Source organism: Mus caroli, unplaced genomic scaffold (genome assembly GCF_978045245.1).
Source record: "Mus caroli unplaced genomic scaffold, Mus_caroli_1 scaffold_19, whole genome shotgun sequence".
In the NCBI taxonomy this organism is placed as follows: Eukaryota; Metazoa; Chordata; class Mammalia; order Rodentia; family Muridae; genus Mus; species Mus caroli.
This window is the reverse complement of record NW_028227274.1, coordinates 19,831,871-20,405,000: the sequence shown is the minus strand read 5'-3', so window position 1 is coordinate 20,405,000 and position 573,130 is coordinate 19,831,871. Positions and strand designations below refer to the sequence as shown.

General features: G+C 38.6%; 1 protein-coding gene and 1 long non-coding RNA gene across 12 annotated transcripts; both read left to right on the top strand.

Moving 5' to 3' along the window:
* Positions 1-85,902: 85,902 nt before the first annotated feature.
* Nol4 (nucleolar protein 4) lies at positions 85,903-436,049 on the top strand. Of its 10 annotated transcripts, none has more exons than XM_085833392.1 (11): positions 85,903-87,783; positions 164,368-164,517; positions 165,497-165,559; positions 195,515-195,626; positions 196,527-196,639; positions 204,534-204,666; positions 301,949-302,232; positions 358,040-358,219; positions 377,397-377,510; positions 409,960-410,137; positions 433,979-436,047. In XM_085833392.1, the coding sequence occupies exons 1-11, from the start codon at positions 87,520-87,522 to the stop codon at positions 434,170-434,172; spliced, it is 1,785 nt and encodes a 594-aa protein (XP_085689518.1). In that variant the 5' UTR covers positions 85,903-87,519; the 3' UTR covers positions 434,173-436,047. The 10 variants fall into 10 exon arrangements, with proteins under 10 accessions (XP_085689518.1, XP_085689514.1, XP_085689510.1 ...); XM_085833388.1 differs by lacking the exon at positions 165,497-165,559 and adding an exon at positions 358,974-359,165 and having other exon boundaries at positions 85,903-86,870; positions 433,979-436,046; XM_085833384.1 differs by lacking the exon at positions 165,497-165,559 and adding an exon at positions 358,974-359,165 and having other exon boundaries at positions 433,979-436,046.
* A 46,610-nt stretch (positions 436,050-482,659) lies between these two features.
* LOC147000230 (uncharacterized) lies at positions 482,660-489,405 on the top strand. 2 transcript variants are annotated; one of them, XR_015046046.1, is made up of 3 exons: positions 482,660-482,904; positions 485,139-485,270; positions 486,226-489,405. It is a non-coding gene; the product is annotated as an uncharacterized LOC147000230 (long non-coding RNA). The 2 variants fall into 2 exon arrangements; XR_015046045.1 differs by having other exon boundaries at positions 485,139-489,405.
* The last annotated feature ends 83,725 nt before the right edge of the window (positions 489,406-573,130 follow it).

The window sequence follows — 573,130 nt, the reverse complement described above, 5'->3', positions numbered from 1 at the left end:
CGTGCAAATAAATTCAAGCTTTCGTCTTCAGAATTAAAGCCTACAGCAGAGCAATGCAAGGGCATAAGATCATTAGAAATTATTATGATAACTGAATGGAATGACAAACAAACAAACAAACAAACAAACAAAACCAGCTACAGCTACAATCGAACCAGTCTGGTTCCACCATACCACTGTGGACAATGCTTACAGATTAGCAGATGTCAGGAGGGGTTTGAATAAATGGGACTTTTCATAAACCAGACAGAATACTTCTCTGAATACCGAGGCTGTTTCTAGCTATGTGGTTGTAGGTTAGAAAATGACAAAGGCTATTAAATACAATAACTCTGCTTTAAACATGAATATATGTATTTGCAATATATATTTGATATATATACATATATATATATATATATACATACATACATACACACACACACATACAGGCACACATAATATACACATGCACACACACATAATATACATATTATATATATATATACATAATGTATACATGATTATATAAATATATGTGTGTGTGTATGTGTGTGTGTATATATATATATATATATATATATATATATATACACACACACATACACACACACATAAATTTATATTTGCAGTGTAAAACCTGGAACTAAATAATTGTCGCACCTTGTATAAATATATTGATGTTAAATGACATAATGCATATGCTTTTGAAGGCACGTGTATTTATTTATTTGCCCCTTTTCACCATTAGAGACTTTCTTGAGGTGCTACCAGACCTTAGTGTCCAAACCTCTTGAGCATCTGTGAATCCAAAACGGCTCCTCCACATGGTGGCGCTCTGGTCGTGTCTTTTGTGAAACTGCTTGCTTTTTTTTTTTTTTCTTCCTTATTTATTTTATTTTTTACAAAAATGGTTGGACAAGCTATGTGGATAATAATTAATAATAATAACAATAATAGATCCACTCCTCAGGTGACTCTGATCCTAGAGAAAATAATGTTCCCTCTATCTTCTCCAATGTCATTTGCCTCCTGCTTTAGAAGACTGTGAAGGATCTTTATTTCATTTTTTTGTTGTTTGTTTGTTTGTTTGTTTGTTTGTTTGTTTGTTTGATGTATTTGCAGCCACGAGGATGCAAAAGTGAAGGGCTGGCAAAGCTTGCCTCGTTCCGAACAGTAGGAAGCTGGTTTTATGACATTCCTGATGCCTTCTTGCCACCGCTCCTCTTGCACATTCAGGAAGCTTACCCAGGGGATCCTTAGCCATACTTTCTCCCTGCTTTCCTCCAAGGTAAAATAAGACTGTGAATGTCACATGAGGGAAAATGGATGGACTCATGAGATGAGGGTGTTTAAACTTCAAATCTCACAAAGCAAATTGTCCTAGAAAGAAGAACGATCTAGATTCTTTTTTTGGTCTGAGAGAATTATCTAATAGTGGAGGAAGGGTCTGACTATGGACACATGGGAACAGTGTTGGCTATTTCTAACAGTGTGTGCCTGTCAGCGGCCACCAGGATGCTGCGTACTGTGAAGAGGATTAATATATCAGCTGGCTCGTGTAAAGCAGAGCATTCACCTAAGTTATTCACAGTGCATTTTTTAAGTAAAACATAAGCCTATTAATTTCTCTGTGGCTTTCTCTAATTGAAGTATTTCAGATTCCCACTGTGGTATAGCAGGATTTGTGAATTTCATGACTTAGCAATTACTCCTGTAACAGTCCATAGACCAGAGCTGTAATAAATCAGAAAGGTAAGCATGGTAGACTCAGAAGGCTGCACATGGTACTGAAGATTCAGTGCTGAATATGCCAACACTGAAGTCAGCATGCTTCCCGACTCACTGGCTATTGGGAAGATTCCTTCCTTGGAGGTCACAAGACTGAGCTCCACATGTTTTTGTTAGCTATCAGTCTGAGCTCAGTCTGTCCCTTATTGGCCACACCCACCCCCTTACTGTGTGGCACCCAAGAGGTCATCCACTGAATAGTTCTGCATCTCTCAGGCCCAGCCTAAGGAATTTGTGTGACTTCTGTGATTAGCCTGAGTAAAGACCTGCCTCTTAAATGGCTCCTATAGTTGATTGTCTCAGACACACCTGATAATGTTTCTTAAAATCAGCTGATGAGAGTCCTTAACCATATCTACAGAAACCCTTCCCCACAAAAACCCAAGTTAGCATTCATTCTAATGACTAACGAGGGAGAAAGTGTGCGGCTACTGGAAACAAACATGCCAGCTCAAAATAGCCTCTTTCTCACAACTTCAGCCCTTCACTGCTGTTTTGATACCAGTGCAGAATAAAGCTGCGAAGACTGTTTTCTTTGTGTGTGGGGGGGGATAAATATCAATCAGCTGTCTATCTATCTATCTATCTATCTATCTATCTATCTATCTATCTATCTATCCATCCATCCATCCATCCATCCATCCATCCATCCATCCATCCATCTATCTATCTATCTATCTATCTATCTATCTATCTATCTATCTATCTATCCATCCATCCATCCATCCATCCATCCATCCATCCATCTATCCATCCATCCATCCATCCATCCATCCATCCATCCATCCATCTATTCATCCATCCATCCATCCATCCATCCATCTATCTATCCTATCTATCTATCTATCTATCTATCTATCTATCTATCTATCTATCTATGCATACATGCATACATGCATTTATTTGTATGCTATGGCACAAGTGTGAGTGTCAGAATGGATAACTTTTTCCATCATGAGAGTCCCAGGGGTTGAACTCCAGTCATCAGGCTTGGCAGCATGTGCTGTTAACTACTAAGATATTTAATTTGCCTAGTTTTGTTAATTTCAAACAAGGACATTCTTATGTGGATCTGACTAACTTTATCAAACTCCTTACATATCCCTGGCTACTTTTAAACTTGTAATCCTCCTGACTCTGTATTCTCTGTGTTGGGATCATAAGAATATGTCACATATGTTACAACACTTGGTAGACTATAGTTTTCCATTGCAGGTGCCTTGGTTGCATGAGTTGGTCTAGCTGGAGGAGAAGACATAATTAAAGTGCTGAAGTTCTGAAGAGGGCAGAGGAGATTCAGAAGCAGCACGGGTTCCCCAAGGGAAGGCTTCCAGTCTCTACGACTCCTGATTTCTAGACAGAGTTCACTGATCCAAGCCCTCAGCATTCACCAGGATAAAGTGAAATGAGGAAAATAAGAATAGGAATTAATTAGTAACTTGGAAATAGCATTACTTTTTATATAAATAACTGCCTTTAGTTAATAAGATTTTAATGCCCACCCCTACCCATTAAACACCAGTGAGTGCTGGACTACCAGCTTAGGGAGAAAATTTGTATGTTTATGCACAACTCATCTTAAAAAAATATTTTCCTATTTTATGTGCTTCCCAGCTTTGTCTACATGAATGCCTGTGTACTACATGTATATGGTACTTATAGAGGCCAGAAAAGGGCACCACATGCACTAGAACTTGAGTTGTAGGCTGTCATGTTGTACTGGAAACTGAATGCAGGTTCTCTCTAAGGGCAGCAAGTATTCTTTACCACTGAGCAGTCTCTCCATTCCCATAATTCACATTGTAAGACAGACTGTAATAATATAGGCCTTTTTGATATCCAGGTCAGGACTTGGCTAATTAATATGACATCATCACCCTCTGGTTCTAGAAGGAAGACACTCCTAGAAGAGAAAAAAGAAGCCCCCACATGAGAACATCAGACTCCATGTTCTTCAAACATTTACTCTACTCCCTAGTTACTTTGCTTTTATTATCAATAACATGCCCTGTGTTTTAAACTTTCCAGTTAGTTTACACCCTTCATATCCCGGCTTCCAGGAGTTGTGGGATTGACTGCTTAGAAAAGTTAGGTGTTACCCTGATGCTGTGGTGGCAGTCAGAGGGAGGCAGTAGGCAGTGACCCTCCTAATCTAGTCTCTCATCTTCAGTTCTGATGTGTGGAGAATGCATTATGACAGGATAATTATTCCCTTAGTGGATTAGAATCTGTATCTGAAAGGATTATTAAGAACCAGCTATTGAATTAAAAATGGGTAAATATATAAAAGAGTATCATTCAGTCATTGCTTCTATGCACCAGAAGACCATTTTGATATATTCTCTAATTAATTTGTCAGCTGCAAGTTACATATTATCTTCTTGGCTTCACATGTGGGCAATTTTCAGAGATGAAATGACATGGCCAATCTGAACTGAATAGGTGTAATTCAATACCAGAATCCTATAGTTTGGGTTTATTTTGTTAAACATAAATTGTCATAGACCACTGAGATCTTTTTAGCATGAATCATTATTATATGCTGGGACTGCCAAGATGGCTCTGTGAGTAAAAGTGGATAACATGAGTATGATTACTTGAGTTTTATTCCTGGTACCCATAGTAGGAAGAGAAATTGTTTTTCCACCAAGTTACTGTTTGACTGCCAAGAAGACACTATGTCTTGCTGAAACACACGTGCACATGCACGCGCACACTCACACACACACACACCACCTCATAGAAATAAGTAAATATATGATACATAGATATAAATGATAGATGATATAAAGATAGATAGGTAGATAGATAGACAGACAGACAGACAGACAGACAGACAGACAGACAGATAGATAGATAATCCTATTCTGAACTAGTTGCTTTTTTGCAGTGAGCAAAATACCCAAGAGAATAAGTTAAAAGAGAAACATTCGTTTGGTAGCTATGTGACCTTTCCTGTGAACACCCCAGATATGACATTGACAAAAGAACAGAGAAAGGATTCCATTAACCTCTAGATTAGTGACCTAATGAGAGCGTTGGACTTGTTCACAGAGCCTACATGACTCATGCACTGCAGTGCTGATTGGTCCACTCCAGCATTGGCAATGACTCCCAAGACCTGCATCCCTGGGTTCTCTGCACAACTCACTGTCAGCTTAGAGGACCAGAGTCTCATCCCCAAAAGCTGTTACTGTTTATAACACCTGGGGAGCAGTCTTGTAAGTCCTGGGAGTTTTCTGTGACTTGTGACTTTAGTTTCTGAGACTTGTGACTGCCTCTTCTCTCTTCAGTAGGAAATGTTTCAACTGAGCAGAAATGGCCATACAATATTAGCTTATGATACATGAGGTTTCATACTGTTGAGGGAAGAAGATGTTGGTGCTGAGCTATTCCATTCCTGGAAGCCAGAAGGAAAGCAAAGGGAGAACTAAGAACCACATGTGACCTCTACCTACGCTTCCTCTGGAACCTCCATCCTCTTGCTGCTGCAACCTATAATTTTTAGAATCTTCCAAAATAATACTGCAGATGAGGCCGGGTCTTTAGTATATGAGCTTGTGGGAATACTTTCTGCAAATCATGGCAGGTTCTGAGATGAAGCCTGTACTGTGCTAGAAACCCTAGACCTGGAATTGACGGTGGTGATCCTCACTTGATACATTCAGTCATATGCGTGGATCTGAGCGCCATTTGTTAAGTTTTCTAAGCCTTGGTCTCCTGGCTCGTAAGATAGAATGTAGTGATTCTCACTGGTGGCACACAGGCTGGGAGCTGGCTTCCCTACATCCTATTTAACTTGTCTACATTTGCTCTCTCACTCCATTTGCTCTTCATTCTGTGAGTCTGACAACAGTCATGGATGACACCCAGCATGACCAGGAACTACTGTCCAGCATTACTACACATCTTCAGTCATCCTGCTGTGTTGCTAAGGCTTCCAGCATCACCATTAGCAATAACTGTACAGTTTATTACCTGAATTCCAAAGCCTTCTGTCATAGTTATTATCTCCATTTACTCCCGGGAACAAAAACGCCTAGATAAAGATGTAGGAACCTAACTACAGCAAACCAAGAGATAGCTCAGCAGTAAGAGGTCAAGACTATGCTGACACATGAACTGAGAGAAGTTCCTAACACTCAAATCATCTTACTCATAATTATCTATAACTCCAACTACAGGGTGATCAGAAATCTCTGCCCTCCATGGGCACCTACACTCACATCCACATAACCCCACCCTCCCACACACTCCTACACATAATTAAATACAAAACAAATCTTAAAGAAAAAAAAAAACGTACTAGAAATCTAGTCCCTACCTAGTGGTAGGCAAGAAATTTAAACCATCTTCAAAATCTGGGCACTTTACCTGACACTCCTTAGGTCTTTATACATAGTGTTTTCTGTGTATAAAGTAATACACATTGAAAGTCACCTTTTTGAAACATAAAAGAACTTAAAGCCGGGCTTGGTGGTGCACGTCTTTAATCCCAGCACTCAAGAGGCAGAGGCAGGTGGATTTCTGAGTTTGAAGGCAGCCTGGTCTACAAAGTGAGTTCCAGGACAGCCAGGGCTACACAGAGAAACCCTGTCTCACCCCCCTCCCTCCAAAAAAAAAAAAAAAAGAGAACTTAAATGAAACTTTTTTCCAAGAAGATAGGGTGATACCATGTTACATGACTGTTCGTGCTCTCTGCTGCTCAAGCATGTGCTCCTGTGTGGAAATGCGCAAACCTTTGGATACTCAGCCAAAGGAGCAGATGCTGGGCTCTCAGGAACGATCAACCTTGCTGCGTTCTGTTACATGGTGAGCGCTTTGGTAGGCACTGTGGATACAAAGATAGATCACACACAATTCATGTCCTGGGCCAGGGAGGAAATAGACTTAACTTTCCAGCATCTGTCTCATTTGCTTTCCTAAGTGAGAGAAGGAAATTAGAAGGTTAGCATGCCCTGTGTATCTGGGGATGATGTGAAAATCAAGGGTTCCAGGTCAGGAAAATCTCACTGCTACCCTGTTCATGATCAGAGATTTGTTTCTTTTTATTTGAATTGGAGAGATTTGGCTTTGGGAACTGAGGTGGGGAAAAGCAGAGGAGGAAGCCATGAGCTTTCCCCAAGGCACTGAAGAAGGAACAGAGGAGGACTGAGCTTTCCCAGAGGCACTGAGGAGAGGCAGGCGGAACATGATTATTTTCATTAGTGAAAATGAGCCTGAGCTCAGAAACCTAGTGACCTGAAACAACTACTGGAAATCAGACAGCTCTTCTCAATGTACATGTGCACATACGTGAGTGTGAAGGATGCACACGACTGAGTCTCTATAGGCATGTGTGTGTGTGTAAGAAGGATACAAGTGCTCGTGTGTGCACAAACATGTCACTGTGTCCTGTAAGTTCATGTTGGCCAACTTATAAAGTTAGTGATTTTAGCGCCAGGGCCACACTGTGTGTACAGGGCGGTGTGGGAGTGGATAGGGTCCCTTCTCTGCTGAGAGGATGGTTTCTGTAAGCTGTCCTCACCATCTCCTCAGCCCCCTACTTTCCAGAGGAAGGGCTTCCTTTGTCTGCAGTTGTTTCCAACAGATGCCTTATTACGGCTTCAGTTTTAATTGTCCTTATGAACACTGCAAACAAAACAAAAGGAGGGAAACACAGTAACACACAGCACTTATCCTCAGCTTCAAACAGAGCTGATGAAATGATAAATATATTTTACAGTCCTTTCGTTTTGATAAGGAACCTGGAAACCTGACTCTTCCCAGGGGGTTCAGTCTCTGGAGCAGGGATAATTAAGTATTTGTGTTCATTATACACACAGAGCTGAAGGGCTCTGCTGCTTGTCTCTCTAGTATTTCTATGCAACTGGGCTTTTGCTCAAGCACAGATTTTATGGGGAGCTGTGGATATGAGGTGTTTGTCATAGAAGTGATGATGACAATGATGATGATGATGATGATGTGTGTGTATGTGTATGTTATAATGTGTGCATTGTATGTGTGTTTATGTGTGCCTGTGTATATGTGTGTGCTGTATATTTGTGTCTGTGTGTCTATGCATGTGTCTGTCTGTGTATGTGTGTGTCTATGTGTATCTGTGTGTTTGTGTATGTGTGTGTGTGTGTGTTGATGTTGTGTCTATGTATCTGTTTCTGTGTGTGTGTCTGTATATGTGTGTTGTATGAACCTGTGTGTGGTTGTACATGCTCATATGTCTGTATATGAGTGGAGTTAGCCTAAAGTCAACACTGGGTATCAACTTTTGACTCCTTTTTTACCTCCATGTTTTGAGACTTTCTTTTAGAGAACTTGTGGTTGATCAGTTTGGCTAGACTGGCTGACTGGTCCACCTGTCTCCAGCCCGGGCAATGCTGGAGTTACAGGCGTGCTCCACTGTGCCTGGCTTTTGTGTGAATTCCAATGATCTGAACTCAGGTCTTCATGTTCATGGTAGGCACGTGACTGAATGAGCTGTCTCTCAGGCCTCAGGCACAGCTTCGAAACTTAGTTTTCAAGCTAGAGTTAGTAATTTTTATCTAAAGCAAAGCACTGATTTCACAGGTGTTCATGGAACAACAATGAAATTCCAGGCCTAAATTATAAGACTTTTTGAATGGGGTTTATTTTCATCTGTTCATTTGAGTATATCTTAAATAGAGAATAGAATCTTTAATATTTCATTAACAGCTGACTACAAAAGCAAAAAACACTAAATGTAAATCTAAAGTCAAATATTACCAAGCTTTGAATGACTGGTTTTTTATATCACCTCTGAAGCTTAGAAGGCTGTCTTTGTACACAGCTTTGACAGGCCTTAGAAAAGATCCCAAATAATTGTATGATAGACCCAGGCTATGGAGTCCACTCCAGTGGCATGACCCAGCCTTTCTGCAACAGAAATGCCTCTTTTGTCACTTAATGAGGAACTCTGAGAACTTAGTAGGAATACCTCCCACACCGACTTCACCTTTGTAACAAGGAGCCACAGCAATGTAAGTCACATCTGTCACAAGACTGTGATTGAAGTCAATAGACTGGGAAGAGTGAGCAATGGTTAAAAAAAAAAAGTCTTGGTACTTAAGAGTGCTAAGCTTGCATTGTGTCCCTTGTAAAGTCTAGGATACATTAGTAGTAACTAATTGTGCAGCAGGGGAAATATCCTGGCCTATTGGAACAGAACTTGTGAGTGACAGTAGGTGCCTGAGAACTGGCTGAATGACAGCATAGAAGTATACATAGCAAGGTGGCATAGGAAGTATACATAGGGGCCAGAGGACTCTTTTTGCATAAGAAATGGTGAAGAGCAAATTAAAACTTCAGAGAATGTTTTTTGCTTTTCTATTATTTTTTATTTTATTTTTATTAATTATTTTATTTATTTACCCATATACCCACTCCAGCCTCACCTCTCTAGCATCCTCCTACACTCGGCATCGAGCCATTACAGGACCAAGGGCCTCCCTCCCACTGATAACAGATGAGGCAGTCCTCTGCTACATATGCAGTAGGAGCCATGGACCAGCCCATGCATACTCTTTGGCTGGTGGTTTAGTCCCTGAGAGTTCTGAGGGGTATGGTTAGTTGATATTGTTCTTCCTATGGGGATTGTCTTCCCTTCTGCCTGGGTGTATTATTCTTTTTTGTCCCTACATTTCCTTTAGACAGGAAAAGTTCGGGTTTAAAAATGTTAAGATGGTTGAGTGCCCTGATCCCTCAGTTAGGGGCCATGCCTATCTACTGGAAGTGGTCTCTTCAGGTTCTATCTCTCCACTTTTCTTTATTTTGTCTAGTGTCATCCCCACTGGGTCCTGGAAGCCTCTTCCATCCCTGGGAATTTCTAGTGCACCCATGTTCCCCACCCTCCCACTGCTACGTATTTTTTTTTCTATTCATTCTCCTTACCTTCTGGACTTCTCTCCTGTCTTTTCCTATACCTCCCTCCTCTCTTCCACCCAGGTCACTAATTCTGCTCAGAAATAACACTGTCACAAAAGCAAGGGCAGAGAGAGTAATTTAAATCTACTATCAGCAGAATTGGAAACTATTCTTCTACCTGGGTGTATTATTCTTTATCAGGATTCTGATTTATGACCACGGGTTACTTAGATGGGAAGAGATATGATATTCAGAGGAAATGGCTGTAAGAGCTCAGAATAGTCTAGGAGCAAGAAGAGTCCAGTGGGACAGTAACTCATTCTTTACTGCTGAGAATCCATCAAAGGTAACTGTTGCCTTCCCACTGTGGAGACACGGTGGGAGTCTGTGACACATGGGCCAAGCTTAGAAGTCATCCCTTTCAGCAAAATCTTGCTAGTGTGTGCAATGGTGTCAGCATTTGGAGGCTGATTATGGGATGGATCCCCAGGTATGGCAGTCTCTAGATGGTCCATCCTTTTGTCTCAGCTCCAATCTTTGTCTCTGGAACTACTTCCATGGGGGTTTTGTTCCCAATTCTAAGAAGGAGCAAAGTGTCCACACTTTGGTCTTCGTTCATATTGAGTTTCATGTCCGGGGCCTAGCAAACACAGAAATGGATGCTCAGAGTCAGCTATTGGATGGATCACAGGGCCCCCAATGGAGGAGCTAGAGAAAGTACCCAAGGAGCTAAAGGGTTCTGCAACCCTATAGGTGGAACAACAACATGAACTCACCAGTACCCCCCGGAGCTCGTGTCTCTAGCTGCATATGTATCAGAAGATGACCTAGTCGACCATCAGTGGAAAGAGAGGCCCCTTGGTCTTGCAAACTTTATATGCCTCAGTAGAGGGGAATGCCAGGGTCAAGAAGTGGGAGTGGGGGGAAGAAGAGAGGGGGCAGGGAGGATTTGGAGAACTTTTGGGGTAGCATTGGAAATGTAAATGAAGAAAATACCTAATTAAAAAAAAAGAAAAAGAAGTGATCCCTTCTGAGTTGTGCAACATGAACTCTTGGCTATAGAATGGTGGTATTCCCGAATGTTAGAGTTCCAAGAAGCTTTATGTGTTTACGAACACATTCCACATTTTAGGCATTCCTTAAATTTCTGATGTGGAGACAGACATAACAAATGTTAGCTAACACTCACTCTCCTGAGCAGTGGCTGAGCTGTGTGAAAAGGGGTCTCTGAGAAGTTGATTAGTTCTCTTAAATTAATCAACAAATCCAATTCTGTGTTTTTAAAGGAGTAATACACTATGCAAGTTCCAAACATGAACAGAAAGTACTCATATCTTCTGAGCCGATTTCTCCACAACCAACAAATTTCATGCATTCCCACCGTCCAATATTGGGAGGCAGTCCAGTTATTCTGAGGTGGAATCAATCACACTTTGTTTTTTGTTTATTTGTTTTGTTTTTTAAAAGAAAAACATACCAAGAAATGGTGGTCAAGTTGAAGAAAACCCAATATAAGATGTGGTTGTAAAAAAACATATCTAATTTCTTTGATTAACTCTTATTCTGAGACATTCAACTGTGAATTTTCACAAGGTAGCCCCATTTTTCTTTTATCCATGTGACATACTGCCAAATAATATGCTTAAGTTAAATTCCAAGGTGCAGTTCTAACCTCTCCCATGACACCCCCAGTATGCAGACCAGGGATAACAGTGATTGTTCTATAGCAACCCATACAGATAGGTGCCACATGGTGATACATGCTATGGAAACAGGTAAATTATATCTGAGATTATATTTTTATTTATGCAGTTTAAATAAGTTAACACATCATGGGCTACCTTAGCGTCACCTAGAAGGCTTAGGTTTAAATAAACAACCTTGCCCTAGTGTCAAAAACTGTCATTCGTCCCTTTCATGTGTCTTTCTTTGTTTAGTTTTTTTAACCTAAGTTTTTGTTTCCTGTTTTCAAAACCTCTAAAAGCACTTATATAAGCCAGGCAGATCCATAGTCCTGTGAGTCACACTGTCCTTGTGCTGTGAAGTGCCTCTGTTGTAACAAAAGCCACAGCTTCACCTTCCCTTGCACTCAGCCCAAGCCATCAACCCTGAGAGTCTTGGTAACTAATGCTGCTTCAAGTCAGAGTTCAGCACAGAACACCACTGTCCTACAGGCCTTTTGCTCGGGTCTAAGAAGGGTCCCCTTAAGGAAGAACTTAGCTGCACTATTGAAAAATAATACAAGAATGATTTTCCTCGCTTTTCGCCAAAAGTACTATCAGCCTAGAAGAGAAAACTCTCAATATTTTGAGTACTATTAGATGCTACTTCAGACTTGTCATTCATAAGTCAGAGGGTTGAAACAACTTGATGGTTCAAGTACAAAAGATCAATGGATATACAAGGACCTGGCCCAGATATCTCTGATAATGGGTTCATTGAATCATGGGTGTGCTCTCTGGTCACACATTTTCTAAATGTATAATTAATATGTCCATGCGCGGCATTGCCAGGAGACCATGATAACATGTCTCAGATCATTTGACTCCCAGCTCTTTGTTGATATAACATGCTCCTGCATCTCCATCAGGAAAATTGTCTACTTTCTGATCTGTTCTCACTGAGTAGATATTACACAACACTTTATGTTTCTTGAATTAAGATATTGTCCTCAATATCTTAAAATAATGTGATATGCTCTAGAATATCAAATTGATGAAGAGTTGGGAAAATTATAACATGACAAAGAATAAAAGACTTCCCTGACTTGGGAAGCGACAATCATTGTTATGTTGTTGGACTTCCTGTAATTGACTTATTACTATCCAAATTCCCAGCCCCACCAAAATGAAAATGATAATACAGGAGGAACTGTGGAGTGTAAGCCTGTCTTGTTCTACTCATGCTGCTATAAGTAGTGATTTGAATGATAATGCTCCCCCATCCCATAGGCTCATGACTTTATACACTTGGTTTCCAGATGTTGACCCTGTTTGTGGAGGTTTAGGAGGTATGGCTCACTAAAGTATGTCACTTGTGGGGAGACTTTGTGAGCCTAAGGTATATACCTTACTCCCAGTTCACTCTCTTTGCTTTCTTGTTATAGTTCAAGATGTAATCTAAAAGTTTGCTGCTCCAACTACTATGATCCCTACTGTGCCTGCCTCTTCCTGTGACAGTGATGGACACTATTCCTCCAGAAACATAAGCTCAAATAAACCATCCCTTCTATAAGTTGTCTTGATCATGGTGTTTTATACAGAAATGAAAAAATAACTAATATACCATAAATACCATAAACTATGAACATTCATTTCTCTAGTTCTGGGGATTGGGAATTCCAACACCAAGGTGAGACAGCAAATCCTATTTCTTACTAGACCTGGTTTTTCACTGAGTGCCTGACTCCTACCTCTGTTCAAGGTGAGCTGCCTATGCCCTGGCCTACTTGCTTCCTGACCCTACCTGCCTTTGGGGGTTGGAGGTGAAATGGTACAGAATCCATAACACAGACTCTGTGAGCAGGTGAGAAGTGTGGCAGCAAGCTCATCTAAATGCAGTGGCAAGCTCCTTCAATACCCTCCACCCATTGGTCCCAAGAAAGCATCTCTTCTAAACAGCAGCTCCCAATTAGCTGGCATTGTCTGTGCCAGCAATTCTTGGTCTGTCAGGCAGTCAGTCCTCAATTAGGTCCTCCTGCAGAGGATGCCTTGGCAGCTGTACCCTTCTCCCTCTCCTCCAGTGTTTACATAGAGGTGGCTCCTACCATTTCTCCTACAAAGGTGGATGGGGCAAAGGTTATCTAAGTACTCAGGAGGCTGAAGCAGGACGACTAAGTTTGAGGCCAGCTGGGAAGGCAGAGAAACATGAACAAATGATATAGAACAAATGTTGCTAGAATGCTCCCTGCTCCTAGTAGGGGTGCTTGATCCTGGGATCTCAAGTTACTATGTACAAAATGCATCCTATAAAAAAACAGGGTTTTGTCATAACAACCAAGTAAGAAAGATGATCAGGAGCAATAGCAACTTGTCACTGTGGTGGAAATAGCAAACTTGAGATTGGATTTAGTAGGCTCAAAGGACATCATTGAGTGTCATGAAGGTGTGGTTTAGATCTCCACACTGGTCACTTCTTTTTCATTCCCCTTTCCCCGGTTTGCAACTCACAGTATGACCTCATATGGGGGGAGGTATATCCTCTGTCACATAATGAAATAAAATGCCCACAAGTGGTATAGAAATGCATTGGCTATACATATTGATGGAGGTGACAAGAGAATGTCACCATGCCATCACCCTTTATGGATGATTAATATAGGTAGAATCAAAGCATAAAAGTCAAAACAGGAAATACCATATTGGGTGGAGTAATTGAGTCTGATTACTACTGAGAGCTGGTACTGCTACCAGACATTTGCTACTGGGTCCCCCTAGACCGCAGAATATGTCTTCCTGCAGCAACTCATGGTGATAAAAGCAAACAAGCGTTGTTAACAACTGTGACCCCCAGAGGACTAAAGCAACTAAAGTTTTCTCATATTAAACAAGCAATCCAAACTCAAAGAACATTCTAAATAGGAGCTGGAGTAGGAAGATAAACTATGGATGTATGTTAAGTCTTGCAGGAGCTGAGACTAGTATTATGTTATAAGTCAGTTGTACACACTGCAGACAACCACCATTGTGAAGGGCCTTTGGTAGGTCCAACATGAGAAGCTGGTAGGTCTCTACAGTAGAAGGGCCATGCCATTCTAGACTCTCACCTGCTCTGATTCAGCTCCTTCTGCCCATATTTTAATCCCAGCTACCCTGGTGATACGTGCATGTTAAATTGTACGCACTGAATATCCCTCATCTTCTGCTGAGAAGTTTTACAATTATTTGTGTGTTAACCAAACCCACTCAGGGCTCACATGCTTGGGGAAGCCTGCAATCACAGTAGGCACTCTTGAATCAGAGTTCAGGAGCTAATGGATCAACAATTCTCTTTCTACTGAAGCAGAGAGAATTTTAAGGCCCAGTGTTCAGCACCTGAACAGATCCTAACTCGGGAAACTCCCATAGGAATAAGTTTGATGCAACCCACTCCCAAATTGGCTTTTGTTCCTTCCCTTTTCACTTGTGCCCCTGTTTCTTGGACTCCATTTCCAAAATATCTCAAATCAAAGTTTTGCTTTAATCTCATCACTATGGATTGACTGTGGTAATAGATGCTGTCTGATATAATTTCTCTGTGTGTGTTATATCCTTGACATGGTGGATACTCAGGCATTTCATACTCATATATTCTTGTCATTACTATGCTCAGACTCTCTAGCATTAGATGTGCATTGTACTCTGTACATCTGAGTTTATTTCAATATGAGTGCAGTCATTTTCTCTACCTTTCAGACACATGTCTATTATTCACCCAAATGCTGGGTCTGGATAGCAATGTAAATTATAGAGTCATTTTTGAAGGGAAAATAAATGATATTAGCATACTTTCCCTTCATTATCCATTCCCAGATGTCAACAGAAAATGCACAGCCATTTAAAAGGAAAAGCTGTATATGCAAATATACACCTAAATATTTTATAATTTAATGTAGGATATTCTTGATAAACATATATATAATGTGAGACTCTTAATAATTACTAATTTGAATAATCAGCTTAACCTTGCTTCCAGTTTGATCACTAGAGTTTCAAAGAAAGAGCCAACTCTCCATAAATAATTGTGCTGAATTGATTGTTCAGGAAGATTTCATTTTATTCTAGACAAATTTGCATTCATTCTAAATCAGTGACTAGCAATATAAAAGAGCTACTACTTGATTTTCAGTTTCAATTAGAATTCAGAGAAATCAAAGCACTAAGTTCCATGTCATTTTTGGTACTGATTAATAGGGTAATAATATTACTTAAATGGTATGCCAAAGAAAGAAAAGCCTATTCTCCCATTCCTTCTTGAGCTGTACACACATTTCTATAGCATGTGTAATGGTGTGTATGGGGAAATCAAACCCATGCTATTGAGGCCCCTTCACTAGTGATGAATACCAGACTGTGTTGCAAATAGCTAGTAAAATTAATGCTGAAAAATTTTTACAAGAGTGTAAGTCAATTGGAGTGACACAAGTTCAGATTTTAAGTATAAAATTGAAGAAGATAAACATCACAAAATGAGCCTCAAAGAGATATTTCAGGAGGATGTTTTAGGGCAATATAGGCACAGCTATGTTCATTACCATTGGGATTGAAGGCACACCATGCTATATTTTACCATTTGGACTGTCCATGGTAAAGAAAACGTGGTTATGTGTTCAAAAGATTTAAACTCCAAAACATTTACAGCATCAAGAAAAGAGTTCCTAAGACTGGGGGTTCTCATTCTGTGGGTTGTGACCCTTTTGGAGAGTTGAACAACACTTTCACAGGGGTCCCTTGAGATCATTAGAAAACACATATTTACATTACAATTCATAACGGTAGCAAAATTACAGTCATGAAGTAACAGTAGAAATAATTGTATTGTTTGGAGTCATCACACCATGAAGAACTATATGTTATTAAAGGTTCATAACATATAGAAGACTGAGAATCCCTGCCACAGACATACATTAAAGATAAATCTGTTTCACAAAGAAAATAATTATTCAACTGAGTACAAAGATTTATCATACTCCATATTTTTTCTGTTAGATTTGTTTTAAGTCAGAGACTTGAAATCTGATTTGTCTTATCTCTATTATAAACACTTCCCATGTACACATACACACACATCATATTTTATGGGTATCAATTACAGTATTATATTGCTCATTTATTAAATTACTGCATGCCTAGTCTTACATCTAAAACCACAGTCAGACATTGCTCATAAAAAATATCAGCTAAAATAAATTAAACATTTACAGTTAAAGGTAACATTTCTTACCTCTCATTGATACTGTAAAATGATTTAATGTTCTCAGTGTTGTGAAATATCTTTGTTCTTTATTTTTTCAAATATTAACGCCCTATATTATTTAAATGCCAAAAGCCCTTAATAGATATGTATGTAATGCCCATATATGAAATCAATGTTCTTTTGGTAGAACTTTTTGCATTTCTAATTCTTGAAATATCTTTAAAAGCTTTCTAAAGCATATTAAAACAAAAATTGCTTCAGTTATGTTCTTATAGTTGGATAAATAGAATCTTTAATTAAAAATAAAGCAAAATATTAGTTATTTGCATGTTTATTTCCAGTTGAGCCTGAAGTTATGGAGCACTGCAAGACAACTTGCCAGTTTCCCAATGCTCAGCCCAGGCCTGGTAGAGAGGAGAATGTAATGAATGCAGCTGGAATAAAGGGAATGGCATCTTCACATAATGTAAACAGATTTTCCAATATTCACCATATTTTTACTTAAAGGAAATTACCCCTTCAAATATGGAATTTCCCCTCTAGCTTCTGTGGGCACTTCATTGACTAAAGAAACAATTCCATGTTGCCCATATACACATATGTATCAAGGATTTAGAAACCAGTCTCAATTTGAGGATATATGGAAACTACAGATAAGAAAATTGGTACAGTCAGGAAGTGCTCCCTGGAAAGATAGTGTCTAGGCAGCTCTGCATTTCTGAAATAGTATTGGAAGAGAGAGAGAGAGAAGAAGAAGGAGGAGGAGGAGGAGGAGAAGAAAGAAAGAAAGAAAGAAAGAAAGAAAGAAAGAAAGAAAGAAAGAAAGAAAGAAAGAAAGAAAAGAAGAAGAAGAAGAATGACCCGTCCAGCAGGTCCAGTTATTCGAGGGTCTCGAGGGAACCTCCTCCTAAGAACCAAATGGGGGGTAGAGAGGGACGAGGGCCTTGTGCGAATAAGGACACGGAAACCGTTCTGGAATGCATCAAAGCCCCAAATGTATTGAGAAAGGCCCAAAGCTTAAATGCACAAGCAAAAGGGGAAGTACAGATACTTATCAGTGGGAGAGGTAGGGCAATACAAGCAAAAGGAGAAGTACTTATGGGGGGGGGCAATAGAAATTCTTTCTTTTGGCAGCTACATGGGGAAGCAGGTGGTATCAGGGTGTGGTCAGGACATTGGTGATGACTTAGAGCTGGAAGATCCCGTAGTTGTTCTCGGAATCCATGTGTCGGTGGCCCGCTTTTGACCCCTTTTTCTTCTCGGGGGGGAGAGGCCCAATTTAGCGATCAAGAGTTGTCTTAATAGCTCCCAACAGAAGAAGAAGAAGAAGAAGAAGAAGAAGAAGAAGAAGAAGAAGAAGAAGAAGAAGAAGAAGAAGAAGAAGAAGAAGAAGAAGAAGAAGAAGACAGACCTGGATGTTTTGGTAGAGCCAGATATGGTGAGAATGGGAGGAGTGCCTCAGTGGGCCCATGGTGAGGCTAGAGTTTATTATTTAGGGTATGGGAAATGGAGTTGGGAAGGGAGGAGATAGAGAGGGGGAAGGGGAGGAGAGGAAAGGGGAGGAGAGGAGAGGAGAGGAGAGGAGAGGAGAGGAGAGGAGAGGAGAGGAGAGGAGAGGAGAGGAGAGGAGAGGAGAGGAGAGGAGAGGAGAGGAGAGGAGAGGAGAGGAGAGGAGAGGAGAGGAGAGGAGAGGCCAGTCAGGAGCAGTGGAGACAAAAGGAGAGGGGGAAGGGGGAGAAAGGAGTTAGGGAGAGAAGGGCAGAAAGTAAGAGAATAAGAAAGAGAGGAGGAACAAAAAGCCCCTTTTATAGTAAACAGCCCCTTTCAGGCATACCTGGTTCTTGCCAGGTAACTGTGGAGCAAAGCCTAGAAAGTATGCTACCAGTTAGATTCTCAGTAGCAAACAAAATGAGTCTAGTGGCACTTGCCTGTAGTCCCAGCACTTGGGAGGTAAAGGTGGAGGATTCAAGTCATCTCCTTGGCTACATAGGAAGTTGGAGGCTAGCCTGGTTATATGAAATCCTGTCACAGAGGGAAAAAAACATCATCTGAAAGAGGGTAATTTACTCCAAAGTTTCTGTGTTGGTTCAGTCCTCCACCAACAGAAGGAATGAGTTCAATTCTAAAACCAATTGTTGATGTTCAAGTTAAGACTTAAACGGGGGGGGGGGGGGGGGGCTGGAGAGATGGCTCAGTGGTTAAAAACACTGACTGTTCTTCTGAAGGTCCTGAGTTTAAATCCCAGAAACCACATGGTGGCTCACAACCATCCTTAATGAGATCTGACCCCCTCTTCTGGTGTGTCTGAAGACAGCTACAGTGTACTTAGATTTAATAATGAATAAATCTTTAGGCCAAAGTGAGTGGGACCGACCGGAGTGGGCAACCTTTGTTCCCAGCAACCACATTAAGGCTCACAACCATCAGTACAGCTACAGTGTACTCATATACATAAAATAAATAAATCTTAAAAAAAAAAGACTTAAACAGGATAAAGAGGAAAACCACATCAACAGAAGAGACAATAATCAGGACTGAATGGAGGAAATACCACCCTGAAGAAGTGAAAGTGAAGAGTTAGTAGCTGCAGGGCATTGTGACCCCCAGTGAAGCAGTCTAGCAGCTGCAGTGCAGCAGTGGCAGTGTGCACATGGCTTCCTTTCCACCACTGGCAAGCATTTAGAGAGTAGGGAGCTCAACGCCATTCATTACACTTGCTTCTAGTGCATCAATATGCAAATAGTGCCACCCTTAAGGCTACTCAGCAGCCGTCTGGAGTCTGCTCACAATTGTTCAGTGGAAACTTGCCCGTAGTGGGGTAGAAGACTGATGCGGGACTGCAGTGGACTGCAATCAGATGATGTATAGACCCACCCCATCCTGTAAGTCAATACTTAGACAGCTGCCAGCAAACACCTCATATTTAACAGCATCAGAATGAATGACAGCAAAGGGTTTGATATGCAAATATGAGGTACTTTAGTTAAATAGGTGTAACTGTTTAAAAGGGATAGCAAAAACAAAATAAACCAAAACTAGAAATCCACAATCTTCCAGCTTTTTTTCCTTCTGAAAATAAATTCTTGTCTGTTTGTCATTCAAAAAAAAACTGAATTAAATTGCCCTATTTTGGCAAAGTTTGCTAAATCCTAACCTAGCAGGGGCCAGTAGACCAAATGCCTGAGGGGAATAAGAAGATTAAGGAAACCTTGACTGCTACTGAATGTGCAAATATTTTAGGTTTCAAAAAAAAAATACTGATGATGGAAAATTCCATTGTCTAGAGACTCCCTGAGTCACCATTTCTAAACTGCTCACCAATGGTAAATTCTTTCTCAGAGGCACATAGGATTTTGTTAACTCCCTTCACCTGAGACTATATTCTGCAGGTTTATGTTTGGAATGCAGGGTAAACTGTCAAAATTCTAAGTACACCCTGTGCTCTGGTTAGTGTGTCTTACTGCCTGGCTTTCTTTAACCTGTCCCTCTCTGAAGAAGCTCAGGACTGCCAGAGTATATTTTGATCCAACAATTAAAAGGTTAGTTTTGTTCAGTTAATTTTTCTGAGAGGCCTTTTGACAATTGGATGTACAATGTGCCTTGGTAATTATCAATTATTATGAATCCCAGACGACTCTGTAATTCTCTTTGTTCCATTTATTAATGGGATAAGTAGAAACTACAAGTTATTATAAGATGAGAACTTTCAGCCCACGAGCAGTTCCCTTACCACCCACCATCAGGCCCTTACTCACAATCCTAATAGGCTTTTTGTTAAGCCAGGATTCCACTGTTGTGTACTGACTTTAGTAACTTACTACAGCATCACCAATGCTGTATAAAGCAGTAGCTGGTACCTGGAAGTGAGATCCAGCCATAATAAAAGCCAAAACATCAACTCATTATGCAAAGGAAATTCGTTCCACTGGCTTACTTCAAAGGAGGCAGCATGCAGGAAGAGCTGAGAGCTTCAGCAATGGTGAGGGGAAGGATAATGCACGCACACACGCACACGTACCTCCCTTGTTTTCCAGACGCCAGGAAATTGATGGATTGGATATGGGAACAAAAGGGAACATGAGCAAGCCAGAGATCTCAGGATGTTTTAATGTTGGAAGATTTGAATTGGTACTTGGGGGATGATAAGGTCATCATCGGCTGCCTATGTGACAACCTGAGGTCTATCTCCAATGATCCTCATAGAAGGAGAGCACCTACTCCAGCCTGCAAGTTGTCCTGTTACATCTGTTTGTCATGGTTCGTGTGTACATGCACACACATACACACACACACACAAATGCACACATACATACACACACATTCACATACTCACACATGTCCACACACACTCCTATGAACACATACACAATAAATAAATAAAAACTTAATTTTAAAGACTCATATTGGCCGGGGGGTGGTGGTGCATGCCTTTAATCCCAGCACTCAGGAGGCAGAGGCAGGCAGATTTCTGAGTTCAAGGCCAGCCTGGTCCACAAAGTGAGTTCCAGGACAGCCAGGGCTATACAGAGAAACCCTGTCTTGAAAAAACTAAACAAAACAAAACAAAACAAAACAAAAAAGGCTCATATCAGTTTCAAAAAACTTAAAATTAACTTTAATAACAACCAGTTAATCTTTTTAGTAGAATCATGCGTTCAGGTCAAAGTAGCTAGAGTTGGCTGTCCCATAGACCTATAATATCTAGAGAAAGATTCATCTTGAAAAGCTACATCATTGTTATAATTGCTGTCCAATGGAAGGAAATTGGACTAGTAAAAAAGTTTTGCATTGGAACCAGTAAGTAAAGTTTTGCTTTGGGTCTGTGAGTAAAAAAAGCATTTGCTGTCCAAGCCTGGTGCCCAGAGTGTAACCCCAGAACCCATTCAAAGGTGTATGGAGAGAACCAACACCCCAAAGGAGCCTTCTGGTATCCACATGCACACTAGGGCCACACACACACACACACACACACACACACACACAATCTCATGGAGACATGGCTCATCAGTTAAGAGTATTTTCTGCTCTTGCAGAGGACCTGCACCTTTGCCAAGTCCAATCACACACTTGGTGACTCACAGTCTTTTGTACCTTCATTTCTTTCAGTAAGACTCCTTCTTCTGGCTTCCTCAGGCACCAGCTACTTGATGTAGTGCATATATACATACATATACACATACATACATACGTACATGCATGCATGCATACATAGGTAAGCATTTATACACATAAAATAAAAATAGTTTTGAATTTGAGCTGGGGAGCTATATTTCAGAGCCAAAAGCACACCAAGAAGAAGACCTAGATAACAGAAAGCATTTGTAACACTTGCATTGCAAGATTTCAGAATTACTCTGAATCACAGATTGCTATGCATCTCCTATTTCCCTTTTTTTCATATGTGAGTATCACTTGTGATGATGCTGCCCGGTAGGCATGGTGACAGGGAAAGAGAAAGAACATAGGGCAAACGACTTATCTTCTTGCTAGTAGTTCTTCAGCTCAAGTGTCATGGGTGAGTAAGTTTCGATATGTTCACAGAGGATACTTCACAATGGAGAATAAAAGTGGCTGAACCAAGTAGGGTAACTTAGTTACCAGGTCTGATAAATCCCCTAGCATACATGCTAGATTTTAATGCACCTGAAACTTCAAAACTTAGGCAGAACTATTGATTAATAAAACTAGAAGCATTTTCCTTGGGGATATGATGACGGTGGTGAAAGAAACAAGAGTGTGTGGATGTTAGATCACGTCTAGATTTGTGTGATACCTGTAGCTACACGCATGTACAATTCAGTATGCTATATGCTCAACATGTATGCACTTACCCGCGAGTGCTAAATTTCTGTTTTGTTGTTGGTATTGTTCACATTAGTTCTTCTGACATACAAAGTGATGCTCCATGGCCTTTAAGTTGTGTCTCACAAGTGACTAGCGCAAAAGAACTTCTCCTGTGCTTAATGTCCACCACATTATTTGAATTAAATATCTCTTCACAACCCTTCACCTACATCTTAACAGGAATGTTTGATTGCTGAGGGTTTCCCTCCATTTTTATTGTTTGAGAATTTCATACATACCTTCCTGCCTTGGCTAAAGTTTCCTCATTCCTCCCCTCTAACTCCCCCACTGTTCTCCTTTCTCTCTCAACTCCCCCACTGTTCTCCTTCCTCTTTCATCTCCCCCACTGTTCTCCTTCCTCTCCCAACTCTCCCACTGTTCTCCTTCCTCTCTCTCAACTCCCCCACTGTTCTCCTTTCTCCCTTCAAAGTCCCCCACAGTTCCCCTTCCTCCCCCCAACTCCTCTACTATTCTCCTGGTTCCTCCCCTCTAATCCCTCCACTGTTCCCCTTTCTCACCCCCCTCCAGCTCCCTTAATGTTCTCCTGGTTCCTCCCCTCTAACTCCTCCCCTGTTCTCCCCTTCCTCCCCCAACTCCCACATTGTTCTCCCCTTCCTTCCTCCAACTCCTCCACAGATCTCCTAGTTCCTCCTCTCTAATTCCCCCACTGTTCTCTCCAAAGTGTTTTCTTTTTTTTTTTTTTTTTTTTTTTGGTTTTTTTCGAGACAGGGTTTCTCTGTATAGCTCTGGCTGTCCTGGAACTCACTTTGTAGACCAGGCTGGCCTCGAACTCAGAAATCCACCTGCCTCTGCCTCCCAAGTGCTGGGATTAAAGGCGTGCGCCACCACGCCCGGCTCCAAAGTGTTTTCATGTGACTTGTTTTCTTTTTAAAATTCACTGAGTTGACTTAGCTCTTTCTTTATGTTAATAGCATTATGTGACCAGCTACCAGGGCATGGGTCTTTAATGGCATAAAGATTCTCCTTTTCTTCCTGTCCTTTTTAGCCTTAGAATTTCTGAAAACATCTCAAGACGTTTTAGGTTCTCAAGGTTTTTAAAAATGATTTATGCCGGGCAGTGGTGGCACACGTCTTTAATCCCAGAATTTGGGAGGCAGAGACAGGCGGATTTCGAGGCCAGCCTGGTCTACAGAGTGAGTTCCAGGACAGCTGGAGTTATACAGAGAAACCCTGTCTCGAAAAACAAAAAAAAAAAAATAAAATAAAATATAAAAAGATTTACTGTAGCATAGTTGTAGTCCTTACCATCTTATATTGTTGTCTATTTGATAAAAGAGTTAGTCTTAATGCTTCTGCTGTGGTCTCTGGCTCTTGCAGAAGAACTGGGTTTGATTCTAAGCACCCACATGGTGGCACACAACCTTCAGTCACTCCAGTTCCAGGAGATCAGTTGCCCTCTTCTGTCCTCCTCAGGCATAGGGTACATACTCTTCATACATACACATAGGTAAACGTTCATACATATAAAATAAAAATAAAAAAATTAGCCAGGAACAACAATATGAACTAACCAGTAGCCCCAGAACTCGTGTCTCTAGCTGCATATGTAGCAGAAGATGGCCTCGTTGGCCATCATTGGGAAGAGAGGCCCCTTGGTCTTGCAAACTTTATATGCCCCAGTACAGGGGAATGCCAGGGCCAAGAAATAGGGGTGGGTGGGTAGGGGAGCAGGGTGGGGGGGAGGGTATAGGGGACTTTCGGGACAGCATTTGAAATGTAAATGAAGAAAATATCTAATAAAAAATTGAAAAAAATTCATAACTGAAAAAAAAATTAGATGGGCATGGTGGCACATGCCTTTAATCCCAGCCCTTGAAAAACAGAGGCAGGCAGATTTTTGAGTTTGATGTCAGCCTGGTCTACAGAGTGAGTTCCAGGACAGCCAGGGCTATACAGAGAAACCCTGTCTCGAAAAACCAAACAGTAAAATAAAATAAAAATAAATAAATAAATGGTGGACTAGGGACTAGTCCATGCCAGTATCTCATTGTAGTGATTGTTATTCCTCTTTGAATTTAAATATCTTCTCTTTGCCCATTATACCTTCATGAGTTTAAACTCTGATTTCCTCTCGGCAGTATTTTTTTTTTTCTATATCATCATGAACTTCAATGTGTTGTTTAGTGACTTTGCCAAGAATTTACTCATTTTTCCAGTTGCCACCAATTTACTCTCATTAGCTTTCATTTGATGACTACTCAGCATGAGTTCAAAGCTGTGACCTGGGAACTACTCTAAAGGATTTCCTTACAGTGTGGCAGGCTCATGCCCTAGGCAAGATCAATAGGAGACCTCAGAATCAGTACCACGGTCCCACTGTCCACCGCATGCTTGAGTGAGTGTGATATGGAAATGGAAACCATCTGCAGTACCATTAAAGACAAAATCTGGGACTGCAGATAGACCTTAGTGGTAGAGGACTTGCTTAGAATGTGCATAATTCTGCATTTAATTTTCAGCCCAGGAAAACAAAAGAAACAATAGCCACAGGACTGAGTTGCAGTTCCATGAGGGAGTACTTGCCAATCCTGTGTAAGACCCTGTGTTTAGTCCCTAACTAAAACCCAAATAGAGCACTCTACATATGATGGATTGGACAAAAATGGTGTTCACAGGAGCTCCATCAGAGCTTCAGCGCTCATGTGGAAATGGAAGCCTGCTATTTAGCAGGACAGCAGCATGGAATTCTGTCCTCTGTGCCTGGTCCTTCTTTCAGCTACAACACCCATATTTCTTACTTGGTAAAGATGGAAGAGAATTGGTAGGGATACATTCTGGAATAGCCACATCTTCTCAGTGGCTGGGGAACCTCACAGGCTGTATTTTATTCCTCTTCTTGTGCAGATAAAAGTTGTGATGGTGATTTAGATGTATTTGGGATCGTTTCTCGGCCTTTTGGCTAAGATCAAGTGTAGATGAATTTGGAAATTTTGGGCACAAGCCATATGGAGTAATTGCATATTTTTCTTTGAAATAACTGTGTAATTTAACAAGTAAGTTCACTGATAAGTGCATATTAGCCCAGAAACTTAGAATACCCAAGATACAATTTGCAAAACACAAGAAAATCAAGAAGAAGGAAGACCAACTTGTGGATACTTCATTCCTCCTTAGAATAGGGAACAAAATACTTATGGAAGGAGTTACAGAGACAAAGTTTGGAGCTAAGATGAAAGAAAGGATGGATCATCCAGAGACAACTCCACCCAGGAATCCATTCCATAATCAGCCACCAAACCCAGACACTATTGCATATACCAGCAAGATTTCGCTGAAAGGACCCTGATATAGCTGTCTCCTGTGAGGCTATGCCAGTGCCTGGCAAATACAGAAGTGGATGCTCACAGTCATCTATTGGATGGAAAACAGGTCCCCCAATGGAGGAGCTAGAGAAAGTACCTAAGGAGTAAGGAGTTGAAGGGGTCTGCAATCCTATAGGTGGAACAACAATATGAACTAATCAGTAGCCCCCAGAGCTCGTGTCTCTGGCTGCATATGTAGCAGAAGATGGCTTAGTCGGCCATCATTGGGAAGAGAGGCCCCTTGGTCTTGCAAACTTTATATGCCCCAGTACAGGGGAATGCCAGGGCCAAGAAGTGGAAGTGGGTGGGTAGGGGAGCAGGGCGGAGGGAGGGTATAGGGGACTTTTGGGATAGCATTTGAAATGTAAATAAAGAAAATATCTAATAAAAAAATACCAAGTAAGTTGGGATATACAAACCACATTGCAGTCTCTATCATGTTATTTCTTCATACCATTATGGGTGACACTCTTAATAGCCCAAGCATTGTAATAAGATGTTCATAGAATCAACCTTGACTTTTAAACATTATAAATAGATAACCAAAATTTTATTTGTTTTTAGTTTCTTATTTTTATTTGTATTAATTTTAATTAAATGCATGTGTGCAGCCTACATGGGATTTGTACATTTGAGAATGCAGGTACCCACAGACTATAGAAGAAGATGTCAGATTCTTAGAGCTGGAGTTATGAATGGTTTTTTGCATCCTGAAATGGATGTTGGTGTGAGACCCCGACTTAAAGCGTTTCTCCCTGAAAGGTAAAGCCCCTAAACGTTCCCCCAAGCTTGTTTTTCCTGATCTCTAAAAATACAGCCAGAAAGAAGCTCTTTGTTCTCTATAGTCAGCAAAAAGTCTTTTTGTTTCTATACTGTACAACCAGAGATGTGATAATTGTAAAAAGACCTAGCCAGGTGCTTGCCTGGCTCCCTGTGCCAGGACACAGAGATAAACTCCACAAAGAAGAGCTACAACTCACTACCCACTCCTCATGCCTTGTTTTTTGTTTTTTTGTTTTTTTTTTTGGTTTTTTTTTTTTTTTTTTTTTTTGGTTTTTCCAGACAGGGTTTCTCTGTATAGCCCTGACTGTCCTGGAACTCACTTCGTAGACCAGGCTGGCCTCCAACTCAGAAATCTGCCTGCCTCTACCTCCCTAGTGCTGGGATTAAAGGCGTGCACCACCATTCCTGGCTCCTCATGCCTTGTAATTTTACCAAGGACACCCTCCAGAGAAGAGCTGTACCCAAACTCCTCCCAACTCCTCCCAACTCCTCCCAACTCTCCTCCCAACTCCTCCCAATTCCTCACTTTTTCATTTAAAAGCCCCCTACTGTTACTGCTCAAGGATGAACTCCCCACCCTGCTAACAATAAAGCCTCTTGCGGTTATACATTGGGTGTGATTTTCTCTCAAGTTATTGGGGTGCCAGCCAGCTCATCCCGGGAGTTGAGCAGAAGTCTCCCCAGTTTCGGGTGTCTTACATTGGGAATCATGGTGAAAAGTAGTATATGACCTTAACTGCTGAACCAGGTTTAGCCAAAGCTGGATGGTCTTAAAGTATTTAATGCCTGAGCCATTCAGTCCTGGAACTCACTCTGTTGACCAGGCTGGCCTTGAACTCAGAAATCTGCCTGCCTCTGCCTCCGGAGTGCTGGGATTAAAGGCGTGCATCACCATGCCTGGCACATTTTTCAGCTTCTTTAGTTATAAAATAATACATAGATATTAAAAGAAATAATTTCCATGTTGTGGTTCACATAATGTGTGGAACATGTTATGGTCCAGTAAATAATGGTTATCACTCAATACTTTTTCATGAAATATCAATTTTCTTCCTTTTCTTCTTTTACTTTCCCATGCCCACTTTTTCATCTTTATCTCAAATTTTACCTTATATATGTATTTGAATAATATTGGCTAACCTATTTGCCAGGTTTGGCATGGCTTTGGTAGGGATGGATTGACATGGATCTGACCCCTAGGACAGGGCCAGCAGGCATGCGCCTTTGTGAGTATCGATGGCTGCTGTGGATGTAAGGCTTGTTTATATAATAATGTGAATATTCTTACATTCCTCCTTCAATGGATGTCCTTCCAGTTAATGTTTTTGTTTTGTTTTGTTTTGTTTTTTGAGACGGGTTTCTCTGTGTAGCCCTGGCTGTCCTGGAACTCACTCTGTAGACCAGGCTGGCCTCAAACTCAGAGATCTGCCTGCTTCTGCCCCCCAAATGCTAAGATTAAAGGCAGGCAGCACCACTGCCAGGCCTCCCTTCAAATGTTAATGACTCCACGATAATCAAGGATAGCACAAGTCTGGTAGTTTGGGTTGTGGCTAATGTCTCAGCAAAACGGTAAAATGGGACTTTCAGCATAGCCCTTAAGGCTGTGGGGGAAAAAAACGTGAGTGCAAAAATTTATAATTTCTCAACTATGCAAAATATAAGGACGCAAAATGAATTATATGAGAGGCTTCATGAATCTAAAAGAACAAAATCAGCACTGCTGTGAGTCACCTTGTCAGAAAGATACTAAGGAAGGAGACAAAGAGATTTAGAGAGATAAATGAAGTAGATTCCACCCAGCTAAGACTTTTGTTTATACTTCAAAGGCAGGCATCCTGAGTTCAGGATTGTCCTGAGACAGAGCAAGATTAGATCCAGGTGTGGTAGAAATGGTAATTTCAAGGTGGGGTCCTACTCAGTTAGTTTATCCTCTGTACTTAATAGAGGCAGGCAGATCTCTGAAAAATGTGCTTGTTGTCTACTAAATACTAAGGTGCTGGGATCACAGGATGCTAATTCATAGGATAATCAAAACAGACCCTAGAGTAAATGACTGAATTGATATGAAGGAAAAAAAAAAAAAAAGACTGGTCTTTTGATCTGCAGGAGATGAGTTATCCAGAGGGGTTTTTGTTTTTGTTTTTGTTTTTTGTTTTTTGTTTTTTGTTTTTTTAGAATAGCAAGAAAGAACTATTTCAAGAGAAAGCTGTCTGAAGATCTCAGAACACAGGCCACCAGTTTGGACCCACAATTTGACTTCTAGTCATTTGGGGGTCTTGTTTTGTTTTGTTTTGTTTGTTTGTTATTGTTTGTTTTTTGTTTGTTTGTTTTGTTTTTTGCTGTTTCCAGACACCCCTTTTCTCAGAACCCCACTCTAAGCAGAGGCTGCTCCTTGGCACCTCTTTGCCATTTTCAAGTAATACACATTGGCTCTTGACTTTCAATTTTCTTGGTACTTCACACATGTTATTTATGTTCATGTTCATGTGCAGGTATGTGTGCACGGGTGTATGTATGTGGGTGAAGTTGTGTCTTCATTGCTGTCATCTTGTTGATTAACTGACCTGGTATTGTATACAGATTTCCTGTGGCCTCTTGAGTACTATCTAAAACAATTACTTTCCACTCTCTAGAACTGAGTGCCTGGCTCTGCTTAGCAATTGTTAGAAACAGGATTTCCACTTCTTCCCTCTTCATATGACAGTCTGCCTTCAGAACATTGAACATCACCCAATCCTTGACTTTGCCTGATCTTTAATGTGTCTTCTTGCTAGCAACCAGCCCTGCAGCAGTTTTTCTCTAGGGAGCTACTTTGTCTTAGCTGCCTTATTTAGCACCTTCAACTATACCAACCTCTATGTAATAACTTGCAGATGTCTCTGAATACATCGCTTTAGAAATTCCACCGTTGCCTCAAAGAATAATGCATTAACTAGTTTTCTATACCCTAAAAAAATTCCTTCCCTGAATTTTCTATGACCAGTGGCACCACACTTTGTCAAGGCTGACTGAGATAGGACATAGAGGTGTTGACCTTTCCATATGACCTTCGTATGCATTTGCCCATATACTTTCCGTACATCCTTTTTCCAAATTCATCTTAATATATCTTTTTTCTACCTTAAGTTTGTTCAGTCTTCTTTACCAAGACAATATTATTCATATTTGTATTTTTATCAGAGTTTTGGAGGGAATAACATTTAAAAACAATAATAGGTTTCATATTACAATAAAAATAAACAAAGATAATTAAGATGTCTATAAAAGGTTCACTATACCCTCTCTCCAGAAAACAAACAAACAAACAAACAACCCTTAAACATTTTAATTCAGAGAAAAACACAAAATAAAATTAATTTGACATTCTCTAGGTACCATCTGGTGACTGTTGAATTTAATTAGAGGTGCACATCTAGTTCTTAAAAATCTTGATCCAGTATTATTATAATTTGGGTGAAGAAACCAATAATCAGCATTATTCTTTACTAGGCTAGTTCTCAATAGGTGCATGATAAACTATGGGCCCAGAGGAAATGAGTAAGGGATGGGACTGCTCATGGCTGGTAGCAATATGCAGGGAAATAAGAGTGAAAATAAGTAAAGAAAAACAATTTATTTTGATCATTTTTTAAAAACTGTGTAACATGTGTTCAGCTTTGGTAATACATGGAGCAAAGATGCAATCTTAGTATATACATTTTGTCTTCACAACAAACTCATGACATAACTTTATCATTAGTGTCATCTACATAGTTAATGGTTCAAGCACATCCAGGATAAGCCTCATCTCTGACTCCATTAGCACGCTGCACTCGACTTTCATAACCTCTGTTGCAATGCCCCCTTAACTTTCCTACCTAACTTTTACCTTTCGCAATCTCTCACCCCTGCAGTATCCAGATTGATCTTCAATATATATATATATATATCGGATTACAAGCCCATATCTGGTCTGATATCCATCTTTTTTTTTTTGGCAGTACACTCCTTCGCAAGGTCTCTAGTACATTGGCCAAAGGCTACTTCTTCTGACATCCAGATTCTTCCTCCTCATCTTTCATACAAGTGTTTCCTCAGTTCATTTTTGTCCTGATCTTTCATTTGGCTCATATATACTCATGCCCCATGGTTTAATTTCAATTTCACTTTTCAGAATTCTTTGCTTTATACTTACTCAAAAAAAAAAAAAAAAATGGAGGCAGGGAGTCATGTCTTCTGACCACAGATGCTCTACATAGAGAAAGACCTTGAGTTCCTGATTCTCCTTCCTATGACAGATGTGCCCCAGAGTGGCTGCCATCTTTATTCTTCAAAATGGTTTCTGTTATGTGATTTTAAAAATCCGCTGTATTAGAATCTAGTTTATATAATGAAAATCATTCTTTTTGTGTGTGTGTGTGTGTGTGTGTGTGTGTGTGTTTTTAATGAAAATCATTCTTGATGAAACTTGAAACACATAAATTCACAGGAGCATACAATCATAATACAAAATAGTTTTATTGATTCAGTTGTTCTCAGGGTTGGAAAGATGGCTCAGTGTTTAAGAGTGCATATAGATTCTGCAGAGGAGATCAGCTCCCAGCACATACATACATTGGGTGGCTCATAACTACCAGTGACACCAGTTACAAGAGATCAGATATGTTTGACTTCCACATGCACCTTATACCTGTGCATGAACCCTCACGCACACGCGCGCGCACACACACACACACACACACGTGTATATATACATATACATATATATATGTACATGTATATGTATATGTATATACTTTATCAAACACATGTTTCCAAATATTTCCTCTGAATCTATGATGTGCCTTTTTGTTCTCTTGATGGTATATCTTAAGAGAATACTATTTTAGCTTTGGCATATCCAAGTATATAGCCTTTTATGATTATTTCCATGATTGGTGATTTTTTTTTCTATAGTTTGACATTCTTTCAAGGTCAAAATTTTTCTCTTTGTTATCTTGTAAAACTATAGTCAAAGTTTTATCATTTAAATCAGTTAAATTTTGTATTTTCAGGCATGACTAGAGATTTATTTTTTTTAACACACACAAACATTTGTTTAGGTTCTGGATAAGCCTGCAACATCTAAACATGCTTGTCTTGAAAATTCTTTATTGGCTATGGCAGGCAGATTGCTTTTTCAAAATTAGGAGGGAACGCAAATCTCAGCTGTGCTCTCCAGTTAGTTCTGAATAATTTCTTCATTTTTAAAGCATTTTAAAATTATACACATGTATGTATGTCTGTATATGGGTATGTATGTGTTAGTGCACTGCCTATGAGGGCCAGGAAATAGTGTTGGACTCCTTGGTGCTAGTGTTACAGGTGACTGTGAGATCCCAGATACTAGGGTTGAGAAATGAACTTAAATGCCCTGGAAGAGCAACAAGTACTCTTTTTTTTTTTTTTTTTTTTTTTCAAGACAGGGTTTCTCTGTGTAGCCCTGGCTGTCCTGGAACTCACTCTGTAGACCAGGCTGGCCTCGAACTCAGAAATCCACCTGCGTCTGCCTCCCCAGTGCTGGGATTAAAGGCATGAGTCCCCACTGCCCTGCGCAACAAGTGTTCTTAACCACTGAGCTACCTCTCCAGCGTCCTACCATCCCCACTCTAATAATGTTGCTTTTCCCTTAGGAACACAAATACCTAGCAAAGTGTTATCAGTTTAGCTTGTATGCTTCCCTGTAATCCAGATCTTGCTAAAGTGATCCAATATGTGTGCTATTCTCTCTATCACAGCCCAAGTGATATCTTAGGACAGCTGATTTCTTCCCATCTTCTCTGGTGTGATCAGGATCAGGATTCATGTGAAGTGCAAGGCCACACTATGTTCTTTAGTTAATAAACAATTCCATTCTTTATTTTAGCCTCTAGTCAAATATTTTATGATTTATTATCTACCAGTTCAATTTCAGATCAGGTCATCAAATAAGCTGAGTAGTCCTTTGAAATGTTTTGGCACTTTTTTTTTTTTTTGTCTATAATAGCCATCTTGACTCTTTGCTCTGTATTTTCAGACATTAAAAATATATCCAGCTGTTACTTCTGCAAGATCAAGGCCATTTGATTCATTCAATATGTAAGTAATATAAAGTACCTGTTAAATGTTAAAAAGTCTGCATTGGGATTCAAGGATTGATAAGAAAGTTATATGCTCTGTCTTCAAAGACATCATTTTTCAGAGGAGATAGCTGCTGAATAAGAAATTACAAATGACCTGAGGGAAGTTACAGAGGGGAAGGCAGGAGATTTGAGACATATAATGCCATTGAGAAACCCCATACATTCATGCTTCTTGCATTAGTCACATTGTTTTGTGGTTTCACTGTGTGTGGAACACTTGAATATGTTTTAGAATTCATAGTTAATATGCATACGAATATAAAGTAAAGTAATGATAGATTTAGGATGAACAGATGCCGTAACATGCAGCTATGCAATACAGCAACATTTGAAAGTGCTAGGAAATAGTTTATTCAATTAATGATAGAAATTTTAGATCCTCATTTGATAAGGAAATTAATTCAAATTTCTGCACCTCATTACACACACATGTCCTATTTATGTAGACTTAAAATGCATCTATATAAAAGTACTACAGTATTTTAACATTCTTGAGGTAGAAAATAGTTTCCCTAAACTCAAAAACCATGAAATAAAGAGCTGATGTATTTGACAATATAATATAGAAAGAACTAATCTATTAATGGCATAAAAATTTAAAGAACTATGTCGAGAGGCAATGAATAACTGAGAAAAATAACTTTAACACGTATTACAAAAATAGAGTTAGCATTCTTTTATAGCACCTTATCCATAAGAGAGACACCGATCCTTCAAGAAAGTTGAGTAAACTATGAAGTGAAATTGGCAATAAAATAAAAAGCAAATAAAATTAAGACACAAAATTAGGCCAATTAAAAAATTAATGAAAACAATGAAATATTTTTATTTATTAAGTGAATAAAATTGATTATGCTTTGTAATGTCTGATTGCAGTTCATGCTATAGAGAAGCAGAAATTCTTATACAAAATTGAAATGTCAAAAAATACCTAAAAGCTTTACGCTGCTGGGCATGGTGGCACATGCCTTTAATCCCAGCACTCGGGAGGCAGAGGCAGGTGGATTTCTGAGTTCTAGGCCAGCCTGGTCTACAGAGTGAGTTCCAGGACGGCCAGGGCTACACAGAGAAACCCTGTCTCAAAAAAACAAAAAACAAAAACAAAAAACAAAACACACAAAAAAGCTTTATGCTTAGAATTTTTAAATATCATCTATATTCAGAGGAATATTATCTGAGACTTGACAATTATTAACTGCTAAGTTGATCACAGTCAAAAAATTTAAAATAACCTTATTAATTACCATAAATAGTTTGAATACCTTTGACTGTGTAAATTCAAGAAAGTAATTATTGTCTGATAAAATGGTGAGATAATGGCAAAATACCATCATTAAATGAGGAGACAAGCTACAATACAATATATTAAGTGTCAACTATTTCACATATAAATAAATTGTGTGTGTATGTGTGTGAGATATTAAATATATTTTCCCTAGGGAGAATGATTTGGAAGAAAATCATCAGTTCCATTTAAACAAATTTGATGTTTTTGAATTCCATTTACCATGACTATGGTTGTCTTCATAATAAAAACCTTATTCACATGAATCAGAAATGCAGAAAGAAAACATAAACTCAGAACACGAAGGTAACTACTTCCCGCATTCCATTTTTGGTTTACATATGTGCTTTTTTTTTTTTTTTTTTTTTTTTTTTTTTTTGGTATTTTGAGACAGGGTTTCTCTGTATAGCCCTGGCTGTCATGGAACTCACTTTGTAGACCAGGCTGGCCTACAACCCAGAAATCTGCCTGCCTCTGCCTCCCAAGTGCTGGATTAAAGGCGTGTGCCACCACCACCCAGCTAACAGGCTTGTGTCACAACACACAGGTAAGTGGTGCTACTGAGTCTTTCATTTTCCCATTCATTTACTTGCTGTGTCATCCTCCAGTTCTGAGCTCTGTTCATATGAGTAGGGGGTGGAGCACTGGAGAAGGAAGTGGCACTTAACCCCTTTCTGTTAGCTAGACCTGGTGGTTACAGTGCAGCCCATGGGTAGGAATACTTGGTCCTTTGCTAGTGGTACTATTTTCGGGGGTTATGAAACCATTAAAAGGTGGAGGCTTGCTGGAGGAAGTACCTCACTAGGGGTTGGCTGTGAGGGTTTATAGCCTAATTCTTCTTCTTGCTCTGTCTCTGCTTCCTGTATGTACATGAATATGTGACAAGCCAGTGTCCTGCTCTTGCAGGTACTCCATTTCTTCCCTGCCATCATTGATTCTATCCCTCTGGAATAGTTTATATAAGCTCGTTGTTGCTTTTGGTCCCAGAATTGTATCACAGGAGCAACAAACTAACTAATACGCTAGGTTGTGGATTCAGCAGGTATGTGTCTGGAGCTGCTCAGACATGACAGCTGTGTCTTTTCACGACTGTCTTCTGCTCTTATCGAAATTCATTTTATATACTTTGATTTAGAATAAATAGAGACATGCATGGTCTGCACATGATCTACTTAGCATTTATCTCATTGAATATGCTAAACTCTTTAAATAATGAGGGGTTTTATTCACTCCAATCTGAGGTCACAATCATTTAAATATCTTCCAGTGAACATATGCGTGTAAACCCACAGCAACTGAATTAATGAGAATATAAATGGGTCTGTTGATAGAGAAGGAAAAAGGAGTGGAGGAAAACTATGTGGCATCAGGAAGAGAGTTCATTAGTTCTCTTCCTTACAGGTTCCAAATTGTGGGATGAAGATAAAGACCATGCGGAAGATATCAATGATATCAATAATATTATGATAAGCACAAGCAGATTTCTCCCTGTTTCTTGCTTTAAATTCTCAATTGCTTCTTCTGTGTGTGTGTGTGTGTGTGTGTTAGGGAACTGGCTTCCCTGGTGGCAGATGCTGGTGTTGGCAAGATGGATGTAGCCAAAACATGGTGCCAGGTAGAGGTCCAGAAACAGGCAGGTTCTGACAAGGGAGTAGAGTGAAGAAAAAATACATACCCGGCACTGGTAAGGGAGTGAGTGAGATGTGAATAGTCATAGGGAGTATCCATCAGAGACGTGATGTAATGTGGGGCTACTATGTGTTCAGAATGAAGAACACACTTAGTCTTTAAAGCAAAGTTTGAGGCCAGAGTGCCAAGTCCTCATTGTTAAAAGCTTGGTACCAGCTGGTGGTGCTGTTGGGCTGTTGAAAAGTGGTAGGAATGTTTCCTCCTAGTTAGAGGAGATGTCAGTAGAGATGTGCCTCAGAAAGCTAGGGAGTGCTCTAGTGGTCTCTCCTCCTCTCTCCTCCTCCCTGTCCACCTCTCTTATTCCCTTCCTCACTCCCCCACTGAGGTGAAAGACCCTTGCACCGTCCCTACCATGATGTTCTGGCCAACCACAGGCCCAGAAGCTGTGAAGTCAAATGACTGTGGATAGAATTTAAAAAGCATGAGATGAATAAACCTTGTATCATTTTGGTTGATGTTACTCAGGTATTTTATATGCGCCAGTGACAATCTGGGTACTCTGAGCTCCTGGTCACTTGTATTTAGTCCCTCTTTGCCATCTGGTCTCAGAACCAGAGATGGGGCCTATGTTGCAAGCAGAGCCTCCATCTGGGTTATCTGTAGAAGCCAGCTTAACAGGAAGCTTGTTAATGAAGATGGCCAGAACTCTCCACAGTATAACATCCCCTGCAAGGGGTTAGGGGAACCATGGCTCTTGTGTATAACCACACTTCCCTAGATCCTCCTCCATCTCCATCTGTCATTGTGCTCCTCCAAGTGTGCATTTGCCCCTCTACTTTCCTATCCACTTTTGTTTTAGATTTAAGTGAGAACTACATTAAAATATGGTCATGGTAGAGATCATTCATTTTATCTCAGTATTTATGCCACACAGAAACTGACAGCCCTTTATAAAGAAATTTAGATAATTTTATGTTCCTCTTGTCCGCCTAGGCTTGGTGCTTTAACTAGGTCAATTGGATGAACTAGAAAAGATACTTCACTCTCCACAAACAGTTGAACGCTACCCATTCAATCCTAGAGTCTTCATCCTCAACCAGGTGCGTGTCCTTATAGTCTTTGGATTAACATCGCATGCAACCTATTAACCTGCAAACTGTGTCCTGCAGTTAGCCACTTCTTTTTTTTCTTTACAGCTTTCTAAATCTTTTTGAGTTTTTAAAGACATGTTTTCATCCCACAGGCTAGGTTAGCCTTGAACTCTCAGCAATCTTTCTCCTCCTCAGTCTTGCAAATACAGGAAGCATAGATGTGAGCCTCCAAACCTGAGACAGTTTTCATTTCTTTGGATTTATTTCATGTTTGTACACTTAACCATGAAGAGAAAAGTTGGCAATCAATTCTTTTTTTCTCCATTTACTCAGCGTATCCACTGGAGTGCCTCTGTTAGTGATAAATAACTATATTTGTTACAAATAGGAAAGAGTTTAATTGAAAGTGTTGGTTGCTTTGTATCTGGCCATTTGCAAGTGTGTGGAAGCCAGATGCCATCTGGGAAGTAGAAATCACTTTCCAGTGCAGTATTTTTAATTATGTCTTTTCACCTGAGCTGCAGGGCACATGTTCCATTTTCTCTCTGCTCATTATTAATAGAATCCACTAGCACAGGGCTTTCTAATTTCATATTTTAAAAGTGAATTTAACAGGCAGAGTATTCTGAAATGGCATTAGCAATGTAGCTAAGAAATTCCTCCGTTCTGGAACATCCTCTCTTCCTATGGATCTTTAGATAGGTCTCAGAATGACTCTTTCCCCTCACTTTGGGACGCTTCCCAAGTCTATGTGTTACTGCAAGTATGTTCATTGTGTGAGAATGATTTTATTTACATTTTAGAAACATTTGAAGCTTTTGGAAACTGTGTGTTTGGGTCTGTTGTTTGTGACTTTGTTGTATGGCTTTGTCCACTTCACAGACTTGCAAGCAGCTTAGAATTAATTAACTTTGGCAAAATTGAATTCACTAGCCTACATTCCTCAATATCCTCACTAAGGTGTTAAATAATAAATGAGCCCAATGAGCTCGGGAGAGGAGAGCTTTCACAGAACAGAAGGAAGGACCAGGCCTCCCCAGTTTCTGTCCTCAGTTCTGCTGTTGTCCCCTCTAGTATCTGGAGTCAGATGCTCTCTGCTGCTTTTTTCCTGGCAGCAGAATTTGAGTCGAGGCAAGCCCACACCCGTGACGTGCCGGAGTGAGAAAGAATGAATGCCTAAAATGTGCTTTGAGAGCCTCAAGTAAAATACGCTACGCTTCGTGTGGAAATTATTATTAGTTCATTCTTCATGCACTTTTAGTCCTTGCCCTCTAGGCTCAGACTGCCAGCCAAGGCACCAATTACTGTTGATGGGGCTGTTGGTTCTTAGATGTGAACACCTGTCCTCAAGCAAATGAACTGAGATAATACACACCAATTTACCATGTGTGGATAGACCCTACAAATTGAATCTCCAAAATACAGTCTGCGTTGAATAACAAATGACACTGGGTTTAAATGACAGGAAATAGACCGGATACAATAGCTTGGGCATCTGTGTCTATGCAGGTCTTTGTCCTGTGTCTGGTGTTGTCAAGCCAAGCTAGGCTTCCCTCTGCATTCTAAGGGCTGACTGAGGGGACATTTTTGGCATTCAGTCTTCCTCTCTCCAGCACTACCCAGTGTGGGCTTTCTATTCCTCTTATACTATTGCCAGGACAAAAGAAACAGAGAGCATCTCACTCCAGAAACTAGAGGAGAACAATTGCAAGACAGACTGGAAACAGGGGAGTTTGGTCTTTTCTTCTGTTCCTTGAAAGCCCTCCCCTCCTGTGCTCATGGAGAAAGTCACTGAAGAATTGCTGGCTTTCCTGGAGCAGCCTCATCCTGATTAAGTCAAGGAAGGCAGTTCTTGGCAGACTTGGTCACACACTGCTCATCAGATAAGATGCAGCTGGATATGATTTCATATATAAAGAAACATGCATTATGCAACTGGTCACAATATCCATTTAAACATTATTGTCCTGGAATTTATAAGGGAGAAATTTTTAGAGTGAAAAGGGCAAAGGGGAGGGGTGATGTAGATGGTGAGGGACTAAGTCCAAGGACAGTAGTACATTGGTGTAAATCTTATCTCCGCCTTGACCAGCTGCATGGCTGTTGGAAGATTACACGCCCAAACGTCTGCAGACGCCAGTCTTTTCTTACCAACATTACACAATGACAATATTACGAACAATGATTTTCCTAGTATCTGTTTCACTGGTTGGCGCAATGGTGGGTTTAACTGTCAAGGTGGCAGTGTAGCTCAGTCTGGGGTCTCTGGGGGAAATGTTTTGGGTGAAGGAGAAAAGAGTTTCATTAGAGTGTGGTGCCTCACTGGGAAGTTGAAAATGTATAAGTTTGTCTTGTGTGGTTCAAACCTGTCCTTCTAAGGCATTTACAGTGCATAGTCCAGACTTGATATTCAACACATTTCACTTAATCATACTTGTATATTATTATGCGTATGTAGAATTTTACAGTGTTTCATTGATTTTGTTCATTGGCTAATATGACCTTAAAGTATATAAAGGTATATAGAATACCACCTTTATAGTTGTCTTTATTATATAGACACAGGTAACCATAAACCAAGAAGAACTATGAAATAGTTTTATGAACTACACATCCAATAGAGGGCTAATATTCAAAATATATAGGGTCCAGAAACTAGGCACAAAGATGAACAATAATGAGTGACAGCTCATGCCATTGAGGAGGTAGAGTAAGAGGAGCGTACATTGTTAGAGGGAATGAAAGTTTGTACAGCCACTATGGAAATCAGTGTGGCAGCTCCTCAGGAAGCTGGGAATTGATCTATTTCAAAACCCAGCTACAGCACTCTTAGGTATAATCCAAAGGATGCTTAATTCTACTACAAGGACACTTGGTCAGTCATGTTCATTGCTGCTCTATTCAAAATACTCAGAAATTGCAAACAATATAGATATCTCTTTATAGAAGAATAAATAAAGAAAATGTGGTACATTTACACAATGAGGTATTATTCAGTCATTAAATAATCACATCATGAAATTTGCAGACAAATAGATGGAACTAAAAAATAAATCATCCTGAGTGAGACGTCCAAGCCCCAGAAAGACAAATACATTTTGCATTAACTTATATGTGGATATTAGCATTTAACTCAATATAACCAAGCTACAATCCATAGAGCTACAAAGGATAGGTATAGAGCGAGGGAAGGGAAAAATTTCCTTAGAAAAGGGAAATACAAAATAGAGATAAATAGATGGAAGGGGGGCTTGGAATGGGAGGATCAAGTGCAGAGGAGAAGGAGTTTTGGGAGGGAATACAGGAAGAGACAAAGTTAAGGCACATATTAGGGGTAGTATGGAAACCTAATGCAGTAGAAACTTCCTAAAATCTATACATCTACGAGGGTGATTGAAATGAAATTGCTAAGTGAATAGGGAAAACAGAATCACAACTGGCCATTTCTTGTCACCCAATGAAACTTGTAGGATTTGGATTGGGTTATATCTAATTGAAATGTCAGGCATGGGATTTCCTTGGGCACTCCCAAACAAGCCAGGATGTTTAGATTGCTCTGCAGCAAAGTTCCATTGCTGAAGACAACACCTATATAACATGCTGAACGTGTAGATGTGGAGCTAGTGCCTACATAGAGCCTTTACCCCTATGTTCTAGCATCTGTGGTATAGGAAGGCACTCTGCATTCTCTGAGTAATTCAAACAGCAGGCCAAACCCAAACCCGTTATCTACAATGGCGTCTTGCCTGCAAGAAGGCAATGGTGGCACAAAACTTTAGAAAGTAACCAATCAATAACTGATTTGACTTAAGACTTATGGCTCACTCCATCAGATATAATCTATACTTGACACTGCCTGGTGACCAAGAACATCAGTCTAGATAGCCCAGGGACTTAGAACTTAGCACTTTCTTCTGGTTTAAGCAGTATCTTCCCTCAAAGGATGTGAGCTGTGCAGGGACAAGAACTTCATCTTCCTCTGACTCAAATCTTCTGTACTTTGCCCACTACCTTACAAAGGATGCACACGTAGTGAGTATGCTGGTTAGTTTTATGTCAACTTGGCACAAGCTACATTTATCTGAAAGAAGAAAACCTCAATTGAGAAAAATGCTATATAAGATGCAGTTGTAAAGCATTTTCTTTCTTTCTTTTTTTTAAAGATTTATTTATTTATTTTATGCATATGAGTACAACATTGCTCTCTTCAGACACACCATAAGAGGGTACCAGACCCCTTTACAGGTGGTTGTGAGCCACCATGTGGTTGCTGGGAATTACACTCAGGACCTCTGGAAGAGCAGTTGGTGCTCTTAACCACTGAGCCATCTCTCCAGCCCTGTAAAGCATTTTCTTAATGATTGCCTGGGGAGGGCCCAGGCCATTGCTGTTAGAGTCATCCCGAGTGAGTCAGCTTCAGTTCTACAAGAAAGCAGGCTGAGGAAGCCATGAAGAGCAAGCCAATAAGCAGCACCACTTATGGCCTCTGCATCAGCTCCTGCTTTCAGGCTTCTGTCTTTCTAAGTTCCTGTCCTGGCTTCCTTCAATGTTGAACTACAGTGTGGAAATATAAGCCATAGAAATTCTTTCTTCCCTAACTTGCTCTTCCATCATGTTATTTCATTGTCACAATAGAAACCCCAACCAAGACAGTGGGCAAGCTTTAGCTGGACTTGTTTCTTCTGGTCAGGTATCATTCTTTCCAGTAGCATTTATAGACCTAGCCCTCTAGCTATAGCTGATCCTGATCATGGATGTGGTGGATAATAAAGAAGCTGGGAGAAGTTTAAGTTAAGAATCATTTATAGCTGGGCATAGTGGTGCATGCCTTTAATCCCAGCACTCGGGAGGCAGAGGCAAGCAGATATCTGAGTTCAAGGCCAGCCTGGTCTACAAAGTGAGTTCCAGGACAGCTATGGCTATACAGAGAAACCCTGTCTCGCCCCCCCCCCCAAAAAAAGAGTCATTTATAATTCATCAATAAGTATACATAAATACCACAAATGGAAGTTATTCTGAATGGAAAAAAGAGGAATAAAACATTTGAGAGAAAGAGTTGTTGGTCAGGGGGACAGGGTGTGACAGGGCATTGTCATGGAATTTGAGGAAGACAGACAGCTGCTACATGAGGTCCTGAGATGAGAGAAAGAGAGAACTGTTAGGAAAATGAAGATGTAGGCTGTGAAGAAATGCTAGTTAAAGCAACTACAGAAACAGTTCTCTCTGTTTATTTCATTTCTTCTGCAGCAAAATGCTCTGCCCTGGTGTTTTCGCAGTGCCCACATATTAGTACACATAATGTAAAGGGGAAAACGTTAGAAGCATAGAGCACTGGCTGTCTGTAGGTCTGGGTTACACCTGAAACTGGGCTATAAAAACCATCATTATTTTAGTCTGCTTCTACACCTAAAAGAGTATGATAAACAGTGACTTGGACAGATGTACATGTCTAACAGAAGAAGGTGGAGTGTCATATCAGGTACCCACCAGCTGGTCTTGGGTGAAGGCTCTTTTACTTCACTGCAGATGGCCTGCCTGTCTCTATGTCTTCCCATGGCACCAACTGACAAGGAGCACGTTTACTGGTGCCTTTTCTCAAAGGGGCTTTAATTCTGTCATGACAATCTTATGCACTCAAACACATCTAATTCTAAATACCACACAAAGGATTCATTTCCAAACATCTCTGGACTGGGGATTCATGTGCTAACATATGACCTCTGGGGGACACTGTAGCTATTGATCACTATACAACATTTTCCCTTTATTGTCTGGCAAGCTCTTTAAGGAATCATGGGAAACAGGAGTCACCAGGCTGTGAACCTCCGATTTTCTAGGATGGACAGTTTACTTGGAAAAGGATCACGGAGGAAGGGCAGCATCTTAGTGCTTATGAGTAGTTCCTGATGGCGATGAATAATCATATTACATATCTGCCAACTGCGCAGTCACTGGGTTTTCTACTTTGGCTTGATTGTGTGATCTGCGGTGAACAACAAATGTGTGTAGATGTGATATTTTCCATGTATGATAAAAAAAACAAAAACGTTAAAATGTTTTTAACTGCCTGGCTTGAGATCTGACTGCCTTAACAGAGAGGAAAACAGACCAAAATGTGGAGTATAGAATGAGAAAGCCTTGAAAGTAGAGCCCAGTGGGGAGTGGTGGTTACTTGTTCAAACTGGATTACAGAATGAGAACACTTTGAGAGTCGAGCAGAGTGGATGCTGTTGGAGCTACAACAACTATTCAACCATTAGGTAATTTGTGCATGAAGCAAATGTGGTCCCACTGTAAGCTGATAAAGTATATTCTTATCATGAATGAGAAGAACTTGAAAGTACCCAGAGATACTGTGGCCTTTGGAGTAGAAAGTAGAGGATTGAAGGTGATTATACTTTGCGCATAAATAAATGGAGTTCTCAAAGAATAAAAGATTATAATAGAAATTTTAAAGTGGAAAAGTGTGTCTATATAGATATAGAAGATATGATGTATGATTCAGAGCAATACTTAATATCATGTACATATCATTACAAAAAATATGTAATTATATCAGACTGGAGTCAATGTCATATCCCTAAAAACACTGGTAGACGCGAATCCACACCAGCAGAGTTACTGTTATCGTACTCTATTTTAACATTATTGCAAACAAACACAGATAGCTGCTGATTTCTTTTCATTTTAACAAACGTGTGCGTGTGTGTGTGTGTGTGTGTGTGTCTGTATCTGGGTGTGTGTCTGTGTATGTGTTGTGTGTATGTGTGTCTGTGTATGTTTGCTTATTCTTTGTTTTTTAACATCATGTTGCTTGAGTCTTTGATCATATTACTCAAAATACATGTTCTTTGGGTACAATAATTGTGCTGCACAGTAACAGTCTAGAAGTAATCCTTTATCTCTTAAGAATATGTTAAATCTTTATGTACAGAACAGAGAGAAACTTAGTTCTAATAATCTGGCCTTAACATAGAAAGATTACCCTCAACTACCTAGTTATTCTCCTGACAGTGGTAAAGGTCTTTAAAGGAAGAAAACGAAGGGAAGGTGGGAGAGATTACTCAGGGAGACAGAGCAGAAGTGGTCAGAGAACTGTAATTTCTCTGGCCCAAAAACAATAGGAGAAGTAACATTCCAAGAAGGCAAAGAGTTTCTAACTGCTAGGAAGGACATGGTAGCAGATCCTGGGGTCTCAGCAGGTCCATGGAGACCATGGGCCTGAAGATGCCTTACTGTCAGCAGGAACATGCATCTGATGTAGTCCAACAGACCTGGGTGGTAAATTGTTGTATCATATATACGTATGATCTGGCTGGAATGCAGACATGCCATTAGTACACACCTTTAATCCCTAACAGTGAAGATAAATTAGTTTGTAGAAGGAAGCAGCCATGTTTGAAAGTGATATCAAATTGATCAAAGTGATGAATCAGAGAAAGATGTGACAGAATGGGTTAGAGATGGGATAATATATGATACGTTTCTTAATTCTTTTCCTGTAATGACACATAAATGACATTAACTATTGCCCTGAAAATGTCGCTTTTATTTTCTCAGATGAAGTGATGAGATGAGAGCAGCACCCAAACTGTACAAATCCATGACTCAGGCTAAGCCCAGAGCATTTCCTTGTCTGTTCTAACTAGCCCTAGGCCTAGGCCTGGGTTCTTCAAGCCTCCATACAATCTAATCATCCAAGATGACTAATTCAATCTGGCTTCTCTCCACTTCTGCCTGAATTGCTCTGCCTGGCCTCATACTAACTTTGGCAATATGTTCTACCCTTCTAGCTCCTTCTTAGTCTCTGTCTAGTTCCGTCTTCACCTGTGTCTAGCTTGTCCTTTTTGTAACTTATCTCTGTAGAACTGCCCTCGTAAAACTGACACACACACACACACACACACACACACACACACACACACTCACACACACATCCCCACCAAGCACCACCTTTTTCCCTCTCTCACTGCTCTTAAGTAGCATCTCTTCCTCTGATGTTCTCATGTGAGTTGGACTTATCCATTCTCACTGTTCTGTCACATCTTTCTGTTTCATCACTTTGTCTACCCCTCAATTAGATGTCACTTTCAAACATGGTTGTTTTCTTCTACAAACTAACCTTACCTTCATTGTTAGGGATAAAAAGTGTGTACTAAGTATTCCAGCAAGATCATACTATACTCCAGGGCATTCCATAACTTTGGATATGATTCCTTGCCAGAACAGCAGTGTTGCTGGATTAAAATTCCTCTACAATTGCCATGAATCACTCTAAAATAGATTGTATCTCCTATGATTTATTTTCTATCTTTACATTTTTATAATCCTTAATTCTTTGAGAATTCCATATCTTATGCACAAAGTATGATCATATGTCCTATTTCCCCCTCCAACTACCACAGTATCTCTACCAATAAATTCACATCCTGCTCATTACACTCCCTGCTGTCTTATAACCCAGTAAGCCCCATCCTAACTTGGGAGTTACTGACAATTTATGCTTTCTGGAGGAGGGGGAATAATTCTTCTTTGAGGGTACTGCTATTGGTAGATTCACATGCTCCATGGATGCCCACACCCATACACATATAGGCAATATTGAATTTGCTAATTTTAATCTTATTGCTGAGCTGAGAATATGCATGAGGCTAAGGTATTGATACTGAAAAATCTACCTCCAAAGATATGTACATTTATCATTTTTCTTAATAGTAGCTTCTTCAAAGTTATTTAAAAAATAAGCAAAATTAAAACACCAACTTCTTATTAAGAGTTCTGTATTTGGAAACAATTATGTATGTGCTTAGGAACTTTTACTTTATACTTTGAAATTTTTATATCTCATTACATCATGATTTTCATAATTCCAATTTCATCATGTAGTTTTTAAATAAGAATCTCTGTAAAGGAATAGCCATATAAAATTGCATTTTCGTTTTAAACAAGGTTCTGTTTGAGGTTCTTTGACTAGGCTTTCTCCTAAGACATCCTGGATAAGTAGTCAGCTGTGTCAGTGACAGATGGTAGCTCTTCTTCCTCTCCCTGCATCTGTGGAATGGAATAATTTGCCATCCTACATATGTAGAAATGGTGCTGTTGCGGATACTCAAAGTATTTATGTCTTTCAAATTCTTGTTTGTTTGTTTGTACCAGTTTTTATATTATATATGATGGTCAAGTCCATCTCATTAGGTGACAATATGAGGGTCCACATAAAAACATAGCACTACTTTGGAACAGACTATGGTGGTTGTCCAGTGACACAGCATAGTCTTAATGTTCTTTTTTAGTAGATGAAACATTTGTCCTTTGGAAAGCTATTTTTAAGACAAAGCCATGTAGATAAAATCTTCACTTGAAAAAAATGTGTCTCCATGATTAATAGTTAACAGCTTTTCATGAATTTTGAAATAATTTTGTGCTGTGCTCAATGTAAACACAAGAACTACTCTAAACACAGTGCTAATAAACCAAAAAACATCCAGGGCAACTAAATTAAAGCTTTCCAAAGAAGGATGATAGCTGAATGTGCATTTTGTTTTAGATGCCTTCCAACAGAAGTAAGGTGGAGTGATAGGAGACCAGGTATCTTTAAAAGTTTATGGCTAATAAAATAAGTAATCTCTCTACTCTGATCTGGGTTTATCCTATAAAGCTATATATTTTAAAATTATTTTGAAAGTTCATTGTAGTATTATCACTTTTATAGATGCTCTATGTATTGTTCTAGGTTCTGATTTATTATTTGGTTCAACAGTTGTGTGAAGCTGAAACAGAAGAAAATGTGAGACATGATACCTTCTAAATTGAATTAAGATTATATGCATATATAGTAACTCATTCATGAAAAAATTACTTAAAAATACGATTTATGCTGGGCAGTAGTGGCACATGTCTTTAATCCCAGCACTTGGGAGGCAGAGGCAGGTGGATCTCTGTGAATTGGAGGCCAGCCTGGTCTACAGAGTGAGTTCCAGGACAGCTAGAGCTATACAGAGAAACCCTGTCTTAACCCACCCCCGCCCCGCAAAAAAGAAATACAATTTTTGTATCTCAATAGAGTGATTACTTTAGTAATATAATATTACTTAACAGGAAAAGAGAATAAATAAATAGAGTAATGAGTAAAACAGAGGGTATATTTAATATGTTATGAAGTCAGGAATATGGTTATCTTAAACTTCTATATTAGGATTCAAAATGGATTCAATTGTTTACATCATATGGTCTTTGGGGACAGTAGTTCAATTTCGAAGTGCAAATTATAATGACCTTAGGAGCAGTTATTTAAAAATTGTGTTCATTTGAATCAAATGCTGCTAGAATGTTCTGATTTAATATGACAAAATAGATGTTAGTATCTATATGTCTTATAATTAAACATCACAAAATAAACACATCTATATATCTGCAATTCTTTACAAAACCTGGAACATGACCTGCCCTATTGATGCTCTTTCTCAGTAGAGATCAGTCCTTGTAAAAGCTGCCGATGATGTCTTATTATTTCTTTTTAATAATACATTTGTAAAAAAATTTGTACTAAATAAGTGATGTATTTATTTGTTATTTTTTACTAGTTATTTATGAATAATTTATTAAATTTTAATTAAGTTTTTATTAAGTTTTAATTAAGGTCTATCCCATCTATGCTCTCTATGAGCCCCTATTGGCCCAGTTTAGTTGATTCAGTAGGCTTTCCTGTGATGTCCTTAGCCCCTCTAGCTTCTTCGAACCTCCTTTTCCCCCTTCCACAGGATTCCAAGCTCCACTTAATTTGTAGCTGTGGGTCTCTGCAGCAGTTTCCATCAGTTGCTGGATGAAGCCTCTCTATGATAGTTATGCTAGTCTGCAAGTACAGCAGAGTATCATTAGTAATATAAGGGGTAGGCTCCCTCTCAAGGCATGGGTCTCAAGCTGGTCTAGTCACGGATTGACCCTTCCCTCAAATTCTGCTCCATCTTTACCTTTGCATATATTGTAGGCAGTACAAATTGTGGGTCTAAAATTTTGTGACTTTATTTGTGTCTCAATCCTTTTATTTTAAGTCTTAGCTGGTTACAGGAGATGCCAGTTCAGGCTTCATATTCTCCATTGCTGAGAGTCTTGGCTGGAATCGCCCTCATAGATTTCTAGGTGATTTCATTGTCTTGGTTTCTTGCATGTCTCAGATATGACCTTCTTCCACCTATAGTTCGTATATTGAGGAACAACACTTTATAACCAGGGTGATTTTTTGTAATTCTTTCATTTACATTGCATATTTCTTGATTTTATATTTATATTTCATAGTGAATAATAAGCTTTGCAGATCTTGTCTGGTTTTGTTAAAAATGTAATTATTCTTGGATGTTTTGATAGACAGATTAACTATATGCAAAATTTTATTTAAAATAACTTTCCATTCAAATATGAAAATGTTGCCTGTTACCCTTGAACATATACTTTTTCTATTTAGTTAGATTTATTGTGTATATCCTTTTATTATCTTTTATCTAAAGTATTTCTTGATCTTCTCATTGTCTCTGAAGCCTTGAAATTTCCCTGAAATTATCTGTATGTGGATTTATGGCATATAACATTGTATTTAATATGGCTTTAAGCCTATTATGCTTTTTACATTAATACCCTAATATAGTTGAATTGATCTTCCAAAGTAAAAATGTACATTGCAAATGTGCATATGCCATGTACAAATAACTTCTTTAAATATACAAACCAGGCATTGTAACAAACTTCTTTAGTCTTTTTAATATTAAACTTGGTCTTGCTTGAATATTTTTTAAGTATATTGACTGATTTCTTTTGTAACTATAATTAAATTTTTGGATTCCACCATCCATTATTCTCTGGTGGCTTCTGTCCTTGTTTTATGGGTGCAATATCTTCTTACACTTCTCAAGGGGTTAGTTGAATTATTTTTAACTTCCATTTGGGTTCTTAAGTCATTTCTCTTTCCTATGAGATTAATTTTTGCTTTATTCATTCTGATTCTGTTCAGAGCTGCTATTGGTTTCCTTCCAGCATGTATTGATCCTCAGATACTGTTTTGGATACTTTAAATGAAAGATTATAGTCATTAATAGAGATGGGTTTGTTATGTTATGATATGCTTGCTATTATGAGAGGTGTGAGTTACTTGTTTTAATCGGTGTGTACTTTTAGGTATAACTTCTGTCTTGTTATGTAGGTTACTGAGGGCAAAAGAATCATGTGGCGGACTTGTATATTAGTCAGGACACACACACACACGATTTGCTAGAGTGGCTTACAGGCTGTGATCTACATAGTCCAACAATGGCTACCTCCTAATGGAAAGCTCAACTATACAGTAGTTGTTCAGCCCACAAGGCTGGATGTCTCAATCAATTTGTCTTCAGTGTTCATTGGAATTCCAAAGAAGTAGGCTCTAATACTGTCTCAGTAGCGGGATATATGGATTTGACAAGATGAAGGCAAACAGGAAAATAGTTTTAAAAAATTGCCTTCCTCCATATCTTTTTTTTTTTTTTTTTTTTTAGTGGTGGTACAGGCCTTTAATCCCAGCACTTGAGAGGCAGAGACAGGTGATCTCTATAAATTCGAGGTCAGAGTGGTTTACAAAGTGAGTTCCAGGACAGCCAGGACTACAGAGAGGAACAGGAACAAACCAAACCAGTATCTTCTTTGGAAAGATACAATGAGGATTAAGAGCCTGTTCCCTTGACAGTTACAATGGCTGTCATTTCTGCAGCACCGCTTTCCCACCAGGCACTATCACTTCTGCAAATGCTTGGGCTTGGTGGAATTTAGAATAATGCTTGTTTTACCAATGTTGGAAAGAGGCACGGGGAATATCTACTCAGGCGATCCTGGGCAGTTGCAGGTTCCTGGTGAAAGTTGTTCCTGGAGGGCTGTGAGGTCATCTAAATGAGACTCACCTTGTCTTCCATGCCCCTGTCCTCAGGAAACTGGACACCTTCATCTATGCTGCATCAGTGCTCAACTACATGGCCTGCAAGCTGGTTACCATCGGCTCCGGCAAGGTCTTCGCCACCACTGGTTATGTCATCGCCCTACACAAGGGCTCCCGCTGGAAGATGCCCGTTGTTCTGGCGCTGCTGCAGTTTCTGGGGGACGGTGTGGCTATGTTTGGCATGAAGTCCTACTCTGGTGAGGGGAGGGCTGGCCCTCGGTCCTGTGGAGGAGGGTCTTCAAGATTGGAAGGGTCTGGGGCCTGGATTCTGTATCAGAGGAGAGTGTGCTCCTAATAAGTGACTCTGACCTCATCCTCAGATGAGATTGAGATGTTGGAGCGGCTGTGGCTTTCAGGGATCTGCCACAATGACAAAATCAAGGTGATGAGCACCAAGCTGGATATTGACAACATGGCAGGTGTCTTCTACATGCTCCTCGTGACCATGGGCCTCTCCTTGTTGGTCTTATCCTGGGAACACCTTGTGTACTGGCACCTGGGGCACACTCACCTCATGGATTTCCTACTGGCCTTCTCCAGGATAGGAAAGGGAGCAAGGAGGCAAAGGGAGGCTCCTGGCCCTCCCTCCATGCGCGCCGCTACCCGCAAGCTGCACACTGGGGGCCGCCTCCATATCCTTTATATACATTTCCAGGGGAAGGTGTGGCCAAGATTTAGGTTAGGTTATCCTACTGCAAATAATCTGAATTAAAGGAGTGTCTTCCTACGTCAAATGATTCAATTAACCAAAAATTCTTCACAATGTGCCCAGATGTTTGCGTGTTTAGTTAATTCCAGATATAGTTAAGTTGACAACCAAGAATAGCCATTCCAATCCAACTTCTAGGCAACTGGACACAACATCATATATTCTTAGATCTTGCTTAATTTCCAAATGAAAAAATAACCAGAAAATAACTAACACCCACCATGTTGTTAATAGCCTATGTATAGCCACAAATACATTATATATTTTGGAATAGGTGGCAATGTCTCTTGAGGGACATTCTTTTAGTATCTCACAATTTAAATATGATAGCCATTGATATTCCCTTAATTGGTCCAACATTACAAGAGAACTTGAAGAAAAAATACATGAATAGTTGCACAAGCATTCTTAAAAAAATGACAGAAATATTCATGTCAATTATGATTCTCATTTCTGCAACTAGTCACATGGCCTAATCAAGTGTTTAAAAGACTCTTGATAACAGGAAACAAAAATTAAGAGTCTATAGTTAACAAGAAACTAGCTTCACTGAAGTGAGCCTTTGCTTTACTTTGAAAATTGATACTGGTCAACTGATTAATAAGAGGCCATCATCACTGAGGTAAACTTTCCTATCAAGTAATTTCTGGATTAATACCCAAGCCTACTGGACAAACTGTGTCATGAGTGACATAAGTGTCTAAGACCTTCGGAGCTCAGAAGATCATTATTGAGTCCCAGGTGTTAGGCACCAAGCTATTTATGCTGTTGGATTTGGGTTTGTTTTTTTTTTTTTTTTTTTTTTTTTTATCTGACTGTAACTATTTCCTGGTTCTTCTTTTTTTTTTTTTTTTTTTTCCGAGACAGGGTTTCTCTGTATAGTCCTGGCTGCCCTTGAATTCAAATTGTAGACCAGGCTGACCTTGAACTCAGAAATCAGCCTGCCTCTGCCTCCCAAGTGCTGGGATTAAAGGCGTGTGCCACCACTGCCCAGCTTCCTGGTTCTTCTCTTTTTGAATAAGAAAGTATGCAATTTGCTTTGGGTTTTATAGGAATCAACAGTTAAGAGAATTTTATAATTTTTAGGAGTAACTGAACTATACTATCCATTGAGATAATTATATGAGATCTTAGAGACAAGAAATGCAAAGTGTATAGTTTAAGGGACTTATGTTTGTGTTGACAAGGGGAATGTAATAGTTAGTTTTTGTCAACTTAACTAGTTCCTGTCCAATAATTCTGAAACAATAAAAATCATGCATTTGTTAGTATCCCAGGTAAGGGAAGAAATGATAATATATTAAGTATAACATTTTAGTTAGAAGAGTTATTTGTAACTTTTTCACCATTGATCTCTTCATTAAAATGGAAACTTTAAAAATCAAAACATAGGCTGGCAAGATGGCTCAGCAGGTCAGAGGGCAGACTACTCTTCCAAAGGTCCTGAGTTCAAATCCCAGAAACCACATGGTGTCTCATAACCACCCATAAAGAGATCTTACTCTATCTTCTGGTGCATCTGAAATCAGCTACAGTGTACTTATGTATAATAATAAATAAATCTTTGAAAATAAATAAATAAAAATCAAACATAAGTGGTTGCATTTGGAACCAAAACAGTTGAAATGTATGTGCTATGATAAAAAGTCAATTATGTCTATGCATGTATATATGTATATGTACATATATGTGTGTGTGTGTTACATATAATTAAGCATACACACAGGAACAAATATAAGGAAAACTGTACTACTGGTATTTTCTAAATATGACCAGAAATTTATAGATATTTTTATTTTTCATTAATCTTAGAATTATCTTACATCATTTTTTCCTTAAATTTTTAATTTTAATCTAAAATTGTTCTGTTATTCTTTTTATAGCCTCTTAATTAAGACATTAAAGTATAAGAATATTAAATCCATTAGTAATGCTTTTATAGCATCTCATACATTTTAGTGTATTGTAGTTTTATTATCACCGTTTCGCTGTATTTTCTAATTCATAGGATTTTCTCAATGATCTGAATTATTTAATAGCATATTTTTAGACATCAAAATATGAAAGAGGTGAGAATTCATTCTCTAAACCTATTTTCAATTTAAACATAGTCAATAAAAGATAGTTATGTCAGGATATTTTGAAATTTAGAGATACTAACTTTATACTGCATTAAGTGACTAGTATTTTACAAATACTCCATATTTTTGTAAGAACTTAATTCTGCATTTTAGAGTGTATCTGTTCCATAGAGCATATTTATTAATAGACATATTTGCATCTTATATTTCTTGGCCTGAGGAATATAACTCAGTGGTACAATGCTTGCTTGCATAGCATGAATAGGATTCAGATTAATTCCTAGCATCAGAAAACAAAAGTATAAATCTTACATATCTTCATTAGTTTGCCCTTTTTGTCAACTTGGTCTATAAATAGCCAAGAAAGCAACAGTAAATATCTTGCTATGATGGGAGAGGTATCAACTTCACTATGAAGTTTTATAATCTTTATATGTTACAGAGAAGATGCATTACTCTGTATGGGATAGAATTTTACACATTAGTGGAATATAGCAATTCATATTATATTATTCAAAGTCTTTCTGATGCTCTAATTCAAATCACGTACCCTGTGTTTCCATCTTGGGGCCGTTGTGCCTGCACTGCAGCTTTAGAGGATGTTGATTCTGACTAGCATGCATTTTCTCTTCTTTACTGAGACCCATATTCAACTATCTTTGGGGGATGTTTGTTTTTCTTCGTTTATAAGTTGTTTGGGGTGGTTATAAGACTCAGTGGGTCAAAGTTTTTTCTTTTCACTTTCAACTACCTGAATTCAGTCCCAGATTGCACACAGAGGAGAAAAATAACTGTCACAGCTGCCCTCTGCATACATAGCACAATAAGCATGCAAAGAAACACACAGATGCACAGACACACAGACACAACTCATACAGTCACCCACACACACATATGCTCACTCATTCACTCACTCACTCACTCACTCACTCACTCACTCACTCACTCACTCACTCACTCACTCACTCACTCATGTACTCACACATAGACACTTACACACAATAATTTTTTTAGTGTGCCATTTCTCTCAGACTGCATTTTGCCTTCTCTTAATCCCTCATTCTTCTGTCATGCCTATGTTCTCTGTGAGGGTGTATTTCCTTTTTGTGAATTTATCAGGCTTTTAAAATCTCAGAATTGATGGCTTGTTCAGTCCTAGCAAATTCTTGGTTCTTTTCAGTTTGAAAGTGCCTTCATCCTTTCTTCCTGTCCCTCTCTCAGGAACTCTAAATAGACGAGTGCTCTAACTCCTTCCTCAGTATTTCTTAAGCTCCTCTTTCCACTTCATTTCTTTGTAATTACTGTTACATTTAGCTGATTTTTAAACTCAATACTCCCCTTCATGAATTCTCCTTTCAGTTGGTGCACAATAATTTATGTTCGGTCATTTTAAAAAAAAAATCTCATTCCTGTGACTATATCTTTCATTTCTAAAAGTTTTATTTAGAAGTTTTGAACATCTTTCCTCATGAGTATTTTTAAACAATCTTTTATGCAATATCACATTTGCCTGTTTTCCTGCTATCTTCTTTGTTTTGTATACTTAGCCTTATGATACCACTATTTGCTGTTTGGGGGATACTATTTTGTTAAATTGTAACTTGCTCTCCTATTGCTGGTGGTATAGCTCATTGGTTGAGTGCTTGCCTCCCATAAGAGAGGTCCTGTATTGAGAGCAAGCTTAGAGAGAGAGAGAGAGAGAGAGAGAGAGAGAGAGAGAGAGAGAGAGAAGCAAGCAAGCAGAAGAGGCTTCTTTCTCTTTCTCCCTCTCTCCGCTCTCGCGTTTCTGTGATAATCTTGTGAGATTAATGTAAAGGTCATTATTTCAGATACCTTTTCTCTTTCTCTAGGTAAATATGGAGTAGGATCACTTAACGTTTGACTTTTGGAATTTTGGACTAAGTAGGTTGTGTTAGTTAAATTCATTCCCAGCCACGAGTGATGAATCATGCACCCTTGGGAATTTACCAAAAGGAAACTTCCTTGTCGTTGCAGAAGTCAGGTCCTGACTGAGTAAACATTCTCTCTATGTTTACTGTGTTCCTTCATTTCTGCTTTCTAATTCAAAAACAGATAATTCATTGCCTGTCAGAATCCTAGGGTTTGTGGGGTCATTTCTGCTCCCACAGGCCCTTTATGAGGGCTCCTGAAATGGTAATTTTGATGTTCTCATGCTTGTGGTTTATTAAAGCCTGAGCTGCGGCCAGGTGTGGTGGTGCAGGCCTTTAATCCCAGCACTCGGGAGGCAGAGGCAGGCGGATTTCTGAGTTTGAGGCCAGCCTGGTCTTCAAAGTGAGTTCCAGGACAGCCAGGGCTATACAGAGAAACCCTGTCTTGAAAAACCAAAAAAAAAAAAAAAAAAAAAAAAAATCCTGAGTCGCATGTCACCATAGTTGCCCTGTTATGTTTCTAGAAGCCTCTGGAAGCTCCTAATTCTCTCAGGACTCAACCATGCACTTAAAGGTTATTGTGAAAAATCCATCCAGTGGGTGTATTTAGTGATTAGAATGTGGTTTCTAAATAGCATTTTTGAAATGTGGCTAACACAGTAATGGCTCAAAGAAAATATACAATGAGCCACATGCATCAGAATCAAATAAGCTCTGAAAGAACAAGATATGTTGCAGAGAACCAGGAACCAGTTGTGCACAACTCGAACATAAAAAAAATGATACCATCAGAGTGAGTTCCAGGACAGCCAGGGCTACACAGAGAAACCCTGTCTCGAAAAACAAAACAAAAAAAAAGATACCAGAAATAGTTGATCTTGACCACTTAATATGTAAGATTCTACTACAGTTTCAGATCATACACATACACACAGACACACACCACATGTATGTATGTATATCTATATATCTGTGCCTGTATCTTTATCTATCTATCTATCTATCTATCTATCTATCTATCTATCTATCATCTATCTATCTATCTATCTATCTATCTATCTATCTATCTATCTATTACTAAGGATTGAACTTAGGATCTTATTAATAAATTCAAGACTCCTGCCATGGAGTTACTCTAGTAGTTAGATTTTATATATATGAATATTTATTAATTTTTATAGTAGCTCCTCCTGCTTGGAATTAATAATTCAAGAAAAATCTAACAATTCAGTTCAAACTTTTCCAAAGATGATCATTTCAAGACATGATAATGAAGCCGGGCGTGGTGGCGCACGCCTTTAATCCCAGCACTCGGGAGGCAGAGGCAGGCGGATTTCTGAGTTCGAGGCCAGCCTGGTCTACAAAGTGAGTTCCAGGACAGCCAGGGCTACACAGAGAAACCCTGTCTCGAAAAACCAAAAAAAAAAAAAAAAAAAGACATGATAATGAAATATGCCGCTTAAAAATGAAGCAAACTGCCTGGCGGTGGTAGTGCATGCCTTTAATCCCAGCACTTGGGAGGCAGAGACAGGACAGCCAGGGCTACACAGAGAAACCCTGTCTTGAAAAACAAAACAAAACAAACAAACAAACAAACAAAAAAGCAAACTACACTCTTAGAAGCCCAAAAATACTAGTTATATAAAAAGAGGGAACGAGAATTAGAAAATATCATTTTTAAATCCCACATAAGAAACTTTAGAAAAGAACCAATAGAAGAGGCTAAACATGCTCCTGAGTTCCCAGAGATGATGAAAGTATAATCCTAAAACTCACTTGGCATTTGTAGAAGAGAGAAAATTGTCCTCCTGTAGATAGTCAGGAGTTACCTTCCCATGGCTGGATTAAAAACAGTCTCAAGAATGGCAAAGTGCCCAGGGTTTACAAAGGAAATCATACCCAGCATACTAATCGGAACCACATGAAGCCCAGATATCTAAGTTTTGAGGTGTCAGACATTTCATGTGCTAATAAGTATTTGTAAAATATGAGAGGTCCTGAAGTGGTGGTTCAGCAATTAAGAGCACCTGCTGCTTTTGCAAGGATCCTCATACACACAGACAGCTCACATTGTCTATAATTACTGTTTCAGGAGATCTGACACTTTCTTCTGGCTTCCCCAGGCACCAGCATGTACACATGTATTTAAACTCAAGGCCCACAAACATACATAAAATAATATTTCAAATTATTTTTTTACCTTGGGATTATAATATAATCACATCATTTATTATTTTTCCTTTCTTCCTCTGAACTCTCACACATACCTGTCTGTTCTGTTTCAAACTCATGGTCTTTTTTATTAGTTGTTTATATAGGCAAAAACATCAATGGAATGATTCCTGATGATATTCTGTCATATTCACAGATATATGCCCAGCTGGCTAAATTGCAGTACCAGGCATGGCTTTCCTCTTATTGAGTGGACCTTGAATCCAAAGAGGGAGTTGATGGTTATGTTCTGCTCCATTTTGTATTTTAAAGGACAAAGATGAGAGAAAATAGAAAAATAAATATTAATAATATAAAGAAGTATAATAATACAGTTTTATATACTTGAAACAAATTAGATGCAAAAGTGGAGAATTTTCAGTCCGTAGATGATCACTAGTCTGAAGATCTTTAGCTATGAGTTAAATAGCAGTAATAAATGAGCAATATATATTCTAGAAACATGTAACTGTCTGAATACAAACCAAGGAGGATTCCACAGTAGTTTATTTTTACTATAATTTATTTTTCACAGATGTATATATTAGCAATCTTTGATTTAATTTATGTACAGCTTAGAACCAAAAATAGCAATTATATTGTAAATAATGAGAATGAGAAGTAGTTCCACATAATAAAAAAGAATGAATCATGTGGTAGCTGACTTCACATACTGTAGAGGTATCAATCTTAATCACTATTACAGAAAGATATACAACAGGCAATAGAGGATTGTGACTGAGCTAGGCAGATAAAGATGATGGTAATGATAGGTAAATAGATGGTGATGATGAGTAGATGATATATAATAGAGAATATATTATATATAATGATGATATGTGGATCATGAGACAAATTATAGGGGATAGATGATGATGTTGGATAATAGATGATAGTTGATAGATACACTTATGCTAGATGATAAGTAAATACATAATGATGATAGAGAGGTTGATAAATAGACGGACTAACTTACAGTAATGAAAATAAGACACAGATGCAGTAAGGATGTTTCTTAGTTCTCTCCAGTTAAAGGGTTTCTAGAAGCAAGGGTTATCTGGTAGCAATGTGCACACATAATGCTAAGACCTTGGTCTCTAAACAGCATTCTTTAGTAAAAATGAACCTGTGATTACTTAAGAAATTGGTGATTCCAGCACAGAGGCAGTGAAAATAAAATAAATCTGGAGTATCTTGTGGTGTTAGGTGGTAAATAAATACTCAGAAAATAATTAGTGCACATTACAAAGACTGGAATACCCAGGGGCTACATCTTTTGAAATTAGAGAACTAAGATATCTGATGTCAAACAACTATAACTCACAGAGCAAAATGTTTGTCTTTCTTTCTTTCTTTCTTTCTTTCTTTCTTTCTTTCTTTCTTTCTTTCTTTCTTTCTTTCTTTCTTTCTTTCTTCCTTCCTTCCTTCCTTCCTTCCTTCCTTCCTTCCTTCCTTCCTCCCTTTCCTTCTTTCTTTCTTTTCTTTTCTCTTTTTTTTTTTTTTTTTCAAGACAGGGTTTCTCTGTAGCCCTGGCTGTCCTGGAACTCACTTTGTAGACCAGACTGGCCTCAAACTCAGAAATCCACAAAATGTTTCTTTAAGGTCACTCTAGTATCAATATATAGGTGAATACCAATTCAGATAACAGAGAAAAAAATCTCTTTCTAGTATTGTAATACCAATACAAAATGAACAAGAAAATAAGTATTTTATTGTTATTTCATGGATACTACATCACGAGTCATTAACATAAACAAAAATTAATTGAACAAGGATCCTGGGAAACAAAACACTTCGATAATTTCAAAGTACTTCTCACAGGATAGTTTGCTCATTGTAGGGGAAAGTGAGTGACTGCGGTGGAGAAGTCAAGCATTTTCCCTCTATCCTAGTGACCGATATTACCAGCACTTATAGCAATACTTTGCTGTAACAGGTGACATTTTGATCACAAATCTTCCCTTGCAGGCTCAGATATTGAAATCCAGGTGTTTAGACGAAGATGGCACTGTTGGATAGTAGTGAACTTCTAAGAGGCAGGGCCAAATGAGAGGAAGTAAGATCATTTGAACATGCTCTTGATGAGAATATGGGGACTAAGCCCTTTCCTTCGCTCTGTTTGATTCTTGGCCACCAAGAACCAGGCAGAAACTCCCTGCTATTATACAGCCCTATCATGATGTACTTGCTCATCCTAGGTCCAACGCCAATGAGGCCAAGAGACCACAAATTGTCTGACACTGTAAAGCAAAATAAATATTTCTATTTCATAAATTGATTGTCTGTAGCATTTTACCACAGTGGCAGAAAGGTGGAAAACATACAACAGGAGAATGGCATCATACTCTTTTAAAGGTATTCTTGTTATAGACTAGAGTGGAATAATTGATGAAACAAATATAGGCAGTTAGTTATCAACATTTTTTATTTTTGCATTACCATAACTATAGTTGTATAAATATTAACTTGGAGTGAAACTGAATGGAAACTGTATCAGAATTCTTTGAACTATTTTTGGAAGCACACATTTATTTCAAAAGGAAATGATTAAGCATAGAAATGAAATTTGTGTTTTAATTTTAAACCATTTTATCTCTTGAAAGTTAACTTTCTTTTCCAATCCCTGTAAGACTTAAAATTTGCAAATCTGTCATTCTACTTTCACACATTCAAATTTTTGTAAAATTTTGTAAAAGGAGCTTATTTTGTGAAAGTGTGTGATAATCCCTTGAGTAATAGAATCATTAATAATGACTAATTGAGTAACACATTTTTATAACAGGTACAAAACTAACAGACAGTTTAATTTGCACACTGTAGCAGGAATAGACAAATGCTGTTATACTTTTGTATTTATTAGTAGAGTTCTAGTTTGGGGGAAAGTGATGGTAGGGTTGAACTTGGACTTCCTCAAGTTAAACACATATTCTACCTCAAAGCTACAATGCCAATGTGCTAAAAGTGGCTTTCACACTTGAGGAACTCTCATATGATGGTAGGAAGTTGGGTAATTTGCATATGGATTTAGGTCACTGTGAGTAGGTCTAAGTGGAACCTGACAATGGACATTTCTAGAATTGTGCTAATATTATTGATAGGACCAATCCTGGGATATCACAGTGACAAATATTGATGTCAAAGATGGGTTTGAAATTATAGAGTTATTCTATCATCACTTTAGGCCTTACTTTCTATTCTATAAAATTTAATGCAAAGGTAAAGACATTTATTCTAATGGCATGTTTAAAAACATAGTTTAATTAAAACATAATTGCATCTATCTATCTTGTATCCCTTCTTTTTTTCCCTCTCATGCTCTCCATTGTCTCTATCTCAAAGTAACGACCTATATTATTATTATTATTATTATTATTATTATTATTATTATTATTATTAATATGTACCAAGATAGATAGATAGGTAGATAGATAGATGCACTAATATGTAAATACAAACTACTGAGTTGATTGTTGTTATTTGTGTGTGTGTGTGTGTGTATGTGTGTGCACATGCGCGTAATTTCAGGGCTGACCACTTTGTTTGGATAACCAATTAGGGGCTCATCACTAGGAAAGGCTAATTCTCTCAGTTTCATTAATTGTTTGTAGTTCTTTGTCTAGACGTGGAGTGCTGTGTGGTTTTCCCCTTCCTTGTTAGCATGTTTATTAATTTTATCATTCCCCAGGACATGTTTAGGCAGCCACCCTAGAACTAATCAAGAATAAAAATATTACAAAACAGAAGGCTTAGAAGATGGCTCCACATCTGAGAGTATTTACTCCTCTTGCAGAGGAATTAATTTCAGTTGCCAACACCTATGCTCAGTGGCTTATAACCACCTTAACGCCAACTCTAGGGGATATGATGCCTCTAACTTCTACAGGCACTTAAACACATACACATCTTCTAGTACCATGAAACTGGTCCTCACAGAGAAGCAGTGACATCTTGACCCTGTCTGAAATGCAGACATTGTCAGCAAGAGGTACTTACATTGAACCGTTTGGGGGCAACCAGGGAAAACATCAGTAGTTTGTAGTGATTTAAGATTGTCTTGAACAGTGCTGAGTAACACATATGCCATCCAGTAATGTCCGTTACTGCACTCATAAGGGCTCATCAACATGATTACCTGAACATGAGCTGGACAACGACAACAATAGCAGACATGCCAAAGTAGATGGAAGGAAAACCATGAGGCTGCAAACCTATACAAAGAACTATACAGGCAACTAGGCAAGGATACACATGGAGAAAAACCAAATGGTCAGCCCTGAAAACATACCAGCAGCATACAGCCTGGGAAGGGTATATTTAGGAATATATTATATGTACATACAACATAGTTGCCTTGTAAATACAAAGGCCTGAGTTCAATTTCAAAAACACTCATTGAAGAGCCAGGTGTGGTAGCACATGATAGCAATCCCAGAACTAAGGGGGCGGGGGGGTGGCAGACAAATTCCTGGAGTCCCCCACCAGCCAAGTGAGCCTAGTCTCATTTTTTGTGAGCTCCATTCAATAAAAGATGTATCTTAAAAAACAAAAACAAACAAAAGGGAAGTACACCTTCATCTTAAAACACACACATACACACATAGTCAAAGCTAGATAAAGGGAATGAATGTAGAAAATAAAATTAAAGCCACACCACTGCAAATAACTTGAATGATCACATCCTTAAGATACAAGTTGATAAAAAATAGTAATAGCTAATTTCAAAAATTTAACAAGTCTCTAGTCTCACCTTTCTACCATCCATACAGGAAAGTATAATATCAATGCCTACTGCTGAGATCTATAAACAAATTATCACTGAGCAACAGTACTTAGGGAAAATTAAATTCAAGAAGAGAGACAAAAGAAGTGAGACAAGAAATGAAGCAAGATTATAAAGTGTTTATCTTGTGCAGCTACAGAAAACATTATACATAACCTGACTGCCAACCAAAATACCATATACTAAAGAAATATTTTTCTCTTTCTAATCTTTGTCCTTCTTAGAAACAAAAATGAAAATTGTACTAACAAATGCAATAAAGATTAAATACAAAGGGTCAAAGCCATCATTACAACCAGAGTCAGCTATGACAAATGTCAGAATTATCAATTGCAAAATGTAGTACTATTATGATGATTGTGGCAAGAATAATGATTCAAAACACCAAAAACAAACAAACAGGGAAAGAAGAGATATAAGTACATTGATAAGAATTCTAAGAAAGAAAGAAGCAGAAGGAAATGTTTAATAAAGGGCGACATTTTTGCTAGGCTATCAGTAGCATGAACATGTTCAGGTATGGATCATTGTGCTTTGAGACTGACAATAGAGTCCTCTTCCTCTGAAATTCAAAGAAGGGAAAGAGAGCATCATAGAATGGGGAAAGTGAAGTATGCATGTTACTAAGTACTAGGAGAGAAGAAATAGACAGGACTTCATTCAGAAGAAATGCCTGGCACAGCAGTGACCATGAATTTTCCCAAAGTAGTGAGATACAGATAATCTAGGAAGAAAGAGAGTTTCAAGAAAACACAGAAGTTAAACAAAAATGAACAAAAGGCCAAACAAATGTACATAAAACCAAAATAAAATATAGAGTAAACACAAAACAAAAGGAGGTCACAAAATAAAGATACGTGTTATCTTTACAGGAGAAAAAGGAAATTGTTAAATACTGAAACCAAACCAAACAAACCATAACCTACAAATCAACCAACCAAACAAAAAACCCCCAAACCATCCAACTTAGAATTTCATATACAACAACTCCATGATCAAAAATTTAGAAAAACTTTCCCAAAAAAAGTCTAAAATAGTTCATAGCCAATAGATTTCCCTTAAAAGGAATACAGAATTAGTCTTTTATAATGAAGGGGAATTTAAAAAAATCTGAAACATAGGCATATAGAAAAGAATGGTAAAAGAAGAATTATGATAAAATGATGGGCTTTTCTTATTTAATTATTTTTTTCTGTTTCTTTTTTCCATTTTTTATTATATATTTTCTTCATTTACATTTCAAATGCTATCCTCAAAGTCCCCTATGCCCTCCCCCATCTTGTTTAATTATTAATTGATCATAAAGAAAACTATTATTAAATCAATAGCATGGTATTATTGTACTGTACAGGCATATGCAAAAATAACACCATGCATTCCATACATGTGCTAGGCAAAAATGTATATTACCTTAAAAAGTTTGCATGAAATTTTTAGGCAAATGGATGGAACTAGAAAATATCCTGAGTGAGGTAACCCAATCACAAAAGAAAACACATGGTATGCATTGACTAATAAGTGGATATTAGCCCAAAATCTCAGAATACCCAAGACACAATTCACAGACCACATGAAACTTACAATGAAGGAAGAACAAAGTGTGGATACTTCAGTCCTTTTTGGAAAGAGGAACAAAATACTCACAGAAGGAGACAAAGTGTGGAGTAGAGACTGAAGGAAAGGCCATCCAGAGACTGCCCCACTTGGTGATCCATCCCATAAACAACCACCAAACTCAGACACTATTGGTGATTCCAAGAAGTGCTTGCTGACAAGAGCCTGATATAGCTGTCTCCTGAGAGGCTCTGCCAGAGCCTGACCAATACAGAAGCAGATGCTTGCAGCCAACCATTGGACTGTGCACCGGGTCTTCAGTGGAAGAGTTAAAGAAAGGACTGTAGGAGTTGAAGGGGTTTGCAACCCATTGGAAGAACAATATCAACCAACCAGACCCCCCAGAACTCCCAGGGACTAAACCACCAATTAAAGAGTACACATGAAGGGACCCATGGCTCCAGAAGCCTATGTAGCAGAGGATGGCCTTGTCCTGTGAAGGTTCTATGACTCAGTGTGGATGATTGCCAGGGCAGGAGGTGGGAGTGGGTGGATGGCTGGGGGAACACCCTCATAGAAGCAGGGGGAGGGAGGATGGGATAGGAGGTTGGGGGCAGGGGAACCTGGAAAAAGGATAACATTTGAAATGGAAATAATAAAGTATATATATATACATATATATGTGTGTGTGTGTGTTTGCATGTTTACAGAACAAAAGACCCAACACCGAAGAAGACAGGACAAATATCCCAGGTGACCTAATCTCACCTTAGTTGTCTTACTTGCTGTTTCCTCAAAGTCTGCATCCAGAACAACTTCAACTTCAATATGGCTAGCCAAGATCATTCAGCCTCACAGACTGTTCCAACCAAGACTTCAGTTAAGCCCTGTAGGTTCCCATTTGGGCAACAAATGATACAACTAGGTTTCTTACAACTTGGGCAATATCCAAATTTTCTTAGAGTTCCGAAAAGAGACATCATTCCCAGACAGCAGGAAGCAATTTTAGAAAATGACACCCCAGGACAGGGGTCAGCCTGGCCCAGGAGACTAGGATTTTGACTCAGGATCAGCGGGAGCCACCTTGGTTCCTGGACTCGGCAGAAAGCAGCCTGCACAGGTGAGAATGTGGACTACAGAAGCTAACAGCTTCTAGGACAGGCGAGAGCCACAGAGTTTCTGAGGCAGCACCATTTTCAGGCTCCAGACATCCGGCCACCTCCCAGGCAGAGGACAGGGGTCCGCCCAGCCCGGGAGGTATTTGCCTCAGGATCTGCGGGAGCCATCTTGGCTCTGGGACTCCACAGAAAGTTGTCTGCACAGGCGAGAGTGTGGACCACAGAAGCTAACAGCTTCTGGGACAGGCAAGAGCCACAGAGCTTCTGAGGCAGTGCCACCATTTTCGGGCTCCAGACATCCAGCCACCTTCCCGGCCAGAGCACAGGTGTCCCCCTGGCATGGAGGCTTTTGCCTCAGGATCTGCAGGAACTACCTTGGTTCCCAGACTCCTCAGAAAGTAGCCTGCACAGGTGAGAGTGTGGACTACAGAAGCTAACAGCTTCTGGGACAGGGAGAGCAATAGAGCTTCTGAGGCAGCTCTCTTTTCGGGCTTCAGACATCTGGCCACCTTCCCAGTCAGGGGTCAGGTGTCCGCCCAGCCTGGAAGGCCATAGCCTCAGGATCCACGGAAGCCATTTTGGTTCCGGGACTCCGCAGAAAGTAGTCTGCACAGGTGAGAGTGTGGACTACTGAAATCAACAGCTTATGGGATAGGCCAAAGCAACACAGCTTCTGGGAAAGGTCCTGTTTTGGCCCTTCATCTTCAGCCAGGAGGAGGTCCAAATGCCAGATAACTGTGCACCTTCCCTGTAAGAGGTGAGATTGCCTGCAGAGACTGCTATGACCACTGAAACTCAGAGGAGAGAGCTAGTCTCCCCAGTCTGCTGATAGAGGGTAACAGAATCACCAGAGGAACAATCTCTAAATAGAGACAACTATAACAAATAACTCCAGAGATTACCAGGTGGTGAAAGGTAAACATAAGAATCTTACTAACAGAAAGCAAGACCACTCACCATCATCAGAACCCAGCACTACCACTTCGCCCAGTCCAGGGCACCCCAACACACCCGAAAAGCTAGACCTGGATTTAAAAGCATATCTCATCATGATGGAAGAGGACATCAAGAAGGACTTTAATAACTCACTTAAAGAAATACAGGAGAACACTGCTAAAGAGTTACAAGTCCTTAAAGAAAAACAGGAAAACACAACCAAACAGGTAGAAGTCCTTAAAGACAAACAGGAAAACACATCCAAACAGGTGATGGAAATGAACAAAATCATACTAGACCTAAAAAGGGAAGTAGACACAATAAAGAAAACCCAAAGTGAGACAACACGGGAGATAGAAACCCTAGGAAAGAAATCTGGAACCATAGATACGAGTATCAGCAACAGAATACAAGAGATGGAAGAGAGAATCTCAAGTGCAGAAGATTCCATAGAGAACACCGGCACAACAATCAAAGAAAATGGAAAATGCAAAAAGATCCTAACTCAAAAGATCAAGGAAATCCAGGACACAATGAGAAGACCAAACCTACAGATAATAGGAGTGGATGAGAATGAAGATTTTCAACTCAAAGGACCAGCAAATATCTTCGACAAAATTATAGAAGAAAACTTCCCAAATCTAAAGAAAAAGATGCCCATGAACACACAAGAAGCCTACGGAACTCCAAATAGACTGGACCAGAAAAGAAATTCGTCCTGACACATAATAATCAGAACAACAAATGCACTAAATAAAGATAGGATACTAAAAGCAGTAAGGAAAAAAAGGTCAAGTAACATATAAAGGCAAGCCTATCAGAATTACACCAGATTTTTCACCAGAGACTATGAAAGCCAGAAGAGCCTGGACAGATGTTATACAGACAGTAAGAGAACACAAATTCCAGCCCAGGCTACTATACCCAGCCAAACTCTCAATTACCATAGATGGAGAAACAAAAGTATTCAAGGACAAAACCAAATTCACGCATTATCTTTCCATGAATCCAGCCCTTCAAAGGATAATAACAGAAAAAAAAAAAAAAAAAAAAAAAAACAATACAGGGACAGGAACCACGCCCTAAAAAAAACAAGAAGGTAATCCCTAAACAAACCTAAAAGAAGACAGCCACAAGAACAGAATGCCAACTTTAACAACAAAAATAACAGGAAGCAAGAATTACTTTTCCTTAATATTTCTTAATATCAATGGACTCAACTCCCCATTAAAAGACATAGACTAACTAAATGGCTACACAAACAAGACCCAACATTTTGCTGCTTACAGGAAACTCATCTCAGAGAAAAAGATAGACACTACCTCGGAATTAAAGGCTGGAAAACAGTTTTCCAAGTAAATGGTATGAAGAAACAAGCTGCAGTAGCCATTCTAATATCTAATAAAATTGACTTCCAACCCAAAGTCATCAAAAAAGACAAGGAGGGGCCCTTCATACTCATCAAAGATAAAATCCTCCAAGAGGAACTATCAATTCTGAATATCTATGCTCCAAATACAAGGGCAGCCACATTCATTAAAGAAACTTTAGTAAAGCTCAAAGCACACACACATTGCACCTCACACAATAATAGTGGGAGACTTCAACACACGACTTTCACCAATGGACAGATCATGGAAACAGAAACTAAACAGAGACACAGTGAAACTAACAGAAGTTATGAAACAAATGGATCTGACAGATATCTAAAGAACATTTTATCCTAAAACAAAAGGATATACCTTCTTCTCAGCACCTCATGGTACCTTCTCCAAAACTGACCACATAATTGGTCACAAAACAAGCCTCAACAGATACAAAAATATTGAAATTGTCCCATGCATCCTATCAGATCACCATGGACTAAGGCTGATCTTCAATAACAAAATAAATAATAGAAAGCCAACATTCGCGTGGAAACTGAACAACACTCTTCTCAATGATACCTTGGTCAAGGAAGGAATAAAGAAAGAAATTAAGGACTTTTTAGAGTTCAATGAAAATGAAGCCACAACATACCCAAACTTATGGGACACAATGAAAGCATTTCTAATAGGAAAACCCATAGCTCTGAGTGCCTCCTAAAAGAAACTAGAGAGAGCACACATTAGCAGCTTGACAACACACCTAAAAGCTCTAGAACAAAAGGAAGCAAATTCACCCAAGAGGAGTAGAGAGCAGGAAATAATCAAACTCATGGGTAAAATCAACCAAGTGTAAACAATAAGAACTATTGAAAGAATCAACCAAACGAGGAGCTGGTTCTTTGAGAAAATCAACAAGATAGACAAACCCTTAGCCAGACTCACTAGAGGGCACAGGGAAAGCATTCTAATTAACAAAATCAGAAATGAAAAGGGAGACATAACAACAGATCCTGAAGAAATCCAAAACACCATCAGATCCTTCTACAAAAGGCCATACTCAACAAAACTGGAGAACCTGGATGAAATGGAGAAGTTTCTAGACAGATACACGGTACCAAAGTTGAATCAAGATCAGGTTAATGATCTAAACAGCCCTATATCCCCCAAATAAATAGAAGCAGTGATTAATAGTCTCCCAACCAAAAAAAGCCCAGGACCAGATAGGTTTAGTGCAGAGTTCTATCAGACGTTCAAAGATGATCTAATCCCAGTTCTTCACAAACAAAATCAAATAACCCCATTAAAAATGGGGCTCAGAACTGAACAAAGAATTCTCACCTGAGGAATACTGAATGGCAGAGAAGCACCTGAAAAAATGCTCAGCATCCTTAATCATCAGAGAAATGCAAATCAAAACAACCCTGAGATTCCACCTCACACCAGTCAGAATGGCTAAGATCAAAAATTCAGGTGACAGCATATGCTGGAGAGGATGTGGAGAAAGAGGAACACTCCTCCATTGTTGGTGGAATTGCAAGCTTGTACAACCACTCTGGAAATCAGTCTGGCGGTTCCTCAGAAAATTGGACATAGTACTACTGGAGAATCCAGGAACACCTCTCCTGGGCATATATCCAGAAGATGTCCCAACCGGTAAGAAGGACACATGCTCCACTATGTTCATAGCAGCCTTATTTATAATAGCCAGAAGCTGGAAAGAACCCAGATGCCCCTCAAAAGAAGAATGGATACAGAAAATGTGGTACATTTACACAATGGAGTACTACTCAGCTATTAAAAAGAATGAATTTATGAAATTCCTAGGCAAATGGATGGACCTGGATGGCATCATCCTGAGTGAGGTAAACCAATCACAAAGGAACTCACACAATATGTACTCACTGATAAGTGGATATTAGCCCAGAAACTTAGGATACCCAAGATATAAGATACAATTTGCTAAACGCATGAAACTCAAGAAAAACGAAGAACAAAGTGTGGACACTTTGCCCCTTCTTAGAAGTGGGAACAAAACACCCATGGAAGGAGTTACAGAGACAAAATTTGTAGCTGTGGCAAAAGAATAGACCATCTAGTGATTGCCATATCCAGGGATCCATCCCATAATCAGCTTCCAAAAGCTGACACCATTGCATACACTAACGAGATTTTGCTGAAAGGACCCAGATATAGCTGTCTCTTGTGAGACAATGCTGGGGCCAGCAAACATAGAAGTGGATGCTCACAGTCAGCTATTGAATGGATCACAGGGCCCCCAATGGAGGAGCTAGAGAAAGCACCCAAGGAACTAAAGGGAACTGCAACCATATAGGTGGAACAACAATATGAACTAACCAGTACCCAGGAGCTGGTCTCTAGCTTCATGTGTATCAAAAGATGGCCTAGTCGGCCATCACTGGAAAGAGAGACCCATTGGACTTGCAAACTTTATATGCCCCAGTACAGGGGAACTCCAGGCCCAAAAAGGTGGAGTTGGTGGGTAGGGGAGTGCGGGGGTGGGTATGGGGGACTTTTGGGATAGCATTGGAAATGAAAATGAGGAAAATACCTAATAAAAAAAAAGAAAACGACACCCCATTTGCAAGAGGTGAAATGGGTGGTTTTCAGTTGTTTGGTGGGAAATGGATGCTTGTTATCATTTAAGGATTTTTCTCACAAGTTGTTAATGGTCAGGAAGGAAACAAAGTGTAAGGGGTTAGATTCTGGGGTTTCTCTTTTGCTTTTCTTTTTGTTATCCTTTTTTCTCTCCTATCTAATGTTATACAGAACGGAGGAGAAGAGATGAAAAGGAAAAGGGTGATATAGGAATGATGGTGTAAAGGGGGAGATTATTCAATCTACTTTTAGACTAAAGCGCATTTACAAGCCAAATACTTTACATTTGGTATATATTTGGTGTATTCTGACAAATTTAAGGTTATACTTTGTTACAACATAGTGTATATATGTTTCAACTCTTGTTTAAGGTATATATATATATATATATATATATATATATATATATATATATATGCAACTCATTCCTTGAAAGCTGCTATTGCAAAGTGTTTAGGATAATTAAGAAATGCGAGTTAGTACTCATTTAATCGTAGTTATGGTCATGTTAGGTACTAGTTTATTTAATTACAGAAATAAGCTCTATTTAGCTTCCTGTAGACGTTTTCAAAGTTACATAGATAGCAAATAGCTAGAAACAAGCAATGCTTGCTTATTCAATCATACTAGAGATAGATAGATGGTCTCTATGAATGACAAAATATGGCACTTAAAGATGTTTTATTAATGTAGTGCTTTTCGTGACAGTGAGACATGATTACTCCTGGCAGTACCCCATTCTACTTCAAAGAAGATGATGGACATCGAAGAACCTCCAATAAGGAGTTTGCTTCAAATATGGCAAGCAGCCACCAGGCCAGACACTGCCTTTGCTTCAATTTCTGACAGTATTCTGTCCAAACTGGTCAAGTAGAACATGGAGGAAGTTAACTGACAAGGCCTTGCAAGGACAAAGTAGGCAAATTCTTAATAATCCCTACTTCACAGAAAAGTCTATTATATACTGGGCTGGAAATCTGAGGATGTGCTCAAAATGATGCAGACTGTTCCGGTAGCCAGCATCTTCTGCCATTTGTATAGTTTTGGAAGCTGCTTGCTGTGCACTTCCTGCACACTCAGGTAATATCTATCCTGCTCAGGTCTCAGATGAGGTTGAATATTAGATAATTATAGTCTCATATAAAATTTATTTAATATATAAGCCTATAATTTAATGCCTCAAAAGATTTTATAGGTCGATAAATTTAAGTTATGATAGAAAGTGATTTATGTACAGAACTTTGAACTCACCAAGATAGGATAGATAGTAGATTAATTTCTCCAAAGTCACCAAATACATATGGACTGGACATTGTAAATATAATTTTACCTAATAGTTTTTATAATTTTTCTTATTATATTTAGTTTACTGGTGTAAGATAAAGAGGTTTTATTTAAATTGTACTGAAAGGGGGAGATGTTGGGCACTATGCAAACCCCTTCAGCTCCTTCAGTCCTTTCTCTAACCCCTCCATTGGGGATCTCATGTTCAGTCCAATGGTTGGCTGTGAGCATCTGCCTCTGTATTTGTCAGGCTCTGACAGAGCCTCTCAGGAGACAGCTATATCATACTCCAGTCAGCAAGCAGTTCCCAGCATCCACAATAGTGTCTGGGTTTGGTGTCTGTATATGGGATGAATCCCCTGGTGGGGGCAATCTCTGGATGACCTTTCCTTCAGTCTCTACTCCACACTTTGTCTCCATATTTCCTCCCTTGAGTATTTTGTTCTCCCTTCTAAGAAGAACTGAATCATCCACATTTTGGTCTTCCTTCTTCTTGTGCTTCATGTGAATTGTATCTTGGGTATTCCGAGCTTTTGGGCTAATATCCACCTATTAGTGAATGAATACCATGTGTGGTTTTTTTGTGACTGGGTTACCTCACTCAGGATGATATTTTCTAGTTCCATCCATTTGTCTAAGAATTTGATGAATTCATTTTTAAAATTCTTTTTAAAAATTCATTGTGTTTTAATAGCTGAGTAGTAAATTCATTGTGTAAATTAACCATATTTTCTGTATCCATTCCTCTGTTGAAGAACATCTGGGTTCTTTCAATATTCTGGCTATTATAAATGAGGCTGCTATGAACAGAATGGAGCATGTGTCCTTATTACATGTTGGAGCATCTTTTGGGTATATGTCCAGAATTGGTATTGCTGGTCCTTAGGTAGTACTATGCCCAATTTTGAACCGCCAGGCTGATTTCCACAGTGCCAAGCACATCCTTTATTTTTTTTTTGGGGGGGGGGAGTTGGTTTCGAGGCAGGGTTTCTGTTTGTAGCCTTGGCTGTCCTGGAACTCACTCTGTAGACCAAGCTGGCCTTGAACTCAGAAATTCGCCTGTCTCTGCCTCCCAAGTGCTGAGATTAAAGGCATATGCCACCATGCCCGGCTCTGCCAAGCACATCCTTAAGCACTTTTGCATAGATACCAAAATGTATAAAGGAATGGCAGAGGATGCCTGAGTGAGTAACCCGGGTGTGTGATTGACATGGAGTTTAAATATAGAGGCTCATGTAAGTTAGCATTAAAAGGTACAAATGGAAACAGCACGTTTACTCTAAGTAAAGGAAAGAAGTATCCACATTAGTTTTAAACAAAGTACATGTGCTAATAAAACTCTCATAGAGGTCATAGGGTCACTCCATAGGAATGCAGGGTCAGTTCACCTAGCAAGTGTAATGAGTCCTAATGTTGGTGTTGCTAACCATACTCTCCCAAAATATAAGGTTAAAGGTGATAGAACTGAAAGAAAAACACACGAACCCCTTCTCACTGCTGCATATTTCAACATCCCTCTACATAAATGACAGAGCTAAGAGAAGTGACCAAGGATGCAGACTCCCTGCAAAGTGCTATCACTCATCTGGATGTAAGTGGCAGTTATAGAACACTCTATGCAACATCAGCAAAACAGATATCCATCTCAAGTTCACATGGATCACTTATCAACACAGATGTCATTCTGCATAAAAATAAAATGTGCTTCACAAATCCAAACATCTAAAAGTGATAAAAAATTATCTTCAGAGGACATAAAATTAAATAGGAACAGAACGAAGCAACACAATTTCACTGATTTTATAAATGAAATTACAAGCAATGCTTGAGTCAAAAGGGTTGACTTAAGCATAAAGTATACCTATAAATGAACATACCTATAAATATAAAATATTTTCAGCTAATTACAAAATTTGTGAGATGTTGCAAAAACAGTGCTTGGGATAATGGTATGGCAGTAAAGGGATACTTTTAAAAGAAGATTTAAAAGCTGTTGATCTTCTTCAGGTGACTTAGAGAGAGAATTAATCCCAAGGTAAGAAGACAGGGCTTACTCCATAAGAAAATACAATAGTTTATTGTATAAGAAGTCTAACTTGGGAAGGTACACAAAGTCAGAAGAAATAAATCTGTCGTCATTCCTAGAGGATATGAATATATACATATATTTTTATTTATTTGATTCACATGTATATGTATATATACACATATATATGAACATATGTATATATGTGTATATATACATATTTCCTACAAACTCAAACTGGAATATAGGTATAGCAATGGAGCAGGATAAATGTAAGACACTAAAGCCTATTGTTTTCCTACATGCTGGCTAGGGTAAGTACACCATGAGAGGAGCATACATTGTAAAGTAGAGAGGTCAAGGGTTCTCCCGTTTGCTAGAAAAAGCAGAATTTAAAATGTAGAAGTACTATTGACAATAGCAACAAACTAAAAATACTTGTGAATATATACACAAATATGTAAAATATATATCTTTACACAGAAAACAAGAATAAAAATAAGAGCACGGTCAAAGAATAGAAACCCATCTTTTAAAGAACAGAACAGAACAGAGAAAGCAGAATTACATTTTTAAAAGCTAAGAGTTTAGGTACCTGGGTAAGCAAACCTTTCTCTGAAAATATGAAATAGAAAATTACAGAGATGATTTGTGGATTTTAAATGGCAAGCTATTCTTGTAGTGTGATTCTCTCAGTGTCCTTTCTTGTGTTTTCTTTTTTAACTATCTCAGGACCTAGGGGAAGTATAAATGCATTTGATATATGAATGCCCATGGTTCTAAGAACATGTATCTTACATAGGTGGTTGGAATAGCACTGTGTTGCATACTCCATTTTTTCTTTACATGTCAGAATGATTCTAGCACTCAGAAATGTTTAGACAAATGAGCTGTTTCTCAAAATGAATGCCTTTGTCATTCTACTTATGTCATAGTAGATAAAGGAAGTTTTGTTTATCTTTTAAGATTTAAGGTTAATGGTCAACTGGACAGAATCTAGAATCACCTAACAAAAGGGTCTCAAGGTCTGTGAATATGATTGTTTTTTCTTATTATATTAAGTGAGGTGAGAGCTGTTGTCCATTGTTGCACCCCAAAACTGCATGGAATAAGGCCTCAAAGCATGATTTACAACTGACTTGTTTACATAATATAAATTAAAATATCACAGTCTTAATCCTAAAAGGAAAGTCTTTATTTTATTTAAATCATGCAGATGAAAGATGCTTTCTTAGTGACTCAGGATCCTGGACCATACATATAAAGTAGAGAAATAAGATAGGCCCAGCATGCAGTCACCTCTGTTTGTGGACTGAGGAATGGATGTGATCAGCTGCTTCAAGATCCAGCTGCCCTGACTTCCCTGCTGCCATGGACTTGAACTAAGCTGAAACAAAGCCTTTCTCAGTGAAGTTGCCTCTGTCACAGTATCTTATCACAGCATCAAAGAAAAGAAACTAAGACAGCATCTTTCATTCATTAACCTATCTTAAATCAAATAAAAACTTTTATTGTAGGATTAAGACTGTGATATTTTGTTTTACAATATGGAAACAAGTTGGTTAAAAAAAAAAAAAACAACGTGTTTTTGAAGCCTTATTCCCTCGCAATTTCTGGATAAGTTTCTGATGATTAGAAACTGTAAAAAAAAATTATCCTTATCTGGAGAATTGAACTTGGGTCTTCTGGAAGAACAGCCAGTGCTTATAACCAGAGAAACATCTGTCTAGCTCCTTCCAAGTCCTTCTTTTTTTTTTTTTTTTCTGTCATTTACTAAAACTGAAACTCAACAACGTGCATTCATGCAGTGATGTTCAGAGCTCTTCCCTTTTCCACCCCTACAAGGCTGAGGTTATGGACATGCACTTCCAGGCTGTCACATGGATTTTGTAGATCTCCATTCAGGTCCAAGTGCAGGCATTTTGCCAACTGGGCCATCTCCAGTTCCTCTGTGACTGATTTATTGCTTAACTTAATATGATTTGCCAATGTATTTTGTCTAACTATTTTTTAACGTTTTGTTCTCAGCTGTAGACTATGGTGTGCCTGGAATAATATTCCAGGTAAAAGTGGAATGCACGTGTGTCTGGCTGTGGTTGGAGCCAGTGCTCTCTATTACTTGGTTTACAATGTTTCTCAGGCCATTTGATTTTGTTTTTTTTTTGTTTTTTTTTTTTTAATTTTGTTTTTGTTTTGTGCTTTATTTTGATTTGATTTGCTTTGCTTTTCGACACAGGATTTCTCTGTGTATCCCTGACTGTCCGGGAACTCACTCTATAGACCAGGATGGCCTTGAACTCAGAAATCCGCCTGCCTCTGCCTCCCAAGTGCTGGGATTAAAGGAGTGCGCCACCACTGCCTGGCTGATTTTGTTGCTGTGTTGTCTCTCAGTAACTGACAGGGATGCTGAAGTTTCCAGTCTCACAATGGCTTAGTTTATCAATCTCTGCATTCTGTTGAGTGTTACTGATAATCTTAATGCTCACTTGTCAGGTACTATAGACAAGGAACATATGCTTGAAGAACCATCCATTCTAGCATTAAGAAAGACCCACAGGAACCCTGATAATACTTTAAAAAACCTATTTGTTAGAAATTAATGTAATTGTCCAATTTTATTCTGGTCCTCAACATAGCCAATGTTTTCTTGACTATTTCTTTTAAACTATGTGAATCCTTATTGTTTTCAATGAGTTTCATGTAGGCTACACAGAATTAGATTTTAATCTTCTCTCTGCTGTGACTGTCTCTGTCTTTGATTCTGTGTATTTAGACAATTCACACTTAAAGAGATTAATCAATACAACTGGTTCAATATTTCCCATATTTGTATTTTTGTACTATTAATATCATTTTTTTGCTGGCTCTTAAGCACTCTCTTCCCTTCCTGTTCTCTGATTCAAATTACTCATTTTCTATGATTCCATTTTTACCTCCTCTGTTAGCACATTATTATACCTTTAAGATTTTGTTAGTAATGACCCTAGACTTTCTTATTCACTTAAAGGAAAGCTTTACATCGAAGGTTGACAGATATGGGGAAAGCATGCTGATAATAATGATAGAGCATAGTGAGCTTTCACAGAGTGAACCACATGTGTCACCTAATGTCACTTAGGAAGCACGGCTTCCCATTAGTCACACAGCAGCAGTGACTATCCTAACTTTACTCCAGTTTTGATACTGAAAAAAAAAAATCCTTACAGCTTAGTCTTGTTACTTGTTCCAGCATACAGAATATGATAGTTGGTTACTTTACTGAGTTTGGACATCTTTGGCGATATGTTTACAGATAGTTGATCCTAATATGACAAAAAAAAATCTAATGACTTAAAATTTGGATGTTTCCTTCTGCACACAATATCAATTCGCTTTAACCAAGAGTTGAATGGTAAGGCCAATTCCATGACTGTTTTAGCTTCAAGGTCTTAGGCCAATACAGAGTTTCAGTCACATCTACAGAACTTTGCTGTTGCTCTAGCCCTGAGTCTACCAACTGTAAAACTGACATTGGGCCATGGATGCATGATACTGTTCCCAGGAAAAATAATTATTCAGTGAAAATCTTAGTACCTAGTGTGGGTTACATGTCTATGAGTTAGTGGTCTGAGAGGCACCAGAGGCACCCGAACTAACACAGATTATTAACATTGCGCTTGGCTGCCTGCTGTAACTAGATGAGAAGATCCTGTTGTGGTGACGTTGGATACAGGACATAAAAACAAACACACAAACCAAGACAAACAAACAAACAACAACAACAACAACCTAGAGCTGCCAGGAAACGTATTCCTTTCTGACTAGCTTACATAGTATCATAAAACTCTAGTAGACTGGTAGGGAAGAAAATACAGCAATAATATTGGATCCTGGGCACTACAAGCCAATCCAGACCTGCCTTGCGCAATGTGCTCACTGGTGCAACATTGGCATGATAATCATAGGGGTAACCTGAAGTAGAAATTTCTGCTGTCTTTAGAGACTCGGTTGGGTCATGTGATGTTTTTCTAGAAACTGTCTTATGAGAGCATGTGTTTGCTGAAGCAGACATGTGGGAGGAGATTTGCTGAGAACAGATATGTGGTATTTTTCTGGCAGCTGCTTGGAAAAAGGGCTTGTGATATTTTTATAGAGTGGATGCTTGAGAGTACATGTGATATTTGGAAAGGTTATAAATATAACTCAACTGACAGTAAACAATGCTGTGTGGCATTGGTTCCCCTTGCCACTCTTTGCTGGTCATGGTTGGGCTTTGCTGATACTAGTCTTTGCTGACATTTTTGTGTCATTAGCTCACCTTGTCTTCTTCATGGATACTTGTTGTGACATCCTATAGAGAAACACACAGAACATCTTCTGGTGATGTTTCAGTGGCTTCTTGTCACTTCTTCAGACTGGGCTGATTGCCATCAGCAGAGCCTCATGGTTTCTTCTGGATCAAATTGCTGTTGCTGATTCATAGATGTTTGTGAGTGGATTGAGCTACCACTGCCAATTTGTGTGAACTGAACTGGTACTATCCTGACAAGGAAGAATGGAATAGCCCCAAAGGACTATTTCTATGCAGGCCCACACCCTCTTTTACCCTGCTAAACTTTTCTTTTTTTCCACTACTTCTAGTGGGTGGTAGGCTAGAAGGGAGGTTAAATTCTTCAAGTACCCTTATTAAACTAGGTTTAGAAAAATATAAGCCTACAGTAACCAAAATCCTTCCTGTTGAATATGAAATCTGATTCATAGGAGTGGTTCATGCCTGGTACTGTGACCCAATCAAAAGTCCATCTCTGGAAATCATAGATCCTAGGTGGAAACCTATTGTTTTTGTTTTACTAAATGGTCATGTAGCCAAAGTGCATTCTAAATATTTAGGTTTAGGACCTATAGATTTTTACTGATCTAATTGTCGGTCAGAGATGCTTTATTTTGAAGTGGGTAGTAGTCAATGCAAAGACTTATGACTGGTCAAGGCAAGTATAAATAATTCTGGGCACTGAGCTGCCCATGGGTCACACATAAATGTTCAGTTATGTCCACCAAGCAAGACTCAGGGAACTTTCAGGAGGAAGGCTCAGAAAAATGTAAAAGTCAGCTGATAGGGAAGAGAGGTATGAAATGTTGATGCTGACCATGAAATAAATGGTTGTTGAATGCTATGTCTCATAGCTGCTATAGTTATTTGCATAAAACTAGCATAAGAACAAGCCAGTCAAAATTCCAGCATGGATCAGTGAAGAGCCCTAAGGTAACACCCCTAAAGGAGGAATGATATTGGCAATTAATTGCTGTGAAGGAAGGAAGTCACTTTAAGAATGTGGTAGTGTGTAAGTTGCTCATGCCTCAGCGAACAGGCACATAACTGTGTACCTATGAGAAGCACTAATTAATCTTGGAGTTATTGACAACAACAACAACAACAAAATAAAGCAAGGACATAAAGCAGGCAGGGAGTTGGATTGGGAGCATTAGAGGATATTAGAGGCAGTATTAGTAGATGGATATGATCAATATGCATTATAAAAATATCTATGAAACTTTCAAAGAATAAAATTTTATTTAAATAGCTGATATTGACACTGCTCGCAGAATCTTTTAGAACTTCTTAGAACAGACTGCTGACTGATTAGTTTTCAGATGACCTCTGTGTGTGTGTGTGTGTGTGTGAGTGTGTGAGTGTGTGTGTGTGTCTGTGTCTGAGAGAGAGAGAGAGAGAGAGAGAGAGAGACAGACAGACAGACAGACAGACAGACAGACAGAGACAGAGAGACAGAGAGAGACAGAGAGACACAGAGAGACACAGAGAGAGACAGAGACAGAGAGACAGAGACAGAGAGACAGAGACATATGTGTATTTCTTGGCCCACATCTTTTGATTCCAGATACACAATTAAAACTACGCACTGAGTAGCCTCAAGTTATTTTCTAGCAGAAAGTCTTCTTATAGTTGTCAGGCAGCCATAGCACTAAAATGAGAGTTCCATATTGATTTTTATTCTTAAAATATATAAATCAATATTATGCCTCTACCTTGACTGGCTTCAGCAAAGAGCATTCACCAACATTACCACTACAGCTTGTTTGTTTTTTTTTAACTAACTGAATGGTATTTAGAAATGATAGTGTTTAATATTTTTTTTATTGTTTGTTTTAGAAAAGGATGGCCACATAAGCATTTCAAAACATTTTAGAAGGATGAGGCATAAATTCATTTCAATTTATTTTAGGGTGAACTCATTAATCGGATGAAATGACATAGTCAGAACTCATATTTTTTAAAAGGTGTATTTATTTTTATTTAATGTGTAAGAGTGTTTACCTGAATATATATATGTGTACTCCATGCTCCCAAACCCCTATCTGTGTGTGTGTTTTCACAGCATCGAAAGTGCATGCATGGGTGCAAGTGCATAGGAGCTGTGAGTCAATTTCCTCTGCAAAAGCTGAAAATGTTCTTAGCTGCTGAGTCATTGCTCAGACATCCTCTCCCCTCCCCAATTCATCAAATTCTTGAGTTTTCAAGGATCATCACCAATATAAAAAATCATGTGTATTTATTCTTCTAAAAGAAGAATTCTCTAAAACAAAGCTTTGGTCATAGCCCATGTTCCACTGCAGTGTGAACAGTCTATTCTATCTTATTCTGTTTGGGAGTTTATATCAATGGCCATACTGAATTAAAATTTATTAATGGAAACTACTTTTACAGTTTGGATTACTTCATAGATTGATTGTTTTGATTGGGCTCCTTATTACATTATTCTTCATGACATGATCTGTATACGCTGATGATCAGTTTAGTTAGATAAGACTAAGGCATTCCTGTGGTAGTTCTCTATCAGGTGAGCAGAATGAGGCAGGGTACAATTTAAACAGAAATGCCTAAGAAATATGTTTTATAGAAGAAATCTATTTATTTTCAATATTAGTCATCATTTTCAAAATTAAACATAAACATAAGACCTTAAAACTTTGGAGTCTACATGTTCCTCTGTTGGCTTTTTGTTTATTTGATTGCTTGTTTTGTTTTTTAAGAAGAAAGTTAATTAAAAGCTTTCTCAAAGACTAAAGGAAGAGAAGTCTCCAGTGCCTGTGCCTGTGCTACCCTGTTCTTCAGCTCACTGACATGATCCCTGGGCATAACAGAGTGATTCCCTTAGTTCATTTTATGCCGGTTAGCTTTGTTGCTGATCTTTTAGAGATTTCAAGTGTCTGATTTCAGATGTCTTCCTTGTAAAAACTATTTCTAGAGTCTATGGTTTTAGCCAAGAAATCTCTGTACCATTCTTGTAATTTTTATTCCACAAGTTTTAGGACAAATGTCCTAAGATGATTAATCATGCATTATAAATAACACATAAGGGCTGGAGGATGGCAGTAAGGAAGGCCATGCTTCATTCAGTGACAATCAGAATGGGAATGGAAAACCCCAACAAATGCAATGGGGGATGAGCAAGACGTATGCTATTCCAAACCCAAAAGAAAAATATTCTTAGGACAATCTAAAAATTATACAATAACACTGTCCGCCGAGTTGAAGATGAGTATGTGGATTAGTATATATATATATATATATATATATATATCATATGGCTAGTGGAAAATAAAGCAATATTTGGGGCAAGGAAAAAATGTAATTTTTTTCCTCTGTTACAGGGACAGGAATGCCAGACTGTTAGCTTTGGGCTTTATCATAGTTAAAGTAGCAAGATGAAATGTCAGGGGGATAAACGCTGTGTGAATCCATATTTGGCTGCAGGGACTGGCTGTACCAGAAATTTGCTCACAGAAATATGTGGAAGGTAGGGATGATAGACAAATCCAGCAGATAATCAAATCTACTTTTTTTTTTTCTAGTTTGTGCACCTAAATAGTCAAATAGGAGTCAAATTCTGACCACTGCATCATAATGAATTACAGTTTCACTAATTATAAGTATCAAAAGCCTGAAGACCAAACAGTAATTTTTTTTCTCTTTTTGATAGGGGATAGAATATAGGCATTGAAAACATGGTATATATATTAGAGCTTAGGGCATGGGAGGGGAGTCAAAAGAGTAGTAGAGGCAGAGAAAGGCAGAGAGAAGGACACAGTAGGGAAGCAGAGGTTGACCATGGCCATGTGGAGAAAGGGAGGAAGGGAATCAATATGACCTATAATTAACAGAATGATTTTGTGAGTTTTATTAATGACAGTCTTCAGTATCAGAATATTACTTGAGACTGAAACACAGGCTAGCTTTAAATCCATGGTAATTCTCCTTTTGGCTAGGATTACAGGTATGAGCCCCAATATATGGCTTAGCATTTTTTTCTCACTTAAGGAGATCTATAGCATATTGAACAAGAGATCTTTTCACAATTTCTTTGAGAGAACAGTCAGCAGAGAAGAAATTAAGTAATGGAACCAGAATCTTACAAATTATCGTATTTTTTTTTTTTGTCAATATGAGAAAGACATTTGTTTTCTGCTTTAATGCGGTTTGACTTTGAAGCTAACAAGGTACATGGTCATCAGCCACCAGGTGAGTTGAAAGGTCTCGCTTTCTGCTGTCCCTTTCTTTGGAAGGATTATTAATAGACTTAAACACTTAAATGGGCAACTATACTCACAACCTCTGTGTTTCAAGGCAATGGATTTATGCACCACAATGCCTAGTCTAGTCTAACAACTCAGATTTTCTTCCCAGCACAGCTCGGCAGTTTCTACCCAGCCCTTCCCATATCAGCTCTGTTCACAGTCTTATCTTTAAGATTCCAGTTTCAGCCTGTCTGCAGGTCCTAATCTTATCTGGGAGAAGCCTAACTCAAAGCTTCTAAATCTTTCCTTTTTATGTTTTAAATAATCTTAAGACCATGTAAATTTTGGAACTCATTAACAGTCTAGATCTAGTGAAAGATCCCTCCAAATTGCCTCACTACTTCTCTTGGGCATTCCTCACTACCAGTGTTCTCCTCTTAGAACCTCTGCTACTCCGTGAATGGCTGTCTATTTCAGTCATGCTTGATTGTTGCACCCCAAATCCATATTGCATGATAGAGGCTTTCCCTTTTGTAAAGAGGATGTGGGTAGAGGTGATGTCATTCATTCCTATGGCTTTAAATTTCCCATATTTATATCTCTCTAGCCCAGACTTTTCACTGTAGTTCAAGCTTCTAAATTCAAATGCCTACATGAAGAACTCTCCTGGTATTTCAAATTTAACTCCTCTGAAATTAAATTCTTTCTTCCTGCCTCTCCACCCAACCTGCTTCTGCTCCTCCTTCAGCCTCCAACTCCCAATCTGTTCCTGCTTCAAACTCCGTTCTGTTAGCCAATGCCTCCATTAGTTCACTACTCAAGACTGGAATCAGACAGCCTTTTACAACTGAAGCCCTTTCTGCGACTGCACAGAAAACCAGCCTGTTAGTTCACCTGCTCTTCTATATCAAAATAGCACGTTAGGGATCTTCTGAACAATAGATTAGTTTCTTATGGCTCTCGGGTTAAGCTGAAGGTCAAGATGCTGGCAGATTTGCTATCTAGCTGTATGTTCAATCTTCACATGAAAGATGCCATAGGACACCAAGTTCCAGCCTCGTGGTTCTTATTTCTGTCAATGTGACACAAACTAGAGTCACTTGTGATAAGAGGTGCTTAACTGGAGAATCCTCTCCATCAGATTGGCCTGTAGAAGATGTTTTGATTAATGATATATATGTGGAAGAGCACAGGTGACTCTGGAATGTGCCTCCCTTGAACCATGGTCCTTGGATGTATGAAGAAAGGAATGTTAGCAAACCAGTAAGCAGGTCTCTTCTTTGAGCTCTTGCCTTGAATTTCTGCCTTCATTTTCTTCAATGATGGGCTGTGACTAGGACACATAAACCTAATAAAACCTTCCTTTTCTAAGTTGCTTTTTGCCGATGTTTTTATGACAACCATGGAAAAGCAAATTAAGAGAGTTCCCATAACTGAATTTTCTCCCAAAGCCAGTATCTTTGAGTATTATCACCTTGAAATAAAATTGATGCAGATGAATTGTAGGGAGGGCATAAACATTCCTTCTACTGTTATTATATGACTTATTCTACATCTAAAATATCACCCGACCCCCAGCAGACAGGGTTTCTCTGTGTAGCCCTGGCTGTCCTGGAACTCACTCTGTAGACCAGGCTGGCCTTAGACTCAGAAATCTGCCTTCCTGTGTCTCCCAAGTGCTGGGTTAAAGGTGCCACCATTGCCCAGCTTAAAATATCTTAACCATCCCTTCCAGTTCCTTCCCTCTACTTTCTGGTTAGCATGTTAATAGGACATTACATTTCATATGAGCAGCTTCATCATCTATAAGCTTCCTCTCTGACCCTCCTGATTTCATTTACATTCCCTTTCAATCACTCCTTCAAGGAGCCAGGGAGACTCACAAAACGCCACATCATGTGACTGTCATGCTTTAGACATCTTTTTGGTTTCCTAGTCATAAAATCCAATTCCCAGGTGTAACAAGCCCTACAAGAACTGGCTGCCAAAGATGACTTCAATGTCACATTCTGCTTCTCTCTTTCCTGATCAATGAATGCCTAAGCTAGGGCCTTCTATACATGTGAACCACTCTTTTATTTTGAGATCTGTGTGCTTTATGATCCCTCTTCCAAGGTTGCTGTGTGTCATCGTCTCTCTCAGTGAGCCGCTACCCACTCAGAAGGTACTCACTACACTTGATAAGTTTGCCTGCCCATCCTTGCTATCTCCTCTCCTGTACCTCCATTGTTTCTCCCCCTTTTGTGAACCTTAAGATCCCATATAGTTTTCCAGTTTCCTATCTGTTTCCTTAGAGGTATTCAAGTTCTGTGAGAGAAAGACCACACATGCATATCCATATTATTTGTTTTAACCCTGAAGCAATTAACCTGGTGCTCATGATTATTTGTTGAATACAAGTCTAACAATGCATTCAATAAGGCTTTATTACTCTTTGAGGTTTGATCCTATATTGTTGTCTTTGCTATAATTTGCTAATGTGTTTCATGAATATTTTTGTTTAATAACTTAAGTGTAAGATTTTCTATGCTATATAAATTGACCCTGGGACTGAAAGAAATTTAAATTCTGTGACAAAAACCATGTTGATTATGGCATGTTATGGCTATAAATTTGGACATTATGAATTAAAATAATATTTTCCATACAACCATTATATTTTTCATTATCTACTTTCCCTCCTCAGCCTACTAGGGCCTAGGTTAGGTGCAGCTTGAGGGTTGGTGTTGCCATATGAATTGTAAAATTACTCTTTTGGTGAGGTAAGGTGTATTAAGGAGCAATTCTGACGGGCATCACTTGTTAAAGTCAAAGCAGCTAGTTCAAATGACTCCTATAGATGAAGAAGAGGCTCGCTATAGTTACAGTTTTCACAGCAGAGCTGAGCAGACCTAGCCCTGAAGAACTTAAAAGAGAAACAGTGAGTCCTGAGTTACTGAGGAAGGTTTAACTATTTTTTGTTGTTGTTGTTGTTGTTGTTTTTAGAGATTTCTCCTGAGGTTTAACATTTCTTTTTAGAGATTTCACCAGAGGTGAGTAAGATTGCCAAAGGTTTTTTTTTTTTTTTTTTTTTTTTGCCCCAATTTCCCAGCTAGTAATATAAACAAATCCACAGCAAGTCACATCCCTGTTTCCATTGCCAACACTAGGACTTGGGCTTTGGAAGATTGGACCTTTTTGAACAGTCTTTCCATAGTTTTTTTTTTTTTCTTTCCCCCAAAGAAGTATAGATTCTCTATAGCCTACTTTAGTACTGAGAGGCCTTTCACTTCTATAGTTAATTTAGTTAATGCAAATGAGGGTTGTTGCCATATTTGTGTACTGTCCAATTATGTTGAGGTGCTCCAATGTCCACACATTAAGGTGTCAGGTATGTTTATAGATACAATGCATATGTATGTGGTAAATCCCTGACATCGACTAAATGAGGTCCAAATTCATCCAAACCACTCAGCAAAAGTCATTAGATTGGGATAGCACATGACTGCTTCTTTCTCCCCCTCTCCCTTCCTCCCTCACTCCCTCTCTCCCTTTCCCTTTTTCCCCTTCTCCTATCCCTTTTCCATCAGGGACCCAGTAGGTAACTCTGACTGTGTGTGGATTACCATACATTCCAGGCTGAACTAATGCTAGCACCAGCATTTGTTCGTTCCCCTGCTTTCTGAGCTCTGGGAACCGGTCTGAGAACTACTTCCAGTACCACTACCCATTTCTTAGGCACTTGTTATTTATCCATCAGGTCAGAGTTATTCAGAAAACAAGAGAATATGACTTTTCAAGGGTCATGCAATAAAAATTCTCCTAGAACACAGAGAACATATTCATGTAAATGTGTAGACACAACACCAGATACAGTGGGATTTTTATGACTCAACAAAATATGTTCAAATTCTAAGTTGCTGTCACCCTCTGCTGGGTCAAAAATACATAAATTGTATTGGTACTATACAAAGTAAAATAATTAAGAAAAGTGGCAAACATCAGGGTACCCTTTGAGTTATATCTTTTATTTATAATTTTTGAAGCAGGAATGTATACATGTACTGTATACAAAAATAAAGTATATATCTTGGTATAGAAGGACTTTAGTGTCATTATTAAGAGAGTTATGGTGAGGAAACAATATTTAAATTTGAAATTCAAGGAAGAGTGCTTTCTGGTCCTAAAGAAGGCTTTCAGAATAAAGATCTATGGAAAAACCATATAATTATGGGCCAACTTATATCCATGACAAAGTCAACTCCATAGAACTAGATTACTCTTGAGTAAATGAGTACTCTAGTATCAAATATCCTTCCAGAAACTTCTAGGAACAAATTAACTATATACAACAAAATCTGCATCTCTCAACTTGGAATCATGCCCTATCTTGGGTACCACAAACAAAAAACTTTCAGAACTGTTCTTGTGAAACACACCACACATAGAAGGCTAACTCAAAATATTCCTCCACTTGTTCATTCTGTATACTGGTGTATTTATGATACTCAACATTTTAAAAGTGTGAAAGATCTAAAGACAAATAGCAGATATCAATAAATTGAAAGCGACATCGTCTCAGAGGTAGTAGATTTATTTGTGACTTCTCTTCGACAGCAGTGTCTCTGAGTTCTACTGAACCCCTGTTTATCAGGGGAAAAATTCAAGCACTCAGGACAACCCTTTGATGCCAAAGGGAGAAATAAAAAAAAAAATAAAAGCAGTAAGGGTGGCCTCAAGAGAAGCAGAGCCCTTGTAGGAATCTTGTAAGTTAATGAGAATTCACCCGGGACTCAAGAGCGATGGAGAGGGAGAGAAAGGAGGAGACAGAGGGGCGGGGGCAAACCTCTTCCTCTGCAGCTGGCCCTGTCCCTCATTTGTTGCTCCAATAAGCAGTAATTAGGTCCTGAGCTAATGGTGTCAGCTGATCTGCTGTTTTTAGGCTAGACCCAGAGGAAATCTCCATGGAAACCCTGCTGGACTCGTCCCCCCACCTGGATGCCTCCAGCTCCTTTCCGCCACCTGGCTGCCGCCCGGCCCGCTGCTACCTCCTCCTGCCTCTAACCTGCAGCCTGCAGCATGCGCACTGCCCCCGGGATCCCTAAATGGGACAATTCTGCCCGTGACGTCAGCGCCCAGCCGTCTCCACAGAAACTTTTGTCCCATTGGCCAATCAGAGAGCTTGGAAGGGGCCTGGGGTGGGGGGGTGGGAGGAGAGGGGAGTGGGAGGGGTGGGGGTGAGGGGAGAGGCGAGAGGTTCAGTGTGTGGAGCTGCTCGCGCAGCGCCCGGGCTGTCAGTCCGGGCTGGGGCCGCCCCAAGACCTTCCAGGAGAAGCGCACCCCCGCGCCCCGCACACCCTCGCTCGACCACACACACGCACAAGCTCAGCCTGGCCGCGCGGGAGCCACTGAGCAGCCAGAGAGCTCCAGGACCGAGCCGCGTTCCCATTGGGGCTTTCGCCGGGGAGACCGCAGCGAGCCTCCCGGGTGGGCTCGGACCCCTCAGGAACGCTGCGAGGGTCCGGCCATCCAGCTGGCTGAGCCGATCCACGGGACCCGCGCTGGCCTCGGCAGGGAGTGCAGTAAAGAGGAGCGGCTGCAGCGAGCAGGACTGGAACTCCCCTGGTTCCAGCGCCGCCGCGACACACGGGTGGAAATCCTAATGGAGGGATCGCTGACTTCCTTTGCTTGGGAAAATCATCAGGAGCAACTCCGATTTGGCTCCTCTGAGCATCGGAGGGGGGTCCATGACGTGGCACGGGGGAAATAGACAACCAAAACCTCCCGTGTGAACTGCAAACTATAACCTAGGGAGGGGGAAGAACTGTTTTCTGCATTTTAATTTCACGCAAAAAGGTTCAAGTGTCTGTGCGGTAAACTTGTTTCCATGTCTTGTACCCACTTCAGCAGAACCCAGAGGGTCCTATCTTGGGGATAGCATCATCCCGAAGAGCCCCAGCCAGAGGCCTGTCTTCCTGTTCCCACATTGCCGGGACTGCATCCCTGTTTGGGGTACTCCATCTATCCTATAGAGCTATGGTCAGGTATCCATGAATACTGGGCGAATTTCTGAAACCCAACTCTTGCAACCTACCTGCGTGGCTGGAATTTAACCTAATACATCTGAAGAAATGGTATTTTGAGTCGTTTTTAGGATGCCTTCTTTAAAATTCATGTAAAACAGGATCTGATAGGCTTATCAACATGACAGGTAAGAACTTTCTGGCTCTCTAGTTCTGTCGCAGAGGAGGCCCAGGTTAAGCAGGAGAGAGAGAGAGAGAGAGATACAGTCCAGGGACCCGTGTGCCCACTGAGGCTCTTCAGCAGAAGGCTGCTTTTGCTAGAGGCGCAGCCCTGGCTCCTGGACCATCCGCTGGGGAAGCTTGTGGGGCGCGAGCCAGGAGACTGCTTTGCGCTCCACCTGCCTTGCCCTGGACACAGCCTTGGGGGCGAGGCATCGAGAGACCACCTCAAATCAATATTGGGATTTTTAATAAACTAAGGAATGGGATTTTAATTATTCAGAAACCCAGCTCCGCTGGGCCAGATGCTGTTGGGATGGTGCTGGTCACACAGTGTTAAAGGGACCGACCGCTAAGAGCACTAGAAAAGCGTCCGAGACATCCTTTGCAATTAGGAACGAGCCAGACTTGGTAGCACGGGGCATTGGTTGCTGGTGCCCATCCGGACCCTCCTCCTCTCTCCCTGATCCTCCCCCCACCCCACCAGAGGCAGACTCCCGCGGCTCCGCCGGGACCTCGCGTCCTTGCATCGTGGTCTGGGCTGCATATTTCATGAGACCAGGGTGAACAGGTGCGAAGTGCGCTGGGAGCATCCGGCCCACGGCAGCGCGAGGAAACATGGAGAGCGAGCGCGACATGTACCGCCAGTTCCAGGACTGGTGCCTTAGGACTTACGGGGACTCAGGCAAGACCAAGACGGTGACCCGTAAGAAATATGAGCGGATTGTTCAGCTTCTCAACGGCTCAGAGTCAAGCTCCACCGACAATGCCAAATTTAAATTCTGGGTCAAATCGAAGGGTTTCCAGCTGGGCCAGCCGGATGAGGTCCGCGGGGGAGGCGGCGGCGCCAAGCAAGTGCTCTTCGTGCGGGTCAAGACCACGGTGAGCCGGTTTCTCTGTTATTATTTGTCTGTTGGAGCAGCCCGGAAGGGAGGGCGGAGAGAGGGGAAGGCAAAGAGATGCTGGAGACAGTTGGCTCCTAGCTCCCCCCCCCCAGCCCTCCTCAACCCCCTCCCCAAGTCCTCCCTAGACGCAGTGGCCGGGCGTGATTTCCCTTCTAGAAAGTCTTTGTGGCTCTTTATTTTAAAGCGATAGCGAACCTGCAGAGCTCGCGGCCCTCCCTGCCTCGGGGCTGCGCTGCGGGACGGTGGCTGGAGCTTGTCTTCACTGCGTCGGGCGGCGCCTGCCTTTCCCCTGGCCAGGCTATTGTCCCATGTCCTTCGCTGGGAGCCTGGCGCGTGCCCTACCTCCACCAGGGCGCATAAAGGCCAGGCTGGAAACCCAGCCACACGCTCTGATAACAGGCGAGGCTGACTGTGTTTCCTCTTTGGCACAAAGCCTAAATGTGGCGGTTGAGGTGGATGCGGGGCTTTCCCCAGGACACTATCAAGTTTTGCTGCGAGAACGCTGGCGGGGAGACACAGGACAAGTCCGCGCGCCTTCCTTGGTCGCCCCCTGAGATCCTAGCCGCGACTGTTTGGTTGGCAGATACTGTCCTGGACATTCCTCATCCCCGCCCCCCTCCCCTTCTTCACTTGTACCACTGAAGCTTCCTCAGCTAGGCGATGCACAACAAAGAGAGACGGTTTGGGGCGCGATCAAATGGTGTATTTGTTCCTCTTTCTGGGTTGGTTCTTGTCTCCTACCCACAAAACTGTAGTGAGAGAGGAACTGGCTGCGAGAGACCGGTATATCCCGTTCTAAAACGCAGATGCCTGTGGGGCTGGGAGGCTGCCGCAGCCTCTGCTTCCTTTGCAAGAAGAAGGGAACAGGGGGATACAAGTAAGCTCTCAGGTCAGATGTATAACTCCTAGCTACCTCATAAGGGGTACTCACCTAGAGTGAGCGGTGTGGAGGAGCTCTCTGGCACCCTTTGTATTTTTGTCTCGCTTTGGGATTCGTTGAGATTTGCTTCTTCCCCCCAATCCCCCCCCCCTTTACTGGCGAGTGTTTCCCAGTGCACAGCCCCCTGAGGATGTTAGAAAGAAGGTTTCTGGAGGAGAAGGCTATGCTCTCTCTAAGGTGCATGATATTGGAGATATATGCATGAAAGGCTCTTCCAAGCACCGTCTGGAGGACTCTCTCAGGTTTGGAAAGCAGCTTTGGGTCTCCCAGGATTAACTGGGAATGGTTGCTAGAAGGATGGAGGGGGGTGGCGATTTATATGGAAAATATGGAAACAAAGGTGAACTGGGAACACAGAAAAGTTTCGTTTCCTTTTTCTTCTTGACGTGCAGTTTTTGAACGGTTTGCAGGAGGTAGATACAAAGGATGCTTTTGCTTTCTCCTGTATCCCAGAACCCTGCTAAAGACAATGGTGAGGTGTTTGCTTGTCTTGCTAGATGAAAGACTAGGCTGGCATCAGTTAGAGTGTGGTTTATTTACATCTGCACAAGCCAGAAGTGTGTTGCAAAAAAGGAATTGCTTTGATTCACTTAAATAGAGTCTAATATCAAGAACTAGACAAGAAAATAATTTTTCGTTAAGCCTAGTGAATTAGAATTCTGAGTAAAATGTTAACCTATTTTAAAGTACTCTTTAGCTATGGTCATATATAATTATTATATATCATTGCTAGCTAGAAAGTTTTTCAGGTTTTTTTGTTCTTTTTGTGTTAAATTTAGATGCTCTGTTTTGGTTCAATAGTTCATGTTTGTATTGATTTGATTACAGCCATTATATGTGTTAGACTGTGTCCCTTTGAAGACTAATTAAAATTACAAATAGCATAAATTCTATAAAGGTTGTAGAGGCATCAAGACAGTCGTGGGTGTGAGTTACTCAAACCAGCATTCACATGCTGTGACACCCATATTTTCATGTCAGAAAAAAAAAAACCCAAAATGTGGGGCTGTTAGAGAATTCCTGCTAAGACTTCTAATAGACCGTGACAGCTGCTGGAGGAATAATCAGGCAGCACGTGCTTCCCTTTTCAGTAAAGATTCCATATACTAATGGGAGACAATGTGATCTGCCAGGTGATATTGTTAAATGATTTCCGTGTAGTATTTAAAGCACTTGGTATTCCATTCAGCCTATTTTGAAATGTTGAATAGGATTTTAATTCATGAGCTCTTCTACTGTTCTTTATGAAAAATTTTCTGTGCTCCTGACACAGAATTCTAGGCTCCACCTTCTCTGAGAGGCAGCCAATCACAGTTCCAACCAGATAAAAATAAATAAAATATCCCTTTTATACTCTTTCCCAATGTCTGAATGCATTCCCTCCTAAAAACCATTTTCGTTTGTCTTCATCATGGCACAAATACAGTCACCAAAAAGACAAAGATTTTTTTTTCTCATTAAAAGCATATATTGCATACATTAGGTGAAATAAGGAACTGCCTTTGAATGATATTTTCAACTAGATGGAGAGTTGTTCTGAGCTCCCTGAGGTCTGAGGGATGCTGGCTGGCTTCTCTGTCAGTGAGATATGCTTTGCTCCTGATGTTGCATCAACCCACTGCTGCTGATAATTAGACATCATTACTACAGCAAAAAAGGAGAGAGAAAGAGGAGAGGACTGGCCTGAGCTAATTAACTACTTTCATTTAATGAAAGAGAGACAGAAAGCAACTGGGAGGGTATACAAGAGCAGAATAGACACACTACATGGACTTAATTGCAGTGAGACTGTCTGCCAATGTCACGGAGGAGCAGGTTCTTTCTGCCTCTTATTTTCTGCAAAGAACAGATGCAGCTTTGCGGACACTCCTGCCCCCGACCCTCAACTTTAAAACTGAGGATGCAAACACTGATTTAAAATAAAAATCGCCAACAACTGGAAGGGATAAATAAGCTCTTTAATATTTGTCCTGGCCAGGTCTGAAGCTGAGGGACTTTCTGTCACTGGTGTTTAGATAACTCAGCAGCCTAAATGACACTATTTGGTCACCAAGCAACACCATCCGGCAACTCAGCCATTTTAGGTCGGGATGGGGCCTGAATGTGTACTTGTAAGCTGTTGGCTTAGAATCCCATCTGTTTATATTTTGTTTGATTCCACATAATTATGCTTAGTACATTGTTTTTATTAAAGGTGTAAGAAATTCTGAAGAATGAAAGAATGGATGGATGCCTTAAAGATCTAAAAAATAAAAAAAGAAAGAAAGAAAAAAAGAAAAGGAAAAAGAAAGCAACAACTCAGCAAATATCTGACAGTGATTGTAACAAACTCAGAGATAATTTCAATAAGTAGGAGTGTGGTTGTTTTCGTTACTGCTTTGATAGTCCCTTAGAAGCTTTTGGTCTTGCATGACATTTTGTTTTCTGACAAGGGTTAACTGAAACATAGTTACAGTCTGAAATAACACAATACATTATACAATACATTATACCACTTGATAGTATGAATGGTAAGTTAAAAACATAATGAGAAAATTTATTCAGTCTTTCTTTTTGCATTGTGACTAATGCATTGACTTATACTTTTGAAAACCTTATTACATTGAAGAGAACATTAATGAGAAATTTGGTAATCTCATGTTAGAAATTCTTTTAGTTTTAAAGTAGTGAATAAGAAATTGAATAACCAAGTCATAGAATATTTTGACCTATATTACAAGGAAGTATAGGTGTAAATTTTGCCTAACTATACATTGTCATCTATATTTACTTTACTGTGGAGCTTAAAATTCATTTTCTTCCTCAAATGGATATGCAGTATCTTTAGTGATATGCTTTTAGAATGATGATTTATTCAGTCCTGCAATCTGTAGCCTCAGAGTTCATATTGTTCTTGCTGTGCATACTACTAACTGATGACTCTAAAGTGATTACAATGAATATTCATGGACAAAATCATAAACAGCATTTTGTTAGTTCTCTGACTATGGTCTGGGTCATAAACCCTTTATTCTAATAAAAATGAGAGAAATGATGACTTATGAGAAATATGCATCCACTTCCTCCTCTTCTAACATCATGCTTTTGGAAACATCTCATATACTAAACCTTGATCTGAAATTTGCAACAGATATCAGAGAGGAGACACTGTGTCCTCAGTACTTTGAGCCTATAAAAGAGGCATAACTCATCATGATGGTCATGTTTTTGCTACTCTATTCTTAGATAGAACAGGTTGTCACTGACAGATAACACATAGCATACAGTGTATATGGCATCTGTTTGGAGGGTTAAATGGGGCTCATAAATAACACTGGCAATGTTGCTTATAGGATGTCCACTAGAAGGTCCTTGTGGCATTGCCATGAGAAACATCTATGGTATGTTTATTGTTCAGTGCCTGTCTAAACTCTTAGAGGCACTGGGAACCTTCAGTGTAGGTCACTTGAATGAAAGGCAACTGGTAGGATACTTAGATATAAACCCATGAATATAAGGACTAGGTGAAGACTATCCCAATCGAGGACCCTGACAAAATAACTCCTGACTTCCATCTGCTCTTCATTATTTTAATAGTAAATACAATGAAAGGGAGGGTGGTCAATTCTCAATGTTTGCCTATTTTCTTCTGTAGACTTCTGTGCTGCCTGAATACATTTCTTTAAGATTTTATTTTGTAGACACTGTACTAAACAGGAAAAGGTGAGGAAGCAGATACTCGGTTATGCAATAAAACTTTCAAGGCCTTCAATACTGTGTCAGGATCGTGTATCTATCTTCCTCACAGCTATTGTATTTTCTAAGACTTCTATTTTTTATTGTCTAAATAAGAAGATTCAAGATGAATCTAGTATGGTTTAGGCTATATCCTTTTTCAAAATCTCTGTATGACAATGTATGAATAATGGAAACAGTGGGCAGGAAGCAGAGCATTGTGGGCAGAATATAAATCTTTGAGCATCATTCGATCTTTTGCTGTGCTATTAGTAAAGCTGGCAGGCAGGTAAAGTCTCCTATTTGTAAAATGTCAGTGATATTAATTGCTTGTTTTTGCATAATAATAACTAATAATATAGAATATATTCTATATAACAAATAGTAATATTGATTATAACTGATATATTGGTCTATGTGTTAGAAGCTTGTGCTTTAAGTAGCATATTCTTGGCACAAAATTATTATAAATATTAACGAAATAAATAACTCCAAGGTATAATTACGAATTAGGCATATGTTATGAATTCAAAACTATATAAAAACATAGAATTTAAATACACAAAGTCTGTGTGTGGGCAACTCTCTCTCTCTCTCTCTCTCTCTGTATGTTAATTGTTCAGATATTTACTATTATCTTTTTTGTAAACAATGATTTCAATTTGTAAATCCTATGCATTCTTATGATTTAAGAAATTTCAGTAAATAGATGGAAGGAAAAGACTTACCAAATGTCTCATCTAGACAACCAACACCATCAACCAATTACTATGTTGTCTTTCAAAGTGCATATAGCCAAGGCAATTTGGATATATTGATTGTTGCATAAGAATAGACAAATAATATCTCAAAATGGCATTGCAATATTATGCTTTTCAAGTAAAAAATATATAATATTACCAAAATGTAACAAATACATGAGATTGAAAGAATTGCTTATAGACAAAAATTAAGAGGAAAAAAATTAAAGAAACTTGAAAATTGAATTCCATTGTTCTTTTAGGTGAAAATTTCAATTGAATATGTTATTATTAACTTTCTCCAATTATGAAGGACCAGCATAATTTTTTCTCTCGTTAGACCTCCTCACCACTTAGCTCCTGGTTTGTATTGCATTTACTAGGTTAGAGTTATTTTTTGTTGCATATAAAATACTATTATATAGTGTATATGTGTTTATGCTGTCAAGGTTTTGGCACATATTTTCCTTTGTTCATGTCGAAAAGTAAATCTCTCTAGGTTTCTTTACCACTAATGTCTCAGGTTTGGCTATCTCTTAAACCTAAGTTCCACTCTTTCCATAAGGAACAGCTTGTGTGACGTGTTCTTCAAGGATTGTGTTCATTGGAGAATCTCTCTCAGCCTCTGCACCTAGATAACAACTTAGTAAGAGATGCTTCCAGGATTCCCCATTAGACCTTTACACATCTCTCTTGCATCTTATTACGAGGAAAGTCTTTTTGCCAGTTTCATAAGTTATATACTTCCTTGTCCTTGGAAAGAGATCAGGTCTCTAAGATTCAGCTGAACTCCATATCTCCCTGTAGATGATCACACTTGGGCATTGTCTGAGTTTTCTTAAAATCTGTCCTTTATCTACTACTGGGTACTTCCACCAAAATATCTCAAAGAATCTTAACTGAAAATACATAAAAATTAAGGTTTTTCTTCCTATCCCACCCCATCCTAGGTTCTATAAACTGGAATTTCTCCTTCAATTGTCATACTTCCTCATTTATGGCAACACAATTCATGTATTCATATAAACCAAAAAGTCTGTGGTGTGGTGGATTCATTTCCTTTCTCCTAAGCTTATTCCTGCAACTGACTTTGAAAGGTTCTCACCAGCTACATATGTACCATATGTATGTTGCTTAGGAATTTGGTCAATTCTCTAAAACCTGCTTGAAAATAGAGATTCTTACCACCTGAAGTAATGTGGGATTTTGTTTGTGTTCATTACAAAACAGTTTCCTAGTCAGTTGTGTGACCAGGCATGCCTTCTTAAATTCATATGAGGGGATTTTTTTTTCATGTCTATACCTATCTTTCTGTCCATGTGCCCTTCCACCCAACTGTGCATATACTAAAATGTATGAAATTTAAAGTCGTAATAATTTAAGCGGTATAGTTAATTACTGTTAGGTATATTAAGATTTGTGTATCAGTTTGAAACATTCCTTTAGAACATTTTATAGAGTCTATACTCTGTTCTTTCATTCCCTGCCCATCCAAGTTCTGGATTTTTTTTGTAACTGACTCATTTGGCTTAACACAATGTTCATCTATGATGAAATATTTAACAGTATTCTTACTTTTGTGTTTGAATAATATTCCATTGAGGATGTACACCAGGTTTTGTTTATGCATTACGCTAATGGCTGTGGAAATTGCTTCCATTTCTTGGCTATTGTTAGTACCACTGCCATAAAATTGGAGTATGCAAATATTAAAGTAACAAATGATTATGACATATATAACATATATCAAGATATGTGACTGTAGGATCATCTGTCAGTTATGTTTTTATTATTATTTTTAGGGGGGGCACAACTATTTTCAATGGCATCTGAGCACTCTTTAAGGCCAAAAAAACCTGGTGATTATTTTTTCCCAAGTGCTCTTCAGTGTTGGGGCTAGAGAGATGGCTCAACATTAGGGATCATGGCCAGGATCCCAAATTTAGTTTCTAGCCTCCCACCATGGGCATCTTAGAAGAATCTCTAACACCAGACCCAGGGATCCAATGCCAGTCTTGCCTGCAGGAGCACTGCGCTTACAGGAATTCTCCAACTTACACATTATTTGCACATAATTAAAAAAAATAATGGCATCCCAAAAACTTTTCATATATCTTGTCCAAGCATATGAAAATATTGAGTGTTAATGTGATTGATAATATATTGATACTCTATGCTTATCAGTTCTTATTTTAGGTAAACATTAAACAAAACATTTGTCACCTTTAACCTTCACAATGATCCTGTGCTGCTGCAACTTCTTATTCTATTCATCTATGAAAATAGGGGTCTGAATTTAGGTGGATTTATCAGAATCATTCAGCTTTAGGAAACAAAATATTTAAGTGGAATCCACAGTCCTTGAATTAAGATATGTTTCTAAATGTTTAAGGCACTCCAATAATAGTTCCCCAACATTAAATTGCAGATTAATGCCTCATACTGATACTTAGCACACTGTAAAATTTGCTAAAAGACAAATATATAGAGATGAGCTTTAAATCTGTCTGTCTGTCTGTCTGTCTGTCTGTCTGTCTGTCTGTCTGTGTGCCTGCCTGTCTGTTTGTCTATCCATCCATCCAAGTTTCAGAATTCTCTTCCTCACATTGATAGCTTACCTTTAAAACTCCCTTGGACACACAAGTGCCTGTTTCTGCATATGCTTGTCTTGCTGATCCTCAGTCCATAATTGCCTCATGTAGAACACTGTGACTCACACTTTACACTTTAACTAACATATTGCCTCCTGATGTGTAAGGGGTGTCTCTGTACTTAAACATGATTGTCACAACATTAATCATAGCCCTGCAGATTCATGGTATACACCAAACAATTGCACACACTTGATGTTTATACCATTGGAGAAATATCTTCAAGGAATTTTTAAGGGATGCTCCATAATCTAAAATAACTAAAATGGAGGATACAATAGAGATGATGTTGAAAAAGTCAGATTATGAGGAGCTTTGAGTGCTAAATTAGTTTAGATTTTATTCTGCAAGAAGTGACAGCTGCCTGAAATGTTATAGCAAGGAAGAAAGGACTTAAGTAGATTTGTGAGCATAAAATGGATATTCTCCATGGTTTACAGATATTGAAAAATATAAATTAAATGAGTAAAACATTAAAGTTACACAGTTCAACATATTGAATAACATTACAGGTAATAAAATCATTATTAGGTTTCAAATCAATACAGTTCACTAGCTTGTTGCTGAATAATTGTGTCAGGCTATATACACATCATATTTTTATTAACTCTAATAAAAAATTTAAGATAGGCCATAGTTTTATTAATTCTAATAAAATATTTAAAATAGTAATCGATTAAACATAGGAAAAACAGATGATGTCAAATCACTTTGTAATAGCACTTTTGATTTGAAATATATTTGTTATAAATATTATTACATACAAAAAGCTTCAGTTTCTCTTACGACACTGAATTTGTATTTTCAGGCAACAATTCAAATATAATTCCAAGACTTTTCTTGCTTATATGTTGATTTTATTCCTATTACTCTATCTGAGCCATGGAAGGTCCTATACTTCTCCAATTTTTGTGAATTGTATCAGGAAAATTTTAAGACAATTCCAAAATACCTTTACTCTTGAGTAATCACATCCATTTGAGTGTGGGTAAGGCAGAATCTACACATGCTCATAGTCAAGGTCAGCTTTAAGACAGGGATGCTTAACTGTAGCTGGCCTAATAATTTCATTCTTTTCATACACAAGACTACTAGTAAAAGTCACAAAAGAATCCTGTGCCTTCTCTTGGTCTCTTTTTCTTCTGTTGCTTTATCTTGTCTAACTTCAGTTTTGTTTTATCTTATATATTATTTTGTTTTTTTGATGAATGAATGAATGGATGGATGGATGAATGAAGAGAGAAATAAATAAATACTTAGCCACTAGGCTAGAAGTTAACAGTTGAATTGTAATCTACATCTGTGTGATGAGGGAAATCAGTTTTCTCTAATGGAGTGACAGTGGGTGTTATCAAATCCTACAGAACTGGCTGCATGTTCACCAGTATTTGATCAACATATACCTGACTCCACAGGTCTTGTGTGTGTGTGTGTGTGTGTGTGTGTGTGTGTGTGTGTGTGTGCGCGCATGCGCATGTGCTTTAATTTGGTTACAGTTTAGTGTTTTGCTTTTTATTTTTCTTTGGAAATTGTTTTATTTTGTTTTCTTGGTTTAGAAGAGATTGTTGTATTGTTTCTTGTTGTTTTTGAGAAAGAACTTAAAGTCGGGTGAGTAATTGGAGGGAGAGGATCTGGAAGGACTTGGGGGACTGGAAGAATATGAGCAAAATATATTTACATTAAAATTATTTAATAAAGTGTATTGAAAATACTAAAAAATTAAACTGGTTAAAACATAAAGGGAAAAACAAGCCTGAAATAAACAAAACAAAACAAAACAAAACAAAACAAAACAAAACAAAACAAAACAAAACAGGGAAACCCTCTTTGCAGAGACAGAGGGGAACCCAGGTTGCTAACTCTTAGGTTGCTTCCATGTCTTGGCCATTATGAATAGTCCTGAAGTAAACATAGTGTGGATGCATCCATTTGACATTCTGACCTCTATATCATTTGTTGTATTGGTAGATCTACATCCTCACCTTCTGTTGGCTACTGGCATGTCTTCCTTTAAGAAATATCTGTCCAGTTATTTGAAAACAAATTTTAATTTGAAATGTTTATTTGTTTTCTATTGAGTTGTTTGGATTCCTTACATATTTTAGATATTAATCTTGTTTCAGATATTTAGTTTTCATTCTCTTATATTCTGTAGTTTGTCTTTGTATAATGTTGTTGCCTTTGTTGTACAAAAGCATTGTAGTTTGATGTAACATTTCAGTGTTCTATATTTGTTCTTATTACTAATGCCTTTGAAGTCATATCTAAAGGTGTTATTGCTTAGACAAATTTCCTGGAGGTACCCTCTGCCACCCCCGCTGCCCCTGCCACCTCTACTACCATCCCCTCACCCCCGCCACCCCTCAACCCCCAACCCACAGAGTTCTTTTAGTACTTTGAAAGTTCTAGATCTCACATTTAAACCTTTAGTTCATTTTGATTCCATTTTTATATGTCAAGGCATCCATTCATAAACACAGTGGAATACTATTTAGTCATGATTAGGCATTTGTGACAAGCCTAAGCTTGGGGGCTGTGACTTTAAGAAAAAGGAAATAGACTAAGGAAGACAAATACTGCATGCTTATACTCATGGATGAGATTGACAAGAAAAACAACCAATCAACCATTCAATCAAACAAACATACAACAATGTTGACTTTATAGAAATAGATAGGAGGATGGTGGTCTAGCACAGGTTTGATTTAATCATGGGTTAGGTAAAAGTGAAAAGATGCTATAGTCGTGGGTAGGTAAAAGTGAGGAGATGCTATTTGGTGATACATAACCACAGATGAATAAGGAGGATGAGTTCGAGATTGATGTAGTCTGGAAGGCTACAATAGTTCTGAAGGCATGATGGATTCTTGAAAAGTTTAAGAGGAATGGATGTTAGTGCTCTTGTTATAACAGGGCAACTGTGGTCCTGTGCACCTGTCAGGTAATTGGATTTAGCCATTCTATAGAGCATAAAGACTTCCTATATTATTCATGTATATTTATGTATCATATCCTATATAGTAAATAGATATATTTTCATCTGACAAGTTGACACAATTGAAAGATATAAAGAGTAGAGGGCACCTTAATATGTTGAGAGCACAGTGGCCAACATCTGACAGAATTCTAGAGACTAAAATTCCACATTTTCAAAGAAATGGACTTTGCTAGCAAGAAAAAGAAGCTTGGATGTGGGTCTTATCCTAGGGGAGCTTTCTACGGAGAGATCAATTAATCATGATAAAACAAGCAAAAAAGTCACTTAAAAGATGCTGGCTTTCTGCCCCACAGGCATTAGGTAATGTATAGGACATTTTGATCCATTGATTGGGTAATAACTTCTTATTCAATAAAAGATAACTAGTACATAAGTTTTCATGTAAAAATTTCCAAGGTATTAGTACAATTAAAACAGGTTAACATAGGCTAGGATTACTTACCTCTGCAGCAACAGATAGGGACAGTTTAAATGCTTCTTTTCTCTACTACTTAAATTGTAACTATTTTGTGGGCTTTGATGATGGTAGTCCATAACAAGATAATTTATAGTAAAACAAGTAGATTAATGCTAATCAATAATATTAGGACATGTATACATATATTTTTACACATACATACACATAGATATGTGAAAGTATATAGTATTCACATATATTTGATATACATATATATATATATAGTATTTATGTATCTATATTTCTATTTCTATTAAAGGTTTTTTTTTTTTTTTTAAGACAGGATTTTTCTGTATAGCCCTGGCTGTCCTGGAGCTCACTTTGTAGACCAGGCTGGCCTCGAACTCAGAAATCTGCCTGCCTCTGTCTCCTGAGTGCTGGGATTAAAGGCATGCGCCACCACGCCCGGCTTTCTATTAAAGTTTTTATTTAAAAGTATTTTTCGGGCTAGAGAGATTGGTCAGTGGTTAAGAGCACTGACTGCTCTTCCAAAGTTCCTGAGTTCAATTCCCAGCAACTACATGGTGGCTCACAACCACCCATAATAAGATCTGACGCCCTCTTCTGGTGCATCTAAAGACAGCTACAGTGAACTTAAATATATTAATAGATAAATCTTTAAAAAATATATGTATCTTTCATATTACTAGACCTGGTCCAATAAAATGGAACATAGCACACTGTTTTCCACAGGAATAGGAAGGCAGAAATTCATGTGTAAAGATAAATTATTATTGACATAATTATAATTTATATCAAAGATTTCTCAAAAAATGTTTCAGAAAAATGTAAACTTTTTTGATTAGAAAGATCTACTTTGTAACTTAATTTATTGTTTTTGTTTTGTTTTGTTTTGTTTTGTTTTGTTTTGTTTTGTTTTTTGAGACAAGGTTTCTCTGTTTAGCCCTGGCTGTCCTGGAACTCACTTTGTAGACCAGGCTGGCCTCGAACTCAGAAATCTGCCTGCCTCTGCCTCCCAAGTGCTGGGATTAAAGGCGTGTGCCACTACCACCTGGTGTAACTTAATTTATAAAACATTGTTTAATATAAAGTAAATGCCTTTTAAAATTTCCTACATGCTTCTTGGGGAATAGAATGTAGAAGATAGCATATATACATATACACATACATATACATGCATTCAATACATACACACATATATACATATATAGATATGCATGTGTATGTAAATATCATATACGCATGATATATCATATATGTAGTTTTAAGCTATTAGAGGGAGATGATAGGTTTCTTCTCACTGTTGAGTTTATTTGATTTTCTCCTATCCTCACTGTCTGCAGTTTGCTCAAGTGTTCCACTCTTCCTAGTTTTAATCAAGTGTTCATTTAATGTCATTATCTCCACGGTTATAGAATTTTCAAGTATCTTGGAACCATTAGAAAAATGGCAGGCATCGAAAGATTCAGAATTAAGTTTAGGAAGACAGAATCTTAACGTGAATAACAGGAAGACTCCTAACTTACAGCCAAAAATCTAATCTTTCTGTTGTTGGCTATTTTTCCTTCATTTAGTTATATTTTCAGCAATAAATGCAGTTCTATTGAATATTAAATCTCTTTGTTGTGTATAAGGCAGCAGTTATGGAAATTATTTGAAGCATTATGTTTTAAGGGTCTTTGATTATTTTTTTTCCCATTTTGCAAGTGGTCAGTGGGAGAATGAGGCTGACCTAAGCTGGGGTGAAAACCTTTCTGTTGGTTTTCACTGCCAGATGGATGAAGGATTTTAAGGGTTTAATCCAGGAACATGGAGCAAAGCTGAATGGCCCACATGGGGATCTAGTGTCTTGCTTGGTCATAACCCTGGCATGCTCTACCCAATTGGCCTAATTAGATGGGATTTTTAAATATACTATCAGAGGTTTGTTTGAATATCAGATATGGGTCACTGTTCTCCTGGGACTCTGTTTATTTGCCTATTGGTGCTTGCTGAGGTCAAGACAGGAGTTTTTGTTATATTTGTTTCAGCTCATTATTTCTTTATAAAAGTTATCTTTATAAAACATGACTTTATTTGTTGGTCTTCTTAATTTGGAATATGTTAATTTATAATTAGCACCAACTTGAACTAGGGTAGGGTAACGTTTAGTTTGAACTACAGATTAAGGAAGTGTTTCTTATTCTTTTTTTTTTTTTTACAAATTTATAATTAAGAGAGCAAAGGAAACATGCGCATAATGATAACAATCTATTTTAAACCATCTTTATCCACAATAAGCGATTGAGATGTGCATTCCATTATAAATCTCTATTTTATAAAGCAGTTAGAAGTAAGTGCCTTTGCTCACATGCATTATTTTTGTTGACAATGCATGATGTATAATGATTAATATGTCCTATGATTTTTAGATAAGGGTAGTAACATCACATTCTAAACTTTAAAATCATTAAACTCAATCAGGAGCAACAGCTAACATCATTTTAAGGTAGGAAAAGGGAAAAAAAAACCCGGCTGTTGCCGACTGAAAATGAGGACAGCATGTTGAACAGAACTTGACTGCCGAGGGAAATTTCTTTGACATCCATGAAAAATATGACTTCTCAGGCTTGGCTAAGCATCCTCAGAAAAAGGGAATAAAGAATACTCGGAAAAGGGAGTGCAGAAAAGAGGAGCAGAAAAAGTGATTACTGGCATTTGGCCAGCCAGAGAAGTATGAATGAAAGGTAAACACTCAATGATAAGAATGGTTACAGGGTGAGAGATCCCCATGATGCCAGGGTGTTATGCTTCCCAGGGCTGATCTCTACTGTGGAGGAAGAAAGCTTCCTACTGATGGGTCTGGTGCTTTCATTCAGGCAGTGCCCATAATCTGATCGCCTCTAAGTCTGTACTTTAAAAGACCATATTACTTTGGTCCCTACTTTATTGTCCAAGGAGAAAGCATGTGCTGGCTGGACTATTGTCAGCCTTGGAAACGACTGCTCTATGTCTCAGTATAATTAAATAATCTTTATTCTAAAGATTTCAATATTTTGTGAGTTTGGGTTGCGTCTGAAACCTGTACATTTGATTAACTTATGTACATCTCCCAAATCCCACTGCAAGGTGGGTAAGAGGGCTAAGAACAATGGCGGTTAGAGAGGGAACCAAATGGAGTCCAATGTACTTGACTTTCTTGGAATTGTGCTATGTCTTGGACAGTTCCTCTTGAATGTCTCTTCCCCTGCTGACAGTCTAATGAATTTTTCTCTAAAGCATTGTACCTAGTCCTTTCTTTTAAGTTGTAATGATGTGATGATTTAATGTAACTTTTGATTCCGCTCTTCTCATTTTAAATTATTATCACTATAACATTTTCAATATGCAAGTACATCATCTCAATAATTATATGGCTCCACAAATAATCAAGTACCTAACACTTTCCCAGTTCCAGGTAATGTGTTATTTTATTCATTTTTCTGTTTGAGGCCTTCCTTCTCACAGAATTATGGTGATTAGTTATTTTAAAGTATATGTGAGTAAGAGCCAAACATTTAACACCAAGGCCTTTGGGAAACACTTGCTTATGGATTAAAAATGAGTTTTGGAATCTGGAAGACTTCTTTTAGCTCAGGATATCTCATTTTTAAGTGCTTATCAGTCAACCATGGATCCTGCTAAATCAAGGGCACCTGAATCTTGGATTGTGTCCAATGACCATGTCATTTCTCTACGGTGGCCAGATAGGTTAAGATCAATCCGATTCCGATGATGACACCAAGACTTCTGAATACTCTATGAAGCTTTGCTTCCTAGTTAGAGTGTGTAGAAATCATTGGCAGCAGGCCTACAGAGGGAAGTCAACTACACATGTGCATAACAACGGTGGCTTCTTTTAAAAAAATGTTTTAATTATTAGTTATTATTGTTAATTATTCTATTTATTTGCATCCCAAATGTTGCTGCCTACTCAAGTGCCCCCTGACAGAGTTCTCCCCTATCCCTCCTTCCCTTCGCCTCTGAGAGGGTGTCCCCCTCCCAGGAATCCTCCCTCCCTGGGGCATCAAGTCTCTACAGGATTAGGCACATCTTTTCCTACTGAGGCCAGACAAGGCAGTCCTCTGCTATATATGTGCCAGGGGCCTCAGACCAGCCCATAATGCTCTTGAGTTAGTTGCTTAGTCTTTGGGAGAGGGCTTTACCAGCAGATGACTGAGACAGATTCAGAAACTTACAGCTAAGCATTGGACTGAGGTCTGGAATCCTATGGAAGAATTAGGAAGGATTAAAGGAGATAAAGGGGATGGCAACTCCATAGGAAAACCAACAGTGTCAACTAACCTGGAGTCCTGGGAGCTCCTGAGGGCTGTTTCTTGCTTTATCATTTCTAAAAGATAAAGGAGAGAGAGAGAAACAGCCCCCCTCTCTGTCTTAGACAACAGGGAAAGGGGACTACTGCTAAGAGGGAAGGGCTGGGAGTCTCCTCCTCTGCCCTGTCCTCCTTCCCTCCTATTGTCTTTCTATTATATCTTCAGTTACAACCTGTCAGGATGGCAAGCACGGGTTCTGGTGGCACCCGACTGCTGTGGTAGTGCCACCACCAACAGGAAGAAGGAAAAGCCAAGTTGAAAAGAAACAGGAGACAAGGACAAAAAGGGCGGATACAAGAGTCTCATTACTGGGCAGGAGAGATAGCTAAGCTGATAAGTACAATTGTTGCAATTGAGACAGTTTTGAGTTCAGATCTTAGCCCCCACATAAAACTGTTTTTGCATTTAAGCTGTACCTGCAGTGGTGTGAGAGACTGTCTCTGGGATTTTTTTTGTCTTCTTGTCTTGCTTCAGATTCAGTGAGAAACCTGGTCTCAAGGGAAAAAGATGACAAGGCACTTTCTGGCCTCTGTTCATGAACTTTTGTGCACATGCATGTGCACAAACATACATACACTACCTATTACAACTTGTTAATTTTTTCCTTTTTAAAAAATCTTTTCTGCTATGCTTTTCTCTCTACTGTGTTTTCCTGACAATAGCTGTAGTGCCTTCTGTTTGTGAAGCATTACAGATTTAAGACTCCAAGTGGAGCCAAGGTTTTCAAGTCAAGGAGTCAGAACTCAGGTGCATGTGCTGGAGAACTGCACAGTGTGAGATAAATCCACAGAGAATACCCCCTAACTGTAGTGTAAATGGAATTGACATACATGTTATGAATCTGCAGAGCATACTCAAAGCAGCAGAGCAAATTCTTTGAAATGATAGAAACCATTGCATACATTCCAGACTATCCCCTCAAACACGCCAACAGAATAGATGCAAGCAAGCTCAGTGGACTGTAAAGGGTGAACTGAAGTTAAAACCACTGTTAAGAAGGCCAGAGTGAGACACTGAAGGGATGCTGTATGTGATATCAAGACATATCACTCAACACTAGGGCAATTATATTAAGACTACAGTCTGACAACCCAGCATTCAAAATGTTTAGAAGATAACCTGAGGTTGTTATCTCATCTGAAAATGATACAAATTTTAAAGTGTAAAATAATTACCCCCTACCAACTCTGAATTGGAGTAGATGTTGGTATTATAAAGGATTTTAAAAGCTGCTATTCTCATATTTTATGTAGGAGATATAAACTTTCCTGTGATGAATGCAAAGATAGATGATCTCAGCAGAGAGAGACAAAGCAGAGTCAAATACAAACACTCAGACTGAGTGAATTCTAAGTGATTAGAGTTCACTGGAGGATTAAATTATGAAATCAAGATGGCAGAAAGCAGCAAAAATTCATGCTGAGAGGCAGGGATATCAGCCAGTTTTTGCATTACTGTGACCACACACTTGGCAGAGCAACTTAATGAATGGAAGTCTTATTACAACTCATGGTTTCTGAGAAAGGTTCTGTCTGTTGTCCTGTGGCTTCTTGCACTTGAACTGAGCATCACGGGAGTGTGAGCATATGGCAGAGGAGAGCTATTCAGCTCACAGCTTACTTACTATAGGTAAAGAGATGATAAAGGACACTGTAATCCCAAATGGATAACCCACCATTATCCAAAGTGATCCATTGCATCCAGTGCAGTCAACTGATAAGGATTCTAGAGCCTCTTAAAGCATTGCATTAGATCCATCCCATAATTAGCCACCAAACCCAGACACTATTGCATATGCCAAAAAGATTTTGCTGAAGGGACCCTGTTATAGCTGTCTCGTATGAGGCTATGCCAGTGCCTGGCAAATACAGAAGTGGATGCTCACAGTCATCTATATGATGGAACACAGGGCCCCCAATGGAGGAGCTAGAGAAAGCACCCAATGAGCTGAAGGGGTCTTCAACCCTATAGGTGGAATAAAAATATGAACTAACCAGTACCTCCCAGAGCTCGTGTCTCTAGCTGCATATGTAGCAGAAGATGGCTTAGTCGGTCATCATTGGGAAGAGAGGGTCCTTGGTATTGCAAACTTTATATGCCCCAGTACAGGGGAATGCCAGGGCTAAGAAGCAGGAGTGGGTGGGTAGGGGAGCAGGGCCAAGGGAGGGTATAAGGAACTTTCAGGATAGCATTTGAAATATATATATATATATATATATATATATATATATATACATATATATATATACACACACATATAAAGCATTTCTACTATCGGAGAACCAAACATCAAAATCCACGAACCTATGGCAAACACATGTATTTAGTTTCAACTTTGAGACAAAACCTTACTACCCAGGCCGGTCACTATGAAGTAGAGGAGGGACTTGAACTGCTGAACCTCCTGCTTCCATTTCCAAAGTGTTGGATTACAGGCAATAGCCATCATGGCGAGGTTATATTTAAAACAGATTGGAGTAGAAAAATTAAATGTATGTGGGTTCAAGAATCTTTTGTATTATTTATGTGGTATTTAGAATCATGGGAAAAAATAATCATTAAGATAAAAGGGAAAACAGTGTTTAGAAGTTTCTCGGATTGGCTAAAACATTTAAGCTGCTAAGTGAACAAGATAAACTCAAGGAAACCTATTCCCAAACACGTCACAGAGAAAGCACTGCAAGAAAACTATCTCAGAAGCTGCCATTGAAAATGACACATTATCAATTGGTAAACAATACTATACATTACTGCAGAACCCACATCAGAGCCATGCAGCCCACAAGACTATGATTGACTTCCTGAAGGACAAAGGAAGAAGAATTACACAGCTGGTGCAAGTTTTAATGCATAGATATTTGTTCATGGACGTAGAGAGTGCAGCTTAGCATCCTACTAGATGGTTTTCCACATTTCTTGTTGTCATATGCCACTATTCAGGCAGAAGATAATATTTAGAAATACTCTTATATGAAGAAAAACAAATTATTAAAAGTAGGGTATAATGAATGCTAAATAATTTTCAAGATGACAGAAACTAATTCCAGGAATGTATTTAGAAGTTCATTATTGTAGCAAGAACAATAATAGATTCTAATCATTTTTCATCCTACAAAGCCTTTCAAATATGCATGATTGCTGAAAAACAAAATTATAGCATTGTGTGCTGAGTTTTTACATATGCATGTACATGTGAGCCTATTCTTTGACCATGAAAAATTTTAACTATAACCCAGCAGAGAAAGAAACCTGGAAATTCTCCAAGTATTAAAATATTGGAAACTATACTTTTAAATAATCCACAGATAAAGGAGATTTAAGGAAAATTTGTTGTAGTAAGTACTAGTTGTACAAAAGAGGAGAAGAGATATCTTAAGTCAATAATCTTAGTGCTTGAAATGGGAGAAAAAGCAAAGCAGACAAACCCCAATAAAATAGTAAAAATAAACCAAAGTTTACTTAATTTTAAGGATTTATTAAAGGGTTAAGGAGAAAGGCAAGGGGGGAGAGTGAGGGAGGGGCGGAGGACAGAGACATAGAAACAGAGATAGACAGAAGAGAGACAACTCATTTGCATACACAGGCCCAAATATTTTTAAGATTTATTATTTTTTGGATGTTCTCTTATTTACATTTGAAATGTTATCCCATTTCCCAGTCCCCCCTCCTGAAATTCCCCTTATCCCATCCCACCTCCCCTGCTTCTATGAGGGTGTTCCTCCACCCACCCACCCACTCCCCCCTCCCCTCCCTCCATTCTCCTACACTGGGGCATCTATTGAGCCTTCATAGGACCAAGGACCTCTCCTCCATCGATGTCTGACAAGGCTGTCCTCTGCTACATATGCAGCTGGAGACATGTGTACTTCTTGGTTGGTGGCTTAGTCCCTGGGAGCTATGATTTTAAAAAAAAAAAGGAATCAATTCTCTCCAACTTGGAGATTGAACTCAGGTAGAAAGTCTTGGCTGCAGGTTCCTCCATCAATTCCAGTTTGTCCTTGATAATTTGAGCTATCCACTTTAAAATATCTGATCCTGGATTCCACAGAAACTGCATGTCTTCACTATCTTTCCATGCTCTGTCCCTACTCTGCAGCTTTCTCTTGTAACTTACCCGGCAAATAAAGGGAAGATGCACATTTAGTGGCCTTCTTAGATGGTTTGGGATCATTTTCATGTCATTAGCTGAACACACACGCATGGGATGCTAGGAGGCTGTCTCATGACAACATTTATCAGCGTTCAGTTATTTTTAAGTCTCATAAGCCATGTTGGGCATAATAAAATAGTTGAAATACATGACATATTCCACTCTATTGGGAATGTTGGGGAGCCATTAAATCCTATGAGTTCACCTTCTAGAATTTTTAGAGTTAGAGGATGGGGAGGTGTGGAGAGAGAATTTCCTCTCAGCAAACAAAAACATATAGTTTCTGTTGCCCTTTTAAAACAAGAATTACTTTAATGATGTGTACCTGTGTGTGTGTAGGGGTAGGTGGGTGATGTGTATGCATGTGCTTTCTTCAGGAGCATGAGGTCTTCTGAAATTGTATAGGAGTTTTTGAGATGCTCAGTACAGGTACTTGGAGCCGAACACAAGTCCCATGTAAAAGTAGTGTGTGTTCTAAACCATAGAACCACCTCTCCAGCCCGCGGTCTTCATGTATGTTTCTGCTCAATCTGAGATCACTACAGTCTCACTAGAAAGGTGGGAACTCTCTATTCTTCATGTGTCATGTAGGCTTGGTGGAAGCTGTATATGATGACGTTTTTAGGCTTTACATTTCTGATGCTCACGCCTTAGACCCATACCATTTACTACAGGTAAGCTTTTGAGGCTTATAGTGAAAGTTTTGAACATCTTTTAAAGGATGTGCCCTATCTCAAACTATAAAAAGGATCAGGGCACACTCTAAAGTGCCAATAAATGCAACTGGTTACCACCACTTCAGTTTCTACAGATCCATGTCAAATAGGAACTATAAACATGTCTGTTTGCTGTGCATGGCCGAGGGGACTAAAATGTCAATGTATGCTATGCACACACCAACCCCCAGTAGTTAAGAGGCTGAGGATTCTTCCTTCATTACTCACCATCACCATTTATGCCTTATGACAACTGGTAAACAAATTCCAAAGTACCTAAAGATCATCTACCTAAAGATGATCAAATAATATTGGAATCTATCCAACCACCTTTAACATGCAAACAATCACCTCTTCAGGCAATATATTTGAGGGGATGGTTAAGCCCAGTATACCAGAGTAGAGCACAAACCACCAAGGACAGGACAATAACATTGTTGTGTGCTATTGATATTGTAACCTTTATAAGGATATCCATTACTTTACTTTCTGGAAACACAGTCTCATGCAACCAAGGATGTCATTGAATTTCTATTCCCCCTGTCTCTACTTTGTCATTACTAGGATTATAAATATGCTCCACTGTGCCTAAAATATTTATTCTTTTTTGTACCTATTGTCAAAGAAGGTCTTGACCAAAATTTATTTTCAGATGCATTTTTATGACAACAGAGTGTTTTGTTACCCTCACTGCGAAATAAAACATACATAGAAGTACAGAGATGTAGGAGCTGCAGGTGGTTGGTGACAGATACTCTTAGGATCTGACTGTGTCAGACAAATAGCCTTGGAGACTGTTGGATAGAGCACAGGAGGCAATACTGAGCTATCACTGTTTGCAGTGTAAGAGCCACAGCTCCTTTTCAGAGTCTCACCTTTACTCTTGTATCTTAGGAAGTCAAAGGTCAAATACGATATTATATCTATCTATAGATGTACACACTTTGTATCTGTTGAAAATTGTTTTGGAGAAAAATGTGAAAGTATCTTCAGGTTATATAGACAGTTCTTATGTGAAACTTAAAGAGATCCTGTGTCATGTAAGTACATATAGTATATTAATTTCAAAATATGATTTAACATTTAAAAGCATTCAATACTAGGGCAAACTTAGGTGTTGTCAGGCTGATGTGGTGGTACCCGGCTGCAGAGGAACCTAGATTCCTATATTTCTGTGTATCGTCTTTAACAAATAGCTTCCATTCTTAATGTTACCTGGTGCTTGAAGCTGCTTTAGTTATGGTAAACACATTGCTCCATTCTGTCTTCTAGAGGTGTGTGTGTGTGTGTAGACTAAATCCTTTTCAATCTCATTCTGAGGGGGTCTCCTATATCTACCACTAATGAGTTCCACTGCCACTAGATCGCCTCAGTTTAGCTTTTTATAGCCATATCTAATTCCCCTTCATTGTCTCCTAGCCCTACCCATAACCCTACAATCCTCTGGGATTGGCACTTTTTTTCTCAGCATAATTCCCTGAAGCCTCATTTAATCTGTTACATATGTATCAATTGCTTCTTTCTTCTTGTTGCTGGTAGAATTCTGGGGTATGGATGAATCATCACTTGTTTTTTTTAACATTTCTTTGTTGAAGGATATCTGTTGTGATTTTGATTTTTGTGTTTTTCCGTGCAAAGCTGCCATAAATACTTGCCATAAATGTTGTTCAGGTTTTGTGTGAACATAAGTTTGCACTTCTCTTGGGTAAATTCCCAAGAGTGGAGTCACCATGTTACAGATGATTGCAAGTTTAGTTTACTCGGTTGCTGAATGATTTCCAGTGTGTGTCTCAGTTTAGTTGACTGCCAGCAATGTATATGATCCTATTTGCCTGTTCTATCTGGTTTACAGTATGATGTTAATATTTTCATCAATGACAGCATAATGAAAGGCATAACTTCTTCTTATGAGTCATTATTTCATCCGTATCTGAGGATAGTTGCCATTGTTCACCTATGCCCTTGTAGGTACCATTTTAACACCTTATCAATTTTTTATTTTGGAGAATTCATGGCTAATTTATCTCATTCAGAATCAATACCTGTTTCCTAATAAGGCTTTGTGCCACTCCTTTGTGTATCCTTTCTGTCTGTTTCAGAAATGTCTGCCAAAAGCCCCTGAGTTAAATGCTTGATTCCTACTCTATGGTAAGATTGGTAGGCATTAGAAATGTTAAGAAATGGGAACCCTGTAAGATTCTTGGGGCATTTGCAGTTCAAAGGGACAGTGGAACCCCAGTCTCTTTCTTTTGTCTCCCATCTTTCCTGGCCATGTGTCTGACATGATACTCTAACATAAGTACAAAGCAACAGTACCAACCCTTCATGGGCTAGAACCTCTAGAGTTCTGAGCCACAATAAGTATCTTCATTTATCTTGAATATTTGTTATAGTGACAAATTACAACCATTTCTCTAATCAAGATTAGAATATTTAATAGGAATACGAATTTAGAAAGGTGGATATATTTATAAAATGGAAGCTGTAAGCACAAATATTTTCAATGCTAATATTATATGAGCAATGAAATATTAGATTTGATCCTTAACTTTGTGAAAAGATGTTAAGGTGACCAAGTAGATTATGGTAAGTTATGTAGACTTGCAATTTATTAGGAAATAATACCATTCTGATGGACTAAACATCTTTGGCTAAAAATCATCTGTCAAAAAACCAAACCCCTCAACAGTAAAACTGACTTTAATCATCTTAGTATACTAGAATCCTGCCTTAGGATCCTCTAGTATACTAGAATCCAACAATCCTTGCTGCTGTGATCACTGTGACGAATCCTGGTCTTGCGGTTTGAGTGTATCGTTTGACCCAGCAGGGGAAGAACAGTGTCAGGAGTACTTTTCTGTTCTGGTACACGAGGAAGATTGTTTACGTCTGGGTAGAACAGGAAAGAAAGGAAGTGTTACAGGATATTTGACCACTCTGTTATTTTTTGGACCCCAAGATTTTATTATTTGCTGAAAAACCTGTTTCTAGTTGTGGTACGGCTCAGCCCTTAGTGTACACCTGTAATCCCCCTGACTGGAATACAGACATGCCCTTAGTATATTTTATTCTCAAACAATGAAGGCAAAGTTAGTTTGTACAAGGAAGTAACCATGTTTGAAAGTGATATTGAATTGAGTGGTAGACAAAGTGATAAATCAGATAAAGATTTGACAGGATATATGCCCATCTCTCAGGAGAAAAGAGGACAGAGAGGCAACATAAGAGGACACAGCAGAGATGGAGAGAGGAAGAGGAGGCAGTGTTAACTGGGAAAGTTTTACAGAGACACAGGTGAAAACAGAACAAACCAGAGAATGAGAAGGTCCCAGAAGATTAGAACATACTGCCAAAGATAATATAAAGTCAAGCAGAGCAATTCAGTCAAAGGTGGAGAAGTCAGATTGAATCAGTCAACTTGGAGAGGAGTGTGAGCCAGAACAGCTGAGTTGAGCCAGTCAGCCAGAGCTCAGTAAGAACAAGAAAGGGTGAGCTTGGTCAGCAGTAAGACTCAGAAGCTGAAGCTGAAAACAATGTAGGCCTAGATTAGAATGTACAGAGTCTAGAAGTATCCAGGACTAGGCCTAGGTTAGCAGGGTGAGGCAGTAAGCCTTGGGAAGACAATAACATCAGGGGAATAACAGTCATTTTCTTTCTTTTCTTTTTTTCTCTTCTCTTCTCTTCTCTTCTCTTCTCTTCTCTTCTCTTCTCTTCTCTTCTCTTCTCTTCTCTTCTCTTCTCTTCTCTTTTCTCTTCTCTTCTCTTTCCTTTTCCTTTTTCTCCCCTTCCCTTCCCTTCCCTTCCCTTCCCTTCCCTTCCCTTCCCTTCCCTTCCCTTCCCTTCCCTTCCCTTCCCTTCCCTTCCCTTCCCTTCCCTTCCCTTCCCTTCCCTTCCCTTCCCTTCCCTTCCCTTCCCTTCCCTTCCCTTCCCTTCCCTTCCCTTCCCTTCCCTTCCCTTCCCTTCCCTTCCCTTCCCTTCCCTTCCCTTCCCTTCCCTTCCCTTCCCTTCCCTTCCCTTCCCTTCCCTTCCCTTCCCTTCCCTTCCCTTCCCTTCCCTTCCCTTCCCTTCCCTTCCCTTCCCTTCCCTTCCCTTCCCTTCCCTTCCCTTCCCTTCCCTTCCCTTCCCTTCCCTTCCCTTCCCTTCCCTTCCCTTCCCTTCCCTTCCCTTCCCTTCCCTTCCCTTTTCCTTTCCTTCCCTTTTCCTTTCCTTCCTTCCTTCCTTCCTTCCTTCCTTCCTTCCTTCCTTCCTTCCTTCCTTCTTTCTTTCTTTCTTTCTTTCTTTCTTTCTTTCTTTCTTTCTTTCTTTCTTTCTTTCTTTCTTTTTTTCGTGACAGGGTTTCTCTGTGTAGCCTGGCTGTCCTGGAACTCATTCTGTAGACCAGGCTGGCCTCGAACTCAGAAATCCTTCTGCCTCTGCCTCCCAAGTGCTGGGATTAAAGGCGTGTGCCACCACTCCCTGGCAAAAGTCACTTTCATAAGGAAGGGCACTACAGTCTGTCTCTTCTCCCTGCTTATTCAATCTGAATCCCTCCCCATCCCCCATGGGATCAATGCCTCTCATTCTCAAGGTTCCCCCTCTTTGCTTAAACCTTCCTGGGGAAATCCTTCTGGTATTCATAAGAACGTGAGTTCTCAGTGATTGTAAATTCAATCAGGCAAAGAAAAATAACCAATACAGGTTCCCAGATTACTTTATGGTTTCTAACTCAGATAAAATGTTTAAAAATATTTAATAAAATCCAGCAAAATTAGATTTCAACTGGTTTTATTTAAGTCAAGACAGGGAAAAATCATCTCTTGTTGCTCTTTAATCTCTAGTTGCTTTCCAGGCTCAGACCATGTACAATCTAGGAGAATTGATTGTTTTAGCTAAAAACTTAATGTTCAGAAAATAGAATAAATAAATTTTTATTTCTTCATATAGCTCTACATAAATATAGATAACACAATTTTTATATGGAACAAGCATAGATTTATATAAAAACAGGTAAGTTATTTACTTGAACGTTATATTAGAATATTGGTTTTCTTGGGACTCTAGCATAATAATTTCATAGTATCACTGGTCTGTTCACAGAAGGAAATGAAAAAAATTCAGGTGTTTAATAATGTAATTCTTACCTAGAGCAAAGTCTGAAAATTCCACGTGCATCTTACATAACTAATAACTACCACGTGAATAACTCTGAAATGTACTGGTTATGGACCAGTGTGGACTTGCCTGGGTAAAAAGAGAGAATTGTGAAATAAATTATTAGAAAAAGGAATGCCATTTTATATGTGCTTGAGAAGGAATGTCAAGGGAGCATATCAAGTTATGAGGATTTATTCAGTATACAGATAACTGGACAGTTATTAGTTGGTATGCTCATGAGAGACCAAAATTCCCTGTCAATACAGGAAAGCTGAAGGGTTCATAGGTCAAAAGCCAAAGATATATTGTTGCTATGAATGATCTCAGGATTCCGATGGTAAAGATATATGCAATCAGAAAAGGAGAATTAAACACCAGACCCAAACATTTTTGAACTTCAATATAAAAACACTATAGTTATATTGTCATCTCTTATATATGCAATCTAGTAAAATAACAACTCTCTCTAAGAAAGACGGAGACAAGGACCAGGAAATACTTGATCCTAGTGTGATAAAACAGCTTCTCGGATGGAGAATTCAGCAAAATGAAGATTTCACATCCCCCGTGCTTATTTTTCCTCAGAGAGTGAGGATTGACAGTCCCTTTCTCTGTGACATAAATCAGCTAGGTTTGTGTCTGAGGAGAATATATTGATTATAGGAGAAAAGCCAACAAAGTGTGGAGGAGGTTATGTGGCTCAGGGTCCAGCTGATGACCATGCAAGTATACAGTGTGACTGACACTGAAGATCCTGTTCTGCTTCCCCGCTGTGGTGACGGTGACACTCTCTGTTCTTGTGAACTCTTGTTCCACTGACTGCTGTGAGAAGGTTGTGAAGAGGGTGTCTGAGAAAATGCTGCTCTTGTTTATATCCGGAGATGTGAACATGCTGGAGAGAGTCATGTGTCGTTGGCAGCAACAATGGGTTTTCCCAGCAAAGTTGTTCTTGCTTCCTCAGTGTATAGTTCTATATCAGTGGGGTCATGGGGATCAAAGGCTGAGATGTTTATTTAAGATATAGAGATTTTTTTAAAAAAAAAGTTGAATATTCCTAAAAATGAAAAATCAAAATCATCAAAGTGCGCTGTCTTCCAAGGTGGCCTCCTTTACAGTGGATGGGAAGCAGAGGGAAGGTATTCTGGAGATAACAAAAAAACATTTCAGTAGATTGCATAACACAGTGTCCAGTACAAGTTTTACAAATACCAATGATCTTTTAGCAAGATGATTCTACAACGCTGGATAATATAATGAATATAAAACAATGTCTTTACCATGTCTATGGTAGTGAATACTAAAGAACTCAAAAGAAGGAATGCAACATTTAAAGTACTTGAAGAAAAAGCACACTAGTTTAGGTCGTGTAAATATGCAGTGACTTACTTTTCAAGAGAAGTAACAGAAAGAACACAACATCAAAGACTTGACAAGAAAATAGAGTGCATAGCGAAGCCTAGGCTATTAATACAGAGTCACCAAAAACTTGTTAGGAATGGATTGTGTACACGGAACCCAGAGAGCTCAGAAGGAACTGTGAGGAGGCCTGAGAAAACGGTGAGTGCAGGAATTAGAAGACCAGGAACAAAGGAAAAGGTAGTGGCCAAGTTTTGGACATAAGTGAACATTTAATTAGATGTTGAATAGATTTTAAACCAGTCAGAGCTATGGTTCATAAAAAGCATGTTGAGCCTTGATTGGATGTGTATTATAAAAGGCAGTCATGGTGCCTCAAGCCTGTAATTCCAGTGATTCAAGAAACTAAGGCAGAACAATCACAAGTTCAAGGCCAGTATAGAAAATGTAATAAAACCCTACCAAAAAAAAAAAAAGTAAAGACAAAGAAAGTAAAAGAAAGAAAAGAACACCCCTTTACAGGGTGGTGATGATGTTTGCTGACTGATGCAATGCCCTGGGTACCGCACACATTTGCAATAAAAGAATAAAAGAACACAAATAGATAAACAGACGTGGAAAGGGAAGATGTGGATTGGAAAATGAGCAGAACTTCTGAGATTTATGAAATAACATTAAAACTTCTTTCATGGTTGAATTAAAAGCCACAGAAAAGATACGCAAACAGAGAAAATACATGCTGGAAAAATGATGATACACTTCAACCTATTCAGTGAAAAAAAATATACATAAGAATGTGCAAGCCCAGAACCTGACCAAAGAAATGAGATTTAAAACAGAGCAGGGCTTACCAACCATAGCAGTGAGCAGCTGCTGAATTCTAAGATTAAACATGAAATCCTGAAGGCATGAGAGGACAAGCTATGTGGTGCATACAGAACACTATACCAGCATAACTGGGGATGTCTTCTCAGAAAAAGGCCAGGATTCAGTGAGAAGAAAAAAGCATGACACCCCAGTGTCCTGCAAATTGTTATTAATTTCTAGTCATTTATTCTCTCTCTCTCTCTCTCTCTCCCTCCCTCCCTCCCTCCCTCCCTCCCTCCCTCCCTCCCTCCCTCCCTCCCTCCCTCCCTCCAGAGCCTCATTATGTAGCTCTAGCTTGCCTCGAACTCACAGAGAGGCTTTACTCTGCCTCTGAAATGCTGGCATTAAAAGTAAGCATCACCGCATCTGCCTGCCTGTCTGTCTGTCTATCTATCTATCTATCTATCTATCTATCTATCTATCTATCTATCTATCTATCTATCTATCTACCTACGTATCTATTTTGCTTTTTAACTCTTAAACTTATTTTTTGTTTACTTCTGAAGTAGTATATCTCACTGATTTCTACTCTTCATTATATTAAAAAGTGTATTTCGAAGGATCAATTTGCCTACATGGCAAAACGTCTATTATGAAATATCTTTGTTATAATTTATTTTTACTTCCCAAAACCTTCAGTTTTATTATTAAATCATTCATTTTTTCTTTTTAGCTTAAACTTAGTAAAATTTTGTCAGCAAGCTATGAATGAGAGTCTTGGAACTTTATTGAACATGTTTTATATTATATAATGTGTAATTTTTGTGAATAGTTCATATGTTTTCAAGAACTATGAAGATATTTTGTGAAATTGAGGCTAAATACATGCTCATTAAATTGCTTTTTTAATGTTAGATTATTGTATTTCTACAGTAAAAGGTAGCAAATTTAGGCAAGACTTCGTTAAGTCAGAGAATTGTATTGATTTCCTGTCACTATGGTATGTATGTCAACTATGCTATGATTCTGTGATAATTTTTATATAAAAATGTCATATTATCAGTGGCATGGATGCTTATAATCATGTCTTATGTTTGTATAACAATTGGTTTTATCCACAATGATGTAATTAGCAATGGACTAATCTATGGAATAACTAGTATACTACTACCTGTTACTGTGTTTTAATTTTAACCTGTGACCTGATAATTTGTAGATCACTCACAACATTCTTAATTAGACTTAAAGTTTTCATAGGTCATCCTATTGTTCAACTCTAGTCTTTATATAAATAAGCACTGTATAGTCACATAGGTGTTGGACATATAAACCCAACCCAGTGTTGTGGAATTTATAGTTATTTAATGATTATTTATAAAGCATTTATGAGATTCATAAATTATATATATTATCATTTGTTCTCTTATACTGCACTGCAATGTACTGTTCTAATCTACATCTGAAGAGTTTAGTTTTATGTGATACCTTACAATTGGCCTTTGTCATCCCTATCAGTAGATAACCACTTAATAAATATGGGGAGTGAGGATTGATCAATCTGTATGACCCTGACTCCCTATGGAAACTTGCTGTTAATACGTCTGAATTCCTCCCAAAACTAATATGTTAAAATGTATTTGGGGACTCTATATAAATTGATCTAATGTACATATAAATACATCCCACTCTACTATTAGAATTGTGATTTAAACAACGATCTTCTAGTATGAAGTATGATGGGAAAGCAATGAGGATCAGCAAGGCAGAAAGTGATACATGGAATGCCCTCAAAACCAAAGTGCCTCCTGTATCACAGTCCTCTTAACTTTTGAAAAGTATGCTTTGGGTGGAGCATGGAAATGTGTTGACCTCAGTTAAAGTACTTTAATATTAGATAATTTTGTATTGATTTATTTCAAAATTCTGGTTCATGATGGCTATTCTTATTTGCCAACATGACTGAATCTAGAGTGAACTTAAACACAAGTGGCTGGGTATACCTGTGAAGAATTTTTGTACTGTGTAATTAGATAATTTGAAGTAGGAAGACTTACATTTAATTCAGATATTTGGAGGTGAGAAGATACATTTTTAATACAGATTTTGAGGTGAGAAGATCCACCTTTAATCTGGGCCACACCTTTTGCTGGAAGCCTATATAAAGGATACAGAAGAAGGTAGCTGGCTCTCTCTTTGCTTGCTTGTTCTTGCTTTTCTTGGTAAGTTCATTCTTTCATGGGCATTGAAGCTCATTTCTACAGGATTCCACCATATACTGAAGACCAACTGAGATATTCAGTTTTGTGGACTGAACAAATACTAGAGTTTTGGACTTTCTGTTGATACACAGCCATTGTTGAACTCTAAACTACAACCTGTAAAACACGCGTGCACATATACACACACACACACACACATGCACACACACACAGTGTATACACATATATGAACATGAATCTTTCTAATATATATGATAGCGTATATATTTAGTAAATCCTCAAATGTATGAAGATATATCACATATGTATATATATATATATGTACATATATGTACACATATATGTATATATATATATAATTTTTTCCAGTTCTGTTCCTCTAGAGATCCCTGACAAATGCAGGGTACATTATTTAAAGATACTGGTTGGTTTCTTGTAGATCTTCAAGAAATTATCTCTTACTTTGTGAAGAATGACAGTGCCATCTTAAAGATCTCATGGATTATGTGGGTCACTCTAGATATTATAGGAAGTTTTAACAGTAGTAATTCTTCCAGTCCATGGCCACGGAGAAGTTTTAATTTGTGTTACCTTGAGTTGCTTTCATTGAACACTAGATATCATTACAGACATGTTTCATCTGGAAGGTTAAATTTGTTTCTGGCATTGTAATTTTGTAGCTGTTGAAAACAGGTTTGTTCCCTTGACTTTCTCAGTTAGGTCACCATCATGCCTTAGAAATGTGTGCAATTGTGTGTCTTCTGTATCATGCAGTATTACTAAGTAGTTTATTAGTTACAAAGGCAATTTGGTAGTGTTTTCTCAGGACAGGAGATCTTATTATTATCAGCAAAGATAGATTCTCTTCCTTCTTCTCAATTTGGATTTGTAAAAAATTATGTATCTTTTAGGTGGCGCATCCTCTCTTGGTAGAATTACCAATAGTAGGATTTAATAAAATGTTGAAAATGGGTGTTATTCTCTTCATTTAGATTTTAGTGTTAACAGATGTTGGTTTCTCCTCTCTCATTGTGTTACTACTGTTCTCATCTGGATGTTACTTGCTGAATTCATGTTCTCCATCAAATTACTAAGAGGGCATATGTTTTCAAATATATCCTTAGACATAAGAAGGAATATTAAATATATAGTCCGGTAAGCATTATTATTTTTTTTACTAGAAACAACTCCAATGTTCTAAAATTGTTCATCTATCTATCTATCTATCTATCTATCTATCTATCTATCTATCTATCTATCAAATGCTTATTGCTTGCTGAACAAGTCCATTTTAAAGCCCAAATGATATTGCTCAAGATTTTGGTACATCCTTCATGTGTATTAATGTATTAGAAATAGGTTTCCCATTTGTTTTTATCCATTTGCTATGCAAACTACAAACTGCACATTACATTAAGGCTATGAATATTGAGTTCATAAATAAAATCTGTTCAGAATACATATTCATTTGCATGAAGCTATTTATATAGTCATAGATTTCCCAATAAATATAAAATGACTACAAATCAGCAAGAGATAAATATGCCACTACAGCTTAAATTTCACGAGGCTGAGTTTTACCTCCTAAGCATCCGAGGTAAGCTTTCTTTCTTTAATTTTTCTTAGTGTTACAGATTTTTTTTAAATGTCTAAGATTCAGTTCCCAGCTCCCAGACGGTGGCTCACAGCTGTCCGTAACTCCATCTCCAGGAAATCTGACACCCTCTTCTGGTCTGGCCTTCATGAGCACCAGCCATGTATGTGGTACAACATGTACATGCAAGTTAAAACACTCATACACCTAAGAGTGAAACATGATTTTAAAAGTCTATAATTGTAAAAGAAATGTACTATGTATGCATAAAGTAGCTAGTAAGCTCACCACTATATGTCATTAAATATAAATAAAAATGTGAATGAAATGCCATTATTAAATAGGAATGCTACCTATCAGAAGGACAGAAATCCAAAGCATCCACTCTAAATGACTGGAGAGTCTGTCAAGCAATAGGAATGCTTATCCGTGCTAGTGGAAATGCAATACAGTACAATCACTGTACCAGAGAGCTTTGCAAAGTATAAAAAGACTAAACATATATGTAACATACCATAATCCTTTTTTCCCTGCTGAAATGTGCTGAAATTTATATCTATACAAAAATTCCTATGGAATGTTTATATGAACTTTATTTTTAAAAATAGCCAAAGTTTATGAGTCACTAAGGCATCCTTTAGCAGGTAAATGGATAAACTAGTACATCCAAAGAAATATTTTTCAGCAATAAAATGAAATGGGTTATTAAGCTGTGAAAAAGCAAAGGCAATCAAAAATATATGCTATTAAGTAGAAGTAATCAAGATGGGAAGGCTATGAACTCTATACTTCCAACTACATAAAGCCCTGTGGAAAAAATTAAAACAGTATTAATTGGGACCAAAGGTTAAAGTTGGAGAACCAAATAGGAAGCCACAAGAACTTTTAGGGTACTGAAACTATTTTGTGTTAAACTGTAACAGTAACTAAAGATAATTACACATTAGTTACACTTTATGATGCCTAAACAGTAGTTTTGGGTTTTTTTTTTTGTTTCTTTGCTTTTGTTTTAAGAACCATAATACCTATGAGAAATGTAAAAGTGATGTCTGGCTAGTATTTTCTTGGAGGGAGAGTCAAAAATATAAAAATATGGACTGCAGAGATGGCAATGGCCAAAGCTTTTGCAGTTGTGCTACTTGCCAGGAGGTTACTTTGGACTAGAAATCAAAGAGTATGTGATACAGCGGCAGTAGTGAAACTTTATGATGGACACCTTAGTGTCACAGCTACCCTGTGGTTTGGGCATCACTCTGCAGACACAGGAGGATGTTTGAAAGTAGACAGTATTGGCTATGAATCTTTGTTCATAATTTCCAGACCTAATACGTTTCTTTTCAATTTTACACCTTAACAAGATCCTCAATAGATAAATTGGAAACATGGATAAAATATGGGGACAGGACCAAGGATGATGGGTGAGTGGTAATAAAGTCACATGATGAAACCTGGGAAATAAGCATCAGGGTGCAGATCTGGGTTTATTGCCCAGCCTATGAGCTTATATACAGTATCTGAGCCAATCCCAAGCCCTTATAGCCTTGGCTAATTGTATCTAGCCATACTGTGAGGACTTCACAGTGTGAAGATGGGGGAAGCACCCATGGTCCTGGCCTCAGTTCCTTTTTGTTGTCTCAGGAATGTGAATGACAGCCATCTTAGATCTAATGCAGTACACATCAGATCAGGACTCCCCAAGCAGGAACCTGGGGCACTTCCCTCTCTATTCCTTGTTTATCCTTCACAAGATTGACTTCCACATCCCCAGAGAGGTTAGACTTTGTGTTACTGAAAATAAATGTGCACACGCACAAGTGCTCACAAGTGTGTGTGTGTGTGTGTGTGTGTGTGTGTGTGTGTATGCACGCTTACACGTGTGTGCAAACTTGCCAATGTGCATACACTGAGGCCAGACAAGGATGTCTTCTGTCTTCTATAATGTTCTACCTAATTCAAGTGTGATAGGGTCTCTCACTGAACCTGAACTGAGAGCCAGCAAACCTTCTTGATCTTCCTCTCTCTGTCTCCCCACACGCTCACAGGATTGGTTTATAGGCATTTGTGCATCTGTGCTGGTCATTTGGTATGTGTGCTGGAGATTTGAAGTCACATTCTCAAGCATGTGCAGCAGGTGTTTTTATCCACGGAACCATCTCCACATCTTTTGTTTGGTTCTATGTTGGAGAATGAATAAGTATACTATGCTCTTTAGGTTGGCTTGGTGGCAGTTAGTAGAATGGATTATGGATAAATGGGGATAGTTATCCCTGTAGAACCCTAATTTGGAAATGGAAACTTCAGGTAGTACTGCACTGGAGATGAAAAGTAAATTAAGAGGAAGTGTGCTTGAAGAGACAATCTGGTGTCATAGTGTCATAGTGGTCTTAAAGACTATGTGCCAAAGTATAAGGAGTCAAGTTTGGCGTCACTATTTTAATAATTTTACTAAGCAGCTTTGGATAATGTTAGATCTTAAATTAAGCCCATGGTACATTTGTAAATAAACAATACTTTAAATATCACAAGTGTGATTTTGAGAATGATAGAGCTTTGCTCTCAACTATGACATAAGAGAAATGAAGACAAAGATACTAAGGTTGGGCCTGCTGTTAGTATGATAATGGCAGAAGTTCGGCAACAGGAAGTGTGGGGCCTTGGTCCATGAGAGGAAGCCTGATATGGTAGAGCTAACGGCTTGAAGCCTTAGAGACCCTGAAGGGATGGTAGGAGCTTCACCTGCACCTGGCTTCAGGCCCCTAGCCGTAGTCCCCCGCAGATCTGTGGCCATCAATTAAATAAGGGCAAACCCCAAGCCCTGCTACTTGTAGAGGCATGCCTACTATCTCAGACCAAGACAATAGGAAAAGAGAAGTGGCCACATTCAAGTATGCTCAAAACAGAGATCTTCATGCTAATGAGGCCTGAAGGCATTGCCAAAACTCCCCTTCCCAGACCTTCCTCCTTGCAGAAGAAGGTATTTAATCTCAGGCTCACCCTGAGAAGCGGGGTATGGTTTTACACATCCATTTTCCACCATGACAATAATAAACTATTTGGAACCATGGACTGCCTCTTTTCATCTAGATCTGCTTGTGGGGAGCCATGGAGAAGGCCTTTGCCTACAGAGCCTCGGTCTAATTTCACTTAGAAGACCTCTCTGCGCTCCCAGCCACCACAGCCCACCAAGCTTGCTGCAGTCAAGCTAAGGATTTTCACCTTGGTACAAGCCACAGTCCCCCTTCCCCTGGCCCCAGGCTAGACACAGCAGCCAACCCAGTTCTCTGCTCTTCTGTGACTCCCAGCAGTGCCTAGATGTCCACAAGCCTAAGAACCCCACATAGCAGGCCTGGGGACCCTTGAACCAGATCCAGCTTTCCCAAGCCTCAGACTGCACTTTCCCACCCAGGAGCCCAGCACCCACCCTAAGTGGCTTGGGATAAATGCAGTCAAACTCACTGGGTGGCTGTGGTGGAGTGTACTAGGGCCAACACTACCCTTCAAAGAAATTCTAGTGGTACACACCTGAAATCCAGGACTTTAGATGTGAAGGTGGAGTGAGAATTAGGAATTCAAGGCCAGGCTGAGATACCAATAGTGTGTCTATGTTCAGACTATGCTCTGTGAGATCCTGTCTCAGAAACAAATAGACACCATATAATCAAATGTCAGGAGAAATTTAATCCAGTGTATAGCAATAAATTTGTCTTTTAATTATTGACAATTGTTTTGTCACATTCATTGAAAAAAATTCAACAGGGCAGCCTCAGTAAATGGTTAGAAATTTAGACCACCTGAAGTGGACTAGCAATGAATACGTCACAAAGTTACCTTCTTGGTGGGGTAATGAGACGGATGAAGAGGAATATTTTTAATTTTTAAAAATTTTATTGCCGGGCGTGGTGGCTCACACCTTTAATCCCAGCACTTAGAAAGTAGAGGCAGGCAGATTTCTGATTTCGAGGCCAGCCTGGTCTGCAAAGTGAGTTCCAGGATAGCTAGGACTATACAGAGAAACCCTGTCTTGAAAAACAAAACCAAAAATAAATAAATAAATAAATATACTTTTAGCATAATTTCCCTCCTCCAATTTCTTCCAGATTCTCTGTACTTCCGTCCCTGTACACATTTATGTTTTGAGTTTTGTATCTTTAAACCAAATGAAAACCAAAGAAAAGAAATGAACTAAGAATCACACACATACATACATACACTGACAAAAACACAAAAATGGAAATGAATAAACAAAAGAAATATGACAATAAATGCTCAAACACAGCAAATAAATAAAAGTCTACACAAATACTAGTGAGTTTGTTTTGTGTTGGCCAACTACCACTGGCCTTGGGGGCCTGCCCTTAATTGTTGTTTGGTATATGTGCTGCCAAAGCTAGCACGGCTATTGTTAATATACTTAATAAGACTCCACTGGAGAAAACTGATTTTTTTCCTTTGCCAGCAAGAGAGTATTGGTACACTCTTGCTCAGACAGGAAGATCCCCTGTCGGTTCTGTAACATTATCTGGCTTAAACCTGCACTAGTCATGCTACCATGGTCTGAGTTCATACGTGCATGAGTTTTGTGTCTGGAAGACACTGTTTTTCAGATTTATCCTTCACCTCTGGCTTTTAGAATGTTTTTAACTCCTCTTCATCATAGCCTCCTGAGCCCTGAAGTGAGGGAATTGATGAAGGCATTCCATTCAGGACTGAGTGCTCCAAAGTTTCTCACCCTATGCATATTTTCCAGCTACAGGTCTTTGTGTTAGTTCCCATCTACTGCAAGAAGCTGCTTCTCTGGTAATGGCTGAGCAAGTCACTGATCTATGGGTATAGCAGAGTGTCATTAAGAGTCACTTTTACTTAGCAGAATAATACAATTGATTACTCCTGGCCTATCTAGCTTCTGGTGCTTGGTCTTGTTAGCATTTCTGATATGGGTTCAATCTCATTGAGTGAGCCTTAAATCCAATAAAAACAGTCATTTACTTGCTTCCATAACATTTGTGCCACTATTACATCAGTATATTTTGTGGATAGGTCACTGCTGTATTGTCAGGAGAACTGTAGCCGGGGGTTATTATTATACAGGAGTTACCTTTACCAGTCAGTAGCAGTCTGTGATGTTTCTAGTTAGGTACCCAGTGGCTTGTGTGTTGTATTCAGCAATACGGCCTTAGCATTAGATTGTAGAGAGAACTAATGAATGGCCTTGACAATAGCCTCTGATTTGGGGATTTTTCATTAGGACTGTTTAGGCAACTACTCAACAAAATATAATGCATTCCTGGCACTGAAGGTTATAAAATGCTAGTTGAGGCACTGTTTTTGCTTTTAGTCTTTGCTATAACTTTAGCTCAATTTAGATTCATGTCATATATGTATATATTTTCGAAAGCTACAGTAGTAGGTTTCCAGTGATTTTTCAAAAGACCTTTGGTGTTAGCAGTCCTCCATCTTTCTTCCTTTGCACACCCCCCCCCATTTAATTCTCCCAAGGAAAAGGAATCTTAAAACATTATATTTAGGGACCAAGTTCTTTTATTACTTATGTTAAATTGCAGCAAGGCTAGCTGCCTAATAGCCAAAGGAATGGCTGAAAATCTGCCTGTCATTGCTTAACAGCTTTTGAGTGTTGCTCAAAGCCTCTTTGACCTACTTTATAACTTAGCCAGATAGCAAATGATCCACAGGCATTTTAGCTGTTCTAGAGGAATAAATGAAATATTAGTTTGTATACATTTGGTAGATAAGATATAAAAAATTGAGTACAATGTCTACAAAGATATCACTGCCTTTTAAATATTTAAAAATATTGTATTATTTTCTCTGTGTATGAACATTTTGCCTGTACATATGTATGTGTACCACGTCCACACCTGGCGCTCTCAGATGTCAGGAGCAGGTGTCAGTCTGCACTTGGAGTTACACATGGCTGTGGGTTGCCATTGGGGTGCTGGGAATCATGCCAGGTTCTTTGCACTGAGGCCAGGATTCAGCAAAGTTCTTTGCAGGAACAAGTACTCATAATCCCTGAGCCATCTCTCCACCTCCATCAGCACTTTCTTAACAATGGCCTGTCACTATTATGACCCTAGTTTCTTAAGAATAGTGATCAATGTATTGATCATTTTGTCTTGGCAGCTGTAGTAATTAATCCTTTGTTAACTTGACTGAATTTGTTATTACCATGTAAATGTACCTCAGGATTTATTTGAAGGTGTTTCCTGAAAATATTTTTTCCTTCCTTCCTTCCTTCCTTCCTTCCTTCCTTCCTTCCTTCCTTCCTTCCTTCCTTCCTTCCTTCCTTCCTTCCTTCTTCCCTTCCTTCCTTCCTTCCTTCCTTCCTTCCTTCCTTCCTTCCTTCCTTCCTTCCTTCTTTCTTTCCTTTCTTCCTTCCTTCCTTCTTCCCTTCCTTCCTTCCTTCCTTCCTTCCTTCCTTCCTTCCTTCCTTCCTTCCTTCCTTTCTTTCTCTTCACTTTACAACCCAATATCTGTTCCACTCTCTATCCACTACTTCCCTCCTATAGCTTCTCCTCACATCTTCCCTTCCCTTCTCCTCTGAGAGGGTAGAAGCCCTCCCTAGGTATCAATCCATCCTGGCACATCAAGTCTTTCCTGAACTAGGCACATCCTTTCCCACTGAGACCAAACAAAGCAGCCCTGTTAGGGGAGAGGATCTACAGACAAGTGTCAGATTCAGGGACAGTCCCCACTCCAGTTTTTAGCAGACCCATATGAAGACCAAGTTGCACATCTGCTACATATATGCAGGGGAGGGGGTTCTAGGTCCATCCTATGCTATCTCTTTGGTTGGTGGTTCTGTTTCTGGGAACCCCCAAGGGTTCAGGTTAATTGACTCTGTTGGACTTACTGTGGAGTCTCTATCCTATTCTGGTTCCTCAATCATTTCCATAAGGCTTCCACAAGACTCCCCAAGCTCCATCTAATGTTTGGCTGTGGATGTCTTTGTTTCTTGAAAGTTTAACTGAGGATGGTATGCTCAACTTGTATGTAGTTGACACTATACCATGAACTAGGTCTGGAGCTGAAATGAATAAGAAAAGGGAAGCTGAGCCCTAGCATCCACTTTTTTGATTCCTGATTGTGATTGTGCAGTGTGAACAGCCATGATCTGCTCCTGCTGCCAGGGCTTCCTCTCTACAATGTGGCCTCCAGCCAGAAGAAGGCTTTCCCTCCTCCCTTACATTGCTTCTGTCAGGTGTTTGGTCACAACTGTGAGAAAAGTAATGCTATTTGCATTCAGTAGGCAGGGAGCAGGGAAGGATAGATGCATGTGCTCCTGATTGCACTTGTCTGTGAAAATCATATATAAGGTTTGCTACTTCTGTGTTGCTTTATCATATACTGAATTTACAGAAGTAAGCAAGGGAAACAAAATGATTGGTTGAAGTATAAACATAATGCAGATTACAAGAAAGAGTGACAGGGTAGAGGGTGAAATGATACATTTTAACAACTATTAGATTTACAATGTTACCAATGTAACATTCTTCCAAGCGTCCTTCCTCACTGTTGGGTTAAACATGAAATATTATTTCAAATAACTAGAAAAAAACATTTTATTTGCCTGAGTAGCTACTAAATTTTTCTTGTATGTTAGCAATCATGAAACTATCTTATAGTGTTGTAGGATTACTTAAACATGTTGCAAAACTGAAAGTAGAGCCATGTCTTGGCAAAGCAATCAGAGCTGTATTTCAGAGCAAGAGTAAAATAACACTTCCTGTGGAAAAAAACCCAGATAATCTTGCATCAAAGGCCTGGAAGATTTCAAAACAAAGTGACATTTTTTTCAGCAATGGATATATCATTTTTCAAGTATGTATGATTATTTCTCATAAAATTATAAAGCCTGGTTTTAAGCTTAAAGTAAAGAAAAACGTTTTCTTCAACAATAGAGCTGTTGACTGTCATGCATTAGATACACGGGGTAAAAATGATCGTATCGACTCTCTGACTAGAAAGAGGGCATTGAGATCTTCTGGAGCAGAGTGAGAGTGCCTCTCTGCCCTGGACTTCTCAGTGAAGTGGCAGCTAGGGCATGGCTGGAGCTCTGTAGTCATGTTAGGAAGGTGACTACAGTCTAAGCAAAGAGGACAAATTTAACATGTCAAGGAAAGTGTGAACTTACTTGAAGCTACCTGGAAGAAAACTTTGTACAAAATGAATTTTCATTGAACCCATGGGAAATGGAAGAGTTGGGGTCTGGGAAGAGTGAATTTTCTCCTCATTGTAGGATTCTGTAGGACGCTTGGAATGCTTCCTTCTGAAAGAAGTCTATTCCTTCTCTGAAAATCACATTTCTAAAATTCAAGAAAATTTGCCAATTATCTACAGTGTCCTTGCTTACACAAAGTACCTTTCTGTGTTGCTTCTCCTCTCTAAATTCATAAAGAGGAACTTTACCCTGATTCATTTTAGTTATGGGGTACCTATTATATTGAAGACACTCAGTGAAGATTTTTGGTGGAGACGATTCTCTGTGAATCAGATCTGAGCAGTCTGACATCTCTACTGTAGCCAAAAGATGAAAACAATAGCGATAATTATCTGTGAAAGCCATATGAAACTCTCTGGCATGAAGTCCCAAGTGTGATTTAATAACTTCCTTTATTTGGCTCAAAACCAGGAGGAAATTTGCAGAGGATTCTTAGAAGGCAATTCCTGTGCTTCTTCATCATGTCTTCACATCTTGTGAGCAAAGGTGCTGACAGACTTTGGTCTTGTCTTTTCAAGGACAGTGGTAGGGCTGTCCACCATGGCTCTGTCAGGACAAAGCTAGTTTCTGACTTTAGAGCAAAAGTCTCATTTTTTTGGCTGCTCAACTTTACAAAAGTTAACGCCAAGTAAAAGTTTTGAAGTTTTGTGCTGCCACACATTTCAGTCCATGCCAGATGTCACTGGGCTCTCCTCTTGCTAACCATGCTGCACTCTGCACTGAGCCACTGATAAGGATGCTTATATCTGAAAGACACTAATTCTGTTTCTCCAAGTATTCAATAATCACCTATAGGTCTTTGTCTATGGTGAGATCCTATGAATACTTTTCCTTTGACATTAACATGCCTGTTGATATTGTCATTGTTCCTATCTTGTTTATCAGCCACTGTTAGGAGAGACTGTTTCACAGCCAACTTCCTAACGTTTAGGTTTTTACAATCTTCCCTTCCCCTTCTTCCCTTATGTTGCTTGAGCCGTAGCTGCAGATGCTGTGATATAGATGTGTTCACTGGGGCTCAGCTCTCCACACGTCACTGATATCTGCATTGTGTCCAGTTCTGGTGTTCTGTGATGGTCTCCATTTGCTGTGAGGTCAGCCTTATTGACACTTCTCTGTGGGAAGGAGGATAAGGTTTAGAATGCAGTAAGAATTACCCTGGTCTAGCAGGCAGAGAAGGAGAAACAAGTAACACCAAAGTTGCTTGATTCAGCCTCAAGGAATCAACTTATATTTATCTAAATTTATATAAATATATTGACTTTATGATATAGATGTATATGTTTCTCTCTATAGACAGATGTATTTAGCAACATAATATATAATGTGTAATATATAATATGTAGAAGATATTATATGTAGTCTATATAAATATATATTAGGAATATAATAATGTAATTAGGAACTTAAAGCACATGGGCTAACACGAGAACCACAGACTAACAACAACCCCAGTAGAAGACATGAGGAACTCCTTTTAGGATAGTCCAAATGATTTCCAAAACAATATGAAGTATTGTTGATTTAACTTGCCTTGGTTCCTATTGGAGATGAGGGTATTTAGGACACATGACTCAGATGATGTAAGCTGAGTTAGATGCAAGCTCCTGCCCATCTTTCATGGTTCTGGAAAATACTGTTAAGTCCCAATGGAGAGAAGCAATTTAACAGTCCTGCCCAGCTACAACACCTATGAACCATGATAGTGGCTAGTGTGGCAAGATATGCATAATCATATCAGTGATAGCCAACAACTGTCTAATTGGACTTAAGTCCCACTGAAGAGGGGGAAAATCATGCCTGGTGTATGAGCTCTAGCTAGCTTCCTGGGGTAAGTGACGTCCTGGGACCTTAGAAAAGAATCTACTAGTGCCACATTGTCAGCACAGTCACACCAGTCACACATTGTTAGCACCAGCACAGTCTCTTTCTTTTTGAAGACAACTCTCACTGTAAAGTCAGGTAAACTTCAGACCCAGATCAGTCTCAAACGGGATGCTCCTACCTCAGACTACCCAGTGCTGAGACTGCAGGTAGGCACCACCATGCCCTTCTCTGGGAAGAATTTCCTACTTTAGAACATTTATTGTGGCTTATAGACTAGGCTGGCCTCCTCCTGGCTGAAGCCTCCTGGGTGTTGGGATCACAGGTGCACATCTTGAAACCCAACTCACTTTAGGATTTTAATGACAAAACTAATTACTTTGAATGCCTGAAACCAGTGAATCTCCTTCGCTCTGTCAAAGGACTGATGGTGTCCATCATTACAATCATTTTATGATCAATCTGGGGGTTAATAGTCTCCCCTAACCTCACTGCTTGTACAGGGCCTTAAGGTCAGTTAGAAATGGGGACCTTGGTCCTTTAGTTATTAGCTGAGCACACACATCTCTGTGCCTACTGCCTCCTACATTCATTAAAACACACACGTGCTGGGAAACAATAGACAGCCTGTTAAGTGTGTCTTCCAGGGGACCAGCAGGTTGGTCAAACAGCAAGACAGAACCTTAAGCCTGAGGCTTCATAAACTTCCAGCTTCTTTCTCTTTTATAGAACTGCAAAGAAACACAGCTGCTCATTTTTCAAGAATATTGTAGAGTTACAAAATAGCAGTTGGAACCAAGGCAAGTTAAACCAACAATCCCCCTCTTCTTATCAAGACTCAGCTGTTTTCTTGACCTGATGCTTAAGTCCTGTGGATTCTGAGACTGAGATTCAGGTCTTCAAGCTTAGTGGCATGTATCTTCATCTACTGATCTATCCTTTTGGCCCTGAACTTCATCTGTTATAGTCAGCAAGATCTGTTCACATTTTTCATTGTCAAGTTCACTCCCACTGGAGGGGCCAGCAACATGGCAGAACAATGCTAAGTGAATGATATGAGAGAATTTGCCAGCTGGTATCTACTCTCCCAGATCTTGGATGCTGTTGTATTCTTAGACTTGGTTCTCAGAATGTAATAAAAAAAATCGACATTGAAAGAATGATAACAAACTAGTAGTGATCAATTATAATTAAAGCTGAAGTGGATGTTACCATTCACACTGAAAAAAGATGAACATACTATTTACTGAAAGGATGCTTCATAAAAATGGCAACCTTATATAACACAAGTTTGATATTCACACATCTTCACACTGAGTGTGGCACAGATTTGCTCTCTGGGAATTCATGCAACATGAACATGGGCTGGAACACACCATGCTGCGAGTCACTGTATTCTTTAGATATTCTTTCAACATTTATTTGGTGTAAACAGGGAGGAACCAATTTCTTTTTAACAAAATATGTCTTTGTATTCATAACAAGTAATTAAGGTATGCTATTTTATTTATCCAAAATAACAAATGAAAAATAAGTTTGCAACATTATCTGCTATATATTAGCCCTGTACAATGGTTGTATACATATGCAATAAAATTCACATCCATATGGAGACGATTGTGGGGACTCGTGAGACAACTAGAAAGACAAATATACCTTAAGAATCCCACATCTCTATATGTGCAAGGGAATGGAAGCTAGCATTGCTAGGAGAGACACATGCAACCCAGTGTTCCATGCAGCACCATTCATCAAGGTATGAAAGAAGAGATTGAGTGGGTGAGGAAAGGGAGGCATGCTTGCATGATGAAACAAAAGCATGTGTAATAGAGTAGGAATGCAAGTCACTTTCATCTTTCATATTCGTCAGGAGGATAATGCTAACAGTGAGACCACTACCTAATAAAAACGTTCACTTTTTATTAGGAGCTGCGTGGCAACACAGATAAGTACAAATACAGATTAACTACTGCTTCCAAAGCTTGTGTGTTTACTCTTGGCATCAGGGTGTACTACTGGGCTTTTCCATTCAATGGCTTAATGTTTGGAAATATTTAGGTACTCTCTTGCTATATAGGGATGGAAAGAATAGCTGATTAAGACAAGCCTTGATTCAGGAAGGGGTGATTAAAGTAGAATTTTCATTGGTGACTCACACCTAATGTTTCTGACTTTTGTTAAGTGACTATATTCAAACATCTGTCAACTTGCATGCCCTTACTTCAAGGAGGAGATGGATGTACATTTATTTTTACCCCAATGCTAGCATCTCCTTCATTCTCCATCCAACCTTCATCTGTTCTAGTTTCTCTGTTCACAGCCCAGACTATGGTCAGCCAGGGATTTGTCTATCAATGCTTGAGGAGAACACAGAGAGAATAATCTAGAAACTCTGCTGTTTTGTCTTTTATATGAAAATTTTTGGTAACAGTAGAGATTGGTGGTATATTTATTCACTCAGGATCATACCTGGTCCATGTCAGTGAATTAAATGCAAATGGGTTCTCTATTTCAGGATGAAGCCTTATCAGTTGTATTATTTCTTCACCAAATAAGTCTAATGGTTCTATAGAGGAAACTTTTTTCTTAAAAATACCCATTGTGGTAAAAATAAATACAGCACATGTAAGCTTACATAAATGTAAGCCTTTACAAGGAAAATTTTTGGACATTAAATTAAACTTACTGTCTCAGAAATCATCTGATGAAGACTGAGAGAATGAATATATATATATATACATATATATATATATATCAAAATGGGAAACACACCAATATATTAACCAAAGAATGATAAGCAAAATTAAGATAATATATTTTTGCATTCATTGAAAATCCTTTTCTGGAAGAAATTTTAGGATATAAAGAACTACAATAAAACGAAGATTAGATCATTAACTTTCTACCAGAAAGCTTTATTTCTGTGCACGTTTGGTCTATGTATGCTCCTTTGTATTAATATACATGGAGGTCAGATATCAACACAGGTGTATTCGTCAATTTTTCTCCACTTTATGCTTTTGAGATAGGATTGGATTGCTGCAGCTGCTGAGGAGGGGCTGACTGGGTAGTAGAACCCCAGATCCTCTGGTCTCTGCTCCCCAGGCCTGCATCCCAGGTCTACTCCATCGTGTCTGGCGTTTTCCACAAACAATGGGATCCAAACTGAGGTCATCATGTTTAAGCACTTGATCTACCGATCCAGTCCTCATACGCTTGTAATTTCAACTTTACTGCTATTGACTGTACAGTGTCTGACAGAGAAAACATATGTGACTTTGATGTATGTTCACGATACTTAACTCTCCACCTGTCTTGACATTTCTTTATTATTATTATTATTATTATTATTATTATTATTATTATTATTGGATTGCTTATTTACATTTCAAATGTTATCCCCTTTCTAGGTCTCCACCCCAGCCCCCAAAACCTCTAACCCCTCCCCTCCCCCCTGCTTCTATGAAAGTGCTCCCCCACCAACCCATCCACATATTCCTGCCTTCCTGCCCTCACATTTCCCTACACTGGGGCTTAGAGCCTTCACAGGACCAAGGGCCTCTCCTCCCATTGATGCCAGATAAGGCCACCCTCTGCTACATATGCAGTTTGAGCCATGGGTTCCTCCATGTGTACTCTTTGGTTGGTGGTTTAGCCCCTGGGAGCTCTGGTGGGTGCAGGGTCTGGTTCGTTAATATTGTTCTTCCTATGTGGTTGCAAACCCCTTCAGCACCTTCAGTCCTTTATCTAACTCCTCCATTGGGGTTTCCATGCTCAGTCCAATGGTTGGCTGCAAGCAAACACATCTGTATTTGTCAGGCTCTGGCAGAGCCTCTCAGGGGACAGCTATATCAGGCTCCTGTCAACAAGTACATGCTGGCATCAGCAATAGTGTCTGAGTTTGGTGTCTGTATATGGGATGGATTCCCAGGTGGGGCAGTCTTTGGATGGCTTTTACTTCAGTATCCTCTCCACACTTTGTCCCCATGTTTTCTTTAGACAGGAGCAATTCTGCGTTAAAAAATTTTGGAGATTAGTGGGTAACCCTATTTTTCAACTGGGGGCCTTGCCTAACCTCTGGATATGGTCTCTACAGGCTCTCCCTTCCCTCTGTTGGGCATTTCAGCTAATCTCATCCTCATTAGGTCCTGGGAGCCTCTTGCTTTCCTAGCATCTGGGACTTTCTGATGACTACTCCCAGTTCTCCATCCCTCATTGCTGCACACCTTTGTTCAATTTCCTGACCCTTTGTATGTCATCCCGGGTCTCCTCCAATACCTGATCCTGACCCTCTTTCTCACCTTTCTTCTCTCTTCCTCCCTGTCTGTTCTAAAGTCCTGAACAAATGAAATACTCTAAGAGCAGAATGCTCAGCAAAATTTCAGATGTCACAAGAAACCCGCCACAAAGCCGAGGCCTTTCCATTTACCTTGCTGTTCTGTGAAACTTCTATATACTTGAACGGAGGCCTCTGTTTGCAATTCTCCATGAGACCCTGAGGACATAAGATGAAGCTTTTGATGTCAATAGACACACATAGTCTGTAGCTTAAACACAAAATAATCTCTCAGGAGAAATGACAACACACATTTTCCCAGTATGGCCAAACCATCAAATTTGGCAACTGAGAGAGAGAGACAGACAGAGAGAGGAGAGAAGGGAAAGAGGAGAGAGAGAGAGAGAGAGAGAGAGAGAGAGAGAGAGAGAGAGAGAGAGAGAGAGAGAGAGAGAGAGAGAGAGAGAGAGTTTTATTGGTATCCACTGTCTTTGATAAACTATAGTGTGATTATGTGGAAATAGGCAGTTTGGAAAAAATGATTTGTTAATGTCTAAAATAAACTTAGAACCTAGAAATAGATCTCTTTGTAAAACTGGATATTACAGAACAAATACAGCAAGAAATATTTATGTTAACAATCTGTTTGCATTTTAGGGAATATATTTAATTTAAAAATCTACTTCAAAGATACTTTATGTTTAGTGTCCAAATAAGTGCCCCTCCTTTCTGTGTGTAACCACTTACAGGTCTTAAACAAACTATTATATTTTAAATTAAACATAACAAATACCTTTATTTCTCTATGTTTTTTCTCCAGTTAATGGTTAAGTTAGTTCAAGGTACTAAGAAAGAAGCAATCATTTAAAACGACATTGATTCATCAAGCATTTTCCTAAATATTTACAAAACATCCACAGATGATTTTCTCTTACAAATTCATTAATTTCGAATTTTTGAATGTTGTACTAAAATTTGCGGAAGCTTTTTTATTATGAAGAGTCCTGGTTATAACAATAAATGTCTGTTGCCATAGAAGAGGGTAGCTCTGGATTATCCATTATAGAAAAACGTCTCAAATTTCAAGTAGAAAATTTTAAGTACTTATTTGAGGTGTGTGTGTGTGTGTGTGTGTGTGTGTGTGTGTATTTTCTTCCAAATCCAGCAAATTGGGGAAGTTGGATTAGAGATAGAAGGCTAGCATGGAACTCAACATGTAATCTCAAATTCTTAGCATTTCTCCTTGGCTCGGCCTCTCAAATACTAGAGTTATGGATTTTCCTCCTGACCCCTGGTATCATCTAATGTCTTGAAAGCAAGGGTGTGTTTCTTTATGGACTTAGTTACCTGAACAGTCTGCAATAAGGCATTTAAACCTTTGAGGCCCTGAGCAACATTAATTTCGTAAGTGTGATGCACTCAATCCCTGAGCCAGCTCCCTCTGTACAAAAATTTAAATTGTCCTTTAGTGGTCCTTATACTAAGCACTTGATTTACCAGGCCAGGAACGGTATGGAAGGGCCTGCTAAAAGAGCAGGATTAACAGAGCTGCAGACTTGAGGGAGGGATGCGGTGACAGCAGACAGTGGCCACCAACAAAATCTGCCGTGTCCAGGATGTACAAATTGCCCAGATTACAGGGAAAGGGGAGATCTTAGGGTAGCTTGGGGTTAATAAACCCCTGGAGAGAGTGAAGGGAGTTGGACTCAGCTGCTTCTGGCCCAGGAGGCTTCAGAGGAAGAGAGACCCCAACCATTGTATGCTATCCCACGGTGACCTTGACCTTCTTGAACTAGGGCCAGCTGGGGTGGAGCACATTTCTGTAGCTACAGGGGCTGGTGGTGTGTGCTTATGACACACTAAAATCCTGCCTGGCAGGCTCTGAAGGGAAGGGTAAGGTTACAGAGAGAGACCTGATGAGGTGCTAGGGCCAGCAGCAGCAGCCTGTAGCATCCCTTGAGACTCCGAGAGCCCCAAGGACCCAGAGGCGCTTAAAGGAGTCTCGGATCTCATCCATGTCTGGGCACCCAGGACACTGTGTGCTAAGAACCTGTAGGAAGAGTCTAGGCGCACCCCCTCCCCCGCCCCCATCCCCCGCTCCAGCTGTTTCTATGGCAACCTCTCTGTTTGAGGCTGCAGGTCCCCAGGCTGCAACACAGCTCCCCCTGGCGTAATGCCGAGTACCAAGCACGCCCTGGAGGCCCACGGAAGCTAGGCCCGGCCTATTGGTGCAGGCTTTGGTCCTCCCCGCCCCCTCCACTGTTGCCATGGAGACCGCCGGGGCAACCTCACCAGTACCGGCTGCAGCAGCCACAGTCGCTCAAGAAGAAACAACCTGAGCCCTCCTTCGCCCCAGCGCCTCTTCCAGGAACTTAAAGCCAGCAGCTGCCACAGCTAGCCTCCCACAGGCAGGAAGTGAGAGGGCAGAAGTCCAGAGTGGGCCAGTTCCTCCTCCACACCTTTCTTTATTCGGCTTTCCATTCTGAATTGTATACCTTGGCATATTTTATGATATAAAGAGTTTAGAGGGAAAAAATAAGATGATTCCCTTTATTCTGCTATTCTTTCTTGCAGCTTTCAATTCCACAACACAATGGACCATGCTTAATCCTTAAGATATTTTAACAGGGCTCCTTCCCTGCTTCTCACCCACCTTCCCTCCCTTCCTCTATCCCTTCCTTCCTTCTTTCCGTGCACATTTCCTCTCCCCACTTCCTGTCTCCATTACATCAAATGCATGAAGTCCCCGGCTTTATTAATCAAAATGGATTATACTTATAAGATGGTCTTCTTGTCGTTAGGTACCAGTCAAAAAAAGGTTTGTTTGTTCTTGACAAATACGTGATAATGTTTTGTGCTGGAATATTTGGGGTTCCTGGAAGAAAAAGAGTGAGCTTTTTGGACGCTCCTTTTCCGTATTACTTCCAATTCCACATTCAATATAGTGCCATAATCTCACTTTTCTGGGCTCTATTACTTCTCTGTTTGGTATTGCTCTCGACATATGCAAATGGTGGGGGTAGATGAAAGGGTCCAAGGACTCTGCCTTTGGATTAAACACTCCAGACCAATCACAGTCAGCTCAAGTGCAAACTCTAGCGCATGGATGCATCTCTGCTGATTTTGAGTGTGAACACACAGCTAAAGCAGACTGAACAAGTGGAGCCATCTGTGATCTTCAGTTGCCAGCCTTGGCCTGGCAGGCTATGAACTGCCTTTGGTCAGAACCCTGAGCTTATTGGATTACTTTCCTATGTCACGAATCTGCCTGCAGTTTTCATTTTGTGAGAGTCCCCTGGTAGCTTTAAGTTCTGATAATCACATGTTTCTTGCATAACTCTGTAACGTTGAGTAGACCAGCCTTTCAATTTGGCTTTCAAAGCACACTTTTGTAGAATCCTAGCAATGGAGGATGGCTTTTCTTTCTCAAAGCTAGTAATTGGAACAATTTATTTGGCCACAAGTTCTGTCATGAGGGCCTTACAACCACTGAAAGATTCTGATACATTCCAAACCCCAGATAAAACTATGAGTTGATTTACTTGAAGTGTCTGGACCTTCTTCTTTCAAGTTGTCTCCAGGGTTTCTTGAAGAAAAGCAAAGAAAATTTTCTCTTTAGTATCCCTCTTAATCCTAGGGATTAATATGTGTTTTTTGAAACAACCTTTTGTTTTCTTTGGAAACCCCTCACACTTTCGGGGACCCATTTAACTGAGACACTACCCTTTCCTTCCTTCCTTCTTTCCTTCATAATAGTTTTCCTTGTTGGCTTTAAAGTAAGATGTGATTTGTAGCACCTCAAAAACATGAAGAAAAAGGGGAGGCTCAAGTGATTTGTGGAAAAGCCAATACATAGGCTTATCTTTGTGATTGAGATGCCTCCTTCTTTCCTCTTCTACATATTTTATTAGCACAAGTCAATTGTACAGAATAATGGGTTTCATCACATCACTTTTATAATATATGCTAAACTTCTATCACATTTATTCCATTATCATCTCTTTCCTTCTCCCTCTCTAAATTATTCATTCTTAGAGTGTGGCTTCTAAGTTAATCCCACTTATTTTTTCTTCCTATTTTTTTTCTGGATTCCACTTATGCAAGAAAACATGCAATGCTAGTCTAACTATGGCTTATATTACTTAACATGTAGGCATATTCATTTTTCAGCATATGACAAAGTTTCACTGTTATTTATGGTGGGGCAATATTTCATGTAACTATATAACACAATTTATATACTCAGCCTCCCATTGATCCAGACTTATCTCATGACCTGGCTGTTGTGAATGGTGATACCATATGCATGGCTATCTGGGTATCTCTACTAAATGATGTCTTTCATTTCCTTAGATATATACTCCATTCATTTCTTTCTCAGTGAAGTCATTATTTTTATTATTAAGAAAGAAATTTCTGACTTTCATATATTAATTTTTGGATTATGATAATTTGAATTTAGTAGATTTGGGTAGAATTTTTATCTTTTTTCTTTTTTTAGTTGCTTGGAACCATCTGGAAACATTAACTTCAATACTCAGTTGTGTCCCTTTTACTTATTTTTCTTGCCTTATCTCATTGGCTATAATTTCAAGTTCTGGGACTAGAGAGATAGCTCAGTAAATAAAAGCATACTGAGTTTGGTTCCCAGCATCCATAGTGGACAGCTCACAACTGTCAGTGACTCCAGCTCCAGGGGATCTAACACCCTCTTTTTATTGCCTTGAACACCTGCACTCATGTGCACATACCTTTCCCATCCTGTATGTACACATAATTTAAAAAATATATATTTTATTGAATGTATTTTATTGAATAAGACCTGGGAAAGTGGGCATCCTTGACACAGAGAATGAGCTTATCTGTTCCCTTCATTATGGTGTCAGCTAAGAGACCATCACAGATAGTTTTCATATGCTGAGGTATTCTCCTTCTATACCCAGTTTCAGAGATGTTTGATTAGGAAGTGATTGAATTCTGTTACATGTATCTTCTGCTTCTGTTGAGATTCAGAAGTGTCATCCCATCCCATGCATAGTTTCTCTGACTCTTCTTGCTGTTGATTGCTAGCTTTATTCCACTGTGTTTTAATAAGTTACAAAATGATTTACTTAAAAAAATTCAAGATGATGTTTGTGCCCATAACATTCATTTTGGAGAATAAAGACCAGTTCTCAAATCCTGATACCTCTCCCATTTCACAGAGCTTCCATAGCAGCAAAGTTAGCACCTGTTCCTGTGCCAGGTTTTAGTAATTATGTCTCTCTGTTTTCACCCTTCTGTAAGTCTTTCTGATCTGTCATCTTCTCTGCACTCTTCTCTCTCCTGAGACTGCATCTTTACTTTCTCCTGGTTTTATTTTTTTTTTTTACAAATATTTTTCTGGATTTTGTCCATCAGCCATCTTGTTTATTTCCCTATGAAATCCATGCTGTCTTTTGAAGACTTTTCTGATCTTTAGACTTTCTGCTTGAAAAATACTTTACCTATCTAACTCTTGTGTACACAGCTCAAGATCAACCTGCCCATCACTGAGCTGTGTCTACAGAGAAAGTGGACGTTTCCACTTTGTTTTGTATCTCGCTTAAGAATCTCAGGAAGGTCTAATTAACTAAGATCAGCTACATGAGAATACTTATTGATTCATTTGACCATCCCAGATTTTCCTATTAATACTTTGTGTGCAACAGAAACATAGTATCTTAAAAACTCACACTAGCCACCGAGAAAGTGATATGTTTATAGCTATGTACTTAAATTACAGATTTTCTGAAGTCTAATGTAGACATGATTTGGATAGCACTGTCAAAGAACAAAATGGGCAGAGCTTTAGACACAATAACAAATTTATGTATTGAGACAATGAGAAAAATTCAAACATGTAAGTTTCTGAAAAAAGAATCATCAACTAGAGGGAACAGTTCGAATAAAGATCTTATGGAGGGATCTTAGTTCACTCATGCTGCTATGACAGAATTCCAAAGGCTGGGTGATTTTTAAAGAGAATAAAAAGTTTCTCACTTTTTGTAAGTTGAAAGTCCAAGATCACTGCACTCTTCTTTTATGTCTGTTAAGCCTTATATATCTTCTAGAGGAAGAGGACACTGAGTTATCACATGGTAAAAGACAGAAGGGAAAACAGAGAGGGACCTTTGTCCTCTGAAAAATCTCACAAGAAGAACATCTAATTCTATTTAAGGCAGATGGGCCCCACTAGCTTCATACTTTTTCAATATCCATTGCTAAACCTTTGAAGAGATTCTATCGAACCATTATATAGAGCGAAAGGTTGGCTTGTTTTAAAGGATTGACCTAAAGTAGTAAAAAAGACGTGAGCTGAGGTAGGAGGGGAAATGAGAAGGGAAGGCTTTTTGTGGGACTCAACAATTTTGAATTTCTTCCTATGTACGATGGGACGGCAGAGGGTGGCAGGAATTGGTCCAGTATTTTCAAAGATCATCTGGCTTTAGGGTGGAGATTGAATAAGAAAGGTGAGAATTTGGACATGGGGAAGAGAAGCATGATGGTGCTTTCCCACAGATGTCAGAGAGAGGGACATGGGGGGCGGTGAGGGAACAGACAGGTGGTATTTTTAGTGATCTTCCTTCCTTATCACCCACTAGTGTGTCTTTCATCTCGTCTCTGTCCTTAGAGGACTCCATGCCATCTGGGGCTTTCCACATCCCAGATTCCTACCACAGAACTCCGTGGCTTTGATTCTGAATCACCCAGGCCTCTTCTCAGTATGTGCCACAAAGAAGCTACAAGGCAATAATGAAGGAAGTGGGCTCCAGAATTAAGCACCTCAGACTCATATTCTTGAGGGGTGTCAGTATATGTTAGAAGATGCGCTTGATGCTGTAAGAAGGACAGAGTACTCCGAATCACACTGCAGCAAACATCTCAGTAAACCACATGGGAGAGGCTCCATTCTCTGTGTCAAACTTAGAACCAAGATGCAGCATCTAAGTAGGGTGAGAGCCATGGCTAGAGACGAGGGGGAGGGGGTAGTTTTTAGTGGGTAGGTACATCTTCAAACTTCCCTTCTTGGGTAAATATTTGTCTAAGGAAACATTTTCTGTTGCTTATTGATTTTTTTAATTTGGTTTCCTTGAGACTACTTTATTTCCTTGGTAGTTAAAGAAAAGAAAGTGGCGAAGCATTTTTCAATCATGAAGAAGAGATTAAAACACCAAATATTACTAATAAAACAAGGACATCCAGGCCATAGTACTTGTGGTGCTCTTCTTGATTGGTTGATTTCACAGTAAGCCTGCAGTTTCCATCTTGATATCTGTCTAATCAAATGATCTTTCATCATTTTGCATTCAATTACAAAGGCTTCTTTGTATTGACTGAATAAATCAATTAATCCTCAATAAAGTATCTCAAATTTTTCTTTTAAAATGATTATTACTTTGTATCTAAATAGTCTCTCATTGATTTCCCCACCCAAGGAATATCTATAAATTGATGCTGATATATGTTATATATACTTAAATTGATAATATGTATAATATATATCTTCATTAAGATGTATACTTCTATTCAGATTTCATATATTTTTAATTCTCCCTGACTTTCCCAGGCTGGCTTTATTCATAAAGTTAAAAGCTGGCACGGAATTAATATAAAGCTTATTTAAAGAATTCATGTAAATCAGGAAAAGACAAGTTAAAAACTGAGCAGCTGACGAGAAATTCGGGAAGCCAGGTCTATGCCAATGATAAATACAGATAGTTATTAATCTGCACCTCAGCCTCAAGTCAGCAAAAACAAGCAAGTTAAAGTCAGCACTACCCATGAGAGAAAGGCAGAGTGACTGAATGACGTCATCACTCCCATCAGAGAATGACAGGATGATTGACACCCCAGGTGTTGGTGGGAATGTTGAACAAGGAGGATGTACACTTACTGCTACAGGGACTGTGAACTGATATGGCCTCTTGAATGCCCTCTTTAGCATTATCTAGAAAAGTTAAATACAGGCTGGAGAGATGGCAGAGAAGATAATGTACTTGCTGTTCTTATAAAGGACTTGGGTCCAGTTCCTAGGACCTACATTATACCATATAACTGTCCACAACTCAAATTCCAGGGAAGCTAACAATCTCTTCAGGCCTCTACAGGCTTCTGCATGTATGAGTATGCATAAATTCACAGAAGCACATACACATTAAAATAGTAAGAGCCAGAGGAGATGTAGGACAACCAAGGAAACAAGATCCTCTATGTTAACATGATTAAAGATCATCAAAGCTTACAGAGACTGAAGCAGTATCCCCAGGGTCTTCACAGGTCTGCACCAGGTCCTCTGCATAGGTATTATGGCTCTCACTTTAGTGTTTTTTATGGAACTCCTGAGTATATGAATGAGTGGGTCTCTGTGGTTTCCCGATTCACACCCTATTGGGGTGTGGAGTGCCACCTGGGCAGGTGAAATTCAGATGCTAGATGCATTTACCCTATGCCCACCTGCCATTAGTTCTGGGCTCAAGGGAAGAGCTGATACAATGTTCAGTGGGGTGTGAGAATGCAGCCTAAGATGTGGGAGTCCTAAGATGGGGTTCCCTGACTCCCAGTAGAGGAGTTGGGAACTGAGGGTCAAGGGTACCTGGCTCGAAAAACCAAAAAAAAAAAAAAAAGAGTACCGCGGCATGCAAAGAGAAGCCCGAGGGGGTGGGTGGGGGAGGGGTGTCTCAGACTCCTGAACATCCAGCCGCTGCTGGAAGTCACAGAGAAGCAGAGAACAGAGAAGGTCAGCAGGCTGAGGACCGTGACCCTCTGTTCCTGACTCCTCTGCATGGTTTCCAGTGATAACTGTATACCTGGGAGTGAGGGAGCCCCAGCTTTGGCCTCTCACATCTTAGGCTGCATTTTCCCACCCCATGAACCCTGTATCAGTGGTGCTTCCCTCCAGCCTAACACCGGACAGCAGGGGGGGTGGGGGCTATGACAAATGCATTCTAGCTTCTCTTCCTGCTCAAGTACCATTCCACACCCCAGCAGCAGGGTAAACTGCAATATCACAGGTCTCTGAGTCTTGTGCCTTCTCTTGGGCTCTTTTCCTTCTGTTTGTCCTGTCCGACTCTGATGTCATTGTTTTATCTTGTCATACTACGTTATATTTTATCATGATCCCTTAGAATCCTGTTTGCTTTGTAATGAGGGTCAGAAAGGGCGGGGATCTGGATGGGGGTGGGTAGTGAGGAGAAGCAGAGGATTAGAGGAAGGGAAACCATAATAAGATATATTAATGTGAGGGGAAAAAAGCTTATTTTCAATTAAGGGGAAAAAAAGAAAAAAAAACTTACAGAGAAGCTAAATATGTATACATACATTTTGAAGAAATCCGACTGCTTGACTGGGTATTTGCACTGGCTAGTTTTGTTGCAACTTTACTCAAGCTACTGTTATACTTGAGAGGAAAGAATCTCAAACGGGAAAATGCCTCCAGACATCTGGCTGTAAGCAGACACTCCTATAGGGCATTTTCATAATTAGTGAACAATGGGGGAGAGCTCAGCCCATTGTGGGCTGATGATCCTGAGTTCTTTATGCAAGAAGGCAGGTCTCACAAGCCATGGTGAGGAAGGAGCAAGCCAGTAAGCAGCACCTGTCCACAGCCTGTCCGTTAGCCTACACCTCCTAGGCTTCCACTGCAACTTCCTTGGGTGGTGTATAGATGATAGATATAAGCCAACAAACCCTTTCCTCCCCCAACTTGCTTGGTGTTTCATTATAGCAGCAGACCAAAGTGTGGACACTTTGCCCCTTCTTAGAATTGGGAACAATCACCCATGGAAGGAATTACAGAGACAAAATTTGGAGCTGAGACAAAAGGATGGACCATCTAGAGACTGCCATATCCAGGGATCCATCCCATAATCAGCCTCCAAACGATGACACCATTGCATACACTAGCAAGAGTTCACTGAGAGGACCCTGGTATAGCTGTCTCTTGTGAGACTATGCCGGGGCCTAGCAAACACAGAAGTGGATGCTCACAGTCAGCTATTGGATGGATCACAGGACCCCCAATGGAGGAGCTAGAGAAAGTATCCAAGGAGCTAAAGGGATCTGCAACCCTGTAGGTGCAACAACATTATGAACTAACCACTACCCCGGAGCTCTTGACTCTAGCTGCATATGTATCAAAAGATGGCCTAGTCGGCCATCTTTTGGACATGTAAACTTCATATGCCCCAGTACAGGGGAACGCCAGGGCCAAAAAGTGGGAATGGGTGGGTAGGGGAGTGGGGAGGAGGGTATGGGGGACTTTTGGGATAGCATTGGAAATGTAATTGAGGAAAATACGTAATAAAAAATATTAAAAAAAAGAATTCAAAAGCAAAGAATAAAAGGCAGAAAAAACTTTTGCAATTGTTTCTAACAGCAGACAGTAGGAGGACTTTTTAAACTTAACTTGAAAACAAAGATTAAATTACCACAGATAATCTAATAAAACTGGTACATGCTGCAATACATGATATACAGTTGGAAAGATTCTCTATTGAGCAGTGAGATACTTCTTGTCTTTGGGTAGGCAAGCATGAGTTATGACCAATCATAGCCATAAGGAAGCTTTTGGAGACTACTATTCTGTTCTCTGCACTGAGGGCATCTTATACGTGTGCTTACTTGGCAGAACTGATATCACACTGTACATTTATACGTTTTGCATTTTTCTCTGCATCTTATTTCACATATTTTATTAAGGGGATTTCCCACTATTTTATTAGACTGTTTTCTTTAGCTAGGAATTTGATCCCCCGTACTGGATTTTTTTTTCTATTAACACACCATTATATCTTTGTGAGTGTCCAGTGTTTCTAACAGATTTTGATAGTAAATATGCAGAGACCTCTAAATTGTCATTTATTGTTGTTGTTTTGGTCATTTTGAGTAAGAGTACATGATGGATTTCAGCAGGGCACATGGTTGCCTGTGGCCCATATTCTCTGTGTGTTCATGCATTCAGACATACATTCGGAGTTTTTAAGTTGACCTTGGATATAGTTCTTTGAGAGTACTGGAATTTGGCATGTAGTCAGGACTCCACCTGCCTCCATGTTCCGAGTACTCAGAGTGGCCTGTGCCACCATGCCCAGTTTTTAAAACAGATTCTGGGACTCAAACTTAGGTCTGTACTTGCAAAGTCAACATTGAACTGGCTGAGCTGTGACCCAGCCCTGTGGAAGACCTGACTGCAGTTTCCAGCATTGGTTCTGTCCATAACTGTGAGATGACATTCAGGCCTCCGGGAGCAGTAGCAGTGGTGTGAACTGCTCATTCCTTTAGCTTCTCTTGGTGTTTCCTCCAGACTGGGAGAGAGTGGTGTCTTGGAAAAGCCTGGAAAATACGTGTTCCAAGTGCCAGAGATGCTACACTGCAAAGAAATTCAAATTCCACTTTAATTAAGATAGGATATTTTGAGTTTTCTTAATTACAATATACCTGTGTCTTAACATACTAAAGTCTTCCTAAACACCATGATTCCTGCCTATCTTTGGGTACTTGTTAGGCTCATGTCTCCTTCTGAGTTGTCCTACTTTACTGATTTGATCCAGGCTATGCTGCATTTGTTAGTCTACCTATTGTTATTTTGTAGATGTGGCATCCACACAACATATCTATTTTTCTGAGCTTTAGCATTCCTAACATAAATTGGAAATACACCGTTATGAAGTTAGCATAGTCAGCAAGCTAAAAGTTTTAATAATCACTGATGACATAAAACTGAGGAGCAAACCTTGGGGCTGGAGAGGTGGTCAGAGACCTGCTGCCCTTCCAGGGGACCCTGCTTTGATCCTCAATACCCATGTCAGATGGTTCACAGGGACATGTAAATCCTACTGCATGAGATCTAACACTCTCCCCAAGCCTACATGCACACTGTTCCCATGTGCAAAAACACACAAACACAGGCACTTACACAGATAATTAAAAAAATATATTTTCTAAAAAAAGAATTACGTATCTTGCTATGTAACTCCTAGCCTTCAATAAACTTATTTCATAGCATTTAAAGTGGTGTGTGAACATCACCAAAATTTGGAACCGTTATTCCATTTCTGTGTTTGTAATCATCCTGGGCACACACCAACAACATGAAGCGTAAAGTAGCACAATGGTACCAATAAAGACAGATGGAAATGACTGAATGATTTCCTAGATGAAGGGACAAAACTAGTTGTTAATTGTAGCCACTTTCTCTCCACTGTATAATTTAATTTTCTGTAAAACGCTGGCAAAATTAATCTCTGCTGGCCAAGTGCATAGGGATAGAACTTACCTATTAAAGTGTGGGAGGAGCACCTCAAGATCTCTAAGATATTACAAATAAATCACTTAGAATTTTAGTATTATTCGTCAGAATCTTCTAGCGATTCTCAACCTCCAGAACTTCCCTGAAGTTCTATAATAAGGTGATAAGTGTTTTTGAAATTTGTTTGCCTGGGAATACATAAGCATCCATCCATATAAGTTCACTCTCAGAGTTGCAGAGTTATCGGATCAAGGTGGCTGCTGACAACCTGTTAGTCTGTGAAGCCAATCTGCCATCTCTTTCGAGCTGCTTTTAAATCTGGTTGTTCTGTGGGTATATGCCATTTTCCTGCTGCTTATTCATGGGTAAGATTCTTAAAACGATATTTTCCTGTTTAAAGATTTATTGTGTTTATTAACTCTGAGATCCAAATCTCTCAAATTTTCCTTCTTTTTTAGTTTATTTTTTTCAAAACCAGAAACTTAGCCAAAAGCAAAGCAAAAAAAGCAAAGTGTATCACCTCACCCTGCTTCTTTGCAGGAAGGTAGACGTGATTTTCCTCTAGTCCTCTGTGTTCAGGAAGACCCCAGCCTGTGAGTGCAGTGGTTTAATGTGCAGGTTCTTTTCATGTTTAGTGCCACATTATTCACAGAACCCTGAGCCCTGCCCGACTTCCAGAGCTTAGCAACTAAACACTCTCAATGCCCAACTTTTCAGTTATTTCTTGGTGGAAATTTTCTTTGTTAAAAGAATATTTTAAAAGGTAAATGTCTTTATCCCTGGAAAACTTTGTTTTTAGTGTATTTTCATTATTGTTTTTGAGGTGCAGTGTTACCATAGTTCTGAGGTTGGCCTCAACCTCAGCTTATATGCTTCTATTCTCTACGTTCTAGGATAACAGGCACATGTTCACACACACACACACACGCACACGCACACACACACACACACACACACACACACAGAGAGAGAGAGAGAGAGAGAGAGAGAGAGAGAGAGAGAGAGAGAGAGAGAGAGAGAGAGAGAGAGAGAGAGGACATAAATATGTTGCTGATATGTCTTAGTTTTCTATAAATTTTCAGTACTGTTGAACCACCTGCACAGGCTTTTCTCACTGCCACTCAGGACAGGGCTGGTTTTCCTCTCCATGGATCTCTGCCCCCTATTTTCCACCTCACTCCTGCTAAAGATAGTTTACATAGCGACATTAAGTAAACTGAGGCATTCTAAACATGTTCCATCCCAACATACTCATCCAGGCCAACATGGTTAAGTTTCCTAATGACCAGCAAGTCATTGATAAACCATTATCACCAAAGGGTCATAATTTACCCCACTCTATTTTGTCACAAGTGTAGAATGGCATGTATCTGTCATTATATTAGCATCTGGTGCAATCTGACTGTTCTAAAGACCTCTTCTACTTATCCATTCCTCTTTCCACAAGCCCAGCCCATACAAGTTCTTACTAACTATATAGTTATGAATTTTCCATGGGTAAATAAATCCTTTGTAGAATCATGCCCTTCATTTAGACACATATGCTTTACACCTCTTTGTGTCTTTTCTTGGGTGGATGGCTCACTTTCATTTTGTAGTAGATAATATTCTATTCCCTGGATGTGATATAGTCACATCTCTGTCTGTGTCAAAGTGCTGATAATTGTGAATAAAGCTGATGTCAAGTATCCATGTGCAGGTTTTATTTATTTATTTATTTATTTATTTATTAAATGTGGATGTAAAATTTTAATTCCTTGGTACAAATGTCAAATAGTATGAATGCTGAATTATATCTTAAGAGTGTGTTTGTTATTCTTAAAAGAAACTGTTAATTTGTCTTCTAAGCCTGATCTATGTTTTTCATTCTCATGAGCAATGATTGACAGTTAAGTTATTCTGCCTTTGGGTAGCTTTGGGTGGATTTTCAGACCTTTCAATAGGCAGGTAGTGGAGTGCCGGTTAGTCTGCTCGTCCCAAGTCATATATGATGTAGAAATCCCCTTTAGACACTTAATTGCCTACTTAATCTTAATCAGTAAAGATGCTGACTTTCTTCTTGTTGGGGTTCATGGTGTCTTTATATATTGTGAATAACAGCCTTTTACCATATTATTGCTCATTCACCCCCTACACACATACATATAACAGTTTATGCTTCATTTTCTTAAAAATGATTTTTATTTGGTTTTGGAGTACCTTTATAACATTTCGCTTGTCTACTTTTTGAGGTTATAAATTCATTATACCATTTCAACCTTCTCTTTCTTCTTTCCACACATTCCCATGTACCCATCTCCACTCTCCATCAAATGTATGGCTTTTAATTTCTCTCATTGCTATTTATATTGCATGCATATATAAATAATCATATTTATAGCCGGACAGCTAATTAGTGTGCCCTGCCTGGGATGTGCCCTGCCTGGGGTAAGCCCTGCTTGGGATATGACACTTCTTTCACTACCAGCTTGCCTCAGTTCCTCACCCTCTGTTTAGGTTGAGGCCTCATGGGCTTTTCTCCATCTAGTTTGGAATGTTCTTTTGCAGTTCACATTTGGGCAGCTGTGTTGTGGAGAGATGACGAGTGTGACTTCTGATATTACCAGGTGACACAGTCTCACAACAAATTCCCCGATCTTCTGGCTCTTATAATCTTTCTACGACATCTTCTGAAATAATCCCTGGACCTTAGTTGCAGGAGTGTATTGTATATTAATCCATCGGGACTGAGATCCACAACTCTTTGACTAGCTGTGGTTTTCTGTAATGGTCTCCATCTGTTAAAAAGAGAAGTTTCCTTGATGATGGGTGTCGACTATACATATCTTTCAGAATAAGGACAAATGTGTAAATACGTTGTTCTTAGGGATAATATTGGTTGTGTAAATTAATGGTTGTAGATTCTCTTTCAATAATTATGATTTCACTATCAATGAGTGTCAAGCATGGTCTTCCTCTTGTTGAGCAAGTCTTAAGTCCAATAAGGAGCTGTTGGCTATGTCAAGGTAAGCACACCACTTTTGTACCCTTGGAGCTATCATGCCATGTTGGTCATCAATGTGGTTCCAAGGACTCAGCTGTATAGGACTGTTATTTGACTGCCTTCTATGGAAGCTTGCATAATGACTTCTGGTACTGTGAAAGTCCCCAGCGAGGTATAATTCTTGTCAATTCTAGCTCGGGGGCCTCTGTTTTTGAAGCACATGATAGCTTCAGCATTAGGGACTTACCTTCCACCTATGGGGGTTAACAAAGGGCAGCATCCGTACTATGCATGTTTTGGGTGTCTTTTGGACATTCCTGATCAATAGCATTTCTCAGGTCTCATATATGGGTTGTTGTTGTTGTTTTTTTTTTTTTTTAACATGGCAAATATCAGTATTGTTCTATGTGGCTTTTTTCAGATGTCTTTGTATCCTACCTACATTCCTCTGTTTGTGTTTGCTTCCCTCTCCTTTCACTAAAGAGCACCCTCTCATATTCTCTATTTCCCCTATCAGATCTCCTGTGTCTTACTATTCCTTTGACACTCCACCCACTCCTGTGTTTACCTCATCCCCATGCTCTAAAAATCTTCCCTTCTTCCATTTTCCTGAGCAGATGACTTGTACCCTGCTATTCCCCTCTCTAATTCTCCCTAACCTCCTACTCTGTAAACTGTCCCACTTCCCTTTCCTGGTTTCTTTAATTATGGCACATTATGTGTTAACATCTGAAAAGTTGGAGCTATGAGCCCTCCATGATATAGAACAAGCAACATTTGACTTCATAGGTCTGCATTATCTCACTGAATCTGATCATTTCTAGTTCTACCCACTTACAAAATTCATGATTTCATTTTTATTTACAGTTGAATATTATTTCATAATTTATATGGAATATGGTTGTAGATTATTTAGGTTGTTTTTATTGTTTTGGCTGTTGTGCATAGAGCAGCAATGAACATGGCTGAGTTAGTATTTGTGGAATTAGATGAGGAGACCTTTGGGCATATGCCAAAGAGTGTGGTATACCTGGATCTTAGGGTATATTAATTCTTAGCTTTTTGGGAGTTCTTCACACTAATTTCCATACTAGCTACACCTGATTGAAAAACCACCAATAATGAACGAGGGTTCCCTTTTCCAAAAATTCCCTTGTCTCTGAACTCCCTCCAGCATTTGTTATTGGTTGTTGTTACTCTTTGCCATTTGACAAGGGTAAGATAATTCTCAAAGCTATTTTGATTTCCAGTGCCTTAATTTCTAGGGAAATCAAACATGTAAAAATGTTTTTTTTCAAGGATTCTGCCTTTGGTGCTGTATTCAAAATGCCCACAATCATCTGTGGTTTCTCATTTGATGTCTTACTTTTATCTATGATGCATTTTCAGTTAGTTTTTGGAGAGTGCATATGTACACACATTAATCATCTGTATACTCCATACTATTAATCTTTTAGCTCTATTTATTTTTCTAAAGTCAGACTGTCTTGATAGCAATATAGTGAGTTTTAAAGTCAGCTAGTACAAGAATTCTAGATGTATTCTCCTTCTTTTGTATTATATTGGCTATTTTTGGTACCCCTGTCTGCTTCCTTCATTGTATCTTCAACATTCTGTCTTTTTATAACAACCCCTGGTATTTTAAGAAGTCATATTATCTACAGTAATGTAAGAGTTAACATTTGTTGAGTACTTCTTAAATTCTAGGCAAAATGCAATTAATATTCAAGTAAAATCCACTGTATAATCGCTATAATTATTTTTGTATGGAGGTATGCTTCAGAGAACTATAATGATGTCTTGTTACCCACAGACAAACCAACTTCTGATAATGAAGTTACACAACTTAAGAAAAAGAATATAAGTCAATTGGACCTTTACCAAGCATGCCATACATACCTAAGACCATCCCTAAGTATTAAATTTCCTTTTATTACTTTTAAAATTATTCATTCTTTCAAAGATCTCATACATGTATACAATGTATCGCCATCTGACTGAGTCCAAATAGTGGTTACCATATTCACAATGGTGTGGGGTTAGGGCAATTTACTACTGGCTTTATTACAAAGAAAAATGACTCTTGGTCAGCACCTATCAACTGACAAAATCACAGATAATAGTGAGGTCTGGGATCCCCAGGCATAAATCTTGCTTGCCTTTATCTTGTACAAGTTTTTCATGGGCAGCTGTAGAGGTTGTGAATTCTTGTTATGTCCAGAAGACAGAATTTTACAGCTTTTCTTCCCATCTTCCAGCTCTTAAACTCTTCCTACACATTCTTTCATGATGATACATGAGACCTGGATGTGGTCAGGTTGATATAGATGATTTATCTGTGTTTGAGTACTCACAAATACACATTGACTGGTGATGAGTCTTGTCGGCTTAAAGGCCCTATTGTTGAAGGACACAAAAAAGAGATCAATGTCAAATTGATCAGGAAATCCCTTTCTGGCTAGCTACACTTTCAGTACTAGAAAGTGTAATCTCTTGGCAGAAGGTCTCAATGGCATTACCTAGTGCTAGACCCTGAATATTATAATACTAACCTGCCAGGCAAGTTGTGCTCCCTGCTGTGTAGTTGCATGAAGGTTAGACTGGTAACCAATTGGATTCTATTTAGATTTGAGAATTTCTCCATAGGAGGTACATCATGTCTGATACTCAAGGCATCAAAAGGACTAAGTCCATAGGCTCTAGCATGGAACTTACTATGTTATTTTCAAGTGTAATGATCATGTCAAATTATCTCCTTCATATTTATGTTTATACTCATGTATTTGTGGTGTTCTAGGAATTAAATTTGTAAAACAGTTGTTACCAAGTATTTTCTTTTAATGAGCCTATTGTGCGGAGAGACTTATAATAAAGGGATAAGTTGAAATACAATAGGATCTATTTAAAAACATATATGTGTATAAGTGTTTTGGCTGCATGCATGTCTCTATATCATGCATGTGCCTGCTAACTATGGAGCTCAGAAGAGTGCAGCAGACCCCTTGGAACTGAAATTACTCATGTTTATGAAGCAACATGTGGTGCTGGGAATCCAATCCCAGTCCTCTGAAAGAACAGTAGATATCCTTAACCCCTGAGTAAGCTCTCTAGTCCCATAGAATAAGACCTTTAAAGGACTGGAATCTATATCATCTGTAAAATGAGCACATTGTGAGGAAATCATGCTGTAAAACATTATTCAGCAACAAAGTAAGGGAGGAATGGTTTAGACACAAATCCAGATGTTTATACAGCTTACAGGCTAAAAACCTTCAGCGATACTCTGTTAATAATTATCATTAATTTAGCAAAACAAAATCTTTGTCTTGCACTTAGGTTTAAAACAAGAATTCTTAGTATAAAGCCACTAAATTACGCTAAGTTACTACCAGAAATTGTCTAAAGCAAAAATTCTTTTTATTCAGGGTTATGACTCATGAGACTGACTTCTTGTCTCTCAAGATTTAAAAGATATTTTTTTATTATTATTTTTCAAGTATTTTCATAATGATACATTTTTGGCTATGGGACCACATAGCTTTTATCTTATCTTTGAATCATTAATGTTTCTGTGAATATTGAGCAACGATATTTTGTCTTCCCTGGTTCTTGGCTTCAAAGACATGAAAAGTAACTTTTTACACTTTCACCCCTTAGCCATGTAAAACATAAATACAGGACAGGGCCCTTATACTATTCAACCACAGCTGCTGAAGTATCTTGAGTGATGAAAAGACAGTTTGAATGATTATGTAAAGTGGGGGTAGAAAAATGGCTTGGTGGGTAGAGGCACTTTGCTGCCAAATCTGATGACTTGAATTCCATCTTTGGATCCCACATGGTAAGAGGAAAGAACCAACTTCTAAAAGCTGTCCTCTGCCCTCCAGTGGTTTGTGTGTAACCATTTTACAACCTCTCCAAATCATTATGTTTAAAAACATCTTCAAGGAGCACTAAATTTACATTAAATTGTAGGAAATTTTGGTCTTTGCTCCCTTGACAATTATATAAGCTGCTTTTAAGTCTGTAACATGGGGAAAGGCACAGAAACATGCTATCTTGGAAAAAATCTATGTAATGTCCAAGATGCAAGTCACTTATGCTTGAAGGAAGGGCAACAGTGTGCATCAGAGATTGTTGACAATGCCTTGCAAGACTGTCTGGGGAGCAGAGCTCATGGTGAAGCTGTTTTCCAATGTTCTCTGTGCTGGCAAGCCTGGACATCCTGGTAGCACAGTCTTTTGTTTGTGCTGAAAGGATGATGAATACTCCGTGTAAATAATTGTAATTATCTTCTCATTGAAGAAACATAAACTTGGAATGCAGCACTATTTTCAGGGGTAAATTGTCAATTTTGGAATGAATAGGAATTTTTTATGTATTTCAAATGAATAGCTGATGAAAAGTTAATAAATTTCGTATAGAGTCACGCCTTTTTTGTATAGCCTTTTTTTCCCTTGTAGATTCAAAACCTTCATTTCTCGTTATGTGGCTTTTATTTTTGCCTGTCTTTCTTTCCCTGAAATACCATCCAGTTAAAATTCTGCCTACTCTGTTTTCTCTATTCCCAGTAGCTTAAACTCATGAAACGAGCTAAGAAAAAATGTACTGCATATTCAAAATTATAGTTTGATTTATAAGTGTATGGTTTCACACAAAGTTAGTGAATATCTGTAGTGATCAATACATAAAAGTCAAATGTTGAACCTTGAAACTTTATAATAAATCACTTAGCTAGATGCTATATTGTTTGTTTTGCAGTTATTCTATGAACTGAAACCATGCATGTCTAATGGAGATATTTATGGGGAAAAGTGGCAATGTATGGTTTTTTGATGTTCACTTTAAAACTGACTTTAAAATTAACTCTACTTGAATAAATAGAGTCTGTATAAATAGAGTCTCAGGTGGCTGAGAAAATTAGCTATTTGCTGGAGGCCTTATGAGTTACTGGGTTTGAAATTCTTGAAAGGTGAGTGCTGACATATTTATGTCTTTAAATATGTCATTCACTCATCTTAATTGATATAATATATTGGTATTATGAGTTAGCTTTTGATAAATCTTTCTCTCATTATATAGTCAATATAGTTGTTTCTAAGTTGGCAAATTCCCTCTGCTTTTGGATGTAATATTTCACTATAATTTCTGCAAATAACCATAGTTTCTTTATGATTATACTGATTTGTTTGCCAGTTCCAACATTCGTCTGATAACAACTCAGCCGAGGAAGGGGGTGCGGTAACTATTTTAACCAACTGACTTCTCCACAGTCAATTCAATTGTATACTGGCCGTAGTTAACCATACTCAGGGAATCAATTATATGTGAAAACCCAGGGTGGAATTGACCAGAGACTTATGTCATAGATGCCACTGCCGTGCTTACTCAACTTTTTCATAGTTGCTTAGAGACCAATTGTTCCCAGGGACATCAAAGATATTTCATCAGACCTTAAAGTGTCATGTTAGATGAATTACTTCCTTAAATTATTTTTCTCTTACCATGCCTGTATTTTAAAACCTTTCCATAAAATATTCAATGAATATGCCATTCATACATCTTAATTGATATAATATATTGGCACTATGAGTTAGCTTTTGATAACTCTAGAGTTAATGGTTAGTATTTTTTCTTATAAGTCAATAGTTTTAGAAGTCTGAACATTACCAAAAATTAAATTAACTGAACTATTAAGTAATTTATTAGAATAAAAGAGTCAAAACTTGCCAACGGTGTCTCTTTTAGTGTTGTTATTTCTATGGCCTTGAAGGGCTTATTCTGGTATGTAATGTCAAGCTGGAAATACCAGATAAGACTGCATGTCTGTTCATTTCCTCACATTCTACATTCAGTGATTACATAGCAATAGCTTGGAACAACTATAGTGAACATGTTTGACACAGAAACCAGAAAATATCATGATCAGGGCTTAGTTTATTCTTATATCCATTTGTATAACATGGAACTTGAATTCTCATTTTAATGATCAAAATTTGTTCATAATTTGTTTAACATGCAGTATCAAACACCACAATGATACACACAAGTATTGAGAAAATAGTGGGTGAATGAGATGAAATTTTACATGTCATCTCATACACCAATCAAAGCCATAGGCCATCTAAGTATAGATGTCTATGAAAACATCCTATGACAATTAGACTCCTACATGGAATTTATCGTGAAAATATATGTAATAATTATTTTTATATAAAGTGATAAGCCATACATTTTATGTGAATAAAGTTTATAACCTTATGTAATTGTGTACCTATTATATCAGATATTTGCCTAATGTTTACTACCCCATACTATATCTGCTTCTATTATTTTATACTTTGAGCCACTTAGCAACACTACTCAATATTAATTAATGTTTATGTGGATTGGTTGAATATAAACTATTTATGTTATCCCCTTCCATAATGCAGGGGCTCAAACATATGGCCTCATGTGTGCAAGGCAAGTTCTTTGCCTCAGATCTACCTAATGTCTCCTCCCATTCTCTTACTTTCTTCATATACATCCTTGTAGCCCAAATCCCAAATTATTAGATACTACGTTTTAACAGTGTTATTGAAGAATAGTTCAGCCAGGTGTGGTGGCGCACACCTTTAATCCCAGCACTCGGGAGGCAGAGGCAGGCAGATTTCTGAGTTCGAGGCCAGCCTGGTCTACAAAGTGAGTTCCAGGACAGTCAGGGCTATACAGAGAAACCTTCTCTTGAAAAAAAAAAAAAAACAAACAAACAAAAAAGAAAAATAGTTCAGATGCCATATCATTCACTATTTTAAGTGTAAAATTTGATGTTTTCAGTAAGTTCAGAGTTGTCCAACAAGTTCAGGTTGTACATTATTCTCTGTCACCTAAATTTAGAATAACTTTATTCTACCTAAAATACCTTAACCATTATTAGTAGTACATCTTTAGTCTCCCTTTTATAGGCTAGAATTGGTCAAATTTATGTTTGCAATAATTTCTATATGTCAGTTCCTTCACATGAATTGAACTATACAATGCATGTTGTTTTGTATTTAGTTTCTCCAACTCAGTGTCTTATATTCATTAATGGCTTATTATATCCAAAACTTCATCCTTTCTGTGTCAGAACAATGGTCACTTGTATAGTTATGCCATATTCATGCATTCCTCACTCCAGAGAAATTTAGGTTTATATATTTGGATACTAAAGTGTTCTACTATTATGAGACAACTCTGCCTTTGAGTTCATTTTCTGTTGGCCATTTGATATCGGGCATGCGGATCATCCATAAGATTTTTCCCCAGTGAGACTCCCTAGGAGAAAGCTCAATTTTAATTTGCAAGTTGTTATCAATTAGAGATAGCTTTGAGTTAGGGATTGGGGCATATATCCAGTTTTTCTTTCAGTTTTAGGACCCCACATAGGCTCTGTACGTGCTGCTACAGTCTCGGTGAGTTCATATGTCTGTGTGATGTTGTACTTAGAAAGTCTTGTTTCCTCGGTGCCCTCCATCCTCTCTGGCCCTTTCACTCCTCCTGCTTCTTCTTCCTCGGGGTTTCCTGAGCCCCACATAAAGAGAGTGAATGGAGACATTCCCTTTAGGGTGGTTCTAGAGTCTCTCACTCTCTGAATATTGTTTGACTGAGGGTCTTAGTATTCTTTCCATCTGCTGCAGGAGAAAGCTTCTCTACTTATGGCTGAGCAAGGCATTGATTTTTAAGTATAGCAGAATATCACTAGGAGTCATTTTATTGCTAAGTTCTTCTAGTAGAACAGTAATATTTGGTTTTACCCTAGGCTCATGGATATCTACTTTCATGTTCTTGATTACCCAGCAACATTGAGTATGGGTTCATGGAGTGGGCCTTAAGTCAACTCAAATATTGAAAGGTTATTCCCACAAGCTTTGTGCCACTATCGCCTTAGCATATCCTGCAGGCAGGAGCACACCACTGTAGACTGAAAGGGTTGTATTTAGGTTTTTAATTTTGTAGGATACAGAGTATCTTCAGGTACTAAGAACACTAGCCCATAGTGGTGAAAGCTCTACTAGGCACCAATTTGACTTTTTTATGTTCAGTGAGTTGTGTAGATGTTTTCTTAGCAATAGAGCCTTGCTGTCAGTTTGTAAAGTGCAACCTATGACTTTGATGACAGCCTAGTTATTGGGGGATTCCCACTGAACCTCTTTGCCCAGCTACTCAATTATATATAACCAATTTTGATATTAGAAGATTAATTTGGTGATAGCACAATGACATGTGAGGACTTGTTTTTATCTTTAATCTTTTTTTAAAAAAATAGTCCAGCCCGTATCCCTCTTCCATTCTGCCTTCTGACAGTTCCTCATCCCATTCCTCCCCCTACCCCCTGCTTCCAAGAAGATGTTCCTCACCACCTCACCAGGTCTCCACATTCCTTGGGGCCTCAAGTCTCTCAAGGGTTAGGTGCTTCTTCTTTCACTGAGGGCAGACCAGGCAGTCCTACTGTGTATGTGTTGGCCTCACATCAGCTGGTGTATGCTGCCTGGTTGGTGGCTCAGTGTCTGAGAGATCTTGGGGGGGTCCAGGTTAGTTGAAACTGTTAGTTTTCCTATGGGGTCACCCTTCTCCTCCTCAACTTCTTCCACCCATTCCCTAATTCAACCACAGGGTTCCCTGATTTCAGTCCAAGGACTGGGTGTAAGTATGTGCTTCTGTAAGCTGATTGTTGGGCCTCATGAAGGGTAGCCATGCTAGGCTCCTGTCTGTAAGTACATCATAGCATCAGTAATAGTGTCAGGCCTTGGAGCCTCCCCTTGAGCTGAATCCCAATTTGGGTTAGTAACTGGAGCTCCTTTCCCTCAGGCTCTTCTCCATTTTTGTTCCTGCAGTTCTTTCAGAGAGGAACAATTCTGCTTCAGAGTTTTTGACTGTGGGAAGCCAACCCCATCCCTCCACTTGATGCTCTGTCTTTCTACTGGAGGTGGATTCTACAAGTTCCCTATCCCCACTGTTGGGAATTTTATCTAAGCTCCCTCCTTTTGAGTCTTGAGATTCTCTCACCTCCCAGGTCTCTGGTACATTCTAGAGGGTCCCCCCACTTCCCACCTCCAGAGGTTGTGTATTTCCATTCATTCTGCTGGCGCTTGGGGCTTCACTCCTGGTCGCCCCACCCCAATACCTGATCATGTTCCCTTTCTTCCTGCCCCTCCCATCCCTTTTCCCATCCAGTTCCCTCTTATTTCTTAATTTTTTAATTTTTCTATTTGTCTCTTTGTCTCTCTCTTTCCTTCCCTCCCTCCCTCCCTTTCTCCCTTCCTCCCTCCCTCCCTTCCCCTCTGTCTGCTTCTCTCTCTCTCTTAATTCTAGAGGCCATTTGTGTATGTATTATGGCTTCAAATTTTGTGTTAATGGAATTCCTGAGTATGAAAATAAGTGACTTATTACATCTGTACCTTGTTTCTTATGCCTTTTGAGGACTTTTACTTCTGCTGTGTTTGTTGTTGTATTTCAAAGTGCTTAATTTTGTCTTTTTGTTGTATATATTACATTATTATATTATATCACACACATTATTATTCTTTAGAAGCCTGTTTGTTTTTTAAGGACAGACAAAAAGGAGTAGATACAAATGGGCAGAGAGGTAAGGAAGAACTGAGATGGCTAGAGAAACAAACTGAGGTCATGATATATTGTATTGAAAGCAATCCATTTGGAATAAATGAAAAACAAAACAAAATCCTTGGTGATTAACAAAGAATTGTAGAGGAGAATAAGATGGTCAAAGAGGAGAAATGCACAATCTAAGTATGTAAATGTGGAAAGAGATTTCTATACTAAAAACACTTAGTAATGGGTATGTATGCAGAAGAAGAAAGTGCACATAACTAAGCTGAAAAACTTGAGATTCAAATGTTCAAAACCTTAGATTATTTAGGGAGTGCAGCTGTTCATCAATTATTGGTTGGGTATAACTATCCCTTCACACATTGAAAGCAAATGTAAGATATTAGTATTCTCTATAATACTTTGACTCAGCATCATTTTTGGACTACATTTATAATACAGTGATGTACTAATTATTTTATGTTGCTGTAATAAAATAGCCTCAAAAGAACACAAGAAGAAAGAAAGAAAGGAAGAAAGGAAGAAAGGCAGAAAGAAAGGAAAGAAAGAAAGAAAGAAAGAAAGAAAGAAAGAAAGAAAGAAAGAAAGAAGGAGGGAAGGAAGGAGGAGGAAGGAAGGAAGGAAGGAAGGAAGGAAGGAAGGAAGGAAGGAAGGAAGGAAGGAAGGAAGGAAGGAAGGAAGGAAAAGAGAGAAAGAAAGCAAAGACACAGGGATAGATGCTGCCTTTGATATTTGTGCAAATATTGTGTATTCCTGGTTCATCATCGCCTTTGAATATATCTGTGTCAACAAGCTAATAATCTGGCAAAGTCTGTTTAATAAATGTCGAGTTCCTGCTGAATTATCGGCAGAGTCCCTGTGTAATTTGGCATTTCAGGCAGCATGCATAAGGACTCTAATGCCTCTAAATTCTTATTACAGATTTGCATTCTGGCAATACCAGTGCACGGAAGTGTTGACTCAGGGTTCTTTCGATGTGCACTTTCCCATCTCTAACACTGACCACTTATATTTATTTGGTATTTAATCAGCATTTTAAGAACTATTCTTGCCATAGTCATTTCAGCTTTGATTTTTTTATTAATTACTTGAAGTTTTTATGCCATATATTTAAATCATATTCACTCACCCACACGTACTCTCAGAAACATACTCTCATTCTTCCCCACATGCTTTTGCTCTCATGTTTGTTACTGTTGTCGTAAAGCCCATCTTGCTGTTCATGTACTCCTCAGTGCATCCACTGTAACAAGGTCAACCTACCAGGGAACTGTATCCTTAAAGAAAACTTATGTCACCTCTTACAACAGCTCTCAGTTGTCAATAACTCCTTGGCTAGGGGTAAGACCTGATGCCTGACTCCCCTCTCCATGATGGGACTTCCCCTGTCTCTGCCTCCCATCTCACCATGGGAGCACTAACATATAGAAGTATACCACTATGCCTGGCTTTACTTGGTCTGGGGATTAAAATTCAGGTCCTCAAATTTGTATATCTAGGACTTTACTCCATGAGCGATCTTCTCAGTCCTTATTGAATAGAGTTTAATGTCATCATAGAGATCCTTACAAAGAGAGACAGGCAAGAGAAAGCATACAGAAGATAGAGTGTTCTGAATGCACCAAGCATGGAATGTTGGCAGCCAATCAGAAGCAGCGGCTTGTTCACCATTAGAGATTCCAGATGAAATGCAGCTTTGTTGACACCATGATTTTAAACTTCTGTCCTCCAAGACTATGAAAGAATAAACTTCTGGTTTGTTAAACAAATGGCTATGGAGAGTAAAGGAAATTTCTGTCCCAGTAATCACTCAATAGTTTCTTTAATATCCATTTCCTGTACTAGACAGTGAATATCAGCAAATCCTCAATTATCTGTCTGTTTCTCTATCTATCTATCTATCTATCTATCTATCTATCTATCTATCTATCTATCTATCTATCTATCTATCATCTATCTATCTATCTATCTATCTATCTATCTATCTATCTACCTATCTTTCTTGATTATTCTGATAACTAATATAGTGCTTGTCAATATTTAGCCTTTTCAGATACTTGATAAAATGGATATTTCAAAATTTTAGGGTTAGCCAGGTAACTGGGTAAGAGTTAAATAAATCTGAGAAAGAAATTACATTACCTGCATTTTTAATGATTATGTAAAGTATACATTTGGTTGTTCAGGAAAGAGGAGTAGACTCTGAGCAAATTTTATGATGTGTAGAAAAGCAGATAAAGTTTCATAGATGATTTTACTAGTGGACTGCATCAAAGTAGGAAAATGGATATTTTCTGAGGATGGGGAGTACAGGCTAGTATATTTACTAGATAACAGGTCTGTGATCAGAGCTATGTGTTATGAGGCAGATCACTGTTGAGTTTCATGTAGCCCTTGTTTTACATTGGTCTTCTGACACGTGGCAGAGTGGTATTATTCTTAGAAGCCCATTATATAAGGGGTGCCCCAAGATTTTGTAGAAGGGTACAATATATGAGAAAAATATTAAAAGAGAGAAAAATAAAGAATATGAATTTGGGTGGTTAGGGAAAATGGAGAATCTGGGGGATGTTCAGGGAGGGGAAAGAATATTATTAACATATATCATAAAAATTAGAAAAGAAACATGAGAAAGGTCTGAAGCCAAATAAAACTGTCTGTCAGCATCACAGGAAATATGTGAGGATGTGCTTTGAGCTGAGCAGTGGTGAGAGACCAGACAACTGATCCTACTGTGCAGTCTCATATATGAAGCGCTTTGTGCATGCTGCTCCAGACTCTGCTACATACAAAGACTATATGCAAGTAAATGCTAAAAAAAAAAAAAAAAAAAAAAAAAAAAGTTGTTGACTTCCTATTTTCATTTTTTAGTAGCTTAGTCTCTTAGGGTTGCCATTGGAGACTCATGGACACTTAGAACTTTGACTTGGAGTCTTGGAGTAATCACCTTCTTATGGTATTATTTATAATCTTTAAAACTTTTCTGATATTAAAATTTCATAATTCCTCCTTCCCTAGCCTTACCCCAAACCCTCCCATTTGTGGTCTTTGTTTTCATTATTTCTATCTCTAATCTATATTTATATAATTTTAGTGTGTGTGTGTGTGTGTGTGTGTGTGTATGTGTGTGTGTGCATCTCCCCTCTAGACTATATTATTTTACTTGATTTTTTTTCCAGAAATTACCATTGGTTATTGGATAATCAAGTGGTGTGATTTGCCTGGGGGAAACTATTTTATGTTGTTTTCAAGCAACAATGGCAAGGACATATTACACCATATTAAAAATTTTCAGGGTCCACTAAGAGCACTATGTGCATGTGTTCATGCATATATTTTTGTGTGTAAGTGCATGTGTGCATGTGAATGTGGGTGTGGATGAGCCATCACATATGATTAACTTTTTTGTGGAATATTAATTTTTTTAGTATCTCAAGTCTACCACTTAATATGACTTAGCACCCATTTAAACTCTTTACTTTTGGCTGGATTTCCCTCTGCCAAGACTTAAAAACCTCACTATATGTCAAGTTAGATTTCTTCAAAGAAGCTACCTGAAGAGGAGATAACATGGTGATCGTTTGTGCTCCCATAGGACCTTCATTATATTGTAATGTGATCATTAAGATCAAAACAACCCTGAGATTCCACCTCACACCAGTCAGAATGGCTAAGATCAAAAATTCAGGTGACAGCAGATGCTGGCGAGGATGTGGAGAAAGAGGAACACTCCTCCATTGTTGGTGGGATTGCAAGCTGGTACAACCACTCTGGAAATCAGTCTGGCGGTTCCTCAGAAAATTGGACATAGTACTACCGGAGGATCCAGCAATACCTCTCCTGGGCATATATCCAGAAGATGTCCCAACCGGTAAGAAGGACACATGCTCCACTATGTTCATAGCAGCCCTATTTATAATAGCCAGAAGCTGGAAAGAACCCAGATGTCCCTCAACAGAGGAATGGATACAGAAATTATGGTACATTTACACAATGGAGTACTACTCAGCTATGAAAAAGAATGGATTTATGAAATTCCTAGCCAAATGGATGGACCTGGAGGGCATCATCTTGAGTGAGGTAACACAATCACAAAGGAACTCACACAATATGTATTCACTGATAAGTGGATATTAGCCCAAAACTTAGGATACCCAAGATATAAGATACAATTTGCTAAACGCATGAAACTCAAGAAGAATGAAGACCAAAATGTGGACACTGTGCCCTTCTTAGAATTGGGAACAAAACACCCATGGAAGGAGTTACAGAGACAAAGTTTGGAGCTGTGATGAAAGGATGGACCATCTAGAGACTGCCGTATCCAGGGATCCATTCCATAATCAGCCTCTAAACGCGGACACCATTGCATACACTAGCAAGATTTTGCTGAAAGGACCCAAAGATAGCTGTCTCTTGTGAGACTATGCAGGGGCCTAGCAAACACAGGAGTGGATGCTCACAGTCAGCTATTGGATGTATCACAGGGCTCCCAATGGAGAAGCTAGAGAAAGTACCCAAGGAGCTAAAGGGATCTGCAACCCTATAGTTGGAACAACATGCTGAACTAACCAGTACCCCGGAGCTCTTGTCTCTAGCTGCATATGTATCGAAAGATGGCCTAGTCGGCCATCACTGGAAAGAGAGGCCCATTGGACTTGCAAACTTTATATGCCCCAATATAGGGGAATGCCAGGGCCAAAAGAATGGGAATGGGTGGGTAGGGAAGTGGGGGGCGGTATGGGGGACTTTTGGGATAGCATTGGAAATGTAATTGAGGAAAATATGTAATAAAAATATTAAAAATTAAAAAAAAAAAGATGACCCCTTCTGCCAGCATTCATTGAGCGTTTACAACTGGACAGAGACTGGGGCATGTGCTTACATACCTGATTTCCCTTAGTGCTCACAGTATTCCTGTGAAACAGCTTCTATTGTCTCCCATTTGCAGCTGTGAAAACTTGAACTTAGAGATGAAGAAGTAATTTGCTCAAAAAATAATGCAGTTTTAAGTTGGGAGATCCACTGTTCCCGGCAGGTATTTTTAGAGCAGTGGCTCTCATCCTTCCTAACTCTGTGACCCTTTAAGACACTTCCTCGTGGTGTCATAATCCCCAACAAACTGAGCAGGATCTAGAATGAAATAACTGTAGGAAAACTTACCATGTGCTAACATGTAATTTATAATTTAAAAGTTATGCTGGTGGCTAGGAATCATTATAAGAACCCCCCAAAATGGAACTAATGAACAAATGATTTACTTAATATTAACTGTGTTTTTACTAGCATTTTATAATTCAGTATTTGTAATACAGAGTTATGCGATTGCTAGGTATGGTGGTTTCTGCAATGGGCATGAGAGATAGAGGCCAACCTGGGCTATATAGAAAATATTGTTTACAAAGAAGGAAAAAGCATGAACTTCATTCAAGCACTTTAAATGTTTTTCTTGAAGCTGTTTTAGTTCATTTTGTTAAAATATTTTGGTTAACTTCATCTGTTAAGTGAAAATAATTTCATTAATGTCATGTGTTTCTGTTTGTTTCTTTTGTTCTTTTCTTTGTTGTGGATGTATTGTTTCATCTCCAGGATGGCGTAGGAGTTGATGAGAAGCTGTCTTTACGGCGAGTGGCTGTGGTTGAAGATTTCTTTGACATCATCTATTCCATGCATGTGGAGACAGGGCCGAATGGAGAGCAAATCCGGAAACATGCTGGGCAGAAGAGAACTTATAAAGCAGTAAGTGAGAGAGAGAGAGAGAGAGAGAGAGAGAGAGAGAGAGAGAGAGAGAGAGAGAGAGAGAGAGAGAGAGAGAATGCATTCTGAGTCCTGTTACTATGTTTGCATGTTAACATGAGTGCAGAGTTAGTAGTACCTTACAATCAGTACAGCCTTGATCACATCAGGGCAGAGAAAGTACTTATGCCATAATTTATTATTGGCTGTTTTAGCCGTAGGCTTATTTAGTCATAGGCTCTATTGCATTAAGTTTAAACAATTTAAACCAGATTGTAAAATTCTTACATTATTTCTTTAAATATATATATGTATGTATATATATGAAACATAATATTCCCAGTTAGATACCTATAAAGAGCAAGGCATATTTGAAATGTTCAATGTGTCATAATATATTAATTTTGTACTGGGAGATAAGAACATTTTTAAAATCATTCAAATTTCTTCCATCTCAAGTCATACTAATGGATTTATATATTTTCTATTCCATCTTATAGCAACATTGATAAGAAAAAAAGACATTATTTTATGTTATTTTATGTCTTAATTTTCATGAACAGAATATTAAAATATGTTATTTTCATAGTACCATTCCCTTGAACATTTAAAAATTGAAGTATATGACTTTTTATAAATTATGTGGAAAGTATATTTAATTAACTATTTGAGAGTGGGATATAGATTGTCAAAATTGAGTTATATTTTAGTTTTGAAGTTATTAATTAAGCCTACATTTTGATATATACAATTTAATCTACATTTTATTTAATTGAAACTTTATAAAACCATATTACTATAGATATTTTACCCGTTCTAGCAAAATTGATGAGTAATTACCTTTTGCCAATACAAGCAAAGTGTACATTGTAAGAGCTGTCTCAGCAGTGGGGATAATGTTCTTTTTATGAATTCTTATTGAACTTCGCTTTTGGCTACCGTTATATGAACTGTTTTCAGCTATCTTGATATACAATATCAGTCTGGATCCATTTTTTTTTCAGATACAGAAAAATGTGTGAAATGCTCAAAGTTTCAAATACAGGTACATATGTTTGAAAATTAGCTCTGAGCATAAGAAATAGCTTCTTTTCATAACTATTTTTTGCTCTATTGCCAGGGTCATATTAAGTCTTTGTAGTTGCATAATAACCCTTAATACAATGTTATTTATCCCTCTTTCTATGCGGTTTTGTTTCTTGGCTGTTTCTAAATTGCATGGTTTGTGGGCAGGTCCCAGTGTAAGTTTCCTTACATAATTCTGCCACAAAAACTTCCTTTTGACCTATGCCCCCCAGGAGACATTCTTACCATGACTAACGAAAGTGACCAAGTGTCTTGAGAGATTTTATGTAGACTAATATCACTGAACATACTTATTCCTCTGTCTGCTAAACCAGGATTGTTCCTCTGGATAGTAATACAAAAATTATATATTGATCTACTAATATCACTAACTATGTACTCTTGGGCATAATGCATTTTCATGAACTACCTTTGTGAACTTGATAGGATTTTATGTAGCAGGAATATACAAATGCAATTGTATTAAATGAAACTAATAACTCAAAATAAAATAAAAAATGAGGGTAAAGTCCCTTCATTGTTGGTAGTCACAGCCATTCACCTTAGGTACCAAAAGCAATTTGAAATAACTTAGCTTTTAAAATGAATTTATCAAGTGACCTCAAATTCAAGTGGAAGCATGATCCAAGCTTTTGCCTCATGTTAAGTGACTGGGAATAATCTAATTTATGGCTATTACTCATACTAAACATTTACAGTGGGTTGGTAACTGTGTTTCTAACAAGCACAATTTAGTATCAATATTTCATGAAACATTTTCTGCATTGTGGGGTTGGGGAAAAAGTCTTGAAACCCCAGACAGCATTGAGATACCTGATTCCTCTCAAGAATGCCTCATTAGATGATCCTCTGATTCTTCAGGTTTAATTTTTATTTCCATATAAAAGCTTTATTTTCATGTCCTAACATCAGGAAAGTTCTTAACTTAAGCTCTTCCTAGTGATCCCTCTCAAATGAATTTTAATTAGGAAAATTTCCATTTTCTGTAGCTGTAATTCAATAAAGGAAAAAAAAATTCTACAGAGCCAGTGAAACTGTGCAAATGACTATACAATGAGTGGACTGTAATGATAAAATTAATATAAATGTGAAATTAGTGGAGCATAAAGCTGAAGTGCAATTGGACCAGAATGACAGTTTTGGGAGAGTCAGAGGCTGCTGGGCCAGAACTTTGTGCTCAGCAGATCCACTGGCTGCATGAGCTTGAAATCTGTTGCAATGATAAGGAATCCAAGCAGGCTTCAGCCTTTTCTTACTTCTAACATATTAGTGCATAGAGCATGCATAGTTATGCTTATTGACTCTTTTCTCCCCTTTCTACATGGCCAAGAAACCATCCTTGTACAACTAATCATAAAAGCATACCATGTTTTAACAATATTATCAATAGGTTTAGTGGTCATTTTATATACTTTGCCTTTTGCAAATATTCCTTCTATGTTTCAACTCTGTAGGAGATGGTGGTCTTTTAATATTGAATTAACTGTTGAATGCTATTTGGTTTTTTATCTGCAGTAAATCATTCCTTGAAATATCTAGGCACTATACCAATTGCAGTTTATTTCAATCTAATTTGGCTAAAGAAAATTTGGAAGGCATATAGTGTAACTCACGAGTTCTGAAAATCCACAAAAATGACACATTTTTGGAATATCTAAGGTCTTCATAATTATTTAAGCAGTTATTCATTGTTTTATAGGATGTTGTTATACTTAAATAAGCTTATATATTAATAATTACTATGGCATTTGATGTGTATCCTGTAACACATTTGACTATAGTCAACTTATAATTATCTACATTAACATAATGGACCATTTAAGTAGCATTTATGCTTGAGCTTAAAACACAAGTTTGTATGAATTTTTGAATGCAGGAATACCTTTTAGTCATATGGAATGAATAGTCATTCAAAATTAATGATACAGTAAGAGTTTACATATATAACTTAGAATACTCTCCTGCTGTCCAGTCCTTAATTGTATTTATCTTTGACCTAGATGATTCCACAGTGACACATCACTGTCCCCAGGTACTTTGTGTCACTTCAGCCACTCTCACTTCATCACAAGCTAGCTAATTAGTAGTATGATATATATATATATATATATATATATATATATTTATATATACATATATATATATATACATATACATACATATATATATTCATAAGCACACACACACACACACACACACACACACACCAGTAATGACATTTATTTATGTCATGGTACAGAGATTATGTTACAGTAAAAGAGAAAAGAAAAGCTGGAATCCAGACAGACATAGTTCTAAAACTCAGGGTTAGCATTTATTTGCTATCTGTGTTGCTGTAGGCAATTAATTACATTTTTTCCTGCTTTTGAGAAGAGGTAGTGATGTGTATAGTGTGGTAAAAGAAGCACATGTATAAATAGCTTGACACATGATGACTTTGTTCTGAGTGCTATTCTTTTTCTTCTACCCAATCAGTCCTTGGGATCTGACTCGAAGGGTGTGTCCAAGACAGGTGGTCTTACTCAGCTCTGCAAACACAAGGGGGTTATGGGACTTTCAGTCCCCGATTTGCTGGTTCTGAAGTTTGCCTTAAGATAGCAAATCTTAGTATTTCAAAAATTAGTTTTTGATTATTAATTTTTCCTAGGAACTTAACTTAATCTTCTGAAAAACATTAAAACCGGCCTTTTACTTTTGATATATTTTCTTACTATATCTTAGTTATACCTGATAGTGAAATTCATTATAACATTTTCATGAATTCACATAATATATTTCAATAATATTTTCTCACCCATTATCCTCTCTTGTCTCCTACTTCTTTCCTGTGATTCCCACTTTTACTTTCCTATCCTTTTCTTTGATGACTGAATGAGTTTCATTAGGCTTGTTAATAAGAGCTTGCAAGGGAGTTTGTTCACAGCAGCACATATACCTCAACAGCAGATACACTTCCAGAAAAACAAAGTTTTCCCCTCCATCATCAGTCATAAAACCTGCTCTTTAAAGATTTGCTATCAATGGGAATGGAAGATCTCATTTTAGAGAATCCACCTAGAGGTGCCCCCATAGATTTCCAGGAGCCTCCCTTGTGCCAGGTCTCTCGCTAGTCCCAGAGATGCCTCCACCTTCCCCTCTCCCAGCCCTCTCCTGTCCAGCCTTCCCACTCCTGATTCCCATCCTGGTTCCCCTCCTTACCCCATCACTTACCCAGTTCCCTTTCTCCATCCACCTCTGATATCTATTTTATATCCCCTTTAAGCATCCTCCCTTGGGCTCTTCTTATTTAGCTTCTTTGGGCTTGAGGATTAAAGAAGCCTGATCATCCTGTACTCTTTGGCTAATATCCACTTGTAAGAAAGCACATAATGTGTGTCTGTCTGGGTCCAGGATGGTATATATCACATTTTAAAAAAATCCATTCTTTCCTTGAAGGACATCTCGGACATCTATTTCTAGTTTCTGGGTATTACGAATAAAGCTACTATGAACATAGTTGAGCAAGTGTCCTTGTGGTAGACTGGGGTATCTTTTGGATATATGCCCAGGAGTTGTATAGCTGAGTTTTAGAGTAGAACTATTTCCAAATTGATTTCTAAAGTGGCTAATTAGTTTGCTATGCCATCAGCATTGGAGGAGTGTTCCATGTGTTTCACATCCTCGCCAGCATCTGCTGTCACCTGAGTTTTTGATCTTAGCCATTCTGACTGGTATGAGATGGAATTGCAGAGTCATTTTGATTTGTATTTTCCTGATCACTAAGGAAGCTGAACATTTCTTTAAGTGCTTCTCAGCCATTAAAAATTACTCTGCTGAGAATTCTCTGTTTAGCTCTACCCCAATTTTAATTGGGCTGTTTGGTTTGTTGATGTCTAGTTTCTTGAGTTCTTTATAATCTTTTATTAGTCTTCTGTCAGATGTAGCGTTGGTGAAGATCTTTTCCCATTCTGTAGTTTGACATTTTGTCCTATTGATGGTGTCCTTTGCCTTACAGAAGCTTTTTAGCCCTATTTATCAAGTGTTGATCTTATTGCTTGAGCCATTGGTGTTCTATTCAGGAATTTGTCTCCTGTGCCAATACGTTCAAGACAATACCTCACTTTCTCTTTTATTAGATTTAGTGTGCCCACTATGTTTAGGTCTTTGATTCACTGAGACTTGAGTTTTGTGCATGTTAGTGAGTATGGATAACCCTCTAAAAATAGCATATTCATGTAGGACTTCATTCCTTTCCTGATAACTGGTAGGGGAAACATTTATTGTATAGTGTCCAAAGCACACATCTTTCAAGCTTTTTTTCATATCAGTTTCTTTCCCATTCTTTTGATAAATATTTGTTGATTCTATGGCTCTGCCTTTAAAAAGGATATTTTAACCTGTATTTAATTCTACTAGTTTATTTTTAAAACTCTCAGAGTTCTTGTAAAATCATGATGAATGGCAAGCTTATAGCCTTCTTGGTATGGAAAAGCTAAACTAAGCTAAAACATAATAAGCCCTAATAATGTATTCAAAATCATTTTGGCTTAAGAAGCTGCTGAGTCCTGAGTAAAATAGCAAAGGCTTTATCCCACTTATTATTCAAATGGTTTACAAAATGATAGTAGTATATGAGGTCATTGCAGTCCTTGGGAACAAAAATGGAAATATTCACCAAAGTAAAGCCAGCAGGTGCACACAAGCCACTGCAGAGCACACGGAATGCCCTGGCTTTCATCAAAGCAGATTGACTGGCAAGCATTACTCAGAGGTAGATGAACTTTGCTGTATTGTTATCTAGAGTTCTGTAGGAATGGCGACGGTGATGATGATGGCGATGATGATGATAAAATGGGTATATGGTGTGCTTTCACAGTTGTGTGATTTTTAAATAGTTATCAAAATAAAAAAGACCTAAACATCCCTATGTCCACAAACTCTCCATTTTACCCCACTTTTTTCTAACAGATTTTTTTTGGACTATACTGGATTATGGGTGTGCATATAAGTTTCTTTAGGTTTCAGAGCAACATGTCAGAGCACTTCAGTGGTAGCTTTCTTTGAAGTTAAAATCATGACCACCCTATAGACTCCATTGCTTTTTCATTTATTATTCTTTGCATCTCTGCTGTAAGCATGTAAGATGTGGTGAGTTTAAGTGTTGGACTTTTTCTGTTCCTATATTCTAAAGCACAGTAGAGCAAGGTTATTTCCATATTGCACTGATAAAATAAGACATGATCTATACACTTATGGGATTAGTGCCAGGAAAGTTTTGTTCTTGTATTAGCTTCTTTCCCTGTTGCTCTGATAAGTTTGCAAAAGAACAGCTCAAAGGAGAAAGATTTAATCCAGCATACAGGTCAAGGATAGAGTCCATCTTAGAATGGAACGTAAGGCATGGGGACCTGAAGGAACTGCTCCTATCCCATGCAGTGCAGAAGCTTGTATCTGTCAATGCTGGGCTTAACCCAATTTATCTTTTTTATACAGTCCAGAACCCCAGTCTAGAGAATTGTGCCACCCATAGATGGCAAGTTATTCATTCCCAGAATCCCCTGTCCCAGGAGATTCTAGAAACCCTCAAGTTGTCAACTGAAGTTAACCATTATGCATCCTAAGCACATTTTCCTTTCTTATCACAGCACCCCAAGTTTAGAATTTAGAGCTTAATTTTGAGTCGAAACATTGACCCCCCCCCATGCTTATATAAAAACCTGATGTTCTAGTGAGAGTAAATTAGGCCTCTAGACATGTTTCAGTTAAGAACAGGCTTAGCAAAGGAATATGAGACAAGGCTTGGATGAAGCTGCTGACCACACTGGGAGTGCATGTCCTCTTGAAATTTTGTAAGGTGGCCTTTGATTCATGTGGAGAACTCTATCTCTATGAGAAAATTAGAAAGGCTTGATGTTCTCTTTCAAACATCCCTATTTCCTAAAAACAGAAGAATTTCATTCTTTGAAGAAACCTTTTAAAGGGGCTTGGACACATTGTTTTCAGATAAATCATTAGATTAAAAACAGGGAAAAAAAGCAAGCATCCTTGTGGATGGTGGAGCATCTTTGGGGTATATGCCCAGGAGTAGTATAGCCTGGTTTTGAGTTGAACTATTCCCAATCTTCTGAGAAGCTGCCAATTGATTTCCAGAGTGGCTGTGCAGTTTGCTTTTCCACCAGCAGTGGAGGAGTGTCCCCTTTTTCCACAACCTAGTCAGCATGTACTGTCATTTGTGATTTTGCTCTTAGCCATTCTGATGGGTGTAAGGTGGAATCTCGGAGTTGTTTTGATTTGCAGTTCCCTGATAACTAAGCACATCGAGCCATTTTTAGGGGCTTCTTGGCAATTCGAGATTCCTGTTGAGAATTCTCTGTTTAGCTCTGTACTCCATTTTAAATTGGGTTATTTGGATTGCTGGTATCTAGCTTCTTGAATTCTTTATATATTTTGGATATTAGTCCTCTGTCAGATGTAGGGTTAGTGAAGATCTTTTTGTAATCTGTAGGCTGTAGTTTTGTCCTGTTGAAAGTGTCCTTTGATTTATAGAAGCTTTTCAGTTTCATGAGGTCCCATGTATCAATTCTTGGCCTTATTTGGTTTGTCTTTATGTGTGTTTGGCTTTATGTAGATGTCTTTGATTCATCTGGATTTGAATTTGTTCAGGGTGATAAACCTGAGTTATATATTCATAGCAGCTTCATTTGTAAAGGCTAGAACCTGCAGACAACCTAGATGTCTCTCAACTGAAGAATGGATATGGAAAATATGTATTTAAAAATAGAATACTACTCAACCATTAAAAGCAAGGATATAATGAATTTCACAGGAAAATTGATGGAATTAGAAAACATCATCCTGAGTGAGGTAAACCAGACCCAAAAGACATGCATAGAACCTAGCATAACTGTTGTCTGGGAGGCTCCACCTAGCAGCCAACGGAAAGAGATATGGAGGCTCACACCAAAACATTAGATTGTGCTTGGGAGTCTTATGGAAGAGTTGGGAGAAAGACTGAGAGAACCAAAGTGGACAGGGACTCTATAGGAAGACCAACACAGTCAAGTAACCTGTATTCTTCCAGAGACTGAACCACCAACCAAAGAGCAAGCATGGGATGGACCTAGGTCCCCCTGCAAATATGTAACAGTTGAGCAGCTTGGTCTTCATTGCAGATCCACCAAACAACTGGATCAGGGCTGTCTCTAGGACTGTTGTTGTCTTCCTGCCTGTGGATCCCATTCCCCTAAATGGATAACCTTGTCTCTCTGCAGTGGAAGAGGATGTGCCTAGTCTCACAGTGACTTGATGTGAGGGAGTGTTGACACCCAGAGGGGGTGGTCTTCCTCTTCTGAAAGGAGTAAACACAGCTTAGAAAGAGAGAGAGGGAAGGGGGAACGGAGGGAGGACCTGCTTGAGGGGTTACTGGGAGAAGCAGAAAAGCTATTGGGTTGTAAAGGGGATAAATAATAAATTTAATTAAAAAAATAGAAAAATTAAGTACATTCCTCAGAAAAGCTTCTTTGTAGATGTGACACAATAATAAAATATAATGTGTGTGTGTTTGTGTATTTGTGTGTGTGTGTGTGTGTGTGTGTGTGTGTGAGAGAGAGAGAGAGAGAGAGAGAGAGAGCAAGAGAAAGAGCTCATTTTTCTTGCTATTTTGATTTTTTTCATTTTTGCCATAAATCCACTAGAAGAATAGTTTGCTGCTGAAGTAAAAAGGAACTCAGGAGATGGTCTATGAATATCAACTAAGTTCATATCTGTAGGCCACATACTTTGACTTGTGAAGAGACTCAGCACAAGCTAATGTAACAACCGAATGTCCTGCTTGCTTTATTTATGAAGAGTTCATTTTCATTCCACTCATTATTGGCAATTCCAATACTTAATAAACCACCATTCTTAATATCTGAGGTAGGAAAAAACAATACTATTCCAAATTAACCTACACCATTACATATACAATAAAGCAGTTATATGAAGCATAGATTCATAGTTGCTTGGATAGTTTATAGGTAAATACTGTTTAATTATAGATAGATAACAGGAAATTCTGTGAATCTATTTTGTTTAATTTTATAAGTGACTAAAGTGGAGAACCCATATTTCCCTGATACTTCTGTAAAACATAGCTTAGCAAAGCACCTGACTCATATGGCATGCCTAATAAATGCAGAAAGGAGAAACTATATCTATGGAGATTTTTCTTGTTGATTAAATAATATGAATATTTAGATAAAACAGTAATATTGGGGTAAGACCTGGATACAACCAATTGCTGTGAATATTGGGTGGAATACTATTTTTGGAGTACCATATGAAAACAAATGAACCAAAATTTAATTTATATGGCAGAATTTATTCCCTGTGTGATTCTCAGAAATCTTTCATTCTCCCATTTAACATTGGAGGTGGCATGTGGACATTTGTGACTATCCCTTGAATTGACTGATTTACTTCAGTTTTACACATTAAATAATGGTGCCACTTGTGAGGTAAGTTTAGTCAGCTATGACTTTTGCATGCATTTGTGTATGCATTTAAGCAACCTGCATGCATACAGGCACACACACACACGTATACACATGTACACACACACACACCAATATACACAGGCATGCATTCTACAGTGTTACCCATTTTGTTCTATATATTAGGAAAAACTTAAATTTAAAAGTCACATGCATATAATGTTAGATCCATTTGTTAGGTTAGGAATGTCCGTCTAGTGACAGCTACAATTTACTGAGTCAGCCTAACACAACACGTGTAAAAAAAGACCTAGGGTGTGTGTAAACTAACAAAACAAAATAAAAGAAATAAACAAACAAAAAAGCCACTGACAGAGTCTGCACAGGTGAGAGTGTGGAATACAGAAGCTAACAGCTTCTGGGTCAGGCAGGAGCCACAGAGCTTCTAAGGCAGGCCTCATTTCGGGCTCCAGACATCTGGGCACCTTTCCTGCCAGAGGAGAGGTGTCCACCCAGCCCAGGAGGGTTTTGCCGGAGCATCCGCGGGAGCCATCTTCCTTCCCAGATCCCACTAAGACTAGTCTGCACAAGTGAGAGTGTGGACTACAGAAGCTAACAGCTTCTGGGACAGGCCCTGTTTCAGGCCTTCATCTTCTGCCATGAGGCAAGTCCAATCAACATATATCTGTGCACCTTCTCTGCAAGAGGAATCTTGCCTGCAAAGAATGCTCTAACCACTGAAACTCAGGAGAGAGCTAGTCTCCCAGGTCTGCTGGTAGAGGCTAACAGAATCACAAAAGGAACAAGCTCTAATCAGAGACAACTATAACAACTGACTCCAGAGATTACCAGATGGGAAAAGGCAGACATAAGAATCTTACTAACAGAAACCAAGACCACTCACCATCATAAGAACCCAGCACTCCCACCTCAGCCAGTCCTGGGTACTCCAACACACCGAAAAAGATAGACCCGGATTTAAAGGCATATCTCATGATGATGGTAGAGGACATCAAGAAGGACTTTAATTACTCACTTAAAGAAATACAGGAGAACACTGCTAAAGAGTTACATGTCCTTAAAGGAAAAGAGGAAAACACATCCAAACAGGTGATGGAAATGAACAAAATCATACTAGACCTAAAAAGGGAAGTGGACAGAATAAAGAAAACCCAAACTGAGGCAACACTGGAGATAGAAACCCTAGGAAAGAAATATGGAACCATATTCAGCAACAGAATAAAGAGATGGAAGAGAGAACCTCAGGTGCAGAAGATTCCATAGAGAACATCGGCACAACAATTAAAGACAATGCAAAATGCAAAAAGATCCTAACTCAAAACATCCAGGAAATACAGGACACAATGAGAAGGCCAAACCTATGGAAAATAGAAGTTGATGAGAATGAAGATTTTCAACATAAAGGGCCAGCAAATATCTTCAAAAAATTATAGAAGAAAACTTCCCAAATCTAAAGAAAGAGATGCCCATGAACGTACAAGAAGCCTACAGAACTCCAAATAGATTGGACCAGAAAAGAAATTCCTCCCGACACATAATAATCAGAACAACAAATGCACTAAATAAAGATAGACTATTAAACCAGTAAGGGAAAAAGGTCAAGTGACATTTAAAGGCAGGCCTATCAGAATTACACCAGAGTTTTCACCAGAGACTATGAAAGCCAGAAGATCCTGGACAGATGTTATACAGACACTAAGAGAACACAAATACAAACCCAGGCTACTTTACCCAGCCAAACTTTCAATTACCATAGATGGAGAAACCAAAGTATTGCACGACAAAACCAAATTCACACATTATCTTTCCACGAATCCAGCCCTTCAAAGGATAATAACAGAAAAAAAAATACAAGGACAGAAACCATGTCCTACAAAAAGAAAGAAAGTAATACTTCAACAAACCTAAAAAAAGACAGCCAAAAGAATAGAATGCCAACTTTAACAACAAAAATAACAGGAAGCAACAATTACTTTTCCTTAATATCTCTTAAGAACAACGGACTCAACTCCCCAGTGAAAAGACATAGACTAATAGACTGGCTACCCAAACAGTACCCAACATTCTGCTGCTTACAGGAAACCCATCTCAGGGAAAAAGACAGACACTACCTAAAAATGAAAGGCTGGAAAACAATTTTCCAAGCAAATGGTCTGAAGAAACAAGTTGGAGTAGCCATTCTAATATCTAATAAAATTGACTTCCAACCCAAAGTTATCAAAAAAGAAAAGCAGGGGCACTTCATACTCATCAAAGGTAAAATCTTCCACGAGGAACTCTCAATTCTGAATATCTATGCTGCAAATACAAGGGCAGGGACATTCATTAAAGAAACTTAGTAAAGCTCAAAGCACACATTGCACCTCATACCAAAATAGTGGGGGACTTCAACATGCCACTTTCATCAATGGACAGATCATGGAAACAGAAACTAAACAGGGACATAGTGAAACTAACAGAAGTTATGAAACAAATGGATCTAACAGATATCTACAGAACATTTTATCCTAAAACAAAAGGATATACCTTCTTCTCAGCACATCATGGTAACTTCTCAAAAACTGACCATATAATTGGTCACAAAACAGGCCTCAACAGATACAAAAATATTGAAATTGTCCCGTGCATCCTATCAGATCACCATGAACTAAGGATGGTCTTCAATAACAAAATAAATAATAGAAAGCCAACATTCACGTGGAAACTGAACCACACTCTACTCAATGAGACCTTGGTCAAGGAAGGAATAAAGAAAGAAATTAAGGACTTTTTAGAGTTTAATGAAAATGAAGCTACAACATACCCAAACTTATGGGGCACAATGAAAGCATTTCTAAGAGGGAAACTCATAGCTCTGAGTGCCTCCAAAAATAAACTAGAGAGAGCACACACTAGCAGCTTGACAACACACCTAAAAGCTCTACAAGTAAAGGAAGCAAATTCACCCAAGAGTAGTAGACAGCAGGAAATTCTCAAACTCAGGGGCAAAATCAACCAAGTGGAAACAAGAAGAACTATTCAAAGAATCAACCAATCAAGGAGCTGGTTCTTTGAGAAAATCAACAAGATAGATAAACCCTTAGCCAGACTCACTAAAGGGCACAGGGACAGCATCCTAATTAACAAAATCAAAATGAAAAGGGAGACATAACAACAGATCCTGAAGAAATCCAAAACATCATCAGATCCTTCTACAAAAGGCTATACTCAACAAAACTGGAGAACCTGGATGAAATGGACAAATTTCTAGACAGATAACATATACTAAAGTTAAATCAGGAATATGTTAATGATCATATCAGTCCTATATCCCCTAAAGAAATAGAAGCAATCAGTAATAGTCTCCCAATCAAAAAAAGCCCAGGACCAGATGGGTTTAGTGCAGTGTTTTATCAGACCTTCATAGAAGATCTAATTCTAGTTCTTCACAAACTATTCCACAAAATAGAAACAGAATGTACTCTACCCAACTCATTCTATGAAGCCACAATTACTCTGATACTTAAACCACAGAAAGACCCAACAAAGGGAGAACTTCAGACCAATTTCCCTTATGAATATCGATGCAAAAATATTCAATAAAATTCTCACTAATGGAATCCCAGAACACATCAAAACAATCATCCATCATGACCAAGCAGGTTTCATTTGAGGGATGCAGGGATGTTTTAATATATGAAAATACATCAATGTAATCCATTATATAAACAAACTCAAAGACAAAAACCATATGATCATCTCGTTAGATGAGGAGAAAGCATTTGACAAAATCCAACACCCATTCATGATAAAAGTCTTGGAAAGATCAGGAATTCAAGGCCCATACCTAACCATGATAAAAGCAATCTACAGCAAACCAGTAGCCAACATGATAGTAAATGGTGAGAAGCTGGAAGCAATCCCACTAAAATCAGGGACTAGACAAGGCTGCCCACTTTCTCCCTACCTATTCAACATTGTTCTTGAAGTCCTAGCCAGAGCAATTAGACAACAAAAGGAGATCAAGGTGATACAAATTGGAAAGGAAGAAGTCAAAATATCACTTTTTGCAGATGATATGATAGTATATATAAGTGACCCTAAAAATTCCACCAGAGAACTCCTAATCCTGATAAACACCTTCAATGAAGTAGCTGGATATAAAATTAACTCAAACAAGTCAATGGCCTTTCTGTACACAAAGGATAAACAGGCTGAGAAAGAAATTAGGGAAAAAACACCCTTCTCAATAGTCACAAATAATATAAAATATCTTGGTGTGACTCTAACTAAGGAAGTGAAAGATCTGTATGATAAGAAATTTAAGTTTCTGAAGAAAGAAATTAAAGATCTCAGAAGATGGAAAGATCTCCCATGCTCATAGATTGGCAGGATCAATATAGTAAAAATGGCTATTTTGCCAAAAGCAATCTACAGATTCAATGCAACCCCCATCAAAACTCCAACTCAATTCTTCAACGAATTAGAAAGTGCAATCTGCAAATTCATCTGGAATAACAAAAAACCTAGGATAGCAAAAACTCTTCTCAAGGATAAAAGAACCTCTGGTGGAATCACCATGACGGACCTAAAGCTTTACTACAGAGCAATTGTGATAAAAACTGCATGGTACTGGTATAGTGACAGACAAGTAGACCAATGGAACAGAATTGAAGACCCAGAAATGAACCCACACACCTATGGTCACTTGATCTTTGACAAGGGAGCTAAAACCATCCAGTGGAAGAAAGTCAGCATTTTCAACAAATAGTGCTGCCACAACTGGCAGTTACCATGTAGAAGAATGCGAATTGATCCATTCCTATTTCCTTGGTCTAAGGTCAAGTCTAAGTGGATTAAGGAACTCTAGATAAAATCATAAACACTGAAACTTATAGAGGAGAAAGTGGGGGAAAGCCTCGAAGATATGGGCACAGGGGAAATATTCCTGAATAGAACAACAATGGCTTATGATGTAAGATCGAGAATCGGCCAATGACACCTCATAGAATTACAAAGCTTGTGTAAGGCAAAAAAACATCGTCAATAAGACAAAAAGACCACCAAGAGATTGGGAAAGGATCTTTACCTATCCTAAATCAGATAGGGGACTAATATCCAATATATATAAAGAACTCATGAAGGTAGACTCCAGAAAATCAAATAACCCCATTAAAAAATGGGGCTCAGAGCTAAACAAAGAATTCTCACCTGAGGAATACCAAATGGCTGAGAAGCACCTGAAAAAATGTTCAACATCCTTAATCATCAGGGAAATGCAAATTAAAACAACCCTGAGATTCCACCTCACACCAGTCAGAATGGCTAAGATCAAAAATTCAGGTGACAGCAGATGCTGGCAAGGATGTGGAGAAAGTGAAACACTCCTCCATTGTTGGTGGGATTGCAAGCTTGTACAACCACTCTGGAAATCAGTCTGGCAGTTCCTCAAAAAAATTGGGCATAGTGCTACCATAGGATCCCACAATACCTCTTCTGGGCATATATCCAGAAGATGTTCCAACCCGTAAGAAGGACACATGCTCCACTCTGTTCATTGCAGCCTTATTTATAATAGCCAGACGCTGGAAAGAACCCAGATGCCCCTCAACAGAACAATGGATACCGAAAATGTGGTACATTTACACAATGGAGTACTACTCAGCTATTAAAAAAAATGGATTTATGAAATTCCTAGGCAAATGGATGGACCTGCAGAGCATTTTGTGATTGAGTTACCTGTGAGTGAATTAACTCAATCACAAAAGAACTCACATGATATGTACTCACTGATAAGTGGATATTAGCCCAGAAACTTAGAATATAGAAGATATAAGATAGAATTTGTAAAACACATGAAGCTGAGGAAGACCGAAGACCAAGGTGTGGATACTTTGCCCCTTTTTGGAATTGGGAGCACGGCACCCGTGGAAGGAGCTACAGAGACAGAGTTTGGAGCTGAGACGAAAGGATGGACCATCTAGAGGCTGCCATACCCGGGGATCCATCCCATAATCAGCTTCCAAAGGCTGACACCATTGAATATACTAGCAAGGTTTTGGTGAAAGGACCCAGATATAGCTGTCTCTTGTGAGTCTATGCCAGGGCCTAGCAAACACAGAAGTGGATGCTCACAGTCAGCTATTGGATGTATCACAGGGCCCCCAATGGAGGAGCTGGAGGAAATACCCAGGGAGCTGGGGGGATCCGCAACCCTATAGGTGGATCAACAATATGAACTAACTAGTACACCGCCCCCCCCCCCCCCCCCGAGCTCGTGTCTCTAGCTGCATATTTATCAGAAGATGGCCTGGTCAGCCATCAGTGGAAAAAAGGCTGAGTACAGGGGAATGCCAGGGCCAAGAGGTGGGAGTGGGTGGGTGGGGGAGTGGTTTTGGGAGGGTGTGGGGGACTTTTGGGATAGCATTGGAAATGTAAATGAAATAAATACCCAATAATAAATAAATAAATAAGCCACTGACATAACCATTTAATTTCTCAACTATTCATCGTAAATTAGGAAGTCAGTTTGCTTCACTTATGAAAACTGACTTATTTCTCACCCAGGAATAATGTCACTCCACTGCAGTGGTAGAGTGGAGTCACACTGATCTCGGTATTTTGGAGCTATTTCATTTGCAGTAGACAGTCAAAAGACATGAGAGCTCACAGAAACCGTTTTATCATTGATTAACATCACATTACATGTCATCCATAAATTTCTTATTAAATAATAATGTCCAAATGAACATTACTTGAAGCACATCAAACTGGTGTGAGAATTTCTATTAACTCTTTGTGTCTACGTAGTAAATTGCGACTTTAGTGCACCCTAGTGGTGAAAGAAAGATGCTGCGTCTTTAAGAAGTCCTAGGAGTAATTAATATTTAATAGGAATCTTGCTGAATTTAGAGGTGTGTACATCTATAAACCCTAAAAATAAAGTAAAACAAAAAAAAACCACTAAAAATCCACAAAAAACAAACTTGAATTCCTCACTGAAAATGTGTGCATATGTCTAAATGACTCCCTAGGTTAGATAGTGACTATTCACATGGGATATGGTTGCAGGAAGCAGTGTGATAAAGAGGGATTGAGGAAAGTAATAGAAAGGAAACGTTGCTAGCTATAAGGCCAATCAAGTCCAAGCCTAAAATCTGAGAGCGGTAAATCTATGCTGTGTTCTGTGCTTGTGATTACTTCGAAGTTGCTATTTGGAGGGCCATAAATCATATGTGTAAAGTTTTGGGTTTTTTTTTTTTTTTAACACAGTACTTGCTTTCAAACACTGTAGTCATGATTAAAATGATATAGATTTTTTTCTAAAAAATAAGAATTGTTTATCTCTTAAGAAGTCAGAGAAATAGATGTTTCTATTTAAATATTTGGTGATAATATTTTTCTTCTGGGTCAGCTACACTTCACAGTGACCTATAAACGTCACCTCCCAGACATTTAGTGTATCCTATCTCTGAAAATAAGTTATATTAATTCCATAACAAGTGAAAGCAAATGGGCTTTTACTTTTTTTTCTGTCAGTCTTCCTTGCTCTCTTTCCATCCGCTTAAGGAACATGTCCCCTTAAGGTGACAGGCGCCACAGCTGAATTTGAATATCACATAGTCCGTCGTGATTAGCAAAGAAGTCTTTAATGAAGCTGAGGCAGTGACTTAGATGCTTCTAAGAATTTGGAACTTGTATCACAGTTACTTTTTTTTAATTGAATTTACTTTTTTTCCTAGTTTGGTATGGAACATGTAAGCAAGATAGCTATTGCTAGACAAATCCAATGGACATGTAGTTTCTATTATAGTCCAAAACAATGCCTTCCAAGAAGATGTGATAGAATTTGTGGGAGACAGGTGGCACTTCTGTAAGCACTCCAGGCCTTAAAAGATTCTTCCTCAAGATTATAGTTCATGAACATATCCCCCAGGCATGGCGGTAAGCAAAACATTGCCCTGACCATTGCTTGGAAGACTGCCCAGTGACCATACTGGGCACTTAGATAGGAGATAGCTTCTAAAGGGAGACTGCCCAGTGACCATACTGGGCACCTGAGATAGGAGATAGCTTCTAAAGGGAGACTGCCCAGTGACCATACTGGGCACTTAGATAGGAGATAGCTTCTAAAGGGAGACTGCCCAGTGGCCATACTGGGCCCTGAGATAGGAGATAGCTTCTAAAGGGAGACTGCCCAGTGACCATACTGGGCACCTGAGATAGGAGATAGCTTCTAAAGGGAGACTGCCCAGTGGCCATACTGGGCACCTGAGATAGGAGATAGCTTCTAAAGGGAGACTGCCCAGTGGCCATACTGGGCACTTAGATAGGAGATAGCTTCTAAAGGGAGACTGCCCAGTGGCCATACTGGGCCCTGAGATAGGAGATAGCTTCTAAAGGAACTCTGTACTAAGTTCTTTATGTAATGCCTACCCAAATAGTTTTTCTGATATTCTGACGTTAAAAATTGAAATAACACATTTGTTTCCATGCTACATTATGTTCCTGCTATGCTCTGGACCTTGCCTATAAAAGCAAACTAGAATGACACTAAAGGACCAAACCCATTAGCAGAGTCTCAAAGCCAAAGGTTTATTTGTTTTTACCTCAGGTGCATGAATGTTTTCCCTACAGGTATATAGATGCACCATGTGTGTCTGGTGCCCACAAAGGTCAGATGAGGCCATCAAATCCCATGGAGTTAGAGTTACAGCCTGTGAGCTACCATGTGGATGCTGAAAATCCAACCCAGGGCCTCTGCCAGAGCAGCAAGTGCTCTTAACGGTTGAGCCATATCTCCAGCTCCTAGAGTCTGAAATATAAACTTCATCTTTTTTTTTTTAAAGCTTAAGTTTTGTTTTTCATTGAGCATGGGTTTGTGTCTCTGTGTGTCTCTGTGTCTATGTGTGTGCACATTAGTTCATATGCTAGTGGAGGCCAGAGGTGTCAGATCTTTCTGGGCCTGAAGTTACAGTTGGTTATTAATCACCCTTTGTGGGTACTTGGAACTGAACCCTCATCCTTTGCTAGGGCATGAGGACTCCGAACCACTGAACTCCAGTCCTAAACTCCATCTGTTTCCATCGCAATTTGTTCATTCTGAGTGTCTACAGCAACAGTATACTTGACATGCATGCACCCAGGAAATTTGTGTCTAGGAAAAGCACAGGCTTAGAGGGGAGCTACAACAAACAGGAAGCTTTGAAAACATGGCTGTGACAGTGCTAGACCAGAGAGGAGTCTGTCTGTTATTCTTCCCTAGCTCCAGCAGACACATGACTGCATCATATTCTACACACTCCTCACGGGGAAATAGTATATTTGTATTTTAATGCAGTTCTTCCTGCTGCTGGGAATCCTATAAACACTGGCTTTGCTGCCTCCTATTTTCACTCAATATTTGGGAATTCTTTGATCTTGCTATTAGGAAACATGGATGAACAAAACCTTTTCCGGGTTCCATCTGCTAGTATTTTATTCATCTAGTGTCAGAATTCTTCCAACAATCTGTTCCTAGAAACCCAACCATCTTCAATAAGAATTGACAAAAAATGGTATTCTTCACTTTAGGGACACACCTTTGGCTTATGTTTATTTGAATTACAATATTGTCACACTTGATTAATGCTTGTAAAATAAAGTTCAGTTTTATACGAAAGTAAAAAAGTAAAGCCCGTGGGTCAGTAAGGTGTCTGCAATGTTCACTGCCCTGAAATTGATCCCTAAAACCTTGTAAAAACAAACAAACAAAACCAAAATAACAACAAACACTCAGGCTTGTATTCCCAGACTTGGAAGCAGACACAGATGGTTTCCTAGACTCGCTGGCCAGTCATCTAGGCGACTTGGAGAGTTCAAGGCCAGTGAGGGAGTCTGCCTCTGAAAGAGGTGAATACCACTTAGTGTCCTGTGGCCTTCATACATACTCACATAAATCTGCACACATACACATGGACATATAAACAGAGACCACCCTTTTGTTATGCAGCATTGTGTCTAAACTGGGATGTGCAATTAATAAACCCCCCCAAAGTATTTACCATTTAACCTGAATAACATTTCATTTTTCCTTCTTAGGAGGGTGATGTAGTCCAAGACTTACCTATGATAGCTCTGGGATGTGTTTTTTCTGTGTGTTTTCCTCTGGTAGGCTCTCGAGGGCCCACAATAACCTTCTGAGCTGTCCATGTCTCTTTAGAAAGCAGATTTTCTTTTTACCCCTGTACATTCCATTATTTCTTGCATTTTTATACCACATTTGAAACATTTGCCTCAAATCTTCAAATTGCTTTTAGCTGTCTAAAAAAAAAATGACCCGAACTGTCTAAAAATATTCGTGCTCACTTTAGTCCTCTGTCTGCTTTGCCAATGTTCATTTTAAATCTGGCCACTTATCACTGTCTACTCTCAGCACCACACAAAAAGCCGTTGGCTAGACAGATGCATGCCTTCGCTTTTCAAGGAGTGTTTTCATGTCACATGGCATATCCCATTAGAAATCATCAAGAAAATTTAGTGGGCCGCGACAGTAGATAAAATGCAGACTGGAAACAAATAATATGTCATGAATACATGGTTTTGTCAGTTTATAGTGTGAAATATAAGCTCTAAAGGTGGATGTTCCCATACAACTTCTGCACACCTTGGTGCACACTTCTCTTCTTCTCATATTCCTAGCCCCCCCCTGACCAAATAATTTGTTAGAAACTTGAAGCATCAATCACTTTCAGACCTAAACCCATATTCTCACATATCAAATGAGTTGGATTTCTTATGTTTTGTCTAGCAATCTTATTTTTGTCTAACATTCAAAGTCTGGAGATGCAGGCATCAAGTTTTTGCAGCCTACTTTGATTAAGGGTTCAGAGCCTCTCCTCTAGCCCACCACCCAGCAGAGGGAGTGGAAGAGACAAGTTCTTAGGATGTGGCGAAGTGGATCTGTTCAGCAAGAGTTCTTTGGGGTGAGCTCTATCTTCTTGGGCAGAAGGTAATTCACATAGTAAGCAGCAAATACAGGTCAGCAGCTGCAGTCCAGTCCTTTCTGCAAGCAGACACCAGGCATGAACCATTAGCTGTAGTTCAATCCTGAAGAAACCACCAGGGTCACCAAACAGCCTGAGGCAAGGCTGTGGAAGCAGCAAGCTGGTGCAGGAATCTCAGGCACATTTCTGTCAATGGCAGCATTACCACAAGCTCAACAGGGTTATTGTAAGGTGAATCAATAAATACACGTCATCAACGAAGAATAGTGAGGTGGAGCAAACCAAACCAATGCTCACTGCTCTTCTCCCACTGTCTGTGGGATCATATTTATATTCCTTTGTCACTGGTCCTTTCATGTGTTTGCTATATCAAAACATCCTTTGACCTATGGCTGCTTCAGGAAAACATTTTTTCCACAAGTCTGCTTTAGCAAGACATCCTTTCACCTATGTGCCCAGTAAAACATCATTTGACATACCTAACTTCCCAAAGAACCTAAAGTTTCCATTTCATGCAAAGTTGGCTCAAGGGCTAATCAGTCTTGCTGTTCTTCCAGGCAACCTGATTTTGGTCCCAGAACCCATGTCAGGTGACTCACGGCCATTTGTAACTTCAGCTCCAGGAGACCTAATGCCTTTATTTGTCCTCTGTGGGCACTGGTCCACACATGGCACATATATACGCACAAAGACACAGACACAGACATAGACACACACACACACACACACACACACACACACACAGAGAAATAAAAATTAACTCTAGATATTTCAGGGTGTGTTGAGTCACCCTCTGCCCCCTGCCTCAACTAAGTATAAAAGACCAGAGGAAATGATGGATAAATAAGAAGATTAAATATATAAAGTGATTAAAGAAAGAAAAAATAACATGGTCTAAAAGTAGCAAAATGAAGAAATGTAATAGTGTCAAGCCAGTAGTGCTGTAGGGCTGAGAGCAACAAAACATGATCTTTCCACAGGTCAGCAGCAATGGACTGGGGTTGATAGGGAATGCTACCAGCGCCTTAGTTTTGACATTAGACACATCATAAAGATACAGACAGTCAGCTGGTTATTAGCATAGATTTATGGAACATATAGATACAACATAGTATAGACATTCCAAAAGAAATTTGAAGTTAAATTCAAGGTCCCTCATGATCACGTTCTGATGGGCAGGTTGGCAGGACTGGCTTTTGACTTAACTAACTATGGCTATGTCTGTACTTTTTCCTTAGCAGACCATACATGTTGTGACCTCATCAAAATTAATCAAGTAATTACTAATAGGTGATTCAAATACTTTGACCTACTTAATCATATTAGTTTTGAGAACCTTATCTAGTGGTATTAGCTAATAATTACAGTGGTTATCCATTCAATAGATAGATGTGGAGCAACCACGTCTTACCGAGAAATATCTTTATATTTGCATGTGTAATTCCTTACACATTTTAAAAGATTTCTTCTGTAGTAGCACAATGCTGCACACATCTTCTTTTCATGGCACTTCAGCTTTGTAATAGCTAGAAGTATGTCATATCTGTGGATATATGTCAGTCACCATATAAAATTACACTATGTGTCAAACAGCATTGTAGGTGCTTTTAGTCTTAAGTCCCTTCTATGAAATGTAATACACATGATATGTAAAGTCAAAAGCTGAAGAGAATCTTATTCAGTTAGCAATGCTGCCAGGAGCTGAGGTCTCTCTTATTTAGACAAGACTCTTTCTGAACATCACTGTGTGTGACTTTACAGATAGGAACAAAATTTGGATTTATATATTCCTTTCAATTCTATTTAGCTTCATTTATTTCTTTTTTTTTAGAAAATAGTCTTTTCTTAGCTGCATCATCCCATATACCATATATACACTGCTAGTGGTTTTTTCTCAAAGGTGGAGAAGCGAATTTCACTGGGGGATTATTATATAATCATTATATATATGCTTATATATGTAATTATAATATGTAATTGTATATTAATGATTACATATTTATTTATATTTATTTACCTTTGATGAATAAGATTCTATAGAAGAAATTGACAGAGGTTTGATCTCTAAAGGAAAAGTTTTTCAAGGAAATATTGTATAATATTTGTGAGTAGTTATGACTTTTAAATGTGTTATTAATTGTAAATAAATACATGGGCATTTAAAAAATTATATGAAGGTTTTATTGCTCTATGGCTCAGTTTCTGAAAAGGGCCACCTTCCACCCACAGATCATATTACTGTCTTCATCACTGGTCAGTGGCAGAGTGCTTGCCTACTATACCTGAAGCTCTTGGCTTGCTCATTAGTGCTGCAAAAAAACAAGTGCCATCTTCTTACACATGTGACAGCATGGTTGTTGTTCTGTTTGTTGCTCTATAAAGTGATGGCCCAATGCCCACAATTCACCATGATTTATCTCTATATAAGCTCATGTATTAACTTTACATCTTAGGCTAAAATTGTCATCTAACCAGTAGAAGTCTTAATTTCCTCGTTGTTTTCTTTTAAAATTAATATTATTGTGAGTTGATATACAAGATAGCATGTTTCCTATGGCAGTTTCGTATACATACACATGTACATTTATATATATGTATGTATATGTATGAGCATACACACACACACACACACACACACACACACACACACCATAACTAATGACCTCCTCCCTTTACCTCTCCTCCTTCCTGCTGAACCCTCTCTTGCCCCCAAATAATTCCTTTCCTGCTTCCATGTCTATTCATAAATGATATGGGTTTATCTAAAATTATATAAAAATACATAAAATTAGAGTAAAACATATGTTGGATTTTCTCTCTCTCAGCACATTAGCCTCCCTTCTCCTGTTAAATACATTCCTTTCCCAGACAGTCCCTCTTCTGTTTACATGCCGCATCTATGTACAAATACAAATGGACATATAGTTAGCTCCTCCTCTTCCTCTTCTCTTCCTCCACGGCTTTGTCTATTCAGTGTATTCTCCTTATCCATTCATCTGCTATTGCACCATAGTTTGGTTGCTTATTTTGTCCATATGGAATATTGCTTCAATAAATATGAATGTGCAAGGGTCTCCATGCCATGATGTCTTTAAGCCTTTCAGATATTTACCCAGCAGTGTTGGATCATATAGTAATACTAATGTCTACTTCACTGACGACCTTTCGTACTGATAGTGTTGCTGGTATTAATAGTTTACATTCTGACCAGCTGTGTATACTCGTTCCTTGTGATTTTAATCTTAACAACATTTGCTGTCATGTTTCCTTTCTCTTTCCTCCCTCCCTTTCTCCTTCTCTCTTTCATTTCTCTTTCCCTTTTTGTATTGAAACAAAATTTCACTTTATAACCAGGTTTTCTTCGAATTCATCATCTTTATCCTGAGTGTGGGGATTATAAATGTGGGCCTTCATCTTGAATATTATCTGTTCTGACTAGGATAAAATGGGATTTCAGTGTAGTTTTAATATGTCTGTCCCTGATTAATTAAATAGACCATGTGGAAAGAAGAAATGTAAATTGGCAGTGTGGAGATTGGATCTTGTTCCCTTAGAGAAGAAAGTGACGTCATTCCTCATCCTGTCGCCCAGCTCCTCATTGTATTCATGGTTTCTTTTCTTTGACAAAATTTTTAAATCAGTTGCAATCTCATTTGTCATTGTTTTGATTTTGACTTTGAAATAACACCTAGAAATCCAACACTCATTGCCAAGATATTTACCTCTTTTTCATTTCAGAATTTCAAACATTTCTGGTCATCTGAATCTTCCACTCTTGTTGAGTTGATATTTTAATACAAGAGTGGTCTAATTTTTCTTCTATATTTGTGTATATATTTAGTATTTATTGAAATGATTATGTTTTACTCAAGTGTTTCATGTCTGTTCTTGGGACATTTTTAGAAGACAAATTTATTATAACTCTATGGATCTGTGCTTAGGATATCCTATTCCTTTGATCTATCTGTATATTTGTATCACTATCAGACTGTTTTGATTATTGAAACATTTAAGTATAGATTGAAGCCAAGTAATTTATGCCTTGAGATTCACTTCTTGCTCAACTGCATTGATATTTCAATAATATCTCTGATTCCATACAAATGTATGAGTTTCTTTTTTATGATTTTATGACTACCACTGAGGTTTTATAGGAATTACATTAAAACTATAGATCATTTTGAGTTGTAAGGATGCTTTAACAATATTAATCCTTTCAGTCATGAATATTGGGTAGTTTTCTATTTATTGAAATTTTTAATTTTCTTCATTGGTTGTTATTAAGCTGTATATGATAGCTAATGCTTGTATTTTCCATGTTTGGGAGTCAAAGGCAAGGTTTTCATGAGCTTGATGCAAATCTGGGCTAAATTGTGAGTTCTTGTCAAGCTTGGGCTGTAGAGTAAGAAACTGACTCATAAATTAAAACATAGTTTAGTTTTTAACACATGAAACTTTAAGAACCTGTATTAAGTATATCATTTATTTTATTTTTGACACTATTTAAATTATATTTATAAAATTGAGGATAGTTTATCTATATGTAGAGATGCAACTTTTTTAAAAATTTTAACTCTTATCTTACTGCTTTCCTAAACTTGCTTATTAATTCTGTTTTGTGAACATATAAACATCATATCTTCTGTAAAGTGAGACCATTTTGCTTTCTTAACTTTCATATTGGTAGTTATTTCTGTTGCCTCTTAGGTGGGCTCATTCTTCTCTTCAACCCAAATGGTTGCTTTCAGCATTCTTTTAGTCATGGTCTGGTGGACATGAGTTTATCTAGTGTTTTTATAGCACAAAATCTTTCTTTTCCTTCAACCATAATTGATAGTTTTGAACTCAATTTGTCTCCCCCCCCACCAGATTTGTTTTTGTAGCAGTGAGATTGGACTACATTGCTTTGAATCCTGGCTGATGGTGTGTACCATCCGCTATCTTTGGAGCTATCTTTGGATGCTGGAATGAAAGACACATATAGATTACTTTTTTAAAAATGCCTTAGCTACCACAAAGGCTGAGAACTTCCAAACCCTCCTCTCCTACCCCAGGCCCAACTGGGAAGTGGCCAGTGACCACTTACCTGAATTCATTTTTTTTAATATTTAATTTTTTTTCTTTTAGAGTCCACTTGTTCCCCCCTCCCAGTCCACCCTCTGACAGCTCCTCACCCCACTCCTCCTCTCCTGTCTCCAAGAGGATGTTCCCATCCCTCCATCCCATCTGTCCTCTCCACTTCCTGGGGCCTCAAGTCTCTTGAGGGTTAGGTGCATCTTCTCTCACTGAGGCCAGACCAGGCAGTCCTACTGTGTATGTGTTGGCCTCATATCAGCTGTTCTATGCTGCCTGGTTGGTAGCTCAGTGTCTGAGAGATCTTGGGGTCCAGGTTAGTTGAGACTGCTAGTCTTTTTATGGGGTCACCCTCCTCCTCAGCTTCTTCAAGCCTTTCCCTAATTCAACATCAGGGCTCCTCAGCTCCTGTCCATTGATTAGGTGTAAGTATCTGCATATGTCTCAGTCAGCTGTTTGTTGGACCTCTTGGAGGGCAGCCATGCTAGGCTCCTGTCTGTAAGCATACCATAGCATCAGTAACAGTGTCAGGCCTTGGAGCCTCCCTTTGAGCTGGATCCCAATTTGGACTGGATACTGGACCCCTTTTCCCTCAGTCTCTTCTCCATTTTTGTCCCTGTAGTTCTTTCAGACAGGAACAATACTGGGTCAGAGTTTTTGACTGTAGGATGGCAACACTATCTCTCCACTTGTCTCTCTACTGCAGGTGGACTCTACAAGTTCCCTCTCCCCACCGTTGGTCATTTCATCTATGATTCCTCCCTTTGAGTCCTGAGAGTCTCTCACTTCCCAGGTCAGAAAGAATGGAAACTTACCCAAGTTCTTATGTGATTCATTCTCTCTCTCTCTCTCTCTCTCTCTCTCTCTCTCTCTCTCTCTCTCTCTCTCTCTCTCTCTCTCTCTCTCTCCTAGCTCTCCTCTTCCACCTCCTACTGCATTCTGGTAATCTCCCCATCCTTCTTCCACTGCATCCTAGCCCATGCAACTCTAAGGGTTCCTTCCTATCTCCTGTTGCATATCTTTCCTTTTTCATCATTATGTAGGTGTTTGGCACTAGCACTTCCCCATTAGAGTTGCTTATCTTGCATCCCAACAGTATAATAATTTGTTCTTCCATTTCAGTCATTTCACAGTATTTTCCTTTAAAAAAATTTTTATTAGATATTTTATTTACATTTCAAATGTTATCTCCTGTCCCCTCCTCCTGCTCACTAACCCACCCAGTTCCACTTCCCTGCCCTGGTATTCTCCTTCACTGGGGCATCGAGCCTTCACCGGACCAAGAGCCTCTCTGCTCATTGATGTCCCACAAGGCCATCCTCTGCTACATATGTGGCTGGAGTCATGGGTCCCTCCATGTGTACTCTTTGGTTGGTGGTTTAGAGAAAGGATCCAAGAAGTCGAGTTTACTATGTAGCCCTGACTGACATGGAACAGGCTATGTAGACCAAGCTGGTTTTGAATTCATAGAGATATGCCTTTATCTTCTCCCTTGTTCAGGGATCAAAGACATGCGCCATCCACTCCCAATTTGCATAACATTTAAACTGTAAAAAGCAGTGCAAGTGATTTATAGGTGATTTAAAATGTCTGGGAGGATCTGTGTGTCTAATATATAAATATCATGCCATTTCACATGGGTGACTTGAATTTCTATGGATGGACCCATAGGGGTGCTAGACTCATGCATTAATCAATAAAATGGATGGTTCTATTGCTGTCTGCCATGCTCTTTAGTTATATTAGTACTTGCTTTATGTTTTTAGGTTCTCTGTTGAGTATGCATTCATTTACATTATTGCATTCTTTTGATAATTAGTTCCTTCATAATTTTACATTGATTTTTACTTTTTGTGACAATTCTGATGCACTTACAGCCACCTATCTCTTTTTGCTTGTCAGTTGCATAGTTTTAGACATATTCATTTTCAGTGTATATGCATTTTATATTTAATAGGAATCTCTCATGGGTTGATGATATATATGGATTGTCTTTCGTTGTACCTATTCAGCCCTTTGATTTTTTATTGGAAAATGTAATCTATTTGCATTTAGGATAATTCTTTATGAGTAAAGATTTAATGTGGATTTGTTCATTTCTTTCAGACTTTTATATCTTGCAGAGTATCTTCCTCACAAACCATCTTCATTTATGAGTTGATAATTTTTGTAGTCTGGGGTTGTTTTTGTTTGTTTTGTTTTGTAGCTGCTGTGCATTTTACAAAGAGCATAACACAGTTATACAATGTTAAGCTGATATAGCTCCGTGTTTAGCACATGAACAACATTTTTGCTGGGGTGTGAGGGTAGCACTGCTGGGGTCCAGCTCTTAACTGAGCTTCTGATCCCTTCTCTCCCTCTCTAAGCTTTGCTTCGTGCATCCGAGGAATATTTGTAGCCTGTAATATCAAACTGCCCTTTCTGTTTCTACCTTCCTCTCTGAGTTTTTCTTCCTTCTTTTGTGCCCCCACCCACATGGTAATTTCTTACACTGACATCATAGTTTTTAATGAAGGCTTTTATTTAAATAAATGAATTGTTTCCACTATGAGATGACCATAGGGCACTCTTCTTTCTCTTCCTTGGTGTTCTCACTGTTGATAATCCTGGGAGGCCTAGTTTTGAAGAGATTGGGAACGATAATAATTACAGGTGTTTAAGAAATAAGTAATATATGTGAAAAACCTTCCATGCAGCCTCCCTGTCCTGTGCCTGCAGCTGTTGTGGTCTGTGTGTCCTAGCAAACTAAGAACTACTAGAAAATTCTGTTGAAATCCTGCTGTTTACTCCGGTACTTCCAAAAATATATCAAATGCATCACAAACTGTCAAATAGATTTCAAACTGATTTTTAGATAGCAAGAACTAAATAGTCACAGTAACATACAAACAGCACACGAATCTATTACATTCCTATATAAAATTAAAAAAATAGGAAGCAAATTCTTGATGATTCTGTATGTGTAAATAGAAGTGCATAAAGAAGCTACCAGGGGAATAGAGTGAATGCAAATTTTAATTGTATTTTTTTCTCTACCTGATTTAGGATCAAATCGACCTAGTTCTGTTACAATGCTTTCAAACTGTTCTGCTCATTTCGTAACATACCTGCATTTTGAAGCAGATAGGTTACAATCTATACATCTTAGCTTTTAAATACATTTTGAAAGTTAGGGATTTAGATTCAGTCTTAGTGTTGAATTTTACTTACTTGTATCTGGCTAATCAACAACAGCATTTAACATAAACTTCTTTCTCTTCTTTGGGTTCTTACACATTCTTTTTTATGCGTTTTCTCTTTTATTGCATATATTTTTTATGTCATAATTTTATTACACCTCTCTCCCTTCCCTTTCTTTCATCTAACCACTCTCATCATACCCTCTCCACTCTCTCTCAAATCTCTGTTCACTAATTGTTATTGCATACATGTATATATGCATACACACATATATAATCCTAAATATAACAGGATGTGTTCATATAATGTTACTAGTGTGTATGTAACTGTGTATGTAATAGGGCTGACTATTTTCCACAGAGTAACTAATTGCTTTGTTCTTCCCCTGGGCATAATGACCTCTGTCTGTCTCTGTCTCTGTCTCTGTCTCTGTCTCTGTCTCTGTCTCTGTCTCTGTCTCTGTCTCTTTCTCTCTCTCCCTCTCCTGACTCTCCTTGGTTACCTATGGTTATTTTTATAGGGAGTAGGCCTCTTGGCTTTTGCCCCACTTTGTTTGGCATGTTCATTTGTGTCTTCCTTGTTCATCTCATGTTTGGGCAGCCATGTTGGTAACACTTTATGAGTGTAGCTTCTGATGTTAGTGGGTGATACAATCTCATAGCAACATACCTGATCCTCTGAGTCAGTGGTCACTGAGGAGTATTTCATAGGTATATTTTTGGGACTTGGCTCCAAAACTTCTCAATTTGATTGGTTTGCATTTTTAGATTGGATTCCACATGTTGCAAAGAGAAGTTTTCTTGATAAAAATTAAAGACTACACTTATCTGTTGGTATGAGAAGAAATGTTTAGATTAGTATTAGAAATTATGCTGGCTTAGTAAATTAATGGTTGTAGATTCTCCTCCAACCACGATTTCCCTAACACAGAGTCATTAGGTTTCCAGTACTGGGTATGGTTTTTCGCTTGTTGAGCAGGCCTGAGGTCCCATTAGAGAGTTGTTGCATTTTTTCTTGTAAGAGGTGATGGGCACCCCTAAGTAAGAAAAACTGACAGCAGTGCCAAACTCAGAATCCATTAGCTTTGCAATGTTAGATTTCAGTGTATGTTTCTTCAATTCTGTGTTCCTTCTGTGGCGTGGTATAGCAAAAGAAAGGACCTCCTCATGAGTAATGGAATCAGTACACAGTTTCTCTCAATGATACATCGGCTACTCACTTTGCACTACCTTGAAATACATCACTGTTGTAAGAGCCAAACATACACCTTAGAGATTATCTCACACATTTACATCTAATCTATAACTCAGTTGTTCCTTCTACTTACATCACTGTCTTTCTTGTGTCAGTGGTAGAACATTGGAAGAAATCTAACTGCCTCCATCAGATTTCTTGGTAGCACTGTCTGTGTCACTACTGGCTTTCATAGAACTAGGATTAAAATCCACCCATTTTACATCACAGTGTTATTTTGCTTTAGTGAGGGAAACACTTTTATGGAAAGGTTAATATTAAGCAAATCATCACAACAGGAATATCAGTTGTTACCTTAAATCAAGATCATAGTTCTGAACATAAAGTTTTATATAAGGTTTAGAAAATACTGCTCTGGCAATATGAGCTATTGTAGACATAAATTATTAAAGTTGAATAAAATAAATGATCTAGGTGGCCCCAGCTCATTCCCAAGTGTGTCATTTTTTGTGGAGAGGATAATTGACTGCTACAGTATGTCCATGATTTTAACTTTTATTCTCTTAAAACGTTTTAAAGCAATAACGGAGAGATCATCAGTATGCAGAATCTAAAGCTCATTGCTTCTCCCTGAGTCTAAATTTTAAAATGCAGAGATGAGATGAACCAAAATTTGATTGTGCTATGAGTTAGTGTAAAGAGCAACACTCAGAAATGACGAAAACCCACAAGGTTAGCTACACCGGGTGACTATTTTCCTAAAAGCAATGCAGAAACAAAAAGCAGATGTCTACCCAGATGCAGCCAATGGTCTGTCCATCAAATGGCGTTGTTGGCTGCTGTTAGGAGTCACTTGATCAAGCTGGATAGATATTTCTTGAAATGATGCATGGTTTGCCGTGCATGCCTTCATTGTGCTTCCTGCCATAATGGAATAACGTGTCTTATTGGGAAAGACAGTGATTATTTCTGTGGGATCCTTCTCAGTCAGCTCCTGTAATAACGCTGATCTTTTGTGAATCATTTCAGATTTCAGAGAGCTATGCCTTCCTACCAAGAGAAGCGGTGACACGGTTTCTAATGAGCTGTTCCGAGTGCCAGAAAAGAATGCACTTGAACCCAGATGGAACCGATCACAAAGGTAGCCACAGTGTCCAATAGTGGGGCTTGAAGCAATTTTCCTCCATAATGTTAATTTGTGTCTTAGATTTTATGAAAATGTGGAAGACAAAGCAGTCCCACAAGTCATATCACTTGATTTATTGAAGTAGGAGACAGTGGATTCTGAACACCCACAGACAGATTAATTCAGGATCCACTCATGGAAGGAAGTTTCAAATGTACAAGAATCTTAAAAAAAAATACATGTGTGTGTGTGCGTGTATGTATGTTTATTAATGTTTTAATTTCCAGCATAGTATTATTTCATAATATTTTAGATACACTTAGCAAGAAAGTTCAACACTAAAAATAATCTTTCAAATCTTTACTTCCAAAAATCATAGATTACATGAAATACCTTAAATTAAAATTTTTATAAGCACAATTTGGCTTTACCCTTCATTGAAACCATGCAGATAGTTTTCCTAAGCACTGTTACCTTAGTAATTCGATTTATCTCATAGGCACTTTTAAGATCCTGCAGTGGGTTGGAAGATAAGTAACCTAGATTCTATAAGAAAATGAAAAAGAAAAACCTAATTGTTTTTTACTCCCAGCAATTTATATATAAAATAGCCTTGCTTTGAAATATTTTTAAAGTGCTTAATCATCATATGAGTTTTATTTGTTGTGTTTCAGGATATCTAAAAGTCACTTTATAGTGAGAAATAGTGGATGTTTCCATTCTGTTTAATTGGGCCAATACTGTTCATGGACATTTGCATGATATATTTTATGCAGTTCGTTTATAGAGCTTTCTTGGTTTTCAATCATTAATGTGCTGAAGACTATCCTTTAATTAAACATACTGGCTCACCATGAAAGTGCAGGTGGAACACTGTTGGTGCATTTATCACAGATGTGAAACGTTCTGTTGCAGATAATGGAAAGCCTCCAACACTGGTGACCAGCATGATCGACTACAACATGCCAATCACAATGGCGTACATGAAGCACATGAAACTGCAGCTTCTGAACTCACAGCAAGATGAGGTAAACTGGAAACGTGAATGATTACATCAGCCACAAACAGGAACAAAGCTCCAGACCCATGACTAAGGGGTTAAGTGTGGTGCCACGTGAAAGCTCTAATTTATGTTGTGAGTGAAAAGAAATTTCACCAGGATCTCACTGATTTGGAAAGCAAAGATGCCCACACCCTAGACGCAGAGTCCCTGCTGAATCCATTTTCTTTAGTGCTATGAGAGGAGAACTGTTTTTCCTCACTAAATCGCCACTGAGACAGTCTCAGCAAAGAGCTGGAAAGTCCTGAGCATCCAAGGATAGTGACGCTCTGAAACCATTTTCTCTGAAAAACTGAAAAATCAATTTAAGATGATTTCAAGTACAACTGATTATATCAGTCACGTTTACATCTTTTAAAGTCTTTTTAAAATTTCTGCTTAAATTTGTGTGTGTGTGTGGGGTGAATGTGTGTGAATTTTCATTTGTGTATATTTTTACATTTATGTTTGTGTTTGTATGTGAGTGTGTATATGTTTGTGTGTGTTTCTGTGTTTGTCAGGCTGAATCTGTGTCTGTGTCTGTGTATGTCTATGTATTTGTTTATCTGTGTATAAGTGTGTGTGTGTGTGTGTGCGCACACACGCGTGCATGCTACTTGTATTCTCCATAAAGAAGCAAAGGCAATCAGTGCACTGTGGGAATTAAATAAATGCTCATCAGCTACTCGTCACCACTAATGAGTGGAAACATTCATATTATCTGTGTTGGAAATAGTCCATCCCTGGACTTCCCCTTTAACAGGAAATGTGATTAGATGTTTACTTTTTAAAAACTAGATTGTTTGTAAAACACAATTTAAGCCTATTAAGTCGCTCTTTTGGATACTTTATTCATAAAATTTAATCGTTTTGTTTTCTCTGTACTTGACAAAGTTTTAATCTTGATCAGTAGACGTTATCTGGTGTTCACTCTCTAAGAATATCTATGAAGTAGCCATATTGCATTAGATATTACCAGATAACTAACAACAAATGATTGAATTTAAAATAATAAAGTCACTATATTACAGACCCAAAGCCAGATTTTGAAAATGTGTCTGTTCCAAGAATGAAGTAACTGCCACCACAATTATTGCAAAACTGAAAGAAGTAATAACACCTCAGAGAACCGTTAAAGCCCACAAATTATTTGTAGGAAACTAATTTGGAGGTCAAATACATTTAATTCTATCCCAAAATTGTGATTAGCTTCATGCCAATCATACAGCCCATGTATTAAAAGTCCCTTTGGATCTAAGGCATCACACACATTTTGAACTAAAAAGCATAGCCTTCAATTATTATAATTACGAAAATTATCCTTTTCACAGTTTGAAATTATTAAATTGGATGCATACTGTTAATATATTCAAGAAAACTACTTGTTAGAGTATTTATAAAATTTTAGAAAATGTAACTATTACAGGTTTGGCAAGTTGAATAAGATAAGCATATTGAACTAAAATGATAAGTTAAATCTTGATTATAAGTTGTATTTAAATTTAAATGAGGATTAATCCAATAAATTCACCAATATTTACTGAGTACTTTTCAGGTACTCTTAGCAACAGATTAACCCAAACACTGTATTTTTTGAAGCATGACTTCCAGTGAGGCGTTAAAGACAATAAAGAAAATGAACAGTAAGAGTAGGCAAGTAAAAAGTTGCTAAACTCTAATAAAAGATGTTAACAGGGAATTCATCCAGAATGCAAATCGGTAACACAGAACTCACTTCCAGCATATGAGGTCCTAGATTCAATGACAGTGCCCAGAATGAATAAATGAATGAATGGATAAATGAAGAAATGGATGACATAATTTGAACAACTGAAAGAAATGAAGTGTGTTGCTAGTTACTTTCTATTGCTGTGATAAAACACCATGACCAAGGCAAGTTACTGAATAAAGGTCTTAAAGGTTTATTGAAGAACATTTAGCCTTAAAGTTTCATAGGGTTAGAATCTACTATGGCTGAGGCAGGGAAGGAAGGAGCTCCTGCCTTGAAGTGCAAACACTAAACAGAGAGCACAGTAGGAATGGCATGTGGCTTTGAAAGCTAAAATTTACCCCTGATTATAAACTTCCACCAGCAAGGTCACTCCTCCTAAACCTACCAGAACCATATCATCAAGATGGAACTATGTTTTCAGACAGCTGAGTCTATGGAGGACATTAAGATTCACACTACCCAAGGAATACTGAATGGCTGAGAAGCACCTAAAGAAATGTTCAACATCCTAGTCATCCAGGAAATGGAAATCATAACAACTCTGAGATTCCACCCCACACCAGTTAGAATGGCTCAGATCAAAAACTCAGGTGACAGAAGATGCTGGTGAGGATGTGGACAAAGAGAAACACTCCTCCATTGCTGGGTCGGATTGCAAGCTTGTACAACCACTCTGGAAATCAGTCTGGTGGTTCCTCAGAAAATTGGACATAGTCCTACCTGAGGACCCAGCTATACCACTACTGGGCATATACTCAAAAGATACTCCAACATATAACAAGGGCACATACTCCTCTATGTTCTTAACAGCCTTATTTATAATAGCCAGAAGCTAGAATGAGCACAGATGACCTTCAATAGAGGAATGAATACAGAAAATATGGTTCATTTACACAATGGAATATTCAGCTATTAAAAACAATGACTTCATGAAATTCTCAGGCAAATAGATGGAACTAGAAAATATCATCCTGAGTGAGGTAACCCAGTCACAAATGAACACAAATGGTATGCACTCATTGATAAACAGATATTAGTCCCAAAGCTTGGAATACCCATGATACAATTCACAGACCATATGAAATGTGGATGCTTCAGTCCTTTTTAGAAGGGGGAACAAAATACTCACAGGAGGTAGAGGGTGGGAGGAACTTTGAAGGAAGAGAGGAGGTGGAGGGGGAAAAAGGTTGCAGGACCAGGTATGAGAAGAGACCCAGGAAAATAGGCAGAGGGTCAGGAATTTGAACAGAGGTGTGTAGCAATGAAGGATGGGGAACTGAGGGTAGCCACCAGGAAGTCCCAGATGCCAGGAAAGCAAGAAGCTCCCAGGACCCAACAGGTATGAGATTAGCTGAAATGGCCAATAAAGGGGAAGGAAAACCTGAAGAGACCATATCTAGAGGTTAGGCAAGGACTCCGGTTGGGGGATGGGGCTACCCACTCATCACCAACTTCTTAACCCAGAAGGCCTCCTTGTCTAAAGGAAATAAGTGTGGAACAGAGACTGAAGGCCATCCAGAGACTGCCCCACCTGGGGATCCATCCCATATACAGACACCAAACCCAGGCATTCTTGTGAATGCCAAGAAGTGCTTGCTGACAGGAGTCTGTTATAACTGTCTCCAGAGAAGCTCTGCCAGAGCCTGACAAATACAGAAGTGGATGCTTGCAGCCAACCACTGGACTTAGTATGGTGTCCCCAATGGAAGAGTTAGAGAAAGTACTAAAGGAGCTGAAGGGGTTTGCAACCCCATGGGAAGAAAAACAATATCAAACAACCAGCCTCTTCTCCCCAGCTCCCAGGGACTGAACCACAAACCAAAGAGTATACATGGCTCCAGTTGTATATCTGCATATGGAACTGAGCATGGTATTGTATGGCATAGTAGGAGGAGAGGCTCTTGATCTTGTGAAGACTCAATTCCCCAGTGTAGGGGAATGCCAGGGTGGTGAGGTGGGAGTGGGTGGGTTGGAGGGGGAGCATCCTCATAGAAGCAGGAGGATGTGGGATTGAAAAGGGGGGCTCCAGAGGAGAAGTCAGGAAAGGGGATAACATTTGAAATATAAATACATAAAATATCCAAAAAAATTATATCAAAGGAAAGAGTTCCGAGCTACAGACAGAAGCATAGCTGCCCTGGGTAGAAGGCAGAATTTTTTGCTATAGTGTTGTCAAATATTTTATAAATGAATTCATTTAAAATTAAACTTTGGGTAAGTGATAACAAGGGATCTGTCCTATAGGCTTCCTATGTACCATTTAATTTTAATATTTACAATTGGCTCATATTCCCTTATCATCATGCAGGTGAGAAGCCCAGACTTTCCCCTAACAAACCACATAAGCTGCTTAAACTCAATAGTTATCTAATATTGGAGCTCGATGTCTACTTCATTTATAATACATGCATTTTAATTATTAATATTATTTTAAAAGGTTGATATAAAATATGATCTTGCCTAGAAGGGGAAAGATAGGTAGAGTTCAGGTACTGATTGCTAAATACATTCCTCAAAAGTTAGTGGATTAACACAGCTTATTTCTTATTACTCTGATAAGAAATTCAGAGGGAACTTCTCTGGGAATTCTTTTTATTACCCAGCTACCCTTTCTCAGCAAAGACACTATGCCAGGTGTTATAAAGCATTTATTTAAATATGTAGATCAATAAAAACAAAAAATCATAATTCTTAATACATGAACAAGAAATATATAACTTCATAATGCTCCTTCCTTATAATCTTTTAAAATATACATCTTTTATTTATTAAAAATTCTATACATATATTTTACATTTTGAAAGTGTTCATTCTTTATATCTCACAAATTCCCTTATGCATCCCTTTTTCTCCCTCCCAAACTAGGGCAATAGTTTCATTTAACCAAAAGCATAGAATCATGTCTTTAAACTTGTAAAAAAAGTATGTTGACATAAATTTTATCCAACTATCTGTCTATCTATCTATCTATCTATCTATCTATCTATCTATCTATCTATCTACCTACCTATCTATCAATCTATTGTTTTTGAAACAGAGTTTCTCTGTGTACTTCTGTTTGTCCTGAACTTACTTTGTAGACCTCACAGGGATTCATCTGTCTCTGTCTCCTGAATGCTGGAATTACAGGGGTTCTCCTCCACTCACAGCTGCAAATGTTATTTAATGACAATAAATGTATACTGATTAGCTACAATGTTAAGCCATTTCTATAGTGATTTCACAGAACAAGGAACATGATTGAAACTTTGCATCTAGCTCTTCTTTAAACACGCAAACACATTTTACACATATATGAATTCTATAGAAATAATTTTACTCAGATCTCATCAGCTGTGTTATCTATAATAAATTCTTGGTCTGGCAAGATAGTTAAGTAAGCAAAAGGTGTTCCATGCTAAACTCGAATACCTGAGTTCAGTCCTCAGGATGAAGGCACAGGATGGAAGAAAGCAAGTGACTCATGCAAGCTGTCTTCTGATTAGACAGTAATTCCCCAACAAAAAAATTCACCAATGATAAATAATTATTACAAAAAATTGTAAATTGCAAATATAATTATTGTTATAAATAGATATTTTATATAAGTAATCATAAATAAACTAAGTAAGAAATTAAATAGTCACTTATAAAGACAATTTTTAGGGGTGGAAATGTGTTTCAGTGAATAAGGTACTTGCCCCATGACTGTAAAGTCTGACAAGTATCGTTTCCATCCATACTAACAAAATTCAAGAATAAAACAAAGAGAATCGCCAGGGCAAGATGGCTTACAAGACAGGCCAAATCATATGAAGAAATTGAAGATGGAAGAAATAACTTCTTTGATTAGGAAAAGTTCTTCTTACTTTGTTTAAAAAAGAAACCCACAAACCCAACAGCATGTTTTAATCATCAATGAAGTTTATTTGGATAAGAAGTAAGAGCTTCGAAGTAAATAACAAATTCCTTGTGTCTTAGTCAGAGTTTCTATTCCTGGACAAAACATCAAGACCAAGAAGCAAGTTGGGGAGGAAAGGGTTTATTCAGCTTACATTTCCACATTGCTGTTCATCACTGAAGGAAGTCAGGACTGGAACTCAAGCAGGTCAGGAAGCAGGAGCTGATGCAGAGGCCATGGAGGGATGTTCTTTATTGGCTTGCTTCCCCTGGCTTGCTCAGCCTTCTCTCTTATAGAACCAAGACTACCAGCCCAGAGATGATACCACCCACAAGGGAACCTCCTCCCTTGATCACTAATTGAGAAAATGCCTACAGATGGATCTCCTGGAGACACTTCCCCAACTGAAGCTCCTTTCTCTGTGACAACTCCAGCCTGTGTCAAGTTGACACAGAACTAGCCAGTACACCTTGCTTCAGTAAAATTGTAGCAAAGTATCCTAGTTTCAAAGAGAAGTTTTCTGATCAGGGATAGGGATCACATTTATCTATGGAAAGGTAAATGTTTAGGTTGTTGTTAGGGGGTTTATGCTGGTTTACTACATTAGTGGTTGTAGAGTCTCCTCCAATATGTAAGACTTCATTAGCCCTGAATAGTTAGCAGGTCCCAGTTCCATGCATGTTTCTCTCTTGCCGAGTGGGTCCAAAGTGCAATTAGAGACCTGTTCATTTCCATTGATGTATGCATATTTAATATGCTGGTAGTCGATGTGGTCATAGGTGTCACAGCTAGGTAGGACTGTTGGTTGCCTCCCTCCTTTGGAAGCTTGCAAGGCCTCAAACCTAAACAAAAGCCTACAAGCCACTAAAGAGTGCTGAGAGATAGAGAAATAATCTTCCATAGGGAAGAGCACATCAACTCATAATCCAATGCCAAATGGTTATTCCCTGGAAACACATATACAAATAATATCATATAGACTGAGCACATATAGGTAAGAAAATATATGGGTGTACATATACATAATTGCATTAAAAAAAGCTAATGAAGCCAGGTGGTGGTGGCACACACCTTTAATCCCAGCACTTGGGAGGCAGAGGCAGGAGGATATCTGAGTTTGAGGCCAGCCTGGTCTACAGAGTGAGTTCCAGGACATCCAGGGCTACAGAGAAACCCTGTCTCGAAAAATAAAAATAAAAATAAAAATAAAAATAAAAAGCTAATGAAAAAGGAGGCCAAGAATTTGAAAAGAGCAAGGAGAGGTATATCGGAAAATTTGGATGGAGGAAGGGGAAAGGGGAAATATAGTAATTATTTTATAATCTCAAAAACTTAAAGAAGTGTACCAGTTTCTGTATAAATTGTTCATAATCAATTTTTCTGAATTAATCATTTAGTAGAGATTTTTGTCCCCTGACTTTAAGTGAATAAGTTTTACATAATGTTATATAGAAATCCTTTTATAAATCCAGTGCTCTGCCTATCATATAACACTGTATTATTTATCTGCATATAATCGTCTACCTCTCCTCCATGAACCATCTATCATCCATATGTAATGTCTCTCTTTCTCTCTCTTTCTCTCTCTTTCTCTCTCTCTCTCTCATATTTCTACCTCTCATCTATAAGTCATCTATCATTTATTTATCTAGAACCTGTATAATACATTGCATATCTATAATATACATAGCATCTATTCTCTATAATCTACCTCTATCATCTTTATTTTACAATGTATTAAGAATTCACTGCTCTATATCAAATACAAACATTGAATCTATGCATATATCTTAGTTTATACTTTGAGTCCATCCTGCTTACTGATGAAAACTTCTTACTATGTTATACAATATATGCTTATAAATATGTATATGTGCCTGTAATATTTTACCAAGTCATTTTGTTAATAGTAAAACTTAAAATTTCCTTTCCATCATGTTTTAGGATCACCCTTTAAAGACAAATTTAAGAATTCTTAATATTCATTAATAATAGTTCAATATTTATACTAATTCCCAAACTATTTCCTTTCTAAACACACTGCTCTATCTTTACAATGGGATTCTGCATAATGTTGTTTGATTACCCAAATTTTTAAAATGTTTTGAAGGAAGAGTTTTATGATTTCACACATCTATTACTATGTACCATGTTTTATAGAGGCTGATAACATGAACTGGCTAACCTCTAATTGAGCACATAGGCAGGATAGTTGTCTTCTGCACACAGTTACACTTTACAGTGCCTAATAATGTTTTCAACCCATTTCAGGACGAAAGCTCCATAGAAAGTGACGAATTTGACATGAGTGATTCAACACGAATGTCAGCCGTGAACTCTGACCTTAGCTCCAACCTGGAAGAAAGAATGCAAAGTCCCCAGACTGTCCATGGCCAGCAAGATGGTAAGCCTTTCACACGGAACAAATGAGTAGATAAAGCAGTGAGCCCCAGCAATGAGTAAGAATCTATTAAAATCACAACCACCTCTTCACTCTTGTGTCCATTTTAAAAATTCGTCTCTATGGAGACATTTTCTGGGCATTCAGGTTATGTCATCCACTTTATTATTTTTAGATTTAAGTACTCTTTTCAAAATAAAAGTGTTAGACTGATTTATAAAAAGATGTCAGTTATGAAATCCAGGCTCATCCATGTTTTCCTTTTCAAATATAAAATGTGTTACAGGAGTGCAGTTGAATATCTATGATATTGTTTTCAGGCTTTGGTTTCATATGTCATCAATTATTTTTGAGAAAATGAAGAGTTTAAAGATGATTAAAATTTCTTTGACCTAACAGCTTAGTTCCAAGTATAAAGGACACATTATTAAAGATAATTTTCTCAAAGGGATGCTGTAGGATGAAGGTAATCTGAATTCCTTTTTGGCTCAAACGAAAAGGAGGGTTATACATTCTCAGAAAGATCCCCAAGTCTTCCCTTTGCTGATGCTGGGAATAAAACTGAACATGATAAAGACAGTTGATGGTCCTCACTTAAGGCCTGATATGCTTAAAACCTTTCTGAAGATTTTGTCTTTGTATTAAATTTGTTGCAAATTAATATGATAGCTGGTGTAAAATTAAGTTTTATAAATAGAAACCAAAGAATTCATTCAAAATTGGTTTATGATTTCACTCAGGTATAAGTCTACATGACTCTTCTGATTGGTAGGTTTTTTCACCATATTAGTAGATAGGAAAAAAGGCTTTCCTTGATTTTTTTTTAAAAACTTGTTATTAAAACCTCTTTTTAGAAGTTGCCAGTGTTTCAGACTGGTTTTGCATTCTATTTACACCAGAAAGACCTAAGGCGTCCCTAGTTTTAAATATGAGAATGTCCCTATCATGGGCACTTCTGTTTTCCACATTTTAGGAGAGTCTGAGTGGAGTGCAAGTTACATCATTGTAATTTCTAAGAAAGAGAAGAGAACTTTGAGCGCGACTTCAAGCTTATGTTTGACAACACAGTTTTTGGTAGAAAAAGCTTTCATTTGGGAATACTATGAAGAAATTCTCGTCACTTTATTGTAAAATAGATATTCTTCACAGAATAATGGTGCCAGCATCACAGAATAACTGATACACACACACACACACACACACACACACACACACTAATCTGTTATCTGTTTATATTCTCGTTCTGCTCATATATAATTCTGAAGAACGTGAAGAATGAACATTTCAGGACTGTGTCTCTAATTTTCAAAACTCGTCACTTTCTTCATTGAAATTGCCAGTTGTAGTTCTTTAGCTAGGGTAGAACGCCCATTATAAAATCTATTTTGACTTTTTAAGATGCTTTGGAATAATATGCGAAATACTCCACTGGGTATTGATAGCTGCTGCGCATGAACGTTAGTTAGCTCTTTCTCTGTCTCTTCCTAGCCCTTCTTTGATGCCTGAGGAGTTCTCCCTTACACTGCCCACTGAGTTTTCTTTGGCATTGTCTTTCCTAGTCCACTGAGAGGTTTTCCCCATTTTGGTATATTATTAGCATCATCACCTGAATGCAACAGCAAGCTCTTTGCTTTTCTCTACTTTCTCCTCACAAGTGTTGGCTGTATTCCTTAGCTTTGTCCACATAGTTACCCCGTGAGAGAGAAATCTAATCCTGTCACTTTCCATCCTATCTGCAGGCACATGAACCCCCAGTTTTCTTCTGCAAATCCTCCTATCTTACAAAGAACATCTGCTAATGCCTTACCTCCCTCTATTCAACTCCTATTGTTAACATTTCTTAGAGGACTTATTACCATGTGAAACTATATTATTTTCTCATTCATTACCCTTTCCTCTTCTATACTACACGAATTATTAATTTTAAGTATTCTCCCACTATGAGTTTCCTGTCATATGCTCCATTTCAAATTCTTCTTACATGTCCCATCATTTAAATAATTAAGGTGTAGCTTTCCAATATAATTATGGTTTGTGAAATGAGTTTTATGTATTTTCTTTCCTTTTACCTGATAATGGTATTCTCTAAAGTTATCCAGACTAACACTACATTGTGCAATTCTCTTTACCCCATGAATGCAGCCATGTGCCTGCACACACTCACGTGCACACCTCCATATATACACTTGTACTACTTCATCATACTTGTTTTATAATTATAGTGTGCTATTTATCTTTTGCCATTCATATCTAGTTATTTTATTTTACATGTAAATTATATACATACATGTGTATATGTAAACATTTGGATGTGTTGGTGTTTGTATGTAATGCTGAGCAAATAAATACATAAGACATTTTTACAAGGATAGCCCTAACTCATATAAGATATAATATAAAGAAAGTGATCTATCTAACATCTATGTGAAACTATTTTGCTTTTTAAAAATGAAAGTTTATAATAACAAAAATTTAAATATTTATCTTTTTTAAATACTGGGGTATTTGAAGAACTAAGTCTTAGTTAGCTTGGGATATGTTAGAACCTTGTGGATGGTGTACATTAATCTTTAAAGAGTGTAAGAAGGTAAGGAAATGTGGTATAGCCTATCTAATGTTGGGTGAGCATCCTGATGTGGGCCCAGTATAGAGTTCATGGGGCAGAACTTTCCAGCCTCAACACTGTTGATCCCTGACTTGATTTTGGTAAATATCTAGCAGCTTTTTCTCAATTGTTTACTGCATGGTAGTACATGCTTTCATTTGGAGACACGTGTACCATCTCCAGATAAAACAATGGCGTTCTTGCTTGGTAGGGGGTGCAAATGGCCCAACAGTCAGAAATGACCGACATAGGCAAGGAAGAGGAGTCTGTGCAGAGGATGACTATCAGAGGAGAATCCACAGGGAGATGCTTTAAGGGAAATATAGAGAAAAGAAGAGAGTGAGCTATGGTAGACACACATGAGGATGGGAATGCTTTTTGATTATGCTTTTCCATAGAGTGATCACTGTTCACGCAGTGGGCTTGACATACGGTTGTCGGAATGAGGAGCATTTTCATATTAATAGTATATAATTTAAGGCTAAAGAGCTACATGTGATAGTAAACTGTGCAAGAGTAATATTTTATTGTGACAGAGTGAGTTCCTTTGTCTGTACTCATAAATCAGATGTGCCAAAAGCATTGGGAGAAATGGTGGGTTAAACTCCCATTACAATAATTGGTTAAAACTTCAATTTTACTATGTATAAAATCTTTTATCATCACTGTATGTTTTTGTATGTTATTTTGTTTTGACAAGGTTTCACGCAGCCCAGACTAGCCTCAAATTCCTAGTCCTTGTGTCTCAGCCTCACCTAAATGTTTAGGTTAAAGCCTAAAGTGACATGATTTCTAAAATCTGAATAAACAAATTTTTAAAAGTTAGAGTAAAATGTTCTGTTTTTCTTTAGTATCAAGTTGAAATATTCACCAAAGAGGCTGAAGTAGAAAGTTGTGGCTTTTTGAAATTCCAGAAATTGTAACATAGGCAGGTTTATATAATGTCTCTATTGAGCACCATATGCAATGGAGGATGAAGACTGAAAGCCTTTCTTTTATGTTTCTATTTCAATATGCTTATCACAGATTTAAAATGTAGTCATCAAATTCTGGTGTATTGAAGACAGGGGGGAAAGGAAGGAAAATGTTTTGCCCTGGGTTAGATAATTAAGCAAAGGTCACGAAGACAGAAACAAAATAAGGAATTTATGAGAAGGCCCTTCGAGATCAGCATAGAATAGTAAGTTTCTTTTGCTTATTTAAAGTCCATGTTGCTTCCCTCACTCAGTAAACACATAAAAGATAAGAAACACATAGACCATGTTTAAAAACAAAATCAAAAATACACAAAATACATAAAAGTCAGTCTTTGCCTAGGAAGGATTTTACCCTTGATTTTTATTTAACCAAACCACATTGCAGAATTTGAACAGTTTAATACACTTAAAAGACTATTCTTGGGTTAAATTCACCTAACTGCTCTGCTTACCCTGGGTTTGCTCCTGTAAGCCTGTGGTCTTCAACGCTGCTATGAAGGTTAGGAGCTTGTGAAAACAACTTTGGTACGCAATGGCTGTGGCTTGCAGAGTTCCAGGAGACATGCCTGGACCTAAAAGCCCACAGCCTTGTGGATCCTGACACAGCCTGTTTGTTAAGTTTCATGCTATGGCATCCATTTAAATAGATCCTAGGTAAAAAAAAAAATGCTACCCATTAAGTTCTTCCCTTTAAATCTCGAATTCCACATTTCCTGGTGCAGCTCTAAATAACATCTTCGCCCTTTGCCCTGAGATGCCTGATGCATCTGATCCTTGCTTTCTGAGATTGCCTTTGACAGGGAGCCTCAGCCTTTGGGACAGACCTGAAGCTTCAATTTAAGCAATCATTTGATTCCTTTTGATAGGGTCATTTGTTTTCTACAAAGCAATCTACTTGCTTTTCTAAATTAAATGCTGTATGCAAATCACTTCTGATATCCCTTGCTATCTTCTAAGAAGATCATTGTACCTGGATTAACTGTAAAAGCTGTTATATCACGTTATTTCTCTCTGTTGTAGTCATGGTAAGCTGTTGCTTTAGTTTTCTTTTTGCCTTAAAAAAGATAATAAGGATGCCACAAAAAGCTGAGAAACATCCTTATGATTATTTGCTCTTAATATTCATCAGCTTTAAAACCAAAGATTTACAACAGATATGAATATTTCTATTCTTAACACTTCTGGCATTTCGGTCGTAACATGCATGTAGTGCTCTTGGGTAGCTGTTCCCTGTCTTGTGACTGTGGCATGTCAACTCAGCCAATGCCACAAACTGGAGGCTTTATTTCCAGCAAATATGATTTTGTGTCGTGTTTGTTATAGTCACACAAAGACACATTGTGAGAAATATATCACTAAGTTCTATCATTGTGTAAACATCAGCATGCTTTCATAAATGAAGGCAGCTATGATGTCACTGAAGGTGTGGTGGTGGCCTAAATCTGCAGGAACTCTGGAGGTTGAGAAGGGGACATCTGGAATTTAAGATAAGTCCAGGCTACAGTGTAAAATACTATCCCACTAAAACATCAAATCAATCAATCAATCAATCAATCAATCACTCACTCAATCATCTACATTCCTTATTGAAGTAGTTAGTTTTCTTATTGCAGTAACAATATCACGTGACAAGTAGGCAGTATTGCATTGTCTGTCATGGTTTTAGAGTAGATACAATGTATCCCGGTGGGGTAAGTATGGTGAGAGAAGGCAGCAGGCCAGACAGAGGATTCTGCTGCTCAGCTCTTTCTCCTTTTTGAGTCAGTCGAGGACTCTGGCCTCTGGTCTTGTGCTGCTCTCATTTAGAAAGGTTCTTTCCTCTTAAGTCAATCATGTCTGGAAATGCCCTCAGTGATACACAATGAAGAGTAACCACTATACCTGGATTATTTGTACACGGGTTATTATGTATATGAAACATCTGATTAATATTTGGCATCTTATGTTTCAAATTTCTTTCTTCTGAATAGAAAGCACACTTTTCCAATTAAACTGACTTTCTAGGTAAAAATTTAGAAGACCGTTTCTCAGACATGGATGTCTTATTTGGAATATTCTCTGAACAAATTAATCCTGGGAAAAGTATACGTAGTCCTGTAAGGCCTTGTTAAATGAGAACAAATGGTCTCAACAAGTAACTTTGAGAATCTAGGCTGGGGTTGCTACTTTGAGGCTATTTGGTATTTTATATTGGAAATGTGCTTAAGAGTTGAGCAATCAAAAAAGAAACAATGTATCATTCAGAGGTATAATTCTGAAAAGTAACTGTTGGATCTTAAGTAGAAGATGGACAGCTGGGCGGGTGTGGTGGCACACACCCCTTTAATCCCAGCACTTGGGAGGCAGAGGCAGGTGGATTTCTGAGTTCGAGGCCAGCCTGGTCTACAAAGTGAGTTCCAGGACAGCCAGGGCTATACAGAGAAACCCTGTCTCGAAAGAAAGAAAGAAGATGGACAAGAGTAAGCGGCAGGAAGTGTAATCATCTCCATCTATTCCACATGTGACCAGAATCCTAGCGTTGTCAGATAATGGAATTACAAAAATAAACAAAATGTTAGAACTGTATGAATTGCCTCATTCCATTGGTCCATCCTAAAAAGCTCTAAAATAACCTGAACATTAAGAATAACAAACCACGGGGCCTAGCAAACACAGAAGTGGATGCTCACAGTCAGCTATTGGATGGATCACAGGGCCCCCAATGGAGGAGCTAGAAAAAGTACCCAAGGAGCTAAAGGGAACTGCAACCCCATAGGTGGATCATTATTATGAACTAACCAGTACCCCAGAGCTCTTGACTCTAGCTGCATTTGTATCAAAAGATGGCCTAGTCGGCCATCAGTGGAAAGAGAGGCCCATTGGACTTGCCAACTTTATATGCCCCAATACAGGGGAATGCCAGGGCCAAGGGGTGGGGGTGGGTGGGTGGGGGACTGGGGGGGGAGTGTATTGGGGACTTTTTGGATAGCATTGGAAATGTAATTGAGGAAAATACCTAATAAAAAATATTAACTAAGAAAAAAAAAGAATAACAAACCAAATCATTCTTGAGATTGGATGAATTTCTATTTCAGTTAGCAGGAATTCCTATACAAGTGAAATGACAGTAGCCCTGGGGAGTATGAATGGAGTCGATTAAAAATAGAATGCTCTAGTTATGTGGTAAATAATTAAGTAGAGAGGTGTGGAATACAGTTCCACATTTTCCTCTATCCAAATTTAGATTGTGTGCTGAACTGGCAGAATAATTCTCCTGCACTCCAATTCATGTTAACATACACAGACCTTTAAGAGCTACCTTGTAATGCCCTTCAGATGAATGTTGCAAACCAGTGCTTCCAATGTTACCTCTTCTTCATTCTCCATTTTTGTCCTTCAGTTCCACAGTGGCAGCCTGTCAAGTTGCAAAAGCTCATGCTCAATCCCTGAAATTAGATGTTATCCCGTTCTACCTAGCAGTTTCTAAGTTTCTTTCAGAATGAGAATTGATTTGTGAGGTCATGCAGGGCTCAGCTCTGTCCTTTCTTATGACAGATGCCATGGGTGGCAGTTCTCTTATAGTTTATAAAAATGCATCTCTCATGATCTAAGATGTATAGCTTGTTTGGAATAAGTTGATGAAAATTGTACATACTGGATATAAGCTAAGAACATGCACGTAATGAAATGACATATAACTACTCAGTGTTCACATTCAGTCATTTTTTTTACTGCTCAGTGGATATGTGAGTAACATTTTAGTAAAAATAGGCTCCTGATGAAATTGCATCTATTATGGCTGAACCAATAGTTTCATGCATTATTATTAAGGCATATGAACCAACAATAAAAGCTTCTGCTGCTTCACCGTTTAATTTAGTTGGGAAATCTAATAAAACATATTTTTAATAAGAATGATGTAAAACTATACTTAGTGGGAAATGAAAGTTGGTATTTAATTTTTTATGATCCTGAGTTTTAATTAGAAAACCCACTAACAGTGTTTTTAGTTTGAATTCCAAATTCCCCAGAGATTCCCCTGTCTTATGTTCTAATTATTTTCACTGAACTTTAAAAAAATTTACTTAGCATTTTTTGGAATTATTTTGAAAAAAATTGTGTGGGCTAAAATGCTTTTTTTTTTTTACACACAAATGTAACAATTTTAACTGTAAAAACTAAACCTGCTCAAAAATGTGGATTTGTTCTCTGTGATTAAATCCCAAATATTTCTCGATTGAAGATACATGAACTCCAACAATGCTGCCATTTTATCCTTATCAAGTTTCTTTAATGCCAAATTAAAATGATTTACATGATGAATTTATTTAATTATTATTCTGAGTCTAGGTAGTTAAACTAATGAAGCTTTTAGAATGTGCTTTTAATGGCAATTGCTCTATAAATAATCAGATCATAATTTTCAGAATTATAGACTAACTTTACAAGTAATATAAAAGGAGCAGGCAATTAGAAAGTAATTTACTATGAATTGTAAAGAATTTTGATTCTTAAATCCTTTAGCTATATTTATGTGTGTATACTTGTGTGCACATGTATATTTAATCATTTGAAATTTCTTATAAGTGGTAATTATGTTTCTAAAAGCAGAAAGAAGAAAAATTTGGCTTATATCTAGAGCTAAAGTATTAAACATAATAGCTTAATTTTGCATTTACTTAAAATTCATTTGGAGGATCATTGTGTGCCATTCATGTAGACTTGCATTATTAAAAATATGTTCTACTTTCCCCAGATTAAAACTCTGTGTCTTAGCATCTCTTAACATTATTAAAGTGGTTTTATGTAAATAAGTACCTAAGAGTTATCTTGTACTCCATCAATATCTAGGATCATGTCATTCCCAAAGACCAACTCCTTTTGGCTAGATTCTGCTCTAGCTCAGGTATGAGGCTTAGGGCTGGGCTTGCTATGACACCTACCTGCTCATATCAGCAAAGGATGTCAAAGGACTTGGGAATATTCCTTCTAACTTAGTTATTTTGAGATGTTGTACTTGAGGTTTGTTAGTATTTTCCTGACCACATTTCCTATCCTATGGAAGACTGCATGAATTAGAACCTTGGAAGATGACAGAATCCTGTGAAACAGAGAATCTGATTCAAGACCTTTTCAGTCTGAGCACTAAGTCATATGTGTCTCCCAGTGTTCAGGTGAAGTTGAGTTCACATGATTTGTGTGTGTGTGTGTGTGTGTGTGTGTGTGTGTGTCTGTGTTGAGACACTTTTGCTGTGTCTCATTGACTAGCATGTAACTTGCTAGGTAGCTCAGACCACCCTGAAATTAGATGTTATCCTTTGTCTCAGTATGTCACCTGTGGTTAGTCATGAGCTACCATGCTTAGGTTACTCAAATCCATTTTAAGCCCACCAGTGTAAGTCATTCTTTGAGCCTTAGTGCAGTGTGAGGACTACCTAGATTTCCCTTACACACAATTTTCTTGAGCGAATTTTTCTTTTCTCTAATTCTTATTTTTCTTTTTTGGTATTAATACCACACAAATATATTTTATAAACTTTCAAGAAAGGCAAATCAATGCTATATTTCTTTACAATTTTCCTAAACTTGTTTGAGTCAACTATCAACTATTAAGGAAATAAAAGCAGCCATAGTCTTTATGCAATTCAACAACTCAGTAAGTTTAGTGTTGAGTGGGGCTTTGAAGCTAGAGTTGTTTGACAGTTGGGCAAACAGATAAATCAGCTACAGCTTAGAGATGAATTGACTGTAAAAATATTGACTTACTGGGTTGACAGGAATCGTAGTAAGATTTTTGGATGATAAACAGAAAGGACAGCTGCAGGGTATTGAAGGAAGGGACAGAAAGTGTATTTCATTGTATTCATTACAAACTTGTAGTAAAATTCTCTTATTCTCACATCTCCATTTGACTGGGTGTGTCTTGGGTTCAAGAGAGAATTCTATCTTATTCACCTTTACATACCCTCTTTAAAGTGGGACATCTGGAAAAGTAAACATCACTTTTGAGCTGAAGTTGCCTGTTTATGTAATAAGATAAGTTCAATCCTCCTTAAGTTTCTTTTGCCCAAGTGTTTGGTAATGTATGCTTTCTGGCATTTACCTTCCAGCTCTCCCTCAAAATAGCAAGTCTATAGAGTAGTGTATGAACTTAAATTGAGCTCTTTAAGAAGTCAATGTAAAGACATTGTTCAATTAAATAATCCCTTAATGATAGTTTATAAAATTATTACTTTCTGTAACATGAACTTTTCACATTAATGTTTGCAAACATCATTTACATCCAGCTTAAATTTATAATGAAAATAAATAGTAACTTGTTTTAGAGGAGCTGAACTGAGACAAGGTGGCCTGTGCTCACTCTGCCAGTAACATTTACAATCTGGTATGTTTGAGAATCATTTTTTTCTCTCTGCATTGTGGGTGAGTTAGTGCTCTTTAGACTATGAACATGTATTAAAGGATTATGGGGTGATAGAGGGGTTATCCCCATCCTTCTCCCAACCTGTCATCTCCTCTTAAAAAAGCTGGACTATACACATGAGGAGTGCTTAGAAATCAGGGAGATTGTAGAAGGAACAGACAAAGTCTCTTCCTGCAAAATAATCCTGGACTCCTTGTCTCCTGTTCTTGCCATCCACCCTGACTTGGTGAAAAACTGTAGTCAAACTCTACAGGCAGAACAAAACCTCATAGTTATATCAAGAATGTTATCAAAGGTAAACTTTCTTTCCTCTTTATGAATACACTTATACCTTTGTGTCTTGAATGTAGAAACATGTATCATGTTAGCTTTCCATCTCTGTGACCACACATGTAAGATAAACAACTTAAAGCTGACAAAAAATATTTGTTCTAATATTTCAAAAGAATCAGACCACTTACATTCATTAGTTTTATTGATATTTCAAAAGAATCAGACCACTCGCATTCATTAATTTTATTGATTATAGGCTCCCAGAGAGGCACAATATCAAGTTGGAAGGAGCTGATGGCTGAGGCTACTTATTCCATGGTAGACAGGAGGCAGAGTAAGAAAATACAGGAAAGGCCAAGGCAAGATCCAGTACAAAAGACATGCCATCAAGTGATTCATTCACTAGAACAAAAATATGAGGAGTGGATCACATCTGGAAATGCCCCACATACATGCCCACATAGTGCACATGAACTTCGCGGGAATCATTCATTCCACAACCAGCTCACAGAGTCCCTGTAAAGAATCATGGTATGTGTATATGTATGTGTAGGTTTTTGTGCACATGAGTAATGAGAGAAGAGAGAGCATAGGAAGAGAGAAGGGGGACAGGTAGCAGAAGTAGAAGGGAGAGACAAAAGAAAGGGAGAAGAAAAGGAAGAGAGGGACATGAAGGTGGACTAAAAAAAAAAAAAGAGACAGTTGCAAAAAAGCTATTTCAACACTAATTGCTTCCTTTTTTCTAGTTTCCTATAAGGAAATTTTCTTTCTTCTTCTTCTTCTTTTCTTCTTCTTCTTCTCCTTCTTCTCCTTCTTCTTCTTCTTCTTCTTCTTCTTCTTCTTCTTCTTCTTCTTCTTCTTCTTCTTCTTCTTCTTCTTCTTCTTCTTCTTCTTCTTCTTCTTTCCTTCTCCTTCTCCTTCTCCTTCTCCTTCTCCTTCTCCTTCTCCTTCTCCTTCTCCTTCTCCTTCTCCTTCTCCTTCTCCTTCTCCTTCTCCTTCTCCTTCTCCTTCTCCTTCTCCTTCTCCTTCTCCTTCTCCTTCTCCTTCTCCTTCTCCTTCTCCTTCTCCTTCTCCTTCTCCTTCTTCTTCTTCTTCTTCTTCTTCTTCTTCTTCTTCTTCTTCTTCTTCTTCTTCTTCTTCTTCTTCTTCTTCTTCTTCTTCTTCTCTCTCTCTCCTAATACAATTGCTTCATTATATATTTGGTAACCTGAAATGTCAAGATAACTTCCAGAATTTTGAAGTTTTTAATCCAGTAACTGTAACTAATCTGTGTTTCTGTCCCAGTATGGAGAGTTATTTTAGTAACATATTATTATTTTGATATAATGAAGGCTTGAAGGATAGCACTTAGCATTACTCAGAATAAGCTGCACGACTCATCAAGTCTTATATTTTTCTTTATTCAACTCTATGATAAAAAGCCAAGGAAGTAAGACCAGGAGTTCTTCATACAGTGGAGTTGGTACACTGAATGCTTATCGAAGCATCCTGACATAGTCTGTCAGTGGGCACACATACTCTTGAAATACATGCCAATACTATAAGTAGCTTCTTCATCTAAATTTCCAAGTGCATGAATCTATTAAAACAAAATACAACTAAACTCCAACAGAGCAAGCATAAAATCAAATTATTTTATCATTACTTCTAACAGAAAATGAGCATTGATGGTGATGGCACTAATCTTTCTTAACTGTTTATAAAAATCATATATGGTTTACAGAGTTAACTTTGTAAATTTCTCATAAACCTATAAAGAAACTCTTATTTTCTCAATATAGGTGAGAAAACCCCAGGGTCATTAATTAGCCTCTTATCTCCATAACTCTGCAGTACTAGAGCAATCAGCCCGTAAAGCCTCTGGCATTAGATGTGAGTTTCTAAGCTGCCACACGCTCCTCTGTAACCACTCATCTGACTCTGCAAGCTATGCTTGCTTCTAGGGCTTAGACCATGCAGGTTCAGCCACTGCACCACGCTCTCACAATCTGAACAGAGAATCAATGTTCCAGTCTCTTCATGGAGCTTTTGCTTTTGAATTGACCTGCCTTTGGATGATTTTGCATACCCTCCTACTTCACAGCTGCATTCTTTTGATTTTACACAGTAATATAAGCTATTCAATGTCATCCCTGGGTGTTGAAATCTATTGGTTGTGAGTGGTTTGTATTCCGTTGATTTCAATAAGATCTCTTGACAATAATTACACTGTGTTTAAAATTCCCACTTCTTTTTATCTGTTAAAAATATTATTGACTTCTGATAAGTCTTTCATCCTTCTCTGTTCTTCCCCTGTGTGGGAAGGACAATAAGAAATTGTGACTGGTTTCCTCTTTGGCTTTCATTGTTTTGAATCTTCTGATTCCATTTTACTATGCTTTATTCTAAATAATGAGACCATACTTTGACAGAAGGAAGAATAAAAATTTTCATTCATGACTATTAACTCATGCCAATAATGATTTATATTTTCTCATAAGCCTTTTATTTTATAACATTCCAGTTTTGCCTCACATAAAATAACAAGGAAATATATTTTATGAAGAGTACTATTTTCCTACATTAAGCATCAAAATAAGTTGCTTGAAGTGTTAGCCATGCAAATACTAAACCCTAAAATAAATGACTTCATGTATTTTAGATATAATATACATACATTATTTAGATATAATATACATACATTAAAATTAGATTATCTTGTATGAGAAGTAGAAATTATCAAAAGTATAATTTATCCATCTGAGTAGACATAGATGACAATAGGATTTCTGATCCTAAAGCAAATTTTGAAAATGAGTAAAATGACAAGTTGCAGCAAAAACCTATCAAGGTTAATTGCATCATTGAACAGGAAAAACAACTGTATGGTAAACTTCATTACATGCTTATAAGACACGGTGGCTTTCAGGCATATATTTGATGAATTGAGCAATTATTTATCAATTTTAGTTACTAGTTCTTAGTTTTATTTCTGACAGTTGTAAACAGTGTCTAGTCCTTCCTAACATGGGGTGCCAACTACTAATCTGTAAACAGGGTACTTTCTGCATTTATATCTATGGATAAATGAGCAGTTCCTAACTCTTATAATGGAAAGGTGTTACTCTAGGCAAGAAAAACACTATAAATTAGATATTTTGACCTTTTCTTTGAAAGTCACTTTGACCTATGGAGGTGAGGGTTATCCTAATTACAAGGTAAGAAAATAAAGCAATCCAAATGGTCTTTTTTCAGTTTTCAATTGTTTGTAGCTATCATACAAAAAAATTGGGTTTGGATGCCATTTTCACACATACTCATTGTACTTTGTTTCTATCCACCCATTATCATCCATCAGGACCCTACCCTAGGTCCTCTCCTCTACCAAATATGCTTCTCTATCACATATACATAAATACAAGTGTGTGTGTGTGTGCGCGCGCGCGCGTGTGTGTGTGTGTGTGTGTGTGTGTGTGTGTGTGTGTGTGTGAGTGTGTGCATGTGTGTGTGTGTGCATGTGTGTGTGTGCATGTGTGTGTGTGCACGTGCGTGCGTGTGTATTGAAATCTACCTCTACATGTGAGAGAAAATATGTAATATTTGTCTTTCTGAGTCTGGCTTATTTTGCTCAACATAATGAATTCCATCTATTTCCCTGAGAATAGCATCACTTTTAAAATCTTCTCTGTGTTGTGAGTCCTTCTCATTTTCTAAAATAAGTTGTTTCCTTTTTCTTTCCATTAAACCATGTTGGGATGCTTTGCTGCTAAAATATAATGTCTTATTATATTTATGTAAGTTTCCTAAGATTCTTTGTACAGAAGATCCCAAACTGTTCTCAAAGTAATGATGGACCAGGGTCACAGAATCATGGAAATTGCGCTCAGGTCCCAGTTTTGTGACTTTACGACTGTGCTCTGTGATTACGGTCACAGGGAGACTTCATGTGCGGTTAAGAAGTACATTTCCCACTTCCCTCAGTCACATCACAGAGTCTATGAAACGAGCCACATAGAGTGTATAGCCAGTTAAACACATATATCCACTGTTCCTTATGATCCACGACTTTACAAAGCTGCAAAGCAGAAGGAGTCTTTTAGTACCAATGTTATGGTACAGTAGATTTGGGATACTTTAGGTAACAACAGTAAATGACAGAAAAAAACGGGAGCCACAAATTTTAAGAAAGAGTCTACTGTCTTATGGAAATAAGAGAGGGAAGGATTCCTCTCCAAGGAGGTGGCCAAGCTCTAGAGGACAGATGACAGCTCAACTGTGAGAAGAGGTAAATGACAGAGGGCTCAGAGACTAGCACAGGCAGAAGTTTCTTGTCAACCTCTTGTCCCCAGGAAGCTGATAAGCTATTATAGTTGGTCAGTGTTTTGATGTTAACAACATTGTGTGACTTTTGATTCCTTTTCTCACCAGCGCTTACAAAATTCATACAAAATTTGCTTTTTTTCATATTAACTGCCCTCAGGCTAAGCTTGGTATAGCAAAAAGAATCAATTACTTGGCTTGGAATCTTTTTTTTTTAATTTTTATGTTTTTTTTTACTCCCCATATTTTATTGCCCACCCCCACCCCCATCCACCCTCCAACTGCTCCACATCCCATACATCCTCCGAACCCCCTGACTCCACATGGATGTCCCCATCCCCCACCCTAACTGACCTCAAAAATCCCTGGAGCATCCAATCTCTTGAGGGTTAGGTTCATCATTTCTGAATGAACAAAGACCCGGAAGTCCTCTACTGTATGTGTGTTGGGGGCTCTATATCAACTGGTGTATGCTGCCTGTTTGGTGATCCAGTGTTTGAGAGATCTTGGGGGTCCAGATTAATTGAGACTGTTGGTCCTCCTGCAGGGTCTCCCTCCTCTTCAGCTTCTTTCACCCTTCCTAATTCAACCACAGGGGTCAGCAGCTTCTGTCCATTGGTTGGGTGCAAATATCTTCATCTGACTCTTTCAGCTGCTTGTTGGGTCTTCTGGAGTTGGCTTGAAATTCTTAATTGCTTATTTCTGAGTTAAAACATATATACATGTGCTTTAATTATGAACAACAGTCTAAAGTCTCATAGTACAAATTATAAAAAAGAGAAGTTTGCATAAATTTACAAGAATATGTTCATCTTTAGTGAAAAAAATCAATAAATGAATGACAGCAAAAGAAAGCTGCTTGGAAGCCTTATTTATAATAGCCAGAAGCTGGAAAGAACCCAGATGCCCCTCAACAGAGGAATGAATACAGAAAATGTGGTGCATTTACACAATGGAGTACTACTCAGCTATTAAAGAGAATGAATTTATGAAATTCCTAGGCAAATGGATGGACCTGGAGGGCATCATCCTGAGTGAGGTAACCCAATAACAATGGAACTCACACAATATGTACTCACTGATAAGTGGATATTAGCCCAGAAACTTAGGATACCCAAGATATAAGATACAATTTGCTAAACGCATGAAACTCAAGAAGAACAAAGACCAAAGTGTGGACACTTTGCCCCTTCTTAGAATTGGGAACAAAACGCCCATGGAAGGAGTTACAGAGACAAAGTTTGGAGCTGTGACGAAAGGATGGACCATCTAGAGACTGCCATATCTGGGGATCCATCCCATAATCAGCTTCCAAACGCTGACACCATTGCATACACTAGCAAGATTTTGCTGAAAGGACCCAGATAGAGCTGTCTCTTGTCAGACTATGTCGGGGCCTAGCAAACACAGAAGTGGATGCTCACAGTCAGCTATTGGATGGATCCCAGGGCCCCCAATGGAGGAGCTAGAGAAAGTACCCAAGGAGCTAAAGGGATCTGCAATCCTATAGGTGGAACAACAATATGAACTAACCAGTACCCCCCCCCCCCCCCGGAGCTCATGTCTCTAGTTGCATATGAATCAGAAGATGGCCTAGTCGGCTATCAGTGGAAAGAGGCCCATTGGTCGTGCAAACTTTATATACCTCAGTACAGGGGAACGACAGGGCCAAAAAGTGGGAGTGGGTGGGGGAGCGTGGGGGAGACTTTTGGGATAGCATTGGAAATGTAAATGAAATAAATACCCAATTAAAAAAAAGAAAAAGAGAAACATTAGATTGGGGATATAACTCAGTTGATAGAGTGAAAAAAAGAAAGAAAGAAAGAAAGAAAGAAAGAAAGAAAGAAAGAAAGAAAGAAAGAAAGAAAGAAAGAAAGCAAGCAAGCTGCTTGGAGACAGGTGAAATGCAAAATTCTCTGAGAAGAACCAAGTAGCCATAGCCAGAGGAGGAGGGCAGCTGGAGAAGACAAGGTCTGCTTGTGATAATATCTAGTTAGTGATATCTTAAGTTAATATCTAATTTGGGGGCCAGTGCATGGTCAGGATGACTGGCAACATTTCATGGCTTTTTATTGCCTTGCCCATTCATCATTTCATCCTAAGGAATCAAGCCCAAGAGTGTGAGAATAAGATACTTGGTAATTTATGCTTTATGCTAGAAAGAGTCTTACATATGGACAAGCTAGTGTGAGGCTGTCTAACAGGGACAAGTGGAGAGGTCTCAAAGCTGAAAGATTATTTAATTGGGTTGAGTGCATCTCAGAAACGCGAGGAAGGCCATCACGAGCACTTTTGACAAGGGCAGGCTTCTTATGGGATAGGTCTCATGTAGGAGTAAAAAGAGAATAAGCCGATCCCTTTTAAAGCTGCCTGTCATCTCACATATCTTAGCCATTCACTTCCTATGAAGGAGGCTTAAAGAAAAGATGAACGTTGTTCTAATGCTGATGGAATATGCATTCTGAGCTAGAAATTACTGAGTGACTTTTGTTTAGTAATTTTTTCCAGAAGTATGGATATAAATAAAATTCAATATAAAAGAAAAAATATCCATTTCTGTATGATAGGGAAGCTTTGTGGATATTGTACCCTTTGTACTTTAAATGCAAATGTTAGCAATGGCATCGCTAAGTTGTAGCAGGAGACTGAAATAATCATTACCCAAGTTCCAGAGCTTTTTTTTTTTTTAGATATTATCAGTCATTGTTTTTCCTTTTTTGATACCTTGTAGGCATATGAACATTATTGTACATTTGTGTTCTTTCATAAGTAATTCCTACACATTTCAGAAAGTCTCCTTTAGGCCAGATAGATGCTTCAAACTCTTTTGTCTAATCTTTGTTATCATCTAAGCAATTATTTCATCTTTGCCTTTCACATTGACTTGGCATCCTACAATCATCCATTTCTAAGGAAAAAGATGCTTTTTGAAAAATGCATAATTAACCAATGTTTTCCCTGTGTAAACGTGGTGTAATGCATTGACACAATGAGCTGGCTGGAGTGTTAGTAAGCAGTGCATCTCTCTGAGATGGTGGACATGTCTATTAGTCTATTGCTGAACTAAAAGTTATTCAGAAGCTACGTAATTATACATACATGTTATCTTGGACATGATTTATTAAATATTTAATATTTCATCTTCTTTTATAAATCTGGCTTTAAAAATGTCTCACTGATATGAAACACACTGTGGCTTGTGACAGATAACTGATCTACTGAAGTGAATTCATGAAGTATATTGTTCCACAGACCCATTTTATGTTTTTTGTTTTTGTTTTTGTTTTTTTGGGTTTTTGTTTGTTTGTTTGTTTGTTTTTGAAACAGGGTTTCTTTGTATAGCCCTGGCTGTCCTGGAACTCACTTTGTAGACCAGGCTGGCCTTGAACTCAGAAATCTGCCTGCCTCTGCCTCCGAGTGCTGGGATTAAAGACATGCACCACCACGTCCAGCTCCCATTTTATATTTTAATGTGTGTGTGTGTGTGTGTAGATTGTCTGGGAAAGAGATCATTCATGTGTGTTGATATGGGTACATGGTAGAACAACAGGCATGTGGAGGCCAGAGGGCAACTTCTAGCTTCTGTCCTCACATTTCTACCTTGTTTTAGATAGGGTCCCCTTTCCTATTTCATGAAGCCAACACCAGGCTACTTGGCTCTTGAACTTCTAATTATCCCCTGACTCTGTTTCCCGTCTGGCTGTAGGAGTACTGGGATTATATCCATATATCACCATGGTGGGGCTCAAAGGATCAAACTCAGCTCCTCCAACTTGTAAGTTATTTGTCCACTGATCTATTTGCTCACGCAAAACTCATTTTAATGCCTGCAGTATATACCCTCTATTTAGAAATAAAACTGACTGAAGGTACCCTGTACAAGTGGACAAATGCCTATATTAGCAAGACACAAAAATTTCCTTAATAAGAATAGCCAGTACAGTAAATCTGACTGAGACATTTCTCTTTTAATGATGACCCAGTTTATGTCCATTAATATGAATATCTGTAACTATGTCTATGCTGGTAGGGTTATGATACCCTTCTTCAAAGTCAATTTCTAGATCTTTCTAACTTAAAGATAAATATAAACATTAATCTCATCTACAAAGGAAATCATGACCTTATTGCTTGTGCGTTTAAATGTTGGCTAACATTGTTTTCAGATTAGTAAAACAACAGATTTCAAGTAACTTGAGATGAGAAGAAAGAATAAATGAATATTATTTATGGAAAATTAAAATCTATAGATTTTAAATGTTATTAAGTATAAAATAATATTTTATTTGATGGCTTAGTATCAACTTACTTAGGAATTAGTTTTATTTTTCTTGGCTTCCCAAATATAGAAACAGCTATTCATTAGTACTTGTGTTATCTCTATGGAAAAGAATATCCTGGAATACTTACATATTATATTGAATTAGACAGGACTGGAGGATAGGAAATTTGACAGTTACTCAAATCACCACTAGAGGTCTACAAATAGAATGTTTCTGTAAATAATTTTCCCTTTTACACAGGTTTATATAATAAAGTAGCTCAAATGAATTGATGTAAATTTTCTTCTCTTTCATTTCAATGTCATTTATTTTGTGAACTTTAATCCTACTCATGGATAGGATAGCCCATAATTTATGATTTTTTTTTGTTTCTTTCCTTCATGTGTTTAGATGCTGATTTGTTACTATTGATTTTAAGAAAAAAAATCTATGAGTATAACAGTATATCATTGGAATCATTTTGGTGATGTTATCATCATCATTATTATTATTATTATTATTATTATTATTATTATTATTACTATGCCAGTCATGTTTGGTTCTTACCCTAGGTCTATGGGTTATCCACCATACAATCTACAGTCTCTGGGTTCTGGTCCCACTTATGGCAAGGACCTTAAGTGAAACTAAACATTGGTTAGCTACTTCCACAAGTTCTGCTCCACCAATGCCCCAGCACATCTTGCAGGCAGGACAGATTGTAGGTGAAGGTTTTTGTGGCTGGATTGGTATCCAGATCTCTTTTTCTGAAGAGTACAAAAAAAAAAAGAAAAAGAAAAGAAAAATTAACACTGAATGGTTGGTTGAGTGACCGTTTGGTTTAATTAATATATATATACACATTTATATATTTTTACATATATGCATGTATTTGTATATAAAATTAGGATCTATGTGTGTAAGTATATTCATTAGAGAGAAATAAGTTTGTCTTGATTTTAGTTTCCAGTAGACTATGTGAATTCCATTTGCTCTTAAAGAGTCTACTGTCTACCAACACATTGCATGAAAATTTGTGAATGACCCTCCAGGGACTTCTCAGATGTTCATAGAAATTAAATACAAGTTCAATGTCTAGGAGCCTACGTTATGCTTAAAGATGTGGCTAAAATAAATGCTTTCCATTTGGTTATGTGTAATAAATGCTATCAAAGCCACCCCTTAGAAGAACCCTGAAGATGTTAAATGCCATTTTCCTATATGATACAATTTACCTTTATATTCTTTCATGTAAAAAATTTCTTAGCTCAAATGTTTGAAAAAAAAAAGGAGGATGCTGTCTTTTTTGTTTGTTTGTTTTGGTTTTTTTGAGAATGCTGTCTTTAAACTCTGATGCAGTGAAGGAACTCAGTGCAGGAAGAAGTGAGAGCTTTTGTCTTCCTGCAGTAGGCTCTGGTGACATAAATGCTCTGCAGAGACACTCTACTGTGTCTTCAGTACTTTGAACAGTTGAAACTTACAAAGATTAGCACAGACACTTTTTTATACCCTTTCTTTAACTAAGATAAAACCCAAAGTTGGGTTATAGTATAATTTTGTTGGAAGAATTGAAGGGATATATTTGTTCTCCAACGTTCCAGGAACTCTTAGCCCAAGATAATTATGGATACATGTATAATGAAAAGATGACAATCTGAATGCAAGAAAAAAATCCCATCTTGATTGCTGACTGTTTGATTGTCTTAGAATGTGTGTATTTAGATGACACTGTAATGGTTGTCATCACAAGGATGTCAGTTTAACAAAGGGATGACATTGTTTCATCCAGTAGAGTTAACCATCTTTTGTTCCATGCTCCTGAATAACTGTATTTTACTCTACTAAGGATAGCCTTTTGCAGAACCTACTGCCGAAATGCCAGAAATGACTTCTCTTTGGCTAGTATAAATGATGCCTTGAGTGACAAGATTTATACTGTCTGCTCATTACAGGGTCTACATTCTGCTTTGCCCATTGTACTGGTGGGAAGCTATATCTGCACAAGGAAAGGGCAATGAGGTCTGGAACAGTTAGGAAGAATCCTTTGCAAGTAGCAAGCCTTTCCATAGTCTGTTACAGGCATCCAGTGACTAGGCTATGGTGTGTCTTCCCTAACCCATTTTCTCTGCTGTGCTTTGGTTTAAGTAATTTCCTTTCATATAACTCGAAAACCACTTACTCTCTCTCTAGCAGTGTGCATGCAGGCTTCTTCTAAGGATATTCTGTGAATTTTAATTTTAGACACGTGTTTATCGCCAGCTTTATAATTTCCATTTGGTGATCACTAAGAGATTTTATTTTGTACCAAACCATCTCATCAAGGAATGGAGTTTCTCCATCTCTTACTGTAAATTAGCATATTAATAATGATTAGTTTAAAGCCCAAAGCATGCCAAATTCAGTCTTTGAATAATCAATGAATCATCTTTTATTTATTGTACTTTCCCATTAATACAAGTAATTTTCCTTAATATCTTGCAAGGTCATAATGTATTCTGAGGCTGTCTATAACCGGATGGTGAGTGAGAGTGTTTTATGATTATTGGGCCAGTGTTACACTGCATCCCTGAATGTCTTTAAAAGAAGAAGGTCACCATTTATCATTCCCTTGTGGCTGATTTACCACGACTGCGGTTCCTAGCTCCTACAACTATTTTTTATGGTAAAACTATACTTCAATACAGTTCATGTGTTAAAGCCACATAGTAACCAATGTCTCACTTTTGTTGCACTAATGGACAGTAGAGTTCAGATACAAGTTTGTTTTCTAGTAACAGCCACAAAGGAATAACACATGTTGACATGTTGAGTTATGCAAGCAAATAATGATTCTTGCTGCTTCAGTTTCCAGAAAGCTAAATTAATATATTTACCAAGAAAGAAGAAAAGGAAGGAAGGAAGAAAGAAAGAGAGGGAGGGAGGGAGGGAGGGAAGGAGGAAGGAAGAGAAAAAGAAAAGAAAAGAATAAGGAGAGCTATGACATTCAAATTAGAAAAAAAAAATGAGTTTATATCATTTTCCCTGACAGGTGTGTTTTTCCCTACAATCCATCCTTCGCCCAAATCTATCATACTCCCTTGGTAGCTTTTCTAAATTGTGGGCTGATACCCGCATTCACAGCTCTTTACAGAGAGACATAGCATGTTACAAGACAGAAATCACCCACCGGTTGCCTTTTTCCTTTCTGAATTTGTGCCTCCTCGTATGATGCTATGCAGCACGCAAATTAGACAGGCTCTTGTTGCATTTCTAGGTTCATGTTGTTCAGTTTGATTAAAAGTGAAATGGCATCCCTAATAAAATTACTGAAAAAATCCTCAGAAATAAGCAATATTTTTCTTGAATTATTCATCCTTACTGTTCTATACTAAATTAATATACTAAGTAAAACATTGTCCTTAAACTTGTGTCTCATTTCTGTATTTAAGTGTTTCTGCTAATCCTATAATTTGGTTGATTTTTTTTTTTTATCCCTATGCCATTCTTGCCATAGGAGGCCTATGCAGTACGATCCTCTTTCATGGAGGAAAACGGCTTCTTCTCACTCCTATATCCCTCCCACATCTAACTTTGCTTTCTCACTTTTTGTCTTAGTTCCCCCCTTTTTCTCTTAACTTTTTAGTGATTTATGGATAATTACATATTTTATTTCTTTTTACAGTAACTTTTTTATGAATCATTTAGACTTCCATCAAATGCTATCTATTCAATAGTGAGTTTTATTTTTCTCTAAGACAGACCTCTCTCTTTCAGTCTAGACTTACACATGCAATTGCCCATTTTGTATTTCACGTGGACATAAGATAAAAATATTTATCCACACTAAGCTCACTTTTTCTTTACACAGTGATAGTTAAACCTGCTGTCCTTACAAACTTTTCCACCTCCAGCTCATCTCCATTGTTCTTGTTGTTCATAGCAGTAGTTTTTTTTTTAATTTCTCTCTTTTCTACTATTATTTTGTCTGTGAGAAAATTCCCATCGTTGTTCATCCCACCTTTACAGTCTGCCCAAATTTGAACACACATCTCCACATTTGTACAAACTTTCCTAATACAAACTCAAAACAGAATTTGGCTATTGATTGAAGTCTTCTCCTTTCTTCCTTCCAATTCTAGCTCTGTCCCTACTCAACAATATACACTCAGTCTGTGTGATGCTGTGAAACTGGAAGCAACCTACATAATTCTTTTGTTTAAACCCTCCAGTCGTTGCCATACTTCTCACAATAGTGTGAAGTCAATAAATGTCATAACAAGTATATTTCCTTGCCAATCTTTAAACATGCCAGAAGTCCCACAGTTTCCTTCAGCAGTTTGTTCAAGTGTTGCCTTTTCCCATGATCTAAATGAACATTTTATTTAGATTGCAATGCCTACATGTCTTCCCTGTTCGATTTTTCTGTTACTTTTTAACTTTCTAGTACTAGTTCTTTCAATTTACTTTTTGTATTTAACTTGTTTTCTTTCATATACTGTCAGAATTTAAGTGGATAGGAGTGACTTCAACAATTTTGTTCTTTCTGTATCCTTGCAATGCCACCCACATGCAATGATTTCTAAATATGTTAATTTATTATTCATCTTGTTCTGGAAACAAGCATGGCCAATCCCTCTCTGATGCTCAGGATATACCTTCCTGCATGCATATTCACACAGAAGTGTCCCATGCATGCTGTTCATGCATCCATCCTTCCATGCTCAGGTGACAGGACCTTCCTCCTCCTGTGTCAGAGACCTTGATATTGGTCATACTTTTGTCTCTGTGGCAATCTACTTGCCCTCAGTCCTACTGGCTACATCTAATCTACCTAGGTTCTAACTTTTCTCACCTTCACTAGCACCACAATAACTTTCATTTATAAGCTCTCACTACACACACACACACACACACACACACACACATTGAAATGAACTTTTCATTTCAATGATAACATTTCATATTCATCTTTCTTGCTAAAGTTATGAATGAGGCTCCAAAGAGATTCATTCTATTTATGTTATTGCTATTCAGCTTTCTTTTTTTTAATTTTTAATATTTTTTTATTACGTATTTTCCTCAATTACATTTCCAATGCTATCCCAAAAGACCCTCATACCCCCTCCACTTCCCTACCCACCCATTCCCATTCTTTTAGCCCTGGCATTCCACTGTATTGGGGCATATAAAGTTTGCAAGTCCAATGGGCCTCTCTTTCCAGTGATGGCCGACTAGGCCATCTTTCGATACATATGCAGCTAGAGACAAGAGCTCCGGGGTACTGGTTAGTTCATCATGTAGTTCCCCCTATAGGGTTGCAGATCCCTTTAACTCCTTGGGTACTTTCTCTAGCTTCTCCATTGGGAGCCCTGTGATCCATCCAATAGCTGACTGTGAGCATCCACTTCTGTGTTTGCTAGGCCTCGGCATAGTCTGACAAGAGACAGCTATATCTGGGTCCTTTCAGCAAAATCTTGCTAGTGTATGCAATGGTGTCAGCGTTTGGAAGCTGATTATGGGATGGATCCCTGGATATGGCAGCTTTCTTTTTTACTTATTCACTTAACATCCTGCTCACTGCCCTCTGCAGGTCACCCCTCCCACAATCCTTTCCTCACCCCCCCTTCCTTTCTTCTCTGAGCTTGTGAGCACCCACTGGGTATCCCCATACCCTGGCACTTCAAGTGTCTGCAAAGCTAAGCATGCCTCTTCCACTGAGACCATACAAGGTAGTCCAGCTAGAAGATAATATCCCACATACAGGCACCAACTTTTGGGATAGCCTCTACTGTAGTTGTTTGGGACTCAACTCACATGAAGACCACGCTGCACATCTGTAACATGTGTGCAGGGAGGCCGAGATCCAGCTTGTGCATGTTCTTCGCTTGGTGGTTCAGACTCTCAGAGCCCCAAGTGTCCATGTTTGCTGACTCTGTTGGTCTTCCGGTGGAGTTCCTATTCCCATTGAGGCCTACAATCCTTCCTCCTATTCTTCCATTCTACCATTTGGCTGGCCTCTAGAATTTTATATTACAGTTTTTTGTTATGGTCATAAGGGGGTTATTGAATGCAAAGATACTAGTTTTGAACAAGTGCTAAATGTGATCTTGGAGAAAGTAGCATACATTCATACTATGTCTTTGAAAAATACTTTTAATGATAAAGCACTTTTAATATAGAATGAATTTAAAAATTTGCCTAATGGACAGCATTGGATGGCCTTAGCAATGATTCTATATAGACACTAACCATCAGCAATGATGGGCTGCTTTTAAACATTGAAAATCAGCAATGTAAGAAGAAAACTGAACATGTAAATTAAATGAAAATATGTAAGTAGTTTTTAACCATTACACCCAAGGAACTCAACAATTTTAAAATTTTGCAATCTGAATGATACCTATAATTATAATCAATATTTTAAATTAGCTATAAACTGAAATTTTATAAAGAGGAAAATTAAGACTAACCCCTTAATAATTATGAAGGAAAGAAAAAGAACTTTATATTTTGATGTGGTTAGATACTTAACTCCTTTAGTACTACTTTGAAAATTCTCAGAACTAATGCAACCATATTTAATAATGAATACCATATGACTCCTCATTAATAAATAAAAGGGATATCTCAATTCATATTCTAGGTTGACTTGTTTTTCATCATTATCATACTTTTCCTTTATTAAAAGTAATTTTGTCACGGTTTCTCTTCCTTCTACTTCTAATTTTGTTTCACCTCTGCTCCTATCAGGATCTACTTTGCTGCTTGCTATTATAAAGCAAATAGGCTTCTAAAATATAAAAATAAAATAAAATAAGAATAAACAAAACAAAGAGAAGAAAAAGAGCCCAAGAAAAGGCACAAGAAACAGAGACTCACTTATTCACAAACTCAGGACTACCAGGAAAACACTAAAGTTAAAGTCATAACATAAATGTCCACAAAGGACCTGTGCATCCCCTGTAGGTGGGCATCCATCATGTGAGTTCACAAGTGCTTTGGTCATATTGATTTAGATGCCCTTGCTTACATGGTGCCTTTAATTCCTGTGTCTCTTGCACCTTTTCCTCTTCTTCTTCCATGGGGTTCTCTAAGCCCTGAGGGGGAAAGGTTTCATGCAGACATGGCATTTTTAGGGCTGAGTGTTTTAAGTTTTCGCTCACAGTGTAATGTCTGTATCTGGGCCTCCATGTTTGTTCCATCTGCTTCGGGAAGAAGCTTCTCTTAGGATAGCTGAGCAAAGCACAGATCAATGAGTCTAGAATCCATCAGTAGACATGGATGATACATTGTATCTGTAATATTGTATAGTTAACTTTGTGTATATAATTTACATTGGAAATATGTTTAAACAGTGAAGTGGGGCTCTGTTCATAGAGATCAACTGTGCTTAGATCAAACTCTTAAACAGTGCATTTTAAAACGAACATAGATATTTAAAACTTTTTCCTTTTTATTATTCTCTTTATTTACATTTTAAATGTTATCCCCTTTCCTATTTCCCTCACCGAAAATCCCATATTCCCTCCCTCCTCCCCCTGCTCCCCAACCCACCTACTCCCATTCCTGGTCCTGGCATTCCCCTATACTGAGCATAGAACCTTCACAGGACCTAGGGCCTCTCCTCCCATTGATGACCATCCTCTGCTACATATACAGCTAAAGCCAAAAGTTCCAAGATCTGTTTTCTTTGATTGGTGGTTTAGTTCCAAGGAGCTTGATATTACTGGTTAGTTCATATTGATGTTCCTCCTATGGGGCTTCAAACCCCTGCAACTCCTTGGGTACTTTCTCTAGCTCCTTCATTGGGGAGCTTTTGCTCCATCCAATATATGATTGTGAGCATCCACTTCCATATTTGCCAGGCACTGACAGGGCCTCTCAGGAGACAGCTATATCAGGCTCCTGTCAGAAAGCTCTTGTTGGCATCTGCTATAGTGACTGGGTTTAGTGGTTGTTTATGGGATGGATCCCTAAGTGGGGCAGTCTCTGGATGGTCATTCCTTTAGTCTCTGCTCTGAACTTTGTAACTCCATCCTTGGGTATTTTTCCCCCTTCAAAGAAGGATTCTGAACTTCTGGGCTAATATCCACTTATCAGTGAGTGCATATTATGTGTGTTCTTTTGTTATTGGGTTACGTCACTTGGAATGATATCCTCCAGATCCATCCATTTGTCTAAAAGTTTCATAAATTCATTGTTTTTAATAGCTGTGTAGTACTCCATTGTGAAAATGTACCACATTTTCTGTACCCATTCCTCTGTTGAGGGGCATCTGGGTTCTTTCCAGCTTCTGGCTATTATAAATAAGGCTGCTATGAACATAGTAGAGCATGTGTCCTTATTACATGTTAGCAAATCTTCTGGGTATATGCCCAAGAGAGGTATTGATGGATCTTCTGGTAGAACTATGTCCAATTTTTGAGGAACCACTAAACTAATTAGAGTTTACAACAGAGTGGTTGTACCAGCTTGAGGTACCACCAGTAATGGAGGAGTGTTCCTCTTTCTCCACATCCTCGCCAGCATCTGCTGTCACCTGAATTTTTGATCTTAGCCATTCTGACTGGTGTGAGGTGGAATCTCAGGGTTGTTTTGACTTGCATTTCCCTGATGATTGAGGATGTTGAACATTTTTTAGATGCTTCTCCACCATTTGGTATTCCTTAGTTGCGAATTCTTTGTTTAGCTCTGTACCCCATTTTTTAATAGGGTTGTTTGGTTTTTCTGGAGTCCAACTTCTGGAATACTTTATATATATTGGATATTAAGCCCCATAGTGGGTTTAGGATTGGTAAAGATCTTTCCCCAACCTGTTGGTTGCCTTTTGGTTTTATTGACTGAATCCTTTGCCTTACAGAAGCTTTGCAATTTTATGAGGTCCCATTTGTTGATTCTTGATATTACAGCACAAGCCATTTGTTGTTCTGTTCAGGAATTCTTCCAATGTGCCCATATCTTTGAGGATCTTCCCCACTTTCTCATCTATAAGTTTCAGTATCTTTGGTTTTATGGGGACTTCTTTGATCCACTTAGACTTAAGCATTGTACAAGGAAATAAGAATGGATCGATTCTCATTTTTCTACATGGTAACCACCAGTTGAGTAAGCACAATTTGTTGAAGAATTTGATGGGGATTGATTGAATCTGTAGATTGCTTTCGGCAAGATAACCATTTTGACTATATTAATCCTGCCAATCTATGAGCATGGGAGATCTTTCCATCTTCTGAGATCTTATTAGATTTTGTTCTTCAGAGACTTGGAGTTCTTAAAATACAGATCTTCCTTAGTTAGAGTCATATCAAAGTATTTTATATAATTTGTGACTATTTTGACGGGTGTTGTTTCCCTAATTTCTTTCTCATCCTGTTTATCCTTTTTGTCCAGAAAGGCCACTGATTTGTTTGAGTTAATTTTATTTTATTTTTTTTCTGTTTCTACAATTTATTATTTTTTTTTGATTTTTAATATTTTTATTACATATTTTCCTCAATTACATTTCCAATGCTATCCCAAAAGTCCCCCATAGCGCCCCCCACTTCCCTACCCACCCATTCCCATTCTTTTGGCCCTGGCATTCCCCTATATTGGGGCATATAAAGTTTGCAAGTCCAATGGGCCTCTCTTTCCATTGATGGCCGACTAGGCCATCTTTCGATACATATGCAGCTAGAGACAAGAGCTCCGGGGTTCTGGTTAGAACATCATGTTGTTCCAACAATAGGGTTGCAGATCCCTTTAGCTCCTTGGGTACTTTCTCTAGCTTCTCCATTGGGAGCCCTGTGATACATCCAATAGCTGACTGTGAACATCCACTCCTGTGTTTGCTAGGCCCCGGCATCGTCTCACAAGAGACAGCTATATTTGGGTCCTTTCAGCAAAATCTTGCTAGTGTATGCAATGGTGTCAGCGTTTAGAAGCTGATTATGGGATGGATCCCTGGATACGGCAGTCTCTAAATGGTCCATCCTTTCATCACAGCTACGAACTTTGTCTCTGTAACTCCTTCCCTGGGTGTTTTGTTCCCAATTCTAAGAAGGTGCACAGTGTCCACACTTTGGTCTTCATTCTTCTTGAGTTTCATGCGTTTATCAAATTGTATCTTATATCTTGGGTATCCTAAGTTTTGGGCTAATATCCACTTATTAGTGAATACATATTGTGTGAGTTCTTTTGTGATTGTGTTACTTCACTCCAGATGATGCCCTCCAGGTCCATCCATTTGGCTAGGAATTTCATAAATTCATTCTTTTTAATAGCTGAGTAGTACTCCATTGTGTAAATGTACCATAATTTCTGTATCCATTCCTCTGTTGAGGGACATCTGGGTTCTTTCCAGCTTCTGGCTATTATAAATAGGGCTGCTATGAACATAGTGGAGCATGTGTCCTTTTTACCGGTTGGGACATCTTCTGGATATATGCCCAGGAGAGGTATTGCTGGATCCTCCGGTAGTACTATGTCCAATTTTCTGAGGAACCGCCAGACTGATTTCCAGAGTGGTTGTACAAGCTTGCAATCCCACCAACAATGGAGGAGTGTTCCTCTTTCTCCACATCCTCGCCAGCATCTGCTGTCACCTGAATTTTTGATCTTAGCCATTCTGACTGGTGTGAGGTGGAATCTCAGGGTTGTTTTGATTTGCATTTCCCTGATGATTAAGGATGTTGAACATTTTTTCAGGTGTTTCTCTGCCATTCAGTATTCCTCAGGTGAGAATTCTTTGTTCAGTTCTGAGCCCCATTTTTTAATGGGGTTATTTGACTTTCTGGAGTCCACCTTCTTGAGTTCTTTATATATATTGGATATTAGTCCCTTATCTGATTTAGGATAGGTGAAGATCCTTTCCCAATCTGTTGGTGGTTTTTTTGTCTTATTGATGGTGTCTTTAGCCTTGCAGAAGCTTTGTAGTTTCATGAGGTCCCACTTGTCAATTCTAGATCTTACAGCACAAGCCATTACTGTTCTATTCAGGAATTTTTCCCCTGTGCCCATATCTTCAAGGCTTTTCCCCACTTTCTCCTCTATAAGTTTCAGTGTCTCTGGTTTTATGTGAAGTTCCTTGATCCACTTAGACTTGACCTTAGTACAAGGAGATAGGAATGGATCGATTCGCATTCTTCTACATGTTAACAACCAGTTGTGCCAGCACCATTTGTTGAAAATGCTGTCTTTCTTCCACTGGATGTTTTTAGCTCCCTTGTCGAAGATCAAGTGACCGTAGGAGTGTGGGTTCATTTCTGGGTCTTCAATTCTATTCCATTGGTCTATTTGTCTGTCACTATACCAGTACCATGCAGTTTTTATCACAATTGCTCTGTAGTAGAGCTTTAGGTCCGGCATGGTGATTCCACCAGAGGTTCTTTTATCCTTGAGAAGAGTTTTTGCTATCCTAGGTTTTTTGTTATTCCAGATGAATTTGCAGATTGCACTTTCTAATTCGTTGAAGAATTGATTTGGAATTTTGATGGGGATTGCATTGAATCTGTAGATTGCTTTTGGCAAGATAGCCATTTTTACAATGTTGATCCTGCCAATCCATGAGCATGGGAGATCTTTCCATCTTCTGAGATATTCTAGAATTTCTTTCTTCAGAGATTTGAAGTTTTTATTATACAGATCTTTCACTTCCTTAGTTAGAGTCACGCCAAGATATTTTATATTATTTGTGACTATTGAGAAGGGTGTTGTTTCCCTAATTTCTTTCTCAGCCTGTTTATTCTTTGTGTAGAGAAAGGCCATTGATTTGTTTGAGTTAATTTTATATCCAGCTACTTCACCGAAGCTGTTTATCAGGCTTAGGAGTTCTCTGGTGGAATTTTTAGGGTCACTTATATATACTATCATATCATCTGCAAAGAGTGATATTTTGACTTCATCTTTTCCAATTTGTATTCCTTTGATCTCCTTTTGTTGTCTAATTGCTCTGGCTAGGATTTCAAGTACAATGTTGAATAGGTATGGAGAAAGTGGACAGCCTTGTCTAGTCCCTGATTTTAGAGGGATTGCTTCAAGCTTCTCATCATTTACTTTGATGTTGGCTACTGGTTTGCTGTAGATTGCTTTTATCATGTTTAGGTATGGGCCTTGAATTCCTGATCTTTCCAAGACTTTTATCATGAATGGGTGTTGGATCTTGTCAAATGCTTTTTCCACATCTAACGAGATGACCATGTGGTTTTTGTCTTTGAGTTTGTTTATATACTGGATTACGTTGATGGATTTCCGTATATTGAACCATCCCTGCATCTCTGGGATGAAACCTACTTGGTCAGGATGGATGATTGTTTTGATGTGTTCTTGGATTCGGTTAGCAAGAACTTTATTGAGGATTTTTGCATCAATATTCATAAGGGATATTGGTCTGAAGTTTTCTATCTTTGTTGGGTCTTTTTGTGGTTTAGGTATCAGAGTAATTGTGGCTTCATAGAATGAGTTGGGTAGAGTACCTTCTGTTTCTATTTTGTGGAATAGTTTGTGAAGAACTGGGATTAGATCTTCTTTGAAGGTCTGATAGAACTCTGCACTAAACCAGTCTGGTCCTGGGCTGTTTTTAGTTGGGAGACTATTAATGACTGCTTCTATTTCTTTGGGGGATATAGGGCTGTTTAGATCATTAACCTCATCTTGATTCAACTTTGGTACCTGGTATCTGTCTAGGAACTTCTCCATTTCATCCAGGTTCTCCAGTTTTGTTGAGTATAGCCTTTGGTAGAAGGATCTGATGGTGTTTTGGATGTCTTCAGGATCTGTTGTTATGTCTCCTTTTTCATTTCTGATTTTGTTAATTAGGATGCTTTCCCTGTGCCCTCTAGTGAGTCTGGCTAAGGGTTTATCTATCTTGTTGATTTTCTCAAAGAACCAGCTCCTTGATTGGTTGATTCTTTGAATAGTTTTTCTTGTTTCCACTTGGTTGATTTCACCCCTGAGTTTGATTATTTCCTGCTGTCTACTCCTCTTGGGTGAATTTGCTTCCTTTTGTTCTAGTGCTTTTAGGTGTGTTGTCAAGCTGCTAATGTGTGCTCTCTCTAGTTTCCTTTTGGAGGCACTCAGAGCTATGAGTTTTCCTCTTAGAAATGCTTTCATTGCGTCCCATAAGTTTGGGTATGTTGTGGCTTCATTTTCATTGAACTCTAAAAAGTCCTTAATTTCTTTCTTTATTCCTTCCTTGACCAAGGTATCATTGAGAAGAGTGTTGTTCAGTTTCCACGTGAAGGTTGGCTTTCTATTATTTATTTTGTTATTGAAGATCAGCCTTAGTCCATGGTGATCTGATAGGATGCATGGGACAATTTCAATATTTTTATATCTGTTGAGGCCTGCTTTGTGACCAATTATGTGGTCAATTTTGGAGAAGGTACCATGAGGTGCTGAGAAGAAGGTATATCCTTTTGTTTTAGGATAGAATGTTCTGTAGATATCTGCCAGAACCATTTGGTTCATAATTTCTGTTAGTTTCACTGTGTCCCTGTTTAGTTTCTGTTTCCATGATCTGTCCATTGGTGAAAGTGGTGTGTTGAAGTCTCCCACTATTATTGTATGAGGTGCAATGTGTGCTTTGAGCTTTACTAAAGTTTCTTTAATGAATGTGGCTGCCTTTGTATTTGGAGCATAGATATTCAGGATTGATAGTTCCTCTTGGAGGATTTTACCTTTGATGAGTATGAAGTGTCCCTCCCTGTCTTTTTTAATGACTTTGGGTTGGAAGTCAATCTTATCAGATATTAGAATGGCTACTCCAGCTTGTTTCTTCATGCCATTTGCTTGGAAAATTGTTTTCCAGCCTTTCATTCTGAGGTAGTGTCTATCCTTTTCTCTGAGATGAGTTTCCTGTAAGCAGCAAAATGTTGGGTCTTGTTTGTGTAGCCAGTTTGTTAGTCTATGTCTTTTTATCGGGGAGTTGAGTCCATTGATATTAAGAGATATTAAGGAAAAGTAATTGTTGTTTCCTGTTATTTTTGTTGTTAAAGTTGGCATTCTGTTCTTGTGGCTGTCTTCTTTTAGGTTTGTTGAGGCATTACCTTCTTGTTGTTTCTAGGGCGTGGTTCCTGTCCTTGTATTGGTTTTTTTCTGTTATTATCCTTTGAAGGGCTGGATTCGTGGAGAGATAATGTGTGAATTTGGTTTTGTCGTGGAATACTTTGGTTTCTCCATCTATGTTAATTGAGAGTTTGGCTGGGTATAGTAGCCTGGGCTGGAATTTGTGTTCTTTTAGTGTCTGTATAACATCCGTCCAGGATCTTCTGGCTTTCATAGTCTCTGGTGAAAAATCTGGTGTAATTCTGATAGGCTTGCCTTTATATGTTACTTGGCCTTTTTCTCTTACTGCTTTTAGTATTCTATCTTTGTTTAGAGCATTTGTTGTTATGATTATAATGTGTCGGGAGGTATTTCTTTTCTGGTCCAGTCTATTTGGAGTTCTGTAGGCTTCTTGTATGTTCATGGGCATCTCTTTCTTTAGATTTGGGAAGTTTTCTTCTATAATTTTGTTGAAGATGTTTGTTGGTCCTTTGAGTTGAAAATCTTCATTCTCATCCACTCCTATTATCCGTAGGTTTGGTCTTCTCATTGCATCCTGTATTTCTTGGATGTTTTGAGTTAGGATCTTTTTGCATTTTACATTTTCCTTGATTGTTGTGCCGATGTTCTCTATGGAATCTTCTGCACCTGAGATTCTCTCTTCCATCTCTTGTATTCTGTTGCTGATGCTCGTATCTATGGTTCCAGATTTCTTTCCTAGGGTTTCTATCTCCAGTGTTGTCTCATTTTGGGTTTTCTTTATTGTGTCTACTTCCCTTTTTAGGTCTAGTATGGTTTTGTTCATTTCCATCATCTGTTTGGATGTGTTTTCCTGTTTTTCTGTAAGGACTTCTACCTGTTTGATTATGTTATCCTGTTTTTCTTTAAGGATTTGTAACTCTTTAGCAGTGTTCTCCTGCAATTCTTTAAGGGATTTTTGTGCTTCCTCTTTATTGTCTTCTGCCTGTTTAGCAGTGTTCTCCTGCATTTCTTTAAGTGTGTTATTAAAGTCCTTCTTGAAGTCCTCTATCATCATCAGGAGATATGCTTTTAAATCCGTGTCTAGCTTTTCCGGTGTGTTGGGGTGCCCTGGACTGGGCGAAGTGGGGGTGCTGGGTTCTGATGATGGTGGGTGGTCTTGGTTTCTGTTAGTAAGATTATTACGTTTACCTTTCGCCATCTGGTAATCTCTGGGGTTAGTTGTTATCGTTGTCACTGTTTAAAGATTGGAGCAGAAGCTGTGTTCCACTCACCAGCAGTCCCAAAATCCTGCGGCGGGGGTCGTGGGTAGCTGGCGGGTGTCAGGCAACCCTGCGCTCCTGCTACCCCGGCGCTGATCCGGCCGGATGAGGCCTGTGGCCCTACTCAGGCCGGTTTCTGCTTCCCTAACTAATGCACTCTCAGGCCCGCGCAATTGGATTGGAGCAGAAGCTGTGCTCCACTCACCAGAAGTCTTAAGATCCTGTGTTGGGTGTTGTGGGTAGCTGGCGAGTGTCAGCCGACCCTGCGCCCCAGCTGCCCTGGTGCTTTTCTCTTGAGTTAATTTTATATCCAGCTACTTCACTGAAGCTGTTTATCAGGTTTAGGAGTTCTCTGGTGGAATTTTTGTGGTCACTTATATATATTATTATATCATCTGAAAATAGTGGTATTTTGACTTCTTCCTTTCCAATTTGTATTCCTTTGATCTTCTTTTGTTGCGTAATTGCTCTGACTAGGACTTCAAGTACCATATTGAAAAGGTAGGGAGAGAGGGGGCAGCCTTCTCTAGTCCCTGATTTTAGTGGGATTGCTTCCAGTTTCTCACCATTTAGTTTGATGTTGGCTACTGGTTTGCTGTATATTGCTTTTTATTATGTTTAGGTTGGGGCCTTGAATTACTGATATTTCCAAGATTTTTATCATGAATGGTTGTTGGACTATGTGGAATGATTTCTCAGCATCTAATGAGATGATCATGTGGTTTTTGTCTTTGAGTTTGTTTATATAGTGGATTACATTGATGGGTTTCCATAGATTAAAGCATCCCTGCATCCCTGGGATGAAGCCTAATTGATCATGATGGATGATCGTTTTGATGTGTTCTTGGATTCAGTTTGCGAGAAATTATATTGAGTTTTTTTGCATTGATATTCATAAGGGAAAAATGGTCTGAAGTCCTCTTTCTTCGTTGGGTCTTTGTGTGGTTTAGGTGTCAGAGTAATTGTGGCTTCATAGAACGAACTGGGAAGAGTACCTTCTGTTTCTATTTTGTGTAATAGTTTGAGGAGCATTGGAATTAGGTGTTCTTTGAAGGTCTCATAGAACTCTGCACTAAACCCATCTGGTCCTGGGATTTTTTTGGTTGGGAGACTATTAATGACTCTCTCTATTTCTTTAGGGGATATGGGACTGTTTAGATTGTTAATCTGATCCTGATTTAACTTTGGTCCCTGGTATCTGTGTAGAAAATTGTCCATTTCATCTAGGTTTTCCAGTTCTGTTGTGTATAGGTTTTTGTAGTAGGATCTGATTATTTTTTTGGTTTTCCTCAGATTCTGTTGTTATGTCTCCCTTTTCATTTTTGATTTTGTTAATTAGGATACTGTCCCTGTGCCCTCTAGTTAGTCTGGCTAAGGTTTATCTATCTTGTTGATTTTCTCAAAGAACCAGCTCCTGGTTTGGTTGATTCTTTGTATAGTTCTTTTTGGTTTCCACATGGTTGATTTCAGTCCTGAGTTTGATTATTTCCTTTTGTCTGCTGCTCTTGAGTGGATTTGCTTCTTTTTGTTCTAGAGCTTTTAGGTGTGTTGTCAAGCTTCTAGTGTATGCTCTCTCTAGTTTCTTTTTGCAGGCATTCAGAGCTATGAGTTTTCCTCTTAGGACTACTTTCATTGTGTCCCATAAGTTTGGTTATGTTGTGGCTTCATTTTCATTAAACTCTAAAAAGTCTTTAATTTCTTTATTTCTTCCTTGATCAAGTTATCATTGAGTAGAGTGTTGTTCAGGTTCCATGAGTTTGTGGGCATTCTATTATTTATTTTGTTATTGAAAATCAGCCTAAGTTCTTGGTGATCTGATAGGGTGCTTGGGATAATTTCAATATTTTTGTATATGTTGAGGCCTGTTTTGTGACCAAATATATGGTGAATTTGGTAGAAGTTACCATGAGGTGCTTTAAAGAAGGTATATCCTTTTGTTTTAGGATGAAAAGTTTTATAGATATCTGTTAAATCTATTTGTTTCATAACTTCTGTTAGTTTTACTGTGTCTTTGTTTAGTTTTTGTTTCCAGGATCTGTCCATTGATGAGAGTGGGGTGTTATCATCTCCCACAATTACTGTGTGAGGTGTAATGTGTGCTTTGAGTTTTAGCAAAGTTTCTTTAATGAATGTGGATGCCCTTGCATTCAGAGCATAGAAGTTTAGAATCAAGAGTTAATCTTGGTAAATTTTACCTTTGATGAGTAAGAACCATCCCTCCTTAGCTTTTTTGAGAACTTGAGGTCGAAAGTCGATTTTATTCGATATTAAAATGGCTACTCCAGCTTGTTTCTTGGGACCATTTGCTTGGAAAATTGTTTTCCAGCCTTTTACTAAAAAGTAGTGTCTGTCTTTGTCCCTGAGGTGGGTTTCATGTATGCAGCAAAAAGTTGGGTCCTGTGTACATAACCATTCCGTTAGTCTATGTCTTTTTATTGGGGAATTGAGTCCATTGATATTAAGAGATATTAAGTAAAAGTTGTTGCTGCTTCCTGTTACTTTTGTTGTTAAAGTTGGAATTCTGTTCATGTGGCTATCTTCTTTAGGTTTGTTGGGATATTACTTTCTTGCTATTTCTAGAGCTTAGTTTCCCTCTTTGTGTTGAAGTTTTCCCTTTAATGTCCTTGTGGAAAGAGATTGTGTAAATTTGGTTTTGTCATGGAAGACCTTGGATCCTTCATCTATGGTAACTGAGAGTTTTGCTGGGTGTAGTAGCCTGGGCTGGCATTTTTGTTCTCTTAGGGTCTGTGTGATATCTGCCCAGGTACTTCTAGCTTTCATAGTCACTGGAGAGAAGTCAGGTGTAATTCTGATTGGTCTGCCTTTATATGTTACTTGATCTTTTTTCCCTTACTGATTTTAATATTCTTTCTTTGTTTTGCGTATTTGGTGTTTTGATTATAATGTGACAGGAGGAATTTCTTTTCGGATCCAAACTATTTGGAGTTCTGTAGGCTTCTTGTATGTTCATGGGCATCTCTCTCTCTCTCTCTCTCTCTCTCTCTCTCTCTCTCTCTCTCTCTCTCTCTCTCTTTGGTTGGGGAAGTTTTCTTCTATAATTTTGTTGATGATATTTACTGGACCTTTAAGTTCAAATCTTCCTCCGTGTCTATACCTATTATCCTTAGGTTTGGTCTTGTCATTGTGTCCTGGATTTACTGGAAGTTTTGGGTTAGGATCCTTTTGCATTTTGCATTTTCTTTAATTGTTGTGTCAGTGTTTTCTATGGTATTTTCTGCACCTGAGATTCTCTCTTGTATCTCTTATATTCTGTTGGTTATGATTGCATCAGTGGCTCCTGACTTCTTTCTTAGGTTTTCTTTTCTTTTTTTTTTTCCCATTTTTTTCTTTGATATTTTCTTCATTTACATTTCAAATGCTATCCTGAAAGTCTCCTATGCCTTTCCCCCATCCTGCTCCCCAACCCACTCACTCTGCTTCCTGGCCCTGGCATTCCCCTGTACTGGGGCATATGACCAAGGGCCTCTCCTCCCTTTTATGGCCGACTATTCTATTTCCAGAGTGGTCTCCTTTCGTGATTTCTTTATTGGTTCTACTTTCATTTTTAGATCCTGAATGGTTTTGTTCAATTTTTTCACCTGTTTGGATGTGTTTTCCTATATTTCTTTAAGGGATTTATTTATTTCCTTCTTATAGTCCTCCATAATCATCATGAGAAGTGACTTTTGATCCATATCTTGCTTTTCTGGTGTGATGGCGTATCCTGGACTTGCTATGGTGGGAGAGTTTGGTTCTGATGATGTCAAGAAACCTTGGTTTTGTTGTTTCTGTTCTTAAGCTTCCCTCCTGTCATCTGATTATCTCAAGTGCTTGCTGTCCTCAATATATCTTATTGGACCCTATCCTTCCTATAATTCCGGTTGAGTAAGAACTCCTCAGAGTCCAGCTTTCTATGTGATCCTGTGATTCCAGGATCCTGTGAATCTGAGATTCTAGGTGTGTCAGAGTTCTTGGTAGTCAAGCTTCCTCTGAGACCCCGAGATCCTGGTGTGACCAAGCTCCTGGGATCCTGGGATCCTCGAATCCTAAGATCCTGGGCATGTTAGAGCACCTGAAAGTGGTACCTCCTCTGGAGACTGGGGCTGTCTGCTGTGTTCGAAACCAACTAGACCAGTGCTGACCAGAAGGAACCAGAACCACTGGTCAGGCAGGTTCCTTTGTCCCTGCTCCTGCTAGTATAGGCCCTCATGATTGTTTTGGGACAGATGTTGCGTTCCACGTACCAGTGATCCTAAGATCCTGGACATGCTATCATGCTTGAGGTGTTGATAGTTCTCTGGGGACTATGGGACCATCCACCCAGTTCATGCCCAAGGTGGTCTGGAGCTGTCACAGACCAGAAGGCTAAAACTTTTTCAAGTTTAATAATTGTGTGATACTTCACATCACAAATTCAACAATTTGTCTTTCTTTTTGTAATATATTGTCATTTCTTCTGATATTTCAGCAAACTCCTCAGTTAAAGAACAAATACTCTGAAAAATGCTGGTAACTTGATGATTAATCTCTATCAGATTTAATTATGGGGCTGGAAGAAATGGTTTAATTAGTAAAATACTTTCCTAGCAAAGATGTGGCTCAAGATTTGGCCTGAGCACTCACATACCTATATAGGCTAAGTGTGTTAACAACCTCCTCTAGCCCCAGGGCTGCTGGGGTGGAGGGAGGGGCACAGACAAGTAGATCTGGAGAAAACCACTGGCCTGTCAGCCTACTCAAAAGAATCAGTGAGAGACCATGTCTCACAAACAATGTGGTCTATCAAGGAAGATACCCAAATTCTACCTCTGTCTCACACACCTATGTGTCCCTATAGAATTGAACTTCTGAACACTTCTCTGTACATACTGCTTTTGTTCCTATTGTTCGATTCTAGTTAACAGATTTACTTTTTCAAAAATTGCACAATTATTCTGCTATACAGTAGTGAGCAGATACAAATATGTGTGCATTCTAATCTAAAAAGAAAATAATTCATTACGGCTTCATTGCACGTCATAATCCACAGCAACTCATTGAGGATTTTTGCATAAAACTTATTTGCATGCCAAATCAGTAGTAGTAGTGGTAGCACAAATGATAAAAGCTCCTGAATTTCAACCTAAAAATCTCTCATTCCTTTTGATGAGACTATATTAAGTATTCACTTTTTGAATGCCTAATGTTTTATCGTTTTTACATCTAAAATTTATAATGTACTGTAAAACCATTTGCACTTCAGTGGGCAGGTAAACAAGGTGCATGTAACTAAATAACAACAGACAACAGTTTATTTGTAGGTTAAAAGTTGTAATTCGTTCTTACTTCCCTGATTCACCCCCACATTAATAGATGCATATGGTTACATATTCAGATGGGTTTAGGAGATGGTGGAGGATGTTTGAGAGAATAAATTGCATGTGTTCTCATTTATGATGGTAGTCCTTCCCACACATCCTAAAATCGCATCTGTTCTAAATCTCTGTGCTTGTTTCTGTGAATGATCACATTCTTATTTCTCCTAAAGAGTAAATAACATCCTCATGTGGATATCCTTTTTTAGTTTATTGCCTGGCATTACTGAGTAAATTAGTCAAATTCGGTAACTCTATAAATTGCATTTTATTACTCAATAAATTGTACATATTATGTTTTGAAAATGATATATTACACATAAGAGATATATTACCATGAGAAAATAAAGCTCTTATTTTGCATTGTTTTGTTTTGTTTTTAATTTTATGTGTTAGAGTGATTTTAGTATGTTCTTTGGGTAGAAAAAATGGATTATATTTCAACAATTTATGACAGTTGAAGCAAATTCTTCAATTCTAAGTAATTGTGAGTCCTGCACACAAACCATATATATACTGGTTGGTTTATATTGCTACCATTTTTAAATTTTTTTTAACAATTTGCAGTTCTCATATAAAGTGTGTGGTATACACTGCCTATTATTCATATTGCTGTGCATTTCCTTAGACCATTACAGTTTCAAAGGGTGTTTTCCTGGGCAATGTGGTCTGGGAACATGAGGCAACTATTTGATAACTTGGAAGGCATTGAAATATACTAGGGTGAAATGTATTCTAACATGTTCATGAGAATGTTTTTATTAGGAAAAAGATTCCATTGTGAAGGGTTCTATGCCATATTCTGCTGTTATTACTGACACTTCAAAAGAACTTCTGAAATAATGAGTATAGTGTCAAAGTGTTTATGATGTTATAGTATTTGCAGAAAGGAGTAAAGGCCACACTCCTGGGATATACACAATCCCTCAGAAGAGGTGAGTAATTAGAAAAAAATGTTTGCATAGGGTAATATTGGAAACCTTTTTTTGTAGCTATTATTTTGCTGTATCTCTTGATTTGCTCCTTTATGATTTAACAAATCAGAGAAGTCGGCCAAGACAGACCACAGCTTTACCTTCCTCTGGCTTAACTGGTCCTTCAACAACACTTCACTTGTGCATGGAAAGTAAAAGTGCTGTGCGCTTCATAAGTGACAGGGCTTTGATTTTATTTTTAAGGTATACTGGCTTCTCTATGATTTATGATACTCATATATGTTAATTCTTTTAAAAGTATGAGATATGGCCAGCCATTCAATCACACCAGTCAGTGTATGGTAAGGAAAAAAATATGTCAGCCTTCAACTGAAAAATAAAATGGAACTGTTCTTTATACATTAGTGTCATCTAATAATGACACTTTTATACAAATGCTAAATGTTATTTTTTTAAAAAACACTAACATGAGAGAAAAATCTATAATATGTAGTGATTTACTACTACTACTACTTTGTTAATCATCTCAATATAATAACTGGCAACACCAACTGTCTACAACGAATACTTTTTTGCGATTTTTCATGAGATTGTGGATTATACAAAAAGCAGGTATTTCATTGAAGCTTAAATTCGTTCACGGTGAGGAGGGATTAGATATGCCCAGTTACTAGATATAAAGAGATGGGTTAATAAAACCAACTGCTTCCAGTAACCCAGTTTACTGGAGTAAAGAGTAAACCCACAAACTGCTTCCTTTTTTATAGCACTCTATTCTACAATGCAATTTCTACAGTCAACAAAGGAATGTAAATTTTACCTAGATAATTATTTGCATAGTGCCTTAGACATGTATTTTAAGGATTAAAAATAAAGTATTAACTGGGGGAAATTATTATCACTCATGAGTAAGCTGAGGATATTTAGTGATAACATTGTTGAATAGAATAGAAGTGACACTTGATTAAATTTACAAAAACAAAATATCTGCTTATCACTTTACTCATGTAAGTCTGTTATGCACCTTTCTATTACTATATTGAAATAACTGAATCAATTTATAAGAAAAATGGAATCTTAGTGAGGGTCATTGATGCTGTGATGAAATATCTTAACTAAAACCAACTTGTGGAGGAAAGAGTTTATTTGTCTTTTTTTTTTAATTTTTTTATTACGTTTTTTCCTCAATTACATTTCCAATGCTACCCCCAAAAGTCCCCCATACCCTTCCCCCCACTCCCCTACCCACCCATTTGCACTTTTTGGCCCTGGTGTTCCCCTACACTGGGGCATATAAAGTTTGTGTGTCCAATGGGCCTCTCTTTCCAGTGATGGCCGACTAGGCCATCTTTTGATACATATGCAGCTATAGTCAAGAGCTCTGGGGCACTGGTTAGTTCATAATGTTGTTTGGCTTGTTCTGTAAGATCAAGAATTGACAAATAAAACCTCATGAAACTGCAAAGCTTCTGCAAGATAAAAGACACTGTCAATAAGACAAAAAGAGTTTATTTGTCTTATGCTTCCATAACAATACATCATTGAAGAAAAGTCAGGAGAAGAACTCAAGAAGGGGATGAACCTGGAGGCAGGAACTAATGCAAAGACCATGGAGGGGTGCTGCTTACTGGCTTGCTCTCCATGGCTTGCTCAAGCACCTTTCTTCTATAACCTACGACCACCATTCCAGGGGTGCCCCCACCAGTAGAGGGTCTTCACATGTCAATCACTAATTCAGAAAATTCCCTTAACATGTGTCTATAGCCTGATTTTATAGAAGCAATTTTTTATTTGGAGTTCCTTCCTCTCAGATGATTTCAAATCTTGTCTTAAATTGACATAAAATTAGCCAACAGGAAATGCTTATTAACTTAGCTCATAATCAAGAAGGACAATTATCTTCCTTTATCCTTTATTTCATTTGTGAGGGTTTAGCCACTCACAAGTTTTTGCTTCTGTTTGTTCTTTTTTTTTCTTTTTTTTTAATTAGGTATTTTCCTCAATTACATTTCCAGTGCTATCCAAAAAGTCCCCAATACGCTCACCTCCCCCAGTCCCCCACCCACCCACCCCCACCCCTTGGCCATGCCATTCCCCTGTACTGGGGCATATAAAGTTGGCAAGTCCAATGGGCCTCTCTTTCCAGTGATGGCCTACAAGGCCATCTTTTGATACAAATGCAGCTAGAGTCAAGAGCTCTGGGGTACTGGTTAGTTCATAATAATGATCCACCTATGGGGTTGCAGTTCCCTTTAGCTCCTTGGGTACTTTCTCTAGCTCCTCCATTGGGGGCACTGTGATCCATCCAATAGCTGACTGTGAGCATCCACTTCTGTGTTTGCTAGGCCCCAGCATTGTCTCACAAGAGACAGCTATATCTGGGACCTTTCAGCAAAATCTTGCTAGTGTATGCAATGGTGTCAGCTTTTGGAAGCTGATTATGGGATGGATCCCTGGATGTGGCAGTCTTTAGATGGTCCATCCTTTCTTCACAGCTCCAAACTTTATCTCTGTAACTCTTTCCATGGGTGTTTTGTTCCCAATTCCAAGAAGGGGCACAGTGTCCACACTTTGGTCTTCGTTCTTCTTGAGTTTCATGCGTTTAACAAATTGTATCTTATATCTTGGGTATCCTAAGTTTTTGGGCTAATATCCACTTATCAGTGAGTACATATTGTGTGAGTTCCTTTGTGAATATGTTACCTCACTCAGGATGATGCCCTCCAGATCCATCCATTTGCCTAGGAATTTCATAAATTCATTCCTTTTAATAGCTGAGTAGTACTCCATTGTGTAAATGTACCACATTTTCTGTATCCATTCCTCTGTTGAGGGGCATCTGGGTTCTTTCCAGCTTCTGGCTATTATAAATAAGGCTGCTATGAACATAGTGGAGCATGTATCCTTCTTACCGGTTGGAACATCTTCTGGATATATGCCCAGGAGAGGCACTGCTGGATCCTCTGGTAGTATTATGTCCAATTTTCTGAGGAACCGCCAAACTGATTTCCAGAGTGGTTGTACCAGTTTGCAATTTCACCAACAATGAAGGAGTGTTCCTCTTTCTCCACATCCTTGCCAGCATCTGCTGTCACCTGAATTTTTGATCTTAGCCATTCTGACTGGTGTGAGGTGGAATCTCAGGGTTGTTTTGAGTTGCATTTCCCTGATGATTAAGGATGTTGAACATTTTTTCAGGTGCTTCTCTGCCATTCAGTATTCCTCAGGTGAGAATTCTTTGTTCAGTTCTGAGCCCCATTTTTAACGGGGTTATTTGATTTTCTGGAGTCCACCTTCTTGAGTTCCTTATATATATTGGATATTAGTCCCCTATCTGATTTAGGATAGGTAAAGATCCTTTCCCAATCTGTTGGTGGTCTTTTTGTCTTATTGACGGTATATTTTGCCTTGCAGAAGCTTTGCAACTTTATGAGGTCCCATTTATCGATTCTCGATCTTACAGCACAAGCCTTTGCTGTTCTATTCAGGAATTTTTCCCCTGTCCCCATATCTTCGAGGCTTTCCCCTACTTTCTCCTCTATAAGTTTCAGTGTCTCTGGTTTTATGTGGAGTTCCTTAATCCACTTAGATTTGACCTTGGTACAAGGAGATAGGAATGGATCGATTTGCATTCTTCTACATGATAACTGCCAGTTGTGCCAGCACCATTTGTTGAAAATGCTGTCTTTTTTCCACTGGATGGTTTTTGCTCCCTTGTCAAAGATCAAGTGACCATAGGTATGTTGGTTGATCTCAGGGTCTTCAATTCTGTTCCATTGGTCTACTTGTCTGTTGTTATACCAGTACCATGCAGTTTTTATCACAATTGCTCTGTAGTACAGCTTTAGGTCAGGCATGGTGATTCCACCAGAGGTTCTTTTTATCCTTGAGAAGAGTTTTTGCTATCCTAGGTTTTTTGTTGTTCCAGATGAATTTGCAGATTGCCTTTTCTAATTCGTTGAAGAATTGAGTTGGAATTTTGATGGGGATTGCATTGAATCTGTAGATTGCTTTTGGTAAGATAGCCATTTTTACAATGTTGATCCTGCCAATCCATGAGCATGGGAGGTTTTTCCATCTTCTGAGATCTTCTTTAATTTCTTTCTTCAGGGACTTGAAGTTCTTGTCATACAGATCTTTCACTTCTTTAGTTAGAGTCACGCCAAGGTATTTTATATTATTTGTGACTATTGAGAAGGGTGTTGTTTCCCTAATTTCCTTCTCTGCTTGTTTATCCTTTGTGTACAGAAAGGCCATTGACTTGTTTGAGTTAATTTCATATCCAGCTACTTCACCGAAGCTATTTATCAGGCTTAGGAGTTCTCTGGTGGAATTTTTAGGGTCACTTATGTATACTATCATATCATCTGCAAAAAGCGATATTTTGACTTCTTCTTTTCCGATTTGTATCCCCTTGATCTCCTTTTGTTGTCTAATTGCTCTGGCTAGGACTTCAAGTACAATGTTGAATAGGTAGGGAGAGAGTGGGCAGCCTAGTCTAGTCCCTGATTATAGTGGGATTGCTTCCAGCTTCTCACCATTTACTTTGATGTTGGCTACTGGTGTACTGTATATTGCTTTTATCATGGTTAGGTATGGGCCTTGAATTCCTGATCTTTCCAAGACTTTTATCATGAATGGGTGTTGGATTTTGTCAAATGATTTTTCAGCATCTAACGAGATGATCATGTGGTTTTTGTCTTTGAGTTTGTTTATATAATGGATTACATTGATGGATTTTCATATATTGAACCATCCTTGCATCCCTGGGATGAAACCTACTTGGTCAGGAAGGATGATTGTTTTGATGTGTTCTTGAATTCGGTTAGCGAGAACTTTATTGAGGATTTTTGCATCAATATTCATAAGGGAAATTGGTCTGAAATTCTCTATTTTTGTTGGGTCTTTATGTGGTTTAGGTATCAGAGTAATTGTGGCTTCATAGAATGAGTTGGGTAGAGTATCTTCTGATTCTATTTCGTGGAATAGTTTGTGAAGAACTGGGATTAGTTCTTTAAAGGTTTGATAGAACTCTGCACTAAACCCAACTGGTCCTGGGCTTTTCTTGGTTGGGAGACTATTAATGTCTGCTTCTATTTCTTTAGGGGATATGGGACTGTTTAGATCATTAACCTGATCTTGATTCAACTTTGGTACCTGGTTGGTATCTGTCTAGCAACTTGTCCATTTCTTCCAGGTTCTCCAGTTTTGTTGAGTATAGCCTTTTGTAGAAGGATCTGATAGTGTTTTGGATTTCTTCAGGGTCTGTTGTCATGTCTCCCTTTTCATTTCTGATTTTGTTAATTAGAGTACTTTCCCTATGCCCTCTAGTGAGTCTGGCTAAGGGTTTATCTATCTTGTTGATTTTCTCAAAGAACCAGCTCCTCGATTGGTTGATTCTTTGAATTGTTCTTCTTGTTTCCACTTGGTTGATTTCACCCCTGAGTTTGATTATTTCTTGCCGGTCTACTCCTCTTGGGTGAATTTGCTTCCTTTCCTTCTAGAGCTTTTAGGTGTGTTGTCAAGCTGCTAATGTGTGCTCTCTCTAGTTTCTTTTTGGAGGCACTCAGAGCTATGAGTTTTCCTCTTAGAAATGCTTTCAATGTGTCCCATAGTTTGGGTATGTTGTGGCTTCATTTTCATTAAACTCCAGAAAGTCCTTAATTTCTTTCTTTATTCCTTCCTTGACCAAGGTATCATTGAGAAGAGTGTTGTTTAGTTTCCACGTGTGTGTTGGCTTTCTATTATTTATTCTGTTATTGAAGATCAGTCTTAGTCCATGGTGATCTGATAGGGTGCATGGGACAATTTCAATATTTTTGTATATATTGAGGCTTGTTTTGTGACCCATTATGTGGTCAGTTTTGGAGAAGGTACCATGAGGTGCTGAGAAGAAGGTATATCCTTTCGTTTTAGGATAAAATGTTCTGTAGATATCTGTTAGATCCATTTGTTTCATAACCTCTGTTAGTTTCACTGTGTCCCTGTTTAGTTTGTTTCCATGATCTGTCCATTGGTGAAAGTGGTGTGTTGAAGTCTCCCATTATTATCATGTGAGGTGTAATGTGTTCTTTGAGCTTTACTAAAGTATCTTTAATGAATGAGGCTGCCCTTGTATTTGGAGCATAGATATTCAGAATTTTAGTTCCTCTTGGAGGATTTTACCTTTGATGAGTATGAAGTGCCCTTCCTTGTCTTTTTTGATGACTTTGGGTTGGAAGTCAATCTTATCAGATATTATAATGGCTACTCCAGCTTGTTTCTTCCTACCATTTTCTTGGAAAATTGTTTTCCAGCCTTTCATTCTGAGGTAGTGTCTGTCTTTTTCTCTGAGATGAGTTTCCTGTAAGCAGCAAAATGTTGGGTCTGTTTCTGTAGCCAGCCTGTTAGTCTATGTCTTTTTATTCGGGAGTTGAGTCCATTGATATTAAGAGATATTAGGGAGAAGTAATTGTTGCTTCCTTTTATTTTTGTTGTTAGAGTTGGTGTTCTGTTTTTGTGGCTGTCTTCTTTTAGGTTTGTTGAGGGATTACCTTCTTGCTTTTTCTATGATGTGGTTTCTGTCCTTGTATTGGTTTTTTTCTGTTATTATCCTTTGAAGTGCTGGATTCGTGGAAAGATAATGTGTGAATTTGGTTTTATCGTGGAATACTTTGGATTCTCCATCTATGGTAATTGAGAGTTTGGCTGGGTATAGTAGCCTGGGCTGGAAATTGTGTTCTCTTAGTTTCTGTATAATATCTGTCCAGGCCCTTCTGGCTTTCATAGTCTCTGGTGAAAAATCCGGTGTAATTCTGATAGGCTTGCCTTTATATGTTACTTGACCTTTTTCCCTTACTGCTTTTAGTATTCTATCTTTATTTAGTGCATTTGTTGTTCTGATTATTATGTGTCGGAAGGAATTTCTTTTCTGGTCCAGTCTATTTGGAGTTCTGTAAGCTTCTTGTATGTTCATGGGCATCTCTTTCTTTAGGTTTGGGAAGTTTTCTTCTATAATTTTGTTGAATATATTTGCTGGTCCTTTGAGTTGAAAAATCTTCATTCTCATCTACTCCTATTATCCGTAGGTTTGGTCTTCTCATTTTGTCCTGGAATTCCTGGATATTTTGAGTTAGGATCTTTTTGGATTTTTTATTTTCTTTGATTGTCGTGCTGATATTCTCTATGGAGTCTTCTGCACCTGAGATTCTCTCTTCCATCTCTTGTATTCTGTTGCTGATGCTCGCATCTATGGTTCCAGATTTCTTTCCTAGTGTTTCTATCTCCAGTGTTGCCTCAATTTGGGTTTTCTTCATTGTGTCTATTTCCCTTTTTAGGTCTTGGATGGTTTTATTCAATTCCATCACCTGTTTGGTCTGGTTTTCCTGCAATTCTTTAAGGGATTTTTGTGCTTCCTCTTTAATGTCTTCTACCTGTTTAGCAGTGTTCTCCTGCAATTCTTTAAGGGATTTTTTGTGCTTCCTCTTTAATGTCTTCTACCTGTTTAGCAGTGTTCTCCTGCAATTCTTTAAGGGATTTTTGTGCTTCCTCTTTAATGTCTTCTATCTGTTTACCAGTGTTCTTTTGTATTTCTTTAAGTGTTTTATTAAAGTCCTTCTTGATGTCCTGTACCATCATCATGAGATATGCTTTTAGATCTGGATCTAGCTTTTCCGGTGTGTTGGGGTGCCCTGGACTGGGCGAAGTGGGAGTGCTGGGTTCTGATGATAGTGAGTGGTCTTTGTTTCTGTTAGTAAGATTCTTACGTTTACCTTTCACCATCTGGTAATCTCTGGGGTTAGTTGTTATTGTTGTTACTGTTTAAAGATTGGAGCAGACTCTGTGTTCCACTCACCAGAAGTCTCAAAATCCTGTGGCGGGTGTTGTGGGTAGCTGGCGGGTGTCAGCCAATTTTGTGCTCTAGCTACCCAGGTGCTGTTCAGACCGGAAGAGGCTTGTGGCCCTACCCAGGCCGGATTTCAGCCTCCCCAACCAAAGCAGTCTCAGGTCCCGCGCGATTGGACTGGAGCAGAAGCTGTGTTCCACTCACCAGAAGTCTCAAAATCCTGTGGCGGGTGTCATGGGTAGCTGGCGGGTGTCAGCAGACCCTGTGCTCTAGCTACCCAGGTGCTGGTCAGACCGGAAGAGGCTTGTGGCTCTACTCAGGCCGGTTTTCTGCTTCCCTAAGTAATGCAGTCTCAGGTCCCGCACGCAATTGGATTGGAGCAGAAGCTGTGTTCCACTCACCAGAAGTCTTAAGATCCTGTGGCGGGTGTTGTGGGTAGCTGGTGAGTGTCAGCCGACCCTGCGCCCTAGCTACCCCGGTGCTGGTCTGACCGGAAGAGGCTTGTGGCCCTACTCAGGCCGGTTTTCTGCCTCCCCAACCAAAGTAGTCTCAGGTCCCGCGCGATTGGACTGGAGCAGAAGCTGTGTTCCACTCACCAGAAGTCTCAAAATCCTGTGGCGGGTGTTGTGGGTAGCTGGTGAGTGTCAGCCGACCCTGCGCCCTAGCTACCTCGGTGCTGGTCTGACCGGAAGAGGCTTGTGGCCCTACTCAGGCCGGTTTTCTGCCTCCCCAACCAAAGTAGTCTCAGGTCCTGCGCAATTGGACTGGAGCAGAAGCTGTGTTCCACTCACCAGAAGTCTCAAAATCCTGTGGCGGGTGTCGTGGGTAGCTGGCGGGTGTCAGCAGACCCTGCGCTCTAGCTACCCCAGTGTTGTTCAGATCTGAAGAGGCTTGTGGCCCTATTCCGGCCGGATTTCTGCCTCCCCAACCAAGGCAGTCTCAGGTCCCGCGTGATTGGACTGGAGCAGAAGCTGTGTTCCACTCACCAGAAGTCTCAAAATCCTGTGGCGGGTGTTGTGGGTAGCTGGCGGGTGTCAGCAGTCCTTGTGCTCTAGCTACCCAGGTGCTGGTCAGACCGGAAGAGCGCTTCTGTTTGTTCTTAATGCTGTTTCTGAAATATCTCAGAGAACAGTCTGCATCCTTTGAACAACTTGCACCAGTTAGAACCTACCTTTGAAAACTTCTAGAACTTCCCAAAGTAGTACCCTAAGCTGCAGAAGAACCGTTGTATTCATGGGCATTTTGAGGAGACATTCCGATCCCAAACCATTACACTCATGTAGGATTGTGAGTGGCTAAGAAATAGAGGCAATCCTTTAAAAGACTGTAAGAGGACAGTTATGCGAAGATCCTGTCTGCAACCATTACAAAGCACCATTGATAGTGTCAGTGATTGGCCATGGGATGGATCTCAGATTGAGCCAGTCTTAGGTCGGCTGTTCTCTTAGTCTGCTCTATCTTTGTATCTGTATTTCATGTAGGCAGGACATATTTTGTGACAAAGGTTTTGTGGTGCCCTTGTACCTCTGCTAGAAGTCCTGCCTTGATATAGAAGGTGGCCACTTCAGGATCCATACCAGTGTAACAAGAATCCCACCTAAATTAACCTTACAGACTTCCTGGAGCCTCCCCTCTTCCCGGGTCTCTGATACACCCTAGAGCTGCCCCCCCCCACAACTTTCCTCTGAGAGGCTCCACCTAGCAAATGAGTTTCAGAGACCCACAACCAAATATTAGACAGTGCTCAGGGAGTCCTGTGGAAGAGTTGGTTGAAGAATTGAAGTACCTGGATTGAGGGACCTGGGGTACAAACTTTACAGGAAGACACACAGAATCAACTAACCCGATCCCTTGGGGCCTCCCAGAGACAGAACCACCAATCAATTAGCATGCATGTGTTGGATCTAGCCCCTCTATGTAGCAGAATACAGCTTGGTCTTCATGCAGGTCCCCCAGCAACTAGAGCTGGGGCTATTCCTGACTCTGTTGCTTGTCTCTGGATCCTGTTCCCCTAACTGAGATGCCTTGTCTGGCCTATGTGGGAGATAATGTGTCTAATCCTACAGTGACTCAATGTATGAGAATTGGTTGGTACAAGGGGAGAGGATGCTCAGAAAAGAAGAGGAGGCAGGATGGGGAGAGGGGCTGTGTGAAGGGAGGACTTGGAGGAGGAGTAGCTATGATCAGACTGTAAAGTGAATAAATAAAATAATTGAAGAAAAAAGAAAAAAAAAACCTGTTCAGTGTCAATACAAGGAAGTGATGTCACTTATGAGTCTCATCCATGAAACTAATTGAATGATGAACACTATTTTATGTGCCACACTTATAGTCAGGCCTGTAAATTAATTTTTAGTATAGTATTGATCATTTCTTTAAATATTTAAAACATTTAACTCTAGATACTGTTAATATTTATGTGAATACACATTATCAAAATCCAAGTAAATTAATTCTTTGACAGGTGTAATATTGACATGTTTCCCATCTGCCTACTTTAAACTTTAGTGTATAAAAGTGTGCTCCATATTTGAGTGAAAGTAAACCTGACTTTCTCTTTTTAGAAAATCAGATGATCTCTCTTTTGATATTCAACATACTAATCAGATTAAATCTGTATCTTTGAAATTTTACAAATATCAAACTGGGAATGGGGTAGAAATAGTAGGTGTTACCTCGACTGCATTTTAAACATGTATCAGGAAATGTTCAAACATTTTTGGACTCATTTGTAATGTTATAGTAGATATACTGTGGTAAAATTCTTGAGGGAAGAAAAGTCCGGTCCCCCACCCCACTGTCTTCCTCAGTTGATGGACAGTTTAGATCTGAGGTTCACCATCCAGTGACCAGTTTCTACAGTTCTTAGAAGTATTTCATCTGTTTCGTTGTTTCTCTTCAATCAGACTTCAGTAACCTTTCTCTTCTTCCATCTGAACTGTCTGGTTAATTGTTAATGTCACAGAGTTTGATGTTTACATCTTGATTTGGTTCGTAGCCCCTTCCTTTGGGGTAACCCTTTTATCCTTATTGGATGTTTCCATGTCGCTTCTTTATCTTTTTTTCTTTGTGTGTTGGTAGATTTGATGTTTCTTTGAGAATATACAATTTTAATGACTGCATAATTATATCCCTTGGTAATCAAAGTGGTTTCTAACATATAACATCATTAGAGAAGTTGCAGCAAATACTTTTAAATTTATTTTTGAGACTTTAATTTAATTTATTTTTAGGCTACATCTTTTGTTCTTTCTCCCTCCTCTTTATTGCTCAGAGGGTGCCCCCTGCCCAACTGGGTATCCTGCTACCCTGGTGCATCAAGTCCCTGCGAGATTAGGTATAGCGGCTCCCATTGAGGCCAGACAGGGCAGCCCTCTCTTGCATATGTTCCCAGAGTCACAGACCAGCCTATGTATGCTCCTTGATTGGTGGTTCAGTATCTGGGAGCTTGGAGGGTCTTCCTGTGGGGTTGTCATTGCCTCCAGGGCCTTCAGTCCTTTTTCTAACTCTTCTATAGAGATCACTGAACTCCACCCAATGTTTGACTGTGAGTATCTACATCTCTTAGTCAGCAGCTGGGTAGACCCTCTGAGAGGACAGCCATGGTCTTGTCTGCAAGCACAACATAGCATTACTAATATAGTCAGGAGTTGGTGCCTATCATTGGGATGGGGTCTTACGTTGGACCAGTCACATTCAATGACCATTCCAACTTCAGTCTTTCTCCTTCAGTCTCTGCTCCAGTTTTGTCCCTGCATTTCTTTTAGACAGAATCAATTTTGCGTTGAAAGTTTTGAAGGTGGTTTGGTGTCTCCATTCCTCCACTTGGGGTCCTGTCTGACTACTGTAGGTGGTCTCTTCAGTTTCCATATTCCCACTCTTGGTCATTTCAGCTGTGGTCACCCTCACTGACTTCTGGGAGCCTTCCTCATCGCAGGTCTCTGGGACTTCTTGGAGATTTCCCCCACCTCCCAACCCTGGCAGCTGCATATTTCCATTCATTCTCCTGGGACTCTGGGCCTCTCTCTTGTCTCTTGCCATACCTGATCCTCTCCCCTATTCCCCTCTCCCACTCAGGTCCCTCTTCCCCTCTGCCTCCCATGACTATTTAGTTTCCCCTTCTAAGTGGTATTCAAGCATCCTCACTTGGACATTTATTTTTGTTTAACTTCTTAGGGTCTATGGGGTATATTAGGGGTATTCTTTCTTTTCTTTTCTTTTCTTTTTTTGTGGCTAATATCCACTTATCAGGGAGTACATATCATTCCTGAAATTTTGAGTCTCAGGTACTTCACTCAGAATGAGATTTTCTAGTTGTTTCTATTTGCCTGTGGAATTCATGACATTCTTGTTAGCACATGTCCTTGTGGTATATGGTATGATATGGTGTTATATATCTAGGAGTGGTATAGCTGTGTCTTCAGGTAGTACAATTTCCAATTTTCTGAGAAACTGCCAGGTTGATTTCCAGAGTGCTTGTACAAGTTTGCAATCCCACCAGCAATGGAGGAGTGTTCCCCTTTCTCCATATTCTCACCAGTATGCTTCACTTACTTTTTTGATCTTTGCCAATATAATTGGTGTAAATTGGAATCTTGGGGTCGTTTTGATTTGCATTTTCCTGATAACTGAGGGTGTTGAACAATTCTTTAAGTGCTTCTAAGCCATTCAAAATTCTTTTGTTGAGAATTCTCTGATTAGCTCCATATCCCATTTTTTAAATAGGGTTATTTGGATCTATGAAGTCTAATTTCTTGAGTCATTGATAAATTTCAGGAATTAACCATCTGTCAGATGTAGGGTTGGTGGAGATCTTTTCCCAATCTGAAGGATGCCATTTTGTCCTATTGTCGGTGGTGTCCTTTGCTTCATGATGTTCCATTAGTCGATTGTTGATCTTAAAGTCTAAGCCACTGGTGTTCTATTCAGGGAATTTTCTCCTGTGCCAATGCATTCAAGACTATTTCCCACTTTCTCTAAATTAGATTCAGTATATCTTGTTTTATGTTGAGGTACTTGAATTTTGTGCAGGGTAATGAACATGGATCTATTTGCTTTCTTTTACATCCAGACATCCAGCTAGACCAGCACCATTTGTTGAAGATGCTTTCTTTTTTCCTTTGTATGTATGGGTTTGGCTTTTTTTTTTCAAAAATCGTTTGTCTGTAGGTGTGTTGGTTTATTTCTGTGTCTCCATTCTATTCAATTGATTAACCTGTCTATTTCTGTACCAATACCATGCAGTTTTAATACTGTTGCTCTGTAGTACAGCTTGAGGTCAGGGATGGTGATTACTTCAGAGAATCTTTTATTGTCTAGGATTGTTTTAGCTACCCTGTGTCATTTTTTTTTCTATATGAAGTTGAAAATTTCTCTTTCAAATTCTATAAAAAACGTGTTAGAATTTTTATGGGAATTGCATTGAATCAGTGGATTGTTTTTAGTAAGATGGCAAGTTTTCCACTATGTTAACCCTACCAATCCATGACCATCTTTTCATTTTCTGAGGTGTTCTTCAATTTCCTTCTTCAGGAGCTTAAAGTTCGTGTCAGAAAGGTCTTTCACTTGCTTGGTTAAAGTTATACCAATGAATTTTATATTATTTGTGATTATTGTGAAGGATTTTTCCCCAATTTTTCTATGACTGTTTATCATTTATATAAAGAAGAGCTACTGATTTCTTTCAGATAATTCTAATTTATCCATTCACTTAGTTAAAGTTGTTTATCAGCTGTAGGAGTTCTCTGGTAGAATTTTGGAGGTCATGTATGAACACTACCATATCATATGTGGATAATTATACTTTGACTACTTCTTTTCCATATTTTATCCCTTGGTGTTCTTTAATGGTCGTATTGCTCTGGCTAGAACTTAAATTACTATACTTAATAGAGAGGGGGAGTGTGGGCAGCCTTGTCTCTGATTTTTAGTGGGATTATTTCATGTTTCACTCCATTTAATTTTATATTGCCTATTTGCTTACAGTATATTGCTTTTATTATGTTTTTAGTTATGTGCCTTGAACCCCATAATCTCTTCAGGACTTTTAACATGAGCGTATTGGATTTTGTCAAGAGCTTTTTCTTCATTCACTGAGATTTTCATGTGATTTTTTTTTTTTTACCCTTTGAGTTTGTTTACATAGTGGATTACACTGATGGATTCTTGCATATAACCCTCCCTGCATCCCTGGATGAAGCCTCCTTGATCATGGTGAATAATGGTTTTGATATGCTCTTGGATCAGGCTTGGAAGAATTTTATTGAGTAACTTTGCATCCATGTTCATTTGAAGTTCTCTTTCTTTGTTTGCTGTTTTTGTGGCTTAAGTATCAGAGTAATTGTGGCCTCAAAGAATCAGTTAGGTGTTGCTGTTTCTGTTTCTTTTCCATGGAATAGAATCAGGAATTGCTAGTATGAGATCTCCCCAATTTCTTTATGAAGGCACTCAGAGCTATGAGTTTTCCTCTTAGTAGTGCTTTCATTGTGTCCCATAAGTTTGGGTGTGTTATGTCTCCATTTTCATTGAATTCCAGAAAGTCTACAATTTCTTATTTATTTCTTCCCTGACCAATTGATTATTGAGTAGAGTGTTGTTCAATTTCCATGAGTATGTTGGCTGTCTGTTGTTTCTGTTGTTGTTGAAGTCCAGCCTTAATCCATGGTAATCTGATAAAAATGTAAAGAACTATTTCAGTCGCCTTGTATCTCCTGAGGCTTGTTTTTTACCCCTATTATATGGTCAGTTTTGGAGAAGTTTAGATGAGTTTCTGAGAAGAAGGTATAGTCTTTTATTGTGGGGTAGAAGGTTCTTTAGATATCTCTTGGTTCATAGCATCTGTTAGTTTCACTGTGTCTCTGTTTTTAGTTTCTTTTTCTTTTTCTTTTTTTTTTTGTCCTTTTTTGTTTTTTGTTTTTTGTTTTTTGTTTTTTTAATTGGGTATTTATTTCATTTACATTTCCAATGCTATCCCAAAAATCCTCCACCTGCTCCCCCACCCACTCCCCCACCCATCCACTCCCACTTCTTGTCCCTGTCGTTCCCCTGTACTGAGGCATATAAAGTTTGCATGACCAATGGGCCTCTCTTTCCACTGATAGCCGACTAGGCCATCTTCTAATTCATATGCAGCTAGAGACATGAGCTCCGGGGGGTTACTGGTTAGTTCATATTGTTGTTCCACCTATAGGATTATAGATCCCTTTAGCTCCTTGGGTACTTTCTCTAGCTCCTCCATTGGGGGCCCTGGGATCCATCCAATAGCTGACTGTGAGCATCCACTTCTGTGTTTGCTAGGCCTCGACCTAGTCTCACAAGAGACAGCTATATCAGGGTCCTTTCAGCAAACGCTTGCTAGTGTATGCAATGGTGTCATTATTTGGAAGCTGAGATTATGGGATGGATCCCCAGATATGGCAGTCTCTAGATGGTCCATCCTTTCATTTCAGCTCCAAACTTTGTCTCTGTAACTCCTTCCGTGAGTGTTTTGTTCCCAATTCTAAGAAGGGGCATTCCTTCTTCTTGAGTTTCATGTGTTTAGCAAATTGTATCTTATATCTTGGGTATTCTAAGTTTCTGGGCTAATATCCACTTATCAGTGAGTACATATTGTGTGAGTTCTTTTGTGATTGGGTTACCTCACTCAGGATGATGCCCTCCAGGTCCATCCATTTGCCTAGGAATTTCATAAATTTATTCTTTTTATAACCTGTCCATTGGCAAGAGCTGGGTGTTGAAGATTCCCACTACTGTTGTGAGTTTTGAGTTTTAGTAAAGTTTCTTTTATGAATGTGGGTATACTTGCATTTGGGGCATAGATATTCAGAACTGAGTCTTAGTGTTGGTGGATTTTTTTCCTTTGGTAAGTATAAAGTGTCCTTCACCATCCCTTGATTATTTTCAGATGAAAGTCTATTTTATTAGATATTAGAATGGCTACTCCAGCTTTTTCCTTAGATCTGTTTGGTTACAAAACATTTTTCCAGCCCTTTTCTCTGAAGTGGTATCTATTTTTGTTGGTGAGGTGTGCTTCTTCTATGCAGCAGAATAATTGGTCCTGTCTATGTATCCAGTCTGTTAGCCTGCATCTTTTTATTGGTGAATTGAGTTCATTGATGTTGAAAGATATTAATAATCAATGATTGATAGTTCCTGTTATTTTGTTGTCGGAGGTGATTGTGTGTGTGTGTGTGTGAGATTCTCTCCTTGTGTGTGCGTGCTATGGGATGGTTAATTTCTTGTATTTTCATGGGTATAGTTATCCTCCTTTTGTTGGAGTTTTCCTTATAATATTCTTTATAGAACTGGATTGGTAGAAAGATAATTGTTTAAATTTGGTTTTGTCATGAAACATCTTAGTTTCTCCATGTATGGTAATCCAGAGTTGTGCTGTGTATAGTAGTCTGGGCTGGTGTCTATGGTATCTTAAGGTCTTCAAGACATCTGTTCAGGACTTTCTGACTCTTAGAGTCTCTGTTGAGAAGTCAGGTATAATTCTGATACGTCTACCTTTGGACTTTTTCCTTTGTAGCATTCAATATTCTTTCTTGTTCTGTACATTTAGTGTTTTGATCATTATCTGATGGGAAGTTTTTCTATTTTGGTCCAATCTATTTGGTGTTCTGTAGGCTTCTCATATGCTTATAACCACTATTTCTCTAGGTTAGGGAAGGTTTTCTTCTATGATTTTGCTGGAGATATGGTCTGACCCTTTGAGCTGAGAATCTTCACCTTTTTCTATTCCTAATATTTTTAGATTTGGTCTTTTCATGGTCTCCTACATTTCCTGAATGTTTTGACTTAGGAACTTTTTACATTGACATTTCCTTTGACCAATGTATCAAACTCTCCTATGGTATCTCCTATGCCTGAGATTCTCTCTTCTATGTCTTGTATTCTGTTGTGTCTGTAGTTCCTTTTCTATTTCCTAGGTTTTTCACCCCTAGGGTTGTCTCCATTTGTATTTTCTTTTGCTTCTATTTCCATCTTTTAGGTCTTGGACCATTTTCTTCATTTTCCTCACTTGTTTAACTGTATTTTCTTGTATTTCTTTAAGGGATTTATTTATTTCCTCTTTAAGGGCTTTTTTCCTGTTTGATTGTGTTTTCCTGTATTTCTTTAATAGAATTATTTGTATTCTATGTAAAGCCTCTATCATCTTCAATAAATGTGATTTAAGTTCAGAATCTTGGTCTTCAGGTGTTTTAGGACATACAGGGCTTGCTGTAGTAGAAATTGATTTCTGATGTTGCCTAATTACATTGGCATCTGGTGCTTATGTTCTTACAATTGCCTTTCATCACCTGATTGTCTCCGGTGTTGGGTGTTGTGGATTAGATCATATCTCTTAAGAAACAGGCAGAACTGTAAGGTTGGGAGCTCAATATGCTGATCTGAGTATAGATAGAGGTGCAGACATAGAGGGAGATGGAACTCTGACAAGGCAGAGCAGCACAGTCTACATCTGCTATGCTCTGTGGAGTCCCAGCAGGTGGGGGTATCGTCGTGAGGGTCTCACCTGTGTCCCTGGTTAGAGCAGGCATTCTGGGAGATAGTCAGGCCTGCGGGGGTGGGGATCGTGCAGAGACTTGGGTGCAGACTGGAAAGAGAGATTCTTATTTAATTACAGTTGCTTCTTCCTTTCCTTTTCTTCCTCCAAGGCCTCTCATATCCCCCTCCCTGTACTTCATCAAATTTGTATTCTTTTATTTAATTATAATTGTACACATGTATGTCTTTGTTTATATTCATTTATTCACAAATATTTCCTGCTCAGTCTCTATATTGTCATTTGCATGTATCTTTTCAGCACTGACCATTTGACCATGAACAACCAACTGGTGTGCTCTTCCCTGGCAAGGACTACTTGTCACGTTCCTAGCTTCACTCAGTTGCCTGTTGTTCCTTGTGTAGGGTTGAGGTTTCATGGACTTTCTCTTTGTAGTTTGGTATGTCTATTGGTGTCATCACTGTTCAGCTCTGTGACAATGATCTATAGCCATTTGTCCTCATACCGCAGTTAAGTGTAGAAAGCATTGTAATGCTAATTGTAATGGCTTCTCAGATTTTTCTAAACATTGTTTCAGTTTGTTTTAAAAACAACTACTTTGTATATGATCTCTACATAGATATCTTTATAATAATATTAGTAGAATGTTATTCTAACTCTAAACACAATAAAGATTTCCTATTGTAACAAACAGCCATATTTCATATGTCCATGGCTTTAATGAGTCATTATTTCATGAATGTGAAACTGATGAGAACAAGCTCCCCATCCTTAAGCCAGTTTATAATAAACTCAGTTTCACTCCAGTGTGTTGGCAGTGTGCCTTGAAGGAGAGACCTTTTGGAAGCATATGGCAGAAGTCCCTATCCCCAAAGGAGGTCTTAGACAAATGCCTGTATTTGCAAGGAGCCTGTAAGCTATCTCAGCTTACAGATGCAGCAATGAACATGGGGCTCAGAATGCTCTTCTCTCCCAATATGAGTGGATTTACAGGGCTTGGATGCCAGAATAATTTTCTCGCCTACCATGTGTCTAAGAACACCATTAGAAAAAAATGACCCAATCATTTAGTTGAGCAAACATATTTCAACTTTCTAATACAAACTAAGGAGTAAGCTACTTGTGTATAATTCTTCATTGTGTTCTCTTTGTTTCTTTTTATATCCTTTAACTTTTAAATGAAAATATCAAAATAATATGAATTCTCTGTTTTGTTTAGACCATCCTGTGTCCTTCTCTGAGATACTCTGCTTAGTAAGGACACACCAGCTTCTTTTTTAAAAAATTATTGGTTATTTTATTTATTTACATTTAAAATGTTACCCTTTTCCTGGTTTCCTTTCTGCAAGCCCCCTATCCCATCCTTCCTCTCCCTGCTTCTTTGAGGGTGATCCTTTACTCACCCATCCACTCCCACCTCACTGCACTAGCATTAACATCTGCTGGGGCATTCAGTCTCTGCTCCACTCTTTGTTCCTATATTTCCTTTAGACAGGAAAAGTTCTGGATAAATATTTTTGACATGGGTAGCTGGCCCCTTCCCTAAACCAGGGAGCATGCCTAACCTCTGGATATGGTCTCTACATGTTCTCTCTCCCCTTTGTTGGGTATTTCAGCTAATGCCATCCCCATTGAGTCCTGAGAGCCTCTTGCTTTCCTGGCATCTGGGACTTTCTGGAGACTACCCCCAGCAAAAATGCTTTATTCAATCCTTTACATTTATATGAGGTTACATATTCTGAGGCTTAAAGAAAAAGAAGACTGGATGTCTAAGAAATGTCTTTGTGATTTAGGATGTAGTACAGCAGATAAAGAATGGGTTTTCTGCATATATAAAACCTTTATAATGAGGAGGTCAGGATTTTTCACATTCTGCATCTCATTTCCATCCAGGGCTTTTTTTCGATAGAATTTGCCCCAGACTCTGAGATGCAAATAATCATGTCTATGGTTGTGTAGACACCATCCTTGCTCTCTCTGAATAGTCATTTTCTCTACAGTGTGGTGGTTAGTTACCTTGCTATTGCTTATGTAGAATCTTAGTGACATTTGTACTGTTTATTTGTAGTCCCAGTTACCTTTCTATTGCTGTGACCAAACACCATGGCCAAGGCAATTTATAAAATAATTAGGGGTTCACAATTGCAAAGTGTTAAAGTCCATGAGTACCACTGTGGGAAGCTTGGTGGCAGGGTTGCAGTCATGGTGCTAGAGCAATATTAAGGAGTTCACATCTTTATCCACAATGGAATGCTGGTAGGACTGCAAGCTGGTACAACTACTCTGGAAATCAGTTTGGTGGTTCTTCAAAAAATTGGACATAGCTCAACCAGAAGATCCAGCAATACCACTCCTGGGCATATACCCAGAAGATTCTCCAACATGTAATAAGGATACATGCTCCACTATGTTCATAACAGCCTTATTTTTAATAGCCAGAACCTGGAAAGAACCCAGATGTTCTTCAACAGAGAAAGGGATACAGAAAATGTAGTACATTTACACAATGGAGTACTATGCAGCTATTAAAAACAATGAATTTATGAAATTTTTAGACAAATGGATGAATCTGGAGAATATCATCTTGAGTGAGGTAACCCAATCACGAACACATATGATATGCCCTCACTGATAAGTGGACATTAGCCCAGAAGATCAGAATCCTTTTTAGAAGAGGGAACAAAATACCCATGGAAGGAGTTACAGAGACAAAGTTCGGAGCAGAGAATGAAGGAATGGCCATCCAGAGACTGCTACACTTGGGGATCCATCCCATAAACAACCACCAAACCCAGACACTATGGCAGATGCCAACAAGAGCTTGCTGACAGGACCTGACATAGCTGTTTCCTGAAGGGCTCTGCCAGTGCCTGGCAAATACAGAAGTGGATGCTCACAGTCATCCATTGGACTGAACACAAGGTTCCCAATGAAGGAGCTAGAGAAAGTACCCAGGGAGCTGAAGGGGTCTGAATCCCCACTGGAGGAATATCAATATGAATTTACCAGTACTCCCATAACTCCTTGGAACTATATCACCCATCAAAGAAAACACATGGTGTAACTTGTGGCTCTAGCTGTATATGTAGCAGAGGATGGCCTAGTTGGTCATCAATGGGAGGAGAGGCCCTAGGTCCTGTGAAGGTTCTATGCCCCAGTATAGGGCAATGCCCAGAACAAAGAATGGGAGTGGGTGGGTTGGGGAGCAGGGTTAGAGGAGAGGGGATAGGGGATTTTAGGAGGGTAAACTAGGAAAGGGGATAACATTTGAAATGTAAATAAAGAAAATATTTAATAAAAAATAAATTCAGAAAAATATGTTTAAGTGACTAAGTGGTGACTCAGTGGATAAAGCACTTGCCACAGAAGTGCTGTGACCTGAATTTAGATCTCCCAAATTTCCCAAAGCACTAGGTATGCCTTGTGGCAAGCTACTAATGAAGTCAGCAAACTCTGGGTTGAGACACAAATACTCGCTCCAGTAAATACAATCTAGAGTAGTGGAAAAAGATTCTTGCAATCATGCACTGCCCAAAAGGATTGAGCAGGAATAGACAGGAAAAGAATTGCAGAAGCAGATACCAGGAAGAGAAAGGGAGACTGGGTGGAGATGAGGTGGAAAGGGAGAGGAAGAGAGAAAGTGCACTCATAAGAACCTGTGACACATAGAGCAAGAGAAGCTATTTATGTTCAGAGAACCACTAGTGATTTTAAATATAATGTTATGACTCCTTGGCAAATCCTGAACAGAAATCTCGAAACAAAGAAAGGCAGGGCTTCTAACAAGACACACTTTACAGAGTGAGGACAATATTCAAAGAGATGCCATGATGATTAAGTTACACTGGGTGTCTGGCATGTGTGCCTGCCTGAGTTACATGTATACAGAGGCTGTGTGTGCACCAAGTGTATAGCAGTGTGTATCACTAATATCCTAAGTGGTTGTTAGCACTTATTTTGCCAGTGTTAAAATTTGATATTTAACCTAAAGTAGATGGGAAATCGCTGAAAGATGGATTTGACATTTGATAAAGTCACTCACTTTCAAGCAGAATTGATGGAGAAGGTAGATATTGGAAGAGGAGAATCTATTCCTACACTTTCTAGATTAAAAACAAAAGATATACAGAAAGCAGAGGCTGTGGGATAGAGCTGAGAAAAATGCAGCAATTGACAACTGAGCAAACATCAATTTTATTTTTTAGAACACCAGTTTTCCTTTAGTTTAATGACTTGCTCATTATCAAAGTATGTATGTTTGTAATTTTAGTAATGATAGAAACTGTAGTATACAGCAATTAAATACATTTTCTTTTTTACACTCAGGGTGTTCAGTTTAGTTGTGACATTCTCAACACTGAAGACAATTAACAGGACAAATATATGTAGATATAAGAATATAGGAGTGTAATTTTATACAAATAGAATCACACTCCAGGGTTCCAGTGAAGGTCACCTTATACATGAGAGTATCAGATAATCTTAAAAGGATGAAGGCCTTGTAAGTAGGACAAAGCAGCAAGAACAATGAGAAATGAGGAAAAACAGGGCACTGGGATTGACATAAAAATGTGGAACGTAGATCTCAGGAAGGCACAGTGCCGATGTGGCCAGTGAATGGGATAAACTACAGGGCCAGGGGCAGATTATAATGAAAATTCTTTGTACAATTTTTGTTAGCCAAAATCAGTAGGTACCTTAGCCACTCACAACTCCTGAAATTGTGCTCTGTATTTTTAAAAGTACACACAGAATTTCAGAGAATATTAAATATAAAGGAAAGTAGACAAAGCTATTAATAACTCATGCCGTCGTAATTAATACTGGTTTTTATGAGTGGTATTTTATCTCCACTTGCTATCTCCATGGCAATGTGCAATTAGAATTGAGATGCAGAAGGCATGATTGTTACACCAAAGAAATATTCGAGTAGTTTCCTCTGAGGTATGTTCCATGGACTCCCAATGCACTAGATCTTATAATCAATTCGATCTTTTAAATTGTCTGGAATATAATATAGATAATTTTGTGACTGTTTTTATTACTATTATTAATACATATACTTTACAAATCTTTTAGTATAAGGAAAATTCTATTAATGGACATCTATCCACAGGCATATTCATATTTTAAAAAAAGATCTAGGCTGGGCAGTGGTGGCACACGCCTTTAATCCCAGCACTTGGGAGGCAGAGGCAGGTGGATTTCTGAGTTCGAGGCCAGTCTGGTCTACAAAGTGAGTTCCAGGACAGCCAGGGCTACACAGAGAAACCCTGTTTTGAAAAAAACGAAACAAAACAAAAAACCCAAACAAACAAACAAACAAACAAACAAACAAAAAGATCTATTTGAGAGCTTGGCCAATTAAGCATATTGGCAGCTACAGAAAAAGCAGGACTTTTGGCTTTATTTATAATTAATTTTTGTTTCCCAAATTGGATAGAAATCATGTTGTTGTTTCTAGAAGGGAGATGTTTTATTATTTTTTTTAAATTGAACACAGGATAATGTTTAATTTTTTCAACTTTTGTGAATATACATCTTCACATATGTGTGAATTTTGGCGGAAGAAAGAATGCAAATATCATGTTCACATGAATATAAATTTCACAGGGGTCTTCAGAACTCTCAATTGTGTAAATCCTTTTTATTGGACTACAACAAGGCCAGATTAGCCTTCCAATGATCTGTTTTTTTTTTTTCTTTTAAAATCTCTACAAGTTTTATTTATTTATTTTTATTTTGAGAAGTTTAAATTATGTAGTTGAAGGTGGCCTTGAGTTTTCAATCCGACTGTGCCTGGGGTCTGTTTTTAAACTTCTCAGAAATATGTGTCTGTGTTAATCAGGACTCTAAAACTACCTCAGTGTCTCAAACAGCACCAAGTGTAATTGACACAAAAGGAATATTGCATCATGCCCAGGCCTTTTAAACATCCATTCCCAATATGTAGTTATGAGTGTACAACACTGCAGGCATTTCAGTTACAATGAAGCACATAGACTGACCTTAGAAAGCCATTGATAGAGGATTCCAGGTCCTCATTCTCCCTTGAATGCCTTGAGCCAAGAGCATGGGGATATAATCTGGATTGTAAGCAGAATGGTAGAAAATAGTATAACGCAAATTGGTGAAGGATCATAGGAAAGTCCTAGAAATCTGCATGTATATCTCCCTTCCTAGAAGGAAACTAATTGGATTTACACAGGAGGAATCCTTTCCTATAGGGATTACTCCTTCCTGAAAATAGAAAAAACAAAAACAAAAAGAGAACTGTGATTCATGTGACTGGAATACCTTACAGGTTTCTGATGGGCTGACTAGCATTTAGCCTTATTCAGAGGTGGACTCTATAGCGGTACAGTTGGGAAACCACTGAAAATCAGGGGTTTCCCACTGAAAAGCATGGCTCATTAGAGCAACAGAAATTCTGCAGTTCCACAGGCTGATGCCAGGGCAAATGTCAGCCTCTGAGATCTTGGGAGAAATGAATAATCTGCTTTTATATCTGAGGACATTTGAAAGTGCCTACATAAGATCAAAGAGAACAATCCTACATAAAATATTAGAAAGGTCTGGGATACATTAAAGTATTTGAAAGGTCTAAAACTTTATAGCTGAGATGATTAATAGATGTGGTTTCTTATAAAAATCCAGTTGCCAGAGACTGACACAGATGGATACTTTTTTAAAATCACCAAACAACAACAACAAACCACAATACATACAATAATACAAGGAAATGTTCAGTCAAATAAACAAAAATCTTGCCCCTGAAGTTCCTGACGGAAGGCTTGGAACATTGGTGTAAAAGATGAGTTATGAGCTCAAGGAGACTAAGCAGACAAGCGATGAAAATCCTGAAATCACTATATGGAAAGATTGGAATATTTTTAATTAGATATTCTCTATTAATATTTCAAGTGTTATCCCCTTTCCTAGTTCCCCCACCCCGAAAACCTCCTGTCCTCTCCCCTACCCCTGCTCAACAACCCACCCACTCCCTCTTCCTGGCCCTGGCATTCTCCTATACTGGGGCATAGAACTTTCACAGGACCAAGGGACTCTCCTTCCATTGATGACCCACAAGGCCATCCTCTGCTACCTATGCAGCTAGAGGCAAATGGATGGTTCTGGAGGATATCATCCTGAGTGAGATAACCCAATCACAAAAGAACACACCTGATACGTACTCACTGATAAGTGGATATTAGCCCAGAAGCTCAGAATGCCCAAGATACAATTCACAAAACACATGAAACTCAAGAAGAAGGAAGACCAAAGTGTGGATACTTTGATCCCTCTAAGAAGAGGGAAGAAAATACCCATAGAAAGAGTTACAGAGACAAAGTATGGAGCAGAGACTGTAGCAATGACCATCCAGGACTGCCCCACCTGGGGATCCATCCCATATACAACCACCAAACCCAGACACTATTGTGGATGCCAAGAGCTTGCTGACAGGAACCTGATATAGCTGTCTCTTGAGAGGCTCTGCCAGTGCCTGACAAATACAGAAGTGGATGCTTACAGCCATCCATTGGACAGAGCACAGGGAATGTTTTTAAAACATAGAGATCATGAGAATGGCCAAGATGAAATGCAGCACCCCCAAAATACAATGTCAGTGTCTGATTCAACAAGAAAGAAACACCAGTGAGCATGGAGACAGGTCCTATAATGTCCTGAATTAAAAAGAAGAAGAAGAAAATTAGGACAGACAGTGTAAGGAGCAGACCAGGCATCGTCAAACAGACCAACATGCTGAAGATGGAAATTTAAGAACAATGAGAGAGAAAGTAGGCAGGGAATTTATTTAAAGAAGTAATGGATTCAAATGTCCAGCTCTTAGGTCAACTATAACTAGGATCACTTCAAAGAGACCTTTAGTGAGACCAGTTCCGTCAAGCCACTGAAGGTCAGAGTAGCAGAAGAAGATGAGAAGGAAACTCGTTCTCTCTCTGGGAGCTGCCCTTGTCTGCAGAACTCTTGGGAACCTGTGGCAGCTGAGTGATATATATATAACTTTGAATATATATATATATTCAAAGTATTAGAAGAAACCTGCCCCCAAGGACATTAGGTTCAATAAAGTTTTCCTTCAAAAACAAAGGGCAAATCAAGAATTTTATCAGACAAAGAAAACCGAGTGAGTTTATTTTCCTGTCTGCCTAAAAGAAATGTGAAGGAAGTCCTTCAGATTTCAGTGATAAAATTTAACACTGCAACTGAGCACTATACAAATGGTTCAATAACATTAGGTACATTTACAAAATATAGTAAGCTGTACTATTTTAATTTGGACCACTTTTACCTTTTATGGAATTGAAATGGCAAAATGAAAAATATCTATAAATCAGTATTAATGTGTGTGAAGTATGTAACAGATGTACCATGAGACAATAAACTTGGTGAGGATGCTCATAAGGAACAGAGGCATTGTTCTTAAAGTTAAGCTGTTGCATGATTAGTCTGAAATGTTCTAATTTTAAGGTGTTCCATGAAATGAGGATGTATTACAAAGCAAATGTCAGGACTGTACATGGAAAGAAAAGAGGAAGAAGTCCAAGCATGCCACTGTGAAAAAGTTAGTGAAGCACAAAGAACACAGGCAAGGAGAAGGACAGAAGGACAAAGATTAAGCAACACACAAAAGCTTCCCTATGCTGGTAACTATTGGAAACATAAATGGGTTAAGCTCCTTAGTAAAGATGTCAAGGAGATGTGTCTGAGGCTAAGACCACACAGGGCTCTTGCATAGGACCCAGTTCATTTCCCAGCACCGAAATCAGGCAATTTGCAACTGTTGCTAACTTCAGCTCCATGGGAACCAAGGCCTTCCTGTGGCCTCCATGGGAACTGTACTTGTATGTACATACCCCCACACAGCATATATACATACACACAATCTTTTTTTAAGCTATCATCTTTGAAATCTTCAGCATAAAATGAACTAAAAGACTTAAAAACTAATTAAAATTAAAAAAAAAAACATTGCAACGTAAGAATCCTGATTCTCATGAAATTCATTATTAGACCAAAATGACTACACACTCTGACATTTTCCAGCCTCACACTCCTAAGTGCCGAGATTGTATGAGTACACCACGATGCCTGGCTCACTGTTTTTGGTTTGTTTTTCTCCATTTTGCCAGTCACCTCTTGACTAAATGAGGGACACAGTGATTTGTTTCTCTGAAACAAAACAAAACAAAACAAAAACAAAAACAACAAAGCAGCAGTGGGTATCAGGCAGCACACACACACACACACACACACTCACACACATACACACAAAACAAAAAACCTGTAATGTAAAGATGTATATTATAATGATAAAGTAGCAGAGGCTGGGGTAGTATCAGACAAAACAGGTGCTAAAAGAAACATTTGTATCAGGAATTGAAAAGTTGCTGGTTCCATAAAGAATAGGTTCAATATAGTAAAAATGGCCATTTTGCCGAAAGCAATCTACTGATTCAATGCAATCCCCATCAAAATTCCAACTCAATTCTTCACAGAGTTAGAAAGGGCAATTTGCAAATTCATCTAGAATAACGAAAAACCTAGGATAGCAAAAACTATTCTCAACAATAAAAGAACCTGTGGTAGAATCACCATCCCTGACCTCACGCTGTACTACAAATTGGAATTAAAAAAACAAAACAAAACAAAACAAAACAAAACAAAACTGCATGGTACTGGTACAGTGACAGACAGGTAGATCAATGGAATAGAATTGAAGACACAGCAATGAACCCACCCACCAATGGTCACTTGATCTTTGACAAAGGAGCTAACATCCTGTGGAAAAAAGACAACATTTTCTTTCTTTCTTTTTTATTAGATATTTTCTTTATTTACATTTCAAATGTTATCCCCTTTTCTAGTTTCCCCTCTGAAAAACCTCTATCTCTCCCCCTCCTTCCTGCTAGCCAACCCACCCACTCCTGCTTCCTGACCCTGGCATTCCCCTATACTGGAGCATAGAACCTTCACAGGACCAAGGGCCTCTCCTCCCATTGATGACCTACTAGGCCATCCTCTGCTACATATGCAGTTAGAGCCACAAGTCCCACCATATGTTTTCTTTGGTTGGTGGTTTAGTCCCAGGGAGCTCTGGAGATATTGGTTAGTTCATACTGCTATTCCTCCTATGGGGCTGCAAACCCCTTCAGCTCCTTGGGTACTTTCTCTAGGTCCTTCATTGTGAACCCTGTGTTCCTTCCAATGGATGGCTGTGAACATTCACTTCTGTATTTGTCAGGCACTGGCAGAGCCTCTCAGGAGACAACTATATCAGGCTCCTGTCAGCAAGCTCTTATTGGCATCCACAATAGTGTCTGGTTTTGATGGTTGTCTATGGGATGGATCCCCAGGTCGGACAGAAAAGACAGCATTTTCAATAAAATGGTGCTGGCTCAATTGGCAATTAACATGTAGAAGAATATGAATTGATTCATTCTTATCTCCTTGTACAAAGCTCAAGTCCAAGTGGATCAAGGACCTCCACATAAAACCGGAGACACTGAAACTAAGTGGGGAAGAGCCTCGAACGTATGGGCACAGGGGAAAATTCTTGAACAGTACACCAATTGCTTGTGCTGTAAGATCGAGAACTGACAAATGGGACCTCATAAAACTGCAAAGCAAAGGACACTGTATGTGGCTAAACAATAAATGTCTACAATTTAAAACCTGTCTGGCTTGTACTTCCCCTACCTACCTGTGCTGCTGGTGGATAGATGAGTAATAAATATTTAGATTTGTGAGAATAAATTAATATAGCTAGGAATAAGGCAGTAATCCATTTTACTTTGTTTCCCTCCAGGGATTTCTTTTAATTTCTCATATTTTCTTTAGTATTTTCTATGGGTTCTTAAGAAATTTAAACCTCCTACTCATTTGAAATATGTTTGTTATACAGCTTAAAATATGTTGTAATCATGTTTCTGTAGTTGTTTTTTAATCTTAACAAATAAGATTGTTGGCTTATATAAGGCTGAATGTAATTTCTAGTCACATGTTATTCCTTTTGCAAAAATATTGCTTCTGTTGATATCAGTAGGTTTTAATGTTACAAAAATATAATGATCAGTGATTTTATTTATGTTTATCATCTGGTCTTTTTCTGAAATTTTATTTATCTACTTTGTTTTTTAAGTATTAAAATTAATGGAATATTACTATCTGATATAAAAGTAAAAATGTTTGAATATTTGCTTTTGCATCTCATCGTTAGAAATTGAGCACTTTCTCTATGAAGCCTTCCCAGAGTTCTAAGATACTGGTGATGAACCATACTATTTCATAGCTACAATGATCCTTTACTGTAACTCTTTAGACCCCAGTGATGTAAAGTTATGTATCTTAGTGCCCACCACTGCATCTACAAAAAGGTTTCAAATCAAATTTCTAAGTAATAATTCATAGATGATATTAATATTTTTAAATTGACTTCATTTATCAAAGAGTTATTTATTACAATTATTGACCCATAATTTATGTTTGTTACATAAATAAGTTTGTATTTTCCTGATATGTTTAGAATTCATATCAGAAAAAATACAAACTTATTAATTCATTAACTTATTAATTCATTTTAATAGATATTAAAGCCTTATGGTTGATATGAAATATCCTTCATAATTTATATTACATGCATACCTTGCTGTGGTCATGACATTAGAAAGAGCAGAAACAGCGTGGACTTGGTGGAGCACAACTTTAATCCGAGCATTTAGGAGGCAGAGGCAGGTAGATTTCTGTAAGTTTGAGGTCAGCCTGGACTGCAAAGTGAGCTCTAGAACAGCCAGGGCTACACAGAAAAACCCTGTCTTACCAGAACAGTGTGGGAGGAAGAGCGAGGGAGTGGGGAGGAGGAAGGAGGGAGGAAGGAGGAGGGAAGAATGAGGGACCAGGGATAGGAGAAAGAAGAAACAAAGGAGAATAATATTTAGCTCTTGTATTTATCTTCATATATATATATCTATCAGTTACATATGCCAGACGCCTTGAGAAATGTTTTCATGTACATATAACTTAAATGCTTATAAGAATCTCCTGGTTCTACTATTTCCCCAGCTTTGATTTTTAGGAAACCGAGGCATCTCAGTTTTAGAGATGGTACATCATGCTGGAAGCAGAGGTGGGAACAAAATAGTCACTTTTCCTGACAAAGCATTTAAAGAAGCAGACAGGGGAGCCCTGCAAACCTTTAAAAGGCGCAGTCTGGTTACCTGGGGACTGTACAGAAGGTTCTGTTTCCTAAAGGTCATAGAACCATCTGACCAGGTTCAGAAGCAGATGCATTGAGCCTTGCAACCCCTTTCTGGGTACATGTCAATGACCTAAGGGCAGTGAGGTTCCACCTTTAAAAGCTGCAGATACATCTCAAAATTTCCACTCTGTGGACCAAGACTTTGACCCGTGGGTCTTTGAGAGGAATTTGAAATCCAAACTGTAGTGATCTTTATAACTCATTTTTGATAAATATGCTATTTCCCTTTTCTCTTTGTCTCCATTTCCACTAAGATAAACATGATATTGTAATCTATTTGACACACTGATTACTATGTTGATAGATAGAGGTTTTTATAAATTATACCTGGGAGAAAATGATCAATCGTAAACTTAGCATAAGAATGCCTGTTGCACATGCCCTAATTCAGTTATTACTCATTTTCAAAACTCAAAAGTGAGTTGTGCTGCATTATGACTCACATACAAATTTTATAAATAATATTGTCGTCTTGAGGGGACAGGGAACTCGAAATACTGAATATAATGGTCCTCCAGGTAGTTATTCTTAAAGGAATAGCAGATGGTAAACATTACTATTGGAGCAGGAAATTATTTCAACACATTTTTTTTTAGCTAAGAAATTCTTTTGAAATATATGATTCTGGTTGGCTGGTTTTGAAAGTAAGCCATATGTTGTTTACATGTTTTGGCATTTATCCAGTTTCCCTAAAGATGAGAGAAAAAAAATTAATAAAATCCTTTTACTAATTAGATAATAAAGAACATAATGAAAACAGGTGCTGTTAATGTTTCGAATTGTGAGATTGTCTTCAGACAATCCCTGGAAAAGCATATCCTGGGGTAGCGAGACAATCCCCATAAATCCTAAGGCAGAAGTAGCCTATAGCACACTTCAGACAAATGTGAGTGCTACTGTTTACAGGATAAAACTCAAGAGTACCAATTAAAAAGAACTTTAAAATGCCACACCCGCTTTATGTGAGCTACTAGGTAAAACCGCTTGTCTCAAACCCAATATTGAAATCAAGCTAATATCTAAACCTTTCCAAACCCATCAGGGCGATCAGCCAAGAGCAGTGATCCCCTCCCCCAGGAGATAAATAGGACATAGACAAGCGTGTCTCGGGACCCCTTCACCTGTGGGCGACAGCTGCCTTGCCACCCTGTTCTCCAGCAGCACTGCACAAGAAAATCAAGTGTTGTGGATCCTCAGTTCAGACAAAAAGGAGCCTGATGGGTAGAAGCTGGTGGGGTTAACACTGACGGTCATTCAAAGCAGCTGCCCCTGACATTAAGAATTAAGAAATGGTAAAAAAATGGGAAAGTAACCTGTCACCTGACAGATGGTGGCACTGGGGAGGTGATTCAGTCATGCAGGGACAGGAACCTGAGGTCAGATGTTCTGCTCTCAAGTAAAAGCTGGGCGCAACTTCACTCTTAATACCAATGCTGGAAAGCCAAAAAAGAGGTAGTGTCTGGAACATGCTAGCCAGGTGAGGGACTCTGTTCCCCCCAAAAAAGGAAAAAACAATACAGCAGAGAGCAATTAATAATAAGTGAATGTTGACCTTGACTTTCACATTCATAATCACTAGCATGTATGTAACCCTCTAAGACCACTCAGGAGCGTGTGTGCGCGTGCACACACACACACACACACACACACACACACACACACACACACACGAGGAAAATGTTAGTGTCACTCTGAATATAATCCTATCTGCTGTTGTTGTTATTTCAAGGCAAACCTGTGCTACCAAGAAGGGAGATGTTTTCCCGTGTTTTTCCTTCCAATGAAAGGGATGTCTGTGTGAATGAGTATTCTGACAGAAAGAGTAGAGATTTACTGTCCATACATAGTCAATTATTTACAATCTATAATTGCATGTAGTATTCCAGTGTGAAAATAATGCATAAATTGAGACCGTGTCATGGCCTGGCGTTTGATCTCCACAGCTGTTGTGTAGAGCAACACTGGAATGATTTTTTTCCTAGATGATTGGCGCTTGTTGTGATTGTTCTCTGGCTAATATATGTATGCAAAATGTGGCTGCAGAGATTTGCTTTTGTTTAGCGTCTCTCCTCCCCCACTCTGAAACCTGAAGGCTCTAGACATTGATGCTGGAGAGAGAAAAGGTGTGTGTGTGTGTGTTTGTGTGTGTGTGTGTGTGTGCTGTGTTCACACATGTATATGTGTATCTAACCTTCAAGTTCCTACAGTGGTGATAATAAAACACCAACACAAAAGATGGAGCTTTCCGATACCTCTATTCTTAGTGTATTTTTGTTGTTTTGAGTTAAGAAGAATGTAATAAACTGAAGTAAGGTAATGTTTTAAGAGAGCTTTATGGACCAGTTAAAACTGGAAATTTAACATAGTGGAGCATGACACTTTTATTAAACAACTATGGGATCATCCATCCATGATCTGCACTGATCGCTCCTGTAGCAAAATACATAATCAACATGCCAGGCTCACAGTCAACTTGCTGGGGGGATTAAATCCTAAAGGAAGGAACCCATCGCCCTGGAGGAAAACTGAGTGCATGCTTCTGAGTCTTTGAAGGCTCATCTCAGTAGTCCCACTGCTAGAATGTGCTCTGTTGTCATAGCAACACCATCTCCTGCTTCATACAGGAAAGATTAGCTCTTACTGTGCAGAGGAGAGAATTTAGGGGAAGTCAGAGTAATCCCAGGGTGCACTTCCCGGGAAAGGTTGGACCTCGCCTGAGGGATACTGGATCAGCAATGATAGAACTGGGCTGTCACAGACACTGGTGTTTAAGTTGAAGAGCAGGATTCACCGTAAGTGTGAGCTCCTTCCTAGTAAAATGCTGATAAGTGAGGCTTCTGTAAGCCTCGCTGAAGACTGTCCCATGCAGCAGCAGCAGCAGCAGGATGGCAGTGGGGACCTTGTATGGGAGCATCAGCAGAGCACCTAGTTTAGGGAACCTACTGAGATCACAGGATCAGAAACTTGAGGGACAAAAGGTGGATACTTTGAATCCTAATGTAAATTCTGGGAGCATAGCCAAATTAAATAAGCAAGAAAATGCATTGTCTGCTCATTGGCAGTTCATGCATTATCCCAAGTCTAATGCTTTGAGATTTAAAACTCCAGAGGGAGAGGGAAATTATTTTTTTTTTATTAAAAAGGAAACGCTGGTTGTCTAAGCAAGTTGTGTTTGTTCATCATTAAGTGATGAAATTTGATTTGGCGACTCAGTTTTCTCTTGTCTGTTATGCATCTTTCTAAAAATGCTCTTGGAAACCTACAAGTGGTATAGTTCTTAAGGTAATTACAATATGATGAAAGATAGTCTTTAAGGATGAGTACATTGTTTAGCTATTGTGTTTTCTGCTGCTACTTTCTTCCTCATGCTGGTGTAAAACACACAGTGTGTTCTGCTGCAAATGGATTTTGTTTGGGGGAAGTGTTAAGCCCCCCTTGTTTTATTTTTACAAAATTCTTGTTGTAATAGTTTATCTTTTATGTTATGTTAAAAGATATGAGTTTGCAATATTTAATATCAATGTTCATTGTGGAGATGTTTAATCTTTCAAAAACTTAATCATTTCAAAGGACATTTTAATGTGCACATGCTTTAAAGAATAGATTTTTATTGCCGGTATAAATTCTAATTGTAATTTTTTAGAGTGTCTTAATGCTGTGTGAATATTTATTTCATTTAAAATACTTATGGTGAAATTTAAATCACACTGTATTCATGATGGTTTGCAATTGTTTAGATCATATATATTTGTAACCTGTTCAGAAACTGGGTCTTATTCCCCACGTACACAACACTCGGTTACGAATGTACTACACGCTACAATTCACATGACAGTCTGTGCTAAATATAGTCATTATCATCGAAATTCTTAATTACCATTTGAAGTGTGTGCTGGTTTAATTTCTCAGAATGGAAGAGACTTGAGTGTTGCTTTGAAAACAGACTTCACATCACACACAGGCTTCACTTCTCTGAGACTGATTAATGCTAAGATAAGCCGTAGGACTCTAATCTTAACCAATGTATTAGAGTGTTACATAAAATTATCATTTCCATTTGTTAGGAAACACACAAAGAATGGTGAGAGCTATGTTTCATTGAACAGTGCTCCAGTCATAACTGTGCAGAATCTGGATCTCCTAAGAAAATGGAGACAAAGCAGGGAGTCAGAAACTCCTCTCGAACATTTTTACAGATCATTTCAAAGTCTGTTTGTGATAATAGAGTTGTTTTTAAGAGTTAGAACACTTAAAACCCACAAACTGAAAGAAGAAAATCCATTTTCTTTTGCTAGTCCCACAAAACAAAGTAGAGTAACTTGCTGGTTTCCATAGACAGAGCAAATGTGACAGAAACCAACAACTTTAAAATTATTAAACCTTGGGAGTTACACATGACCAAACAGGACTGAATAAAAGAATACTCAAGAAAGGGGGCACTATTAAATGACAATATACCACATAAATAGATAAATAAATTATACTTTAAATATTTAAGTTGGAGTTAACCCATTCACTACCTGATGCAGAGTTTTATAAGTATTTCCAACAAGTTTAAAAAAAATGTGCTCTGCTTAGATTCTTTTTTTCATCTTCTCCTCTCCAGGCTATGTCTTTTAAATACACAATGCCAACTGTGCTGGAATCCCAGGTAGTTTTCTCTCTCTCCAAGGCAAGTTCCTGCTCCCTGGTAAGGAGTAGCTCCTCATTGGTGCACAGTTATTCTTCAAAGGCTGAGCTGCAGTATGTTCCAGAACATCAACACCCTAATCTTGACCTAGTGTTAAAAGCTTTACTCATTGAGAAAGGCCAACTGTGAGGTTCAACTGATGAGTGAAAACTGTGAGATCAGGGTTTTCCAATACCTCTGAAATCCTTAATGCTCTAGTCAGATTTGGGTGGTGGCTGGTTAATGTACAAACCTGGGCTAACTTGTAAAACTGTTAATTGTAGTTGATAGTTTATGGAATACTGGAGGAGAGAGTACAGTAAGTGTTCCTAGAAGAAAAGGCAGTGCTGAGGTGTGAATACTGTTTACATTTGCTTCTAAAAAGCAAATTATGTTCAGTCTTATGAACAGCATCAGTTGGAAGGCCACTTTAAAAATGTGGTAATAGCAAATATATTTTGTAAGTTTGATTTTGACTTGAGACAAGCATCTTCAATGCAATTTTTGAATTGTCTGTAAGAAACTGTGTGGCAAATAGTGGAAATAATAGCTAGAGAAGTAGCAGCATGTAGATAATACTGTATATACATGTAGATGTGTGTAGATACATGTAGATAATGTGTAATTGTGAATAGAGGCCTGTGAACATCTGTAAATGAATAAGAAAATTAATCTACATCCTGCGAATATTGGGTAGGATGGACCAGTATAGTTGGCAACAGTGATCAGGACTACAAACCTATCTCTGAATAGTCAGGGAGAACAGAAGTGACAAATACGGAAACCATGTGTTTTTTACATTCACTAAAATGTATTCATCTATTTCACCAAGAAATGTGTTTTGGCCACTAGCAAGATACAGGTGATAAGATAGGTAGGAAGAAATGTGAGATATTAATGCTGTTGTTGCTTTCATTGAACACTCGATTTGGAGGTCATATTGAATAGTGAGAAAAATCATAGTGTTCTGTGAGAGGTGACATGAGAATGGAAGACCAGAAGTTAGACTTGACTGTGACTGGTGCATATTAAAAAATAGAACTGTCGTGTCTCAACTGTCCAGGTGCCACTGCCAGACATGAAGAAAGTCAACTTGAAGTGGAGGTAGCAGGACATTGAATTTAAGAGATCATAATTTTGATTAATAAGACAAAATAATAAATACTATATTTTATTGCCATAACTAATTTTCTTCTAGTATAGCTTATTTGAGGTTACATGACTGTGTTAAATTTCAAAACATCTTCAAATTTGTTCAATTGCTATATTTTTGCTGTTTTTTTTTAATATTTGTATATTGTGAAGAAAATAGAGTATGTGAAAACTTGAAAGTTTTTTTTATTTTCTCTGCAATCCTTTGGTATGCTCAAACGATATTTGGCTTTAATTACTAAACTGTAATAGCATGTAAAATGTAATTATTTTAACTAGGAAAGGTTTATACATAGCTTTTGATCTCAAGATTTGACAAAATCTATTCCACACAAAGGAATATATATATACATTCTGTTAAAATATTGGCAAGGATTATAGGTAGCCAGAGGATCAGGAATTTTGTTGTGAGATGGTCTCTTCTAGTAATGTGAGAAGTTACACCCATAAAGTCATAAAGTCTCACCAACAAGACTGCCCAGAAATGAGCTTAACATGGATGAAACCAATGGGCATGCCAAATGCATGGGAAAAATGATTCTCTCTCCTTAAGGGCAGCACCCTATTGTTTGTCCAGTGCCAAATGCTTAGTCCCTAAACAACACATACAAGTAACATTATATGGATTGAGCTTGTTATATTTAGGGATATATATATATATATATATATATATATATATATATATAATATATACACACACACATATATATATGCAAACATGCATGCAATAGTAATTAATGAAAATACAGGTATGAATATGAAAAAATCAAGGATGGGTGTATGGTATGGAAAAGGAAGGGAGACATGTTGTAATTATATTACAACAAAACGTTTTTAAAGTATAAAATTAAAATAAATGGGTGTAAATATATTTGTATAAATTAGTCAATTAGGAACTAAAATTCATGTTGCATTTATTACCATGATAATTGACTTAAGATAATATAATTGAATGTATGTCATAATCTAATAATTATACAGTTATAAAAACTACCTCAAAACTAATGATTATTTGATAAATCATAGTTTTGCTTGTTGGAGAAATTCAACAACTCTGCTAATATAGGAGCCTCTGTACCTATGTTAATTCCGTGGCTACTCTCATAAAATGTCTGAAAACAACTGGTAGGAAACAGGGTCACTTGGATCCCAATTTCAGAGGAACAGTCCACCTTCGAGGGAACAGCAGCAGGAGCAGCTTGTATTTATGAACAAAACTATCTGAGAATCTGGGTTCATCACTGCCAGAGTCAAGCAACAAAACTAAATTAGATGTGGAGCTAACCTGTATGCAATCCGCAACCCATGCTGGGAGTTAGTCTCTACCACCCCAAGCTCCCATAGCCTTAGCAAAGAGTAACGCCAACTGAAGACCAAGGGCTTCCCAACCGAGGTCTGTCAAGGAGATTTCACAGTCACACCATTAGAGGACTTAATGGAAGCAAAGAGGACAATGATTCATTAGAAGGAGCGTGGGGGGGAGATCAGTCTAGACAGAGTTTAACAGGAATGTATGTAGGAGAGCGTGCACTCACCAGTGATTCTCTCTCTCTCTCTCTCTCTCTTATGATAAACTCCTAATATGTTACAGGAAAGTTTCAGATGAGTCCAGTCTTAGATCCATGCATCAGAAGGCTGAGGTCTATACAATGTTGTGTGTGTGTGTGTGTGTGTGTGTGTGTGTGTGTGTGTGTATGCACATAATAGTAACAATTCATGAAAAAAGAGGCCATGAATTTGAAAGATAGCAAGTAGGGGTGTATGGAAGAATTTGGAGGGATGAAAGGGAAGGAATAAATTATGTAATTCTATCTCAAAAATAAATTAAAATGAATAGAGCCATACTTATAAAGATTGGAGTCTGTGTTTTTATGATGACTACCCTGAGAGAGTCTGTGGGAGAGGGACTACTTCCTTTAATTAAGTTTGTCCTTCTACAAAAATTCACCTTGTAATATATATTATGTCACTGAAGGGTTGCCAAACACTTCCTGGCACATGTAATTACATGACGATCTGGTTCTGTGAGGAAACTGGTGGTTAGATGGGTAGGGGGTCTAACTAATAAACATGATTATTCCAGTTCAGTCTGCAACTAACACTTGTAAGTGATGCAGAGGAGTCATCTGAGTGCCCCATGGAGACAGTGATGGAGAAATAATTGTTTTTATTGTTCCTGCCTTGGGTATTCATGAGTCTGTATGTCCTGTGTCATGAAAAAGCAGGGCATTGGCACTTGAAGTATTTCACAGAAAAATATTTTCCTCCTAAAAGAGGAAAACAAAACAAATTTGAGCTTTATTATAATGTGGCCCTTGCATTGTTTCTTCATGCATCTATGAATTGATCGATCCACTCCTTCCATCCATCTAGTGATTCCTTCATCCTCTTGTTATTCATTCAATAAGCATTTACTATATCCACCCCTTGTTCTTGTTTCCAGTTATTCATGAATGGCTTTCTGTTTCCCCAGAGATAGTAACACCCCTTTTTTGATACGGGCAATGCTTAATGCTCACTAAGCATTAAATAATCATAGCAAGCATCCTGATAAGTAAGAATTACAATCACCTCTGTTCTTTGTAATGACTTTAAGACTCAGAGTCATTGTGACCAACCACACAGCTGTGACTGACAAAGCTAGGTCCTGATGCTACGCTTTTCTGAACATCTATCCAGGGATTCTATCTACAACAGTTTCTCGTGTTCTCTAAAGGTGAAACACTGTTCTGAAGGCCAGCATGGCATGAAGTGCTGATAAAAAGCAGAGTGTGGGGCCAGCACCTGAGAATGATTCAACGCATGACTTTTCTGATTCAAAATACACAGACAAGAGCTAGTTGCTTCATGGGTGAGCCCTAGAGATTAAAGGAGGAAATGATGGTATGGAAACTTGCATCACTGTGCATAATGGTTGACAGTAGTCACTAGATCTTCTTTCTTCTCTTACACAGAAAATGCTTTGCATTTCTTTCTCTTATTACTTTTGTGAATAATATTTATTAGTATTGCATCTATGGTTGCACAAGCTATCCTTCCCCCTTACCTAAAAGTTTGATGGGTATAGATCAATAGACAAGTTTCTCCAAATTTGTTCTTCCATACAAATGTCCTTGGATTCCTAGCAACTTAGAAAGGATTAGTGGAGTCTTCTTTCAACTTTAAAAAGCTCCATCATGGTTTCTGGATATTTTGTCTTTGCATGGAGGAAAACACTTATTAGGAGGAATGACTTAAAATTTTTCATTCATGATAGCCCAAGATGCTGTTTTTGAAAAGACAACTTGCTTCAATGTCACTGATAGATTTGAGACATCATGTCTCACAGACCTTGGAGTAGCCATGAAGGCTGTCAAATTCTAGGAATTTGCTTTTGTTGGCTTTCCAGTGCTGGGATTACAATTATGTACCATGGTACTTGGAAAGTTATTTTAGAACTTGGGTTCAGGAAATCAAATTCAGAACCCTGTGCATATAAATTAAGCATTGCACTGAGTGAGGCCATGCCACAGCTCACAATAAATTTCAATCAAATTAAAAATTTCATGCAACAGAAAGCTCTTTAAAGCTCTTTAAACTTTGTCTGTGATAGACTCATTTTGTTTCATTCCTTTGAATAAAAAATAACTATAGTATTAGAAATCCCATAGATAGTATAGATTAAGAACTATGACCCACATTATAATATGACTGTACAATGATCTGTAGAGCAAGCCCAAAGGAGAATAAATTAACTTTACTCAGAACAACCAATAACTCAGAGAAGTATCTAATAATAGTTACTCTAATTAGAAAAAAAATTATTAAGGAAGGGAAAAATAAAACTCACTTATAATGCTTTCAAAGTGCTTCTAAACTACTTAAAAATATTAGTGCATCCCAGAAGGCTTGGCTTTAATTAGGGAATGCGGTGTATGTGAGCCTTCTCTCTAGAAACTGTGTTAAGCATGAGGGAAATTTAAGGGAAACAATTATGCATTTTAACATGAATTTTTGTTTATTTATATACTCTCTTTAACAAGGCATCCAAGCATTCTCTTTTCTCATGAATGACGGGTGTGCCTCTCTGGACACTGGCCACACAGAGGGCATGGGGGCTTGTCCTTCACTTCCTGCCTTTGCTCACTGCTCTTCATATTGTGGATAGAACAGAGAAAGGCCTCAGTATGGGAGCTGGCTCTTTCTTTTTTTCTCTTTTCTCTTACAGAAATTCACAGCATTAGTTCCAAGATCTCTCAAGGTTTCACTTGAGCTTAGAATTTTAACCTCTTATTTCAACCTTGCATTTTCTTGACCACTAACCATGATTATCCTAGTGGCCATTGTTTTTATAACATTGCCTTATATACATTTCTGTGTGTCAGTGTTGGTAATGAAGAGATGGCAGATGGGGAAGATCGTGGAAGGGACAGGAGAAAGGCAAGAAGATAGCAGAGAAAAGGAAGATCTCTTCTTTTAAAAGATTTATGATTTGTTTATGTGTCTCTGTTTACATGCATGTACACATACATACAAGTGCCCAAAGAGGCCAGTAGGGAGTCTGGAGCTAGTGTTACAAGTGGTTAGTTAGGCCCTCTTCCAGCTTGAGTGCTGAACTCAAATTCCGGTCCTCTGAAAGAGCAGCAAGTGTTCCCCAGAATTCAGCATTCTCCCTAGTGCTTGCATATTATTTTTAACATTTGAAGGAAAATGTCAGTGGTGAGGCTAATGAGATACTGCTTGTAACTTTGTTATACTAAACATTTAGATCTGGAATTACTACTAATCTCAACCAAAAGCCATGTCATTTAAATTTTGACAGGAAACTAGATAATGGCAGATAGTTTTATTTTGTGTTTTGTATATTAAAGAGAACTTGTTTAACAGATAAAATATTCTGGGATAATGTTACCAACTCATTATGTTCCCTGGGCCAATTCTAACCTTTCTGAAACTCGATAGTTTCCTCGTGAGAAGAAGATAAAAGTTCAACACTTCATTAAACTAACCTTTCCAAAACTCAATAGTTCTCTTATGATAAAGTTAAAATATAAAATATTTTATATTAGTTAAAATATTAAATACACATAATACAAAAATACAATTTTTGTGAGAACCATTTTTATCATCAGATGGTCTGTGATTTTCAATTATATTACTTATACTAGAACATATCTCGCATGCTTCTACAGTAATCAGCACCTACACTAGAAATACAAGACTCCACCACACTGTACCATAGACCAGTTTTTCATTGTCTGGAGCAAGTGGCAGCTGTATGCAGAAGACTGGCCTTGTGCACACATGTCCATTAGGATGTGTGCCCCCAGTCTCCCCTAATCTTTTGATTCCTATGTCTTGAAGAGCTGTTTGGCTTTCTTTCAAAATTCAACTAGTAAAAATGATAAGGATATTAATGGAATGCAAATTTTAGAACTCACAGTCATGAAAATTCCTCCAAAAGTATAGAGACATGCAAAGATGTGTGTGTGTGTGTGTGTGTGTGTGTGTGTGTGTGTGTGTGTTGTGGATGCCTGCATGCTATGGCACATATAAAGGGAGTTCCACTTTATGGAATTAGTTCTTTTCTTCTCCCTTAAAGTGGATTTTGCATATTGAACTCAGGTTATCAGGTTTGTGTGGCAAGTGCTTAGCCCAGGTTATCATTTCAACCTTTGCCATTGTTTTAATGTGACCTGCCAATTCAAATGACCTTAAATTTTGAAGAGACTAGGATTTACTACTCAGTTGTCTATAGAAATTTTTATTAAACCTGTAGCAATAACTACATTCTACAATTATACAAATGGAAAATAAATATATTTATAATAGTGCGTAACCATAATTAATAATATATTACTACAATAACTATGCTGATGACATAGCTGCATAATAATACAAGTGGCAGTGAACACATATGCAGAATACATAGAAACGGAGGCTCTGCCAAATTAAAAGTCATCCTTAACATATTGCTTGGCAAGTGTTTGCAGAGCTGAAATGTGTAAATTAGAGACTCACAGGAGTCTGCTAGCCAAAAGTGAAAACCAAAGTACCTTTCAGCTTGCTAATTAATGCTGTATGTCCAACGCTACTGCAGAAAATCTGCAGTACAAGCCCACTGGGAAAAGTGGTGGCATGGGTGTTAAGGGAAAGGAGACCCACTCTATTCTGTTCAAATACAATGGGGAAAATATCCAAATATGTAAATCCCCTAAAGCCAGGATGCAATTAAGTCACTGAACTGATGTCTATACTGTTTATATATTGCATACATTTACAGAGTCTTCTAGTTCATGCCATCTAGGAAGCCAGTGGATAGTCCTAGTCTTCAGAGTTAAGATGGATGAGTCCAGATGGATCCAAGTACAGTCCTTGTAACCAAGCATTTAAGTAACGTTGTATTCTAATAATCACTCTGTGCTCTTGGGTTCAGTTCTTTGTAGTTCATGTTTTCAAAAATTGTTTTGGAAAAGTTAGTGGTCTGGAGTATGCTACAGTGTAAATACAGGCCACAAAAGAAACTCTGGAGGTGAGAGTGGAAACTCCTCCATCCCCATGGCTATCTCTACCACCTAAGACTCCATGTCTTTCTCTACTGTCTACATCTCCTTGGCTTCCTTATGCTTTTTGCTTATCTTTCTCCTGCCCATTGAGTGTTTTATTTGTAAGTTATTTTGTGCTTGCTGTAAAGTAAGCATTGAATCTTTTACTCTACTGTAACCCAAGGTTATCTTCCTCAGAAAAAATTCAGTAATGCTAGTGAAGAAAAGCACTAGCCTTGCAAGATTGAAGAGCAGAGTTCAGATCACTGAAACTTGTGTAAATCCATACAGGCCTGGCAGCTGCCTGAAATTCCAGCAGGAGGATGGGATAAACACCCCCACTAACCCTGGCCAAGCTAGACTACTTAAATCAATTCTAGGATCAACTATTTCAAATTGGAGACTTATCAGAGAAGATTCCTCATGTGCAAACTCATATGAACACACATACTCAGAAGCATATGCACACACACACACACACACACACACACACACACACTTGCATGCATGCACACAAACAAGAGAGAGGAGGGAGACAGAGATGGGGGATGGGGAAAGGAGAATTTCAAGCTTACAATTAACTAGGGTCCACTTTTAAGGGTAAAACTGGAGGCAGGCTAGGACTGTATTTAGACCTTTGTTTTGCCTGAGAGATCGCATTCATTATCAAAGCAAAGAAGTGTTAAGGCCTGGAGTCGATTTATAGCACAGTTTGAACTACTGTTATGTAGCAACAGTTGCCCAAATGGATTTTATCTGAAGTAAACTTTGAGACATTTTCTTGGTTTGCTTTATTTTGTTGGCATATTTACTACTGCAAATGGATTAGTGTATGCATTCCGTTGGCTATGTCGGAAACGTATATTGTGGTAGGAAATAACTTAAATAGAATCAAATCTTACAATCCTGGTGAAACATTTTAAAACTCTGTGTAGCTATCATCAATCGTCACCCAGAAAGCATACATATGTGAGGTGTGTGTGCGTATGGGAGAAAATGGGTGAGGGCTGAATGTGCACACAGTACATTTGTGGAAGTCAGAGGATATTGGGTGTCCATGCTCACCTTTCATGTGTTTCAGACAGAACTTCTTTGGTTTCTGTGTATACATGTTAGCTGACCAACAAGCTTCCAGGGATTCTCCTTTATTTAGCACTTATCTTTCTTTGGAGACTCTGGGATTACAGATGCATGCTGTGTGCTGCCTTTGTGGGACTTTAAGGACTTTACATGGTAAACCCTTGTGCCACAGCAAGACCTTCTCCTGTTGAGCATTTTTCAAGCTCCACACTGCCTGTGCGCGAGCATGCCTGTATGCATGCTTGCATGTGGGTGCGTGGTGCGTGGTGCGTGGTGCGTGGTGCGTGGTGCGTGGTGCGTGGTGCGTGGTGCGTGGTGCGTGGTGCGTGGTGCGTGGTGCGTGGTGCGTGGTGCGTGGTGCGTGGTGCGTGGTGCGTGGTGCGTGGTGCGTGGTGCGTGGTGCGTGGTGCGTGGTGCGTGGTGCGTGGTGCGTGGTGCGTGGTGCGTGGTGCGTGGTGCGTGGTGCGTGGTGCGTGGTGCGTGGTGCGTGGTGCGTGGTGCGTGGTGCGTGGTGCGTGGTGCGTGGTGCGTGGTGCGTGGTGCGTGGTGCGTGGTGCGTGGTGCGTGGTGCGTGGTGCGTGGTGCGTGGTGCGTGGTGCGTGGTGCATTCCCTCTTTGTTCTCTCAGCATCTCTGCCCATGTTTTTTATTTTCTGGACTACATTATAAGTCAATAGGAAATGAAGCCTAGAATATGACATTTTTAAAGTATAGAAGAGGAATTGATGTTTTAAACTATAACCAGTAACTAGTATGGAATGAAGGAGAATACACGAGTACTTTCCACAGTACTTGTTTCAGGATTTATTTGATGAAAAAGATCAATAAAGGCCGGTGGCCCAAGCTGCTGAGAACAATGGAGACGAGAACCCCATTTTCTTTAATAAGTAGTCCTGACACAACAGACTTAGAAGAACTTCTCATGCTGGCCTGAAGAGTTTAGGAGAAAGCTATGTACTCTAAACTGTCACCCACTATCTTCTCTAAAAGACTGGTAACTTAATATACACCACGACCCCAGGATATCTTTCTCTCTCTCTCTCTCTCTCTCTCTCTCTCTCTCTCTCTCTCTCTCTCTCTCTCTCTCTCTCTCTCTCTCCACATACACTCTCAAAATACAGCATGTCTTCCACCTGCTTTCTTATGGCAGAAAATGCCAAGGAAAGCACTGGTTTTTTTTTTCAATTAAAGATAAAAGGATTAAATTACACGCACATGATACAAGTAATATTTTTTTTCTGAGGTGGAATTTCAGTTAAAGGATAATCTATTGGTTTACCCATCAATCTATTCTGTGAAATGACTTGCAGAGAGCTGGTGTGCACATAAACAGCTAGAGAATTTGGTGTCAGAAGTCAAAAGGGAACTCTAGAGTCTCAGAAGACATTTTGAAGATTAGATAATTCTAATCATGGTAATATTCCTCTAACCATGTGATCAAAATCACAGGGAACCTGTGACAGTACACAGCTCTGCTTCATCACTGGGGGATGGGCTTACACACTTGACCTTCCCTCTTAGAGTTAAGGATGATGCCTGCACTGATATGATGGACTCTTTCTCTTCTCACATGTACATCACTCTTTTGGAAAAATATCCTTTCGTGTGTCTTTTACAAAATAAGTCTCCTGTGGCTAGATATACTTTTCCTTATTAGTTTTGATAAGTAAAGAGAACAATGGTGTTGGGCCTTTCATCTGTGAAGTCCCTAGACTTAAGTAGATGGGATTAAACTACATTCAGGTTAAGTCAGTCCTATTTAATTCAACTGCTATCCACAACTTGCAATGACAATCCACAATCAACCAATTGTTAAGTACAATTGATATTAACTTGGCATGTTAAGTATAAATGATATTAATTTCTCTCATTTGGCTAATAAACTCTTGCATAAGAAATACTTCTAAGGCTGAAGCATTAGCAAGGTAAGCAACAGGGCTTGTTTGCTATGCAAATATAAGGACACAACTTACAACTTCAAGCAATGCTGTATCAAATAGTCACCTCAGCATTGGGGTCTGAGGACAGGCAGATCCCTGGAACGTACTGGCCACCCAGGCTATCTGAAACAGCCACCCCAATTCAGTGAGTATCAGTCTAAAAAGGTGAAATACAATTTAGGAATAACCCCCCAACACCCTACTCTGGCCTTCATATGTGCTTGTATAGGTAGGTGTACATGTGTGGATGACATGCATATATATTAAATACACAGAGCACACACAAGCACAGACAGGCAATTTTGATCCTATCTGATATAAAATAAATCAAAGACCTGGTATTCTAGTTTTTCTTTGTGGGTTAGAAGTGATTAGTAACTGAATATGTTTTGAACAATTGTCCCCAGAATTTTTTCAAGAACTCAACTTTGAAGGTATTGATACCTGTCTACCCTTTGTCATAGATGAATTTGGCTATTAGTCAACCTAACATAAAATCAAAAATACTTGTAAATGTGTTTATATACTCACCTTAATTCACTGAAAATTCATTGCAGACATGACATCTTGAAGCAATGCCCACATCTTATAGTTCTACTGTTAGTTAAGTCCAGGAGATGGCTAGGCTGCAGTGAGGATGGTTTGGGAAAGAACCCACTACCGAGTTTATCTGACTTATGAGTAGACTTTAGTTTTTCTGAGTATAAGACTGAGGCCCTTATTTCCTTTTTGGCTGTCAGTGGAATGTCTGTCAGTGTCTTAAGTTGCCCTGAAGGTTTTGGATGCAGTCCTCTTTACTCTTCATTGGTGGCCAAAGCATTTATGCTTTAGATGCTTTGCTTCTCTACACTAATCAAAGGAGAGCCCTATGGCAGTGCGTATGGGCTTTGTTCATTTGTTTTATGTTTTAATCCATTGTCTCTTTATGTAGGCTAGACTCATAATCCACTTGATTTATCCTTCTGAGTGCTAGGGTTACAAAGGGAGATACCCTTTCCTCAACTACCTCTCTGAGTCTATGTTCTCACATAATTTATTAATCTGACTCATTTAGATAAACTCCCTATCTAAGATTAGCTGTGCCACGTAACATAGCCTGCTTAAGGGAGTAATGGTTGGTGATATTTGCAGGTTCTGAAAATTAGACAGGAGGACTGTTACAGTGTCTAATTTAATGTATATTGAAAACTAGATTAGAAACATTTGTAAGAATATAGGAAGAGCCTACTGGCAGAGTCATAGTCTAGTTCTCATATGGACGCTAACGGTATGGTATGAGCCCGATAGTCTGTCTATAAATAATTACATATAGCTTCTGGAAAAGTGTTCATGTAAAATCATCTAAATGTTGAGGAACTGTCTCTATCTCGGAAGTTACTCAAGTGTAACTAATGGGAGGAAATCCCTTTCATCTATTTAACCTATTTTGATGGGCACAAGGCAGATATTCAATACATTTTTTAGTCACTTTGTTCATCACGCTAACATAAATCAAGTTAAGACACCCAGAATCAAAGAATGCCATCAAGAAGATGATAGGATGGGATGTGAAATCTCCTCCCCATGTGTCAGTGACTGTAAAAAATAAACATAACATCACTAAAAATCTAGCAATCACTTGAGGATGACCACACAGATAACTCAATCAAAGCCAGTGGGGATATGTAAGAAAACTGAACAGATATACGAAGTAAAAGTTGAAAGGACACAACACTACATAAAGAAATAAATACCTTTTAGCTTTGGTCTTCCATATTTGTTGAAGGTAAAATAAACATATTAAATGCTTCAAATGGGCTACTCAATTATGTCCTACTCCATGCTTTTGGATGTGTTGTGTCATCAGCTATAACTTACCCAAGGGATTAAATGTCACAGTCCATCACTAAGGGAATTCAGAGCAGAAGCTCAAGCAGGAACTGAACCAAAAGACCAGGGAGGAATATTGATCACTGGCTCTTCACTCTCTTGCTTCTACTCCACTAGCTTGCTTATTTAAGCCTTGGACCCCACAGCTTGGGATTACAAAGCCTGGAGAGGACTAGGCCCTCATATATCAATCAGCAATCATAATATATACCACAAGCATGTCCATGGCCAATCTGATCAAGGCAACCTCTCAATTGAGACTTCCTCAGATAACTCTGAGCTGTGTTCATTTGACATCTGAAGCTAACTGAGACATTAGACTTTCTCCAATGCCAAAGAAATATTTCACTCTAGTAAAAATAAATGTTAAAGTTGCTTTTTGAGTGTAGTGGTAATAAAAGGGACAGTTATTTCACCAAGTTAAGCAAAACAAACACAAAAAATGATAAGCTATTGAAAAATCTATTGCAAAGTTTGTACAGAATCCATGAAAAATTGATCACCTACTAACATAGAAAAATGGTGACCAGAAAAACAATGAAAGTTCAGTGGCAACACTTTTTATGCTTTCTCGTGTTAGAAAACACGACGTTCCTATGACACATTTCCTTTGTTCCCTATCTTCATCTCTTCCAAGGTAGAGAGGGGTAATGCCTAAAAAGACCTCCACTTCTCAATTAGGAGGGAAGGACTACTGTACAGCTTCCCCAGTGGTTCATTTAAACACAAACACTTGGCTGTTATCACATGCATCACACCACTACGCACCACTAAACAATCTCTTAGACCCAAAGACATGTGTCTTTATGTCACCTGCATATTCATATTTTTTCCAGATGAAACTAATGGTACATACAACCTATTTACCGCTGTTGTATCCAGTAGTGGTAGAGAATAGACCCATTGTCCTGAAATGGGGTGATTAAATTTTAAGCTCATGAACAGTGGAAATATATAATATATAATTGATGGTTGATTGATATGTTTATTGAGTAATTTATATACACCAGTGAGGTGAAACCTAGGGATAAAAGTGAAACATTTGACAGTAATTGAAGATGTCCAGTAAAGTTTATAACCCAAGATTTTAATCTGGTTCTAAGCCACAAATTGTACTGATCATGAGCAAACATCATTGTATATGCCACAATTTCATTTCTTTTTGCATATGTTAAGCTACTCTGGAACTTGCTGGGTGTCTGTCTTAGAGGGTGGTCTTTTCATTGCTATCAAGAATTTTGTTGATAACATCTTTCTTTCTGCAGAGCAGTACAAGGGATGCTTCAGGTGTCTTCTAAGGACAGACTTCCTTATCTGTTTTGCTGTTTGTTTTCTGTGGGGGGTCACCCAGGTTTCATAAAAATCCCATATTTGATCCAGACAGCCAGGAGACCCTTTTTCTGATTATGCTATTTGTCTACCCTCCCATTATATTACTATGAGATTCTGTGAGGTGCATAGCCATTTCAACAGTGCTCACTTACAAGGGTCAAAGAGAAGCTAGCCAAGATCCTATCCATTTGTTCCATACATAAGCCTATTACAGCTTTGTCTTTTATATATTTTTTAAATTTCTTTTCAGCTCTTGACAATAAAGGACTTCCTGATTTATTATTGACAGTACAAAGTGTATGACATACTCACACTCAAAACCTTCTTAATTTATTGCTGGGTTAACTGCCAATGTAGGGCAACCTCCTTTTGGATCACATTCATTTTAAGCCTCAATTAGAACATATCTTTTCAACACAACTTACTCTAAATCTCTATGTTTGTTTGTGTGACTTAGTTATCAGTTTATAACAGTTAATAATAATGACGAGCCATTTCTCCTCAAAACTATCAAATAATCTGCTAATAGAATGACCCTTTACAACTAATGCATAAAAATGTCTTGTTACTGTTGTACCCCTAGTGTTTTCAGGTACATATCCCTCAGGTGGTTTTCTCTGAAATACATGGATTTCCATATAATGATTGTCTTAGGTTCATTTTAACTTTAACATGAGATTTTGTCATTGTAAATATTGTCTGCAGTGTAATGCTAAACTTTATATAGTCTACAGTATTGTCTTAGTTTTAATTTATGCTAGCAAATAAGTTCATAAGTGCATGAATACCATCCAGACTTGCATAATTGCTTTTTCTTATCTATGATGTTGTTCAATCTATTTATCTAATCTGGTTTTGAGTCCTTATATCTGTGATGTTACTTTTGTGTAAAAAACTAGGCTAGGTTCTTTCAAATATATATGAAAGGACCACAGTCTTCACAAGACCCCTCAAGACCAAGTTCTCAGAACAAAGGAGATTTATCTGCCCCAGAGAGACAAAGGAATGAGGACAGAAGGTAAAAGACAAAGATAGGAGATAGAATACTGGCAACAGGGAAAAGCAACACGAATAGGAGGAAAGGATATTTATCCTGGAGGGACAAAGGACTGCCTCTGGATACAGAGGAGACATATGTGGTCCATAGACAAAACATAGTTTGTAAAAGGAAGAGGGAGATACAAAGCTAGGATGAGTTGGTTTGTTTTCATTGGTCATGTTAATTGTGGTGCACAAAAGGGGGCTTTGATTGCTCGACTTCAATACTTTGATAGCTGGACCATTGGAGTCACCTTTGGGGGAAAGAAATGACCAAGTAAGGGAATAGATCTTGTGGTTAGATTTAGGAATGCAATCTAACAGTTTTTAGTCAAGCAGAGGGAATGGAGAAGCAAGAGCAAGACTTTCCAGAGCCATGTTTGCCATGCTCTGGCCTACTTGAACCCATTTATATAAGATGTCAAATGCCTATGGTCTGTTGAAATGGCTCAGTCCCTAATGTGCTGACTTACGTTGTGCCAAGCAATCACGAGGACCTGAATTCAGATCCTCAGAGTATGAATAAATGCTGGTAAGTCTATAATATTAGCCTCAGTAAGTAGGTACAGGACAAGCCAGACTAGCCATATAGAGGAACACTCAGTTTGACTGAGAAACTTTGCCTCTGTAAATAAGATGGAAGCACAGAAGGCCTGGTTTCCATCATTTCTGGCTATCCAAATGAACCCAGACAAAAACATATGTACACATACATGCTTCAAACATGTAAGCACACACACACATACCTTCACACACAATCATATAAACTCATGCACATGAAAATGGAGAAAATGCTTAGCTTATAGAAATTTAAACTCTAATACACATTTTGAAAGTCATGGCTAGAAAAGCCATGCAGAAAAGGGAAATAAATCCACTCCCACTGATGTGTTGCCAAATCAGTGCTGGGGAAAAGAACTTGGAAACTGGTAATGGTGACGGAGTCGATTATTTCGATACAATAGTACAATTGAATACAAATAAATTAGGTTGCAGATGAACTAATTCAAGAGCACCTGATCTGGAGTGTGTGTGTGTGTGTGTGCAATGTCTTAAAATGACCTAATCAAATCATATTGAAAATATTAAAATAGTATACACATTGTATTCCATCAGATACTTAATTCTGTAATATGCTAAACATGTCAACAGGTAACCATCAAATAGTATTTCAAGGATTAGACAATAAGCCACTGAAATTTATTATAGCAGTGTTCATTTATAAGACTAAATCATCTTAAGATCACTGAGTAGTTTTGCCATGGATCATATGATAGTTGCTTAGTGATTACAGAGATAAGTGGCCTGTCCTAAAACTAGCCTGATGATATCAATGAGTTCTCCAAGTTCCTGGCTTGGGAGACTCATTATCCAGGAAACACGAATACATAACAAAGTATCCACAGTTCTTTGAAGTCCATACTCCCATTGCATTGTGGAGAAACTCCTAGCTCTTTGCTTATTCCTGGAGTTGCTTGTGAGATCTGTAAACTGAATAAATTTCAAATAATAACATTATATATAGCCATGAATCTTTTTGTTTCTTCAAATTCTCCCTCTTGTACCAGGCCTTCCATGGCATCTTCATGCCATTGTCCTAATTCTCCCTGAGTTAAGTAATCACAATCATCACTTACAGGTTATAAAATATGATAAATTAGGAATATTTGTGATTTCCCTTCATCTGAACACTCCTCTATATTAATTTTACTTTATATGAAACTCTCTGGAACTTGATACTGTTTTGCTCCTACCTTGACAGTTTTTTTTTTAGCCTACTATCTGAAAAAATTTAATATGGTTTATATTTGAATTTACCATGCCCAGTGGTATATCCTGTTCACTCTGAGTGTTTAATAGAATTTTTTTTATTTTTAGTATTTATTTTATGTGTATTCCCTATACACACACACTGCATGTACATACACGCACACAGTATGTACATGCAGTGCCCACGGAAGTAACAATACATCATATACTCTTGATTTGCGGAAGTTTTTGAGCTACCATGTGAGTGCTTTAGATCCTCTGAAGGAGCAACAAGTGCTTAAACCCACTGAGCCACTTCTCTGGCCCATGGTAGAACATGTAATACAAAATAAATAATCAAAGTTACCTTTTGTTGATAGATAAAAATTAGCTTTATTAGTTTGTTCATTGTGTTGGATTTTTGTAACATGTCATTCTCCATATTACCTTCTTAAATCTAATTTTAAGAATGAATTAAGGGCTACCAAACAAAGCAAGACAAGCTACCTTCTGCAGTATTAGTTCAGTAAAAAAACTGAAGGCATTATTTCTCACCCTCAGTAAAATTCTGCGATTTAAAAGCCAATGTTTTGTGCTCTTTCTAGTGTTTGTCAAACCTGCTTTTATTAACCACAGTAAATTTGTCCTTGGTGTGAATATTTTGATCTCAAACCTTGGCTTCATTTTCCTGTAAACACTCAAGGTTTTATTTTCAAATAGTATATAATCCAAAGAATGTTGTGCAATGCAAACAAACTGTGTATTTTTAAAACATAATTAATTGATTAATTTGAAAAAAAGGTTTCATTTAATAGCCAGGTACCATTCCATTATCCTCCTGCCTTAGCTTGCCAGAAGCTGGGGCTTTAAAATTTTAAACTATTTTCTCTCCCAAGTGGAACCGAGGCGTCCTCACTTGGGCACTTCAGCTTGTTGAGCTTTTTGAGTTCTGTGGACTGTATCTCGGCTATTCTGTACTTTTAAAAGCTAATATCCACTTATTAGTGAGTACATATCCTGTGTGTCCTTTTGGGTCTGTGTTACCTCACTCAGGATGACATTTTCTAGTTCCATCCATTTGCCTGCAAAACTTAGGATGCCCTCATTCTTAGGAGCTGAGTAGTATTCCACTGTGTAAATGAACCACATTTTCTGTATCTATTCATCTGCAGTGGGACATCTAGGTTGTTTCCAGCTTCTGGCTACCACAAATAAGGCCACTATGAACATAGTGTAACATGTGCCTCTGTGGCATGGTGGGGAATCTTTTGGGTATATTCCCAAGAGTGGTATAGCTGGGTCTTCAGGTAGATCTATTTCCAATTTTCTGAGGAACCTCCAGTGGTTGTATCAGTTTGAAATCCCACCAGTAATGGAGGAGTGTTCCTATTTCTCCACATCCTCTCCAACATGTCTTGTCACCTGACGTTTTGATCATAGCCATTCTGATTGGTGTAAGGTGGAATCTCATGGTCATTTTGATTTAGTTTCTCTGATTGCTAAGGACTTTGAACATTTCTTTAGGTGCTTCTCAGCCATTTAACATTCCTCAGTTGTGAGTGCAGGTTTTCTATTTGTTTTCTCAAAGCAGTGAGCCTAATGAGCATGATAAAGTCACACACACACACACACACACACACACAAGTGAACAATAGAGGGACAGAGAGAGACTGATATGTACAGCATCCACATTCGTATTTGTACTCAAATACACACAGTAACACATATACATTGTACACAATGATGAAGTTTAGTAGGCTTCATAGGAAGAAAGCTACCTCTTATATTTGGTTGCCATTAAAATTACCTCCACACAAATCAGCGATGTGAGTGTTCAAAGTAGTCATAGTTCTCCTAGATCCTTACTAGCTGATGATTGGAATGGGGAATAAACAAGGAGAATGAGGTGGATAGCTTTCCCTTTGGAATTACTACCTTTTCTACAGGACATAGGACAGAGATAACAGGCATGTAAGTCTCCACAACACTAATACCACTCCATCAACCTCGTCGAAGGATACATTAAATCCGAATAGTCTCTGCACTCTCCATGTCTGTGGATTCCACACTATTGTGTCATCACATTCTATACTCTCATCCGTTGCTAGGTATCCTGGGGACCCCTGTTCACACAAGAGTCAAGTACTGTTTTTCCTTCAGACTTAATATAGTGCCTTGGTTCAGATGATGTGGTACCCAAGTTTAATCCTTGAGAGAAGACCCATTAACCTGAAAGCAAGGACCTGAAGCCCCTCCCCTCAACACACACCACAAATAGAAACACTCTTCTCTCAGTGTAGCGTCCTGTTAGCTACATACCTGCAGCCAAGGTTGATGGAGCCAACTGCACTGGGTAAGAAGGCAGATGACTCCTTGAGAACAGTGAATTGATGTGAGTTGATTATGATAAACTGGAGAATATAAATTTGCTAATGTAGTTGAATGAAGCAAAACAATAAAAATTGCTAATTTATCCTCTAAGGTTTAATCAGTGTTCTACATTGATTATTTAAATGGAAATACCTAAAATTTGTTTCAAATTTGATTTTTTTAAAAAACTAGCATGAGATGTTTTGTTAACCATTTGAATTAAAAGCTATGTATATCTAATAAAAATAAATGTAATTTACTGACTTGTTTTATAAGACACATTGATTTACTTAGGAATCAAATATGTAAAGCTATTGAGTTTGGTTACCTTGGTAACATCTGGAGTGAACTACTCCATCTAAAAATATTTCTTACATTGTTTATATTTTACATAAAAATTATGATTAAATGAAATTTTTAAGCGATTCTCCAAATGGTAATTTCCATCCAACCTAATGAATAAATAAGTTTATCTCTTTACTACCTATATATTATGATTTCAGATTAAAGAAAAGCACGATAGGTTTAATTTTTAATTTTAAAAGAAATTGGATTTGCTTTGTGCTGGCAGTTGATTTGATTTAAAATGTAACACAAATTTAGGTTATTTGATCTCTATTAGTAAAGCTTTCTTTAAAAAAAACAAGGTTTAATTTATATTCAGGAAATACTAGTGAACAAATATTAGGGCATGTGTTTATGAGTGAAATCATTATATTTAAACATGTCCATTGTGTTCTTCTTTAGACGCTCCTCAAGTGAAACAACAACAACAAAAAAAAATCCCACTGTGTATTAGCATAAATGCTTCAGTTAGAATATAATAGTACACATATTTTTCCAGATTGACAGATAATTCCATTTAATTCTGCATTTGAAAAATACTACCATTTCATTGTTAAGAAGTTGCTTTTGTTTTCTCAAAGAAATGGCTGTGAAATCATTATATTGTTTGTGAACTGTCTCTCTTGAGCATTCCTGTGTACATGTGCTCTGTGCATAAACTGGCTTTGACCAGAAATATAAAGTGTATATGCAGTATAAGTTGCCATTTGAATATGTTTTAACTTTTTCACAAATCTGTTTTAAATTATTGTTTAAATCTTTTTATTTAAATTTATATGATGTGCCTTTATTTCCCTTCCATCCTGAGATGATCTGGACCCCTGCCTGTCCCATTTCTTCTCTTCTCTTCACTGTTCTGTTCTTCCACTCCCTGTCCATCTTTGCCTCCAGAGATGACAGTTTTGATGGCTTCTAGTTCTGTTAACTGATCTCCTTCAATTTTCATTTTACCCCATTCATTCTCCTGTACTCATAAGAGTCCACATAATATCTTTAAAATGGAATTTTAGAGTCTGGTGTGTGCCTTTAACCTAGCTAAGATAGAAACAGGGTGACAAGTTCGAGGCGAGCCTGAGCTACGTGGAAAGATGCCATCTCATAAAGCTAAACAACTTGAGGAAATATTTTTCCATGCTACCTCTCAAAGCAGTTGTAAAATATTCCTATTTGCTCCAGGTGAATGCCCAACCCTCTGACAGATACATCACTTCCTGTGCTTTTACCCCCTTCCTTCTTTTCCCATTCTCTTTTTGATGCTTACTGTGGTCTGTTCATCATTTTGCTCATGCTGATTGGCCTGCTGGGAAAGGTCCCAGCATCTTCCCTTGGCAGATGCTCCCTATCTTTAGGAGTTCAATCATGCTACCACACTAACAGAAGTTTGGCTTTTGTCGTTGATAGCAACTGTATTTCTCTGTATTATGTTTACTTTTCTATCTCTGATTATTTGTGAACTCAATCAAAGCAGAATGTCTATAGACCAGTATTCATTTGTATATTGGATTCAGGGAAGGCCTAAAAATAATCTAAGTTAAGTAAATAAGTAGATCCATTTTAAAGTTTCAAGGTATATTACTATGAATTAAATCTATTAAAAACACTAACAATTCCATTATACCCCACAAAATAATTCATATTCCATAATATCCAGAAGTGTGTAAAAATCACACTGTATTTTATTTCTCTTAATCATTTGTATTCCTATGGTTACGATTTAGTAATACTCCTTTAGAGAAATAGTTTATGAGATCTATTCTCTATGAACCTTCATGATCCATGGTAAATTTGACATAAGAAAAATATAACATAATTGTTTTATGTAAATTTTGTCTATATATCTTTCCTATATACATGGAAACAAAATCAGCCACTCTAGCCAGGCTTTCCTATTCAATATTTAATGAGCTGCATTTCCCTAAATATTAAAATAAAATTGAGTAACTGTATAAGTAGATAATCTATTACATATATATTATGTTCATCCCAGACATATATATTATACTGATATATTATAATAATATAATTATATAATACTTGTAACTATTTCATTAACTCACTTTCCTATTTTGTAAATCTTTGCTATTTCAGAACTTTTTTTTTTGCTATTCAGATCAACCCTGGTAGAATTGTACTTTTAGCTTCACATAGCTATACACAAAGACTAAAAGATTGAATTGTCTACACCTAAAACTCCCTCAAATCTAATGCTTGGGACAAAGATTATGAGTGGTTTTAGTATACTTTACATAAATACTTAATACTCATCAAGGATGTAGCAATGTACCCACCTGGATAGGAGCTGCTATTTATGAACAAATTGCCCTAAGTCTGAATATTCTTTTTAAAATCATTAATCATTCTATTCATTTACATTTCAAATAATATCCCTCTTCCCAGTTACCCCTCCATGACCCCCCATAACCATCTGCCCTCTCTCCTCTTCCCTTTGCCTCTATGAGGATGCTCCTTTCCCCACTCTCTCCTTACTGCTCTAGCATCTATGCTGGGGCATCAAGCCTCCACAGGACCAAGGGCTTCCCTTACCATTAATGTCAGATAAGGCCATCCTCTGCTACATAAGAATCTGGAGCCATGGATCCCTCCATGTATATAATCTTTGCTTGATGATTTAGTCCCTGTGAACTCTGGGTGATCTAGTTAGTTGATATTGTAGTTCTTCCTATGGGGTTGCAATCCCTTCTTCCACTGGGGTCCCCACACTCCGTCCAATGATTGGCTGATAATATCTGCATGTATATTGGTCAGGCGCTGGTAGAAACCTCTCAGGGAACAGCCATACCAGGCTCCTGTTGATATAGTGTGGGGGTTTGGTATCTGCAGATGGGATGGATCCCTAGGTGAGGTAGTCTCTGGATGGCCTTTCCTTCAGTCTGTTCCATTTTGTGTCCTTGCCTTTCCTTTTGACAGAAACATTTCTGAATATTCTTAATGGAGGAATAATCACATCAATTTGCAAAGTAATTGGTAATTGACTTATTTACTTTGTTAGATTGACTTTTCTTTCAGGTTGCTTTTGATATAAACTATTTTCTTTTCTTATTCATGTTTGTTCTTTAGTGTGTTTACTAGATTCAAAAATAACAATTGCTGCTTCATAACAAGGTTACCACTTAGTTAAATTACATATATGAATAAAACCAGAGACACATTGCTTCCCATCTTTCAGAACTTAGTCAACACTAGTTGTAGATGATCTAGCATATTACTTAAACTATCAATCTTTCTTCTTAACAGATGACTCTGCTGCAGAGAGCTCTAATGGCAATGAGACTCTGGGGCACAGCTCAGTTGCTTCAGGGGGAGCACATGGCAGGGAGCCTGGGGACTCCAGCAGTGATGGCAAAACCGGGCTGGAGCAGGAAGAGCAGCCACTGAACCTGAGTGACAGCCCCAGCTCTGCACAGCTAACTTCAGAATTCAGGATAGATGACCAAGGCAGTGATGGGAAAAACAAGTATAAGAATCTTCTAATCTCTGACCTCAAGATGGAACGAGAAGCGAGAGAAAATGGAAGCAAGGTAAGGCTTCACTACATTGCCGAATGGGCTTTCTGTTGGTCATGAAGATTAAGTTGGTAACACATGAACATTACTAATAAACATATAACCATGCATTATGTATGTTCACAAAATGTTATGTCAGGGTTAATAGAGCCAAGTGAAATGTATCTCAAAGCTGTGGTTATTATTTGATACAGAGAATTGTTTGATTTAATGCATTTCATTTCTATAATCTACTTATGAATCAGTTCCCTGGGAATTTTCCAAGTGCAAATGTGAAAGGTTTGGTCTCAGTTCACAATTTTGAACAATAAAAGCATCACTCTCATTTCTCTAGATTGAATAGGCGAGTGGCCAGTGAAGTTTCAATTAAATTCTCCCATTTGCTTTGGAGAACTGGGGCTTCATCACTAATTGGCTTTAGGGATGCCAGAGAACTGTGAAATACCAAAGTTAGAATTTGTAAATCAAATATACACAGAGAATGGTGAGCTTTCAGTGTCCAAGAAAAAAATTGTCATTTAAATATGTGCAGAAAGACATAATAGAGCAGTAACCTATTTCAGATATATTATCTAGATTGAATAAATTAAACTAAACCATAACCTCTCCATTCTTGGTTGTTCTATTTAAAAAATCTATTTTTTTTTTACCAGTTTGAAAGTGTCCACACTGGAAATTTGCTGTGCTTATTCCAAAGAATTATTTTATTCTCTTGATGATAGTCAACATGTTAGTATCTTAGCCAAGCTCTTCAAACTGTGCTGCTGAAGTCTACCCAGCTGATATGAAAGGATCTCAGAAACTGTCTTTTTTTTTTTTTAAGTACTGCACTTGGACAGATCTGAGAATATTATGGCATTCTCCATTTTAATATCCTTGATTCTTCCAGATCTTTAACATCTAGTTATAGACCTAGCTCTTGACATAGATTCTATAAGCAAAGTGTCTCAGCCTAAATTAATGCTTCTGAAATTGGCTCTGTTTAAATCTTCTCTTTGCCCGAGGGTGTGCTGTTTTATCCCGTTTTTAAGCAATTTACTTGACATTATAGGACACTTAAGCTGATCTGCCTGAGAGAAGGTGCTACCACACTTCCTCTGGTAAATGCACAAATACATTCTTCATTTTTTCAAAGTTAGATCATACCATGTAAGTGATGTTCTACTTGCTTACATGATTAGAAGCATTGCATACATTTTATAGAATAGAACACTTTTTTTTTTTCTTCCTTCATTCCACAATATCTTGCCTTTGAAAAGCCTGGATAACCACAAAGCATACAAATATAAATAAGGCAGCTTACATGACCTTAAAATGGAATTTTGGGGTTCTAGGAATCCATGAGCTTTAGGGATCTCAGGTCCATTATCGGTTTTAGAACTACAACCATCTTCATGAAGTTAACATTTTTCTAATTCAATGTTCTTTAAAAGCATCTTTATTCCTCTGATAAAGATATCACAAGAGGACAATCAGTGGCAGAGGTTTCTCTGCCTATTCCAATAGTCTCTGAAGGTAATTTCTAAATAGTTTTCATATCAGTTATTTGTAGCTCTTGGGGAATGGTTTTTGATCTTCTTTAGGATTGTGGGACTTCCATATTCTAAACATAACAGGACATCCATACCTGACACTTGAAAGAAGCAAACCACAATTGGTAACCTTGACACCATGACCCTCAATCACGGTCTGCCGCATTTTGTTTATAAAATGCCTTCTGTCCTGGGTAAGATCCATGACATAGAAGTGGGGTATGTTTGATATTGAACTATTTTTATTTGATATCATGCTTGTGATTTAGTTGTTTACTAGATTAAAAAAAAACAACTCTTGCTTCAAAACAAGGTTTTAGTTTGAATTTTCTGAATGCAACACTTTTTTTTTAGGTGAGTCAAGCTCAGGGCAAAACAGAACCTGTGTGTCCAGTACTGGTTCTTTGACTCCCCTGTGAATTCTGTTTCTCGGGTATCTCTTACATTGACCATAGCTGGTACATTCACATTTTACCAACATTTCTTGGAAACAACCCTCTTCTTGGCTCCTCTTTTGGTTTCTGATTTAGGCACTTGTTCTTGCCAACTTCCTTTTTTCTATTTAGAGATCTAAAAAAACGGACTGTTTTTATGTGGTGTGTGTTTATTGAATCATATCTAGAATTATCTTTGTTTTAGTCTTATTTTTCCTTCTTAATCATTGTTACATGAGAAATTGTGCTAATTAAAACGTATTTATACTTTTAGATACTGTATTTTTTCTTTTTGGGAAGTAGCAGGTATACTTCATTTCCTCACTCACTTGCTGATCTTACTTAGTTACTCACTCCCTTCAATTCACTGCAGACTGTATGTGGAAACACAGAATGGAGACACATGGCTGAAATCTCTCAGGGAGTGAGGGAGAAGCATCATGAGTCCAGGTTAGTTCAGGCTACAGAGTAAGACCCAGTCTCGAAAGGCCAGAGACTAGATAAATAAACAAAACCAAAAATTATCACATTAGACATCTCAAGTGTATACAATTATAACAATCGGTACATGTTCAGGAGTAGACGATAAAGCAAAATTAACTCGCAGAAGTTCCAGGCTTCATTGAAAGACTCTCTCCCTCCCTCCCTCTCTCTCTCTTTCTCTCTCTCTCTCTCTCTCTCTCTTAAATTGGATATTTTATTTGTTTACATTTCAAATGTTATCCCCTTTCCCGATTTCCCCTCAAGAAAACTCCATCCCACCCCCCTCCTCCTGCTTCTATGAGGGTGTGCCCCCACCTACCCTCCCACCCACTCCCACCTGCCTGCCCTCGAATTCCTCTATACTGGGGCATTGAGCCTTTTCTCCCATGGATGCCTGACAAGGCCATCCTCTGCTATATATATGGCTGGAGCCATGGGTCCCTCCATGTGTACTCCTTGGTTTGTGGTTTTAGACTCTGGAAGCTCTGGTTGGTTGATACTGTTGTTCTTCCTATGGGGTTGCAAACACCTTAAGCACCTTCAGTCCTTTCTCTAACTCCTCCATTGGGGACCCCATGATCAGTTCAGTGGTTGGTTGCGAATATCCGCCTCTGTGTGTGTCAGGCTCTGGCAGAGCCTCTCATGAGTAAGACACTTAATATAAAGATATACAACATGGTAGAGTGGAAATAATTCTTTTTGGTGATTTAATTCTAGATGTATGTGTGAATGCCAGCATGTGTACACATGTACCACATGCATGCAGTGCCCCTGAAAGCCAGAAGAGTGTATTGGATCTCATGGAACTGGAAACACAGATTCTTCTAAGATGTTATACTGGTGCTGGGAACCAAACTAACCCTAACCCTCACCCTCACCCTAAGCCTGATTTCCTCTGCAATGTCAGCAAGGGCTCCTAGCTGCTGAGCCATAACTCAAGCCCCTAAGAGGCTTCCTATTACAAATATAGATAAATCCTATGTTAAAACAGTAAGAGTTCAAGTTAGGAAAAGCTATTGATATTAGAGTAATCTCCAGACTTCCTGCTCAGAAGAAGGAAGGAATTGTAGGAATGTCAATTCTTTTTCAGGAATCTCTTGCTAGGCACTATGAATGGCCTTTAACTCAGACAGAAAAAGACATTGGTCTCAGGAGCACTGTCCGTTATAAACTGGGAATGACTTCAGAACATTTGAAGAAGACCCTGCCATTCCTAGGCAAGATAAATTATGTGCATAGGATTTATTTCCCTGCAGTATTATTATAGAACAAAGAAGGCTGCTTTCAGCTCATGGCCCAGCAGACCCAGAAACTAGTCTGATCCTCAAGTGGTACAATGGGAAAATAAGTCGGACAGAAAGAGATAATGACCAGGGGACAGAGGGGATTCTTTAAAAGCATTCTACAGAGAAGTTGCTTCCAGAGATGAGTATAGAAGGGCAACAAAGACTTCCAATGAGGAGCAGGATGGATAAAACAGAGGATTAAAACTACTTTGAACATATATCCATGAGGGTGATGGCCAGCTTAGAGAGTTTCAGGGAACTGAGAATGGCTAATATCCCTTAATCAATACTTTAAGGCATTCTAAGACTTTGAGTAACATTCACTACAGTTAAGTATGGTAAGGCTGCTATTAACTTGATGGTTTGTGGAGATTATTCTGCCAACATTGTAGTGGATGAGTACTCTGAGAACTAAGTGGAAGGAGGGACGGACAGAAGCTGATTTCCAGGGACATTACCGCAAGTTACAAGAAAACTAATGGGAATCAGAACCAAATAGACAACAATGGAAATAGCAAGCGTAGTTAAAAAAAAAAGCAAATTAATTTCTTTCTGTCTGTAGTGTGGGCTGTGGGTGTATGTGTGTTGTGAGTATTTTCATATGTGCTGTGTTGTCTGTGTGTGTGTGTCTGTGTGTGTGTGTGTTTGTGTCTGGAGTAAATGTATTTTTATATACTTTTCTGCATTCAGAATCCATACATGGCATATTTCTGACTTTGGATCAGCATACCCTAACACTATCAAGAGAATTTTGTTCCAAACTTTGGTCCATCAGCATTACCTCATAGATTATTGTGGAACTTCCTGCCACTTATATAAAACCTTCGGTAATTACACTAGAACTAATTTCTGTTTGTTGAAGAGATCTAAAAGCTTAATAACGTAGAATCTCAGAGAAGGTTAGATTTATGAATTTAACACTGACCTATTTCACAGTCTTATTGAAAATAATACCAAACAAAAATGATTTAAATACATTTAAAGTCTTGGATAGTGGAGAGAAGGCTTGGAAAGCAGAGCTGAATTGGGGGTTACTTTTTCACTGATTGCTGATTATTATGCAAATCTGCTCAATAGACCAGAAAGAAATCACATTAGCTAATCTAAAGACAAGATGTATCGCTCTGAGTGGATTTAGGAGATGTTTGCTCTCTTTGCTCATGGCCACAGTTTAAGGGGCAAGTTAATGACATTAAAATTCAGAACTGAGAAGAAATGACAATGATCTGAGAAAATGAGACCCGTGAGGAAATGGGAGGGAACCGGCTCTACTGAGAAATAAAGGCAATCAATCATAGACCATAGACGTAGGACATGATCTAGTCTAAATGTTATTCATTGTTGGACCTGAAAACAAATCCAGACTTCTAATAGAGAGGAATATAAAACTCTAGGAACGCTGAAGGGTTGGAATTTAATTGTTATTTTTTTAATTTTGCACACTGGTAGCCTAGTCAGATTTTACATAATATGGTAAAATATTGTAATACAATTTCACAAGAAAAATGGTTCAATAATAACTGCTGTTATATGTAATAGCATATTTATATTATACTCATATCAAGCAGAGCTTATGATTACTGTTTCATGCCTAATATGCAATCTTGCTTATAATGTTCAGGCTCAGGTCCCAGGATGCTTCTGTTTTTATTTATTTAATGATATTTTTTTCTCCCACATGCTCCTTGTCATATTTTTTCAATTAATTTTTCATTTACTTTTCACTAAAATGAATGCTACCATTCAAATTAAAGACTAAAATATTAAATATGATTACCATGAAAATTGGTACAGTATGCTTTTTCAACAATGAATAGAAGGAAGACTTCAAGGAATGACCTATTTTAAGATGTAGATGCATGAGATGGTCTTTGAAGTGCTAAGTGCAATGGATTGATGTTAGTAATTAAATTGCCATTGTTGGTGGGTGTTCTAATTTATTATTGTTTAAAATTGATGCTTTTCCAATAGCAGATGTTTTTGACCCTATGTAGCAATGTTGATCCAGATAAGTAATTGTTTAGGATAGAAATAACAGTGTGTATTCATTTTCATGTTATCAAAAACTGCAGCAAATCTACTTGGTACTATCTTCATTGCTAGAAAGATCAAGTTTAGGAATTTTCATTTTGACCAGATGATAGACACATAAGTAATATTTTTCTTTAATGTGGAAAAGAATGTGCAGCTGAGAATGTCACCTGGGCCTACTAGTCATGTCTTGAAAGAATTCTAGGTTTTGGATCTTATTTAATTTGTGTGTAGTGTAAAAGCATGTTAGGACTAGTATATATGGGATGCAGAGACAGAAATCAGGTAGCCAGGCATTGTATATATATATATATATATATATATATATATATATATATATATATGCCTTTGCCCACTTAGTCTTCTTGACAGCCCTTACGTTAATTCTCAATAATTTAATAGGACCTAGATTCTTGGCAACAGAGAGGCAATTACAAAGAAAAAAGCCCAAGATGAGAACAGCACTGGGGAAGGACATTGGTGATTAGGAGCAATGAATGCAAGACAGATACATCAACAGAGAATAGCATGGTGGCTGAAGGAAACTTCCAGATTCTTTGTTAGCTTTAGAAAGTGTACAGCTGTCAGGGTGGGGGGCATTGATGATAGGAAGAGAGCATGGACACCCTGGGCTTTGAGGTAGATTGCTGTGGCATCTCTGACCCAAGGTGACTTTGAGTGATATAAGAAGAAGAGATACTGTATGATATAAGAAGAAGAGATACTGAATGAGAAGTCAATGGAACCCCTATGGGATATGATGAAAAGAGATCCAAGCAAGATTTAGAAAATTGAGTTATATGGGACATGTAGTGTCTAAATTACACTGAGAACCACAGAGAAAAGGGAGTATTGGGTGTGGCACTGCTGTGCTATGTCAGCTGTAATAAGCATGAGCACTTGGACAAGGCTTCAGAATCAAATTTCTGAGCATTGTCACAGGTAGGAATAAAAGGTAGACATTACCAGCTGTGTTTGCAGGAAGGGAAACTAAACTCAGATTGTAACTGATTTGACTTAATTGTTCCTTACCCAGTTAAGAGATCAAGCCCAGTGTTGAAACCAGGTCTTCTGCTTCTGCAAGCACCATGTGGGTGCTGAGCAAATGAACCTGATTCATCTCCACGAGCAGCCAGTGTTCTTAACCACTGATCCATCTCTACAGCACCCAACCCCTTATGGGGTTATCAAGATGGCTCAATGGGAAAGGCATGTGCTGCAAAGCTTGAGAATCTTTGAAAGGAGTGAACTGACTCAAACATTATACCATGCCCCTCACGCCCCACACACACACGTTGAGAGGTTGTCTTTTGCTAACTATTTTAAGGCCAAGTGTGAGCTTGCAAGACCTGGAATCTGCATGTAGCCTCTGTGACCCTGCCCCGAGGTTATTTCTGATTGGTAAATAAAGATGCTAATAGCTGATAGCTGGGCAGAAGAGACCTAGGTGGGGTTTAGGTTTCCCTGTCTTGGGGTCAGAGAGGACTGTGAGGAGAAGAAGGTGTAGGAGAGGAAGGAAGAGAAGCTTCCATGGGTTAGGTGAGTCATAAAAACATGGCTCTGAGGGTTACCCATTTGGAGTTAAGAGCAGCTCAGATGAAATATAGCAAATACTAAGTAATATCTCAGGATTATTGAGAGCAATGTAGACTCTAACAGCAAGGAGGGTAGACAGCTGCACAGCTTTTGTGTTGTTTAAAGCTTATTGTAAATCTGTGACTGTGTATTTCATCCAGGAACATAAATGGCCTAAGGCAGGGATTTTTTTTATTGAATATTTTATTTATTTACATTTCAAATGTTATTCTCTTTCCTGGTTTCTTCTCTAGAAACCCCCTGTCCCACCCCCCATCCCGCTACTTCTATGAGAGTGTTCCCCTACCCACCCACTCCCACCTCCCCACCCTGGCATTCCCCTACAGTGGGGCATCGAGCCTTCACAGGACAAAGGGCCTCTCCCTGCACTGATGCCTAACAAGGCCATCCTCTGCTACATATTTGACTAGAACCATGAGTCACTCCATGTGTACTCTTTGGTTGGTGGTTTAGTCCCTGGGCACTCTGGGGGGCGGCGGCTAGTTGGTTGATATTCTTGTTCTTCCTATAATGCATGAATTTTAAGATAATTACTACAACACATTTACACACACACACACACACACACACACACACCCCTTCACATGGTGGTGATTCCCCAGTATTTTCATGTGATTTTAAGGAGTGCCCCATGTTCATATCCACCAAACTTCTCTTCACATGTTTGTTATCTCAGACTAACAAATGCAGTAGGTCAGAGTCATCTATAATTTATGTCCTGAAAAGTGCGAGGTGAATGGATTTGTAATTCTGCCAGTGAAACAAACTCAGAACTCTGCGTTCCTTTTCAAACATGCAAGAGTTCAGTGGGGTCAATCGAAAACCCCCAGTGACCCCGAACCACCACTGCCTTACATTTATAATTAATGTGGCTGAAGTTTTAAGGTTCATTTTTATCAAATATAGAACTGAACAACCATTAGATTTCTTTTTATTTCATAGTTCAAAACAAATAATCTTATTTTGAATGCTTTTGTGCTTAATGATGCTTAATATTTGTGTGGGATTTTTAATCATGGTTTCTGATATGTGTGTACATTTGAGTGTGTGTGTTTCTTTATGAATTGTGCTCATTCTTAGAAATAAGGTCAAATGGTTTAAAATATCTTTCCATTCTGTAGGTGTCTTGGCAACAGTGACAGAGTTTTAAGATTAATAAAAAAAATCCAGTTTCAACAATCTGAATTGATTTGTACATTTCTCACAAGAACCAATGTGATTAGAACTCATTGGAACAATACTAACCTAAATTTGAGAAAAGAACAAAGGAAGAAAAATGAAAAAACAGACTAATCAACCTAACCATTCCACTTGTTTCAGTATAAAGGTTTATATTCTTATTAATATTAACCATCCAAGAACCAATCTTAAATGAGTACACCTGAAAGCAGATATCTGAATTATTATCATTGTGAATATTTAATTTTTATTATTGATGTGTATGCATGCGAGGTGAGGCAGGAGGGGTTGGCTGTCCTATGTGTGTGTGAAGGTCAGAAGATAACTGTGTAATTTATTCTCTGTTTCCTTTCACATGGTTTCAGGACATGAATTCAGGTCCTCTAGCTTCAGGGGCAAGCACTTTATCAATGGAGATATCGCACAGGGCCCTGTCTTCATTTTTGTTATACTTTTAAGATGGGAATATTGAAATTAGTTATGCCAAGATGATAACTTCACTTCATGGGCTCAAAAACATGAAGTAATTATTTGTCCCAGAGACCAATAAAGTTCCGGGTTCTTATAAATGGATGGGAAACTAAAGAATGATAACATGCCATCTGTCCATTAGAAAGAAACTCATTTTTCCTAGTTTTATATATAGGAAAAACAAAATCTGTAAAATGCCTGTAAATAAAAAATCTCTAACTTAGCTCCCATTTAAACCGCTACAACTACAATGTAAATTAAGATAATCTTGTAGAAGCTGGGTAGGGAGAATGAAAAGGTCCACTGATGGGGGAAGAGCCCCTGAACATGATCTTCACTGTCACTGTAGCACCTGCCCTGGGCCTGGGCATGGCTAAACCTGTCTCTAGCCAGTCACGGGCTGGGGAGGGAGCCAAGGGGGCTCCATCCCTCCCTGCTGATCTACTGGCACCTTAGGGATTCTGGAAGCAGGATGCTCACTACTTTCACTTGTGTACAAAAAGTGAGAAACACTAGCTCCAATGGATAATTCCAAACCTGTAATCATGTTAAAAATCTATGGGAGTGGGGATGACAGATGTGAGAGGAAGTGAAAGAGAGAAAGAGTGGGGCGAGAGTGGGTGAAACACAGATGTGTGTGTGTGTGTGTGTGTGCACGCGCGCATGTGCGCATGTGTGTGTATGTGTGTTTGTGTGAAAAACACAAGTTTGGCCAATTTTAAAAAATCAATCAACAATCATCTTGAGCATAAATAGAAAGCACTTTGACTGATGTCACAACCCCGACTGCTAGAGTGTGGATCATATTTCTTTCCTTGTCAGAAAGACACATCTTTCATATATAGGACTTAGTAGGTCTCTATTTGTTGACTGCAGAGAATAATTTTTAACCTGTAAGCAGGTATATAGTTGAAACAAGACACTTTTTGTAGGCATGACCAATAGTTGTCACAGTGGTTCTTACTGTCACCCACTCTTCCTCTCTCTCTTTCACTTCCTCATTTACATTTCAAATGCTATCCACAAAGTCCCCTATACCTTCCCCACCCCCACACTGCTCCCCAACCCACTCACTCCTGCTTCCTGTCCCTGGCATTCCCCTGTACTGGGGCATATGATCTTAGAAAGACCAAGGGCCTCTCCTCCCATTGATGGCCAACTAGGCCATCCTCTTCTACGTATGCAGCTAGAGACACAGCTCTGGAGGGTACTGGTTAGTTCCTCCTCCATTGGGGGCCCTGTGTTCCATCCAATAGCTGACTGTGAGCCTCCACTTCTATATTTGCAGTCACTGGCATAGCCTCACCAGAGACAGCTATATCAGGATCCTGTCAGCAAAATCTTGCTGGCATATGCAATAGTGTGTGGGTTTGGTGGTTGTGTATGGGATGAATCCCCTGGTGGGGTAGTCCCTGGATGGTCCTTCCTTCTGTCTCAGTTCTGATCTTTGTCTCTGTAACTCCTTCCATTGGTGAAGTATCCACACTTTGGTCTAACTTCTTCTTGAGTTTCATGTGTTTTGCAAATTGTATCTTGAGTATTGTAAGTTTCTGGGCTAAAATCTGCTTATCAGTGAGTGCATATCATGTGTGTTTTTTTGTGACTGGGTTACCTCACTCAGGATGATATCCTCCAGATCCATCCATTTGCCTAAGAATTTCATAAATTCATTGTTTTTAAATTGCTGAGTAGTACTCCATTGTGTAAATGTACCACATTTTCTGTATCCATTCCTCTGTTGAGGGGCATCTGGGTCCTTTCCAGCTTCTGGCTATTATAATAAAGCTGCTATGAACATAGTGGAGCATGTGTCCTTATTACAAGTTGGAACATCTTCTGGGTATATGCCCAGGAGAGGTATTGCTGGATCTTCAGGTATTACTATGTCCAATTTTCTGAGTAACCACCAGACTAATTTCCAGAGTGGTTGTACAAGCTTGCAATCCCACTAGCAATGCAGGAGTGTTCCTCTTTCTCCACATCTTCGCCAGCATCAGCTGTCACCTGAGTTTTTGATCTTAGCCATTCTGACTGGTGTGAGGTGAAATTCTTAAAGGGACTAAATACTGCGTTCTTCTTTCCTTGTCCCCTCATCCTTCCATTTAGTTCCACTTATTTGTTAAAACCTGAAATACATAATTATTTCCAGATTCACCAATCTATTATCTATTTCTATGAATAGGATGCACTTATAAATGCTTTAAAATCTCTGCTTGTTATAATCCACCTCATTCCATTGCAGTCTATCCAATGAAAATGTCAGTTTTCTTGTACCATAAGTCATAATTAATTTAGTCAGAAAAGAGTTTTGTGAACTCATAGATGGAGAGATCTATGTAACCGAGGGAGCGAGTGACAGAGTGGCAGCATTGGCAGTGGCATGTTCACATGCTGAAGCAACCTGTGTGCCTGAGACTGGCTTCCTATCAAATGTTTGTGGAGTAAAAAGTGGTGACCTTGGACTATGGTCTTCATTTGAATTTGGTCTTAATCCCATCTGCTTTTTCATGCCAGCGGCAAGTTCACATTTTCATCTTGCATTGTTAAACTCACCAGTATTTTGCTGTCTTTGGACTTAACCTGCTCGATTCCAGGTAATATGGTACAATTTATCTTTCATGATTCCTCCGTGAATGTTTCCCCATACACTGTGACTTAAATGAGATGGTTTTGCAGCATGAGGATTGAGGAGGGAGGCATCACAGCAAGCTGGAAGTTCTGGGAATCTGTATTGAATATATAAAGTCATGATGTAGTTTTGTCTGTTTTAAACCATGGTGATATAAAGAAAAATAAGCATTTTCAAATGATTCTACCTTGGTGTATATGGAATATTAAAACCGCGATATTCACCTGTGGTGTTTATTTTTATACTTTCATTTAAGTTATTATTCCTGGTACTGTCTTCTGTACAGCTGAAGATTCTTCAGGAAAATAAAACCAATATATAATGTAATATAAATATAATATAATAATACAGATAACTCATTAAACTCATTTAGTTTGTTCCTGTTATGCAAACTAAAGACTGTCGTTTGTGGAAGCCAGTGGAATATCGCTAATACAACTCCACAAACATGAGAATCAGGGGACAAGTGGTATAAATTCTAGTTTAAGTATGAAGGACCAAAACCAAGTGAAAACTGCCAGTGTCTTAGTTAGGACAGGATGATGGTATGATGCCCCAACTCCCGAAGAATATAGATTCACTCTGCCTCTGCTTTCTGCTCAAGTCTTCTGCATATTGGGTAAGAATCTCTAACTCTGATGATGTAATACTCTACAGTCAACTTGCCAATCAAATGCTATTCTTTGAAAGAATAACCTCCTGCCCCATCATGTAGAAAGCAATGCCTTTTCAACTTTCTATTATGTTTCTAGTTAAGTTGGTTTATAAAATCAACCACCAATAGTTGACCCCTTGCCAACACAGTGACCATCTGCATCTACTTTGCTTAAAGCAAAAGTAATGACCATAAACAAGTCATTGTTCACATAATGAAAGTGTTCTAGATGTGACCGTAAGCAGAGTCATTCAAAAAGGAAGTAAAATGACCAAATGATGTCTATTTTGTTATCCAGTAAATTAAATGCGATGATATAAAATCAATAATATCAGATTACTGACAATATATATATATTTTTTTTAAGATTTATTTATTTATTATATGTCAGTACACTGTAGCTGTCTTTAGACACTCCAGAAGAGGGAGTCAGATCTCATTACGGATGGTTGTGAGCCACCATGTGGTTGCTGGGATTTGAACTCTGGATCTTCGGAAGAGCAGTCGGGTGCTCTTACCCACTGAGCCATCTCACCAGCCCCTACTGACAATATATTATGTTACAAAATACAAAATAAAAATCTGAGTAAAGATATTTTAATGCATGACTATGTAGACAAAAGACATTTATAACCAAAGAAAATAAAATACTCGTGACAGTTATAGACCTCATTTCCATAACTGGCCTATAGCCATAACTGGCATTTATAACTTCTACTACTTATTCTTAACCCCACCCTCTGCTTTCATGGTACACCCCTAGTTTGCAAGGTCCTTTGACTTGCATGGTGATCCAAATCTTCATTCTTGCGCGTGCGTGCGTGTGTGTGTGTGTGTGTGTGTGTGTGTGTGTGTGAGAGAGAGAGAGAGAGAGAGAGAGAGAGAGAGAGGGGGGGGGGGAGAGGGAGAGGGAGAGGGAGAGGGAGAGGGAGAGGGAGAGGGAGAGGGAGAGGGAGAGGGAGAGGGAGAGGGAGAGGGGAAGAGGGAGGAGGGAGAGGGAGCGGGGAGAGGGAGGGGGAGAGGGAGGGGGAGAGGGAGGGGGAGAGGAAAGAGTAAGAGAAGGTACACATATATCTTTGTAGTCATGCTGTAAAGCCCAGAGGACAACCTCGGGTGCTTCTCCTGGGATATTATCCATTTTGTGTTTTGCAAAATTACATTTTCTCATTGAAACTGAGAACTACACGATTAGTTCAAGATGCATAGCCTGCAATTCCCAGTGTTTTTGCATGACCACACCTAGCCGTTCAGTGCTTAACATCAGTTCTCAGACTTAGCTTAGGTCCTCATGCTTGCACTACAAGAAGTTGACTGACTGGACTAACTTCCCAGAATTCAAGCTTTTGTTATGGGATTGCAGGGGAACCAAGGAAAGTAGAGATAGAGTAAACATAGTCTATGCCTCAGAGTAATGAAACAACAGGGAATCTATAATGCACTCAGTGTAAGAAAGTGACCCATTTTCAGAAGAGGCTTATGGATGTGAATATCTATAATTGTCAGGAAATATTTTGTTAAAATTTATTATCTTATGTGGGTTTTAAAAAACAATTTTATCTTTTCAAAGATAAAATAAGAAAAGAAAGTTGCTTAGCTTCCTTCAGCTCATTAAGCTGTCACTAAAGTGAGTAAATCTGGTTTTAACTCAAATTGCTCTTAAAATAAGGGGCTAATCTGCATTATTATTTTCACAATATATATTTGTGAAAATCCTTACGTTAAATGCTAGAGATATAGTGAGAGAACTCGAAAAATGGTGTTTAGCATGGATTCAGGAGAAAATTTAAGGGACCACTGTTTGGCTTATAACTCTCAGTAAACAGCACAGCATGCCATGTATAACCTGAGTGAGGGAGAATCGAGGATCTGAAGGTATGAGTTTTGGGAGTTGGTTAATGCTCAGGACCAGAGAAGAAGCTGGATTGAAATAAGTAGAAACCCAGTGAACAGCAGATTCTGCTGTGTGTACAAGGTTTATTCTTTTTCTCAAGGAGAAAAGGAAAGGACTCAAGTACAGGGGAATGCCAGGGCCAGGAAGTGGGAGTGGGTGGGTTGGGGAGCAGGGCGGGGGAGAGGGTACAGGGGGCTTTGGGGATAGCATTTGAAATGTAAATATCCAATAAAAAATGCCTTAATAAAAAAATAGAATCTAGGAAGATCCGGTTTGTACTCATTAGTGAGTGTTCAATATCATCAAAATGCTAAATTTGTGAAAGTGATAAAGAAAATGTTATTTTCCCATTAAAGAAACACTTCTGGAAAATCTAAGTTATTATGGTGTATAATGAGGTTACAGAGATAAAAGCAATACACACACAATTTCTACTTTTGAAGAAAAAAACAAAGAAAGAAAGAAACAAACAAACCCTGATGCGGGTCATTGGGCTACGCACAGACAGGCTGGTCTCCAGTTGAGCTGAGGTCTGAACCCCCGAATAGTGATAATTCACCTACCTGACAAGGTAGGCGTTCCATCATGCTCCTGGAATTCTGGCTCCTGTGGAAGTTACCCCCCACCCCCCCCCGCAGCCCCCACAAGAGAAGCATGGCTGGCTAGTAGTCACATAGTCAATGTATCAAGCTTCTGACCTTCATGCTAAACTCCTCCCCAGTTACCTAGCAACAGAAAAGATAGCAGGTCACTTTAAAAGGGGCTGTTTGGCCCCTCCTTGCTCTCTCACTTCTCTCATTCCTTTGTTCTCTTACCTCTCACTTCTCTCACTCCTCTCTCCTTTCTCTTTGTATTTTCCTCTCCTCTCCTCTTTCCCTCTTACTCTTTCTCCTTGGCCTTCTCTCTCTCTCTCTCTCTCTCTCTCTCTCTCTCTCTCTCTCTCTCTCTCTCTCTCTCTCCTCTCTTCCTCCCTGTCTTTCTATAATAAAGCTCTAAAACCATAAACTGTTCATCAAGGCTTACCATGCTTGGAGGATGGGATAAGCTTTCTCCTAATGAGCCCTTTCTACTCTCCTGATGGAAGGCCTTCTTGTGCTCCAGTCAAGATCTGCTGCGCTCACTCTTGCTGGTGTGGGAACCTCTCTTCCCTCTTTCTTCTCTCCCATAAGCCCAGGGCTACAGGGGTGGCCCAGTGGGTCAGAGGCTTGGATGTTCTCCTGGGGGCTGAGTGGAAAGCATCTGGCAGCCTTCCCCTGTCCTCCTGTCCAGAGCATAGGTGGAAATCTGGGGAAAGGTGGGTCCTTCCTCCCCCTCTTTCCCCAGGGCCCCTTTTTAGTTTCCACACCCTGAGTAACAGATTCAAATGGTAATACAGGGTAACAAAACAATGAAACTGTAAAGATGCCTGTGTCCACTAAGGAGCTCTAAAGCAATGGAAAGCAGCAGAAGATGCAAAGAGTGACCATGTATGTTAGCACTTGTCCTCAGGAAACTCTGAGAAAGGACAGCCTTCAGAACTCAATCATTGAGTAAATACTATAAAAGCAAAACTAACACAAAATTATGTCTCTTCTACCTGAAAACAGAGAATGAGGGCAATGCGTTTCCTGACACACCTCTTCCTGAAGACTGGTGATGTCTGCTCTCATAGCATTTCATTAAGGAATCCCAGTATTAGGGAATTCCAATTTAGGGAATCCCAATATTAGCAAGGTTGAACTTAAAAGTTTTAAACTTTACTAAACGTCATGATTTGTATGTGCATAAATTTTAACATATCATAATGATTTTTGTTTCTAAGTAGGCTAAGAACATCATATTTTGTTGTTGTTTCAAATTTTATTCCAGGTTTCTTCAGCTTAATTAGATGCAAAGAATGAATTGTGTATAAGCAAAATTCAAGAGAGCTACAGTGCCCAAGGGACTTGGTCTTAAAAAGTACTAAAGACCTGGATTTTTTTTTATTAGCTCCAGTAGCATAAAAAGGAAATGTTATAAAAGTTAAAACTGTCAGATCTCTAATAACTTCTTCAAAAGTTGACTCAATCCAGTTTGCTTCCTTTGTAAAAGTCTTATCCAAATTGTCTGCAAGATCTTAAATCCCTCCTCATGGTATTCATTCCTCCTTCTCTTTCCCTCCTCCCCCTCCTTCCTCTCCTCTGTCTCTGGAGCAGCATCTGCTGATCTTCCATCCACAGAGTGTTTGAAGAAAGCTTCAGCCAGTCTCCTTAAACTAGTGAGACTATCTGTGCTGTCCCAGCTTCAGAGGCTGGGAAGCATGTCTGCCTGCTCCTTTGTCTCTGCACGGCCTACTCTGGTTAAAGTGTTCACTGCCAGAGGTGCCTGAACTTCAGGGCTGGTAAAGTGGACCACTGTTCATTGGGTTAGAAATGTGCTCATTTCTCCAATACCAGGGATAGTGTTTTCCCTAGCTTTCTTAAAGAGTACTAGAACTCTCCATCATCGCCTGTGGATGTATTATGAACAATGGTGTTTGTTTGTTTGTTTGTTTTCCAACAGTTGCTTTCCTGTGATACTAGTTTATATGCAGTTTGGCTTATTCTTTCTTATTCACAATACTTTTGTTGATCTTGTCAGGGAAGACATGGGGCTACATGGAGGACTATGGTTAATGATGATGGAGATCTCAGAGTAATAGTGAGATTAGCTTTTACAACTCTCTCATTGTGTCGTGATTTTCATTTTTTAAAAGATTTATTTTATATATGTGAGTACACTGTCACTGTCTTCAGACACACCAGAGAAAGGCATCTGATCTCATTACAGATGGTTTTGAACTACTGTATGGCTGTTGGGAATTGAACTCAGGATCTCTTGAAATCCAGTCAATGCTCTTAATCACTGAGCAATCTCTCCAGCCCATGATTGTTATTTTTGAATAAACAGTAGAGGCGTATGTTTTACAAACACTAGAAATTCTGATTTACCACTTATATAAAAATGTTTCATTTAATAATATATGTATTTATTTATATGTTGTTTTATAGTCTGTTTATCAGTTAACAGATATTTATTGAATCTCGACACAGGAATATCAAAATTCAATAATGAAGAAGACAGACTGTCCTTGTTTTTTGGAGGCATGAAAAGTTTGATTGGGTTGGGTTAGGTTGGGCTATTCCTGGTAGAAGTTATAGGCTGAATGAGAAGGGAACTCCTAGTAGAAACACAATGGCAATGGTTTGGAGAATCAAGACCACCTTTGGGGAAAAAAAGACTAACTATCTCAGCAGGGAACTGGATAATGAGCAGGAGCTGGGTAATGAGCCAGGCTCAAATGGTGAATGACTAATTCTAGGCATAGCCAATATTAGGAAAAAGGCAGGAAAGAAGGCATAGCAGAAGTGACAGTGTGGAGAGATAGTAGCAATGTTGTATCTGTAACAATACAGAGACTACATCTGCCAAGGCCTTTTGTGAACTTGGTCACGAATGTTGAGTTGGAAACTGAATGAGACAAATAGACTAAGATATCATTGAATCTGTTTGAAATAGTATAACTAAGATGCTTAGTCATCTAGTCTTTAGCACTGGGCAACCAAATGGATGGTAGCATAACCCTCTAGAAGCAGGTTCCAGGCAGATGTCACTCCTTGTAGGCTTTCTGACCCCAAGTCTGGCAGTCACTACTTATGCTCTTTGCTTCAACAGCATGCTTTGCTCTCACTCCAGGGAGAAATATTGAACCTTCTCTTTTACTTTCATCAAGATTGTTCTTTGGGGGAGTGGGGGGGGGGGTAATGGGGGACTTTTGGTATAGCATTGGAAATGTAAATGAGCTAAATACCTAATAAAAATGGAAAAAAAAGATTGTTCTTTGTTCATCTAGCCCCAGTATTTATCAGTCCCCTCCACCCCACCCCCCTACATAAACACCTCATTGCCTTGATGTACCTTTATTTATTGTGATTTAACAGGGTCCATGGTGTCATTAAGTCCATTGTATCAGGTTGCTGCGTGGTTAAGGTGATGGCTGGTTTAGTATTAATTTAGAAATATTTGTTTCTACATTTATTTCCGTATTGGTCCAGAGAACACAACTATCAATTTCTGAGAAATTAGTACACAGCATAATTTCTAGGAAGTACTTTTTAAATCATTTAACTATCTGAACAAGATAAAATAAAATTTGCTATCATTAAAAACAAACTACAAGCTTTCCATTCTAATGTTGGTACTAGATAAACTTTCAGCCAAGCTGAAATTAAAGTCAGGACTTTTAGGAGTTAAAGTAAACATTTCACAATGTATTGAGGTGTATCTGACCTGAAATAATGATGCTTTGAAAATTGTGCTTTACAAATAGGGATAAATTTGCAGACACTTTATACTGTGTAGCATTGCAACTTAGAATAAAGTGACAACCAAGTACATTTTAAGGTTGCATTTTTTTCTGCATTTTTTCCTTTAAGATTTTCAGAATCAGTTTTTTAGAGAAGTCCTTGCACCTGAAGGCCTAAGCCCACATGCTTTATCTTAGCTATTTCCTGTATTCACAGTTTAATGATTTCCCTGATCTCCGAAGACACCCAGCTTCTGATCTGCAATTCTCTCAAAGTCTTCTTCAGTTGTGACAACTTCATTATCATTATTTCTGAAGGGTTTTTGACTCTGTGCCACCCTATGTCATTCTTGCCTATAGCAAATTATATACACATTGTTCTTCTCAGAGAGATCACATGTCAAGCTTTCAGACTTGAATTCCCTTGGGACTCTGACTTATTTTGGGATTCACCCACCAGGTCTCCAGAGCATGATGGGACATCAAGATCTTGATCTATTTACAGTACTCAATAGCTCTATGTTTATTTTTCTTATCAAAGGCAGATTTGGGCTAAATTTCCAACAATAATTTTGCCAACTGAAGAGCTGGCTCAGTGGTGAATATGCTTGTTATAGAAGTTCAAAGAACCAAGTTTGAACCCCCAGCACCTAAGTAAAAGCTGAACATTGCAGTGCAAGCTTGTAACTCCAGTTCTGGCTCCTCAGAGACAGGTCAGTCTCTCTGAAACAGCAAGATCTACAGTTACTTTGTCTCACAAACAAAGAAAAGATGTAGTAAGCTATAGAGCATAATAATCAAAGTTAACCCCAAATATCTGAGACAAGTAAATTCACATGGAAATGCATTGCATATACACATATGTGAGCATGCATGCACACACAAGTGATTACACACACACCTGGGCAAACACACACACACATGTGGGGCTGTGGGTGTGGGGGAAAAGGGGGAGAGTGGGAGAGAACCCACATCCCACTAGAGTTCCAGTGCTCTGGGTGGGAGACTCAGGAGGACTATGCATGCTTTTCACGTGCCCCAGGTGGGCATCTGTCTGTGTTAAGCCACCGACCCCACATGGTGGGTGGTAGACAAGGGGCAGCCCCAGGTACCAGGTACCAAATAAGGGTCCTGGGGCAACACTAGGCCCCTGGGATAAAGGGTGGAGAGGACAGGAGTTTAGGGGGTGCTTTATGGTTCCCACACAGGCAAGAGTCCTTGGTCAGGTCCTTGGCTAGAACACACAATGACCTTCTGGCAGGAGGTTAGACGTGGGTTGTTAGGAGAAAGCCCATCTCATCATTCAAGCACAGGGGGCCTTGATGATCAGAGACAGTCTATGGTTTTAGAACTTTATTGTAGAAAGACAGAGAGAAAGAGGGAAGGTAGAAAAAGAGAGACTGGCCATGGCCACGTGGAGAGAGGGGAGAAGGGAGAAAGAGAAGGAGGGCTAGAGATGAGAGTAAGAAAGGTGAGAGATTAAGAGATCGAGGAGGGGCCAAGCAGCCCCTCTTATAGTGGGCTGGGCTATCTTACTGTTGCCAGGTAACTGTGGGGAGGAGCATACCTGGCTATAGTCAGGTAACTGTGGGGGTGGAGTCTAGCCAGAATGCCAGAAGCTTGGGACATTGTGTGACTGAGTCACAGAATTATGGACAGGCACCAGATTCTGGGAATGTGAGTCACCTTTCAGTCCCTTGTAGATTTCTCTATTGGGTCACTGGAACAAGTCCCACTCAACCAAAATAGGCTGCCTATCACTCACAGTCTCACACACACACACACACACACACACACACACACACACACACATCAAGCATATACACTCTTGAGCAAAAAGAAACATATGGTTTTGTTCAATTTTGGTAGAAAATAATGAAATAATTAGGTAAAGAAAATAGCATAATGTATATTTAAATACTAGTGCTTGACAATCCCAATAGTACACATATCTAAAGAGTAAACACAGGAGTTTGTTCACAGTTGGAATCACAATCCTAACCCAGTACAAAGTCTGTGATGAAAAACACACTTTAACAGATTCTGAAATCAGCCTGCTGTAACTGTTACAGACATGCTTAGTTTTCATAGGCTCTTCCTGTTATTTGAGCCTCAGGCCAGCCTCAGGAGAGTTTGATTATAGGGGTCATATTTTCTGAAGTTGTGTTAGTTATGAAACTAGCACAAGTGACAGGTGACAAGACAAGTTTGTTGCTTATATAACTCGTCTGTGTTGTGAGGGGAGTTTTTTGTCAAAATGACAGATAACAAATGCTCTGCTGTGATTGGTGAACATTCTAGCTTTTGCTTTAGTGGCATATACTTGGTGATGGCTTCCCATGGTGTACACGGCAAATTTTGAAAATGAAGCTGTAAAAATTGTGTCATGAGGATAAGGCAAAGGAACTGATTCCTCAGCTCGCCTTGTCCTGACCGAAATGATCGTAACGAGTTCCCCCTTAAGTTTTTAGGTCTGACTTGCACAGGTGCAAGACACTCATGCCTGAAGGGAAAATTGAAAAAAAAAAAGTTTACCTGCCAGTCCATATTAGCTCAGGTCTATATAGATAGTACACCCACCTTCAGAACTGCCTTGATGAGTGTGTTACATTCAAGATACAGCTGTTAAGAGCAGGGGTGGTGGCGCACGCCTTTAATCCCAGCACTCGGGAGGCAGAGGCAGGTTATACAGAGAAACCCTGTCTCTAACCCTTCCCCCCTAAAAGATACAGCTGTTAAAACAAGTCTGACTTATGAGTGTAATAGAGAATGTGTTAGCATTAAAGTTCACTAGACAGTGAGAGAAAGAGCACGTTGTTAAATGCCCTGTATTTGGATGTGATAAAGTAATGGCACTATACCAGGCAGTGTCAACACGAAAGCTCACAACAACCTCTGTGTCAGTTTCTGAAACCATGTTAGCAAAAGACTACTGGGCAGTCTCCATATATGCGCCTTTTACATTGCACTCTGATAAGACATGCAGGGGAGGACTGAGGAGGAATACATGTACTCATCATGAACCAACGCTATCTGCCCCTCAGGAAATTCGAGGAAGCATCCAGCCCTTGCATCCTCTGCCGCCATTTCTCATTCAAGCATTCAGCATATTTGCTAAACGCTTGGCATGTGAAGACACCAAACCCAAATGCATTTTTTATTTGTGCACATGAATAAAACATCATTTTTTAAAAAAAATTTAATGTTTGAAAGTAATGTATAAAATTGCCAGCTCCATCCGTGCCTCTGCTTCTGACACAATGTTGTTTCATGCCAATTCATTCAAGATTTTTTTTTTAATTCAAGACAATCATTTTCTCTGCAGGTTATGTAATAAATGTCATCCACACAAGAAAAGCAGGGGCCTTTCCTTTGCTTGTAGTCTCTGCTGTTTTGTCACTATTTACATCTAACTCCCAGGCACTCCCTAACATTCAGAGGTGCACAACTCCTGGAGCCCACCTGGTGAAAGTCTGCATGCATGTGGGCTGGAATGAGGTTGGCTGATTTTCCCTCATATAGAAAGGAATCCCCTAGCCTGTCCCATAATCTCTCTTCTATAAAATTATTATGATAGAATTCTCATGCTATACAACATATCAAATTAAATTATCTGATTTGATGGTTTTAGTAGATCTGCATTTAATGCAACTGTTACTATGGTTAATTTCAGAATACTTTTATCACTTCAAAAAGCCTCTGTGAGGCTAAGACCAGCCTTGTCTATATAGCAAGTTCTAGGCTAGACAGCTTCATAGTGAGACCTGTTTCAAACAAATAAAAAGAAAGAAAATTCTCTCCCCTTAATTATGAACCCTCTCTTCCTCCTTCCTTGGCTTTAAGCAACCAAGGAGCTACTTCTCTGTTGCTCTCCCCAGATTAGATACTGTGTTGTCTCTATAGAGCAGCTTCCTTTTCTAGCACATTGCCACGGTTTAGCTATTTCCTACTATGAATCAGTACTTGATAACTTCCTATGAGCAAATAGCATTCTGTGGGCTGAATATACAGGATTATATTTTATGTTCCCCTAGTCACAAGAAATATGAAAAAGGTACAATATCATAGTGGAAAATATTGCACTTGAGAGTGCTATAAATGTTTTTGCTATGAACATTTGTGTACAAGATTATGTTGTGATATACATTTCCATATTTCTTGGATGCATATTGGATGTAATCTACTAGTTCACACAGGTACTCTGCCCAACCATTCTAAATAAGGTCAAGGGGTTTCTTCTTGGTGGCATTTAGTGAATGTCAACTCTGGGTTCCTTATATTCTCACAAATGGTTATCACCTTCTTTCTCATTTTATCCTTCTTACTGAGCATAAAGTAAAACCATCCTGTGACTTTCACTGCATTCCTTTGATGATATCAGCTGCCAAGTGCTTTCCTCTTCCCACATTATACAACTTCCTTGCACCATGAGATGTATGTTACATATATGAATCTATTGCTATACCCACAGTCATGGTTGCCATCATGAACTCTTTGGTTTGTATTAAAGGATGCATCCTTTGTTGTTGACAGTCCTTGGAGAAGAACTCTGCTTGTCATGTTGCACGGATGTCTCTCTTGTTGGTCAGTAGATGAGATGATTGCTCCCAGTTCTGCTCCTTTCATCACCTCACACACATGCTGTCTAGTTAACTAGAGCTTTGCTCTCCTCACACAATGCTGTCTAGTTAACCACAGCTTTGCTCTCCTCACATACATACTGTCTAGTTAACTAGAGCTTTGCAGACAGTTTTGAAATCAGGAAGAAAGCATCCTTCTATTTTGTTCTTTAAAATTGGTTTTAGCAATTCTGAGTTGCAATTTCACATAAACATTGCTACCATTTCATTGATTTTTATAAAATCTAAAAGCTAGCTAAGAGTTTCACAAAAATTTAATTAGAGAAATCTTCTGTAAATATTGCCATTTTATCAATACTAAATCTTCCAATCCATTCTTTTTTATTTTCTGGTATGTGTTAAAATTACCTTTGCAGGTTTCGTGAGAATATATTTATGTAGAATATATTCTCAAACTGAATTTTCATTTTTGATTTCCATGTTTCTTAGGCTATTGACTTCTTTTCTTTGTTCATCCATCTCTTCTACATAGTGAATATTTTAATCATCATTTGACTTACTGTTCACATTTAGAATATTTTACCTGTGCTTTCATTGCTTACTACAGGTCCACTACACCAGAATCAGCTTTAGATATAGAGTGACTCAGTTTCAGTAAAAAAAAAAAAAAAAAAAAGTGACATTTTCCAATGTCTCCCTTGTCCCACTTTCCCTTGTACAATGGTGTTAAGGTTTTTTATTTGTATTATATATGTATTATATACTCTTCTATTATTTCTTGTTAAAGCTTTATTAATTTTTGTGAATATGAAAGAAAGAAGCAGAAGCTGGCATCTGTTTATAATATTTCTTATTTAACTCTATTATTTCTAATTCTTGTTCATTCTTCTGAATATACTTTACTATTTTATTTTATTGTTCAGTAAAGCTAAGTTCCCATAAACCTTCTTCTAACTTTTGTTACAAATATAGGGACTTTCTACATTTTGTAGACTTAATTCACATTTTATGGAATTGTTTTTAATCCCTTAAGAGAAGAAATAATATTTTCATGTACACTATCATTTTGACTAATGAATCAGCAGCGATTTATTTTCTGTGTGTGTGAGTATGGATATAGTATGTGAAAATACAACATAATATGTTTCTTTTATAATTTTTATGATGTGGGATCTGTTGATAAAAATACTAATTTGTGTTTGTGCATATCTAAACTGTCACTGGTTCCCTTGCTTTTTTTTGCATTATTTTTATATCTAGTATCTTTATCTTAACACTGAGAACTTCATATAAATACTTCTTCTATATCACTCTTACCCTTCCATGGTATCTCCTTTAATTATTATTGCTATAAATTTATGTGGTCTGTGTGTGTGTGTGTGTGTGTGTACACACATATAACCTCTGAGTTCACTTAGTTTTGCTTACATCTCATGTATCTGCAGCTGTCTAGCAGCCATGGACAAACAGGGTTTACCTGAAATGGGGGCTGGAAATGAAAAAGACACTAGGGGTTGGGCTATGGGGAGGAGAGAAGAATGAAGTCAAGACAAGTTTCTGATCAAGGCTTCAAGTTTAATATTCAGCACTGCATTTATATGGGGAAAGACCACAGACCCATCCCCAGCTGGATTATGTTGCAAAGCCAGGTCAGTGGGCAGTCTATTCTTCTAAGTTTCTGTAGGAACTTGCACATGCAGCCAAGGCAGATGACTCCACATAGGTCATTAAAGTCCATTGTGGCAAGCACTCAAGGTCTGTTCAGCCTGCTCAAGGCTAGAAAAAACCTGCTCAAGGCTGGGAAGGGAACAACCTCCCCTCCCTTTTTAAGATGATCAGTACCAGTAACTGGATAGGAGCACAAGATTTCCTCGTTTTCCTTAATCCCATCTGTGGTAAAGAGTGGCCAGGCAACCATGCATGTCTTAGATCAGTGTCTATATTTCTCCTTCTTAACTGTCATGGAGGACAAATCTAACATTGATGTATGTCTCTGCCTTAGGTTGATAGGAGGTCAAAAACACTCTTACACGTCTCTGACTACAGGCTTTCTATAGCATACTCTTTCCCATTCAGACCAAAGCCACAAATGAGATATGAATATGCACTCAATGCATTTCTTCATAGTAATGGATAACTGACATAGTGAATAGCTGAGCTTGCTGAAAGCATTCCTGAATAAAGGCAACCAATCTGTTTAAGATATAATGTCCAAAAGTTAAACGTAACAAAATGATAATTAATAGTCCAAGCAGTGTAGAAATTAAAATTGTAAGCCATGGAAAAGTACATAACCAGGATTCAAACTACCCCTGATTCTGTTCTTTATCTCTTTTCATTTTTACTAGTCCTTCTCAAACTTTAGCCATAGAATCTTTTACTATTCCTGAATGATCGATGTAAAAGTAACATTTTTCCTGAAGGGCAAAATGATGATCCTCCCTGTTGAAGGAATAAAAGATCAAGTCCTCTCCTGTTTTGAAGGACTACCTCAGACAAGGAGGTTAGAGATTCTTGTAAATGGGAACTAGAGGTCTCTATCCTTTCTACATCTGTATCTATTGCTATTATAAGGAGCTCATAATTTCCCCTTGCAAAACCAGGGCAGAAGTGCTAGTAGCTGCTCCTCCCACACTCAGAGACTTCTTTGGCATCCAAATTTGAAAATTTTAAAATAAAAATATGATTTAAATAATTTTTGGTATACAATGATATAATTCCCCTTTTTTGTTTTTCATGAAGGTATTTTTTTAAAGTTCCCCAGTCCTGTTCCACAATACCTTGTCCTTTAGGATAATAAGAAAATATGGGTAACATCCATTTGCCATAATTGATTAGGTATGAATCCTCGAGGTTTAACACCATTTTGTGGTACATGAAGAAATTGAGGACACTGAAAACAAGTCTTTACAATTTGGCGTGCATATTTTCTAGAAATACCAAATTGTTGTCTCAAACTGTTTCTATTTTGATGATGTAAAGAATGAGATTATTCAGCTAATTGTTCCTGTAAGGCCTATAATCTGCCTGGTATACAAATCTGCTGTGGCGTTGCCCAGGGGTCCAGGCAATCCAATATGAGCTCTTAAATGTCCTATAAAGTAAGGAGCAGTACATGTTTCTTAAACTAAGCTATATTTGTATAAATGACTGTAAAAATTGAGAATTAGAAGTATCTAAAAAAAGAACAATTTCAAGCAATTGTAAACCATGAGTTATATATCAGCTATAAATATACAAATTAAAAGCTTTATTTTTCAACATTTCAGAAACAGTGGCTACAGCATGTAATTCACTTATTTGTGAAACAGGAGGGAAACTCAAAGAGAATGAACATGTAATTCAATCACATATGTTTCTTTCCCATTAGATAAGATGTTTGTAAATACAATAAATGCATTCTTTATCGGCTGCATGCATAAAATTACAGGAAATACAAAAGTATGTCTAGAGGCAAATTTTAATAACTTGTCTTTTGGATAATGATTATCACATTTGCCTAAAATGTTTGCCATGCAATAGCCAAATATCAGTATTCTGCAATAACCAATTTAATTGCTGTTTGAAAAAAGGCATAAATATTTCATCAAGTTCTTTCCCAAAATACTTTTGTGAGAGTATCCTACAATTCTGTATTAACACAGCAACAGCTTCATAATAGGACGTTCAAACTTTAGTTAGTAATGAAGAAAGATGAATTCACATTAATGGTCTCTTATGCCAAAGTTGGCTGTGAAACAGCCAACTATTGATCATAGTCTACATAATGTCATTCAAACAAAGAAACAAAAATAGACATAAATTGACAGACAAGGACAGATTGGTACACCAAGGCAGACAAAAGACGTAGAAAGGACAGAACCTGATGTCCCAAAGGGACCCAGATATCCTACCTAAGAGACCCAGAACCAGAGCTAAGGATATTTTCAGAAGGAGCCAGAAAGGAAGCAGGATGCCTCCTGATTTCCTCCTGTCCCTAGGAGAGCTCTGAAATAGCTTATATCGATCTTCCTTCTCTTTTACTAATGCGTCCTGAATAGGGGACAACTACTGCTTTTCTGAAACCTATTCTCTCTCTCTCTCTCTCTCTCTCTCTCTCTCTCTCTCTCTCTCTCTCTCTCTCTCTCCTCTCCTCTCCTCTCCTCTCCTCTCCTCTCCTCTCCTCTCCTCTCCTCTCCTCTCCTCTCCTCTCCTCTCCTCTCCTCTCCTCTCCTCTCCTCTCCTCTCCTCTCCTCTCCTCTCCTCTCCTCTCCTCTCCTCTCCTCCCCTCCCCTCCCCTCCCCTCCCCTCCCCTCCCCTCCCCTCTCCTCTCCCCTCCCTTCTCCTCTCCCCTCCCTTCTCCTCTCCCCTCCCCTCCCTTCTCCTCCCCTCCCCTCTCCTCTCCCCTCCCTTCTCCTCTCCCCTCCCTTCTCCTCTCCCCTCCCCTCCCTTCTCCTCCCCTCCCTTCTCCTCCCCTCCCTTCTCCTCTCCTCTCCTCTCCTCTCCTCTCCTCTCCTCTCCTCTCCTCTCCTCTCCTCTCCTCTCCTCTCCTCTCCTGTTCTCTCCTCTCCTCTCCTCTCCTCTCCTCTCCTCTCCTCTCCTCTCCTCTCCTCTCCTCTCCTCTCCTCTCCTCTCTCTTCCTCTCTCTTCCTCTCTCTTCCTCTCTCTTCCTCTCTTTCTCTCTCTTTCTCTCTCTCATGTAATTTGTATATTTACCATTCCTACTTTTGGGGACCGTAGACAGCATAAATCTACATGAGCTAAGAATTTTTCTAACATCTGTTTTTTAAAGCCTGGTCCCCTCTCCTGAAGCATCTCTTTGAGGCTGCACTGTTTAGAATACCCATGTCCCATTGAGCTGTCACCCGTAGGTGAAGTCACATTTGGTCAATACCTCTGCAGTCTAGAAAGTGTCCCCTCAAATGCACCTCCTCAACAACAGCTTCCAAAAAACAAAATTTAAGACTAGCGTTAGCATTTACACTGTTCATGGCTTGCTGTGCATGGTGCTGTTACTTTTCTTCTGTCTTCTGTGGAGTGTGATCCAAGACAGCGTTTCTCAGTGTTCCCTGTTTTCAGACTCCTCGTTTGGGCGCCACATGTAGCAGTTCAATGACCATGGACAAACTGGGTTTACCTGAAAGGGGGGCTGGAAATGAAAAAAGACACTGGGGGACAGGGGGAGAGAAGAATGAAGTCAAGACAAGTTTCTGATCAAGGCTTCAAGTTTAATATTCAGCACTGCATTTATATAGGGAGAGACCACAGACCCATCCCCAGCTGGATTATGTTGCAAAGCCAGATCAGTGGGCAGTCTATTCTTCTAAGTTTCTGTGGGAACTTGCACATGCAGCCAAGGCAGAGGACTCCACATAGGTCATTAAAGTCCATTGTGACAAGCACTCAAGGTCTCTTCAGCCTGCTCAAGGCTGGAAAAACCTGCTCAAGGCTGAAAAGGGCACACATGTATCTACAGATGGATACTTAGGATTGACAACCTTTATGGGAGTTTATCCCTGGATAAAACTACATCTCTCAGCATCCAATGACCAGTGATAAGTATCTCTTTATCTACTGGAAGAGCCATGTAGTATTGCCCCATTCACATTAGTATGACAACTGGTATTATCATTATGCCACTCTTGTTTTTGCAACTGTATTTTTAAAATAACTCTTGACATAAGTACATTTTTCCCTGTCATGTCTAGTGAATACTAATAGGTAACTGCGCCTCTGGCTCTTGCAATCCTTCTACCCCTTTTTCACACTGTCCTCTGAGTGTTAGGCAAGTGGTTGTGTTGGGTTGGGGTGGAAACTGAGAAAACTCACTTCAGATATTCAGACTCAAAAATGACAGCTTTATTTTCTGAGGGCTCAGAGAGGTGATTAGCTTGGGATCTGAACCATGTCACTACAGGGAGATTATACATTTCTAGAAGAATGAAGACCAAAGTGTGGACACTTTGCCCCTTCTTAGAAATGGGAACAAAACACCCATGGAAGGAGTTACAGAGACAAAATTTGGAACTGTGACGAAAGGATGGACCATCTAGTGATTGCCATATGCAGGGATCCATCCCATAATCAGCTTCCAAACGCTGACATCATTGCATACACTAGCAAGATTTTGCTGAAAGGACCCAGATATAGCTGTCTCTTGTGAGACTATGCTGGGGCCTAGCAAACACAGAAGTGGATGCTCACAGTCAGCTATTGGATGGATCACACGGCCCCCAATGGAGGAGCTAGAGAAATTACCCAAGGAGCTAAAGGGAACTGCAACCCTATAGGTGGAAAAACAATATGAACTAATCAGTACCCCAGAGCTCTGGTCTCTAGCTGCATATGTATCAAAAGATGGCCTAGTCGGCCATCACTGGAAAGAGAGGCCCATTGGACTTGCAAACTTTATATGCCCCAGTACAGGGGAACCCCAGGGCCAAAAAGGGGGAGTGGATGGGTAGGGGATTGGGAGGGTGGGTATGGGGGACTTTTGGGATAGCATTGAAAATGTAAACGAGGAAAATACCTAATAAAAAATAAATTATAAAAAAAAAAAGAAAGGGAAAATGAAGTGAGGGGGCAACTCCAGTGGTATTTTCAAGGTCCTTAATTCATTGTCTTAGATCTTAGGTTTGGAGTGATAAGGGTTGACAAAGGAGTGGTTTTGCTGCATGCACCATGTTTGACCAGCAAGATAGCAAAGTCCCCAGATCCCCTAGGGCTTGGGACCTTAAATTTGGTTTCTCTGTATGATTCAATTTAGTCTAAAAATAAAACAGTAGTAGTTAGAATAAGTTTCTTTTCCTTATTCGCAACAGTTGCATTTCAGATGTATCAGCTGCACGTTGAAATGCCATTGTCACTTATTCTCTGTATTTGCAACAAGTTATGTATCTATGTAATAGCCTGTGTATGTTGCAAAAAAAGTTTCTTTGATGAGGCCTAAAAGTTGCTGCTATCTGTGGATAAAGATTATAAGTACTTAGAATGCAGTTAGAAATTATATTCATTTAGGAATATCACAGTAGTAGGTTCTTTGCTAAGATCCATGACCTCATTAGACCTGGGTGTTGGTTGGCCAGCTTTACAGTATCAGGCAAGAATTTCCTCCTTTTGAGTAAGTATTAAAGTCTAATTTGACAGCTATTCATTTCCCCTAAGAGGCATTGTACATATTTATGTTTCCTGATTTCTTTTTGCTTTACAGTTTTTAACTATTGTTGAGGTGGAGGGGGGTGTTGGTGGGAATAGATTATTTTTCTTGTTTTTTTTATTTCATATTTTCTTTATTTACATTTCAAATGCTATCCCCTTTCCTTGTTTCCTCCCAAACCTCTCCATCCCCTCCCCTTTCCCCCTGCTCATCAACCCACCCACTCCCACTTCCTGGCCCTGGTATTCCCCTACACTGGGGCATAAAGCCCTCACAGGTCCAAAGGCCTCTCCTCCTATTGATGACCAACTAGGCCATCCTCTGCTACATATGCAACTGGAGCCATGAGTCACACCATGGGTACTCTTTGGTTGGTGGTAGCCCCAGGAAGCTCTAGAGGTACTGATTAGTTCATATTGTTGTTCCTTCTATGGGACTGTAAACCCCTTCAGCTCCTTGGGTCCTTTCTCTAGCTCCTTCGTTGGGGACTCTGCTCAGTCCAATGGATGGCTGTGAACATTCACTTCTGTTATTGTCAGGCACTGGCAGAGCCTCTCAGGAGACAGTTCCTGTCAGCAAGCCTTTGTTGGTATCCACAATAGTGTCTGGGTTTGGTGGTTGTATATGAGATGAATCCCCAGGTGGGGCAGTCTCTGGATGGTCATTTCTTCAGTCTCTGCTCCACACTTTGTCTCTGTAACTCCTCCCTGAGTTATTTTGTTCTCCCTTCTAAAAAGGATTGAAGTATCCACACTTTGGTCTTCCTTCTTCTTGAGTATCATGTGCTTTGTGAATTGTATCTTGGATATTCCGAGATTCTGGGCTAATAACCACTTATCATTGAGTGCATATCATGGATATTCTTTTGTGATTGGGTTATCCCACTCAGGATGATATTCTTCAGATCCATCCATTTGTCTAGGAATTTCATAAATTCATTGTTTTAAATAGCTGAGTAGTATTCCATTGTGCAAATACACCACATTTTTTGTATCCATTCCTCTGTTGAGGGACAACTGGGTTCTTTCCAGCTTCTGGCTATTATAAATAAGGCTGCTATGAACATAGTGGACCATGTGTCCTTATTACAAGTTGGAACATCTTCTGCATATATGCCCAGGAGTGGTATTGCTGAATCTTCCGGCATGACTATATCCAATTTTCTGAGGAGTCACTAAACTAATTTCCAGAGTGGTTGTACCAGCTTGCAATTCCACCAGCAATGGAGGAGTGTTCCTCTTTCTCAACAACCTTGCTATCATCTGTTGTCACCTGAGTTTTTGACCTTAGCCATTCTGACTGGTGTGAGGTAGAATCTCAGGGTTGTTTTGATTTGCATTTTCCTGATGACTAAGGATATTGAACATTTCTTTAGGTGCTTCTCAGCCATTTGGTATTCCTCAGTTGAGAATTCTTTGTTTAGCTCTGTTCTCCATTTTTTAATAGTGTTATATTTCTCTGAAGTCTAACTTCTTGAGTTCTTTGTATATATATCGGATATTAGCTCTCTATCAGGCTGGTAAAGATCTTTCACTGTTCAATACAAACCTGTCCCCAGTGTGGAGGTTTTTAGGTCAGTTCAGCTTGATTCTTCCAAGTCCTCTGTCTGAAATGTATGGTATATACAGCAGTAAGATCTTACCTTCACTCTCAAAGCATTTTATTGTGAAACAGCCACTGCATATACTATTATTAGTGAATAGTTCTCATTTCAAAAATTTAAGTAAAATATAGCTTTGCCCAGGAAATCTTGTTTCTGATGAGATTTCAGATGATAATTCATTGATAAACTTTTTATCCTTATTATTTGAATGTTTTTCCTTCTTTTCCATGTTTCTCTCCTGTTTTCACATTTTCCATTTATTAGCCTACTTATTACCCACAACTCTCTGAGGCTATTGAATTCTCTTCATCTAAATGCTTCTGTCTTTACATCATAAATTTTATCCATCTATCTTCACATTTGAAAATGTTCTCCTTTTCCATGGTCATATTAAAGTGGAGCTTTAGCAGTAAATAGTTCCTTTCAGCGATTTTATTTTGTCCAGAAAGTCTAGATTTTTACAGTTTGTACTTCTATATGATCTTTTTTTTATATGAATGCTTACCATGTTTTCTTTGTCTCTTTTATGCATAATATTCATTTTCAATAATAACTTTTACATGTCTACATATGTGCACATGTGCATGTGTGCATGAGTGTGTGTGTGTGTGTGTTTGCAAAACATCAACTGTCTTCCTCAGCCATGTTCTACCTTATTGAGACAAGGTCTCTTATTTAACCTGGACCAAAAATAAAAATAGATTTGAGGTCCAAATATTTTAAAATTATAGTTTGAAATTTTGTAGACTGTTACTTGAAGTACACAAATATTAAGCACAGATTCAGGGTTAGTAATTGAAAATGTTGAGAAAATAGATTTTATAGTACAGAAATCTCTCTCAGGTTGGTCTCAGCATGCCTGTCATTAACATTCACCATTAACATTTAAAGAAGATTTATGCATATGCTGATGAGGTGTTAACCTCTGAATCAGTAATGTCAAATATTTTCCATAAAAAGCTTACAGATACATGCTTCAAGAACTTGGCTGTTTGCAATTCGAATTTGCTCTACTGATCTTACAAAAATAATTATTTTATTAAATTTTACTTGCAGATGTATCAAAAATGAAAAAGTAGTACTCAATATGTCATATGATGTCTCCATAGAAACCTATGTGTGTGTGTATTGAATTGTATTTATTAAGAGCAATAGTTGTTGTATGTATATATTTATGTATATGACCATAATCATTAAAGAAATTTTGAGGGGATCAAGGGAAAGGAGTGCCAAGGGAGAGGTTGGAAGGAGGAGGAGGGCCATATTATGTAATACTGTAGAAATGTATGAAAGCTTAAAGATAAATTAAAAAATAAAATAGATTAAAATAAAGAATGTCTACAAGTGAAAGATATGTTCAATTTGTCCAGTGCCTCAACCCTTTTCACATGAAGCTATGAGAGTATAGTCAGTGTGAAGCCTTGCATATTAGCATATGCTTAATCTCAGCACTGAGGAAGGAGACACAAGAGGATCAGAAGTCTATTTTCTGTGACACAGACTTTTTGAGGCCAGCTTGGGCTACAAAAGTGATAGTCAGATAAGTATTCCTTTTTTTTTTTTTTTTTTTTGGTTTTTTGAGACAGGGTTTCTCTGTATAGCCCTGGCTGTCCTTGAACTCACTTTGTAGACCAGGCTGGCCTCGAACTCAGAAATCCACCTGCCTCTGCCTCCCAAGTGCTGGGATTAAAGACGTGTGCCACCACTGCCCGGCTAAGTACTCCTTTCAGCTACCCAAAACTTATACTCTGATTGCCAATCTGGACCTTTCACATGTGTGTTTTAAATCGTTCTGTTATGGATTCTGTTTACCAATATCAAGTCGAATCAGTCATTTTCCTCGAGAAAAACTAAGTACATGTGACAATTTAATGTCTAACAAAAACCTGTTACATGACTTTCTGATATTTGTCATTTCTACCATCCTCTTTGGGACCTAAGAGTTACCTTTGAGGCAAATGTGAACTAATTTATAGCGTAAGCTTTGCACAGGCAGAGTTTGCTGACTTCCGCAGGCTGTGTGGCAAGCTTGACATGTGGTAGCATTAGACTGAGGTGTGTGTGTGTGTGTGTGTGTGTGTGTGTGTATTTTCGACTGAACCATATACTAGAGGTTAATGAATAAGTCACGGGAACTTAAGGAAAAGCTGAAGGCTGTGATTCAATTCTTTGCGTTAATGGGAAGGGCTACAGATGTGTGATACTGGGAGAAACTTGAGTCGAAAGACTGGGCCTCATCAAGACAGTAGCAGGTACAGCATGTGTAAGGAAATTTATAAAGGTCATGCGTTGTAGTCATGCAACTGAGAAATGGAGTATACCTATGATCCCAGCATGGAGGACATGGAGGGAGGAAGATCAAGTGTAAGAGAGGGAGCATAATGTGATGAGTATATATTAATAGTAAGATTAGTGAGTGTGTGTGTCTGAGATTGTGTGAAAACAAACTTCATTTGGATTGAACAACACAGGGAATCATGGGGTCAGATAGATAGTGGTTATATCATCTTGAAGCTCATTGAAGTCACTCAGAAGTTGGCATCACTTATAGTGGAAAGGAAGACTCTTGGTCAGGTGATGAATATTTCCTTATATGTTGGGATGTTAGTCAGGAGAAAGATAAACTACACAGGTAGTGCACTGTGGAAGCTTTACTAGAATATAACAGACTTGAAAGTGAGGGTTGTGTTGATACCACAATGTAGAAGTTGCTGCTGAACTGAATGGTGCAGACCTAGGAGTATTAGTTGCAACCTGTTATCTAGGTTTTGGTGACAGATCCTAAGAAAATATGCATACGGGGAAAACAGTTAGGTTCTCAAGCTAAGCAGGGAACCCTCTTTGTTCTGCTGAATGAAGAGAGCAAGATCTGCTTACAGTGTGCTACAGGTTTCAGAAGGCACCTAGGATGAGTTTTCAACTATGTACAGGATGATAGGATATTGAGAGGTATGGATATCTACAGTCTGAATAGTGACTACACTGATTCAAGCGAGGTATGAAAGCAAACCAACTTCACTTTCCAAAAGAGCAACTATTATGTAGTTTAGATTGTAATGAAACTGTGATCTTTAAAATTTCAATATCTTTTATGATATGCTTCTTGATTTCTTTCATGATTCCTATGAAAATCTGGCTAATTCATTGTATTGTTTCCTTAGTGAAGACACTCTTTTCCTAGGACTATAATTTCCCATTTCAGTTTGCAAATTTGTCCCCAGCCCCTACATAGTGCCTGGTACATCATAAGTCCTAAATAAGCATTTAGTGTAACCATAATGACTCACTTAAATTCTGATACAGTAGCTTACCTGAGGGAGCAAAGATGCTCACATGGTGAGACAGCTTCTTAGACATTCTGTATGCATCATATACCCTAACAGAACCCTTTTGGTAGAATATCACTAAAGTTGTAACAACAGTAATTATTCTAGCTTTATTTATCAAACACATATAGTACTTACATGTGGTATTAACTATCCTAGTGATTATATTAATTATTAACAATGAATTATTTTACCTTCTTAGAAATTCCCGAATAAATCTGCGTTGAGTTTCATAGTCAAAGTGTAGTATATGTAACTGCAGAACTTTGTGAAGAAGGTTTATTTCAGAGAAATAGGATTCACTGTAGTTGTGAACTGTCATAGGATTGCAATTATACAAAAAAAGGTTTTCTTTTAAATTTTTCCTACTATAAGACTATCAAATTAGAGAAATTAGATTTTTTCTTCTGCTGAAAGATAATGATTTTATTTAAATATTTAACTAGTAAATATTTTTATTTAAATAAATCTTGCGCGCGTCCGACTTGACCAGCAAGAACTATGCTGCAACAGGATCCTTCTGCACACGTTTATTGGGAGAGCTTGATTGTAGAAGCGAATAGACCCTGAGCCCAGCACTGGTGCTGCTTTATATAGGCCTAGGAAGGAGAGGCGTGTCTCACACCCGGATTGGTTGTGCTTGGTTGATGCTTACCACCTCATTTGCATGCCTACATCTGATTGGTTAATTTCTCTCTCACCTGATTGGTTAACTTCTCTCTCTTCTGATTGGTTAACTTCTCTCTCATCTGATTGGTCAACTTCTCTCTCATCTGATTGGTCAACTTCTCTCTCATCTGATTGGTTAATTTTGGTTAATTCTCAAAACCTCATCTTGGCAAAAAATCTTTACTGCCTATGTATGCGTGGTGGCCAGCAGAAGCCAGCGCCACACTGCAACGGCACATGTGGCTTCCCACAAATAAATTTAAACTTTTAAAAATAATAGTGTTTGATTACAAGCTTAGTTATTTAGTAAATGCTGTTTGTAAGTCCTGATTCATGTGCCTTTTAATTGTGCATGAACTATTAAAAGTTACTTTTACTTAAAAGTAAAACAATGCTATTGGACTTTTCCCCATAATATTAAATACTTTAAACCAATATGTTAGATAGCTATAGTTCATTTTAGTTCAATACATTAAATATTAAAGAAAATAATATCATTATACAAATTAGAGAGAAAATTTTTATCTCAGGTACATTTATTGTCTATATGGCTTACATATTTTTATTATGGCTTAAGAACAAAGGTATGGCACTGTCTCTGACTCTTTTGCCTTCTTTGGAGACCATTTTCCTTCTATTGGGTTGCCTTGCTCAGCCTTAGTATCAGGGGATATGCCTAGTTTTATTATATCTTGTTATGCTATATTTGGTTGATATCCCTAGGAGATCTACTCTTTTCTGAAGGAAAATGGAGGAGGAGTAGATCTGGGGAAGAAGGCAGATGGGCAGAGGCTGTGGAGAGTAGATAGTGCAAACTTCAGTTGAGAGGTCAATGAAAAACAAGCATGAGGAAGAGAAGAAGAAGAATGAGAATTAAGTAGAAGGAGGAGAAGGAAAAGGAGGAAAAGGAGAAGAACAAGAAAGAAGAAGAGGGGGAGAAAGGAGAAAAAGAAGTAGGGAAAGATTGAAGAAAAAGAAAGAAAAAAATCACAAAGAGTTTATTCTTATATTTGCCTTATTCTTTAAAGACTAGTGACTTATTTGATCAAATGTTTATAGCTAGTACCAATGTTTATTTCTTCATCAATCCATCAACAGCTTTATTCCTTTATCTATAAAAATAAAAGTACTCATAACTGCATTATGCCTAAGTTGAAGCATATGTTCACCTCTTTGTAGAGATGAAAGAGGAAATAAATCCATCATAACAATATCTCTGTATACTTCATGCCTCCTCTAATATATACATTATGACAAGAATTTCATCTGCAATGCATGCATGCATAAATTCCATTCTACACAAAAATATTTGTATATTCGTTCACTCAACATTATACTGTCCAGTGTGCATCTCTAAAATTAAAATATTGAATAATGGCCATGCCAGGGATCCTGTTGGGGAAAGATGTCCAGAAGTGTGCTTGACAGCACAGGACACAGACAGGCTATAGACACACAGAGCCCCACTTAACAACACAGCGGTGCTTCAGGAGGTAAAAGACTTCCAGAGACCCTCCTTCCTCCATGCCACACAGGTGGGCTGTGGATACCTGGAGGCCCACTTGCACCACACTACACAGCAAGAAAAAGGAGGCCAGTCATGTAGCAGGAGCCCTACAATGTGCAAGCACATAGTATACAAATAGAAGAGAAAGAGAAGCAGAATACTTTGAGCATGATGAAGAAAGGTGGTACTGGAGAAATTAGAGTGGAGAAGAGTAGCCTGTTGTGAGTAGCCAGCCCTATGGCCTGACGATGTAGTGAGTCCCAGCCTCTGCTGCCACTGAGGTCCATACCTGTGTCTACCTGTTATTGACTGCAGCACTTTGGAGAATGGCCTCTAATCTCACCTGGCCAGCACATTTGAGTTGCCCCTGATGGCAGGGCTCATGTAAGCCAGCCCTGAAAGTGTGAGAGCAGGAAAACTGGCACAGCTCCTCTGGCTGCAGCTCATGGGAGAGTGGGCCCTACTCCTCAACTGGGCAGCACAATAGAGCTTACTCTGGAGGCATAGGTGTGGGCAAACTGGCCCCAGGACATGAGAGCAGGAGAGCTGACCCTGATTTGCCGATGGTGGCATTGGATGGCCTAGCCAGAGCAGTGCTGGAGAGCTAGCCTGGTGGTATGAATAACTAATTGTTGATAAGCTATGCTGAAGACCTTAAAGGTTGTCTCTTGATAGCCAATGGCATAAAAGAAGTCTTAGTGCATCTTGAAATAAACATAAGCAAAAAATGAACTGCATGATGTCATTTGCACTCAAAAACTAGGAGTTAAGGCATCAATGTACATCATGCAAAGATTGCTTCCTGAAAGATTGTGGGTTATGCATGGTTCCATGTGACACCTTCAGGCACCCCATTTCTGAATTTTCTGTGATACCCTTCAAAGTGGCTTCAATTGAGCTTAGTAACTGTGCTGGCTGGCTTGGGTTGGTTTTTCAAATAACTTGAGAAGTTTTAAGCTAACTTTTAATTATTAAATATATTAACATATTAATATATTTTATTATAGTAATATAAATTAATTATTTACAGGCCTCTTGCTAGTGATTAGTTCAACCTTTAGTAGTATTACTCCCTCTGGGAAACAATTTTCTAGTAGTTTTTGTCCATAAACAAACACTAAGTCATTTATATCTCATTATAATCCTGGCTGGTATATGTTAATGTTAGCCTATATTATTTTAACTGACAGGTAAAATGGTATGTATTTATCATGTCCAACATAAATGGCCTGGCTATTCTCGGTTTTTAAGATGAAGTCTGCGAGGTTGAATTATCGAAGGTCACACAGGTCACAAGAGAGGGTAGGAGAATTGTATTGTCTATGTTAAAGTGAGTCTTTGAACAAATGCTGACAGTGTGCAAAACCTTGAAGCTCTATCATCAGTAATTACAAAAAGTAAAGTGATGGGAATTCACCTTACATTCTGTAAATTCTTTTAACGATGTGCTTCACGTGTTAAACACACTTGTGAGCTCTGCCCATAACCTGTTTGGTAGATGCTGCCCTAGCCATTCGAGCAGTGGGAGGCACAAGAACAAATGCAGAGTGGTGGTTTGAGTTATGTAGCTTGCCTGCCTCAGTGCCCAAGAACTCACTGTAATCTAAGGCCTAGATTTGGCACATGTTATTTTAATTGTGGAAAGCCAATGGAGTATGATTTCATTTCCTTTTATTCTTATGATCAAAATATCTGACACAACTCCAAAGGAAGGAGCTTTATTTCAGTGTAGTTTCAGAGAATCTGGACGTAGAGTTCAATACATCTGGCTTCATGTCCTTGAACATCTTGGAAGAGGATCACAATGATGATCCTAATGATGGGAATCAGAGAAAAGGGCAAGAAAAGAGGCAAGGACGAGATCCATTCCCAATGACCTACTTCCTCCTCTGTGTACCACCTCCTAAAGTTTCCTAAGCCTATCAACATATCACTAGCTAGGAGGTGAACACTTGACATATATGTCTCTGAAGGATATTTCATATCCAATATACAAAATATTAGAAACAAATTAGCCATTCACTCTAGGAAATCTACTTCAGTGTTATGACCCAATAGTGTTACTCTGTTTAAAACCATGAAAAAATAAGGCACATATTCTGTCTTCATTTACTAGGTATAAATCTTCTATGATAAAGTATATTTTGTCCTAATTAGTGGTAAAATCAGTATCATTGGTAATAACTATTACTAGAAGATTCAAAAATATATACTTGGATAGATTCATTCTCTTATTAATATTGTAATTGAGGGCTGGGGAAATGAATCATGGTTAATAATTATTATTCTCTTATTGATATCAGTAGGTTCACACCTACCTGTATGTTCAGTTCTAGGGTATCTGGCACCCTCTTCTGGTCTCTACAGGTACCCTTGCAGTGTGATTTTTACACATAAATAAAAATAAAATAAAAATAAATATATTAAATTAAAATAATTTTAAGTATTAAATTAAATTATTAAATTATTTAAAATTAAAATTATATTAAAGATTAAAATTAAGATAAAAACCAAAACCATTATGGGACTGGTTGATGGTCTACTGGTGAAGAACACTAAGTACCCTTTCAGAGGACATGGAGCCAATTCTGTCACTCTAGGAGATTCAACATACGCTTCCAGGATCTGTTGATAACAGACAAGCACATGATGCAAAGACATACATGTAGGCAAAACACCCATATATAAAGTAATATTTTTTAATTTAAAGTATATTGAAATCATACATATTTGGATTTGAAATAAAATTGAAATGTCGGTTCTAGCATTATTTTTTCCTCTTTTATGTAATAAAAATAAAATCTTTGACAAACTGGCTATATGTCAAATTCTTGCAGTGATATATTTTTCCTTATATAAGCATTCAATGAATAAATCAAGACAATTCCTCAAACAATTTAAAAATTTTTATTACCATTCAATTACTGGTTATAGGGTATAGTGTGATATTTCAGTATTATGTGAAATAAAGATCAGCCAAATTTCTTCTTAGACAAATACCGTTTTCATAATATCTCTTTGTGATGTGGCTCTGTGACCAGAAAAACAAAGAACACAACAATATCCTCCCCCACCACCCAATATACAATTCTAGCATTGTAAAGTGCATCATTCAGGACATTCACATTGTTATATCAAATATCTCCATCAAGCTGACATCTTTTGGAACTAAATGTTTATTTCTATAAAAACGCTTTGCCCTCTTGCTCCCATCCCCAGCATCCAGCATTCTTCGTCCATGAATGTGTCTCCTTTGGATTCTTCATGTATGCGGAACCATCATATAATGAACCATTTGTTTTGAATTTACTTACTGGGCACTGAGGACAGTGCTCTTATGGATGTGAGGCTTTGATCATAACTTTTAGCTCTTGATTTTAACTCCTTTGCAGTAGAGACCTTGGAATAGCATTTGTGAACCACACCACAATCCTGTTGTTAACTGATGGTGGAGTTACCTCCCTGGTTTCCATAGCTGTTATGCTGTCTTACCCTGTCGTCAGTGGTTCTCCAAGGTCCTGGCTTCTCTGTTCACACTGGCATTTACCCTTGTAAACCTTTGCACCTTTGCTGTGCTCATAGCAGCCTTTCTCAGGTGTTTGAGGTGAAATCTCATTGTGACTTTTGTGTTTGCCTTTAGTCTCTCACTAGCCATTTGTATGTTTTCTTTGAGGAGTGTATATTCAAGTCCACATTTTATTCAAGTTATTTAATTTGGCCAAGGAGATTTAGGAGTTATTACTATAGTTATGCTGTGTTTTTAAAACTCAGAACATGTTTAAATGGTTTTACATTTTTCTGCTCATTTTCTCATAGGTTAATGCTTGTAGTATTCAGTTCATTAGTTCTAGATGACTAACAACTTTTACCAGAAAGAACACATTCATATTTATGAAAACATTAGAAGGATAGAGTATCAATTTTGTGATTCTGAGGCGGAACAATGCCTTACATTGACTGTGTATTCAAAGGGGTCCAAGGGATCCATTGCCACCAAGAAGTCTAGAAATTGTTATGTTTCATTATTTTTATAAAGGGAAACTAATTCAAAAACAGAAAATATTCCCTTCTTTAAAAAGATTAATGTAAAATTGAAATGTTACTGTTATCAATGTAAATATGGTAGGCTTTTATTCTCTTGTAATCATGATCTTACTGTATAAGAAATGAATTATAAGACTGCTGTACTCAGGGAGAAAAGGTGCCTTACTCTTTGGGGCACACACTTTAGCTTCTGTTAACCAGAGCAGTACAGGAGGGATTTCCAGGGGTTCCACAACACTGAGGATGCATGGTGTTATATCCCAAAGATGTTTATCTCCATAGCTTCTAATGTGAACATGTGTTGCTCTTTCTGGCTCCACAATGTGTAGGAAATGTAGACAGGAGACACAGAGACTTAAATGTTTGAAGCCGTGGTTTAGTATAGAACATTCTTCAAGTTAATGTATACGTTAAAATGAAAGGTTCTTTTTTTTCCTATTTGGCAGATCCCTGCTATTGTAAAGGAAAAAAAAAATAAAAACAACTAAGAGAAAATACAGAATTGAGGTTGTAGAGATTTCATAGTGCATATCATAACAGCAGGTGGTAAGGCAAAAATACTTTCCAATTAGAGCTAAGAAGCCAGAGAAAGGAAATCAGTCGTACAATGTGCTCTCTACATCCTCTACAAGGGCATGGACTTTGTGAACAAACTTTCTCCCATGGCTCTATTCCTTAAAGATTCCATAACATTTTAGCAGTGTCAAGCTCTATAAACTTAGCCTTCAACAGATGGACTTTAGGGAAATATATATGCTCTATGCCCATGTTATCTATCTATCTATCTATCTATCTATCTATCTATCTATCTATCTATCTATCTATCTATCTATGTTATTTGAAATCCCTTAAAGACAACTTTTTTTTTTTTTTTTTTTTTTTTTTTAGTTAGTTAGTTTGTTTGTTTTTTGCTGTTTGGCTTTTGGTTTTTGGTTTTTCAAGTCAGGGTTTCTCTGTGTAGCCTTGACTGTTCTGGAACTCACTCTGTAGACCAAGCTGGCCTCGAACTCAGAAATTCACCTGTCTCTGTCACCCAAGTGCTGGGATTAAAGGTGTGTGGCACCACACTCGGCAAGACAGCTTTATCTTAATGTTTGCGTTTACAGGGCATAGACACATAACTGGTCTGAAAGCCGCTAAGGCATCTGTCTACTATTTATTGTCCATATCACTTTGTGGAGAAAACTGTTTCAAATTCTGAGATCTTTGATTTTTTTCTTCAGAGACTTCAAGCTCTTGTCCTACAGATATTTCGCTTACTTAGAGTCACACCAAGATATTTTATATTATTTGTGACTATTGTGAGAGGTGATGTTTCCCTAATTTCTTTCTCAGCCCATTTATCCTTTGAGTAGATGAAAGGCACTGGTTAGTTTCAGTTTATATCCAGCCACTGTGCTGAAGTTGGTTATCAGCTTACAGAGTTCTCTGGTGGAATTTTTGCGGTTACTTAAGTGTACTATCATATCATCTGAAAATAGTGATACTTTAACTTCTTCCTTTCCAATTTGTATCCCTTTGACCTCCTTTTGTTGTCTAATTGCTCTGGTTATAACTTCATGTACTATATTGAACAGGTAGGGAGAGAGTAGACAGCCTTGTCTAGTCCCTGATTTTAGTGGGATTGCTTCAAGTTTTACTCCATTTAGTTTGATGTTGGCTACCGGTTTGCTATATATTGCTTCTACTATGTTTAGGTATGGGATTTGAATTCCTGATCTTTCTAAGACTTTTATCATTGGTAGGATTAATATAGTAAAAATGGCCATTTTGCCAAAAGCAATCTATAGATTCAACGCAATTCACATCAAAATTCCAACTCAATTCTTCATAGAGTTAGAAAGAACAATTTCCAAATTCATCTGGAATAATAGAAAACCCAGGACAGAGAAAACTATTCTCAATAATAAAAGAACTTTTATTTGGGGAATAAATTTATCAGGGGGAATCACCATTCCTGACCTCAAGCTATACTGTGGAGCAATCGTGATAAAAACTGCATGGTATTTGTACAGTGACAGGCAGGTAGATCAATGGAATATAATTGAAGACCCATAAATGAACCCACACAACTATGATCACTTAATCTTTGACAAAAGAGCCAAAACCATCCGGTGTGTGTGGGGGGGAGGGGGCAGCATTTTCAATAAATGATGCTGGTTCAACTGGTGGATACCATGTAGAAGAATGCAAATCAATCCATTCCTAGCTCCTTGTACAAAGCTCAAGTCCAAGTGGATCAAGGAATTCCACATAAAACCAGATATACTGAAACTAATAGAAAAGAAAGTGGGGAAGAGTGTTGAGCACATGGACACAGGGGAAAAGTTCCTGAACAATACCAATAGCTTTATGCTCTAAGATCAAGAATCAACAAATGGGACCTCATAAAATTTCAAAGCTTCTGTAAGGCAAAGAACACTGTCAATAGGACAAAATGATAACCAACAGATTGGGAAAAGATCTTTACCAATTCGATAGAGGGCTAATATCCAATATATATAAAGGACTCAAGAAGTTAGACTCCAGAGAACCAAATAACCCTATTAAAAATGGGATACAGAGCTAAACAAAGAATTTTCAACTGAGGAATATTGAATGGCTGAGAAGCAACTAAAGAAATGTTCAATATCCTTTGTCATCAGGGAAATGCAAGTCAAAATGTCTCAGAGATTCCACCTCACACCAGTCAGAAACACTAAGATCAAAAACCTAGGTGATAACAGATGCTGGTAAGGATGTAGAGAAAGAGGAATACTCCTCCATATCTGGTGGGATTTCAATCTGGTAAGACACTCTGGAAATCTGTTTAGTGGTTCCTCAGAAAATTGTACATAGTACTACCTGAGGACCCAACCTTACTACTCCTGAGTGTATATCCAGAAGATGCTCCAACATGTAATAAGGACACATGCTCCACTATGTTCATAGCAGACTTATTTATAATAGCCAGAAGCTGGAAAGAACCCAGATGTCCCTTGACAGAGGAATGGATACAGAAAATGTGGTACATTTACATAATGGAGTACTACTCAACTATTAAAAACTGATTTCATGAAATTCTTAGGCAAATGAATGGAACTAGAAAATATCATCCTGAGTGAGGTCACCCAATCAGAAAAGAGCATACATGGTATACACTCACTGATAAATGGATATTAGGCCAGAAGCTCTGAATACCCGAGACACAATTCGCAAAACACATGAAACTCAAGAAGGAAGACAAAAGTTTGGATAAGTTGGTCTTTCTTAGAAGGAGGATCAAAATACCCATGGGAGGAGATACAGAGACAAAGTGTGGAGCAGAAACTGAAGGAAAGGGCATCTAGTGGCTGTCCCAGCTGGGAATCAATCCCATATACAATCACCAAGCTCAGACACTAGTGTGGATGCCAACAAGTGCTTGCTGACAGGAGCCTGATATAGCTGTCTCCTGAGATGCTCTGCCAGTGCTGACAAAAATGGAAGTGAATGCTCACAGCCATCCATTAAGTGGAACACAGGGTCCCTAATGGAGGAGCTAGAGAAAGTACCCAGGGATCTGAAGGAGTCTGAAGCTCCATAGGAGGAACATCAATATGAAAAACTGGTACCCCAAGAGCTCCCAGGGAGTAATCCACCAACCAAAGAGTACACATGGAGAGACTCATGGCTCCAGCCACATATGTAGCAGAGAATGGCCTTGTGGGGCATCAGTGAGAGGAGATGTCCTTGGTCCTGTGAAGGCTCGATGCCCCAGTGTAGGAGAATGGGAGGATGGTATAGGGGGGTGTTCAGAGGGGAAATAAGGAGAGGGGACAACATTTGAAATGTAAATAAAGAAAATATCTAATACAAATTAATTCTTTTAAAAAAAGAAAGAAAACTGTATCAAACAGTTTTCCCATCTAATAACTGGCAATTCCCAAACAAATGGCAAACAAAATTGCTCCTGATTCAATATGTCTTTGCAGCATTGATCCTCTAAGAAGAAAACATTTGTATAGATTCACTAATACTTCTGTATAAAATAGAAGGATAATAGGCTGTATAGTTCAAAATGATTCACATGTAATTTCAAAATAAGTATTAACTTTAAAATAATTGCATAGTTTTTCAGAGTTATATAGGTTATTTCATTCACACAGTTAGGGAAGGAAATAAATTTCAGAAAACCAAGACAGCACCAGAAAGTAGAGAAAGCATAACCCAGAATAAATTTCAAATTTTCAATCTTAAAACTTTTAAATTTTTACAGACAAATTATGAAAAGCTAAAAAACATAAAGAAGATTATGACATTCAAGACTCTAATTGTAAAGAAGAAAACAGGAGGAAATAGAGTCAGTAACAGTAAATAAAAGGCTACATATTGGTTCAGTGGACCAATTGTAAACAGGAGAGTTGTGTCTTTTTTTTGATAATTATTTATTGTGCTCTCTTAATTGAGAATAGATTTTTCTCTCATACAATACTTATTGACCACAGTCTCCTTTCCCTCTACTCTTGCCATATTCCCCAACCTCCCACTCTTTCAGTTCTACTTCTCCTTTCATCTCCTCATGGGGAAAAAGCAGGCCTCCAAGAGACAACACCAAAAACAATACATAGCAAAACCAGATACAAATAAAATTGCATTGTTATTGTGATCCCTTTAAATATGTCCTGCACAAGGCAAAAGCCCTCATATAGAAGCTGGTTAAAGTAACCCAATAAGAGGAAAAGAGTCCCAAGAACATATGTTATCTTTTTATGCAGGATGGACTAATTTCATTCAACCATTCTGTCTTATGAAAAACTAAAAATTTTGTTTTCAGAATCTTGATGGAATACTGTCTGCAGAGTTTCATCAAAATTATAATGCAAAAATTATTTTCATGTTTGGAAAAATAAAGAAAAAATGTCAAATTATTGTCAGTTATTGACCAGTTAATTTTAAATTTTCTATGCTATTTTTTATTAATGCCCCGAAGAAGATCAACATGATATATCTGGATTTTTATAGTTTAAAACCCTAATTTTGACCATCTGTAAAATATCAAAATACAGATTTTTAATTTAGAAATTGTGCTTTCTATCTATGATGTGTTTCTTTGTACAATATATTGTTGAGAGGATATTACACTGCTAATGTTTTTTAAATCAATGATGATAGGAAGACTGAAATCAAAGAACACCATTCTGATATAGAATGCATTTTAAGGCACAAAATAGATATCAAAAAAAGAAATAAAACTCATAAAATCTTTCTGAATTTACAAGTGCTAATTTAGACTTTTTCAATTATTCCAGGTATATCTTAAATGTTAATTACACTTCTAAGTTTTTAAATGTTGTCTTGAGTTGTGATTTTTGTCATTTAAAATAAAGACTAATTTATGGTTCAGGGAAAAAAAAAACTGCCCAAACACTTAATGACTAAGACATGAACATTCCCTAAGCTGGCAACAACAAAAAATTTACCTAGTCTTGCAATAAAACACTAAGAAAATCAAAATAATACTCAATGAATTACATTTTTATTGCACAGGAGTGAGAATGAATCTTCTATTTTTCCCTAGACTATATTAAAAATATGTCCCATGAAGGAGCAAAGAGCATGTGGCTAAGAAATGTGGAAGACAAACACATCAGTAGAGCTGGGTTAGGGGCAAGTGGGTTTGTAAACTAATCCAGGTGTATTTTTAATGTTAATTGCTATCATAATGTCTAATTGCATGCTTAGGCATTTTAAATGTTGTCATGAGTTGTTTTTTTTTTTTTTTTTATAATTTTGAATTTAGTATTTCAAAATGTTCCTCTCTAAACTGTAAAACTTCCACATAGCCCCAGCCTCAGAGCCATGCATGCAGTCCTGTGAAGTTAGAAACAGGAGCACATCTCCTCATAAAGGTGGAATGATTGATTGGCATGATTAGTAACTCAAGAGAAAGACATACAAGTCACAAAAACATACAATACAAAATAAGAAAAAAATGTTTTAAAAATCTTAAATGGAGACAATAACATAAGGAACCCCCAATTCAAAAATGGTGATTGTAACACCCCGTATTTGTTTACTTCATCTTTTTCCTAGTGTTTCTGTGGTATCTTAAAACCAAAATTCAGTCTCCCGTTTCATGTCACCCTTCAACACTTCTACCTGAACCCTCAACAAATACAGACATTTATACATGTCTTCATATGTAAATAGTAAGGTTTTACAACTACAAAAACTAATGATTTGCTTTTGATCTAATACCTCATCCGTAATAAAATACCCTCATTTTTCAAAACATTGATTTCATTTCTGAATTGAATTTATTTATGATAAATGCCCGAGCATCAGGCTCTGCTTTCTCTACTCTATCTTAGATTTCACTCTCTAACATCTCGAATGTCTATGTTTCTAGAGCAGTAGGGTACAGTCCTTTATCTTGGATTTCTCTCTGTGTACTTTCTCTTGTTTCATTTAACTCATTCCACCAGCAGCCATAATTTCTGCGAGGAGAAAGTAGCTCTAGATGAGTTGTTCTGGAACTGGCATGCACACCAGACTCCTATAGCTGTCATGTTTAAATACACACTACAGAACTCAGTTGCATCTTATCTAATGCAGTCATTTCCTGGGATGGGAGCTGAACAATTGTGTATCTCCCAGACTTCCTATGCTGCTACTGCAGCTAGTCTAACAGGCACACTTTGAAAACTAGTGTTCCTCAATTGAGGCTATCTGCTTACTCAATTGAATAGTTAGTTGCTTGGTAGACCTAGTTTTTTCACTGTTGTTGGGTGTTTTGTTATGCGTATTTGAGTGACTTTTTGTGATTTTGAGACTTCAAGCTGATTATACTGATAGCCTTTAAAACATGTTGAAACATGAACTTAAATGATATGTACAAGTCCAAAGTAAAAGCAATTACTGGCTAGGTTAGTGTTTTCCATATTTGTACTGTGTGCTGGGTGATGTTCAAGGATATAAAGATAAAAGAGGCATAGTGCATAAATGACTTATCTGTGTGGAAAAGAGCCACTGTGCTGGGGCTTAGCCCTGGCTATTGTCCTTTCTTGTTGGTTCTTCTTGAGGCAGCAAAAGGGGAAGAGAGTCAGTGGGGTAAGACTTGATCTTAGGAGCTATTTAGAGTTGCTCTTTGATAATCAAACATCTACCGATCTTAAGTCTAAGTCACTTTGCTACTGTAGCTGACCTGCCTAAGTCCCTTTTAGGTAAGAACTGTTTAGTACTGCAGCATAAATCAGTGGGGGTTATGTAAAGTAGCCTTCACCTGGGAACTACAGGGCTCTAACTCCCAATCAGCTAGTTGAAGTTGCAGAAAGACAAAGGGGACAGACTGAAAAGTGATTTTAGCCTTTACTTCTAAGCTCTTCAGTTCTGCCAAAAGTTTCTACAAAAGTTCTCCTCCAAAAAGTTCTCTCTAAGAAGCTGTCGGCAGTCTCTTCTTTTCATGTCCTTCTTTCCTTCTGTTGGGACGTCACAATAATACGCTTACTCTCAATATCTTTACTCTCAATGCTGTACCTTTACTTCTTTTTTTGGTTTTGCGAGACAGAGTTTCTCTGTGTAGTCTTGGCTGTCCTGGAACTCACTCTGTAGACCAGGCTGGCCTCGAACTCAGAAATCCACCTGCCTCTGCCTCCTGAGTGCTGGGATTAAAGGTGTGTGCCACCATGCCCAGCTCTGTACCTTTACTTCTAAGTTCTTCTTGAGTTCAGTTCTGCTTTAAAAAGTTTTCCTTCTCTCTTTTTCCTTAGCACTTATATATCTTTCAGACTATATGATTACGTGGTAAAAAAGTTCATCATAGGTTTACACAAAATGGGTTCTTAGTTGCAGATGCCTGCTTGGTATCCCAGAAGCAATTGCATGTGACACTTGATGACTGGAAGAGTTCTCATTGCAGTTTTGCTTATCAGAGAGGACTTTAATAGCAGTCCTATTATAAAAGAGCTTAATAATTACCTATATAATTTTAGGAATTCTTGTAGGTTAATCATTAAGAATTAATAAGTCATCTATTTTCTATATAGCATCACTACAAGACAGTAGATCTTCATTGTTCTGCAGAAATCTGCTCAAATGTATGGGCTAATACCTAGTGATTGTTATATATATTTAACATGAAAAGCATATCAATAGTAGGAACTTTTCCTAAATGAAATTCTCCTTAGCCTTGCCTAAAGGAACAAATCCATCATAGATTTTTAATTCATGACAGAACAATCTCAGGAAGATCACCTGCTAGGTTTTAGCTTCTCCTTCATGACTCCTGGCACTACTGTCATAGCTAGTTTTTATTGTCACTTGACACACCTGGAAGACAGAACCTTAACTAAAGATTATTGTTGTTGTTGTTGTTTCATCATTGATGTAGCAGTACCCACCGAGGACTATAATATTCCAAGACAGGGGGCTCTGTGCTGTGTAGACTAAGCAAGCCAGTAAGTGGTATCCTCCATAGTCTGAATTTTATTTCTGTCTCCAGATTGTTACCTTTAGCCTCCTGTCCTGGCTTCCCTGGATATAGACTTTAACCTGAAGGCCACACAGCAACATAGAGCAGACTACAACCATCATGTTATTGATTTGCATAATGATCAATGCTCTATCAGAGTTATATATGGCACATCATCGAACTGTTGGCATCTGGCACTTAATTCCAATATTCTTCCTTATGTAAACATTTCTCAACTCTTAGTTTTCCATTGTTTGTGTACCTCATAAAATACAGATCTAGTCATGTCTCATCCCAAGCACAAGGGCATTGCTGTCCTACTTGTTCTAGGCTTTTGCTCTAGTGGGGATGTTTCAGAGTTCAACCCTGGTGACACTATGAGAGCAAGGTATCTTGCCAAAGTGAAGTGCAAATGTGTGCTCTGAAAGTCTTTGCTGACTGTAGCCAAACACATGGCAAAAGCAACAGACTGTACCTAGAGCTATGATCTTTCCTTATCCACTTAAACTTACATCTGTATTTTGAGAAAACCAGGTATGCCTATTTTCTTGAACTATATTTCTTAATAGATTTTTTAGTTTTATAGTTTCATTTAAACTTTTAATTTTTATCTCTGAAGTAGTAACATGGTTTTTGAAATTGAAGTTTTATGAAGCAAATGGCTATCTTTTTTTTTTTTTGAGTTATTTTGGGAACCTGTAGTAATTTTACTGTATCAGTCCATGAGGCCAGTCCAGTTATTCACATCCTCATTGTGCAAAATGGAACAGCTCTGTAGAAGGAAGAAAAGCACCAGCAAATTTAAACACCAACAAAAGAAAAATATATCTTAGGTGCTATGAAAAAAGATAGAGGGGGATCATTTTTGTCTTGATCTGGTCTGCAAGAAAATGAGGACAAACATATCTAGTAGGCTTTGTTGGAGTTCATGATTTCAACACTGAAGCCAACAGAATATGAGATCTCAGAACACAATGGGTTTAATCTGATTTGCCACAACTGCTAGATCCTCTACAAAGAGAGGGAAGAATTTGTATTCAAAAAATAGAATTCTGAGCTATCAGAGATTTGGTTTGCTGCCATCAGGCCACACAGTTCATCAAGCTTTAAAGTCACTATATGTCTTCAAGTCTGGAGGCTTGGGCTTTATCTCATGTGTCTAGTGCTATACTTCCTTTTCCATTCCAAGTATGTACAGCACACAATGAAGACTTCATGCCCTCTGCCATATGTAGAAAAGCTGAATTTACTGAATTATTTGATTCAGGCAAACACATTATAACATTTTTCAAATCTTGCACAGTGCCACCTAAAACATATTATCCTTAATATATTTAAGGAGAAACCTTTCAAACTTATTGAACTTACCTTTTATTATATTAGGTAATATAATATTGCTAATAATTCAAACTGCAAAAAGTGCCCATTTTTAAAGCTTAATGCCTCCATTAAAGTGAGTGATTTGGCTTCAGTGTGTCTCTGCTAATGGCTCAGTTATATTTTAGTGTAATCTTTGTCCTACCCCCCCTCCCAAGTCATCATTGTGAAGAAATTAAAGAGACATTGACCCTTTAAGATCCCCTATTGTAGAGATCATTCATTTTTTTTCCATGCTAACAAACTGAAGAAAAGTTTTTTTTCTGTTTTCCATGATGCTATTGACTGCTTAGTAGGGTCCATCTGTGTTTTTAAGTGATCATTGGATCCAATATATACTGTTAACCTGGTCTTACACTAACTGTTCTCTGTACCACTTTAGATTTCTGCTAATAAAACCCAAATTTAAATAAGATATAAAAGGGATTTTGAGTGGGTGGTGTATGCAAAATGTCACATGGTGAAAAGGTCTAGAGCAGTGTTTCTAAACCTTCCTAATGCTGTGACCCTTTTATATTGTGGTGACCCCAACCATAAAATTATTTTGCTGCTACTTCATAACTAAATTTTCTACCATTATCAATGAATATGAATATCTGATATGCACGCTATCTGATATGCAATCACTGTGAAAAGGTCATTCAAACATCAGAGGAATTGCAACACTGAAATTGAGAACCACTGGTCTAGGGCTCAATTTGAGGCACGGTTGAACTTGAACCACAAGTGTTACAAAGATTTCTTCTGGACATATAGCTCTGCTGGATTCTGCCTACTGCCAAGCTCAGCTCTATTGATGTAAACACTAAGATGAAAGTATATGACTTTGAACGGGAGGTTTGGATCTGAAGTGTTTCATCTATTGAAATAGAGACTCTTGCAAAACGCCAATGTTATGAGATCAAAAATAAATAAGAGCTACAACACAGCCTATGGTGGTCTCAGACACCAGGGTATGCATTTGTGAAATTGCCTTGATTGCTCATTTACATATGTCTCTTTTGCTTTGTGTGAAACCCATTCTTATTTTAGAATCAAGCATTCTCTCCACTCTCCAACTCCCATGATCCCTGACTCTTTAGCTAGTTCTACCTTACCAGGTAGAACCTGAATGGCCTAGACTTTTCTATTACTTTTGACAATTTGTACAGCCATAAGTGAACCATTAATAATGTGAATAATAGATTTTCTTAGAGTTCTCAAAAGAAACAAAATCAGTAAAATTAAGAAAATGGAAAGGGAATAGATGATAGATAGATAGAATGATAGAAGAGAGAGAGAGGGAGAGAGAGAGGAGAGGGAAAGGGAGTGGGAGACGGGGAGAGAGGAGGAGAGAAGGGAAAGGGGAGAGGGGGAAGAGAAGGGAGGGGAATGAAGGGGGAGAGAGGAGGAGGTAGAGGGAGAGGGAGAGAGTGAGGTGGGATGATATGCAGATATATGAGTCAATGAATTTTGGGAACCAAGAAGGGCCACATTCATTGCTCTGAAAGGCACACAACTAGGAAAGTCATTTGTAGTGTTAAGCGTGAGTTTAAAGGTTGGCAAGCACATGGAATAAGCCTCACTTGGCCTCCATTCAATCTGTCAGACACAATGGGTAGGATTATCTTTGTTTCTCTTCCTGTTTGTACATTGTGTCTCCTAAAGAATTGGATGTTGCCCACCAACTCTGGGAAGGAAAATCTACACTGTTGAGAACACCAATTCAAATATTACCTTCATACATAAACCCCTTAGCAGACATACACATGCATCATGCTTAATCAAATACTCAACCAATTTGTTATGCACATGACACATAAAATTATCCTTCAGACATATTGGAATTACGCAGTGTTCTCATGACCATCCTCATGCATTCAGTCATTTTTATAGATTTGAGTTTTAAATTTTTTATTTATCTTCACTGTGTTTCTATGTGTATGTATGCGAGTGCATATGTGTATGCATGTATGTGCCATAGTGCACATATGGAAATCATTAGGCAACATAAAAGGCTTGCTCTATTTTGCCAACATGTCGGCTCTGGAACTCAAACTCAGGTTGTCAGGCCTGGCAACAAGAACCTTAACTTGCCAAACCAGCCATATATAAATGTGCTAATGCTAGTTCTCCTGTACAAATCAGTCATATCAATATAGAGCAGCATGTGAAGTCCCATGCATCACTTGACTATAGACCACTAAACACCTTCAACCTACACAAAACATATCAGACATGCCATGGCTCAGATTTCCTGAGGGCATGTTCACTTTCATATCTTAAACTGAATTTATAATTACATATTAAAAGATGGAGTGGGCTTTCTGTCATATCTAAGATGTTTCATTTTATAAGTTGGCAATGAGAAAGCATTGCCCCATTAGTTGATTCCCCAACATTGTAACAGTAAGTAGAAATTTCATAGACAGCACACAAACACACACACACACACACACACACATACACACACACACACATACACACACACACACACACACACACCTTATAGTTAAGATACACTTAATATAATCAATTCAAAGTGATACTGCTTGGATTCAAATCTTCTTAATTTCATTTGCTATTTATGAAGGTTGAGAAAGTTGCTTAATTATTTCACTCAGGTTTCATTTAAGTCATACATACGTGTAAGACTTAGAGTGAAGCTGAGACAAAAATCAAAGCTCATTATTATTAAACAGATTCTTGACAAAGGTTTATTGAGGGAAGAAATTATTCACACAGGTATTTAGACAATTAAAACAAAAATAGTGTTTTTTTTCTATTGTCCTCATCTTATTTAAAAATGTGTTCAATAATTGTTTATTCTCTTTAATGTATTTTATACTTAAAATGTATTTCACTCAAAAAGATGATCATTCAACAAATGAAAAATAGACTTATTGCAACCTCTTTAATACCAGTGCCTTAGGAACGAAACTTAGTTGCTTTTGAATGATGATAATGCCATCCCTTTTCTATATTCAGTTGAAACAAAGAAGTGGATGCAGCAACAATATATTATTTAATAACTTAAATACACCTTATATGTGAAAGATATATAACAGATAACAGCTTATTACTAAGGATTTCTAAATCACAGACTACTCCTGTAGAAGAAAATAGAAATAATATCCTGAGATTCTTTAGGAAATAGAGGATTGCTGAATGAACTTTTTTTGTTGTTGTTTAGTTTTAATATTAGTATGTATGATAGATTTAATAAAAGTACTTTTGTTATACCTTAAGAGAAAGGGAGAAGGGGAAAGAGGGGAGAGGATGTGTATTGAGGAATACATTTCTTTATAGCTTTTTGCTTCAGGCAGAGCTGAGTTTAAACAAGCATATTCTATTGTGTTAATGATACAAGTTTGTTTAGGTGTTGGAAAGTTGTTTTTTTGTGTGAAGTATTGGGATGATGGTAGCTTCTCACTGGATAGCTGCAAGCACAAAAGGAACCAGTAGATTAGTTATAAACACTAATTTCTTCTCTTTGTCCTCTATTGAAAATTTTAACTATTTGTTTTATGATATCTCAAAATCTTTGTGCCGATAATAAAAGCAACTACAGAAAGGTCATCTTTACATTCTCTTGCATCTTTGCTTAATAATTCAATAGCCTTTGGTATTGGTGGTAATAGCTGGTATGAGTGGGACCATAAAACATAATCTGTTGTCTAGCTACCTGTGTACAATTAAGCTTTTTACCACAACATACACTGAGAGTTTCATTCAACCCAGTTCTCCTAAACTAACTCTCAAATTAGTCAGTAGATCCTAAAACAAAATATGTGGTTATATATAAAAGTTGAATATCTCCAATTACAAACAATCTAATCTAAATCAGTTAACTTGTTATAGAGTAATATCATTTACACATGGATACATGTGTGCTCTAACCAACCCCAAGTTCTCCTCTACAGAGGCCATCAATAGTTAATATGTGAGAATGAATTTTGAATATTTAATTTTTCAGGTTATTAATTATTTATGTTGAAATATGCAGTGCATCTAGCTAATCATCTAGCTTTAATTTACCCTGTCCTTTATACATGCTAAGGTATAGACACAATTAATGTGTCAGGAAGAAGCGTCACATATTTTTATTATGTGCAAATCAGACATTATTTTAAGATGATTTCCTAGATAAATTATAAATCTAATTTAAAGCATCAAATAGTTAATACCCCTATTCTCAGTAATATTTTTATAATCTTTGCTGGGCAAATTAATCAAATATCCTTGTTCTTCAGATTCCAGTGTGTTCAAAGAAAATTAATAAAGGCAGGCTGGCTACACACTGAAGTCATATCTACCTCCAACAGTATGAGTCAATACTTCCCTTGTCAATTAACCACAGACTGCTCCTTTTATTAATATAAATATCAAGTAGAAACACTAATTACTGTTGAAGTGCTAAGTTCAATAAAACTTTTCTGCAGAAATGTAACTGTTCTATACAACTATATATAGTCTTGAAATGTTATTGGTGTAATAGAGGAAATGAGTTATAAATCTATTCGAATTAACTGCGATCAAAAATTTAAAATGCCACCTATCTAGAGTTACCAAGTAATAACCATGATTTTTTAAAAACCATTGGAATGAAAACTAAAGTATAAAAGTGATGGTTTGGGTAGAGGCTTAAAGAGGGACAATCAATGTCACCCTGTCTTTTCAGTCTCCAGCACATAGCTACTCCAGCTATGACTCTGGCAAAAATGAGAGTGTTGATCGAGGTGCAGAGGATCTGTCACTCAACAGGGGAGATGAAGATGAAGATGAACATGATGAGCATGAGGATTCGGAGAAGGTGAACGAGACAGATGGTGTGGAAGCTGAGAGGCTGAAAGCTTTCAATGTGAGTCCCTCCACATTGTGTGGCTATGTTTTGACCACATCACATTCATGCTGTTGCTTGTCGGTCAGTGTGAATATTTTAGAACCATGTTTGTTTAATTTTCAGAAGGATTTTAAAAGTACATGAAACACCCTTTGCCAAGCAGACACCAGAATTGCTGTGTTTTGTTTAGAATTTTAAAACCAAATGGGTGCTGAGGACTGGAATTGTATTGTGTGAGTATGCATGTCTGCTTAGGTTGAAGGGGGCTCAGTTTAGTCCTCTGATGCTTATGCCTGTCTGTCATCAGTAATTTCCTTTGCTTTCTTAATTGTGCATGACAAAATACTCAACTGTTTGTTCTCAGAGATGAGTCCACTGTGCAGTGTGGCTATGTCTCGGTCCCATTTATCATTAAAAGCGAATGTAGTGAGTGCTAAGCTGTCCTGGTTCTACTGTTATTTTCTGATTTTTTCCATTCTTTTCCGTCTGTTTGTCTGTCTGCTTTCTTCTCTCTCTTCCTATCCTTCTCCCTCTCTCTTTTTCTTTCTCTCTTTCTCTCTCTCTCTCTATATATATATATACTTAATTCAACCATTTAGAAAATCATTAAAAGAATGTTTGCTTAAATTTTCTGGCTTTCCATTTGCAAAATTCTCCAGTGCATAAACCAGAAAAAGAGAATTATTGTCCTCTCGGTAATCAAGAAAGGAAGCTAGGAACAGAAGAGAGCAGTCCTCCAAACCCTTCTCCTCTGTCTCCCTCTTGCCAACAGATGTTTGTCAGGCTGTTTGTAGATGAAAACTTGGACCGAATGGTCCCAATCTCTAAGCAGCCCAAAGAAAAGATCCAGGCTATCATTGACTCATGCAGGCGACAATTCCCTGAGTATCAAGAGCGTGCCAGAAAACGTATCCGTACTTACCTCAAGTCCTGCAGGCGGATGAAAAGAAGTGGTTTTGAGATGGTGAGTTATAAATTGAACACAGCCCTAGATTCCATCCAAACCCCACATGTAAACCATGACACTATTTTGTTTCCATCTTAGTGTCTTTGTTTATTTTTCCATGACGTCAGGTCAAAGGGGGTTTCATTTGCTTGTGTTTATCCCCCCTCCCCCTTTCTTTTTCATCTTTCCCAAGCATTTATCCCTTTGTTTTTATGATAAGGACTCTCTTGGGAGACCAGTGCTCACAGAACCATGTGATAACATTTCATAGACTATAAGGATACTATGAGAGAAAATTAGGGAGAAGCCGACTGTCACATGTCATCTGTGTTCGTTTTCTTTCTGTCACTACTGATGTGAATGTGAGGCTAATGAGTCTTGAAGGTGCAGTTGCTGCTTTTGGCATGTGAGAATGGCTATCTTATGAATGTAAGGAAACACCTTATCTGCTATCTAACAACTAGTAGCCTTGAAAACTAAGATGGAATGAAAGTATATTAACTATGTCCATCTGTTCTGTTTTGCTTTGTAGAAGATAAGTTTGCCTGGCATTGACTACTTTGGGGTAGAAACTGGAAATAAAAATATTGTGAATTTCTACTGCTGTTTTTATCTACATAAATCCAACAACGTTGACAATACATGCATGATGTTTTTTACATTCCAAGTGATACACGTGTGCTTACACATGTAGAGATGTTTTATTCCTTTCTGCAAATAATGAAGTTCTAACCAGGGGCTCTGAACACTATGAGACAAACAAATGCTTTACCACTGCTACAACTCATGCTTTAGAAGTATTTAACAAACTTTCTGACCATTTTTTTCTCCCCTCATACCTAAAAAAAAATAAAAATAAAAATAAAAGTCTAGATCACTAGTGTTTGTGATCTGTCCTGGCTGCTTCAGTGTGATGGGTAGAAGTTGCTTAAAGATCAGACAGGTTTCAACATATGGCTTTATACTGTGAATTTCATGGAGGTAAAATTCTATAAAGTGAATGCTTATATAAAGAATCCCACCTCTTGTCATATTCATATTGTCCTCCAAAGTGGAGCTGACCTTTCTGTATTGTAGAGCATATGTTGAGAGCCTGTTTGGGGGCTCTGCAGAATCTACTGCCTTCGGTTATCTGATTTTTGTATGCTGCCTCTCCTGCCTGGGCTCAGCTCACCCTCTGCAGAGTACAGTCACCCATTTCATAGCTCCGGGCGAATTCCCATCTGCTAGCACAGAAAGTGTTTTCTAGAAACCTTTGCAAGTCATTTCCAGCACAAAATAAGCTTTCAAAGGACCCATAATAAGAAAATGTTATTATACATTATGAATTTGTCATCTGAAGAAGAATTTCCTGTGCTGCATTCATTCAGCAAGCACAGAGCCTTTCAAATATATATATATGGGTCCAGCATATCCATGTTGAATTTAACTAGAAAAGCGGTAGAAGTGAGTGATAATAGATAACAGATTTAGATAATACAGGTAATGTAGAGCAAGAGAGAACGAGAGAATTGCTAGAAGAAAATGAAGTAGTTTCCCTGTTGTAGGTTATCTAATTATTATAATCTGCACAATAGGAGACAGATAAGGGACACAGCTGATCTTATCTCAAAGACCTGATGTTGACTTCAAATGTAAGGCCACTTAACAGTTGGTATAAAATTCCAGTGGCTGGGTTGGAGAGATGGCTCAACCCCAACAGGCTAGGCACACAAACAATTTCCTTTTGCAACAAAGCATACTTTAGACTATACTGCACATATTTTCATCTTTTAATAAAAATTAAGATAGTATCATATCAATATTACTTTTGCAAGTATCTGACACTACTCATCTTTCAATGAGATTTAGAGATTTCATCTTTCAGTAAGACTTACCTTCTTTTCATGGTATGTGGTTTAAAGTCATCATTTTTGGAAAGAAATCATCACTGAATTATGTTTTCTAAAATTTATCTCAGACATTACATCATTTAAAACATCATTGCTACTTTATTAGTTGTATGTCCTCACTTGGGCATAGATGTCTATTCAGTAGACATTTCTGAGATGTCTAGAAGAAAAAGGTAGGTTAATACAAAGTCAGTAAGTTTTACAAACTAAACTTAAACATGCCATAAAGAAATGATACTTATCTTTTAATATTTTCCATTTATTCATTTGTTCACTTATTCAGTGTATATAATATAAATAGCACTTCAAAGGGAACAGAGAAATATAAGGCACATCTGATTCGTTATTACTGAGGAAATAGTACCATTTTCTGGTCATTATAATTTTGAGACACGACCCCTTGTCTGACATGAAGTGCTCAAATGGAAATAGGATGGTCCTTTCTAGCTACCTTAAAGATGTAGATAAAAATGATATTGCAGCACAAGCAATTCTGCCCTTTATGGTGCTACATTCTCCCTAATATGGATACCCCCTTGGAAATGAGAAGCAGATACTTCAGTGGGCACACTTGAAGAGTCCTTTCTCTTTTATAATAAATTCCTTAATATTGAATTGTTAGTAGATTTTTTCCTTTTTAAAGTCATCCCTATATGACAAAATGAAATAAATGAATGAGAAGAGAGGAGGAGGAGGTGTTGTGGCTAGTTCAGAGTAATTAAAAGTAAACTAAATATGCCCTCTAAACTTTTAAATATATGATACCCACCAGGGTTTTAAAATTCAAAATATTAAAGCAAAATACTTTCCTCTGTCCTCATGTTTTCTGATGATACAAAGAATCTCAGTAATTTTCAGGATGTGTACATTTTTTATGTATATCTTGTTCTCTAAGATGTAGCAAGTCAACGAGGAAATCAAGACATTTTAAATTCATTTGTAAAAGACAACTGTAGAGTTCAGGCTTATTTTGTGGGAGATTCTGGACCAATCAGCAAGCTAAGTTCTACTTACTCAGGGTCCCTGATACCAGAAACCCCACAAGTATCAGAAACCCAGTAACTGTTGGATTATGCTATAAAATCCTGCTGATTTTATCAAGTTCAAAATGATATTCTTGCTTTGTGCTTTACCACAACACAAATAATTGAGGATCTTAATGCTCATGTTCCTTTTCTACCACTGTCTAGATGAAGTCTATTCCTGTTTAACGTTCATGTTATTTTTGTTGTCTTTGAATTTAATAAGAGTTACCTATTCAACTGTGGCTGACTGAACAATTATATACTTAAACAATGGAAACTTGCCAGTGCCTATACCATTGAAGAGTGTGACTTCTATCCCGGCAAGCATTATGTGACTGACTATAGGCCCTCAATGAGCGGCAGAGCCTAATGAATAACTTCCCTGCCCAGGATAGAATGTTGATGAACCCAATCTATGGATCTCTTGCTAGTACCCATTGAGACTTTGAGTCTCATGTCACATCCAAAAGGTCTCTCACAGGATTCTTTTCCATCCTCTGTCCCTTATTACACTGTTTCAGTCACCTCTTCTCTATTGTTCTTCTAACCTTGGAGAGGGTGATATTGATGTCTCCTCCAGGGCACAGCACTTGACAGTTGCTTATTCTCAGTACTTTCTCCAACTGTGAGTCTATGCACTAATTGTCACTCAGTGCAAAATGAAGTGTCTGGCTAACCTCTGGATTTAAAAGTGGAGGTTAGAAGACTTAAATATGTTTAATTGATTCCATTGAACACATTCAACAAACATTAGAATTATATATATATATATATATATATATATATATATATATATATGTATGTATGTATATATGTATGTATATATATGTATGTATGTATAAAATTTTTTAGAATTACCCAGTCAGTGAATTTTGATTGCCTTAGCAGAAAAAAATTAATTATGACATGCTCTGCATAGTGTTTCTAACACATGAATTCGAATCTCTGAATAAAGATTCTTTTCTACACACTTTTTACCAAGTCCTTATCACCAACCTCAAACCAGAGCATTTTAAGAATTAGAAATAGAAGTATTAAAAAGAGAAACAGAATTTTTAATGAAAAATGAATCTAATAATTTTAATCCAGTGTACAATCATTATTCTCAGAGGACTATAAAAGTTCATGGAGTTATGCGGCCATTAATTTAAACCTTGGAAAAATATTGTGTGTTAAATTGTTATTGATTGTCCTGTGTGGCGTTGACCCTTAAGTTACTTCAGCAACTGCTTTTAAGAACAAATTTTGGTTGTTCCAGTAAATGAATCAGTTTTTCTGAAGGGCTATGGCCTTAAATTCAATAACAGTGATAACAGAAATGGATAAAAGCAACCCTTTCTAAATAAGACAGGGTTGACTCTTATGAAGGTCCCCCAGTTTAGTATATGCTACAATATCTCTCTTTTGTTTCCTGAATTTGCACAGAGACCTCTGTCACCTGCCTGTTCATGTTTACATGCATTTCTGTAAGACTCGAATAAAAATGTTTAGAAGAACTACAGTAAAAAGAGACTTTTAATGTTATATCCCCTTCTATCCTTAATTTTGTTATTATATTAACATAGTCCAAGTAGCTTAGATATCTGAATTCAATAACCTCGATTTTTTGAAAATTTTCATACCTGATTGTTTATGAGAAATTATATACTTGGTTGTTTATGAGACTATGTTTGCTTATAGAAATGTCTCATTTAAGTTTTTAGTAAAATTTTACAGAGAATATTATCTACTGAGTTGCTAAATATGCATTATAAAAGATGTTATTTTGAAAGTCTCTTAGAGCAATAATTCTCAATCTATAGGTCGAGACCCCATGTGGTGTCAAACAACCTTTTCATAAAGGTGGACTAAGACCATCAGAAAACACAGATTTTACATCACAATACATAACAGTAACAGAATTACAGTTATGAAGTAGCACGAAAGTAACCTATGGTTGGGGTCACCACCACATGAGTTACTGTATTAAAAGGTCATAGCATTAGGAAGGTGAGAGCCAGAGTTTCAGAGTTTAATCCTAGAGGAATCATTTTGAAGAAAGAGCTTCTGCCTTAATTCTCATTCCCAGGGCTCATAGCTTTATTGCCTTTACTTTCCTGTTACACTGTCAGGAAATCTGAACCAGAATCTCAGCAGGGTCTCCACTGTCCTTGATCTGTCTCTTTACATATGTCCATAGTAGTTCTCATACCTACTTTAGGCAGAAAGTGAGGTAGTAATTTTTAAAAGGTAAGAAAAATGTGACTCTAGAACCACCAGAAAATAATCCCTTCAAGTTAAAAAAAATGGGGTATGAGCAGTGACTTGTATACTTCTCTGCTGTTAGTCATGCCCCACAAAGTAAAAGCCTTTGTTTCAGTTACCTAGTGCCATGTCAAAGAGTACAGCAGCATCTCCTATTTACTACGTATTTACATGACAAATGCTGTCCCCTGTTCATCCTCACAGAGTCCCTTGCCCAATTTCCCTCCCCTTTTCCTCTGAAAGGGTGCCCCCTCCAGGAATCCCACCCACCCACCCTGGTGCATGGAGTCTCTGCAGGATCCGAAACATCCTCTCCCACTGAGGCCAGACAAAGCACCCCTATGCAGTTTTATAGAGATGCATCAAATGGAAAGGGAGATGGCTGAATAGTAGAAGACCTACTCTCACAAGCCTGGTGACATGAAATCGATCCTTAGAACACATATAACAAGTCAGATGTGGAAAGCTACATCTAATCCCAGCACTCAGACACCCAGATGTCTGGTGAGGACAGGAGAAGCAGCTGGAAGTGCTTGACCCATCTGGTCTAGAGTGTGCCAGCACAGCGGGCATACCAAGAGCCTGCATCTCAACAAGCAGGAAGCAGAGACATGACTCCTGTGAATTGCCCTTTGACCTTGACATGTACATTACAGAGAGTGTACCTGCTCACTTGCTTTCATTCTGTCTCTCAGACACAATTAATGTATTAATTAAAATGGCTGATTGTGCTTCTTAAACTGAATTTTTTTATCAACAACAGCCTTACCTATTGCATAGGTCCTTATCCACACCTCTGCAGTATCTATGTACCTCTTACTATTTATATTGCATTTCACATTACATGAACACTGATACATATCTTTCTTAGTGACAGATTAGCTTAATGGTAGCTAATTAGTAAGCATGTTAGGTTTGAATTTCCAGACTGTTATTTGTACTTTTTCCCCCTTTATAGGTTTCAACCTCTTTGCTGCAGTCTTAGAACAGAACATACTGTAAGCTATGTTCACTCGATCTGAGTGGTTTACTTATAACATTTGATTTTAATTGCATACTACAATATGCTTGTGAGTAATTCTCCTATCTTACCTTCTGATGTCACAGCTCACTCACGTTTCTGTCATTGAAGCCTTTATTAGTGTAGAGACATAAAATCTCAGTCATTACCTTAAAACAGCCCACACAGGAAGTATTAAAACCTTCAGGAATAGGTTAGGGAGATAGCTCAGACAGAATAAGTTCTGGCTTCACAATCACAAGGACCTGAGTTCAATCTGCAAAATCCATAAAACACAAAACAAAACAACCAGCTCAGGGTATCTGCCTGAAATCCCAGCTCTGGGGAGACAGAGAGACGTGAAGATCTCTCAGGTTCACATGTCAGCCAACAGTTACTTTGCACACTTAGAGCTGTGAGAGTCTTTGTCTTAAGAGAAAGGTGAGTGGTTCCTCTGGCATGTGCACACACACACACACACACACACACACACACACACACTGGATAGTCTGATTTGCCCTGAATAAATAAGTGATCATGCTGCACCTGCGCCCCTGCTCAGCCACCTGCTTAGAACATTGCTCTACCAGCCATGCCCATACTTTACATGTTCTGTCTGACCCTTTGGAAAGAAGGACATCTGTCCCCAAGCCCCAGTTAATTTAATCATTCACTCACACAGCTGGTCCATCTTGCCCTTTCAGCTTCCTCAGAAGAATGCTCACAGATTTCACCATGCTCACCTGTTCCTGCTAGATCCTCACATTCAGAGCATCCATACTCTGGCTTCCTCCACTCCATACTACACTGATGCTTAGGGAGAACATGGGACTCCTTCACACCAAATCTCATGCATTGCGTTCCCTATGTCAACCCCAAGTTCTTCAGACTCTTGTTCCCCTGTCTCTCATTTACCTATATTTCTTTTGGGGAATTTCCTTTTATTGTGTACTTGGTCATGGAATGAATGCCACCTTAACCACAATTACAATTTCTTCTTGGTGCACATTACTGTATTCTATAGCAGAGTAACAGTCACCGGCAAAGGTTTGGTATTTCATGCCAATGTTGGTCAGTTGCTGCTCTAGCACACCAGCATCCATAAATTCCTAAACACATCTTCTCCACAGATGGATACTTCACTTTACCTACCAAAACTCTACCTGCTCCTCCTAGTTTGCCTATGTTTTTGATAACATTTTATTGTTGTTTTTATCACTGGCCAAAAAATGAGAATGGGACTACACTACTTGCTACTTACTGAATACTGCTTATTCTTTCTGTGGTCTATTTTCTAAGTAAATACTTAGTTTCCTACTTATCTGCTACGATTTCCGTTTTGGCCCTTCATATCTTCTGTCTCTCTTCCTGCAGTCTTCTAGCTTAGCTCCTTGCTTGCGCCTTACACAATTCTCTGCACACACACTGCTCTGACAGAAGCAGAAATGGTGTTACAGAAGCCTGAAGAGTTTACAATTTTGAGTCTTTTCGAAAAGAATATTAAAAGTTGTAAAAGTAAAACAATTGATAGAAAAGTAAAAGAGACTGATGTGGTGGTGCAAACCTGGAATCTCTATACTCAGGAGACAGGATCAGGAAGCTTAGGGGTTCAAAGCAATCCTTTCTGAGAGAGTTTGAGGCTAGCCTGGTATCCATCAGATACTTCCTCAAAAATAAAACAAAATAAAGCCAAATTACAAGCAATCAATAAAAAGGAAAATGGATATGTGTCACATTTAGAAAATATACTCCATAAACATTGGAAGCTCTGAACCCATTTCTCTTGATGTCCACTCTCAGATGCCCTTTCAATCAATGCTACTGCTCAAGCTGGCTTTTCCTGTTCACCCTGAGAACTTCCAGGAACTTAGCACTTGGGAGACCATTTCTAGGTTCCCTGGTGTCTTTGGTCACAGAATAATATATTACTCAGTTTTGGCTTCCATGGTATCTAACTTTAGCATCTCAAAACAATGTTGGTCAGTTGCTGCTCTAGCACACCAGCATCCATAAATTCCATAAATCTAAACCCTGTATCTTAAATCACGGCTTTGAAAAGCTAGGATACCCAAATTTTAAAACAGTGTTAGTTCAGTTCCTAATCAGATCATATGATATTTCAGAGATTCAATCTTCTAGATGACATGGCTGATGGGTCAGTCACTAAGTGTGATAGTATATATTAATGTTTAATTCACGGTCTGGCAACTTTCTACCTTTTATCTTACCCTTCCAATTATTTCTTTTCATAGCATTGCCCATCACAAAGAATGACTGCTGTGTCCCTTATGATCTAGTGTTTCGGTCCATGGGTTTTCTCGAGGATTATGGTTATCCTCGGCCCATTATTGCTGGTGTGCTTTCTTTGCTTACTTTATTGGGCTTTCATGACTACCATCCTTCCAACCCTTGTTCTACCTTAATCCCTTCCAATCCCCAACACAAGGTAAGAGAGTAAGGGAAATTGGGTCTATATAGGTCTAGCTCCTGATGATTAGGAGCACTGGATCCCTGGGGCAAGTCCAATGTCCACTGTCAGCATACCCAATTTCTTCTTTTGTTCAGGACCTACAACAGAAGGAACCAGAAACAAGGTAGCAAGAGCAGCTTCAGAGTTCACCTCCAGCCCCTCATTGGTCTTTGGCATTTATACCATCTCAAAAGTTCCTAGAATTCCAATGTAAATTATCTATAGCTGGGCCAAAACCACACCCCGGTTAGTGCACGAGGCAGACCATAATCACCTGTTGTGATGCAGCCTCTTATCCTACACCTGGGATTAAAACAAAAACATATTTATATAACATAACTGGGTATTTTAAGAAATAAAAATTCTCAATGCATATTATCTCCTAAATGTATTTGAATTGAATAATAACTATATGGTAAAAAATTATACCAAATCTACTTGTCAAAATTGCTCATCATGGAATTACTTAGTTTAAACTTGATGTTGAGCTAAGTTCACAGAATGTCCCCTACATATCCCCCCCTTTCCCATTATAGACACAAATGCTTAAAACACTAATTTTAAAACATCTATCCCAAAAGGAAAACATGTAAATTCTAAATAGCTAAAGGAGCTCAAAAACTTATGGCCACAGTTATAAATACTTGCTGGAGTAGGAGTGTAGCCTGGGAACAAAAGAGAATATAGATAAAAAAAAATATTAGAGCTGGAGGCTGAATGATCATCCGACTCCAGAATGTGTAAATTTTAGTTGTCATCAGGCTGGTATATCAACTGAGAATTGTGTGTAAACAAGAAAACCCCAAATTAGTTACTGTTTCATTAAAGGAAAATAAGACTCCATTTACAACTTCCAAAAGTAAAAGTATCAGGTATTATGTACATTGAAATTAAAATCCTACCAGGTGGGTCAAGTAGAATATAAAAGTTAGCCAAGGAGAAAAGTGATTGCTAGAATGTGTAAATAAGAAAATTACCACTATAAGAAAGGAATGGTGGAGAAAAAATAATTTCACTATAATAAAGATCAATCCTTTTAGGAAGTCAGAGGAGAAATTGGAAAAAGGGAGAGGTGATATTCTAAGATAAAATGATGGCAAATTTTCTAATTTACTCACACCATCAGGCCTATGGGAGGGTGGGAATGGAGAGTAGTCAGCAGAAGAAATAAATCAACTTTGTACCTAATATCACAAGAGTGGAACAGAGACGTCTCTGCATTTACCAGGAAGAAACAGCTACTTGAATGAGAAAGTCCATTAGACAGAGCATCCATCCACACAATGTCGGAGGAAGCTCTTAGAGTACTCAAAACAAAACAAAACAAAACAAAACAAAACAAAACAAAAAACCCTGCTCCAACATTTTCTTAGCAAAACTCCTAACTTACAAATTAATGTTTAGTAAACTGGATGTTCATCGTGAGGAGGGGGAATATAAGACAAAAGCAAACTGCTTCCTAAAACTAAAGATTCTCCTCACAGGACAAGGAGAAAAATGAACCCAAGAAGAGCTGGGTAGCACTGGTGAGAACTAAGTAAGAGAGGAGCCTGATATAGATTGAGTGGATCTCCATTCAACGTTTTACCAAGTTGTTGGTCTTGCTTCCTAAAACATCACTGTCCTCACTTGATGAAATGAAATGATAGTTCTTATATAATGATAAAAACTGGCTGGCTTGAAATAACAGATGTCAAACCTCCTGCCTGGTGCCCATGTGTGGTGCCATGCCTTAGAATCTCCGGTTGAACTCTGCCTGTTGTAAATCTACTAGGTGTCTCCTCCCATTGAACTACTAGGATTGGACCAGATGTGCTTCTCTGTTTAAATTATCCCTCTAAATTAAGTCTCTCTCTCTCTCTCTCTCCTGTGTACAAATTTCACTTTGTGGTACATCTTTTGTAGTTGTATTGTATCCTGTTGTATTGCTGTCACCTATATACAGTCTTTAAGTATTTGACTACTGTCCTTTGGAACTTGTTTATCTTTGCATCATTCCTACTGTTTTATAGTGCAAGTACTTGCTCATGAAAGCTAGCTAATTCCCATTTAACTGAGTAAAATTATTGAGCAAATGACTGAGTGAGTAAAACTTTCTGATGCTGTGCTACTTCACAGTGAGAAACCAATGAGGATCAAGTAGCTCCTTTGCCTGGAATGCCAGTGCCTTGCGAGGGAATTTCTAAAACCTCCTGCTAAATAAAAACCAAGACTTGTATAGTTAAATATTCAGATTATTTTTCTCTAACGACATTTATATATTTAATTTTGAATTTTCTTTGACTTTTGGCACATTGATTTTTATTTTTATGTACTTGATAATTATTATGAATATGTTGTTACAGTAGTGACTGTCTGTGAGTAAAATACTATGCCTAAATAGTGATGGGAAGAGATGCCATGATCTACAATTATGTATAATTATATTTAGTAATAGATAGCCATATGTTTGCACAAGTAGAGATTAAGATGAAGGGTCAACTGGTTAGATAGGACAGCTTATTTTTGTTATCTTGTATTTCACCCAGCTTTATTCTCAATTAGCATAGCCAGTCTATGCTGCTAAGGGTGTAGCTGCAAGACATTCATTTCCAATTTATTTGTGAAACACTATTATTCATGAACCATAATATTCATCAAGCAAAGTCAAAAGATACTGGCCATTACGTTATCAGTGAAAGATTTTACTTGATGTACATGGGGTGACTCAGACCTGTCAGCTTAGTGCCTAGGACACCATGGGGGAAGTATTGCTTAAACTCCAGGCCAGAATCCTCTTGTAGTAAGACACTGTCTCAATACCTGAAAAATCAACAACAAAAATTAAACTTACATTAAAAGCCAAGATGGCAATTGTCTTCTATTCTACTCTGCTTGAAACTTTTAAACGTTTTTCAAATCAATCAAAGTAATTGTCTCAGGATAATAAAGCCAGTCCTTCCTCATAGACCCAACAGCCATGGTTCTCTGGCTCCTTTCCATTCTTTGTTTCTCTGTAGTAGTTAACCTGTCCCACAGCTCTTTTCTTCCTGTTGGAAATATTATCCTCAGAAGTTCTGAAAACTGGCAACCTAAGAGCAATCCTCTAGCTGTAGCTCTCAGTTCCCATGCAAGAATGTTAACCTCACTTGGGTGGCATGACCTCCCAGGCCAGGCGCTGAGAACTAATAAATGAACTCTATAACTTCTTGACCAAAACTCTGGAGGCCAGGTGAGACCAATAAAGCTTTTTTGGCTTTGCCATTTTTGTCAAAACCATATCAAGGGCACCAATAATGACAGTTTTGACCACATTCACAAGCCTGATTACCTGTGGTCCAGAATTAAAATGATCCAGACCACAAGGCATGGTGTAGAGCAACTCTGCTTATTATATGGCACTCACATTGTGTGTGTAGCCTGATAACATAAATACAACTCTTCTATTATTTTAGGTTCACAAAAATTGGAAATAAGAAAGACCAAATATCCATTTTGTCAAATACATGTATTACAATGCTTTGAAAAGTATTTGTTTATATTCAGAATTTCTGAAAAAAATATGTAAATTTAATGGTAATGTTTTAAATCCTGTGTACTGGATACAGTACTAGCACAAGCTACCAGAGAAGTCATAGGGACTGAAATTGTATATGTTCCTCTTTGTGAATTTGACACATTTCTGACTTATAGCTTATATTCATCAAATGCATTTATTGAATAAGTGAAGATGATATTGACTTTCCATACATAAACTCCGGTAATGCACTGTGACTGATACATGATATTCCTGTTCAATATTTAATTACTGCATTCGTTATTTTTATCACTGTGACAAAATAACTTAAAAAAATCAACAGAACAAATGAAAGGGTTAATTTGGCTCAGAGTTCTAGGGGATACAGTCCTTTAAGCCATGGAAGGATAGTTGAAAGATTTGGACTCTCATTTCTCTTTCTTTGTAGTATAGAAGCACCTTCACACTCATGCTTAACATGGCTTTTTTAGGTGTTTCTACATCCAGTCTGACAATAAAGATTGCTTATGTCATTGACTGAACCTGTTTTGTGATTTATAAAACTAGACAGAATGGCTTCTTAGTAAAGGGGCTTATATCAAGTCACAGAACAGCAACATAGAGTGGCTAGGTGATGGCTGACAAATACCCTGGTCAGTCCAGTACAGTTGACGAACTGTCTCTGTTCATATTGATGTCTGTGAACAATAAAGCCTAGCCAATAAAGGGGATCTTTTAGGAGATTAAAATTTTGACATGGCTTTCTTGACTATGCCTCTAAGCATCAATATACCATTTGGGGCAACAGTGTTCATATCAAACAAATAGCATGATACTTAATTATTAGTTTTTTAAGCAACCAGAATGTAAGGGGAAATCTTAATACATAGATACTACCTTAATTTTCAATCACTGAATCTAAGTGTCTTCAAGGAGTGGATTCTAGTTGCATCCATAGTGGATGCCATAGTTTCTTCCCCATGTGGTCTAGTCTAAATCTTTATTGAGCAGTATTTAAAAGGGAGAGTCTGGAGAGCACTGTGACATTAACTTATAAGAAGATTTATATTTTAAATTTTTAAAAACTTTTTATAATCATACAATATCTTAAATGTATACTTCAACATCAATTTGTCTTAAAGTTGTTTAATGTGTCATTTTAAAGCAAAAAATTGGCACCATTTGTTGGTACATTTCCCTTGGTTCTGAAAAGGAAGGTATATTTCTGTGGTGCCAACAGCAATCACATCTTAAGTTCCAATTAAAATGTGACTTTTTCAACTCCAAAGCTCCGTGTGACCATTTAGCCATCTGTTGGATGACACAACCCCACTGATTTGAACCTAGATAATTATGACAGTAGCAGCAGCATGGAGGGAAGTTCAGCTTGGGTTCCAGTGGAGATGACTGTTAATTATGAAGAGATAATTACTGAGAGCTTGTCTCACATGCAGCGGGGAAAAAAATCACAAATTTCTGTGGTAGGTGTAGATAGCTCACACACACACACACACACACACACACACACACACACAGTATTTGTCTACATTTAATCATTTTTTGAAATCTTCTTTTAGGATGCATATGCTACATAATATGTCTACTAAAATCACCTTCACCAAGAGTGATGCTGTTCTTCATAAATTCTGCCTTGGATTCTTTGTATTTTGTTCCTGTCTCATTTACTACAGGAGAGCATTTGTGTTTATGGCCAGTCCTAGCAATGTAGGATGTAATCTTTATCCCTTGACACTGTTGGAATTTTCCTATAGCCCTTAGCTTCCTCTGAAGTTGCATCCCCAGCTAGAGCAGCAAAACTGGAATCATCCCTCAGCTGTTGTTTGATGATAGAAAGGAGGGCTCAGGTTACCATTGTGTCCACACTTCTTACCAGAGAACAGTTTGATAAGAAGCCACATGGATCCATTTTCTTCTCGGCTTCGTAGTATGAATAACCAAGCTGGGAATTAGATAGCAGACAAATCCTGCAGGCAAATCAAGCACTGTTTTTCACTGTTGCTATGTTATCATCAGATCATCAGATAAAATATCCCTGAACTATGTACTAGACTCTGTGGCTTTCACTACTGATTTACCAGTTCTAGAAGCAAAGAGCTTTGTAGAATTATTAGCTCATGGAGAGTCTTCTGCACCTTCATTCTAGGCATGAAACTGAGCCCAACTGTGTTGTTTATGTAATTGATTGGCACATTTGGCTACTCCCAACATTAAAAATTTGTGACTCTAGATTGTAGCAGAACTTTGTCTTTGGGAATTAATAGAGAAATGTAAGGGATGGATTTAAATCACTTGGAAATAAAGTAGAAACCTAATATATTCCGTGTTTAAATAAATGGGGTTAGCCGTAATGATCTTTTTTCCATATTTCTTAAGCTTACTGTAATTCTAAAATGAAAATAATTCTTTACTATGTTACTTAAAATTTGACATTATACATAAATGAATGCTGGTGTAGCTATGCCCTAATGGGCCTGGGGAAGTCATGTGATTGCTCCAAACTTCAGTTGGGTTTTCTGTAAGGAGTGAACAGTGGAAGTATTTTTTCAAAGATTGTTTAGAAAATGACATGATGAATCAAAGATTTTGTATTAAGTTATGAATACCCTAAGCTCCCACTAGGAATTAACTCTTATTGAATAGATTTGTCTCAAAGTTGTGGTCACATGACATCAGATTCTGGTTAGAAATCAACATAGATTATAAAGATGAGACTTAAAGGGTTATTTTTTTAATTTTACACTGCAGATTCTACTAATTCACTTTGCCTTTCTGTCTAAATAACTTGAATAAATTAGAATTTTGTCTGCTTGTTTTGGGATCAACACCTTTCTTTGCATAAGGGATTGTATAACATTTTATTTCATTAGCTGTTAATTACTTAGAAGTGCTAATTAAGCAATGTAATGTAAAAGAAAGATTGGAGACCTGAAATCCAGGAAGCTTAAATTCTACACACAGACTCCTTTGTCCTAAAATAAATTAATCTACCTGGCTTTCAGTTTCTTCAAACTTTTGAGGAAAATGAATTGTGCCTGTGATTTCATTTGAAGGATCGTTGATAGTCATATTATGGTTCCACAAGAAACTCAGAACACCTCAATTTCCCAAACTCTATCTTGCATCTGTGGGCAACACTGGATCCTGTGTCTGTAGTTCTGCTCATCTTCCCACTCACTAAGAGAGTGCATGTTTGCTTTTATTTTGAAGTTAATTTTCTCCCAAGTCTGAGACTATCAATTGTCAGATGTCCTTAAAAGGAAAATTTGTTCCCTTCCAGCAGAAATCTCTTCTTGTGCCTAAAGTGACACTACTTGTGGAAAAGGACTCTACAATCCCCATGATTTTTCCTAAAGGAAGTTATGTAACTTGTTATGAAAACTTAGTTTTACTCCTACAGTAAAAACCACACATCTACTTTTTAAAAAATTAAAGAACAAGAAAAATAACTCTATGAAATAATTTTAACTAAATTTGTTTTGCATTCAACAAATGTCCTGCCTAACAAACTTTTACAATAAAAAATAAAACATTCCGAACTTATATTTAAGAAACTTGAATGTTCATTGCTGAAATTCAATCAGCATTTTAAATTTTATAACATTTTATATCTAATTTGAAATAGAGATTCCCAAGAAAGAGAAATATAAAGGTGGCAAGAAACAGAAATATGTAACCCTGTGCTCTATGTGACTATTGTTGATTGGATTATGAAAAGAGGATTGCTGGTATATAACTGAGGTCGTCAGTTCCATTCCTGGATCCAGATGAAACTCTAATAACACAGAGTAGACCTTTATGAACTCCTAACTCCCATTTGAATTATTCAGTGATTTGTTCCTTTTTTTCCGTAATGGATCACTCTTACTTATACTTTGACTGTAACCTTATGGATGAGATTTCCATATGCTTTAGATTATAATGTTGCCCAGGCAGTGGCCAGTATTAAACGGTGGGCTGATTTTATGTCTTAATGTCCCTTTGACTCTGTTCTGGAGTTTGTTACCCTTACTTTAAATAGACACTGGAATGAAGCAGTTTAAGTTTTGAGACAAAATTCTCTTCTGGGTTTGCCTCATTTGACACTTACCTCTGTTCCTGAGGCCAAGGCCGAGTCCAATTTTCCTCAGAAATACTTCAGACATGGGCTCCCTTTTCCAGGGACTCGGTTTTCTCTTTCTTTAAAAAAAAAGTATCTTTCTGAACATTGTGGTGCTTTGTAGTCAGATGTCTGGCCATCATTTCAGACAACTCACAGGGCAGAAGAGGAAGACTGCTCTCACACCTTCCTCTGACCCATGGAAGCTGATCTGGAAAAGGAACCACCAGGAAGCAGTTGAGAAAACTCCAACAATTCCCTGTTAGGTCATACTACATCAGAGACCAGGCTATTTTGACACCACAGAAATTCTTTCCTCTATGTGCTAAAACACTGTAGACTGAATTTTGCTGTTAAAGAGTATTGCTTCAGACATAACTTTGTGTTTCAGTTTCCTAAATCACATTTTATATGACAAATTCTAATAAGACATGTACCATAAAGGCATGATCACATTTGCTAACAAAGTGAAAAGAGTCTGAATCATATCAGAGTCTTCTAATAAATTAGTCATTCAAGCCTAGCATGAACATTGAGTGGGTAAAGAACTCACGCACAGTCATATGATATCATCAGTTCAAACCCTTGAACCCACAGCAGATGAGAGAACCCACTGCTGAAAGCATTCCTCTGACATGTTTCTTGCCACTCACACACTGTGCTTAAACATGCACAATTATATTTTTCACTTAAAAATAAGTAAATAGTAACACACATTTTATGCTGAGGCTTTGAAATCCCTGAAGTGGCATGCTAAACTACATGCTAGACCTCCAGAATACTAATACTGTGTAATTTCACAGTATTTTATCATCTCCATGATTTATTTTGAATGTAGTTCTTTTAATCTATCATTTTCTTATCTTAATTAAAAATATGCTATATCATTAAATATTTCATCTTTCAGCTAGATAGTTTTATATGTAATTATGTGAAAAAATAATGGAAAGCTTTTCAATGATTATAGTAAATGATCTGGAGAGTTGCCCACATTTTATAGTTAATTAGCTTAGTTGGGAGATTAATTAATTTCTATGTAACATACATAGAAGATAGATTTCCAACATGTGCCTACAAAATTATTACTGTAACTCATATTTAATAAAAAGAGGAGAATGTGAACTTAACCAAACAGGCAAATAATCTCACATATAAAACAAAACTGTGGGTATTCAGAAGTCATTGTTTGGCTCTCTGAGTTATCTTGCATTTAAATTAAAGTGAGAAATATTCTAAATACTGATAACCATATGTATCATTCACCAAATAGAATCGCAGTAAGCTTTTGAGCGACTCACACTAAGATTGTTTGTCCTGTGGGAAAGGTGACAGGCATCGTGTATCACTGCTCTGATAAAGAGATGCGGTGAAGAAACAGGAGATGGCATAGAAACTCCTGGACCTGCAGGTCTGCCAGACAGTGGTAGTAGAACATAACAACAGACCCTTCTCAGTCAAGGTGGAAGGTGAGGAACAATATCTGAGCTGTTCTTGTGGTCTCCATGTATGTGCTATGTGTGCACAGATACACACATACACACACACATGCAGGCACACACATATACAATCTTTTCTTTTTAAAGGAGATTATTTGCCATGGTGTGGTATCTCACAGGTTTTGTTTGCTTGTTTGTTTATTTGTGACAGCCCTGTCTTTTGTTTTTGTTCCATTCCTTTGTACATTGTCATGTTCATAAAAGAATTAAGAGGCATGTTTTATTTGCAAACTACAGTCAGCAGTCTTGCCATTGCCTGTTCATGCTCCAAGTTAATGACCCTGAATACATAGTTATGACAATGGAAACACGGGAATGAATGGTGCATCTGTGTAGCAGCTATAGCTCTAACCTCTAACTAGCTTTCATTTTTCATCTTTACAATTTCCATTTCCTCTATCGAAATAGATTCTCCTGAGCATGTCGATGGTCTTCTGAGCTCTTCCGACGTGTGGTCTGTTAATGATACTGTTAATAATTTTTCATATTCTTTCTCTCTTCTTTTTTAGTCTCGACCTATTCCTTCCCACCTTACTTCAGCAGTTGCAGAGAGTATCTTGGCTTCAGCCTGTGAAAGCGAGAGTAGAAATGCTGCCAAGAGGATGCGTCTGGATAAAGCACAGGTACTAAGGAGTGTGGAGGAGTGAAAACTCTTGAATGGATCTAGCACAAAGAGTTTTGTCCTTACAAACTTAGATTTGAAAATTGCTATGCTCTGATGATCAAGAGTATCACACAAAAATACTCTATGGCAAAACAGGAATGATAGCAAAACAATTAAACTTCCTGTATCTACTTAATGGCCAATTAAGAGGTGCTGGCTAACTAGTTAGCATGTAATTCAAATTAATCTTGTCAATTATGATCATGACTCCATTGTATTCATTTGTAATGAAAATGAACCTTTCTTTAATGCTGTTTGGCCTGTACTGCTTTATATTTCTACTTTGCTTGAAAGGGTTAATATACCACCAAGGAAAATAGTTTATGCTGACAGTAATCAAAGTAAAGATAACCCGGAAAAGATTAAAGAGTCATAAGTGGGGTCCTGATCTAATATGTATCCATGTTCTAGGCTAAATCTTCCTGTTAGTCAATTATCTGAGAACCACATTCGCAAGGCTTTGACTATGTAGTGTAATGTGTTCAGTTTTGGTGCACTGTTCATTGGTACTACCCTCTGTGGCTCTTTTAGTTCTAAGTCTTTTCTGCCTATCTACTCTTTCTTCTCTGTTTCCCTTTCTGAATCACCCATAGTTCAATGTGTTTCATATTATATGCTATGAATGCAGAGTAAATTGTTAGTTTAGCCTTGTTTTTCTTATGAAGCAAGCAAAATCAAGTTTTCTCTTTCGAGATTAGGGTATCTTTTAAATGGTTCAGAATGTCATTTTTGTGTTTATTATTTTTAAATATTCTGTATTTATAGTCCTGAGTATTGCAAAGGATGGGGCCTATAATTAAACAAGATGCAGTATTGACATGATATTTAAAACTATTTAAAATTTCAATTTTGGGATAACCAATTGGATTCATTGATGCTGTAACATCAATATTATTTGCATGTTCATGTATGTCTTCTGTTTAGATGATTTATCAATATTATTTTGATGAAATTTTTGGTTTTTTTGTTTTGTTTTCTATTTTTTATTAGATATTTTCTTTATTTACATTTCAATTGTTATCTTCTTTCCTGGTTTCCCCTCTGAACACCCCCTATTCCATTCTCCGTCCCCCTGATCACCAACCTACCCACTCCTGCTTCCCTCTCCTGATATTCCCCTAATGAACCAACCAGTACCCACCAACCAAAGACAACACATGATGAAAATTTTTATAAGGTTAGATATCACACTATATACATTGCCATATGGCATCGTGGTTAGCCTGTGAAGTTTTAGTCCATTTTGATTCTCATTTCTACCATAATTGATTAGACAACTTTCAGCAAGCTTAGCCAGGTCTGAGTGCTTCAGATTCTTCATTAGAAATAATCAACAATAACACTAATCCTCAAGGTTGTACAAGAACTTTAAAAGGACAGTTCATGCTACATACTAAGCGTTTTTCTGGAAACAATGTACGCCAGTGGCAAGGTCTGCCTGGAGGACTCTCCTATCTAGGACTTTTGCCATTACCTCAGCAACACTGGAACTAGAAATAAGCATCAGTATCTTGATATAGCACAGTATCTGACATAGTCTGTTGTCAAAATCAGTCTGTTTGAAGAAAAGTCTTAATTCTAAAAATCAAAATATTAACATTCTAGAATTGAAAGGACCATCCTGCTTAATGTACTGATAATTTTATAAAAGAGAGAGAGGTGTAAGCAGATATGTTCTATGAGGGTGTGGTGAGTATGGGGGAAGGGGGTGTCTCAGCGGGCCCATCCCCTCCCTCTGTGGGACCAGCCACATATATAGTATACAACAGAGTTTATTCAGGGCATGAGGAGGGGAGTTAGGAGGGTAGTAGAGACAGAGAAAGGCAGAGAGAGGGAGAGAGTAGAGAAGGAGAGGCCAGCCATGACCACATGGAGAAGAGGGGGAAGGGAATGGGAAGAGAGGGGGGAGCAAGAGAGCAAGAGAGAGAGAGGCAAGAGAGTAAGAGAGAGAGGATGGAGCAAGTAGCTCCTTTTATAGTGGGTCACGCCTACCTGGCTGTTGTCATGTAATTGTGGGGTGGAGTTTAGACAGAATGCTAACATGTACCACCTACTGACTCTAGAATATCTTTGCACAGTATCAGAAATGTACCTATTTGATAAAAAGTGACAGATTCATGTCATGTTATTACCCATAAAATTATACTACAGTCTAAATCATGGCAGGTTAGACACTAGTATGTGTTCCAAAATTCTTCAATGCTTAAGCTGTAAAAAGGGAAAGGAGATGTCTAACTCATAAATTATTGTAAAGGTTTGGTAAGTCTTTCTATATAAAAGGAGATTATATTTTATACCTCACATATAGTTTAGGATGTGTGCACCATATGCTTCCTTAGACTGAGCAGTAGAAATATCCCACCTACTATACTATCATCTCCTGTTCATCCTAATGCCAAAGAGCTGTTGTTGTTGAAGGCCTTTAAAGCAGGCTAGTATTTCTTCCTAAGATCACCAATATTTAAAGAAAAACTGCCAGCAATATTCATGAATAAGATTGCTTCTCAGACTAAGATGGGTGGGTACCTATGGTCTCTGGACACTCCCCCTCAATTTTGCTATATTATTTTCTTTGTTTGCTCAAACATACTGGCTGTAGTATGAAAAGTTAACTACATTGGAATAGGAGCATGTCTGACATCATTCCATGTAGGAACATTCTTTCCCGCCCTAATGGGTTCAGAAGTCTCAAGATGGATGTGGTATGTAAGAAACCAATGTTTAAAATTATATTATATGGACTAAGACAATGGCTCCGGCTTACTAGTAAGTACTTGCCTTACAAGCGTTATTACCTGAGTACAATTGTTATAACCTACAAGCAAAACAAGCAAAGCAAAACAATAGCAACAACACTGGGTATAATGGTAACCACAAAGTTGGGGAGGCAGAGGTAGGCAGGTCACTGGTTGTCTCTGGGCAGACAGTCTAGCTCTACTGATAAGTTCCACACCAGTGAGAAACTCTGCCTCAACAGAAAATAAAAGTAGATATCACTAAGAAACAATATCCAATGTTGTCCTCTGATGCCCCCTTCATGTATGGATACCAACATGAACTTAAATGAATAAGTTACGTCTTAGAAATATTTTGGTAATCAATTAGACAATTTACAAATACAACAACCCTACAGAACTGGTAGTTATAATGTTATAAACATATGATAAAGATCCATGAAAGTGTGGAGACCAATGCATGTTGAAAGTACATGAAAAGAAAATCACCTTACATGTTTAAACTCTCAGCTCATACATCTAAAGTCAATCTGTGATCTGATAGTGTTTTCTCATTGGTTATGTGTCCCAAGGAAAAACCATGGCCTGATTATGCACCCTAAATGTTAGTTTAGCATACACAATTATTATTTTTAAAATTCCTAGACTATTTATTTGCACCACAAGTTTTATAGAATTCATCTGAGATGCCACACATAGACTTCTACCTTGCCATTGAAGACAACACCGCCCTGTTGAATTCAAACTTGACTCTTGGCATTGAGACTACCATTTCTGGATGTACCTGTAACCACAGGCACAATTCGGAGAATTTACCCATGGTTTGAAGGTCAGTCCTTGGATGAAGTAAAGGCACAAAATTTCAGAAATTGCGAGGTTAAATTCTGTTTAGTTTAGTTTAGTTTTTTTGTTAAGCCCATCCTTGTTCTTCACTGACACAGACCGACCACATGGTGAGCTATAATGATGTCCTTCATAGTTTATGAAGCTTGATGAGTTAATTGGATTTTATGGAGCTGTTTGAGCTATGAACATGAAAGGTGTTTGGATGTGCTAAATCCTTTCTTTCAAATGTCCATTTTATACATATCTGGAGGAAGCTCATTAATATGCCACACACGCCTGAAGTCAGCCAGGGGCAAGGACAGAAGCTGAGAGCTTCATCAGAAATCAGAGTTCACAGAATTTAAGTGAATCACTCTGCTCATGTAGATACATCTAGGGTTCTGTTCTTGCACATAGAAATCTGGAATTTGTTTGTGATCTAAGAGAAAATTTCTCCCAGTTTGGTACTTAAAAAAAATGCCCGAGTTCAATTTTGAACTCTGACAGGATAAACATAAAAAGATATGTTGCCTCTGACAGGATAAACATAAGAATTAAAAGTTCTCACTGAGCACTGGTGGCGCACAACTTTAGTCCCAGCACTTGGAGGCAGAGGCAAGCAGATTTCTGAGTTCAAGGTCAGCCTGGTCTACAGAGTGAGTTCCAGGACAGCCAGGGCTACACAGAGAAACCCTGTCTTGGAAAGAGAGAGAGAAAGAGGAGATCTCTCTCTCTCTCTCTCTCTCTCTCTCTCTCTCTCTCTCTCTCTCTCTCTCTCTCTCTCTCTCCCTCCCCATCTCTCATTCTGGTTTTGTTGTTGTTTTCATGAGGGCATCTTACCTATTATTTCTAGGATAATTTCTAAATAGCAGCATTATTAAGTGAAAGAATCCCTCAAGGTTCTTATGAGTCCCAATAATCAGGTCTATATCCTCGTACTTACTTCTTAGTATAAATACTAAGTACATAATTTAGTATAAATTAATTATGGTCCCAATAAAGGAATATTATCCTTTAATGTTCATATGAGTAATGCCTTAAAGGAAAGAAGTAAAGTAGCATAGTGATAGTAATAAGTTAGTAACTTAGTGTGTAGACATGTGGATTCTGGGACACTAGCAGGAGTGATGATATTAGCAGATGCGTGTACCTATATGTCACATTCATGAGAATGCAGAAACTGAACTGTCTTCTGTTTCTGCACATGTGCAAACTTAATGGGTCAGTGACACACATTTTCTAAAAACAAACATGGTAATATTTCAAGTAAAACAATATAGCAGACTCTTGATTTACACACCAGAGAGATCCCTAATGTGAATGCAAACACTAAAACCTTGATTAGTCTTCTCTGTGTACTTTTTTACCACCAAGCATTCAAAATATGTTCTTTGACTATATACATGGGTCTCTAGCTGAACTTTTTAAATTATGTGGGAATAGAGATAGTCACACAATACTGCACTGGGGTATATCAGGCCATAGGGAGCCCATCCTTACCCTCTTTGATGCCAACAGCTTCTGGTCTACACTGCCTCCACAGTTTAGGGATACTTTCTCCATTGCTGTAGAAAGAATGACCTAGGACTTGAATGTAAGACTGAATCATAAATCATCAGGTCCAGTGAGTCCCTCCTCAGTTCATTTCATTTTGAAGACACTTAACTTGAGTCCTAAACCCCCTAGTTATCTGCCAGCTTTTTAGGGGGCTCAAATGGCCTGAGCTTCTGCCAGGCAACATTTGTTTCTTCTAGACAACTCTGCTTCTGCCTTCCAGGAGAGACTCAGACATCTTTAAAGCTTATATATCTTGAAGGAGAAGGGGACTAAAGAATCTGGTCAGTTTCAGAGACTTCTTGAAGCTATTAGGAGTTGTTACTTCCTGTCTTAGTGAAGTTTCCTGCACACTAACACAATACCCTAGCACCGAATCCTCTCAAATAGAGAAAAAATTAAATATATAAAATCGCTGTGTGTGTATCCAATTAAAGTGTTTTATAGCATATAAAAATCACACACAGACAGCACTACATATTTGAATTTGTGTTTTAAAAATTGGGTTTGTTATACACATTTCATGATGGTTGAACAACATCAAAATAGTCTCACAGTGTCAGGCATTTTGAAATAACTTTTCAGAGAAAAATATTTCACTGCAACGCTGCTGGTGTTTTGTGAGGAAACTAGCTGCATTACTCTTGTTCTATCAGCATTAGCTTGGTAACGGGGCTAGACTCAAATATAAATGAATCCCAATTTGTGTTCCAAAATGATATCTTTTAATTGACAAGTTTTAAACTTTGTTTTTCTGTTTATTTGAACTACACTTTTTCATAAATATTAAATTTTCAGTCACAGTAAGAAATTGTTGATGAGAAAGTACTCCTAAATCCATCTTAAAATGATGTATTAACCAAATATTCACTTGGCCAACAGATTTAGCCAGTGTAGAGAGGAGAGAAATATTTCCCGAGAATCTAACACCACCAGCTCTTTCTGAGCAGGCTCAGTGTTTTATTGTTGTAGATTTTTAATTCCAGCAAAATCATTAAGCAGACATTTTCATTCCCACCTTGACCCTGGACAAGACATTATTTCTCATCAATAAGCTCTCATTCTATCAAAGATCAGCGAAGCACAGGTGATATCCAGAGGGGTGTAGAGAGATGGCTGTGAGCAACCAAGGTAGGAGCCTGTGAAGCCTTTCTGGGAACTTAAGAGGGCTTCAAGAGGGGAGACCATTTCATTTGAACCTTGAGAAATAAGAGAGGTGTTGACAGTCAGGAAGTTTCCAGAAATATTCTTGATACATAGAGCATTTCCAAATAAGAGATGTGCTTTAATATCAAAAGCAATAAAAGGAGAAACCCTAGGGTGTGTGTGTGTTCCTGCGTGTTACAAGCATGATAGTACACATGCATCTGTTTCCATACATGTATGGAAGCACGGGATTGACATAGGATATCTTCCTCAAGTGCTATCCATCATAGTTTTTGAGACAAGGTCTCTCACTGAACCTTGAGCTCACCAATTGGCTGGAGTGACTGGCTATCAAGTCCCTGAGATTCACCTATCTCTGCCTCTCTAGCACTGGTAGTACAGGTATGTGCCACCACATTTGGCTGATTACACTGATGGTAGGGATTAAAGCCAGGTCTAGATGCTTGCATACAAACACTTTAGCAACAGAGCCATTATTTCTCCAATCCCAGCTTGGTAATTTGGATAAGAAAGGATGGGCCATGGAGTTGGATGCCAACTATTCAACTGGATTGTCAAGATTCTGGTGTGCACTGAGAATTAATATGGACATCTAGTTCCTGCCAGAGGGACGTGGTAAAGAAGCATGACTTTCCATTCTATACATTTCAGAGGCAGGTGTGTAAGAAGGTGTCCATCCATAAAACTCTAGGAAAGCTGAGATCCTCGTACAGCGAGGTGTTGCCTCATACCATGTATTTTTCTAGATTTTCTATGTATATTAATTAAAATTTAGCATATATGCTTACAGTAATAATGAACTCCATTTGCTGAAATATAATCGTATAGTGGATGTGTCTACAACAAACAAATAATATTGACATGTCATTGTTTATTATTACACTCTACTAATTTTGGAATATTTCTAGTCATTTATGCCCACATAGCGACATACACAATTACTATTCTACCATAAAGATATTTTATATCAAAAAGCAGGTGTTACAGTTTTATCAATTAAATCAACTAAATATTTCTTATCATTCTAAAAGAATGAAAATAAGTTTATTTCTGCTTATAGTATGTTCTTTCATTTTTTCATACATAATGGTACACCAACCTATGTGTGTCTAATGGTGATATAGCTGTATTAGTCTGTCTGTAAGCAATAGTGGGGCATACACAGATCCAATTGCTTCTCTCTTGGACAATGGGAAGCTCAGCCAGTGGCCTGACTTTGTGTGACCTTTCTGGACTCTTTGGGAAGCTGAACAGAAACCCCACTTCCTGATCATTGATTTCTCTATCATTTGTCTACCTTACTCTTTGGTTTTCTGTCCTCATGACCAATTCACACAGAGTTAAGTAGAAAATGATATTTTTAATTTTAGGCTTGATTTTAGTTTATGATGCTATCATTTGCAAGGTGGTAGATGGCATTCTGTGGGATGAAAAGGTGGATTGAATTCAAACACAGAAATTCAACATAGCATGCTGATAATGCGTTTTCCCATAAAAGTCAGAAAGTACACGGTTCACTGAGTTCTCCATGACCAAGGCACTTTGTTAAGGTTACTTTAAAGTACCTATTTTTAGGCTTAACAGATAAATAATGAATCTCGTATATTTGGTTTGTGTCAAATTCATTTTTGTCATGTAATTTGTTCATTCATTGTCCTATCATTTTCCCTTAATTTGTACACTTTACAAGCCATTAGTTTCTGAGAAGGAACAATATTACATATATTGGAAAAACGGTACCAAAGTCACACATCTGTTATTAAGTTAGGGGCTATAAAAGCTTAGAAAATTGGATCATATTTGTCAAAAAAGAGAGGTTTTGTGATTCTTGGCACCACACATGAACTGCACACATTGCTACTACCATCTTCGGGGAAGGCAGAGGTGATACACAGTCCTATTGAGACTTGAGTGAGCATTGCTGGGACTTTGAAGGAGCTGTAGAGTAGCCCTAGTTAAAAGAATTGTTTTCCTTCTGTTCTCATCTGCTGTCAGTCTCTCTATGTACTGTTATCTCATGACAAAAGGAACTGTCCTTCAGTCTTAAAGACAGATTTGGTTACTAGTCCTACTGCGTGTCACTAGAGAACCAGCTGAGGTTGGTACTGCAGGTGAAGTAACAGCACAAGTGACCCCTCTGAGGCCTGTTCTCAAGCCAGCATGTTTCAGCTTATGTTCTTCCTGGGTGGCTTACCGCTCTCTCCAATGGTGTGGGGAGGCTGGTGGTCTTTGGACGGGAGCTTTGTTTGACTAATGTAATGTAGTTTCTGAAGTTTCCAGCCCCAGGAAGCTCATCTTTATGGACCTCTCAATGTCCTTTATCTTGTCAGTGTTAATGTTGAGGGAAATGCACTGGGACAATCCAGAGACTCCTCCATTTCTACATGGCACCTGCATTTTCCCTTTCATACACCCCAGGACCATGGCATATATAAATCCAGTATTCTCTATGCTAGGGTTCTGTGAAACAAGGCTTTGTTATCATTCCCTGCATCTTCATCAGCAATTAAAGCCAGACAGGAAGCAAATCAGATTTCTCCTTAAGATCAAGCACCACCTGTGTAAGTTTTTGTTCTTATTGTAAAATTTCTGGGTTTTTTATATAAAAAAAAATAATAGGGTATTCTGGCAATGGCCAGACACATGCACATGACAGGGACTATTTTTTTCGTCTCTACCTTTTGTGTTTTCTAACTCTTTTATAAAACTTAAGTGGCATTTAATATATATTATGGTTCGTATTTCTGGATAGAGACCAGAAAGCCAAGTATGAAAGAGGGCTATGGCTAAATCTTAAGAATAAATAATAAAATATGTCAATGTGAGCAAAACTTTGTATGTTTAAGAAAAGAAAATCCTCAAGCACTTCAAGGAAATTGATATAAAGCTTGCTCTGTTACGATGTTCTTCTTTTGGGTACTTAGTTATTTTGCTACAGGGTACAGCAGAAAAGAGGAAATTCTTCAGTTGAGGTATCTGAATATACAAAAGAAAAAGGTAGCCAGATTGAAGCCTCAGAAAACAAATAGGCATAGAGGTAAGAGTAGTGAGGTCTGCCTATGTAGGCCTGCATTCAAGGCCACTACCACTCAGACTCTGCTAACATGTGATCTCAGAAAGTATGGGTCTTCTTTTTATGTCATTAAAATATGTAATGGTATATTACAGGCTTAGGTGTTTATTGGTTTTAAATTAACCATTTGTGACACAAATCTTGATAATCTGAGTTTGATTCCCATGTCAAAATGATGGATATGATAGCATACATCTGTCATCCCACAAAACCTAAGGAGAGATGCATGGTAGAGATGGGAGAATCTAGCTGTAGCTAGTGGGACATCTGGCTTGAAGCACAACAGCCAGCCACCTGCCTCAGCACAGTGGAAGGACAGCATCCATTCCAGAAATAGTCCTCTGACTTCCATGTAGGCAGCACGGCACATGAATGTTTATGCTCAATCACACGGACACATAAGCATTACACATACATGGGCACGCAGATACACAATAATAAAAGAAAGACATTACAGCTACAAAAACTTCACTGTATATTTAGCATACTAGAGGTCTGGCTTTCAGTTATTAAGAATATATAATAACAATAAATTTAGAATTAAATAAATCTATACATATAAATAGAAACCAACTTACTTTTCATAAAATAATATTTCTAAAAAAGTTAGCTTTTGAGGGCGGTGGTGGCACACGCCTTTAGTCACAGTACTTGGGAGGCAGAGACAGGCAGATTTCTGAGTTCGAGGCCAGCCTGGTCTACAAAGTGAGTTCCAGGACAGCCAAGGCTATACAGAGAAACCCTATCTCGAAAAAAACAGAAAAAAAAAAAAAGAAAAGTTAGCTTTCTATTTAGATTTCCCTCTCCTCTCCCTCTATCTTCCTTCCTCCCTTCCTCATTTCTTTCCATTTTTCCCCTCTAAGAGATTCATTGCTTATGTTTCAAGAAACATAATTTCCCTTTAAAAGGAGAACACAAGACAAATCCAGTGCAGAAGATCCATCTCCCTTTTGACTTGGGGGTAATGTTCTGAATAATGGCGATGAGAATGCTCCATGAATTCCAGCTCTCAGCGTGTAGGAATTTGAATATTACTATGAGTGCAGAACCCTGAAGGCCACATTAGTTTAATTCAATTGCATCTTTATATCATTAGTTACTGCCTATGAAGCCAGTTTGAGAAGTCGAATGGGCTTCTCAAGTTATCCTTGAGAATGTCCAGCTGTCTGTGAATTTTCTTAACTTCCACGTTGAGTCAAATTTTAAACAGTAAGACCCTTTCTGTACATATTCGCATTGAATTAGCACTTAAGGATTATTCATAATCCAGTAACGACATCTGTCAAAAAGATTTCCTATACCCAGATCCACATTTAAATTCTAGCATCCTCAGTTTCCAGTATCATTTTCTATGGACAGTAAATAAACCGGAAATGGAGAGACAAAGCGTCACACAGCACCATGCTCACATTTGGAGGTCATTTAAGTGTTTACGTTTCTGTGCACATATATTCTTCTATATATCTATCAGACACAGAGTAGCATGTGTGTTACTGCTATTGCTATTCACAATGCAAAGTTCAAGAGACAGAGCAGCACTTCACCCTGGCTGTTCCTAATTTCTGTCTTTCTGAGTGGCATTTCCTAGTTTGAAGGTGTTTGAATGTGGGCATAACTAACTATTCCATTGACTGATTCTCTTCCTTTTCAGCTCTTCTCAACCCCTAACTCCCCACCTGGCTTTTATTATATTTTCACTTCAAGGTATATCTGCTGAAAAATGCACCCTCTCCATATGATGTATTGGCACATATAATGAAGTCCCTTTTCTACCTTACTATATAGCAATAACTCTGAGCACATGGTATTTTTAGTACTTGGCATGGGTCCAGCTAACAATGTAATGGCTTTCAGGTGTCTCCTTGAATAATGTCTGAATTTATAATTTTTTTAAATCATTCTGTAGGCTTAAAACAGCTTTGCTTTTTCCACTCTGAATCTCAAAGAAACTCAGTTTCGTATTGGAACAAAGATAGACATTTAATAATAATAACTATATGCTGGTTTGAGATGGCATGACAAATAGCGAGTCTTAGGAAGGAAAAGAGACTCTCCACAAAATGCCTACTAACAAGAGTGCCTGAGCCTAAGAACAGTAACATGTGGACAGTTAGTCAGCCATAGTGATACCATAGTTAAAAATGCCAGGTGGCAACCTAATAAACATCACTTTAGCACCAAATAGGGAAAAAAATCACAAACACAGTATGATATGAACCAAGGGTATACTGCACAGAGCAGACAAAGAATGCCTCAACATTTAGGTCTTGGCCTCTGTTGCTTTTCAGTGCTCTGCAAGAAAAAGAAGGCAGCTATTAGTTTTCTGATAAAGCAGTTATAGGGAGGCACAGATGCAGGGAGCTGACCTGACATTTGCCCCTGGATAGTTGTCATAGCAGCAGACTCAATAGAGTGGTTGGATATAAGTGCTACTGCGGGCTGTGGAGGACATTCTCCACTAAATGCAGCACATTAGAGCATCAATATACAAGAATGGAGATGAAGCCTCATGGTAGCCATCTTTTTTGCTTCAAATACGCGTTCAAAGTAAAAATTGAAAAATATAAATAGAATAGGAACATTGTGTATGGTAACTAATTTATGTGCCTTAATGCCACACTGAGTGGTGGACTTATTCTTTCTTGAATATAACAAATATAAATGTGGCCCATTATGCTGCCACTATTGATTGGGTTAGAAAGTGTATTCTTCAAATACAGCTGCCAGGGACAATACGAGGTTGATTTCTCTGAGTCTTATGACCCATGTATATGTTTTTAGTGATAGGATCTTACCTCCAAGTTCTGCCAAGAGCAATGGCAATAACTCATATTGTTGTAGGACAGGAGTCTGTGAGACTTCTGTAATCAATTACTCAAAGGGAGCCTGTGCATGGCTGGGCTTCTGACTGATAGCTGGATTTCTAGAAGAGCTGCTGATGGAAGTCAAATCAGTTTACTTTAGATGTGGCCCCTGATAGGCTCCCTATTCTTCATGGACAGTTTTACATCTGTGGGCATACTGGCAGCACTAGGAAGATTTGCTACATCCTGAAAACAATACATGAAATTGGGAGGTAAAATTGGTGGGTGGATGTTAGGGAATGTTGGAGGGTAGGGTTTTGATCAAAACACAAAATACATATATCCTGTATGAAATTTTCAATTTAAATGGGGAGCAGGGCAGGGGGAGGGCATAGGGGGATTTGGGGATAGCATTTGAAATGTAAATGAAGAAAATATCTAATAAAAATGCCTTAAAAATAAATTTCTTAAATCTTAAGAAATTAGGTGGCAGAGAGATGCTTAGTTGGTAACCAGACAAGTATCAAGCCAAGGGCTGGGATAACAAGAGCCCAATGAAAACCAAGTGGAGTGGGTGTGGTACCTACTCTGTTTCTAGACTATTAGATCCTTAGATAGATTTTCCTTTTATATACTACAGTGACTACAGCAACTTAGACATTACGATAAGACTTGCCAAGACCAATAAAGCCCTATTTAGTAGCATCTTGAAAGAGGAGACACTACAGTGCTTTTTAACAACTTAAACACCTGAAACAAAGAGAATGTGGTGGGGATACCTAGCCCAGTCCCAGTCCAGGCACCTGAGCATCACTGGAGTGTCCTTACATTCAGCTCATTGGTCCATACTCACAACTCTAATGCAGTTTCCTTCTGCAAATGGTTCACAAAGAACAAGCAGGGAAAGAAGGGGTTGCAGCTTATTTGCATAATATAGGAATTAAAAATATTAATCACCTTAATGTCTTGGGAACCAACATTAAGATAAAAGGAAAGACAAAACTGCTTCTCTCAGCAAATCTGCCTCCTGTAGCATCCCTGGGTAGCACCAAATCCTATCAGAGGCGAATTCCCAGGTGACAATGATGTTTCTTTATTTTTCACTTTATTTAATTTTCTCATAAATGCCATTTTTAGACTTAAAACACATCTGTCCTGAAAAGCCGGATGATATTTGGGCTTCCATAGTCCTCCATTTACTGAATGTTTCATCATCTGTGGAGAGGAAGGGTGTGAATGGGAGGAGACGATGTGGAGGAGAGAAGCAGGTGGCCTTGTATAAAAGTCTCTTCCATGAAAGATTGTTCTAGAGCCTAGAATCTGAGGGAAGCGCCAAATAAACTTTCATTAATTAGAAAAGAAGAGTGTAGTGATCAGAGTGTTTGGGAAGTTTTTCCTCTGCCACACTCACATTCTATCTGAGGATGGCTACTAAAGTCAGCCCACTGTATCCTTACAGCTCAATATTGCTGCTTGTGTTCTCAGGCTTTAGTCTACAGCAAGAGTGTACCTCTGCAAGTCCAATGGGCCTCTCTTTCCATTGATGGCCGACTAGGCCATCAATGGGTGGGTAGGGAAGTGGGGGGCGCTATGGGGGACTTTTGGGATAGCATTGGAAATGTAATTGAGGAAAATATGTAATAAAAATATTAAAAATCAAAAAAAAAAGAGTGTACCTCTGCGATCAGTTAACCCTGCTATGCCATCTAGGACAACTCTATGTTAGACAATATTGGGAAGTGTCACTCAATTTATGAAAGTCTGTTTCTTCCTCTACATCTTGAGAAAGTTTTTTTTGTTTCATTTTGCTTTTTCATATCACTTAACTCATGTGAACTAAGCAGAGTGTGTAACCCCAGCACCTACTTTAGGGAGCATACCTGGTAGAGATGGTTTCTTCACCAGGGGGAGCTTATTCCTTTGGAATTAGAAACTACAGGTTCCCAAAATCTTTTGTGTAGATGCCTTGAATTAAACCTGGCTCTCTCATTCAGTTCTTTGTAGTTCTTTATTTCATCATGTCCTGTCTCTGTTCAAAGCACAAACCAGTCTCTCTCCTCCCCAACACACATCCATGTAAGCTAAGAGTCTTAATCCTAAAGATGGGTTGAGAAAGACCACTAACGGAAATCATTATGGTCAAATAAAGAAAGCAATTAAGACAAACTTTTTAAAATTCATGTGCACCAGCTATCTCCCTCTAAGGCAGGATGGGAGGAAGGCAAGGCTTTTATAGTTTAAGGCTATCTCCCTCTAAGGCAGGATGGGAGGAAGGCAAGGCTTTTATAGTTTAGGGGTAGTGGCTTGCAAAATGGTGGATTTGGCAGGTAAAATAGGTTGGGTTATATGAGCAAGACAAACAAGTTACTCCTAATGGCCTCTTGAAATAAAGACATGGTTGCAAGGTGGACATAACAAGGTAGTCATAGTCATAACAAAGTAGTTATAGGTGGTTATATAACTTTAACTTTTTAGAATAAAGATATGGCTGCCATTTCTGGAACAGGCACTACAGAACCATTTGTAGTGAAAGTTAGAGGCAGGGCATTGCCCAAACCTTGAGAACCAGAGGTTTAATCACAAGCAGGAATGAACCTAGCTTGTCTTTACTATAAGCTGACTTTTATGCACAAGATGGAGGCAGACTGGCTCTTTATCCCCGACCCCGTGCACCACCATCAGTGTCTATGTATTCCTGTCAAATCCTTGATAGGGTCTTAGCATTCTTTATCTGATGGAAACAAAATTCATAATGTATCAAAAGATGCATTACTCATTCATAAATTATACATATTTGGTTATCCTAGATATATCAAAAAATTTAAGGCCATATAATCTTGTTATGCCAATAGGTGCTATAGGTAGCTATCTTGTCCCATTTGACAGGAAGTTTCTTTGGATCTAATATTCCAGCCCTTTGTTGAGGACAAGGGACTATGTATTCTCATCTGTAACTGCTTCTTGCTGAAATTAGGATGCCATTGTCAGGCCCCAAGAAAGATGGGACATTAGCCAAGTGCCACAAGGGGGTTAGGGTAACGAAGTGTTCACCAGAAGTACCTGGTTTGTTGACACAGCTGAAGAGACAGCGAGCAGTCACATTGACTGGACTGATTTGTATTAGTGTTTAGCAAGTCCAGGGCTTCCAGTTTTGTAGGATGCACTGGAGCTGGCCTGGTGTAGATCAACTTTCGAGCAGTTTGTAGTCTGAAGCTAATTACTGGATGGTGTCTACCAGATGAGTGAAACTCTGCCAAGACAAATACAGCCTATGGACAGAAGTTGTTAAAGAATTTAAAGAATACTTTTATATTTGTAGCTTTCTCCTTGGGAAGAGGCAACAGGTAGGAAAGCTTTGGTTGTTGATTGGAGTTCATTTGACCTCTGAGAGGTGGATAGAGGTTACATCTTAAACCTGTTTTTCCTTTTGCAAGAAGTCTATTAGTAATGCAAATATGCCTGTAAATTTGATTTTTTTTTAAGAAAATCAGGTAACCTAATAGCACTAGAAAAGGCCTAGCTTTTACATGTGAAATGCATTCACCAGACAGCTGCTGCTAAACTGATATCGCTGCAGTTTTCTGTCAACATTATCAGAGATCTGAGAAGGATAAATTATAGCAAGAAGTATAATCCAAGTGGTCTATATATCAATTAAAATAATAGAGACTTACCTATTACCTAGTTTGTTGCCTTAGGTTTCTGTGGTCTCTATGGCTTCACTGGGGACAGTGATTGTTGGTCTTAAGCTGTATACAAGACAGTGTTAAGTCTTCAACTACCACACAAGATAACATCAGGCTTTGGCTACCAGACCCATTTCTGAGAGATTTTCCTATAGAGAAAGAACCGGGGGGCGGGGGGGGGGGGGCGCAGGAGTTTCCTTACTTTGATCAGGCAGTGCAGAGCTGTCAACTCAACACTTTCCACAGTTGGTGCAGGGCCCTGGTGGCAGGGGAAGCATGGGACAGTTTTTCTCAGTGGTTAGATTTACCACAATCCAGTTGGAGTCTTTTTGCCCCATCTGTCTTTTTTGGAGACCTTATGGTTGCTTCAGGGTCTGGGATCTCTGTCATAGTAAGGCCTTTGTCATTAAATAGATAAAATTTAAAATTGAAATTGATAATTTTCTATATTCAGTAGATCTCTGAAAAGTATTGAGGGCTATTAAGTATATTTGGTTTTCAATAAACTTTACTGGATTTAATTACTTGTTCTAAATAAAACTTGACCCTGTAATTGAACTACATTTGTAAAGAATCCGATCATTTACAAGGTGACTGATTATTAACTTAGTCATCTAACAGTTTACAGGTTAATCGCTTTTATAGGTTTAGGATTTGCATAACCCGGTTAGGTTCAGCTTTAAAACAACATTTTTTTTTTTTGGACTGCAATTCTTTTAGTATGAAAATAAAACTTGAAATCATAATTATAGTCTACATGGAGACTGGCAACTTTGGTTTTCTGGTCCTTTCATAGTGCAGCATTGCAAAATATCACTGTATGACCCAGTTTATAAAAATAGCTAAAGCTTAACAAAGCTAGCCAAGGCAGGAAGTAGGCACACATTCTCAAGTCAGCCTCTGTTAGCCTGAATAGACTCTAAGTAAGGAGTGCCATTCTACAGGCTCTTTGACAAACTGCTTAGGTTATTATCTTTATGTATCATAAAACAGGAAAACCCCAGTTTAATAATTGTGGCCCTAAATTTAGCTGGCCAGCTACTACACTGGGGGCTTAGTATTCCAGTGTAGCCTTGAGACTTTCTTGGGGTGAGACTTAAAGCATAAAATCCATGGTTTGGATTAACATCTTTCAGTTAGCAAAACAGTGAGAAGTAGAACTTCTGGGGTTAAAAATCAAGGTTAGCAATTTGAATGTTTGCTCAGAACTTTATACGTTGATGGATTGGGTCTTTGTTTTAAGATTACCTATGTAGCCTTTTAATTATTAACCTTGTGTTAAAAGTTTTAAGTCAACTTTTGTTACAAATTTTTAACTATGTCTACTAAATTTATAAATCCTGAGTTATATCATAGTAAAAGTTTTAGACAATTAAATGAAACCAATAAACTTCCCAACTTTTCAATGCTATAGAGTAGTATAAAATACCACTTCAACATTACCCATAACTAAAAGACATTGGAGTTCCTACTGAACTCAATCCAGTGACCAGAAAAGTCAGAGATGAGGAGTTCTGAGCTTTGGCTATCAAAGTAGCCATAGCATAGCAAGCTGCAGCCTTGGATTTGGGCTTGGGTGGACAGGAAGTAACAAGGGTGCACACCGGTGGCCTACTGGTGTTGTGGGTTGTGGGCACTGCCCCAGTCTGGCAGAATGGTAGTAATGGCAGCTAGAGCTTGGTCTGTCATCCAAGTCCACCTGTAACTGTCACAGAAACACACACAGGAGATGGAGAAGGTAGAAACAAAACTAATACACAGAACTGGCTGTAGACAAGGAGAACAAGACAGAGCAAAATAACAACCAAAACAACAAGAACAACAATTGAGGTCATTCGGAGGTTCAGCAGTTTGATCAAAGAAATTTTCTTAATAAATAGAAGATTTTTTTTCAGTTGCCTCTGAGCACAACCCAGACACACTGGGGACCTACCAGAGGCTTCCTGTTGGGGTGTCCCCACCAGTTGAGTTAGGCCAAACCTTTCTGAGTTCTATCTCAACTCTGGGTATGCCTGATCTACCCTGCTGGTCCTCCCAAAACCCTCAGCCTTGCCCACAGTGTCATGGGATGTGCTTATTCTTCCTGAGCTCTGTGGTGCAGCGTGGGCATTGAGGTGCTGGGCCTCTCTTGCCTGTCTTATTTTCTCTGCCCCCAGTATCACCAAGACATCTCCAGAATTCCAAAGGCAGGTCAGCAAAAGAACTGGTGGCTCTGTCCAAATTCCTTATTAATCAGAAATAATCGGTGGTCCATGGGGCATCTTCCTTTGCCCTTGATGGAGGAATTCAGGGCCTTATTAGATTCCTGCATCCCCTTACATTCTACAGATCTAGAGCCCACCAGAAACAGATGTCACAGAAAAACTTCAAAGCTTCTTTCACTTACCAGAGTAGGCCTCTGCACAAAAGAAAAAGCATCCTTATGTTAGATTCTTCCTTCTAGTATACAGATTCTGCCTCCAAACCAGTCAGGGTTCTGTGGCCACTCCACCTACCAACTACTTTACCTTCAAAGTCACAAATGAAATTTTCCTTTCTAAAGCTGATGGTCTGAGTGATCATCTGACCTGCATTTGCAGGGATGTTTGTCAAGGTCTGTCATTTTGGTTTATCTAATACTTTATACTGCTTTTGCTTTGTAGAACAGAGTGTTTATTTTCTCCCAAGCTCAGACAACTCCTTCTGCATGTAGCACATCCTCTTTGTAACCTGGAGGTTTCTGACACCTGGCCTTGTTCATGGACGTTTTGTTTCTTCTTTAGTCTTATGACTTTAAATTATATGCAGAGTGCAGTTCCACAAACATTCCCAGCAAGGCTTCATTGTCAACTTCCAATCTGTGGGCCCTACTGCTTGTCTATACTTCCTTCTGCGTCAATATTGAGTGTAATGCATTTAGTGAATTCAAAGCAGATATCAACCCAGTGCAGTCTGTGATGGTCCTTTCTTTCCATACCGCTTCCTGATACAGGAGCAATATGGTTCCGTCTCGGGATCTCTGCACTTCCTGTTCCTTCTCAAGCACAACTCCCACCCCACACATCCTACCATCTGCCAGGGGCCCCAACAAGCCTCACATCCAGCAGGGAAATGATCCAGGACAGGTGAAGAGTGAAACCTGAGATAGTACCACCTTTGCAGTCGCTGGGTCCTACCCTCCAGGGACTGACCTCTTGACTTACTTTTCTTACACGTTTAAACATAGAGGAACATTCAGAGGAATGTGTCCATGTAACAATTCTCATAACACAGCTTCAGGGTTGGCTGCACTGAAACTCGCATGCAAAGTAGCAAAGCACGTTTGACCTTTACAATAGAAATGAATTTGATTGGCTGATAAACAGAGCTCAGGGCTAGGACATAGAGGAAAGATCTGTGATAGCCCAAGGAGAAATTGGTAGTGGAGACGATGTATATGGGCTTTTGTCACAGGGATTTATGTTTTTTCCCCTGAGACAAAGCTCAGGATTAGTACCTAAACAATGCTTGGAACATTAGAGGGATTCATGTTGAAGGTGGCTCCTAATAGAATAGCAGAGGACCACAAGGTTGATGGATTACATCACCCCAGGATTCCAGATAAACTGGCATCATTCATTTCCTTCCACTGAAGAAAGTAGGCCTGTATGATTGGCAACCCTGGTTGCTCCAATGCATAGTCTAAGCTGTGCTTCCTACAGTTATCCTCAGTGAATGCTTCCGACCACATTTTAAATTCCACAACCCTCTCTCCAACACTCTGTACCTTAAAGTTAGTGCTGTTTGTCATTTATACTGTTTCCATTCCCTATAATATAAAATGCACCTTTAATTATTTACTCTGCAGTGACCATCTGTATTCCTCATTAAGCCAAGCCCCAGAGAGCAGGGAGCTTTCCATGGTATTTAGCCATGACGCTGGAGCTTTACTAAGCACACAATGGAGCTGAATAAATGCAGAGTGGATGAAAGAATACCATTGTTTGCTTTCTCTTTTCAATCAAATACTCCTTATCCCTTGGACTTCAATATAAGGCTTGGAAATCTCATGAACTTGGTGTATCTCAGAAGGAAAGGTGGGCTCAAATTTCTCATGTAGTATGAGGAGAAGAAGACATTGTGGTTAAGTTTCTCTCTCTGGAACAAGGGTTCCACATCTGGATCTTAGATCCTGAGCACAAGGCACTTGAGCTTTTTACATCTCCGACTAAGTCATAGCTTAGTTTTGTGTAACTCCGGGATGTTGTACATTTTAAGCTAAAGAGCAGGTCAGAGCAGTTCTGACGTGTGGCAAATCACACATCACTCCTCTTCCTCTGTACCAGTGGTTCTCAACCTTCTTGATGCCATGACCCGTTAACACAGTTTCTTATGTTGTGGTGACCCCAACCACAAAATTATTTTATTGCCCTGTAATTTTGCTAGTCATAAATCATCATGTAAATATCTGATATGAGACCCCCAAAGGGGTTTCAATCCACAGATTGAGAATCACTGCTCTCCTCTCACTACAATTTTGTGAATGTGACATGCTGGGTTGTATACTTTCATCTATCTCTAGGTATTCTCTATACATGCATAACTTTGGCTGTTTTGTTACTTCTCAATTACCCATCCTTAAGTATCTGTGTATGGGTTACCTGTATCCCCTGCTGATATGTAAGCTGACTAGAAGTAAATATCCCATCTGTGTTAGTCTCTGCATCTGCAGCCACGGTGCCTTGCATTTTGTGTGAGTTCAATATATACCAAGTAAGCATTTCATTTAATTATAGGTGTGTTTTTCAGTGATGAAGTCAGTTTTTTATTTTGTGCAGTGTGCAGCAGGGAACACCTTTGACTTAGTGTAAATCTATAGCTGGAGTCCTGGTAATTTTATCCTATGCAGCTACACTGTGTGGCAGTGGACTGGGATCTAGCTACAGAAAATTGAGTCAGGAGGATCACAAATTCAGGACCTGCTTGGGCTGCACAGACTGGGAAACTTACTTAGACCCTTTCTACAAATTAAAAATAATTACCAAAAAAAAAGAAGGTTGCATGTGTCACTCTGTTCTAGACTGATTGCCTAGTGTGTGCAAAACTCTAAGTTCAATTGCAAGATTATAAAAAATGACTGACTGGATGAAACCTTAAACTTCATCTTAAAGATATCAAACTGTGATGAGATTATCACTTTCCTCTGAGCTTTATGTGTTGCTGTATCTTCTCTTTGCTTTTCAAAAATCACTCAATAATCAGTTCTCTATTAATTAATCTGTCTTGTCTTTGCTAATCTTCATATGAAGTCATTTAATATCAGACCTGCCACCTAACATCCAAAGACCTATCTTTCCATGATATCAGATCTTTGACTCTATCATCCCATTAGGTGGGAGTCTTCCCAATGGTGGTGGGGTGCTGCCTTCCTATCTCTGCTCTACCCAGTGCTTTGTTCTATGTCTAGAAAATCACTGTGATCAACCTTTAAAAGGTTCTCCCACAGAGAATGTGCAGTGGATTTGCCATACGTAGTTGTTGTTTAACACCTGTAGCCAGAATTAAAATGCCAGTTTGTAAACTTCAGTTCCCTACATTAGCACTGTGATATACAATACAATCTTTGATTTTTTTTTCAATTACCCTTTTCTACCATACATAGAGTTTACAGGTAGAGTATTCAATCTATCATGCAAAAAACAAAACAAAACAAAAAAAAACCCAACATTTTATCTGTCATGCATCTCAAATAAAAGAATATAATCAATGCTTCTTTTCCAATTCTAAACATATATTTATTATGAAGTTTCTCCTACTTCTTGAAACTGATGCAGAAGTCAGAGTTTTAACAAGTTGATATCTTTGGACATGGAAATTTAAATCTCATTTTTGTGCCCCTTCCTAAAATGTTATCTATATATGACAAACGGTTTCAAAATTCTGAGAAAAATTGACATGCAGCCAATTGTATTCCAGAAGTGAAATATAAAAGAGAAGGAAAGTGACACACAACTTTGTGGCATTCCTGGGACATGGCCTTCCTGGCCTGGGCTAATAAGTCTCCAGGACAGTAGTGTTTGTAGAAGATGTTTAATGGATGTCACACCTAGTGGACTTTACCATGCAGAAAATAATCACAGAGGATTTAAATTGCCCTAGAATTTAGGAAGAGACTTTACAAAAAAAAAACCAACCCATACACACAACCCACCCACCCCAACACACACACATTACTATCTAAAGAATATAAACTGAGAATAAACATGATGTCATTGCTTGCTGACCAGTTCGGCAGTTAAAACAAACAAACAAACAAACAAAAAACCTGCTCATCTAAGACCTTAAAAGACATTTTCAAAGTAAGTAACTGAGGACTGCTTCACAATGCGGTGGGTGTTGGGGTGGAAGCATGTGTACTCTGTGGGTGAGCTACAGAATCAAAAAGACAATATGAAGTGAGAGGCCATTTCCACAGAAGCACTAGGGCAACAGAAATGCCCTAAGGCCTTGGGAGGGTCTGTCAGACAGAATCCAAACTAGTCACTGGAAGAACCCAGCAACTGCCATCACATCAGCAGCAGGCAACAGTACATAAATACCTCAGGCACAAGCACCTTTGACCGCTCTACTCTTCTCAGCCCTTATATCTATCAGTGTCGCCTCACCAAGTACCATGTGAGTGTGAAGCTGATCAGGTTCATAGTGATTATCTGCCTGAAGACAAAGTCAGGGAGTTTATCTGGATGGGACAAAATAATTCAGAGCAAGACAAAAATAATTGCATCAGAAAATTTTGTTGCAAGGAAATTTAAATCTAAATTCTATCCTTGTATGAACCTAATAAACATAGAAAATACATTCAGAGGTCTTTGCATATGAATGGTAGAATATATTTCTATACAGCCTGGGCACAGGAAGACACACACAGGAAGATACCCGTGAAAGCACACACACTCATGCAGATGGACTTCTTTTATGACTTTGAATTCTGGTTTTTTACTTTTTTGATTCACCTTTCTTAGAAATAAACTCTCTCTTGAACCCTCATTTCCAATTTCATTGTCACTTGATCTAATTTTATTTTATTATTAGAGGTTATCATTGTCTGAAAAAATTCTGTACCTTATGTATTTCATTTCTTCCCCTACAATCAGGTCTTAAGAGGGTAGGGATAGGACATGGCTCTGTAGAACAGAAAACTGTATAGAGATAACGATGTCATTGATCAAGTGAAAGAGTTCAGAGGCTGAACAAATTATGACTGGGGACTTGAGAGAATGTAAAGACACATGTAACCTCAGACATAATGTCTGGCAGATAATCATGGGCTATGTCATGCAGGCAGCTCAAAATGTGGGCCTGAGCAAAGGTCTCCATCATGGATTTTGATGTAGAGAAGCATGCTATAAATCAGTAGATGCTGGCTAAAGCACAGATGCAGCATTGCAAGGGAATGGCATAGAGTGGAAACTTCTAGAGAACAAGAGGGAAGGGAAAGAGTTGCTTATTATGCCTGGTTTCATAAAGTGAAATGATCTTAAATCTTAAGGGAGCGAGAACTACTGCTTACCAAATTCAAGTAGTTTATAAACCTGTATTGGTTTCATATATATGTAAATATAATTATAGCAATGAATTCCTAAAAACTACTAGCTTTCTGACATGGATTTGTTGCAAATAGAATAAAACTATTAACTGTAAAATTTAAAGACGAAACAATATGGTGCTAATAAATAACATTTGTCTTCCAACTATAATGTTAAAACCTATAACATTCTACATTCATACCCAGAGTCCTAAGTCAGATGCATCATGTAACCAGGAAGTAGGCAAAGGAAACAAAACTATTAAGGTAGGAACACACCAAAGGGTACTGATCTGAGAACCCACCAAATAAACACAGGCTTCAAGGGTGTGTATTAAATCCATCATCAGATAAGTTATTTTTAGATCATTTTGTAAGCAGCTTCTCATGCCATGATCCTTTTAAATTTTAATTCCACATTACTATAAAAATCATTATCCCTCAGTGATCCAGGCTCTGCCATATTGATGGCTTTCTAATTACCTTAGTTTGACTGCTTCATAATTAATATACTTCAAGTACCAAAAAATGGATGGGTGGTTTTTATACCCAGTTTAAACTATAATAATCTATAAGCTCTTTTTTTCCAAGTGTGTAGAAATTAAGATCTCAGTTCCATGGCTCTTTCAAAATGCACAGTCCCTGTGGAAGTGTGTTTACTGTATGATTGAACAGAGTATTCATCAAAGGTAGTTGGGAATCAATTATGTAGAGCAACATTACGAGGGGATTGTTTTCATTCTGCTTACTCAACCATGCTGGCACACCTGTCTCTAATTTTGAAACCATCAATGATTGCTTTATAGCACCAGTGCTCAAATAAAGTCATTAGTCGGGATTTCTCACCTTTTCGGGAGAAAACAAAACAAAGCATAAGAAAATGAACATTTTCTACCATCTCTGGGGTTTTTATTTTTTAAAATTTCTGTTTCCTGAATGAGTTTAATTTTCTTGTCAATAGTAAGAATTCCCAATGTCACACTATGCAACTACTAGGATAAATCATTCATATCTGAGTGATACCTTTACTGTTCTGAGCCATCTCACTGGCCCAAAAAAATGTTTTCAATGAGTAAAGTCAAACTCTAGATAAAATGATGGCTTCATAGATAACTTGAAGATTTCATGATGGACATTGCAATAAAGAAGAAGGAAGATAGACTGTGTTACTAAAAGAAATCTCCACTTACTCCGAAAGTATACTGAAGATTAATGTTAAAAATATCCAGGTATTACAGAAAGATTTTCTGTGATGAGAAATTCTGCTCAAAACTACCGGCTAAGTGACTTGCAATATTATTTTGGAAGCTCAAAGGAATTGTCTTTAAAGTCTTTTGCCAAAATAAGGATTGCTATCCTATGGAATATTCATTTAAGCACAGGCACTTTTGATCAATCACTAAAGAGCAAATTGGCACATTTAAATTGAAAGCTGATAACAAGTTTCATGTGCTTGAAGGAGATTCCTACTAATTGGTGACTACCCACTATGCTTCTTTCCTTCGAGTTTCAGGTGTCCACTATCATTTGGTACTAATGTATTTATTTTGTATTTTTGAGGTCAATGAATCTTAAACCTTTGCTTTACATACACACACGCATATACAGATGAGAGGCCAAACCTACTCTATTTTGGAACCGGCCATCAATTTAAAAGAAAAATTTTAAAAGGGCCTGAAAACTTAGCCCAGCTAAACAGCTAAACCCAAGCTGCACCCAAGTACCAGGAAGAACCCCATGACTTGTCCTTGGCCAATTCTCTAGTTACTTCCTAGCAACAGTCAATCAAAGATTAGTCTGATTGGCTCAGATGTGCTTTCAGACCCTTTATGATTGTGTAGTCTTGCTCCAGAGCACCAACCTGTTGGCTTACAATAGAAATTTAGTTAGCTGCTTGGCAGTCTACACACCCACTCCTCACCCCCTCCATTGCTTGCCATTTTCTGTAAAACCTTGTCCCAATGAGAGTTTAGGACTGCTTCAGCAAACCATCCTGTGGGTCAGTGCTAAGCCCAAACTCAAGTTTGTAATAAAGAGACCCTAATGGAGACATTGGAAACAGCTCCCTGGTGGTCTTTTGGGGTTCATGAATGCTTCCTAGCACCTCAAACACGATTTTTAAAAATGCTATTCGCCAGGCGTGGTGGTGCACGCCTTTAATCCCAGTACCTGGGAGGCAGAGGCAGGCAGATTTCTGAGTTCGAGGTCAGTCTGGTCTACAAAGTGAGTTCCAGGACAGCCAGAGCTATACAGAGAAACCCTGTAAAAGCTATTAGTTTGCAAATTTTATTCTTGCATTTTTGTGTATTTTCTATGAGCATATCATTTACCTAAGAAGCAGAATGAATTCTTAACTACATGATCTACATGTTAGACACTATATAATTTTAATAACCATACAAAGTAACAAGATTCCATATGGTATTTTTATGTTTAATTTGGGTCTACCTCCTCCTCCCTCTCCTCATTTCCTTGGCCCCTTCCCAGTGTACTATTCTCTCTCCAGTACATCCTTTTTCATGTTCACAAGGGTTAATATCTAGTATATGTAAAGAACTGAAAAAAAAAAAACCTAAAATACCAAATTACCATTCGACAAATTGGCCAATCAACTAAAATAGTTTTCAAAAGGAGCACTACAATACCTGATAAACTTTTAAACATGTTCAGCATATTGGGCATTAGGGAAATGGAAATTAAAAATTCTTTGATATTCCGTCCCAACCCAGTCAGAATGGCTCTCATCAAGGAACCATCATTGTTATTTTATTTGGGGAAAAGTAAGTATATACATTCAGAGAATACAATTGTTGTTTTATATACCTGCACAGAAAAATGTGATTCAGCTAGACTAATGAGGATAGCCAGAGCCTCACTTCCCTATCATTTATTATGACAAGGTACTTGGAATTTAATTACTTGGAAGTAGAAAATACTTTGGCTCTCATCACCATGCCGTAAGATGTATCTCAAAATTGACTCCTCCTACTTGCATTTTTAGGCCTCCAATTGACAGCTCCCTGTTCCTTCCCTTCCCAGCCCTCATTTGTGACCACAATGCTACCTCCATTCTATCTCTGAAGCTTTATTAGTTCCCAGTTATGGTGCAAACTTTACTGCCCATGAAATCATGTGCATTGGTGTGTTTACACACTTCTACAAAGAACTTATCAGACAAACAAACAAACGAACCTCAAAGGGTTTGGTGACTCTCTGGCAGTAGCTATTCTCCTAAGAGTTTGTTTTCTTAAATCAGAAATAAATATATTCAAGGTTTATCATTGCATGACCTGGAATCAATCAATATGTGGCTTTTAGAAGTGTCTACCTGTGTCTTGGGGAGAATTTTTGTACTGCTCATATTTTAACCATTTTTAGCTCTCAATTTGAAAATGTAATATAGGACTCCACTGAGTGCATGCTGGAAACCTGAGCATTGGAATACATGAGCCAGGATGCAAGGTCATAAGGATGGACTGAGTTGATGTCATCAAATGTCGGCTCTCATTACCCCCAAATATGGCTAGGCACTTACAGGGCAGATGTTTTCTTGTTGGTTGAAGAGCATTTTCAATATAGCTTTGGTTCTCTCTGATCCTCCCTCAATGTCCCTGGAAACTCTTAGCAATCTACTTATTTCTAGAATGCTCTCAAATGGGGGAGAGAAACTTTTAGAAGGTAGAGATGTTTTCAGCAGTTTGTACATGGACTGCATTGCACTCACTAACCCCATTTGCACTCATAAAGCAAGGAGGGGATTTAAAATATGTATCTTAAATAAAAATGTTCTATCATATGAACTACAGAGAACATGTAAGGACAGTAGACATCTGCAATCAGCTTACAGAAAATTGGGGCAAATTGAAACATGCATTGTGTCTGCATGTTTACTGTTCTGTAGCAGAAAGATCATTTGTGGCTCAGATCAAGGTTCTGCCCCTTGAAAAAGTAAATCGGTAATGCCTGCTCTTTACATACCGCATGATTTTCTCAAAAGGAGAGTCCATGTTCTAGGAAGAGTGTATTGCAAACTTCTTGGCACTGTAAGATAACAGTGACATGCAAACACAGACAGGATCTGAGCACTGCTGACAATTTAACTGGTATTTTCTGCTCATTTTTATAGACAACATAGTCATGAAAATAACTACTGTTCAATACGTGCAGATGCCATAAAACCTAAAAACAAAATTCCTGGGAGTCTTGAGAGAAGATGTCAATCTAGTGTTACCTTTTCAAGGTCACTTATATTAAAAACAACAATAAGAACAACAAAAAACTATTGTTTTGTCCCTTAAGGGGAATAATTAAGTTTCAGTTAGATAATTTGTCTGTGAACGGTTTTGAGTGAAAATTTCCTTATGTGCCTGAAGGGCTTAGGATTCTATCTGTGTGATCCATCAGGGAACCAGTCAACAACTACAACTTCAGACTTCAGTTTCTGGGGGTGAAACACAAAAAGTAAAGTCCCCTCTTGTAACTTATCCCAGTCTTGCCTTCCATGTAAAAGCAATTTCCCATCTTCATATAAGTCCATTTTACACATGAAATGCAAATGCGCGCATACGTCTTAAAGGTAGGGAGAAAGATATAAATGGATGGGCCAGAGTCTGGTTAAAATAGAAAACAAAAATACTTCTTTAATTTCTTGAATATTTGTATCAAAGAAATTGTGTGTGTGTGTGTGTGTGTGTGTGTGAGTGTGGGGGGGGGCTGTATGATATATGTGTGTGTGATTGTCTAGTCCATTGTTTGTAGTCATTCAATTGTTGATCCTTATTTTAATGCATTATACATTTTGAAATATTTCTAATAAAAAGGTCAGCTATTTTTCTTGTTAATTAAATGTATTTGTGTAGATATGAAGCTTTGTAGCATATTAAAATGGCCCTTTTTCGAAAACAACATTCATAGGTACTCTGGGGGTGAACTGCTAGTTATGAAAATGTTGAGCACTCATTATTAAAATATTAATTACTGGAAGTTGATGACAAAGGTAAAATGTGACTTCAGGGCATATGTACCTCTTAATGTCATTAAAATCATCTCTCTTTGAAAATGATTATCATTCAAGACAAAAACATGAATTAACACTCATTAAACGTTTGTCCAAAAGACACTGCAGAACATATTTTATTGGCAGACTTGTGTGTTTTATTTTTCTATGGATAGTGGACTACCAAAACATTAATAATGCAAATCTTTGTTTGAATACAAATAACCCCTACAAAGTTGGCTTTGATTATTAATGGAATTAATTATCTTCCTTTCCAGTGCAGCTACAGCAGTTTGGAACAGCAGTTAATAAAGAAAGAGTCAAATTTTAAAATAGCACACTTAATAATCCAAATTAATTCTATCATACAAAAAATGCATAAGAAAACACTGCGGTAATAATGTTTCCTCTTTTGCAAAACAAGGTGCTCTTCTGTGAGAGCATCCTCCTTTCACTTTCAAACAGGACATGAGGACCTCAGAAGAGTGCCACCTTAATAAAACTAGAAACTTAGATTATTTACCCTGTTTGAGTGGTAGAATGGAAACTAGCCCTTCACAAATACCCCAAGAAAAGAGAATATTCTGATGTATTGTCTTTTGAGATTTCAAGACATTTGTCTTTACAGAAAGAGTATTTTATAGCTAAGTCATTTCCATAAACACTTTGGATGTAGTCAATTGGTGAGTTCAGAGTGAAATAAAGCAGAACTATTAAACTGGCTACCGAAAAAGGGTGTGGCACATGCCAGTAAACCATACCTCTGGGAGACTCCCAGATGTCTTCCCTAAAAATCATACAGATTTCCTAGAGACTAGTTTAAAAAAAATACTTTTATAGGAAAAAGGTGTATTCTTGAAAAATTAATCTGAGTGTATCATTAGCTCTGTGTCACTACAATGAAACCCCAGAGGAAATTATAAGTTTATTTACCTCACACTTTGTGTAAAGGTGTCAGCATGAAAGCAAGTGCTTATGTTGCTTTGGGTTTATGACTGGATTAGCTGGATTGCAAGAGCTGAGAGAACAGGGCAGAGCAAACTCATTTACATCCTGAGCCATGAAGGAAAAGAGTAGCAAGGGGGGCCTAGGATGTCCACAGTCTTGAGGGAGATCTGTCCCCAGTGAGTCTTTAGGACCTGCCACTAGTTAGGCATGCCTAAAGCTTCCACCTGTTCTCAGTAACCTCACCAAAGGGAACAAGTATCTGATTTGTGGGCTTTTAGGACAATTCAACCATCAACTCTCTCAGCATTTGGACATCATAGATCCATCCATTTACCATTTGGTGGACTGTAATAAGCTCACACTAAGGGGATACATGCCACACCTATGTTAGTATGGAGGAATTAATGTAAACAGGTTGAGTATGTGTAATCTGAATTGCCTGAGACAAGAGTGAATCTGACTTTACAGTATTTGGTACTTTTTTTTTTAATACTTGCATAGGATATTGGTTGAATGTCCAATTTCTGAAGGGATTTTTAAAAATCCTAAATCTAAAATGATTAAGTTCCCCTTCACAAAGTAAAAATGTTAGCACTCAGTTTCAGATTTTAAGGTATTTTCTCAAATCCTCTAGATGGTATATAAATAGAACCTATGCCCACACAAACATGTTGGCACACTTACACAGGAGACTGTTCGACTGGAGAGACTGATGCATCAAGTCTGAGATACTCTTTCCCATCAAATCCAGTATGCTCCCATGGTAACTGTTTGTATTCGACTAACATTGATTTATGAACAACTCTTGCTCACAACATCCCTGACTGATTAGCCTGATTACTTGAGACGAGCTTGCTTGTTATGACCTACATACCAAAGAGCAACAGATTTCAAAAAATAACCATCTTCAATGTTCCAGATTATTTAAGCTCACTTATTATGGGTAATACGAAAATTCATCTTAAGTACAAAACAAAAAATAATGTTTTCGTTAAAGCAAATAGTAATATATTTTAATGTCTCTATTAGCAGTGGGTCCCAGCACTCTATTTTTTTTTCTATAGAGTCTGAAACTGATCTTCTTTGGGTGCCTTTTCATTGACAATACAATAAAACTATTAAACTAGTACAGCCAACTGGAGACTCAGGAGAGTTGAGCTGGTGGCAGTAGCAGCAGCAACAGCAGCAGCAGCAACAGCAACAGCAGCAGCAGCAGCAAACCCTAATTCAGTCTTGGTCTTTGCTTGACTTGATGGGCAATTTCTCCCAGGAAAATGTTATAAAAGGCAATATGCCCTCCCAGGGGTTCTGTGATTCAAATGGCAAGCTTTGAATTTACAACCCAACATTCTAGTTGTACACTGAGTTAGATCAGCTCATGTTTGCGTTAGACAAATTTCAGAAACATCAGCTTTGATACTTTAATTACATCAAAATTTAAATTTGTTATACAATATTTTCTTTTCCATTTTTTTCTGTAAGTCATTGGTATCATGGTACCATTTAGATTGGGAAGTTATTAAGTTTCAGGTTCTCTTTATAAGCTCACTGGAAATAAAGATGATCATGTGTCCCCATCCATGGCTGAGTATAACTGAGCCATTTGAGCTAAGCACATCATCATAACAAGAGCAAAGTCATGCCAAGTTTTCATCATGTAAACTATGAGAATATCAATACAACATGGGGCTGTGCCATAGAAAAACCTTCTTTCATATCTCTTCTTCTGTATCGTCTAGGGATAAATCTGGCAAACACGTGACTTTATTCTAATTTGATGTCACACAAAATGCTGATGGTAATAAAAACTCACTCCTAAAATTTATTAAAAATATATTTATAAAAATATTTCTTATTGAAAATGAAAGAAGGCTACGGATATGACTTGGTGGTAAAGGCTTTGCCTTGCTTACAGAAGTTCATCCTGAACATGGAAGAGTGAAGAGAAGGATAAAGTCAGAAGAAATATAAAAATTGTAAAAAGTCAGGAGAATTAAATTATTCCGTGTCACATATATTTTAGACTTCATGAACTTATAGCTAAGGAGAAATGCAATCTATTTTGTTATTAAAAATAAAGCATTTATTGCAAACTTAATTTTTAATTCCCTTACATCATTTTTCAGTGGGGTAAAGGTAGTTTCATGAACAATGATGACTGTATAAACACACCTACATGACCTGGGTGTGTGTTAAGGTCCTTCAGGCTCCTGTAATGCTGGCAGTAAACTTAGCATACAGTTAATACACAGTACAACTTTATGATGTTTTAAACATAAAGGAAAAGGGGAAAAGGGAAAAGGGGGAGTGGAAGAAACAGGGAAAAAGGAAGAGATGTTAGGAGGACTCGGGGGGAAGCAGGGAACGCACAAACTAAGAGGCTCAAAGTCTGTCAAGGTGTTCTCTTGTCTCTCACTGTTATCACTCACTGTGTAATTTTAGTCTGTTTATTGCTTGTTTGTTTTCTATTTACTAAAAGCCACCTTCTCCTGCCCCCAGTTACACTTTTGCAGGAGAGAACTATTAACTACAGATCCTAGGTCCATGTCCCCACTTGTGTACACAATGAAACCCTGCTTCCCCAACCTGACTCCACAGAGGTGGGACCAGCATTGTCCTTCACCATTCTTTCAGTTCTCAGTTGCCTCTTATGAATGAAACCACACGGCATTGCTTACCAAGTGTCCTTAGGCTTCATCAGTGTTGTAGTACCCATGAGGGGTCCTGCTTCAAGGGTAAACAGGATTCCACTATGCATTTGTCCTTCGTTTTGTTCGTCCACTCACTTGCCAGTGGTCCTTTGGGTGACTGCCACCTCTTGGTGGCTTTGAAGCAATCTATTATTTTAAATTTAGTTGGAAATTATCATTTTTAAAAATGTATAGCTTGCCCACATTGTTGCCTTGTTTGCTTTATTATTATTATTATTATTATTAGTTTTTAGAAAATATACACATAAGCTTAATGTTCACTGTATGGAAGTTTCTTAGCCACAGTGACCATGTGGCTGGCATTGAGAGTATACAGAGAGAAGCAGCGCAAAAATGTTACAATGATGGGATGCTGTCTTGTTACAGGATGAAGCTGCTCCTGCTGACAAACAGTGCAAGCCGGAGGCAGCCCAGGCCACCTACTCAACAGCTACTGTTCCAGGCTCCCAGGAGGTATTGTACATCAATGGCAATGGGACCTACAGTTACCATAGTTACCGAGGGCTAGGAGGGCTGCTAAGCCTGGATGACACTTCTAGTAGCGGTGAGTCTTTATCACAGCTTGCATGTTGTGCGTTCACTTGGGGCTGGTACATTTTCTAAACCTGAAAGAAGAAAATGGATAAAGTGTTATAAGCATGAGCCAGTGACAGTGGGGTTAAAACGAGGCTATTTGAAAACACAATGTTTGCCTCCCCTCCTGAGTAGCTCACTCTGTTGCCACAGCTTCTGTGAGCGGCAGCAATATGATGCAATTGAATGATTGCTGTTTTATATTAGGAAGAAATTTCAGGTAGAATAGGAGCAATTCTTTTTCCCAAGTAGTAATTCATTCTGCCCCTGGTGTTGTAAGAGTGATTTGTCAATGGCTTGTCAAGAATCATGCTCTGGTTTCTTAATGTTCACTGGGGTTTGAAAGCTGGAGGATTTGAGGCAATGGGAACTTTATGGGATGCACATTGCTTTCACTGAAGACACATGAAGGGAAACAAATCAGAAGCCATTGTGCCTCCCCAGCCAATAGGTTAACATCAGTAATGCTCTGCCCATAGTAATTGATGCCTAGAGCCGGCTTGTATTTGCTCCTGTTTTAGGAATTTCCTAGAGTTTATGTGTCACAACATCTCAAATGCATCAAACATTTAAGTTCTCTCCATAGAATAATTTGTATCTTAAGAAATGTATATATGCAGACAAGTTACTATACCTAGAATGTGAAAAATCATATTTCTTAATTATACATAAAGTACAGTTATGAATAAATTAATGTTGTACTCTTTCTTTTTATATGATAAAATACTCATAAGTATAAAGACAAATGACAAATTGAAAGTTATTACTTATTTATAATGAAAGAAGTAAATCAATACATACATCCTTTAAAATTAAATAGGCAATGCACAATTAATTTTTTTAAAAAAAAGAAGGTATAGTGGGGAAAAGGAGTTAGTCCAGTGATGCTTAACATGCACAGAACCCGAGTTTCTATTCTCAGTCTTTCCATCTCTTCAGGACAATGCTCTCTAAGGCATACAGGATGGTGGTAATGTCACATTCGGGGCTGAGTCCTCAGATGTCCCTTTTTCTTTGTATCCCTGCAGCCATGGTTCTCAGCATTCACCAGTGTTGATGGCAGAGAGAGAGAGGGAGAGAAAGAGAGAGGAGAGAGAGAGAGAGAGAGAGAGAGAGAGAGAGAGAGAGAAATCTGACCAAGGCTGAGAGTAAACTTGTTCTGTGGCTACAAACACTTGTATATCTTCTCGATGGCTTGACACAGCTTCTTTTATCATTTAAAACATTGGGTTTTTTTTATATATTTATTAATGTATCTTCTCTGAATGTTGACTATGCTAAATATTTGTTATTTCTATAATATCTGCAAGAGAATACAGTTACTTGGATTTTGTTAGTGGTGCAAATTAAAATAAATAGAAGTGAACAACACTTCAGTATGGGAATGACCTGTGAAACTAAAGCAAAATGAGGTGGCTGGCCTCTATTCCCATACAATCAGAATCATTTCCCTTTGCTCCTAAATATCTAAATGGTTTTATAGGGCCATACAACTAGAAAATGTGAGGCCTCTTATTTTTAATTAAGAGTCTCAAGACATGAATGACAGAAGAGCAGAATATGGGCTCTGCCTTGCCCACTGTGCTCCCAGACTTCATAATTCATCCTGTATTATGATGTTTGTCTGACTTTGGAAGTTGTTATTAAAAATACAGAGAGATCCTGGTAGGAGAAATGCATTGTATACAAAGACAGAAAAAGAAATAAACTTTTATAGGATTTCAAAGATGTTGGTATTCTTGTAGATGTTGTAGCTGATGTTGTTTTGAGAAGAAAAGAGACTCATTTGGATGCTAATCTTTACCAGAAAACATTAGCTGAAAATTCTTTCCTATATTTAAACTAATTCTTCAAAGAAAAAGCAAAGTTGTCTCTCAAATTAAAGCAAAGAAAATGAGTCAAGTCAGAGCAAATCAGGCAACCAGCGAATTTTCTTTTGTGTTCCTTTAACTGTTGTCAAAAATAAAAACAAAATCATCTTACACTCCTTCCTTAGCTCCAAGCTGCCTCTGCTTCTTTCATCTGGTTTTCCCTCTCTAATGCCATCTGTTGTTCATCCTCAAAGTTTATTACTTAGGACTCCCAGGTGTAGCCATAAACCCTTAGAAAACTCTTGAATTTATTCTGTGAAACATATACAACAGTGAATGTGCAAACACACACACACACACACACACACACACACACACACACACACCACATACCACATACAACATAACACATACACAGTTTGCTTTCCATTCCTCAGCCATTGGTGATGTTCAAAAGCCATGTCAGAATTCTAGAACAGATGTCAAGTATGCAGCTGTATAATTAGCAGGAATGCAACTTGTATAAGTTTATAGTTTAAAGGTGGATGTGGTAATATTATAGTGAGATGTACTTAGTTTGATATTCATTGAACTCCCCCCTCCCCCAAGCTTTCACTTTCATAGAATGACAGAGGCTGAAAGGAGCTGGGAAATACTTTATCAGCAATCTCTCCTTACAGACATCTCTCAGACTTTTTAATAAAAATGTTTCTGCCAGCCACTTATGTCAACCAATGCATCAGAATGAAAGACAGACCTTATGAAGGCTGGGAGCAAAGTGGGCTAGCCCCTAATTTCTGTTCTCTATCATCAGTGGCATATCAAGTTTCATGTTGTGTATCACCCCTTCATATTTGCTGTTTGAAGTCTACAAAATAAGAAGGAGGCATAGGCAATTAGTGGCATGTAGATTTGAGGCTACTTAACTCATATATCCTTACATTTTTGTATGATAGGATGAAGGCCATTTAAAGACACCAAAAAGGATAACTTCCATGCCTTGTAGACTTCAGACTGCTGCTGAAAATGCACAGTAGGATTAACCTACTGGTTAACCTACTGTGGTCTGCAACATTATGAAAATGAGATGAATTTCTTTAGGCTAGGGCTTTGGACCTAGTGTAACAATAATAAAACAACTTAAAAAGTAATCTGGGCAAAGAGGCCCTTTACACTTAGATGAAAGCAAATCTCTCCAGAGTAGGACTTCGGCACCCACTGATGGTGGCAGCCAGTGGAAATATTAACTCTGTACAATAAAAGGAGTCAGAATAGCTTTTCATTCTCCAAGAATCTGGAATTCTTTTCACACTGGTGTTGTTTACTCCTGTCTTGGTTTTATTCATTTTTTTTTTCAAGTACAGAAAGACGGTTAGGTTGACTGGGTACACAGTTTCATTTGTTTGGGGACTCTCTCTTTAAGTTACATGAATCCAACCTATTCTGACCTAATGCTTCATTATCTGTTATTCCTTATATAACATATTTGGAGTGATTGAAAAAGAAGCTATATGAATATGCACAAATCTTGAGAGCTAAAAGGAACATAGAAGAAAATTAGCATAGAATTAGATGCCAGCATCATAGCTAGTGGTGGATAACTCTGGCAGTCGAAATTTGAGAATTCTTGGTTTTAGGGCTATGTGCGTTTGTAACGTGTGGAGAGCAGCAGTTAGAATAAGGGTTAGATTAAGTGTATGTCTGACTTAGTTTGTAAGGCAAGTGACGACATTCAGAAGTCACAAAATTATCTGGAGAAACCAGAATATTCTTCAAGCTGACAGAAAAACAAACAAACAAACAAACAGAAACAAACAAAACCAGACAATATGGATTAGAGGACAAAAGATGTTTCCAGAACTATCTGAAATCATATTATAAGGCACATGAACCCTGCAAATTATACCATATCCTAGAACACAAGCATGTATTTTTAAAAAGGAGGTATTTTGACTCGCTTTATATTTAGTGTAACATATTTTGGGTTTTCTCTGTTTCAATAAATGTACATTTAATGAAAGCTTGTTTACCTTAAGAAATGTGTAGCTCAAAACACATCAATAAGAGCTGTCTCTTGTGGTTTAGGGAGATGAGACTGGGTTTCAGTTCCTAGCCACCCCCATCAGGCAGCTCACAGCCACTTGTCATTTCTGTTCCAGGGCACCCAGTGGTCCCCTCTGGACTCTGTGGAAACACTGTGCCCTCACCAAAAATAACAAAATAAATGTTTTTAAGACAGTCTTTGATTTTATTTAAATGTCAAAGCACTTTCAATCCTACCTTCTTCTACTGCTTAATTAGCTCATTGAACACTCTCTTCCCCTAAATAGATGTGCTATCTGAGAAAGCACAGACTCCGCCTACCATGATTCCACTCCTCCAAGTAATGTCACTTACATGTCAAGTACCTAAGCACTGGCTTAGTTGGAACTATTATTATTAAATAGAGTTTCTGATGTCAACATTAAAGAGGTACAGAGTCAGTCATTTGTAGATCTTGGATGCCAGGTGTGAGTAGTTTATCTGATATGAAAGCAAACAAGGCTGGTGATGCAGGTCTGCATTAGACCATGTGCTTAGCATACATGATTCCTTGGGTTTGATCCAGCACAACAAACAACAAAAGGCAGAAGAATGAGTCAAAAGAAAACACAGTGGATGGAGGAAGAGCGCAGTGGATTCATCGATGTGTAGGTCTATCTGGTTGTAGTAGAGTTTTATAAACTCCTGCTTCATTTTGACTATAATGGCAACTGGGAAATCTGTCCTACATAGGAGACTTCATAGCAGGGAGAAAGCCTGTCTGTGCCCAGTGCCAGAGTGCCCTTCAAAGCTTTCAGTAGCCAACCCACCATTTGTTTAGAGCTGGCAACGGCCTGCACCCAGCAATCCAGATTTTCAAATTGGAGTATTATCAAAATGACAGCAGTTACAATTTGTATAAAGAATGTATTCAAATTAAGCAAATGAAAGAAGCAAGAAGTAGCCTGTCTCCTGTCATTATCGCTTCCGTTGACATGGGACATTGTGTCAGGAAGCTCACATCGCATCATCTACAGAAGGCTATTGTGGTTCTCTGCAGTTCCCCATTGAACCCAGAAGCTGAAATTATGTGCAAAAGGCATCATTTGTTTTTGGCTGTTTCCTCTACACACACTCCATGGGGTGCAGACTTTTCATTCTTTTTTTCAACTCTGATAAAAAATAGGCTGATATACAGACCAAAATCTAACAGAATAAAATTGTGGTAATAATGAGCCTTAATAACTAACATTTGTATGGTGATTTCTAGTCTGCCTGAATCTCTGCATTTGGTATCTTCCTCCTTTTGTCGTGACATGAATTTATGGGATTTCCATTTGAAATATTCTCTTGGATAAAGCCTGTCGCTGGACCTAGAACAGGTACCCTTGACCATAGGCCTAACTAGAGCTAGTCAAGGTAGTCATATAAGACTGAAGTCTCATTTCTTATGTGCACCTTTTGAATCTAGAACCTTAACCCCTCAGCCATTATAGCCATTACAGTTTTTATGGAAAATATTCAAAGGAGCCTTTCCATTCACTCACCCCCTAAACACCTCACCAACAGTTTTTCCTCAGTTCACTAAAGCAAGCTCTCACTTACCATAATTGCTAGATTAGTTTGCCCCTAATTTCACCAATTAGCAAAGCTAAGATAGTTTTTAGCATTTATTTTCCTGGATTTCATGGGCATATTTGAGCACCACCACCCCACCCCACCCCCAATGATTAAAGCTTTGAGTTGTCCATGGCCTTGATACCCAGGACAGATGTTCACATCAACTTGGGTTCTTATAGTATTCTTTGCCTCCTGCCTTTCTAGGATATACTTTTAAATTTTCCACCTATTTTTTCCATACTGCAATTTAATTTCCCTCCTCTCTTCTTCCCTTCATCCCTTAAGTGTCTTGTTTTACATGATCATTAACTGTTACTATTTCTTCTGAAATGTCTGTATTATAATCTTTGCCTATGAGCCTCTGATTTTATACCTAATTTTTGACAAGATGGTATGGTATAGCCATTCCACGAAACCTTAAGTTAATCATGCAAACATGACTTCTTCCTCCCCATATGTTCTATAAGATATGTTTATCTGTTTGGGATAGAAAATAACTTCCCCTGTACATAACTAATGTGGGCCCTGTTAGATACCTTGAAACACCTATGCTACTTCCCCAATCACTTTCAAGCTCAGTTTTCTTCCAGTATGTTCCCATAATGCACTATAAAGATTTATTGCATCTCCACCCATTTGCTATGCACACTTTTTCATGGAGAATAAGCATAGCTTGAAGATGTGCAAGATGACTAACTTGTCCCTGGCTTCCATATGGCTAGGGTCAGTAAATAAGATGGTTCTTGTTTGGACTCTGTGGATACTAAATGGATATACACATCATGAATACATATGTAAAAAGATTTTCCCAGTGAAACATTGTGCCTCTTGGGACACCTTTTTTTCCCTTGTTCTTCTCTTTTTGTATGTGTATGTGTGAGTTGTATGTATGTTGGTGTTTGTTAGGTGTAGGTGAACATTTGAACATGGAGGACAGATGACAAGTTCAGGTGCCATTCTCTAGGTTTGGAATTAGTTACTTTTCTGCTGCTGTTACAAGAAACGGTGACAGAAGGATGTTTTATTTGGGCTTACAGTTCCAAGGGGATAGGAGTCCATCACTACTGAGATAGGAAAGCATGGCGGCAGGCAGGCATGGTGGCTGGAGAAGGAAGCTGATAAGCATACCTTAAAACTGCAAGGAGGAAGAATGAACTAGGAATGGTGCATACCTTTTGAAACCTCAAATTGACCACAGTAACATGCCACCTCCAGTAAGACTAAACCCACTAAACCCACACAATAGTGCCACTATCTGTGGACCAAGTATTCAAATGCCAAAGGATATGGGGCATTTCATTCAAACAACCACAGGTTCTATCCACCTTTTTGTTTTTTAAATCATAATTCTCACATTGGCCTGAAACTCAACAAGTAGAAAGTAGGCTGGGTTTGGTGACTGTCAAACCCCAGGGATTCATCTGTCCCTACCATGCAAGCACTTAGATTATACTCACAGTCTACCACACCCGGAAACTTTGATGTGTGCTCTGGGGATCTCATGCTGTACGGCAAGCATTTTCCTACTCTCTGCCATGTGCTCTACTCTGACAATACCTTATTAATTCCTGAGCCCCCCCTTTTTTTAATACCCTGAAGGTTGTAATATTGAAGAAAGAGAAACATTCCACTTCAAATACTGGACAGAAATATTGTGGAATGTCTGAGTTCTACTTTAAAATACCATTGACTTGTAAGCCTATGGTTCAGGGGGGAAACTGACTATTGTAACCATTCAGGGACCTACGAGGTGCTCGCTTGGCTTTATCTTATACTTTGAATAAATCATGATAGCTTGGAAGTCACATGTAAAAAGCAATGTCGATGGATGGGGAAGGGCCTTCACCTCTTGCTTCACACCAGCTGAATGTTCCTGCTGTGTGAGAACTGCGTGAAATCTATCACAAAAAGCTCTATAGATAATGATTTTATAGAGTGGTGTCTGAGAGTGATTCAGAAAAGCTACATAATCCCCCACAGTGAGTTGGTAGGCTTTCTACATAATGGGAAGATGTTCATGATAACATGTTATATGAAAAGGGTGACTTATCTGATCAAATTGGAGTCCGAGTAATTGGGAGTCTGCGGTTATTATAACTCAGAGAACTTCTGGTGGAGTTGTCAAAGCATAGTGGACTTTTTAAAGCAGGGGAAGTAGTTCAGTGAGTAATGTCTGCTGGGAAAGCATGAAGATCTGAGTTTGAAGACTCAGCACTCATATCAAACACCAGAATGCCTGTAGCCCCAGCACTAGGAAAGCAGAGATAAGGGGATTCCTGGAACTAACAGCTTGGCTGCTCAATCAGTAACGGAGAACTGCAGGTTCAGTGAGAAACCACACCTCAAAAACATAGACAAAAATGACAAAGATTCAACTTGTGGCATCAGTATATACACACTTACATACACATATTAATTTTATTTATTTATTGTGTTTATGGTTATTTGCCCATTATGTATGTCTGTATACTAAAAGTATATCTGGTGTCCATGGAGGCTAGAAGTAGATCATTTGAAACTGGAGATACAGTGTTTGTGAGCCACCATGTAGGTACTGACAGCTAAACCCTGGTCTTCTGGAAGAGTAGCTAGTGCTCTTAACTAATAAGGCATCACTCTAGTCTCCTATTTTTATATTTTTAACTTGTTATTTTATTTATTTTGCTTCTTCAAGACAATCTTTAGTGGCATAGAGGGCTCCACAGGCAATTGTGTATTTAAGGTTGACTTCTGGTGTTTTTCCTTCAACTGTTCTCCATTTTTTTTTTTTTACTTTTTTTTAATTAGGTATTTTCCTCATTTACATTTCCAATGCTATCCAAAAAGTCCCCAATACACTCCCCCCCACACTCCCCTAACCACCCACTCCCACTTTTTGGCCCTGGTGTTCTTCTGTACTGGGGCATATAAAGTTTGCAAGTCCAATGGGCCTCTCTTTCCTGTGATGGCCGACTAGGCCATCTTTTGATACATATGCAGCTACAGTCAAGAGCTCTGGGGTACTGGTTAGTTCATAATGTTGTTCCACCTATAGGGTTGCAGATCCCTTTAGCTCCTTGGGTACTTTCTCTAGCTCCTCCATTGGGGGCCCTGTGATCCATCCAATAGCTGACTGTGAGCATCCACTTCTGTGTTTGCTAGGCCCTGGCCTTGTCTCACAAGAGACAGCTATATCTGGGTATTTCACAAAACAAGAACAGATTTGGCAAGAATGGTTGAAGATATCCTCCTACCTCTGTATACTCTTCAGCGAGAGCAGCAGCCCTGGTCTTTCTGTCTATATTGCCCAAAAGCATATAGTTGTGTCCATAATCCCCATTCAACTGGCTACATTTAGTAAGCTCATTTCTCTAATATGCTCTTTTGATTATTTAATTAAAGCATTGCATTTTTCTGCTCTAATCTACTCAGCTGTTAGATTTTCTTTCTTTCAAATATAGTTTTATCTAGATCTATGGGATCCAATGTGACAGGAACTTGCCATTGGTGGCTATTAAATTGATATGCACTAAATAAAATACATTTTAACCTTTAGGTCATCCACCATAATAGAAGCCATTTCAACTGTCTAGTAACCAAAACTGCTATGAAGCCAGTGTAGAGTATGTGTACCACACAGAGGACAGTGTAACTATCACCGGGTTCCTAGCAAAAGTGCTAACTCACAGGCTTAGATTGACACTGACTTTTTTTTTTTTTGTGGAAATCATTTTTCCTGCATTGATAACAGCAGACATTCTGCCTTTGATGGCTTGTGTAGCAGTCTTTTCTTAATGAATTAAGTGAGTTTGGTCTACAAGATACCATAAAAACTCCGTTTTGGAGACTGGGAAGATGACTCAATGGGTAAGATGCCTGCTGGTGCAAGCACAAGTATGCAAGTTCAGATCCCCAAAACTCCATGGTGTATGTCTGGAACTCTAGTTCTGGTGGGAGGGTATACGAGGTAGGGGGATCCCTGACACTCAATGGCCAAGCATTCTTGCCATTTTATGAACATCTTGTTTAGTTAAAGACCTTGTTTCAAAAACTATGAAGAGCAGATCAGTGGAAAACACCAGAAGTCAACCTTACACACACAAGTCTGCAGAAACATGTACATATGGACCAGCATACATGGACCTGTCCTAACAAACGCACACAACACCATGCACACAGATGGAAGGAAGAAAGAAAAAGAAAGAAAGAAAGAAAGAAAGAAAGAAAGAAAGAAAGAAAGAAAGAAGAAAGAAAGGAAAGGAAGAAAGGAAGAAAGAAAGGAAGAAAGGAAAGAAAGAAGAAAGAGAGAAAGAGAGAAAGAGAAAGAAAGAAAGAGAAAGAAAGAAAAGAAAGAAGAAAGAAAGAAATCTGTCATTCTAGCTTAAGTAAATTCCTCTTCCTAATTCCAAATGGAGCTAATTCCTAATGTAACAGAGGTGTTTAAAAACCTTTTTTTTGTAAACTGGAGTTACTTCAAAACTAGAAAACTAAATACAAAAGAGACAATAGAAAATTTCAGCTGTGACCGAATTTGATTTACTGTTTATCTGAAGGATGTCTGACTCAGTATTTGAGACTTAACCAGGCTTCTTCTTCCTTTTTTGTTTTTAAGATTCATTTATTTTATATATGTGAGTGCACTGTCAGTGTCTTCAGACACACACAGGAGGACATCAGATCCCTCTCATTACAGATGGTTGTGAGCCACCATGTGGTTGCTGGGACTTGAACTCAGAACCTCTGAAAACACAGTCAGTGCTCTTAACCACTGAGCCATCTCTCTGGCCTCGTAAGCACATTCGTGACACTTCAGTCCATTTCCTTTCCAGCTTTCCCTTATGGAACAATATAAGCACTTGGAATTTAGTTGAGTCAGTGAATTATTTAGACACTTTTGTATTGAGGCAGCTAGGGATTTGGAGAGATGGTGCTTATCTAAAAATTTTAATGACTGAACATGATACTAGTAATTTGCTAGAAAAATAAAAGAAATTATGTGACTTATCTGCAGAGTCCAAGAAGCATCTTTCAAATTAGCAATGAGTTTTCACGGCTTTTACTAAATTCCTAGATAGGAGATCCCTGGGACAGATTTTTGACAGGGGAGGTGAGGGACCTGGGCTTTCCCCAGCTATCCAGCTTGTATAATTGGGTTTACAGTTCAAGGCTGAGCAGCCTCTTCCCTCAGAGCCTGGTATTTACTACTGTACAATAAACTATATTTTATGTGCTCTTAATGTTCCCTTGAGAATTCTGTGCCATGCCCTGCAGGGGAGGGATGGAAGAAGACTCCCCAACCCCCCAGCACTCTGGAGCTGCTTTCTTGAGCCGGCTGATGAACTATAGAGGGGCTTTTTGGGTGACATGAGATCATTAAGCTTGGTGTGGGCTGTTTTCCTTGCACAATGCCCTTTGAACGTTGACACATCCTCTAAGGACTTATTTGTACAAACCAGTTTAATTTCACCACTGGCACTCCAAGAGAAGTTCTCGGGGAATGGAGTGTGGAGTTCAGCATGCTCTAGTACTCTAGGGAGTCAATACTCTGGAGGATACTTGATCTTTTACATCCTCCATTTCTAGCTTGGATACAGGTAGACATCCCAGTGCAGGCCAGAGGCCACTAACTTCCTCTCACTAGAGATCTTTGTCTTCTTGAATCACCCCAAGATGGCTGAACACAAGTGCCTTACTTTTCTCTCATGCTAAAATTTTCCATACAGATGTTCTTTTTTCTTATTTCATTCAAGTCACATGGTAATTTTAAATTGACTCTTGACTGATGCATAGAAAGCTATCCTGAAAGCCCTCTATCCATCTGTGCACAGTGACCAGAACTGGTAGAAACACGGATCTGTACTCAGAATCTTTCTACTCTATAAAGTTTGCTTTCCTATTTGCATTGGCCCCTCAAACTCAGAACTGATCAAAAATTTAAGTGTGTGATAACCTGGAGAGATGCATCAGTGGCAAAGAAAACTTGTTGCTTTTTCAGAGGACCCAGGCTCCATCACTAGTACCCACGTGATGGCTCACAACCTTTAGTAATCTTAGTTCCAGCTGATTCAGTGCTGCTTTCTGAACTCCACAGTCACCAGGCATGTACATGCATATGCAGACAAAACATTCATAGGCATAAAATAAGATAAATGAAGTCTTTTTTAAAAGTCTAGCAGTACAGTACTCTTTATTGTCCTTTATTTGTCCCATAAATATATAAGGTGAATATAAAGCTTATGGAATCCTGTGCCTATGCTATACTATAGAAAATGATTACAAGGATAGTTATATATTATAAAAATCTTGTTCTAAAAATCACAGCCAAAGGTTGTGGCAACACATCCTAAGTTTGTGTTTAAAGCAGTCATGTTACTCCTTTGTAATAGTCTCCTTCTCGTCAATACCCTGTTCCACCAGGATTTACTCCCATGATTTTTCTATTATAAAATATTAATTGGCTTTCTAAGCCATTTAATAACAAAGGTGAAAAACTGGGGAATGGGCATTTTCCTTAATGGAGATCCATCCACTCTGTCTTCAGTTATATGCTGGGAAGTGCTTTGTATAGGTCTGTAAAAACAATTCTGTTTCACTTTCAAGTCTCTTGATGTTTGATGAAGGAAAGTGAATATTTGATAAAGCAATCAGGGAGAGAAAGCAAGCATACACACTCTAGCTCCAAAAACCTCTCCTTAAAATTTTATGTGTCATCAATTTTTACAGTTTACTCTTGAACCATATTGACAAATAGGGTAAAGGGGCTTGGAAGTGTGTAGTGCATGTGAAATCCCAGCATTCCTACAACAAAACAGAGAAGAAAATCCCAGAAAGATTATGGAACAATTAGCCTCACATGCACAACATCCACATGACACCTCGTCTCAAACAAGACAGAAGGCAAGTACCACACCTAATGCTGTCCTCAGAACCCCACACAAGCTTCCGCCACAAACACACAAAATAAGAAGCTTATTCAGCATAAGTGCCCTACTCCACGTGATCCCTGTTTCTTTCATCATAGTTTTGATCATTGCAGATAGAAAAGGAATCTTCCTTTTGGGTGTACAGGAAAGCCAAGCTCACTGACCTCCATTTTGGTTTGATGATTAACTTCAGGATAGTCTATGTACTAGACTCTCATGCTCTCTCCTTTCACGAAGTTAATGCCCTACTTTTCCTTTTCAACCTAAATCATTTGAATTTGAAAATAACAGGAACAACAAAAATGGTCCAGAAGTAGCTGCCTGCTTTACTTCTACTTCAAAAGCAACCAGAGTTACCGTGACCGGGGTATATCCTATGCATCATTTCAGTATTACCTTATATTTTGATTTATGAACACTTTCCAAGTCTCCCTTGACAAAAAGTAAAATATAAAATTATTTCTGAAGGTTGTAAAAATAGATGGGTCACACTAACAATTTCATGTTACTTTGTCCTATACATATATAAATGAAAACTCAGAGGATCCTAAGAATATGATACAATAAATAAAATGACATACATGTCTCTCACCTCCATCTAGTGCATTTTGACAGAGATTGAAACCACTTGAATAAAAATTATGTGTCCTATGTAATCACACATTTGTGTGTCTCCCTGCTCTCATGTAAACAATCCACAAGGGCAGTTGAAGCAGATACCAGGAACTGGGGTATGGAATCTCTGTGAATATGTATGTTGAATAAACTGCACTGGGACCCACAGTTAAGTAGGCAGATCAACTTTACTTAGGGTTATTGAAGGCTTATAAAGTTTGGGGAGACTGAGGGTTGGGACATCCAGGATGGGCAAAGGTCACTGGCTGGTGGCTTAGAGTAACTGGAATGCCTCATTAGCATGGGGAAGCATTTCAGGAATCTCAGATGTTAACTAAACAGGTTTTTTTCAGGGGAAAGAAAAATGGTCTTATAAAGGAATCGAGGCTACATGACATTCCTTAGGTAGAAGTGAGTATGGGGGCTAGAATTCCCCCAGACAAGATCAGAGAAGGGGAAGACCCACTAAAGAAAGGAGTCTACCACATTGCTCCTAGCCCAGAGGCTATCTGGTCATGGTGGACTTCGACTTTAGTTAGCAGAGTTTTCCCACAGACGTTATTGATGGTGATATGAATATTGGTAAAATGGCAAAAGAAAAACAAATGTAATTTTATGTTTTAAAGTAGCCATGTGTAGATGTTTGAGTCCTTAAGAGTTCATAATGCTCTTGAGAGGACTGAGAGTTGGTTCTTAGAACCCACATGAGGTGTCTCACAATTACCTGTAACTCCAGTGTCAGGGATCATGCCCTCTTCTAGCCCCCACAAGTGCTTATAACTCATGTGTGCATGCTCATACAGAAACACATGCATAGACACAAAATTAAACAAAATCAGGCAGTAATTCTAATATATAATACTACACACCTTGAAATTTCAACTAAAATACTTTCCAATACAGAAATACTTTTAATATTACTGTACAATTATAATATAGTTATTAATTACTGATTTGATTGCAAGTTACTAATAATTTCAATTCTACAGGATTAGAGCCTCAATAATTAACATGTGTCTTACCTCATTCTTTCTCAGTGTATCTATGTTGGTTATAGTTTGTCTAAGTTTACCAATCACTGTAGAACTATTAACTCTAATCACTATGGGATAAATATGTATGCTTAGGACATAGCAGTGATTCTCATCCTTCCTAATTCTCCAGCCCTTTAATACCCCCCAACATAAAATCATTTCATTGCTACTTCAGACCTGTAATTTTGCTGCTATTATGAATAATGTAAATATCTGATAGGTAGGGTATTGAATAAGCTATCCCTATAAGGTCATGGCCTACAGGTTGAGAACCACTGGTATACTAAAATTTAAAATTATTCATACTGTCATTAAAGATATAGAAGGAATACAACTCCTTCCATATTGTATGTTTATAATAAATTAGATAATGATCTCAACATTTTAAAAGTGATTAGGACTACCAGCCCTTTAGAGGTGAACTATTTAATTATCTTTTAAACGTAACTGCTAGTATGTTTTTATCATTTGATTTGGCCATAGGTGTCCAGACATTTCACTACCTACTTATGGTATGGGAAACAACAAGTTAAAGACCTCACTGAAACAGAGCCAAACAGTTGGAAGGACAGAACTCATCTTGCCTGAAACTGACTGATATTGTAGAAATATTTAAATCCAGGCCTGGGGCTTCTATTCTATCTTGTTCATTGAGTTCCTGGATTAAAAACACACTCAGCCTTTATATTTACAGTAAGCCTTAAGCTGCTGCTTTCCCTCCATGCTGTTAGAATCTACTTTCCTATCGGTTAACCCTGGGTGATTATGTACTATTTACTATGTTTCATCTGGGCTGTTGTTAACTCCAATTGGGCTGCCCTCAGAGGCCAAGCTTTCTTGACCCTTAACCAATGGCAGCTTCTTCTTCCTCTTCTCCTGCACCTTCTTCTTCCCCTTAGCATCCTCCTCTGACCCCAAGCCCATACAACCTAAACCTCATCTACATCTCTTCTGCCCAGCTATTGGCTGTTGATATCTTTATTTACCAATCAAAATTATCTTGTGGACAAGGGTCACAGAGGCTATTTGCAAACTCCAAGTCTTGGGGGCCTTCACTTAGCTTTACAATAGACAGTAAAAGACAAAACCTCAACAACTGAACTACAGTACAGGAGCGTTCTGTCCTCAGAACTCAGACTGGACCCTCAGTTCTCACAGGGCCTGAGCTCACATGTCTGTAGCTGAATGGTACATCATTATCTCCATGACTCATCAGGCCACAGCTTCTCCACTGGCTATGCTGAGGATCGAGACTGCTGACTGCAGTTCTTGAGATTTCCTAGCCTCCATATTGCATGTAACAATCCTTGCTTTATTATGTAAGCGTGAACACATGCATACACAGAGATACACATAGTGTATACGTACACATACATAATGCACACACACACACACACACACACACACACACACACACAATCTCAGTTCTTAGACTACTTAATTCAAATAATTTAATTCTATTTTTCCTGCTTGATCAGTATAGCAAACAAAGGAAGCAATATTTGTTCATGGTTTACTGGTGAAGCTCAGAAAACATGATTAATTTGGTCAACCTAACATAGTAGGGAAGCTTACGTAAGCGAGCAGAAACCCATGTCTTAATTTCCTGACTTTAGTGCTGTCTGCTCATATTTGTATGTGCATTAAATGCGATTTCAGCGTTTTGAGGTGAATTACATACTGGGTTCAAATTCACCAGCTGGATTTTGCTACTGAAGTTGTCAGTGCTGTAACATAGGTAGAAGTACCATTCTATCTACATTTTAATTTAGTATTTTATTAATCATCGGATCACTTCATGAAATGTGTTTGGTAATATTGACTCCCATGTCTCCACTAACTTCAACAAGATCTACCCCTACCTCTTCACCCCTCCTATCTTCTTGTTCTCTTTTCTTTTCCTAAGAAGTAAAATCACACCATGTCCATTTTTCACTGCCCATATATTCATGCATGAGTAGCCTGGTTCATATTTTTAAATTGAATTTTTACTTAAGTTTAAAATGTTTAACTTAAAAAATTTTTTAAATGTCAATTTTGAGTATTATATTTAGATTGTTCCCACCTCTTTCACTCTGCTTTTTAACTCTTATGTCCCTCCCCATTAACTCTCATAGCCATGACCCCTCCTTTAATTATTACTACTATGTTCTGACATATGCAAACACACACATATATAAATATAACCTGTTAAGTTCATTTAACATTGCTTATATGCATACAATTAGGGTTTAACCTCTTAGACTGGATAATCCTATCCAGAAGTCTTTTCAGTGGGGAATACCAATTCTACCTCTCTCCATCACCACTGGTCACTTATAATTTCTTTTTTTCTAACTTAGGGCTGGGACCTTGTATACTTGTCCCTGTCTATGCTGGTACACCAGCTGGTATTGACATTACTTGATTATGCAGATTTCATGGGTGCAACTTCCCCTGTCCTATCCAGAGACACAATCTAGCAAATAGTGCCCTGGTACTTAAGTTTTGGCCTCTTTTGCACAATGGTCTCTGAACTTTAGGTTGTGTTGTCCATATATCAGTTGGGGTCCTACTTATAGGTTATTGCCTTGAAAAGATGAGTTTAGATACAAAGCTGAACTAAAGTCCAAGTAGATCAAGACAATGGGGAAAATGTTGGAATGTCAGCTAAGAGTGCTTACCACTCTTGCAGAGGATCTGGGTTTCATTCCCATTCATTCTTAAAATCAGTATATTTAAACATGGAATTTAATTTAATATATGGCATCTCATATGAGCACATAGTAGCAAGGTCTCACTATGTAGCCCAATTTGGTCTTAAATGTTGAAACCTTCCTCAGATCCCCCAGATTACAGATATCTGCCACCATAATTCAAAAGCATAGAATTTTTGTAAAGGCAAATCCTGGATAGTTTGGTATTTATAATTTCCACTGAAATTCAATATTAGGCATTCAAATTTTCCTCTATTATAGAAAAGATCTAAGATCATGCTCTATAGGACACCAGAACCAATCAATGAATACTGTCTGAACTTGATGTTCATGCTTGGTAGGAAAGGAATTTGTTGATGAGAAAATGCCATTTCTATACTTCATCTTCCTTTTTCAATAATATATTAAACATGACTGTGGTGTGTATCTTAACTTCTAGGTCTTCTTGAGTATCCAATCTTAAATATGTTTCATACTTCACAGTGTAAAAACCCTATTCTTTGGTAACCTGCTGTTGATTAGTCCATATTTATTAAGTAGAGAATAGAAAATTTAATAATGTAAGGAATAGTAATGGAAGCTCAATCAGAAGTGGCTTTGGTTATACTTAAGTAATTGGATTGACAACGATTTCTTTTAGACTGAGATGGCAGAAGAGGTACAAGTCCCACTGTAGTGTACTCTCTGAAAATTTCCTAATCAAGTCGAGTACATTGAATGTGGAATGACACCAAGTCTTACAGGAAACTATACAAATCAGAGTTCTGGTTCTGGAGAGGTGTCTCAGGGGTGGAGAGTCTCACCATTGTGGCCACAGACCTAGGTTTTATTCGCAGCACCCATATCAAGTGTCTCATTTCCACCTGCAATTCTAGTTCCAGGGAATCCAACATCCTATGGTCTCCCATGATTCTGCACATAAATGCATATAAGACAGATGTATATATGCATAAGATATTTTGAAAACCACAGTCATGCAAATAATTGAAAGAAAATCTGTATTTGTAGTGTCTACTGAAAATAAATAATATTCTGAATTTAAACAAAAATTTGGGGTGTTAATGACTTTGTCTGGAATAATGAGAAGTGGTTAATCAGAAAGAAATAATTATCTGATTCCATGTACCCCCAGAATTACCTCCTATAAATTAATAAATGAAAACTTAATAAAATCACAAAGGGGAAATGACACCCATGATTATAGCCAAAGAGAAAAAAAAATCATAGAACAAGAAATAGAAAAGAAAAACATGTTGGAAATAAATTAAAATTTAACAATTATATGAGGAAACATACCTCCAGCTTTCTAATCATGCATATTCATTCAAATAATGACCACCTAAGTAAATAACAACCACCAAGGAATCTTTCCCATGCTGTTTGCATTGGATTCAGAAGTTATCAATTATCCCTTGATAATTAGTGGATAATAAATTTGTGCAATGGAACTAGGCTAGAATTTTAATGCCTACCTGTAAACAATGAAAAGTTAATAGTCTCAATATTTTAGAGTTGTTTTTGTTTTCTTAAGTTTATTACATTGTGTGTGTAGTCTCATGCATATGTGCATAGTATAACATAGATATGTAAGTTTGGGGACAACTTGTTTGTGTTCATTCACTTTTTTCACCTTGTAGGTAAGTTTTAGGGCACAAACTCAGGCTGTTGTGTTTTGGAGCAAGCATCTTTACACACAGTTTTAAATTGTAATATCAATAGTAATTTATGATCATGGGGATGAATATGAGCAGAAAAGTTGTAGCTTAACAGTGACACATTTGTGTGTGTCAAGTTTACAAGGGGTCAGTTGTGCTAGCTAGTGTTAAGTCAACTCGACACAAGCTAAAGTCATCAGACGGGAGCCTTAATTGAGAAAGTGCTTCTATAAGATCAGTCTGCATATAAACCTGTAGGGCTCTCTCTCTCCCCCTCCCCTTTTCAAAATTAGTGATTGATGTGAGAGGGCCCAGTCCATTATGGATTGGGCCACCCCTGGGCTTGTGGTTCTGGGTTCTCACCAATTAAATCGACTTCATTCTTTAAAATTACATCAGAAATATAATCTGAATAATGAGGATGGGCTTATGATTGTATGGGGGTGTGAAATTGGAGTGTGTTGGTGTGGATTCCAGAAGACAACCTCGGGAATGTCTTAGGGTTCCTATTGCTGTTGCTGTTGCTATTGATGAAATACCTGAACCAAAACAACTTGAGAAGGAAGTTCTCAGGCTTCCTTATCATCAAAGGAATTCAGGACAGGAACTCAAATCAGGGGCAGGAATCTGGAGCCAAAAACTAATGTGGAGACCATGTAGGTGTGCCGCTTATTAACTTGGTCCTTATGACTTGCTCAGATCCATGCTCATGACTCTGCTTTCTTATACAATCCTGGACCACCAGTCCAAGAATGGAACCACCCACACTGAGCTGGGTCCTCTCCTTACAACTGGATCTTAGAGAGGCAGTGTTTTCAATTGAGATCCCTCCTCTCTAATGACTCTAGCTTGTGTCAAGTTGGCATAAAACCAGACTATAGGCATTGTCACCTAACTGTGTCTACCTTTCCTCTGAGACAGAGTCTCACTGTCTTGCAGTGAGACAACAAGCTGGCTGACCAGCAATACCCAGGGATCTACCTGTTTCCACCTCCCCAACACTGGGATTTCAGTTGTCCATTCCAATGCAGCTTTCTGTGGTATGTGTTAGGCTTTGAAACTCATGTCCTATTTCTCAAGTAGTAGACATTTACTGACAGAATCATCTCCCAGCAATCTCACTATATTTATTTTTCTTTATTTCATTTTATAAACACACACACACACACACATATGGGTGGTTTGCCTGCATGCCTGTGTATGCACCACAGGCAGACCTGATACTTGTAGAGACCAGGAGAGATTGGATCCTCTATAACTGGAGTTAAGATGGTTGTGAGCCACTATGTTGGTGCTGGGAATTGAATCTAAGTCCTCAATAAGAGCAATCTGTTCACCTATGTCACTGTAATTTTAAACAATTAAAAATAGTTAGCATGGTCTTCAAAAATATGATTCTTGCTGCTAAAGTATTTTTAAAAAATGGTGTCCTAGTACAGCAACGTCTGAGGAAAATTAACACTAAAATGCTATTACAAAATGAAGCAGTTTAAAGCAAGAAACAAAAGTGTACCATAAACTGGGAGCAAACAGTTAACTGATAGATTAATTTAAGAAATTAAAATGAATAATTATCAATGTGTACTTTCATTTAAATTCTAAAAATCATAAATGAACATTTATTTATAACTCAAATATACATCATATCTTAAAAAATGAATCATGGCTATATTGCTCTAATCATGGCTCTAATATTGCTATATTAAGACTTAACTTTCTAGAAAAATTATAGGTTAACATGACATATCCTTATGTTTTGATTCAACTTTTAAGAATTAGCATATAAAAAATAAGTCCATATCACTTTGTCTAACACAATGACACTTAAGTGACTGTGACCTCATGAAGGTTTATGTTTGCCTTAGCTTGTCAACTGAAACCATTTTTTCTTTAAGCATCTTTTTGGTCAATGTGTTTGGTCTTTCTGACTCACTGGCCTGACTCATCTATAACCATAATCCCAGTGGTTTTATCTTCACAGATAATTTTCTAGACTTCATTAATTTGTACATCTTCATCAACTTTGAACTCTTACTTTGTAATGCATCCTAATTATACAATAGTTGCTTTTTGAGTTAAGCTGAATCAGTCAGACATAGCATTGAATCATTGAGGCAGAAATGAAGGAGAGGTGGTGATGCTGGACAAGGGCAGTGTGAGTGCTCACTGGACAAGGGCTGTGTGAGTGCTCACTGGACAAGGGCTGCGTGAGTGCTCACTGGGTGAGGGCTATGTGAGTCCTCACTGGATGAGGACCGTGTAAATGCTCACTGAATAAGTATATATGACACACTTTTTCCTCACTCGCCCCTGTAACATTAAGGATATTAGTAGCAAGCACTTAGCAAAAGAGGGTTTTTTATTTGTTGGAGGGTGGGGTAGCTAATGAAGGTGAAGATATCACACAGTTATCCCGAAATTACATATGCCAATAAATTTTTAACAAAACTGTGTCTTCTTTAGGTTAAGATGTTTAGACTTTTAAGCCAGGAGAGGCCTAGTGGTTTATGCTTGTAATCCTCAGTCTTTGGGAGGTAGAGGCAAGAGGATCAGAAGTTTAAAGTCATCCTTTGCTATATAGTAAGATCAAGGCTACTCTGGGCTTTGTGAGACTATCTCAAAAAGAAAGAGAGAAAGAGAGAAAGAGAGAAAGAGAGGAAGGAAGGAAGGAAGGAAGAAAGGAAAAAAGAAAGAAAGAAAGAAAGAAAGAAAGAAAGAAAGAAAGAAAGAAAGAAAGAAAGAAAGAAAGAAAGAAAGAAAAGAAAGAAAGAAAGGAAAGAAAGGAAGAAAGGAAGAAAGAAAGAAAGAAAGAAAGAAAGAAAGAAAGAGAAAGAAAGAAAAGAAAGGAAAGAAAGAAGTAATTACAAAATTGCAACAATCAAATTTATTTTAAAAAGAATGTTTTCAAGTCATAAGCACAGGCTAAGTGTTCAACTGTAACGTTTAAGTGAGGTTCCTTCACACCAAGACAACTAGAGCCCTTGCTTAACCTTGCCTCAATTCCAGTTCAGGATTCAGAAATCAAGCTTTAAGAAAAATCATCCAAAGCATTCCAACTCTAGTAAACTTGGTCTGGCATAGACTAGAAACATCTCTACACCATTGAGAGAAGGATCCTTCCAAGTTCTTTTCTACTTTTAAAAAAATTTTATATGAGTACTTGACTTCTTGACTGTAAAGTAAAACCAGGTCAGAAGAGTGTCCAACTGCAGCCCTGAACATTTGTTATGCCACTATGCTGATTTGGGTGAGAGAGGAGATGGCAAGGACGTGGGAGGAGTAGAGGGAGGGGAAACTATATTCAAGATAAATTGTATGAAAAATAAATCTGTTTCAACGAAAGGCAGAAATCCACTCAGAACTTTGCAGACAGAGCAGACACTGTTAATCGTTTGTTTGAGCTCAGAATCGGTGACTCCTTTCTGCAAATGTGACAACCCACGCCTCTCTCTGCTTGTCATGTCGATAATATGAGTTTGTAAATAGCAGACCAAATGGAAGATAAACCCTGCCTGAAAAATCAAAGCTTGGAAAGGCCATGACAGCAGTAGAAGTATGTTGCTCTCAGATGTCAGAGTTCTTTGTGCAGATCTTGTGTCTGCTCTAATTAAATTTCAAGTGAAGCTCTTTCTCTCTCAGGAGACCTCTGCCTCCTTCAGGGATGATGGCAGAGTGGTTGGGTATTGACCTGTCCCCCTCATGCCCTGGGAAGAACTAGTAGGAAATTGGCATCTTTTAATTTAGCTCACAAAAAGAATGTCCTTGTCTGAGTACTTACCCATGTCTAGGATCTCTTAAAAAGCTTTAAGGTTGCAGAATCATTGCAGTTTGGGTACTTGACTGTTGTGATATGCTTAGCAATTTCTGTATACTTCTAAATTTAGGAATTCTCTCCAAATCTTGTGAATTTTAATAAATGATTGCTGAATTATAAAGCAAACATTTAACTATAGAAACTTGATATGAAGTATTTTCTCAGTGCTAATGTCTGAATTCCGGATTTTAAACAACTTCGTATAATGTTTCATTATAAATGACTGAATGTTGTGTAAAATGAGAACCACGAGACTTGGTTTAAATGTACAAGGAAATACTAGAGACATCTGACTTAGTTTTATGCAAATACAGATGTAGCTTAGTGACATAAAGCGGGGCTGCCAACATTGAGTTTCTTTGTAGGGCTAGTGCAAGAACAGCTTCCTCGCTTCCTCTCAAAGAAGAATTCAGTCTAACCTGTTGTAAAACTAATCCACCTTGATATAATGATTTAAAAAGGTCTCAACCAACTCCTCAAAAGAAAGAAAACAAATGGAATGGAGGGAGGAAGGATGGAAGGAAGGAAGGGAGAGGGTAAAGGAAGGAAGGAGAGAGGGAGGGAGGGGATAGAGGAAGGGGATAAATGAAAAGCTTAACCCAAGTCTTTAAGTTGTACCGTGAACTTTGTCCACTCTAAACATTGTACAGAAGGCCCTCAGCTAACAACATCTACATTTCTTAAGGGGTTGTCATGGTTTCTTTACATGTTGCTGTAGTATTATGCTGACAGAATCTCTTGGAGGAGAAGGGGTTTTTTTGAACTCTCAGTTTCAAATTACTGTTCATCTTCATTGACAGCTCAAGGCAGAACGATTTGAAGCATCTAGTCAGATCCTCAGTCAAGTAGCAGAGATGTAGGAACCACTGTGTGCATGCTTACACTCATCTGTCTCCATTCTTACACAGTCCTGAGTCCTGCCCATGAAGTGGTCCTCCTCCCCCAGCAATCAAGATAGAGCTCTACATACGTACCCGAACACTGGCCAGCCTGCTCTAGACAGTCCCTCATTGAGACTCCCTTCCTAGATATTTCTTGATTGTGACAAGTGGACAAAGTAGCTACACAAGACCTGCATAACAGCAAGCCAGTCAAATGTTAACATGGAGAGAAGTGCTCACACAGCCCTACCCATGGCTGAGAAACTCCTGATACCACTGCAGCTCCATGGGTCCAAGCTCCCATAGATAGTTTAATGCCCATGGCCATGTCCGCAGCACTAATAGCAATCAGTGGGCCTTTAAAAAAGAAATAAAGTTGGGAGGGAGACTTTGTTAACAAATGCAACAAATAGAAATATTTGCAATTCATCATTTTAATACTGGTACACTGCGGCTTCTGCACCATGTGGGAGACAGACTCAAAGTTGAACTCTTCTAAGAGACGGTGTTCAAAGGGTTAGAGTCTTCCCTATAACATGGAAGGATGGCTGGAAGCTGTCCAAGAAACCTGAAAACAAAATCCTCAAGTCATATCACACTACTCATTAGTCTTTCAGATCGAAGATGCATTCAATTATAGAGGCCACGAGTTTCTCAGGAAAGCATTCTTGAATAAATGCAATCTTAATTTGATGGGCACTCACATGTGAGATCTTAGAACAAATACTATTCCTGTCTTATTTTGTGATTCTTTTTGTCTAGGACCCACAGATCTGAGCATGAAGAGGCAGCTGGCAACTGGCTCGGGATCCTCCAGCAGCTCTACCTCCAGACCTCAGCTCAGTCCGACAGAAATCAATGCCGTGAGACAGCTTGTCGCCGGTTATCGAGAATCGGCTGCATTCTTATTGCGTTCCGCAGATGAACTGGAAAATCTCATTTTACAACAGAACTGAGGCAAACGATGTCTGTACTCACTGGGTTCTAAATTTGCAGTTTCCACTAATGACACTTGATTTTCCAGCAGAGATACTCCTAGGCTTGCTGCACAACCTTTTGAGGGAAGCATTTCCATCATGCCGGGCTGTCCTTGCTCCATACCCTGGTGTGTTAAGGAACGTCACAGGAACTCTGACCTTGAAGTACTTGAGATGCTCAAATGTGCCCAGCCTGTTGCTTTATGTTTTAGTGTGTCAGCATAAATATCATAAGCAGATTTTTAAAAGCCTGGATATTCTTAATTCAAGGATAAAAATGAAGAAGCTTGTGGTCTATATACATATATATAAAAAGCTCAAGATCCAACTGAAATATTAGTGGAATTTTCTACTGACTCATTGGACTGAAAGATGAAGTATCTGGGGAAATAAAAAGCCAAATTTCTTGTTGCTACAGGATATGACAACAATGAAAAGGATCTTGTATTTTAAAAGAAAAAAATGTAATTTTTATAAAAAGAAAACTTGTTTTTCATTCAGAATGGTCATTTTTACTTTGGTAACTTTTTCATAGGTCCTAAAAGAAAACTGTTTTTTGAGAAACTATTGTTAAGTACCCTTCCCGCGTCCCTTTTGCCTTCTCCTCTTTCCAAATTCTTTCTACAAAAGAAAAATAACAACCCTCAATGCTGGAAAACCCTTTGCCTACTTTCTGTAAGTCAACTCATCAGGAACTACTTCCAAGAGATGCCTCCATTTCCAGTCTCAAAACACCCGCGCCACACGGCAGCTTACCACAGAAGTTTTCATCCCAGAATTTTCTAAACGTTATAAAAAAGACCATGTTGAAAACAAAACAAAACCCAGCCCCTTGTGCGTGCTTTCCTCAGAGCTGCTCGCCCCTGGTTGTGCTACCAAGCAACCCTCCAGAGCAGCGACTGGGTGTAGATGACTGAATGTTTCTGAGGTTGCAAGTGACAATCTTAAACTTTGCACTCTTGTATGTATTTCTCATTTCTTTTGGAAATAGTTTCCAGGAAAGGCTGTTATGTCTCCTGCTATGATTTGTATCATTTAAGCTTCTGTTCTTGTTTTAAATTGAGAGCTCTCAGCCGATTGAGCTGGATCTTAACAACGAACTCTCCCCTCCTGTCTCCCAGGCTCTGCCATTTTCTCTATTTCTAGGGTTAGACACACCCTGAGTGGTATTTTCTGTGCACTGAAGCAAGCCTATTTTTTAAATATTTAAGGAGAAGTACCTTAGTTCACGCTTGTACTATTTCCCTTTCTGTTGTTTAGCTTCAGTTGAATTACAAATTCTTTGTGCATTCTTGACTTTGCCTTATTTTATGTAAAAATCTCTGTCATTCGGGTTTTGACAATGAGTTGAAGGCATTAGTGGTATTCCTTACCTCCTTGTTACATCTAGTTTTTCAAGTACTGACTGTGATTGTGACCAGGTAATGTGCACTTTTTCTTGTAACTGTGGACATTGCTATGCTTTTTTCTTCTAGTGTTTCTAGAACTATTGTTCCTTACAGTTACGTAAACAAAAAATGAAAACAAACAAACAAAAAAAAAAACAAAAACAAAAAAAAAAATTTGTGATACTGTTGGTGACTATAATGTGAAAATCTTATTGAAATATGAGTATTTTGGAAATACATAGATGCACAAACATCTTTTAAAGGTGTGAATTTAGAGTTTGCTTATTTAAGGAAAATTTAAAAATTTGAGGGCTGGTATAATTTTTCTCTGTTTTGTTTGGTTTAATAAACAGATTTCTGTGTTAAATGATTCTGAAAACTTCTAAACTTTGTTTTGTTTTTTGTGGTACTAGGGGCCAAACCTCGGTGCAGGCCTGGCAGTGCATGCCATCAGTCAAGTACTCCAACCAAGGCATGCACCTCTAGCTGCTTATAAATTTTAGTTCTTAAGTTATAACAGTTTCTGTTTAAAATATGAAGTGCAGTCTTGTGCCAGCGTTTGAAAAAAAATCTTCTAATTTCCCCCTAAATATCCCATTTTGGCCTTCTGAGACTGCACTCTCAAAAGTGAAGAGGATCCGTCAGTCCAGGTTACTGCAAAGATTGTTTACATCTACTCAAAAGATAGATTTTCTTTTTAGCTTTATTGCTCATTTTTTTCAAGTATGACTTAGCTTTCATAAGCCTTCTCGACTGCCCCATGTCTCCAGGGCTTAGGTAAGTGATTGAGTGTGTAAAGTGTTTGTTCTGCAAGTATGAGGACATAAGTCAGATCCCTAACACCACACACAAACCCAGGTATGGCCACAAATGCCAATAATCCTATTGCTGCATGCACTGGCCAGCCAAGCTAGGCCAATCAGTTATCTCCAGGTTTAGTTAGAGATCTTGTCTCAAAGGCATAAGGTGGTGAGTAACTGAGGAAGGCATCCAGCAATGACCTGTGACACCATAGTATGTAAAGCACGTGACCTGGATCCTTGTTCAGAAACCAGCACTCGGCTGTGTTTGGTATAAACACGAAGCCTTCTCCATAAGGACCATGAAATGCAGCAGCAGGTGCTGTCTGAATGCTAGTAAGTCACACTTAGTTTTGTCTGACTTATCTGCCATTCTCACTCCATGGCTGCTCACAAAGGACCCAGACCCTCAGTGTCTTCTGCATGAAGAGACACTATGTTCCCCTCATTTCCTCAAGGAGGTGGAAAGGAAAAGCATTCTTCTTTCCCCTTCGACTGTGATTTGTACCTGTGAATCAGCCTCTCCTTATTCAGGGAAAATGATTCAACAGATACAAGTACACAATTGATGAGCTGGGTTTGATCCACGGAATACACAGAGTGTAAGAGGGAGAACCTGAAAGTTGTCCTTTGATTTCCACATACGTGCTGTACACACACACACACACACATACACACACCAAAAACCCAACTTGAACACACTTAGTGAGAAAGCATACCTTGAATAGCTATGGAGAGCACCCAGGCAAAAGCAGCAGTCACCAAATCTTAAATTCTATAGCTGAAGTACGCACATGGGTAGATCCAGCTTCAGACCTAGTGGTGGCCAGTATGCACTACGTTCTTGCACAAGGGGGGTATCCCCTGCCTTAGACTTCTCACAATGACCCTGGGGGCTTGACACAGTCTATCCCCATTTTGTATAATAGTCCAAAAATGCAGTAGGCTCGCTAAGAGCACAATACTAGAACTGAAGCCAGCGTTTGACCCAGTCACTCTTGAAGATGGCCATCTCAGTGGATGGCTATGCTGTCTCCCCTGCTACTACCTAGTACTAAGTAATCCCATTTCACCTTGAACTTTAGAACCAGGTGGCCATATTTAAATATTAAGATTTATTCTTATACATAAATTATAGGTATGCATTAAATGATTTGATGAAACTTGTGTAGTTGTTGAATTTCCTTCAAGTGATAAACAGCATATATATATTTTTAAAAGCTGCAGTACACTGATGGCTGGACAGATGATTCAGAGATGAAGAGCACTAGTTTGTAACTCTTTGAGAGGACCTGGGTTCAATTCCTAGCACTCACATTATTGCTGACAACCATGTTACTCCAATTCCTGTGGATCTAATGTCTTATTCTCTGTGGTCTTCAGGCATGCACCTGGTACCAGAAATACAGTGAGGCAAAACACCCATGCATATAAAATCGATCTATCTATCTATCTATCTATCTATCTATCTATCTATCTATCTATCTATCTATCTATCTCTGTCTCTGTCTTTGTCTTTATCTCTATATATCTAGAGATAGAGATAGAGATAGAGATAGAGATAGAGATAGAGATAGAGATAGAGATAGAGATAGAGATATGTATTTAAGAGAAAAATTTACCACTGGTGACTATCAGGTGAACTGTTTCTTTACCAATTGTGGGTTCCCAATTAAGTGGGAATTTCTCTCTCTCTCTCTCTCTCTCTCTCTCTCTCTCTCTCTCTCTCTCTCTCTCTGACAAAATCCTGCCTATATCTTATCTTCCTGCAGAGTACTGGAATGACAGATGTGTGATATTGAATCTTATATAAAATTATTCAAAGGGACCACCCATGTGATCCCACAAGGCCTTATTATGAATCCTGATACCATAGAGGCAGATACCCTCTAAACATGAATATTCATTAAAATATAACTGTATATTACCTGAGTTTCAAGCTTTGTTTACACTAAGAATATCTAAACATAAAGAAAGTAGACAAGAACATATTGTCCATCTTTTCCAACATTTGTGGAAGGCAGAAATTTAGTAAAACAAGAATTAAGACCAGGCTAACCTATGGAATGTCACCATATTGACTTTAGTGCTCCTTCAAATTTGGTCCTCAGTCCTCTTCAGAGGACTTGGGAGAGATTCTATTCCTTCCCAGTTTCTGATTTTTTAAAAACATTTTTCCCCTCTTGGAACAGAGTCTTATGTGGCCCAGGCTACCATCAAACAAATGACATAGCAGAGAATGAGCCTGAATACGTTCTCATAGCCATCCCACCTTCCAAGTGCCAAGATTATAGACATGCTTCAGACCCAGTATATACCGTGCTAGGAAAAGATTCCAGGGTGCTTCCTGCATGCTAGGCAAGGCTTCTTCCACCGAGGTACCTTCCCTCCACCACCCTTCATAAATTCTTTGAAGCTCTGAACTTGATTTCTTCCAAAACATTTATGGATTCTTGTGAGTATGCCATGTGCACCTGAGTAATACAGATGGATTTCTTTCTATTGAGGTCAGCTAATTGCCAATCTTAATTCAAAACTCAAATTTAATTCTTCATTTGACACGTAACAAAACATCTATGAGCTCTCATCTTTATGTGTGCTTCTCTAGGGGTCCATTATTCAACCTCAGTATTGCTCTGATTCAATTTCCTTTTCTCTGTGAAATACCTCTCAGGATGCCTTTGTATTTATTTCTTCATTGCAGAAAGATGTAAGTCAACAGTACATCCTTATAAACTGTCACCATCTGTGGCCCTGTTCTTTCTCTTTTGTATAAAAAGTATTGTCTTAGAGAGATCACTTAAGGGAGTACTTCTGGGATTTGTCATTCTAATTAGATACAACAAACAAATATAGTAATTGATAGAGCTAACCCTTTCAAGGGAAATAAGACAGAAACACCTCTGACTTAACCCTTCCTGTTAATATCTTAGAAGCTCTTTCTACCCAGGAAATTCCCTGGGACCTACTTGTGGGTCTCAACTCATTAGGTCAAGGAGATACATGAGATTCAAAGCTCAATTAAAATTTATAAACAATGCACCTTCACCCATAGGACTTATAATAATAAGTATCAGTGCTGTCCAACTTACTTTGAATGATAAAAAAACATGTGTATTTAATATTTGATAGAATTAGGGTTATTGATTTGGCCATACACCATTTACAGAATTTAGTACACTCATTGAAGCTTAAAACTTAAAGTTCTTTGCTTCCAATTCCTCTCTGAATCCATTCTTTCTGGCTTGTCTAATAAAATGAAGTCCTCCTAATTCATTTTTACCTTTTGTTTGTTACCTATTTAACAGAGAGATGATATCAGGATTATTAACAATCCTCTTAATTTCATGAGAAAATGACATGTTGGAAATAAATGTTATTGCTTGAAGAATGGGATTAGGACAAGATTTATCTATATATTTCTATATCTATTTTGTACATTTTATATTTTATAAATATTTTATAAATATTATCTATCATCTATCTATCTATCTATCTATCTATCTATCTATCTATCTATACCAGGCTCTCAGGAGAAATGCCTTTTCCTTACTCACTGCACTCTAGCGGTGGAAGTCCTGATGGAAGGACATGCCAAATATTTATCTTAGTATAAGAGATACAGAGATCTGCCATGAAACCAATCCTGTGGGCTCTGTTAATCACTTCATTTTATTAGCATTTTAATCTGTTTAACTACTACATATTCTGTATACTTACTTTATTCTGAATAATGAACTGTGACATAGAAAAATTACTATTGTTGTCCCAAAGAGTTAACATCTACTAGAAGAAAGGCCCAGAAATATAGATACTAATACCCAAATTCAAAGTACTAGTTTTACAAGCAATGGCCAATGAGGGCCCAGCTAGGGATCAAGTTTGATCTTGAAGATCTGGGGTTAGGGCAGAAGAGAATGGAATCACAAAGACTGGGGCTGTGTAGAATACCTGGCAAACATATCTGTAGATGTCCAGCAGCCACAGAGAACTGGGTACCTGAAAGGGAGCCTGGAAATGAAAAGGGATGGGCGAAAGAGAGAGAGGATGAAGCCAAGACAAACTTGGATCAAGGCTCAAAGTTTCATTTTCTGTTCTGCGTGTATATATAGGGAAAACCCACAGACCCATCCTTTGTTTCAGCTGGATTATGTTGCAAGACAAGTCTGCTCCTGTAGGAATTTGCAGGTGTGGCAAGGCAGAAGACTCCACCCTAGGTTGGCTAGGTCAGTAGAAGACCAACTGTGGCAAACACTTAAGGTCTGTTCAGCCTGCTCAAGGCTGGGAGAAGGGCACACATTTCAAATGTCATTTGAAAGGACAAGAGGAAGGAGGAAGATATATCTTTGGAAGATGTTCTAATCACAGGAGAGAGCAATATGAGAAGTCCTGAGAACGTGTGGGATGGTATTACGTGCATCATAACTCAAACACTTTGTTGTTACAGGATAGGGCTAAAGAATGAGAGATTCTTGGAGACTAAGATGTCACTTAGAGTCAAGACTTAAATGATCTCAGGAGCTAGGCTGTGTCTGTAGAATGTATACATCTTTTAAATAGTTAAGTGTGGCTCTCTGTGGGTGGGACTAGAGAGATGGGTTAGAGGTTAAGAGCCTGTACTGCTCTTTCAGAGATGAGGTCAGTTCCTAGTACCCACATCAGGCAGTTTACAACCTTCTGTTCTCTAGTTCTTGGGAATCAGAAGAAGTTTTCTGGCCTCTGCAGGCATCTGTACATATGTGGTGCACATAAACTGATGCAGACAAAGAAAAATAAATAATTCAAAAACAAATAAAACAATAATGATACTACTACTACTACTACTAGTACTAGTAGTAGTCTATTTTTAAATGAAAGCCAAGAATAGAGAATGTCAAGAACTAAAATAACTTTTCTTTCAGGAAATAGATTCTACAAAAGATAGGTAAGACAAAAAATTCTCAAAAACAAATCAAAACAACAAAGAACCCATTATACACTTCCTAGTTTTGAGAAAGAAAGAATAAAGCATAAACGAGCTATGAGAAAACTTACACACCAAAAAATCCAAAGCCTTCCCTGCCCTTGCGGTGATGACCCAGAAGGAAAAGCTTTGTCAGGGCTTGCCATCTTCTGTATTCTCCAGAGGTCCTGGAAGGCTGAAGAGTCAGGCATATCATAACAGCCAAGGCAAAATTTCTACAGTCTTAAACACCCTCTTTCTCCTTCCTTTTGCAAGGACTCACCCTCAACCCCTGGCCATGATGCACATGATCTGCTTATTTTCCATAAACCTGCGATTGTTGTGTGTTCAATGTACATAGGAACAGGACTTAGGGTTTCTGTAGCTCATACATCATACCTGATCAAATCCTTTACCTACCTCACACTCCTGCCAACAGCTATTAATAGTTTATAGTCATATAAACCTCTTTCAGTTTTTGCATGGTCCAGGGAATGTGTGGCACTTTTCTTTCTGTGACTGGTTTATTTCAATTAAAATCACATCCCCCCATTTCTTCCATTCCCCACAATTAATAGGATTTCATTAACACAGATGGATACCTATCTGCATGAACACACCAGCAGCTTGTGACCTGGCACCCAGCCTGATTCCATTTTAACTATTGTGCATAGTACTGTAATGAACATAAGCATACAGGTATTTCTTTGGTGTTAATTTAACTTTATTTGAATATATATTCAAAAGTGGGATAGCTGGATCATACAGTAGTTCTATTTTAAATTTTAAGGAACCAGCCAAACTGTTTCATAGTGGTTGCATAAGTTTGCATCCTACCAGCAGCATACAGTACTCCCCTTTCCACATTCTCATAACATTATTTTTGTTTTATTCTTACTAATTCTTGATGGAGTGATAGGATATCTTATTTTAGTTTGCACTATTTTGATAGATAATGACATTAAACATATTGTTTTTACCATTTTTTTATTGTTTGCTGCCTGCTTCTCTTATTTTCTCTTTTAATTTTCAACAGGCTACTACTTAGGAGACTAGGGGAAATGAAGAGTTAGTCATACTGCCTAAGTCAAAAGTAGTTTTGCCAAGCACGGGTGGCATAGACCTGTAATTTCAGCACTGGGCAGACTGAGGCAGGAGGATACCTAAGTTTGAAGGTAATCTGTGCTGTGTAGTAAGATCGTCTCCAAACAACTACCAAAAGCAAAGAATTTCCTTTGCTAAGAATCTTGCTAGAGGTTTGGATATCGATAAGTCAGAAAACAAATTGCTCACATAAGAAACACATGCTGTGCTCAGTTAGCAGGAACATCTTAAGAGAAAGCAACCAGACTTGGTGACTTCATGTTCCTTAGAATAGTACCAACAGGGCCTCAGTCTCTGTGCTTTCAGGCAAAATGCCCATAAATTAAATGCAAATATTCAGACTGCAGATCTGAAAAGGGAAACATACATCAAGCAGAATCCAACTCTTCCAAACTAGGGCAAATAATAGGATGTGTTCCTTAAATATGAACAAGATTTAAAGAAACAACACAGAATGTCCTTATATAACTCAGTACCTTCTTCAATGAATATACACAGCGATCATTTTAAAGGTAAAAAAATGAAACGTCACTTTATATACATACAAAGAGTACATACAAACAAAATTAAATGGAAGAAAGAAAGCTGACAGAGGATAGCAGGTTCAGGGTTAATAAAAAGTTAAAAAGGGTAGTTGGAGAGATGTCTTAGTGGTTAAGAGCACTGGCTACTCTTCCAGAAGTTCTAAGTTCAATTCCCAGCAACCAGCATCCTGATATGGTTGCAACCCTGACACTATTAATGATACTTTGTTATGCTTGCAGAGAGGAGTCTAGCTGTCCTCTGGGAGGCTCCACCCGGCAGCTGACTCAGACAGATACAGACACACAAAGCAAAACAGTGGATGGAATTTGGGAACTTTTATAGAAGAATTGTGGCTCCGAAGGGGTAGAACCCCCACAGGAAGACCAACAAAGTCAACTAACCTGGACCCTTGAGGCTCTGAGACTGAACCACCAACCCAAGGATATACACAGGCTGGACCTAGTCCTCCCTGTACATATGTAGCAGATGTGCAGCTTGGTCTTCACGTGGGTCTCAAACAACTGAAGAATGGAGGCTATCCCAAAGCTGTTGTCTGTATGCACCTAACCTTGCAGAGACTTGATGTTCCAGGGTGGGGGAGATACCCAAGGGGACCCCCACCCACTCAGAGGAGAATGGTAGGGGGTTGGGGGGAAGGACTGAGGGGATCAACTGGGAGGGGACAGTGATTGAATGTAAAGTGAATAAGTAAAAATAAATAAGTTAAAAAGTGACACTTGATGAGTATGGTGCCCCTCCTTGGTTTTTTTTGGATAACTTTGGGTTGGAAGTCGATTTTATTCGATATTAGAATGGCTACTCCAGCTTGTTTCTTCAGACCATTTGCTTGGAAAATTGTTTTCCAGCCTTTCACTCTGAGGTAGTGTCTGTCTTTTTCCCTGAGATGGGTTTCCTGTAAGCAGCAGAATGGATCCATCCCATAATCCGTCTCCAAATGCTGACACATACATTAGCAAGATTGTGCTGATGGGACCCTGATATAGCAGTCTCTAGTGAGACTACGCCGGGGCCTAACAAACACAGAAGTGGATGCTCACATTCAGCTATTGGACGGATCACAGGGCCCCCAATGGAGGAGCTAGAGAAAATACCCAAGGAGCTAAAGGGATCTGCAAACTATAGGTGGAACAACATTATGAACTAACCAGTATCCCGGAGCTCTTGAGTCTAGCTGCATATGTATCAAAAGATGGCCTAGTCGGCCATCACTGGAAAGAGAGGGCCATTGGACTTGCAAACTTTATATGCCCCAGTACAGGGGAATGTCAGGGCCAAAAAGTGGGAATGGGTGGGTAGGGGGGTTGGGGAGGAGGGTATGGGGGACTTTTGAGATAGCATTGGAAATGTAAATGAGGAAAATACCTAAAAAAAAAAAAAGTGACACTTGAAATAAAATGTATCCTTGTGGTTTGAGTGAAAATGTCCCCCATAGGCTCATAGTGAATGGCACTTTTAGAAGGTCTGGCTTTGATGGAATAAATGTTACTTTGTTGGAGGAAGTGTGTCCTTGGGAGTGAGCTTTGAGGTCTCAAATGCTCAAGTTTCTCTCTCTCTCTCTCTCTCTCTCTCTCTCTCTCTCTCTCTCTCTCTCTCTCTCTCTCTCTCTCTCTCTCAGCTCTCTCTCCAGCACTATGTTTACATCCATGCCACCATGCTTCCTAGCATGATGACAATGAACTAAATCTCTGAATTGTAACATAGTTAAATGATTTCCTCATAAGAGTGGCCATGATCATGGGGTCTCTTCACAGCAACAGAAATCCCAATTAAGACAGTCCTCAAAATTAGATTTCTCCAATAATGGATTTGCTCCTCCAAATACTGTAGGAGACCAGAGGAGTAGTATTTGCCTTGGGTGACAACCCAAAATTATAGTCACATCACAAGGTAAATCTTTAAACAGAATTTTTTAAACTCCACAAAGCAAATATGTTTGCTATTAAAAACAAGTCTGTCACCTGTAGAAGTACAGGTTTTAAATGCCATGGCAGACACAAAGGTTGGAAAAGGAAGCCAGCAGTTTCTCTCCTGGGCTCTGCAAGGGTAGGCTGGCCGTTAAGCAATGAACCTGTATGTTACTATTTAGTGGTTAAATGGAGGTTGTTAATGCATGCACTCTGTGTTTCTGTCAGAACATTTAAGAATGGGGTGTTTGATACTCCCCTTGTAACTTGACAGGATCTAAAATCACATAATGGAAAAGCCTCTGGGCATATATATCTGTGAGGAACTATGAAGATTAGATTAGTCTTCAGGCATGCGTGTCTGGGATATCCCTAATTGTAATGACTTAGACAGCAAGACCCCCTTAAGGTGGGTGGCACCATTCCACAGGTTGGATTTTCAGAGCAAACAAAAAGAGTAAGATGAGCCCAGCATCTCCTACTTCTTGACTTTGAAGACAATGTGAGTAGCCACCGGAAGCTCATTCCATCATGACTTCCAGGCATGATGAACTGGACACTCAAACTATGAGACAGAATAAACATTTCCCTTCATAAATTGATTTTATACAGAATATTTTATCACTGTAATAGGAAAGGAAATGAATACAGGATTCCATGTAGGATGCAGAGAACTGCTAAACCTTAGGCTGGCAGGAACTTGACTTCAAGTTGGTATCCTGCCTTGAGCAATTATTCTTCTTCCACTCATTAGCATGCAGCTGGCCTGTAGAGATTGTGCACAGCAAAGGTCAAATTATGATTTTTACATAAGATCTTTGGACTAACAAGTCATCCTTTCAAAAACCAGGACTATATAAGATTTCCCTCTCAAATAATTTTCCCCAACAGAATTTAATTGGTGTGTCCTTTTTATCCAAAGCCAATTACATGAAAGGGATCTTCTCCATTTATACTATCAGGCAGCCAGGGTGGGCTTGCTGCAGTTGAGCCTCTAGGCAAAGGACTTCTAATAACTCATCCCTCATCTCAGCCCCCAGAAGGTGTCAGCAGAGAAGCTTAGCCATGGAGGAGAGAGAGAACAGGGGTGTTTGTCTGGTCCTTTATCCATGCTGGATGAGTCTGAAATCTATAAAGAACATCTAGAAGTGGGCAAGACCTGTGTAAGACAGGGACACAGTCACCTATAAAAGGAAAACTACACACAAGGACACCATGCTCAGTGGCCTGTCCTGCCAGCCTACAGCATTTTCTTCTCATTAATCTTAGCATTGACTTGTGTCATGACAGAAAAGGCCAACTCCACTGACATTTTCAAGGAATCCCAAACACTCAGACAGTAATGGATGCTGAGGAGGCAGAGTCCAGCTCATCCTGGAAAGGCAGTCTCTCACTCTCTTTTATCTCCCCCTTTGCCACTCTGCCAAGCACCTTCATCTACCTCCCTGAATACCAAGCAGGTTACGAGGGGCTATTTGGTATACATAGCATGTAAACACAGCTCATCATATTTATGTTTAAAGAAATGTAAGTTCTAGTGCACAGTTTGGGAGCCCCATTGTTAGGAAGCAGAGTCACCATTATCCACCTAAATATGTGCATACAGAAGAAAGAGGTATTTCAGTTGTTTTTATGAAACTCCAGCTCAGAATTTGGGCACTTTTAATTGTTTCAGTCAAGACATGACACTCGGTTTCTTCAAAACACAAGCCTCATGCTTTTTTTCTCCTGAAAATTTTGGTTTATAATTGCATAGCATCTTAAAGTGACCAGTGAAGGTTAGGCATTTTTTTCTCCTGGAAATTTTGGTTTATATTTATACAACATCTTAAAATGGCCAGTAAAGATTAGAACTTACTTTGTATGAAGCAATGTTTCAATATATGTGTTCACTGCAAAATGGCTGAAATAAGAAATTTGCCAAATGCGTTACTTCACCTTATATTTTTCTATACAAAGAAAACTTAGAAACAATAGACTCTCATGATACATTTAAATGAAAAATTTAAATCATTGTTGTAGATATAAGGTGTTGAGTAACCTTGTAACATTGTCAAACCGAGCACAAGTTAGTGATCTCCCTGCCCCCATCTCTCCCATTTCCTTGCTATCTCCCCTCTCTTGTAGCTGCTCCCCAAGTCTCTTTTACCCTTTAATGTCCAGCGCATCCTCTTAGCATCCCCATCCTTTCTGATCATCTGTTATTGAACTCTCTTACCCATCCTTACACATTCTTGTATGTATACAGGTAGACCTTCTAGGCTGTGATCCACATATGAGGGAGAATGTGTGCTTTTTATCTTCCTGGATTGCCCTGTTAATTTAAACAATGGTTTTCCATTAGTTGTTCCTTTTGTATTCCAACCTATTATCTGTATTTTAACTGATTGCAGTGTCAAGCCTTTGACATACAAGCCATGTAGACAGCATTAAACCAGACCATCTTCTAATTTTTCCCCTTCCTTTGCTTGTAGGTTTGAGGGATTTTTTTTTCCTTTTTCATAATAAAAATTCATTAAGGAAGTTGTTCAACCAGATTACATTAAACACCTCTAGCTTGTGGAACCCCCTGGTGCTATGAGATCAGTGGTGGAAGATTTAGATAAAATGGGAATGTGTGCCTGGGGAAGATGTGGAATTCACTGGGGAGTACATTGGCACCAGGCCCTGTGCTCACAGCCACTCAGCTAGATCCGTTTGACCATGTGTAAAATGAGAATAAGATCTTCCTCAAACAGAAACATGACAGTCAGTGTGAAAATGGAAGCCCTGAGACACACTGAACAAAATTTAGAGTCCAGAAAGTTATTCTTTCACATTTTCATTTGAATCTCTCAGTGATGTTTAATTTTAAAAAAATAATAATCCCTCCAAAACGTACATAACCAAGTGAAGGTTAAAAACACAAGAGCTTGATCCAGTGTTGATGGTGTGCAGCCCTGCCCAACCTTTCTAGCAAAACAATGGGAGACTAGGCTGAGGGAAGAGTGCTCACCAAATATGCTTAGAAACCCCATTTGGAGCCCCAGAACCAATGAACATGGCAGGATGGTTTATGTCAGTCATCCCAGAACTCAGGAAGTAGGGACAGAAAGATCAGAAGTTCAAGCTCATTTCCAGCTACACAGTTCACTTCCAGCCCCAGTACATGCAGCCATATCAAAAAATCCATACTAGATAGTCCCAAGTTTACTAATATGAGATTCCTCCTGGGACTCCATGAACACCCAAAACCAAAAGAACTACAGAAACATTTAAACCTTGATCCAGCTTTAACCCCTGCTCTGCCACGGATTGCCTCCATGTCCCTTCCAGTCTTCTGCTTTATCAGTCCCCAGTCTGGCACCTTTCTAGTGACATACTGCCAGTATCTAACTCTGATGAAATCTTCCCTGATCTGGGCTCTGGAAGCTCTGTGTGTGCCAGTTTTCAGTCCTGTCTCTGAACCAAAAGTCCATATATTGCTACTACCCCCAACATTGTGTAAGAGGAAACTGAGGCACCAGCAGCATAATAACTTGTTAGCATGCTGTGAGTGGCTTGCACACCCTCCTATCCTCCTGTCTTCATTTAATGCCTGAGAAAGCTAGAGCACAAAGCCAGAAATCTTAGCTTTATCACCAATGTTTTCTGTAAGGGTGGTCAATTTACTGACCTCTGCAACGTTTTGTACTAGCTAACCAACAAAAGATTTCCACCAAGCCTACCTTTATGATCAGAAAACAAAACTGGCTCAGTGTGAATATGTGGTGGATATGCTGGATTTCCAGTCCATTTTTTCCCTAATTCTGAAAGCCATGCTGTGGGTTCTGAAATGGCATGGTTTGCTCTTCTGCATTTGATTCCTGACTTTCCTGTCCCGTTTCTCAGGAAATGTGAGCCAAATGAGTTTTGAGCACTTTTAATATTTATTTTCTACCTTGGATGAAGGGGCAGAAGAATATTGAGAAGGCTGTTTTCAAGGTGAGGATGCCACGTTCTTCTGAGACTGACAGCTCAGTTCCTGCTTCTCCAAGTTCAGGAGCAGGCTGTACTAGGCACAAAGCCCACCTTCAAGGACCCCCTCAGTCCAGGATCTTCCTGTATCCTGCCTCTTCCCTTCATTCTCATGCCACTTGTTGTGACTCCTCAAGTGGCCAGCTGTCCAGCTAAGGCAAAGGAAGGAGTCTCCACAGTTGCCAACTTGACTACTGAGAAAAGAAATAAAGACAGCACCCCTTGTCACCCCTTCAAAGGAGGGAGCCCAGGTCACGTCATACTTATCCATGTCCCTATGACACCACACAACACCTTTTACAAATGTATCTGTCTTTACTCAATGGACAAAGTTACGGCTCTGTAAGACTTTGATAAGCCTTAGCTTACTAAGGGGATCCCCGAGTGAACAGGGTGGAGTTGAGGACTGATGCAAAAGCAAGAGGAATTTATTGTTCCAGCATGCTGGGGTCACCATTCTGCACCCGAAGGAGAGGCAGTGACCCCAGGGGCAGCTTGTTTGGCCAGTTTTTATACAGCTTTCAGGTGTAGAATAGAGCAATGGCCACTAGGCACAATGTGGTAGGCAGAACAGTGTGACTTTTAAACTGATTGGTCCTTAGGGAATGAGAAAGCAAGGGCTCTACTTGTCTGCTGGGGCCAATGGTCCATCTGCCCTGAGGAACGCGTCTCCATGCTCTGGGCTTCCCTTATCTGCAGGGCAGTCTCCCCTCTAGTCTGAGGAATGTAATTAGCCTCTCCCTTCTGGAGGGGAAAGGTGCTTATGTGCTCTATGACTTTCTCTTCCAGGAGGGGAGAGGTCTGGTGGAATTTTCCAAAGTTCCTGAGCTGACCTCTTCAGCTCCACAAGGAGACTTTCATTTGATCATACTTACTCCCCTCTACTCTTTCCCATTTCTCTCTCTCTCTCTCTCTCTCTCTCTCTCTCTCTCTCTCTCTCTCTCTCTCTCTCTCTCTCTCATAGATGATCCTCACCCTATCCTGAAAAGTCCCCCACTTACATGCACATCATGTACATGTGTTTATACTTATATATGAATATGTACATATATAAAACAAATTCTGTTTATGAGATAAAATGTGCAATTGGTCTTCCTGAGTCTGCCATATTGTCCTAATCATCATCTCAAGCTCCATTCATTTTTCAGCAAATGACACAATTCCATTTTTTTCTACAGTTGAAGAAAAACTCCATTTTTCCCCCATTCACCTGCTGAAGGGCACCTAGGCTGGTTTTATAGCTGACATTTTTGGATATAACTACAATAAGCATGGGTGGGGATACAGGGGTGGATGAGAACTGCAATAAGCATGGGTGGGGATACAGGGGTAGATGAGAACTGCAATAAGCATGGGTGGGTATACAGGGGTGGATAGAACTGCAATAAGCATGAGTGAGGATACAGGGGCGGATAGAACTGCAATAAGCATGGGTGAGGATACAGGGGTAGATGAGAACTGCAATAAGCACTGGTGGGGATAAAGGGGTGGATGAGAACTGCAATAAGCATAGCTGGGGATACGGGGTGGAGGGTGTGCAGGTGATTTAGTATTCTCTACCCAGATTCTCATACTCGGTTCTCACTGTAGCACAGTAGGACTCAAGGGGTCTCAGTTGGATGGAGCTGGGTACCCATGTTCAGGTCCATGCTGGATGTTGTCACTCCTTCAGGATCTCAAGGGACAGGAACAAGGATGAGTTGGGTAAATGGGTGTGACAGTGTAGTTAAGTCACTATGATGCTGTGTGCTGGCAAACTCTCACAGGGGGTCTTGTTATATTCCTCAATATTCTGAGGGTGTCTAGCCTAGACCAGAGAAAAGGAAAAGATGGGTCCCAAATGGGTGTGACTGATGGAAAGTAAAGTGTCACCATGAGAACGAAGGATGGAGAAGTGTTTCTGGCAAGTTGAGATGTATGGAAGTTCTGAGTCTCAGATATCTTCATTTCCTCATTCCTCTCTCTCCACAAAGACTCCATTCTATCCCATTGAGCTTGGCTGTAGCAGAAGGATGGTTCCAAGCCTCATGTTTACAATTAGAAGTTGCCAGGTGGCATGGCAGTGTCCTCTAACAGGCCAGCAACAGTAAAATTCACTCAACACTGTACCTACCGCACAGCAATGGCAGCGTTGATGTCTGGCTCAGTTGTGGGATGTGGTAGTTACTGTTGCTCCTATCAACACAGCCGTAACTAGATATGTGTATTCTAAAATAGAAGTCCTGAAAGTACGGGCACCAGATTAAATGTGGCATGCATAATAATTTAGCAAACAAAGTTTTGTAAGCACACACTGTGTTCTTTTTTTTATATTTTTATTAGGTATTTTCCTCATTTACATTTCCAATGCTATCCCAAAAGTCCCCCACACGCTCCCCCACCCACTCCCCTACCCACCCACTCCCATATTTTGGCCCTGATGTTCCCCTGTACTGGGTCATATAAAGTTTGCATGTCCAATGGGCCTCTCTTTCCAGTGATGGCCAACTAGCCCATCTTTTGATACATATGCAGCTAAAGTCAAGAGCTCTGGGATACTGGTTAGTTCATATTGTTGTTCCACCTATAGGGTTGCAGATCCCTTTAGCTCCTTGGGTACTTTCTCTAGCTCCTCCATTGGGGGCCCTGTGATCCATCCAATAGTTGACTGTGAGCATCCACTTCTGTGTTTGCTAGGCCCTGGCATAGACTCACAAGAGACAGCTATATCTGGGTCCTTTCAGCAAAACCTTGCTAGTGTATGCAATGGTGTCAGCGTTTGGAAGCTGATTATGGGATGGATCCCCGGATATGGCAGTCTCTAGATGGTCCATCCTTTTGTCACAGCTCCAAACTTTGTCTCTGTAACTCCTTCCATGGGTGTTTTGTTCCCAATTCTAAGAAGGGGCAAAGTGTCCACACTTTGGTCTTCGTTCTTCTTGAGTTTCATGTGTTTAGCAAATTGTATCTTATATACCTCTCCTGGGCATATACCCAGAAGATGTTCCAACTGGTAAGAAGGACACATGCTCCACTATGTTCATAGCAGCCTTATTTATACTAGCCAGAAGCTGGAAAGAACCCAGATGCCCCTCAACAGTGGAATGGATACAGAAAATGGGGTACATTTACACAATGAAGTACTACTCAGCCCTTAAAAAGAATGAATTTATGAAATTCCTAGGCAAATGGATGGACCTGGAGGGCATCAGCCTGAGTGAGGTAACCCAATCACAACGGGACTCACACAATGTACTCACTGATAAGTGGATATTAGCCCAGAAACTTAGGACACACTGTGTTCTTCATTTGCACATGCTTTGTGACTGTTTCCACTTTAACACAAGCAAACTTGAGTAGTTGTTGCAGAGAGTAACAGGGGTTAGGTCTCAGACTCTGGGCTTCTCCTACCTGTTACAACCTTCTGGATTGCACGCCTAGCTCCTTACCCTAAACTTCTCATGACCTAGGCTGCCTGTCCCCAGGGGTCCTTCCCTATGCCATCCATCTATTTTGGCTTGCTGGTCCCCTCTCCAACTTACCCTCCTGGCCACGTGGCTTCTGACTCTTCTTACCCCTCCTCCTCCCCGCCCCCTCTCCTTACATCATCTGTCTCAGGGTCCTGTTCACACAGAGACACACTGAAGAAGACAGCACAGAGCTATTGGAGAATTTTACTGGACTCCTCCTCTCCTGGAAGAGACAGGTCAGAGAGCACTTAGGCCAGAAGACAGAGACTCAGTAGCCCCTACTACCTCATTCCCTAAAGACCAATCAGTTTAAAGGGAACACTGTTCCACCGATCATATTGTGCCTAGTTGCTGATGCTCCATTCTGTCCCTGGAAACCAAATAAAAACTCACCAAAGGGACCACCTGGGGTCACTGCCTCTCCTTGGGTCTGGGACAATCCCAGTGCACTGGAACAATAAATTTCTCTTGCATTTTGTATCGATTTCCAGCTCCACGTGGTTCACTCAGGGGGTTCCGGATAAGCTAAGGTTCACCTGAGTCTTATAACACCAGACACAGCAGACACAGCAGACACACCAGATACACCAGACATACCAAATATACCAGCATTTTACTAAACTCCTAGGTGCTTCCCAAGCCAGTAGAGTATGCAACGGTCATAGGTATTTGACCCTGTTCCAGGACAGTCACTGTATTTTCATCTGTCCCTTCTGAGGTTCTCAGTAACTGTGAAATTGTTTCTGTCCGAATATTGAAGTGGAGGGAGGAATTGACAGGTTGTGAATTCAGTCATCAGAGGTCAAATATGACTTTGTTTTGCTTTCTGGGGCTTCAGTCTTCTGTGAGCTGTTCTAGAAACACAGTTATCAGGTTACATTCTTAACTGGGAGAGTTCTCAATGCCAAACTGTGGCTTTTAAAATGTGCTCTGTAGGAGCAGTTGGTGTGCAATTTGGGGAATGCCTTAGCCTTCAAAACAATTGTCCTAGCCAGCTGGGTAAGCTTTCTGCTCTCCAACCAGGTTCACACCCTGTCCCCCACTCCAATTCCTGTCTCCCCTTCCCCCTCCTGACACTCACTCTATCCCCCCCTCCCCTAGCAATTATAACTGCCTGAAATCATGTATGTGAATTCCAGGTGAATTTTCCTCTTCTTTTGTATGCAAACTCTCTGTAGCCAGAGTTCTGTTTGCCTCAGTAGCCCAGGGGCGGGAAAGGCCGCATTCCCTATCATAAAGGATACAATCCTATGCTAGCTATTTTTATGTTAACGCACGAAAGCTAGCGTCATTTGGAAACTGGAACTCTCAGTTGAAAAACTGCATCCCTGAAAGCTTTGCCTGTCAGCATATCTGTAGTGCATGTTCTTAATTAGTAGTTGACAAAGTTGGGCCATGCCCACTGTGGTCGGTGCTACCTCTAGGCTCCTGATACTGGACCCTTTAAGAAGTCAGGCTGAGCAATGGAGAGCAAGCCTTGGCAAGCAGCACTCCTGCATGGCTTCTGGCTCAGCTGCTGCCTCCAGGTTATTGACTTGTGTTAACTGTCCTGGCTTTCCCAGATGTGGCAATTTAAATAAAGTAAATACTCCCTTTCCTCCCCAGCAACAGAAGCCCTAACTAAGATAACTTTGTATCTTTTTTTTTTTTTCATAAAATATAACATTCTGGCGGAGTGGGTCCTGCAGCAAAGAAACCAAACCAAACCAAAACACAAACAAGCAGAAACTTTGCTCACTTACCTAGAATGGAAAAAAGTCCTTCCTGAACTCTGCAGTCAGAAAAAAAAAAAAAAAAGTGTTCATTTGCTGCAACACAGTGTTTTGAAAATTTTCAGGATTTTTCTCTTGGGTGTTTAGTTGGATAAACTGGGATCTATGTGGGGTTGCAGGGCTGGGGCACTAGCCATGACCCAAACCAGGTTGGTTTTACTTACCTCCAATACCAAAACAAGTTTCTCAGCAGCTCCTTCCAAGTGTTCATGGATTGCTACATCCTGCCCCCTAGTGGTCACGAGAGCTGACAACATGCAGTGATGAGCAAAATTATCTCACTTAAAAAAAAAAGAATCTGACAGTATTTCTATTTCATCGAACTAATTTCATCATCTAACTTCTCTCCATCTCCCTTTCTCTTTCTACTTCAAAAATAAATTAACATCTGAGGAAGGGGAGTGTAAGAAGACTACCAGGGAAGGTGAGCACGAAAGGCTGCAGAGGTTGTTGAAGCAAAATTCATCCCTTAGTTCAATCAAGTTTCTTTAAAATTTTTTATTATACTTGCTACTTATTTGCACACAGACACACAAACACACACACACACAAACACACACACACACACACACACATGTAAGAATACAACTTTCCATGGATTCTCCTTCCCTTCCACCCTCTGGATCCTGGAGATTAAATTCAGGTCACCACAATTGGCGATACTCACCTTTCTCTGGTAAGCCTTCTCTCCATCCCTATTAATCTATTTTTAAAGTATGAGTTTTAAGCTGGGCAGTGGTGGCGCACACCTTTAACCTCAGCACTTAGGAGGCAGAGGCACGCAGATCTCTGAGTTCAAGGCCAGCCTGGTCTACAGAATGAGTTCCAGGACAGTCAGGGCTACACAGAGAAACCCTGTCTCAAAAAAGAAAAAAAAAGTTACCCCATCCACTTCTCCTCCCTTTGGAAAATACGAGGCCTTCCATGGATAACAACCAGCCTTGGCACATCAAGGTTCAGTAAGACTGCATCTCGAAGAAGTGCATCTTCTCCCACTGAGGCCAGAAGAGGCAGCCCAGTAAAGTAAGAGACAGCTCTTCCTCCTCCTGTGTGAAACAGGAACTTAGATTAGTTCCATGCAGGCTCCCCGTTTGGTTTTTCAGTCTGTGGGCTATACTGGGCATATAATCAGAAGATGCTCCAACTATCCTGGACATATAACCAGAAGATGCTCCAACATGTAATAAGGACACATGCTCCACTATGTTCATAGCAGCCAACTGAATATTTAGAATTGTCTTAGTTCATTTATTTGTGTGACTATGTCTTGTTTCTGAGTTTCCTGTTTAAAGTCCCATTTACAAAGGGATAGTTGGAATAGAATGACAAAAATAAGTGGAAAAATGTCAAATAAAAGCAAATGAAACAAAGGACAAATAAGAGTGGAAATGAGATGAATTCATGCTAGCATGGCAAAGGTCTCTAAGTCTGAGCATAAAGTGACTCTCCTTGAAAAATGCAAACAGGGAAACATCTCTGTGTTCATGAATTACTGGATTCTATAATTTATATTCTATACTATTTACACACACACACACACACAATCATTCTGGGCTAAATTTGATGGTGTCTTAAAACAAGAAAAAACATCCTTTCCATCAGTGTGACTACCCTGCATGATGGGCATATTTAATAACATGTAAATCTTGTCTATTTCTTTCTCTGTCAACTCTCTTATTAGCATCATTGATTAATGTTTCCCAAAGAACATCCTGGTTCTGTTCAGTTCTAAGGATCTTTTGGGTCACAACCTCTATTCTACTGATACTAAGGGTTGATACAGGTTTTGTGTATGCTAAATATGCTCTTTGCCACTGAGCTACATCTCTAGCTTTCACTTTGCTTTTGAAATTTGAAGCATGTACTAGAGGCTTATTAGAGAACTATAGAAATAATATCTATACTGCATCCCAAACACTCTCTCTCCAGCAATTTAAACATTCGTGGAGCCACAGACAGATCTTCCAGGTGTTCAAAACAACCTTTGTTCCTTTTTGTGTAAGAGTATATATCTTGAGGTCACCTTCAAGATTTGTCCCCATTTTCTCTACAAAGAATTGAGTCTTTGGGAAACCAGGTGGACTTGTTCTAACCAATTAGCTCACTTTAATTGTGAAATTACAATGTCAAAAATAAAATTAAGAATGGATTTGCTTTGCATCCTTCCACAGTATGAGAACTCACGGAGTAAAAACTTTTGTGGCTCGTGCAAAGGTGTTTCAGTTTCCCTTGACAGCTTTCATTGGCAAACAAAAGTTCTTTCATTCTTGTTTTACATATTATTATTACCTCTGTGTTCACACATCATACAGTAATTTCATGTGTCTATACATACAGGTGTAAATTACAAAATGTCTACCAAAGTGTTGAATAGACCACACTCCAAAGTTCAAGGAATTCAAAGAAATCCTAGTGCATCTTGAGGCAAAAGAGATGTAGAGATAGTAGTCACAATGTGGGAGCTAAATCATGAACACTGTTGAAGAAATGCTGGACAGAACCAAGCCACAGGGTCACAGGTTTGAGTCAAGACTCAATATTGAGCTGAGATGCAGAGACAAGGAATAGGACAACAAAAGCCATAATAGTGAGGTACAGACAAACAGTGGTCAATGAATGACAGAGTCAGCTCCATCAGCAATGGTGATGGTGTTGAATCGAAGCTCCTGGGAGAGTCGGGAGTTCTCTACTTGTCTATAACTTGATGCATATTCCAGTTGGTCAAATGGCAAACTGATAAGGAATGTTACCTAAATAGTTTTAGATGCCCCTCCTGTTCAAGAGTTTCAGGTAAAAGGTGTTGCAATTTAGTACTCATTTTACTTTAGGAACAATTTGTCATTCTGTGTCTCATGGGTGTTGCTATATGTGGTGCTGTCCATGTACACAACAATTTGAACATATACAATATAGAATCTATTCTTCTTGTGAAACGGAGACACCCAGGTAAGGCATAGCAAGAAAACAAACAGAAAGCTTCGTTGTTTTACAGACTATACAGGGGTGGTGCAGGGCACCTGGTATCAGCAACACTGAATTACCTCTTGTAACATTTTGCTAGATTGGGGCATAGAAGTTATCTTTCAATTTATTCCAAACTGAAGGCAAGTGGACTACAGATGTCATCTCCTTCAAAATGTAACTTCTCCTGACCCAGACTCTCTGTTGCTGGTTACCGGGATGATAGCTACGGATACATTCTTACTCCATGTACATGCCAGTGAGCAAGGAAACACATGAGCACATTTGATGTTTTTAGCAATCTTCTTACATGAGTTTATTAAATAATTAAGACCAATAGATTATAAACCAGTGACACATGGAAAAGTTTTTTGTTTGTTTGTTTAATTAAAGTCCCTGAACTGAAGATCATATTCTGTTGTGTGCGTTCTCAAAGTGAAGTAATTAAAATTAAGAACACATGATAGAAGCATATTTAGTAACTAGTCCTGGAGTTATTTCTTAAACAAGCTTATCTCATGTTAGCTCACTTGATTTATAACTTGAATTTAGCTCATTTTCTTTAAATGCATCAATAAATATAATGCAAAGCAAAATCATTATAGTGACTAAATTGAAGAAGGAGAAGGAGGAGAAGGAGAAGAAGGAAAAGAAGGAGAAGCAGCTGTCTGAGGCATGTCTGTTATGGTTAGGAGGGGGACACTGAGCTCTGTCTCAGTTAATGGGTAAAATGTAGAAACAAATCTGAGTTGCAAGTGTCTTGAAGGGAAGAAGGAGGGAAGTTGTCTGGAGGAAGAGAGGAGACAAACTGGAGTCGGGAGAGGCCAGGAAACGGAGGGGAGGGCGGAAGTGCTTGGTGTGGAGGATATGTTCAGTGTACTTTTAATGATCTGCAATTTTAAAGTTAGAAGGTATTAGAAGATATGAAGTTTATTTAAAAGATTACATTTAGAGAAGTATCTGCAAAAGACTAATTTTACTTTGAAGAGTGCCAAATAAGAGAAATATTGTTAAATCTTTATTATAAGCTCCCATGGGAGAAAAACTAGTGATAGGGATCTGTAGTAGAATGAGTGTATATCTGTATCATACCTACTTATCTATCATCTAACCATATCTATGTCATACATATCATATATTATAGATCATATATGACACATGCCATATATTGCACATATAATTATTATATATTTACAAATATCTTAATTATTTAAAAACCCATATATTATATCATATATATACATATATATTAACAAAGTGGATTTATTAGATCGTCTTCTATAATATGGACTGGCACTCTTAATATTGAAGAAGCAGTAAAGTTGGTAGCTGCTTATTTTACAAATGTGGATGCCTGTGGAGTTCTAATGCGGTGTTGATGGCATAGAGGTTTTCTGGAGAGCTGCTGGTTGTTAGTTAACAATGGAAAGCCAAAGAAGCTGGGTTTTGATGTCAGCCAAGGCTGGCAGTATTGACAGTAGATGCTCTTACAAGCAAAGAACAAAGAGAAACAGGCAAAGCCAGCGCTGCTTTAATTATGGGCCCACTTTGGAAGGTACTGTCCATTCTGGAGGAGTTAATCTTTTCAGGACCCACCTAGAGTTGTATCTCTTAGTTGATTCCTTGTCTAACCAAGTTGACCAGAAGAACCCTTTATATCTGTCTCTATGCAAAATGTGTTTTATTTAATTACAGATATTTGCATTATTGATTCTTTGAACCTCTGGATTTTTAGTTTTCATGATTACTAAACGTGAAGTGTCCTGTCTGTTTATTATGTGCCAATTTTTAGGGTTTATTTTGTAATATGTTTATTATGTGTGGGCTTCTCTTACTTTGTGACTCCCCTGTGAGGATGGTACTACAGACACCAACTGTCAGTTACAAACGAGGAAACTGAGGCACATATAGTAAAATACCTTGTTCACAGTATGAGGCATTAAGTTGGAATCTGAACTTGGATAATCTACTTCTAGAATGTATACTTCTATCCACTTGGTGTTGTACTTAGCATCAATAAGACTCCACAAACAGATAGAGCTTTCCCTTGCCTGCATTACAACAAAGACTGTTTGTAAAACAAAGTAATGCAACTTAAAAAATGGTAATAAAACCAAAATTTCCTCAAAGGAGCCATACATCCTTCATAAGCTAACATCCTTTATACTTTTAGTGGAAACTGTATCAGCCTGGGATTGAGAGGTTTATAGCGTTTATAGGATTACAGATTGAAGGCATCAAGAGACACCTCACCTGGCACCTCTCCTTGCCTGTCTTGTCACGTGTTAGATGTTTCAAACAAGACTATAAGAGAGCTTTCAAAAGTTAGTTTATAGCTGGCTCACTCAGTCAGTTCTTTAAGGAATACAGGGCTACTCTAAATGGAATCCCCTAAATTTTGTAAGATCAACACCAGAGTTGACCAGCAGGGATGGTTTGCTTATATTTCCATAGACATATGGTTTTCTGTAGAGTGAGTCCTAGAACTAAATTGGACAAATGTGCCCAGAATAAAAGATCAGGCTCTGAGAGGGTTCAAGGACACCACTGGAGTCAACTAACCTGGGGCCACCCAATCTTAATTTTATTTTTGACATTGCAATTTCACAATTAAAGAGAGCTAATTGGTTAGAACAAGTCCACCTGGTTTCCCAAAGACTCAATTCTTTGTAGAGAAAATGGGGACAAATCTTGAAGGTGACCTCAAGACATATACTCTTACACAAAAAGGAACAAAGGTTGTTTTGAACACCTGGAGGATCTGTCTGTGGCTCCACGAATGTTTAAATTGCTGGAGAGAGAGTGTTTGGGATGCAGTATAGATATTATTTCTATAGTTCTCTAATTAGCCTCTAGTATATGCTTCAAATTTCAAAAGCAAAGTGAAAGCTAGAGATGTAGCTCAGTGGCAAAGAGCATATTTAGCATACACAAAACCTGTATCAACCCTTAGTATCAGTAGAATAGAGGTTGTTACCCAAAGATCCTTAGAACTGAACAGAACCAGGATGTTCTTTGGGAAACATTAATCAATGATGCTAATAAGAGAGTTGACAGAGAAAGAAATAGACAAGATTTACATGTTATTAAATATGCCCATCATGCAGGGTAGTCACACTGATGGAAAGGATGTTTTTTCTTGTTTTAAGACACCATCAAATTTAGCCCAGAATGATTGTGTGTGTGTGTGTGTGTGTGTAAATAGTATAGAATATAAATTATAGAATCCAGTAATTCATGAACACAGAGATGTTTCCCTGTTTGCATTTTTCAAGGAGAGTCACTTTATGCTCAGACTTAGAGACCTTTGCCATGCTAGCATGAATTCATCTCATTTCCACTCTTATTTGTCCTTTGTTTCATTTGCTTTTATTTGACATTTTTCCACTTATTTTTGTCATTCTATTCCAACTATCCCTTTGTAAATGGGACTTTAAACAGGAAACTCAGAAACAAGACATAGTCACACAAATAAATGAACTAAGACAATTCTAAATATTCAGTTGGCTGCTATGAACATAGTGGAGCATGTGTCCTTATTACATGTTGGAGCATCTTCTGGTTATATGTCCAGGATGGTTGGAGCATCTTCTGGTTATATGCCCAGTATAGCTGGGTCTTCAGGTAGTAGTACTGTGTCAAATTTTCTGAGGAACCACCAGACTGAGGATACATGTTCCACTCTGTTCAAAGTAGCCATATACAAATAGCCAGAAACTGGAAACAACCCAGATGTCCCTCAACAGAGGAATGGATACAGAAAATGTGATACATTTACATAATTGAATACTACTCAGATATTAAAAACAATGACTTCATGAAATTCACAGGCAAATGGATGGATCTAGAAAATATCATCCTGAGTGAGGTAACTCAGTCACAAAAGAACACACATGGTATGTACTCACTGATAAGTGTATTTAGGCAAAGAGCATGGAATACCCACAGTACAACTCGTGGAACACATGAAGCGCAAGAGGAAGGAAGACCAAAGAATGGATGCTTCAGTCCTACTTGGAAGGGGGAACTAAATAAACAAGGGAATAAGATGGTTGGAGGGACTTGGGAGGAATAAAAGAAGGGGGGAAGAGGGTAAGAATCAGGTATGGGAAGAGATGGAGGACATGTACAGAGGTTCAGGAAATTGAACAGAGGTATGTAGCAATGGGGAACTGGGGGTAGCGAATGAATAGAAAGTCCTGTGTGCCAGGAAAGCAAGAACCTCCCAGGGCTCAACAGGGATGACATTAGCTGAACTAACCCACAAAGGGGAGGAAGAACCTGTTGAGACCATATCCAGAGGCTAGGCATGGCTCCTGGTTGAGGGATGGAGCCACGTACCTATCTCCAAAATTTTAACCCCAAATTGCTCCAGTCTAAAGGAAATACAGGGACAAAATTTGGAGCAGAGACTGAAGGAAAGGCTCCCACACCTGCGGATCCATCCCACATGCAGACACCAAAACCAGACACTATTGCTGATGCCAAGAAGTGTTTGCTGACAGGAGCCTGATATAGCTGTCTCTTGAGAGGCTCTGCCAGATCCTGACCAAAACAGATGTGGATGCTCACAGGCAACCATAGAACTGAGCACAGGGACCCTAATGGTGGAGTTAGGGGAGTGACTGAAGGTACCTGTCTTAGTCAGAGTTTCTATTCCTGGACAAAACATCATGACCAAGAAGCAAGTTGGGGAGGAAAGGGTTTATTCTGCTTACACTTCCATATTGCTGTTCATCACTGAAGGAAGTCAGGACTGGAACTCAAGCAGGTCAGAAAGCAGGAGCTGATGCAGAGGCCATGGAGGGATGTTCCTTACTGGCTTGCTTCCCCTGGCTTGCTCAGCCTGCTCTCTTATAGAACCAAGACTACCAGCCCAGAGATGGTCCCACCCACAAGGGGCCTTTTCCCCCTTGATCACTAATTGAGAAAATGCCTGACAGTTGTATCTCATGGAGGCATTTCCTCAACTGAAGCTCCTTTCTCTGTGATAACTCCAGCTGTGTCAAATTGACACAAAACTAGCCAATACAGTACCTTATCTGGCATCAATGAGAGAGAAGGCCCTTGGTCCTGCGAAGGCTTGATGCCCCAGTGTGATGGGGTGGTAGTGAGGTAGGAGAGGTGGGAGCACCCTCATAGGGTAAGGGGGAATGGGAAAGGGGGTTTGCAGAGGGGAAACCATGAAAGGCGATAACATTTGAAATGTAAATAAATAAAATATCCAATTAAAATAAAGTGTTCTGTTGGGAGCTAGAATTCCAGCTGCCTTTCAGAATGGACCAAATAGCATTTGTCCCTCTAGTCTTTGATGAACTTACCCATTTTAATGTTTGCCTTGTTGCCTTTGAAACACACTACCAGAGAAATAACATCACTATGACTTTGCCATTCTTTGATATACATTCAATTGTTTTAGTGTGCATGTATGGGAGAGACAGACAGACAGACAGAAGGGATGGGGAGAGAGATAGAGGTGTGTGTATATGTATGTGTGTTCATGCTCCTGGTCTATATCATTCTCCATTTTATTCCATGAAACAGAGGTAAAAGTAAGTTTTGTACACCTGATATAATTGTCATCTCAGAGGCTTACTGTTAAATAAGCTTATCCTTTTTAGTTCTTTCTGATTTCTGGCTGGCTGGTTCAACTCAGCAGTTCTGGCTCAAACTTCTCTCCAAGATGACTTCAATTCATTCAATATGGCTTCTCTCAGCTTCTCTCTGAATTGATCTGTTTGACCTCAAACTAACTCTGGCAATTTGTTCTAATCTTCTGGCTCTTTTTTATTCTCTGGATTCAACTGCCTCTACTGACCTGTACTGAACTGTGTGAACTCATGAACAAACTCAATTCCACTGCACTGCACTCAAGGCACTGACTTCCAACTGACTCATTTTCCAACTGCCTGAACAGAAATGACTGACTTTGTTCTCCGTGAACTGCTCTTAAATAGCTTTTCTTTCCTGTGCTGTTCTCATTAGTGTTGGGCATATCCTATCTCTAACTCATTCCATCAAAAATTTCTCTGGCTGTTCACTTTGTTTGCCTTTCAATTAGATATCACTTTCAAACATGGGTGCTTTCTTCTACAAACTAATTTTACCTTAAAGGTGTGTACTTAAGGGTGTGCCTCTATTCCAGCCAGAGGTATTAAAAGTGTGTGGTGCTCCCTTGGGAGAGCAGCCATGTTACTGGATTAAAATTCCTCTATAAACAGGGTCTCCCACTGAATTTGGAAGTATGCTGTCAGCTAGAAATCCCCAGTAATCCTGTCTCTGACTGCCCCTGAGTTCTGGGGTTATAGGAATGCCCAATGAAAGCCACTCTTTGATTGAGGTTGCTAGGATTTGAACTCAGGTCCTCACACATGCCCGCAAACGCGCGTGTGTCTCTGTGTGTGTGTGTGTGTGTGTGTATTTTGATAATATTCACTTCCATTTTCCCCATTTAACTCCCAGGTTCCTCCCCGAATACATCTTTATTTTAACTGCATACATCTCCAGTATTGACTCCAGTTAGTGCTAACCATATATATGCCTATGGGTATGAGCCATCCACCAGAGTATGGGGCAATCTACCAATAACTACACTCCCCAAAAGTGACTCTCCTAACCTCTGATTCTATCAATTGCCAATGGCTCCTCACATAAGGATGGATTCTTGGGATCCCTTACCCCTCCATGTTAGAATTTTGAACAGTGGTTTGATCTTGTACAGACAACCACACGTGCTGTGAGTTCATGAATACATGATTCATGCCATGTCCAGAAGATAGCACCTCATAGCATTTGTTGTTATTCTAATATTTTTTTCTCCATCTCCCCTTCTCGGGTTTTTCCTGAGTCTGAGGGATAGATTTGATAATAGATGTTTCACTTAGGAATAAACAGTTCCTAAGCCTTCATTTATTCTCAACACTGAATAGTCATGAGTCTTTATTAAGCACTGCCACTCCACAAGACTGAAAAAAAGCACAAATCTATAGGTATTAACATAAATATTTTAAAGAAGATTGATAGCCATCTTTCTGCTCTAGGGCCTATGACCTCCTCAGCAAATGAGCTCTTCACAATGTTTACAAAACTACACATGAATTTCATCCTGGAAAACAGACCCCTAGATCCACAGAAAGTGATTGATTGACCCCACAATAGTGTTACTCTTATTGCAGTATTGAGTACATCTTATGTAAAAGGTTGATATTTAGCATGCATGGTATAGAGTCAATAAGACCATCAATGTCCCACTCCCACTCAATGGCTTGCATAGTACCTTCCAGCACTACAAAAATTAATCCAGCAGGGAGGAACTTTTTAAATCAGTTTGAGATTGATTTCTCTGTCCTGAAACCAAATTATGTAGTGTCTTCAGCAACAGAGGCTTATCATGTAGCAACTAGGAACAATAGCAATGGCCTGTGTTTTAGGGACATCCAGGACTTTCTCAAAGGGAAGTATATCATGCTTGATCCAAAACTTTTCACATAATAGCCAGTGTCTTCTAGGAACAACATTGTGCTCACATGCAGGGTTCCTTTGTTCGAACTCAATTTAAAATATTTTGTAATTAGAACTAGGGGATTTGCATAATGTAGCTGTTGATACTATGAATGGTAATCACAATGGTAATATTATGAATGGTAATCTTTAAAAACTGTTTCTAGGATAGTGCATGTAGTTTCTGGGAAACCCAGCCCCAGTTGGTTCTGATTGATAAATAAAGATGTGGGCAGCCAATGGCTGGGCAGAGCAGACAGAAGTGGGACTTTTAGGATTTCCAGGCTTGGGAAGAAGGGAGGAGGAGGAGGAGGAGAAGTGTAGCTGTCTAGTAGCCATGGATGAACTGAGTTTACCTGAAAGGGGAGTTGGAAACAAAAAGGAGTCTGGGGGCGAGAGAAGAATGAAGCCAAGATGAGGTTCTGATCAAAGCTTCAAGTTTAATATTCAGCACTGTGTTTATATAGGGAAAGCCCACAGACCCATCCTTTATTTCAGCTGGATTATGTTGCAAAGTCTGTTCTTCTATGTTTCTGTGGGAACTTGCACATGCAGCCAAGACAGAGGACTCCACCTAAGTTATTAAGCTCCATTGTGACAAACACTCAAGGTCTGTTCAGCCTTCTCAAGGCTAGAAAAAAAAAAAAAACCTGCTCAAGGCTGAGAAGGGCACAGAAGATCTATCAAGCAGGAAAAAGAAGGAGAGGAAAAACACCATGCCTGAGAATGGTGTGGGACAGGGAAGCATAACTGGCGTGTGAAGGAGCTGGGAGAGTGTGGCCCAGGTGGGCAGCCCTCTGGGTCCAGGGAAGCCAAGGTAGAGTATAGAGTTTAGTAAGTAATAACTTGGGATTATCAGTGGGAGGTAGACTAACCATGCAGAGGTTAGGAATGGTCCAACTGTTGCGCTGTTTAAGGCATATCAAAATATAAAGATTGCATGTGTGTTTTTCATTCGGGAACCCAGAACATTAGGACAGTAGTGAGACTATGCAGCTGGGATTTATACAGAAAAAAATATTGCTACAGCATAAGGCTTTTCATACATCTTTAGTTTTCATTAATCTACCCACTCTCCAACCTAATTTCCATCCCCCATATACCTATTCTTACTTAAATCATTAACTCCCTTTGTTCTTCCCTCTCCTTTCACATATGTGTATCACTATCCTTCTAATTATATTTTTAATTGGATCAGAAGATCATAAGATTCTTGTGCCTTTTTCTGAGCATATTTTAATGTGTGTTATAGAATGCTGAAAGGAACAGAGGCTCAAGTAAGATTTAAGCTCACCTTTTCTTTTTTTTTTTTTTGTTTTGTTTTTTTATTACATATTTTCCTCAATTGCATTTCCAATGCTATCCCAAAAGTCCCCCATACCGCCCCCCACTTCGCTACCCTCCCATTCCCATTCTTTTGGCCCTGGCATTCCCCTATATTGGGGCATATAAAGTTTGCAAGTCCAATGGGCCTCTCTTTCCAGTGATGGCCAACTAGGCCATCTTTCGATACATATGCAGCTAGAGACAAGAGCTCCGGGGTACTGGTTAGTTCATCATGTTGTTCCAACTATAGGGTTGCAGATCCCTTTAGCTCCTTGGGTACTTTCTCTAGCTTCTCCATTGGGAGCCCTGTGATCCATCCAATAGCTGACTGTGAGCATCCACTCCTGTGTTTGCTAGGCCCCTGCATAGTCTCACAAGAGACAGCTATCTTTGGGTCCTTTCAGCAAAATCTTGCTAGTGTATGCAATGGTGTCAGCGTTTAGAAGCTGATTATGGGATGGATCCCTGGATACGGCAGTCTCTAGATGGTCCATCCTTTCATCACATCTCCGAACTTTGTCTCTGTAACTCCTTCCCTGGGTGTTTTGTTCCCAATTCTAAGAAGGGGCACAGTGTCCACATTTTGGTCTTCATTCTTCTTGAGTTTCATGCTTTTAGCAAATTGTATCTTATATCTTGGGTATCCTAAGTTTTGGGCTAATATCCACTTATCAGTGAATACATATTGTGTGAGTTCCTTTGTGATTGTGTTACCTCACTCAAGATGATGCCCTCCAGGTCCATCCATTTGGCTAGGAATTTCATAAATTCATTCTTTTTAATAGCTGAGTAGTACTCCATTGTGTAAATGTACCATAATTTCTGTATCCATTCCTCTGTTGAGGGACATCTGGGTTCTTTCCAGCTTCTGGCTATTATAAATAGGGCTGCTATGAACATAGTAGAGCATGTGTCCTTCTTACCGGTTGGGACATCTTCTGGATATATGCCCAGAAGAGGTATTGCTGGATCCTCCAGTAGTACTATGTCCAATTTTCTGAGGAACCGCCAGACTGATTTCCAGAGTGGTTGTACAAGCTTGCAATCCCACCAACAATGGAGAAGTGTTCCTCTTTCTCCACATCCTCGCCAGCATCTGCTGTCACCTGAATTTTTGATCTTAGCCATTCTGACTGGTGTGAGGTGGAATCTCAGGGTTGTTTTGATTTGCATTTCCCTGATGATTAAGGATGTTGAACATTTTTTCAGGTGCTTCTCTGCCATTCGGTATTCCTCAGGTGAGAATTCTTTGTTCAGTTCTGAGCCCCATTTTTTAATGGGGTTATTTGACTTTCTGGAGTCCACCTTCTTGAGTTCTTTATATATATTGGATATTAGTCCCTTGTCTGATTTAGGATAGGTGAAGATCCTTTCCCAATCTGTTGGTGGTTTTTTTGTCTTATTGATGGTGTCTTTAGCCTTGCAGAAGCTTTGTAGTTTCATGAGGTCCCATTTGTCAATTCTCGATCTTACAGCACAAGCCATTACTGTTCTATTCAGGAATTTTTCCCCTGTGCCCATATCTTCAAGGCTTTTCCCCACTTTCTCCTCTATAAGTTTCAGTGTCTCTGGTTTTATGTGAAGTTCCTTGATCCACTTAGACTTGACCTTAGTACAAGGAGATAGGAATGGATCGATTCGCATTCTTCTACATGTTAACAACCAGTTGTGCCAGCACCATTTGTTGAAAATGCTGTCTTTCTTCCACTGGATGTTTTTAGCTCCCTTGTCGAAGATCAAGTGACCGTAGGTGTGTGGGTTCATTTCTGGGTCTTCAATTCTATTCCATTGGTCTATTTGTCTGTCACTATACCAGTACCATGCAGTTTTTATCACAATTGCTCTGTAGTAGAGCTTTAGGTCCGGCATGGTGATTCCACCAGAGGTTCTTTTATCCTTGAGAAGAGTTTTTGCTATCCTAGGTATTTTGTTATTCCAGGTGAATTTGCAGATTGCACTTTCTAATTCGTTGAAGAATTGATTTGGAATTTTGATGGGGATTGCATTGAATCTGTAGATTGCTTTTGGCAAGATAGCCATTTTTACAATGTTGATCCTGCCAATCCATGAGCATGGGAGATCTTTCCATCTTCTGAGATCTTCTAGAATTTCTTTCTTCAGAGACTTGAAGTTTTTATTATACAGATCTTTCACTTCCTTAGTTAGAGTCACGCCAAGATATTTTATATTATTTGTGACTATTGAGAAGGGTGTTGTTTCCCTAATTTCTTTCTCAGCCTGTTTATTCTTTGTGTAGAGAAAGGCCATTGATTTGTTTGAGTTAATTTTATATCCAGCTACTTCACCGAAGCTGTTTATCAGGCTTAGGAGTTCTCTGGTGGAATTTTTAGGGTCACTTATATATACTATCATATCATCTGCAAAGAGTGATATTTTGACTTCATCTTTTCCAATTTGTATCCCTTTGATCTCCTTTTGTTGTCGAATTGCTCTGGCTAGGACTTCAAGTACAATGTTGAATAGGTATGGAGAAAGTGGACAGCCTTGTCTAGTCCCTGATTTTAGAGGGATTACTTCAAGCTTCTCACCATTGACTTTGATGTTGGCTACTGGTTTGCTGTAGATTGCTTTTATCATGTTTAGGTATGGGCCTTGAATTCCTGATCTTTCCAAGACTTTTATCATGAATGGGTGTTGGATCTTGTCAAATGCTTTTTCTGCATCTAACGAGATGACCATGTGGTTTTTGTCTTTGAGTTTGTTTATATACTGGATTACGTTGATGGATTTCCGTATATTGGACCATCCCTGCATCCCTGGGATGAAACCTACTTGGTCAGGATGGATGATTGTTTTGATGTGTTCTTGGATTCGGTTAGCAAGAACTTTATTGAGGATTTTTGCATCAATATTCATAAGGGATATTGGTCTGAAGTTTTCTATCTTTGTTGGGTCTTTTTGTGGTTTAGGTATCAGAGTAATTGTGGCTTCATAGAATGAGTTGGGTAGAGTACCTTCTGTTTCTATTTTGTGGAATAGTTTGTGAAGAACTGGGATTAGATCTTCTTTGAAGGTCTGATAGAACTCTGCACTAAACCCATCTGGTCCTGGGCTTTTTTTGGTTGGGAGACTATTAATGACTGCTTCTATTTCTTTGGGGGATATAGGGTTGTTTAGATCATTAACCTGATCTTGGTTCAACTTTGGTACCTGGTATCTGTCTAGGAACTTCTCCATTTCATCCAGGTTCTCCAGTTTTGTTGAGTATAGCCTTTGGTAGTAGGATCTGATGGTGGTTTGGATGTCTTCAGGATCTGTTGTTATGTCTCCTTTTTCATTTCTGATTTTGTTAATTAGAATACTTTCCCTGTGCCCTCTAGTTAGTCTGGCTAAGGGTTTATCTATCTTGTTGATTTTCTCAAAGAACCAGCTCCTTGATTGGTTGATTCTTTGAATAGTTCTTCTTGTTTCCACTTGATTGATTTCGCCCCTGAGTTTGATTATTTCCTGCCGTCTACTCCTCTTGGTTGAATTTGCTTCCTTTTGTTCTAGTGCTTTTAGGTGTGTTGTCAAGCTGCTAATGTGTGCTCTTTCTAGTTTCTTTTTGGAGGCACTCAGAGCTATGAGTTTTCCTCTTAGAAATGCTTTCATTGCGTCCCATAAGTTTGGGTATGTTGTGGCTTCATTTTCATTGAACTCTAAAAAGTCCTTGATTTCTTTCTTTATTCCTTCCTTGACCAAGGTATCATTGAGAAGAGTGTTGTTCAGTTTCCACGTGAATGTTGGCTTTCTATTATTTATTTTGTTATTGATGATCAGCCTTAGTCCATGGTGATCTGATAGGATGCATGGGACAATTTCAATGTTTTTGTATCTGTTGAGTCCTGTTTTGTGCCCAATTACGTGGTCAATTTTGGAGAAGGTACCATGAGGTGCTGAGAAGAAGGTGTATCCTTTTGTTTTAGGGTAAAATGTTCTGTAGATATCTGCCAGATCCATTTGATCCATAACTTCTGTTAGTTTCACTGTGTCCCTGTTTAGTTTCTGTTTCCATGATCTGTCCATTGGTGAAAGTGGTGTGTTGAAGTCTCCCACTATTATTGTATGAGGTGCAATGTGTGCTTTGAGATTTACTAAAGTTTCTTTAATGAATGAGGCTGCCTTTGTATTTGGAGCATAGATATTCAGGATTGATAGTTCCTCTTGGAGGATTTTACCTTTGATGAGTATGAAGTGCCCCTCCCTGTCTTTTTTGATGACTTTGGGTTGGAAGTCAATCTTATCTGATATTAGAATGGCTACTCCAGCTTGTTTCTTCAGACCATTTGCTTGGAAAATTGTTTTCCAGCCTTTCATTCTGAGGTAGTGTCTATCTTTTTCTCTGAGATGAGTTTCTTGTAAGCAGCAAAATGTTTGGTCTTGATTGTGTAGCCAGTTTGTTAGTCTATGTCTTTTTATCAGGGAGTTGAGTCCATTGATATTAAGAGATATTAAGGAAAAGTAATTGTTGTTTCCTGTTATTTTTGTTGTTAAAGTTGGCATTCTGTTCTTGTGGCTGTCTTCTTTTAGGTTTGTTGAGGGATTACCTTCTTGTTGTTTCTAGGGCGTGGTTCCTGTCCTTGTATTGGTTTTTTTCTGTTATTATCCTTTGAAGGGCTGGATTCGTGGAGAGATAATGTGTGAATTTGGTTTTGTCGTGGAATACTTTGGTTTCTCCATCTATGTTAATTGAGAGTTTGGCTGGGTATAGTAGCCTGGGCTGGAATTTGTGTTCTTTTAATGTCTGTATAACATCTGTCCAGGATCTTCTAGCTTTCATAGTCTCTGGTGAAAAATCTGGTGTAATTCTGATAGGCTTGCCTTTATATGTTACTTGGCCTTTTTCTCTTACTGCTTTTAGTATTCTATCTTTATTTAGTGCATTTGTTGTTCTGATTATTATGTGTCGGGAGGTATTTCTTTTCTGGTCCAGCCTATTTGGAGTTCTGTAGGCTTCTTGTATGTTCATGGGCATCTCTTTCTTTAGATTTGGGAAGTTTTCTTCTATAATTTTGTTGAAGATGTTTGCTGGTCCTTTGAGTTGAAAATCTTCATTTTCATCCACTCCTATTATCCGTAGGTTTGGTCTTCTCATTGTGTCCTGTATTTCTTGGATGTTTTGAGTTAGGATCTTTTTGCATTTTCCATTTTCCTTGATTGTTGTGCCGATGTTCTCTATGGAATCTTCTGCACCTGAGATTCTCTCTTCCATCTCTTGTATTCTGTTGCTGATGCTTGCATCTATGGTTCCAGATTTCTTTCCTAGGGTTTCTATCTCCAGTGTTGCCTCATTTTGGGTTTTCTTTATTGTGTCTACTTCCCTTTTTAGGTCTAGTATGGTTTTGTTCATTTCCATCATCTGATTGGATGTGTTTTCCTGTTTCTCTTTAAGGACTTCTACCAGTTTGGTTGTGTTTTCCTGTTTTTCTTTAAGGACTTGTAACTCTTTAGCCATGTTCTCCTGTAGTTCTTTAAAGTCCTTCTTGATGTCCTCTACCATCATCATGAGATATGCTTTTAAATCCAGGTCTAGTTTTTCAGGTGTGTTGGGGTGCCCTGGACTGGGCGAAGTGGGAGTGCTGGGTCCTGATGATGGTGAGTGGTCTTGGTTTCTGTTAGTAAGATTCTTACCTTTACCTCTCGCCATCTGGTAATCTCTGGAGTTGTTATAGTTGTCTCTGTTCAGAGGTTGTTCTTCTGGTGATTCTGAGTATCCTCTGTCAGCAGACCTGGGAGACAGGCTCTCTCCTCTGAGTTTCAGTGGTTAGAGCACTCCCTGCTGACAAGCTTTCCTCTTAAAGGGAAGGTGTACAGATATCTGGCGTTTGGACCTCCTCCTGGCCGAAGAAGAAGGCGGAAAACAGGACCTTTCCCAGATGCTGTGTTGCTTTGGCAGGTCACAGAAGCTGTAGGCTTCTGTGGTGCACACTCTCAGCTGTGCAGACTAAGTTCCTAAGTTCAGTGGAGTCCTGGATCCAAGATGTGCTCCCTGCTCCTGAGGCAGAGGGCTCCTGTGCAGGGCAGACCACTGTCTTCCAGCTAGGAGGGTGCCGGAAGTCTGTGGCCCCAAAAGGGTGCTGCCTCAGCGGCTCTGTGGCTCCCGCCTGTCCCAGAAGCTGTCTGCCTCTGTGGTCCTCACTCTAACCTGTACAGACTAAGTTCGGCGGAGTCCCGGAGCCAAGATGGCGCTCCCTGCAGGGCAGGTCACTCTAAGCTCACCTTTTCATATATATTAGCAGTCTGATATTACTATGGGTATGATAGGTCTCAGTCCCCTTTTCCTCACAGCCAAGAATGATTATTTTTGTTTAAGCTACCAAGTCTATGTTCTGAGTTGAAGCAAAAGGAAGCAAAAAGAAAAGAGGCCATTTCCTTTTATTTTAATTAAATAAGAGATGGACACTTCCTACTCTACCACAGATCACACAGGCCTCAAGAAGTCCACTCACCTACTAAACTCCCCTACTCTGTTAGTGGCCTCTCACTCCTATCACCAATCCCCACCTTCTCTGAGTCATTCTACCCCAGCCCCGAACTCAGGAGTAGAAACCGTGATGGACTAGAGGCCAGAGAGCCACCAGAAGTCCAGTCCCCAATTTGAATAAAGACCTCCTACTTAACTACAGGTGACACAGGTCAGAAGACCAGAGAGGAAACTGAAACTAAGAAACAAAACAGCCATCCGAAAAAGACAAACTCAGAAATTGGTGCCTAAACCTATAATTACCCCAAACCCAGATGCATAAATGCCAACATAAGAACTCAATAAACAAAAGTCAAGCAATATGTCATTACCAAAGCCTAGCTACCATAGTACTAAAGCAAGCCCAGAATATTCCAGTGGTGTTGAAACATAAGAAAATGACATCAAAATAAGCTTTATGAAGATAATTGAGGTTCCTTGGGGAGGAAATGAATAAATCCCTTAAAGAATGTCAATAAACTAAAGGAAAAAGCACCAAAAAGTTGAAGGAAATGAATAAAGTCATTCAAGACCTAAAACTGAAAATAGAAATAATAAAGAAAACACAAATTGAGTAAATTTGGGAAATGGAAAATATAAGTAGGCAAAAAGGAACTACAAATGCAAAAATCTCCAATAGAATACAAGGAATGGAAGAGAGAATCTCAGGCACTGAAGATAAAATAGAGTAAATAGATACACTGGTCAAATTAAAATCTTAAATTTAAAGAATTCCTGATAGAAAACACCCAGGAAATATGGAACACTATATGAAAAGAGTAAACCTAAGAATAATAGCAATAGAAGAAGGAGAAGAATCCCAGCTCAAAGGCCCAGAAAACACTGTCAACAAAATCATAGAAGAAAATTTCCTAACCTAAAGATGGAGATGCCTCATAGTTACAAGACACTTATAGACCTCAGATGCCAGTGTACACTACAATACCAAGGAAAACTTTCACCATAGAAGAAGGAAAGATGTCCTATGATAAAGTCAAATTTGAATGATATTTATCTACAAATACCTATAATAGCTACTAGAAGTAAACTCCTATCTAAAGAGGTTAACTAAAGCCAATGGAGAAAAATTGGAAATAATCTCCCACCAGCAAGACAATAAGAAGGGAAACACACATACACACATATACACACATCCCATTACCACCACTACCATCCTTAACAAAAACAACCAAACCAAGAATTGACAATCAATAGCAATTGATATATGTCAATATGAATAGATACAGTTCCACATTAAGAAACAGACTAGCTGAATGGATGCAAAACACGATCTATCTTACTGTTTCATAAAAGAAACACACTTCAACATTAACCGCAAACATGTCAGAGTAAAGGCTAGAAAATGATTTTCCAAGCAATATCTAATATCAAATATCTAATAAAATAGACTTCTAATGAAAATTAATCAAAAGAGATGGCAAAGTACACTTCATTGTCATCAAAGGAAAAATTCACAGAGATGACATTCTAATTCTTAACATTTATGACCCAAACACAAGGATAGGATACCAACTTGGTAAAAGAAACATTACAAAAGCTTAAATAACACATTGTCCTTCACATATTGATAGTGGGAGATTTTAATACCCCATCCTCACCAATGGACAGGCCATCCAGCCAAAAACTAAACAGTAAAGTACTGGAACTAACAGACATATAAACCACATGGATCTAACAGATATCCACAAGAACATTTCACCCAAACCTAAACGAATATACCTTCTTCTCAGCACTTCAGGGAACTTACTCTAAAAATACCACATACTCCATCACAAAGCAAATCTCAACAGATATAAGAAATTTGAAATACCTGCTCACATATATCAGATAACTATGGATTAAAGTTGCAAATCAAATCAACAACAGAAACAACAGAAAGCCTAGACACCCAGGGAAAATGAACATGTCTCTACTGAATGACTGCTGGAATAAGACAGAAATAAAGAAAAAAATTAAAGACTTTCTAGAATTTTATGAAAATGAATGTAGAAGGCTGGGCAGTAGTGGCACATGCCTGTAATCCCAGCACTTGGAAGGCAGAGGCAGGCAGATTTCTGAGTTCGAGGCCAGCCTGGTCTACAGAGTAAGTTCCAGGACAGCCAGGACTGCACAGAGAAACCCTGTCTAAAAAACAAACAAACAAACAAAAAAAAAAAACAAAACAAAAACAAAACAAAAAAAAGAAAGAAAGAAAAGAAAATGAACGTAAAACGTAACCAAACTTATGGGACACATTAAAAGCAGTGCTAAAAGAAAAGTTCATGGCACTGAATACTTATGTAAAAATATTAAAGAAATCCCACACTAGCAACTTAACAGCACACCTGAATGTTCTAAAGTAAAAAGAAATAAGCACACCCAAGAGGAGTGGAGCACACCCCAAGAAAACGCTGGGGGCTGAAATCAATAAAATAGAAACAAAGAGAACAGTACAATGAATCAATAAAAGATACAGTTGGTTTCTTGACAAAATAAAAAAGATAGACAAGCCTTTATACAAACTAAGTTAAAGATGGAGAGAGAAGAAATAAATGAAGAAAATCAGAAATGAAAGGGGGCATAACAACAGACACCTAGGAAATCCAAAGAATCATAGGTCTTACTTTAAAAACATGTACTTCTAAAATTAGAAAAAGTCAAAGAAATGGATACTTTTCTTGACAGATACAACTTACCAAAGTTAACTCAAGATTAGCTACACAAACTGAATAGGCCTATAACCCTAAAGTACCTGAAGCAGTCACTAATATCAGGAACTAGACAAGGCTGTCCATATCTATTCACTATAGTACTTGAAGTTCTTGCTGTAGCAATAAAAGAACTGAAGGAGATCAAGTTGGGATACAAATTGAGATGGAAGAAGTAAAAATATCCTTATTTACAGGTGATATGTTAGTATACATATCATACATAAGCAAACCCCCTCCAAAGAATTTCTAGGGAATAGTCTTAGAGCTGAGAAACTCCTTCAGCAAAGTGACTGAATACAAAATTAACTAAAAAAAATAAAGTAACCCTTCTACATACAAATGACAAACAGACTTGAGAAAGAAATCAGAAAAACAATACCACCACAATACCCACAAATAATATGAAATATCTTCGGGTGGTAATTCTAACTAAGCAAGCAAAACACTTGCATAATAAAAACTTTAAATAAAATCTTTGAGGTAAGTAATTGAAAAAGGTATCAGAAGATGGAAAGAACTCCCACTGTTCAGGAGATTGTAAAAATCAATTTGTACAAATGGCTATCCTACCACAAGCAATCCCCATCAAATTCCAACTCAATTCTTTACAGACCTTGAAAGAATAATACTCAAAAGGAAAGAAAACCAAAAGAGGCCAGAAAACCAAAAGAGCTGAATGTAGGTTCATGTCCACATGTAAGAAAAGAGAACTTTCCTGCCTGAGTCTGCCTCCACCTCTGTTCTATCAGGCATTCAACAGATGGGATGACATTACAACAATGGGGAAAAACATCTGCTTCCCTATGTCTATAGTGTCTTAAGTGTTAACTCATCTGGAAAATCATAGATGTAGCCAGGAGAAGATATTCTCAGATATCTAGTGGTCCCATGGTCATCAAACCAAGTAGACATACACAGTTCTTCACTGTAGGTGTGAACTTGATACTCATATTGTCTTAGTTAGGGTTTCTAGTTTTGTGATAAAATACCATGACTAATAATAATTTGTGGAGAAATGGTGTTTGTTTGTCTTATATTTCCACATCATCGTTCACCACTGAGGAAAGTTAAGGCAGAAACTCAAAAATGGAAATGGGGAGCAGGAACTGATGCAGAGACAGTGGAGGAGTGCTTATGCTCCTATGGCTTGCTCATGATAATTCTTATAGCACCCAATACCACCTGCTCAAGGTTGACACGACACTTAGTGGGTCAGATCCCCCCCCCATCATTAACCAAGAAAATACTCTACAGACCTCCTTACAAGCAATTTGATGACGGCATTTCCTCCTCTCAATTGTGTTGAGTTGAGAAAAGAGGAAGAAGGAGTAGGAGGAGAAGGAAGAGGAAGAGAAGGGAAAAGGAGGAAGAGGAGGAAGTCACCATGATTAGTCTGGAAATAAAACAATAGCAAAGTTATAGTTTCTTCTATTCTAATACAACTGTCTATGTTTAGTAGGGGTGTACTTGGCCTTCCCAGGAGACAAAGTATGTCACTGGGAGATGTTACTCTCCTCCGTATTCTGTTACTTAAATATCATCACATAAAATTAACAAAAAATTGACCATTTTGTAAATTTAATGTCTAGTGTTGAATGTAGAGAATAAGAGAAGAAAGAAAATACATTTTCTTTGTAAGTATATAGATATATGCATTTATATCAAAACACACAAATCCTAGTCATAAGCCAGCAGCTGGTAGAACTACCTTCTTCCACTTCTCATTCTATGTCCTTTGCCTTTGTTACATACCTTAGATGGTTGTGGCTTTTCACTTTGTGAGGCAAGGGAAACTTTTATACTTGAAGGGCTCATGCCACTTTGTTTTCTGCTGCATGCCAATACTAAGCTATGCCCTTAGAGATCTCTTGTGTTTCAAACATCCCTTTCATTATGTCCATTATGGAAGAGTTTACCAACTTCCCCCTTGGTAATGGAGTAGTTACTCCAATCAGCACTATTCCTCCATTCCAGTGGAAATTGAGTAGAACAAGGAATCCAAAATGTCCAAGTAGAATTCTTGTCTTCTGGTTCCATGACATCATGTTTGTTTCCATGGAAGCACTCTCACTTCCAGGGTTTAAGTCTGCACTCAGGAAGAGCATAAACAAACACATGGGAACATGGAAGAGTAGAAACCAAACACCATTCTACTTGTCACTAGAAGAAATAAAGATGTTCTACTCCATTTCTGTCCCTTAATTCTCAGGCCTTTGCCTGAGATTCTTGCCGGCAGAGAAGAAGCAAGATCTACCAATAGGATAACAGCTTGTGGAAACAAAAGGATGTTTGCATTTTAACAAATTGAGATGTGGGGAATAAGAGATCATGTTGATTTAATCAAGGTTAGCATCGTTATTTGAAAGACAGGGCAATAGCACATGCTGTCATGGGATGAAGCCCTGTAAAAGTTAAACATTTCCATGAATTCCTGCTTAAATTGCACAACCTAGATCTGGTGACGATAATACATCAGGAAACCCATGCTACTAAAAGTATATCTTACCTATGCTAAAAACAAATGATAAAAAAATAAATAATAAAAACAGGAATCTGTCCCCCACTGCATAAAACTAAATAAGTTAGTAAGTGAATCTGTAATTATATTATTTTAGCAAATTGTAATGTTCTTTTTAAGCTCACTTTAAAACTGGCTCTAAAAATGTGGATTGTTCCCTCAACAACTTCAACTCAAGTTTGTTTGTCTTAGAGCCTCTAAGACCTTGGGTCTAGAGACAGACTAGCCACTGGCCCTATGAGAATGGAGCAAAAGAACAGTGCAGTAGCCTAGGAGTAAAGCAGCACATCCTTGCCAAAAAGAAGGGACTGAACTGCTAGACAGAAAACACCTTGTCCTTGAGCACAACTGGGAGGCAAATTATTTCCAGGCACCTTCACAAAGCAAGCTTCAACTACTGTGTATTCCATGGTAACCATTACCTTTAAAAGCCTGTCAGGGGAATGGTCTCAGGAGGAGAGTACTTTCTGCCTGGTCCCTCTGTTGGCCAAAGTCCCATTTGACTGCTTTATTAGGATATCTACTCTGATGCTCTACTGTTCTGTTACTTGCTCTTCTGTGCTTTTAGTCTGCTCCCTTACACTCAGCAAACTCACTCATGCAAAGCTGAAAGCACAGCAATTATGGATCATTCTCCACACAAACTAACATTTAACATTAATCTCCCTCGATGGAAATGTCAGACAGTGTGCCTGAAGAAACTGCTACATATGCATTAGGTCCTCAGTTCAGTCAGTGGTACATTCTAGTTTTTATATTTATGTTATATGAGTACTAAAGTTACTAATACTTGGGAAAGCTGAAGGATTCACAGGAGCTCCTCAATAATTGCATCAATATAAATATAAAGTTTTGGTTTTAAAAATCCTTTTAGAAAAGTGAGAGTTCCATCCAATAGATGACTGTGAGCATCCACTTCTGTATTTGCCAGGAACTAGCATAGCCTCACATGAGACAGCTATATCAGGGTCCTTTTGCTGCAGACCCTCTGGGTCCCTTTGTCTGTGTGGAACAGGTCTCTAGTCGCAGGTGGGCAAAGAGTCGGCGAGTGACAGACAGACCAACACGCGAGATTGTGTAGAATCTGAATGTATTTTGTCAGGACGAGCATCAAACTTTTTATACAGCAGAATAGCAAGAAACCAGATGAGATACAGTCCACCAAGTTACATAATACAAAAGGGATGTATATATCAAAAGAAGGCAGGGACCAGGCTGCTGTCACTAAGAAGGGAGCCAGGTGTAAAGCTAGTCTATTGTTAAACCCACCACCAGGGGTTCTACTTTAGCAGACCTTCTCATGAATACTGCAATACCACAACCCTCCCCCCTATTTCTTGGGCCCTGATAATTCCTTGTAACTTTTAAGTATCTGTGGAGAATCTCCATTTGTCAGAAGAATACATCAACTTGCTTCTAATATGCAATGTAGTCTGTACTGAAGATTTCTATCTCAGTGGGATTCCCTGGCTTCTTCATGGTAAACACTCTGCAGACCAGCCTTGAGCTTCTTTGGCTCCATCTTTTGTAATGCTTAATTAGTTACTGAATAGGTAACTTCCTTACTGCATTCCTACCGGATTCTAAGCTCATCAGCTTCTGGAAACTTGGAACACTGGCGAAGGCTCTGACTATGTCAGAATTCAATCTTAAAAGGCACTTATAATAAGATAATACTAAAAGAGAGCACGTGGATCCATACCCAGACTAACGCAGGGATAGGGTATGAGTATACGGGTTAATGAGAATGCTAAAGTTCCAGGAGGTGAGTTTCCGTGAAACTCTTTGCCTCGTGAGTGCTCCCAGGCCTCTTGGCCTGCCAAGCAAACTTCACTGGAGTGTGTGTAGCACCTTTCAGCAAAATCTTGCTGGCATGTGCAATAGTGTCTGCATTTGGTGGCTGATTATGGGATGGATCCTCACAGTCATCTATTGGATGGAACACAGGGCCCGCAATGGAGGAGCTAGAGAAAGTACCCAAGGAGCTGAAGGGGTCTGCATCACTATAGGTGGAACAACAATATGAACTAATCAGCTCGTGTCTCTAGCTGCATATGTAGCAGAAAATGGCCTAGTTGGCCATCATTGGGAAGAGAGGCCCGTTGGTCTTGCAAACTTTATATGCCCCAGTACAGGAGAACACCAGGGCCAAGAACTGGTTGTGTGTGGGTAGGGGAGCAGAGTCGGGGGAGGGTATAGGGGGCTTTCAGGATAGCATTTGAAATGTAAATGAAGAAAATATCTAATAAAAAATTGAAAGAGAAAAAAAAGAAAACTAACTCTGAATTTTTCATTAAAAAAAAGTGTGAGTTAGGAAAAATATAGACTTCACATGTAAAGCTCAAAAAAATCTCTTCTAACAAACTCAAACATACATAAATAAATCAAGATATATACACAAGAAGCTTCCTAGCAAGCACTTGTGATCTAAAATTACAAGCTGTGGGCATTCTCCCTCTTTTTATTTTGTTTAGGAGAATAGAGTCTTCTTTAGATGGTTGGACATCTGTGTGACTGACTGCATATATTTATAATTGTAAAGGATTTTGATCAGGGGCTGTTAAGACTAAAATAAACTATATGACATATAAATATTTTATCAACTTTGAAGGAAAAAGTATGATTTGACAATTCTTTGACCTTTCGGTCTTATGATGGAAGGTTAAAGTAATTATATTTACACAATGATCCTAGACTAAGTATGTGGATCTGCAAAGGCAAGGAAGGTTCAAGTTAAAGTCCAAGATCTTTGCAGTGCTGTGTGTTCACGATGAGTTATCAACACCACTATTCAGAAGCTGGCAGCAAGCTTGGAGATTGGTATTCCTGGGACATGGGCCCAGGATATACTCAGTCTTCACAAGATAGGCAAATGTCAAATTTGTAATATTATCCATATAATATATTTGCTACAGGGAACTGAGTGCTTTAATTTAAATTCAAAAATGACTCCTCTGGAAGTTGGAGGACACTTGCCTCTGCCTCTAGTTTTCTTCTATAGATTACAGAAAAATTGTAATTAGTTGGCCTAATGATGCTTGCATTCTAATGCTAATCCTCCCCCCCCCCCCAAAAAAAAAAGATTGAGTATGTGGCTAGGAAATTAGGAAGGTCCCACGTGTCTTTGACGAGTTTCCTGAGCAGTAAATACACAGGGTATGAACTGTTTTTCTGAACGCCAAGAGCAGCAAACAAAACAAATAGTTCACACCAATGTCTTCCCCACAGAAAGTAATGAAGCATCTACTGAGTGGGCTTCTGTGACTCTAAATGTCTTGCCCAGTGACATTTCCTCTTCAGTGACTCGAACAGCATAGGTACTCTTACAGTGAACTTTGTATCCTGGAAAATTCCCCAGCTAGGTTTGAAATCAAACAAAAGAAGAAAAGCAGCTTTCCTGCCAGACTTGGTGAGCAGTTCTACAGGGTGGGAGGTGTGTGTGTGTATGTGGGGGGGAGGGAGTGAGGGGTGCGTGGGTGGGGAGTGTTTTCATCACCCATTCTTTGGATGCAATTCCTCAAACACTTCTGTTAAGGCCATTACCTTGTCTCCATTTCCTAGATAAGGACAACTGGCCGAGTTGGCAGGAGCTGAAGTAGGATATCCTCGTGAAATCCAAAATTCACTGCTGTCTGAGATGCAGAGCTGCTCCACAGAAGGGCATCCGTTCCTTATTGGATGGGCTTGACTGGTGCAGGCATGAGGCTTGCCCATGTAGATTAGGGGCTGGTTTGCTTCCTAAAGCCTCTTCACACCAGTGTCCTTCCCATTTCAGAATCAGACTCTTTTAGTTACCTTTGAGTTAGCACTTATTATTTCCCTCCCAAAATGCAAGTGTTCTAGGGATCGCCAAAAAATGTTCTGTAGCAGCAAGTCTAGTATGTGTGAGTTTTAAATTAATTGGAGGAAGGTAGATAGAAGAAAGGGAGACATTTAGATATAAACTGAAGATATTATAATCCTTAGCTCTGTGAGGCTTCCCTGTCGATAGGCCAGAACCCCAGGCACCTTTTCAACAGTAAGCTATACATGTTAGAGGGTGAGCTCCAGGTCTCCACCCTTAGACCTCTTTGTATGATTCATTGTAATTCAACAAACCTACAATTGATGGGAGATCTCAGGTCACAAATATATTCAGAAAATGAAGAAGAGGAGGCAGAATAGTATAGGTTTGCAATCTCAAGGGCAGAGGCAGGAGGATCACAAATTCAAGGCCATGCTGGGTTAGATAATGAGGCTTTGTTTGTTTGTTTGTTTGTTTTGTTAAAAAAAAGCAGACTAAAAACTGTAATAGTTTGGCTTGTATCTTTTGACATTACAACAGAGTGGATGTAGTATGCGTTCAGTAAAGAAAGAGCTTCTTTAAATGTTGAACTTCGGCGTTTGTTGTACCGCCTAAAAAGGCATGTATGGTACCCAACAGTCAGCTAAGGAAATGTTTCTCAGCACACTACAGTGGGCGGCGCCAAGCTATATTATCTAGTAGCTTAGCTGCACTAACAACAGTTTTTAACTTGTAATATTTTCAACCTGTGGTGAGTTTATCAGGACACAGCCATCAAGTGACTCACAGCCTATAAGTTCAGTGTGAGGGGAGCTCACTCTGACTTTCAGAATGGTGCCAGCACTATGTACATGCGACCTGCATAATCTTGAGTAGGCATCCACAAACACAGGAATTAAAAACAAACAAACACCTTTCAAAGTTGCAAAATATAGTATGCCTTTTCTTTGGCAACAGCTCATATATAGTGGGTACTTATAAAATGTTCTTCAATTCATCTGATAAAAATCAGAAATATCCTCATGAAATCCAAATTCTGCTTCTCAGCAGGGGCAAACAGAAATCCTTCTATGTCCTGTCCTGGCAGTCCTTGGTTTGGGGAACTCTGCTTCCTGCCCTGTCAGCTAAATTTACCAAAGATTAAATGCTTTGTACATGGCAAATAGTTAACACAGCTCTTGACTGAAGGCTGGCGGGTGTTTACATGAGACGCCCCAACCCCCACTCCCATCACCTCTCAGGGCAGTGAGCACCTGGCAAACTGAAAATAAAAGCTAGGTTCTTTAATTGCTTTGAAACAGCATGAGAGTAGCAGGTGTGGCCACCAACATGGCTAAATAAACAACAGGTTTTTTGCACCTGCTGGAACAAAAGCTTGACCTTAATATTGACCAATCAGGTAAACCCAGGTAACCTAAGCTTCTTTAATGCAAGTAACCTCCGAGAGTAGCAGCAGCCCAGCAATATTGATTCTCTGCCTCACACAAGTGATATCTGCCTCATTATTGCCTCCTGATAGGATTTATTTCAGTCTCTTCATTGAAAATGTGAGTAATTGAATTTGTCTCTTGGTCACTTCCTTCTAGTTTTTTCTCCATTCTCTCCTGTCTTCTAAATTTGCCATTTTCTGAGTGGGCAACATCTCTGAACGTCCAAAATGTAACAGACTCATGCTTTTGGGTTTTGGCTTTCACAAATAAAAAGAATAAAAGACTGAAGCAGAGATAGAGGTTTTATTTTTATTTTATGGAAAACATCATTTTGGATGTTTATAAGTTATCTCCTTATGGGAAAGAGGGTCAGGAAGCTCACTTAGGAAAACAAATGGAAACGACATTATGTTTAACCCAGCCTTCCACAGAGAGTGCACTGTCTATCACACAAATATGTACACATGAGATTCTTAGCAAAGCACATCCCCTGGCCCTGGAGATGCACAAATCATGCTTTTAGTAAAACAATAGGAAAATCAAGAATCCAGGAGCAATGCAGGAGAAAGTCCAGTTGCTGCTGAGAACTGTCCCTGGGCCTCATCTTTCTCAAATGTGTATGTTTTTGTAGTTGAAGATCTAAATTTTATGAAACCACATGCATACCCATGATGTCTTATAGGTGGGGAAGGACAGTATACAAAGGGACTAATTCAGAAAGCAAGTTCCAAAGGCACTGGATGCTAATGAGGATTTGGACAATATTCAACTGCCCCCAGTTTATTCTCCAACAATCTTTACTGTGACTGGTTGTTATCTAAAGAATTTCTGTGTTTAAGTAAGAGAGGAATACTTAAAACTGTAGAGAGTTGATAGCCTTTGCCATTGAAATTGATTTTTAGGTGATGAAAATGGCAATAGTCATGGGCTAGAATATCAGAGTTAGTCCAGCTTAGAAATTAGTCTAAGCTACATTGGAGGTTTATATGAGCAGTCTCTGAATTTGTGACTATAGTTGGCTACTATAGTTGGCTGACTCACCCACTCTACAATCCTCAATGGGTAAACCATTCTTTTAGAAAGAGCTGGACTGTCAAGATTGCTCAGTGATAAACTTGTTTGCCTCCAAGCCTAACAAACCAAGTTTTATCCCCAGGCCTCTCATGGTTGAAGAAGAGTAACAACTCCAACAATTTGACCTCTGACCTTCACATATGCACAGTGGCAACTATGGCATGCACAAGTTTCCTGGACACAGAGATAAAAAAGATAAATAAACATAAGTGGTTTTTTTTTTGGTTTTGTTTTTTGATTTTTGTTTTTTTTTTTTTAGAAAGTGCTAATTGTGGGTCTCAATGAACAGTAAATGGCATTAGGTTTTTTAAGTTCTTCCAGAATATAACAGATCACTGGTTCTTATAAATACTTGCTGATTTTGCACTCTGATGAGGTTACTAGCAGCCTAGAATACAACCTATGTGCATACTGTTAGTTAAAATAATAACTGAAAAAAAAGAGGTAAGGAGGAATTCCAGAGGCAATATTGCATTATAAAGGGGGTGTTAGATATTTGTGATATAAATAAAAATCTAACATAAGCAGAAATGATATCATTGCTACATGTGTTTTCTAGAGATGAAACTTATTACATATGTATACCATATGTATGTTGAAAATCCAACCTGTGAAGAGACGAGGAGAATATGGGAGAATAGTTTGAAACAGTGAAGAATTAACAGGTCAATGATTTTAACCATAGCTGATGTCAGCACACACACACACACACACACACACACACACACACAGAGGTTAGTGAAACAACTCACCACTTGGTTCTTAGCTATCCACAGTGCTGGGACAGTTGCCACTGCCAGAGCTGAGATGCTATATCTAATGTGATTGTGGGGCCAAGATAAATTTGGGCATTTTTGACATTCAGAAAATATGTCACTCTTTTATTATGTTGGTGATACTATGCTTATTAGAAATGATTATTGGAAGTGACCAAAATTTGAGTACTCTTAACAAAACATATGTGTATTAAAGGATGATTTTCAAAAACATAGCTTGATCTTGTTCAGTGGAAACATAAATTTTCTACGTGTCTATATAAGAACATTAATGTTTAAAGAAGGGAGCACAAGGAAGCTGTGTAAGCAAAACTATTTATTAAATCACTCTTTACTGTCTCTCCTGGCCAAGTTCTCAAGGGCCTTCTGTAGGAGAGGACTTCTCCTGATAGACATTAAATTGACAGCAAGAATAGTATATGGTTTGGTCTGCAGAGGATGATGAGGAATGATGGTGACAAAGAGGACATCGTTACTGTTGTGATGTGCTCTTCTGCCTAGGTACCTAGAAATCTCTCATTTCCCAGTTCCTTGTGGCCAACAGCATCTGAAGAAGTTGGTTCCATATCAGAAAGTTGCCTCCAGCAACCTTCATACAAATGACTTCCCAGTGTAAAGTTTTAGGATGGAAAAGTCAGTATAAATAAAACCACTGGGCTGACTCTGGGCAGAGAAACAGGAGGTTAACTGCAGATCTTCATCTTCCTGTTAGCCCCTCAAAATAAAACTCACAATCTCATTCCCAGTTCTGCAACAGAACACCTGCTGCAGCCTCCCTCCCACACTGGCCCCATCTTCAGCGAATGCCATAGATCTGTTTTTAACCCCCTTTGCCCTCATTACCTCCCTAAGCACTCTGTGGGAACCCACAGGGTACTCCTGCCAGGGAAGCAGGTATTGTAAGTGCAGATCTTCACTAATTCTCCATTCCTATAAGTCCTATCCTCAGCTTTGCACATGAACATATGATGCAACTCCTTTCTCCTTCTGAACCCAATTCCAGTGGATCACACAAATCTTCCCTTTCAATCTTACTTTCCCTCATTCATTGCTTTGTCATAGCCTCCAACCCCAACAAGACCCTCCTTTGAACCCACAGGCTACTGTGACCAGGGAAGCAAGTAGGCTAACTGCAGATCACTTCTCTCTAGATATCTATAAGTCTGGCAGTCTCATCCACAGATCTGTATAAATACACTGAAGGGGGAAAATAATCATTTTATTTGAGGCAGAAAAGACCTTTGACAAAACCCAACATCCCTTAATGATAAATGTTCAGAAGACATTGGAATAGAAGGACATAGGTATGCATAATAAAGGTAGGTTGCAGGAAGCTCATAGCAAACATCAACTTAAATGAAATGAAATTGGAAGCAACTTCACTTAAAGCAGAAACAAGACAAGGTTGTTCACAATTGCCATACAGATTCAATCTGTTATTTAGAGACTTAGCCAGAGCAATAAGGCAACTGAAGGAGATCAGTGGGATACAAATGGGAAAGGAATAAGTCAAAGTATCACTAGTTACATATGATGTGATACAGCATGTGTAAGTAACCCTCAAAATTCCACCTTGGAATACTTACAGATGATGAATACTTTCAGCAAAGTAGGTGGATAAAAAATTAATTGGGCAAAAAAGTAGAATCCTTCCTATATGCAAATGACAAACTGAGAAAAAAAAATCAGGTAAATAACAGCATTCACAGTGCCCTCAAACATTATAGAATATCATAGGTAACTCTAACCAATCATGCAAAAGGCTTGTATGATACATCTTCAAGTCTTAAAGAGGTAAATCGAAGAAGATATCAGAAAATGGAAAGATCCCCTATACTTATGAATCAGTAGGATTAATATAGTAAAAATAACCATTCTATCAAAAGCCATCTACAGATTCAATGCAATCCTCATCAGAATTTCAACATAATTTTCTATGGGTTTTGAAAGGACAATTTTCAGCTTCATATGGAAACACAAGCTACAAAAACAAAAGATAGCTAAAACACTCTTGAATAATAAAAGAACTGCTGTGTGTGTCACCATTCCCGATTTCAATTTGTACAGCAAAACTATAATATGTATGGGCAATAAAACAGACATGGTAATCAATTAAATTAACAAGACATGAATACACACTTCTGGGCATGTGATTTTTTTTTATAAGGAGGTCAGAAATATACACTGGAGAAAAGACTACTGCTTAACAAATGGTCCTGGCGAAACTGATTGGCTGCATGTAGGAAGAAGAATGCAAATATTCCATTCTTGTCATCCTGCACAAAAATCAACTCTAAATTGTTTAAAGGCTACAACACAAGACCAAATATATGAAACATGACAGAATAGAAAATGAGGAATAGTGTTGAACCCATTGACTTAGGAAAGCACTTTCTGAACACCATACGGACAGGCACTAATCAACAATTAAGAGGTGGGTCTCAGGAAACTGAAAGCTTCTGCTCAGCAAAGATCACGGCCATTCAGACAAAGCAACAGCCTACAGAATGGGAGAAGGGTTTTGCCTGTTACATAGATAATAGAAGACTTATATTCAAAATACATAAATAACTCTATAAACAAATCAAGAAAACAAAAACAATCCAATTAAAATAAAGTACAGATCAAAACAGAGAATTATCAATACAGGAAACTCAAATGGTTAAGAAACACTTAAAACTTACAAAGATGTTCAACATCCCTAGCCATCAGGATATATAAATCAAAATTTTGAAATTTTGTTTCACACCAGTCAGAATGGTCAAGATCAATAAAACAAATGACAGCCCATATTGGCAAGGATGTGTTTAGTAAGAAGAATGCACATACATTGCCGGTAAGGAGTGCAAATTCATGCAGCCAATATGGAAACTAGTGCGGTGGCTCCTCAGAAAGATAGGAATTGATATACCTCACGTTTCAACTATACCACTCTTAAGCATATACACAAAGGATGTTTCATCATACTAGAAGAAATTTGGACAACCATAACCATTGCTGCTCTTTTCATAATAGCCATTAATTGGAAACGTCCTAGATGCCCCCAACAGAAGAATGGCTAAAGTGTGGAGCATTACTCAGCCAATTAAAAAAAATGAATCCATGGAATTCAAAAGTAATTAGATATCACTACTGCCATACCCACTTCAGTGAAGTCTGCGGGACAAGTTGAAAAGCTTGGCCACAGTCTGGAGGCAAAAAGTTTCATGGAAACTGGCTTCCTGGTGTCTTTGGTGTCCCATATATGTGATGTGGCCCAGATATGTCCTTGTGATAGTCTGGTGAAGGGTTTTATGTGCTTTCTTTCAGTATTGTTTTATTATAAGTGCCTCCTAGGAATGATTTGACAAATAGCTAAATTAGATTGAACATTGCTTTCTGGCCTCCACCAGTGTTCCAATATCCTAGACAATCATTGAGTCAACCTTGGGCTTTGAATTTTGTAAGAATGTTACTTATTCAGAAGAAATGCCTCCAGTGTTGAAAGAGAGATAGTGAAAGAAATCAGGCATTGCAGTTTATTGGGTTAGAGTAGAAATCTCAGGGCAAGTACTACAAAGTAAACTTGGAATTCTCATTATAGTCATGTATGGCAGACTACATTATATATTAGAAGAAGGTTGGTGGGCTCCTCTGTTCAATGGAGGTTCCCTACAGATACTTAAAATAGCAACTAAGTTACTCCCACATAACAGGAATTTACAATGATGTAGGGAGAAAGTGGATTATACAATAGACTAGAATTGGAACTATGGCAAGGGCATAAAGCCTTTGCCCCTGGCTTCTAAGAATAAGATGACCTTAGGTAGGGCTAACTTTTATCCCAGTTGTAAACACTGACTTTTATCCCAGTTGTAAGCACTGCCTGGTTCCTGTCAGCTGTTATGTATGCATTTCTCTGTTTTGTGTAAAGAGTCCTTATGTAGTAGATGACCTTAATGCATCACCTAACTTCCTTGTTCTCTTCTGTAATATAAGTTTGATGCTTGCTTTGAGAAATTACATTCAGATCAACACTCTTCTTGTATTCGTGTCTGCTTCTCACCTGCATATCCCTTGCCCACCTGAGTACTGGGACCTTGATTTCTCTCATGGGTTGAGGGACTCCGACTAAGCCAGCCTGTAGCACACTAGAAAAAAATATCATTGTGAGCAAGATATCTCAGACTCAGAAAGACAACTATGTATCCACTAATATGTGAATATTTCCTGCTAAGTCAATAATAACCAAGCTATCATTTGTAGAACTATAGTGTTTAGGCAGAATAAGGAACTAGTTGGAGGTGGGGAGCAGATAGGTCTCCCTAGGAAAAGGAAGTAGACTAGCTATGGGTGGGTAAGGTGGGTAGGGGTGGTATGGAAAGATTAACTTAAAGGATGATGAGGAAATGCACTAAAATTAAGGGGAAATTAAAGGGTGGTATGGTAATATAATACAATAGAAGCTTCCTAAAATGTATAAGTATTTGGGATCTGTTATGGTTTATATATTCTTGGACCAGGGATGTGGTACAATTTGAAGGTGTGGCCTTGTTGGAATAGGTGTGACCTGGTTGGAGTAGGTGTGTCACTGTGGGTGTGGGCTTAAGATCCTCACCCTGCTTGCCTGGAAGTGAGTCTTCTGCTAGCAGCCATTGGATGAAGATGTAGAACTCTCAGCTCTGCCTGCACCATGATGCCTGGATATTGCCATGCTCCCACCTTGATGATAATGGACTGAACCTCTGAACCTGTAAGCCAGCCCCAAGTAAATGTTATTTTTATAAGGCTTGCCTTGGTCATGGTGTCTGTTCACGGCAGTAAAATCCTAACTAAGACAGGATCTAAATAAAAATCACCAATTAATGGAAGAGACAAAATCCCAACTGGCCATCTCTTGTCACCCAATGAATGTTCCAGCACAGATATTGGGTTACATGTAATTGAGCTGTTGGCCAAAGGCATCCCATGTGAACCTCCAAACAACCCAGACTACTACCAAGGCTATAGGTTGCTTTCTACATACTATTGGCTGCATTGCTGAAGACAACACCTACACAACTCAACAGATAAGAAGAAGTTGAGCTGCTGACTACATAAAGCCTTTACCCCTATGTTCTAGCATCTATGGTACAGGAAAGTGTTCTTTATGTTACCAAAGAGAACCGTAAACACCAAGTTGTAGGGGGAGGTGCTGATACTAAGGTCTGGTTTCCTAATTGGTTCTTGATTTGGTCAGTAAAGGAGCCTGGGAGCCAATTACTTGGCAGAAGGGACAGATGGGACTTCTGTGTCCTAGGGGTAAAAAAGGAGACACACATATTGGGAACTTTTTGACTAAGCTTTGGGAAGAGGAACATGCAGCAATCATGTAAGATCTTGCAGAATCTAGAACCAGCAGCCTCTGCCATCAGTGGATGACCAAGGAGGTTGGTGGGAGGTACTTGAGCCCAGCAATTGTACTAATAGGTAATTTTTTTTTTTTGCACAGGATTTTTTTATTAGATATTTTCTTCATTTACATTTCAAATGATATCCCCCAAACTCCCTATACCCTCCCCTGCCCTGTTCCCCAACCCACCTACTCCCACTTCCTGGCCCTTGCATTACCCTGTACTGGGGCATATGATCTTTGCAAGACTAAGGGCCTCTTCTTCCATTGATGGCCTACTAGGCCATCCTCTGCTACATATGCAACTAGAGACACAGCTCTGGGGGGGGTATTGGTTAGTTCATATCGTTGCAGAACTCCTATAAGGTTGCAGACCCCTTTAGCTCTTTGGGTACTTTCTCTAGCTCCTTCATTAGGGGCCCTGTGTTCCATCCAATAGATGACTGTGAGCATTCACTTCTGTATTTGCCAGACATTGGCATAGCATTATAAGATCTATGTCAGGGTCCTGTCAGCAAAATCTTTCTGGCATATGCAAGTGTCTGGGTTTGGTGGTTGTAAATGGGATGGATACCTGGGTGGGGCAATCTCTGGATGGTCTTTCCTTCTGTCCTAGCTCCGGAACAAAATACCCATGGAAGGAGTTATAGAGACAAAGTTTGGAGCTAACAGGTAAATTCTAAAGTAATAAAGTTGTTTGAAAGTTTTTCATCTGTGGAGCAAAGGTGGGTAGAGAGAGGGGAAGAGAGGGTTGGGGAGGGAGGCCAGATCAGTAATGACATCTTCTCAGAGCTAAGCTGGGAAGAACAAAAGGGAACTGGGAAGGACTAGAGCACAGGAAAGCAAAGGCTGAAGCTTGTTTTTAATTTGCATGCAACACAAGCCAGCCTCAAACACTTGATTTACAATGGTACTCTTCCTCTCTCCAAGACATTTTAGTGCAGTGGTGGCACAAAGCTTGTAGGAGCTAATGACCAATATCTGATTTGGCATACAGCTTGTTTTATCAGATGAAACCCATAGCCAACACTGCTCAATTGACCAACAACCTCGGATTAGATAGCACAGGGTCATGGAACAAAACCAAATAATCCTTCTTTAAATTTTAATAACAAACAAACAATAAAAAAGCAAGTGAGCCATATGACGTTCTGCTAGACTCATAGATCAGTACCTTGCTTATCCAACATCAGAGAAATGTCTTCTGGCAGCAGTAGTTTTCATGGGTTTCCTGAGTGTGCAAACAAGTGAGTATCTGTTTCTTGTTTTTTCTCTTGTGCTTTTTCTTAGGTTTCTTTGCCTTGTCCAATTCTTATGTCTTAGTTCTTCTTTTATGTTATTTTATTGTATTGTATCATATTCTACTACATTGCTCTATAATATCATTAGACCATAGAAGTCTATTTCTTTGTGGATGAGACACAGAAAGAGAGTAGACTTGGATATGAAGAGATGTGGGGAAGAACTTGGAGGAGCAGAAGGATGGGATGCAAAAAAAATATTAAAAGAAGTAAAAAAATCCTCTGGGTATCTATGTTATTGCAATATAAAAATTAAAATGCAATATGGTAAAAGTGGTGCCATTTACAATATATTCCAACATGAAACCCTTCAGTAAAGTACATACTCTAATGTTTATAAATACAAAACACCTACATAAAGTTTCAAGGAAGAAATAATTAAATAAAAGCTATATTGTTCCTGTACTACTTCTCAGCAAGTCCACCTACAGATTGAATGTAATCCTTTCAAACTTCCAGCTTTAGGGCCAGAATGGATCACTGGTTAAAAGCATTTTCTTTTAACCAAAATTTTGGTTATCAGCACCTTCAAGGAGTAGCCCTCAACTTTCTGTAACTCCAGCTCCTAGGAGACCTGCAACCTCTGCCCTCTAAGGGAAACTCATGCACACACATACATACACACATTCATGTGTGAGTGCACATAAACACACACACACACACACATTTTCTAAATGAATAGAAATATATATATATATATACATATATATACATTTATATACATATACTTATATGTATATATAATTTTTTTTATTTTACAAATTCTTGCTTTTTAAGGCATAAGTATGAGGCCAGTGTGATGACACACAACTGCTCTTTATGGTAATCTTTACTTAAAGACAGAGGATCAGAGGTTCCATGCCAGCCTTGGCAGACTTTGCTACATAAGTTTGAGACTGCTATGGCTATTTCAAGTAAAAATAGGTACCAATAAGTTGATCCTGGAGTTTATATGAAAAATCAGAGTGAGTAGGAATGGCCGGGTTAAGTCATGTCTGCAGCTCAGGGACTATGGCTTCTCCTGTGGCCATCATTATGTTCTAGCCGTGATAGACTCTATGACCCGAGGTGAGCTCTTCTCAGAGCTCCTCCCTCTGTTTAAATTGTAATTCCAGGCCCAACAGGGTTTGTCTTCCAAGAAGTAAGTCAACATCTGTTCCATTACACAGCTATGTATGCTAGGATGTCTGCACTGGCTTCAACTCCCCACCCCACACACTTTGTTGTAAAACTTTGGATTCATCATAAGAATAGAAATAAGCATGTGTGTGGTACATCACAGCCATCTAACAGAGGTTCTGTTTGCTTCATCATGTCAAGCTCCAGGATAGATACTTCCTTAGAAATTTTACCAGTATTTGTATTTATAGAGAATAGTTAGCTTGCAGACAGATCCAAATTTTTTTTCTAACTTTATTCATGTCCAACAAACCAGGCCAACTGATATGTATGAAATTATTAAGAAAAAAAAAGTTGACACTTCTAAAACATCCTTACATCATCTTCTGGCATCCATGGCTTCTGGCAAGAAAACAAATCCCATTCTTGTTCTTCTCTATGTGTTGGAATTGATCCATCTGGCTGTTTTTAAGACTCATCTCTGCACCGCTTTTCAGCAGCATGATCTATGAATGTGCCTCTTTGTATTTATTCTGAATACATACATTATATACAACTTGGTATCAGTTGCCAGCTTGACTGGACCTAGAATCAGCTAAAAGGCAAGCACTTGGGCAAAGCTGAGAGGGATCTTCTTGATCAGATTATTTGAAGTGGGAAGAGAATCCAGCCTAGATGTGAGCAGCATCTTCCCCTGGTGGTCCAGATGAAAAATGGAAGAAGGAAGCATGTCATTGTAACTCCCCCCAGTCTCACTATCATGCTTATTCCGGTTGCTGCCATGGTCGTAGTCCTTTGCTGATATTGGGAGACAGCTCCAGGCTTTATGTGGGCACTGAAGACCTTGATGAGATCTTCAGGCCTTCAATGTGACATTGGCCTCCTGTGACAGTCACACTCATGGACTCAGCAGCTACTGAGTTCCTGACCAAATCTTACTGTGTAAATCATTAGCATATATGTATGTAATATATACATATATGATGTGTAAATTATAGTACATACCTTGGGAGAACCCTGACTGAAAAACATTAGTTGCACTATTCTTTTGAAACCAAAGCTGGCATTTTATTTTTTAATTAATTTATTTATTTTTATTAGGTATTTATTTCATTTATATTTCCAATGCTATCCCAAAAGCCCCCCACAAGCTCCCCCACCAACTCCCCCACCCACCCACTCCCACTTCTTGGCCCTGGGATTCCCCTGTACTGAGGCATATAAAGTTTGCATGACCAATGGGCCTCTCTTTCCACTGATGGCTGACTAGGCCATCTTTTGATACATATGCCTCTAGAGACAGGAGCTCCGGGGTACTGGTTAGTTCATAATGTTGTTCCACCTATAGGGTTGTAGATCCCCCCAGCTCCTTGGGTACTTTCTCTAGCTCCTCCACTGGGGGCCCTGTGATACATCCAATAGCTGACTGTGAGCATCCACTTCTGTGTTTAATCAAAGTTTTTAAAAAATATATATATTTTTAATTTCTCTCTTCTTTTCTTTGGTGCCTCAATTATGTTAATGGTAAATGACTACAATTATCTGTGAGAACTCTGTTCTCACTCTTCAATTTTTATTCTTTTGACTCCTATTAGCCTGATTGTCAATGACCCTTTTCAATGTCTTTGATGACTTTGGAGTGTGATCTGATGTTTTTCTTCTTGTCCTGAAAGTGGTATTCCAAAACCGCTATTTTTGGCCTTGGACTTTATTGGTTCTTTTAAGGACTTCAAATAACGTCCTAAAAGTCTCTGCCTCTTCACACACCACACCCCCACGTTTCTATATTTTCTCTATTAGATCTAGGATGTTATAATGTATTTTATACTCTTAGATGTGTCGTTGTGATGGTTTTAAAATTTTTATTTAATAACCTCCATGTCTATTGTCTTTGCATTTGTATTTGAAGACAAATTTATGGCCTTAACTTAAAGTTACTATGCTGTTTTGTGTGTCCTTTAATGCTTTAATTATGTTTTGAATGCTATGTCTTCAAAGTGTTTATGTGTGTTCCTATGTATATATGTGAATAAATGTGTGTATCTGTGTATATGTGTGTGCATTTGTGTCTGTATGTATTTGTGCATATGTATATATCTGTGTGTGTATGCGTGTTTGTGTGTTATATGTACATGTTTTTGTGTTTGTGCATGTGTGTATATGTGTGTGTATGTATGTATGTGTGTGTCTATGTGTATGTATGTGTGTGTGTATGTATGTATGTATGTATGTATGTATGTATGTTTAGGTGGTTTGATTCATTTTTAAAATATCAAAACCCTCTAAGGACCTGGGTAGACAGCTCATTCAGTAATGTGCTGTGCTTTCTATGCAGGCATGAGGACGTGAAGGTGCTTGAGCATCCTGTCAAAAAAAAAAAAAAAAAAAAAACAGGAGAGGTGGCAAGTAAGTGGCATCTTTCCATTGGTGACAGGATTGCTGAGATTTGCAGGCCAGTCAAGATGACTTAATTGATGAGTCACAAGCCAGACAGAAACATCAGCTAAAATAAAAAAAATAAAAATAAAAAAAAGAACAAATGCCACCACCAACCACATTGCTGAAGTTGGCCTCTGGTTTCTCACGTGTACACACAAAAACTCATAAGACATGTCAAAAAACTATTCAGCATAAAATGATTTCAGAAAACATAACATGAGTTTCTGCTGTATAAATGTTTGGTAGCTAGAGTGAGATAGGGTAATTCAGACAGGGTGGTAGAGCTGGCCTGGAGGCTGTGGCTTTCCCTTCTTCATCACAACCTTCAAGTTAGAACGTCATGAGTTATTTGAGCTTGCTCTGCTCTGAAGAAACATTTCCTTTCCTGCCACAGATCAGATGTATCTGAGCTCATCTGAAGTTGAGCTGAGAGAGGATTATAAACTAGATAAGATGTGTTTACTGTAGGACTTTCAATGGTTTGAAGTGGAGTGAGTTGTCTCTCTACATTCTGACCCTGTGACCAAATCACAAGACTCGGGGACATCAAAGTTGGAGGTTTAAGGAGACATGAGGCCCCAGGACTATAGCAATGCAGATTACAAGGTGACCGATATGGAATGAGGACTGGATCTCTTCCTGCTCTCTGACCTCTCCTGCGGTTCTGTGTCTCATCAGATCCTTCTCTCAGGGAATTAGCTGACAGAGTCATTGAAGACCTCTGTGGGTTTAGATTCAGGGTGCCTGGTCCATCTGAAATCTAACTGCTTTCTCCTTGCTCATGCTATTAATGGCTTAGCACCTAGGTTTTACTAACCCTGCCACTGCCCTCAGCATTCATTCCCAAGTATGAAAAATCAGCCGTCCCTCACTAGTCACTAGTTACTGAACTAGACCTTATAGGGCTCTTTCTATCTACAGCTCCTCATTAACTTTAAAGAGGTTTAATTGATTTTTGTTGAGTTCTTACTGGTAACATCTTGTTTCAGTGCAATTAAGTACAGAAAAATGCTTTTGTGAAAGTACCAGGCAATGTGATTCCTACAAGTTAACCTAAAAACAACAGATGATAACAATTGGAATACCATTGTTATTTTTTAGGTATTGATATTAGGAATTTTTTTTTCAGATTTCAGACATCAGAGGTAATCAATATTTATATTTTTTCATATATAATTAAAGATATTTCATCATTGGAAATTTACTACATTTATAGTCATGGTCACATGTATGCTCATATTTTTATTTTAAAAATAGACTGAAATAGCCCATACAACTCTGCAACGTGTTTTCACAATAAAACATGTGGGATCCTATTCTTGGCCATTATCCTGAAGAATATTTTTTTCTTGCCACACTTCATTTTTACTAACAGTCTTGCAATGACAGCCATTCTGATTAATTCCATTTTTGGCACACTAAAGATTTTATAATACTATCTTTAAACATTTTAAGAGAATAATTTTAAGGCATATGGTATCTTAGAATATCTCATATGCTGAATCTAACCAATAATATATATGTATCTGTATAAACAAATGTGCATATGGGCTCAGTATAACAAAGAGAACAAGCAGGGCTAAACATTTGGAGAGAAGGAAGGACTGAATGCTGGAAATACAGTCCACTTATGAAAGGGGATATAACCCTAATTGTTTTTCTAGTTTTAATTCTGTTGTGTGTGTGTGTGTGTGGTTTTTTTAAAAATTTTTTATTAGTGGATAAGTAAAAAAAAAAAACATACTCAACACTAAAGGTGTAAAATCTAATGTGAAACTTCATTGTGATGCCTGTTATCACTGTATAGAAGTTCATTGAGTTGTACAGACTTTGGGCTCTGAATAATTTTGGTGTGTGTTGTTTTTATTAATTTGTAAGATATTTTTATAGTAAAGTGAATAAAGAAGTTAAAGCAAAAACAAGTACAGACCTAATGGCTATACAAACAAGTTTTAAAAATGTTAAAGAGACTGCACTAGAACAAAGGGCTTAGCTTTTATATTTTTTATTTAATGATCACTCACACAAACTTGTAGTCACTGTTTAAATGCCTGCACTTAAACTTGCTTCGGACACTGTGCTTAGTTTCTTAGATATTTCATATAGAGTTATAAAGGTTGAAAAGTCTGCAGGAAACACCAGGAAGGCATAAGGTTCTATTAGCCATGGATCCTGAACTAACCATGGAGTAAGTGCTCTTGTGTGATTTTTTGTTGGGGGTCCTGTGTTTGGAAGTTAAAATGGTTTCATAACAGCTATGTGCACTGTGGTAGTCGTGAAAATCAAATGAGTGCTTATAAGGCGCTGACACTCAACAGGGAGCTTCTGATGACCCTTGTTGTTATCCTAGAAACACTGGTCAAATAGAAAGACAGCAATGGTTGGAAATGAGATTTTAAATCACTCATAAGAAGCTGGAGAGATGCCTTGGCAGTTAGGAGCACTTAGTGGTCTTTCAGGGGACCCACGTTTGGATCACAGCACCTATAGCATAATTCACAACCACTTTTAACTCAAGTTCCCAGGGGTGGGGGTTATGCACTTTTCTGGTCTCTGTGTGCAGAAGACATACCCATGATATACATTATATCCCTGCAAGCAAAAGCACTAGTACACATACAAAACTTTAGAAACAGTACCCATGAACAATTTAAATTTGATTATAGTAAAAACTTGGTTAATTATACACAAAATGGATGAATTCTGCCCCACCTGGGGATCCATCCCATAAACAACCACCAAACCCAGACACTATTCCACATATCCTGTGAGGCTATGCCAGTGCCTGGCAAATACAGAAGTGGATGCTCATAGTCATCTATTGGATGGAACACAGGGTCCCCAATGAAGGAGCTAGAGAAAGTACCCAAGAAGCTTGAAGGGGTCTGCAGCCCTATAGAAAGAACAATATGAACTAACCGGTACCCCCAGAGTTCATGTCTCTAGCTTCATATGTAACAGAGGATGGCCTAATTGGCCACCAATGGGAGGAGAGGCCCTTGGTCTAAGATTCTATGCCCCATTATAGGGGAATGCCAGGACCAGAAAGTGGGAGTGGGTGGGTTGGGGAGCAGGGAGAGAGGGAAGGGTATAGTGGATTTTCAGAGAGGAAACTAGGAAATGTAAATAAAGAAAATATCTAATAAAAAAAGGAAAAAAGAATGAATTCTGGATTAACAATATATTTTCTAAAGTTATCAACCTCAACAATAAGGTGGTAGGACTGAAATATGATATTATGATTATTTAATCTGGTGGAAAAACCATAAAATGCATAGTTGTCCGTAGGATAAACATAGCTCAAATAAATAAAATATGATATGACAAGGAGATTCAGAGGAGTATTAGTCATATAAATAAATATGAACCAAATAAATGTTGTTCTGTACAGACATTTCCTCTATAAGTATTAAACATTAAACAATGAGGAATATTTATTTGTGTTGTGTATTGAGTGGGTCAGTCACAATACAAAACCCAAAACTAATCACTTCTATTCTGTGATCATTTTCCAACACATTATTACTGCATTCAGAGTAATTTTCTGACAGAATCATGTCTGTTCAAACATTTATTGATGCAACTATCTGTGCAAAGAGATAATAACTAGGGAATGAAACTGGGCATCATGAGGCCCTTCAGATACCACACAACATAAACACAGATGGGAGGGATCTCCAGTAATTCACCGGTAAACTGTTACTTAAGTGAAGAAGTCACTTTCCATTTTTAGACACTCCTGTGATCTATGGAACTTTCTGTTTTTCAAATGCATCTGACAGGCCTGAGCAAGGTAAAAGAGTGATAACTTCCTCCTCTGGCCTCCGTGAAGCACACAGAATGTCCATCATGACTGGCATTTCATAAGCAGTCAAAATGATTACAGAGGCCACAAGCTGAGCCAGAGCTGTAGAAGAAAACAAAATCAAAAACAGAAAAACCCGGACAATAGTGGCTGGGAAGCTGGGTCAATGGTAGAATGCACGTGGTGCAAGCAAGAGCACCTGAGTTTGAATCCTCACAAACCATAAAAAATTCAGGGTGCCATGGCACACATCTGTAACCATAGTATGACTTAACTCCAGTATGGGGAGGTATAAACAATAAGACTCCTGAATCTTACCAGGACCCTGGAATCAGGGAGCTCTACATTCAGTGAGAAACCTTGTCTCAGAAAGCAAGGTAGAAAATGACAAAGCAAGATATCCATGATCTTCACCTTTGACCTTCACATGCACAGTCATAGGCTACAGAACTACACACATAACTGTGCACACACAAGAACACACATACACACACACACACACACACACATACACAGAGAGAGAGAGAGAGAGAGAGAGAGAGAGAGAGAGAGAGAGAGAGAGAGAACAAAATGGCAGGCCAAGTTCTTTAGTAAGAACCAGAAAAGAAGGAATATTAAAATTCAGACTGTTGCTTCCATCAAATGCCAATCTAAACACAGGCAAATGACACAGACCCCTCCCCTAGCCCTTGGCTGTCTAATTCTGTGTACAGAAACACAGTAACTACCCTGCAGCAGAGACTGGCTATGCTATTACTGAACTTTTCTGTACATAGAGAACAAGCAGGTAAACCCATAACCATAGAAATATAAACTGACATGCAATTTGCTCCTTCTCTGTAAGGCTCTGCCTAGAACTCCAGACTCAGCAGTTGTAATGAACCTAGATTGTAAGCAGTTTTCCTTTGGGAGTCCTGTTTACTGGACCGAGGAGCTTCTCAGACAAAGATAGAAAACACCAACACCCTTGTTTGCTCAATTTTGAAATCTGACTGCAAGTTTGGGAGATAACTCATACTTGCAAAATTGACTCTAAAATTCAAAAAGAAAACATGTAATCAGCTCTATACAGTGATAGTCCTATAGTCTGGACAATTTCTTCTTCATATTGGACCTTTTTTTTTTTTTTTAACACAGCGGCAGAAGTACTAGAAGAGGTAAGGTTAATTTTAAGTATCAATTTTATGATCCTTTCTGATATAACATATTGAACAACAGATAAAGATAACATCCTAATCCATTGCCTAAGACATTGTGAAGTTACCAGGATACTGGAGAACCCTACCAAGAGATTTTCATAACTAATGAGTGTTTATGGGTCTCATTTTAGATTTTCTTTCATTTATTTATATTTATATTTAATTTGTATTAATTTATTATTGTATAGTCATTGTATACTGGGTTTCATATGAAGATTTTATTTTAAATACAGAATAATGAAGCTGTAGAACTTCATTATTTCACTTGTTCATTTACTTTTTATTTTAATTTTACATTTATTTTATGTGTATTGGCATCCTGCCTGCATAAGGGTTTATGTGAGAGTGTCAGATCTTGGAGTTACACACAGCTGTGAACTGCCGTGTGGGCACTGGGACCCAAATGAATCCAGATCTTCTGCAAGAGCAGTCAGTGCCCACAGCCGTTGAGCTCTCTCTCTCTCTAGTCCCATTGCTGTTTTATTCAATCAATCAGCCAATTGCCAAACAAAGAGAAGACAGAAAGAGAGGGGGGAAGGAACAGAGAGAAGAGAGAAGAGTAGAGAAAATGGAGTGTAACATCTCATGATAACTGTCACCCACAATTATCCAAGTTAGATATATAAACTAGAATCTACAAATGTAAGCGCTGGAACTCAGAGACGTGAATTCATTTGAGGCACACTCAGCTTTTGGGTGAGAAGGATGAATATCTCTCAGTCAAATACATGGGCACACCACACTGCCTCTACCCAGAGAACCCAGGAAGTAAGTGGATGGCTCCAAATAGCCTGGGCCACAATACGCAGAGTTCTTTAATACAAGTGTATATTTTTCTCTTCTAAAAGGCTATGACTTGGTAATCAGAGGAAAGGTCAATATGTAACTGCCTGTTCTATTTCTCCCTGATAATGCTGATAAAAGGCTTTATTTAATTCTGGATATCTAGGAGAACACAAAGCCTCAGAGCTCTGAAGCATTGATCCAGCAGTGCTGTTAATTAAATAGTTTAATAGGCAATCTGTACCTAGCAAGAGTTATGAGAATTTCACCTAGGCTCGGTGCCTGCTGCTTCATTCTCAGCTGCTCATGTTGTGCCCAGCAGGAGGAAACTGACTCATTCCTACCAGTCTGGCATTCTGTCCAGAACACAGCCTTTAAGTTCAATCCACATCACACAGACCTATCAATGACAAATGGCCCTATTCTTCGGTTATCACTTTTTTCTCTTGTTCTTTGTCCCTCTATTATGCGTTCGCTCTCCTGTGTCCTCAACAAATCTCCCACCCTAGTTAAAAAACCGTTCCATCTGAAAACATGTTGGTAACTATTATTCCAAAATAAAAACAGAGCAAAGTACAAACAACCCAAAGTCACCTCGATGGTCCTTGCCTTTCAACTTGCTACTCTTGTAAGAATATGTGGTGTCCAGTCCCTGGTTTTCAGTAACCACACCTAATTGCTTACTTGTGACTTCTGACCTGTCAAAACTAAAGAACTTAATTTTCTACCTCACATTTAATTTATGAATAACAAACACTACAAATTCTGAGGCAGTCCAGACCCCCAGGGCTTCTTTGCATCTCAAGGAACAACTACTTTAGATACTCTTCCTGGGACATTTACTGCTGGAACACTTCAGCTGCTTTTCTTAGAGCATTACTACATTTGTTCACACTTAGCATTCTGCCTGAATAACATAGAGATTTCCCAGGATTCAGTCCTCAAACTTCAATTCCACTCCTCAGTTCTTTCATTTTATGCACTGCCCAGGTACACACTCATGAAGCCCAATGATGGTCTGAGTCATATTGCAATATCTATCTTCAGCTAACAGATTTTTCTCAAAGTTTCAGAATAATTCATTCATGTGTTGCCTATAATTCCAATTCAGATCTCCCATGGACATACCAAACTCAATGATTCAAACAGAATAGGTACTAGTGCTATTATAAGCACACCAGTGAAATGTAAATAAATAAAATAACCAATAAAACAATAATTGTTCCTGTCTGAAAGAATTACAGGGATGGAAATGGAGAGAACCTGAGGAAAAGAAGGTCCAGCAACAGGCCCAAAGTGGGATCCAGCTCAAGGGGAGGTCCCAAGGCCTGACACTATTACTGAGCCCTCACAAGAAGGGACCTATCATGACTGCCCTCTGAAATACCCAACAAGCAGCTGAAAGAGTCAGATGCAGATATTTGTACCCAACCAATGGACAGAAGCAGCTAACTCTAGTTGTTGGCTTAGGGAAGTCTGAAAGAAGCTGAGGAGAAGGGTTACCCTATAGGAGGACCAGCAGGCTCAATTAATCAGGACCCCGAAGATCTCTCAAACACTGGACTACCAAACAGGCAGCATACACCAGCTAATGTGAGGCTCCCAACACACATACAGTAGAGGACTGCTGGGTCTGTGTTTATTCAGGGAAGATGCACCTAACCCTCAAGAGACTGGAGGAGCCAGGGAGTTTAGAGGTCAAGTGAGATGGGCTCTAGGGACATCTTCATGGTAACATGGGGGTGGGGAGGAGGTAGGGGATGTGGAACAGTTGGAGGGTGGATGGGGGTAGGAGGAGAATAAAATATGGAGTGTAAAAAAATAAATTAATTTTTAAAAGGACAACTTTTTGTTTTTTTGTTTTTTGGTTTTTGTTTGTTTGTTTTTTGAGACAGGGTTTCTCTGTGTAGCCCTGGCTGTCCTGGAACTCACTTTGTAGACCAGGCTGGCCTCGAACTCAGAAATTCACCTGCCTCTGTTTCCCAAGTGCTGAGATTAAAGGCGTGCGCCACCACACCTGGCAAAAGACAACTTTTAACCTAGTATCTGTCCTGCATGATGACCCTCTGAGCCTCTGTAGCTACCTGCCCATCCATTCTAAAAGATTGTTACGTAAAATGACTACCCTTGATTAACAGTTGTCTCTGCAGCCAGTCACAAGGCCTTGCTTGTGAAAAAGTGCAGCTCAGCTCTGCCAAGATTTCCACTGAAGCTGTGAAGTCACATGTTGTCCTGTGCATTCACTGTTTTAAACTGTTCTAATTCTGCACTCCAAGTGAGTCTGGTGAGAGGTTCCTACCATTCTCTAGACAGCACATTGCATTCTGTCTTGTCACTGGGTTGTGTGAACTCTGCTCAGGCATTAGGCGAGAGCTCTAGACCATGAATTCCTGGGAGTCCAGTCACTGCTGGAAATTGTGGAGCTCGAATGGAGGGGGCAAGTGCGCCTAGATGAGGCTAGGGCTGGGGGAAGGGAACTCAGGCTCAGTGGCTCAGTGGCTCAGTGTCCAGAAGCGTGAAGTGGCCTTCTGTGGGAGACTTAGGCTCCATGGCTCTGTATGTCAAAGGCTTCCCCTAATGGTGGTCCTTAATGAGAGAGACAGTTTTTGCTGGCCTACACTGTTTATTCCTTGTTCATTGTGAAAAATGGATACATAAGATTTACTCAGGATGGAGGAGAGATTAAATATCTTTTGCAGGAAGGAATGTCCAGGAAGGAAAGCTTATTGGCTAAAGCCTCTAGGCTGACCCATCTAGATACCTCCTTGGCATGGAGAACTCTGTACCACCTGACTAGTGGTCACAGTCTTCCAGTGGGGGTGGTGGTCACGTCCTCTAGGACAGGAGTCAGGTTGGATGGAGGTGAACTCTTATCATCCTCAGATCTGAGGGGACAAAGGTTTCTGAACTCACAGGCCTTCCCAGTTCTTGGTGACATGATTACACCTGCCACACAGCACACCACTCCTTTGATTATTTTTGGAGACATAAATGAATGGGTGGTTAGGAGTTTCCTGGTGGAATCTTCAGGTTTTCTGTTTCTAAGATTATTCTGAGATGCCCCAAAACATGTCTTAAGGAATACTTCCTTGGCAGAAGTTGGTTTTTGTTTTGTTCTGTTTTGTTTTGTTTTTACTCTTTGGTGGGAAAACAAAAAAACTTTATTGTTAGGCATAGATTCAAATAACTTCAAAGTAATTCTCTAATGTTTAATTGACTTATGAGGTTGTTTTTTAAAAAAAAGTTTAAGATTTTATTTACTTATTTTGCATGAGTACACTGTATATGAGTATGCTGTAGCTGTCTTCAGACACACCAGAAGAAAGCATCAGATCCCATTACAGATGGTTGTGAGCCAGTAAGTGGTTCCTGGGAATTGAACTCAGGACCTCTGGAAGAACAGTCAGTGCTCTTAACCCCTGAACTATCTCTCCAGCCAGACTTATGAGTTTTTAATCAGTTGAGACACAAGATTCATTGATAATTAGTTGCCCTTTTTAAAAGTTGCATCTGCAAGTACATACCTATACTCCTGACTACTCAAAAGACTTAAAGCAAGAAAATGTTAGGATAAACAGAATCTCTATATTAGAAATTAACATTTCCAATGAATTAGAGTATTCATGTTTCCACTATAACAGTGATAGCAAAATCATAAAATTTGTTTTTACATGATGAATAAAATTTTCCAAATGGTTCACAAATAATTTCCAAATCTTGAAAGTTTCATGAGATAAATATCAATGCATATATTTTATATGATGAGAACCATTGAATATATTAAACTAAGACACTATTTCTGACATTCAGTCAATAGGTTATTATGAATGAAATCACTGTAGAGAAGAGAATATTGAATCAGGTAAAACCTTGGCAGAAAAGTGCCAGCAAGGACAGAGTTCAGTGTGCTTGGCCCAAAGTAGTTCCCAAAATAAAAAGACAAAATGTAGAGGTTGGTGAGGATACAAAGTTGTCATGAATCATTCCTTTGAGGTAAAATTCCAAAGAGAAAATGAATCTGAAGCCAGAATTTAAATTAGGGATGTTTTTCCCATTCAGCAATTGGAAATCGGAGAGATCTGACTCTCAGAATGGCCCCTGCCCAGGTCAGGAATTATATAAAGGATGATCAAATGCAGCCTAAATAGGCTACAATGAAACTGTAAGGATAAGCTGCTCCAGCAAGGTCAAAAAAAAGTGCCGTGCAAACAGAAAAAGAAATACAAGAGCATTGAGATAAAAAGTTTTTATCTCTAGCCATAGAGCTCAGCTACAGACTATGGCTGAGCAAACACTAATCTGATCTGCAAATATCACCTTTGGGAAACCCCTGGAAGATGCCCTGTAGAACAATAACCTGGACGCCTATGGAAGGAATTCTTCCAACTCAGACTTTAGGACCCCACATCCTTTGCTCCTAATGCTTTGGGCATCTGTGTAAGGAACGGGGAAAACGTAAGGTATCTTAGTTAGGGTTTTGGTACTTTGAAGAGACACCATGAAGATGGAAATTCTTATATAAACAAACATTTAATTGGGACTGGCTTACAGCTTAGTTTCAGAGGTTCAATCTATTATCATCATGACAGGAATCATGGCACTTTGTAGGCAGACAGTGCTGAAGAAGAAACTGAGAGTTCTATATCTTTATCTAAAGGCAGTCAGTAAGAGACTGTAATTCTACACAGGCCAGAGCTTAAGCATAGGAGAACTCAAAGTCCATTCCCACAGTGACACACAACAACGCCACACATATTCCAAGAGGGTTACACCTCCTGGTAGTGCCGTTTCTTTCAAGCATATGAGTATGTGGGGACCAAACTTTTCAAATCACCACATTCCACTTCCTGCTCTCATGCTTGTAGCCAGAACATAACACAAAATGCATTTAGTCCCACTTCAATAGTTCTCACAGACTATCACAGTCTCACAGTGTTTAAACATCCAGAGCTCAAAGTCTTTTCTGAGATTCATGCAATCTCTTAACTGTAATCCCCTATAAAATCAAAATAGAAAAGCAGATCACATACTTACAACATCATAGGACATATGTTATCATTCCAAAAAGTCATAGTGAGGAAATACTAGATGAAAGCAAGACCAAAAACCAGCTGCTCAAACTCCAAACTCTGCATCTCTAAGTCCAACTCCTTTCAGCTTTGTTGATGGCAATGCAATTTTTCCTTGTGGGATGTTTCTACTCCCTGTTAGCAGCTTTCCTCTGCAGGTATCCCAAGGCTCTAGCATTTCTAACATCTTGGACTCTCCAAGGCACCTTCAACTTCATAGTTTTTTGTTCTGATGTCTGGGATCCACATATGATCTTCTGGGTTTCTCCAAAGGGCTTGGGTGACTTCTCCAGCTCTGCTTTTTGTAGCACTCTATTTTATGGCTGATGCTACTCCAGTGTTGCTGCAGTTCTTGGTGGTCATCCCATGGTACTGGCATCTTGAATATGCTGAGCCAGGCTGCACTTTCACCAACAGCCCAACCTCCTAAGCCTATACCTTCATTAATCATCTTTTCTAGCCTCTCACAGTGGCAAGCCTCAGCTGCTTTCAATGGTCCCTTATAGCTTTGAAACAAGTACCACCTGGGTGATTCTTACATGTTACCATGTCTGGCTGCCAGCACAAAGTACAACCTTGGCTATTTCTGGAACATAGTTTTGTTGTGCTCTCAGAAAACACCTCCCAGAAGATTTCACCTCTTCTGATGTTCTCTTCTTAACCACTGCTAATTTATTAGTTCTGTCTAAACAGAATAGATTATCCCAGTAACCTCTTCTATTCTTGACTATAAAGCCAGAGCCATGGGGCCAAGGTTGCCATGTTCTATTGCTTGCCAGAATTGGAATATGCCCTCTTCATTCAGTTATATTTCACCAGCTTTCTGTTTTCATTGCCTGAGCTTGGATATCCTGGAGCTTTCTCTGTGAACTGACCTTAAACTCAGAGATCAGCATACCTCTGCCTGCTGAGTGGTGGGATGAAAGGCATATATCTAAACCTTTTTTTTAAAATTCCCTTTCACAAGATCTTTATTAGCACAGCCACTATGTCTCAAAATCTGGATTAAAGGCATGTGTCAATCTGGATCAAAAGCCTGTGTCCTCCATGCTTCAAGATCTGGGTCACAGGTGTGTCCTTGGTTTCTGGATTGTTTTATTCCAGATATAGTCAGGTTGACAACCGAGAATAGCTGACACAATCCATCCCCTGTTAGCTTGACACAAAATCATATCTTCTTATGTCAAAATGAAAATAACCAGATCACAATAACATCTAACATGATATAATTATGCCTCATATAATCACAAACACATTAATAGCAAGCTTAGCTGGGTAGGATCTACACAGATTTCACCACTCCCTTAAATCTATTTAATATCCTAGAACATAAGATTTAGTACTTCCTGGTAACCATTTAATTTTTGGCCATGCTTTTTTATTTTTCCTTTTTTTGTTTTGCTACATCTGACCAAAACACTCTTCATAAGAGTCAACCACAGGAGAGAGTCTAAGCTCTTTTTAGATTTCCTTTCTCAATACAATTAATCTAAATCTCTTCATTTTAGCCTCAGGCAGATTCTTCAGAAAAGGGATAAAAGCAGCTACATTCCTCACTAAAATATCACAAGAACAGTCTCTGTGCCATATACTAAAATTTTTCTCTTAATCTCAAGCAAGGCCCCACAGTTCAAATCACCCTCAGCCCCATTGTCTTCTATGTTCCTTCTAGGATGGTTGATTAAGCTCCAGTTAAATAATTCAACTGATTTTCTAATCCATTTTTCCAAAATCCATATTCTTCTGAACAAAAACATACATAGCACAGCAATATCCAACACTCCCCAAATTAATAATTCTCCAAACAAAAACATGGTCAAGCCTATTATATTTCCCCACTTCTGGTACCAACTTCCATCTTTAGTTAGCATTTTATTGCTTTGATGAGACACCATGACCAATGTGACTCTTATCAAAGATTTAATTGGGGTTGACTTACAATTTCAGAGATTCAGTCCATTATCATCATGGTAGGAAGCATGGAAGCTTAAAGGCAAACATAGTACTGGAGAAGAAGCTGCAAGTCCCACATATTGATCCAAAAAGGCAGCCAGAAGGAGATTATAATTCCACATTGAGTGGATCTTAAGCATAGGATACCTCAAAGGTCTGTCTACAGTGACACACCCATTCTAATAAAGGCATACCTAACCCCGAGTAGTGCCATTCCCTGTAAGTCAAGCATTCAAACACAGGAATCTGTGGAGACCAAATCTATTTAACTATCACAGAAGGATAAGCTGAGATAGACAAAGTTTAAAAATGATACTATATTACTGAAATTATCCCAGTATATTAAAAGTAAAGTCACTTTCCCCATGTTAAAGGAACATGGACAAAATGGGACAAAGATTTAATGTTTCTCATGAATCCATGGAATGGCAATTTTCAAAGGAATTTTACCTCCTCCTAAAATAGGAAAAAAGAGTGAAAACATAGAAATACAACTGGCATGGATAATCTTCAATGTCATCTTGGTTGGGTTAAGAAATATATAAGAAATTATCCGGAGACCCCTTTGAGTGTTTCTGAGGGCATTTCCAAAAGGAAATAAAGACGGTGAAGACTTACCCCAAATATAGACTTTATTGTTGAACAGGCCTGATCCAGCACTAAGTAAAGAGGTGGAAGGAGAAGGCCAATTGAGCACAGGAAGTCCCCCTCACCCACTCCCCTGCCGTTTTTGCTTCTTGATCTGAAGTTTAAGGAGTTCCCACCACAGCATCCAGACTCTCAAACCTCCTCCATGCCTTCCCTTGTCCCTTAAAATTATCTCTTGTCTAATATTGACTCATAGTAGGGAGAAAATTAACAAATAGTCAAATCTATACAGCCTGGATGACTTCAGGTGCCAGAAGCTGATGGAAATATTTAAATAAAAATTTTAGCCATTATCTAGCCACTGAGTTTTGGGTGAGTGTGGGTGTGTAAGAAATTCCTGGCAAACACAATCTTGGGAGAATTTATACTCTCATAACTTTTACACAAAGGAATTTATTTATTTATTTATTTATGGTTCACTGTTGGGGATCAAACCTATAACCTGGTACATGCTACACATGCACTGTGTCACTGAGTTCTGTCTCTTCTATGAAACATATTCTTGTGGCAAGAGGCCAAGAAATATTACCTCCTGTGTATAGCAAAAAAGGAGAAACTAGAAACAGTCTCTGTTCACTACCCTTAATCAAGATTTCTGTCCAGTAAGGATCATAAGATTTTATCAGAAGTTGTCCTTAGCTAAACACAAAAGGGTGATTATACAACTTGAAATAAGCTATTTTTCTGTTGCTATGATAAAATACCTCTAACAGAAGGAAGCCAAGATGTGAATTTCAGTTCAGATTATATCGGAGAAGGCTTTGTGACTGAGGTGACTAGAGTGCCTTGGTCCATGACAGTCAGAGCAGTGAGTGTATATAAGGGATCAACAAGAACAAGAAAGTCCAACCCTAAGTGCCTGAACTCTAATAGTGACTTTCTCTATTATTATTATGCTCTACCTAATAAAGGTTCACAACCTCTCAACATATCATCACTACCTGGGACCAAGTTTTCAAACACAGGAGCCTGTGTGCATCACTTCTTCATCTTCCAGCCATAACAGATTGCAGATACCTGATTATCATAAAATCTAAGAAAGAAAGCAAGAAAATATATCAGTCTGGAAAATGGTAAAGCATATTATAACCCAAGAACTCCAGCCCACTTAAGGAGTGCAATTGAGTCATTTATGACAGACTGTTTAACTACAGGGCTCCTTAGAACCATGTCAACTATGCTTTAACATAATGATAGATTCTAGTTAAAGCACAAACAATATTTAGGTAGCTCTTTGGGAAACTCAAACATAGAAAGAGATATTAAACAGTGGGATTGTGGACTAGGAAGTCAGTTCAGTGGTTAAGAGCACTTGCTACTTTTGTAGACAACCTGGATTCTGTTTTCAGAACCCATACTGTTGCTCACAAACATCTGTAACTATGATTCCTTGAGATCTGGCACCCTATACTGGACTCCATGGATACAACTACATACATAAAACAAAATTTTATGCACACAAATAAAAATTAATATATTACACCAGGCTTAAGAAAATTTCAGGTTCTTGGTATCTAGAGCTGCAGTAGAGGTGAAAAAATCAGTTAAATACAACATTTAGCCAGATTTCACAAAACAAAAACATAAAACAAAAACAAAAACAAACAACCACAAACAAACAAACAAAAACAATAAACAGACAGAACCTCTTCCCTAGATTAAAACGGGATCTGGATCATTCCACAGATTTGTTAATGGGTCCCGCCATTTAACCATGGCATAAGAACTGGAAGTAACTGGATGCCAGTGGTGATCTGCTGCAGACTGACCTTTAACATCAGTTTGCAAAAAGTTTAAAACGAACAAGACAAAAGCAAGATGTGCTTTTGGTGACCTTGGGGGGTATAACTGCCCCTGTTTTGTTTTTAAAAGCTAGTTTTTCAGAGTGTGATGAGCACGTTCAACAATTCCTTGTCCCATGGGGTTATAAGGAATTCCAGTTTTATGTTTGATACCAAATTCCTTACAAAATGAAGTAAAATTGTTGCCAGTATAGGATGGCCCATTATATGTCTTAATGATTTTAGGCAATCCCATAGCATTAAAGGCTTGTAAACAATGATCAATTACATTTCTAGAGGCCTCTCCAGTATGTAGTGAAGCAAAAAGAAATCGCTTGAAAAGGTATTAATAGTCACATGTGCATAATTTATTTATTAATCAGAAATAAGAGTATCCATTTGCAGCAATTGATTAAGTATAAGTTCTCAAGAATTAACACCATTATGTGGAAACAGGTAGAATGTGAGAGCACTATGAGCATTTTTTTTTTTTACAATTTGACATGTACATTCTCTAAAAATACCAAAATAGTATCTTAAGCCATTACTGTTTTTATTATATAAAGAACGAGATTATATGGTCAATTATTTTTGTGTAAGGCCTGTAATCTGCCTGAGGTATAAATCTAGCATGGCATTGCCTTAAGGTTTTGTCCAGGGAATCTAGGACAAATTCTTAAATATCCAAAACAGTCTTCTAAAAAGAACAGGATTTTTTCTTATGAGTTGTATATGCATAAACCATTGCAAATTTGAGAATTTACAATATCTGAGGGATGAACAATTTTAAGCAATAGTAAGCTCTGAGATATAATATTGACTATTAATATACAAATTAAAGTTTGATTAGTCAACATTTTAAAACGCCAACTACAGCACACAATTTAATTATCTGTGCTGAAACAGGAGGAAACTCAAAAGAATAAGCATGTGATCAAATTCACATATACTTTTCTCCCATAGAAGGGCTGTTTTTAAACACAGTAAATGGGATGCATGCATGAATGAACTTATAGAAGGTACAAAAGCATGCTTAAAATCAATTTTTAATGTATCTTTAGGATAGTGATGATCAATTTTATTTAAAATGATGGTATGCAATAGGCCAAATATCAATATTCTGTAATAACCAATTTAATTCCTCTTTGGAACAAGGAACAGACACTTTGTTAGGTTCTTAAGACACAATTTTTTGTTATAGGTTTTCTAAAATATATGAATTTATCTTACAATTCTTAATTAGCACCACAGCAGCCTTAATGTTAGAACTTTACTTTGAGGTGAAGAAAGATGATTTTACATTAATGTTTTCTCTTGCCAAAGAATTGCTGTGGGCACATTAATAACCATAACTAAAATAAGCAGCTAATATTTAATTACCATTGGTTATAATTGATAATAATTATAAAAGCTTCCTTTATTTTCTGGAAAGTCTTTTGTTTTTTAATAGTTAATTTGTGTCTCCCAAGATAGCATCCAACAAAGGTTTAAGTCACTTTAATACCTTAAGGTGAGGTCTTAGCCAATTAACATCTCCTGGAAGCTTTTGAAAATAAAATTTTGAAGCAAATCAATTTTTTGTTCTTAGGTTTTCTGTACCACAATTTTGTAGTATAACTAAAACCCTAAATATTATAAAGATATTGCCTCTGAATCTTATGGAGCAACAACTACTCCCCAGAACTTTAAAGCTCATTGTGTGAGAGCAAATATTTGAAGTAAACTTCCCTTTAGAGGCATTAGCTAATAAAATACATTCCACGTAGGAAATAATATACATTGGAAGATTCAAACTCTTAGTTTCTTGTATTGAAGTAGAGACAATAAAAATTTTTCTTACATGATGTAAAGCTATATTAGCCATACCTAGAGGCAAAAATTTCCAGTGATTACCAGTTCACTAGAAGCAAACACTTTACAGTTATCAGGATGCAAAGGAAAAAACCAAACGTTTCAATCTATCATAATTTTATATGAAGTAGGCAAGCCAGATTGTAATGCCTTTATAAGTTCTACAGCCTGATTGACTTTTTATAAATTCTGAATTTGAACTTTATTTAGAACAACATCTGGATAGATCTGCAACAAAGTAGTATAGCTAAAAAGATTCCCCAGAAGGAGGGAGAGGCAAGTTTCAAGAACTTCCTTAGGCACCGTTTGCAAAACAAAAGAAAGTCACACAAGCTTCCCTGTGGCTGTTCTGAGCTTTGTTCCTCTTGCAGTGAGGACAGATTTTAGAATTTTTAAGCTTCTTTTGCAATATTAGACAATAGCTACAACTTTGGGAAAGCAAAACCCATTTTAAAATAATTTATCATTTTTAAAATCAATATTAGAAACATCACTATCATGTTATGAAGTTTGGCTGCCAATTTATACCTATGAATGCATGACAGTGCAAATTTTAATGCTTAATTAAAGAGACATTGTTTTTAAAATCTTATCTCTAAGTCTACTTTTTTGGATAAGAATCACATTAAATATTATCTTAACTAGAAGTATCCTTAGAGGCCTAGTTTTTTGGCCTGCTTTATGTCACGTGTTTGAAAGACTCCAACCCTGAGTTACCAATTTAAAGCTGTCTTGCTATCAATGTTACACCTTTTAAATCATACCCAATATGTTATAAGCTAATACTCTATGATGAAGACATGTTGAGCATATTATACTTTTAAGACCAGTAAAAAATCAAATTAAGTGGCTACACGAATCTTATAAATTTAGACCAATCAAAGAATTTTTCCTTTTCTAGCTATAATTATAAGATAAAAAAGCACTTTGTCATTTGCTAAACACAATAATCACTATTGCAGAGAATTTTCTAGGAAAAAAACAACTATCAGCTTTTGCCTTATAACTAAGAGGTTGCAGACCCCTTTTCTTTAAAAAACAGATTTTCAGCAGTGGCTCCCCTGCTTTGCTTGATTCTTGACTAAAGTGTGGGCCACTCTTGGGCTTTGCTGCATCAGCAGATAAAGTTTTAGCCATTTTTATTTTCCAACAAGAAACACAGTACATTCAGTCACTCAGACAATGAGACAAAAACATACATGAATTGACACATGGACGGATTGGTGCACCAAACATAGACAATACAAAGAGGGTAGAGAACTTCTCCTGTAGGGGCCAGAGAGAAGGCCAGATGTCTCCAGATTTCCCTGTGTCCCTGGGAGATTTCTGAAATCCATTTTCCTTTATTTTATTTTATTTTTTTAAGCCCTACTCCTCTTGCCTAATGCAGTTCTTGACTGTGGACAACCACCTGTTTTGAAGTTTCTAGTCCCATATTTCGCTGCCAAACCCTAAGTGGAATCAGCGCCAGGTCAACACTGTTCCAACTTAGCCCGTATCCTATCACACCTCCAGCAACACTTTAAAAAATGAAGTTTAAAACCAGCGCTAGCATAAATACCTGTTGCTCACTATGCCCGATACAATCTTCTTGTCCTTCCTTTCTCATGGAGCTCCACATAAGACAGAGGTCCCTCAGTGTATCCCGTAGTTTACAGGTCCCTGGTTCAGGCGCCAATCTGTAGTTGTAAGCTGTTTGTGGCCTATAAGAACCAGGTACTCCTGAAAGGCAGGCTGGAACTGAAAAAAAGACGTAGACTGCCAGAGAAGAATGAGGCCAAGACAAATTTCTCTGATCAAAGCCTGCGAGTTTACTAAGAGACTGTGCTTATAAAGGGGAAAGGCCTATCCCCTGCCAATCCATTCTTGGTGCCTGTCACCAGCCTGAAGACATCTGCACAATGTGGATTTTCTCAAAGGTGTCTCAGCAGGCAGCAGGATCTCAGAGAAGAGCAGGGCAGTTGACTCATCAAAAGAAACCAGCCTGGAAAGGGGTCCGAGCAGAGAGGGAGCACTTTGCCTGAGCATCAGCAGCAGACATCTTGGTTCCAGGACCCCACCGAGTGTATTCTGCACAGGTGAGAATACGGAATACAGAAGCTAAAAGCTTCTGGGACGGGGGGGGGCACAGAGCTTCTAAGGCAGCCCCCTTTTCGGCCCCAGACAGCTGGCCACTTTCCGGTCCAGAGGTTAGGGATCCAACAGGCCTGGGAACGCTTTGCCTGAGCATCGGCAGCAGACATCCTAGTTCCAGGACCCCGCCGCCGAGTGCATTCTGCACAGGCATCCGGCCACCTTCCCTGCCAGAGGAAAGGGGTCCGAGCTGAGAGGGAGAACTTTGCCTGAGCATCAGCAGCAGACATCTTGGTTCCGGGACCCCACCAAGTGTACTCTGCACAGCCCCAGAAATTACCAGATGGCGAAAGGCAAATGCAAGAATCCTACTAACAGAAATCAAGACCACTCACCATCATCAAAACACAGCACTCCCACCCCACCCAATCCTGGGCACCCCAACACAACCGAAAAGCTAGACCCAGATTTAAAAGCATATCTCATGATGATGGTAGAGGACATCAAGAAGAACTTTAATAACTCACTTAAAGAAATACAGAACACTGCTAAAGAGTTACAAGTCCTTAAAGAAAAACAGGATAACACAACCAAACAGGTAGAAGTCCTCAAAGAAAAACAGGAAAACACATCCAAACAGGTGATGGAAATGTACAAAACTATACTAGACCTAAAAAGGGAAGTAGACACAATAAAGAAAACCCAAAGTGAGGCAACACTGGAGATAGAAACCCTAGGAAAGAAATCTGGAACCATAGATGCGAGCATCACCAACAGAATACAAGAGATGGAAGAGAGAATCTCAGGTGCAGAAGATTCCATAGAGAACATCTGCACAACAATCAAAGAAAATACAAAATGCAAAAGGATCCTAACTCAAAACATCCAGGAAATACAGGACACAATGAGAAGACCAAACCTACTGATAATAGGAGTTGATGAGAATGAAGATTTTCAACTTAAAGGGCCAGCTAATATCTTCAACAAAGTTTTAGAAGAAAACTTCCCAAACCTAAAGAAAGAGATGCCCATGATCATACAAGAAGCATACAGAACTCCAAATAGACTGGACCAGAAAAGAAATTCCTCCAGGAACATAATAATCAGAACAACAAATGCACTAAATAAAGATAAAATATTAAAAGCAGTAAGGGAGAAAGGTCAAGTGACATATAAAGGCAGGCCTATCAGAATTACACCAGACTTTTCACCAGAGACTATGAAAGCCAGAACAGCCTGGACAGATGTTCTACAGCCACTAAGAGAACACAAATGCCAGCCTAGGCTACTATACCCGGCTAAACTCTCAATTACCATAGATGGAGAAACCAAAGTATTCCACAACAAAACCAAATTCACACATTATCTTTCCACGAATCCAGCCCTTCAAAGGATAATAACAGAAAAAAAACCAATAAAAGGATGGAAACCACGCCCTAGAAAAAGCAAGAAAGTAATCCCTCAACAAACCAAAAATAAGACAGCCACAGGAACAGAATGCCAACTCTAACAACAAAAATAAAAGGAAGCAACAATTACTTTTCCTTAATATCTCTTAATATCAATGAACTCAATTCCCCAATAAAAAGACATAGACTAACAGACTGGCTACACAAACAGGACCCAACATTCTGCTGCTTACAGGAAACCCATCTCAGGGAAAAAGACAGACACTACCTCAGAGTGAAAGGCTGGAAAACAATTTTCCAAGCAAATGGCCTGAAGAAACAAGCTGGAGTAGCCACTCTAATATCGAATAAAATCGACTTCCAACCAAAAGTTATCAAAAAAGACAAGGAGGGACACTTCATACTCATCAAAGGTAAAATCCTCCAAGAGGAACTCTCAATTCTGAATATCTATGCTCCAAATGCAAGGGCAGCCACATTCATTAAAGACACTTTAGTAAAGCTCAAAGCACACATTGCACCTCACACAATAATAGTGGGAGACTTCAACACACCACTTTCATCAATGGACAAATCGTGGAAACAGAAACTAAACAGGGACACAGTGAAACTAACAGAAGTTATGAAACAAATGGACTTAACAGATATCTACAGAACATTTTATCCTAAAACAAAAGGAAATACCTTCTTCTCAGCACCTCACGGGACCTTCTCCAAAATTGATCATATAATTGGTCACAAAACAGGCCTCAACAGATACAAAAATATTGAAATTGTCCCATGCATCCTATCAGACCACCATGGACTAAGGCTGATCTTCAATAACAACATAAATAATGGAAAGCCAACATTCACGTGGAAACTGAACAACACATTTCTCATTGATACCTTGGTCAAGGAAGGAATAAAGAAAGAAATTGAAGACTTTTTAGAGTTTAATGAAAATGAAGCCACAACATACCCAAACCTATGGGACACAATGAAAGCATTTCTAAAAGGGAAACTCATAGCTCTGAGTGCCTCCAAAAAGAAACTAGAGAGAGCACACACTAGCAGCTTAAAAACACATCTAAAAGCTCTAGAACAAAAGGAAGCAAATTCATACAAGAGGACTAGACAGCAGGAAATAATCAAACTCAGGGGTGAAATCAACCAAGTGGAAACAAGAAGAACTATTCAAAGAATTAACCAAACTCGGAGTTGGTTCTTTGAGAAATCAACAAGATAGATAAACCCTTCACTAGACTCACAAGAGGGCACAGGGATAGCATCCTAATTAACAAAATCAGAAATGAAAAGGGAGACATAACAACAGATCCTGAAGAAATCCAAAACACCATCAGATCCTTCTACAAAAGGCTATACTCAACAAAACTGGAAAACCTGGACGAAATGAACAAATTTCTAGACAGATACCAGGTACCAAAGTTAAATCAGGATCAAGTTAATGATCTAAACAGTCCCATATCCCCTAAAGAAATAGAAGCAGTCATTAATAGTCTCCCAGCCAAAAAAAGCCCAGGACCAGATGGGTTTAGTGCAGAGTTCTACCAGACCTTCAAAGAAGATCTAATTCCAGTTCTGCACAAACTATTCCACAAAATAGAAGTAGAAGGAACTCTACTCAACTCATTCAATGAAGCCACAATTACTCTGATACCTAAACCACAGAAAGATCCAACAAAGATAGAGAACTTCAGACCAATTTTCCTTATGAATATAGATGCAAAAATCTTAAATAAAATTCTTGCTAACCAAATCCAAGAACACATTAAAGCAATCATCCATCCTGACTAAGTTGTTTTCATTCCAGGGATGCAGGGATGATTTAAAATATGGAAATCCATCAACGTCATCCATTATATAAACAAACTCAAAGACAAAAACCACATGATCATCTCGTTAGATGCAGAAAAAGCATTCGACAAGATCCAACACCCATTCATGATAAAAGTCTTGGAAAGGTCAGGAATTCAAGGCCCATACCTAAACATGATAAAAGCAATCTACAGCAAACCAGTAGCCAACATCAAAGTAAATGGTCAGAAGCTTGAAGCAATCCCACTAAAATCATGGACTAGACAAGGCTGTCCACCCTCTCCATACCTATTCAACATTGTACTTGAAGTCCTAGCCAGAGCAATTCGACAACAAAAGGAGATCAAGGGGATACAAATTGGAAAGGACGTAGTCAAAATATCACTTTTTGCAGATGATATGATAGTATATATAAGTGACCCTAAAAATTCCACCAGAGAACTCGTAAACCTGATAAACAGCTTCAGTGAAGTAGCTGGATATAAAAATAACTCAAACAAGTCAATGGCCTTTCTGTACACCAAGAATAAACAGGCTGAGAAAGAAATTAGGGAAACAACACCCTTCTCAATAGTCACAAATAATATGAAATATCTTGGCATGACTCTAACTGAGGAAGTGAAAGATCTATATGATAAAAACTTCAAGTCTCTGAAGAAAGAAATTAAAGAAGATCTCAGAAGATGGAAAGATCTCCCATGCTCATGGGTTGGCAGGATCAACATTGTAAAAATGGCTATCTTGCCAAAAGCAGTCTATAGATTCAATGCAATCCCCATCAAAATTCCAACTCAATTCTTCAACGAATTAGAAAGAGCAATCTGCAAATTCATCTGGAATAACAAAAAACCTAGGATAGCAAAAACTCTTCTCAAGGATAAAAGAACCTCTGGTGGAATCACCATGCCTGACCTAAAGCTTTACTACAGAGCAATTGTGATAAAAACTGCATGGTACTGGTATAGTGACAGACAAGTAGACCAATGGAATAGAATTGAAGACCCAGAAATGAAGCCACACACCTATGGTCACTTTATCTTCGACAAGGGAGCTAAAACCATCCAGTGGAAGAAAGACAGCATTTTCAACAAATGGTGCTGGCACAACTGGTTGTTATCATGTAGAAGAATGCGAATTGATCTATTCCTATCTCCTTGTAGTAAGGCCAAATCTAAGTGGATCAAGGAACTTCACATAAAACCAGAGACACTGAAACTTAAAGAGGAGAAAGTGGGGAAAAGCCTTGAAGATATGGGCACAGGGAAAAGATTCCTGAATAGAACAGCAATGGCTTGTGCTGTAAGATCAAGAATTGACAAATGGGACCTCATAAAACTGCAAAGCTTCTGCAAGGCAAAAGACACCGTCAATAAGACAAAAAGACCACCAACAGATTAGGAAAGGATCTTTAACTATCCTAAATCAGATAGGGGACTAATATCCAATACCTATAAAGAACTCAAGAAGGTGGACTCCAGAAAATCAAATAACCCCATTAAAAAATGGGTCTCAGCACTGAACAAAGAATTCTCACGTGAGGAATACTGATTGGCAGGGAAGTACCTGAAAAAATGTTCAACATCCTTAATCATCAGGGAAATGCAAATCAAAACAACCCTGAGATTCCACCTCACACCAGTCAGAATGGCTAAGATCAAAAATTCAGGTGACAGCAGATGCTGGCGAGGATGTGGAGAAAGAGGAACACTCCTCCATTGTTGGTGGGATTGCAAGCTTGTACAACCACTCTGGAAATCAGTCTGGCGGTTCCTTAGAAAATTGGACATAGTACTACAGGTGGATCCAGCAATACCTCTCCTGGGCATATATCCAGAAGATGTCCCAACCGGTAAGAAGGACACATGCTCCTCTATGTTCATAGCAGCCTTATTTATAATAGCCAGAAGCTGGAAAGAACCCAGATGCCCCTCAAGAAAGGAATGGATACAGAAAATGTGGTACATTTACACAATGGAGTACTACTCAGCTATTAAAAAGAATGAATTTATGAAATTCCTAGCCAAATGGATGGACCTGGAGGGCATCATCCTGAGTGAGGTAACACAATCACAAAGGAACTCACACAATATGTACTCACTGATAAGTGGATATTAGATCAAAACGTAGGATACCCAAGATATAAGATACAATTTGCTAAACGCATGAAACTCATGAAGAATGAAGATCAAAGTGGGGACACTGTGCCCCTTCTTAGAATTGGCAACAAAACACCCATGGAAGGAGTTACAGAGACAAAGTATGGAGCTGTGATGAAAGAATGGACCATCTAGAGACTGCCATATCCAGGGATTCACCCCATAATCTGCTTCCAAACGCTGACACCATTGCATACACTAAGAAGATTTTGCTGAAAGGACCCAGATATAGCTGTCTCTTCTTAGACTAGGCCGGGGCCTAGCAAACACAGAAGTGGATGCTCACAGTCAGCTATTGGATGTATCACAGGGCTCCCAATGGAGGAGCTAGAGAAAGTATCCAAGGAGCTAAAGGGATCTGCAACCCTATAGCTGGAACAACATTATGAACTAACCAGTACCCTGGAGCTCTTGACTATAGCTGCATATGTATCAAAAGATGGCCTCATAGGCCATCACTGGAAAGAGATGCCCATTGGACACACAAACTTTATATGCCCCAGTACAGGGGAACGCCAGGGCCAAAAATGGCAATGGGTGGGTAGGGAAGTGGGGGGAAGGGTATGGGGGTCTTTTGGGAGAGCATTGGAAATGTAATTGAGGAAAATACGTAATAAAAAAAAAAAAAAGAAAGGGGGAAAAAAAAAGAAGCCAGCCAAGAAAGCTGCACTGCAGGTGGCCCCACCTCAGTGGTGACAAGGTCTGCACCGAGGCTACACAAGATTCCTACTACAGTGTCCATACCCTTTTCAAGCGACATCATCAATTGGGGACTAAGTGTCTGAACACATGTGCCCATCAGGGGCACTTTCCATACAAACTGCCATACCAGGTTTTTACACAGTCAAATGCTTATCCCCAACGAGCAATTGGATTTTAGAATTAAAGGCACATTTACAGTAGAAAAAAACATGTAAGTCTAACTATGAGAAGAGTATATAGCCATATGATCTTCAGACTCAGATTTTAAAAGAATATAAGCAGATGTAAGTAAATGGAGATATGTTCCATGTTTATAAACTGAAAGTTTAATATTATTGTCAATTCTTGCCAGCTTGGTTTATAGGTTCAATTCAAACCCAATCAAGATCTCAGCATGCTAATTTGTAAGTATTGACAAACTTATTGGAAGTTTATGTGGAAATGTAGAAGGCCCTAAGGAGCCAATGTAGCATTGATGAAGAACAGAAACACAGAATAGGCATTATCTGACTTGAAGACATTTTGTAAAATTAATAACCAAGGCAGCTACATATTGGAAGAAGAAGAAACCTGTTGATCAATAGAACAAAGTAAGAAGACCAGAAATAGAACCACAGAATAAAATCAGCTGATCTTCTACAGCATAGTGAGGCAAGCCAGTGGTGAAATGACCCCCTAACAAATGGTGTTAGAGCAATTGAGTGGACAGAAAGCACAGAAATGAATCTATATAGCCTTTGCTTTTCTAGGGACGCTCCAGGAACAATGGGAAAATCATTATACATGAAGGCACAACAAGTGAAACTTAACTAAAAGCAAACTCATGCTCTGTGAAGTACACAGTGAAAGCAGTAATATAAGCAAGATTTTTGGAGCAAACATACAAAATGCATATTTATATGTGTATGTTTCCAAAATACAAAACCAATGTACATATATATATATACATATATATATATATACATATATATGTATATATATATATGCATGCATGAATGTGTGTGTAATGTGTGCGGGGGAGGGGGTATGTGCTAGACATCAACCTTGAGCATTTTCCTTAGATACCATACATTGTTGCATAATGATTAATAACTATATTATTCCTTAATATGACCTGGATAGGGGCCTAATAATCAAGACTGAGTCCTATTGATTTATTTAATGAGCTTTAGCACAACTACTGAATGATTACCCCTAAACTAATTTTTACTCCAGTCTGACTTAACTCCAGCTTCAGCTCCCTAACTTTCTTGCTCTTGTTTCTTGCCCTGGCTGCTTTTCTTCCATCAGCCTGTCCTTAGAGGGCACGTCTCTTGGCCACATGCTTCCAGTCCATCCTGTCTAATGGAAATCTCCTGCTCTCTCCATTTTCTTTCTCCTTCTTTTGCTGTGTTCTCTACCTGTGTCCCTCAGTCCAGTAACCAAATACTGCCTACCTTTATTCACCCCAGTAATTGGCTGTCAGCCACTTTTATTTATCCAGTCAGAAACTATCAGGAGAGCAATGTTTACACAACATCATTTGGTGTATATGAGAATATGCTCACCAGGACTGCAACCAGATCTTGGTTGGGGGAAGTATTTAGCATCTGAATACATAGCAGGACCAGACCAATCCCTAACAACCATCTCTATTTTCTTAGATGAACTTATAAAATGGACTGGTACTTACTAATTACCCCAGAGGGAAATTAATACAGACATCTCTGCCTCCCCAGTGTTTGGGTAGTGAGCAAACACCACGATACCCAGGTGTTCATTGTTGTTGTCTGGTCTTCCATTTATTTTTTAATTTTGAAAAGTATAATATTTTAATTATATATTTAAGAATTTCACACCTACATACAATATATTTTCCTCATATAACTTTTCTCTTTTTCCACCTAACACTCCACCATCTTTACCCCCTCACAACTTCCCCCTTATTCTCTCTCTTCTCCCTGAGCAAGTTATTCAGAGAGGCCAATTAATGCATCCCATATTCTCATGATACACACACACACACACACACACACACACACACACACACACACACTGGAGCATGGCTGACCTACTAGGGACTGCACTCTTAAATAAAACAGAATTCCTTCCCTCAGACACCTTCAAATATCAATATCTCCTCATCTGGGGGGCTGAGGCTGATGAGCATCTCTTCTGTCAATGCTGGAATGCCAAGCCAATCCCTCTTACAGTCTTTGCACACCGTCTCCAGAGATGGGTGTTAAGCTTTGGAGGGTGTATATGTAATATGGATGTCCCATTTGTGGCTAAGTACTCTACATTCATTTATTCTCTGCACTGTGACCAGTTGTGAACTTCCATCTTAGACCTGGTTCACTACAGAAAGAGTTGTCTTACAGGCCCTGACACTATGTTACCAGCATTTGTATGTATTCTGGCCGGCCAAACTCAAAGTCTTCAGGCTTGTACAGCAAGTCCTTTATTGATAAACTATTGCCCCAAACCTAAAAATTACTCTTTTTACATTAATTAACTTATTTATACATTTTACTTTCTGGTCTCAGCTTCTTTCCTTCTAGTCCTCCCCTCTCCCTTCCTCTTCCCATACCCACTCCCTTTAATAGGTAAATCATTACATATATTTTAGGGCAATGAAATTAATCTACATGACAGTGTACTGATAGGTACTTTAAAATCTTCATTTAAGAGATCTAATTGTGTGCACATTTGTGAAGTAACCTCACGATGGGGATTATATGCTGATATAATCCATTTGGGGAATGAATGAAATGCTACACTGGATGTAGTCAAAGCTCCATCCATGCAGTAGATCCTAGATGATTAAGCTATTCCCAAATGTGGTGTGGGTTAACACTCTGCTACAATTCTGTCTTTAAATTGGAGCTGAACAATTAGATAGTTGGATGGCAGATGGTGAGAGCTAGCTCTCGCTGTGAAGTTGGAATTCAGAGTTATGAAGGGGGAGGAGATTAGGTTGATCCCTATAGTAATGAAGTAGAATCTAGAAAGAGCTGGGAGGGGGTGAATATGATCAAAGTACAGTGTATAAAACCCTCAGAGAACTAGTTACCTAAGAACTAATTATTATTTTATTACATAATGCATATGTAATATATATTTATGTATTATATGTACATATACACAGAGGTATTTACATACTTAAGTATTTAAATTGAAATCTGCACGCACACATGACTGAATATGTATATGAGTGCTCCTTTAATCTCTTAGTTAAGAAGGTCTAGCAGTAATTATAACCTATCTCTCTCTCCCATTCCCCCTCCCTACCTTCCTATTCCAATCCATCCCTCTGCAATCTCTCTCAGTCTCTGTGTCTCCCCTCTCTCTTGTGTGTGTGTGTGTGTGTGTGTTTCTTTTCTGTTGCTATACCTTTCCATTGTTCTGTTCCAGAATACCAAAATACCCTACAAAAAAACAAACCTATGGAAGAAATGATTTATTTTAGTGTGATGGTTTGTATATACTTGGTCCAGGGAGTGGCACTATTTGGAGATGTGGCCTTGTTGGTGTAGGTGTGGCCTTGATGGAGGAAGATTTAAGAACCTCATCTTAGCCTGGAAGCCACTCTTCTTCTAGTGACCTTCAGATGAAGATATGGAACTCTCAGCTCCTCCTGTACCATACTGCCATGCTCCCACCTTGTTGATAACAGACTGAATCTGTACGTCAACCCCAATAAAATGTTGTCTGTATAATAGTTGCCTTGGTCATGGTATCACAGCAGTAATATCCTAAATACATTTAACTTGCTGTTACAGAAAGGGATCTAGTGCATCATGATGGAGAAAATATGATGACCTGCACGGAAGGCATAGAGGCAGGAGCAGAAAACTGATGTACTTCTTGCTGGAAGTATCCACCTCCTCTACAATGAAGATCAAGACTTTCCTCATCCTCTTCTATGCAACTATGTAATTGTTAAGCTCCATTTTATATGAAACATTATATCATGTGGAATGACTTAATCAACTGGAATCTATTGCAAAGATGAGTCTTTGACAGCATTCAATCTAGCACATTCAATCTAGCACTCCATTATAATGAAGGTTCTATAACCTTCCCAAAGAACAGCACCAACTAAGGAATAAGTATGCAAATTTATGGGCCTCTAGGAGAATTGCACACGCTTAAATTTATATATTTATTTATTTAGTAATATCAATAAGCTCCATAGTGATATAAGTAAATATTTAAGCAAATGAATATTTGTAAGACAAGGAGAAAAGTCTCCCTTTATATAATTTATATAGAAACTGTCTTAAGAAGATGCAGAGAAACTGAGTGTTGCCTCTGCCAAAATGTCTCTTCCAGGACCTGCAGATGTGATTTTATTTTGTAAGAAATATTCTTTGCAGGTATAATGATATTAAGGGTGTCAGATGAGACTGTCTGGGACTATTCAGTATATACTAATCTGACACTACAGAGTATGTCTCAGTAGAGGATGAGCTGCAGAGAAGTCACAGTAGAGGTGGCAGCAGAAAACAGAAGCCAAGCAACGCCTGGACTCATGGGAAACTGGAAGATACTTCAACACAGTTTAGGAAGGTTTTAGAGATTTTTAAGACTTTATTATAGCTTATTTTCATACTTTCATTTTGCATAAATGTGAAAAATGTTTCTGAAAACCACCCAATCCTTGAAGTTTTGTTAGATAGACTGGGAAAATAAAGAGAGGGAGTTAATGAAGACCCCATGTCCTTACTGCACACTATAACAACCTTCACAGAAAGTAGGGGGAAAAAAGCAGGAAATTATGGAGTAAGATTTTTTTAGCAGAAAAATGCTTATAAATATAACTTTGATGAGAACAAGGCCAATGTCTTTAAGGTCTTATCATGCAGATGGGATAAGAATGGTGTTCAACTCTCCTTTTCCTCCTCAGACCCATTTTCAGTTGCTTCATCGGGAAGACATCACACAAATTCTAGCAGTGGCACATGCTGGTAAATACTTAAGTACCTCAGAACCAACACAGCCGTCAAAACCCAGAAGAGTCAGGCAAAGTTGTGGAATCAGCAGGAGTCAAACAAGAAGACCACAAGGAAAACCAATAGCGTGCCCTACGTGAGACGATGGGTTTCCAGTTAGGCATATCTGAACAAACTAGGGCTTTAGTTACTAGGGGGGCTGTGTTACTTTATTTGTGACAAGTATCTTGCTCATGAATAATGGCAGTGATAGGCAAAACAGAACAAACTGTGCAAGAGATCTTTTGACTATTTCCTTAACTTTGTAGCTATTTATAAGGGTTAGTATGCACTTTGCTTTACAAATACAATCATGTGAAATATCTTGAAATGTCTACACGAGTGGAATTAATATGACTGTCTCTGGTAGATAGGTAGCTTTCTAACTGCTCACCCATATGTTCATCAGTCATCCTTTATGACTTTCTAAACAGAATAAATATTGTTTGCAACAATGCCTCCAACAATGAAAGGAGATTCCTTTAGTTGCAAAACTATAAAATATGAAGATTATCATAGAAGGTGTCACAATAAAAATAACTTCAAACTGCTACATCATGTTTGACTAAATTTAATATTTGAATTCCCCTCCAGCTAGCTCTCCTTGCCTTCAACATAAATACTCATTTTCCCTGCACTTCTGAGAATAGTGTATATAAACTGCCCATACCATATAGTAAATGGTAAAACTCAGGGGTCAGAGTGCAAAGTCCTTTCTCTGATGTAGGAAACTAACAAAAAAATATAACATTCAGGATTCCAGACAAGCTGTGGGACACTCATGATAGATTCACTTCAGCATCTGAAATAACAGCCTGACCCCAGGCTCCAATCACAGGTGACAATACAGTCAAGATCATGGTAGAAAAACAAATGGTTCAACACAATCATGGAATGAATGCAGCATGAACATAGGGTAACTATTTCTACACAAATGGAATAAATGTAATAAATTCATTTTTAGTAGCAACAACAAAAACAAAACCAACCAAACAAAATATTTACAAAGAGAGATGAAATGAAGACCAGATTCAATTATCCACAATCAAAATAGCAGTAATTTGTATGTCCTTTATGAGTTCTATCTAGAGAATTCTGGTATATATAGATAAGAAATGTAATGACAATCTGGATGCTCTAATTTATCGTGGCTTGTTCATATTTCTTAATGCATACAGAGATAAGAAGACTGGGACTGGCTTATTTACAATTGTTCATCTTTAACACTGTGGCAGGGGGTTATCTAGTATCTCAAAATAAAATACCCTTTCAAAAACTGGACCCACAAGTGCCTCTTCCCCCTCCCTCCCTCTTTCCCCCTACTTCTGTTTTCCTTTCTTTTCTGTGTGAGACACTGTCTCACTATGTAGCCTGGGCTAACCTGAAACTTTCAGTGTAGACCAGGCTAGCCTCAAACTCACAAAGATCTTCCTGCCTCTGCTTTCCACATGTGAAGATTAAAGGCATGGGCTACCATGACTGCTAAGCATCTATTTTCATTTTCAAAGTATAAATAAGAAAAATAGAGAAAGAAAATCTAAATACTGTTGAGGAATAAATTAGTGAAAGTACTCAGGCCTGAAAGTGGTGTACAATTAGCTAAAATCCTTTGGTAATTAGCTACAAATTCAAAATATGTTTAAAGAACAAGAACATGATACTAACGAAATTAAATGTAATATTGTTAACTGCACACAAATACGTAGCATATGACTACACTGTATGAAATTAACTGAGGTAATTTATTTTTTCCATGATGAGGATCTGGTTCAAGGCAAAAATGTATATTTCTGCTTTCTGTAATAATAAAAAAAAATGCAATAACTCTAGTTGAATCAGCATAACAGAAAATAATAAAGTGAAAAATAAGGGGCTGGTGAGATGGCTCAGTGGGTAAGAGCACCCGACTGCTCTTCCGAAGGTCCAGAGTTCAATCCCAGAAACCACATGGTGGCTCACAACCATCCGTAACGAGATCTGGTGCCCTCTTCTGGAGTGTCTGAAGACAGCTACAGTGAACTTACATATAATAAATAAATAAATCTTAAAAAAAAAAAAAAAAAGAAAAAGAAATTAAGGCTCCAAAGCTTCACTTTTAACCAGGAGGAAACATTTTCTTTTCAAGTCAGATGCTCTTAGTGGAAATTCTAATAGAAAATAATTATTAAGTCCATTAAATTTTGTAGGATTGATTTTAATTCATTAAAAACGTGCTTTTATCCCCTTACTCAAATAGCTTCTGTGGAGAATGGCTGAATAAATTTAAAGGGTAAAATGGAAAGATAGAACCCAAAGCTTATAGTACCTATAAAAGGCGAGAGAAAAGGTAAAACAGTATCAGCCTGTAAGGAAACCTAGGAACTGAGCTTTTACAGAGAGCAAAACACATCCATTCCCACATAACAGGCAAGCCTTTGTTTGTTTAATGTTAGTATTTCTACTTTCCTGAGAATATATATACATACATATATATATATATATATATATATATATATATATATATATATATATGTGTGTGTGTGTGTGTGTGTGTGTGTGTGTGTGTGTATAAAAGCACAGAGTTTGTTCTGTTAAATAGATGATTTTCTCCCAAACATAGATGATATAGATAGATAGATAGATGAGATAGATAGATAGATAGATAGATAGATAGATAGATAGATAGATAGATGATTGACAGGTATACATATGTTAATGGCTTTAGAGAAATGAAATAATACTGCTGGGTTGATTCTTTTTTTTTTAATCAGATATTTGCTTTATTTACGTTTCAAATGTTAACCCTTTTCCTAGTTTCTCCTCCGAAAATCCCCTATCCTCTCCTCCCTCTCCCTGCTCTCCAACCCACCATTCCCATTCCTGGTCCTGGCCTTCCCCTATATTGGGGCAAAAAAACCTTCACAGGACCTAGGGCCTCTCCTCCCATTGATGATGAAATAGGCCATCCTCTGTGACACATACAGCTAGAGCCACACATTCCACCATGTGTTTTCTTTGATTGGTGGTTTACTTCCAAGGAGCTCTGGGGGTACTGGTTAGTTCATATTGATATTCCTCCTATGGGGCTTCAGACCCCTTCAGCTCCTTGGATACGTTCTCTAGCTCCTTCATTGAGGACCTTGTGCTCCGTCCAATGGATGACTGTGAGCATCCACGTCTGTATTTGCGAGGCACTGGGAGAGCCCCTCAGGAGACCGCTATATCAGGCTTCTGTCAACAGGCTATTGTTGGTATCTGCCATAGTGTCTGGGATTTGAGGTTATTTATGGTATGGATCCCCAAGTAGGGCAGTCTCTGGATAGTCGTCCCTTCAGTCTCTGCTCCGAACTTTGTATCTGTAACTACTTCCATGGGTATTTTGTTCCCCCTTCTAAGAAGGATTCTGAGCTTCTGGGCTAATATTCACTTATCAGTGATTGCATATCATGTGTGTTCTTTTGTGAATGGGTTATCTCACTCAAGATGATATTCTCCAGATCCATCCATTTGTCTAAGTATTTCATAAATTCATTGTCTTTAATAGCTGTGTAGTACTCCATTATGAAAATGTATCACATTTTCTGTATCCATTCCTCTGTTGAGGGACATCTGGGTTCTTTCGAGCTTCTGGCTAATATAAATAAGGCTGCTATGAACATAGAGGAGCATGTGTCCTTATTACATGTTGGAGCATCTGCTGGGTATATGCCCAGGAGAGGTATTGCTGGATCCTCCGGTAGTACTATGTTCACTTTTCTGAGGAACCGCCAGACTGATTTTCGGAGTGATTGTGCCAGCTTGCAATCCCACCAGCAATGGAGGAGTGTTCCTCTTTTTCCACATCCTCTCCAACATCTGCTGTCACCTGAATTTTTGATCTTAGCCATTCTGACTTGTGTGAGGTGGAATCTCGGGGTTGTTTTGATTTGCATTTCCTTGAAGATTAGGGATGTTGAGCATTTTTTCAGGTGCTTCTCAGCCATTCGGTATTGCTCAGTTGAAAATTCTTTGTTTAGCTGTGTACCCCATTTTTAAATAGGGTTGTTTGGTTTTCTGCAGTACAACTCCTTGTGTTCTTTATATATATATATATTGGATATTAGCCCCCTATCAAATTTAGGATTAGAAAAACATCTTTTCCCAATCTGTTGGTTGCCTTTTGGTCTTATTAACAGTGTTTTTTGCTTTACAGAAACTTAGCAATTTTATGGGATCCCATTGTCCATTCTTGATCTTAGAGCAAACGCCATTAGTGTTCTGTTCAGGAATCTTTCCCCTGTGCCCATATCTTCGAGGCTCTTCTGCACTTTCTTCTCTCTCAGTGCCAGTGTCTCTGGTTTTATGTTGCATTCTTTGATCCACTTAGATTTGAGCTTTGTACAAGGAGATAAGAATGGATCAATTCGCATTCTTCTTCATGATAACCGCCAGTTGTGCCAACATCAATTGTTGAAAATGCTGTCTTTTTTGCACTGGATGGTTTTAGCTCCTTTATCAAAGATCAAGTGAATATAGGTGTGTGGGTTCATTTCTGGGTCTTCAATTCTGTTCCATTTATCTACCTGTCTGTCATTGTACCAGTACCATGCTGTTTTTATCACAATTGCTCTGTAGTACAGCTTGAGGTGAGGGATGGTGATTCCACCAGAGGTTCCTTCATTGTTGAGAATAGTTTTTGCTATCCTAGGAATTTTATTATTCCAGATGAATTTGCAAATTGCCCTTTCTAACTCAGTGAAGAATTGGGCTGAAATTTTGAAGGGGATTATATTGAATTTGTAGAGTGCTTCCGGCAGGATAGCCATTTTGACTATATTAATCCTGCCAATCTATGAGCATGGGAGATCTTTCCATCTTCTGAGATCTTCGATTTCTTTCTTCAGAGACTTGAAGTTCTTATCATACAGATCTTTCACTATCTTAGTTAGAGTCACACCAAGGTATTTTATATTATTTATGACTATTGTGAAGGGTGTTGTTTCCCTAATTTCTTTCTCAGCCTATTTGCCCTTTGTGTGGAGAAGGGCCACTGATTTCTTTGAGTTAATTTTATATCCAGCTACTTCACTGAAGTTGTTTATCAGGTTTAGGAGTTCTCTGGTGGAATTTTTAGGGTCACTTATATATACTATCATATCATCTGCAAATAATGATATTTTGACTTTTTCCTTTCCAATTTAAATCCCTTTGATCTCCTTTTGTTGTTTTTGCTCTGGCTAGGACTTCAAGTACTATATTGAATAGGTAGGGAGAGAGTTAACAGCCTTGTCAAGTTGCTGATTTTAGTGGGATTGCTTCCAATTTTTCACCATTTAGTTTGATGTTGGCTACTGGTTTGCTGTATATTGCTTTTATTATGTTTAGGTCTGGGCCTTGAATTCCTGATATTTCTAGGACTTTATTATGAAGTGGTGTTTGACTTTGTTAAATGCTTTCTAAGCATCTAATGAGATGATCATGTGGGTTTATTTTTTGCATTTGTTTATATAGTGGATTACATTGATGGATTTCTGTATATTAAATCATCCTTGCATCCCTGTGATGAAGCCTACATTATCATGATGGGTGATCATTTTGATGTGTTCTTGAATTAAGTTTGCGATAATTTTATTGAGTATTTTTGCCTTGATATTCATAAAGGAAATTGGTCTAAAGTTCTCTTTCTTTGTGAGGTCTTTCTGTGGTTTAGGTATCAGAGTAATTGTGGCTTCAAAGAATGAATTGGATAGAGTACCATGTTTCTGTTTTGTGAAATAGTTTGAGGAGTACTGGAATTAGGTCTTCTTTTAAGGTCTGATAGAACTCTGCATTAAACCCATTTAGTCCTGGGCTTTTTTTTTTTTTTTTTTTTTTGGTTTAGGAGACAGTTAATGACTGCTTCTATTTCTTTATGGGATATGGGACTGTTTAGATTGTTTACCTGATCCTGATTTAACTTTGGTACCTCATATCTGTCTAGGAAATTGTTCATTTCATCCAGGTTTTCCTGTTTTGTTGAGTATAGGCTTCTGTAGTAGGATCTGATGATTTTTTTTTGATTTTCTCAGTTTCTGTTGTTATATCTTCCCTTTCAGTTCTGGTTTTGTTAATTAGGGTACTGCCACTGTGCCTTCTAGTTAGTGTAGGTAGGGTTTTATCTATCTTGTTGATTCTCTCAAAGAACCAGGTCCTGGTTTGGTTGATTCTTTGTATAGTTCTTTTTGTTTCCACTTGGTCGATTTCAGCCCTTAGTTTGATTATTTCCTGCCTTCTATTCCTCTGGTGAATGTGCTTCCTTTTGTTCTAGAGCTTTCAGGTGTGCTGTCAAGCTGCTAGGATATGTTATCTCTAGTTTCTTTTTGGAGGCATTCAGAGCTATGAGTTTTCCTCTTAGGACTGCTTTCATTGTGTCCCATAAGTTTGGGTATGTTGTAGCTTCATTTTCACTAAACTCTAAAAAGTCTTACATTTCTTTTTTTATTTCTTCCTTGACCTATCATTGAGTAGACTCCTTCCTTGACTTATCATTGAGTAGAGTGTTGTTCAGATTCCACATGTATGTGCATTTTCTATTATTTATGTAATTATTGAAGATCAGCCTTAGTCTGTGGAGATCTGATAGGGTGCATTTTTGTATCCTTTGAGGCCTGTTTGGTGACTGACTATATGGTTAATTTTGGAGAAGGTACCATGAGGTACTGAGAAGAGGGTATATCCTTTTGTTTTCGGATAAAATGTTTTATAGATATCTGTTAAATCCATTTGTTTCATAACTTCTGTTAGTTTCATTGTGTCTCTGTTTAGTTTCTGTTTTCTGGATCTGTCCATTGATGAGTGTCGGGTATTGAAGTCTCCCACTATTATTGTGTGAGGTGTAATGTGTGCTTTGAGTTTTACTATAGTTTCTTTAATGAATGTGGATATCCTTGCATTTGGAGCATAGATGTTCAGAATTGAGAGTTCATCTTGGTAAATTTTACCTTTGATGTGTATGAAGTGCCTGTTCTTGTAGTTTTTGATAACTTTGGGTTGGAAGTCGATTTTATTTGATATTAGAATGGCTACTCCTGCTTGTTTCTTTGGTCCATTTGCTTGGAAAATTGTTTTCTAGCCTTTTACTCTAAGGTAGTGTCTGTCTTTGTTCCTAAGGTGGGTTTCCTGTACTCAGCAAAATGTTGGGTTCTGTGTATATAACCAGTCTGTTAGTCTATGTCTTTTTATTGGGGAATTGAGTCCGTTGATATTAAGAGATATTAAGGAAAAATAATTATTGCTTCCTGTTATTTTTGTTGTTGGAGTTGGAATTCTGTTAATATGGCTATCTTCTTTAGGTTTGTTAAAAGATTACTTTCTTGCTTTTCCTCGAGCTAGAATTTTTGTTTTCTTAGGTCTGTATGACAGCTGTCCAGGATCTTCTGGCTTTCGTAGTCTCTGGTGAGAAGTCTGGTATAATTCTAATAGGTCTGCCTTTATATGTTACTTGACCTTTTTCCCTTACTGCTTTTAATATTCTATCTTTATTTAGTGTAATTGTTGTTCTAATTATTATGTGTTGGGAGGAAATTCTTTTCTGGTCCAGTCTATTTGGAGTTCGGTAAGCTTCTTGTATGTTCATGGACATCTTTTTCTTTAGGTTTGGGAAGTTTTCTTCTCTAACTTTGTTGAAGATATTTACTGGCCCTTTAATTTGAAAATCTTCATTTTCGTCTATACCTATTATCCTTAGGTTTGGTTTTCTCATTGTGTCCTGAATTTCCTGGATGTTTTGGTTTAGGATCTATTTTGGATTTTTCATTTTCTTTGATTGTTGTGTCAATGTTTCCTTTGGTGTCTTCTGCACCTGAGGTTCTCTCTTCTATCTCTTGTATTCTGTTGGTTATGCTTGCATCAATAGCTCCTGACTTCTTTCCTAGGTTTTCAATTTCCAGAGTGGTCTCTCTTTGTGATTTCTTTATTGCTTCTACTTCCATTTTTAGATCCTGTATGGTTTTGTTCAATTCTTTCATCTGATTGTTTGTGTTCTCCTGTATTTCTTTAAGGGAGTTATTTATTTCCTTCCTATAGTCCTCTATCATCATCATGAGATGTGACTTTAGATCAATATCTTTCTTTTCTGGTGTGATGGTGTATCCATGATTTGCTATGGTGGGAATGTTTGGTTCTGATGATGCCAAGTAAACTTGGTTTCTGTTGCTTCTGTTCTTATCCTTGCCTCCTGTCATCTGATTATCTCAAATGCTCGCTGCCCTCAGTATATCTGATAGGATCTTGTCCTCCCTGTAATCTTGGTTGAGTCAGAACTCAGAGTCCAGCTTTCTCTGTGGACCTGTGATTCTGGGATCCTGTGAACCTGAGATTCTGTGTGTGTCAAAGTTCTTGGGAGTCAAGCTTCCTCTGAGATGCTGAGATCCTGGTGTACCAAGATCCTGGGATCCTTGAATCCTAAGATCCTTGGCATGTTAGGGAGCCTGGAAGTAGTACCTCCTCTGGGCACCATGGGGCTGTCTGCTGTGTTCAAAGCCAATGTAGAACAGCACTAACCAGAAGGAACCCGCGTTCAGGTGGGGCTCCTGTGTCCTTCCTTCTGCTATCACAGACCCCTCACGATTGGTTTGGGACAGATGTTGTGTTCAACTCACCAGTAATGCTAAGATCCTGGGCATGTTAGGGCACCTACGGAATGGAGAGTCCTATGGGGACTGTGAGACTGTCTGCTGAGTTAGTGCCCAAGATGTCCAGGGAACAGGTGTTGACTTGAAGGAACCCGAGCTGCTGGTCAAGCAGATTTCCTGTGTCCCAGCTCCTGCTAGCAAAGTTCCCTCATGATTGTTTTGGAACAGATGTTGCATTCAACTCACCAGTGATCCTAAGATCCTGGGTGTGCTAGGGCACCTGTGGCATGGAGAGTCCTCTGGGGACCGTGGCCAGACAAGCCTTTTACCCTCCATGCAAGTTTGCCTGTCCATAGGAACTCATACAACAGCTTTCTAATCTACTATTTTCCAAAACTGTCAGTGTCTGAGGTAGTACTAGAGTTATGTCCCATTGGATGAGGGTAGCCATAGCAATCACATATGCTTAGTCTCTACACTATGTGTCAGAATCACTGGAGCTGCCTGTAACATACATAGCTTCTTGAATACAATTCTTCATGTGTCAATTTAGATGCCAGAAACTCAGGATTCTCCAAGGTAAATCTCAGCATCCCAGAGACACTCTGATTTATTAATTATAGTGTAAGATGTACACTTACTGGGGTTAGAGACACAGCTCAGTAGTAAAGAGTACATCCTGATCTTGCAGAGAGTCTGGGTTCAGTTCTCAGCTCTCATGTTACAGCTCACAACCATCCATAACTCCAGAATCAGTGCGATGTGATACCAACTTCTGGCCTCCATAGGCACTGCATACACGTGACTCAGATACATACAAGTAAAATATTCATACAAGTAAACTAGAAGCAAATACGCCTTTTTATAATGATATTCAATTGCTGAATGTAAAAGTTGGAAGAAGTCAGATTGATATAATACCTGGATTTGTTAAATTAGAAAATTAAACAATAACACATCTAAGAGTGTCACAATATAAATAAAACATTTAGCAGTATTGATTTAATTTCAAGTAGATTTTAGTATAGTTGGAAATAGTTTTTGAAAATTATTCTCTTGCTCTTTCTTCAAAACAACCATGAATTTAAGGTAAGAAAACATGGAACCACTGTATTGGCACAGCCTAGGTGATTGCTTTTATTTTTATCTACAAGTCATCCTCCAAGCTTTTTATGTTAATAACTATGATTCCCTAGAGAAGAGAGATAAAAGGAATAGAAGCAAGGGAGTGAATAATCCACTTCGACCCAGGAGATCAACAAGTAAATACTCTTATAAAACAGAGAAGGGAGGACTTCTATTGCTTGACACATCTCCTGACTTGACTATACAAAGCTTGTAGTTCCATAAGTAAATCTGAATGAACTGTTACTGATCAAGGAAAAAAAAAACAAAAACCAAATTGTGATTTAAGATCATTCAGAAATATAATTCAAGTGAACATAAACTACCTTCTTAATTTAGCGCATTAAAGTCACACATCTCTGTGTCAACACTGGGGACTTAAAAGTTTACTCTTTTTAGGTTTTTATGCAGCTGACTCCACAAGAGAAAAACAGAGAAGATACCTCCACTTCCTCTGAGTCACATACATCCTAAGCCAAAAATCTCACTGAAAGCCTTGTAAACAAATGATTAAAAAATAAAATTAAAAGTCAAGTAACTACCTGGACCACAGAATAATGGGGAAAGAAAGGCAATGTGGACACAGAAGACCACTTCTTCCCTTCTATGTTTTATTGACCTCTCTCTAGTTTTTCTCAAGTTTGCTTTCATCCTTCAGAATATTGGACCCACAGTTACAGTTGAGCTATTAATATAGATACAGTCTCTCTTATTGATAGCTGATGTTCACTCTATATTAACATTCACATTTCTACATCGGAAAGAATCAGGAAATGTTCATAGTTCTCTGATCAGAATCTTTCTCCTTGGGTTCACTTAAGATCAATGACTTTTGGTGGGTCATTCAAGACCCACAAAACAATTGCTTCTTCAAAGAAGGCTGCTTTATCTTCAAATGCATCCTCTTAGGAGCAGCTGTTAGTTATTTAGCTGAATGAACAGTCTGTAAAACAAAGAAAGCAGCCACTGGGTGGCAGCAGAAATTTGATAAATACACTGCATGAGTATAATTCCTTACTGCTTTAGTCTGTCTGGTTAGCACATTAAAAGGCAGCTTTATCATTGTCAAAGCATCTTTGGATAGGTAATGCTTATGGAATTTATTGCTATTATAGAAACAGGAGACTCAGTTCTGAGAAAAACAAACACTAGAAGCAATGAGCTTTACAACTCAACCCTCTGTGAATATAGTATAAATGTTAATACTATTCAGGAGGACTTCAAAGTTGAACAGAGATTAATTCCTGGGTATTAAAGATTTCCATTACTTTATAACTTTGTTCACAAAATTCATGCACATTCAGGGAAGAAATACTGAAGAACTCAGAGCAAAGTTACTTAACATTGCTAAATTTAAATTTAGATGTCAGTAATCATTATATTCACTATATAATTGAGATAAGTTTTACATAATATTTTGTTTAATGTATTCAAATTATATCCTCTTGCCACTAAATATTCTTTGATAATTTCATTTAGTGATTACATATATTCTCTCACTTGTCTAGACATATTGAAATAACAAATTCCCTTTTGTTAAATATTTGCCAGCTTTTCAAATATTCACTGTTACTGAAAAATGATTTTGAAAGAAATAGCTGGTGGTGGTGTTTAGTCTTCCGAGTGTAAATTCATATTTTTTTTACACCAATACAATTTTATTCCCATACCAAGCAGAAAAACACTTTGATTTTACAACTTAAAAGAAAAACCCATTGCAGTGACACCTGATTTGGCTAATTTTCTGTTCTGATTCAAACTCTAAATTCTTGTAAGTTTTGGACATCATCAGAGAGAATAAAATATTTTTGATGAGAAATTCTCTCTTTTGATATCAGATCACTGTCACAGGACTAATAATTGATATTTCAGTCCTTTACAAAATATGATACACATTTATGCAGTCATAAACAAATGCATTCATATTATTAAAATGAATTCATCTGCATACATTATATATTAATTATTTATAGATTTCTTTATTATATGCATATATTCTATTTTTTATTACATCTTTTCCTCAATTACATTTCGAATGCTATCCCAAAAGTCCCCCATACCTTCCTCCCTACTACCCTACCCACCCATTCCCATTTTTTTGGCCCTGGCGTTCCCCTGTACTGGGGCATATAAAGTTTGCATGTCCAATTGGCCTCTCTTTCCAGTGATGGCCGACTAGGCCATCTTTTGATACATATGCAGCTAGAGTCAAGAGCTCCGGGGTACTGATTAGTTCATAATGTTGTTCCACCCATAGGGTTGCGGATCCCTTCAGCTCCTTCGGTACTTTCTCCAGCTCCTCCATTGGGGACCCTGTGATCCATTCATTAGCTGACTGTGAGCATCCACTTCTGTGTTTGGCAGGCTCCGGCATAGTCTCACAAGAGAAAGCTATATCTGGGTCCTTTCAGCAAAATCTTGATAGTGAATGCAATGGTGTCAGCGTTTGGATGCTGATCATGGGATGGATCTCTGGATATGGCAGTCTCTAGATGGTCCATCCTTCGTCACAGCTCCAAACTTTGTCTCTGTAACTCCTTCCATGGGTGTTCTGTTCCCAATTCTAAGTGGGGGCATAGTGTCCACACTTCAGTCTTCATTCTTCTTGAGTTTCATGTGTTTAGCAAACTGTATCTTATATCTTGGCTATCCTAAGTTTTGGGCTAATATCGCTTATCAGTGAGTACATATTGTGTGAGTTCCTTTGTGATTGTGTTAGCTCACTCAGGATGATGCCCTCCAGGTCCATCCATTTGGCTAGGAATTTCATAAATTCATTCTTTTTAATAGCTGAGTAGTACTCCATTGTGTATATGTACCACATTTTCTGTATCCATTCCTCTGTTGAGGGGCATCTGGGTTCTTTCCAGCTTCTGGCTATTATAAATAAGGCTGCTATGAACATAGTGGAGCATGTGTTCTTCTTACAGGTTGGAACACCTTCTGGATATATGCCCAGGAGAGGTATTGCTGGATCGTCTGGTAGTACTATGTCCAATTTTCGGAGGAACCACCAGACTCATTTCCAGAGTGGTTGTATAAGCTTGCAATCCCACCAACAATGTAGGAGTGTTCCTCTTTCTCCACATCCTCGCCAGCATCTGCTGTCACCTGAATTTTTGATCTTAGCCATTCTGACTGGTGTGAGGTGGAATCTCAGGGTTGTTTTGATTTGCATTTCCCTGATGATTAAGGATGTTGAACATTTTTTCAGGTGCTTCCCTGCCATTCGTTATTCCTCACGTGAGAATTCTTTGTTCAGTGCTGAGACCCATTTTTTAATGGGGTTATTTGATTTTCTGGAGTCCACCTTCTTGAGTTCTTTATATATATTGGATATTAGTCCCCTATCTGATTTAGGATAGGTAAAGATCCTTTCCTAATCTGTTGGTGATCTTTTTGTCTTATTGACGGTGTCTTTTGCCTTGCAGAAGCTTTGCAGTTTTATGAGGTCCCATTTGTCAATTCTTGATCTTACAGCACAAGCCATTGCTGTTCTATTCAGGAATCTTTTCCCTGTGCCCATATCTTCAAGGCTTTTCCCCACTTTCTCCTCTTTAAGTTTCAGTGTCTCTGGTTTTATGTGAAGTTCCTTGATCCACTTAGATTTGACCTTACTACAAGGAGATAGGAATAGATCAATTCACATTCTTCTACATGATAACAACCAGTTGTGCCAGCACCATTTGTTGAAAATGCTGTCTTTCTTCCACTGGATGGTTTTAGCTCCCTTGTAGAAGATAAAGTGACCATAGGTGTGTGGCTTCATTTCTGGGTCTTCAATTCTATTCCATTGGTCTACTTGTCTGTCACTATACCAGTACCATGCAGTTTTTATCACAAGAATCCACCAGAGGTTCTTTTATCATTGAGAAGAGTTTTTGCTATCCAAGGTTTTTTGTTATTCCAGATGAATTTGCAGATTGCTCTTTCTAATTCGTTGAAGAATTGAGTTGGAATTTTGATGGGGATTGCATTGAATCTATAGATTGCTTTTGGCAAGATAGCCATTTTTACAATGTTGATCCTGCCAATCCATGAGCATGGGAGATCTTTCCATCTTCTGAGATCTTCTTTAATTTCTTTCTTCAGAGACTTGAAGTTCTTATCATAGAGATCTTTCACTTCCTTAGTTAGAGTCACGCCAAGATATTTTATATTATTTGTGACTATTGAGAAGGGTGTTGTTTCCTTAATTTCTTTCTCAGCCTGTTTATTCTTTGTGTAGAGAAAGGCCATTGACTTGTTTGCGTTAATTATATATCCAGCTACTTCACCGAAGCTGTTTATCACGTTTAGGAGTTGTCTGGTGGAATTTTTAGGGTCACTTATATATAATATCATATCATCTGCAAAAAGTGATATTTTGACTTCATCTTTTCCAATTTGTATCCCCTTGATCTCCTTTTGTTGTAGAATTGCTCTGGCTAGGACTTCAAGTACAATGTTGAATAGGTATGGGGAGAGTGGACAGCCTTGTCTAGTCCCTGATTTTAGTGGGATTGCTTCCAGCTTCTCACCATTTATTTTCATGTTGGCTACTGGTTTGCTGTAGATTGCTTTTATCATGTTTAGGTACGGGACTTGAATTCCTGACTTTTCCAAGACTTTTATCATGAATGGGTGTTGGATCTTGTCTAATGCTTTTTCTGCATCTAACGAGATGATCATGTGGTTTTTGTCTTTTAGTTTGTTTATATAATGGATTACATTGATGGATTTCTGTATATTAAACCATCCCTGCATCCCCGGAATAAAACCTACTTGTTCAGGATGGATAATTGCTTTAATGTGTTCCTTGATTCGGTTAGCGAGAGTTTTATTGAGTATTTTTGCAACCATATTCATAAGGGAAATTGGTCTGAAGTTCTCTATCTTTGTTGGATCTTTCTGTGCTTTAGGTATCAGAGTAATTGTGGCTTCATAGAATGAGTTGGTTAGAGTTCCTTCTACTTCTATTTTGTGGAATAGTTTGTGCAGAACTGGAATTAGATCTTCTTTGAAGGTCTGGTAGAACTCTGCACTAAACCCATCTGGTCCTGGGGTTTTTTTTTTTTTTTTTTTTTTTTTTTTTTTTTTTTTTTGGCTGGGAGACTATTAATGAATGCTTCTATTATTTCTTTAGGGGATATGGGACTGTTTAGATCGTTAACTTGATCCTGATTTAATTTTGGTACCTGGTATCTTTCCAGAAATTTGTCCATTTCGTCCAGGTTTTCAAGTTTTGTTGAGTATAGCCAGTTGTAGAAGGATCTGATGCTGTTTTGGATTTCTTCAGGATCTGTTGTTATGTCTCCCTTTTCATTTCTGATTTTGTTAATTAGGATGTTGTCCCTGTGCCCTTTAGTGAGTCTAGCTAAGGGTTTATCTATCTTGTTGATTTTCTCAAAGAACCAACTCCTTGTTTTTGTTAATTCTTTGAATAGTTCTTCTTGTTTCCACTTGGTTGATTTCACCCCTGAGTTTGATTATTTCCTGCCATCTACTACTCTTGGGTGAATTTTCTTCCTTTTTTTAGATGTGTTTTCAAGCTGCTAGTGTGTGCTCTCTCTAGTTTCTTTTTGGAGGCACTAAGAGCTATGAGTTTCCCTCTTAGAAATGCTTTCATTGTGTCCCATAGGTTTGGGTAAGTTGTGGCTTCATTTTCATTAAACTGTAAAAAGTCTTTAATTTCTTTCTTTATTCCTTCAATGAGAAATGTGTTGTTCAGTTTCCACGTGAATGTTGGCTTTCCATTATTTATGTTGTTATTGAAGATCAGCCTTAGTCCATGGTGGTCTGATAGGATGCATGGGACAATTTCAATATTTTTGTATCTGTTGAGGCCTGTTTTGTGACCAATTATATGGTCAATTTTGGAGAAGGTCCCATGAGGTGCTGAGAAGAAGGTATATCCTTTTGTTTTAGGATAAAAAGTTCTGTAGATATCTGTTAAGTCCATTTGTTTCATAACTTCTGTTAGTTTCTCTGTGTCCCTGTTTAGTTTCTGTTTCCAGGATCTGTCCATTGATGAAAGTGGTGTGTTGAAGTCTCCCACTATTATTGTGTGAGGTGCAATGTGTGCTTTGAGCTTTACTAATGTGTCTTTAATGAATGTGGCTGCCCTTGCATTTGGGGCATAGATATTCGGAATTGAGAGTTCCTCTTGGAGCATTTTACCTTTGATGAGTATGAAGTGTCCCTCCTTGTCTTTTTTGATAACTTTGGGTTGGAAGTCGATTTTATTCGATATCAGAATGGCTACTCCAGCTTGTTTCTTCAGACCATTTGCTTGGAAAATTGTTTTCCAGCCTTTCACTCTGAGGTCGTGTCTGTCTTTTTCCCTGAGATGGGTTTTCTGTAAGCAGCAGAATGTTGGGTCCTCTTTGTGTAGCCAGTCTGTTAGTCTATGTCTTTTTATTGGGGAATTGAGTCCATTGATATTAAGAGACATTAAGGAAAAGTAATTGTTGCTTCCTTTTATTTTTGTTGTTAGAGTTGGCATTCTGTTCTTGTGGCAGTCTTCTTTAGGTTCGTTGAGGGATTACTTTCTTGCTTTTTCTAGGGCGTGATTTCGGTCCTTGTATTCTTTTTTTTTTTCTGTTATTATCCGTTGAAGGGCTGGATTCGTGGAAAGATAATGTGTGAATTTGGTTTTGTCGTGGAATACTTTGGTTTCTCCATCTATGGTAATTGAGAGTTTGGCCAGGTATAGTAACCTGGGCTGGCATTTGTGTTCTCTTAGTGTCTGTATAACATCTGTCCAGGCTCTTCTGGCTTTCATAGTCTCTGATGAAAAATCTGGTGTAATTCTGATAGGCCTGCCTTTATATGTTACTTGACCTTTCTCCCTTACTGCTTTTAATATTCTATCTTTATTTAGTGCATTTGTTGTTCTGATTATTATGTGTCGGGAGGAATTTCTTTTCTGGTCTAGTCTATTTGGAGTTCTGTAGGCTTCTTTTATGTTCATGGGCATCTCTTTCTTTAGGATTGGGAAGTTTTTTTTCTATTATTTTGTTGAAGATATTTATGGCCCTTTAAGTTGAAAATCTTCATTCTCATCAACTCCTATTATCCATAGGTTTGGTCTTCTCATTGTGTCCTGTATTTCCTCTATGTTTTGAGTTAGGATCCTTTTGCATTTTGTATTTTCTTTGATTGTTGTGCCGATGTTCTCTATGGAATCTTCTGCACCTGAGATTCTCTCTTCCATCTCTTTTATTCTGTTGCTGATGCTTGCATCTATGATTCCAGATTTCTTTCCTAGGGTTTCTATCTCCAGTGTTGCCTCACTTTGGGTTTTCTTTATTGTGTCTACTTCCCTTTTTAGGTCTAGTATGGTTTTGTTCATTTTGATCACCTGTTTGGATATGTTTTCCTTTTTTTTCTTTAAGGACTTCTACCAGTTTGGTTGTGTTTTCCTGTTTTTATTCAAGGACTTCTACCAGTTTGGTTGTGTTTTCCTGTTTTTCTTTAAGGACCTGTAACTCTTTAGCAGTGCTCCCCTGTATTTCTTTAAGTGAGTTATGAAAGTCCTTCTTGATGTCCTCAACCATCATCATGAGATATGCTTTTAAATCTGGGTCTAGATTTTTGGCTGTTTTGGGGTGCCCAGGACTAGGTGGGGTGGGAGTGCTGCGTTCTGATGATGGTGAGTGGTCTTGATTTCTGTTAGTAGGATTCTTGCATTTGCCTTTCGCCATCTGGTAATCTCTGAAGCTAGCTGTTATAGTTGTCTTTGATTAGAACTTGTTCCTCAGGAGATTTTGTTAGCCTCTATCAGCAGACATTGGAGGCTGGCTCTCTCCTTAGTTTCAGTGGTCAGAGTATTCTCTGCAGGCAAGCTCTATTCTTCCAGGGAAGGTGCCCAGATATCTGGTGTTCGAACCTGCCTCCTGGCAGAAGTTGTGTTCCAATCACCAGAAGTCTTAGGATCCCGTGGGGAGTCCTGTGCGGGTCCTTGTGGATGTCCGGAGACTCCACTGACAAGGCACCCGAGTACTTGGGTAGGGACCGGAAGGGACTTGTGCCCCAGCAGAGGCCGGGTTGCCTGCTTCCCTAGTTAATGCAGTCTCAGGTTCCGCAAGATTGGATTGGAGCAGATGCTGTGTTCCACTCACCAGTGGTCTTAGGATCCCGTGGGGAGTCCTGTGCGGGTCCTTGCGGGTGTCCGGATACTCCTCTGGCAAGGCACCCCGACACTCGAGTGGACCGGAAGGGACTTGTAAATTCATATTTTTATGTTAGAGTCATCAGAATCTGTACCTTCATATCTTTCTGCTGGCCACCTTTTGCCTAGAATCACTTAGAACAATCCCATGAAGCACATACTCTGAAGTTCAGGCATTCTGAATCTTTTTTATTAGGTATTTTCTTCATTTACATTTCAAATGGTATCCACTTTCCTAGTTTCCTCTCCAAAAATCCCCTATCCCCTTCCTCCTCCCCCTGCTCCCCAACCCACCCACTCCCACTTCCTGGCCCTGGCATTCCCCTATACTGAGGCATAGAATCTTCAAAAGAGCAATGGCCTCTCCTCCCATTGATGGCCAACTAGGCCATCCGCTGTTACATGTGCAGCTAGGGGCATGAATCCCACCATGTGTTTTCTTTGATTGGTGGTTTAGTATCAGGCAGCTCTTGGGGTACTGATTATTTCATATTATTGCTCCTATAGGGCTGCAGACCCCTTCAGTTCCCTGGGAACTTCTCTAGTCCTTCATTAGGGACCCTGTGCTCCATTGAATAGATGACTGTGAGCATCCACTTCTGTATTTGCCAGGCACTGGCATAGCCTCACAGGACAGCTATATCAGGGTCCTCTCAGCAAAATCTTGATGGCATCTGCAACAGTGTCTTGGTTTGGTGGTCGTTTATGGGATGGGTCCCTAGGTGGTGCAATCTCTGAATGGTCCTTCCTTCAGTCTCTGCTCTGAATTTTGTCTCTGTAAATTCTTCCATGGGTATTTCCCCCCCTTCTAAGAAAGATCACAGGATTCTGAATCTTAACAAGCTGGCTGAACTATTTTAGTGCATTCTGAAGTTTCAGTCACTGTTAGGTAAAATAACATTATACAGTCAGCGAACCTCAGAGGTCACACTGAGAATGAATGCATAAATGTAGGGAAAACCCATACACCGAAGCTATCTCTGCTTCTTTTATTAAAAGATGATATATCTCAAAGCTAGGGTCATGTTAAAGAGATGCTAGCAATTTATTTATCAATAATTCATTTTAAAGTTTTGGAATTGATTGTTTTAAATTAGTATTTTCATATACACTTTTATCTTCCTGTTCTTTCTTTTTCCCTTGCTACCCCACTTCTGACTGGCTGACCCTTTCTTTGCTTTAACAAGCTCATACTGCTTTGAAGTCATGGACATTCTACTTTGCTCTTTATTTTCTCCTCAATTTACCTTAAAATCCTTTCCCTTTCTCATGGCATTCTTTCTAGTTCCATGACCTCACAGAATATAAATCAAAATTTGATTCGTATCTCTGTTTTAGAGAATACATGAAGTAAAGAGAGACATGAAGTATGAATGATATTGGCTTATATGTATGATGTTCTGAGGTTCTACCTAGTTCCCTCAAAATACCATTAATTCATTTTGTTTGACAGCTAAATAAAATTCACTGTATATGTGGACCACATTTTCTTTTATTTTTAAGAATTTATTTGCTTTATTTTATGTGTATATCTGTGGCTGAGTATGTAAATGATCACAGCATGTGTGCTGGTTCTCACAGAGGCAGGAGAGGGCATCAGATATTTGGAACCAAGGCAGAATCACTAGAATGCTTTTGGTATTAGAACCATTTTCACAGTATTTGTTAGGCTAAGCCTTGAGTATAGGCATTCTCTCCATTAACTTCAGCAACTTCAATTTTCAGTGCCTTAAAATTTCACTGTAGATTACTTTACCTACTTTACATTTATTTCAAAACATGGTATTTTTGAAACTTTTATAAATAGATTTTATTTTTTTGAGCATATATTACTTCTTTACAGGAAATCCATTGATGTTTGTGTATTGACTTTGTATCCTGGTATTCTGAAAGTATTGAATCCATGTTTTCTAGTGAAATTTTTTGGACCTTTTATGTATAGGCGAATCATGTCAAGTGCAAACATGGATAATTTGATTTTTTTCTTTTCTCATTTGGAATCCATTTTATTTTCTTTACTTGTTTTATTGCTTTGGGTGAGATTTCAAGCACTGTATTGAAGAAAACTGAAGACAGAAGGCACCCTTGAGCAGTTTTAGATTTTAAAGTAAGTGGTCTTATTTTTTTTTCCCATTTGACACTATGGGAATATACAGCTTTATTTAATACATCACGAGTGCATATTAAATGTTGTCAAATACCATTTTTGCACCCACTGAGATGATAATGCGATTGCTGTGGTCTCAAATGAGTGTTTGGAAATATTCTGTTAATTATGTATTCACCACCACCTTCCTTCTGAGCCCAGCAGAGGCTGCTAAGGTCTCCAGAGTGCTCTCCATGCCACAGGACCTCGGGATCACCTCGGAATCACGGGTGAGTGGAACACAACATCAGCTTCAAGAACTGCAGAAGGTCTTGTGCCAGCAGGAACAGGGACAAAGGAACCCCACCCGACCAGAAGTTGGGATCCATTCAGGTCTGGGCCAGCCCTGCCATCTTCTGCATGAACCCAGCTGAGGGCACCTAGGGCACCAGAGGACTTTCCACTCCATAGGACCCCTAGCACACCCAGGACCTCCTGATCACCTGAGAGCACATGGGTAATGGAAGCAACAGAGCTTCTTGGTCAAGGTCCCTGTCCTGCCTTCATCCTCAGCCAGGAGGCAGAGCTGAGACCCAGACCCCTGGGCACATTCCTTGCCAGAGGAGAGTCTGCCTACAGGGAGGGTTCTGACCCCAGAACTCGGGAGGTAGATCAGAGCTCCAGACTGCTTGTCACATACCCTACAAGAGGAGAGCTTGCCTGCAGAGAGTGCACTGACCACTGGAACTCAGGTGAGAGGTGGACTCCCAGAAGTGCTGACAGAGGCTAACAGAATCACAGAAGGAATCAAGCTCCAACCAGAGACAGCTTGAAATTAACACCAGAGATTTCCAGATGGTGGAACGCAAACTTAAGAATCTTACTAAAGGAAACAAGAACACTGGAAATCATCAAAACCCAGTACACCCACCACAATGAGTTCTGGATACCCCAACACACCCGAAAAGCAAGATGCAGATTTAAAATCATATCTCATGATGGTGGTAGAAGATTTTAAGAAGGGCATTAATAACTCACTTAAAGAAATACAGGAGAACACTGCTAAACAGGTAGAAGCCCTTAAAGAGGAAGCACAAAAATTCCTCAAGGAATTACAGGAGAATACTGCTAAACAAGTAGAAGCCCTTAAAGAGGAAACACAAAAATCTCTAAGGAATTACAGGAGAACACTGATAAATAGGTAGAAGTCCTTAAAAACTATAGGCAAACACTGCTAAACAGGTAGAAGAAACACAAAAATCCCTTAAAGAATTACAGGAAAACACAATCAAACAGGCAATGGAATTGAACAAAACCATCCAAGATTTAAAAATGGAAGTAGAAACAATGAAGAAAACCCAAAGGGAGACAACTCTGGAGATAGAAATCCTAGGAAAGAAATCAAGAACCATAGATGTGAGTATCAGCAACAGAATACAAGAGATGGAAGAGAGAAACTCAGATGCAGAAGATTCCATAGGGAACATCGGCACAACAATCAAAGAAACTGAGAAATGCAAAAAGATCCTAACTCAAAACATCCAGGAAATCCAGGACACAATGAGAAAACCAAACCTAGGGATAATAAGTATAGATGAGAAAGAAGATTTTCAACTCAAAGGGCCAGCAAACATCTTCAACAAAATTATAGAAGAAAACTTCCCAAACCTAAAGAAAGAGATGCCCATGAACATACAAAAAGCCTACCAAACTCCAAATAGACTGGACCAGAAAAGAAATTCCTCCCAACACATAATAATCAGAACAACAAGTGCACTAAATAAAGATAGAATATTAAAAGCAGTAAGGGAAAAAGGTCAAGTAACATATAAAGGCAGGGCTATTAGAATTAGTCCAGACTTCTCACCAGAGACTATGAAAGCCAGAAGATCCTGGACAGATGTTATACAGACATTAAGAGAACACAAATGCCAGCCCAGGCTACTATACCCAGTAAAACTCTCAATTACCATACATGGAGAAACAAAAGTATTCCATGACAAAACCAAATTCACATAATATATTTCCACAAATCCACCCCTTCAAAGGATAATAAAGGGAAAACACCAACTCAAAGATGGAAACTACACACTAGAAAAAGCAAGAAAATAATCCTTTAACAAAACTAAAAGAAGACAGCCACAAGAACATATTCCCAACTTTAACAACAAAAAGGACAGGAAGCAACAATTACTTTTTGATTTCTCTTAACAGCAGTGAGCTCAATTCCCCAATATAAAAACAGACTGGCTACACAAACAGGACCCAACATTATGCTGCTTACTGAAAACACACCTCAGGAATAAAAACAGACACTACCTCAGAGTAAAAGGTTGGAAAACAATTTTCCAAGCAAATGGTCTGAAGAAACAAGCTGGAGTAGCTATTCTAATAGCGAATAAAATTGACTTCCAACCCAAAGTTATCAAAAAATACAAGGAGTGGCACTTCATACTCATCAAAGTTAAAATCTACCAAGATGAACTCTCAATTCTGAATATCTATGCTCCAAATGCAAGGACAGCCACATTCATTAAAGAAACTTTAGTAAGCCTCAAAGCACACATTGTACCTTACACAATAATAGTGGGAGACTTCAACACCCCACTCTCACCAATGGTCAGATCCTGGAAATAGAAACTAAACATGTCACACTCTCCGGTTGAGTCAGCTTGACAGGCTGAGGCTTGGAAGCTACTCATGAGGCAAAAGAGTTTCATGGAAACTCACTCCTGGAGTCTGGCATTCTCTCTAACCCATACATTAATTTTCCATTCCTGCCTTAGTCTAGTGTATGGATCCACGTGCTCTCTTTTAGTATTATCCTATTATAAATGCCTTTTAAGATTGAATTCTGACATAACTAAAGCCTTCGCCAGTGTTCCAATAGTCCTAGAAAGTCCTTGAGCAGACCAAAGGAGAAACCAGAATAGATACTTAGAACTATAGCTAAGTTATACCCATACACACTTATTTACAATGGCCTAAGGGAAAGGTGGACTATACAATAGACTAAAATAGGAACTACAGCAAGGGCACGAAGCCCTTGACCCTGGCTTCTAAGATTAAGTGAATCTTAGGTGGAGCCCCTGTTGATCCCAGTTGTTAACAATGAATTCTATCCCAGGTGGTTCCCATTAGACCCTCTGTGTTTGCTTTCCTTTGTTTTATGTAAGAATCCAGTAACCTCTTTGTACCTTGCGGGTATGTCACCCAACTTCCTTATTGTCTTCCATATAAAAAGTTTGATGCTCAATTTGACAAAGTACATTCAGATTCTACACAACCTCTCCTGTGTGCATCTGTCTGTCATTCATCCGATGCTTTGCCCACCCGTGACTAGAAACCTGTTCCTCACAGACAAAGGGGCCGAGAGTGTCTGTGGTATAAACAGAGACACATAGACACTAAGAGAAGTTATGAAACAAATGGATTTAACAGATATCTACAGAACATTTTATCCTAAAACAAAAGGATAAGACTTCTTCTCAGGACCTCATGGTACCTCCTCCAAAACTGACCATATAATTGGTCACAAAATAGGCCTCAACAGATACAAAAATATTGAAATTATCCCATGCATCTTATCAGATCAGCATGGACTGAGACTGATCTTCAATAACAGCACAAATATTAGAAAGCCAACATTTACATGGAATCTGAACAACACTCTACTCAATGATACCTTGATCAAAGAAGAAATAAAGAAATTAAAGACTTTTTAATTTAATGAATATAAAGCCACAACATATCCAAACTTATGGGACACAATGAAAGCAGTCCTAAGAGGAAAACTAATAGCCCTGAGTGACTCCAAAAAACATAAAGAGAGCATGCACTAGCAGTCTGACAGCACACCTAGAAGCTCTAGAAGGAAAGGAAGCAAATTCACCCAAGAGGAGTAGACAGCAGGAAATAATCAAACTTAAGGCTCAAATCAACCAAGGGGAAACAAAAAGAACTATTCAAAGAGTCAACCAGGAGCTGGTTCTTTGAGAAAAGCAACAAGATAGATAAACCCTTAGCCAGACTCACTAGAGGGCACAGGGACAGCATCCTAATTAACAAATTCAGAAATGAAAAGGGAGACATAACAACAGATCCTGAAGAAATCCCAAACACCATCAGATCCTTCTACACAATGCTATACACAGCAAAACTGGAAAACCTTGATGAAATGGACAAATTTCTAGACAGATACCAGGTACCAAAGTTAAATCAGGATCAGGTTAATGATCTAAACAGTCCCATATCCCCTAAAGAAATAGAAGCAGCCATGAATAGTCTCCAAACCAAAAAAATCCCAGGACCAGATGGGTTTAGTGCAGAGTACTATCAGACCTTCAAAGAAGACCTAATTCCAACTCTCCTCAAAATATTCCACAAAATATAAACAGAAGGTACTCTACCCAATTCATTCTATGAAGCCACAATTAATCTGATACCTAAACCACACAAAGATCCAACAAAGACAGAGAACTTCAGACCAATTTCCCTTATGAATATTGATGCAAAAATACTCAAGTAAGTCCTCACAAACTGAATCTAATAACACATCAAAATGATCATCCATCATGACCAAGTAGGCTTCATCCCAGGGATGCAGGGATGTTTTAATATATGGAAATCCATCAACGTAATCCACTATATAAACAAACTCAAAGACAAAAATCACACAATCATCTTGTTAGATGCTCAGAAAGCATTTGACAAAATCCAACACCACTTCATGATAAAAGTCATGGAAAGATCAGGAATTCAAGTCCCATACCTAAACATAATAAAAGCAATCTACAGCAAATCAGTAGCCAACATCAAAGTAAATGGAGGGAAGCTGGAAGCAATCCCACTAAAATCAGGGACTAGACAAGGCTGCCCACTTTCTCCATACCTATTCAATATAGTATTTGAAGTCCTAGCCAGAGCAATTAGACAACAAAAGAAGATCAAGTGCATACAAATTGGAAAGGAAGAAGTCAAAATATCACTATTTGCAGATGATATGATTGTAAATAAGTGACCCTAAAAAGTCCACCAGAGAACTCCTAAACCTGATAAACAGCTTCAGTGCAGTAGCTGGATATAAAATTAACTCAAACAAATCAGTGGCCTTTCCCTACACAAAGGATAAACAGGATGAGAAAGAAATTAGGGAAACAACACCCTTCACAATAGTCACAAATAATATAAAATACCTGTGTGTGACTCTTTCTAAGGAAGTGAAAGATCTCTATGACAAGAACTTCAAGTCTCTGAAGAAAGAAATTGAAGAAGATCTCAGAAGATGGAAAGATCTCCCATGTTCATAGATTGGCAGGATTAATATAGTCAAAATGACTAATTCTGCTGAAAGCAATCTACAGATTCAATGCAATACCCATCAAAATTCCAACTCAATTCTTCACTGAGTTAGAAAGGGCAACTTCCATATCATCTGGAATAACAAAAAACCCAGGATAGCAAAAACTATTCTCAACAATAAAAGAACCTCTAGGGGAATCACCATGCCTGACCTCAAGCTGTACTACAGAGCAATTGTGATAAAAACTGCATGGCACTGGTACAGCAACAGGTAGATCAATGGAATAGAATTGAAGACCCAGAAATGAACCTACATACCTATGGATGCCGAATCTTTGACAACAGATCTAAAACCATCCAGTGGAAAAAAAGACAGGATTTTCAACAAATGTTGCTGGCTCAAGTGGCAGTTAACATGTAGAAGATTGAGAATTGATCCATTCTTATCTCCTTGTACAAAGCTCAAGTCTAAGTGGATCAAAGTACTCCACATAAAACCAGAGACACTGACATTTATAGAGGACAAAGTGGGGAAAACCCTCGAAGATAATGGCACAGGAGAACAATTATTAAACAGAACAGCAATGGCCTGTGCTGTAAGATCAAGAATGGACAAATGGGACCTCATAAAATTGCAAAGCTTCTGTAGGGCAAAACATAGTGTCAATAAGACAAAAAGGTCACCAACAGATTGGGAAAGAAATTTTACCAATCCTAAATGTCATAGGGAACTAATATCCAATATATAAGAAGAGCTCAAGAAGCTGAATTCCAGTAATTCAAATAATCCCATTTAAAAATGGGTTACAGAACTAAACAAAGAATTCTCAACTGAGGAATACCGAAGGGCTGAGAAGCACTTGAAAAAATGTTCAACATCCTTAATCATCAAGGAAATGCAAATCAAAACAACCCTAAGATTCCACCTCAAACCAGTCAGAAAGGCTAAGATCAAAAATTCAGGTGACAGTAGATGCTGGTGAGGATGTGAAGAAAGAGGAACACTCCTCAATTGCTGGTGGGATTGGAAGCTGGTACAAACACTCTGGAAATCAGTCTGGTGGTTCCTCAGAAAATTGGATATAGTACTACCGGTAGATCCAGCAATACCTCTCCTGGGCATATACCCAGATGTTCCAACTGGTAATAAGGACATGCTCTACTATGTTCATAGCTGCTTTATTTTAATAGCCAGAAGCTGGAAAGAACCCAGATGTCTCTCAACAGAGGAATGGATACAGAAAATGTGGTACATTTACACAGCTATTAAAAACAATGTATTTATGGAATTCTTGGGCAAATGGATGTATCTGCAGGATGTATCTGAATGTATCTGGAGGATATCATCCTGAGTGAGGTAACCCAATCACAAAAGAAGTCACTTGATATGCATACACAAATAAGTGGGTATTAGCCCAGAAACCTAGAATACCCAAGATACAACTTCTAAAACACAAGAAAATCAAGAAGGAAGACCAACATGTGGTTACTTTATTCCTCCCTAGAATAGGGAATATAATATCCATGGTAGGAGTTGCAGAGACAAAGTTTGGAGCTAAGAGCAAAGGATGGACCATCCAGAGACTGCCCCACCCAGGGATCTATCCCATAATCAGCCACCAAACACAGACACTATTGCATAGGCCAGCAAGATTTTGCTGAAAGGACCCTGATATTGCTGTCTCCTGTGAGGCTTTGCCAGTGCCTGGCAAATACAGAAGTGGATGCTCACCGTCATCTATAGGATGGAACACAGGGCCCCCAATGGAGAAGCTAAAAAAAGTACCCAAGGTGCTGAAGAGTTCTCTAACTCTATAGATGGAACAACAATATGGACTAATCAGTACCTCCAGAGCTTGTGTCTCTAGTTGCATATGTAGCAGAAGATGGCCTAGTTGGTCATCATTGGGAAGAGAGGCCCCTTGGTCCAGAAAACTTTATATGCCCCAGTTCAGGGGAACACCAGGGCCCAGAAGTGGGAGTGATTGGGTAGGGGAGCAGGGCTGGGGGAGGGTATAGGGGACTTTTGGGATAGCATTTGAAATGTAGATGAATAATATTTATCTAATAAAAAATTTAAAAATATATCTAATAATAAAAGAAAAGAGAAAAATTTTACATCTTAACATATTGATCTATAGTTTTATGTTTTTGCAAATTTTTTCATTTAGATTTGATGTCAGGATAGTACTACTTTGTTCTAAATGCTTCCAGACTTTAGATGCTCAATTCTTTCTTAAGGTTTAGAAATTTTTCTACTATAATTTGAATAACTAAAATTGTTTTAGTTACTTCAAATTTTATCTCATCATTCTTCTACACTATGAATTCTTACATTTGGTCTGTGATATATCCCAGTGTTCTTGGAAGTTTGGGAGATGGTTACTGATATTTTGTTTTCTTTTTCTTTTTTAAATTTTACTTAATATCTTTTACAGTCCAAATTTTATCCCCCTCCTGGTCTACCTTCTGACTGTTCCACGTCCCATACCTCTTCCCTACCCTCACCCCCACCCTGTCTCCACAGGATGTCCTCACCCCTCATCCCACCAGACCTTTAAAATCCCTGGGGCCTCCAGTCTCTTGAGGGTTAGGTTCATCTTCTCTTACTGAGTCCAGACCCGGCAGTCCTCTGCTGTATATGTGTTGGGGGCCTCATATCAGCTGGTGTATGCTGCCTGGTTGGTGGCCCAGTTTCTGAGAGATCTCAGGGATCCAGGTTAGTTGAGACTGCTGGTCATCCTACAGGATTGCCCTCTTCCTCTGCTTCTTCCAGTTTTCCCCTAATTCAATCACGGGTCAGAAGCTTCTGTTCATTGGTTGGGTGTAAATATCTGCATCTGACTTTTTCAGCTGCTTGTTGGGCCTTTCAGAGGGCAGTCATGATAGGCCCCTGTTTGTAAGCACACCATAGCATCAGTATCTTGTCAGGCCTTGGCATCTTCCCTTGAGCTGGATCCCAAATTGGGTCTGTCACTGAACTTCCTTTTCCTCCTTTTCCTTCTCCATTTTTGTCTCTGCAGTTCTTTCAGACAGAAACAATTAAGGGTCAGAGTTTTTGACTATCAAATGTTAGCCCCATCCCTCACTTGAGCCCTTGTCTTTATGCTGGAGGTGGACTCTACAAGTTCCCTCTCCCCACTGTAGGGCATTTCATCTAAGGTCCCCCTCCCTTTGAGGCTTGAGAGTCTCTCACCTCCCAGGTCTCTGGTACATTCTGGTGGGTCACCCCACCTCTGATCTCCTGAGGCTGCCTGTTTCCATTGTTCCTGCTGACCCCGAGGGCTTCAGTTCTATTCTCCCCACCCAATATCTGATCATGTTCCCCTCTTCCCTTCCCTGTTCCCTTTATGACCCAGGCTTTTTCCTCCCTTCCTCCTCCTGTGATTGCTTTCTTCCCCATCCCAAGTGAGACTGGGGTGCCCTCACTTGGGCTGTTCAGCTTGTTAACCTTTTTGAGTTCTGTGGATCGTATCCTTGATATTCTGTACTTTTTTTTTTTTTGGCTAATATCCCCTTATTAGTGAGTAAATACCATGTGTGTCTTTTTGGGTATGAGTTACCTCACTCAGGATGATATTTTATGGTTCTATCCAATTTCCTGTAAAACTCAGGATATCCTTGTCCTTAATAGCTGAGTAGTATTCCACTGTGTAAATAAACCGAATTTTCTATATCCATTCTTCTGTTGTGGGATGTCTGGGTTGTTTCCAGCTTCTGGCTATCACAAATAAAGCCACTATAAACATAGTGGAACATGTGCTCATGTGACATGGAGGGTATATGCCCAAGAGTGGTATAGCTGGGTTTCCAGGTAGATCGATTTTCAATTTTCTGAGAAATTTCCAGATTAATTTCCAGAGTGGTTGTACCAGTTTGCAATTCCACTAGCAGTGGAGGAGTGTTCCTCTTTCTCTGCATCCTTGCCAACATGTTCTGTCACTTGAGTTTTTAATCTTAGCAATTCTGATTGGTATAATGTGGAATTTCAAGGTCATTTTAATTTGCATTGCCCTGATCACTAAGGACTTTGAACATTTCATTAAGTGCTTCATAGGAATATCATTATTTGAACCTTATCTTCCATCCTGAAACTTGTTTTCTAATTGATCTTGTCTGTTGTTAATTTCTACCTTGGATTTTATTTGTTTGATTTGAGTCCCTTGTTTCCAGCATTTCAGTTTGGTTCTTTTTCAATTTCCCTGTTGAATTTTTACTTCATTATTTTAGGGTTTCTGTTTGAAATTCCAGAAATCATCTACTTTGGCAACTTCCTCTCTTAGGTCCTGGATTGCTTTCCTTACTTTATCCACCAGCTTTATTGAATAATCTAGGTAGCCATTGATCCTTTAAAAGCAAGTCTCTAAATCTTTATCTGGCTTTTAGTTGTCTCAGTGTTTTCTTTTTCTAGATTTCAGGGATGCTGAGCCTGTGGGTGCTGCCCTGGCTTGTCTCACAGTATTCATATTTCCATCTTGTGTGTCTTCTGGGGAGGATGTGTCCTCCAGTTTTGATCTGCCTCATTCCATCACTCTTTGTTTGTTTGTTTGTTTTATTTTCTGTGCATTGTCTTGGTGTGTGAATTTTGCATAGATTTATATTTTCTATTGGTATTTAAAGGAGATCTTAACCACAGAAACAGGTATGGTTGTGATTTGGTTACTGTCCTAACATTAGTTTTCAGTAGAAGATACACGTACAGTTTACTTCTGTCCTCAATAAAGTTTGGACACAGCAAATCTATGGTCCCAGTTGGGGTGATATAGATCATAAGGCTTTAGAGCTAAAGGTAGCACTATTAAAGTGGTGAAATGAAGCTGAAGTGAGAAAGGAGAGAGGATGCTGCTATAAAGTAAGAAAAGGGCAAACATACATCTGATACTTTGAGATGTAAGAAACAGTTAAGAAATCCTGCACGGTATATGTAGAAAAGAGAGGGAAGTCCTAAAAAGCCTGCCTAAAAACACATGAGGAATGAAAGGAACATAATGGACAACTAAATAGAAGTACAAAAGTAAAATAAAAAAATAAAGATAACACAATGAGATGATTAAAATGAATGGCAAGGTAAAATTGAGCACATCGCAACCTCAATAAGCATATTCTCAAGCAATGGCGTGCTTACCCTCTTTTGTCTTCTCTTTAAGACTTCACAACTGGTAGAGGGGAGATGATAGTCTCAGTACTTCAAATAAGTTAAGCTTGTGTGTCTTTTAAGATATAGGCTTCCTGCCTGCCAGTTACAAACTTGTCTCTGGTGTTTTGTGTGCTCCCCTTTCCGTGTATAGCAATGACAGAGACTCTGGTAAAATATGCAAGGCTCACCTACCTCTGTTTACTTTTGTCACTAGGAGTTCTCTTCCACAGCCACCATGTTCATCAGAAGACTGTACCAAGTTCTCTAGTGCTCTCCCTACAACCTGGTGTAAGTTCCTGTGACATACATCTGCTTCTTTCTCTACAACCTACTCTGACTCAGCCATATTACCACATATACTGTACTCAACTCCTTCTACTATGTCTGTCCAACCCTGGTGGCATCTGTGTTCTCCATATGAGAGAATTTCTTGACAGGTACTTCTGACTCTGGTAGAGAACTGTGTTACTAGGCATGGGATTCACTGCTTATATTCAGAGAAAAATCCCATTTCAGCATATTAATTTTTCTTTAGCTCTTTCTCATATATGAATAGGACATAATACTTATCTCTCACCCAGTCACACAGAAGTGGCTAGAAAATTTCAGGCCATTTTACCATGAAGTGTTCATTTCCAATTTTACACTTTTATTTTTATAGACACTGTAGAGATTACATTCCTCTGTCAACATTACAGAGGATTTCTTGTAAGAAAAAAATCTGGGTGCACTGTGTCCTTGTTCCCCTGTCCCCCGAAAGCCCAGCAGCAGTGAGCTGTTCCATGTGTACTTGGCCCACAGCTCTGACTGCATTTCCAGAGGCTTAATGGCACCAAGAACAACTAGGTGAGACTCCTAATCCCCTGTCACTCTGGTTCCTCTTGGGTATACCCAAGAGCACCAAACTACTCCCTGTCCTCTGAACTCAATTTTCTGGCCCACAGCTGTACCTACATTCATGGAAGTCTGCCACTACCAGGGATGACCAGATGGCTAAAGGCCACATTAATCTACAAGAGCCAGGACAATATGGCACCACCAGATCTCAGTTATCCTACTACATCAAGCCCTGGATATCTTAACATAGCTGAAGCACAGGAAGACAACTTAAAATCCAGTCTTTTTGTTGTTGTTTTCTTTCTTTCTTTTTTAAACTAATCATTCCTGTTGTTACATCTCAAATAATATTTGCCTTCCTGGTTATCCCTCCATAACCCCCATCTCTTCCTGTCCCTTTTGCCTCTATGAGGGTGGTCCCCTACTATCCAACCCACTCCTGCTCCACTGCTCCAGCATACCCCTATGCCAAACCTCTTAGTTATTATTCAGGAACTGGGGCATAAAAATGTCCAATCTTACTTAAATGGCATCTGACATATGTGCTCTTAGAATTCAGGCATAGGCCCTGTGAAGCCATGGGGAAGAACAGTTTAGCATGCTGCTCTGTGGCAGGTAGGCTGCTCTGTGAGCAGAGCAGCTGAAGTCCAGCTGGCCACATGAGCCAGCGAACAGTGGGGACAGAAACCACATAGAGACCAAGTAAGGGAATGCAGACCCCTTACACACACAGAAACACACACACACACACACACACACACACACACACACACACACAACACAGGACAGTATGGTCTGCTGCTTGGGAGAGGGGAGTCCAGTGAGCAGCAGGTAGAGCAGATAACTGGAGCCTCAGGACATAATTCTACAAGAAAGCACCTCCCAGAACTGTAAGCTGTTCCGGAAAGCTCCAGATGCAGCCAGTGGGAAAAATAGTAGCTCAGTCAGAGACCACTGAACCCTCAGCCTGATGTCCAGTGAGAGGTGCTGTCCAGGTCAGCATGGGATAGGCACAAAACTACTAGTGGTTTACCTTAGGTGAAGGCCTGAAGCCACACAGAACTGCAGCACTTCAGAGAGACATGGACAGGGCTAGCAGAAGGCTGAACCAGTAGAACCACGTGCTAGACTGAGCTGAGAGATAGGAGCCAGCAGTTCCTACAGCAGGTGCTAGCTGAACTGCAGAGGGAGCACCAGAGACAAAACACAAAATAAATCCAAGCCCAGACACAAGCCCAAACCAGGTAAGTATCTTTGAAACCCTGACAAATGCTAAGAAAGAAACTGAATACAGAAAGTCATAGGGAGAAAGTCTCTGAGGGAGGGAAAGAATGAGAGATTTAAAAAGAAAAACATTTCCTATGCTAAAGATGGAGTAAAATACAATGACAAAATGTATCTGGATCTCATATGATTTTGTTTTGTTTATCACCATACAAATACTAACTTTTAATAATGATTACAATTGTAGGTATCTTTTAAAAAAATAGAGATCAAAAGAAGGCAGACTAAAGGGACTAAAAAAAATAATCCTTGTTATTTTTAAAACAATAGAACAAAACCTAACAGAGATAGAGCAGATCCTATGGATAGAACAAGAGATTCTGAAAATACAAGGAAACATATATTTTTGCAAATCACTATAAATAATAGAAGACCAAAGTTAAAATTACAATTAAATGGAATTGATACTAATTAGTGGATACAAGGGCACATGTAATTATAATCACAATTTTCCTAGAATCCAACTTGACCATTTCAGAGGGTATCTACACATCTTCTAGAAGTTGGGATATTATCAAAGGTAAAATGAAATCTAAAATGGATTAGATGCATAGGACCAAAAATCAAATAGGAACATTAAAGCCATATGTAGTTAATATAGCCAAAAATCTATGGAGAAGAAATCTATTGCAACAATGAGAAGCATAGATTAGTATCCTTCCAGCTTTAAAGACAAGTTATAAAGGAGAAACAGTTCCTAGTACAGAAATTTAAAAAACAAAAGACAAAACCAAAAACCTAGTTTTGAAGACAGCTAAAGGTTGCTCAAGCTGTACATAAGCAGGATACAGTAGAGGCTAACTTCAACTTTATATCAGAGAGCAACCACTGGTAGATCACAAGCTAATGTGGCAAACTAGCAAACCTGTTTGGGTAAAACGATGGCCTGTGACAAAAGAAAAATTGTAAGCAAAGGAACAGCTGATCCAGGAGCATTTGGAGTTTCAACATACAGAAGAATCTATCAGCCCTTGGAATTCTCCTATATTTGTCATTTAAAAGAAATCAGGAAACTGGAGTTAGCAGATCTGAAAGCAGTCAATAAAAATCATTCAATCAATGGTCTCTTTACACTCTGGAATTCCATTGCCTTCCTTGTTACCCAGGTTGATTGAAAAGACTGCTTCTTCACAACTCTTTTACATAAGTGTGATAGGGGAAGATTTGATACCTAGTCCTGCATGGCCAGATAGAAGGAATGGCATTGTATGGTTCTTGCCACTGGAATAGAGCCAGCAGAGCATAGGCATCCATGACAGTTGCTGGGCATGAGGTGTGTGTGTGTGTGTGTGTGTGTGTATTAACTTCATGTTCCTTCTTCAGAAAATATTCTCCCTGCCAAGGTTATCAGGGAATGTCCTCTCTGATAATATTAATGACTCCATGATAATCAGAGTTAGCACAATCCCAGAGACCTCCAGGATATCCCTTAATGCTGTGGGAAAACACTCTGAAAACATGAGTTCAATAACAGATAATTTCTTAACTGTGTAAAATATAAGGATACAATTTAAATTATATAAGGAGCTTCATGGACCTAGAATAGCAAAAGCAGCTTCACTGTGAACCAGCTTGGCAGAATGATACAAAGGCATACAGATACAAGGGCAGGCAGATTCTTGAATTCAAGGTTAGCCTGGGACAGAGCTAGTTTGGGCCCAGGTATGGTAGGGATGGTAATTTCAGGATCCAGCTAAACTTATTGTCTGCGCTTACAAAGGCAAGAAGATCTCTGAATTTGTTTTCAATGTTGAAAGAATGTGCTTGCTGTCTTTTTCTAAGAATAGGGGCCTGGGGTCATAGGATATTGATTTATGTGATAATCAAAGGTAGCCTAGTTCATTCCAGATGTAGTCAAATAGACAACCAGGAATAGCTATCACAAGCTTTATTGACTTCAGAATTTTAAAATGCTAATAAACAAACAAATAACAAAAAAACAGCTGCTGAGATTAAATTATGAAAAAATCTTCTGGTTTTTCTAGCCTATGTATTTCAAGGATATCCTAATTTCAGAATGGAAGACAAAAAAATCTGTTGCATCGGGGAATATGTTTTGTCTATTTTACAATAGAAGAAGAAAACATACGGATTCCATAAATACTCATAGAATTATATTTGACTGAGGGAGATAGCCTGAGTACCTAGAGTATACACATAAAGGAAGAAATCAAGAACAAAAAACCACGTAAACTATATGTTCATCCCTTCATATGAAAATAGCTCTGAAATTGGCTGAGACATAAATGTCTATAGCCAGGAATTCAGCTAAGCATAATCAGTAATTTGTGTTGGCTACAGAATCCTCAAGGCTTATCAAACATCTGCTTTAGTTACGGTTTCCATTGTTGTGAAGAGACACCATTGTGGGAAATAAAAGGGGGCAGGGGAAGGAGGGGGAGGGAGGATAGCCCACATATGGGCAGAGTTCCTCCTATGCTCTGGGCAGGCAGACATGGGAGTGCTTTCTGACACTTTCCACTAGGCCCTGGAGTGGGCATCTAAGCCATTAACCCCACTTGATGGGTGTGGGGGACGTGGGTGGGGAGTGGACAAGGGGCAGCCCCTGATAGGGACCCCAGAGTGACACCCTGTAGCCCCAGGGTTACAGGATAGAGAGCAGAGGGAGAGAGGTTCCCACGCAAGTGAGAGTAAGCACAGTGGGCCTTGACTGGAGCACAGGAAGGCCTTCCATCGGGAAATTAGAAATGGCTCATTAGGCTACCTTCATCAAAGTCTTGCTAGCATATGCAATAGTGTCTGGATTTGGTGGCTGATTATGGGATGGATCCCCAGGTGGTGTAGTCTCTGGATAGTCCATTCTTTCTTCTTAGCTCCAAACTTTGTCTCTGTAACTCATTTCATGGGTATTTTGTTCCCTATTCTAAGGAGGAACGAGCTGTCTCATATGAGGCTATGCCAGTGCCTGGCAAATACAGAAGTGAATGCTCACAGTCATCTATAGGATGAAACACAGGGCTCCCAATGGAGAAGCTAGAGAGAGCACCCAAGGAGCTAAAGGGATCTGCAACCCTATAGATGGAACAACAATATGAACTAACCAGTACCCCCAGAGCTCATGTCTCTAGCTGCATATGTAACAGAAGGTGGCCTAGTTGGCCATCACTGGGAAGAGAGGCCCCTTGGTATTGCAAAGTTTATATGCCCCAGTACAGGGGAATGTCAGGGCCAAGAAGTGGGAGTGGGTGGGTAGGGGAGCAGGGCTGGGGGAGGGTATAGGGAACTTTCTGGATAGCATTTGAAATGTATATAAAGAAAATATCTAATAAAAATAAATAAATAAAACAAAAAGAAAAAAGAAAAAAAAAAAGAAATGGCTCATTGGGGGAAAGCCTATCCCATTGTCCAAGAGCAGTGGGCCTTGATGAACAGAGACAGTCTATGGTTTTAGAACTTTATTGTAGAAAGGCACAGCTAAAAAGAAAAGGTAAAAGTGAGCGAGAGCAAGAGTGAGAGAGAGAGAGAGAGAGAGAGACAGACAGAGACAGAGAGAGAAGAAAGGCTAGAGAGTAAGAGGGAGAGAGAGAGGAAGAGAGAGAGGAGAGGAGAGAGGAGAGTAAGGGGAGTAAGAGAAGTAAGAAAGCAAGAGAGCAAAGAGGGGCCAAACAACCCTTCTTATGGCTTTACTGTTGCTAGGTAAGTGGGGATGAGTCTAGCCTGAAGGTCAGAAGCATGGGATATTGCCTACATGTGTACTAACCATGCTTCTCTTGTGGGGGCTGAGAGGGCGGTAACTTCGACAGGAGCCAGAGTTCCAGGAGACATGAGAGAACTCCTTCCGCCCCATGTAGGTGAATTATCCCTGGGTTCAACATCTCAGCTCAACTGGAGACCAGACTGTGTATAGCCCAATGCCTCACATACCATTAAGGAAGCACTTATAGAAGGCAAACATTTAATTGGGGCTGGCTTACAGCTTCTGAGGTTTAGGCCACTATTATTATGGTGGGAAACATGGCAACATGCAGGCAGACATGGTGTCAAAGGAGCTTAGCATTCTAAATCTTTATCCAAAGCCACCTAGGCAGAGTTTAAGCATAGGACCTCAAAGCCCAGCCCTAGAGTGACACAGCTCCTCCAACAAGGCCACAACTACTCCAACAAGGCCATACCTCCTAACAGTGCCACTCCCCATGGGCCAAACATATTCAAACAATGACATTCTACTCTCTGGCCCCCATTGGTTGTTCAAACACAGGAGTCTATGGGGGGTAGGTGCATACCTAGCCATACCATAGTGCAAAAATATATTTAGCCTAACTTTAAAAGTCCCCCTAACCTACCAGTCTTAAACAATGTTAAACATTCAAAGTTCAATGTCTTCTCAGAGATTCATGCAATCTCTTAACTGTAATACCCTGTAAAATCAAAATAAAAAGGCAGATCACATACTTCCAACATCACATCATAGTGAGGAAATGCTTCACCAAAGACCACACACCATCTGGGCAAACTCCAAATTTTGCATCTCCGTGTCTAATGTCCTGTCCAATGGGGGCCAGGGAGTAGAATGTCTTTTTTTTTTTAAATATGTTTGGTCCATGGGGAGTGACACTGTTAAGGGGTATGGCCTTGTTGGAGTAGTTGTGGCCTTGTAGGAGGAGCTGTGTCACTCTAGGGCTGGACTTTGAGGTCCTATGGTTAACTACTTTCTGCCTGTTGACTGCAATGAAGTTCTTTATCTTGGGATGGTTCCTTTCCCTGTTAGCATCTTTCCTGGGCAGTTATCCCATGGCTCTGGCATCTGTAACATTGTGGGATCTCCAAGGCCACTTTAACCTCCCAGATTATTGTTCCAGTGCCCAGGACACACATGGTCTTCTGAAATCCGGTTTGGTTTGCTTCTCCATCTCTTCTCTCTACAGCACTTTAGGCTCTGGCTGACCCTACTCAGTTGCTTCTGTTCTTGGTGGTCATCCCATGTTACTAGGATCCCCAATACACTGGGGTCTTCTGCTGCAACTAGACTGTAGTTTCACCAATTGCTTCTCATAGGATCTCTATGATATCAAGACTCAAGTTTTTTATATGACCCCTTCTGTCCTGTACCATCAACTGCAACTGAAGCTGCACCATCACCAATGGTCTTTCCTGTCCTTTCAAATTACCAAGCTTTAGCTGCTCTCATGACACCCTTATGCCTTCAAAAACAGTACCACCTGGGTGATTCTTATACATTACTAAATCCAAATTTAGTACCTGTAACACAAAAAACAGCTTTGGCTACCTTTGCATCATAGCTTCTTTGTGCTCTCAGAAAATCCTTCCCAGAACACTTCACCTCAGTTATGCTGGTCTCTTCTTAATAATCATTAATTTCTTAGCTCCAGCTAACTAGCATCAATTTTCTCAGGAACCCCCTTCTACTCTTCACTCTAAATACATGACTGATGCTGCAAAGTTCTGCTATTTGCTGGGTTTGAAACATGGCTCCCATGTTTAATTACATATTGAACAACTTTTTGTTTTAAATGGTTTCCTTCACTGACTAATTTTGGCTGTCAAGGAACTTGCTCTGTAGACCTTGATCGCAGAGAACTGGATGCCTCTATCTTGAGTGCTGGAATTAAAGGAGTATACCATGTCTGGACTTAAGCCTTTCTTAACCTAGAAATTTCTCTGTACCAGGCTGGAATTTAGCTCAGAGACTTGCTTGCCTCTGTCTTCTGAATTAAAGGTATGTATAAAAACACCTGTACCTAAGCTTTTCTTGAATTCCTTTCACAAGATATTTATAAACATGAACACTATGTCCCAACATCTAGATCACAGGCATACCTTCCATTTTTGGACCCCAGATTTTTCCAGACACAGTCAAACTGACAACCAAGAAGAGCCATCACAATCAACCCCATGTCAAATTAACACATAAATAATTTCCTTAAGTCCAAATGAAAACAATAACCAGGTCATAATAACACCTAGCACAATATAACCATCCTTGTTTAACTATAAATGCATAAACAATAAACTTAGCTGGTTGATAAAGTTGTAAATAGCTAATCTCTAAATTCTCATCATGGCTCTATGCATGCTTCTCACTACTGTGCCCACAGGCAACTGCACAATAGCTTGTCATCACCTAACAGAGTGCTCTGGAATCATGAATGAAAGATATGCACATGCTAGCTTATTTTTAATATGCCTTAAGAAGAAGAACAATGGCTTGGCACTTCCAAACCTCCCTGTAGCTAGCACATTCTCCCCTCCTATATTCCTGAATTATTACTAAAATCTATAGTCTAACTTGATTGCCTGGACCCAGTTGGGCAGTCCTCTTGAGCCATACTTTCTTGGCTCCCTGACATGGCTGTATGCTCTCACTTCTCTATCTCTCAAGCCTGATCTTTCTTCTTCCCTGTCATGGGGATCCTAAATGATGCCCCACCACCACTACCATGGTCCCTTGCCTGGGAAATCTAATGTCCTGCCCCTGACTTCCTGCCTAGCCACTTTATTTTCTAGTTAGAATCCTCAGCATCTGGACATGCAGACTTCTTGTGATTTTGTGTGCTGAATTAACACAAATAGTATTAGAATCAATCCATAACAGGTTATGATCTTGCCCTGAAGCCACCACTACCTTAATCTTACCTAATATCCTTAAAAACAAGATTGAGCTCCATTCTATTGTTGATGCCCCTTTATTTCTTGAACTATACATTTTGGATTTTTTTCTGTTCTAAGCTTTCTTGATTAAAATGCTCTTCATAAGAGTGAGCCACAGCCCTAACCCATGAGCTATCTCCAATTGATAGCCACTAGCAAATCAACAGGTAATTTCTCTCCAAGGAAATTCCACCAGGGCTACATATCACTCTTAAGATAGCCACATGTCCAGAAGTACATGGCCAACAAAAAATAAATTTAATGACATTTTTGGAAGTCTTTGTCTTTAAAAAAAAAAAAAAGAGTGAGCCACAGGATAGAATTTACATTGGTTTACTTTGAGATTTCTTTTGCCAATGCAATTAATCTGAATTTTCTCTCCTTAGCCTCACACACTTTAGATAGGTGTCTGGTCCCAGCAGTAAAATCCTAAATAAGACAGTTGGATTCAGGGATCTCATTCCTTTATCCTTCTATTTCTCTTATTTACTGTTAGGGTAAAAGTGAGAGGGTAACGTAAGGAGTTACAGAGGCAAAGTATGGAGCTGAGACGGAAGGAAGGACCATCCAGAGACTGCCCCACCCAGGGATCCATCCCATAATCAACCACCAAATGCAGACACTATTGCATATGCCAACAAGATTTTGCTGACAGGACCCTGATATAGCTGACTCTTGTGAGGCTATGCCAGTGCCTGGCAAATACAGAAGTGGATACTTACAGTCATCTATTGGATGGAACACAGGGCCCCCAATGGAGGAGCTAGAGAAAGTACCCAAGTTGCTGAATGTAAGGAGCCGCCTTCACATTTGCCATTACAAGATGGCGCTGATAGCACTGACACCCGTGTTCTAAGTAGTAAACAAGCAAGCTGCGCATGTGCCGGGGTAGCTTTCCACGCCATGTGCTCTGCCTTTCCCGTGACGACAACTCCGGCCGATGGGCTGCAGCCAATCAGGGAGTGACACGTCCGAGGCGGAGGACAGTCCTCCATAAAAGGGAGAGGGCTCCGCCATTTCTCTCTCTCTCTCTCTGGCTCCCTCTCTGGCTCTCTTCGCCACTGGCTCCTGATGGGGTAAGCAATAAAGCTTGTGCTGCAGAAGATTCCGGTTGCCCTGAGCGTGTTCTTACCAGGGGACACAAAAGCTCGCAATAGCTGAAGAGGTCTGTAACCCTATAGGAGGAACAGCAATATGAACTAACCAGTACCCTCTGAGCTCCTGTCTCTAACTGCATATATAGCAGAAGATGGCCTAATCAGCCATCACTGGGAGGAGAGGCCCTTGGTCTTACAAAGATTATATGCCCCAATACAGGGGAATACCAGGGCCAGGAAGCAGGAGTGGGTGGGTTGAAGAGCAGGGTGGGGAAGGGTATAAGGAACTTTTGGGATAGCATTTGAATTGTAAGTGAAGAAAATATCTAATAAAAAATTGTTTTTTAAAAAAGTGAGAGGGTAGAGAGGACAAAAAAAAAAGTGGGGGGTTATAGGAATAATGAGATAAATGAGTTGATTCTTTGATCTGCTTTTAGACTAAAGAACATTAACAAGGCAAGAATTTTACACTCAGTGTGGATTTTATATATTGATATAAATTTAAGATTATATTTTGTTACAAAATACTGTATTTATATGTTCCAACTCATGTATAAGGTATTATTCCTGTACAACTCATTTAAAAATCCAATGTGTAGCTCCAGCCATTTTGAAAACTGCTATTGCAAACTGTTTAGGATAATTAAGAAATATAATTTATTAGTCATCAATCAAATTTATAGTCATGTTAGGTACTAGTTTAGTTTATGATAGAAATAACCTTTATTTAGTCTCCTGTAGATATTTTCAAGGTTAAACAGACAATAAATAGCTAGAACCAAGCACTGTCTGCCTATTCATATATACTATAGATAGATATATGGTCTACAAAAAGCTCAGAGATCTACACAATATGCCATTTAAAGAAATTTTATTTTTTTATAATGATCATTGTTTTATTTTTATTTTTTAACATATATAAGAAATAAACATAATAAACCAAATACATGGGCAAAAAACTACAAGAATCATATGATCATCTCAATAGGAGCTGAAAAAAAGAAAAAAGGAAAAAGAAAGAGTCTTTGATACAATTCAACATGTCTTCTTAATAAAAAACCTAGAACAAGTAGAACTGTAGGAAACATATTCCAACATAATAAAGGTTATGTATGATGAACCCATGGCCAATATCATCCTAAATGAATAAAATCATTAATAACTCCCATTAAAATCGGGAATGGGAGAGGACTGCCCACTATCCCTACTGTTCATCTATAATGTGATTGAAGCATTAGCTGGAGCAATAAGGCAAGAGAAGGGATACAAATGGGAAAATATTAAGTCAAATTATATTCAATTGAAGTTTATATTATCTTATACCCATTGTCCCCAAAGTTTGATTTTAAAAATTGTAGAAATTATCAATAATTTCAGCAAAGTGTTATGATACATAATTGACTTACAAAATTGACCAGTCTTAATACATATGAGTTACAAGCATGCTGAGAAAGAGATCATGGACACGCTCCTCTTCCCAGTTTCTCAAATGAAATAAAATATTTAGAATATACATAACAAAAGAGGTAAAAAACCTCTACAGTGGAAACTTTAAATGTGTAAAGAAAGAGATTAAGAAACATACTAGAATTTGAAGAACTCTCAAGCATATAGCTTGGTAGAATTAACATTGTGAAAAAAGACCTTCCTACAAAAACCATTTACTAATTCAATGAAATCATAATCAACATCCTCATCACACAAATAGAAAGAAAATCCTCAAATTGATGTGAAACAACAAAAGACCCAGAATAGCCACTTAGTCCAAGATAAGTGTTTGTTTCTATGCATTCTGCTCATTTTAAGTGCTAAGTGCATCTGTCCTAAGACCACAACTTTTATACATCTGTTTTTAATGTATCATTGACTTTTAAAGTCAGTTGTACTTTCAATCCTTCATTGTACGCATTTGTCCTCTTCTTCCACAGTTAGGAATCTCAGAGCTCACTCTTAAATTCTTTGAGTCTTAATGTATTCAACCAGTGGGTATTGATTGTATATGATTGTCTTAGAAAGGTTGAAGGAGTTGGAGGAGAAACAAATGCAATCTTTATGAGTGCTTTGAAAATCTGGTGTAATTTAATAACTATACATTGTTATATGATGTTGCTATTTGGTTTTCTTCACTAGATGTTCAGCATCTGACAAAGAATCTCCATTGTGTTTACTTCAGTCAATTCCAGGGTAGATACCATAGACATTCCAAATTAGTTTGGGAAGCATGTGTAACTTAAAGACAGCCTTCATTGCAACCTAGGACTGCAAAAGTCTTGAAGGACATTATATACTCAGGTTTCCAAAATTAATTGAGACCTGGAATGTTTGACTAGAATCTGCTGCACCTAAATGCAGAGTGATATCATGTCTTTTCCACTTGAACAACATTTTGTGGAAGGGTCATTGGACATATTGAGGTGAATTGTCTGGGCGTATTTGGATTTGTTCAATTTTTCAGGTTGCCTATGTTACTGGTACGGTGTTCATGTGGACCCTATCCTTCTTGGCTGCTTCTTAAATATATTTATTTGTTATAACCATGCATCTCTTGCTGAATCAAAGTTTCTTCTCATGTAAATCATAGTTGAAAGTTGATGTGTTCAATATTGGAATGGCTACTCCAGCTTGATTCTTGGGACCATTTGCTTGGCAAATTGATTTCCAACCTATTATTCTGAGGTAGTGTCTTTTTGTCACTTAGGTGCATTTCCTGTATAGGGCAAAATGCTGGGTCCTGTTTACATATTCAGTCTATGTCTTTTTATTGGGAAGTTAAGACCTTTGATTTTAAGAAATATTAAGGAAAAGTGATTGTTGCTTCCTGTTATTTTTGTTATTAAAGGAAGAATTATGTTTGTTTGGCTATCTTCTTTTTGGTTTGTTGAAAGATTATTTTCTTGCTTTTTCTAGAGTGTAGTTTTCCTCATGTTGGTGTTTTCCATCTATTATCCTTTGTAGGGCTGGATTTGTGGGAAGATATTACATAAATTTGGTTTAGTCATAAAGTATATTGTTTTCTCTGTCTATGGTAATTGAGAGTTTTGCTGGGTATAGTAGCCTGGGTTGGCACTTGTGTTCTCACAGGGTCTGTATTACATCTGCTGAGGATCTTCTAGCTTTCATAGTCTCTGGTGAGAAGTCTTGTGTAATTCTGATAGGTCTGCCTTTATGTGTTACTTGACCTGTTTCCCTTACTGCTTTTAATATTCTCATTTTGCTTAGTGCATTTGGTATTTGATTATTATGTGATAGGAGGAATTTCTTTTCTGGTCCAGACTATTTGGAGTTCTGTATGCTTCTTGTATGTTCATGGACATCTCTTTCCTTAGGTTAGTGAAATTTTCTTCTATAATTTTGTTGAAGATATTTACTGGCCCTTTAATTTGAAAATCTTCATTCTCGTCTTCATTCTGTACCTGCTATCCTTAGGTTTGGTTTTCTCATTGTGTCCTGGCTTTCCTGGATGTTTTGGGTTAGGAGCTTTTTGCCTTTTGCATTTTCTTTGTTTGTGTCCACGTTTTCTATAATATCTTCTGCACCTGAGATTCTCTCTTAAATCTCTTGTATTCTTTTGGTGATGTTTACATCTATGACACCTGATCTTTTTCCTAGGTTTTCTATTTCCAGGGTTGTCTTCCTTTGTGATCTTTTTAAAATTGTTTTTGTTTCCATTTTTAGATCTTGGATGGCTTTGTTCATTTGCTTCACCTGTTTGTGTTTTCCTGTAATTCTTTAAGGGAATTTTGTGTTTTGTCTTTAAGGGGTTCTCCCTGTTTACCTGTGTTCTCCTGTAATTCTTTAAGGGAGTTATTTATGTCCTCCTTAAAGTCTTCTATCATCACTGAGAAGTGATTTTAGATCTGAATCTTGCTTTTCCAGTGTAATGATGTATCCAGGATTTGCTACTTTGGGAGAATTGCATTCTGACGATGCCAAGTAGCCTTGCTTTCTGTTGCTTGTGTTCTTAAGCTTGCCTCCCACCCACCATCTGGTTATCACTAGTGCTACCTGCCCTCGCTATATCGGACTGGAGCTTGTCCTTCCTGTGATCCTGGTTGTGTCAGAACTCTTCAGAGTCCAGCTATCTCTGGGATCCTGTGATCATGAGATCCTGCATGTGTCAAAGCTCCAAGGAGTAAAGCTGCCTCTGGGGTCCAGAGATCCTGGTATGACCAAACTCCTGGAATCCTGTGATCCTATGATCCTGGACGTGTTAGAGTGCTTGGGAGTGGAGCTTCCTCTGGGTGCTGTGGGACTGACTACAGAGTTGGGCCCAAGTTCTGCTCAGGGCACTGGCCCAGACCAGAAGGAACTCTTGCCACTGGTCATGCAGGGTTCCTATGTCCCTTGATCCCATTAGTCCCAGTTACTTTCATTGGTGTTGGGACAGATGTTTTGTCCTCCTCATCTCTGATATGATGATGCTGGAAGTGTTAGAGCACCTGGGAGTGGAGCTTCCTCTGGGTGTTGTGGGATTGGCTGCAGAGTTCGCATCCAAGGTCTGTTCAGTTAAAGAAATTTTATTAATAAAGGGCCATTTTGACAGTGAGACATGTCTGTTTCTGGCAGAATATTCATAGTACTTCAAAGAAGATTAGCATTGAAGGACTTCATCATGGAGTTTGCTTCATATGTGGCAAGCAAAAAACTGTCCTTGCTTAACTGCAGAAAGAACTGCAGATTCTCCAAGCTGTGGACAATCAGGATGCAGGGAAACAAACCACATAGCTTTGACAAGATAAAGTAGGCAGTCTTTAATAATTCCTGCTTCACAAAAAAAGTCTGTCAGATTATTTTTGGCTGGATGGATTACTATAATGTTCCAACATGTTAGAAGTATCTTGGGTGATTTTCCAGGTATCCAGAAACCTCTTGACTTCTGTCATTTCCATAGTTTTGGAAGCTTCTTGCTCTGCACTTCCAGTTTACTCAGGTAAAATTTATCCTTCACAAGTCTTTGATGGTGTTGAAGACTTCATAGTTATAGTCTCATAATTTGGTTAAGATGTTTAGGGTTTAAAAATCCTAAATATTTTAAGTTCTAAAACTATATTTATAGGTTAATAAAATGCAAGTTATGATAGAAAATGATTTAGATACATAAATTTGGACTAACCAAGATAGGATAGATAGTAAAGTATTTTCTCAAAGGTTGCCAGATGCATATGGACTGAATATGAATATTGCCACTATTATCTGATCATTTTCATAATTGTTTTTATTGTGTATAGTTTATAGATGTTAGAAAAGGAGTTTTTTTATTGAACCGAAATGGAGAGATGAAGAGATAATGTCCTATATACTATGTGGAAAATTTACATATCAATAAAATCTAATGACCAAAAAGTTGAGGCAGGCTCCAGAAGCAGGATTTCTGTTTGGATTAAAGTAGGGCTGGAGGAAAGATTTTTTTGTTTGTTTGTTTGTTTGTTTAGGACACAGAGGAGTCAGACACAAGAAGCTGAGAAGAAAGAAACAGACATGTAGATGAACTCAGGTTAGACTACTAAGTTAAGAGTTAGTCAAGGAACTAGCCTAGCTTATGTCATAGGCACTTATCAATAATGTTAAGCCTATGAATTATTATTTGAGAACTGGAGCATTGGTGATAAAGCCAACTGTTTTATCATAGAAGAAAAATTTCCCAACCTAAACCATGAGATACATACAAACATACAAGAAGCTTGCAGATGCCAAATAGATTGGACCAGAAAAGAAAATCAAATAATAATCAAAATAGTAAATGTACAAAATAAAATAAGAATATTAAAAGCTTCAAATGAAAAATACCAAGTAACATACAAAGGCAGACCTTTCAGGATTATACCTGACTTCTCAAGAGAGACTATAACAGGAAGAATGGCCTGGAAAGATGTCTTGCAGTCTCTAAGAGACCACATATTTCTCCCCAGACTACTGTATCCAGCAAGATTTTTAATCACCATAGTTGAAGAAAACAAGATATTCCATGACAAACCAAATTTAAAAATATCTAGCCATAAATTCAGTCTTACAACAGATATTAGAAGGAAACTATAACCCAAGAAACTTAACCACAACCAAGAGACAACTTCCTGAACAGAACATCAATAGCTCAAGCATAGGATTAATGAATAATAAATGGCACTTCATGAAACTGAAAAGCTTCTATAAGGCAAAGGACACTATCAATAGGAAGAAATGACAGTCTAAAGAATGGGAAAAGATTTCCAACCCTCCACCAACAGAGGGCTAATATCAAAAATGCATAAAGAAATCAAGACATTAACTACCAAAAGCCAAATAATCCAATTTAAAATTAGATAAAGAGCTAAATGGAGAATTTTCAACAGAGGAATCTCTAATGGGCAAGAAATACTTTAAAAATGTTCATTGTCCTTAGTCAAGAAACACAAATCAAAATGACTCTAAGTTCCACCTTACACCCATCAGAAAGTCTATGATAAAGAATGCAAGTGACAACCCTGGCACAGCTCAATCTTCTTTCTGATGCACACCTCTACCTGCAGTTATGTGGATCATTGTGTATTCCCCACCCCCATACCTTTGCCTGCCTCCCAGGAATCTTGTTCTAATCTGGGACACAGGGTGAGATCCCCACCTCAATCCATCCAACTGCTGAGACCCCACCAAGAACAGCAGCCATAACATCTGCCCCAACTGTGGGAAATCTATTTTCCTTCTGCTCCATACCTATACCTGAAATTGTGGATCAGTGTACCATGTGCCGCCACACAATTCTGCCTGTCTCCCAAGAGGTCTGCTCTGACCTGAGTGCCTAAAGCCTCCACCCCAAAACCCCCACTTGCTGGGACGCAAGCAAGCCCAGTTGTCCTGGTTTTTGCTCCAGTCTGTCAAAGCTCTGTGCTTCTTCCCATCAACACCTACACATGCAGTTTCTATTCAATGCACACCAAAACACACCAACAGAACCTCTGGCCTCCCAAGAGGATGGCTCAAATCTGGAACACATAGGTCTCCCTGCCTCAAAGGAGGTCTGATCCAACCCTTGACACCCAGGCCAGTCAACACCAGAGACAATAAGATAGTGAAAGACAAGTGCAAGAATATAATCAATTATATGCAATATGGTACTGTCAGAACCCAGCTCTCCTAATACAGCAAGTCCTGGATATCCTAACACCTGAAGAGCAAGACTGTGATCTGAAAACCCATCTCATGAAGATCATAGAGGTCTTTAAAGAGGATATAAATAATTCCTTGAAAGAAATACAGAAAATAAAATAAAACAGATAGAATCCCTTAAAGAGGAAACAAATAAACCCATTGTAGAAATATAGGCAAATACAATCAGAAGAAGGACATGAATAAAATGGTCCAACATCTAACATCAGAAATAAAAGCAATAAAGAAAAAAACAAATGGAAGCAATACTGAAGATGGAAAACCTAGGAAAAAGAGGAGGAAATACAGACATGAGCATCACCAACAGAATACAAGAGATGGAAGAGTTTCAGGCATAGAAGATACCATGGAAGAAATTAATACATCAGTCCAGGAAAATGCCAAATGTAGAAAGGTTCCTAAGTCAAATCATCCAGGGAATGTGGGAAACTATGAAAAGACCAGATCCCAGAATTATAGGAGTAGAAGGGGGTGAATGTTCCCAGTACAAAGGGCTAGAAAACATCATCAACAAAATCATAAAAGAAAATGTTCCTGCTCGCCAGAGGAGAGTTGGCCTCCAGGGAGGGCTCTGACCCTGTGACTCAGCTGAAATCTCCATCTTTTGTCCCAAGTCTCTCAGAGACCAGTCCGCACAGGAGAGTTCGTGGGCTACAGAAGCAACAGAACTTCTTGGACAGG

Bases quoted from the DNA above. Each gene is read 5' to 3' on its own strand.
- Nol4 (XM_085833384.1), top strand. From the start codon at position 87,520: ATGGAGAGCGAGCGCGACATGTACCGCCAGTTCCAGGACTGGTGCCTT. The intron at 87,784-164,367 runs GTGAGCCGGTTT...TTTCATCTCCAG, and splicing joins TCGTGCGGGTCAAGACCACG to GATGGCGTAGGAGTTGATGA. The intron at 410,138-433,978 runs GTGAGTCTTTAT...CTTTTTGTCTAG, and splicing joins GGATGACACTTCTAGTAGCG to GACCCACAGATCTGAGCATG.